At 39.7% G+C, this 576716-nt stretch overlaps 3 protein-coding genes across 7 annotated transcripts; all 3 read right to left on the bottom strand.

Moving 5' to 3' along the window:
- Positions 1-105216: 105216 nt before the first annotated feature.
- LOC127413031 (A disintegrin and metalloproteinase with thrombospondin motifs 2-like) lies at positions 105217-426260 on the bottom strand. The gene is made up of 23 exons (XM_051649825.1): positions 426083-426260; positions 422315-422706; positions 315195-315366; positions 207103-207302; positions 178374-178457; positions 155469-155625; positions 154068-154173; positions 145128-145271; positions 144526-144658; positions 141747-141776; positions 132534-132647; positions 132298-132443; positions 129428-129603; positions 127746-127879; positions 127222-127342; positions 122149-122229; positions 121841-122004; positions 121581-121746; positions 121106-121238; positions 118875-119082; positions 117810-117939; positions 116247-116336; positions 105217-110667 (listed from the first exon to the last, which is right to left on the bottom strand). The coding sequence occupies exons 1-23, from the start codon at positions 426165-426167 to the stop codon at positions 109601-109603; spliced, it is 4233 nt and encodes a 1410-aa protein (XP_051505785.1). The 5' UTR covers positions 426168-426260; the 3' UTR covers positions 105217-109600.
- Positions 426261-529609: 103349 nt separating this feature from the next.
- LOC127413081 (CCR4-NOT transcription complex subunit 6-like) lies at positions 529610-550667 on the bottom strand. Of its 3 annotated transcripts, none has more exons than XM_051649931.1 (12): positions 550497-550667; positions 548863-548984; positions 547364-547550; positions 545827-545912; positions 545624-545728; positions 544863-544931; positions 544620-544777; positions 544079-544233; positions 543818-543972; positions 540805-541035; positions 539089-539291; positions 529610-534428 (listed from the first exon to the last, which is right to left on the bottom strand). In XM_051649931.1, exons 2-12 carry the CDS (start codon positions 548972-548974, stop codon positions 534216-534218), a joined length of 1674 nt encoding a protein of 557 aa, XP_051505891.1. In that variant the 5' UTR covers positions 548975-548984; positions 550497-550667; the 3' UTR covers positions 529610-534215. The 3 variants fall into 3 exon arrangements, with proteins under 3 accessions (XP_051505891.1, XP_051505890.1, XP_051505892.1); XM_051649930.1 differs by having other exon boundaries at positions 540805-541038; XM_051649932.1 differs by lacking the exons at positions 545827-545912; positions 550497-550667 and having other exon boundaries at positions 540805-541038; positions 548863-548990.
- Positions 550668-551087: 420 nt separating this feature from the next.
- On the bottom strand, positions 551088-573071 carry LOC127413198 (SUMO-interacting motif-containing protein 1-like). 3 transcript variants are annotated; one of them, XM_051650080.1, is made up of 11 exons: positions 572888-573071; positions 572590-572808; positions 563590-564912; positions 562073-562326; positions 557918-557987; positions 557675-557835; positions 556502-556597; positions 553339-553470; positions 552998-553154; positions 551471-551555; positions 551088-551379 (listed from the first exon to the last, which is right to left on the bottom strand). In XM_051650080.1, the coding sequence occupies exons 2-11, from the start codon at positions 572716-572718 to the stop codon at positions 551132-551134; spliced, it is 2655 nt and encodes an 884-aa protein (XP_051506040.1). In that variant the 5' UTR covers positions 572719-572808; positions 572888-573071; the 3' UTR covers positions 551088-551131. The 3 variants fall into 3 exon arrangements, with proteins under 3 accessions (XP_051506040.1, XP_051506039.1, XP_051506041.1); XM_051650079.1 differs by having other exon boundaries at positions 572590-573071; XM_051650081.1 differs by lacking the exons at positions 572590-572808; positions 572888-573071 and adding an exon at positions 566691-566742.
- Positions 573072-576716: the final 3645 nt, after the last annotated feature.

The following is a 576716-nucleotide window of genomic DNA, read 5'->3' on the forward strand; positions in this document are numbered from 1 at the left end:
TTTTTCACGTATCCCAGCTAAGCTGGGGTCAGCCATGATACAGTGCCCCTGGAGCAAATAGGGTCAAGGGCCTTGCTCAAGGGACCAGCAGTGGCATCTTGGCAGTACTGGCGCTTGAACCCCTGAGCTTCTGATCAGTAACCCAGAGCCTTAACCGCTGAGCCACCACTGCCCATAACATGTCAATTACACCTATTGGATTAGAAACTTGGCCAGTCCAGTCATATTGAGGTAATGGTGAGGTTTATTATTCCTAAACATCATAACTAATGAAAAGGGTTAAATGTGGGGGCATTGTCAAACCAGTGCTAGGGATGCGGCAGAAGTCGACCAATTTTTTGTTTCTATTTATAAATCTTGAAAAGGTGATACTGCTGTTTCATTACCAGAGCCTAAATGTAATTTCTCTTTCAGTAAATTTAATATTTTGAGTGACACGGCTTCATTTCGCAAAAGGCAAGCAACAATGAATGGGGAGAGCAGGGATAAAAACACGTATGGGTCTTTGCTCATTTATTCAGATATGTCAGTTATCTGTACACATGTCAGTTATATTTATAATAAACATATAACTGGAAATGCACATAGAACGATGTTGTTCGTAACACCCAGAGTGTATAAAGGTATATATGTCATGTAACACATTGTAATAAATAAAAAACACTATAATGTTGTAGAGCCGAGGAGGGCGGGGTCAGGCTGGAATGACGCACGCCCGGTCCCCAATCAGCCTGATGGGGCGCGCGAGGGATAAAGGCGGCCGGGGACGACAGTTCGATGGAGAGAGAATTACAGGCAGCTGTATTGTGTCTGTGTCTGTGTCTGTGTGTGTGTGTGTGTGTGTGTGTGTGTGTGTGTGTGTTTTATGGTTGTGTGTTTTTGTTTAAGTTTATTATTAAACTATTATTTAGGATCAATATTCTCGATACAACATCAGTATCTGAACTTGGTCAAAATGCTGTTTCTTATTTAAAATGCAAATGTGGAGCATTTACATATAGTACAAGTCTTACAGGTGCAACAACACAAAAACAGACGATTTACATCTAAGGATCAGGGAGAGTGTAAAATGAAATAAATAAATAAAGGTTTTTGGCACTTTACTAATGTTAAAAGTGGACCTCTGGGATATGAAAAAATAAATAATGTATGATCTGACCCCTTTAACCCCTGACTGCTCACATTAAAACAAAATATACTGTATGTTTTAAGTGTCACTGTAAGTACCATCAGCTAAAAGTATTGACTAAATGTAAATGTTTTGCTGTAAAACATCAGGATTTTTATTACTGTTTTACATCAGCTTTTTCTTACCAATCAACCTCAGATAACCTCTTTGTTTATCTAGTGTTTGTAAGACGTTATTTTTTTTCGGTTTTAATTTGCACTTTATGGTGGCAGATTTATGGCTGCTTACCATTGGTAACTGTGACCGTTACATAAATGCACTGACAGCATTCAGTGCATACAGGGCCGGTGCATGCCTAAATGCTGCTCTAGGCAAAACACACTTGTTAAAACCACATTAGTAATGTTTAGTGTGCTCTTGAGACCTGTTCATTGTGTGTAATGTCCCCATGCACCCAAAGAAGGGAGCACTCCTCCACAGAATGGGCACTTGATTAAAGGAAAAGTTCACCCAAAAATGAAAATTCTCTCATCATTTACTCACCCTTATGCTATCCTAGATGTGTAGGACTTTCTTTCTTCTGCTGAAATAACATTTTTTTGAAGAATATTTCAGCTCTGTAGGTCTATACAATGCGAGTGAATGGTGACCACAACTTTGAAGCTCCAAAAAGCACATTAAAGCAGCATAAAGGTAATTAATTAGACTCCAGTGGTTTAATCCATGTCTTCAGAAGTGATATAATCGGTTTTGGGTGAGAACAGACCAAAATGTAACTCCTTTTTGTAAAAACAAAAAATTAAACCTCATCCTGCTAAAAATTTTATGGAAATAAAATGAGCATTTTAAAAAAAAAGATATATTAATTTCAGTAAATAGTGATGGGTATCAGATATATTTTGACATAAGATTTCTAAACCTGTGATAAGCTATGCTAGCTGGCTAACATAATTTACAAAAAGAGTGTGAGAGGGGTAGGTTGACACATTGGGTATAAAAAAAGAATAGATAACAATTTATAACCTTCATACACGCTATTTACAAAATTAATACCCCTACACACACACACACACACACACACACACACACACACACACACACACACACACACACACATTTATAATAAAGTAATGCATTATAATAATAATTTGTATTATTATTGGTATAATTACACATACACACGGTTCAAGACAAACCAATGATACAATTAGTGTTAATGTTAACAATTAATGTTATTAAAACAGTTTTATATTCATACAGTTTATAAGAAAATAATTATATATTTATACCATTTTATATAACAAAACATTATACATAATGATTCCAAACCATAAATTAATCATATATTAACCACCTTATATGTAGCGTTAAATATTTGTGACAGCCATAGAGCCCAGCAGCAGAGCATCATATATTTGTGTCTATGGAATTGACAGCAAGATCACATGCTCCCAGATTTTAAATCAGCTTTCGTCAGTGCTGCCGACACAGAGAGAGACAGACTTGCTATGCCTTTCAAAGAAACACCTGCTCAAGCATCCTTTTCCAACCAAATTAAATGTTTATATTACATTACAGGCATTCAAATTATTACAGAAATAAATTGATAACAGTGCACACACACACATGCACATTGCTGTTTATCTTTAGCAATTCAATACAGCATTTTTGATGCTCTTTCCTAGCATTTTACTCACTTCAAACAAAAATACAGTATAATGTAAACTAGATAATCCACCTGGTTGCCTTGCAATGACTACTTGCAATGATTGTTATGCTCTATTCTGTTTTCGTGCTGATGGTGATCAGAGTGGATGGGCTATGTTTTAAATTCTAAACTACTAACCTCTCTCTCTCTCTCTCTCTCTCTCTCTCTCTCTCTCTCTCTCTCTCTCCAAGTCCAAGGATGCTTTTCAATCAAAATTGAAATACATTTTGGATATTATAGACATTGTTTGTCAATCTTATCCAATGTACTTCACCAGTGTCCTTGTTTTAATTGGTTATTTTGTTGGGGTAGCCTGTAGGGCTCTTTGAAATAACTGAAGTAATTTGACGAAGTGATATGGAACCATTATGCAGTCAAGACCTGGAACTACTTCATAGTCGTGTGTATACTGAAAAATAATTGCACACCTTAGAACGTCCATCAACCAATCAGAATCAAGCATTAAATGGGACACGGCCTGTTATGGACTTGGTCTTGAGTCCGACTCGGCCTCTTCTGGACTCGATTGTTTAAAGACTCTGACTTAACTCGGACTCGACTTAGGTGGACTCAAACCCAAAACTAGATAAAACCCTGCACGATGTCTTAAGGTGTGGTAACCGTGGTATAAGTGGAATAATTGGCTCCGGCCCATTGAATTACCACCTCGGGTGTGCATTATTTTTCAGTAATTCAATGGTCCGTCGTCAATTATTCCTTACATAATTCAACGGTCTGTTGTATATATGTATATACCTTGGTGTGTTTGATTACTCGATTCTGATTGGCTGGAATATGTGTCGTTGAAACCACTGAATGAACAGGTAGTTCCGGTCAATTTTAATCACTGTTCGATATTAATGCGCTGTTTGTAACCATAGCAACATAACATAAAACAATTTCTAACCACTTTCATCAGCAAAACTAATATAATGGAATTCAGCCTGTTTTGCAAGGAGGGTGAGAGAAGGAAATCAGGATCTATTAAATGCTTCTTTCACTGCCCGGCAAGGCGATGCAAGATGATTTAAACTGTAATGTGTTGTGTATATTATGTGTCTGTGCTGAAGTGCCACTATAGCCACTAGAGGCCCCCTGCACTCACACATCTCTGACTCAAAGGCTAAAGGAGATGCGCTGTTTGTTTACTAAATGCATGCAGTGTTTTGTAGTGAAGTGCTACTGTTCAAGGATGCATCCATTACTGTTGCATCCAATTCTTCCCAGACAATTTTCTTTTTGTGCTCGGGCAAACGGTAGGGATGGCTACGTACCACCAGCCCCGGCTCGGTCTCGATGTGGTGCTGTATGACGTTCGTACGACCCGGTAGAGGGGAAAACACGTCTGCAAACTCCTTTTGCAACTTGGCAACCTCTGCGAGTTGATACGGTGAGAGGTAGTCTCCGCAAGTGACCGGGGTGAAATGATTGTGTTTTGTATTCACCTCTGGCCCGAGCTCTGCACTCTCCAGGACTACTGTAGCCAACATCACAGGGACCGCCTCCCTCCACAATTTCAGGAGGTTGAGGTGATATTTTTGACGTGCGCCCCCTCTATCAGTTCGCTTTTCCTCATAATCGAGATTCCCCACTCTTCGTGTGACCTCAAAGGGTCCTTGCCACTTGGTGAGTAATTTGGAGCTTGATGTGGGAAGTAATACGAGTACCTTACCTCCCGGTGCAAATTCCCACAGCCAAATTCCCCTGTCATACAGTATGCGCTGTCATTCTTGAGCTTGGAGCAAATTCTCCTGTGTTAGTTGCCCCAAAGTGTGGAGTTTTGCTCTAAGATCATGAACGTATTGAATTTAATTCTTACTGTTTGAAGGTCCTCCCTCCCAAGCTTTGCGTATAACAACAAGCACGCTGTGTGGGCGCCGCCCATACAGCAGCTTGAATGGGGAAAACCCAGTGGAGGCTTGTGGGACCTCTCATACTGCAAATAACAGGGGATCGAGCCATTTGTCCCAATTTCTAGCATCCTCGTGCACAAACTAACGAATCATGTTTTTAAGGGTTTTATTAAATCGCTCCACCAGGCCATCTGTTTGCAGATGGCAAACGCTGGTGTGGATTGATTTAATGCCCAATAAGTGTCCGTGACATAAAAGTTGTGCCCTGATTGGTGAGGATTTCTTTCGGAATGAGTAAGTGTTTCAAAACTTTTGACCGGTAGTGTGTATATACATATATATACAGTACTGTGCAAAAGTTTTAGGCACTTGTGAAAAATGTTGCATAGTGAGGATGTCTTCAAAAATGATGACATAAATAGTTTTCATTTATCACTTAATGTCATACAAAGTCCAGTAAACATAAAAAAGCTAAATCAATATTTGGTGTGACCACCTTTGTCTTTAAAACAGCACCAATTCTCCTAGGTACACCTGGACACAGTTTTTCTTACAATGATAATATTAACTCACAGTTTATAAAAGCAGACAAATAAAAACTCATATCTTACCAAAGGGATTTTAAATGTTTACAGACAGACTTTCTTCCTCTATTTTACAGAACACACATAAATTGGATACATCAGCAAAAGCAGCAATTAAACAGTTTGTTGGATAGATATTACGTAATATCTTAAAATGTTATTCTCTTATCGTGTTAGAAATGCAATATTTTTCAATTGCTAACCAGGCTCTTTTCCAGTGAACATTATATATATATATAGTATATATAAAAAAAGGAATTCCAATTAAATTTGCATTTAGGGGATGTATAGAGCAGGTTATGCAGCAATTGCCTTTGTTAACATTTTTTCTTAAGGAAACAAGTCCATACAATAAATGTTTTGGGCATAATCCTTCTCTCATCAGAACTAAGCTATGATTTAAATAAGTGCACATAACTTGGTGACAGTGCCTTAACAACAGAATTGAAAGTCCTTGCCAGCACAGAAAAATTATAAAATGTCATAAATTCATATCTCAAGTACACTACCATCATCTTTAATCAGATCCAAAACAAAAACAATACCTCTATTAAACCATTTATCCATGAACAAAGATTTGTTTCAGACAGTATTTGTGTGGAAGTTTCCCAAGTAATTTGGAGGGTATGAAACTGCATTTTAAAATAAAATACAAAACTTGAACCGTGTGAGGATTGGCTGAACACACAATTGGCTGATTAGACAATTGCATGATTAAGTAGGTGTACAGGTATTCCTTATAAAGTTCTCAGTGGGTGTATATACTGTACTTCTGTTCCTGACAAAATGCATTTATTTAAATCTTAGGAAAGAAAACAAATCAATATGTAACTATATAATGCCTTATTAAAATTTTCCAAACAAAGCCTTCCACAGAAAAAAGACAGAAATGCACTAAAATAGCACCAATTCAAGGATCATTACACGTTTCCCAAAATCTAGTGGGAGTTCGACTAATTGAAAGAACTATGCAACCATAGGTTGCATATTCAGTGCAATGGGCATTAAATCTTTTAAACTCTCATCCTCCACAAAATTAAACTGCCAGTAGACTATGGCTATCGCTTTCCTATATAATATATCATTAAGCTGCATTCTAGATTCCCATTAGGGTGTCGCCTCAATGCCAGAATCAAGAGGTGCTTTGACCTCCACATGAAAAGCGCTTGCAGACAAAAACTTCTCACTCTGCGTTTTGGTGATAGTTAAGACTTGACGTGCTTCTGTGGTAATTAAAATGTGCCTTACATAGACTGAAAAATACTTGATTTCTATCACAAGTCCCATCTGGGCTTGTTTTGCACATCAAATAGCATTAAGAGGTCCTTTCCCCATCATTTGATCACTGACACGGCTATTTTGTGTGTTATGAAGTGTGCGTCAGTGTAATGACTTCCAAAAAGTGTTTATGCTGGTTTATATATAAATGCGTTAATCATGATTAAGAAAAATTAACACATTAAATGTTTTAAATTAATCGCATGCATTAACGTGTTAATTCTTTTTTTTTATGGAATGGTATGCAGAAAATGCTCCTTCTCCCTGAAAGATAGAGTATCACTGAAATAAGTGTCCTTAGATATCTCACCGGTCTCTGTGACAGCAAACAAACATGTGTAAACAGCAAACAAAAATGTGACTTCGGGCAATGGAGTTATTCTTTGATCAGCCAATCAAAAAACTTTGATGTGCTTTCTGCCTTTCAATCATTCTGCACATTCTCATAGTGTAGTGGTTGAAGCGGACCATTCAGGTTTGATATATTCAGATTCATTCAGATTCAGATATTCACATATTCAGATTCATTCAGTTGTAAGCTGAGGGTGCTATTTTACTACTGTTGTATTGACAACTGAGAAGATGCACTGCTGCTCTACTACTGTTCGGAGGGGGGTCTAATTCAACAGCTCAGTCTCATGGAAGTTCAACAACGGTTAAAGTTACTTACAGCAACTTTAAGAGAAACTGTGCGCAGGTTTTTAGGGCTTTCTTCTTTGCTTCTTTGCTCTATTCTATTATCATTAAGTAATACACTGGCGTAATGATTGATTTATGTCATCATGAAATCAGAGACTCTCCTCTCAAACAAAGGTGGTCAAAAGGGAAGACCAGGTGTAACGGTTATGTGTCTCGCTTGTACACTTGTGATCCGATCACCTAAAACACATCTTAATACCAGGTTTACACAGGCCTCAGTCAGGGCAAATGGTCATGTAGTTGATACACCCAGTCTGCGATTAGCCATGTAGTGTGCGCACTAGCACGACTGAAAACAAAACACTGTGAGTTACAGGGTGGTGCCTGCAAGTCGTTTAGTGTGGGCTTGGCTTAATACAGTATGTCTATTTTTCATAAAACCATTTTGTGTTTCACCATTTATAATACCAAGGCCTGATTTTAAACATACTGCAAATATTAAAGCAAATAATTGATAGTCAATTGTTAGTACAAGAAATGAAATATTTAGGAATAATAATTGATTATCAACTTTCTTTTAAAAAACATGTGAAGAAAGTTGTGAATACACCGAAAGTCAATCTAGCCAACTTTAGATTCATTAAAAACAGCTTGACTAAAGAGGCAGCAGTGTTGTTCATGAGTGCTATGATTCTTCCACATATTGCATATTGCATGACTACTTGGACACAAACAAGTCCATTCTTAAGCCTGTTGAAGCTGTCTATATACAAGCTCTTAAGGTATTAGACAAAAAGTCAAATAGTTTCTATCACCGTGGTATTCTAATTAAGTATTCTTTTTTGAGCTGGGAACATCTGATCAAATTTGCTGATTTAGTATTGGTTTTTAAGATTTTGAATGGTTTTGCTCCACCCATATTCAAGGAGTATATTTATAAAATAACAGGTATGTACACAAAATCTGGTACAAGAGGTGATTGTAACATACCACTGAGGAAAAAGTATGTTTAGTCAATTATCTTTTGCTTTTAGAGGAACTCATGACTGGAATTGACTTCCAATGGAATTAAAAGATCAAACAAGTCATGGTGGTTTCTCTAAACAATTAAAAATTTGGTTGATGTCAAATCAAATCTGTCAACATTTATAGGTATTTAGTGTAATATTTTGGTATTTATGAATTGAAATGTGTTTTTATGTGATCTCTCTTTCTTTTCTTTCTTTCCTTCTTTCTCCTTTTTCAACATCAACCTGCCCAGGGACTACAGATGAAAATTAGCCATCTAGGCTAAATCTGGCACATTTTACATTTATATTATGTTTCTTAATGTGTATTGTCCCTGATTAAATAAATAAATAAAATACGAATACAAATATGTAACAATGATATCCAATTCTCAATCAACTTTGAATATTTATCAGGTTTGGGATCAGAGAAATAAGTCCCTGCTTTATAAATCTTTTCATATACAGTGTTCAAACAAACTAAAAAAAAACAAAACAAATTGTTTTAAATGTCCCAAAAATGCTGAATCTGAATGGGGGGATTTTCCTTTCTTTTTTGGATTTTATTGCTTACTCTATTTCAAAAGGAGAGATAACAGAACCACACAATACCTTAAAATCATCATTAATACATGAAACCTTATTATAAATGTGAATGTGTGAAAAGAAAATCATAAAATCTTTCTTGGGAAAACTAAGATGTGTATACTTTTTTGTAAAAGTAATATATAATTATCTGAAATAGATAAATCACCATGAATATTTAAGGCAGAAAGAGAAGTTTATTTATGGTTTCTTTTCTCCAAAGTTACAAATTAATTACTGTTTATTTCACCTTTCTCGGTCTATTTAGCACATTTAGAAGGTGTTCGTATAAAAACACCTTCCATGTAAATTTTTTTCTAAGTTGCACTTACAGTGGACTTACACTGACACCTATGGTCCTGGATGCAGCATAATTCAAATGCAAAAGTTCCCTTTTATAGGAACTCGAGCTGCGTATACACCATCAGAGTGTCACGTGGTCTGAAGCCATTATACAATCACGCCAATGTATTGGGTGATGGCGCTTAAGCGACGCCCCTAGGGAGCTACGTCACGGGCTCCATAAAGGCGCTCGCTTTCGCGCCACTGAGTCAGATTTTCTCTTCTTCAGTGCAAGATTTTGTCTAAGCCCGTGTTTGTTTCTAGCGACTCACGTCAAAGTGAGGATTATTAATTCTCCCTTTTGAGTGGTGAACACCTAAGGACGTCACTTATACAGCGTAAATTTCAGAGCAAAATTTAATTGGGTTTTTCCAAACATTACAAGGGTCCGATGGGGACAGTGGCACATTTCGCAGCTCGCAATTTCGCACCACGAGACTTTATCCCCACTGTTTCAGTTCCACATCCTCCAGATTTGGAGCTCTGTGTGCGGGAGCTATTTGGGATTTCAGCTTTGTGTCTGAGAGGACTGCAGTGTGAAGGGATCATACATGGACCGGTAAGCCCGGCCGCAGTACGAGGACCTGGAATAAGAGAATATTCCCCAATGGAGTGATGGCGATCCAACTTTGTCGGGGCCATTATTCTTTAGGGATTCTATCAGGAGAGGCAAAGTATTTTAATTTGTTTTTTCTTTCACCCGTTCATGGACCACACGGGCATTCTGGTGAGACAAGAGGTGCGCACTGCTATCTCTGCTCAATTTTTCGGTGGCGTCATGGATGTCGCTCTTTTCAATCAGCTGTTGGATTTACACACGATGGTTTTGCAATCCAACTAAGCGCATCGCGTTAAGGAATGCCTTTGAGTTCATATCGGCTCCGTTTGGACATTCCCTAGTTTTGGACGTCCCCCCCCCCCCGAATCTCGCGCTGGTGAACAAGTTGGTCAGGGCGATGCTTTTGTTCGCGAGGGTGTTTTGCAATATCCGGACACTACACGTTGTTCCCCTCATTATATGCCGAATGAGCATTGAATATTTTCAGCTTGAGTTTTGCTTCAGACTCCATGACCAAGGGTCTTGGGGCACGTGTAATATAACTCAATGTAAAATAAAAATAGGTCTACACACGAGCCTGACGGGCTTGCTGTGTAACGAAGGATGAGCCCATTCAGTGAACGAAACTGGACCGTATAAATGTATCCGTTTCTCTTCTGTTTGCCCTTCGGTCAGTATCGGGTTGAGTTCGCCGTTGTACACACCTCAAACATCCGACAACCAAAATATGGTTTAGTTTTCCCCTGCAGCTTGCTGGGAGCAAACATTGAAAAACCGCTTCCCGAATTCAGCCTCTGTCTCCATGACCAAGGGTTTCGAGACATGCATAACAGAATTTGAAGTTCATCAAGCACAAGTGTGCACAAAACACACCGTGAACATAAGCACCACACGTTGTCCCCCTATAAAGAATACTGGGGCCATTGTGGCAAACCTGGTTTCTCTCAATTCCACCCATGTTCACAAATTCTTCCACATTTTATGCTAGGGAAAATGGTTTATCTGGCATTCTCTGCTGTAAATACATTCAGATTGACCGCATTTTATAACTGTCTGATCAAATTCGGCCTCTGTCTCCATGACCAAATGTTTCAAAACACGCATAACAGAATTCGATATTCATCAAGCACAAGTGTACACAAAACACAGTGAACATAAGCACCACACGTTGTCCCCACATAAAGAATACTGGGGCTGTTATGGCAAACCAGTTTTCTCAAATATACATTCCCCCCAATGTTTATACACTTTTCCCTGTTCAAAATACTAGGGAAAAGTTTTATTCTGTCAGTGTCCCTGCTGTAGATACATTTCAGGGTGCTCATCATTTATGCTTAAATAAAATCAAGGCAAAACATTATCAAATTCCCTTCAACCAGCCACAGTATTGGAGGAGCGAAGGCTTCCCTCCGCTGTGCCACTGGTTCTGGGGCAGTCACCAAAAGTAAACCAAGTGCACCTAATATTGGTTACAGGTCACGCTGCAGGCAAGAGCCATGCATTAATTCCTCTGTCTGCCCATCTGTCGGCTTGGCAGCTGCTGAAGAGCATTTGGAACTGGGTACTTAGAACGATAAAGCATGGTTAAGTCATTCAATTCAGGTGGCTTACATCCCATTCTGGATTTGAGATGTTTGAATTTCACTCTAACGAAATGTCAATTCAGAATGCTGATGCAGAAACAAATAATGTCAAAAGTACAGCCAAGGGACTGGTTTGAAGGACGCTTATATATAAAAAAAAATCCATGTTCAGATTGGCTGAAGCACAGGCGTTTTCTCAGATTTGATTTCATGGGCAAAGCATTCCAATTTTGCATCCTTCCATTCGGACTTGCATTGAACTTTTCAGAAAATGCTTGGATGCAGTATTGATGCCCTTGAGGCTTCAAGGCATCCATGTTTTCAATTATCTCAACGATTGGTTGGTGTTAGCCCACGTGAAGACTTTGGCTGTCTAGCATCGAGATGTCGTTTTCAGCCATTTGAGCAATCTAGGGTTGCATGTAAACCTAGACAAGAGTGTTCTGTTTGCCAGTGCAACAGATTCGTTTCTAGGAGTGGAGCTGGACTCACGGGTGTTGCAGGAGCGCCTGTCTCCAGCGTGCATTTCTGTCATTTTGCCAGTATCTAGTGATGTTCAGAGTGGGACGCGTTCCCCCTGTGAGAACCAAACTCTGTTTCCATGGAAACGGACCCGCCTTCTGATGTCGGGTGTTCCGTAGGGACAGGTGTGTCACCGCAAGGTGATAACGACAGATGCCTTCTCCAAGGGTTGTGGCGCTGTATACGAGGGTCATGGGGTTTGGACAGGCCAGTGGCAATATTTGCACATAAACTTTCTGGAGATGTTCACGGTGCTGCTGGCGTTAACGTTTTTCCTCCCGGAGATTCAGGAAATCCATGTCCTCATCCGGTTGGACAACAGGATGGTGGTGTCCTACATCAATCACCATGGAGGAGTGCACTCTCATGCCATGCTGAGGCTGGCACATGGCATTCTTCTGTGGGCACAGGACAATGTGCTGTCTCTATGAGCCATACATGTTCCAGGCCTGTTGAACTTGGGGGCGGATTTCCTTGGTGATTAATTTTTGCACCAGGGTGTTCAAGGGGTTAAGATTTCATTTGGGCTATTTGCCCAAGTATATTTCAACATCATTTCGCTTGCAGACTATTAATTTTCAGGCTGTCTGTCCTCCCCCATTTGAGTTGGAGGAGCATGAAAGGTTGCATGTGCTTTGCCCAGTTTGGGCGTTGCAAGTTTATGTTGACTGTACTAGCCAATGGCGTAAGTCAGAACAGTTGTTTGTGTACTTTGGTGGCTGCAACAGGGGTGTTTCGGTGTCCAAGCAAAGACTGTCTCATTGGTTTATTGATGCAATTTCAAGTGTTTACAAAATGCACAGTTTACCTTCACCTTCGGTTATTCGGGCCCAAGGGGGTCTAAGAGGGGTTAGATAGTTGGCAGCTACTGTTCGCATGGCATGAATGTTTATCATTCCCATAACGAATACACAGCTTGAGTTCCTATGAAAGGGAACGTCTCGGTTACGTGGAACATAACCCTGGTTCCCTGAGTGGGAACGAGATGCTGCGTAGCTGGCCATACTCTCTAGCAGCTTCATAGGCTCGTGCCTTCCTGCAGAAAATCTGACTTGATGGCACGAAAGCGAGCACCTTTATGAAGCCTGTGATATAGCTCTCTAGGGGTGTCGCTTAAGCACCATCAGCCAATAAATTGGAGTGATTGGATAAGGGCTTCAGACCACGTGACACTCAGATGGTGTGCCATAGCAAATACGCAGCGTCTCGTTCCCACTCAGGGAACCAGGTTTATGTTCCACGTCACCAAGACATTTTCTGTTACAAATCGTAAAAAAAAAATAATTCTGGCTTGGCCCGCATGCCTCAAAGAAATTGTTCCATCTGGCACACCTGATGAGGTTGAATATTCCATCTGGCACACCTGATGAGGTTGAATATCATTGCCCTGGTAAATGCCACATAGTACGTTGCACTATATAGGGAGAGATTTCTGTGAAAAAATAACATTTAACCCTGTGTGCTGCAAATAGTCGTACAAGACAAAGCAGCAGATTTCTCATGAACAAGCTTGACAAAAAGCGCAAATGCTGCCCTCAGTACCGCCCTCTGTTCTGCCACCTCTCTCCTAGTCACACTTTACTAAGAACTTGCGGTTACTGCGTACCATGTACAACGAGTGGGAGAAAGGGCGGGTAGAACTAAGGAGTGTGGTTTGGTGAGATAATGAAGTGTTGATCTGATAAGTGGTGCCTGCAGCTGTACGGCCATACACACTCTGAAATGTGTCCTGTATTTCTGTTGGCTGTTTAAAAGAACTAGTAATGCCCAATTTTTGCAAAAAAAACAAACAAACAACAAAAAAAAAAAAAAAAAAAAAAAAATCTCACGGGGGAGTATGGCCCCCGGACCCCCCTAGATATAAGGTTTATTAGGCAGATTTGGAGGTCTGCAACCCAGGTTCAGGTTTGTAATTAATGAAAAAATAAACAGGCCTTCCGCTCTCACTCACAGACACGCGCCAACGGACAATTAGGGGCTGTTCACAACGAACGTGTTTTTGCATGTGTCTGTTCTGTTTTCCCATTGTTTAAACACCTGCTGGATGAATGTCTTTGACATTTACACGCGTCTCGCTTTTTCTTCAGCATCTCGCGCAGGACCAGCACTGTTTAAACACCATGTCAAGTTAAAAAGAACTTCACATTTCCAAAAACGCATGTTGAGACACCTGCACTCTTTCATTCTTTACGCTGCATCTAGATTATTTTTAGCACAGTTGACACAAAGATTAAAAAATCTGAACAAGTTCAGGCTGCATAGAGGGGATTGTTGCATTATTTCATATTATTCCAGATCGTTCTACACCAGGTGAAGTTTCAGCAAATAAAAGGTAAGGCAATGCTTTTTTCCCCTTCTGCTCTAGTGTACTAAGGGGCTCCCATGCCTTGTTAAAACTGTGTATGTTTACTATTTCAGTACTGTTAAGAATGTTGCCTGTATGCTTACATAAAATACAGCTATACTAGGAGAAGATACTAGGAGATGAAATTAGATAGTAAGCGATTTCGTGTTCGGGTCGGGCGCTTAAAATCTGATGGTACTGTTCGGGCCGGGTAGGTCTCGGGTTCGGGTTGAATTCGGGTTTCATCTTAAGGCCCATGCAGACCTCTAGGCAGATTTATGTGCGTACCCTCAGATTAAACCCTGCAGGTGCCCATGGATCTGATAATTCTAAATGTGCCCCTTGAGCAAAGGGTTGATCTTGGGGAACTGTTGTGGTAATTATAATTGTAACTTAGGGGAAAAACATTTACAGTAAAGCCACACTGGTTTAAAATCCTCTCAAAAGAAGACACATTCGTATAAACAGAAAATTGTTTGATCGTTTTGTTTGTTTGTAATATACAGGACATTTCAGAATGACTGCATTGCTAGCCCCTTTCTCAAGCAGCACTTTGAAATCTGCCTAGATGACCTTTCTACATAATGACTCATTACACAGTGTCTCTTTGGACTGTGTGCTCTGTCTTGTTCACCCACATCTACATGACACTTCCATCACGTCACAATGGCATAACACCCTAGTACAGGAACATCAAGGCATTTTGACCTCATGCAACAGGCAAAGCACACACATTAAGTCCAGCTCTGGGTCATCAGCTAAGAGGGGAAACTGTTCCATTATTGTGTTTTTTGGTGGTTATCAAAGAGGGGCATGTTAAAGCCACAGATGGAGGCACTGTGTAATTACAATAATAAGATCTTCGATCACTCAATATTTATCACAGATTTTGTGAATAGTGTGCCCAAAAGTCTGGTCAGATTTGGAGAGGCGCTGAATCTGATGCATAACAGTGCATGTTATGAGTAATAAATGTTTGGACACACTTTTATGAATTGAAGGAATATATGTTAAGCACTTTTTGGTCTAAATCTTGACATTTATTTTGTATACAAATATAAATTGTACCTATATATGAATTTCTTAACAAAACAAAACATTTAAATAAAAAAAATCTGGATAATGAAGGAAAAGCAGCCAGCAAGTGCCCACAGTGTACAATATGGGAACTCCTTCAGTACTGTTTAAAAAGCATCCCAAATCTAAATTGTTTGAGAAAATTCCCAGAATGTGCAGAACTGTAATCTAAACAAAGGGTGGGTACTTTTAAGAAACTAGAATGTTGTAATGTTGGTTTCTTGGAGTGGAAGAGAGGAGACACAGGGAGTAGATACTTTAAATCTTTTAATGACAAACGCTGGAGTGGAACAAACAATAAAGCTTAACAATAGTAATCACCGGAGTGGAACAAACACTGGAGTAGAACAAACTATAAAGCTAAACAACACAACACTTTAAGGACTGACAAATGAATGAACAAAACAAGAGGGTATTTAAACACAAGGAGCTAAATGAGGGAATGGAATACAGGTGCGGATGATGAAGAACAGATGGAAGTGATGAGGGCAGTGAAACATGGGAGATGTAGTCCAGAGAAAAACTTCAAAATAAGAGTCCTTGAAGAATGTAAGGGAGACAGACTGTGACAAATGTAAGATAGTCATGATTTATTTTAGTCACAACATTATTAGCATACTTCCATTGAGTACTTTCATACACATGTTTGATGACTTACATCAACTTGAACAATTTTAAAATGATAAAAAGTCATACTTAACAATGAGTAAATGCGTCCAAACTTTATAGGGAATCTGAATATGACATCAAACCTGAATGGTCCACTTCAACTACTACACCATGAGAATGTGCAAAATGATTGAAAGGTAGAAAGCACATCAAAGTCTTTTGATTGGCTGATCAAAGAATGCCTCCGTTGCCCGAAGTCACATTTTTGTTTGCTGTTTACACAGTCTAGTGCTGTCACAGAGACTGGTGAGATATCTAAGGGTCTACTTTATAGGGTATAAATGGGATTTTTACTGATTACTAAATATACACATATAAATCTTTTGCATAATTTATATCAATAATCTTCCAAACTTTCATTATTTCATTAATTATCGGACTCGGGCTAGAGCTGGTACAGCAAAAACCGATGCCACTGTTACCATAGTTACAATAGTGTTTACAGAGCTGCTCTAGAAGCCTCGGGAGCTGAATCTCGGTTATGGTAAGGGCTGTTTCATTTCCAACACACGCTCTATGCGGTTGACCAATCACAACAGACTAGGCCAGCTGACCAATCAGAGCAGACTGGGCATTTTGGAAAAGGGGGCTTTAAAGAGACAGGAGGTAAATCAGAGCATTTTGGCCAGAGTATGAAGAGCGGGGAAAAGAAATGTAAGGTATAAGAAAAATAATGTGTTTTTTGAACATTAAAGCATGTAAACCTATTCTAGTAGACCCCTAAAATAAAATGATGATCCTGTAAATTAGCATAATATGGGTTCTTTTTCAATGAACCATCTTTGTGGTGGTGTAGTGGGCTAAAGCACAGAACTAGTAATCAGAATGTTGCTGGTTCAATCCCTACAGCTACCACCACCATTGTGTCCTTAAGCAAGGCACTTAACTCCAGGTTGCTCTGGGGGGATTGTCCCTGTAATAAGTGCACTATAAGTTGCTTTGGATAACAGTGTCTGCCAAACGCATAAATGTAACATACGTTTTTAACATTCATTTTTTCTATGTAGGCTCTTGACATCCTTGGATTTGGGGTCCTGTACTAAAAGGTTGCTCTCTTGTAATCTAATCTGTAACCTACGGCTCAGTTTCCCTGGGGTTTTGTCATGACATTCACCTGAAGCTCTAAGCAGTGATGCATGTTGTATTACAAAAAAAAAAAAAAACTCCACTTGCACTTTTAGTTCCAAATCAATAGCTAATTTACAGTTAACATCTTGGACAAATTTACAGGGAGCTCTGTTTAACCTCCCTCTCTCTCATGATCCTCTTACTCTGTGCAATTCAATGCAGCCTTTACATGCTCATTATAAGAGCTGATCTCTCAAGGTACAACACAGACATGAATCTAATGTATCATTTGACTCACCAGGAAAAACTATGGCTAGCGGAATGTTCCTTGGGGATTTTTTTTTTACATAAGGAGGCAGAAAGAGTAAAAAAGTAATACTTAATGAGTGTGTCCAAACTTTATAGGGTATAAATGGGACTCTTTATGATACCTAAATATAAAAAAATTATATTTTTTCATAATGTGTTACACAAAACTGATGTAATGCAAATCTAAGTTTAAATATGACGAATATCCATACTTATTTTATTTTTTTATTTTTTTGTTATATTTGATACCAATCTTTAGTTTTCAATGAACCATCTTTCAACATGGATTTCTAAATATATATACTTGTGTGTGTGTGTGTGTGTGTGTGTGTGTGTGTGTGTGTGTGTGTGTGTGTGTGTGTGTGTGTTTGTAACAAGGAGGTTCTTAAAATCCATAGATTTGGGGGTCCTGCATTGAGTCACTCTCCTGTAATCTACTCTGTAATCTATGGCTTGGTTTCCCTGGGGTTTTTTCATGACATTCACCTAATGGCACTCAGCAGTGAGGCACACTGTATTAAAAGCAAGCCACTTGCACGTTTAGTTACAAATCAATAGCTAATTTACAGTTAACAGCTTGAATAAATTTACAGTGAGCTCTGTTTAAAACCTCCCTCATCACCCACTTACTCTGTGGAATTCCTACCATGCAGCCTTTACGTGCTCATTATAGGAGCTGATCTCTCAGGGTACAGCACAGCACACTGCGGATAACTGGATGTTCCTTGGGGTGTTGTTTTACATATAGAATCAGAAAGATTGACAAACAGCAAGGGATAGCAAGGAGAAAGCCCTGAGAGGAACCCAAACAGTCAAGGTTTGGCTGGTTAGCATATGGGCCCCTGCTGGCAGATGCCGAAACTTAAGTTGAAAGATACTGCTAACACATAAATAAAATAATTGAATGATAGCCAATTACTGACAAAATTAAAATGAATGCTTATTTTACACAATTTAAATGAGCCCTTATTTTACACAATGTTTACTAAAAAAATTCACAAAGTACCTTTGAAACTAAACATATTCAAATATATTTGAAATAGAAACATTTTTGGAAAGTATATCATAAGTTCTACTTTTGAAATCGGTCTATGCTTACCGAAACTCAAATCGGTAGTATGGGTTCAATTTAAGGGTACATGAACTTTCGGAAGCAACATGTTGATGTTCCATGCTATTATTTAGAATTTTCCTGAGGCTCCAAGGAAATAGAGCACAACAGTGCTTGCCCACTATTCCACCATCTGGGTTCCGGAAGTATTTTTCCCATTAATATTTTGCATAGGCTTTTCATAAAATCCTCCATAAAATAGTTGTTAGCCATGAACCAAACCAACCAGCTCCGAGGTGAATCACAACATTACAAACTTTTTTTGAGGTGAAAAAGTAGTTGAAATTGGACAAAAAGACAAAGGTACAACACTGTTTACTTAAAGTCTTTCACAATGGAACAAACTACAATACCATGAAGTATTTCGGATGATGTAATTAGAAATGATGGGAATACAGTCCATCCGGAAAGTATTCACAGCGCTTCAATTTTTCCACATTTTGTTATGTTACAGCCTTATTCCAAAATGGATTAAATTCATTATTTTCCTCAAAATTCTACAAAAAATACCCCATAATGACAACATGAAAGAAATTTGTTTGAAATCTTTGCAAATTTATTAAAAATAAAAAATGAAAAAAAAAAAATCACATGTGCATAAGTATTCACAGCCTTTGCTCAATACATTGTTGAAGCACCTTTGGCACAAATTACAGCCTCAAGTATTTTTGAGTATGATGCTACAAGCTTGGCACAACTATTTTTGGGCAGTTTTTCCCCATTCTTCTTTGCAGGACCTCTCAAGCTCCATCAGGTTGGATGGGGAGCGTCGGTGCACAGCCATTTTCAGATCTCTCCAGAGATGTTCAATCGGGTTCAAGTCTGGGCTCTGGCTGGGCCACTCAAGGACATTCACAGAGTTGTCCCGTAGCTACTCCATTGTTATCTTGGCTGTGTGCTTAGGGTCGTTGTCCTGTTGGAAGATGAACCTTCGCCCCAGTCTGAGGTCCAGAGCGCTCTGGAGCAGGTTTTCATCAAGGATGTCTCTGTACATTGCTGCATTCATCTTTCCCTCAATCCTGACTAGTCTCCCAGTTCCTGCCACTGAAAAACATCCCCATAACATGGTGCTGCCACCACCATGCTTCACTGTAGGGATGGTATTGGCCAGGTGATGAGCGGTGCCTGGTTTCCTCCAGACATGACGCTTGCCATTCAGGCCAAAGAGTTCAATCTTTGTTTCATCAGACCAGGGAATTTTGTTTCTCATGGTCTGAGAGTCCTTCAGGTGCCTTTTGGCAAACTCCAGGCGGGCTTTCATGTGCCTTTTACTGAGGAGTGGCTTCCATCTGGCCACTCTACCATAGAGGCCTGATTGGTGGAGTGCAACCAGAGATGGTTGTTCTTCTGGAAGGTTCTCCTCTCTCCACAGAGAAACGCTGGAGCTCTGTCAGAGTGACCATTGGGTTCTTGGTCACCTCCCTGACTAAGGACCTTCTCCCCCGATCACTCAGTTTGGCTGGGTGGCCAGCTCTAGGAAGAGTCCTGGTGGTTCCAAACTTCTTCCATTTACGGATGATGGAGGCCACTGTGCTCATTGGGACCTTCAATGCTGCAGAAATTTTTCTGTACCCTTCCCCAGATCTGTGCCTCGATACAATCCTGTCTCGGAGGTCTACAGACAATTCCTTGGACTTCATGGCTTGGTTTGTGCTCTGACATGCACTGTTAACTGTGGGACCTTATATAGACAGGTGTGTGCCTTTCCAAATCATGTCCAATCAACTGAATTTACCACAGGTGAACTCCAATCAAGTTGTAGAAATGTCTCAAGGATGATCAGTGGAGACAGGATGCACCTGAGCTCAATTTTGAGTGTCATGGCAAAGGCTGTGAATACTTATGTACATGTGATTTTATTTAGTTTTTTATTTTTAATACATTTGCAAAGATTTTAAACAAACTTCTTTCACATTGTCATTATGGGGTATAGTTTGTAGAATTTTTAGGAAAATAATTAATTTAATCCATTTTGGAATAAGGCTGTAACATAACAAAATGTGGAAAAAGTGAAGTGCTGTGAATACTTTCCAGATGCACTGTATACAAAACCAATGATTTTAGGTTGTTGATTATGTATAGAAACAATATATATATATATAGTTTATTGCAAAATATTCCTATATGTACAAATATATAAGTAGTTTAAGAGTGAAGGGAGACCAACTTGGTTGTGTCATGTGCGGTCGCTCCTGGTCACGTTTCGTGGGCTATGTTGTACGCGGTTCTCTGATTGGTGAAGCTTTCTCTGCTGGACCATGGGTAATGTAGTTGTTTACCAGGAATTCTGCTATCAAACATCATTTTTAAACAATGAAGTTAAAATAACGCAGACTGATGGCTTCAATAGAAGCATATGCCATTGATGAACAGCCTCTGAGCTCTTGGTAGATCTGTCTTTAAAGGTATATAAGTTATCGCTGAAAATCAATTAGTCTATGAGAGAAATGAATGGGATTTTTACTTCCAGAACCAGACTGTTGCACTCTTTTAGTCACATGACATCTATAAAATATGGCACATTATAAATCACCTACTTCTAACGGGTCCTGTGCCAGATGAGCAGCTGAATGATAATGCCAACTTATTATAGGAGCTGATCTCTCAGGGTACAGCACAGACATGAATCTAATATATCATTTGGCTCACCAGACAAAACTGTGGATAGCTGGATGTTCTTTGGGGTGTTGTTTTACATATAGAAGCACCCTATTTTTATTCAATTTTAATTATATTTTAAAAGTCTTGTTGCTGTTTTTGTATTGTTGTGTACTGGAAGCTTCTGTCACCAAGACAAATTCCTTGTATGTGTAAGCATACTTGGCAATAAAGCTCATTCTGATTCTGATTCTGAACTTATAGCTCTCTTTACCTGTTATAAATCTCTCTGATGGCACCTGACAAACTGGAGAGGCCATTCTGGCAATCTGACACCTGATTTGCTTTATCTTTAAGTTTAATCTTTTCTAGGCAACCACAAAACAAGATATAAATTCAATCTTTCTCTCCTTACTCTATCTTCCTATCTCCCCCTCTTTCTCTTTCACATGTTTTGGTCGACTGTGGTTTGACACTGACCCCATTTCAACTCCAGAGAGCTGATTTTTTCCAGGGCAGCTAATCTAGGGGATGCATATTTTCAAAGGACAAATTGGTGCCGGATTCTGTACATGCTGTGGAAATGAAAATATGTTCAATTCAATTGCGTTGAGACACATCAATGAAAATGCAATTTTGAGAAAAAGAAATCATTGAAATAATCTTTCTTTCAGAAAAAGTGCCAACACATCAGTTTCTATTCTATTAGCTAGGGTTGCTTAGTGCTAGAGGAAGCGGTGACATAAACACATCCTAATTGTGGAAACACGTCCCACATCCCCAGCAGCTAATAAGGAGTCATCTCGGCAGGCCCTGCACCCAGCCATCTACACTCTTTCTAATTTCCCTTCTCACTAGTTTTCTATCACTGTTCTGTCCGATCCAGTAGCCATTATAGACCAAGAGGTGAATAAAAGATGTTGGTTTCAATTAGAGGACTTGCCTTCCTATCTCATTAATGTAATTGAAAGAGGCTTTATTTGCAATGCAGTGCAGTTACAGTTTTGGAAATATCCACAGTCAGATCCAGATCAATGTTGTTGCTTTAGATAAAACATCTACCAAACGGAGCGAGGACAGAGAGGAGCGAGGTTGAGGTGTACACCTGGGGTGAATGATCTCACCTAGCTGTGAGTGATGACGGCGTGAGTAGGCGGGGAATAAAGCAGGGAGCAGAGCTGCAGTCGGGAGAGAGATGCCTAGAGAGAGACACCTTGAAGCTGTGTGTATTTATGTCGCTATGTTTTCAGTTTAATGTGGTGTTTGGATTAAAGTTTGTTGAATGTGCATCCGGCTCCAGCTTCCTCCTTTCCCGACTGAACAGAGGTCTTTCACATTGTCTCCGTACCCTGGCCTGCTACAAAGTGCAAAACTGATTTTTGTTTCCTCAAAGTGAATTCATCTTTGCAAGAAGATAATTTGCTTTACAAAATTGAGTTCACGCGCATGCAAAATACCTTTTTGTGCACTCAAAATCTGATCTTGTGAGTACAGAAAATTTTTGTGTGCTCAAAATAAAATCTTGCATTCTCAAAGTATAATTTTGCAAACAAAGAACATTTTTGTGGTCTCAAAATATCATATTGCATGCTCAAAATAGAATTTTGTGCGCACAGAATTGTGGCACACATATAACTCCATAGATATGGTGCCTTTTGGCCACCATGCCCACCAAGGTGCAGCTTGCCTGGGCTAAAAGTATCTCCTGGAGCCCCCTGGAGGTCCATATCTTGATATTGGATCCAAAATGTGGATTTTTCACAAATCACTACAATCCCTTGAAATGGTCACACTGATTGTTTAAGGTATGAATCATTTAGAGTGGAGTTTTATTTTCATTCAAATGAATCATACAGTATAGAACTAAAGACCTAAAGATGCCGCCCAGGGCAACTGCATGTCGCCCATGCCTAAATCCGCTACTGACAGTGACAATGGCCTTTTGAAAGAGATGCATTATAAAATCATACTGTTGCAGTGCAAGGTAGTTTTTCCAACCATGTAGGTTTACTTAACAAAAAAAAAACAAAACAAAAAAAAAGTCAGCTTGCTGAGGTAATGCAGGAAAACAGGCAAGGAAACAGTTTTGATGCCGGTAACTGCTAAACTGGCAGAAGCCAAAGCTTCAAAGTACAATCGCATGAAAAGTTTATCATAAGAAGCCCCTTTTCAACATATAATGAAGACCTAGGATGAATGAATGTCATTTTCATTTTTCTTGGATAAAACTTCACATGTACAGATTAGGACAATACTTGTAATTTATTGTTAGCACTGATACAGAGGTTCTGAGAATTTTGCATGACCAATCCATGGGGAAAATCTCAACCATTATCGAGATGAATACACAGTTCAGTGTGTATTCTGCTTACTCTTCTAGTTGGCAGGCGAATGTTTTGAAAATTCGACCAAAGAAAATGACCCACTTTAACAACGAGCTGTGGGTTAAGCACTTCAAACTAACCTGGGCTATGTTTGAAGAACTGTGTGCCATAGTCGGGCCTTTTGTTGGGCCGGACACATCAAGCTAGGGCACTATACCAACCGACGAGCGCATTGCCATCGCGCTGTACAAATAGTCATAACACATCATCGATTATGCAAATAAACTTCGATCACCTTAATGCGTATTTTGAATTATGCGAAAATTCAGAAAACCCACCTCATCCTAGCTCATAAACTTTTAAGGGAATTTTGAGTTTATTCACATACACTATATGGCCAAAAGTTTGAGGACACCATATGTGCTTGATGAACATTTGATTTCAAAACCTTAGGCATCAATTTCCCCCTTTGCTGTAATAACAGCTTCCACTCTTTTGGGAAGGCTTTCCTCTATACTGTATGTAGTAACATGGCAGCAGGGATTTGCTCTCATTCAGACACAAGGCTATTAGTGAGGTCAGGAACTGATGTTGGTCGATGGGCCCTGACTTACAGTTGCTGTTCCAGTTCACTCCAAAAGTGATCAGTGGGGTTCAGATCTGGGCGTTGTGCAGGCCTGTCAATTTCTTCCACGCCAGACACAGTAAATCATTTCTTTATGGATCTCACTTTGTTCACAGGGCATTGTCATGCTGGAACAGAAAAGGGCTATCCCCAAACAGTTGCCACAAATTTGGAAGCACACAAAGCCCAAGCCATTACATAAAGAAACATAAAGATTTTTCTTTACTGGATTTAATGGAGTAAACAAATTTGTTAATTAAAAGGGGGTGTCCACAAACTTTTGGCCATATAGTGTATCAAGAGTTTTAAAATTTTAAACCCATCTACTGTTTGCAGTGCTTTTCATGTGAAGTTCAAAGTGGGCCCTTGATGCCTTGATGCAAATCATGTGAATTCCATTTCAGAGTGGATCGCCACAATAAAGCATTATTGTTACATTTTGTTTTGTTTTCTTCCCTAAGAAAGAAAGAAATGCATTTTGACAGAAAAATAATTATACATAGTCAAATTTCAGCACTTTAAAAATCTGCGATTAATCACAATTAACTATGAAAAATTATGCGATTAATCACGATTAAAAATTGTAATTGGCTGACAGTACTAGTTTTAATACATTGCACCATGCTCTGTGTGTACTGTACGTTCCTTTGAGAAGGGAAGAGAGATCACATTTGTGTGTGTGTGTGTGTGTGTGTGTGTGCGCGCGCGCATGCATTTGTGTGTGTATGTCATACAGTGCCTTTTAAACATTATTAATCAAACTTTTAAGCACTAAAGGACCCTATAATTTTGAAACTTATTAAAATTTAAACAATGACAATGATGAAATGGTAACACTTTACAATAAGGTTCAATTAGTTAACAACATTAGTTAACATGAACTAACAATGAACTATACTTTTACAGCATTTATTAATCTTTAATAATTAATCATTAATTTTTTTAATAAAATGTAAATTTTATCATTATGCTATGAACTATAATGAACTAACAATGAACAAATTGCATTTTTTTAAACTAACATTAACAAATATTAATAAATGCTGTAAAGATATATTTTTCACTGTTAGCTCAATATGTAATGCATTAACCCTTGTGCATCAATAAAAGAAAGTTACTCTTAGAGGACAAAAATATCTGTCAAAAAACTGCCATAATAATATTATATATTAATATTATTTTCCACTTTCACTGACTTTTTTTTAACCAACATCAGTCCTGATCATAACTACCAAATATTCATTCATTTTCAGGATTTTAACCCTTTAAATGCCAGTTTGTTTACATAATGCCACTGTTGTTTTTTACACACACACATACACATACATTTCTCAATGCACACATACAAAACACACTCTGACATCCATACCAACACACCCACACAATTTTAGCTGCATCATTTATTCAGTTGTCGTGCTGTGCTCTATTATACAGCAAACAGAAAATGGGAAAAAAACATGTATTTGCTCCATAGGCTAAACATGAGAAAAATGGCGCCATCTGGTGGAAAATATATATATAAATAAAAAAAATACAATTTTAAGCAAGGGCTCCTGAATGAAAGCATAATGTCATAGAATTCGTGATTTTATGCTTTAATGGCACTGGGATCAAATATTGCAGTTTTAATGGGTTTCAATGGGGACATTTTTGTCCTTGAGGTCCTGAGTGTAACTATTTTGAGTACACAGTGTATAATTGATATATTTTAGGAACTGAGGTTGAAATATCAAAATTTCCCCCAAAATACACACCTTTTTATTTATTTAATTTATGCCATTGGCATTAACAGCCAAAATGATCGAAAAAACGAAAATGAAAAAGACAAAAATGTCCCTAAGGTCGCACAGGGTTTAACTATTGTTAATGAATATAACCGTATTGTAAATTGTTACTGATGAAATTGATTATTTCTGAGAAAATGTGTTAGATGTAAGAACAAATTGTAATATATGGGAGTACCACATGGTAGGAACCCATTCAATAATATGGATTACAGTAAAGATCACAGTTATTGCTTAGACTGTACAATGGTCAATATGATGACGCAAATGGCACAAAGATACCGGCAACAGGGCAACATCCAATTGATTGTATGCAATGTAAATCTGCAAGCAATTACTGAAATAATTCAATATCTGCTTTCCAGGAAAATAATAAGGACTTGCATGCTGTTTCCTCCAGAAAGAAGAAATGCCCAGGAACGCACGCACGCACACACACAAACACACACACACACACACACACACACATGTTGGTGCAGCTATCATTATGAGGACTCTCCACAGACATAATGATTTTTATACTGTACGAACTATAGATTCTATCCCCTAACCCAAACCCTACCCCTAAACCTAACCCTCACAAAAAAACTTTCTGCATTTTTACATTTTCAATAAAACATCATTTAGTATGTTTTTTAAGTGATTTGAATTATGGGGACACTAGAAATGTCCTCATAAACCACATTTATAGCATAATACCCTTGTAATTACCAGTTTGTAACCTAAAAAAAAAAAGTCCTTGTAAACCACTTAAACCTACACACACACACACACACACACACCAACTCTCATTTTGAAATTTGTATTTACATCTTGGAGTTTCCGTCCAGCATTTTTTATGCAGCATCCAAAAATTCCAAAACATATGGATGGAAACCCAGCTAATCCTGTTTCTGGGAATGCGTGGCGCACATGCCAAGTGTGAATGCTCTAACCTTAATATGGTTAATATGGGGGCTAATAAATTCACTTCTCGCTCACTGTCTGCTTTCACGTACAGTGTGAAACAAGGCCTACAGTAGGGCTGTCACTGAGACTGGTGTGATTTCTCAGGACACCTATTTCACTGATATCTGTCAGCTAGGACATTTTATGCATTGTATTAAAAAATGTTATAGAGCACCTTTAAAGATTTCACTGAGATTAAACAGATTGAAATGGTTAGGCTCAAGTAAAGAACACATATCCCACAACTGTTTGAGCTTTTGATGTTAAATAAATATGTTTTGCCACAAAAACAAACAGGACACCATAAGAAAACTGAGCAAAACTGACATTTACTTTCAGCATGTTCCTTGGCACCAGTTAAAGAAACACAGTGCTTGAAATCCTCCGTTGCAGAGCAATGAAACTTGCAATCTACTGTCAAAGTTGACAAGGTAATATTGTGTCCAGCTGTGAAGAAATCTCTGTAGGCTTTAAAAAATAAATAAATGAAAACATAAATATTGCTGCGTACATTTCATCAGCTGAGAGATTTAACAGGTTGGTGACATCTCATCTCTTTCTCATCTCAAAATTACAGAAAATCTTCAGTGGTCGGAACTCTCTTCATTTCCACTCTATGCGCAAAAACATTTTTGTTTTAAATGAACCAGCTCTGCCTGCAAAACAACATATTTTACAATGGTTACCACCAATGCCAGTGATTTACATTGCACTTATGACAACACATAAAGATGCTTTGTTTCAAGAGCTTCCAGATCATTTAAAATATGCATTAATTAAAACGATCAAGCTCATACTAACATTTTTCATGCATGACTCCAGAATGTAAATATCCCCTTCAAGGGCCTATTTTAGTCATAACATGTTCCAGTTAAAAACGGGTTGTGCACTGGATCCTTGACGGACACTTGTGTGTGTTTTTTTTTTAATAGAAATACAGTGATATGTTAGTATAGAAGTGTGACCTTGCAGGAGGACAACTGAAAGTCTTTGAAAACCTTTAGATTGAATTTGATATGTGGCCCATAAAACAAATAACAACATGGTCCCACGGGAAGTCATATTATATGCAATGCAATGGTCATGATGTTCAGTCAAGCCCGTAATGTCTGTGACATGTTCTTGAGCTTCATTATAGATCAAATGTGCATCAGTTGTCCTCTCAGTGCCTATACTAAAAGCAAGTATATATCAAATTCAAAGTCAATGAGTGTATCTTATTTTCAAAAGCTGTGCTAAATGGAACACTATGGGGAACAGAGGATATTCCTGAATAATGTCTTATTTTTGGAAACAGCATCATTGCTTATTTTGTTGTTGTTCTCAGCGGCAAGGCAGGCATGGATATACAGATGCACAGATTTTTTGTCTTTGATTAGGTTCAAAACCAGAAAAACACCCTCTTGGCTTGCCAACTGGATTAACCCTCTTGATTGTGTTTCCACAATCAAGAATAATGTCTTCTAAAATTATTTTGTAAGGTTCCCAAGTCACCCCAGGGGTGGAACAGTTTAAATTGTCATTTGACCCTCCACTAATAATCTTTTAATAAGATATAAAGCTGTAAAAAATGTGCAAAGCTTTCAAACTACACTGTTCTACTTTCAAAAGTCAAAGTAATTCACCTCAATCCAAATACACTTTGTCCACGAATACAAATTAAGATGAAAATTAAACACCTGGTTGATTTTCTTGGAAACACCTAGAGGCACGTTCCTTACGCCTTTGCAGCTTTCGATCGATTGAGAACATTTTAGAGTCATCAAATATACATTGGCTGGTGCAGCAAATTGCCTCTGGCTATCTTTAGCTACAGAACTTATATGGGGGTGTGGCACATGCCAATCAGAACTATTCTGCAATGTATACAGTTGATCCCAGAAGTGCTTGTTACTGTATGCAGGGGCCCAAAAATGGGGTATGCAACATATGCAATGCATTTGGGTGCCACACTTCTTAAATCTCCTATAATACCTTACAAATAACCAAAAGCACAATTTTAAACAATAATGAAAGTATGTATTTTTTATTTTATTTATTTATTTATTTTATTTACTTTTATTTAATGTAACATTTTCTTAGCATTTTAAATGGGTTAAAATATGCATTTGTTTTATTTATTTATTTTTTTTTTTTATCAAGAGGTTCATAGCTACTGCTCACTCTGTGTCTACCGATGTTTCTTTAAAAGTAACATGACAAAAATGGTCAGAGGGGAAATGCATTCTGGGGCACAGAACAGAGAAAGGAAGATGGAAAATGAAAAACAGTGCATTAAAATGAGGAAAACAATGCCCAAGTGGATAAAGAGAGATTGGTAGGTTTAACATCACTTTATCACGAAAAATCTTGAAGAATGACCAAGTTAACTGACATTTAACATTGCCGAGAGGTGCAGATGGCCAGCTAACATAAATATCAGTTCATTTTCAAGCATCTTTTCTGTCACAGCTATGTAAAAAGTTGACGTATGTTTGAGAATGGGCATTCAACTGCTTTACATTTCAAGAGAAAATCTTGATAAAAAGTTGTTAACTGACCCTCCGCTATGTCTAAACTATACTTGGGCTCCTCTTACTAACCATAATTACGGTTGCTGCGCTTTACTAACTTCGCCTGTTGTTGTCTCGCTGTCAAACACGATGTGAGAAAGCATTAGGTGTGGTGTGAGTAAATTACCTCAGGAATAATTAAACAACACCTGGATCAATTATTGCCTAAATCCAAAAAAAAATGGGCAAAGAAATGTGTGATGGAGAGGCTTGATTCAGAATCAATCATGTTGAACATTAAAGCTTCTTGTTTATTTTCTTTCTTTTTCTGTTTGGATGGAAAATAGCAATACAGATAAAATTAAATTAATCATTTGGTTTTTTTTAATAACTAAACAGTTTCATTGCTTTGTACATGACTGTGAATTGCAGAGCATGAGATAAAACAAATTCAAGTCTGCTTTGACAGTTTCTGAAGCATTTGCTAACATAACAATTATCTAATCATGGTGCCATTAAACAGGAAGAAAGAGGAATAGACACAGGAAGGGGAAGCAGAAAGAAACATAAAAATAGAAAGACAGGCAGCTGCTTTAATGAAACATATCAAACGCCCTCTCATTCTCAAAGCGTGAATAATTAAGAGATGGAAAATGATATACCATATGATACAACAGGCAGCAGATTAGATAACAATCTGACTGTATGGCCTGACATGAAAGGAAACAAATGAACCAGATTTGTGATCTGCTGTTTGCCATTATGTACACACACATTAAGCTTGTGTAGGTGCCATCATGTGGGTGCCCAAATAAAGCACTTTAATATGAGATTGACTCTATTGAGATGGTTTGAATCAATACGATATTTAGGGCAGAATAACATGACTGAAGAAAGACACTGTTGCCGAGAGGAGGATGTGTTTAACAACACTTTAAAATCAATAAGAAAAACCATTTGCAACTCAGTATACCTCCAAAATCTTATGTACACTACATGGCCAAAAGTTTGTGGAAGGGAATTTGGCTAGTCCCCTTGATGGAACAGTTATGTAATTATTTACTCAAATGTTACTCCAAACCTGTAAGACTTTATTTCTTTCTTGGAACACAAAAGTCTTCACATGGTTTATTTGCCATAATGACAGTTTAGTAACTCTTTAAAAAAAAAAAAATAAAAAAAATACCATAAAACCAAAGTAAATTAATCAATCGATTCAGTTAATGCACTATATTCCAAGTCTTCTAAAATACATTAGAACCTCATTGGTTCTCACTGTGTCTCGTGATCAAATGTGCAACATGACCATTGATAAAAATAGTCAGATCTAATTAAAATGGTTTATTATACCAATATTTGTGTTTTACAGTTGAAGTCAGAAGTTTACATATACCTTAGCCAAATACATTTAAACACACCCTGTCTTAGGTCAGTTAGGATTACTACTTTATTTTAAGAATGTGAAATGTCAGAATAATAGAAGAGAGTATGATTTATTTCAGCTTTTATTTCTTTCATCACATTCCCAGTGGATCAGAAGTTTACATGCACTTTGTTAGTATATGGTAGCATTGCCTTTAAATTGTTTAACTTGGGTCAAACATTTTGGGTAGCCTTCCACAAGCTTCTCACAATAAGTTGCTGGAATTTTGGCCCATTCCTCCAGACAGAACTGGTGTAACTGAGTCAGGTTTGTAGGACTCCTTGCTCGCACGTGCTTTTTCAGTACTGCCCATACATTTTTCTATCGGACTGAGGTCAGATCTTTGTGATAGCCATTCCAATAACTTGTTGTCCTTAAGCCATTTGCCACAACTTTGGAGGTATGCTTGGGGCCATTGTCCATTTGGAAAACCCATTTGCGACCGAGCTTTAACTTCCTGGCTGATGTCTTGAGATGTTGCTTTAATATATCCATATAATTTCCTTCCTCATGATGCCATCTATTTTGTGAAGTGCACCAGTCCCTCCTACAGCAAAGAACCCCCATGACATGATGCCGAAGAACACCATCCCAACTGTGAAGCATGGGGGTGTCACCATGCTTCACAGTTGGGATGGTGTTCTTCGGCTTTCAAGCCTTATCCTTTTTCCTCCAAACATAATGATGGTCATTATGGCCAAACAGTTCAATTTTTGATTTATTAGACCAGAGGACAATTCTCCAAAAAGTAAGATCTTTGTCCCCATGTGCACTTGCAAACTGTAGTCTGGCTTTTTTATGGCAGTTTTGGAGCAGTGGCTTCTTCTTTGCTGAGCAGCCTTTCAGGTTATGTTGATATAGGACTTGTTTTACTGTGGATACAGATACTTGTCTACCTGTTTTCTCCAGCATCTTCACAAGGTCCTTAGCTGTTGTTCTGGGATTGATTTGCACTTTTCGCACCAAACAACGTTCATCTCTTGGAGACAGAATGCATCTCTTTCCTGAGCGGTATGATGGCAGCGTGGTCCTATGGTGTTTATACTTGCGTACTATTGTTTGTACAGATGAATGTGGTACCTTCAGACTTGTGGAGGTCCACGATTTTTGGCTGATTTCTTTTGATTTTCCCATGATGTCAAGCAAAGAGGCACTGAGTTTGAAGGTAGGCCTTAAAATACATCCACAGGTACACCTCCAATTCAGTACACATCCTATCAAAAGCTAATTGGCTAATTGTCTAAAGGTTTGACATCATTTTCTGGAATTTTCCAAGCTACTTGAAGGCACAGTTAACTTAGTGTATGTAAACTTCTGACCCATTGGAATTGTGATATAGTCAATTAAAAGTGAAAAAATCTGTCTGTAAACAATTGTTGGAAAAATTACTCATGCACAAAGTAGTGTCATGATTCACTGTTGTGTTGCCTTGTGTTTATCCTACACGTCCCAAAATGCATTGCCTTCATCTCTGACAGCTGTTCCCAATTGTTCTCACCTGTGTTCCATTCCCTCATTAGTCCTTGTGTATATAATGCCCTGATTTCTGTTCAGTCTTGTCAGTTGTTGTGTTTTCTCCGTTTCATGTATCGGTTCCTATCGTAGATGTAACGTTTGTTTTATTTCCTAGTTCATAGTTTTGCCTTGTTCCGGTGCTTACCTTGTTTTTTACTTTGATTTATTTCTTATTAAACATCATGCTGCACCTATATCCTGCTTTCATACTTCCTTCAAACGTTACAGAACAACTGACCAAATGGATCTACCCATAAGGGAATACTCCCATCATTTCAGCGCCATTGCCAGCTTCACTGGATTTGCTGATTCCCACCTTAAGTCAATTTACCGGATCGGACTAACAGCTCACCGGTGGAGGGAATTGCCAAAGACAGGAGACTACATGTGGGAGGAATATGTGAAATTGATACTAGAAACTCTGGCTTCAGTGGATCCTCCTCTCCCTACCCCGATCCCGGCTTCCAAGCCTTTCATGCCTGAGTCTGCTCCATGCCTTGTCACAGCCACGCCTGAGTCTGCTCCACGCCATGTCACAGCTATGCCTGAGTCTGCTCCACGCCATGCAACAGCTACACCTGGGTCTGCTCCACGCCATGTACCAGCTATGCCCGAGTCTGCTCCACGCCAGGTCACAACCAAGTCTGAGTCTGCTCCACGCCCGGTCACAGCCAAGTCTAAGTCTGCTCCACGCCATGTCACCTTGACTCCTTGCTCCAAGTCTCCTGCGACCCCTGTCTCCAAGCATCCCATGGCCCCTGTCTCCAAGCCTCCCGCAGCCCCGTCTCCAAGCCTCCCGCACCCCCTGTCTCTAAGCCTTCCATGACCCCTGTCTCCAAGTTGAATGATCCCCCAGCGTTGCAAGCCTTGTCCGTCCCAGAGCCAGTGTTGCCAACCTCGTCTGTCCCAGAGCCAGCGTTGCCAGCCTCTTCCGTTCCAGAGCCAGCGTTGCCAGCCTCATCCATCCCAGAGCCAGCGTTACCAGCCTTGTCCATCCCAGAGCCAGCATTGCCAGCCTCATCCATCCCAGAGCCAGCATTGCCAGCCTCGTCTGTCCCAGAGTCAGTGTTCACGGCCACCCAGAAGCGGAGGAGGAAAAGAAAGGCTTCTGCTATCAAGTCTCTTCCCATGTACACAACCACGGAGTTTGTTTCCAAGTCTCTGCCAGTGTTCATGACCACAGAGGTTTTTCCTGAGTCTCTGCCCATGTTCACAATCACGGAGGTCATTCTCGAGTCTCTGCCAGTGTTCACGACCACAGAGGTCTTTTCCGAGTCTCTGCCCATGCTCATGACCACAGAGGTCATCCACGAGTCTCTGTCAGTGTTCACGACCACAGAGGTCATTCCCAAATCTCTGCCCATACCCACGACCACAGAGGTCGTTCCTGAATCTCCACCAGTATTCACGACCACAGAGGTCGTTCCCGAGTCTCTGCCCATGCTCACGACCACAGAGGTTGTCCCCGAGTCTCTGCCAGCATTCACGACCACAGAGATTGTTTCTGAGTCTCTGCCAGTGTTCACGACCACAGAGGTCGTTCACGAGTCCCTGCCAATGCCCATGACCACAGAGGTCGTTCCCGAGTCTCTGCCAGTGTTCACGACCACAGAGGTTGTTCCCAAGTTTCTGCCCATGCTCATGACCACAGAGGTCATCCCCGAGTCTCTGCCACTGTTCAAAACCACAGAGGTTGTTCCCGAGTCTCTGTTCATGTTCATGACCACAGAGGTTGTTCCCGAGTCTCTGTTCATGTTCATGACCACAGAGGTCATTCCCGAGTCTCTGTCAGTTTTCACAACCACAGAGGTCATTCCCAAGTCTCTTCCCATGTTTGCGACCACGGAGGTCATTTCCCAGTCATCCAGAACTCTTTGTCTCGAGCCTCCCATGGCTCCACCTTCCACGGTTTTGCCCCTCTAGCCTGCCACAGCTCTGCCTTCTACGGCTTCACCCCTCGAGTCTGCCACAGCTCTTTCATCTATGGCTTTGCCCCACAAGCCTCCCACGGCTCCGCTTTCCACAGCTTCGCCCCTCGAGCCTTCCACGGCTCTGCCTTCCACGGCTTTGCCCCTCGAGCCTCCCACGGCTCTGCCCTCCACGGCTTCGCCCTTCGAGCCTCCCATGGCTCTGCCTGCCACGGCTTCACCTCTCGAGCCTCCCACGGCTCCGCCTGCCACGGCTTCACCCCTTGAGCCTCCCACAGCTCCGCCTTCCATGGCTTCACCCCTCGAGCCTCTCACGGCTCTGCCTGCCACAGCTTTGCCCCTTGAGCCTCCCACGGCTCTGCCTTCCACAGCTTCGACCCTCGAGCCTCCTATGGCTCTGCCTTCCATGGCTCCAGTCTCTAGTCTGTGGCCACCTCCCAGGCTTTCTGACCCTATCTTGACTCTGTGGTCACCAACCAGGCCTCCTGATCCAGTCCCTACCCTGAGGTGGTCTCCTGGGTCTCCTGGCCATCCACCTGATCTGCCTCTGGTCTCCTGGGTCTCCTGGCCGTCTGCCTAATCTGCTCTGGTCTCCTTGGTCTCCTGGCTGTCTGCCTGATCTGCTCTGGTCTTCTGGGTCTCCTGGGCGTCTGCCTGATCTGCTCTGGTCTCCTGGGTCTCCTGTCATCCACCTGATCTGCTCTGGTCTCCTGTGTCTCCTGGCTGTCTGCCTGATCTGCTCTGGTCTTCTGGGTCTCCTGGTGGTCCACCTGATCTACTCTGGTCCCCTGGGTCTCCTGGTCATCCACCTGATCTGCACTGGTCTCCTGGGTCTCCTGGTAATCCACCTGATCTGCTCTGGTCTCCTGGGTCTCCTGGCCATCCGCCTGATCTGCTCTGGTCTCCTGGGTCTCATGGCATCCACCTGATCTGCTCTGGTTTCCTGGGTCTCCTGGCCATCTGCCTGATCTGCTCTGGTCTCCTGGGTCTCATGGCCATCTGCCTGATCTGCCCTGGTCTCCTTGGTCTCGTGGCTATTCGCCTGATCTGCTCTGGTCTCCTTGGTCTCATGGCCGTCTGCCTGATCTGCCTGATCTGCCCTGGTCTCCTTGGTCTCGTGGCTATTCGCCTGATCTGCTCTGGTCTCCTTGGTCTCCTGGCTGTCTGCCTGATCTGCTCTGGTCTTCTGGGTCTCCTGGCATCCACCTGATCTGCTCTGGTCTCCTGGGTCTCCTGGTCATCCACCTGATCTGCACTGGTCTCCTGGGTCTCCTGGTCATCCACCTGATCTGCTCTGGTCTCCTTTGTCTCCTGGCCATCTGCCTGATCTGCGCTGGTCTCCTTGGTCTCATGGCCATCCGCCTGATCTGCCCTGGTCTCCTTGGTCTCCTGGCTGTCTGCCTGATCTGATCTGGTCTTCTGGGTCTCCTGGCCATCTCCCTGATCTGCTTAGGTCTCCTGGGTCTCCTGTCGTCCACCTGATCTGCTCTGGTCCCCTGGGTCTCCTGGTCATCCACCTGATCTGCACTGGTCTCCTGGGTCTCCTGGTAATCCACCTGATCTGCTCTGGTCTCCTGGGTCTCCTGGCCATCCGCCTGATCTGCTCTGGTCTCCTTGGTCTCATGGCCATCCACCAGATCTGCTCTGGTTTTCTGGGTCTCATGGCCATCTGCCTGATCTGCTCTGGTCTCCTTGGTCTCATGACCATCTGCCTGATCTTCCCTGGTCTCCTTGGTCTCGTGGCTATCCGCCTGATCTGCTCTGGTCTCCTTGGTCTCTCAGCTGTCCGCCTGAGCTGCTCTGGTCTCCTTGGTCTCCCGGCCTTCTGCCTGATCTGCTCTGGCCTCTTTGGTCTCCTGCTCCATCTTGGCCCTGCCTCCCTTACCAACCTTCCTTGGATTGGGGGGGGGGTTCTGTCATGATTCACTGTTGTGTTGCCTTGTGTTTATCCTCTGTCTTCAGTTTTCCCTGGACTACACTTCCCAAAATGCACTGCCCTCATCCCTGTCAGCTGTTCCCAATTGTTCTCACCTGTGTTCCATTCCCTCATTAGTCCTTGTGTATATAATGCCCTGATTTCTGTTCAGTCTTTGTCAGTTGTTGTGTTTTCTCCATTTCATGTACCGGTTCCTGTCATGGATGTAACATTTGTTTTATTTCCTAGTTCCTAGTTTTGCCTTGTTCCAGTGTTTACCTTGTTTTTGTACTTTGATTTATTTCTTATTAAACATCACGCTGCACCTAGATCCTGCTTTCATACTTCCTTCAAATGTTACAAGTAGATGTCCTAAATGGCTTGCCAAAACTATAGTTTGCTAATATTAAACGAGTGGTCAAAAAATTTGTTTTAATGACTTCAACCAAAGTGTATGTAAAATTCTGACTTCAACTGTATGTGTTTTTATGTTTACTAGGGCATTGCAGTTTCCACACTTTGTGCCAAACAGTGTCATGGCTCCGGCATTTGCCGGTTCATTCTGTTGTTTGTTTTTCTCTCTCCCTCGTGTTTGACAGGTGGAGTCGGTGAGCATATTCTGCGTTTCCATGGGAACACTGATTGCTCCTGGGGAGGCGTCAATTACGGTAATGGATTTCTCACACACTCCATCTGTCTTCCTCTGATTGCACACCCTACTTTATTTCTTGGGTGTTCCCTGTATGTTTGCTGGTTTATTGTTTGCTGTACCTTAACATTGTTCTCCTGTTTAGTGTGAAGTTCCGTTCTGTTGGTTGCTTTGTGTCCAGTGGTGTTTGCCCAACAAATCACCGTTGCCTGGTGATTGCACTTGAGGAGGATTCCTTGGTTTCAGGCCATGTGTCGAGAGACTGTTTCTGGGCTCTGCTTCGCACCACACCACTCTTCATTGGATTGTTCCGGACCTCCACGGCACACATACTGATGAACACACTATCCTTGCCCCAGTGGCTTCCTTATTGAGCTCAACCGAGCTGGTGCTGTAGCGCTTTTGTGTTGAACATAAATAAAGACTCTTATACTGTTTCCCCTCTGCTTTTGGGTCCTGTTTCCCCAGCACCATGACAAACAGTACATGTTAACGGCAAACCCTATAGGAATTAATCGTGATAGGAGTCTCCCGTGTGCAGCGTTATTTAAGTGCTGCTGCCTATTTAGATCCATCCTAACACTTTCTGTATGAGATTTCATCACTGAAGGCAGCTGCCTATGTAGGCAGTAGACAGCGAGGCAGCTCAACTGCAGACAGTGACATTATAGAGAATTACACACAGATAATTTAGCCTCTGAAGGGCACATAGAAGGGAGAAGAATCATGGCCGTCATGTTGTATGGTTGTTCCAAACCGAAATGCTAAAATATAACTGCTTTAAAGTGCCCTTCGAAAGAAACGTTTCCGTAGGATTCAGCTAATGGGACCAGAACAAGACAATGTCAAAAAAGGTTTGCGAAGTGTATCGTAAATTAAAACAGCTGCACCTGAACTCTGTTACTAAAGGTATATATTCAATTATTGTAGAATTAAAACATGTACATCAAAGTATGTGAACATGTTGAGATTTATGTTCATATTATTTATTATACATGTTGTCTGCTATGCAGAGAGAAAATAAATGCACTGCACTGAACACTTTGACATGCATTTGTAAGATGTGTTATGCTCAAGCAGTTAGACACAATTTTAGAGGGTGTATACATGGCATTATAATGATATACAATATGATGCCCATATAAAAGGTATTGAAATGCTTATTGGTCTTGAGGATCTGGTAATTACTGCTTTCACTCAAAGATTGTCCTAAAAATATTAAACATCAAGCAATCAGCCATGACCCCATTCAATCACAAATAAGCTTTCTTTTTTGTTAGACACCATTTTACAACCCATGCCAGCTGGAATGGAGGGTGTCAGCTAACATATGGTGATCAAGAGATTGTGTACCTCACTTTAGTCTCTTTGATTCATGGAGATAAGTGCTATAAACAGAACATACTGTGTAGCATGCCTATAAAACACTAAATAATACTTTGTTTCTTGATGGACACCTTTTTTAATGACCATGCACTTAAGAATACTGCCATTCAAAGAGATTTGCCTCCACTGGGAAATTAGTGCTTCCATCAGTTCATTTTTTGAAAGCTTCATTGACTGAAGTTTTCCCTTTAGAATTCTGAGCTTGTTTGGTTTTAAATCCCACATTAACAACACTGTCATGCATGGACATTTCCTTGTGGTGCAAATAACCCATGCAGGCTTGATTTAATCTATATTTTCACCACTGAAGATCTTTTTTTTTTATTATTATTATTACTGCAATATCTCTTGATGCCAGTCCTTAGTCCTTTCAAAGCATGTTTTTTCCTTTAGTTAGAACCTCAAAAAATGAATATAACTAAGAATGTAACAATGCATAATTCAGAAGTGGACAACATTTTGTGATTTTCAATCTGTGTGTTGCTTTCATTGTTATAGTATATATAGTATATCTATCTATATGTGTGTGTGTGTGTGTGTGTGTGTGTCTGTGTGTGTGTGTGTGTGTGTGTCAGATGTATCTGTACCCTTGTAATGATCAGCCTTCTTGGCTTGGTTACACTACTAAACAGGATTCAGTTCAATGGAGTGTGCATGTACTAAACAATCTACACGTATCATAATGGTTTAATTTCAACATGTGTATTTACAAATACTCATCTGTGCACAACATATCCATAAGAAACACCTTCTAATATATACAGTTCTAATTGAATGCTCAGTCTGTTGAAGAAAAAGAGTCTTTTAAACTCTCAATTCAGTTATTCAGTGTTCAGTCTTAGCTCTAGATAGTTCTCACAGAATGATGATTTTCAGGATCCTTTATCCATTAAAAGCTTAACTGTTCTTAATGATTAGTATTCCAGTATGCATTAAATCGACGCTTGTGAGTTGGGTACTCCTCAGTAAGGACTTACTCCAATGATCGTTGCTGTTCATGTGATAGTGTGAAAGAAATTATAATAGATATATTTTAACATTATTATTTATGTATAACATACTTTAAGCTAGAAAATGCAGTATGAGAGCAGCCCTATATTGTGCTTATGAGTTGAAATGGATGACCATCATAAGTTAAAATGGATGACCATTCTTTTTTTTAAGCAAAAGATAATATATCCTTGTTATAACGAACATACTGCTGAAGTCTGATCATATGACAACTTGTTTGCTCAAGGCAATATACAATATATACAAAACATCCCTTACAAACATTTTGCTGAGTTCATATCACATAAGAAATCTGCTGAGGTCAAATCAAATGTAACTTGTTAACAAACAAGGAACTATACATAAGTATATCCTATATAAGCCTGCCATATACCACCACTGCATTCTTTGAGACTGGGAGACTGGGTGGTGGTTAAGGACTGCAAAAGGAGAAATTTGGAGGAAGCCTAGGTGGACCGGGCCCTACCAGGTGCTATTAGTGACCAACTCGGCGGTAAAAATCGCAGAGAGGGCTACCTGGATTCACGCCAGCCACTGCAGGAAGGCCTTGTTAAGCCTGGAGGAGTGGCAAGGATCAGCGAGCACCTCCGTGCTTAGCAGCGGGGCCAAGGAAACACAGCTCACACCAGGCATGCCTCTAACTATGACAGAGGCAGAAGAGTCCCTTAGGGGGGCCAATGAGGGTCAGGAAAATTGAGGGGGCCCTAAGATTGTGAGTAGGGAGAAGATCAGACAAGAATACAATACAACCACATCAGAGAAGGAAAAACCCACCAAGGACATGGTGGTGTAAACTTTTCGGACACACATGGAACTGTCCAAAGTGTGACCCAGACCTGTATGTGGTTCCCCTTATTATCTGAATGGTCATGAGGTGAAAGAGATCTTTACGTAAATTCAACAGATGGATTTGAGGGGCTAGCTCTCTTTTAGTCTGAAAAAATATGATAATTGAATTTACTTAATAGCTCAAGTAAAACTACTGAAATCATAGAATGGCAGGATGCGTGGGGAAGCTAGGTCAAGGAGGAAGTGGAACTAAGTGGTGGGAATGTGTATTAATAATATTAATCACCCTACCTGTGCTTATATTGTATAATACATCAGAATTGGAAAACGACAAAGTGGCAAAATTGCACACACAAAAGCGAAGCATTATGGCAGGCACAGAATGGAAGCCGTGGGGTTTTGACACAGACAAAATGATAATTGAAGATCATGAGAAACAAAACTCTTGGTGGGGCTTCCTAGAATATTTGAGTAGAGGAGTGCCAGGGACGGGGCCAATATTAGCAATATTTTAGTTGCTGGGCAGCTGAAATCCACTATTCAATCTGACAGTAGTCCCCAGCAATTGTACAAGAGAAGCAATAGAGTTTGCGAGACATATTAACACCATGAGGGCAAACTCACCTAGTGGGGTGAAGACTAAGGAGGGGTGCAGAAGGGCAGCCAAAGCATTCTTGGATGTCACATACAATAATAATACTGCGCTAGAGACCATTGAATGTTGGCTAATGCTTTGTAATGACAGTTTTAACTTGCAACTAATAGAAAAGGCGAGAACGTTACACCAATAGACAGACTGACTGGTATAAAAAAATCAGAACATCTGAGATGTGTCTGTAATAATGGGCCAGGGCAATTTGTGGGGATGTCCACCTGCCGAGAGTACTTAACAGGGATAATGAGCCTATCCTATTATAAAAGTGGGGTGTCTATGGCTATAACTAGCAACACTGATAAGAATATAACTATGACAACTGATTGCAAAACAGTCGTGGCAAACAATATCCTCAGAAACCATATAAACCTAGGTGTAGGGTTTATGTACTCCAATTATTGGCAGTGTGGAAATCAAACATTCAATAGACTACCAAATGATTGGAGTGGATGTTGTTATTTGAAAAAGTTGAAACTACACAATAAAATGATACTGGGGGGCGAAAGAGTTAAACGAAATAGGTTAAAGCGGGCCATGGCCCAATTTGAAAATATGGAGTCGTTCCATTGGCGAATATCTTTAGGGGAAACTTGTGATTAGGGATTTTTCCGTCGTATGGAGTAACATTCCTCGCTGACCACATAGACAATGTCAATTACACTATGTCAGGATTTGCTAATGAAATCATAAAAGGGTTAAATTACACACATTACACACAAAACTGGAGGATTGTGTGTAATGCTAAACCTCACATGAGATGCATGTTTAACTCTGATACTAGACAATTCAGATAATATCACTAATGTGATAACAGCCCTAGAGAAAATTAGAGATGCATTTGGCCCTTCTGAATCTTCAGGATTTAGCATTAATAGGTGGCTAATAGAAAACTTTGGGCCATTAATACCGCAGGTCTTCCTGCCTATGATTGTGGTATTGGCCTTTTGCTGTGTTTTTACACATGTGCCCTTGCCTGTGCTAGAGCGATGATACATAGATGGGTAGGTGGAATAGTAGCTGAGCAATTTTCTCTTATACAATACCAACAGGTGAATAATGAGGATGATGAAAAGGAAGAACAATGGTAACTGCCGTTCGCAGAGGAACAGAGCGAAGATAGTGTTATGCTGAATGTTCCTTCCGGGGAGCTAGTCCAGAGGTGAGGGGTTGGAATATCAATGGGAGTCCAGCATCTCTACCCTGGTGAAGAATGTTAGAACCGCTTGTAAAAAGTAATGTTAGAAGAATGTTAGAACCGCTTGTAAAACATGAGGCATGCATGAAGGAGGGTAAGATTTTATTTACTCATGATTATATCAAATGAAACAAACCCCCAATGCTTGCTCAAATATGTTAGCAAAAAAAAAAAAAAAAAAAAAAAAAAACACACACACAAAAAAAAAAAAAAACCAGCAAATGCTATTTAATTGTGATTTAAAAAAAATGAATCAAAGGGGGGAGTGTGAAATAAATTATAATAGTTAGGCATATTAAAACATTATTATTTACGTATAACATACTTTAAACTAGAAAATGCAGTATGAGAGCAGCCCTATATTGTGCTTATGAGTTGAAATGGATGACCATTCTGTTTCTTAAGCAAAAGACAATATCTCCTTGTTATAACTAACATACTGCTGAAGTCCAGTCATATGATAACTTGTTTGCTCTTGGAAATATACAATATATACAATACATCCCTAACAAACATTTTGCTGAGTTCATATTCACCCCTGGCCAGGTGGTACGAATAAAGCTGAGGACAAGACTGTACTGTATCCTGTGTGTTTGGAACACTCTCACTCGTGTGAATTCCAGGTGGAGAATTTCCATGACAACGGTAATGGAGGGAGCATCATCATGAAGATGGTGTCCTATTTCCTTAAATACCCAAAGGTCGCTCATTGTATAAAAGTGCCTGGGTTTGTTCCTGGCAGGCAGCAGATGCCCTAACACAGCCCACATCTCTAATCCTAACCATATGGAGCCTGTGAGGCTGAGTAGCCTGCCAGGAACAAACTGCCACCTTTCTCCTATCACGCCAAAGCACCAAAGTGCCAAAATTGCCCAGTTTGTCTTCAACTTCCTACTTCCTGTCATGTTAAAGAAACTCTCTTGGACCATTTGACAAAGTTTGGAGCAAAAAAAAAAGGCACATTTACAGCGGCAATTAAAGCAGTATCTAAGTGCTGTATCTCTTCGCATTGCCTGAAAACACCCTCTTACTGTCATCTAAAGCAGATTGAGTCAAAAGCAAAACTGCATGGGAAAGACCCAGCATGTGCACGATAAAGACTGAACAGCATCCAGAGAAAATAATAGTTTTGAAATTTTAAACTTCAGCAAATTAAACCAGAACATTTTGCCCAACTTTTAATTGCAGCATGTCCACTGATTTAAGGGCATGTATACATATACTTGTACCAAATATTTATAACTTAATGTGTCTGATTAACTTTTAAAATGTTAAAAGCTGAACATTTTAACATGTTTATATTTAAATAATTAAAATTAATGATGACTAAATTTCTTGCAAGTTCTTTGAGACAAAGTATAAAGTAAATATATTTATTAGGAACACTATGGTCCTAATAAAGTGCCCGATGTGGTCTTCTGCTGTTGTAGCCCATCCACCTCAAGATTCAACATGTTGTGCATTCTGAAATGCTATTCTGCTCACTACAATTGTACAGAGGGGTTATCTGGGTTACCATAGCCTTTCTGTCAGCTCGAACCTGTCTGGCCATTCTCTATTGACCTCTCTCCTCAAAAAGGCATTTCCGGGCGATGAACTGCCACTCACTGTATGTTTTTTGTTTTTGGCACCATTCTGAGTAAACTCTAGAGACTGCTGTGCATGAAAATCCCAGGAGATCAGCAGTTACAGAAATACTCAAACCAGCCCGTCTGGCACCAACAATCATGCCATGGTCAAAATCACTGACATTACATTTTTTCCCCATTCTGATGGTTGATGTGAACATTAACTGAAGCGCCTGACCCGTATCTGCATGATTTTATGCATTGCACTTCTGCCACATGATTGGATGATAGATAATCACATGAATAAGTAGGTGAACAGGTGTTCCTAATAAATTGCACACACACACACACACACACACACACACACACACACACACACACACACACACACAAGTAAAAACAACTCTGAAATCCAACTTTTAAATTAATCTTTTGTTATAGTAAAGTTCACAGAGGAACAGAAATGTATGTACTTTTAGCAAATGTTAATAGAATAAAAGCATAAAGCAGTAACATTTACATTTATTAATAGAGATATCCATCACATTATAGGTGTACCATTCTGAATAAAAAGATTTAAGAGCTTTCGTCAAGCCCATTAGTAAATGTATTCATCTGAGCTCAAAAAAAGAAATTTTGCACTTTGTTAATGAAGCACATGAAATCATATTACTCTGTGTTTGATACAACCTTCACATTCTCAGTCATTTAAATTTTTGGTGTGGAACAGTGAAAATCTGATTACTTGTATAAAAAAGCAGTGCCTCACCTTTGCTGCTTTCACCAGCTCACAGAGTGAAAATAAAAAAGTGTTGACCTTGTCTGACTCACATTGATGGAATTTTAAGAATAATTTCTCCTTTTGTGTTATACAGAAGAAAGTCTTACAGGTTTGGAACATCATGGAGGTGGGTAAATGATGACAGAAGTTTTATTTTTAGGTGAAGTCAGTGTAACTTTGTTTATACAGTCTGTTATACATATGTGCTGTTTAAATATAGACATTTAATATAGATGTCTGTAATGTTCAGTCATGTTTATTAGATTATTTTTTCTAAGAGCATATTTGTATAATGCAACGTTTATATTTGCATGTGTACGGTCATGTTAAATTAAAATCAGCAGTTGACATTTTACAATGCCAACACATTCAGCGATGGATCAGATAACAACATTGCAAACTACCATAGACTGAAGTGTCAACTTTGGCACCACTTTAATTTTTAATGCTGAATGATGCTCATGTCATGTGCAGGTGATGTTAATTGACAGTAATTGGGTACATAGCACTATATACTATTCAGGGGAAAGCAACGAAGGGTCGTTTCAATATGTAAATGCGATCAGGAATATAGACCGAAAGATAATCTGTGTTTGTTTAGAGCATGGAGTACAAACATGTCATTAGGCAGAAACAGGATTCACCCATGGCAGCTCAGTTAATATTCAGCCAGATGTGTCTTTGATTAAACAGATTTAAGAGCTCTCTGAACCTCTACGAAGCTCACCAGTACAGGAGGGAGAAGATTTCATTATTAAAGTGTTTTGCAATTCCATCGCATTTGATTCCAAGTGAAGGACCCCTTGGCTCAGCTAAACAGGAAAACCAATCTCAGATGATGAAATAACAGTCTGGATTGTGCAGAGCACATATTTGGTAACTCCGGGATTTCAAGAAAAAAAACAAAAAAAACTTTGGTTTGTGTCTTGAAAGTTAAGATATGCTGAACTTGTGAAAAAAGAATTAAGCCAAGCAAAATGCATGTGTCTGCTTAGCTTTTATCTGAGGAAAATGGTATAGTGAAAACAGAACCTCTCCTCTGTCACATATCACATTTTTCCAGTGGATAAAGGTAAAAGCTAAAATATATTTTATGATAAAAATAACACTTTGATTTTCCCCTCGAATTTTTTGGAGGTAATCTTTAGGGTGCCTAAATACTTGCAGCATCAGAGTACACTGTGAATTCATTGATGGTGTGTTAAAAGGATGTAAAGGAAGAGCACAAGAGTTTGCGAAAGGGATTCGTCATTATGCAACCAAAAGTTGAGGACATCTTAAAGGTGCTGTAAGTGAAATGATAAGCAGAAAATTCCCCCATACCCTGAAAGAAATCAATGAAGCTGGTGCCATATAAAAAAAAAAACACACCTGTCTCTGTGACAGCGCTAGTCTTTGTGAACAGCGGGGGGGGTTGGGGGGGGGGGGGGTTGGCTACTGTCCGTGGTCAGTTTGACGGTTTGAGAAAGCTATTTTGCTACCATTGCTTTTCACAACTAACCTCACAGCACCTTTTCAAGGACATTGTAACTGTTCAGGTTTGTAGACATCAAACTGCATGTTTATTTTTCTTCTCACGATAATTAAAAATCTCATGAGTTTCGCAATACAACATCTACTGTATGTACACAATGAGTACACTGTATACATAATAGTTCAAGAAACCTAATATTAAGTGTGACTCAAACATTGACATTTTCTTATTTGCAAAATGTTCCCAGATCACAATGAAATTTGATTATGTACATACACTCACTAAGCACTTTATTAGCAACACCTTTACACCTACTTATTCATGTGATTATCTAATCAGTCAATCATGTGACAGCAGTGCAATGCATAAAATCATGCAAATACAGATCAGGAGCTTCAGTTAATGTTCTCATCAACCATCAGATTGGGAAACAATTGTGATCTCCGTGATTTCGATCGTAGCATGATTGTTGGCGCCAGATGGACTGGTTTGATTATTTCTGTAACTGCTGATCTCCTGGGATTTTCATGCACAACAGTCTCTAGAGTTTACTCAGAATGGTACCAAAAACAAAAATACATCCAGTGAGTGGCAATTCTGTGTCCGGAAATGCTTTTTTGATGAAAGAGGTCAATGGAGAATGGCCAGACTGGTTCAAGCTAACAGAAAGGCTAAAGTAACTCAGATAAACCCTCTGTGCAATTGTAGTGAGCAGAATAGCATCTCAGAATGCACAGCACGTCAAATATTTAAGCGGATGGGCTACAACAGCAGAAGACAACGTTAGGAACTTTATTAGGACAATAGTGTTCCTAATAAAGTGCTCAGTGAGTGTACATTCCCAAAAACAGTGTGCATAGTAATATTTAATAGTATTCTTATTAAATATTATTTCCAAGCATATTTTCCAATTCCAAACCGTATTAATCTAAATAGTTACTAAGCAGAATAATAATTTTATTAAGTGTTATTTCATGCTTGATGAGGGAGGTTATGGATTAAAGCTACTAAAACCCTGTATTCAGATGTACACAATTATTAGGCAACTTTCTTACTACAGGTAAAATGGCCACAAAAAAAAAAAAGAGCTCTGACACAAAAAAGTCCCAAATTATTAAAAGCCTATCAGAAAGATGCAACACTCTTAAAATTTCCATCCTAATGAGGTGTGATCACAAGAAAATAAAAGACTTTGTTAATAATAGTCAGGAGAGCCGCTCAAATGTGTTGAGAAGAAACAACGCAAAGTAACTACAAAAGATGGGGGGCACTGTAATGCGACACGTGAAATGGAGTCTTAGTGCATACAGCGTGTGATTTTTGTCTATGTGTTTTGCTGTTTTTAAGATATCAACAGGAGTTTTTTTTCTTCTTCTTTTTTTAACTCACAACCTTACATAGATTTTTTTTGTTGGACATGTACAAGACAAGAACCAGAAGTACTTTATCTTACATGATGCTGATGCAAACAACAGAAGGATCGCACATATTCGGGGGAGGATTATTGCAATACAGCCGGGAGGATTTATTAAAGTTCCGTGGTATGAATTGCATGTCTCCGACATTGGAGGTCTGTCAGGACCTGCTGGTGGCCTCACGCGGAGGGTGTGGTGAGGAGCAGCTTGACGTCCCTTTCAGAAGGCGGGGAAGGAGAGGAGGAATCAGGCAAAGACTGAAGAGACAAACCGGCACTGGTGTATGTCCTCTGCTACCATCCATAATTTTGGCGAATGTCCGATCTCTTCGTAATAAGTAAGAGTTATAGAACGAAGATTACCTGTCAGTGGGGATATAGAGGAGCCTGTTTGATTAGCATAAAAGAGACATGGCTCAACCACACCATACCAGACTCTGAACTTTTTTTAGAGGGCTTCAGGATCCCAGTCAGACTTGATCGCAACATCACAAGTAGTGGAAATAAATGTGGCGAGGGGGTTATGTGTTTATGTGAATAAATCATGGAGCAAGACAGTTAAAGTAAGGGAGACATGCTGCACACCAGACATAGAGCTACTTGTGTGACTTTCAGGCCAAAGTACCATCCCAGAGAGTTTGGGCAAATCACTCTGGTGCTTGTCTTTATTACACCTGCTGGAAACATCACTCGAGCAGCCGATGCTGTAGCAACTTGTGTACATGGCCTCGAAAGTGCTTCTCCTGATTCACTCATAATATTTCAGGGGGATTTTAAAGGCTGTAAACTTAAGACACTGCCCAACTATCAACAGTACATTATATGTGCGACCAGAGGTACAAAACCATTGACCTCTGTTATGGAAACCTGAAATATGCATACAAAACTATTAAAAAACATCACTTAGCACAGATGATCCCAAAACTAATACATCAAATTCTGGCCTACTGCATCAAATTACAGCGATAGGGGGTGATCAAGAAGGTAGTAAAAATGGGATAGTAATTCATGTGAAACACTCAAAGGCTGCTTTGATTTTTGATTGGGAAGTGCTCACACAGGAAGGCAGTTTAGATGAGTCTGTTGATGTGGTCAGTGGCTACATAACCTTTGGTGAAGAAATGGTAGTCACAACAAAAACATCAAATTGTTCTCTAATAACAAACCCTGGATCACAAAAGAATTGAAAGCAACAATCAATGACAAGAAAAAGCATTTATGTCAGGGGATAGTGTAGGGAAATAGCGACTTTGTGACAGGGTATTTTTTACAACTGCCAGCATTCATCACCAATTATATGTAGGGAATTTGCATAATGGTTAGCTTATGGCTTTAAGCTTATGCTTGTGTCATATTTCAACCATTAATGCAAGGAATTTAGCCCAATAAGGGGATTAACGATTGATTTGGGGAATATTAAAATAATTAATGTTTACGTCCGATCACAGTCTTCGGCCAGCGATGACTTGATCGACACGTAAGATTAATTCTTTGAATACAGTAATACTACTTTTATGGCCATTGAAAATAATATCTCAAATAGATTTAAATACTGTCTGTGAGCAATGCAGATTTTTAGAAATGACAGATTTCTAGGGACCGACAGGATTTGATCAAATACACTGTCCGATTCTCTTTAAATACAAACAAGACTTTATTGCTAATCTACAAAATAAAACTAAACTAACACACGTAGACAACCATAAAACAGGTTGGTAAGTCAGCTGTAACAGAAGGTAAATGGAGAATTATCTGTATTGAAGAAATTATTGGAGTCTTTATGGAGTCTATAGACCATGCCCTGAGAACCATCGATATTTAATTTAGTATACCTCGATTTGCAATCGGGTTACTCTAAGTATTTAAACAAAACACTAGCACTTTCTAGCAAAAGTCTGTAGGTGTACTTGCATTTAGTTTCGTTGTGTTGCTTTAGTTCTTTGGCTGGGTCTGTAGAAAGTTCTGGTTGTTCTCCGTCAATGTTTTGGACCCCTGTTTAAGATTGTGGATGCCGGATAGTTCAGTACTGGAATGAACAGGCGGGGCTTTGAAGCGATGACTTCGACATCTTTGGAGAAGTCGGACAGGATGGAGTTTGAAAACTCTTGTGATGCTCTTAAAGAGAACTCCTTTAGTACGCCGTGATTTGAGATCTGGTTACTCAAATTATATTAAAGAAAGCACCGAATTTCAGCAAAAGACTGGAGGTCTGTAATTGCGTTGCATTGCATGCTTTGTTTGGTGTATGGAGTTCTTTGATGTCCTTTGGCTTGGTTCAGTTCCAGGAGGCCATTGTTTGGTTTGATGGATGGGTGATGGAATGGCCATGTAGTGCCCCAGAAGCGAGGCCTCCCGCAAGGGAGACTCGGGACTTCCCAGGACAGAGGTCAAAGTGTGTGTAAGCCATAGAGCAAAGAGCGAGATGGGGTTGTCCAAGCTGGTCTTTTAACCATTTCTGTTTGGTTACACCCCAAAGAGGCTCTAAGCCAATCAGAGGTGGCTTTTCAGAAGGCCTGTGGTCAAAGTGTCCTCCCCTCAAGATAATTTATGACTATTTGTTCTAAATTTACTCAGTTTTCCCACTCAGAAAAAGATCATACTTTTATCCTGACATTTATATAATGAAATCGGTGCGAGAGACATGACATTTGTTAACATCAACATTCTCTACGTAAACAGACAAGCATTTACATATGAAACATGACATAATTTCTCTTGGTGGTTATTCACTACACATTAAAATTTGAATATACATTATTATACATTGTATAATTGTGCATCAAGTGTGCACAAGGTCAGAATAATGCATTCTATGATTCTAACCACAGTTAGGCATCATGTGATGCATCTTAGCATATTAAAATTAGGTTATGTGCAATGATGATACAATGGGGTATTTTATAGTTTTATAGTTCATAATATATGTATATGAATTGTAAAAAATGTTAAATTGTCTTTTGAAGAGATAAAAAAACAAACGTTTGTGTCCAACTAAAAACAGTTCAGCGGTTCAGATCCAGTACTTGTCTGTTCAGTCTCTCTGTCTTGGACAATGAGTTTTAAGCATGTGATGGGTATAATGGCTGACTGTCACATGATGGTCATTCAGTATATAGTTTTAAGTGTTTGTGTGTCCTGACTGAATGAACGGAACAAAGGAGCTTCTTTTGATTTCTGGAAACCCCAGGCTTATATGGTCACAGTTCTTTCTCTGGAATGTGCTTGCCAATTGTTGGGGTTTTGGGTTTTTATGGACACCCTCCCCTTGTTTTGTGACAGTTACATTGGCCAGATGCAGGTCAGCTCAGACTCCTTGGTGCCAGTCCAAATTTCTAGCTTCTTAATGCTTAGAGGAATTTCCCTGAATTATAGGCCAACTTGATGTAATTCTGTCTTAATTCTTCTTAATTTTACATATAAAACTTGGCTATGTGCGTTGTGAAGTGTAAAGTCAGATGTTAGTGAGTCCAGCAATTGTGTCAAAGTTCATAGATCCTTTTTAGCTGCTATTTTCAGAATAACAATCAGAGATGATGTCTCATGATTCCTCTTTGTTTAGTTTTAAGCATAGAATAGAAGAACAAAGAAGTCGTAGTGTTGGAATTATGTGTTGTCCATTGCAATTAAGGGGGTTTCGTGAGGGAGTCTGCTTTAGATCTACCTTTGTTCTCAAGATGGTTAAGGTTAGGTAGATGTGCATTTTGTCTAATTTCCACAGGGTTGATTCAGACTTTATGACACAATCTCGGCAGAGTCTTTAAATTTATTGCCCAGAGGAATTCCAGTGTGGACTGCAGGACTCTGTGTCTAAGTTTTATAACTTGGAAGGAAATATCAGGGTAAATCCTGGATTCAAGTCGTTCTGCATATAAATTGTTCATTCTTCTGCCCATAAGCCCTACATAGAGTTAAATCGAAGCAGATACAAAACAAGCACAATAAACAAATAAAACTGGCTAAGAGACAGTACAGAGAGAAAGTGGAGAAGCTTTTTCAAAAAGGAAAACCCAGAGATGCTTGGCATAGCATTAAAATCTTAGCTGGGCTCCCTGGAAACTCTACAACAGCTATCAGTAGTGCGGCAGAGAGTGTTAGTATGGCTGAAAATAAATAAAAAAAATCTGCAGGTTTGACCAGAATAACCCCTCGTTCAAGAGGGATGAGCTGGTTTTCAATTTATCAGCAATGTCACTATCCCCAGTAAACATGGTATTTCAAATGGCAGAGGTGGGTCAGCTGCTGAAAAGTTAAACCCAAATAAATCCCTAGGGCCATTTGCAGCCAGTTGCTGAAACCTGTTATAGCCAACTGTCAAAGTTCTTTTGTGAATTGTTTAATAACTCTCTATCAGAACACACTGTCCCTACGATATGGAAATCTTATATCATTTGTCTGGTACCCAAAAAGAACAACCCGACTTATAATAAGGCCTACAGGCCTGTAGCCTTAACATCTCTTGTATTGAAGAGCTTCGAGAGGCTCATTCTTCCTCGGCTACTTAAGGAGGTGAAAATGCACACCGACCCACTTCAGTTTGCTTATAAGCAACACAAAGTTGTTGTCGATGATGCTGTGTTGATGTTATTTCATAGTGTGCACACTCACCTTGAGAGGCCCAAGTCTTTTGTCAGGATGATCTTTGTTGACTTCTTGAGTGCATTTGATACTGTGCAACCTTACCTTATGGGGAAAAAACTACTATGGATGGAAGTAAATCCACATCTCATACTCTGGGTACTGTCCTTTCTGACTGGAAGAAACCAAAAGGTCAGAGTGCATGGCCAGTTTAGCACAACAACATCTGTTTCTACTGGAGTTCCACAGGGTTCCGTTATCTCACCTGTGTTGTTCACCCTGTTTACTGATGACTGCAGGAGCAATGATCCTGGAACTGAATACATCAAATACTCAGATGATACAGTCAGCTTCAGGTTGAAATGACTAAATTCTGAGGGTGGTGTAGTGACAATCACATGGAACTGAATGTTTCTAAGATGAAGGAGATGATCATCGACTTCCGCAGGGAGAAATCAACTATCACAGCGTTAGAGGTCAGTGGTCAGGTTATTGAGAGGGTGGAGGATATAAGTACATCGGAACCATCATTGACCACAATCTCACTTTTAAACCAAATAGTGAGTTAATTTTTTCCAAATGCCAACAATGTCTGTTTTTCCTCCGGAATCTCAGAAAGCTGCAGGTTAATCAATCCGTTTTCTTTCTTTCTTTTTTTTTTTTTTGGCTTTTTATAAGTGCTTTATTGAATATGTTCTCACTTTTAACTTAATAGCCTGGTTTGGCAGAATGAGCAGCATTCATACATTCCCACTCCACCTGTTTATTACACTGAGTAGCAAAATCACTGGCCTAGACCTGGAACCTCTCAGCAGCATCTACAGTAAGTGAACAGTGAGGACAGAAACTGTAATAACACATGACACCATGCACATCCCATACAGTCTATATAACCTCCTCCCCTCTGGCCGCAGATATAGATCACTGACCTTTAAAGCTAAAAGGGCTGCAGCGAGTATTGTTCAAGCATCTTTCCATCTCTTGAACACATGAGATGCCCTGTTTCACCAGCACTTTAAGGACACCAAATCAGACTTTTTATTTATTTTTAACTACTTAATTATTTACCAAGACTTTTATTATCATTCCTTTTAAATTATGTGATGAATGTGTTTATATTTATCCTGTGCACTTATGTCTGATTGTGTAGTAAGCACTGCCAACTTTCACATACAAAGTTCCTAATAGAAAAATAAAGTTATTCAATTGAATTGAATTGAATTGAATTGAACTGAACTGAATTCAATTCAATTCAATTCAATTCAATTCAATTCAATTCAATTCAATTCAGTTCAATTCAATTGAACTGAAAATATAAATGTGAAACCACCAGGAACCCTTTAGCTTCCAGCGTCACCAATTTCCAGAGCTGTAACGTACTCGAAGTCTCAAAAGTACAAGGTGCCTGGTTCTCAGAGTCTTTGCCAAGAGGAGGAAGGCTGAAACACATCCTCGAATTAATAAGAATTACAAGCTGAAGCATCAAGATTGAGCCAGGAAATTCCAGAAGACTGGTTTTCCAATGGTTTTATGGACAGATTTAATGAGAGTGGCTCTTGGCAGACCAGATGTGTGGAAACATAGCAAACATATCACTAATGCACACATGATATGGGTTCGGGTCTGGTGCCAAAGGGGTGAGGGAGAGGTAATGATGTGGGTTGCTATCATTAATGATGAGGTTGTTGGACTTTTTTAGGTTGCAGATGGTCAGAAAATCAACTCTAAATGCTACTGCCAGTTTCTGGAAGGCACTTTCTTCAAACATTGGTATAAGACAGAATTCAACAGTATTCAAGACAACCATGACCTTCATGGAAGATAAGGCTCCTTTACTTGTGTCTAAGTACTCAACTAGCTGGCTAGCCAGAACATTTTTGAAAATAACTCATATCTTCATAACTCAATAATTTTCATATATTTGTATAACCTGATGTAGTATATGGAAGTAATTATAGTCTCAGACCACAGAGACAAAGCTGTTGTTTGCTCAGAATTGTGCAAGTTCATAAAGGGTATAAAGGTCATGCATCTTTGTGTCTAGACATAAATGGTGAGGACATATAATTTTGATGGACAAATATGGTCAAATATGAATCTGTGAAATCTTCATTAAATGTTTCTGCAACACAGCTTTGTTTAGAGAAATCATAAAAAATCTTCAATAATATAACAATTTTTCCATCTTATATAGTATACTTTTCTTCCACCATGTATGATTTACACAACTGTTCTTGAGGTGTTTTTAAAGCTGAAATGCTTACAGTTTTGAGGCTTAGAGAAGAATAAGATGACCTAATCCTCTCTCACAGCCTCTGTATGCTCATCCAATTGTACATCACAAATCCAAGCAGCCCCACTCTTATATCCTGCAGGTGAGAAAGAAGAGGGCAACACCTTTGTTTTATAAATCTGGAACCACGCAGATTTGATTAATCCACAAATTGAACTGATATAACAAGTGTCTGTTTTTTCTTTTCTCTTTCTTTGTTGACAAGAGCTTGCTACCTCACAGGCCAGCTCATGATAAGCAATTATGGCACTCTGTAATTTCAGAAGTGACTGGGGTGCAATTTCCCTCTCTTCTTTTTCTGACCTTGGACACACCGGCATTGGAAGTGAACTTCTGTCAAATCCCTGATGGCAGGAAAATTGATGCCAGACATCAAACTGCCAGTCAGAATGGCAAATATGAAACAATTTCAGTCTGTGCACTGAGAATTACCATTTTGGGTTAGCTGGACTGTCTAATGACAGCGTTATTCCAACAGGACATTAAGCTGTCTGTCACAGTAGAACCGAACCGACAAGTAGACTTTTTGCTCTCACACTATAACTACACATAACGTCTGATAAGATTATCTGGCAATAAATTTTCTTAGCCTGTGCTCTAAACTTTGTTTGACATCTTGTGTAACTGCATTTGACATACTGTGCAAGTGGCGTAGGTACAGCATCTTATTGTTAGGTCACTACATGCATAGGACTGAGCTTATATTAATTTAACTTGTTTAAAATAATATCAGAAATGGCTAAAATCATAGCAAATTTTATCATAGAGTTACAGGCAGGGGCTGTTCAGACTAAGCAAGTCCTTGCACTAAAAAAAAGCTAGATGCAGCATTACGAAAGCTGGTGTCTCGAGACAAGTTTTTAACAGTTGATGTTCTTCTTAACTTGACTTGGTATTACAAAGATGCATTGCTTCTGCACAAGATGCTGAAAAAACAGTGAGACGTGGTGCATCGGTCAAAGACGTCCGTCTAGCACGTTTACATTGGAAAATAATTGAAAAACAGTGTGGCCGGATGCAAAAATGCATTCGGAGTGAACGGCCCCACAGGCAACATATTTTAATATTTGTACCTTGTACCTTGTACGCTGTTGGTTCTGCTATGGCTAGTTATCAAAAGTTTTGCTTTTATTTGAACTTTTCTGAGCTCAGAGTCACAAATCAAATAACTCTTAATCCTGAGTGCTCCTCTATGTCCTCCTTGATTTAATATAATCGTTGGATTGAAATCTGATAGTCATAAAGATATCGCTACAAAGTATGCATATACCGGTAGCTTGTCCATCATTGTGACTTAATTTCTAATCTTTTAGAGGGATCGGAGTGACACTATGAGTATGTGAGTTTAGGGTGACTGATGGGTCCGCTGTGTCTCATTAGCTCTTTTCTGTTCCATGCAGAGAGTGAACAAGCCCTTGAACTGCCTGATACCATCATCCCTGCATTCCCTTCTCTGTAATGGACAGGATTGTCGTGTGAACTCCATATAGGCTGAGGAGAAGTTTTGGGTGGGGGTTCTAGAGGGAGACATCACGTTGCTGTCAAAGCAGATTGATGATAAAAAAAATTGTCAAGGGAAGGGAGAAATTTGGGTTCATTCCTGGAGGACTAATGAATGAAGGGCTATGCAGCACCAGGAGGAAGTGGCATGCAAATCAGACCCATGAATAACATTGACGAACATCCACTACTCTGTCTGAAATAGCAAAGTTTTTTTTTTGGGGGGGGGATTTGTACAAACTTTTGAAAAATGCTCTGTTTGCATTTAAACATGTCCCTAAATGGCCTTTGGTGATGGTGATACTAAAGCATTTTAACTCCTCAATAAACAACAAATTGATCTTGAAGGAATAGTTAACCCAAAAAGGATAATTCTCTCATCATTTACTCACCCTCATGACACTTATATCACTTTCTTTCTTCCACAGAACACAACGAAGATATTTTGATGGAGATATGATTTCTGTTTGTCCATACAATGCAAGGAATGGCAACCAAATTTTCAACCTCCAAAAAAGACAAAGGCAGCATAAAAGTAATCCATATTACTCCAGTGGTTTAATCCATGTCTTCTGAAGTAATCCATTCAGTTTAGGGTGAGAACAGGCCAAAATGTAACTCCTTTATCACTGTTCATTTTGCCATTGCAGTCTCGAGGCATGACCATGATTATAAGCTTGATTGAAAATGAACATTATTTTGAATTCATTTAAAACAAAAAGAAAAAAAGTGTTTTAGAAAGTAACTTAAAAGTAAAGTAATTAGTAATGTGATTCCTTTTCTGTGAAGTAATCAATACAGTAATCTGATTACAGCTTTCATAGAAACAATTAGTAATTTGTTGAGGAACAATTTAGTCCCCACAACACAATTTAGCAAATACAACCAAGTTTTCTCTGTTTAGTCCACTCAGTGAAACAATGTATATTATTTATAGAATATAATAACATAATGAATGCACATCTGAAGAAAACTAAAGGGTTTAGAACAAAAGATACATTTTGGTGCATTTGTGGTGTGAGTTACAACAACATCAACTAAGCAATGAGATGCCAGTTATTATCCAATTATTTGCTTGACTGTGGATGCATATTTCTAGACACCTGCCACCACAGAGGTATAAGTTAATTATCTCACATTATTTCCTCCATTCACTTTCAGACCAAAGCTGTGATTTGACATATTTTTAAAATGTAAGCTACTTTTCTGAAATTTTGACACTTGATACAGGCTGCCATTCAGACATGTATCATATGAGGTTTCACATATTTGATTCTGTATCTGTCATCTGGTCACACAATCAAAGCCTTGTCTAGAATATATCACACTTTGTTTAAAATGTTATATTCCAATGTGCAGGGTCTTTAAACATTCTTTAAAATAAGGATTTTAAAAACTGACTTTCACTTTAAAATAAATTAATCAAGTTGGGGTGTTCCATTTGTCAATATTTTCAATCATTGTAGTATAATGAGCAGTTTCAAAAGCTCATTTTTTATTGAGTCAGCTTGTTGTCATGTTGGAGTATGAGATATGACTAATGCACATGTACTCATAATTCCAATGGCACACGTAACATTGAAATGCACAGCATTCTATTCAAATTCCTGACTGGGATTTCTTCATTCATTCAATCATTCTCTTAGCTGCCTTTTCCATTTTATGGATGCAAGCTGCATTTAACACTCTCTTCCATCCCCAGCTCCATGTATTGCCTGACAGCTATTTGCCTTTAGCTTTCTTAACATCTGTTAATATGTGCTTTAATAAATTACAGACAAGCAATCTATTGTAAGTCTATCTTCAAAGTGTTATTGTGCCTTGTTCTTGATACATACCACGGGTCTGTTGAATGCTTGATTCTGATTGGTTGACAGACATTCTAAGGTGTGCAATTATTTTTCAAGTAAATGCACGGCTATGAAGTAGTTCAAGGTCTTGATCGCATAAAGGATCCATATCACTTTGCAAAATTATTTCAGTTGTTTCATAAAGATGTACAGGCTACCACAACAAAATAACCAATTAAAACAAAGACATTGGTTAAAGTAAATTGGATAAGAATGACAAACAATGTCTATAATATCCTAAATGTATTTACATTTTTGTTTTCCCTCTCTTTCTCTCTTTCGCTTTCACCCACACTTGCACACATTGAAACACATACAAACATACACATGTTGGTGAAGCTATCATTATGAGGACTCTCCATAGACATAATGATCTTTATACTGTACGAATTATAGATTCTATCCCCTAACCCTATCCCTACCCCTAAACCTAACCCTCACAAAAAACTTTCTGCATTTTTACATTTTCAATAAAATATCGTTTAGTATGTTTTTTAAATGATTTGAATTATGGGGACACTAGAAATTTCTTCATAAACCACATTTATAGCATAATACCCTTGTAATTACCAGTTTGTGACCTAAAAAAAAGTCCTCGTAAATCACTTAAACCCGCCCACACACACACACACATAGAGACTCGAGTCATGACAAATAAACAGAGCCTTGATGTCAATGCACCCCTGTAACTTAGTGCTGTTGTAAAACGTTGTTTATCAAAGGAAAAACTATATACAAGAATGGCAACACTCGCTGCTGCTGAGAAGTATACTTAAACTTACATCTTGTCAGTTTGAAGCAATGTAACTGTAAAACACAGGTAATTCCACACATGATCTCTCTAAGTTTCTCTCTTTCTCTCTCTCTCTCTCTGGCTCACACACACACAAACACACACACAAGGCGCACTACCTTGTTACTCAAGTATGTGCTTGAAAGCAGGGCAAACCTCAGTTGCCAGTTCTAAAGTGATGTAACAAATAACAAATCAGAATGGTTAGATTAGCATTCTTAAAATTCAATTTCAATCAAGTAATTATGTTCTTAAAATTCTATTTAAACCAATTATTATGTTATTATTATTGTAAGTTACCAGGCAACTTTTATTTACTCGCTAAGCCAATTTTTACTCACAATTGGTGAGTGTTTAATTGTACATGTTTTTGCCTTTGGAATATGCAAGGCTATCTCAGGAGTACGCTATGTCAATGTCCCCCTAGTCCCCCACTGACATTATAAAAGAGCAAACATCACACATTAGCACAATGGCAGGGTGACCTGGTTGTTTTGATGGCAGACTTCAAAAACCACAACAGCTGTTATCTCTTGTGGCGCAGCACTCCTCAAAATCTTCCTTCTCCTATTCTTCCAACCTGGAGCTATAGTGCAAAATGAAATCACCCCATGCCACAGGGTCATTACCTCACACAAACCAGCATCCATGCAAATGCATGTGCTGTTTTCCCCTTTGCTGTTCACTGTAAACACTGTGATGGGGCTTGAATCTAAAGTAGAACTTCAATGCGTACTATGGTTGATGGCTTTGGAATATATAGTGATTTCGTTATATTATTTGGACAAAAATAGCAATAGCATTTTCCATACATTTCCTCTTTGCAGCTGTTTGATATAGGCTTTATCCATTTTTGTCCAGCTTTATCCAGCATGCACCGAACCCAGGCTTTCTCACTTGCATGCACATAGCAAAAATGGCAGTTTAGCTTTAATGAAGGCTGAACCCAATTTTATATGTATGTCATGTAGCTGAATAAAAAAAGCCCCCAACTTAAGATATCACAACCATATCCTTTACGAGCCCCCACTTTAAAAGAATCACTCTAAGCTGAGATGTCACCATACTTGTCAATTTTTTAGGTCTGCTAAGCAGCGAAGTTATACACAGTATTTTCATTTGGGAAACTTGGGAAACCAGGAGAAGCAAGAATGACTCCAAGATATCTTGTCATCACCAATTTTGTTCCCAGTTGTTGCACCTTGCTTTCATGATTTCAGTATGTTTAAACTGCCTGGGGGCTGCATGAGATGGTCTGGGAAAGTTGTTTTGCAGGAGCCACACTGTTTTTTAACTCTCTGTTCTCAGTTTACTGATTCCTGACCTTTAGTCTACCTGCAGTTCATATTTTGGCTGCAAGGTTAGGTTTAAATGCTAAAATCAACTGTCAAAGACGACTTTAATCATAAGAAGTGATGAAAGTGCAAACAAACTATAGCTGAGTGGATTTTTTATTATTATTATTATATTTTTGTTTTAGGTTTTAAGATGTTTGTTATGGCTTCATAATAACAAAGAAAGCTATCTAAAAAAAATAAAAAATAAAAAAAACAAAAAAAAAACAATGTTTCCATGCTTTTTGAAACTAATATGAGTCTGAGAGTGTATTCAAGCTTAAAATTGTGTATATACATGAAGCATCTTTTTCCACGAAGTACTATTATACTGTAGTCTTGGAAATGTGGTGTTTCCAAAGTCTGAAGTAATTTGCATGCTTAAATTAAGCGGTTAAGGCTCTGGGTTACTGATCAGAAGGTCGGGGGTTCAAGCCCCAGCACTGCCAAGATGCCACTGTTGGGCCCTTGAGCAAGGCCCTTGACCCTATCTGCTCCAGGGGCGCCGTATCATGGCTGACCCTGCACTCTGACCCCAGCCTAGCTGGGATATGTGAAAAAGAAGAATTTCACTGTATATGTGCAAATGTATAATGTGTGATAAATAAAGAAAATTATAATTATAATTAATTATAATTATAATTAAATTATTATTATAATTATAATTAATTAAATCATAGTGTGACAACGCCTTAAAGGAAGTATGTAAAATTATAGCTTTTTTATTACAGCATTTTTTTTTAAATGCTTTGATTTTGGATGAAAATGACATTCATTATCTGTGACTTCGAGGTGTGTTCAATGTGTCATTAGTCATAGTGCAAAATAATCACACTGAGTTTGGAGACGTTTGGAATTGAATGGCCAACTAATGCTTGTTTAACAGACTTGATATAATTATATTTTAAGCCTTTTCTGTAATAACACAAACTGCATTAAAAAGAAATGTGAGGAATGTACACTGAATGTCAGCTCTACGAATCTGCCATCTGCACATATGCTCTGTCATGTACTATGCAAATTTCTCCACCAAAATTAAATTGGGTTACAAATCAATTACTATTCTCAGGCTTCTTAATTGTTTAAAAGAAAATAAATTGAATCCCCTCTCGTATACCACATTTGCAGGATGTTTGAAATTACAGGTAACAATAAGGCCACTCTGTAGAAGGGTTTCAAAGTAATGAGTTTTGTTCAGAATTTGGTGGAGATCTGTGATGAAAGCTCTTCCTGTGGACACAGGGCTGGACAGACTCTTACAATTGATGGATCACTTCCGTCTTGCTTGAGTGCTCAGTGTAGCAAAGACTAATACTGACATCTGACACAAATGCCCAGGCTTCTTCGGCTATATTCTTATGCTATATAGGCATTAAAGAGAGCTCCAGGGTTCTTTTCGTGTCATTCAGTAATCCATCTTAGTCAAACATAAGAACAGCAGAGTGTTTTTCTATGACAGAGGGTCTTTACTGTTCAGTTCTGCTGTGGGTTAACAATTCCATCACCAAATCTTGCCCTGGGGCAGCCCATAGAGATTTGTAATATCACCAACTCATCTGTTTCCGTTTACCTGCTAGCTGATGATTAAGTATTGTTGTATTAACCTTTACCACAGCTCTTGCCACATATAAACAATACTGAGGTTTTTTTTTTTGTATTTGCAGTAAACAATTACACTGTAAATATATATATATATATATATATATATATATATATATATATATATATATATATATATATATATGTTAAAAATACAGTGACCATGTTTTAGGCATTACAGGATGTCATTTTGATGACTGAATATTTTATGGTTTACTTCTGTTTATATTTACATTATAGAGACTTAATATACTAACCTTCTGAAGCTATAAAAATCTGATCATGATGATTTAAAGTGGCCCTTCCAGGAGCAATGACCAATAAACATGTAGAGACACCTTCAGGGTAACACATGTGACAATAAAATAATGCAATAAACATTTGTGGCATGGGGGGGCATGGACATGTGTCGGTCTGCGGGAGAGAGAGCGGTAAGGCTCGTCACCTGGTTCATAATTATCTCTAACACCTGTCTCTCATTATAGTGATGGCGGAGGGAGACTTAAAAAGGCACGCCAGAGCATCAGAGAGAGAGAGAGAGAGAGAGTGACCGACAACCCTACAGCCAAACACAGAGTGTTTTGCCTTTATTTTAGAAACCATTTACTTTGTATTGATGGTTACCATCAAAGTTGAACATTAAAGAGACTGACCTTGAATCTGCTTCATTGTCTCCTGACTCCTCCATTGCCCGAACTAAGAGGTCTGCTACAGTGGTGCCAAGAACCCGGCTTTGGAGGAGAACGCTGCTATGGAGTCTTCACTGCTGGGCGAAGTCTTCAAGACCCTCACCAATATCCAGCAGTCCCACCACCATGCCCTCATGGAGGTACGCCGGGAGCAGGAAAAACGCTTCCAAGTCATGCTCCAGGCACAAGCAGAGGACCGGCAGGTGCTCCGGAGCCTGAATCCCAGGGAGGGGGCTAGCGCTGCGACCTCCTCAGAGCCTGTCCCACAGGTGGCCCTTACAAAAATGGGGCCAAACAATGATCCGGAGGCCTTCCTCGACCTCTTTTATGAAAACCGTGGAGGTTTGGAGGTGGCCTCAGTGGGTGGCTCGCCTGTTGCCCCTGCTCTCCAGGGAGGCACAGTTGGAGGCACAACAATTCCCCACCTCCAGCCTCCTGGATTACAATCACCTGAAGAAGGCCATCCAGCAACGGGTCGGTCGGACCCCAGAGCAGAGTCAGCAGCTCTTCCGCTCGTTGAGCTTCGGGAAGGATGGCCGCCCGTTCGCTTTTTTCTGCCGGAAATGGCTGCTGGTGGGGGGAACCTGCAGCGTCGTGGAAGTGGTCGATCTGGTGGTACTGGAGCAGTTCGTCTCCCAGCTCCCCCGAGGCATGTCTGAGTGGGTCCAGTGCCACCGCCCAGTGTCATTGGAGGGAGCCGTCCAGCTGGCAGAGGACTACATGGCAGTGTTCCCAGGACACGGTGAAGCAGTCTCTACTTCTTTCTCTTCTCTCTCTTCTTTCTCTCCACCCCCTGTGACTCTTGTTCCCTCTCCTCCCCCCGTTCCCCTCACTCCCGCGCAGTTCCAGCTCCTCGGAGGTGGGGAGGCCTGCCAAATCCCACCCCCGGTCCAGAGAACCCTTCCCCTTGTCTGTATCTCCTAACCCCCCTGTCTCTCTCTGCTATCCCCTCCATGTTAGCGAGACCGCCCCCACGAGTGCGGAAGGAAGACCTGGGCCAGTCTGCTGGAGCTGCAGGGAAACTGGACACAGCCAGGAGCGGTGTCCTGTAATGAAGGTGGGGAAACTGGTCCGGATCCCCGATTCTCCACAGGCTGCCCCAAATTGGGCAGGAGCGTATCGGATACCGGTAAGGGTAAAAGGGGATACACATCAAGCTTTGGTGGATACAGGTTGTTCTCAAACCTCAATCCACCAATACTTGGTGCAAGGCGGGGCATTGGATGAAAATAAACTGGTGAGGGTGAGGTGTGTGCATGGTGACATTCACAGGTATCCGGTGGTTACCACTGAGATACGATTCAGAGGAAAAAGGCATAGAGTCGAGGCCACGGTTAATCCCCGCCTCACCCATCCACTAATTTTGGGAACAATGTGGCCCGGTTTTAAAAATCTATTGAGGGTAATATGTGTGGATGGGTCCTACAAAGTAGTGGCGTGGGGTGTGACATGTGATACTATGGCTGGTGAGGTGGTGCCAGGGCCGTCAACGTCGACTCCGCATCACAATGACACAGACGAGGGAATTCCCGTTCTCAGGGGCTTCCTTGAGGGGAATGTCCCTCTGGAGCAGTCGCGTGATGAGTCCCTCAAGCACGCCTTCGACCAAGTGAAAGTAATTGATGGTCAACAGCTCCAGCCCGGTGTTGCGCTCACATACCCGTACTTTTCTACTATTAAAGAACGGTTGTATCGAGTGACGCAGGACACTCAAACCAAAGAGAATAAAACTCAGATGTTAGTACCAAAGAGCCGTCAGGAAACCTCTTCCAGGCGGCTCACTATAATCCAATGGCTGGCCACCTAGGTCACGAAAAGACTTTGAACCGTATAATGGCCCATTTCTTTTGGCCGGATGTAAAGATGCTGGCAACAGGCAGATGAAGAGATGGTAACGATGATGAAGTGTAGAACCCAGGTGCAGTTTATTTACATGAGTGAAATCCGAAAACCATAAATCCAGTCGAGAACAAAAGACTTGACATAAACTTGAGTTAGCATAAACTTTCACAATACCTCACACCAGACAATGGCAAACATGAGGGCTTAAATGCAAGGACATGGTTAACAAGTAAACAAGCCAACCAATCACAAGACTAAACTATAAACAAGATAACAACACTAAATGAACTTAAACCAATGAAAAGACAAGACTATTAACAAAGTAATCAAACAATGAACCAATGAAAACAAGACACATGAACAGGGGAAACACAAGACAAGGTCACATGAGGGAACAGGAAATCACATGACATGACACCACATGACCTGAACAGGAACTAAAATAAAAGGCATGAAAACAAGAACAAAACACACCGTGGAGTGGAGGCATGCCTGGACCGTGGAGCAGAGGTGTGCCTGGACCATGGAGCAGAGGCGGACCTGGATCATGGAGCAGAGATGGGCCTGGACAGTGGAGCAAAGGCTTGCTTGTGACATGGCATGGAGCAGACCGAGGCACAGCTGTGACGTGGCATGGAGCAGGCTGAGGCGTGGCTGCGACATGGCATGGAGCGAGCTGAAGCGTGGCTGTGACATGGCATAGAGCAGGCTGAGGCGTGGCTGTGACATGGCATGGAGCAGGCTGAGGCATGGCTGTGACATGGCATGGAGCAGGCTGAGGCGTGGCTGTGACATGGCATGGAGCAGACTCAAGCGTGGTGGTGATATAGCATGGAGCAGACTCATGTGTGGCGGTGACATGGCATGGAGCAGACTCTGGCATGGCTGTGACATGGCCTGGAGCTGACTCTGGCGTGGCTGTGACATGGCCTGGAGCTGACTCTGGCATGGCTGTGACATGGAACTCGGGCTTGGCGGCCATGACATGGGGCAAAGTCCTGGAAGGCGGAGCCATGGGAGGCTCGAGACTAAGAGTCCTGGATGACTGGGAAAAGACCTCAGTGGTTGTGAACATGGAGTGAGTCTCGGGAATGACCTCTGGGGTCGTGGGCATAGACAAAGACTTGGGAATGACCTCTGTGGTCATGGGCATGGACTGAGACTCGGGAACAACCTCTGTAGTCATGTATATGGGCAGAGTCCCAGGAACGACCTCTGGGGTCGTGGGCATAGACAGAGACTCAGGAATGACCTCTGTGGTTGTGGGCATGGACTGAGACTCGGGAACAACCTCTGTGTTTGTGAAAATGGGCTGAGACTTGGAGATGACCTCTGTAGTCGTGAACGTGGGCTGAGACATGGAGACAACCTCTGTGGTCGTGAACATAGGCTGAGACTTAGAGATGACCTCTAAACTTGAAAATAAAAGACATTAAAACAAGAACAAAACACATAAACGTGACAACGGGGATGTTTGCAAGTGGTGTGCGGCGTCCCGTGAATGTCAGTTGGTAAATTAACTGGCCACCCCAAAAGCGCCATTGCGTCTGTTGCCGTTGATCGAGATCCCCTTCGAGAGAATTGACATGGATCTCGTCGGGCCATTAGAACGGACTGCATGCGGACATCACTTTGTATTGGTTCTGGTGGACTATGCAATGCGATATCTGGAACTGGTGCCCCTGCGCAACATCTCAGCACATAGTGTTGCGGAGGCACTCTTCAAAATGATCTCCCGAGTGCGGATTCCAAAGGAAATCCTCACTGATCAAGGCACAACATTCATGTCACGTACACTATGCGAACTATACTAATTATTAGGCATTAAGTCGATTCACACCAGCGTTTATCACCCGCAAACCGTCGGGTTGGTCGAATGATTTAATAAGACCTTTAAAAACATGATTTCAAGTTCGTACATGAAGATGCTAAAAACTGGGATAAGTGGCTCGAACCCCTGCTGTTTGCAGTACGAGAGGTCCCGCAAGCCTCCACCGGGTTTTCCCCGTTTGAGCTACTGTATGAGCGCCAGCCGTGCGCCGTGCTTGACTTCATTTCGGGAAACTTGGGAGGAAGGACCTTTGAATTGTAAAAATCAAATTCAATACGTTCTTGACCTTAGAGCAAAACTCCACACTTTAGGGCAGGTAACACAGGAGAATTTGCTCCAAGCGCAAAAACGTCAATGCCGACTGTACGACAGGGGCACTCGACTATGGGAATTCGCACAAGGAGATAAAATACTTGTATTGCTGCCCACCTTGGGCCCCAAATTACTCACCAAGTGGCAAGGACCCTTTGAGGTAACACGAAGAGTCGGATATCTCGATTATGAGGTTAGGCGAACAGATAGGAGAGGGGCACGTCAAACCTACCACCTCAATCTCCTCAAACCATGGAGGGAGGCGGTACCTGTAGCCTTGGCGATGGTAGTTCCAGAGAGGGCGTAGCTTGGGCCGGAGGTATTTCCCAAATCAAGTTCATTCACCCCAGTCCCTTGCGGAGACCACCTTTCGCTGTCGCAGCTTACAGATATTGCCAGGTTGCAAGCGGAGTTCGCAAACGTGTTTTCACCTCTACCCGGTCGCACAAACCTCATAGAGCACCACACTGAGACCACCCCAGGGTCGATTTGTTCGGAGCCCCAGCCACGTTTCAGCGCCTTGTGTACAAGGTCCTCAGACTGCACACGGCACATGCCGCCACATATCTAGATGACATCATCATTTACAGTAATGATTGTCAGCGACATATGCAACATCTGAGGGCAGTCCTGAGAGCGCTGAGACAGGCAGGACTCACGGCCAACCCGAAGAAGTGCGAAATTGGGCGGGTGGAAGTTAGGTATCTGGGGTTCCACTTGGGTCACGGGCAGGTGCGTCCACAGGTTGACAAAACTGCGGCGATCGCAGCCTGCCCGATGCCCAAGACCAAAAAGGGGGTAAGGCAGTTTTGGGGCTGGCTGGCTACTACCGATGGTTTGAGCCTAGTTATTCTGATGTCACCAGCCCGCTGACTGACCTTACTAAAAAAGGTACTCCCGATCTGGTTCAGTGGACAGAGTCGTGCCAACAGGCCTTCCTTAAGGTAAAGTCTGCACTGTGTGGGGGGCCACTTTTACATGCACCTGATTTCTCTCTCCCCTTTATTTTGCAGACTGATGCATCTGAGAGGGGGCTGGGTGCAGTGCTCTCACAGGAGGTGGGAGGGGAGGAACGGCCAGTGCTATTTATTAGTTGCAAGCTCACCTTCAGGGAGACAAAATATAGTACCATCAAGAAGGAGTGTCTTGCGATTAAGTTGGCTGTTCTGACCCTCCGCTACTACCTGCTGGGGCGAGCCTTCACCCTCTGTTCCGATCACGCTCCTCTGCAGTGGCTTCACCGCATGAAGGATACTAACGCACGGATCACCCATTGGTATCTGGCTCTTCAGCCCTTTAAATTCAAGGTGGTCCACAGACCAGGAGTGCAGATGGTTGTGGCTGACTTTCTCTCCAGAAATGGGGGGAAGTAGGCAGGCCGGATGTTGACCCGGCCTGAGTCAGTGGTGGGGGCATGTGGCATGGGGTGCGTGGTCATGTGTCGGTCTGCGGGAGAGAGAGAGCGGTAAGGCTCATTACCTGGTTCATAACTGTCTCTCATTATAGCCCGTGCAGACAGGCATTGGGGGGGGGACTTAGATGTATAGACCACAATTTAAAGTTTTTCTCAATCGCTTTGGCACAATCGTCAAATGACTATTAAACTTCGTCAAACAATATGACTAACTATATGAACATTAGGTCATTTGTTCACATGACTATAGTCATTTATAATAGCTTTGGTACAAAATGCATTGAGTAAGCCTTGCAGATCAAACGGTTTGCATTCATTTGCTATTGAATGATATTACTCTCAAATGCAATTACACACATGTTCATTGTGTAAATCCCTACATGCTAAACAGAACAACCAACAATCACAATAACCTGTCACACATATATTAGATACATCATAGTTATGTGGTATTGTTGTAATAGTTGTCAGATGGATTGACTTAGGCTAGATGGGGAACAATTCAATTTCATCACAATTTAGAGCAACCAAACGCAAATGCTGTCCAATTTAGCTGACAGGAGAAACTCGTAACCTGTCAGTTCTCAAACACATTTATACTGTAAGGGTAAGACTGAATTTCACAGCTGTGGAATATGGAGCAGGCAGAAGACAGACAGGGGCAAGAGCCTGCTTGTGCAAGAGGAAGGGACATTAGAGTGCGGGTTGGTATGGTGAGGGGGAGAGGAAGAGGGAGAGGGGGGCACAAAGGACGAGGAGGAGCCAGAGAAAGGCACAGAGAAATCGCAAATGAGATATGGGGAACAATTATAGACCATATCATCAACAATGGCCTAAGTATGACAGAGGCTGGTTTGAGTGCAGCCTAATCTGGGCCAGTCCACAGTGTTGTCAATAGTCCAGACATTCAGGAGAGAATACATGTGTGTAATCAAATATTGTACTGCAATATTCCTTCACACTGGAATTCCAGTAAACTTAGCCAATGCATGTCTCAGAACTGATGTAGAATACATTGACTTTACTGTGCTGTATTTTCTGTCTAGGACCGAGCGTTTGCCCCATGGTGGTGGCAGAAGATCAGTTTTCACTGCTCAACAAGAACTTGAAATTTATAATATGGTCGTAGCAAAATGATGCTATTAGACAAAGAAATATTCAAAGTGCAGTCATACAAGATGACACCATCTTTCAAAATGTCAACACCGTCAGCCTCTCCACATCTGATAGAGTGCTGAAAAGAAATCAGATTGCAGTGAAGCAACTCCACAAAGTACTTTTAAGAGGAATGGTGAGAGAGTGAAGGAGCTGAGGTACGAGTATGTACAGGTAAGAATTCATCATTGTACACTACACAGTGCTGTAATCTCCTTGAATTTTCAGTATTGAAAAGTACAACCTGTATATGCAGATTATGTTACACAATGTGGGAAATGTGCAACTGTATGATTTACAATATCTACTGTAAATTATTTGCTAAATTGCTTTACTATCTTTTATAGACAGTGATGGAGCTGGAAACTGATGAATCCCCACACATTTTTGTGTATGTTGTTGAGGCAGGATTCAACTTGATCAAAGTCAGGAGACGTGGCCATAATATTATTGGTCACCGAGCCAATGTTGATGTGCCAGGCCAGCGTGGAGGGAACATTACAATGTGTGCTGCCATATGTGGGTATGGTGTACTCATTCCCATCATTGGGCCCTATAACACACAATGTCTCCTCAATTTCCTGGAAACTCTTTACAGGGATCTCATTCCTGAGAATGAGGGGTTGGTAAGAAATGACTTTCCAACATATGTTATAGTTTGGGACAACGTAAGTTTCCATTATTCAAATGCAGTCAGGGAATGGTTTGTTGCCCACCCACGTTTTTTAATGGCATTTCTCCCACCATACTCCCCATTCCTAAATCCCATTGAGGAATTTTTTTCTGCATGGAGATGGAAGGTCTATGATCACTGTCCTCATGACCAGTTGTTCTTACTGGGTGCAATGGATGCTGGTTGTGAGGATATCACCGCAGATTGTTGTAGGGGGTGGCTGCATCATGCCAAAATACTTTTCCCTCGTTGCATTGCAAGGGAAGATATCAGGTGTGATGTAGATGAAATGTTGTGGCCAGACAGAGAGGAGAGATTGGAAGACCCATAAGGTTGATGAACTTGCAGCATATTTTCTTTTTTCTTGCACATATTGTAGTTCCTGAATTTTGCTGCTGTGTATATTTTTTTCTGTTGGCTGTAAAGTGTGTACATACAATGATGAGAAATGTTTGAATAAATGTTTTGTTGAAAGTATAGTGTGTGCCATGACTTTTTGACATCAATACTATTCAGCTGCCTATATATACAATGTTAGCAACTGGACAATATTACATAGTGGACAACTATCACACTTTTCATTTGACAAGGTGTCTTTGCATTTTGACTGTCTTGGTCTAAGCAATGATAAAGGAACCTTTTGTTTTGATGACAATGATTTATTCATTGATGGATTTATTTACATTTGAAACATGAGTTAATTCTTTTGAGTAATCACCTTTTGCAGGTCACATAGAGTGGTGTGCTGAATGTATCACCTGATAGGAGGATTGTACTTAGAGTTTTGACAATTGTAAGTTTGTTTCAGTAAATGTGCCAAATCAATTGAAGAAAAACTGTCAAAGCGAATCGATAGGTTTGTGTAAAAAACAAATTGATAAATAAAACATTTCTAACTTTAAATTGGAACCTCCACCCAGGGCTCTTGTAGCGAAGACGCCAGGGCAGTAATGTTAAGATCCATATGTAGTTTAATAAAAGTATAAACAGTACAACAAAATAGCAAATCAAAGGGTAAACAAAAAGCAGGCAAGGGATCAGTACACAGGAAGACAGTCCAAGAAAGCAAGCCAAGTAAATCCAAGAGACAGGGGGGTAATCCAGTAAACAGGCAATAGGTCCAAAAACACACAAGCAGGCTGGGAAATACGATGAACAGGCAAGAGTTAAAACACAAGGAAAACAGTAATGGTAAATAACACTTAGAATTGCAGACTAGGCAGAACAAGACTTCGCACTGAATGTGTGTAAACAGGGAACTTAAATAGACAGAGATAATATGAAATAGGTGGGTGAGTAATCAGTCTGAGTGGAGGGTTATGGGAAATGTAGTTCGTGAAGGAAGGGTTAGTACTCTGGAGAGCATTCAGGAGAGATAGCAGGCGCTGCCAGTGTAACAGAGCCCCCCCCCCCACCGGCTCCTGAGGGGTTGTCTGCGTCGGGTCTACCTCGACCTCTGGGAGCTGGATGATTAGGGAAATCGTGGTGGAATTCAGAGATGAGAACAGGGTCCAGAATGTCCTCTGAGTTTGTCCAGGAATGCTCCTCAGGACAGTAGCCCTCCCAGTGAACCAAGCATTGGAGAGTCCGACCCTGGCGTCAAGAGTCCAGGAGCTTGTGTACTCGAAAGGCCTCCTCTCCATCAATGAGGAATGGAGGTCTCTGGGGTCTCTGGGGGTCTTGAGAGCCCTCCTCTCTCAGAGGCGCCGTGGGTTTGAGCAAGGAAGCATGAAAGGTGGGGAAAACATGGTAATTAGCAGGGAGCTGAAGCTTGAAGGACACAGGATTGATTTGATGAAGGATTTTAAAAGGACCAACATACCTGGGACTTAATTTCTTGCACGGGAGCCAAAGACGAAGATCTCGGGTGGATAGCCAAACCCACTGCCCTGGAGCATAGTTGGGGCCGGGCCGCCGATGGAGATTGACCTGTTCCCTCTGTCGGCGAATAGCATGTTGTAAGTGGACGTGAGCTTGATCCCAGATAGCCTCATTGCACTGAATCCAGTTGTCGACTGCAGGTACATCGGACGGCTCCCCGGACCAGGGAAAGAATGGGGGTTGAAAACCTAGGATGTACTTGAAAGGAGTTGTTCCTGTGGCCGGTTTGAACAGGGAGTTTTGAGCATATTCAGCCCAGGGAAGGAAACGGCTCCAGTCATGCTGGTTCACTTGACAGTAAGCCTGGAGGAATTTACCTAGGTCCTGATTTTGGCATTCAGCTTGTCCATTGGATTGAGGGTGATATCCAGGGGTTAGACTCACGTTGACGTTGAGCAATTTGAAGAATGCAGACCAGACCCGGGAGGTGAATTGAGGACCACGGTCGGAGACAATGTCTCTGGTAGGCCATAGAAGTGGAAGACATACTAGAACAGGTTCTCAGCACATTCCATAGACGAGAGTTGGGTAGATCTGTGACAAAATCCACAGCGATATGGGACCAAGGACAACGAGGGCAGGCAGAGGTTGAAAGAGATCAGACGGGAGCTGTCGAACAGACTTAGAGGTGGCACACACATTGCAGTTCTTAACATAGTCAGCAACCTCAGTTGCTAGGTTCTCCCACCAAAACCGGTTTTGAATTAACCTGCAAGTAGCTTGTGTGCCTGGATGTCCGGTGCAGGCCGAGTCATGTACCCATTGAAGAACTCTGTTGCATAAGGATCTGGGAACAAAGACCTTAACCCTTATCAGGAGGGCAGTCAGTGGGAGTGGGTTCTTGGTTCTGAGCTTGGGTGATGTTTGCCATAATGTCCTATTGTACGGGAGCAACAATGAGTGTTGGTGGGATTATTGAAGTCACAGGGTTGTTGCAAGTAGTGGACCCATAAATGCGGGACAGGGCATCGGCTTTGGTATTCTTGGAGCCAGGTCGAAAGGTTATGGCGAAATCAAACCTGGAGAAGAATAGAGACCATTGAGCTTGACAAGGATTTAGATGCTTAGCAGACTGGATGTATTCCAGGTTGCGATGATCCATGATCACCAGGAAAGGATGAATAGCTCCCTCTAACCAATGTCTCCACTCCTCGAAAGCCACTTTCATGGCCAACAGTTCACGGTTGCCGATGTCGTAATTTCTTTCAGCAGCTGACAACTTGCGTGAGTAGAAGGCACAGGGATGGAGTTTGGTGAGAGATCCTTGTCGTTGAGAAAGTACTGCACCAACTCCTGAATCAGAGGTGTCCATTTACAGCACAAAGGGTCAAGTGGGGTCTGGATGATGGAGAATGGTTGCAGTCATAAAGAATTGTTTGAGGTTGAGGCTTGATGAGCAGAAGGTGTCCAGATTAGTTTCAGAGCTTTTCCTCGGAGCAATGAGGTGAGTGGAGCAGCCACCGAGCTGAAACCTCAGATGAAACATCTGTAGAAATTGGCAAAACCAAGGAAGCGCTGTAGTTCCTTGACAGACACAGGTAGTGGTCATTGCAGCACAGCTTGCACCTTAGAAGAGTCCATGGTGACCCCCTCAGGGGAGATGACATTCCCCAGGAAAGAGATGGTAGATTGGTGAAACTTACATTTCTCCATTTTGGCATACAGTTGATGTTGAATGAGGCAGTTGAGCACCATTCTGACATGTTGAACATGTTCATCAAGGGAAGAAGAGTATATCAGAATGTCATCAATGTAGACAATAACCCATTTGCCAATAAGATTAATTGAAAATGTCATTTACATAGGCTTGAAAGACAGATGGACTGTTGGAAAGTCCCAAAAGCATCAACTGGTATTCGTAGTGGCCAGTGTGGGTAGAAAAGGCAGTCTTCCATTCATCCCCCTCCCGAATGCAGATTAAATTGTAGGCGTTACGAAGATCCAGTTTGTAGAAGATTTTGGTGCATCGTAACTGCTCTAATGCTGCTGGTACCAGAGGGAGAGGATAGTGATATTTGATGGTGACTGTGTTCAGGCCTCAGTAGTCAATGCATGGACGAAGGCCCCCGTCCTTCTTTCCTAAGAAGAAGAAACCAGCAGAAGCAGGAGAAGTGGATGGTTGAATAAACCTTCTTTCTAGGGACTCCTAGGTGCAGATAAGGGGTATATTCGTCCGTGTGGAGGAGAGGTGCCTGGCAGAAGGTCAATGGCACAGTCACAGGAACGGTGAGGAGGAAGCTGTGTAGCCTTTGATTTGCTGAATGTGTCATGGAGATCCGAATAATAATGTGGCAGGATCGACATCTTCTCAGTGAGGATAGTCGTGGTTCTTACAGGAGGGAGAGAGATGGGTTCATGAAGGTTGGAACTCACCACCGCATCCCCCTTCCAAGGGGGACGAGTAGGGCAGGCAGCCAGTAAATGTCCCGGCTGTCCGCCGTAGATACATAATCTTTCCCAGAGACAGTGTCTTCGTTCTTCAGAGGAGAGAGAAGAAAGACCCACTTGCATGGGCTCATGATATTTGTTTGCTGCGATGTCAGTGTGAAGTGTCTGTAGAGGGCTGACTGGACGACAGGCTTTGATCAGGTTATCCAGGTGAATGGCTAATTTGATGAATTCATCAAGCGATCTCCCCTCATAAAAACATGTTAGTTCAGCTTGAAGATCAGGATTTAACCCCTGACAGAACAACAGTTTCAAAGTGTCCTCTACCCACACAGTTTGCGCTGCTAGCATGCGAAAGGATAAAGAGAATTCAGCAGCAGACCTCTTCACCTGTTTTAAACACAATAGAAGTTCTCCCGGGTCCTTACCACCCTCAGAGTGTTCAAAAACCTCCCGTAAACGAGCTAGGAAGTGAGACAAAGAGCATTTTAAAATGTTCTCATGACTCCAAACTGCAGTAGCCCAGTCTTGAGCCTTTCCTGACAGCAGTGATACAATAAAGGAAACACGAGCTTCATCACTGGGATAAATTTGAGGTAGTTGAGAGAGAAAAAGCTCACATTGCAAGAGAAATCCTTGACTTTTACTGGATGATCCGTCAAACTTCTCAGGAAGCAAGAGTCGAGGATTAACAACAGCTGTAGAGTGCGATGTGCTGCTGGCAGAGTTGCTAGTGGAAATCCCCAACTGAGATACTTGCGGTTTTGGCTGCACGGATTTAAAGAGTTCTTCCATGATAGAGGTGAGCTTGCACAGCTGCTGATGGTGACTGGTAAGTATTGCTGCTTGCGTTGTAACAAGCTCGTGTAACTGTTGGAAGGCTGCTGGATCTAGGTTAGGCGAAGTCTTCTGTAGCGAAGACGCCGGGGCAGTAATGTTAAGATCCATATGCAGTTTAATAAAAGTATAAACAGTACAACAAAGTAGCAAATCAAAGGGTAAACAAAAAGCAGGCAAGGGATTGGTACACAGGAAGACAGTTCAAGAAAGGCAAACCAAGTAAAAGACAGAGGGGTAATCCAGTAAACAGGCAATAGGTCTAAAAACACACAAGCAGGGAAAACAGTAATGGTAAATAACGCTCAGAACTGCAGACTAGGCAGAACAAGACTTCGCACTGTATGCGTGTAAACAGGGAACTTAGACAGAGATAATGTGAAACAGGTGGGTGAGTAATCAGTCTGAGTGGAGGGTTATGGGAAATGTAGTTCGTGAAGGAAGGGTTAGTACTCTGGAGAGCATTCAGGAGAGATAGCAGGCGCTCCTCTGAGTGGAGGGTTATGTAGTTCGCGAAGGAAGGGTTTGTACTCTGGAGATGGAGACCTCTGGCGGCGTTCAGGAGAGAGCAGACACTGCTGTTTGAAATGGCTGATCTCTCACGTGACATTAGTTCTTCTGTTGCAAATAAGCACCACTTCAGAATTCTCGAGTGAACACACCAACACACTTACGTCATGCTTCGCGTCAGCCGCTGGTAGGAAGTGTTTTTAAAAAGTGAATGTTTTAATTATCAATTTATTTTTAACACAAACGTATTGATTTATTTCAGAAGAATTCATTGATCAACGTGTGGATTACATTTATGCTGCCTAAATATGACTTTTGGACCATCAGAGTACTGGTACCTGTGTACTTGCATTATAAGGACCTGACAGAGCTCTGCCTTCTTCTAAAAATCTTCATTTGTGTTCTGCTGAAGAAAGACAGTCATACAGATCTGGGATGACATCAGGGTAAGTGAATAATAAGATAATTTTCATTTTTGGGTGAACCATTCCTTTAATCTTGCAAAAATAATTAGTGTGTGATATAATGGAATTCATTAGGGGATCTTTTGTGGATTTATTTATTTTTTCCTTCATAATTGCAGTTCAATTCAGTTCATAATCTGTCAATTATGATGATAATGCTCAATACAATGTATTTTTATCATGAATTATTTGTCACCTTTTATGTTTGCTGCAGTTCAATCCCTTTGAATTTTACTTTATTATTCCTCTCTGCTTCTTTTCTTCTTCTTTCAGCAATTTTCTTTGTGTTTGGAAAACTCATTTACATGTGATTTTGGCAGGGGCATTCTTCTAATAGAAACTTACAAGAAAGAATCGATATTGTATTGTGACAATCAGAGAACTGAAAGTCTTCAAAGCCAACCCACACCTGCTATTATGTCCAAAGCCATTGAAAATTAAATCTCAAGGTTTTCAGTGGTGTCTCCCCTTGAGTACCACAACTGTGCTAACTGTGAATATGCTAATTTTATCACACAGAAGAGTGATTGTCTCGTTCATTAGCACGAGAGTATCAAAGTTGTCTCATGGTTTTAATTAACCCATTTTTGTGGACACCACATAATGAATGTCACAAAAGCCTTTTAGCGCTAAAGATGTATGCTTTTATTCCTTGTGTCTGATAGGCTAGATAATTAGGGGTTTCTCAGAAAATATGCATGACGTTTTAACAGAAAATTTAAACAGCAATTGATTCTCGCAAGAAATGTTAGAGGGCCTTACAACAGAGTAGAGGTCACTAGCTGGGAGTTGGAAGGAAATTGCAGTTCTATCACAGTCCATGTTTTAAATTATAATTTTAAAATTAGAGGCTCCATATACAATTATTGTACTGGAGCCTTTTCTAAAGCCTGCATATAAATAGCACACACTGCATGAAAGAGCATGGCATTCTGAACATGCTGGTATTAATGTATTCCTGGTAATTATGATGCAAATGGAGCATCGAAGTCAAGGACAATAATTCTTGGTTTCTGGTTGGTCTTTTAGCAATACAATGTGATTCAGCCACTTTTGCTATTTCGATAGGTTAAATGGTTCACTAAATAAGACTCACATTATAAGATTAAAAGGTTTTTCACATAACCTCACATGATGATTTAGTGAGTGATAAAACACTAAATTCTGAAGGACAGCCATAAAAGAACTATGGTCAAACATATTGATTAAAGCTACATTTTGAATACTATGAGCTGTTAACAACTGGGAACAAACAGATTTGTTTAAAATTGGACACAAGCTTTTTTATTTTCAAAACATTATTTTCTACCCTGCTATGTCTATTGCGCATCAGAAGAAAACTCATGTTGTATGAACTAGGTTGTGAAGTAGGCCTACCTTTTGAACTCTGAATCTTGTAATGAACATTCTTTTGTTGTTATTTAACCCTTGGATAGCCTGCCAGGTCAAACTGACCTGTTTTTAATTTTCAGTTTCAAAAGCTTGTAATAAAGGCTCTGTTTGCCCTCTCCCCCTACTTTTAGTCTTAGATCATTCCACTAGATGGCAGGCAGCAAAAACTATAATTCTTTTTTTCTCATCACAATATACAAATCTGAAAGTCAGGGGGCGACCCAATGTGTTTTGTGACTCCACTCATAGACATGCAGTCTTTTTTGGGAAGCCCCACTTTTCCCCCATGTATTGTGGAATATCTCGGCCTCTGAATGGACCACACTCACAATGTGATCTTGATGTCATTTGAAAGCTACAAACCTAGCTTTGCAATGATGTATTTCATTTCATCATCAATAGTCGATGATTTGCTTATAATACTTTTTTGATGAACATTTTTTTTTCTGAACATTTGAGACATAACAGTGGATTATTTACCCATACAAACTGAAAGACAAGTAAAAATAGACTAATTTTTTAGAAATCAACCTAAAGTAAGAGCTGATATAGAGTTTATGGCTATTTTGGCTTAAAGAAGCAGTGATCGGAGCAGACGTTTTATTTTTTTTATTTTTTTATTATTATTAACTTTTTTATTCACAATTTAACTTAAAAATTATTTTGAGGATTATTCTAACACAACAATCCAATAACTAATAACTTCAATTTGCATTTATTCTATTTTTTTAACGTGTTTATTTGTTTATTATATCTCATTTGAACGTGACGAACATTTAAAAAAAATTCTCAATTGCTAACAAGCATCAGTCAATACTGAAGCCACTTTTTCAAAACTCTTCATACAGTCTGCATTACCAACATGCATCTTGGCCAAACAGTTAATCTCACCTCCAAAACTCACTCAAACCACTTCATACATGTTTCAAAATAAGCTCGTTCGACCACAAACACTGGCAACAGTTCTCACTCAGAAAGCATACATTGTCACTCAGAACACACTGGCCTTAAAAACACTAACAACAGGGAGCATCACATAAATGATGAACTTTTATCTGTGAAGTTTGAATGATTTTTCACATAAATAATTATTTAATTATAAAATAACAATAACACCTTTTCACTCTATTGACTGTAAAATATATGTAACAAGAATGAATCAGAAATGCATTAGTTTGCTTCAGTATGCTTTATTCCTTCTATATCTTTGCATATAGTAATTTACTTGTAAAAAAATAATCCTGAAATTCCAGGGCAACAACAACAAAAAACATCAACAACATGTATAGTATAATCACTCGTACTGTACAGTACTGTGAGAGTTCTAGTTCTCCCTCTCTCCTGCATTTGACCACAAGTTCTCATCAACATCACATCTTATGCCTTCTCTGGCGATGCATCTTGGGAAGTATCTTCTGGAATGTCTAATCCAACCCTGCCAGCCTTCAGGAGAAGTGTCTCCACACCCCAAATTCATGGCATCCAGTAAGGACATCTGGTCATGTGGATGGTGGTCATAATTATGGCCCTTATCTCATCAGAGACCACCGCTCTTGGTCTTCCTCTCCTTTGTCCTCCATGCATTCTCCCTCTCCCTCTGAGTCTTTCATTCAGTGCATCAAGAAATGTGATGAGGCATTCTGTATTGTATGGGCCATTAGTTGGTATGTGGCAACGGACACCATCATTGGAGATGGCAGCACACATGGTGATATTGGCACCCCTCTGACCTGGCACTGTAACAGTGGCTCTCTGCCCAATGATGTTCCTCCCGTGTCTCCTCACTTTACAGAGGTTGAAGCCGGCTTCATCCATATATGAATTTGTGATGTGCCCCTTCAGCTTCAAGCTCCATTATTCTCTAAGAAAAAAAAAAAGCAAATTCATAAAGCAAATTATTCCAGTTGCATGTGACTGTATGGTATAACAAGGCATTACAATAACAAATCCATACCTGCACATACTGGGATCTTGCCTCCTTCACGATGTCAGAGTTTCTTTGGAATGGAACTCTGTACAGCTGCTTCATTCTGACATGGTTTCTTTAAGGACTCTATCAATAGTTGCCAAACTCACACTGTTGATATTTCTATATGCTCCCTGATCTGCAATTACTGCTGCCTGGATTTCACGCACTCTGATCGCATTGATTGCCACAACCATATCTACAATGGCAGCCTCCTGTTCAACATTAAAGATCTTTCCTCTTCTACCAGTGTGTGGTAGTGTGTGGATTCTATAAAGTAAAAGCAAAAAGCATGTCAAAATTGACATTATGACAGTCACAAAAATGGGACTGATGAAACATCTGCACTACTGTAGACACAGTTTGTTCTGCCAACAGGGCAATACAGTAAAGCTGAACTATACAGTGGTATACAGTAACATTGTGACTTACCTGTTCTCATTCCGAAAAAGCATGACAATAGATGCTACAGTGCTCTGACTCAGAATGGGCTGGACCTTTTGTCCAGCCTCTCTAAAGGACAAGCCATTATTGCTGACATGGTCAATAATTGTTGCCCGGATTTCATTTGAAACTTGAGCTCCATTTCCTCCTCTTGCTGCAGCTCCTCCGCCACACATGCAAACTCCTCTTCCTCTGGCACCTCTGCCATGGCCTGTTACTCTCCTTCCGTGCCTTTGGCCTCTTTGATCCATGCTTGCAAATAGCAACTCAGAGGTGGCATCTTTTATAGATGGATGAGGACTGATTGCTGATTGAAGAGTTGTGCAAACGTGTTTCACACAGGTGCATTAGAGATTCATAATTATGCAAGTACTTTCTATCAGCTGTGAATAGATGTTTTCCTTTTGTTCAACACAGTTAATCCAATAGAGTTTGGGGTCTTTCAATGAGATCTGTGGTACTGTTTTGACAAAGGGTGTGAAAAATGTGTGAAACAAATGAAAAAATGTTAAGACATTTGCAAGAGAAGACTTCTGCTGTGCTAAGAAGGTGATGATGAAGATCAAGTGGATCCCAGTTTCATTAAGCGTGTCTTAGCAAATGAGAAAAACTGTAAATCATTCCGAAGCCATCCTCTTTTGTCTGTTTGGTAACAAAACTAAAAACAGGACACTTGGATAGGCTTTCAGCTGAAATTGTAATCAGCTGTGTTTGGAATGATTAAATATTCTGCTAAGATTTTCTATATATTTCAATCTGGTTACTGCAGAAATGTACGACATTTGCCATCATTCTGTTTTGAATGTGTTTTTAACAGTTGTGGAGACAGTGTGTTAGCATTTGAAAACATTTGCAGCACATAACCCCAGTTATGCAGGTGGTGAAGTATGAATGAGAAAATAGTTCATGGATTTTGGAGAATGTGGTCATTGAATGCATTTTGTGTGAAAGCAATGAAAAATGATTCACAGTTTGGTCCACATACACTTCTGTTTTGCTGACTGTGTGAAGAGTTTTGACAATGTGACTTCAGTTTTGACTGAAGTCACATTGAAAAAAACAAGCAATTGAAAAAAAACTGTAATAAACATACAGTATAATGAACACTGAATTCACAGTAAAAACACTTTTGAACAAATGAATTTAAATAAAAAAAACTTGTGTTTGCATTTGTGTCTGTTGTCAATGAGTGTGTGTGTGTGTGTGTGTAGGGGTGTGTGTGTGAAATTATGAGTATGAGTGTACTTACAATAACATTTTGAAGTTTTCTACCATTTCACAGCTTTCTCATAAGTTTATAAATTGGTCAAATTGGAGGTAAAAAGTAGGTAATTTTTTTGTATTTTTTTTTTTTTTTTTAGCTTTGTTTATAAATACAGGCATTTTTAAAATTCAAATTACATTGCCAGGTTCAGATAACCTCTGTGGAGGATGTGATGAAGTTTTAGGCCAAAAACTTATAGTTAAGTTGATGTAAAAAGTTTAACCTGGTCAAACTGACCTGTGAGTCCATCAAAGGGTTAAGAAAGAATTTTGTACAACATGTAATAGTAATAATCTTATAATATCTTGCAAGTATAACTTGACTTTTTACACAATGGCAAGAACATTAACGATATGCCTAACAGGATGGAAATAAAGACAACGTTTGTTTAGATATTGCTCACTGAGGGATTGATAGTTAGCTTACATGTGGATGTCAATTTTAAGTTATTTTTTAGCCATCTTGAAATTTTGATATTATCGTAATGATTTCTGTAATTTTACTAAACAGGATGATGGATTGTTTTAAAGTGTGATAAACTAACCAATTACACAAAACATCATTTAATTTATAAAATCCATTGCTGATAGTTACTTACTGATGTTTGTGTTTCTGGTTTCTTCATTCTTGTAGGATGATTTTATTAAGGAACTGACTTTTCTTTCTGTTAAAGGGGTGAAATTAAAAAAGAACAGGATGGAAAGTGGCAGAGGCAAAATAATCACACACACACACACACACACACACACACACACACACACACACACACACACACACACACACACACACACACATGTTGGTGCAGCTATCATTATGAGGACTCTCCATAGACATAATGATTTTATACTGTACGAACTATAGATTCTATCCTCTAACCCTAACCCTACCCCTAAACCTAACCCTCACAGAAACCTTTTTGCATTTTTTTATATTTTCAATAAAACATCATTTAGTATGTTTCTTTTTTTTTTTTAAGAGATTTAAATTATAGGGACACTAGAAATGTCCTCATAAACCACATTTATAGCATAATACCCTTGTAATTACCAGTTTTTAACCTAAAAAAAAGTCCTCGTAAACCACTTAAACCAGCCCAAACACACACACACACACACACACACACACACACACACATGTTGGTGCAGCTATCATTATGAGGACTCTCCATAGACATAATGATTTTTATACTGTACAAACTATAGATTCTATCCTCTAACCCTAACCCTACCCCTAAACCTAACACCCTCACAGAAACCTTTTTGTCCTCATAAACCACATTTATAGCATAATACCCTTGTAATTACCAGTTTGTAACCTAAAAAAAAGTCCTAGTAAACCACATAAACCTGCACACACACACACACACACACACACACACATTTCTCAGTACACACATACAAAACAAACTCATCAATACCAATTGTAGCTGCATCATTTATTCAACTGGCCTGCAGTGCCCTATAATACAGCAAACAGAAAATAGGAAAAAAGCATATATTTGCTCCATAGGGTAAACATGAGAAAAATGGTGCATCTGGTTGAAAATATTAAAATTTTTAATTTTGAAGCCAGGGCTCTGGAATGAAAGCATAATATCATAGAATTCATGATTTTATGCTTTAATGGCACTGGGATCAAATATTGCATTGTTTCAATGAGGACATTTTTGTCCTGAAGGACCTGAGTGTAACTATTTTGTGTACACAGTGTATTATAGATGTATTTTAGGAACTGAAGTTGAAATATCAAAATTCCCTCCAAAATACACACCTTTGGCAAAGTTTATGCCATTGGCATTAACACAGCAAAAATGATCGAAAAAACAAAAATGAAAAAGACAAAAATGTCCCGAAGGTCACACAAAGGTTAAGCCAAACAGCTTCTGCATCCTTAAATGGCCTTATTCCAGATATTTTATATAAATTGTATGCTGCACAGGCTAAGAACGGACCCAACAAACTGCTGACAACTACAAAGCAATATGGTGCTAAAAGGATGTAGCTGACTTTGACTAAATGCTTTACACCAACAAATATGGACATTTTTCCACAACTTAACATTCATATGTGGATTAGGGTCAGTAAGTAACTTATAATAATGTATTTTACTATGGATGATACACTCCTGATATACTTTATTGTAAAATCACCCAAAGTGTTAAACAGTTATCAGATCAGGCAATAAATGAGGACCTGGTACTATTTCAAAACAATATGTACTGATGTAGGCAGAGATCTCTAAACGCTCTGATGGTTTGTAGAATCCTTCTTTATTTCATTCTATATTTCTTCTATATTTTATTCATTTTTATGTGCTGCTGGGAAGCCAGGTGGAGATTCATGGAAATACTTCCAGAATCATATCAAAAAGCAAAGTGGGTGGGGGGTTTAAAGCCATATTTCTTCTTTCTCCACAGAGACAACCTTCTCTCAAATCAAATCCCTTTATTGTCACTCAACCATATACACAAGTGCAACAGTGGGTGAAAGTCTTGGGTGCAGTTCCAAGTAACATAGCAGTATGACAATTACAATAAACATCTGAGTTACACATAACACAGTTTACACATCTTGTTACACAACACAATATACAATATATAGCTAATAATATATAATATACAGTATACACAAAATAAGAATACTGTACACACACACACACACACACACACACACACACACACACACACACACACACACACACATAATATATATATATATATATATATATATATATATATATATATATATATATACAATAAACAGTATACACAAAATAAGAAGACTGTCTACAATAAAAATACACTGTACAACCCCCCCCTCCCCCATGTAATCAGTGGAAATAAATATGAAGTGTTGTGTTGACATTCAGCTGTTGGTTGATAGTCAGTTGCCTGTGTGTTATTAAGTGAAGTTTAAAATGTGGGTCCAGTCTGAGGCTAATAAAGTGTGGTGCTGATATATGTATTGTGAGCGATCAGGTGTTCAAAAGTCTGATTGCTTGGGGGAAGAAACTGTCATGAAGTCGGCTGGTGAGGGTCCTGATGCTGCGATACCGCCTGCCTGATGGTAGCAGTGAGAACAGCCCATGGCTTGGGTGGCTGGAGTCTCTGATGATCCTCCGAGCTTTTTTTCACACACTGCCTGGTATAGATGTCCTGGAGGGAGGGAAGCTCACCTCCGGTGATGTGTCTGGCAGTTCGCACCACACTTTGCAGGGCTTTGTAGTTGAGGGCAGTGCTGTTGCCGTACCAGGTGGTGATGCAGCCAGTCAAGATGCTCTCTACAGTGCTGGTGTAGAACCGTGTGAGGATGTGGTGGTTCATTCCAGATTTCCTCAGCCATCTCAGGAAGAAGAGGCACTGGTGAGCCTTCTTCACAACGGCCTCAGTGTGGACAGACCATGTGAGTTCCTCAGTGATGTGGACACCGAGGAACTTGAAGCCGCTGACTCTCCACCGGTGCTCCATTGATGGTGATGGGGCTGTGTTCTCTGTCTTTTCTCCTGAAGTCCACCACAAGCTCCTTGGTCTTACTGACGTTGAGGGAGAAGTTGTGCTCCTGACACCAGCATGTCAGAGTGTGCACCTCCTCTCTGTAGGCTATTTCATCATTGTCAGTGATCAGACCTACCACCGTCATACCATCAGCAAACTTAATGATGGCATTGGAGCTGTGTGTTGCCACACAGTCATGTGTGTACAGGGAATACAGGAGTGGGCTGAGAACACAGCCCTGCAGGGCTCCAGTGTTGAGGGTCAGTGATGAGGAGATGTTGCTGCCCATTCTAACCACCTGGCGTCTGCTTGACAGGAAGTCCAGGATCAGCTGCACAGCAAGCTGTTTAAGCCCAGAGCCCAGTGTTTCACATCAATCTTGGAGGGCACTATGGTGTTGAATGCTGAGCTGTAGTCTACAAACAGAATTCTCACATATGTGTTCCTTTTTTCCAGGTGGGAGAGAGCAGTGTGTAGTGTAGATGCAATGGCATCATCAGTGGAGTGGTTGTTACGGTATGCAAACTGCAGTGAGTCCAGTGAAGCAGGCAGCACAGAGCAGATGTAATCTCTGATTAGTCTCTCAAAGCATTTGCTGATGATGGGGGTCAGAGCAACATGACGCCAGTCATTGCTTTTGGATTGCTTTGGTACAGGCTCAATGTTGGACATTTTAAAGCATGTGGGGACCACAGACAAGGAGAGGGAAAGGCTGAAAATGTCAGTAAAAACACCACCCAGTTGGTTTGCGCACACTCTGATGATGCGGCTGGATCCGCGGCTTTACGGAGAAGAAGGATCGGGTTACATCCGCTACAGAGATGAAGAGTGAACTAACTTCTGTAGCTTCAGCCACGAGAGCTCTCTCCATGAGGGCAGTGTTATTTCCCTCGAAACGAGCATAAAAAGTATAACGCTCATCCGGGAGAGAGGCAGCGGTGTTCACGGCAGAGTTTTTTATTCCTTTTGAAGTCCGTGATGATATTTATTCCCTGCCACATGCTTCTAGAGTCGGTGGTGTTGAACTGTCCTTCAATCTTGTCCCTGTACTGGCATTTGGCTTCACTGAAAGTTATAATGACTGCTGTGAATTCCTTTGGTAGCCAGAATGGCCGACACAGAAGCATGAGAAATTCCAGATCAGGAGAGCAGAAAGACTTGATAGAATGTACGTTCCTCTGATCACACCAGGATTTGTTGATCAAATCTCAAGCCAAAAGTTCCCTGTCTGTCACTCACTCAATGTTGTGTCAATGTAGTGACACTAGGGGTTCGATATTGAGAGCCCCAATCACCTTTGCTTAAAATAGAAAAGGCCAATGAGAATTGGCGAGTGGAATTTGCATGCCGCTCTCTGTCCCGGACATACGGGTGTAAAAGGAGATGGCATGCACCACTCATTCAGATTTTTTCTTCAGAGCCGAATGCATGCTTGTGTTCGTCCTCTCGCCTTTTGCTTATTCTGCCGGATTTTACGCCACATATCAGCGGACACCCTCGCATGGTCGAATGTTGTGTTTCCTCTGGGCCATCGGCGGCTGAGTCCGCAGGTGCTAAAAGAGTATATTCAAAAAATATTTCCTTCTAAAAGTGCCGTCTTCCACTTTTGCGCTACTGGATGTGGCTGTTATCTCTCCCCTCCGGACAGCCATGAAATCTGCCTTAAGTGCTTGGGGCCCCAGCACCCTCATTGAGAGAACATGCCCATGAGAACGTTGCGGTTGCGGCTTAATTCCTTCTTCATGAAGCAAGGAGCCACCGCGGTTGCTCCCCAACCTGGTCCGCCCTGGGCTGATGCTCAGCCGGCTGGGTCGGCAAGCACCATGGGCGATCTGGATGTGGACATGGGAGCGTTTCTGCTGGCTCAGCCCCACAGACCTCCCATACCCCAGCACGCACATTCTATCCAGAAGAGCTGTCGAGCGATAAAGGCGGTCCGCCACAGGGCGGATTTAATGTGCAATTTGAGGCTCGCAATGAGAATGAGCTTTCGGTTGCAGCATCAGAAGGTGAGATTCTGCTATCAGAAGCGGATGAATCTTCTGAGCTCCCGCCCATGGGCGGTAGAGCACAGGATGAGGCGGACGCTGAGATGGCAGCCGTGCTTGCCCGGGTGGCTGCAAACATCGGGCTAAATGGAACCCTCCACCCTGCCCTGAGCATGCATGGCTGGATAATTGGTTTCTGGGCTCAGAGCACGACTCACGTCCACGCCCTGCCCTGGTGCCTTTCTTCCCAGAGGTGCACGAGGAGCTAACAAAGTCATGGAAGGCAACTTCTTCTGCCCGTACACGTTTCGCGGGCTCGTTCACCCTGATTACCCTCGACGGAGGAGCAGCTAAGGGATATGTCAAGCTCCCCCAGGTGGAGCGCGCTGTAGCGGTGCATTTATGCCTGCAGGGCACAGCCACCTGGTACGACCGACCAAGGCTCCCTTCCAAGGTCTGTAAGTTCTCTTCCTCATTAATGACGAAGGCTTACAAGGCCGCGGGTCAAGCCGCTTCCGCCATGCACGCCATGGCCGTCCTGCAGGTCCACCAGGCCAAGGCGCTGAAAGATCTGCATGAGGGTAGAACCGACCCAGGGCTGATGCAGGAACTGCGTACTGCAACCGACCTCGCCTTACAGGCGACGAAAATCACGGCACGTGCCCTGGGCCAGACAATGTCCACTCTTGTGGTCCAAGAGCGGCACCTGTGGCTCAACCTTGCAGAGATGCGTGACGCTGAGGAAGTCCGCTTTCTCAATGCGGCCATCTCCCAAGGGGGGCTTTTTGGCAACACCGTCGAGGATTTCGGCCATCAATTCTCGACGGTGAGAAAGCAGACCGAGGCAATTAAGCACATCTTGCCGCGGCGCAACTCGGCCGCCTCCAGGCCTCCGAAGTCCCGTGCCCCGTCTGCTTCTCACCAGAGCCATTCCCCTGCAGTGCCAGCCCTGGCTCCCGAACCATCGGAGTCCATACGCTGGCCTCAGAGAAAGAAATCCTCCTGTGAGAAGTCGGCTCCACCTGCTTGCTCCCAAGAACCCCAGATGGGATTCGAGGTGGCTCTGACACGGGCAGCCCAGGGATGAGGCGACTGCCTCCGACCGGTCTGGCCCGGGTGATCTCTCCAGCCCCACCATCACCCCTGGGCCAGTGTGTGGTGAGTATTCTATCCCTGAGTGCCCCCTGGGCCTCGGCACCCACATGGTAATTAAAAGGGCAGTCCCATCATTTCCTGGGCCAGCGCACTCACGACGACCAGGTGCTGGAAGACTTTCCGGTCAATCAGGCGAATGCGAACACCTCCCATTCCCTCATTCTCCATCAAGAGACAGCCGGCGAACAGGTAAGTATGCTGGTCTCTGGGGTTGCTCGCCCACCCCAGTCACCGGCCACCATTGCGGGCTTGCGGAGCAGCACGTCCCCCCTGGGCTGTCTTCCAGGTGGGGCGCCTGCTCTGCCTTGCCGCGAACCTCCCTGCCCGGGCATGGTAAGTCATGTTGTCCCCTTGGTGCCGCTGTCGCGGGGGCTGGAGGCCTGGTTAGCATTCTAAAGCCCCTCGCGGTGGCTCATTAGGACGATTCACCTTGGCTGCACGATCCAGTTCGCCAGACGTCTGCCCAGGTTCAGTGGCATCCTCTCCACTATGGTGCGGGGCGAGGGTGCCTCCATGATAATCACTGTCATGTCTGTTAGTAAGTGTCTATAAAAAGAACTACAATTATGATTCAGGTTCGATAATTAAAACCTAATTTTTAATCCTGGGAGACCTGGGCCTCATTTCCCAAAAGCATCATAACTCTAAGTAGATTGTAGAATCCATCTTATGATTCATCTTAGTTTTAAAGCATCGAAACTTAAGTTGTACTTGAAAATGCTCTTAGATTAACAAGTGCTCTGGAGTACTCGTACAGTGCTAAGAGCATCGTAAGGGCACAGACTTATGCAGACACCTGCAGGCAAATGCGAAGTTACACCTGATACAATTTAAACACCTATTGCTACACTTTATGCTCATTTTTTTCTCCCCTTTTCTCCCCAATTTTGGAATGCCCAATTCCCACTACTTAGTAGGTCCTCGTGGTGGCATGGTTACTTACCTCATTCCAGGTGGCAGAGGACAAGTCTCAGTTGCCTTCTGAGACCATTAATATGCACATTTTTTCACGTGGCTCATTGTGCATGACACTGCAGAGACTCCGCATGTGGAGGCTCATGCTACTCTCCGCGATCCATGCACAACTTACCATGCGCCCCATTGAGAGCAACAACCACTAATCACGACCACGAGGAGGTTACCCCATGTGACTCTACCCTACCTAGCAACCAGGCTAATTTGGTTGTTTAGGAGACCTGGGTGGAGTCACTCAGCACACCGTGGATTCGAACTTGTGACTCCAAAGTGGTAGTCAGTGTCAATACTCACTGAGCTACCCAGGCCCCTACACTTTATGCTCATTTAATATCAGTATACATACATTTTATTTTATTTATTAGTTGGTAACAACAAAGTGGTGGGATGATTGTTGCAGAGAACTGTAAAAATTACAATCAGAGAGAGAAGGAAAAGAGTCAATAACTTGCTGCCGTGCATGAAAATGGTCCGTACAGTATATTGGCTCCTCATCCTCATCTCCTCTTCCTCTCTGACACCTAAGAACACTCTGGCCCACACCACGTGTAATGTAGTACCGCACATGTTGTGTAGCATTGCTGTAACCATTATCACTTTTGGAAGTAAAGAGCAGATCTCCCTTTGATTGGTGAATGTCCCTAAAGCACAGCTTCCATGCCTCTCCTTATTTTGCACTGCGTGATAACACTGTGCACCTAATTATATTCAATTAATGCTTGTCATTAGCAGGACCATACACAGGGCCTCTGCTGTCTACACTGATCTGGAAGATTGAACCTCGACCCACAGAGCAAGTTTTTAAAACGAAATATTAAAATGCACATCTGATGAACAAAGCAGTGATTGTGTAAAATAAATATATCGTTCTGCACAAAATGATTGCAAAATAAAATGCAATTATGTGTCGAATGAAGTTGCACATTTAAGAAAATATTTTTAAATATTTCCAGCAAGGTAAATTACAAACGTTTTTAAAGTTACGCAACAAATATAATGAAGTTGCAATGAAGAGCAGCACTATACAAAAATAAATGTCCCATTTCAGCACTTCACATTTATGGACAGCGTCTCTCTTAAGTAGCACATAAATCATGTCCTTGCACGTTCATGTTAAGTGCAGTTTTGGGAAACGCATGTAAAAAATAATGAACGTTCGTAAAATCGCTCGTAGAAAACGCTCTTAAGCGCTAAGATCAATCGTTATTCGGAAATGCAGCCCTGGACATTTTGACAAATGACTGATGTAAAATTAAGAGGAACTATCTACTATAATATTCTGCACAATTTCTAACAGTCACTAATCAAATTAATGGTCAGATTTCATTTCTTCAATTAAACCACACAAAATATTATTTGGAACATTCTCAAATAATGCTGGAAAACATGGATCATAAGGTTTTGTACAAAGAAGAATGCTAAATTGAAACATTTCTCCCAGTCTTTTTGACCACACTATCTGTAGTTTCAACATGATCACACTGGAAATTGACATGTTGCGACTGAATTTTCTGTTACCCTGAATCTGGTACCCTACTCTGCCAAGTTACTGACAAACGCTATTGATAGCGTGTTGCATGCGCAACCTCTGAAACATGGGTTCTGCTCCCATGGAAACCAGGAAGTAATTGATTCATATAACAATATGCACGCTTCAGATATTGCATTATCACTCTAAAATTACATTTTTACTCCACTGACATTTAGGTTTAGGGTTGGGGTTTGGGTTAAGATATAGGGTTCCTGTTGACTGTATTACTTTATTTACAACTAAAAATACTGGCTTTTGCCAGCACTCTATGGACATTTAGGGCACGCATACCCTTATGGTCAACAACACTTCCAGATTTGGCCACTGGGAGCAGTGATTCAAATTTCAGGAAGCACAGACTTTCAAGATTTCGGCAGAAATTTCGACCAACTCTCACCAAATTTACAGTGTAGTAAGTCTGGTTGTTTCAACACGCACTTTGTCAGCAATGTGACTTATTTTTGACCATTACATTTACATTTACATTTATTAATTTGGCAAACGCTTTTAACCAAAGCGACTTACAAAAGAAGAAGAATACAACATAACAGATTAATCTTAAGGAGACAGTGGTACGAAAAGTGCTGCATTACAAAGTTTCAATTGCAACAGAAAAATACTATTCAAGACAGATTAGAGAGCAACAAGATTAATGTATATAATGTTTTTTTTTTTTTTTTTTTTATGAGTGTATGGTCAAGTGCTCATGGAAAAGATGTGTCTTTAGCCATTTTGTTTAAGTTTTTTGACCATAAGATGTTCTAACTCTTTTTTAATGAAATACATCAGTGACCTTAAGTTTAAATGTCATCACACTAGTCTTCTGCCTCATATTTTCACCCCCTGCAGTGCCGACTTTGGTTGACCCAGCAATATGGCACCATGCCCATGTCTACCATCCTTGGCTGTCACCAATTAACTGAACTATAATTAAAGAACTACTGTGTGTTCAAGGCCGACAAGACTATCTGAACTGATGAAAATTGAGAGTGCAGAAAACAGGAGAATTGGGACAAACACTATATGTGTCTGGTGAACACTTACATCACCAGACAGCCTCCTGAGGTGGAACCAGTCACTGATGAAGGTCAAATGATTTTTATCTCTTTTAAACCTCTCCCACTCACAGACCTTAAAGGCTCTTGTGTGGGCCCATATGATCCTTGTCGTCTGCTCAAGAGGACAAAAATTATTTGAAGATCTGTCACATCTCTGTGCAATGCTGAGGCAAGACTTCCTCTTCAGTGGCTCAAGAGCCATGATGTCTAGTCAGTGGCCTTGTTTTCTCAGGACAGGCACCCTGGAGTGCATTAACAACTCAGTGATTTCAAAGAGATCTCAATCTTGCCCAATGTGAACCCTGCTGAGGGGCAAAAACTACATATACATAAGTCATGCCTGGTAATAATTGGTGTAGCAATTACACAGAGTGCAGTACTTGGTTCTGATGAATATAAAGTGGGACATCTCACACAGCTGTGGTGGTGCTGATAAGAGTAATCGCAAGACCATACCTGAGATCAACTATACAAAACCATGCAAAGCAAGTAGGCTACAGGTGGGTCATTCCTACTATGCTTCATCTCATGAAAATTACGTGACTGTGGTGATATTGTTTTCAAAATAATATTACGTTTCCTTACACGTATCACAGCAGTTTCAAGGTAAAATATGCACTGTGTGCTGCTAAAAACAGTTAAATGTTCTCCCAAACAGATTAGGTTTTTAAGATAAATACTCTATTGAGTTTTAAATAAACAAAACTGACCACCAGAAACTGACGTGAAAATGTTTTTATTCATACGTCAACTGACAAGCATGCTTACGAAAAAATGTTGTGCTTATGCTCCGGTGTGCCAGTGCATGCTGACTTGATTTTATTTTTACTTTTGGTGATGCAGATACGAAAAGTCAGTGACTGACTGAAGTGCGCTCCATGCGCTCGTTCACGTGCACATGTTTTTAAGATTAATTTGGATTTATAAAGTGGGATGCGTTTAGGAACATTTCTTTGTGCATTTGGACATTTTATAAATCGATAGGAACATATAAGAAATTGTCTACATTCCCATTTAAGATAATTTTATGGTCATTTTCATAAATGAGACCCCATGACATATTTCCATGTCCCCATGATACATGTCTTTATATATTGGATAAAATATTTGACTATTTTTAAAGATGTAAATCATATTAGTTACTTTTCACTTAATTACAATATCACGTGAAAGGAACATAGGGGTTAATTAAAAAACAAAATCACTACTTTTGTTTGAGCAGATGCTGCCATTTTTTCCATGGGTAACTTCTAAAATCACTCTCTAACTGAAGTAGTAAAAATAAAATACAATAATAATAATAATAATAATACATATTGTCATGGGAATAATGATTTTATTGGTAATCAGTATTTTGTGTGTGTGTGTGTGTGGGCAGGTTTAAGTAGTTTATGAGGAAATTTTTTTAGGTTACAAACTGGTAATTACAAGGGTATTATGCTATAAATGTGGTTTATGAGGACATTTCTAGTGTCCTCATAATTCAAATTGCTTAAAAAACATACTAAACGATGTTTTATTGAAAATGTAAAAAAAAAAAAAAAAAAAAGAATTTGTGAGGGTTAGGTTTAGGGGTAGGGTTAGGGGATATAATCTATAGTTCATACAGTATAAAAGTCATTATGTCTATGGAGAGTCCTCATAATGATAGCTGCACCAACATGACACATTTCAGGAAAAATACATTTTAACGTGCCTCCATGGAAAAGAATAACCAGGCCCATAACACATTCAAATCAAATCAAATCAAATCACTTTTATTGTCACACAACTATATACACAAGTGCAATAGCATACTTGAGACATATACCAATATACAATAAACATCAGATTTACAAATCACAATTTAAAATCTAATATACATATAATTACAACACAATATACAAATAATAACATACAATGTACATTATACAATACACACAATATAGAATACACATTATACAATAAAAAATAAATAGTATATATAGTATATATAAAATGTACAGTAGGTTTGTATTGTACTGTATTGCCATTCAGGCTGTTGGTTGATAGTAAGTTGCCAGTGTGTTGTTAAGAGAGAATATAATTTATGACAGTCCGGTGTGAGATAATAAGATTAATAAAGTGCTGATGTATTTTGATCGTGAGAGATCAAGAGTTCAGAAGTCTGATTGCTTGGGGGAAGAAGCTGTCATGTAGTCGGCTGGTGCGGGTCCTGATGCTGTGATACCGCCTGCCTGATGGTAGCAGTGAGAACAGCCCATGGCTCGGGTGGCTGGAGTCTCTGATGATCCTCCGAGCTTTTTTCACACACCTCCTGGTATATATGTCCTGGAGGGAGGGAAGCTCACCTCCGATGATGTGTCTGGCAGTTTGCACCACCCTTTGCAGGGCTTTGCGGTTGTGGGCGGTGCTATTGCTGTACCAGGCAGAGATGCAGCCAGTCAGGATGCTCTCTACATTGCTGGTGTAGAACCGTGTGAGGATGTGGCGGTTCATTCCAAACTTCCTCAGCCATCTCAGGAAGAAGAGGCGCTGATGAGCCTTCTTCACAACGGCCTCAGTGTGGACCGACCATGTGAGTTCCTCAGTGATGTGGACACCCAGGAACTTGAAGCTGCTGACTCTCTCCACTGGTGCTCCATTGATGGTGATGGGGCTGTGTTCTCTTTCTCCTCTCCTGAAGTCCACCACAAGCTCCTTTGTCTTACTGACATTGAGGGAAAAGTTGTGCTCCTGACACCAGTGTGTCAGAGTGTGCACCTCCTCTCTGTAGGCTGTTTCATCATTGTCAGTGATCAGACCTACCACTGTTGTATCATCAGCAAACTTAATGATGGAATTGGAGCTGTGTGTTGCCACACAGTCATGTGTGTACAGAGAATACAGGAGTGGGCTGAGAACACAGCCCTGCGGGGCTCCAGTGTTGAGGGTCAGTGATGAGGAGATGTTGCTGCCTATTCTAACCACCTGTCGTCTGCTTGACAGGAAGTCCAGGATCCAGCTGTACAACGAGCTGTTTAAGCCCAGAGCCCAGAGTTTCACATAAAGCTTGGAGGGCACTATGGTGTTGAATGCTGAGCTGCAGTCTACAAACAGCATTCTCACATAAGTGTTCTTTTTTCCAGGTGGGAGAGAGCAGTGTGTAGTGTAGATGCAATGGCATCATCAGTGGAGTGGTTGTTGCTGTAAGCAAACTGCAATGGGTCCAGTGATGGAGGCAGCACAGAGCAGATGTAATCTCTGATTAGTCTCTCAAAGCATTTGCTGATGATGGGGGTCAGAGCAACAGGATGCCAGTCATTTAAACAAGTGATTTTGGATTGCTTTGGAACAGGCACAATGGTGGACGTTTTAAAGCATGTGGGGACTACAGACAAAGAGAGGGAAAGGTTGAAAATGTCCGTAAAAACACCAGCCAGTTGGTTCACGCACGCTCTGATGACACGGCCCGGAATGCCATCTGGACCTGCGGCTTTACGGATATTCACCTGTCGGAAGGATCGGTTTACATCCGCTACAGAGATGGAGAGTGAACTAACCTCTTTAGTTTCAGCCGCGAGAGCTCTCTCCGTGAGGGTGGTGCTATTTCCCTCGAAACAAGCATAAAAAGTATTTTATATACGCTCATCTGAGAGAGAGGCAGCGGTGTTCACAGCAGAGTTTTTATTCCCTTTATAGTCCGTGATGATGTTAATTCCCTGCCACATGCTTCTAGAGTTGGTGGTGTTGAACTGTCCTTCAATCTTGTACCTGTACTGAAGTTTTGCTGTTTCGGAGGACATAACTGGCTTGTTTATGCTCCTCCGCATTCCCGTAATTAAAAGCGGAGGTCCGCTCATTAAGTGCCACGCGAACATCGCTATTAATCCAAGGTTTCGGGTTCAGGTAGATCCGTATTGTTTTGGTCGGAACAATGTCCGCTACGCACTTTCTGATGAAACACGTTACGCTATCAGCGTAAAGCTTGATGTCATCATCAGAGGCGGACCAGAACATCTCCCAGTCCGTGTGATCAAAACAGTCTTGTAGCGTAGAGTCTGATTGGTCCGACCAGCACTGGATCGTTCTGAGGATAGGTGCTTCCTGTTTCAGTTTCTGCCTGTAAGCGGGCAGAAGTAGAACGGAAGAGTGGTCCGATTTGCCAAATGGTGGGTGGGGGAGGGATTTGTAGCCATCCCAGAAGGGAGAGTAGCAATGGTCCAAAACCCGGTCCCCTCGTGTGTTAAAACTGATGTGTTGGTGGTATTTTGGTGCGACTGATTTGAGATTGGCTTTGTTAAAGTCCCCGGTCACAATGAACGCAGCCTCAGGGTGCATGGTTTCCTGCTTGCTTATAATCCCATACAGTTCCTTGAGTGCCCAGTCTGTGTCAGCTTGTGGTGGGATGTACACAGCAGTGATAATGACCGCTGTGAATTCCCTCGGTAGCCAGAATGGTCAAACCAGAAGCATGAGAAATTCCAGATCAGGAGAACAGAACGACTTGATAGAATGTACGTTCCTCTGATCACACCAGGATTTGTTGATCATAAAACATACACCACCACCTCTGCTTTTACCTGAGTGGTCTTTCACTCTGTCCGCTCGGTGCACGGAGAACCCCGTGGGTTCGATGGCTGAATCTGGAATCTCCGCAGACATCCAAGTTTCTGTAAGGCAGATAATGCAGCAGTCCCTCGTCTCTCGTTGGAAAGAGATCCACGCTCTCAGCTCGCAGAGCTTGTTGTCCAGAGACTGAACATTTGCCAGTAGAATACTGGGTAGTGGGGGACGATTTGCGCGACGTCTTACTTTTATGAGAACGCTGGCTCTGTTTCCCCTTTTCCTTTTGCATTTCTGCGGCCGGGCTGCCCAGACAAAGGGCTCCGCTGGCCTGTTTGTAAACAGCGGGTCGGCATTGAGGAATTTGAAGTCCGGTTTACGGTGTGTAATTGCAGAACCAATGTCCAAAAGTGTTTGTCTGTCGTAGACAATGAGGCAGACAACATCCAAGACAAAAAACATAAGAATTGTAAACAAAACAAATAAAAAACTACAATGTTGTGTCGGAGCTCGCAACACAGCAGCCATACTCGGCGCCATCTCATTCAACAGTGATGATGTGTTGCTGGTTCCCAGGGACAGCCTGGTATGCTAATATTATCAAATGTCTTACCTTTATTGGGTAAGCAAACTGATTTCTCAGAAAGACTGGAGAGTTGTACTAGAGAAGGTTAGTTTGAGGTTATGGAAGCTGAAATAGCAAAATTTACATAGCAATAAATGAGTAAAAATTCAAGAGACTCTTTCAACCATTATCTAGAGCAAATAGTTAATGCCTTGCAAAATATCAAATAAATTACAATGTGTTGTTGCATGGTGTTGTTGGAGCAGCTTGGGTGTTTTTGCATCTACTTCTTTTGAAATTTCATCAGTGCACATGACAGCTCTGTGATAAGACTAAATAACCCATTTGAACTCAGAATGCAGATGTTAGTGGATGGACCAAAACAAATTAAATTGTGCCCAACACAACCTCTTAGACAGAATTGGGTATTAAGAGTGAATAGGACAGACGAAAGTGAAGCCAAATGTCCTGTATACATTTGTGCACTTAAACATATAATGTCAACAAAAAGTACAGTATTTGGACACATTTAGCCACTTTAGCCACAGTTACAGTGTCTTTGCCTTATGATGCCACAGTTTTTCTCAGAATGCACTTTATGTTTCTGAGCCATTTTTGCAATTACTTTTAACCAGTTAATTCTGTGGTAATTTCAGTGGATGAATGAATTCATATACTATTAAAATAATAGCAACCACAGGGGTGCCAGAAAGCGTCCAAATCTTGAAAAATTATTTTGTTTTTAACAAAACACACTTATTTTATTGATGTTTTGCTTTGTTTAAAATAAATGCTATTTAGTTTTATGTATGTTATATTCAGCAAAGGCATTCATACATTTTTAAAAGTTACTTAAGTGTCCAAAAACTAGGGGTCTATAGACCATTTCAAGAATGTAAACAAAAACAAAGGATTTAGAATGGTCCAAATGTATTTCCAGATCCTTTCAACAAAGTCTTTTTTTCAAGCTAAATCAGTCCACTCAGCGGCCGTCTTTGGAACGTACTTGGGCAGTTTGGGCAGTTTGGGCAGCTATTTTTCTATGTAAACAAGCATCATGAAAGTGCAGCTCCTTGAATGGACGGTTGAACGGTTTGTCAAAATTACAATAAAAGAACATTTCAAATAAGAAGTCAAATCTGACAACACTGTATGGCAGGGTGAGCAAGAGACAGACATAATGGGTGTGGCGTCAGGTCTCAGAGAGGCATTTACTTAAAATGTCCAAAACAATGGTGAATCTGGGGTCTTCGCGGTGGAAAGGGCTATGTGAAGGAAGAGTAGTGAAGACAGGGGAAGGTCCAGGTGATAGTGGTGACACGCTCCCCTCCTTGGTCCAAGGCGCATGGGGCTGTGGCTCACAGTCAAAAGGTGTTGTGTTTGGTCAGTTCGTCCACAGAACCCAGGCCTGGTCAATTTTGACACCAGCATTCCCATATTCATTCCCTGTGTCTGAAATCATTTACTTTCAGAGTGTGTGAATTTGATGAATACTATAGTTCTCAGCCTTTTATAAGTTTTGTAAGTGTGCAGGTGAGTTGTATGAATACATTACTTGACAACTTCATACGGGAACATGGGTATTGCCCTGTGACCTCAATATATCATGAGGAACAACTTTCTTGGTATATACACTTACTGGCCACTTTATTAGGTACACCTGTACACCTACTTATTCATGCAGTTATCTAATCAGTCAATTATCAGCCAATTATCTAATCATGAGGCAGGAGTGCAATGCATAAAACCATGCAGATACAGGTTAGAAGCATCAGTTAATGTTCACATCAACCATCAGAATTGGGAAAAAATGTGATCTCAGTGATTTCGACCGTGGCATGATTGTTGGTGCCAGACGGCCTGGTTTGAGTATTTCTGTAACTGCTGATCTCCTGGGATTTTCATGCACAAGAGTCTCTAGAGTTTACTTTGTTAATGGTGCCAAACACAAAAAACATCCAGTGAGCGACAGTTCTGCGGAAACACCTTGTTGATGAGAGAGGATAATGGAGAATGGCCAGACTTGTTCGAGCTGACAGTAAGGCTTCGGTAACTCAGATAACCACTCTGTACAACTGTAGTAAGCAGAATAACATCTCAGAATGCACAACTCGTTGAACCTTGAGGCGGATGGGCTACTACAGCAGAAGACCTCGTCAGGTTCCACTTCTGTCAGCCAAGAACAGAAAGCTGAGGCTTCAGTGGGCAAAGGCTCACAAAAAACTGGACAGTTAAAGACTGGAAAAACTTAGATAGGTCTGATGAATCTTGATTTCTGCTGTAGGCCCACTGCAGCCTCAGCTGAAGGTCAGACAGTCAGACCTGAAAGTCCTGACCCGTATCTGCATGATATTATGCATTGCACTGCTGCCACATGATTGGCTGATTAGATAATTCCATGAATAAGTAGGTGTACAGGTGTACCTAGTAAAGTCTTCGGTGAGTGTAGCACTTACAGCTGAACAGAGCTGCGCAGTGTTTTTAGTTTTTTTTTTTTTTTGTTGCTTTTTTTTAATTTAGTGTTTTTATTCTGACGGCTCCTTCACTCTGGTGGTCTTAAAGTGGATAGAAAAGTGTCCAGGATGTACAGGTTTTTTTTTTTTTTTTTTTTTTTTTTTGCCTACTGTATCGTGAATACTGAAGATTTGGACATTCTCATTAGACATACTGCATTTGCCATACTATTTATAGAAGGGAAGTAGGCATATTTGGACATGGGGATTGTCTTAGGGAATGTGTTGAAATGAGGGACTGGAGGTTCTTTGAGCAATGCAGTAGTTGTGTTTGAAGAGAGTGGAAAACTGTCAGTCCTTTCAGGATCAGATGATAGCCAAGCCTTCAGGACTGATTCTTTCAACACCATCTGTTTATTCTAGATAAAGTGTTTCCTTCAACATCAGAACCTCAACTGCTGCCTCCTCTTTCTTCACAAAGCTCAAAAGACTCCTCAAATGGAGAGATTAATGTTTCTATATTCCTATTCTGTTTTCTATTTATACCACTGTAAACACAACTCAGCCAGCTCTTGGTAAATGCATCTTTTAAGACAGCTTAAACACGTAAATCTACAGGAATGTTCTGGGATAAATACAAATTAAAGGGATTAAACATTCTGTCATCATTTACTCACCCTCATGTTGTTCCAAAACCCTGACCTTGTCTACTTCCATTGTAAATTTTGGACTGTAATTTGGTGTTTTTGTTTTTGTATGTTTTTTAAGTTTTAACAAACTGAGAAATGAGCAAATAATTATGAGTAAAAGAGTGTTAATAGACATTATGCTGATAGATGCATAGATGCAGCAACATTTAAAAATAATGGTTCGCAGTAATCAATGTCATTTTAAAAATGTGCCATTCACAGTCAACCATGATTATTTTATTCCACGAGAGAAAGTGTCCAATTACAGGGGGTTATTGCGATAAATCGTCATATGATATCAGCACTATATGTAGAATAATAAGACTGATGTAACTGGAATCACTAGAGTTAAAAAAGTATTCTACATTTACCATTAATTTCTGTTTAAAATTTTAGCAATGAAAAGAAAAGAAAAAGAAAATAATACTGAGTGCAATTTTCTGGAAACTGGAAGTTAGATTTCTAACGGACTCATGCTTGTGTAATTGGTCATGCTCCGAATGGGATTCGAACCAGCATCTCTGGCATCGGAGGTTTACATACTGCACAGCTACCTACCAGCTGGCTACTGTTACACTCACCCCCCTAAACCTCACTCCCATCCAAGTCACAGCACCACTGTAACCGGTCCTGCTCGACCTGCTCCGAACGGGATTTGAATCAGTGTCTCCGGCATGGGAGGTGGGCATGATAACGAAGAGGCTAAAGGCTACAGCCCCTAGCGTCAGTCACTAGTGCACCTCTTGAGGCCAGGTGAGTGAGGTTTACTGCACAGCTACCTACCAGCTGGCTCCCGTTACACTTGCAGAGAACTCGAATGAGCATGTTAAATAGTTAAAAAAAAACTGCATATGAAAGATCTCATAAGATCTCTCAAGGTGTGCTCATATTTATTGCAAGCCAAACTGAAAATTCCCAGATTTATAGCTATTTGTTGCAATAAAGAGCTTGTGAGAAGTATTTTGTTTCTATTATATATATATATATACTGATCAGCCACAACATTAAAACCATTGACAGGTGAAGTGAATAACATTTATTATCTCGTTACAATGGCACCTGTCAAGGGGTGGGATATATTAGGCAGCAAGTGAACAGTCAGTTCTTGAATGTCATGTGTTGGAAGCAGGAAAAATGGGCAAGTGTATTGATCTGAGCAACTTTGACATGGGCCAAATTGTGATGTGATGCATGTGAAAGTCAGAACTGGACCATGGAGCAATGGAAGAATGTGGCTTGGTCTGATGAATCACATTTCTTTAAGATCACGTGGATGGCTGGATGCATGTGCGTTTTTTACCTGGGGAAGAAATGGCAGCAGGATGCACTATGGGAAGAAGGCAGGCCGGCAGAGGCATTGTGATGCTCTGGGCAATGTTCTGCTGCCTTGAAACCTTGGGTCCTGGCATTCATGTGGATGTTACTTTGACATGTACCACCTACCTAAAGATTATTGCAGACCACAAACACTCCTTCATGGCAATGGTATTCCCTGATGGCAGTGGCCTCTTTCAGCAGGATAATGTGCCCTGCCACACTGCAAAAATTATTCAGGAATGGTTTGAGGAACATGACAAAGAGTTCAAGGTGCTGACTTGGCCTCCAAATTCCCCAGATCTGAATCCGATTGAGCATCTATGGGATATGCTGGACCAACAAGTCCGATCCATGGAGGCCCCACATCGCAAATTACAGGACTTAAAGGATCTTCTGCTAACAAAAAGTTGTACATGTTAACATTAGTTCATGCAATATAAACTAGCGTAAACTAACAATATTTTGATAGATTAACATTGTTCATGTATCTTAATGCATTAACTTATGTTAACAAATAAAACCTTATTTTAAAGAGCTACATATAGTTTAATCTTAATAAATTATACAGTTAATTATACAGATAATAACCTAAACTTGCTCACACTCACCACACCATTTCTCAGGAAGACTGCACACAACCCATTATTTTTAAGAGGAGGAAGTGAATGAGTTGTTCTTGACCCCCTGAACATTTTCCTTAAGAAAAGCCTCAAGAATATTTGTTGAAGATTAGAAGATGACATGACTGGGATTTTGCTAGTGTGGTACAGACCAATTACACCCACGCTTATATTTTCAAGGTGTTTTAACAGTGATGATTTTAGATGTTTGAACCGCATGTTACATGTTACATTTAAATACATTGTGTGCAGCCAAAATGTAGTAATTAAAAGGTTTTATAGCTACAGTATTGAACATCTTTTATTTAGGTGTAGAAGCACATTAATCATCTCCATGCTTTCATTTCAGTGGTGCCTTTGTGGTTCTTGGACTAAAGGTCAGCTTAAGATGTATTACTAATAATCACCAAAAGATTTTTTTTCGGCCTGTTTCCGGAACATGACGGATTGCAGGTAAAGGCAGTGGCAGCGTAGGCCTCCTTAAAAAGGAATGTGGTTGAATACAGTCACTTTCTAGTCTCTCTCCGAATTTCATGCCTTGTGCCCATGGAGGAATGAGGAAATCAGCAGTGAATGAATATACATGGATTGTGAGATTTTCCTCGCATATTTAGACTCCGCAATGTAAATGCAATCTGCAGCTGGATCGGCCCACCTTTATTACAAGCACACTCATAGTTGAGGGTCTGTGCATATAGATGACTGTCCTGATTTCTGAACAAACACAATCAGTCACAAAACAGTTCCGGTCCTTTTGGCCTCTGGACAGTGAGAGCATCCTGCAATTCTACAGTATATTAATCAGCCAAATGCCTAATCCAGTCAATTATCAATTCAATGCCTGAAAACAGCCATGGATATACGCTTCCAAGTGTGACATCCAATTAATTATCTTGTCTTCATTTTAGCCTACAGAATCTTGTAACTTATTTTTAATAAAAAAAAGGCCTTTACATCTTATTCTTGAAGTTGTTTAGGAAAAGTACACAGTATATATAATTTTAAGCCTTCTGGAAAATCTAATTTACAAACTGGGCCAAGAATTTGACAAACGTTAGGAATTGTTCATTAGTCAACGTTTAGCCCTTCCCCTTCCCTTCCGCTTCTCTTTCGCTTCCATTTCCCTGCTTCTTCCCCTTCCTCTTCCCCTTCGCTGCTTCTTCCCCTTCCCTGCATCATCTTCTTCCCCTTACCTTCCTCTTCCGTGCTTCTTCTTCTTTCCCTTCCCTTCCTCCTTCCTCTTCCCCTTCTCTTCCTCTATCCTGCTTCTTCCCCTTCCCTGCATCTTCTTCTTCCACTTACCTTCATATTCCCTGCTTCTTCCTCTTTCCCTTCCCTTCCTCCTTCTTCCTCTTCCCCTTCCCTGCATCTTCTTCTTCCCTTTACCTTTCTCTCCCCTACTTCTTCCTCTTTCCCTTCCCTTCCTCCTTCTTCCTCTTCCCCTTCTCTTCCTCTACCCTGCTTCTTTGCCTTCCCTTCCTACATCTTCTTCTTCCCCTTACCTTCCTCTTCCCTGCTTCTTCCTCTTCCCCTTCCCTTCTTCCTTATTCCTCTTCCCCTTCCTCTACCCTGCTTCTTCCTCTTAGCCTTCCCTGCATCTTTCTCTTTCACTTACCTTACACATCCCTGCTTTTTTTTTCACTGCCTCTTCCTCTCCCCTTCTTCTTCCTCTTCCCCTTCATTTTCGTCTGCACTGCTTCTTCCTCTTCCCATTCCACGCTTCTTCTTCTTCCCCTTCCCTGCTCTCTTCCTCTTCTCCTTTCCTGCTTCTGCCTCTTCTCCTTCCCTGCCTCTTCCTCTTCCTCTTTCCCTTCCCTGCCTTCCCCCCCCCCCCCCGCTTCTTCTCTTCTCTTTCTCTGCTTCTTCTTCTTTCCCTTCTTTTCACTTATCCTTCCCTACCAATCTTTTAGGAGAGTAGTTTAATTTTAAGTGCTTCCATGATGTTAACTACTTGTGGTTATTAAATTGCTCCTCACGTTCTTGCTTCATTCAACTTTCACACAACTTTCATAAAGTTCCTTGCTTTCCATACAATGCAAGATATGATATAATCTATTCATAAAGTCTTTCTAAATGTCGCTTCTAATTTCATTATTGCTTGAAAGTCACTCTGCAGCTTGAAGTTTCATGCCAGAATGAGGGTCTGTATAAAAGCATTACTACACTGTTAAAAATTCAACAGCTTGTGATGTCACTGAAAAGCCTGAATATATTAAAACTGAGAGATCATTTGTTTAAAGCAGCAGTTGACTAAACTGTTCATTTTTCCATTCAGTTCTAAAAATATTATTTACATTTTGACAGGACACTTGAGCAATGATGTTACTATTTCATAAAAACTGCTGGTATAATACAGAACCTGTACTTTGCTGTAAAATAATACCATCTGCTGGACCATTGAAGTCAGATGGCCAACAAAATTTGATATCAGTTCTTATTATGAATGTCCATTAACTATGCATATTGCATACAAAACTGGAAAAGGCTTTCTCGAGTTAGTAAGCACTAATATGATTGGCTGATTTGATGCAACGTCCGATTGCAACACAGGATTTTTTTAATATTTTTTTTATTAGTCTGGAAACAAAATTTTATTTACAAGGTACTGGGTTAATACAATAAGCACTTTTGAGGATGAAATTATCACTGGATTTGCCAAAGTTTGCCAGGGTACTAACAGTAAACCTTTAAAAGACATTCAGAGTTTGAAGCACCCAGTATTATTTAGCAAGTAAACTAGATATCCAAAAGCAGAAATCTTGGTCAAAATCTGGGAAACAGTCTGCACTGTATGTGCATTGTACTGTACATTTTTCACTATTTCTTGTTTTCTGCACCATTGTTTGTGAAGACTGCCACACCATTATTTTATCTGGTCTTTTGCTGTGGTATAATATATCTCATAGTACCCTACATCACAGATCATCATCAACAACATTATAGTAACATTTTCATCAGTGTATTCTTGTAGGAGGTCTTAACAGTATGGAATAGACTTGTTTTTCCCTGTCTTCTGCAAGGAGTTTTAATTTAGAGTGATCTTTCACATGGCATATGACTTATGTGACTGGCTAAAAATACATTGGGGGGAGGGGGGCAGAACTGAGTGCCCATGAAGCAAAGATGGCAACATGCATGTACTATATTAGACCTTCTTGCATCAGATGGTCAGTGAATGCATGAAAAATTTAGACTAACTTTAAACTATTTAACAACCTTCCTCAGTATTCAGGATCTTCCCCAGAAGAAAAACGCTGAGTTCTCAGTAATGTTTCAATATGTATCACATTTGTCTCAGAAATGGACACTGAGACAACTGTACAGTACAGAGCCATAAAAAGAAAGTGAAAAGCATAGTTCAGACAATTTGATGAGAAACGTTCATATTAAAATCTCTGACTTTTAATTTAAGAGGTATATTGGCAGACCTGAGAACAGTTTAAGAACATATAGAGAACTTTAATGAAGACACATGTGAGATTGCTGGGGTCTTTTTCTCATCTGAGAAGCAGGATACTTTTTCTCCATTTGCTCTCCAATTAATCTCAATGCTGTCTAGGAGAATCGATTGCGATATTAAAGAGATTATAATTTTTTTTTAATTATTATTTAATTTAATTTTTTGTCTTATAGGTCTTCTTCTGATTGTTTTCTCTCAGTATGGGAGGCACATGGCAGCTGGACCATCCAGACTTTCACTGCTGCTGATGAAAGCTAATGAAGAAGAGGAAGTGAGTAGAGGATGCTCATCAGAGGTACTTCTCTAATTTCCTCCATTCTAATTGGCCCAGGTCTTTCTTAAGGACTTAAAGAATTGTCTTGCTTTTATGCAAAGAAAGAAAAGCTTATGTACGTCTCCCCTCATTATTTTCTAATTATTGTATTGGCTGCATGTGTAATTTCCTTGACAACTGAACAGCTATGAAATTTTGTCTTAAACAAAATAATTATTTAACATGTAAACAACAGTTAACAAATTTGATAGCAAAATGTGCGGGAGCAACAATACATTATATGACTGATGTATAGATGCTAGTTTGAACTTTTACATAAAAAAAAAAAAATAATAAAAAAAAATATATATATATATAAAGAACTTTAAATTAGAATTTAGTCCAATTTAGACTATAACTAACTTAAAACTAATTTAGGTTTAATCACAAGAAAATGTTTACAACAGAAGGCTCTTTAAAGGAATATTCCGGGTTCAATGCAAGTTAAGCTCAATTGACAGCATTTGTGGCATAATATTGATTACCACAAAAATGTATTTCGACTTGTCCATCCTTTTATTTATAAAGCAAAAATCGAGGTTGCAGTGAGGCACTTAAATAGAAGTGAATGGGGCCAATTTGTGGTGGGTTTAAAGGCAGAAATGTTAAGCATATAATTTGATAAAAGCACTTACATTAATTCCTCTGTGTATTATTTGAGCTGTAAAGTTGTTAAAATCATCATTGTTAAAGTAGTTTTAGGGTTTGTTGACATTTCACCATCATGGCAATGAAGTTGTAAAATTGGCTAACTTTACACAGAAAAGGTTAGTAAGTCATTTTATCACACTAAAATCATGTTAACAGTGAGTATTTTAACGTTTACGGATTGGCCCCATTCACTTCACTTCCACTGTAAGTGCCTCACTGGAACCCAGAATTTTGCTTTGTTTAAAGAAAAGGTGGAGCAAGTCAAAAGAAATTTTGTTTGGTAATCAATATTATTCCACAAATACTGTTGATTGAGCTTAATATGTATTGAACCTGGAATATTCCTTTAACGTGAGATCATGTCTGTGTTGCAGTGATAGTTAAATAGTATACAGTAAGTCAGCAGCATCTGTGCAATTGTTCAAAAGAGTTTAAACATGTTATCTGACATGTACTATCCATAACACAGTAGTTGATGCTTAACTCACATATTTCATGTAGGGTTAAATGTCAAATATTAAACTGAAAGCTATATTTCTTTTTGAGAAAATGATAGGCAGTGAAAAATCATTTTGCAATATAGAACATTTATTTCTGTTTTTGATTTTTTTTTTCTTTTTCTTTTCTGCTTTTCACAAAAGGAAATGGTGGAATCTTTTAGGATGTGGTAGAGGGTGTAAATTATCCTCATAACATAACAATATCTCAACAATAAAAAATATAAATCATATTGACCTGTTTTGGTAAAAGCTTCAACAAAAGGGTGCATACTGGTGACAGAAAATATAATTCTCAAGCATACAATTAAAATCTGAAATAAAGTACTGTATGGTGCATCCCTGATTTTTTTCTTGTCAAATGACTCATCAGTGAGTAACTTTGTAAAATCTTCTTACCTTAGATACAGTCAGAACAGAGGAGATGTTGATGTACATAAGAATCTAGAGAAGGAATCCAGAGTAATAATAATAATAATAATAATAATAATAATAATAATAATAATAATATATATATATATATATATTATTTTATTTTTTTCTAAACTGTGTCATGCCTGCCAAAAAGGACACAGATTCTCATCTCTGCACTAGAGTTGGGCTAATTTAGTGGCATTCTTTTCACATATCAGAGAAAGAGGTTTTAAATGAAGTGGTTACAGATTCACTCTCTGACCCTCAATTATTTTCAGTATATATCCTCTGTATTAATGTACTGTAATCAAACCGCTACATCACTCCTAAAGGTGTCATATTTTCTACCCTGTGAAGAATTATCAAAGTCTTTTAAAATAAAATATTTTTGCAGTTGACAGGTGACAACATTACAATATTTCTATGCTAATTTACCCACAATGCCCTACTTTATTGTCATTTTGGGAAAATCAGTATGTGCCTATTGTCTGTTTCTTTTATTGAGCATAGTTGGACAAAAGCACACTGAGAAGCATAGATTTGTGCAAATGATAATTCACCACACTCTCTTTCTATGATTTTAAAATGATAAATCTCTTTGAATTAGAAATTCCTTTAGGGGAACCTCCAGGGTTCCCACACCTTTTGAATTGATTGCGATTTCTTGATAAGACTTTTAAACATTTTATGGAGATTGCCTTCACAAAGAACAATTTCTAGTCCATTTAATGTTTTAGAGTCAAGCATAATTAGAAAATTTAGATTCACCGTAGAAATCAGCCTGACCCCATGACAATTACGAGACTGTGGCAACCTTTTTGCAAAATATTACGTGGCTCCTTACACGTATTGTGACAGTTCCGAGGTGAAATGTCCACTGAGTGGTGCTAAATGTGAGTTAAATGTTCTATCATACAGATATGTTTTTTACGGTTAATGCTCTATCGAGTTTTAAATCAACAAAACTGATATCCCTAACTGGAACCTTAAACCTAAACCTAACAGATAGCATCATAAAAAGCAAATGTGAGATAAAAATAGCAATTGCTGAAGCAACCACAACATTTTGTGGTGCTTCTACGACACTTCCTACTCATTTGTCGACTCATGTGCTCTTCAGGACTCGTATCCCGATCCTTTTGCATAGTATGCGCAACGCTCTATCAGTTAAGCTACCACGCAATTTGATCATACTTGAACAAGTTTGAAAATTTAGTTGGCTATTTAATGCAAATGTTAAAATTAGGGATGTCATTAAATATCTATTAGAGGTGTGAATCTTCACTGGCCTCACGATTCGATGATGATTCAAAGGGTAATGATTCGATTATAAAATGATTCTCGATGCATCACGATGCATCTTGTCCTTCAATTTCTTTCTTTTTTCAGCTTCTTTGAAATGTATTTTTTACTCTCTATTTTTTCCCTTTCAGCTTTTTATTTAACAGCTGTTTTAAAAAAATCAGAATGAGTCACATTACATAAACTGGCCTTTTACATTCAGTATGAGCTGTGAACAAAATATGTAACATCCATAAGATTAAATAAATGGTTCTATTGTTTAAAAGAGTATCTCAGTTTTTCAGTTTCTTTCTTTAGAACCTTATAAAAAAATTCTTAAAAGCACAAGAAAAAAAAATATGTTGGTTCTCCTTCAAAACACACTGAATACTATTACTTCAACTGATTATAACATTTTATTTTTTTTTATTTTTGTTTAAGCATTGTAAATCATTTAATAGTATTTAATTATTATTTAAAATTAATCTATGCCATGCTATTCATTTTAATTTTTAACCACAACTGGAAGTTGCTGGTCCAGGATGAAAGATATATCTGCTTCTATGAGAGTGCAGCTGTCAGCTTCTCCTCTCCTCACCTGCACAGGTGATAGTAAAGCGATTTAAATGGCGCAGTTGTTGCTTCAGAAATGTATCAAGTGTCTCGTATGCACTGTTCCATCTGTTTGCTCTGTGAGTAGAAGATCGCACGACCCTGTCGCAAAAGCTACAATGGATTTCAAACCTTTATCATCAGGTGTGCGCACTGTCCTGACAAGCGAGTGATCGGCAATAAATCAAAAACCAATTAAATGGAGAGCACGCAAGAGTAGAGAAAGGCATCGGGGAAAAAAACAAAACAAAAAAGAATTAAATGAAAACATCACCAACATATCCTGAACCGCTGCCTCGTCATTATTTTCTTCTGTGTTTTCCCCCATTGTGTGCAAATCAGTGCAATAATGGGTGCGAGCTCGTCTTTCATGTTGTTTATTGGCTTGTTATCTCACATGCTAAGTGTGTGGGTTTGTGAAAGAATTTTGGGATCATAGTTTCATTCGGGCACAAATGGTCATGTGTTTGATACAGCTGGTCTGCAAACAGTCGTGTTTGTGCACTTGACTTTAGTGTTTGCACTTAAATCACGGCTTTGTTTCTATATCTGTCTTTGGCGCGCGCCACTGCTCTGCCGTGATTTAAACTGACCTCGCTCAGAATCGATTCTGATTCTTATGATAATCGATTCAAAATCGTTTGAGTATGAATCACGATGCATCGCTGAAACGATTTTTTCCCCCACCCCCTAATATCGATATATTGATTATTGATCAGCACGTTATTTTATCTATATATTTTTGAGGCACTGATATAATAAAATTAGCCAACATTTAAATTAGAATTTAATTTGCGTGCCCAATTTGCATGCTTTCCAATTTACTCAATTGGCCTCTGCTTATCAGTCTGGCATAATAGCTTAGGGAGACCACAAGAGGGCGATATAACATTTACTGAAGCGCGCGCGCGCGCAAACACACACACACACACAGGATGAGTTGAAGCGGGGCAGGAGATGGTAGTCCAGATTTACGAAAGTTTTGGTACTTCTTCAACAATGAACAAAGTGACACTGATTTTGCAGGTTTGTGTGTAACTGTGCAAACTGAACGATTAGAAATGGCAGTGTTTATTATGCAATTTCTCTGTTTGTAGCATTGAATAGGTCTTTCATTCAAGCTGTTAAACCATAAAACGACATACATTGTGTAGACTATATGAAAGATACATGTTCACAATAGATCATACAGTGATGGCTAGAGTAAATAATCTTTGTCCTTTAATGATGATTTGGATCTAATTTAACGAAAAAACTATGCGAGTTGTGCACTGTGGCACCTCAGAATGTTGACGCTGAGCACTGGTGGTGTGTTCTTACCTTTTTAGAAAATAAATAATTGTTTCTAATTTTAGAAGTCTCCATGTCGTCCGCCAGACATGTCTGATGTGCAACACCTTTAATTTTCCCTGCCGCTCACACTTTACCAAAGTTGTGTTGAGAAATATGTCTGAAGAGACAAATATTATAGTGCAACGAGCAGCCCTATTGTATCTGAAAGAATCCTGATATATATCGATAATCATCAGGAAAATCTTCACATTATCGATGCGTGAAATCACCTGAAAATTCATGCATTACAGTAAAAGTCTTTAGATTTCATAAGACAGCATTGTGTGAGGAACAGGGCAAAAAGTACATGTTATAGAACTGATAATTTACCATTTTCCTTGTGATTTGTGTGAAAGGGAATAAAATGTGTTGTTGTTGTAGTGCTTCAAGTGTTCATTTCACCAGGAAAGTGCCAAGACACATTTAGCAAGCCACGTAAAAAGCATTTTGCAAAAATGTAGTTATAGTAACGTGACTCTATGAGACCAGGTTAGTAGAAATTTCCATCTTTATGTTACTTTTTTTGATTCTATAATTATTATTTTTTTAATTTTCCATGCCTGAAAATCACAAATTCCCTGATATTTTCAGGTTTTCCATGACCATGGGAACCCTGAACCTCCTAAAGGTAATTCATCAAGGTTCAAAGCAACTGTGCTAGTGGTTTGGTTCCACAAAGATCAGTTTGCCAATTTATTAAAAGAGTGTGTGGCAAGAGCATAAATTTGTATCCCATTTTCAGTACCTGACCAAAGCACCAAGATGAAGTCAGATATTACATTTGGCAACCTTAGAAGTATCTCTATAAGAGAAACTGCAAAGGGTTCAAATCCCCTGCGCTCTTTTTATCCGTCTCAAAAAGTTTCGCTTCTCTTCAAGTAGCTCCTGGATGCGCTTATTTCGCGTTCTCTCACGTAGAAACACGCGTCCTCTTCTGGGGATGATGTTATTCTGAGGAAACTCATTGTCCATCTGGATTATTTGGAAAGGTATGTCAATAGCATTGCTCTCGGTTGTTTCTTCAACTTTATTCGGTTGTCTGCTTGTCTTCTCTGCCGTTGTTGTCAGTGATGCTGCAGTCAAGGATGTTGTTGTGCTTGATACTGTTGCATTTGGCTGGTGTGTACTGGAAGTTGTGATTATAGAAGCTGATGCCATGGGAGTTAGTACTTCAGTAGTTGCTGGGATGTTGGTGTCCAACCAGCCTGAGGTGGCTGATTCTTTTCCATTGACACCATTTGTTGTTGTTGACTGCAAAGCTGCACCATTATCCCCATGTGGTGCATTACTGCTCGCATTAAACTCTTCGGACTGGACAGTGGTACTGGGAATGAGGGTAAGGTCATTCACATCATTGACAATGATGGGGACAATAGTGCTAAAAGGCAATTTGGTGCCGTTTGTCATGTTAATTCCAGTTGTAGGCATGACATTGGAACTTGTTGTAGGAATGGCAAAGGATGTGCTCTGTTCTGTCAGGAAATCTGGTGTAGTGTGTGCCTGGGTGGGAGTTGTAGTGTATTGGTAAATGGGAGCTGTAGGGTATCCTTGAGTACCTGTTGATGCCGCCAAGGCTGTATATAACCAAGGTGTGCTCACTGAAGTGGCACTTTTCCCTTGTGTAGATGCTGCAAAGGCGACTGTGGACGTCCACCGGTGCTTATGAGAAGCTGTGGTGGTGCGTGTAGGACTATGGGTCATGTTGGAGGTGGATTGTCCTTTGGTGGATGTTTTTGATGTGGACAGTGGCTTATTTGTGGTCACAGTGGTCTTCGTAGGATTCCCAGGCCTGCAGGACTCGCAGCACAAGCGCTGGAAAGCTGGCAGGTGACAATACAGCTGCAGCACCTCCATGCGACAGAACGCAGAACGGTCACCATGACAACGCTGTCCTGCAAGACAAGAGGGGGACATGCTAAGACTGGCTGAAGTTAATATGCATGCTGAATATATGAAGATAGTTCACCCAAAAAGTATGTCATTACTCACTCCCTGTCATAATGTTTCAAACCTGTATGAATGAGAAAATGTTTTGATGTTGGAGACTGACAGTCTCAGTCATTATTTACTCTTATTGGATCTTTTTTTTCCATTCAATGATGGTGACTGATGACTGAGGCTAATATTCTGCCTAACATCTCCTATTCTGTTCCGTGGAAGAAAGCAAGTCAAACAGATTTGGAACAACATGGGTTGAGTAAATTATGACAGAATTTTCATTTGTGTGTGAACTAACCCTTAAATGATGATATATGAAGCTAAGCAGATGAAACGGGTTCTCTCAGCTCATTTGATGTGTGCACACTTCTTACAAGTGTATTTCTGAACATTGAAGAAATAAGCAGAAACTCAAGAGAATACAATAAAACAAATGTAGAAACCCAGAGTTATGAACTGACCATAAAGAAAATCTGAGAGGTATGTAGAAGCATATAAAAGATCTAATGGATGTTAAGATGAATGTTCAGTTAAAATGCAGTTTTCACTTTGACTTCATTTTTATTGTGGTTATTACTTGGTGTCTAATCCACAACTAAAATCTTTCACAAGATCCTTTAAAAAAATGTGTGGTTGATCGATATTGTTTTTTCAATGGCTGATGTACAATATATAGAGTGAAGAGTGGCCAATATGATGCTAATATATACATTATATATATATATATATATATATATACAATTTAACAGCTAATAAGAGCTAATGAAATGAACACTCATTTTTACGTAACATTTAATCAAATCAAAAAACAAAATCTCACTCTCACACGAGAGTAATATACAGTAACACCTTTGTTAATCAGTGAAGTGAGTATGGTTGTCGTATTCGTACAGTAAGTGTCGCTTTGTGTTTGTGAAGTGCTGAAATATCTAGAATCGCTCGTTATCGTAACTTCATTATAATTTTTGTGTAACATTATAAATACTTGGAATAATCTATTACTTTCAGACAATCACTAAGCCGAGGTGCAAGCATCCAGGGTAAGTGGAGACATGGATAACATAATTCAATATATTATAATATAATATAACAATAAATAAAAGCATCTGTTATTAAAGTCACATTGTATTCTGCATAAAGTATAAGCAATGCCACATTCACTATATTGAGTTTAGGTGTAATTTCTTGGATGTCCTGCAGATGACTGCATCAGTCTGTCTCCTTATGCACTCTACGGTTATTTGAGTCTATAGCACTTGTAGATCTACGATGATTTTCAAATAATACTTAAGCTTGTGTGACACTGCATACACACGCATGGATGTTGTATTTTGGCTTTGCTATACGCAACGCATAATTTCAATAAATTTAAACTGACTGATCTCAATTCAGGAGACTCTGTGCTGATGCCGACCACAGCGGAGTTTGTCTTTGGGAAAAATGCCAACAAAACTACATCTGGTAAGAAACTTAATTAAGTTTTTACACTGAAACATTTTTTTTTTTTTATTTATCGTGAAACGCCATGCTGCTAAACACAATGTACACTAATGTGTACTTAAGCATATTTTTTTCCTTAGAAATCCTATATTTACTGTGCATTATCACATTGAGAATTAATGGGTTCATCCAAAAGCTGAAAAATGTTGCTTTCAGCGGCTTTATATGGAGTTATGATGAAAATAAGGTGCATTTAGAATTGTTCTGAGACCAGTGCAGACAGACAGCACACTGGAGGTTAAGTCATTCACTAAATAGGGAGCAAGTGACCAAGGGAGCATCCTATATCTCTCGATGCAGCTAAGTGCATTCACTCCAAACTTCCTATCAAAAGTTCAGTTAAGGATGCAGATGATGTTTGAACCACTCAACATGTTTGGCAGACATGGGACAATGTTAATCAGAACATAGATACAGAAGTTTATAATTCTACATTTTATTTTATCACCTTCTTTCTAAAGTTAAGCCCTTTTTATCGACGAGTAATTTTGAAACCGTAATCCATGCCTTTGTAACATCTCGGCTAGACTAATGTAACTCGCTGTATTACGGTGTTTCTCAGTCTTCCATTTCTCATCTGCAGCTAGTACAAAATGCAGCTGCTAAGCTTCTCAAAGTGAAGCGCAAATATGACCATATTACGCCTATTCTAATTTCTTTGCACTGGCTCCCTGTCAAGTATAGGATTGACTTTAAAATCTTATTATTTGTCTACAAAGCCCTCGATAATCTGGCTCCTCAATACTTAACTGATTTATTGCTCCCATACACTCCTTCTCAAACCCTAAGATCATGTGACCATGGCCTACTCACTGTCACTAGAGCCAAACTTAAAGATCGAGGTGATCGCACCTTTGCTATCGCTGGTCCGAAACTCTTTATATCAGACATGCTCCATCCATCTCTGCATTTAAATCTTCTCTTGAGACTTATTTTCCCTGGCTTTTAACATTCCCTAACTATGTTATTTTGGGGTCTTTTATATTCATGATTGTTTATTGTTTGTTTATTTTGTTTTTATTTTTTGTCTTTGTCCTAATTTATTCCTTTTATTCACTGTACAGCACTTTGGTCAACCTCAGTTGTTTTTAAATGTGCTTTATAAATAAACTTTATATACAAATTATATATTGATTGATTTTAACATGGTTGGCAGTGATGATGATGCTGGCCATTACTTTAAATCAGAATTAATTATGCTAATTTCTGATGTAATGTTTGTAACGCCTCAAAAACATGAATAACCAACACTCCTGGAAACATAAACAATTGTATTTAAAAACGTTCTATAGCTTGGTATAATTTAAAATGTCACAAATTAGTCCCACTGTCCACATATATTGCCATAATTTTTTTTGGAACTACAATTTATTTATTTATTGCATGTTTATCAGGTGCTAAAGTATGCTTTTGGGAAATGCAGCCCTGATCGATATATATATATATATATATATATATATATGTGTGTATATATCTGTCTATCACTATACCAAAAATAATGCATTATAAAAATGGCGTGTTCAAAGTCATCTTAAAATATCCCACCTTTACAGAGGAGGAGGCAGAAAGCAGAGCGACAACAAAGGAAAAGGCTGAAATTTTTTTTTTCAGTTTTTATAACACTTTTTTATTCCTAATTTTGCAGTTGATCATGACAGAAACTGAAACAATGAAATGCACTCCCACCCCCCTTTAAACATACAGATAGAGTTCTTCTTCAGAAAAATAAATTAACTGTATTGAAAGGTACAAGTTCACAGTAACTTTGGTTAAACACTTCATTACTTTGAGAACAATTAATCCATTGGTAGTTCAGATGAACAGGTAGATAAATAAATAAATAAATAGGTCATTGGTTAAATAAAATACAGGATTTCCATGATGATGTAAAAACTGGCATGGCACATACAAGTGTCATATATTAAACATTTACAAAACATTAATAAAGTTTCCCTGATAAATCAAAGTGCATATAGACGCAGTGCACATTAAGTCCATCTGAATGTTCCCAAGACATTGTACCCCAACAACAGCCAGCCAAGACGCAGTTAGGCCAGTGAAGTAACATGACAGTTACTCATAGTATATAATATTAGCATTTTTTTCTTATAAGGAGATAACAGTCATAAATGTTATTAAATACAGTAAACACCAATGTTTATTTACAGTATCCCACTGCAAGGTCTGGATTTTCCTAGAGTTGTCTCCACGGCTTTGAGCATGAAATTCGGATCGCTCGCTACATAGTCACAACAGAAATGTGTTTCACGATACAATGACGAGTGATAAAGAGATGTCAAGTGTAGATTCCCATTAAAACACTCTCCATATACAATGGGTTAGCCACCATTTTTGGATGTGTATGACGACTGAATGACTGGTTGGTTCTATTTCACGTTTTGTTTGAAGCTGCCTCTGGTTTCGGGTGACAAACCACGTTTCTGTGCGCTAAGCCATCACTTTCACAGATAAATGCCGATACATTCAAATGTAGCATAAGGCATTGTTCTTACGCTCTATGTTCCCCTCGAGAAAAAACGAAATTTTTCGGATGTGGATGAAGGTCCATGAGGTATATTTAAGTGTCTGTCGTATGGCTACTGGTAACCATTGTAAAAATGCATGCTGGCAAACACACACGCGCACACACACACACACACACACACACACACACACACACACACACACACACTCACACACACATAAAGGCGTGACACACAAAAACGCACACTCTCATCACAGCGTTCAATGTGTGATGGATATGTAATATGCATAAAGTATAAGGTAACCCTCTCATTTGAGATGAATCCAACAAAAATGAAACCACTTCCCTCTGAAAAAAATGGAGAGGCAACTGGCTGAGCGAGTCCTGCATAATATAGAACTTCCCCCTTTCCCCTAACACTTAACTTCTGTTATTAAATAGCAATAGTTCTGTATTTATGTAAAATCAATAAAAAAATACACGTAACAGTCAAGAATTAAAGCGATCAATAGCAGTCAAAAATGTTAGGCTAATAAGCTACAGCTTATTCATGGTAAAACAAATTATTAATATTTCATATTATTGGTACCCATATAGATTTATAGTTATATATAAATACAAATATATTTATATGTCTGTTTAAAGTTTGCAAGCACAAATAAGCTGCATTTATTGAATTCGTTAACAGTCAAAGAGAGGATAGAGGATGAGGTGGTTATGGCATTCGTTCATGTGTAGTAAAGCGACCCTGTTTTATCAAGTTCCACCTCATGTTCATCATTGGCCACCAACGTGTATGATGGTGGTTCAACAGTACATCTCATTTTTAACAGCTTATGTATCTTACGATCTTGTTTGTGGGTTTTAGTCACACCGGTTTTCAAGAATGAACTAGGATGTGAAATGAGCACTTAGCAAAGATTTCCTCATTGTGACAAGTTCACATTCACAATAAAGCAGTAGTTTTTTTCTTCTTTTTTTTTTTTTTTGTCTTTTAGCCACTTTTCATTTGAATTTTTTACCCTTCGCACCTGCAGCTCAGGCTGCGCCTCAAAACCGTGGCTGCCTTAAGAGCGTGAGCCACATGGAAACTTCTTGCAGAGGGCAGTGATACACAACAACACTTTGTCCTGCGTAAACCTCAGCAATCTTCAGCTCCACAAGCTGCTTGACCAATCACAAATCCCCTCCTTTAACAAACAACCCCCAATTTTTTTAAATGTTTGTTTTGTCAACAATTTCTTACTGGCCAGCGTTCACAACACAGAGCTCCACAAAGGAGAGAGATAGAGCAAGAGACAGAGAGAGAGAGAGAGAGAGAGAGAGAGAGAGAGAGAGAGAGAGAGAGAGAGAGAGAGACCTCCCCCTATCGGAAATGCCCCGTAAAAGAGGACCACCACCCAGGAAATAGAAGCGTGCAAGCCTCAGAAGAGGGAGTCAGTCAGGGGAGTTTGCCTTGGAAAGCCAGGCAGAGTGACAGAGGGAAGGTCCAGCTGAGAGAGGTGAGACAGCGCAGGGCGACAACATGGCTGGAGAGAGACACTTTACTTGACATCCTCTGCACAGAGTATTTGGGGTCGTGACGTGACAGCCACTGTATCAGGAAGTTGCCATGCTTGTTGAAGTCGGAAGTGCTTCCTGTTGTGCGCAGGAAGAGGAGAGAGGAAGGAGAAAGCGAGGGAAATGGAGAGAGCGTAAGAGAAAGAGAAAATCAACTACATAACTGCATTCATTCATGTCTAATAAATTAGTCTTTCATTACTACATGTTTTTAAAATGAATAAAAGTTAAAAAAAAACTGTTACCAAACATGCTCAGCAGATCAGCAGATCATTAGTAAATGTCTATTCAAATAATCAGAATTGACTGTGCTTTATAAATTAATAATCCAATGTTCAACAAGAAGTCAAAATTGTCCCTATTTAGTTAAAGGGATAGTTTCACCAAAAATAAAAATGTTCACATTATTTACTCACCCTCATGCCATCCCAGATGTGTATGACTTTCTTTCTTCTGCTGAACACAAACAAAGGTTATTAGAAGAATATCTCAGCTCTATATGTCCATACAATGCAAGTGAATGGTGGCCAGAAATTTGTGCTCCAAAAAAGCACATAAAGGCAGCATAAAAGTAATCCATAAGACTCAAGTGGTTAAATCCATGTTTTCAGAAGCGATATGATAGGTGTGGGTGAGAAACAGATCAATATTTATTTATTTATTTTTGTTTTACTATAAATTGTACCTCCTTCCCAGTATGTAGCAATATGCAAGAAAAATGGAATCACCAAAAACAAAAGAATGTGTAAGTGAAAGTGGAGATTTATAGTAAAAAAAGTCTTAAATATTGATCTGTTTCATACCTACAGCAATCATATCACTTCTAATATCATGTATTTAACCACTGGAGTCTTATGGATTACTTTTATGCTGCCTTTATGTGTTTTTGAAGCTTCAAAGTTCTGGCCACCATTCACTTGAATTGTATGGACCTACAGAGCTGAAATATTCTTCTAGAAATCTTTGTTTCTGTTCTGCAGAAGAAAGAAAGTCATGAGGATGCATGAAGGTGAGTAAATGATGAGAGAATTTTCCTTTTTGGGTGAACTATTCCTTTAAACAGGTCTTGTTGTAAACTATTCATTTGCGCAGGATTTCTCCAAAGGGAAAAAAAAAAATCTTGAAAATATTTGATCAAACTGTAATAACTTGCTCTGCCTCTGAAACATCTTTCTTTTTTTGTGCCTTTTTTGGTTCACACATCCCTCTTATGCTACATTCCAGGAATCAGAGTTATAGATTTATGCAAGTTGGAAATCCAACTTCAAGAAGCTTTCTATTGCACTTTTATTGCAAGTAAAAATGTAGAAATTCCAACTTTTCGAGTTGAATGGAATGCAGCATTACTGTCAGCTTCTCCCTCCAATCAATTCCCAATGGATACAGTCATGCCCTGTCTTATATTTTCTCTTGTTGAATGACCTGTTTCACTCTGAAATGTGTTGCATGTTTCATGTAGACTATAAAGTTGAATGTACTGATCTGTTAGGCATTGTGGTTATGACTTATTAACAAAAGTTGTTGAAATGTGTGACCACAAAATGTATTTACTTGGGCAGAGATCCATTCTGCAGGGTCTGAATGCAGCTGGTTTAGAGTCCAGACAGAGTCCAATGGTGTTGTCACGGGTGTGACAAAGCACCGGCCTCTCCTGAGTACCATTACCACATGATACAGAGCACTACAAAAGCACACACAAATATTACAGTACAGGTTTTCAAACTTTGGAAATGTATTTACTGTGCTGTAAATATATGTGTGTGTATATATATATATATATATATATATATATATATATACATATACATACATACATACATATATACACACACACTTATTAGTATTTTTAATTTTCTAATCCATTTACAATATATATATATATATATATATATATATATATATATATATATATATATATATATATATTTTTTGTTTTTTTTTTGTTTTTTTTGTTTTTGTCTAAGACTGTAATGCATAACCCACAGATGTGAGCAGAATCTAGCTTTCAGAGTGGTCTGCTTTAGACTCTTGACACTGAGCACTACATTGATAATGTAACTAGTCTGGCAGAGAAGTTCCATGACAGACATTTAAAAATACTACACTGCCCCAAATTCCAAAATATATTTAGCATTTATGTTTTTGAATTGGACTTTTTGAAAATGTGTATAATATCATGTGCAATAACACTGTACAGTGATACAGTAATTGTTATTGTGGTATATGTGTGTTTTTTACATTACTTCCACAGATCTGAAAAAGGCTCAGTCAAGGGAATGATGAGGGTCTTGCAGCCCCATGATAAATATAAACTAGAGGAATATTTTAGGATACTGATCAAATATGGCATTATGTGTATGTTGCTCACAGTCTTTAAGCTTGCAATAAAAGAGATGTCAATTCGATATCAATGATGCAAAAAAAAAAAAAAAAAAAAGAGTGAACATTGTTGCGACTAGGTAGTACATGGAGGTTCTAATTTAAAAAAAGGTGGTAATTGGTCCGAAAAGTTTGAGTACCAGTGATACAGAGTATGTTCATGTAATAAAACGTAAAACTAATCCCACGCTATATAGTAAAGACAAAGCATGTTGTTGGTCTGTCACTTGTTTGTACCTGTGACCAGGGTCCCAGTCTCCACTCAGCAGGGCACAGGTTGCGATTGCATTGTCTGCGGGACTCTGGCCGATCATCGCTGCAGTAACGGCTGCGGATGGATTTGAACTTGCCGTCACCCAGAGGTTGGACGCAGCGTACTGAGCGAGTCTGAGTGCCCGTCTTCCCACAGGACTTACTGCACTCACCCCACTCTCCAGCCACCCAGCTACACACACACACACACACACACACACACACACACACACACAGTCAACATTCACAGTCAGTTTATCCAGCAAAACAGGTGCTATGATGTCATGTGTGGTGCAAGAAACAAAAGAACATCATTTTGAGCTCCTGCAACCTCTCTCTATATTTTTGAGAAGCATGTTGCTGACATCTACTGGATATAGATAATAATTGCAGAACATTGCAGTGTACAGTCCACAAAGGTTAAAAATTGTGCAGTGCCCAGAAATGTATTTTTGCAAATAAAATAAAACAAATTTTATATATGTTGTTAATTTTTTAAGGAAAGTGCTAGATACTTTTGTGTTACTCTGTATTTATTCTCATGCACAGCTGACAAAGAACAAAACGTGTTGATTATCATGACAACAGTTAAGTTTAAAGGGATAGTTGAAAATTCTCTCATAATTTACATCTTACCATCTACTTACCATCTAAGATGTGTATGACATTCTTTCTTCTGCTAAACACAAATTAAGATTTTGAGAAAATTTTATCTCAGCTCTGTAGGTCCATACAATGCAAGTGAATGGTGACCAAAACTTTGAATCCCCAAAAATCAAAAAGTCAGCAAAAAAGTAATCCACACAACTCCAGTGGTTAAATCCACATCTTCATAAGCGATATGATAGGTGTGGGTAAGAAACAGATAAATATTTCAGTCTTTTTTATTATTTTAAACTTAACTTTCACTTCCACATTCTTCTTCTTTTGTTTTTGGCAATTCACATTCTTTGTGCATATCGCCACCTACTGGATGGAGCTAGTCAAAGATGGAGATTTATGGAAAAAAAAACTAAATATAGACCTTCACACTCCGGGTTTTGGAACGCAGAAGTAAACGATTGCAGGGTGAACTTCGACAGCGATGAATGGGAGTGAATGGGAGACCACAGCAAATATTATTTTCACTTACCTGTTTGCTCCTAGAGCAAAATAAAAAGTACACTATTACATTTGGATGACTTTCCAGAAGAAGAAAAAAATAGAGAGCGGTGGATTAAGCAAGTCAGATGGGAGATGTCAAATTTGCTGTCAATCTCTCAGCAGCTGTAATCGAAAACCCCTTGAAGCTGTGGTAATTCAGTTTTTAAAACAAATTCCAGGGTAATATAAAAATAAGCATAATGTTATAAACTTATACTCAATATGTAAAAAAAATGATCATATAAAAAAGTTTGCTAGATTTACGCTGCTAAATAAGCTGGAAACACGTCATCACAGTCTGTGAAAAAGGTCTATTGATCTGTTTCTCACCCACACCTTTCATATCACTTCAGAAGACATGAATTTAACCACTGGAGTCACATGGATTACTTTTATGCTGACTTTATGTGATTTTTGGCGCTTCAACGTTCTGGCCACCATTCATTTGCATTGTATGGACCTAAAGAGCTGAGACATTTTTCTAAAAATCTTCATTTGTGTTATGCAGAAGAAAGAATTTCATACACATCTGGGATGGCAAAGATGGTGAGTAAATGATGAGAGAATTTTCATTTTTGGGTGAACTATCCCTTTAAGATGGCTCTGAATGGCATTTCATTTACATAGAATCATAGCCTTTTGATCTAAAGCCTTATACCCTAACTCAATTTTGTATTTATGTATTTATTTTTTTATTGGATGAATTGGAACCTATAGTGGAGGGAACTTCTTTAATACTGTTTAAAAATCTTCCAACATTCTAAAATGTGGTAAATAGTAATAATAATAATAAAAAATGAGTAGGTGTGTCCAGTCTTTTTGGTAGTGTGCATTATTGGGAGATTTTAATTATTATTATTATAGCCCTATAATTCAGTAAATAAATGAAATAAAGAAATGTACATATTTGACAAAGTAACTCAAGATTTAAAGGTGTAAAATTCAAAAGGTAATGTGTTACTTTACTCATAAGAGTTTTAAAGAGATTTGAATCAGATTATTTTTTGAACTAATAACGTAACACTCGGGGAAACTAATGAAATGAAAGAGAACTCATTTGCACACAGACTCACATGGGCTGAGCACACTCTCTCAGGTAACAGTCACGAAACAGTGGAGGAGGCTGCTTGCTTTTCTCACAGAATCTGCGGTGGACCATCCTCATCTCTGCGTTCTTACGGCAGCCGTAACGCGTCATCTGAATACCTGACCATAAGAGGATACAAAATTCATCATGACTGAAATATTCCTTGAAAACATGAAAAAAGAGAAATATAATCAAAATGACCTGAAAATAAATCCTAAATTGCATTTAAAACTATCCAAACATACAGGTATGCCATAGACTTACATTAGATGAGAGCAAAAGCTTGTCTAATAATATGGCAGATGGGAACTGATGCTAAGTCAGTAACATTTTAAGGCAGGGCTTGATGAAGGGTTAAGTTAGATGTATGACTGAGAGGAAACTCATCTGACTGTATCTATAGTAATCTCCTCTTAAAATAAGAGCTTGTGGTGCTCCCTTGTGGGGTTACAGTGAACTACCTCCTCCACAGGTCTTGGAACAGGGAGTCCATCTCTTCACCACCCAGGAATATGGCACAGCATTATCAGGGACCATGTTATTCTCATTGGCACCATCACTCAGTCTGTCACTATCAGTGATGTATTTTATCGACACCTTCACCTTGGCTGACCCATGCATTCGGATCTAGTACGCAAATAGATTTCAAGACAACCGATTAAGACAGGTTAAAAGAGTGTATGTGCACCCATGTGTGTATGTATATTCTACAGGAGATTACCATGACAACCACGTCGTTTTTCAGGGGTCCGTTCGTTTGAATGGTGTCCTTGTTGTTTTTATTCTCATATTCCCATTCCAGACCTTTCTCTATGACAGAGCGCGTCTCTGGGAAGTCTCCGTGTGCATTGAGAAAGAAGTCACCTGATGCTTTATTCCTGACAGCTATTCAGATAAGACAAAATGGGGAGACAGGGAGAGAGCAGTTTAATTAAGAAATTAAGCAAAAATAGTGACTGCTTATGTTCCCAATCAGTTATCAATACCAATTGCATGTGTGAAAACCTCGAGAAAATCATCAGGTTTTACCCAAAATGTGTGTAGTCCCATTGAGTTCCTGGATGAAGAGATGCCTCGCCCCTCTGGGAACCTCAAGCACTTTAATGACACCTAAACCAAATGCAGAATGTTTGTTAATGATTAAAAATGCACAAACTTCTCAGGACATATTCAGACGTAGGACATAAAACAGACACTTAAAGCTGAAATATGTAATTTCTGTTACACTAGCACCACCGAACGGAATTGCAAAAATAAACTGTTTTCAAAACAGCTTTCTGAATAAGCCCCTTGTCTGCAGTTTTCCAAACAGTCAGTCCCGCCTCCAACTCATGACATTGGTTGAGCAACGTTGTTGGGGCGGTTCCAAGCGGGTCACTCTAAACAAACAAAGGAATTTTCATAGCAGCACAGAGACACAGTTTCAGTTTTCGAGAAAATTATCCTATGATTGGCTTACTTATAATTTTATCTGCAAATTAAGCTAGGACAGAAAGAAGTATTTTAAAACTGAAAAAATTACATACTTCAGCTTTTAAACAGGAAGCACAGTTCATTGTGCAGAGTAAACTTGTGAAACATACAGTCATATTTTTAAATATTATTCAGACTTGTGCTAGGTGCAAAGGTATGGCTACATGAAATCACAGCTCTGTTCCAAAACATAGTAAGCTGCCTTGCGATCTATTATAGGCAGTTGTCTTTTAAGGCAGCATCCTAACATAAAGGTGCTGTAAACAATTTTTTCATGGAAAGGTATGCAAAAACCATTCCTACTCCCTGAAATATATCACTGAAATAAGTGTCATGTGATATCTCACCGGTCTCTGTGACAGCTGTAGACTTTGTAAACAGCAAACAAAAATGTGTCTGCAGACCGTGGTCTTTAACATTTTCTGCCTGTCATTCAATTTTGTGCATTCTAATAAGTGTTGTCGTTGCAGTGAATTATTGAGGCTTAATGCCATATTCTGATTTATAATTTGTCAGTTGAAGGCGCAACTGTTGTGTTTGGCAACCGTGGGAACAAGCTTTGTGTCGGTTTCAATGGTATTGTTGCAGTGTTTTGGAAAGAGGGGGCGTGGCTAAATCAATGGCTCAGTCTCATGAAAGTTAGAACGGCTAAAATCGCATACAGAACCTTTAAATGGAACCTGATAATTGACCGAATTGGAACTCTATTCTATTTGGAATAGAGTTTGGCATTAGCATGATGCTAAGCTAATAACACTCCAACAACAGGATTCCCACCCTTTTGAGCAATTAACTACTGATAACTTTATCAGTAGTTTGTGATTACTTGATATGGAAATGTAAAAAACATTTTGATTCAGACCGATTTGCTATTCAATTCAAAAGAATGATTCGCTAAACAAATGAAACATCACTATGGCTTGCAATATCAAGCAATGAAAATTTATAAAATGTACCACACAAAAATTGGGTAATATGGAAACTTTTCATTTTGTAATGTATATAAGTATACACATGGGCGTAGAATTGGGGGAGACGGGGGCACACATACCCCTAATGTTGTGAAGCGGGTGATTTGCCCCCCCCCCCCAATCATGCATCTGTCTTTGTTTAAAAGTTTTTATCAACGCTGAAAATAATTTCGTTTGAGATACCTTGCAATTGCGTGGCTGTGAGTCTTTCATATTGAGACCAAAAAACTGAAGTCCCCCCTCCGTTGTACGAGTTGGTATTGCCCAACTAGATGGCGGTGTCACATGGTACCTGTTACTTTTCTCAGCGCTGGCCAGGATGCATGAACTCACAGTCAATTATTATTACTGGATGAGGATTTTTATAAATGTTTTTATTGATAATGCTGAGGCGGATTTTCATTCACAGGTATGAATCCTTGCAATTATCAGTTTTTATTACAAATATCTATTCAGTGTAAAATGACTCCAAATGGATATAAAGCATTCTTAGATTTAAATGCAGATGAATGGAGGATTCGGTTTTGAAGGGTCAAGCGCCCACTGCATGAATAAAACTCACAAGACAGTCAGTGGCTGACAATATGCAGTTTCGGTCTGTAGGTCTGTAACCCACACAAACCTTTCGGATGAATTTAGAAAACATGAAATATACCACGAGTCATATGTGGAGTCAGTGAAGATATTCAAGGTGTCCACAGAAATTATCAGTTGTTTTTCATGGTGAGGAAAGCAGACAGGTATTTCAGATGAGCAGGTAAGAATTGTAATTTTCTGAAAGGGTAAATTTTTTTCAGAATCATTAACCCTAATGGTTTTTCGGAATGTTTGATATGATACAGCATATAAATATTTAAGAGTATGCATTGAATTAGGGATGACACGATTATATGGCTAATTTAACTGTAAGAATTTAGAATCCATGGTTAAAATCTGTGAAATGCTTTATTTACACGTGGCAAAAATATTAGATATAATGTATAAATATATAATATAAAATGATTTTCGTAAGATTTTGTAAGCCTAAATGGGAAAACTCTTGCACATATGTGTGTACTGGAGCTGTTGCTATGGTTATGGATGGTGGCCACGTGGTGCTTTAATGGCCAGGTGTCACGAAATGAACTTGAACTTGCAATTCACGTGAAACTGAAGCTTAAACACACAAATTCCAAAATATAACAGAGTTTGATCTCCTTGAGCGGGCAGAGCCGCTGTAAGAGGAGTCTCTGGGAGGGTGGACGGAACCACTGGAGGAGGAGTTTCTAAAAGGGCGGGCAGAACCGCTGGAAGAGGAGTCTCTGGGGGGGCGGGCGGAACTGCTGGAAGAGGAGTCTCTGGGAGGGGCGGGCGGAACCGTTGGAAGAAGAGTCTCTGGGGGGAGGGGCAGGTGGAACCATTGGAAGAAGAGTCTCTGGGGGGGGAGGGGCAGGTGGAACCACTGGAAGAGGAGTCTCTGGGGGAACAGGCAGAGCCGTGGAAGACTCTGAGGGCAGAGCCAGGAGAGGCTCAACGAAGGCAGGTGGAGCCTGGAGAGGCTCGACGAAGGCAGGAGGAGCCGTGGGAGGCTCAAGGGGCAGGGTCTTGGAAGGCGGAGCCGTGGGAGGCTTGAGGGGCAGAGCCGTGGAAGGCAGAGCCGTGGGAGGCTCGAGGGGAGAGGCCATGGAAGGCGGAGCCGTGGGAGGCTCGACGAGAGCTGGCAGCGACTGGGAACAGACCTCCATGATCAGGAGCACTGGCAGTGACTGGGGAACGACCTCCATGGTGGTGAGAACTGGCAGCGACTGGGGAACGACCTCTGTGGTCGTGAGCACTGGCAGCGACTGGGGAATGACCTCCGTGGTCGTGAGCACTAGCAGAGACTGGGGAGAAGGTGTCCTTTTCCTTCTCCTTTTCCGGAGAGCTGGGAGCGTAGTCACGGGAGCAGGCGAGGCCACAGGCACTGGAGGCTCTGGGATGGTTGAGGCCTCAGGCATTGGCGGCTCTGGGACGGTTGAGGCCACAGGCATTGGCGGCTCTGGGAAGGTTGAGGCCACAGGCATTGGCGGCTCTGGGACGGTTGAGGCCACAGACATTGGTGGCTCTGGGACGGTTGAGGCCACAGGCATTGGTGGCTCTGGGATGGTTGAGGCCACAGGCATGGGCGCTGGCTCGTTGGCCACACAAGGCTTGGAGCAAGGAGCCGTGGAAGGCTTGGAGCAAGGAGCCAAAGATGCAGGTTTTGGCCCAGGGTTCCCGCCATAATCCACAATGTAATGGGAACCGCAAAGTTCCAAAGAGGATACAGTGAGGATCAGCCGGAGGCATCAGTTCCTTCAGTGCACTATTCAGACAGGTCCAGAAGAAAACCACCAGAGAGCGGTCTGGATAGTGCACTAAATTCGCTAATTCTAAGAACTCACAGACGTGATCCTCAACTGGTCGGTCCCCTTCCTTGAGTAGCAGAATTTGGACAGCCGCTAGATCCATGTGGGTCAGTTCTTCTGTCACGAGTCGTTGCTAAGATGAGACGGGAGACGTAGGATCTATTTGCAGGCTTTAATAAAAATTATGACAGTGAAACAAACATACAGGAACTCAAACAACAACAAACAAGAACTGAAAAAGGAATGAAAAAACTAAAGGGTATTTATACAAACAAGAGCTAATGAGGGAATGGAAAACAGGTGAGAACAATGAGGAACAGATGGCAGTGAAGAGGACAGTGCATACTGGGTAACATAGTCCGGGGGAAACACTTCAAAATAAGAGTCCTAGGAAACACGAGGGAGACAGACTGTGACAAATAAACTGTAGCATTTCTTATGAAAAAATAGCCTAAACAATTTAAAAACTTTAAAGGTTCATGACATGCCTTTTTTATTATTTTAATATGTTCCATGAGGTTCACTTATAATATTTGTCATATATTTGTAAAACATGATCATTTTCCACCATCATTCTGACCCTCTGTCAGAAACGCTTGGTTTTGGTGCTGTTTCTCCTTTAAGAGTTGACAGTAAATGATTGGCTCTCTGCTCTTGACTCTACTTGTGACATCACAATGTGGAGAAGTGTAATTTTGTAGTTTGACCTCCATATTCACTTTAAACTAGAATATTCTCACTATATTCCAAAGGGGTTGCTTCAGTTTTGTGGGCTGTGCAGTGATATCGAGGTAAGTCCGGTTGATGCGCGCACACTTCAGAGTACGATATGATAGACCAGAGCAGATCATTCATGTGATGGCTTGCGCCACATTCTCGCGAAAAGCAGGCTTCGATCACACTGCAAAAATAACATGTTTAAATTTAGCGCATATAAAATGTTGAATGCAAGATAATCATTAAATTTGCGTCCGGCTGAAAAATTTTCAGTGGAGGGAGAACCATGGCATTGTTCTTTCCCTGCTGTCCGTGACCCTATTCGAACAGACCTGCGAGCCACCAGTTGAGAAACACTGCATTACAGCATTGCCTTCTCTGTGATACTGTACGTGCTACGCTGCCTTAGAATTTGGCCGAAGGAAGACATCTTGAACGCAGCATAATCACTCTACTTACCTTTTGAAACAGCCATTTGCATAATGAGTGTATCTATGATGTCTTATAATGATGCCTATGTAGGCAGTTCAAAAGGGTTTGGAACAGAGCCTGCATATGTGCTGTTGGAGGTGTACCTTTTTTCTCTGCAAAAGTGAAGTTAAACTTGTGAGTCTTGCACTTGGTTCCGTCTCCCCCACAGACGCCACACTTATCTTCCTGTAGACCTGATCCAACCACATTATCACAGCCCACTTTCTAAAGGGAGAGAGACACCATCAGCGACAGGCAGTGTTTGGTAAATTACTCAAAAAAGCAGTCTTCTTCAGATAACTAATTACTTCACTTAAATTGTAATCTAATCAGATTATGGAAAAAGTAATCTCATTGCTAATTACTTTAATTTCAAGTTACTTTCTAAAATCCCTACAAACACTTTCAAACTAGGGAGCTAATTGCTTTGATAGTAAACCATTTTGTGTGTTTGAATGATTGTGATTGTAATTAAAGGTCAGTAACCGCAATCTGGTTACAAGAATTTAAAATGTAATGTAATACACTACTTTAAAAAGTAATTAATCACTTTGTAACATCATACATCCAACACTGGTGACAGGCAACTAAACACAGTCATTTACAAAAGATACAGACAGTGATTCACCTCACAATCTCCGTAGACGCAGACGCTGTAGGGGTCTTTGTAGGAGCATCGTGTTCCAGGTTCCACCAGAGTCTGCATGTTGACTACAGCTCGCGTCTCTTTGGATTGACAGTACAATTTGCAGCGTTGCTTAGCTATGGAAAATTAGACAAGGGAAGTCCTTGAGTGATGGAACAAGAGCAAGATCATGTGCATATTGAGAAGGATTTAGAAAAACGTCTTCTAAGAAAAGAAGAAGAAGAAGAAGAAAAAAAAAAGTTTCTATGTACAGAACCCACAGACTTATCTTTTCTTAATGTCCTAGGATTAAAAGTCACTTTAATTGGTTGAGATTATTAACTCACTCTCATTGTGTTCCAAACCTGTATGCTAGTATTTTTTTCCATGGAACACAAAAGAAGAAATTTTCCATACAGCAGAAGTTCATAGTGACCGCACTGTCAAGCTTCAAAAAGGACAAAAAGAACCATATAGCATCATAAAAGTAATCCAAATGAATTGTGTACCGTATTTCGAGTCTTCTGAAGCCATATAGTTTTTAGTGAGTTCTCCTTTTGTGTTTCACCGAAAAATAATAGCATTTGGAACAACATGAGAGTACTTTCAATGTTCTATTGACTCATTGTGGAAGACAAATTCCCAGCATGTGTGTGTGCAATCCCAAAACTGCCTTGGAGGATACTTATATTCTAGAAGGCGATTATAATGATCCAGATCAGTTTCCATTAAGAGCAAAAGAATGTGATGACTGCCAAATACCCCACAGTCCCAGCAATGTAAAAGCATATACTTGCATACTAGGTTAAAACGAAATAAAGCTATTTTTCCCCACCAAAAAGAAAACCCACACAACTCAGAACAAATCGAGGCCAACAGAGTAAATTTCTCTTGCCTATAACATGCAAAAAAATTATTATCTCAGCTTTCAGTTGTAAGTGATACGATTAGTCGTAAAAGGATTTAAAAAAGTCCCTTTTAAAATGAGCTTTACTTTGGATGTGCCTGTGTTGATCATAAAAAGTCCATAGCGCTAATGACTCTGGAGGGATTATATGTGCTACACTTACATGTGTTTGGTGATGTCATGAATGGTGTGGCAGTACACGTGTTTGAATGAAATCATATTGTTGTGTGTGCTCACAGTGAGTAAGAGCAGCTGTGTGGAGAGACAGATTACATCAGGCCAGTTATACCCCAACTAACAAATTGAGCTCCATTATTCTGGAAAGAAAGGACTGGGAAACAATCTAAAGTAAACTTAATGATTCATTTTTTTCCGGTATCTTGACTCAAGTCTCACATGATGCCCTATTCAAGATCAGGCAAGAAAAAAAAAGAACAGCTGGTCTCAAGGTGAATTTCAATGGATGCAAGTCGATTCCCCTCAAGTTTACACAGGTGTTCTAAGACAGTAACGACATATGTAGTTAATCACATTCACTGTTGATATGTTCCACTAAGTTTGACAACCATAAAGTGTCTAAATACTTGGCTTAATTTATCACTATACTTTTTTTTTGTGAAAACCTAACAAACTTCTTTATGTGAGATGTTTTGCTTGAAAGTATGCCTGTATCTTTCTTTAAAATAAATACCACTTGGTTTGGTATTTTGTTATAAAATGTAATAACATTCATAGAGTTTTAAGTGTGGCTTAAGTATCCTAGTTGAGTATTACTCACGGTCAGGGTGTTCATAAGGCAGCCAGTAGTGCCAGGTATTCTGATACTCAAATTTGTTGTCCATCATGCTACATTGCTCGGCTCTGTAGTCGTGGTACGGGTCCTCACAGTCGTGAGTTTTACACATCTGGAACTGATAGCTCGTGCCGGCACAAGAACGTCCACCATTAGCTGGACTGCAGTAAGGAAGTGGAATTTTTTTTTTATCAAAAGTAAAAAAAAGAAAAAAGAAAAAAGGAAAGTATGTTAAGACAAACTTTAAATGTTGGCTTGACAAAGTTTTGGCTGAGAGTTTAAAAAGCTTTGAAGTTTAAAGGTTGTACAGTCCTTGTGTACTTTGAATTAGGGCTGTCGATTACACGTTAATGTAGTGCAATTAAGTTTCAGTATATGAAAAATACTGGTTAAAAAAAAAATTATGCAATTAATCATGCCCCGACCTGTGCATAAATTCCTAATCAGGAATGCTCTATCACAGCAATTCAAGCTTGATGTACCAGCTTGATGCAGTAGGGGCCAGTCAGCGCTCTAGTTGTACAGGTAACGTGCCTCATCAAACCAACGAGCAGGCAGCACAGCCATCCACTAGTGGGGATTTTGATCAGAGATCTTCTATACCGAGATAACAACCTCCACGCTTTTACCACAGGAGACATCGTAACAGTCAACTAGCAAGTTACGATTGTAAGTCAATGTTTGTGGATACCATACAAATGAACAGGGAGAGCCATAAATTGGAGAGCCATAAATGGACACCTACCTGTCACAAAATTGTTTGTGTCTTCTCTTTTAAAACAGCAATTTTGTCATAGTAAACTCCACACATAGTTCACTCCAAAAGAATTGTTTAGTGTAAAACATGTTTAAGATTAGAGGACAGGCACAAGTACATAGACCAACAATTAAAAACAGAGCAGAGAGATGTAGGCTAATAATATGGATATGTTAAATGACATGGAAATTATACAAACAATATTTTGACATTTAAAGACACTTTTTGTATTGTCTAAATGCTTTACTTGTCTGTTGCCACAATATATGTATATGATGTAATGTATTTGAATTGTCTTAATTATAATATTCATTATGATTTTATAATTATTACAATTATTACAGTTGAAGTCAGAAGTTTAAATACATTTAAACTAAATTTTTACACTTCCTGACATTTAATCAGTTAGAATCACTACTTTATTTTAAGAATGTGAAATGTCAGAATAATAGTAGAAAGAATTATTTATTTCATATTTTATTACTTTCATCACATTCCCAGTGGGTCAGAAGTTTACATACACTTTGTTAGTATTTGGTAGCATTGCCTTTAAATTGTTTAACTTGGGTCAAACTTTTTGGGTAGCTTTCCACAAGCTTCTCACAATAAGGAATTTTGGCCCATTCATCCAGACAGAACTGAGTCAGGTTTGTAGGCCTCCTTACTCGCACATGCTTTTTCAGTTCTGCCCACAAATTTTTTTGTGATGGCCACTCCAATACCTTGACTTTGTTGTCCTTAAGCCATTATGCCACAACGTTTGAGGTACGCTTGGGGTCATTGTCCATTTGGAAGACCCATTTGTGACCGAGCTTTAACTGCCTGGCTGATATCTTGAGATGTTGCTTCAATATATCCACATAAATTTCCTTCCTCATGATGCCATCTATTTTGTGAAGTGCTACAGTCCCTCCTGCAGCAAAGCACCCCCACGACATGATGCTGCCACCCCCATGCTTCATGGTTAGGATGATGTTCTTCGGCTTGCAAGCCTCACCCTTTTTCCTCCAAACATAACGATGGTCATTATGGCAAAACAGTTCAATTTTTGTTTCATTAGACCAGAGGGCATTTCTCCAAAAAGTAAGATCTTTGTCCCTGTGTGCACTTGCAAACTGTAGCCTGGCTTTTTTATGGTACCTGTTTCCTTCAGCATCTTCACAAGGTCTTTTGCTGTTGTTCTGGGATTGATTTGCACTTTTCGCACAAACTACGTTCATCTCTAGGAGACAGAATGTATCTCCTTCCTGAGCAGTATGATGGCTGCGTGGTCCCGTGGTGTTTATACTTGCATACTATTGTTTGTACAGATGAACGTGGTATCTTTAGGCATTTGGAAATTGCTCCAAGGATGAACCAGACATGTAGTGGTCCACAATTTTTTTTTCTGAGGTCTTGGCTTATTTATTTTGTTTTTCCCATGATGTCAAACAAAGAGGCACTGAGTTTGAAGGTAGGCCGTAAAATACATCCACAGGTACACCTCCAATTCAGTACACCTCCTATCAGAAGCTAATTGGCTAATTGTCTAAAGGCTTGAAATCATTTTCTGGAATTTTCCAAGCTGCTTAAAGGCACAGTTAACTTAGTGTATGTAAACTTCTGACCCACTGGAACTGTGATATAGTCAATTAAAAGTGAAACAATCTGTCTGTAAACAATTGTTGGAAAAATTACTCGTGCCATGCACAAAGTAGATGTCCTAAACAACTTGCCAAAACTATAGTTTGCTAATATTATATCTGTGGAGTGGTTAAAAAATGAGTTTTAATGACTTCAACTTAAATGTATGTAAACTTCTGACTTCAGCTATATATTCTAAATTACCTTTATTTGTGTATTCACAGTAAATATTGATAGGCAATTAATTGTGATTAATCGAATCAGCACATCATGTAAATAATTTGATTAAAAATGAATCGATTGACAGCTCTACTTTAAATACTTTAAGGTCTTAACAGTGTTAAGAGTTAGATAAGATAGACAAATAGAGACAGACAGACAGATCAAAGACAAACAGACAGACAACCAGATATACAACTCGGCACCTGACCTGACACACAAACTAAAATGCCCAAATACACACACTGGTACGCACAGTGGATTGTCACAGGTTCGGGTGCGAAACTGTAGGCCCCTTCCACAGGAGCGAGAGCAGGCGCCAAATTCACTCCACGTACCCCAGCTTCCATCCTGCTTTATAATGTCTGGAGTCAGCCACACACAGTGCCCTTTAAAACAGTGCTGAGGAAGAGAACAAAGAAAACACATAAACAGAAGTCAGCAAGTCTAAGACCCCACGGCATATTTGCATGAAAGGTTGTATGGCAGTACCTTCCCATCTCCACATGTTGTGCCATCAATGGGTGGTCCTTTTTTGGTCTTGCAGAAGAAGGGGTTGTCTGGGTGAGCACACCAAAGCTGCTTACAGGGGTCAAATGTGCGATACTGAGAGACAGAAGAACAAAAAAAGATAAAAATCATTCTCAACTTCTCTCAAACACTCCAAATGAGAGCAACACAGCTGATCAAAGTCAGATAGGCACAACGCTAGAATCAACAAAATTAATGGATATCAAATTGGGAAGCGATAGTAAACTGTCCTTTATAAAGACATGAGGATGGGCAGACACCAAAACAGAAGCACTTTTTAAGTACCCATGTACATCTGCAATAATCTTAAGAGAGTCCATTAAAGCAGCGGCTCTTAAAAGGAGATTCATAATCCAAAAATGAGGTTCTGGTCTGTTCTGATAAGGGTGCAGACAGCAGGTTAAAACAATGCTAAATGTTGACAATTAAATGCAACTAACCAAATAATCCTGCATGGTAATGAAATGGAAAACAGGAAGCTAAAGGAAGCTTCCCATATTTTTTGTTCTTGACATCAAAGATAAAGTGTCTAATCCAACTCTATTATATTTTGGCACAAATTCATCTGTCCCCTGGTATAAGTTAGCTATATTATGCTAAAAAAAATGAAAAAAAAAAAAAAACTAGGTTAAAATAGCAGCCCAGAATAAAGGGACACTTTAACCCTAAAATGCATACAAGTGTCAAAAATGACCTGGCCATCTACTTTTTACTATATTTTTCACTTGTAAAGTGCTCTTTATTTCTAAAAAAGGGTAAATCATTAGTGAGAAACATGATCCTAGTCCTCTGTACTTCTACTTTTGTCTTCAGGTGGGTAAAGTTGCTAAGACATTACATCTGGTACCACCAAACATAGAAATGACCCATACTATTGTTATACAGCTTTCTGTATATTATCACCCTAAATTCTACTCCATTTTGAATGTGTGTGACACTCATAAGAATTAAATGAAAGATATTCAACCAATTAAAAAATTAAATTTTTATTAATATAATCGTTGTAATAAAGAAGTTGTTTTATAAAGAAACTTCAAATTTTCACCAGGGTATTTAAGGGGGGTAAATTCATGTATGCATTTTATGGTTTCCTTTGTGTTTTGAACAATTTTAGAAATGTGTTGGGTCACCACTCAACGTCCAATGTAAAATCTAGGTCCTGAAGCAAAACCAGTTAAGAACCACTACATTAAAGTACAGTATGCACAAAGCAATAGTGCTCTCTCTCTCTCTCTCTCTTTGAGATCATTCATAAATGTATATTTCTGCAAGATATTTTGAAAACTAAGAGAGGACTTATTTCAGATAAACAGGGTTATTCAGTATATGTGACAGCTATACAATTTACCAGACTCTGTGTCACTGATGTGAAGCACTCATTAAGCATGAAGAAACGTAATATAATATGATACATCTTCACTAATGGGAAGATTTCAAACATATAACAAAGCAATTTCATGCAAACCAAAACAAAAGAATGACTGTTTTGTTATGGTACAGCCTGTGACCAAGACCACGGATGAACAACAGAATGTTGTGCAGTGATGGGATATGGTATTAATTTAAAACAAATGTTCAAGGAAAACGTCCCCTGTTCACGATTTTCTTTGTTCATGTCCCTCAGTGAAGCGTAACAGACCAGAATCTCTGGCTCTGGTACTAATGATGTCAGGAAGCTGGCACACAATTTAGCAGGATCCTAAACCCAACAAGCTTTTCAAACACATCAAGACACCAAGTGCAAAATAATTTCTCACAGATTTTTAGCAGTAGCCACATGGCTGTTACTGTTATAACAGTTTAAATATTGTTTAGAGATTGCCAAGATATAGACAATCAGAGATATTAGTAGACCAATATCTACACTGCAACAAAAAAAAAAATAATAATAAAAAAAAAAAAAAAAAAAATATATATATATATATATATATATATATATATATATATATATATATATATAAATTCTTAATCAGCATGTTTATTTTGTTTTATAGTAAAAATATCTGAACATCCTTAAAACAAGATACATTTAATTAATAAATATATTAATAATCAAGATATTAAGAAATGTTTTCAGAGAATATATCTTGAATTATGTTTATGTATTTTGTTCTAAGCATTACCTACACAGAATTTTTTAATATTTATCCTTAAAACAAGAAAAAACAATTTGCCAATGGTGTACATATATTCTCTGAAAATAATTATATGTAATCATTTTTATATATAATTTTATACAACAGTTAGTTTCGGTCCTCGAATCTGATTGGATTAGAGGCATTCCAAGAGTGCTGATGGCTCACAACATCAGCACTGGGACAGTTTACTATTTGTATCACTCCACTTGTGTTCATGGCATTCCAAGTACGAGAGTAGCTAGATGTGTGAATTTTCATCCATCCCTGTGACATTAACCAGCAGGTTGTGACAAACGACCGTCTTGTGTGTGCATGAGCGAGCTGACAAACTGCGCAAGTTTTTCTGAAGTTATCTGGAATTTTTTTCTCACACAATAATCGCTTGGATTACTACTCCACTATAGCTCAGAAATAAAGTTAAACTAACAACTTCAGTATTACTGCAAATCACAGCTGAGTAATCAAACACATTCAAGGCTACCTACCTGATACAAGTTTCCGAGGTGGGAAAAGACATATACTTTCAGAATGGCGGAGGAGAGAACGCTTTCTGTGTCGGTGTCAAAATATGAGCTCCCCAAGAAATATACAAGAATGAAACTGGTATCCTTCATGTTGCCTATCTGTCACTCACTCGACGTTGTGTCGATGTAGTGACACTAGGGGTAACCCTTGGGTCAAACACCTCTGATCTTTGAGAAAAGGCCACCAGGAATTGGCGAGTGGAATTTGCATGCCACTCTCCCAGACATACGGGTATAAAAGGAGCTGGCTTGCAACCACTCATTTAGATTTTCTCTTCGGAGCCGAGCGGTTGTGTTCAGTGCACTGAATAACTCTGCCGATCCATTCACCTCAAAAAGCTGTTGGATTTACGGCGCATTACAGTGGCTCCCCCCCCTCTTGCATCGGTGGAGTGCAGAGAACGCCCCTGGGCGCTTCAGCAGCCTAAAAGAGTATATTCTTCCTCTAAAAGAGTATATTTCCCTTCTAAAAGAGTGGCATTCACGGAGAGTGTCTTTTTAAAGATGTCTTTCTGTTTGCGTTTAATTCCTGGTTGCGGTTGTTATCCCTCTGCTTCCAAAGGCCATGATCGCTGTCTCACGTGCTTGGGCGCTGCCCACACGGAGATGGCGTACGTGGATGGGTCATGTCCTCACTGCGAGAACATGACCATGGCAACGTTGCAGTCACGGCTTACCCTCCTCAGAGGGAAAGCCACCCCAGCGGCTCCCCGCCGCGGTTCTTCTACCTACGGGTTTGAGGCCACGTCGGTTAGCAATGGGAGCGATTTCGGGACCTCAATGGGAGCTTCTCCGCTGGGAAACCCCCCACAGACCTCCTATCCCCAGCACGCTCTTTTGCCCCAGTCGAGTTCTGGGATGAGACCACTGGCTCATCTCACGGCGATTTCGTGATCTCATTCGGCACTCGGAAAGTGGATGAGCTCTCGATCGCAGCATCGGAGAGCGGGCTCGTCCAGTCTAACGCTGAGGACTTGACTGGGCTCCCACACTCGGGTGCAGGCCTGGGCGGCTGCGAGCGTCGGACTGGAGTGGAACCCTCCACTCCCCCCTGAGCCCTCGCGGTTCAACAATTGGTTCCTGGGCTCAGAGTGCCACTCACGGCCGCGCCCCACCCCGGTTCCTTTCTTCCCGGAGGTGCATGATGAGCTCACACCTTTTACTGCCCAGACCTGATTTATGGGCTCGGTGCCGCTGGACAGGCCGCCTCCGCCCTGCACGCCATGGCTCTCCTGCAAGTGTACCAAGCCAAGGCGCTGAATGAACTGCATGAGGGTAGTTCTGACCCAGGATTGATGCAGGAGCTGCGCTTGGCGACCGATCTTGCCTCCGGGCGATGAAGGTCATGGCGCGGTCTCTCGGGCAGGCGATGTCCACCCTGGTATACGATTCCTTGAATCCCCCATCTCCCAGGTTGGCCTATTTGGCGACACCGTTGAGGACTTTGCTCAGCAGTTCTCGACGGTTAAGAAGCAGATGGGGGCTACACAGCACGTCCTGCCGTGGCGCGGATCAAGATCCTGCACCCCAGCTGCTCGTCACCAAGGGCATCCTCCTGCAGGAGCAACACCGCTTCTGCCACAGCCCGCCCCAGAAGGCCGGCCCCGGCGTGGAGCCACCCACAGGAAGCAGATGCCACCCATCTCACGGCCTGCCGCTTAGAACCCGAGGAAGGCTTCGAAGCGCCCCAGAGATGGGCAACCCAGGGAGACGGAGACCCGCTACAGACCTGGAGCTGGTAAACAGACCACTCCATCCCCCGGTGGAGGGCCAGGAGGAGAATCCTTGTTTTCATTTTCTTATGATTTTGCCACATGCCCAAAGGGCTGCGGTACCCATATTTTCAAGATAAGAGCAGTTTCCTCACTTCCTGAGTCACACATTTGGTGTCCATGGCCGTCGTTATCACGACCGCTGGGCACCGCACCTTTTGGCAGGCATGGTGCCCCGCCCCCACACGCCCAGCAGTGGCACAATTGCACCCATGCCAGGACGGTTGCGACAGGCTGCAAGAATGATTTCCCTCCTCCCCTGTCCTGGTCCTATGGTGGGTATACGGAGCCAGGTAAGTGCTTTGATGTCCCCAGACTGAGCATGGCCACGAGTTTGGGGCTTGAGCCTACCCAATGTGGTGCCTCAGGCTCCGCCCTGCCGCGAGGCCCCACCCACCGGTACGTCCGATGCGATTGTTCCCTTGGTCCCCCAAGGGACCTGTCACAGCAGGTCACGCTCAGGGGAGAGTGGAGACTCCACCCCCAGGTGGTCCAGCTGATTTGGAGTTGATTCGGTCAAACGCAGGTAGACCTGTTTGCTTCCCGGGAATCCTCCCACTGCCCGCTCTGGTATGCCCTGACCAAGGCTCCCCTCGGCACATATGTGCTGGCACACAGCTGGCCCCGGGGGCTACGCAAGTATGCGTTCCCCCTAGTGAGCCTACTTGCACAGATGCTGTGCATGGTCAGGGAGGACGAGGAGCAGGTCGTCCTAGTAGCACCTTACTAGCCCACCCAGACTTGGTTCTCGGACCTCACACTCCTCGCGACAGCCCCCCCACTGGTGAATTCCCCTGAGGAAAGACCTTCTTTCTCAGGGATGGGGAACCATCTGGCACCTGCGACCAGACCTCTGGAATTTCCACATCTGGCCCTTGGACGGGACGCTGAATACCTAAGTGGCCTACTGCCCGCGGAGGTAGACACTATCACTCAGGCTAGGGCTTCCTCTACGAGGTGCCTGTATGCCTTGAAGTGGCATCTGTTCGCTAAGTGGTGTTCATCCCGACGCAAAGACCCCCAGAGATGCGCAGTCCGGTCAGTGCATTCCTTTCTGCAGGAGAGGCTGGAGAGGCGGCTGTCCCCCTCCACCTTGAAGGTGTATGTGGCTGCTATAGCGGCACACCACAATGCAGTTGACGGTAAGTATTTAGGGAAGCACGACCTGATCATAAGGTTCCTTAGAGGCGCGAGGAGGCTGAATCCTCCCAGACCGTGTCTCGTCCCCTCGTGGAACCTCTCCATGGTCCTTCGGGGCCTCCGGGGAGCTCCATTTGAGCCACTGGAGTCAGTTGAGCTAAAGGCACTCTCCTTGAAGACTGCCCTCCTGACTGCAATCGCTTCCATCAAGAGGGTAGGGGACCTGCAGGCATTCTCTCTCGGCAACACATGCCTGTATTTTGGTCTGGGATACTCTCACTTGGTACTGAGACCCCGACTGGGCTATGTGCCCAAGGTTCTCCATGGTGAACCTGCAAGCGCTGCCCCAGGTGGAGGCAGACCCAGCCTTGTCATTGCTGTGTCCGGTGCATGCTTTGCGCATCTATTTGGATCACACGCAGAGCTTTAAATGCTCTAAGAAGCTCTTTGTCTGCTTTTGGAGGACAGCGGAAAGGGAGCGCTGTCTCCAAACAGAGGATCGCCCACTGGGTCATTGACACCATCGCTTTGGCATATCACGCCCAGGATGTGCCGCCCCCCTTGGGGCTATGAGCACACTCTACTAGGAGTGTGTTAGCCTCCTGGGCTCTGACCAATGGCGCCTCTTTAGCAGACATCTGCAGAGCAGTGGGCTGGGCAACACCCAATACCTTCACGAGGTTCTACAATCTCTGGGTTGAGCCGGTCTCATTCCATGTGTTGTCAGGTACAAGCAGGTAAGTTGCGGGACAGCTGGCTGGGTTATACCACTTGCGTATAGTGCCTTTCCCCTCCCGGAGGCAGAGATGTGCGCTTTTTACCCCCAGTTGTGTTCACGAAGTCGTGGACCCTAGATGTCCTTCCTCCTTAGCCCTGTGGCAGGCGAGTTTGCGGAGAAACTCGTTGCCGGCCCAGTACGTGTGCTAACTTGGCCCTGTACTGGGGTAGGTACTCCACATGTGCTTCTTGCCCATATGTAACACCGTGTGATGTATCTTCCGCAAGACGGTTCCCCCGTTGGTGAACCCGCATCTTCCTTGGGCAGAGGCCCCTCTTCCCCCAGTCTCTGTGTTTGTAGAGCTCCTCCCCCCCCCCCGAGTAGGACCCACCACGGGGACGTCTCCACATGAGACACTGTCGACAAGACTCGGTAAGACCATGTGACATATTTCGACACAATTTCCCCTCGGGCAGGGTGTGGTCTCCACGGTGTCTTCCCCTTGGGAGTGACACCCCCCCCCCCCCCCCGATATGGACGCTATATGGCCCCCAGCTGAACGATTTTTCCTTTTGGGGAGAAGAAAGAGAAAAGTCCACGGCTGGGTCAGCCAGTCCCCATTTTTTGGGCAGTCAACTTGACCCCGAGGTAAGTGCGTTGGGGGAGGTTATGTGACGGCCGGGTGCGCTGGCTACGAGGCACACAATGGTCTGCCCGTCTCGCACCGCCAGTTCACGTAACACAGTTCAGCTAGTTGTGGCATTTTGTATAGGGACCCCTAGTGTCACTACATTGACACAACGTCGAGTGAGTGACAGATAGGGAATGTCCTGGTTACTTTTGTAACCTCCGTTCCCTGATGGAGGGAACGAGACGTTGTGTCCCTCCTGCCACAACACTGAACTACCCGCTGAAATGGCCGGGACCTTGTCTCGGCTCCTCAGTGCAAAACCTGAATGAGTGGTTGCAAGCCAGCTCCTTTTATACCCGTATGTCCGGGGGAGTGGCATGTAAATTCCACTTGCCAATTCCCATTGGTCTTTTCTCAAAGATCAGAGGTGTTTGGGGCTCCCAAGTGTGACCCCTAGTGTCACTACATCGACACAACGTCTCGTTCCCTCCATCAGGGAATGGAGGTTACGAAAGTAACCAGGACGTTTTCTCTCTGCCACCATAACACTTGAATTTGAATGAAATACTAGTAGGATAATTCTGATTTCATGTATGGCAGCATCACTCCACGATCGAAGCAGTTTACCACACTACAGCTGAGGAATTGAGTTAAACTAACAGCTGCAGCATTATTGTTCATCACGGCAACAGATGCAGGTAATCTCTCTCTCTCTCTCTCTCTCTCTCTCTCTCCCTCATACACAGTTCTCCAGTAACCTTTTAGAAACTCGTAACTAGTTCCAAAGTGTGGTTTTTGAGTTAGTAACTGGGGCTTGGGCACATCTTTCGAACGAGCAACGGCAGATCCTGTGGCTTAATAAAGTAGTTCCACGCACGAGCGTTTTTTTTGGGACAGTCCTTAGTTATTCCATATTTATTTATTTATTTTATCATAATCGTGCTGTATTGTCCATCTATCAGCACGGCTGTGATTACCTGCGGCACTCGGCCCACAGCCGTTGCTGATAGCTGGACATACAGCACTCTTGCGTATATTGTGTGATATTGCTTTGTTATAGAATACTATATATAATAACACATACATATTTTTTTTATTTCTTAAACTGTATATTCTGCTTCAAGTAAATTAATGTAGTTAAAAGAATGTTTAAATATTTTTACAGGAAAAGAAGACAAAATATTTTTGCTGTGTAGACCATTATTTATCACCTGAAGATTTTCAGATTTTCAGAACTGTATTGTGGTGAAACTTGCTCCAGCAGTCTGTTCATGGATATCTGTATTTTTCTAAGGAATGCAGAAAATTTACTGAAAAGCCCCTGAGAGCATCATAGACTGCAGTGATCAGGTTAACTTGACACTGAAGGAATGTTCAGGTTTTAAAAGACATTAAGCTCTGTTGAAAGAATCTGTGGCATGCTGTCAAATACTATTGCACAAACAAACAAAAAATGTGTCTACAGTAGTGCATTTATAACGGGGCACATGCAGCAGACCGTTTAAAATCAGAAATGTGAAATGTCAATTAATTCTTTCCTACAAAAATGTGTGTTATTTCAGCTATAAAGTTGTCTAAATTGTCCTTTTTGCGGTGTACTACTTTTCAAGGTGGATGAACCAGAAGTTATGCATGACTGACATATAGTAATTCTTGTGGGTGGAGTTTCCTCAATGTAAACAGTACTTTGCAGGTATTTACTGTATGTCTTTAAGTATTCTAGTATAATTACATGTGGATGGCGAAAGTTATTGCAATTTATTTACCAACTTTACATGGTCAAGACAGGAGTTTAAAAATGGGATATAACTTTGCACAGACATGGTCGATAGATGATTTTATTTTTAATGTTTTCTAAATATAATTTGAGTTTTTCCTTTATTTTTGCAATCTAAGCAAAAAATTATTTTCTGTGGTAATTGACAGCATTTTAACTTCTAGTGCTGAACATGCAATATTCCTTTAACTTCACCTTATGCATCCCTTTATATTCAAAAGTGTGCACACACACACGCACACAAAAAAAAAAAAAAAAAAAAAAAAAATGTGCCAATTTATTTAAACATAAATTTATGTTAAAATCAGTAAAAAAGTCAACTGTGGGTTTAGTATCCTGGTGCGTGCCTGTCTGCATTATGACAATGAGTTCAACAACAACAAAAAACATGTAATACGATTAACAATAAGACCATTGGAATTGAACCAAGTTAAAACAAAAGAGGCCACATTGCTACTGAGTAGAACACCTTACCTGGGCTCCCGATGGCCCCACCTTTTGCAGCTAAGGAAATGTTTAACAAGACAGTGAAGTACAGTCCAAGCAGTGCTGTGTAGCTGGAATTTCATTTTGTGAGCACAAGGATTCTTGAAATCATTTTTATGCAGTTTATTTAACCAACATCAAGTGATTTCAAACCCTTGCCATCTGGTTTTGATTATCTGATGGGCCATTTTCATTTTAAATAAGTAAATACATTATTCTGATAATCAAATATTTTTTCCAACAGTGAATCGCAAATGGTGTAATTAGCCTCACATTTTTTGTCTGTGTGAATTAATCTGAAGAGGAAATAATGAGTTAGATGACTGAATTATTTGAAAAATTCTGTGTATATGTTTTTCATATTGTGAATGCTGAAAATATTTTATATTGAGACATCTACATAAAATCAAAGCCTGCTGATGAGCTACAGTAGGGGTGCAGAGTTTAAAGAAATATTTCTCCTAAAAAAATAATTCTTGCCATTATTTACTCACCTTTATGTAGTTCTAAACCCATAAGCTGTTATTTTTCCAGTGGAAAACAAAATAATCTTTTTTTCAAAAAAATAAATTTTAAAGAATCTTCACAGAGATCTTTTCCATACAACAACTTCATAGTGACCATGAGCTTATAATCCTTTAAACTCTGAAGGTATTTTTAAAGGGGAATGCCTAAAATTAAAGGCTTATAACTCTACAAAAAAAAAAAAAAAATGTTTGGTATAATTTTAAAGAAAACTTTTATTATTATTATTATTATATAGATTATGATAAATTATGAGACTCTCAGCCTAAGAAACTGCTTACATTTTTTTTTTTTTTTTTTTTTATAAATAAAAAAAGAGCCAAAAATGTCCTTTTTCTTATTTTTCTAATTTTACATTTTATATCTCAGGGTGTAAATAAGGTAGCTCTGAAAAAACTGCTTTTGTTCCTAGTTATGTAAGATGTAACAAGAGTAAAATTGCGTGTTTATACAACAAAGTAATCAAAAGTTATAGCATTACAAAAATAATTTATCCTAGTGTCCAAAAATGTCTCCAAGTGTCAAAAAGCCTCTCAAAACAAATACAACATAATAATTGTACATAAGAACTAAATACAGTAATACAACAATTACTAAAGGTATGCTCTCTATCCAAATGATGCAGGCATGAGTAACAAGATCTCATTCAGTTCCATTCTGTGTAATTTGAGCCATCATTGTATAGTCTGTGTCATGTACTTGGCGCAATCTCCTGGTGGCCATATGTAATAAGAGTATTTTCCTCTCTCTCTGCCCATATTTGGATGACTTCCACCTCTGGTTGCAGAGACCTGAATCCTAATACAATTTGGTTTAGTGTTCCTATGATGCTGGCAATGTACTACATAATTTCCGATGAAGTCATCTGATCCATGAAAGACAGATACTGTAGCACTTTATGTGCTGCGTGCACATTGTGCTTCATGTGGATTATCAAATGATCTATGCATCCAATTACATTGTGTGGGCTCGTTTTAAAGAGAATTGTCTGCTCTAAGTAATGTTATGTGATATTTTATGTTCTGTTTATTTTTTATGAAGTTTATAAATGAAAACCTGGCTGTAAGCAACACCTGTTTACATGTAACATGCATGACAAAGACATTTACTTAAATATTACTCACTATATTTTTGTAATAGGCTGGTTGTATTGTACTCTTTGAGAGCTTTCCAACAACATATGACACATGGCTATTTGATCGCTTTGATGATTTTACCAATTACAATAATATGTAAAGTGCAAAATTACTAAATTATCAAAATGGAACACTTCTGATTTGTCTGCAAATTTCAAAGCACTTGTTCAGTTTTGGTGAAAATGCTTACATGCATTGTAAAGTAGAGCTTCTAAGCTTTAAAACGATACCTATTTGTGTTAGTAAAGATTATAGTTATTACTTTTCTGATAATTATTCTCAGTTGGCCAATTGGAGCTTAAAGGGTTTAGCTCCAAACTAAAAAAAATTATGCAAGTATCCTAATAGTCCATACGACTTGGGCTATATTCCAAGTCTTCTAAAGTCATATAACTCTTTGAGCAGAATGAAAATTACGAAAAGTAATTATTCAAGCCAGGTAAAATTCAAACATAACTATTTCTCGCATGTCTTGAAACCAAACGATAAGTGAAAACCCAACTAAAAAGAAAAGAGTTGCGTAAGGATTCTGTAAAAAAAAAAAATATATATATATATATATATATATATATATATATATATATATATATATATATGATATATATAAAAAATATATATTATATATATATAAATAAATATATATATATATATATATATATATATATATATATATATATATATATATATATAAATATATATATATATATTTGTGTTCTATAATGAAAAAAATAACAGCAAACGAGCTTGAAACAACATGAGGGTGAGTAAATAATGACCGAATTTTCCTTTTGGCTGAACTATTCCTTTAAAACCTAGTTCTTCTCCTGTTTAATAGGCTTTTTTTTTCCTTCAGCATGTACAGATATCAAAACTCACTTAACACAGGATACTGTGTTACTTTCATAATGCATTATTAGCATGTATAACACATCATACTGGGTTACAGCAAATAAGGTGAACCCAGTGACTCACAAATGGTGATTGTTATGAAAAGCTGATGGTTGTCAAGGGGAAATTATACATGCTTATAGTGATTTTACAATCTTATAATAATAATGCATTACTTGAAAGGGAAAAGACAGAGCAATAGTGAATTTGAGACTGACCGCTGTGCACATCATGTATCCGGCTCCGAAGTCAAAGCGACACTGTTCGTTCATGGAGTAATGAAGCCCAGGCAGCTGTGGAAGCTCCTCCCACGTGTGCTCGAATGGGTCATCACGGAGACAATCATACGAACTACAGAGGAAGAATGAGATGGTATAATCAACAGTCTAACTATACAGTGTGTAAAATGTATCTATTCGCTGTGCACATTCAGTACAGTGGTTGTGGTTGATTGTGTTGTGTGTACAGTATGTGAGTACGTGATTCTGTGTGTATGTAAAGTGAGATCCAAAAGTCTAAAACCACATTTAAAATCTGTTATTTAAGGATTTTTTAAACAAAGAAAAGTTATTACATAACATTAAACTGAAATATTTAAGATGCACTAGTTTAGGATCTTAATCAAATGTAAACAAATGTGCGACATGTTAACTCCTTTGTTGACGCAAAAGAGGGGACATACCAAATACTAAGAAATTCAGAAATTTGTGTAAACTTTGTTAGCTTGTCACTCAAATTTTATGGTAATAATACAATAGAAGCGTTTTTGCTAGTGGTTTCAGACTTTTGGAGCCCAGTGTACTGTATGTCCAGCGCTTACTGTAGGTATCGGCCAAGTTCCTGTTGACTACAGCGGGACCAGTGAAACCGATGGAAAGCAGCCTGCACTAGTGGGGCCATGATGCTCCCCATCTGCACCTCATCTCCACAACGATTCCCCTGCCCGTCATGCTCCATTCCCAACCTATAACACACACACACACACACACACACACACACACACACACACACACACACACACACAAGTGTTTCTTCAACTTTGGGCAATTTTAGCACTGTGGATTTCTAGAAAGTAAAGTCTTGTTAACACATTTGTCTACTAACAATATCCAACAGGGAATGTACATGCATCACATGAGATTTGTCTTTTTTGTTTCTTTTTGTTTTTTGAAAGTCATGAAAATTGCAACCTAGTCTCATAGAATGAACGTTACTATAAATACATTTTTGCAAACTGAGTTTTACATGCCCTGTTCTATGTTTCATTGCAACTTCCTGGTGAAATTAACTTCTTGTATAGATGCGATACAAGAACTGTACGTTTTATTCACTTTAACACAAATCATGGGTATTGTGGCTTACTTTATTAGCAATTATTTTCACACTATTACTCACAAACTGCTATGTTATTATATCAAAACACTTTTACTCTAATGCATCATTTACTTTTAAAACACTATCGGTTAGGTTTAGGTGTTGGTTTAGGGTAAGGAAAGGGTCTGTTTTGTTCACCTCTCATTTATCTTTTAAGTGCGGGTGTACACGGTACGATTTTCGGCTGTCGTGCGAGCTCCCGTCCGATTTTATTTCAGTCGGGAGAGATAGTGTGGAAATCGTTGGTGCTCATGTGGTCACGGCTCGCATCATGTGAGAGGAATTACGAGCTGTCAGCTTGAATTCATGAGGTGTGTGTGGTTGAACGAGCCGATTTGGCGATCTACCTGAAGTTGACCAATCAGTAGAAAGTGTTACAACTCACACGATCAATGAAAATGGAGTGTTCATGAAGCTTTTACACATTTGGAGAAAATAGTCGTATTAAAATTGTGTTTTTCCATATTATTCACGACCACATCACTGAGAACGATTCTACAGAAATGCAATGCTGTTCTCTGCTCTTCAAACAAATCATTTGCCATACGGGTTGCGCTAGAAAACAATCTTCATCTCTCTGATGGAAAAAAGTTGTAAAATTTCCCTCATGGTCTATTTTTATTCATCATACTTGCATTCAGTTCTAGGGCGACATTTAGGGGAGCATAGCATCTGTTATACAGGGTTTGTACAGATGCTTCAAAGTTAAATTCAAGGAATTTCAAGGACTTTTCAAGCACATTTTTATTTGTTTTCAAGGACTATGCTTGAGATGTCATTAAAACAAATTATTTTTGTTTATTTTAAATAAAAATATTTTAACCATACAGTTAATTTATTTTCATAAAACACCACTTATTACAAGTACAACAATGAGCATCTTTAACTACATATTCTCACAGTAACAATTCTTGGTTCATTCATGACGAAATTGATGTGCAGCTGTAGAGTGCACCCATAAAATTCACTTCGCTTTCCAACAAAAGTGAATAACTGGGTCCGTAAACTACAGCCCGAACGATATGGGATTTTTGAGACCGATAACGAATTTAGAGAGGGAAAATTCACTGATTACCGATATGGTGGCTGATATAGTTAATTTTTGAGCTGCAATGAAAACAGACCTTTTCTATGTGGATTTTTCACCCATTTTGCACCTAAATGACTATGCAAAGGTACTCAGAAGGCTGCTTTATTAAACAAATATTTTTTATCAAAGAATATTTGACATTATTATAATACATTGTCAACAAATTCTAGAAATGAACACTGAGAAAATAAAGAATAAATAAAAATACAATAAATAGCTTAATAAACATCCGTACTGTATGTTAAGTTTAAGTCAATTGCTGACCATTTAAATAAAGAATAAATAAAATAAAATAAATAGCTAAATAAACATCAGTACTGTTTAGTATCAGTCAAATGCTGACTATTAAAATAAATAATAAATAAAAATAAAATAAATAGCTCAATAAACATCAGTATTACAGTTTAGTATCAGTCAAATGCTGACCATTTAAATAAAGAATAAATAAAAATTAAATAAATAGCTAAATAAACATCAGTGCTGTTTAGTATCAGTCAAATGCTGACCATTAAAATAAAGAATAAATAAAAATAAAATAAATAGCTAAATAAACATCAGTATTACAGTTTAGTATCAGTCAAATGCTGATCATTAAAATAAAGAATAAATAAAAATAAAATAAATAGCTAAATAAACATCAGTACTGTTTAGTTTCAGTCAAATGCTGACCATTAAAATAAAGAATAAATAAAAATAAAATAAATAGCTAAATAAACATCAGTACTGTTTAGTATCAGTCAAATGCTGATCATTAAAATAAAGAATAAATAAAAATAAAATAAAAAGCTGAATAAACATCAGTACTGTTTAATATCAGTCAAATGCTGACCATTAAAATAAAGAATAAATAAAAATAAAATAAATAGCTAAATAAACATCAGTATTACAGTTTAGTATCAGTCAAATGCTGACCATTAAAATAAAGAATAAATAAAAATAAAATAAATAGCTAAATAAACATCAGTGCTGTTTAATATCAGTCAAATGCTGACCATTAAAATAAAGAATATATAAAAATAAATAAATAGCTAAATAAACATCAGTACTGTTTAGTATCAGTCAAATGCTGACTATATTAATACTGCCGAGTCAAGAGAAAAACAGTGGCAGTGGTGCTACACCGTATTCTGCTATACAAGTTCAGGGGAAACTTTCAATGGTGGAAAACCAGACTTGTAAATATTACATTTTATAAATGCAATGACTGGAATTGTTCAGGTGAAAGGGGTACCAAACTGTGAATCCTGAACAAAACAGTTTGGTGAATACATGTTTACACATTAGCTTCCACTCAGCTGACAACAATGAAAGAAGCAACGTGATTAGCTAGTTAGCTATAAGCTTGTTGCCATGGAGAGTAAAAAACGGACATTGTTTATTTTACTTTCCAGCACTGTGTCTCACCAACTAGGTAATGACATAGCGAGAAATCAACACTCAACAGACACAATCCACCACCGCACCATTGTCTGCTGAGCTGCAAAAAGATGCTCTGATGTTTACCTTTCAATCTGCTACATTACTTACTGCACTGACAAACTGTTGCTTGCTAACAGCAAACAGACATGAGTGACATGGTTGTCAGGGACAAGGTTAATATTATATTAGTATATTGAAAAGGGAAAATTATGGGGTCATTGTTTATTATGTTTCCAGTATGTATTTCACAAACTAGTTAACAACTTACCGAGACACCGCTGAACTCCGCCCTGTCTGCAGAACCGTCAGTTCACTCTGAGTCGGAGTGCGCTCTGCTGGATAAACTATGCTATGACACCAATTCTAAAGCATTGTTTTCTGCATTATATGTTCTGAAAAAAGTTTTCATATCGGTAAAATATACGCCGATATGGCTATATCGGTGAAAGGCTAATATCGTCCGTAAACAGTAGTCCATATGACTCGTGCTGTGTTTCATGTCACACAACAGATTTATGTGAGGAACTGACCGAAATTGCAAATGGGTCATTCTCAAAAATGTTTGACTTTCCAACATACAAAATATAGAAATGTTCCATTTAGTTCAGTTTTTGCCTATATACGCTGAGGGTAAACATTTTGTAACATGTTGACATAAAGTTTTATTCATAAAGGACAACTTGGCTGTTGTTCTTTCTTTTATTATTTAATTTTGTTTCACGAACAAAGCAAGTTAACACTAAGTTAACATTAACGAGGGTTAAATGGGTTACAACACCAAATTTTGAGGGTTAAATGGGGTACAACACCAAATATTTTTGTGTGAAAATATTAGTTAAAATGTGAATTAATAACTTTTTAACATGCTAGGAAAAATCACTATATGTATATTTAAGCAGCCTCTGAAATTTGACCTTAATTACTTTCCACAACTTTTTGTATAATTTGTTTTTAATAAATAAAAAAAAGATTTTAACACCAATGCCATGAAATCAAACACTCTTTTTAAATTATTTAAGTTATTAATAATAATTTTGTTTTGCTTTTTTGCACACTTGTTTGGCCTTGCACTAATGCTTTTATTAAAAATATGTACAAAATAAATACACAAATAACTTTACATGTCATAGAAGTGGTGTACCAGATGAAGGGGATAAGGATTTTTTTCAGGCAATTAACAATTTCAAATATATTTTCTACAAAATTTGTCAAGCCATTTCATATCATCGTTAGGTTATAGAATTTTACAATGTTTTTATTTATTTATTTATTTAAAAAAATTATTTATTTAGTTTTATTTAGTTTTTTCACTATTTGAAAGCATTTTCATGACTAAAAAAGTCAAGGGACATGACTTTGTCAACATATTTTGATATTGACCCAAATGTTGTCAGAAATAACCTATTTTGTGAGACACAAAGTTTTCTTTACACAAGGGGGCGCTAGATGGCTCACAAAACTGAATCCTCCATTGATCTGCATTCAAATCATTCAAAACGTTTTACATCTCATATAATTTTTTCACTCTGGAGAGTAAATTGTAATTGAAACTGATAGTAGGACAACTGGCTCTAACAAGGACAGAGAGAGATGTGGAAGGCCAGATGTACAACTAAACAAGAGGATAAGTACATCAGAGTCACAAGTTTGAGATGAACTCGCACCATGTACGCCCGGCTTAAGACACTATTGGTTAAGTTTAGGTTAAAGTTTTAGGTTAGGGAGGTTTGTTTTACCTTATTAAAACACCCATCTAATATTTACCTTAAATACCTTGTGTGATTACAACAACATTTCACTCGCTTTTGATGCCCACCAAAGAAACCATAAACACCCATAAACATTAACTTACTACCCCTATATTAATCATCTAACCCTGCCCCAGTACAGGCAACTTTTAGCATTTTTAGATTTTAATTATGATAGTAATAGGCCCATTTGAAGTCAACATAAAATATAAAATTGACCCTATTTACTTTCTTAATACACTCCTGGTCTTTTTGTGAAAAATGAATTGATGCACGTTGAAAAAAAAAATGTCTTTGTAATCTATCATCATAATGTAATAACCTCTGAAACAACTTTTATTTTTGTCGAACATTACCAAGTGCTCAGACTTTTGAACCCCTCCCCTTAAAACCACCTGGCTCCATATGTAATGCCCATTTTCACAATGCAAACAATTCCCCATGGATAACATCAAGTTCAGATTTTTTTTTCCAGCACAATTCATCACAGAAGTAACAGGAGTAAAATGGGTTTCAAATGTAATTTTAATGTTTATAACTTGAAGAACCTTTTTTATAAGGACCGTTATCAAACATTTTAGGAGGTTGTACATAAATCTCACTCTGCAAAACAAAGTTCCCTATCAGAAAGCACACAAGACAGAGTTATAGGGGAGGATCCAAATATACAAATCATAAATCTCTGTCGTCTTTTGCCCTTGCTACAGTACATAGATCATATTCTGATTTCCTTGGTGAATTTGCAAATTTTCTATCATATCTAGTAGTTACTGTGGGTAGAGATTTAATTGTTGGTGACTTCAACATTCAAACAGATAATGAAAATGGCACATTGGCATTAGCATTTATCAATATTCTCAACTCCCTTGGAGTCAGACAAAATGTGACAGGACCAACTTATCACCATAATCATATGCTAGATTTAATTATGTCATATGGATTTGATGTTGACACTATAGAAATTCTGCCGCAAAGCGATGACATCTCAGATCATTACCTCGTCTTTTGTATGCTGCGATCAACCAGTGTTACTCAATCTACACCATGCTATGGTTCAGGTAGAACTATTCTTTCGACCACTAAAGATAGCTTCACCTATAATCTTCCAGATTTATCTCATATACTCATTAAGCCAAAAAGTCTAGAAGAACTTGAAGTAATAACAGAAAATATCAATACAGTCTTCTCTAGTACTCTCGCCTCCCTTCGATGAAAGAAAATGAAAGAAAAAAGTCCCACATCATGGTACAATGATCACACTCATGCTCTCAAGAGAGCAGCTCGGAAAATGGAGCGCAAGTGGAAGAATACAAAATTAGAGGTATTTCGTGGTGCATGGAAGGATAGTGTCTGTAGCTACACACAGGCACTAAAAGCTGCCAGGTCAGCATATTTTAGCAAACTCATAGAAAATAACCACAACAATCCTAGGTGTTTATTCAGTACTGTGGCTAAATTGGTTAGGAAAAAAGCCTCAACTGAACCAGATATTCCATCACAGCACAACAGTAATGACTTCATGAATTTCTTAACTGATAAAATTTAAATCATCAGAAATAAGAAATTGGAATTTGCAATCGTCTGTCACAGTACCTCAGAAAACAGTGTCTCATAATTTTCCTCACGAGCAACTTCAATCCTATGCTGTCATAGGTCATGAAGGGCTAACAAAACTTATCCAAACATCAAAAGCCACAACATGTATGTTAGATCCAACACCAACTAAGCTCTTAAAGAGGTATTCCCTGTTATCTCAGAACCTCTTCTTAATATTATGAACTCCTCGCTGTCCTTAGGACATGTCCCAAGAAACATTAAAATGGCAGTTATCAAACCGCTTATTAAGAAGCCACAGCTTGATCCTGGAGAATTGGCCAATTATAGACCGATTTCAAATCTCCCATTTATATTGAAAATACTAGAAAAGGTAGTGTCCTCCCAACTATGTCAATTTCTATAGAGAAATAGTATATATGAACATTCAGGATTTAGGCCCCATCACAGTACAGAGACTGCACTTATCAGAGTTACAAATGACTAGCTCTTATCATCTGATCACGGCTGCATTTCTCTTCTAGTGCTTTTAGATCTTAGTGCTGCCTTCGACACCATAGATCATGACATTCTCTTGAATAGGCTAGAGAATTATGTTGGCATTTGTGGACTTGCATCAGCATGGTTCAGGTCCTATTTAGCTACCACTTTGTCTGTGTAAACAAGGAATTGTCAAATCAAACATAAGTTAAGTATGGAATGCCACAGGGATCAGTTTTAGGTCCTCTGTTTTTCTCCTTATATATGTTTCCCCTGGGAGATTTTATCAGGAATCGTGGAATAAGTTTCCACTGTTATGCCGACGATACCCAACTTTATATTTCTTCGAAACCCGACGAAATTTCACAATTCTCCAAATTAGCAGAGTGTATCAATGAAATCCAAGACTGGATGGCCAGAAATGTCCTTATACTCAATTCCGGCAAAACAGTGGTACCAATTATTTGACCAAAATCCTCTAAAAATAAGCTGCTAAAAATAATTTTGCTCTCAGTGGATGTACTGTTACATCTTCTTCTACAGTGAAGAACTTAGGTGTTATATTTGATACCAATCTGTCCTTTGAAAATCAAATTTCCAATGTTTGTAGAACACCATTCTTCCACCTCAGAAATATTGCTAAGCTATGACACATGCTCTCTGTTGCTGATGCCGAAAAACTAATTAATGCGTTTATGACCTCAAGACTAAATTATTGTAATGCATTACTGGGAGGATGTCCAGCAAGTTCAATACAAAATTTCAATGGGTTCAAAATGCAGCAGCCAGAGTGCTGACTAGAACCAAGAAATATGATCATATTAGCCCCATTTTATCATTGTTACATTGGCTACCTGTTAAATTTCATATTAATTTAAACATTTTGTTAACTACGTACAAAGTTTTGAATGGTCTAGCTCCGCAGTCCATAAGTGACCTTCAACTATGCTACATTCCATCACGTTCATTATGATCACAAAATTCTGGCCTGTTAATAGTTCCTAGAATATCAAAATCCACAAAAGCAGGTAGATCGTTTTCCTATTTGGCTCCTAAACTATGGAATAGTCTCCCTAACACTGTTCGGGAAGCAGACACATTCACTTAGTTTAAGTCTAGACTAAAGACTCCTCTATTTAGCCAGGCATACAGCTAATTTATCCATCAACTCACAATTAGGCTGCTTTAGTTAGGTCTGCCAGAACCAGAAACATTTATCATGATCTATAACTCTGCAAAAAATTTAATGGCATCTACGCTAATATTATTCTATTTGTTTCCCTGTCTCAATCTCATATCCTGAGGTTACCAGAGCCAGCCAGAGCCAGCCAGATCCAGCTCCGTTCCTGCTTGGTGTCGGACTCCACAGTTACATGTCACTGAGTGATGACGACTAAATGCAGCCGGTGCAAGCCAGACATCACTTCAGTCTATTATGATGGACTTCAGGGAATGAACTGATGCCAACTGCAACCATAAGACATGGGATACTTTATATGCCACTGCCTGAAACTTGGACTTAGGATAGACCTCACCGAAATGACCTGCCGGTTGAACTGCGATGCACCTCACTGATCTCTGCCTGCATCACCTTGGTCTAATGATGGACTACAATTTTAAAATGGAATAAATAGACTATCAATTAATTGTCAACAAAAACCTTCATCAGCCAACAACAAAGGACAATGCATCTATGTGAACTTCTGCAGTTAATCCAGGATGAACTTCAAAGACATTAGTCATTAATCTTACAGTTCATACAAAATCTTTGTTTAAACACTAGCCCTTAACACTTACTTAGTTTACTAATTTAAAACCTGCACTGCACACAAATAACTAATATTGGCATTATATTTATGCTGTTTAGCCAGAGGGGAACTGGGGGAACTTCATTTTCTGTTAATGCATGATTTTCTGTAAAGCTCCTTTGAAACGATGTGTTATGAAAAGCGCTATACAAATAAAAATGACTTGACTTGATCATGTGGTCACCCATAACTGATCATCAAGACCCAGAAATATACTGTTTACATATTTTCACACATATATTTTGACATATTAATATGAATAAAGCAAAGATACAGCCAATACTCACACATGGCCGGTTTCATGTGCAACCACGAATGCAGATGAGAAACCGTCCTCATGGTTAAGAGTGCAACTCCGCACGGGATGACACATGCCTGTGACAGGAGCGTAACCTAGCAATGCACAAGAACACCTGATTGAGTCTGTCCTCCTCACATATTCATTAAACACATACACTCACACACACATACCCAAAATTAGATTTTGTAAGATTTAGCTCACTTTGGAGTCAGTTTTACATTGATGAGACAAAACATTATGACCAACAGCCTAATATGCTGTTGGTCCTCTGCATGCCCCCAAAACAGCACCGATCTGCCGAGGCATGGACTCTACAAGACCCCTGAATGTGTCCTGTGGTATCTGACACCAAGACATTTCAGCAGATCCTTCAAGTCCTATAAATTGCGAGGTGGAGCCACCGTGGATCGGACTTGTTAGTCCAGCACATCCCACAGATGCTGAATCAATTTTAAGATCTGGGGAATTTTGAGGCCAGGGCAACACCTTGAACTCTTCATCATGTTCCTCAAACCATTCCCGAACAATGTGTGCAGTGTGGCAGGGTGCATTATCCTGCAGATTATCCCATTGCAGGCACTCTCGACGGTGGACAGGGGTCATCATGGGCACTCTGACTGGTCTGTTGCTACGCGGCCCCATACTCAGCAGGGTGCGATGCACTGTGTGTTGTGTCACATTCCTCCCGTTAACATCATTCAAATGTTCTGTGACTTGTGCCACAGTAGACTTTCCATCGGTTAGGACAAAATGGGATAGCCTTCGTTGCCCTCGTGCATCAATGAGCCTTGGGCGCCCAACACCCAACACCCAGTCGCCGGTTTGTGGTTTGTCCCTCCTTGGACCACTGTCGGTAGGTACTCACCACTGCTGAACAGGAGCACACCACAAGCCTTGCCGTTTCAGAGATGCTCTGACCCAGTTGTCTGGCCATAATTTGGCCCTTGTCAAAGTCGCTCAGGTCTTTACTCCTGCCCATTTCTCCTGCATTCAACATGTTGACTATGAGAACTGATTGTTCGCTTACCATCTAATCCACCCAGACCTTGACAAGTGGCCTTGTTAGGAGATGATCAACATTATTTGCTTCACCTTTGAGTGGTCATAATGTTTTGGCTTATCAGTGTATCTCCAAACAAGACCCAAGCGCACACACACACACGCATCTCACTGATATTTTCAGGTATAATTTTGAACACTTATTTTCTACTGCTATGGTACTGACTGAGGTCAATGCCAGATCAAGGTCATTTTGTTACTTTTTATTAAACCCATCCAGATAGATGCCCATTTACTGCTCTTGTAAGCAAAATGTTTCAATCTCTGGAGGTTGATGATGCTTATGTGTGTGTGTGAGCATGTGTGTGTGTGTTGGAGTGTATTTTACCTTGCATCCCTGTGGGTCCAAACTCTTGACGAGTGAGAAAGATGGCGTGATCATGGTACTCTTTATCAGTGGTGTCCTTCCTCTGCTGTTCAAAAGCCCAGCGACACACATTCTCCAGGCTCTGAGAGGGGTTACCCAGCTCTATGAGGCTTGTGGACTGCAAGCATACATCAGAAAGACCTGTCAAACTCAAGGCTAAGCTATGAATCAGCTAATGGCATATTCTGAATGTGTGAATTGTTTCCAAGCAACTGAATAAGTTAAAGGAATATTCTGGGTTTAATTTATTTTTGAGATGCCCGTTTCTGGTCTTATTGTGCACGATTCATGATTCACGAAAGGAAAAAAAAAAATATTTGTCTTCGTAATCTTTGATCAAAATGTACTTGATGACTCTCCTTTTCGGCACAAATCCCTCTTACTTTTTCAACCCCTTCCCTCCATCAACCTGGCTTCATTTTGGTATATAACACCCACTTCCGATCCAATCAATTCCTGATGGACAAAATCAAGTCACACTCTACATTATTTTATTGATGTCAGTTAGAAATATGTTGAAATAAGCCGCTAAAATATGTAATATACCAACCAAGCTCTTAAAAGAGGTATTCCCTGTAATCTCAGAACCTCTTCTTAATATTATTAACTCCTCGCTATCCTTAGGACATGTCCCAAGAAACTTTAAAATGGCAGTTATCAAACCGCTTATTAAGAAGCCACAACTTGATCCTGGAGAACTGGCTAATTACAGGCCGATTTAAAATCTACCGTTTACGTCGAAAATAGTAGAAAATGTAGTATCCTCTCAACTATATTCATTTCTATGGAGAAATAGTATATATGAACAATTTCAGTCAGGATTTAGGCCTCATCACAGTACAGAGACTGCACTTATCAGAGTTACAAATGACTTGCTCTTATCATCTGATCGCGGCTGCATTTCACTTCTAGTGCTTTTAGATCGTTTTGCTGCATTCGACACAATAGATCACAACATTCTCTTGAATAGGCTAGAGAATTATGTTGGCATTTGTGGAGTTGCATTAGCATGGTTTAGGTCCTATTTAGCAGACCGCTACCACTTTGTCTGTGTAAATGAGGAATTGTGAAACCAAACAAAAGTAAAGTATGGAGTGCCACAGGGATCAGTTTTAGGGCATCTTCTTTTCTCCTTGTATATGCTTCCCCTGGGAGATATTATCAGGGATCATGGCATAAGTTTCCACTGTTATGCCGACGATACCCAACTTTATATTTCTTCAAAACCTGATGAGATTCACAATTCTCCAAATTAGCAGAGTGTATCAGTGAAATAAAAGATTGCATGGTCAGAAATTCCTTCTACTCAATTCCGACAAAACAGAGGTACTAATTATTGGACCAAAAACCTCTAAAAATAAGCCGCTAAAATATAATTTGACTCTCGATGGATGTACTGTTACATCGTCTTCAACAGCGAAGAACTTAGGTGTTATATTTGATACCAATCTGTCCTTTGAAAATCAAATTACCAATGTTTGTAGAACAGAATTCTTCCACCTAAGAAATATTGCTAAATTACGACACATGCTCTCTGTTGCTGATGCCAAAAAACGTTGTGGTTACTGGTGTAACCTCCGTTCCCTGATGGAGGGAACGAGACGTTGGTGTCGATGTAGTGACACTAGGGGTCACTCTTGGGAGCCCGAGACACCTCTGGTCTTTGGTAGAAGGCCATTGAAAATTGGCGAGTGGTATTTGCATGCCACTCCCCCGGACATACGGGTATAAAAAGAGCTGGTATGCAACCATTCATTCAGGTTTTATGCTGAGGAGCCGATATAAGGTCTGGCCATTTCAGCGGGTAGTTCAGCGTTGTGGCAGGAGGGACACAACGTCTCGTTCCCTCCATCAGGGAATGGAGGTTACACCAGTAACCACGACCTTCCCTATCTGTCACTCACTCGACGTTGGTGTCGATGTAGTGACACTAGGGGTCCCTATTCAAAACGCCACAAAGCTGAACTGTGTTAAGTGAATTGGCGGTGTGTGGTGGGCAGACTTGCTGTGTGCCTCATAGCCAGCACACCAGGATGACACGTAACCTCCCCCGACACAGTTATGAGTGTCGAACGGCCCTTTTTGGGGACAAGTCGACTACCCAAAGATAGAGACAGGCTTAACCCAGTCGGCCTCTTTCCCCCTTCTCTTTTTCCACTCCCTAAAAAAGAAGGGGGATTATCCAACTGGGCCACCAGGTCAAGTCGGGGGGTGTCCCTCCCAAGGGGAAGACACTGCGGAGACCACACCTCGCCCAAAGAGAGGGGGGGATATTTAAGTGGAAGAATACGTCACATGGTCTTTCCAACCATGTGGAGAGCCTTCAAGGTAGATCCTGCCCAATGGGGGAGGAGTTACTACAAACATGGAGACTGGGGAAGAGGGGCTCTGCCCAAGGAAGACGCAGTTTGCCAGCAGGGAAACGAACTAGCGGAAGATATAGATCGCATGTGGTTAGCCTTACAGGGAACCGCCACATGCGGAGCACCTACCCCAGAACAGGGCTCTTAGTTAGCATGTGTTCTGGGCCGGCAGCGAGTCTCTCCGAAAACTCGACTGCCACAGGGCTCGGAGGAAGTCAACCAGGGAACAAAGTTTGTGAACACTACTGGGAATTAATGGTGCACGTCTTCAGCTCCAAGGGAGGTGAAAGGCGCTATGTGCAAGCGATACACCCGGCCAGCTATCCCGGGCTTATCCGCTTGTGTTGCATGCCACTACCTGGGACGAAACCGGTTCCACCCGGAGGTTGTATTACCTTGCACAGGTGTTGGTTGTTGCCCAGCCCGCTGCTCTGCAAATGTCTGTTAGAGAGGCACCCCTGGCCAGGGCTCAGGGAGCCGTTACACCCCTGGTAGAATGGGCTCGTAGGCCTACTGGGGGCGGCATGTCCTAGGCGACATATGCCATAGTTATGGCGTCAATAAGCCAGTGGGCGATCCTCTGCTTGGAGACAGCGCTTCCTTTCCGCTGTGCACCAAAGCAGACAAAGAGCTGCTCAGAGATTCTAAAGCTCTGTGTGCAATTCAAATAGATGCGTAAAGCACGCACCGGACACAGCAATGGCAGGGCTGGGTCTGCCTCCTCCTGGGGCAGCGCTTGCAGGTTCACCACTTGGACCCTAAAGGGGTGGTGGGAACCTTGGGCACATAGCCCGGTCAGGGTCTCAGGATCACGTGAGAGTAACCTGGACCGAACTCTAGGCACGTTTCGCTGACAGAGAACGCTAGCAGGTCACTACCCTCTTGATGGAAGTGAGCGCAGTCAGGAGGGCAGTCTTCAAAGAGAGTGCCTTAAGCTCGGCTGACTGCAAAGGCTCAAAGGGGGCTCTCTGTAGACCCTGAAGAACTACAGAGGTCTGATGAGGGAACGAGGCGCGGTCTGGAGGGATTCAGCCTCCTGGCGCCTCTTAGGAACATGATGATCAGGTCGTGCTTCCCTAAGGACTTACCGTCGACTGTGTCATGGTGTGCTGCTATGGCAGCAACATACACCTTCAAGGTGGAAGGGGACAGCCTCCCTTCCAACCTCTCTTGCAGGAAGGAAAGCACTGATCCGACTGCGCATCTCTGGGGGTCTTCCCGACGGGAAGAACACCACTTAGCGAACAGACGCCACTTAAAAGGCATACAGGCGCCTCGTAGAGGGGACCCTAGCCTGAGTGATCGTGTCTACCACCGCAGGTGGGAGACAGCTTAAGTCTTCTGCGTCCCGTCCAGGGGCCAGACATGGAGATTCCAAAGGTCTGGGCACGGGTGCCAGATGGTGCCCCTTCCCTGAGAAAGAAGGTCCTTCCTCAGGGGAATTCGCCAGGGGGGAGCTGTCGCGAGGAGCATGAGGTCCGAGCACCACGTCTGGGCGGGCCGGTAGGGTGCTACCAGGACGACTTGCTCCTCGTCCTCCCTGACCTTGCACAGGGTCTGTGCAAGCAGGCTCACTGGGGGAAACGCATATTTGCGCATGCAAGGGGGCCAGCTGTGTACCAGCGCGTCTATGCCGAGGGGGGCCTCGGTCAGGGCATACTAGAGAGGGCAGTGAGGAGGATTCTTGGCAGGTGAACAGGTGCACCTGTGCCTGTCGAATCGACTCCAAATCAGCTGGACCACTTGAAGGTGGAGTCTCCACTCTCCCCTGAGGGTAACCTGTTGTGACAGCACATCCGCTGTAGTGTTGAGGTTGCCCGGGATGAGAGTGGCTTGCAGTGACTTGAAGTGCTGCTGACTCCAGAGGAGGAGACGGTGGGCGAGTTGTGACATACAACGAGAGCGCAAACCACCTTGGCGGTTGACATATGCTACCATAGTCGTGTTGTCTGTCTGAACTAACACGTGCTTGCCCTGGATCAACGGCCGAAACCTCCGCAGGGCGAGCAGAATTGCCAACAACTTGAGGCAGTTGATGTGCCAATTCAGTCGCGGACCCGTCCAGAGGCCGGCGGCTGCGTGCCCATTGCAAACAGTGCCCCAGCCCGTTTTGGAGGCGTCTGTCGTGACCACGACATGCCTGGGGACCAGTTCTAGAGGAACACCTGCCTGTAGGAATGAGAGGTCGGTCCAAGGGCTGAAAAGACGGTGACAGACCGACGTAATGGTCATGCGGTGTGTCCCGTGGTGCCATGCCCGTCTCGGGACTCGAGTCTGGAGCCAGTGCTGAAGCGGCCTCATATGCATGAACCTGAGCGGGGTGGCCACCGCCGAGGATGCCATATGCCCCAGGAGCCTCTGAAAAAGTTTCAGTGGAACCGCTGTTCCGTTTGAATGCCTTCAAACAGGCCAGCACCGACTGGGCACGCTCGTTCGTAAGGCGCACCATCAAGGAGACTGAGTCCAACTCCAAACCGAGAAAAGAGATGCTCTGAACCGGGAGGAGCTTGCTCTTTTCCCAGTTGACCCAAAGCCCTAGTCAGCTGAGGTGTGAGAGCACCAGGTCCCTGTGTGCACACAACACATCTCGAGAGTGAGCTAGGATTAGCCAGTCATCGAGATAGTTGAGAACGCGAATGCCCACCTCCCTTAATGGGGTAAGGGCAGCCTCTGCGACCTTCGTAAAGACGCGAGGAGACAGGGACAGGCCGAAAGGGAGGACTTTGTACTGATATGCCTGACCCTCCGCAGGAAGGGTCTGTGTCGAGGAAGGATTGAGGCGTGGAAGTACACATCCTTCAGGTCTACCGCCGCGAACCAATCTTGATGCCGGACGCTCGCCAGAATGCGTTTTTGCGTCAGCATCTTGAACGGGAGTCTGTGTAAAGCCTAGTTCAGAACTCACAGGTCCAAGATTGGCCTCAACCCACCGTCTTTTTTCGGTACGATGAAGTAGGTGCTGAAAAACCCCTTCTTCATCTCGGCTGGAGGGACAGGTTCTATCGCGCCCTTCCGTAGGAGGGTAGCGATCTCCGTGCAAGGTAGCAGCGTTTTCGTCTTTCACCAAGGTGAAGTGGACACCGCTGAACCTGGGCGGATGCCCGGTGAAGTGAATCGTGCAGCCGAGTCGGACAGTCCGGACCAGCCCTCGCGATGGATTGGAAAGCGCAAGCCATGCGTCCAAGTTCAACGCAAGGGGGACCAAAGGGACAATGTCATCGGACGTACCGGCAGGTGGGGCCTCGCGGCGGGGCCGAGCTCGAGGTGCCACACCACGTCGTGGCTGTGCTGAGTCTAAGGACATCGAAGCACTTACCTGGCTCCTTGTGACCACCCCCGGAACAGCCTGGGAAGGGGAAGGAAGAGGCCTGTCCTTGTGACCCGTGGAGACTGTCACATCGGTGGCGGATTTGTGCCACAGCTGGGTGCTCAGGGGTGGGAGACCGCCTCTGGAGCACCAAACCTGCCAAATATTGTCATGATGACGGCCGTACACCCCAGATACGTGACCCAGGGAACAAGGAAACCACTCTTGCTGAGCTCTTGAGTACTGCAGCCACTTGGGCATGCAGCGCAATTAAATGCAAGAAGGTAACAAAAAGATGGAGATCTGCTTACCAGCTCCAGAGCAGCGGGTTTCGTTGTCCCTGGGTCGCCCGTCTCAAGGGTGCTTTGAAGCCTTTCACGGGTTCTGGGCGGCCGCGAGACGGGTGGCGTCTGCTTCCTGCGGTGGGCTCCATGCCGGGGTCGGGCCGAAGGGGCGGGCTGTGGCGGAGCCGGTGCAGTCACCGCAGGGGGACGCCCTTGGCGATGAGTAGATGGGGTGCGGGATCTTGAGCCATGCCGGGGCAGGATATGCCGGCTAACATCCATCTACTGCTCCACCATCGAAAACTGCTGAGCAAAGTCCTCGACAGTGTCGCCGAATAGGCCCGTCTGGGAAATGGGGGCAGCAAGGAATCGTGTCTTGTTGGCCTCACCCATCTCGACCAGGTTGAGCCAAAGGTGGCGCTCCTGGACCACTAGTGTGGCCATCGTCTACCTGAGAGACTGCGCCATGACCTCTGTCGCTCAGAGAGTGAGGTCGGTTGCCGAGTGCAGTTCCTGCATCAATCCCGGGGCGGAACTACCCTCGTGCAGTTCCTTTAGCGCCTTGGCGGACTTGCAGGAGAGCCATGGTGTGCAGGGCGGAGGCGGCTCGTCCAGTGGCACCGTAGGCCTTGGCCGTCAGAGACGACGTAAACCTACAGGCCTTGGACGCGGGCTTTGGGCACCCGCACTAGGTGGCGGTGCTCTGCGGGCATAGGTGCACCGCTAGCACCTTTATCCACTGGGGGATTGCTGAATAGCCCTTGGCCACCCCACAATCGAGGGTAGTGAGGGCGGGGAAGCTGAAAACATCGGGACCGGGCAGTAAAAAGTGCCTCCCATGACCTTGTCAGCTCTTCATGCACTTCCGGGAAGAAAGGAACGGGGGCGGGGCGTGGCTTTGAGCGGCGCTGCGAGACCAGAAACCAATCACCGAGCCGCGAGGGTTCAGGGAAGAGCAGTGAGATCCACTCTAACCGACGCTCGCGGCTGCCCGGGAAAGCATGTCGTCATCTCTGCGTCAGACTGTGACTGGGCAATCGACCCCGAAGGGAGGAGCCCAGCTGAGTCTTCTGACTGGACGAGGCCTCTCTCCGATGCTGCGCTCGAGAGCTCATCACTTTTGCGGGCTCCAAATAAGAGGTCGAACTCGCCATGAGACGAGCCGGCGGACTCGCCCGGAAGCCTGATCGGGGCAGACGAGCGTGCTGGGGAATGGGAGGTCCGCGGGGGGATACCCAGCAGAGGCGGGCCCATTGGGGTCCCCAAATCCCCCCCAGTGCTAGCCGCGCTGGCCTCATACCTGTGGGTAAAAGGACCGAGGCGGGAGCCTCTGGGGTGGCTCGCTTTCTTACGAAGGCAAGCCGTGACCGCAACGTTGCCATGGACATATTCTCGCAATGAGAACATGACCATCCACGAATGCTGTCTCCACGTGAGCAGTGCCCAGACACGAAAGACATTGATCGTGACTGTCAGAAGGCGAGAGATAACGAGTGCAACCAGGAATAACACACAATCGGAAAAGCAACTTTAAAAAGATGCATCTTTAAAAAGACATTCCGTGTGTGCGCTCTTTTAGAGAAATATATACTCTTTTAGAGGGGAAAATACTCTCTAGTTTTTCTGCCGAAGTGCCCAGGGGCGTTCTCTGCAGTGCACCAGTGCAGAGGAGGGAGAAGCCGCTTAAATACGCTGTCATATCCAGCAGAGGTGAATGAACAGTAGTATTCAGCTCAATGAGCATGACCGTTCGGCTCCGAAGAGAAAATCTGAATGAGTGGTTGCATACCAGCTCCTTTTATACCCATATGTCCGGGGGAGTGGCATGCAAATACCACTCGCCAATTTTCATTGGCCTTTTATCAAAGACCAGAGGTGTCTTGGGCTCCCAAGAGTGACCCCTAGTGTCACTACATCGACACCAACGTCGAGTGAGTGACAGATAGGGAACTAATTCATGCATTCATGACCTCAAGACTAGATTAGTGTAATGCATTACTGGGAGGATGTCCAGCAAGATCAGTAAATAAACTTCAACTGGTTCAAAATTCAGCAGCCAGAGTGCTGACGAGAACCAAGAAATATGATCATATTAGCCCCATTTTATCATCGTTACGTTGGCTACCTGTTAAATTTCATATTCATTTTTAAATTCTGTTAACTATGTACAAAGCTTTGAATGGTCTAGCTACGCAGTACTTAAGTGACCTTCTACCACACTATATTCCATCATGTTCATTACGATCACAAAATTCTGGCCTGTTAATAGTTCCTAGAATATCAAAATCCACAAAAGGAGGTAGACCCTTTTCCTATTTGGCTCCTAAATTATGGAATCGTCTCCCTAACACTGCTCGAGATGCAGACACACTCACTCAGTTTAAGTCTAGACTAAAGACTCATCTATTTAGCCAGGCATACACCTAATGTATCTCTCAACACACAATTAGGCTGCTTTAGTTAGGTCTGCCGGAACAAGAAACCAGGAACATTGATCATGATCTATAAATCTGCAATAAATTGAATGGTATCTATGCTAATATTATTTTATTTGTTTCCCTGTCTCAACCTCAGGACTCCAATCCTGAGGTCACCAGAACCGGCTGGATCCAGCTCCATTCCTGCTTCATGTTGGACTCCACTGCTACGTGTCGCTGTGTGATGATGACTAATAGCAGCCAGTGCCAGCCAAACATCACTTCAGTCTATTACGATGGACTTCAGAGGATGAACTGATGCCAACTCCAACCATAAGACATGGGATACTTCAAATGCCATATGCCTGAACCCTGGATTTAGGATAGACCTCACCGAAATTACCGGCCAGGTTGAACTACAATGCACCTAACTGATCTCTGCCTGCATCACCTCGGTCTAATGATGGACTATACTCTTGAAATGGAATACAAACACTATCAATTAATTGCCAACAAAACCCTTCATCAGCCAACTAACAAGGACAATTGCATCTATGTGAATTTCTGCAGTAAATCCAGGATGGACTTCAAAGACATTAGTCATTAATCTTACAGTTCATACAAAATCTTTGTTTAAACACTGACTCTTAACACTTACTTAGTTGAATAATTTTAAACCATGACTTGCACTATACCTAAGTAACATTGGCATTATATTCATGTTGTTTAGTCAGAGGGGAACTGGCCCCCACAGTGAGTCTGTTTTCTCCCAAGGTTATTTTTCTCCATTAACCAACATCTTATGGAGTTTTGTGTTCCTTGCCACAGTCGCTTTCGGCTTGCTCACTGGGGTTATAAATACAATTATTATTTAATTAATTATTTTTAAACACAATTCACAATTGTTTTTTATCAAACTACAAAATGATGACTCTAAGTCATTATAGATATTACAGTTTTATTTTCTGTTAATTCATGATGTTCTGTAAAGCTGCTTTGAAACGATGTGTGTTGTGAAAGGCGCTATACAAATAAAAATGACTTGACTTGTTTACGGAAGTTGCACAACATGTTCATGTTGACTTTAAGCTGTTGACTAGTCCCTTAGTTTGTAAAAACAAACAAAAGTCATGTTTGCAGTAACATTTATAAATATATAAGTCTAGGGGCAAGGCATTGCATTGGAATAAATGTTAAAATTCATACTGTTAGTATAGTCATAAGACTTTATGCTTGTTCACATGAAACTAGGGTCATAAAAACACTGACTAGCCATCGTTGTGTATTGTGGTAAATGTTTTAACTCCTGTTTGGACCATGCAAAGCCAGTTAACTTTCGTACAATAAATGCAAGGATTCCAGAAACGGATAGTGCGTAACTATCTGAAAAACACTGTTTACATGGCCAAACTCCAGCCACAGGAATTACCTAAAGGACGATTTCAGCTTTATAGCTCAAATAACACAAATTTTTGTATGGAAGATTTAATATGAGTAATTAAAAACATAAAAGCTAAAAAACAAAATTCTGCTTCTACACCCTTTGGTACACTTGCCACACCAACTTACATTGTTTGTTTTTTACAAACTAAGGGATAAGTTATTTGATAATGATACATTGAGTTATTATATACAAGTTATTATAAACAGGTCAGTTATGCTGCCTATAGACCTTAACTTGTATTGAACCTAAAAAAATTACTTTAATCTGAAGAGAGATTCCTAAACAATTACATCAGTTACATTCACATACCTCAAAAGAACCCCAATGGTCAGTTGGCTGGTTTTAGAAGGGAACTGGGTTTTTTATTTTTTATTAGCTGGTTATACTGGAAGACCAGCTAGACCATCTTGGCCAGGCTGGGAGACTAATGTAAACCACCTAAGAACAGCATAAGCCAGCTAAGGCCAGACAACCAGCTTAGGTAGGTTTTAGCTGCTTCTTTTTTCAGGAGGAAATGGTTGAAAGTAAATAATGTAGAATCAATTTAAACTTAAATAAACTTTGATGTTAAAAGTACTCAACAATTCAATCAACACAATGTACATAGTGAAATTGAACATGTTGAAATGAAATGTTTATAGAATAAAAGACACTGCAGACGTAATGATGTTATTATTACAGCTACATGTGACACCCGTGTGAACATTGCTCCAGTTTTCTCCCCCGATCTGTGCCGGCGGGAAATATATGTGTGGCGAAACATCCAGACAGGAATGCAGCGCTGTGTTGTGATGACGTGGCCACAAGAGCAATGGAAGGAGGAGATCCTTTCCAGATGTGTGTCCTGAAACTGCCTCCCTCTCATGCTTTTTATGTTCTATCAGGGTCCTGAACTCAGAACTATGCTGCAAAACACTGTGATGCTTCGAGCATCCAGTAGAGGGCAGCTTCACCATTCCAATGCATTGCTTTGGGCCATGAGAAAGAGGGAGGTGGGCAATACAGATCGTTCAGCATCACTCTATTGCTTTATTCTCACATTACCCTTCATTTATCTGTGTTGTATAAGTGACTGATGAAATGTATGTCATTTTTCTGCGTACAGACATAGTGGATTAATATAAACTAGATAAACGCATGATTCACGACTTTATCAAGCTGAGATGTTTGCTGATAATGTCAAACAAAGGGTGAGTCTCGGAATTCAGTACACAAGAGAGTTCCTCTTGTTCTTGTTAACGGAATACATGACAGACATGCAAGTGTCCTGATTGAAGAAATATCTCCCCATCTTTTGATGCTCTGTGATCTACCACACACACAGAAGCGAATTCTGTAAACAGTTGCCGCACTTTTGTTGTTGCTTTTTTTTTTTTTTTTTTTTTTTTACAGGGCATGTGACGTAAATTTCGTCATCAGCATGGTATTGCGATGCCTAGTTTTTCTGACCATGTGTACTCTGTATACCTAGGCACTGATCAGGGAGTCGGCCATTTCTAGGGCTGTCTCAATCGCAAAATCGTTCCAGTGCACTGAAACTTTCGCTTGCTAAAAACTCCCAGAATGCACAGTAAAAACCATGGAGCATCATTGCTCACTATGATCCCTTACCAGAAACATCATCATGTCTTCTGAAGTCTTTGAAGTCTTTAGAAGACAAGCACAAGTGTAAAATTTCAAAGTCAAAGTATTATTTTCTCTTTGAAAGAGATGTTGTTAGAAGGTTAAAAATACACTCCTTTATATTTTTATTTATACGTTCATTATAACTCCATACGTTTGAATATGTACAACGAAAATGCACAACAGTGGCATCTATACAGCAATGTTGTTGATTAACAACAAGCTTGTTATCGTGTTGCAGGTGATTGAGTAAGTGTCCCAATATTCAGTGGATGAACACCCTTGCCAGTGCCCAAACCTTTTGTTTATTTGTTTATTTTGGTCGTTATTAACAATTTTCCAAAATGAATGCATATATAAATAAATAAATAAATAAATAACAATAAAGCATTACATTTACAAGGAAAACAAAGAATATTGACCGAAAAGGTGTAGGCTGAAGCTTTAGCTTATTATGCCTACCCTTTTTACATAAAATATCCTACTATTCCATTTCACCACTATATTTAGACTATACAAAGACAAAACAAAACAGTAGCAAAACAAAAGTTTCAAATATTTCATACACAATATACCTCAGTTATATATTTATTTATTTTTAAACATTTAAATTGTTAACGATATACTGATTCTTGACATAGGGAGCTACTGTTACACCTGCAGAGCCTGCCATCTCCCCCAAACTCCGCCAGAGGTCGCCATTACCTGAGTTTTAACATTTCACGAACTACATTTCCCATAATCCTCCAGTCAGACTGATTACACTTCCACCTGTATCACATTTAACCCTGTCTATTTAAGTTCCCAGTTTCCATACATTCAGTGCAAAGTCTTATTTGCCTAGTCTACAATTCTGAGCATTATTACTATCATTGATCACCCTGTGTTTGACTCCTGCCTGTTCTCTGAATTCCCCAGCCTTCTTGTGAGTGTTTTGGATTTACTGCCTGTTTATTGGATTACCCCTCTGCCTATCGGACTTACTATGTTTGCCTTTCTGGACTGCCTATCTGTGTATCGATCCCTTGCCTGCCTTTGTTTTTACTCTTTGTTTTGTTACTTTGTTTTTACTATTTATTTGCCTTATTAAACTGCACATGGATCTTAACACTACTACCCCGGCCTCTTGACTTTGCCAAACCTAGATCCAGCAGCTTTTCAACAGTTACACGAGCTTGTTTCAGTGCAAGAAGCCATGCTGACTAGTCACCATCAGCAGTTGTGCAAGCTCACATCTATCATGGAAGAACTCTTCAAATCCGTGCAACCCAACCCATGTGTATCTCCGAAGGGGGTTTCCACTAGCAGTTCCGCCTGCAGCCCAATGCCCTCTATGGCTGTTGTTAATCCTCGACTCTCTCTTCCAGAGAAGTTTGACGGATCACCCAGTAAGTGTCAAGGATTTCTGTTACAATGTGAACTTTTTCTGTTGCAACTACCTCATATGTATCCCAACGATGAAGCTCGTGTTTCCTTCATTATATCACTGCTGTCAGGCAAAGCTCTAGAATGGGTTACGGCAGTTTGGAGTCAAGAAAACATCTTAAAATGTTCTTTGTCTTACTTCCTAACTCGCTTGTGGGAAGTTTTTGAGCACTCCGAGGGTGGTAAGGACCCTGGAGAACTTCTGTTGTGTCCCTCCATTACATGTCACAGCACTAGACGGACAACCCCTGGGCTCCAGCGAGATTCAGCAGATAACTCAACCCATTCATCTCCAAATTGGACTCTTTCATCATGAGGAAATTCAGTTCCTGGTCACTCACTCTCCAAAAAACCCGATTGTTCTTGGCTTACCATGGCTGAGACTTCACAACCCTGAGATTTCCTAGAGAGATGGACAAATTACTCATTGGAGTACCTCCTGTTTCCAGTCTTGCCTCAACCTCCCTGAACCCATCTCTCTCCCTCCAGTATGTACGACGACTATCCTCCCAGAAAAGGAGATGTCGACCCTGCCACAATGTTATTCAGATTTCCGGGAGGCATTCAGTAAAGCTAAAGCTACCCAACTTCCTCCTCACCGTTCCTGTGACTGTGCTATTGACCTTTTGCCAGGCTCCTCTCCTCCACGCGGACGAATTTACCCCTTATCTGAGCCAGAGACTAAAGCTATGGAAGAATACATAGCAGAATCCCTAGAAAGGGGTTTCATTTGACCCTCCACCTCTCCAGCTTCGGTGGCTTTCTTCTTCGTAGGAAAAATGGACGGGGGTCTTCATCCATGCATTGACTATCAAGGCCTGAACTCTGTCACCATCAAGTATCGCTACCCTCTTCCTCTGGTACCACCTGCACTAGAGCAGTTAAGAAACACCAAAATCTACACTAAGCTGGATCTTCGTAATGCCTACAATTTGATCCGCATCCGGGAGGGGGATGGATGGAAAACGGCCTTCTCTACACACACTGGCCACTATGAATATCAGGTGATGCCTTTCGGACTTTCCAATAGTCCTTCTGTCTTCCAAGCCCTCGTGAATGACATTTTCCGTGACATTATTGGCAAGTGGGTTCTAGTCTACATCGATGACATCCTTCTATTCTCGTCTTCCCTCGATGAACACGTTCAACATGTCAGAGTGGTATTCAAGCGTCTTGTTCAACATCATCTTTATGGCAAGATGGAGAAATGTGAGTTCCACCAGTCCACCATCTCCTTCCTGGGGTATATCATCTCCCCTGAGGGGGTTGCCATGGACTCTTCCAAAGTACAAGCGGTACTGCAGTTGCCCTTACCGGTGTCTATTAAGGAACTACAACACTTCCTCGGCTTTGCCAACTTCTACCGACGTTTCATTCGAGGTTTCATCGCCGTAGCCGCCCAACTCACCTCTCTACTCCGTGGTAAAGCCCAAAAATTAAACTGGACACCTTCCGCCCGTCAAGCCTTTGATCTCAAGTGTCGCTTCATTACTGCCCCTGTTCTCCATCATCCTGATCCCTCTTGACCCTTTGTGTTAGAAGTAGATGCTTCCTACTCTGGAGTAGGTGCGGTACTCTCCCAGCGACAAGGATCTACCGCTAAACTCCATCCCTGTGTATTCTACTCACGCAAGTTATCTTCGGCCGAGAGAAACTATGATGTTGGCAATCGAGAACTCTTGGCCATAAAAACGGCTTTCGAGGAGTGGAGACACTGGCTAGAGGGAGCTCACCATCCATTTCTGGTGATTACGGAACATCGTAACCTAGAATATATTTAATCAGCCAAGCGCCTAAATCCTCACCAAGCCCGATGGTCTCTCTTCTTCTCCAGATTCGATTTCACCATCACCATTCGACCTGGGTCTAAGAACACCAAGGCCGACGCTCTGTCCCGCATTTATGATTCCTCCAGTGACAATAACCCTGTGACTTCCATCATCCCAAATACTCTCATTGTTGCTCCCGTACAGTGGGATATCATGGCTGATATTACCCAAGAACCAAGAACCCACTCCCACTGGCTGCCCTCCTGACAAAATCTTTGTCCCCAGTTCCTTACGGAACAGAGTTCTTCAGTGGGTTCATGACTCGGCCTACTCGGGACATCCAGGCGCTCAAGCTACAAGCAGGTTAATGCGAAAACAGTTTTGGTGGGAAAACCTAGCCACTGAAGTAGCTGACTATGTTAAAAACTGCAATGTGTGTGCCACCACTAAATCTCTACGACAACTCCCGTCTGGTCTCCTTCAGCCTCTTTCTGCCCCTCGACGTCCTTGGTCCAATATCGCAGTGGACTTCGTCATGGATCTACCCAACTCGCAGGGTTTCACTACCATCCTAACCATGGTGGATCGATTCTCTAAAGCCTGTAGATTCATCCCTCTGCCCAAACTTCCTTCATCCATGGAATGTGCAGAGAGCCTGTTTCAATATGTCTTCCGCCTTTATGGCCTTCCTGAGGACATTGTCTCCGACCGTAGTCCCCAGTTCACCTCCCGAGTCTGGTCCGCATTCTTCAAATTACTCAACGTCAACGTGAGTCTAACTTCTGGTTATCACCCTCAATCTAATGGTCAAGTTGAACGGCTAAACCAGGACCTGGGTAAATTCCTCCAAGCCTACTGTCAAGTCAACCAACACGACTGGAACCGTTTCCTACCCTGGGTTGAATATGCTCAGAACTCTCTGTTCAAACCTGCCACCGGAACAACAACGTTTAAATGCATCTTAGGGTTTCAACCACCACTCTTTCCCCGGTCCGGGGAACCTTCCGATGTTCCCGCTGTCGACGACTGGATGCAACGCAGCGAGGCTATCTGGGACCAAGCTCATGTCCACCTACTACATGCCATTAGTCAACAAAGTGAACAAGCCAATCTCCATCGCCGCCCAGGTCCCAACTATGCTCCTGGACAATGGGTCTGGCTGTCAACCAGAGATCTTCGTCTATGTCTCCCGTGCAAGAAATTAAGTCCCAGGTATGTTGGCCCTTTCAAAATTCTCTGTCAAATTAACCCTGTATCATTTCAACTTCAGCTCCCTGCTAACTACCGTATTTCCCCTACATTTCATGTGTCCCTGCTCAAACCTGCGGCACCTCCGAGAGAGGAAGGTTCTCTAGACCCTCAGAGACCCCTTCCTGGAATTTCGACGCCGGGGTCAGACACTTCAATATTTTGTGGACTGGGAAGGCTACGGTCCCGAGGAACGTTCCTGGACTAATTCTGAGGAAATTCTGGACCCTAATCTCATCACTGAGTTTCACCGCAGTTTTCCTCATCGACCAGCTCCCAGAGGTTGAGATTGACCCCAACGTAGACAACGTCCTCTCGTCAGGAGCCGTTCATGGGGGGGGGGGCTCTGTTACACCCGCAGCGCCTGCCATCTCCCCCGAACGCCGCCAGAGGTCGCCATCACCTGAGTTTTAACATTTCACAAATTACATTTCCCATAATCCTTCAGTCAGACTGATTACCCTTCCACCTGTATCACATTTAACCCTGTCTATTTACGTTCCCAGTTTCCACGCATTCAACGCAAAGTCTTGTATGCCTAGTCTGGAATTTCCCAGCCTTCTTGTGAGTGTTTTGGATTTACTGCCTGTTTATTGGATTACCCCTCTGCCTATCGGACTTACTTTGTTTGCCTTTCTGGACTGCCTATCTGTGTATCGATCCCTTACCTGCCTTTGTTTTTGCTCTTTGTTTTGTTACTTTGTTTTTACTATTTATTTGCCTTATTAAACTGCACATGGATCTTAACACTACTGCCCCGGCATCTTTGTTACAGCTACGACGTAAACACCGGTGAACACCAGGACACGAATGTGAAAACAACAACAATGGAGGTGCACGTCAAGAACACGTGTGTGAGACAGCCTGCGTTTGTGTAACTTGAGTCTGAAAGATTATGAAGACATGGGCCTTTACTCCTGAAGAGTATGGGTCTTAACTCCTGAAGAGAAAGTCCAGTACTGCATGGCAGCTGTAGTGCGCATGCATAAACCACCTGTGTATGTGTACTCGCTACAGCGTTCGACTGCACGCATAAGCTGGCGTACGCATAAACACCAGAGTAAACAAGGCACTAAATTTGCTCAAATAGCGTTACCCATCTTTAAATTAAGTTACTGTCTTTCTTTTCAGCACAAACATAGCTATTGTAAATTATGCTTATTACAGATTGTGCTTTATTCACAAACTCAGAGCGATTTGCTTGCCACAATCGTTTTAATTCTGAGCGCAATCGTCTTGGTTCTGTAAGTATTATTACCAGTCATTTTTTTTTCATAAGAATTTAATAAAATCCTTCATAAAAGAATTATAAATCATGAACCAAACCATCCAGCTCCGTGGTGAATCACAACATTACACTTTGAATTGAAGCAAAAAGATGCAATGCGTCATAGAAGTGGGCGGTCGCTCCAGAGCTCCAGAGCTTTTTTGCCGTGATTCTCTGCTTGGTGGATCTTTCTCTTCTGGCTCGTGTAGTGTAGCTATTCACCACAAATTCCACTATTAAACGTGATTTATTAAAAATGAAATAACATGGACTGATGGCTTCAACAGAAGCATATACTGTACTGTACCATCGATTAACAACCTTAGAAATCGTTGTTGGTCAGTCTTTAAAGGTTTCTTAGTTATTGTTAATAATCAATTCCCTTATGAAATAAAATTTAAAAAAAATAAATAAATTTAAAAAAAATATCGCTCTATTAACGTTACACTAGTACTGCCCATGAAAAACAGACTATAAACTGAGTTTTATTCAAAAAGGGATATTTTTGTAAAATTTTTATAGATCATGGTACCAGCAATTCATCAAATGATGATCTAATGATGGAGAACAGTGTTATTACTGGCATATATCCATACACCGTGTGTTGTCGAGTGCATGTTCAGCATTTTAAAGAGCAGATTCAGGTGCCTGGATTGCAGTGGTGAAGTGATGCTGTGCAGTCCCAGTAAAAGATTGCGCTAGTCTGCTGAATCCTCCACAACCTAGCACTCAGAACTGGGCCGTATTTGTGCCTTTACCTGATTAACATAATTCCTTTAGTTAATCAGGTGCTAAAACAGTGCAGACAGCAGTTGAAATTAAACAATGCTATCAGCAGGTGCAGTTTCTCACACTGTTTTCACACATGCACAAGTATGCACACTGATTGATGCGGGGTGTGCCATCTCTCTCTCTCTCTCTCTCTCTCTCTCTCTCTCTCTTTTAGTTCTAGGTGAGAGGAAGAATGGAACAGATGTGCAGAAGAGGCTGTGATGTTGGAACCTTGTTGGAGGTGTGTGGGGTCACTCAGTTGATCAGTGTGTGCCGCTGCCGGCAGGAACGGTTGCCACAGTAATTGGGAATGATGGACAACCTGCTGGCAAGTCGGGCGAGGCTGCATGCTGATGAGGAGTGGGTGTGGAAGAACCAGGTGTTTGTTTAAGAGCGAGAGAGAGAGGAGAGGTGAAGAGAAAAGGATAAAGACTGAGAGGTATATGTCTTTAAGACTGTGCTATTGAAATTGGAAAGTGGGTGATCTAGAGCAGTGGTTCTCAACTGATGGGTCCTAAACAGTGTCAGAACTTATCCAGGTCTTGGAGCAAAAATGTTTTGTGGTGAATTCAGCTAACATAGGGACCGGACAGTTATTTAAAATGTATCCTAGCAAAGCATTTATTGTGTAATGATGACCGCACATCCGGGGATATGTATAACTTGAAGTGTAGCTGACTAATTTTTAAAAGGGTAGTTTGGGAAGTCGCTTCTCAAAAACTACTTTGGACATGCTTGCTTTCTTGAAAGGTATTATTCCATTTCAGTTTGTTTAATGTTCAACCGACTTAGAAATTGCTGTCATGATAATCCTGGAAGAATGCGTTCACTCATACATTCTGAAAGTTGACACATTCTTGAATTGTACTTGTATGAATTGAGTCAAACAACATTTTAAGCCATCGTGAGAGGCAGGCGAAGCATGACCAGAAACAGATAGAGAACGGAAAGGAGCACAGGGACACAGAGATGAAGAGAGAACCTACAGAGAGGTTAACTGAGAGAGAAAGAGAGACCTGTGTATCAACTGCCAGATGAGTTGACGTGGGACAGTTTGCATTTTAAGAACTTAATCCTGGAAAGACAAGGCCAGAGGGACAATCACCACAAATCAGCCCAGGATACGCCATCTGCCTGACCCGCCGCAGACCTCTGTCTCTCTCTCACTCACTTGAAACTGCACGTAATCACCATGTACCCCACGCGCTATCCGTTGCAGAGGAAAATCACCATTTGTCATAATGGCTGGGGGTGGTATAGTGTCTCAGTAAGAAGAGGAAATTTTGAGGGCACCATAGCGTTGTTAGCAATTCCTCCTACTGGGTGAACTGACATTTGTGGTAATGGTAAGCTCCATCACAGAGATAGAGAGGTGATGGATTGTCACGTTTAAGTGGCTTAAAAATATCTTCCTTATGGGTTACACATCCAGATAGCACTCCGGGAGACAAGATCCTTCCCTGCTGAACCATCAATACTGACTGAAAAAGTGGTTAATGTGTCAAGTTCTCCATACATGCATTAATGAATTATCCAAGACAACAAATTATTTGGATGTTCCTAGAGGAAAATTGTATTGCTCAGGGGTTACTCTTTCAAAGCTCTGTTATGTTTTATTTAAAGGTGAAGTGTTTGTAATTTCTGTGCCACTACCAAACAGAATTGTAAAAAATAATGAAAGATATTTAGGCCTCAAACTCACACCATTGTTTGGGTCCATCAGTACGTTTACATGCGCATTTATAATCGAGCTATAGCGGGTTATCGTGTAGTTGAGCTACAGTCTTCATCTGTCAGTTCAAGTGCACATGACACAATGCTTAATCAAATTTTTGAAGTCGCATGTCACCTCTGAGCAATTTGCAGTTTAAACGTGAAATTTAACTTCACATTGAAAGTACTTATTATCAGTATATCAAACCACTTGTATGTATTATCATAAACCCCTGCAGTTTTTTTTGTCTAGACATGTTTTTTTTTTCCAGTTTAGATTGAGAAATGAACTTACGTTACGGATAGTAGCGATTATTAAATAATAAAAAAAAAAATAATAATAAATAATCACCTGATCACAGTTATTTGGTCCAACTGTGTTATTTTTTTTTAGAACAGCAATTATTGTGCAATTCAAATTCCAATTATAGTTTACTGTCCAAATAAGGTAATTTTAAGCTTAAAACGTCTAATTTTCCAGTATTATTGCATGCCAGCACTCAAAATGAACTCCGACCGGACTGCACCCACTGCAGCTCTTGAATAGTGCATAAAGATTAAAGACCAAAGTATACTTTGGTTGTCTGTGTTGCTGATCAGAACATGCACAGTATGCATGACACAAATTCTGTCATTAGCAGAGTGTGCATATGGACTGTCCGTGTGCGACCTACATTTTCTCGACACACGGATAGTCCTCCTATATAATATTATAGCTACTGGTCTGCTGGGTTCCTAAAACAAAAGTGTAAATACAAATGTATCAAGATAAAAGTTATACATAACATATTTTAAGTATATGGAAATATTTTTCATGTCATTCATTCATTTTTAAATCCTATATGATTCAAAGTTAATAATGAATAAGTAACTTACAAATACACCTGACTTACACATACACATCCTCATAATCGTGAAAGCTCATAAACAGACAATCATTCGTCATAATCACAATTATTTGTTTGACAATTAATTGTCAGCCAAATTTAATAATCCTGATGGTCCATGACAGCCCTAGTGAGGGACGTGATAAAAATGGACATGGAAAAGAGGAAAAAAATGTCCAAAATGCTTTGAAATCTGCAAACTTTGACCTCTGAGACAGCTGTATGGCATGATTGATGGAATTAAGATAGAAATCACAATATGGTATTTTTCTTGACTCGTGGACAGTCCTTGCTATGTGCATCGTTGGTGAATGTGCCTTCCGTAGACAGTACTAAAAGAGTGATAAGCCACATTCACATGACCCGCTGGAGTGAAGCATTATCATTCGGTTCGGATGAAGCTGACAGTGCCAGCGCTAAAAGCAAAAAAAGACGTTCTCTACAAGCTCTTTTCATGTGGAGTTCAAAGCAGCAAATCATGTAAATGTGGCTTCACATTTGCTGTAGCAAAGTGGAAAGCCACTATTAATATTGGGAGTATGAGGGCTTAAGGGATTTAATGCCCATTGCAACTATGGGGACTAGTTTTTTTTCAATTAGTCAACCTCCCCCTTTATACTTTGGGAAATGTTTAATGCTACTTGAATTGGTGTTATTGTAGTGCTTTTCTATCTTTATACTGTGGAATGCTTTATTTGAAAAATATTAAAATATTATTGTTACATATTGTTTTCTTTTATTTTCTAAGAAAGAATTAAATGCATTTTGGTAGGAAAAGAAGTATATATATACACAGAGTCAAATTTCAGCACTTTCAAAATCAGAATTTAATCAAGATTAACTTAAAAAAAAATTGATTAATCATGATTAAATGACAGCACTAATGATCTAATCTAATCTAATCTAATATAATAGCTATTGGTTGGCTGGGTTCCAAAAACAACAGTGTAAATATAAAATGGATCAAGATTAAAGTTTTAAAGAACAGCTTTACGAACGATTTACACAAAAAATTGTTGTGAATGAGGCCCAATGGGTTATAATTAGTGGGAATAGTGGCCCAAAAAAAAAAAAAAAGAAGATAAATAATACTATATACAGTATATATATTCTTCAAAAAGAAGACAACGTATTATGACACTTTCTAGTTGTCAAAGTAAGTGGAACATTTTCATAGCAAATGTGATGAACTACAGCTGTGGGTACTCTGATTGGACACCTGACTTCATACATCCACTAAAATCACCTTTGGACAGGTTGGTTAAAAGTAATTGCAAAAATGTATAAGAGCAGTCTAGCATCATTTGATTTCAAAGATTCATACACTTTTAAGAGTAGCTTAAATGTCTAAACGTGCCCAAATGCAGTACATTTGCGGTTACTATATGTGTGTAAAATATAGGCTGGTCCTAGATCAGTTATTGGGGCTATTAGGTCCACCACATCTGAGACTGACAACCTGATCTGAGATCAGCTTCTCCACTGATCTCCACTTACAGGAAGAGAGGCATTTTATGGAGCTGTGTTTTTGAACAAGGCAGGGTCATCATAGATTGTTTATCTTGCATTCTTGATTCTACTTCCCAGAATACTTTGCTCGATCCCATTGGGGAATTGGTGTTGTGTATGTGTTGGGGGGTATTCTTAAGGCAATTGCATAACATCAGCACTCTATGTGCTTTGGTGTTGAACTGTGAAGGCGTGCAACTTTGAAAAGACTCCCTTGGTAATGCTATGCTTTTAGTTTCCCGTTTGTTCAGTCTGGTGGTATAACAGGCCCTACTGTAGGCCATGGTGAGCACCCAGCACAAGCGGGTGGGAAAAGATGTGCATGTACACTAAGATACCAGTGTGTTTATGTGTTTGTGTAGGTGTGAGTGTGAAAGAGAGGGTGAAAGACAGAGAGAACAGGAGTGTGTTTCTACACATATTTGCAGCTGATACAATATGTCAAACTGTCACAATACAGAACTGCAAAAGTGTTAAATGGATATAGACAGTGAGTGCTAAGAGGGATCATTTGAGGATTTTTGTGAAAGGGAATTTTTTTTTAGGTTACATTGGTAAACACTAAACAGTCTGTACTCCTTATGTCTTTAAATTAATAAACATATAAGCATGAAATCGGTCACTGATTATAACTAGCCACCATCTAACTAGCAAACCATTATATTTTAAATGCAAATATAATTACAAACAGGTTTAACACTCCCCCCGTCTGCCATTGGACAAACAAACAGGTCCTCCCAGCCCAAACTCACACCATTGGTTGAGCCAGAATTTGATGCATTGTATCATTAGATGCATGATTAACACTCACACAGATGCACACACATGAAATGTCTTACTTTTTTGGCATCCACCAAAACAATCCGAACTAGCACCACGTTAATTCGTGCCCCGAGAGAATGGTCGTGATAGATCTCGTTCACCTGTGAAGAGAAAAAAAGCAGCATTAGATCCAACATTAAGAGCTTAATAGTGAGACTGGCTTAATTGTTATGACAATTCACAACTGCAAATACTAAGAGTAAAAGGCTAGCTATAGAACACACTCTACAGCAAATAAAATTATGTTTGGGTCTTTGAAACTCATGTAACAGAGGTCAAACTAAAGCACTTTGAGAATCTGTTCCAAAACCTAGTGAGCTGCCTCGCTATTCCTGCCTAAATAGGCAAATATCTTCTATAGCAGCATCCTAACTGAAATGGGTCCTAATAAGTGAGCGATTTAGAAAAAAGGCACCAATTCTGACTAGAGCATAACTTTGTTCAAGTTCACCTCTCCATTTCCTTCATTGTCTGTACAGATGTACAGTTGAAGTCAGAAGTTTACATACACTTAGGTTGAAGTTATTAAAACTCATTTTTTAACCACTCCACAGATTTCATATTAGCAAACTATAGTTTTGGCAAGTCATTTAGGACATCTACTTTGTGCATGATGAGTAATTTTTCCAACAATTGTTTACAGACAGATTGCTTCACTTTTAATTGACTATATCACAATTACAGTGGGTCAGAAATTTACATTCACTAAGTTAACAGTGCCTTTAAGCAGCTTAGAAAATTCCAGAAAATGATGTCAATCATTTAGGCAATTAGCCAATTAGCTTCTGGTAGGCTAATTGGAGTCAATTGGAGGTGTACCTGTAGATGTATTTTAAGGCCTACCTTCAAACTTAGTGCCTCTTTGCTTGACATCAGTGGAAAATCAAAAGAAATCAGCCAAGACCTCAGAAAAAAACAAAATTGAGGACCTCCACAAGTCTGGTTCATCCTTGGGAGCAATTTCCAAACGCTTGAAGGTACCATGTTCATCTGTACAAACAATAGTACGCAAGAATAAACACCATGGGACCACGCAGCCATCATACCGCTCAGGAAGGTTATGCATTTTGTCTTCTAGAGATGAATGTAGTTTGGTGTGAAAAATGCAAATCAATCCCAGAACAACAGCAAAAGACCTTGCGAAGATGCTGGAAGAAACAGGTAGACATGTATCTATATCCACAGTAAAACAAGTCCTATAACGACATAACCTGAAAGGCTGCTCAGCAAGAAGCCTCTGCTCCAAAACCGCCATAAAAAGCCAGACTACAGTTTGCAAGTGCACATGGGGACAAAGATCTTACTTTTTGGAGAAATTTACTCCAGTCTGATGTAACAAAAATTAAATTTATGGCCATAATGACCATTGTTATGTTTGGAGGAAAAAGGGTGAGGCTTGCAAGCCAAAGAACACCATCCCAGCCGTGAAGCTTGGGGGTGGCAGCATCATGTTGTGGGGGTGCTTTTCTGCAGGAGGGACTGGTGCACTTCACAAAATATATGGCACCATGAGGAAGGAAAATCATGTGGATATATTGAAGCAACATCTCAAGACATCAGCTATGAAGTTAAAGCTCGGCAGCAAATGGGTCTTCCAAATGGACAATGACCCCAAGCATACCTCCAAAGTTGTGGCAAAATGGCTTAAGGACAACAAAGTCAAGGTATTTGAGTTGCCATAACAAAGCCCTGACCTCAATCTGTTAGAAAATTTGTGGGCAGAACTGAAAAAGCGTGTGCGAGCAAGGAGGCCTACAAACCTGACTCAGTTACACCAGTTCTGTCTGGAGGAATGGGCCAAAATTCCAGAAACGTATTGTGAGAAGCTTGTGGAAGGCTACCCAAAAAGTTTGACCCAAGTTAAACAATTTAAAGGCAATGCTACCAAATACTAACAAAGTGTATGTAAACTTATTACCCACTGGGAATGTGATGAAAGAAATAAAAGCTGAAATAATTCATTCTCTCTACTATTATCCTGACATTTCACATTCTTAAAATAGTGATCCAAACTGTATGTAAACTTCTGACTTCAACTGTAAGTTGTAATATTACTTATATGTTGTGGATATAGTGTTATAAATAGGATGTGTTTAAATCAGATTATAAACCTGTTTGTAAAGTGGTTCATTTTGCCAGTGTTCAACTCGTTCTGTTCACGCAGTTCAAGTGGGAAATGCCCAACATAATGGATTATTGGATTTTATCACAAAGGGCTCTGGAATACTTAATTCTGGTTGGTCAACAGTGCTGGGCAGATTACTTGTGAATTGTAATAAGGTACTGATTACAAATTGCATGACAAAAAATGCAGTCTGTAATGTAACATCATATATTAAATTTTTGGGTAATCTAATCTGATTACTTTTGGATTACTTTCAACCAAATTATTTTTTATTTTATGACACATGTATTTGAGTAGGGTAATCATTTTAACATAAAAGTACAAAGAGGAAGAAAATGTATTCCATTCTTTTTACAAACAAAAAGCCTCACAAAAAGAGCTCCTCATGACATTTTTAAAAAGTGCATAAAAATTACATGAATGAAATAATCCTTAAATCTAACAGCAATGACAAATGTATAATTCAAAACACTGAGACATCAAGTTCATTTTAAGTGCACAAAACAATGGCAGTATTATGAACATTAATTACTATAAAATCAACAGCAACAACGTTGCCAAGGTCAAAGCTTACATATAAAAAACTGAAACCCTTTTAACCCCTACTGCTTACTGAAAGTCCATGACCTATTCCAAAGCTGAGGTGCAAGATATTATCTTTTGAACAGCAAGAATATTCAAAAAGAGCAGAATATTTTAAAACAGCAGAGTTCCACCAAGTAACACAAGGAACAATTGTGTCAAGTTTTATGTCCAGTTTCATGCAGTGGACTCCACTGCATCAGCAGTAACAGTCAAGCGATGGGCTTTGTTCCATATTGCTGCACATTTTGCAGTTGAACTATTGTGTACCCTGCGGGCAGGACCCTTAGAGACGGCATCCACTAGATCCTTTAAAGTAATTAAGTTAAATGTGTGAGCTGCACACCATTGGCGAGTTAGTAAGAAATAATATATATTTTTTTTAAACATATCAAGGTCATTTTAAGTGCATAAAAGAATAGAAACATTACATCAACAAACAGTAATGCACCTGAAATCAACAGCAATGAAACTGTAAGGTCAAAGCTAACAGCTCAAAACTCTGACACACTTATTTTTAACCCTTAAAGCCGAAGTATACTTTGCGCATCCACATTGCTGATTGCTCAGTGCATAGTATGTGTGACGCAAATTACATCATCAGCACACGATGACCGCGTGACCGCGCGCCGCCTACATTTTCTTGACTGGCGTACCCAGTCCTCATCTGTGCGTGTTGTCTGTACATGCACTGGCCATTGACTGTACTAAAAGAGTATCACAAAGCAGCTGTAGTGTGCATGCATCGAACGCGTTCATGTTCGCTCGCGGTCAGAAAAGTATACTCACAAAGGCAACGTCAGCCACGTGCGATCTAATCTGCAACGTGCAAAAACGAAGTATACCTGGGCCTTTACTACTTAGTAATAGTCCATCACCTATTCCTTAGCTGAGGTGCATATCATACTGTTGTAACGTAAAAGGAGCACATGCTCGAAATGTTCATCTGTGAGACTATTGCGCTTCGGGGAAATTATTAACAATTTACTGCCGTTGCCTTTTTATTATGTAATCACGGAATCTATAGAAAAGTAACTAGTCCGATTACGAGAATTTAAAAATGTAATTTAATCCAATTACAATTGGTATTTGCAATCTGATTACATAATACAGATTACATGTAATCCGTTACTACCCAGCACTGTTGGTCAATGGTAAGTAACAACCGTACATCCGGGGATTAAGACCGGTCATCCGAGTATTGCAAGTCATCTTTCCTATCCTTCTCTATCACTTTGTGATCTCTACAAGTAAGCTAATAAAATAATTTTAACTTGTATCAATGTTTCATGTTTTATTTTATTTTTTTTTATTTGGCAAGTAGTCTTGTAATAAGCTTGATAATGAATAGTCAGTAATTTTCGCAATATAAACAGAAATCTGACGCAAACCGGAGGTTCAAATCAGCTGTTCAGCAATTTCTTTCTTCTCACATATTAATAATAAGATGGATAATTAGCAGTCAGATGGTCATTTTCGCAAAATAAACACCAACAGAACAACAGAGAAATTAGTTTCTCTGAAAAACAATCGGCTGACTGTACATTATCCCTTATATATTTAGCAATTCTTTCCAGACATTTCTTCTTCTAAAAACAGGTGCATTTCTGTTTCATTATTTATTAATTTTTCCATGAGCTCATCACAGTGCTTCTGGGATTGTCTACCCAGGAAAGGATACAAACAATGCTACCTTAGAATTTGACCAAAATGAGGTATGGCTAAGGAGAGTACATAATTTAGAAAGACACCTTGTGAAGCATTTGTGTCTGGAGTGGGCCTATGATGCCTCACTAGGATTTTGAACACTATGTGTTATTCAGTGGAGTTATTTACATAGATTCCATGTCTGGGAATCTTTCTTGGGAATCTCTCCATTTAAGACCTGCTCACACACATGACACAGAAATGCTCATTCATCCACAGGAGTTAAGCTCAATCGACAGCATTTGTGACACAATGTTGATTCCCACAAAATAATTTCATCCCTCCTTTTCTTTAAAGACGCAAAAATCAAGGTACAATGAAAGTGAATGGGGCCAATTTTTGGAGGGTTTAACGTCAGAAATGTGAAGCTTATAATTTTATAAAAGCACTTACATTCATTCTTCTGTTAAAACATCCTGGTTACTTTTGTAACCTCCATTCTCTGATGGAGAGAACGAGACATTGTGTCGATGTAGTGACACTAGGGGTCGCCCTTGGGAACCCCAGACACCTCTGATCTTTGAGAAAAGGCCAATGGGAATTGGCGAGTGGAATTTGCATGCCACTCCCCCGGACATATGGGTATAAAAGGAGCTGGCTCGCAACCACTCATTCAGGTTTTGTGCTGAGGAGCCGAGACAGGGTCCTGGCCATTTCAGCAGGTAGTTCAGAGCTGTGGCAGGAGGGACACAATGTCTCGTTCCCTCCAGAGGTTACAAAAGTAACCAGGACGTTCCCTATCTGTCACTCACTTGACGTTGTGTTGATGTAGTGACACTAGGGGTCCCTATACGAAATGCCACAACTAGCTGAACAGTGTAACAGTGCCAGCGATTGTGGCCATCAGAAGCAGAGAGGTAACGACCGCAACCATGAAATAAACTCAGACGGAAAGGCATCTTTAAAAAGACGCTCTCCGTCAGTGCCACTCTTTTATTTGGGAAAATATACTCTTTTATCGCAAGAATATATACTCTTTTAGACTGTCGAAGCACCCAGGGGCATTCTCTGCACTCCACCGGTGCACGAGGGGGAGAAGCCACTGTAATGCGCCGTAAACTCCAACAGTTTTTTAGAGGTGAATGGAATGGCAGAGGATTCAGCTCGCTGAACACAACCACTCGGCTCCGAAGAAAAAATCTGAATGAGTGGTTGCGAGCCAGCTCCTTTTATACCCATATGTCCGGGGGAGTGCATGCAAATTCCACTCGCCAATTCCCATTGACCTTTTCTCAAAGATCAGAGGTGTTTGGGGCTCCCAAGGGCGACCCCTAGCGTCACTACATCGACACAATGTCGAGTGAGTGACAGATAGGGAACTACTGTATTATTTGAAATGTAATGTTGTTAAAATCATAATATTTTAGGGTTTTAGGGTTTACAGCTTTACATCATCATGTCATCGAAGTTGAAAATGAGATACACTGTAGCTTTACACAGAAAAGTTTGGTATGAGATTTTATGATACTAAAATCATGTGAACACACATATTGTTGATGTCTTATGGCTATACTTTTAAACATTGAGTATTTTAACGTTACAGATTGGCCCCATTCACTTCCATTGAAAGTGCTTCGATGGAACATGGATTTTTGCTTTTTTTTAAAGAAAATGAGGGACAAGTTAAAATTTATTTTGTGTTAATCAGCATTACGTATGCCATAAATGCTGTTGATTGAACTTAATTTGAATTGAATCCAGAATATTCCTTTAAATTGTGCCGTAATGATCCAGAATAGCGTTGAAAAACCTTCAATTAAAAAAAAAAAAAAAAAAAAAAAAAAAATGGACGTTTGTTTGTCTATGCATAAACTTTTTTTCCAATCCATTCACAACTGTGTTGTTTGATCTAGTACACATATCACATCCCCGTCAAGCACGATTCCACCAAAATCACAGCGATTCTGTGATTGGTAGATCTCTCACTTCAAGATCAGGGCTAGTGTAGTTTTTCACCAGCAATTCAGCTATTAAGCACAACTTTCTAAGTTGAAATAACACCTTCTAGTGGCTTCAAAATAACAATATATAATTGATTAACAACCTCTGAAGCTTTATTGTTAAAACAAATATATATATATATATATATATATATATACAGTTGTGCTCAAAGGTTTGCATACCCTTGGAGAATTGGTAATATATGTACCATTTTCAAAGAAAACATGAGTGAGCAGGCAAAACACATTTCTTTTATTTCTTATGGGATTCATATTCAACTGTATGTTATAACAGAATGGCACAATCATAAAACAAAACATGGCAATAAAGAAACAAAATGAAATGACAATGACAGCGTGCAGTCTTTTGTAATAGTTGTCTATGAGGCCCCAAATTCTTGCAGGTGGTATAGCTGCCCATTCGTCTTGGCAAAAATGCCTCCAGGTCATGCAAAGTCTTTGGTCGTCTTGCATGAACCGCTCGTTTGAGATCTCCCCAGAGTGGCTCGATGATATTAAGGTCAGGAGACTGTGATGGCCACTCCAGAACCTTCACCTTTTTCTGCTGTAACCACTGGAAGGTCAACTTGGCCTTGTGCTTAGGGTCATTGTCGTGCTGGAAAGTCCAAGAGCGTCCCATGCGCAGCTTTCATGCAGAAGAATGCAAATTGTCTGCCAGTATTTTCTGATAACATGCTGCATTCATCTTGCCATCAATTTTCACAAGATTCCCCATGCCTTTAGAGCTCACACACCCCCAAAACATCAGTGAGCCACCACCATGCTTCACAGTGGGGATGGTATTCTTTTCTATAGGCCTTGTTGACCCCTCTCCAAACATAGCGCTTATGGTTGTGACCATAAAGCTTTATTTTGGTCTCGTCGATCCAAATTACAGTGTGAAATAGTCAGGCATATTGTAACAGGGCTTTTTTGTGGCATTGGCGCAGTAAAGGCTTCTTTCTGGCAGCTCGACCATGCAGCTCATTTTTGTTCAGGTATCGTCGTATTGTGCTCCTTGAAACAACCACACCGTCTTTTTCCAGAGCAGCCTGTATTTCTCCTGAAGTTACCTGTGGGTTTTTCTTTGTATCCCGAACAATTTTTCTGGCCGTTGTGGCTGAAATCTTTCTTGGTCTACCTGACCTCGGCTTGGTATCAAGAGATCCCCGAATTTTCCACTTCTTAATAAGTGATTGAACAGTACTGACTGGCATTTTCAAGGCTTGGATATTTTTATATGCTTTTCCATCTTTATATAGTTCCATTACCTTGTTACGCAGGTCTTTTGACAATGACAAACTCATTGTCTATTTATACACAGACACTAATTGCAATTTAAAAAGCCACAGGTGTGGGAAATTAACCTTTAATTGCCATTTAAACCTGTGTATGTAACCTTGTGTGTCTGTAACAAAGCCAAACATTCAAGGGTATGTAAACTTTTGATCAGGGCCATTTGGGTGATTTCCGTTATCATTATGAATTAAAAAAGGAGCCAAACAACTATGTGATAATAAATGGCTTCATATGATCACTATCCTTAAATAAAAGACCGTTTTTTTTGCATGATCAGTCATATTTTCAAAATCAATGCCAAAATCTCACCATTTCTGCCAGGGTATGCAAACTTTTGAGCACAACTGTGTGTGTGTGTATATATATATATATATATATATATATATATATATATATATATATATATATATATATATATATATATATTTTTTTTTTTTTTTTTTTTTTTTTTTTTACTTCCTGAACCAGACTGCACTTTATTTGTCCCCACAAAGAGAGCAAAACCTGACACACACGCATAGAATCACACATAGACAAGATGTACAAATCAAAATCTGAGCAGGATGCCTTAATCTGTAAGAGAGCCTTTTCATTTCCCATGAATCTCCAGTTTGACTTCTCACCCCTGCCTCGGCCATCTTTACTTATTCAGTTTGCTGAAGGATAGGCCTAATGCACTGTGGGAAACCTGGTTTCCAGACAGAGAGGGAGACAGAGGCAGACAAATTGGTACAGAAGTTCAGACATTGTGTCCTCTGCCGCTCTGGAAGCCTGCTAATGAGACACTGAGATGTATACACAGCCAACAATAATGAGATTTCTGATGGACAGACTGCGGGGAGGGGGAGAGAAAAAAAAAGAAGCAGATGGAGAAGAAGGAAAAGGGTTTAAAAGGGGGCGGTAAGGAAGAAGGGAGCAGAAGTGCAAAAAGTAAAAGACGGAAAGGATATGGTTATACAACATGCTTTTGGAAGCCGATATATTGCTGTGTAAACTCACCTGCTGTTTTGACAAGTTTGTTTCATTGGTTGCATAGCAACCGGCAAACTTCAGAGTGGGGAGGGGCACAGTTGTAGCCTGTATCCAGAGATTATTTAGCAGAGATGGGCCACTTCTATTTAAATGAATTGGAGAAATTGGAACACTCAACCAAGAAGCTCTGAGCGCCCAATGGTCAAAAGATGTAGAAAGGAAGTCCCGCCTTATAGTTAAAAGAACCAATCACCTTTTAGATACAGACATCACCTGTCAATCAACTCTTGAATGCAAATGCGCATTAGCTATACAAGTCAGTAAAGTTTTGTTTTTTAGCATAATATGAGGTAAAGAATCACAATTTATGATACCAGTATTGTCAGATTTTACTGCTGATTTGAAATAAGTTCTTTGATTGTAATCCTGACAAGCTGCTTTGGGGATTTCGGTCTTTTCCAATTCAAGTAGATAAGAGCTGCACTGGCATGACTGGAAAGAGCGTTCCAAAGATGGCCGACAGTGGACTGACTTGCTAGAAAGACTTTGCTGTATCTCTTTCCCATCTCTCTCTTTATTCCTGTAATTCCCTCTCCATTTGACTCTCAGAATATTTGTTTTTTTGTTTGTTTGTTTGTTCTGAGCTGTCTGCTCATCTTATGTTTCTTTGCATTTGTTGTTATGTTTCTGCCAGGAGCATAACAACCATAATATAAAACTGATACAGTAGGTTTTGATCCTGGATGCTGATTGGTTAAAGCATTCCAGTTGTGCTATAATCCACAATAAAATATTCTTTTTTTCTTTTTCTTTTATATGGGATTCGATTTTTAATGATAACTTAATTAATCAAATCATCCTGTTCAAAAGTTTACATACCCTTGGTTCTTAATGTAGTGTGTTGCCTTCTTGGGCATCAATGAATGTTTGCACCTTTTGTAACAGTTGTGTATGAGTCCCTCAATTGTCCTCAGTGTCAAAAACTGGATGTCAATCTCATATAGCCACTGTTGGGAAGAACTCAAAAAAGAATGCACTTAACTATATATACAGCATTTGCATAAATGTGAATATTTTGCATAAAATAAATAAAATTAAAATATATGGTTTATATACTTATTCAATGGACCCTTTTCACACTTCTGTGTTCACGAAGCGGAAGTTGTCATAGTTGGGTAAACTACTGTGGCAATCAGGAAGAACAGTAATAACCAGTACCACTAAAATGTTCCTATTTGTACAAATTCTAAAAGAAAACATCTGGATTTGTGTTTCAATGAATTTCCAAAAGATGCTGAACTTTGTATGAGCTCGGTGGGTTCAGGCAATTAAATGCAAAGAAGATCATTTAGTTATTAAACGAGGATGCACTTTCGTCTGTGGAAAGTATTTTCAAGACGAGGACTTACAGTAGTCCCTCACAGGTGGAATTGTGAAACGCTTATGAAATCTGAGCTGTACTGTCACGGTTTCAATGGAATGATTACACATCACAACCAACAAGAGAGTGTGTGTTTGACAGAAGTCGGATGGAGCGCGACATGGGTCCCTCCACTTCTTCACATCTTGCATCGCCCCCCATAAAGTGTCAGTTTCACCACGTACAACTCACAGATTTGTTAACTGTGCCCTCTTTTTGGAATTTTTGCAATTTATAGTGACAGATTTGTAGATTGTTCCTTTAATAAATATGTGCCTGCCGATTTAATACACAACCTCTGACTAATAATTTATTTTTATCGACTTGCCTTCGTATTCATGCAGATAACCCTCAAAAAACAACTTGTAACCTTTGTTGAGTTTAGATTTAACCATTGATGGATGATGCGGTTAACGTCTCCAGACATAAATGCAGGCAAAACTTTTAAGGACTGTGAAAACACATGCACCTCAGAAGCGGCCAACTATGATGACTTCCGCTTCGCGAATGCGGACGTGTGAAAAGGGTCCATTAAAGTTCCAACAGGTCCGGTCTCTACATTTGCTTCACAGCAAAGGTCCGGACAATAATAACTTGACACAGTGTCAATAGTCAGTATGGCTTTGAAATTATATACTGTGATAAAGACATTTTTAAGTATTGTTATTGTACATCTTCAAAATGGCAGCAGTAGCACTTTGTAAAAGAAGAGAAAAAAATGACACAGTCAAAATAGTCTCTTAAAAACTGGGAAAGGATGAGGACATTTGGGTCCCAGAGACAGTCAAAGTTGTGGCGTGTGGGGGATCTTCTACCAGTAGATTTAAATATTTCATAGAGTTCATCAATCGAGTGTACTTATTAAAATATATGACTATTAAAATATATGATCAATTGTTTATTTTGAAGATGAATGACAGCAGTCCAGTATGTGTTTAAATATTTGTACACTTAGAAAATATATATTATTATTAATATTAATATTATTTATTATAATTATGGGGGTTTATGGGTATCCTCTGAGAAAAAAATTAGAAAGTAAACATTTTTATATTTTCCTTGAAGTGAGAATCCACCAAAAACAAACAAACATTGCACATCACAACAGTGCAGCTTAAAAATAATGTTTGCTATAGTTTAGTATAATAAGGCTGACAATCAAATAATGCTAACATTTGTTCTAATCATAAGCTAAGAACGCTACTAGGCTATTAACTAGTGATTTCAAAGTTTTGGTTGTCTTTCCTTGTCATCCATGCCAGAGATGAAGATATCTCAGATTAATTTTCACAAAATTAGAACAAAAATATGTTTGTTTATTTAAAATGCTTGTAACAAAACCCATTTTAGAAAAATGCTGTCACGGATCCATTTGACCCTTCTGCCACTTTCACTCAACCTTCTCTCTCCCCTGATTACTAATCACCTGCACCTGTCTCTCATCACCATGTCAAACAGCTCCTCTACTTAAACCCCATTCTACTGTCAATCATTGTCTGGTCTCGACAAAGAATTCAGACTCACTTACCTGGTCCTCTAAGCATCTTCCTCGCAAGATCCCTAGTAATTCCGCTCCACTCCAGCGATCCCGATCTCCTGATGATTCCTCTCCACTCCAGTGATCCCAATATCATCCTTTCCTACGTAAGCACCCAGTTGTACGATCACCACCTTAAGAATATCCCACTCCTGAATTATCCCAGTCCTTCTTTACTGCTCGTCACTACACGTCTGAACCATATTGCTTGATTACAATTCACCTGTTGGTTTCTGTTTGTTTTTGTGTTGCAATAAACTCCTGCCATTGGGTTCAACACCATCTCCGAGTCTGGGTATCCCTGACAGAAGACCAGACCAATAAAAACCATGAACCCAGCTGGTTCGGAACAAAATTGTGGCAAAATCTACCGTCTAGCCATTCCTGAGCAAAATGCCATTGAGTAATACATTGAGGAGGCCCTCAATCAGTGTTACATCTGCCCTTCTACTTCCCCTGCTGCTTCGAGTTTCTTCTTTGTAGCAAAGAAGGACGGAGGACTAAGACCCTGTATCGACTATCGCTCCCTCAACAAGATCATGGTCAAGTTCCGGTACCCACTTCCCCTTGTCCCTGCTGCTTTGGAACTGTTGAGAGGAGCCACTGTCTTCACTAAGCTGGACCTTCGCAGCACATACAACCTCATTCGGATTCAGAAGGGGGATGAATGGAAGACAGCCTTTGTGACTCCAACTGGACACTATGAGTACCTGGTGATGCTGTATGGCTTGGTCACTGCCCCCTCCGTATTCCAGGGCTTCATGAATGAGGTGTTCCTAGAGTATCTCCATCGATTCATCCTCGTATACTCCCGGAACGAGACCGACCATTGTCTACACGTCGCGCTTGTGTTGGAAAAGCTGAGAGAATACCATCTGTACCTTAAGGCAGAGAAGTGTTCCTTTCATCAAACCTCCCTCCAGTTCCTGGGTTACATCATCAGCCATTCAGGGCATTCAGATGGACGAGGGGAAAGTGAAAGCTGTGCAATCCTGGCCCATTCCTACCACCATCAAAGAGCTCCAACACTTCCTCTGTTTTGCCAACTTCTACCATCGTTTCATTCAGAACTACAGTACCCTCTCCTTTAACCACCCTCCTCAGATCTAAACCCAAAACACTATCATAGAACCCCGAGGCTTCACACACCTTCCAACTCCTTAAGGACGCTTTCACCTCAACCCCACTCCTTGTACACCCAGATCCTTACAAACCATTTGTAGTGGAAGTTGACACCTCCGCGATTGGTGTAGGAGCCGTCCTTTCTCAGCAGCAGGGGAAACCATCTCTACTTCACCCATGTCCTTTTTATCCAGAACGCTCTCCCCAGTGGAGCAAAATTACGACACCAGAAACTGAGAGCTTCTGGCTATCAAATTGGCCCTGGGGGAGTGGCAGCATTGGCTAGAGGGGGCTCAACATCTCTTTTTAGTGCTGACTGACCACAAGAATCTTGAGTACCTCAGAGAGGCTCGTCGCCTCAACCCCCGCCAGGCATGATGGGCCCTCTTCTTCACGCGATTCAATTTCACCAACTCCTATTGTCAAGGTAATAAGAATTCCAAAGCGGATGCCCTTTCCCGCCTCTACACTCCTGAAGAGAGTCCCGAGGAGCCTAACACCATTCTCCCTCCTCACGTCGTAGTAAGCCCCATCCAATGGTCCCTGGACGATAGCATTTGGGGGGGGGAATATCACGGATCCAACTGACCCTTCTGCCACTTTCACTCAACCTTCTCTCTCTCCTGATTACTAATCACCTGCACCTGTCTCTCATCACCGAGTCAATCAGCTCCTCTACTTAAACCCCATTCTACTGTCAATCATTGTCTGGGCTCAACAAAGAATTCAGATTCACTTACCTGGTCCTCTAAGCATCTTCCTCGCAAGATTCCTAGTAATTCCGCTCCACTCCAGCGATCCCTATCTCCTGATGATTCCTCTCCACTCCAGTGATCCCAATATCATCCTTTCCTACGTAAGCACCCAGTTGTACGATCACCACCTTAAGAATATCCCACTCCTGAATTATCCCAGTCCTTCTTTACTGCTCGTCACTACACGTCTGAACCATATTGCTTGATTACAATTCACCTGTTGGTTTCTGTTTGTTTTTGTGTTGCAATAAACTCCTGCCGTTGGGTTCAACACCATCTCCGAGTCTGGGTATTCCTGACAAATGCTTAGTCTAAAAGAGCTCTGGAACCACGTTAACTTGTCCTGTCACAAACCTGGCTTTGGTAAACCATCTACTGTCATTAAAATAACTGCGTCTGCATTCCTACTTATGTAGCACATCATGTCTACTTACATTAATGCAAGGAAGAGAGGTGTATAAGAGAAGAGAAAGTGCATCAAAGTGTGTTCAGTGCTAGAATTTGAGGAAACAGCAACGAAAGATCAGTGCTATCTACACCCCTGAGCACTTGATGTGTCGCGCAGCTCACTTAAAGTGTAGAAACGGTGACATGAGACAAATGTTGTCATGATGTCTCGTGGTGACTCAGACTGCAGTCCACTGATATACTTATAATCAACAACTTTAAATTAATAGTTTTAAAATTTTCCATTGTTTTATACAATAATGTAATTTGCAATGCTTCATGGGATTGCAGTTAATTTCCTCATTAACGACATTAGGTACACATTCCTGTACCTTTTGTCTGATTTTCAAATATTTATTTGAGTTGATTCAAAATTGGTAATGTTGTGATTCACCTTGGAGATGGTTGATTTGGTTCATGTCTTAGAATTGTTTTCTAAAGGATTATATAAAAAGCCCTATGAAAAATAAAAATAAAAATAAATAAAAATAATAATGTGAAAAATACTTCCGGAACAAAGATGGCTGAAAAAGTGGGCAAGCACTGTATCAACTATGACGCGAAACTCCTGTTCATCATATTACTGTGCAGAATCCATAGCTGATTGTTATTTTTGTTGCATAGCAACAATCTGTTATGTCAGTTCTCAATAAGATCCAGTTCTTGGTTTACAACCAAACAAATTGCAATTCATGAGCTGGGCTTATGAAGGTTTATAATGTTCCTCCCTCTTTTCAAATAGTTTTTATGCCTCTGGTTTCTGTAGATCTCTAGTTTCACAAAATTTTAAAACTTCCACAAAAAAAAAAAATTTCTAAATAATTTTTTTATTTAATTTTTTATCCCCTTTTCTCCCAATTTGGAATGCCCAATTCCCACTACTTAGTAGGTCCTCGTGGTGGTGCGGTTACTCACCTCAATCCGGGTGGTGGAGGACAAGTCTCAGTTGCCTTCGCTTCTGAGACAGTCCATCCATGCGTCTTATCACGTGACTCGTTGTGCATGACACCGTAGAGACTCCCAGCATGTGGAGGCTCATGCTACTCTCCGCGATCTACACGCAACTTACCACGCGACCCATTGAGAGCAAAAACCACTAATCGCGACCACATGGAGGTTACCCCATGTGACTCTACCCTCCCTAGCAACAGTGCCAATTTGATTGCTTAGGAGACCTTGCTGGAGTCACTCAGCACACCCTGGATTCAAACTCATGACTCCAGGGGTGGTAGTCAGCGTCAATACTCGCTGAGCTACCCAGGCCCCCACTTTTCTTAATTCATAATTTCTTCCCCTCAGTTTCAAATCAGTGTATTGTATGTGTCTACAGCTGACAAAAGCTTCTCTTTGAAACTGGTGTTCAGGCCTTTTCCATACTGTTCCACAACATTTCTTCAGAAATTCTAAAGAGCAGAGCTCTCGGACTTGGTTGCCCTAGTAACTGTTAATACATATGACTGGTAAAGGCACAGATGACTTCCAGGTGACCACGACTCCAGTGTTGTGAAAGTTAATGAATGTTAAACCGAGGAACAACTTTCATAAGAACACACACTGTGCGACACCTCAGGACTCTGCATTAGGAGAAACGGTGCATGATGAATAATGCCTTGTTTCCAGGCTTCACTTCAAAGTGAGAAAACGACTTTCTGTCACATAAAGGTATAAATATTCACACATCAAAGGAATGGTTATTAAAGCAAAGTTGGATGCATATTCTAATATTAAAGGAATAGTTCAATTTTTTTTTAATTCTGTCATCATTTACTCACCCTCATGTTGCTCTGTACCCACATTTTAACACATTTGTTGATGCTGTGGTTTATTTTATAACATTTTTAAAGGATAAAATAACCTGAACATATTAACTCACTTATGACATAAAATTAACCCAGCATTCCTGTAAAAATGAACCAGCATTTAGGTTGAATAATTAACCCATTTTGCTGGGTTAAAATGAACAACCCAACTTGCTTTGTTAGATTACCCAAATGTGTTCTGTCCCATATTTTAACAGCAGTTGGGCTAATAAACAACCCAATTTGGGATATTATTTTTGTGCTATATTCCAAGTCCTCTGAAGCCCTACGATAGCTTTGTTTGATTGCCTCATTTTCTCTGATAATCTTCAGCGGGCTGTTAACCACTGTGACCAGATCATTAAATGACAGAATTCAAGAAGACTTGGAGTAAGTTGTATGGACTACATTTAAGATACTTGTACAGTGCATTTTTTCATGTCATTCTGGCTCTTGCAAGCTCCTGTCCCAATTCATCTTTTGTGTTCCATGGAAAGCAACTTCGTAACAACATGGGGGTGAGTAAGTAATGTGAACTGTTGTTTTAATTTGAGTCACATATTTTCAGCATCACCAACAGTGTTCTTCCTCAACCTTTGACAATATAACAATCCTATAGCATCTCCCCCCATACCCCCCCCCCCATCATCTCTATGTTAATGAATGTGAGAGTGCAGGTCTCATTAGTACTACCCTGCTTGCTGGCCTTGTTCAGGAGCACTGGGTTTCATCAGCCTACAGGTAACTAATGGAGACCTAGAGGTCAGTAAGTCAGAAAATCATTAATATCCTATTAATAATGTAGCAGGGGCTAACATTGTGGCTTCACTGTTTTAGAGGAAGCATGAGAGAGTGAAGAAAATAGCAGAGGGTGCAGATTAATATAACTGCTATAATACTTAATATAACAGTAATTTTCCTCAAAATGAAAACATTCCCATATCAGATACAACAAACAACCCAGAAACAATGTGAAGTAATTGGGTGAACTATTTACATATTTAAATAGAGGAGGAATTGATGCGACATGAGTAAATTATAGGACTGTGATTTATTGCCACATTAAAATAATCTCATAATAGGCCTTTTACTAGAACAAAGTCAAAAAGTTTAGAAAATAGTCATATTATTTTGAGAATAAAGTCAAAATTACCAGAATGAAGTCATAGCATTATTACTTCTCTCGTATTATTGTGATTTTTATTTGAATATTTCTACTTTTTGACGCAAATAATCTCCTAATGTTACTTTATTCTCAAATCATTATCTCATTATCTCATAATATGATGACTTTGATCTATCAACTTACATTACAACTTTATTATTTTATTGTTACATTACAACTTTATTCTCATAATGACACAAATTTATTCTCATAATATTATTAGATTTTAATCTCATAAAGTTACAACTTAATTGTCAAAACTTCTTGACTTTATTCTCATTCAGGGCCTATCATAAGGTGACGTAAATTTTTAGGCAAAACGGGAAGGTTAATTTTTCATTGGTTCCCTCAAGAATGTCATTTGGGTGTTTAAAATAGGGAATAGGGAGTAAAATACATTCAATGGTGAAAATTACTTCAACAGACTTTCACGTTTTGTTTTAGAACATAAATTACATATAGTCATACCTCAATCATGGATTTTGAAGCTGTAGTGTCTTTTAAAAAGGCATGTTGCTAACCTGTTGCTAAATAAGGACTACAACAGTTGTCCATTTCATTAAGCACATAGCTCCAATGTTCATGGAAGTTGTAGTCCTTAATTAGCATTGTGTTAACAAAATGCCTTTTTTTTTTTTTTTTAAACACAGTGGATTAAAAGTTTATGTTTAAGGTATGTCTGTGTGTAATTTATGTTTTAGAACAAAACATTAAAGTCAAGTAATTTCAACCACACAATTTATTTTACTTACAAATCTATAACTGCCACTAAAAAATAAAAAAAACCCATAGGAAATTCCTGAAGGAACCCACAGCTCACAAGTTCTAATTGTCTTATGGGTTTTTGGACATCAACCTGGACAGCTCCTTTCTTAAAATCTTAAGATTTTTATTTTTATTTTTTATTTTATTTATTATTATTATTTTAACCTAGCACCAAAAAAAAAAGTTGTTATAAAATTATAATGATAATTGTGAGAAAAAAAGAAAGGAAAAAAAAGCATGTTGGAATAATGTCTTTTATTTTTGAATATTATGCTGAGCTTGCATTTTCTCCCCCTTTTTAACTAATTCACAAACTGTAGTAATATTTTAATTGCCTTAAAATGAGATACCTTTCCAATCCAATCTTAATTTTAACATTCCTTATCCATACAACCCTTATTTTACCTTTAATCCCAAATACATATTATGCTGAATCACCATTGGTCTGTTTCAACCAGGAGAGGAAATTGAAAGAGTGCAGAAATCCCATGAGGCTCTTGCCTTGCAGTCCTCTTAATCTCTCTCTCATTCCTCTGCAATGTACAGCAATGTTCAGTGATATGAGGGAACACACTACTGGACAGTATTTACTCAGACTCATTACTGAATCTCTGCCATTTTCACTTGACATTTTGGACCATTATTACCTGTCTGACATTTTAGGGGCCAGAACAACGTGTCTATGAAGAGCTGATTACACAATGGTCTGCCCGCACATCTTGTTTACTCCTGAGGAGCAACTAATATAGAGGGAAGCAATTAATATTGTCGACTTTCAATTCACACAATTAATGCAACACACAAAGGTCTCAGCTCCATTACACAGGTTGGCTGCTCTAGTCACTCATGCAAAATATGGGAAATGAGTTCAAGCAATAGGGGCCAGTGGGCGCTGTGTCATGGACTGTGTTGTTGGGTTTATACCAGGGGCAGAGCCAGGAGTTTTTCACAGGGGTGGCTTGGCAGGGGCCAGCGATCAGCCTGTGGTGGCACAGAAATTTTCGGGCAGCATTTTCGTATCGTCGGATGGGGTGGGGTGGGGGGGGGATGGATGGGGGCACGTGGAAAGCAGAGGCACGTGGATACAAAAACAGAAGGGAGTGGATACAGTGACACCCGGGACAGAGAGGTGCGGCGACCTTGGTGTTCGCACATGTTAAGTCTCCTGTGTGTTGCCATTGTACAGAGACGTTTCCACCTCTAAAAAACTAAATTGTGCCCAAGAAAATAAATTACCAAAATGGCAATTATGAGTGGGGTGGCAAGGCTTCAGTCCATTTATACGGTTGTCAGTACCTGCATTTTTTGGGAGTGAATTCAGTTGTATAATGCAGTTGACACTGCTGTAAATAACTGCACTCTGTGTACAAAACTACTGAGCAGTCAAAAGAGGAGTGACACCCATATTTAGCTGCAATGTGCACGTGTCCATTGGATATCAAACAACAAACACACTTTACATGACGGTCTTCTACTTTTCTGCATTGAATACTGGTGCATTATCTTTGACTCCAAGTCTTGAAGGGGTAATTTTAAGGACAGCTGATTGGTGGATTAGAGCAGTAGGCTTTAGCCAAGAGATCTCAAGATCTTTTGTTCCCTGTCCGACTACATTGATTATTCATTATTAAAGCCAATCAATTTTACTGCATTTTTAAAGAAATGCTTTGCCCAGGTCTATAAATTGGGCGCAGTGCAGGTCATTGGACTACAATAGTTCTCCACAACAAACAAAAATCCCATTCACGAATACATCAACTCCCACACAGAGATTAACGTATTGAATTACTTCAGGGAGAGTCGGAAAACTAGATTCACAACACTCTAGACCAGTGTTTCCCAACCTTTTTTCAGTCACAGCACCCTTTGATAATCTACAATTATTGTAATATATATATATATATATATATATATATATATATATATACTATAAAATCCAAATTTTTGCGGTCCACTTAATCTCTCTCTCATTCCTTTGCAATGTACAGCAATGTTCAGTGATATGAGGGAACACACTACTGGACAGTATTTACTCAGACTCATTACTGAATCTCTGCCATGTTCACTTGACATTTCGGACCATTATTACCTGTCTGACATTTTAGGGGCCAGAACAATGTGTCTATGAAGAGCTGATTACACAATGGTACGCCCGCATGTCTTGTTTACTCCTGAGGAGCAATTAATATAGAGGGAAGCAATTAATATTGTCAACTTTCAATTCACACAATTAATGCAACACGCAAAGATCTCAGCTCCATTACACAGGTTCGCTGCGCTAGTCACTCATGCAAAATATGGGAAATGTGTTCATGCAGTAGGGGCCAGTTGGTGCTGTGTCGTGGACTGTGTTGTTAGGTTTATACCAGGGGCAGAGCCAGGATTTTTTCACAGGGGTGGCCTGGCAGGGGCCAGCGATCAGTCTATGGTGGCACAGAAATTTTCGGGCAGCATTTTCATATCGTCGGATGGGGTGGGGGTGGGGGCGTGGAAAGCGGAGGCACGTGGATACAAAAACAGAGGGGAGTGGATACAGTGACACCCGGGACAGAGAGGTGCGGCGACCTTGGCAATTATGGTAAATAATATGCCACCAAAATGGCAATTATGAGTAGGGTGGCAAGGCTTCAGTCCATTTATACGGTTGTCAGTACCTGCATTTTTTGGGAGTGAATTCAGTTGTATAATGCAGTTGACACTGCTGTAAATAACTGCACTCTGTGTACAAAACAACTAAACAGTCAAAAGAGGAGTGACACCCATATTTAGCTGCAATGTGCACATGTCCATTGGATATCAAACAACAACAACACTTTACATGATGGTCTTCTACTTTTCTGCATTGAATACTGGTGCATTATCTTTGACTCCAAGTCTTGAAGGGGTAAGGTGAAGGACAGCTGATTGGTGGATTAGAGCAGTAGGCGTCAGCCAAGAGATCTCAAGATCTTTTGTTCCCTGTCCGACTACATTGATTATTCATTATTAAAGCCAATCAATTTTACTGCATTTTTAAAGAAATGCTTTGCCCAGGTCTATAAATTGGGCGCAGTGCAGGTCATTGGACTACAATAGTTCTCCACAACAAACAAAAATCCCATTCACGAATACATCAACTCCCACACAGAGATTAACGTATTGAATTACTTCAGGGAGAGTCGCAAAACTAGATTCACAACACTCTAGACCAGTGCTTCCCAACCTTTTATCAGTCACAGCACCCTTTGATAATCTACAATTATTTTATATATATATATATATATATATATATATATATATATATATATATATATATATATATATATATATATATATATACACTATATTGCCAAAAGTATTCGCTCATCTGCCTTTAGACGCATATGAACTTAAGTGACATCCCATTCTTAATCCATAGGGTTTAATGTGACATCGGCCCACCCTTTGCAGCTATAACAGCTTCAACTCCTCTGGGAAGGCTTTCCACAAGGTTTAGGAGTGTGTTTATGGGAATTTTTGACCATTCTTCCAGAAGCGCATTTGTGAGGTCAGACACTGATGTTGGACAAGAAGGCCTGGCTCGCAGTCTTCGCTCTAATTCATCCCAAAGGTGCTCTATCGGGTTGAGGTCAGGACTCTGTGCAGGCCAGTCAAGTTCTTCCACACCAAACTCGCTCATCCATGTCTTTATGGACCTTGCTTTGTGCACTGGTGCGCAGTCATGTTGGAACAGGAAGGGGCCATCCCCAAACTGTTCCCACAAAGTTGGGAGCATGGAATTGTCCAAAATCTCTTGGTATGCTGAAGCATTCAGGGTTCCTTTCACTGGAACTAAGGGGCCAAGCCCAGCTCCTGAAAAACAACACCACACCATAATCCCCCCTCCACCAAACTTCACAGTTGGCACAATGCAGTCAGACAAGTACCATTCTCCTGGCAACCGCCAAACCCAGACTCGTCCATCAGATTGCCATATGGAGAAGCGTGATTCATCACTCCAGAGAACGCGTCTCCACTGCTCTAGAGTCCAGTGGTGGCGTGCTTTACACCACTGCATCCGACGCTTTGCATTGCACTTGGTGATGTATGGCTTGGATGCAGCTGCTCGGCCATGGAAACCCATTCCATGAAGCTATCTACACATTGTTCTTGAGCCAATCTGAAGGCCACATGAACTTTGGAGGTCTGTAGCGATTGACTCTGCAGAAAGTTGGCGACCTCTGCGCACTATGCGCCTCAGCATCCGCTGACCCCGCTCTGTCATTTTACGTGGTCTACCACTTCGTGGCTGAGTTGCTGTCATTCCCAATCGCTTCCACTTTGTTATAATACACTGACAGTTGACTGTGGAATATTTAGTAGTGAGGAAATTTCACGACTGGACTTGTTGCACAGGTGGCATCCTATCACAGTACCACGCTGGAGTTCACTGAGCTCCTGAGAGCGGCCCATTCTTTCACAAATGTTTGTAGAAGCAGTCTGCATGCCTAGGTGCTTCATTTTATACACCTGTGGCCATGGAAGTGATTGGAACACCTGAATTCAATTATTTGGATGGGTGAGCGAATACTTTTGGCAATATAGTGTATATATATATACTAAATAGTTCACATTTTAACAACAATCTCATCTGAATTTCCCAGGGGGACTACTTTTTACCTGAATTCTCACCTCTAGCTTTAATCAGATGGAATGATTTTTTTTTTTTTTGTACAACCTACATTATGATCATCCTATTCAGTAATTTGCTTTCCAGCAAGACATAAAATCATGTGCTGACTTACATTTAAAGTGTTGTTCTTGGCAAATACCTTTAACAGGTACTTTTACAGGTAATTAAAATTACTGTTCACCCAAAAATGAACATTCTGTCATGTCTCAACCATCTGTTGTTCCAAGCCCATAGAAATGTCTCTCTTCTGTGGAACACAAAATGAGAAATTAGACTGAATGTTAGTCCCAGTCACCATTCACTTTCATTCATCTTCTTTCCATACAATTAAAGTGAATGGTGGCTCAGACTAACAGTTTTCTAAGTTCCACGAATGTAAGAAAGCCAGATGGGTTTGCAAAAACATGAAGGTAAGTGATGACAGAGTTTTCATTTTTCATTTTCATTTTGGGATTCCTTTAAGAGTGGTATTAACCCATTAATGCTCTCCAGTCTAAAGTTGACAAAATGCACAGAAAATGTACAGATGAAATCCTGAAAGAGGGGACCTTGCTGCTAAATCAGTTATTAGAGATGAGAGAAGTATCATGTGTTTAAAAGGATGATGAAGTAGTTTGAAGCGTTTATCTTCACCCTACAGCTGTTCTGGAAACATTAAACAGAATAATTTTTTTGCTATTTCTGACTTTGTTATCAAAGCAGCTGTAATATGAGCGAGCACGATGATGTGACGAAAAGATCGCTCCGATGTCGCGTGCTTGCATTACAGACAGCTCTGTTGATTACAAAAAGGAGCGATTGTTTCTCGAGTCACACTTGCAGAGACACAGTATAGTATAGTGCTTCCTTGGTTTGTCAAGTGGCAAATGAGCCAAATGAGATGCAGAATGCTGCGTGCAAGCGAGTGAGAGAGAGAGATGCAGCAGGAGTTTTATTATTAAATGTATTACTTGTTATACTGAGAAATGTATAATATTTCGGATTTTAAGATGTTTTATATGCATTTTTGGATTTTTAAAATGTTTGAAGGATTTTTCACATGGCACCCCTGATCTTGCCAGACCCCGGTTGGGAAACGCTGCTCTAGACAAACCCATCATTCCAATGAGGTAACACAAATTTCAAGATGTGCACCAGTTTTTCTCAAACATGGTTCATGGCGTAATTGCAGGGGGTCCATAGAATCATTTTTTATTGTATAAATATATTAGTGGATTATGCCATTTGAGCATTAGTATATTCTGACCTCTGATATTTTCACATGAAAGGATATGCAGCAGACTTGACACTATGGTCAAAGAGGTTGTTGAACAAGAAAATGGACAATTAACATGTTCTACAATACAACTAGACAAGTCAACTTACATTAGTAGCGAATCATTCTTTGAGTTTGCATTTATTCCCTACAAAGGCATTAATGATATCAACAAGCATTATAACAAATCGCTACAGTTTCCTTAATAAAATAAAGGGCACATTCCTATCGAAAGTGATCATACCTATGCCCGTCTCACTCCGAAGAACAGAGCTCTTGATGTGGGCACTCTGAAGGGAGCATGGCATTCCTGTATGAATGTATCCTTTGTTAACAGTCTTGCGGAAGAGCCCTTTGTGAAAAAAACAAATTCCAGGGGTTTGGAACGACCCTTCGAGTGGCTTCCCCCTTCCGCAGTGCCTTTCAAAGGCTCAAAAATGCCCTTTGAAATCTGCCAAACACTAGAGGTGCTTAAACAACAAGTTTTATTTTCTCCCATGTAAATCACAAGTAGAAGGGCAGATTATCAGTTCATAAACACTTCTATCACTATCTTATGACATCAAAACACTTTAGCGCATGACTTGTAAGATGATACATTTGAATGTTTACATTTTCTCAACTGGTGGATCGCAGGACTGTTCAGATAGGGTCGAGGACAGCTGTATTGTAGAACAATACAAGGGTTCTTCCTCCATTAAAAAATTATGTGACTGCTCAAGCGAAATTTTGGGCGAAAATATTTGAGGCAAATTTTATGATTTAATTAATCTAGCATTCGGTGCTTTAAACCCACCAATTATGCTTCTAATCTAAAATGCACATTTGCGCGGGGCGACTGAAGCCTGCTTTTGTGGCACAAGCCATCACAGAACCACTCGCTAAAGTGATGCACTCTGCTTTACCCTACTGTATCTCTGGAGTGAGCGTGCATCAATATCCCTCCATATTGTAGCGGAGACACCAAAACAGATGCAATCCATTTGAATTCTAGTGAGAAATTTTTGATTTAAAGTTTTATGAAGGAAGTCAAAGCTCTCAAACATTAGATAGCCCCAATATTATAAAAGCACTGATGTGGAAAAGAGACAACACTGTGCCATGCGCCAAATTAAATGTTTTTCAAATTACACAGTGATTTAAAGGACCGTGGAAATGAGTCGTGAAGAGCATGCAAGTCGACATGTGAGTCAGAAGTGTCATAGAAGCACCACAAAATAGTGTGGTTGCTTTAACAATTGTGTTTTTCATCTCACACAATCGGTTAGGTTTAAGTTTTAGGTTTCGGAGGTAGGCTTTGTTAACCATCAGTTTTTCATATCACATTTGCTTTTTATGACACTATCGGTTAGGTTTAGGTTTGAAGTTTAACTTGATAGAACATTAACCTTAAAAACCTCATCTGTTTGGTTGAAAATGTTACTCTCTTTTAGCACTGCATAGTGGATATTTCATCTCGGAACAGCCGTGATAGGAGCCACATAATATCATTTTACAAAAATGTTGCCACAGTCACGCTTTTTTCATGAGATCAGGCTCAATGTTAATGAAACCTACAATGAACATGTTAATTTAATATAAAAATGATTATTTTTGTTGTGTTTTGTAAAGAAAATGTACATTTTAGAAAGTCATAAAAGTTTTGCTGGCAGACTGTAAATACTAGTGTAATTAAAATGATTCAATATTAATCTACAGTATGTGGATCCCCCAAATACCTAGAACTTAATTAAGGTTGAGAACCACTGGTGAAAAATAACAGACCCAAAACAGTCTTAAACAGACCCATATTCACAATGCTCATATCAATTTTGGCACTGGCCTGTCTGAATGGGCTGTGACGCAGTGTGTCGCCCACATTCAGTCCTCTATAATGCTTGTACACTGATCCCTGCTCAGCCAGACAGACAGACGGCTCCCACTCTCTACCTCTGCTGGACCATTCAAAAAGACCAGTCACTGACCATGAGTGTATGAATGAAAGACTGCTGAAGATAGGAATGAGCTGCCTTTTCACTCTAAGCAAACACAGCAACAGAGAGTAGTGACATTTACATGCACACACACACACACACACACACACACACACACACACACACACTCAAACACCAATGCAATATAACAACAATCTGAGGCCCTACGCATAACACATCGTCACACCCAGCCTTTATGTGCCACAAATACTAAAAGAGAAGCAATTAAGAGAGAAAGTCAGGGAAAATAGTTGGAGAAAAAGGGGCAAAAATCTGCTCTTACACCTTGTCACACTCCTTTATGTCTCTCTCTTTTCTCTCTTCGACTCCTGGAGAGCGAGGGAGACATGCCATCCAAAAGTGAGCAAAGTAAACTTTCAAGAAGAAAGCGGCAAGAACTCAGCGCGTGGGAGAGAAAGGAGACACAATGTTATTTATATATTTCTGTTTATCTGTTGTCCCGTCATTTATTCAGAATGCAGTGTTTGAAACACCCACTAGGATGAGAACGAGAGGAGAGGAAGTAAATGGCTGTGGCACAGCTGCAAAAACTGTTCAGTGTTCAGAGAAAACATGCAATATAGAGACAAATGGTGAGGTCATAACTGGTTTTTCTCTGGCCCTTTTTATCCTATCACATTATATCTTGGATGGAGTGATCCATGAAATAGAAAAATGACTGCAGAACTGATCTAATATGTGTCTGATTTTACCTCACATCATTGGCCATTACTGATGATAGATAATATCTGCCCAGTTCGTGGTTTTCTATCTGTTAGGTAGCAGGTCTCTCACACTCTCTTTTTTTCTCTCTCGCTCTCTCTTTCTCAATCTCTCTGCGTAGGTTTAATTTGTGGAGATTAAAGGATGGATAGCAAGGAGCAGATGAGAGCTGTTTTGTCCTGAGGCATATTTCCCCCCGGCTTACTGTCACCCTGGACCAGATGACGTAAAACCACTGATCTGCCATAACCAGCTTTATGTGAGCTTGACACTTGCACCATTATCATAAAACCAAAAAAAAAAAAAAAAAAGTAACAACACAATAATCACACAAAATGAAATCAGCATAAAGACTTCAGTCAGCCTAACAAATCACCAGCAAGAACTGACAGTCCATGAAATCTTCAAGATTGTATAATTTCAGCTATGGCTGGGTGCTATGTTGATTTATCACAATATATTTGGGATTATTTTGATCAAATTAAGTAACGTGGGGTATATTACTACGGTTTTTATGCTGTGTTTATTTGGCCATTAAGTTTCCTAAAGACTATGTCATTAGACTACATTCGCATTATTTTAATACACATCTTTTTAAAGCATCTCTGATTTCAACTTTAGTAGCAAAACACTGTAAGAGTAAATTTGATTCATTTCCATGAATCACTTCAAACTGTTTATTTCAAAGGAACAATTCAAAACTCTTCAATGATTTGTTTGTGTCATCACTCAACTCCGTGTGGCACTTTTTTTTGTACGTCCATGTGTTTCCCATATGTTTATTTTCAACATCTTCATCAATACGTTTTAATAGAAAATATAAAATAAATATAAATATTTTTGTTTGTTTTACATTGGTGCATTTAAATGAAAATGACTAAATAAATAAAATAATAATATAAATAAATATAAAAAATTCTTGATCATTGAGCGAAAAACTATGGAAAACATGCCTTGATTATTTTTAACTAGATTTAAAGTGTGTTTTAGTTCTTGTGTCAAACTTTTGAATCTAAGTGGTATACAGTATGCATATATATATATATATATATATATATATATATATATATATATATATATATATATATAATTCATTAAAAGGCTTAAAAATAATGAAATAAATATACATACAGTACCGTGCAAAAGTCTTAGGCACATAAGATGCTTCACAAAAACATTTGTCTTAAGATGGTTATTTATATCTTCAGCTTTAGTGTGTCAATAGGAAATATACATTTTATACTCCCAAACATTACTTTTGCAAATAGAATAGAATAGAAGAGCAACAGATGGCATGGACATCGAGTCAGTCTGGGATTACAAGAAGAGACCAAAACAGTTGAGACAGCCGAAATAGATAGAAGAACTGTGACAAATTCTCCAAGAAGCTTGGAACATCCTATCTGCCAACAACCAAGAAAAACTGTGTCCAGGTGTACTTAGGAGAATTGGTGCTGCCTTTTTTTTTATATACATATTAAACATTAGACTTTGTATAACATTAATTGATAAATGAAAACTATTTATGTCATTATTATTACCAAGTGCCTAAAACTTTTGCACAGTACTGTATATTTTTATGGATATATCGCTCAGCCCTAATTTCGACCCACTTTATATCAGGTGTTTTTAACTACTGTGTACTTAAGCATTTTATACAATGCACTTATTATGTAAATACATGTTGTTGCCTAGTACATACTTTTAAATGGTTACACTTTATTTTACAGTGTCCTTGTTACAGTATAATTATACAAGTAATTACTGATTATTACTAATTAACAACATGTACTTACTATAGGTTTAGGATTAGGGTAAGGGTTTGGTTTAGAGTTAGTTGCTTGTATTTACACATATTTGAATGTTATTACTATAGTAAATACATGTAATATGTGTAACAAGGACAAAATTAAGTGTTACCTTTTAAAGTACCTGCATTTAATTACATCTGTAGTTACACTGTTAACCTTAACCCTAATTCTAAACATAACCCTTCCCCAACCCTTACCATAAACTCTAACCCTAATCTAAACTCCTAACCCTACCCCTAAACCAACACATTCCTCAACCTCAGTAGCAGCAAATGAGAATCTTGTGAGAATTTTGTAGAACAACATGTAGTTACACAATAAATACATTGCATTGTATGTATTTTAAAGTCAGTACATAGTAATTAAAGGCACCTAATATAAAGTGGAACCCCTAATTTCAACAAATGAATATTTTCTATACATATATAGAAATAGACCGTAGTGCTGTTTATAAATATCCAAAACCCTTTCAAGACACTTCAGGATTTCATATAAATATAAACATTAGTATTTGTGGTGTCGACACCCTGACTCTAATGTTCCACCACCAGCCAGTTTCATCTCAGTTGTTTATTATAATGCTGTCTTACGCCTGTAGAACTGCAGCACTGTTGAAGGGTAGTTTCTATCTTTCTTTTGATTGTTCTCAAGGGTAACCCAAACACAACAGTCAGCGTGGGTGGCTCAAGCGCACTTACAATGTTCATAAGAGTGAGGAGGTACTTCTCCACATGTTGCTGCCCGTGAAACTGCACCACGGAGTCATCCACCCCCAGCAAAACCTCGATGTTGTAGGCTCGTTCGGGGGACTGTCTGCGGGTTCGTCGGCTCTGGTTAATGCTCCGTTCGATGCCCTGGTACAGGGTCTCAAGATCCATCAGCCCGCCCAGATTGGCACCTGCAGAGAAATGTTCATTTTAGCTTTAGCAATACAAATTCAGTATATTCATATATTCATTTAATTTGTAACTTCTACTTTTGTGTTCAACAGAAGAAAGTTATAGAGGTTTGAACCTACATAAGGGTGAATAAATGATGACAGAATTTTAATTTTCGATTAACTATACCTTTAAATAATTATTATGGCAACTGATGTACCGGATATTGACTACACTGTCAAAACAACGGATCACAAGCCACTATGTATGGTGTCATGAGGTAATTTCCCCCTCAGACGGATAGATGGAACATGGGGGAGAGAACACACTGAGGAAGATCTATTACCCATCACCCAGCATTTTCTATGCTCCAATTATGTAACGTTTCCTAGGCAACCTGCTCAAGGGTAAACAAACGCTCAGTGCAGACTAATATTAGCTCACCAGTCACTTTCTTATTGGATGATAATCCAAGAGTAAGAACAATATTCATCACTTTAACACTGAGAGTCAGTAACACATTATTACATGGCTACAGAGACAAGAAGAAAAGCACAGAAAATTCCCAATAAACCCAAAGGAAATGTGTTGGAGTGTATTTTTTTTTTTTTTTTTTCATCATTGCTGTTGCTGTTTTTTATTATGAAGAGTTTTGTGGGGTTGTAAACTTCCTCTCACCACCAGGTGTTCTTTATCTTCACAGTGTGTGTCAGCAGATTTTCACACAAAATTAGCAGAGAGCTTCTAAAACAAAAACAATGAACGACGTGTTTAAGGATTTTTAGACACTTTTACTGGAAAACAAGACAAAAATAGTGATTACGAAAAAAAAAAATGCACTCTTTTTGAAACGTATTTCACATTTTTAAGCATTGGGATTTTCACATTGAAAATCATTGTTTAATTAAAAGTGAATCTGTTTGACAGCAATATCTGCTCCAGGCTGATATCCAAGTATAATCTGCTCCAGGCTGAAGATGAGCTGAATGCTGGGAAGCCAGAGCCGCCATGCTGCATTAATGGGATAGTTTATCCACAAATTAAAATTCTCATTTCAATCATTTACTCACCCTCATGCCATCCAAGATGTCCGACTTTCTTTCTTATGTTGCGCACAAAAAAGATTTTTAGACTAATTTCTTTCTGCTCTGTAGGTCCATACAATGCAAGTGAATGGTGTCTAGAAATTTGAAGGTCTAAAAAGCACATAAAGGCAGCATAAAAGTAATCCACACGACTTCAGTGGTTAAATCCATGTCTTCAGAAGTGATATGATAGTTGTGGGAGAGAAACAGATCAATATTTAAGTCCTTTTTACAATAAATTCTCCACCTGAGATAGGTGACGATATGCACGAAGAATGCAAATTGCCAAACAAAAAAGAATGTGGAGATTTATAGTAAAAACTTAAACATTTATCTGTTTCTCACCCACACCTATCATATCACTTCAAAAGACATGAACTAAAACAATGGAGTCTTATGGATTACTTTTATGTGGCCTTTATGTGCTTTTTTGGAGCTTCAAAGGTCTGGTCACCATTCTATTGCATTTTATGGACCTACAGAGCTGAGATATTCTTCTATAAATCTTTGTTTGTGCTCTGCAGTAGAAAGTCATACACATCTGGGATGGTATCAGGGTAAGTAAATGATGAGAACATTTTCTCATTTTTGTGAACTACCCCTTTAACAAGAGATACTTCATAGCCTCCTTGGCCACCTGTCCAGGTAAAACCAACATTGCTTTTGTAAGAACTAGGGCTGGGTATCACAAACCACCTTACAATACAATACAAATAGTGATATCACCATTCAATATGCATCATGATATCATAATTAGATCACAATTAAGAGAGACCCAGAATGTTCGTAAGTGAAAGATAAATCATTTTCAATCTTGCTCGCGCCTCACAGAAAGTGTTCTGATGGCACCAAGAAATGTTTGCGCTTATTTAGATGACACACTTTGTCATTGCTGAACTGTAGGACATGATACGAATATAGATACAGCAGTATCGATACAATATTGTGAGAAAAAGTATAGCGAAATATAGATATATGATTTTATCTGCACCACCCTAGTAAGAACGTTTCAGCTAAGAAAATGAATGCAATATAATGTCAATGTATCTCTGCAGCCTTTATGGAACTGGTAAGGAATAGTTATATTATTAGCCAGGCAATAAATATTTGGCCATTATGAGATCATCATATTTTTGAGATTAGTCCTTTTTGTCAGTTCCAAAACCTACCAACAGCCTTGTCAACAGATAAAAAAAAATAAATAAAAATAAAAAACATTTTAGTGAATTATGAGTAAAATAATTGGTTGTTTAAAGGTGCATTCAGTAATTTTTTGTTTAAGCTGCACTGGCCGAAATGGCAACCATCTTGGAATTATACTGTATAATTTATATATACTTATACATGTTTACAGTTACTGTCACCATTGTAGAAATGCCCAATTCACAATGAGCCATGACTAATGTGTTCTGTGAGTGATTTTATTATGTTTATATCATTATTATACGTATATACGTCAGATGCCACCCTGCTCTCTACATATTGGTATCATCATTGACCACTGAAAAATCCATAAGTCATCCACTAGTTATGACCACACTCATTGTATTTTATCTGTCTTTTCCTGTCCCAACGATTCAGTTTCATTCCATGATCCTCCAAAACTTGACCCATCGCCCTGCCTGTCAAATACACCCGACTCTGCTTTGGTCTCATGAGAGAATATTCACATTCAGGCTGTGGAGTTCTCGCCCTTATCAGGACAAAAAGCTACCTTTTCAAATGTCAAGAGAGCCTATGAGGGAAAGGCAGAGAAGGAAGAAATGTGAGAAGGAGAGAGGGGAAGAGTGGTCAGACTGTAGGACATTTGAAAAGATTGATATCATTGCTTGGGTTAAAGATTTCCTTCAAGGGGATGTACAATAGTTGTGATTCTATATAGCGATGTTATGGGAAGTTCAATTGTCTTTGTAAGCTGGGTGTTTTTTTGTGTGTATCTGTGAGTGTTTTCTTGTCACAGATGTAGTTGTCTCTGTTTGTAGATGTAGATTTATCTGTGTGCTGCCATTGATGTCACAGCTCAGGATAGTTGCTAGTGAAGGGCTTGGGAATGCATGTTTTCCTGAAGTGCCCTCAGCCAATCAGAGTTCACTCATGTCAATTCTCAGAATAAATTTAAGGTGTTATAACAGATATGACAAGTTGCTAGCTTTGGTCTTGGTGGACTATATCTGCATACGCCGCTGCTGCTGCAGAACAAGAATGAAGATTTGCTAATGCTAAGAACCGGGGTGTAAAGTAACGAATTACAAATACTCACATTACTGTAATTAAGTAGTTTTTCTCAGGAATTGTACTTTTTTTAAGTAGTTTAAAAATGGTCTACTTTTACTAGTACATTTTAAGTGCTGTAACTGTATGCGCTATTTTCCCACCGTCTGTGTACTCTACTTCCCTGTCCTGATTTTATTTTTATCTATCAATATGATTAGCTAGGGAGAGTCTTGAGACTCCCGTCAATTCAAATCACACGTAAAAAAACTTGAATGGCAGCTGTAGACCGGGCGTCAACTGTTATGGATGTGGAGGATGCCTCAAACACATTTCAACACCTGAACATCCACGGCCACACCTGAAAGGGCTTTTTGCAGTGAAAAAGGCCAATTGCCTGACTGTGTCATGTGAGTTTAACTTGCTCAAGCCAGATATCAGCATTAATTCTGCCTCTAATTTTAAGAAACATATCAAGGTAAATTTAATATTTCTGCTTACTAGATTCTGTGTGTCTATAATGTATCCTGTAATTTAGCTATCTATCACTGAGATTATTAGGTTGATGTGAGAGATTAAAGCAATGTTATCAATAGGGCTGGGCGATAAAACAATCTTGATATTTATCTGAAAAAAAGAGAGATGTCCTCGATATCGATGGTAATTTTCTATACTTAGCCTATGTTCTACATCTAGAACAGGGGTGTTCATTACATCGATTGCGATAACAAGACAACCACTGGTTTAAAAGATTGACTTTTTATTTCCTAATGTCTGTAGCTGCATGCTGTTTGATTGACAGGCGACTAATGTTTGTGCGCTAATGCGGGTACGTGCCTAAATGGTCAAATACACTTTAGAATTCCACCAATGCCCGTATTGGTGAGGCATTAATGTAAACGCAGTCGGTTTGGTCTAAAGTGGACGTAAACAGTGGGACAAAGGATTTGATATGCATCAAAATGTTGGACTTGAAGTGTACATGTAACCAAATAGAGCACTGTCTAGTAGGCTATGTCATAAAAAGGCTATTAATCAAACAACAATAACAAGGAAACAAGAAAACCACTCACTACTTTTGGCTGAATAACTTGAGTAGCTTTAAAAGTATTAATGTAATAGAATAAAACAGTGACATTTTTAATAATAATATTTTTTAATAATATTGTTAGTTTTTTTTAATTTTTTTTTTTATTTATTTTTTTATAATACCAACCCCTGATGTAGAGAGTGTGTTAATTTGTATAATAAATTACCAGGAAATTAGAGGTGATAAAATAATTTATAATTATGCTAAGCCTTTATCAAGTTTTTTCTAATGCCTGATAGAAAAGTACCAACTTTTGTACAGCAATACTTCAGGCAGAATATTCCATCAGTCACAAACTTCAGAAAATTGTGCATCATGCATCAGAATGAGAACACAACTATTGCTGGGCTTAAAAGATACAAGAACTAAATCAATGTGGAACATTGTATCTCAAAAGGAGTACAATGTGTTCCCCAATGTGCTACTTAAAGAAATTCACACAAAAATGAAAATTCTCTCATCATTTACTCACCCTCAAGTCATCCCAGAGTTGTATGACTTTCTTTCTTCAGCAGAACACAAACTAAGATTTTTAGAAGAATATTTCAGCTCTGTAGGTCCATACAATACACGTGAATGGATGCTAAAATTTTGACGCTCCAAAAAGCACATAAAGGCAGCATAAAAGTAATCCATATGACTCCAGTGGTTTAATCCATGACTTCTGAAGTGATAATGATATGTGTGGGTGAGAAACAAATCAATATTTAAGTCCATTTTTGCTATAAATTCTTCTCCCTGCCCAGTAGATGGCGATATGCATGAAGAATGTGAATCACCAAAAACAAAAGAAGAAGAAAGTGAAAGTTAAAGTGGAGATTGACTGAGCAGGGAGAAGAATTTATAGTAAAAATTGACTTAAATATTGATCTGTTTCTCACACAACCTTTCATATCTCTTCTGAAGACATGGATTTAACCACTGGAGTCACATAGATTAGGCTACTTTTATGCTGATTTATGTGATTTTTGGAGCTTCAAAATTTTGGCACCCATTCACTTGCATTGTATGGACCAAAAGAGCTGAGATATTCTTCTAAAACTCTTAATTTGTATTCTGCTGAAGAAAGAAAGTCATACACATCTGGGATGGCATAAGGGTGACTAAATGATGAGAGAATTTTCATTTTTGTGTGAATTATTCCTTTAAAGCCTGATGTGGCCCGTGTACCAAACAACTACTCTACCTCCTCTATTGTGCGGGACATGACGCGCCAAGTGACCCTGCTTTTTTAGTGTTTTTTTTTTTTTTTTTTTTGCATTCCTTGCATTGTTTTGAACATGTTTAATGCACAACAAAAACTCTCTTAGTTGGCATTAAGGGAAATTTAGACCCTACACATAAACTGATTTTAATGTAATTGTTTCATACATTATGATATTGAAAATAACTTTTTCATCTTTTAATTTCTGTAATCATGTTGCCCATTTATAATTTTTTTAAATCAGATTTATGTAGTGTTTACAGTATCATAAATAAGTGATGTATTTTAAAAGCTGTCAATCACAAACACCTATAAAATACCAATATTTTTTATTCTTTCTGGAAAACAGCCATAAAAAGTAATGTAAATTACAGTATGTGTGCTACATTTTTAAATTGCAGCATAGAGTTTTTATTATAAAGGGGCATAGCTTTCACAACTCAGTACTCAATACTCACTACTCATGAGTACTTTTAAATGAGCTACTCTTTTACTCTTACTTGAGTAGTTTTTAGGACAGGTACTTTTACTCTACTCAAACTACATTTTTTATGAAGTAACAGTACTTTTACTTGAGTATTATTTTTCAGTACTCTTTCCACCCCTGCTAAGAACAAACAGAGACATGCTCCACAATTATACATACACAAGACATGCTGCATCAAGCATAAAGGACATGCTACTTCTGCACAATTAGATATACATACAATCCCTTTGAAACAGATCTAGAAAAGTGGTGCTGGGGAGGAGGAGGGCTTCAGAGAGAAAACTCTTGTATCGGTGAAAAAGGACTACCAGCAAGAAACTGAGGCAATTTAAATGTTAGACAAAGAGAGAGTATGCAAGTTGATTCGCTAACAGATTACATGTCAAAAGACCTATCAGCTTGTGCCATGTAGAGTTTCATGACTGGAGTTCCAAAAAAACTGGATGCAGAATGAGCAAAGATGGCAGATTTCAAATTGCCATTGAGAAAAATGGGAACGCTAACAGACCGCTCTCTTGAGGTATTATTGACCTCCTTAGTCAGTCCGACAAACTGCACAAGCTATGAGATGGCACAAGACTTCGGTGCCTCAATACCTGACCACTGACACATAAACACAAGCGCATAGAATTACACACAATACGCACATATACCCAAACACAATCATTCGCCACTCAGTTTCTTGACCGTTCACCTCAAACAGAGACAAGAATGTGGCAAATGTCAGTGACATCTAGATCACTGGCACTGGCTGCACGTGTGACCTCTGCAAGTGCATTTTGTGACACTATGCAGTGTTTACCCTGTATGCATTCCCCTATATGAAATATGAGCTCCGCTCATGAAATTTCACATGTTTTATAATATTTTTGATGCAACGCAATGCTTGCTAGCCTCAGTCTGCTGCATGCTTTCTACACTGTGTGTGATGTTTCGTTTGTGAGCGAATCGGTCTTTTTGAATGAATCCTTAAAATAAACAAATCGTTGACGTTCACCTCCATACACTGAATCATATTTCTCATTTTTATGACGTCTCTCCCTTTCGAAGTCAATGAGCTATAGTTTGAAGCGTGAGACTGCTTTGGTGGCTTTTCATGCCTGTAAAGGCTAATTATAGTGCGATCATATAGCATTCGAGTACAGGCTGTGAAGGAGCATATAATTGGTTTGACCCACTGAATGAATATGCCCCTTTACTAAACAAGCGAGGATCAGGATCTGTTGATCAACTGAAGGAGAGGAGGAGGTATGTCATTCGTTTACTTCGGTAATCTTGTTCAACAAGGATAGAAAGTGGCTGGATGAATTATGAGTAAAAGTGATTGATGACATTACAACCACATCAAGATGTATTTGAATCACTTATAATTATTTTACGTTTTTTGTATAGTCATGCACAGCAGTTCACAAAATGATAGATATGCTTTGTTGTCATTTCTGGGTAAAATGCTTAATATCCTTAAACACTCTGCTGAATTCTCTTAGTAGATTTATATTCAATATATGCAAATTGTAATAAAGTATTATTAGACTTGTTTCGGTTCTGAACGACTCAGTGCTTTATCAATGGTTTAATGACTCACTCAAAACACATAAAATATGTTAATTTGTTGCCAGCTACTGGTTAAGGTGTGATTTACAAAAATTGCCACTGAATGAATCAGTGAACAAATCTGAATGACAGACAGAGAAACATCATATAGAGTAAATTCACTCCACAAATAAATGTGATGTTTATTGTAGTAATAGGTTTGTATGGTGTTTGTTATAACTAAACTACTGAAGTTGTGAAACGATTGATTCATGTTCTATAATTTTTGTTAATAAATGGAGAACAAAAAGGTATGAGTGGGACAGATGAAACGTACTGCCAATAAAAATAATAATAATAATTAATTAATAATTTTCTTTATTTATCACACATTATACATTTTGCACATATACGGTGAAATTCTTCTTTTTCACATATCCCAGCTAGGCTGGGGTCAGAGTGCAGGGTCAGCCATGATACGGCGCCCCTGGAGCAGATAGGGTTAAGGGCCTTGCTCAAGGGCCCAACAGTGGCATCTTGGCAGTGCTGGGGCTTGAACCCCCGACCTTCTGATCAGTAACCCAGAGCCTTAACCGCTGAGCTACCACTGCCCACATATATTATTGTAAAAGACAGTTACAATAATATATGGTTTATCTGTATTCTTCAAGCGACTTAAGTTATTTTTTTAAAACTTTATAAATGTTTATTATATAAAACTACAAAATTCTAAATGAATATTAACTGGCTAGCTTAAATTATGTAAAAAAAAAAAAAAAAAAAAAAAAACACCATCTATGCAACAGAGTGGAATACATAAAATGAGCACAATTTATAGTATCATTAGGGGCTGAGCCCCTTAAGATTGAAATACTAGAATCACCCCTGGTTTATATTATCTATTTGTAATTATGTTTAATAAAAATAGTGTAATTCTAAGCATTGAGGCATTTCATTATTGAACAGTTAGTACTACAGCTATCTGGTCTTCCAGAACCCTTAAAGTATCAAAAGCTCCCAGGAATTTAACCAACTCGATCTCATAAAAATTCATACATAATTTACGAGTTGGCTATTTCGTATGGTCTGGCACGATGTTGTTCGCATAAACTCGTACGACTTCATCACGTGCAAATTCCCGGATGTCAAATGCGGAACGCGACTTCCACGCATGAGGCGTTAAGTACATACTTATTAATATTATGTCCTTACCCAAACACCTTATCTAAACTTAACCAATCAATAGAGTGTGTAAACATAATAGGAAGCTGTTGTGTGTGACAGAAGCAAGTAATTGTCGCGTATTAGATGGAAACGATGTCCAGCTGTAGTGAAAGTCGTAGCAATTCAAACGAGTGCAGTCGCACGATATCATATGAATTAGCCAAATTTTGAAAAGTCGTACGAATCCTGACGATTTCGCCATGAGAGTGTGTTGAATTTAACACACATGACAAGGTAAACAAGAACGACCCATCTATATTGTTTCCAAGGTCGTTTTAAGCTATTCCCCCACCGGCATACATAAAAACAGTTACGGCGTTGTGGCCTCATGGAGGCGTGCACAACAGCACCACTGCCGAAAAAAAATCCTAGGGGAAACACTATCTAAAACAAAATGTGTCAGCAGTAAATTTCACTGTGTGTGTGTAGATGAGAGATCTGTAAAGCACTTGAAGTACATCTAGAATATCCTCCCATATGCAACAAAATTAAAATAATATTCTTTAAATAATATGGTCTGTGACATGCATAAAATGTAACTAAGGAACCTGTGTGCAAACAGCTTGTGCATTGGCAGTACACCGGTGATGTCAGACAGGGTTTTTAATTAGAGTGTGAAAAAGTGTGTACATGCAGCAGATGTACAAGCCAGCCTTTCTGTGTTCTTGAGGAAGGGTATCGCAACCTTAGGGAAATCTGATCCACACACAGTTTCTAACAGCCAGTGCTCGACTAATGCTCTCTCTTTCAGTTTTTTAATCTTTAATGGTGTGTTGTAAAAGCCAAGATCAAATTAAGCCTTTAGGACTAGGCCATAGAGATCTGGTAATGATATCAGTAACTAAATCATCTCAAACAGTAATAAAGTATGCCTTTTGATTAAGCTCTATATTAATGCCAACAATGCACTAATGTTTACTATGTAGTAAGTAAACTGAGAGTACTAATGTTACTATTAGTAGAAGTGCGATAAATGTCCCCTACAAGTGGAGTCAGAAACATCGTAATTTTGAGTGGTATTATGTGCATATGATTGATCAAACTAAGTCACGTTTACCAGTGAGAAACTCTCAATTCCCAATGATACCTGAGTTGTGATGTCTAAAGGGGTGTGCCAAGATCAAAGTCAATGATTTTGCAAAGTTATTTACATTTTCAGTGCTGTATTAAGTTGCATTCAGTGATATTAGCTTATGTTTAGAGCTTTTGTTGTTTTAAGCATTAAACAAAGCATGTTCTCGCATGAAAACATGTGGCACTGTGAACAAGATTCTTTCATAGCACTCATGAACGCACAATGGACATTAAGGTTTTGACTGAAACACTACTTACATTTCGGGTTGTTTCTACCCAAAACCTATTGTATACTTCCAGAAGACTTGGAATATGACACACAAGCTGCATTGACTACTTTTTTGATAGTTTTAGGTACTTTTTGAAGCTTTAAGGCCCAAACATACTCTACGCATGTACGAGAACGCAGACGCACCTTGCTACGCAAGCTCGATTTTACGCATCATTGCATTGTGAAATGTGTCAGTGCTCAATTCATAACACAACGCAAGTACTTGCTCCATTCTCAGCATTGCCACAAGGGGCGCTAGTGTGGACTTTCTTCTTTCAATTAACAACTGTCATGGCAGACTCAGGCAGCAATTTGAGTTGAAACTTTTTGAAAAATATATATGACTACAGGTTCATCTCAATAAATTAGAATGTCGTGGAAAAGTTCATTTATTTCAGTAATTCAACTCAAATTGTGAAACTCGTGTATTAAATAAATTCAATGCACACAGACTGAAGTAGTTTAAGTCTTTGGTTCTTTTAATTGTGATGATTTTGGCTCACATTTAACAAAAACCCACCAATTCACTATCTCAAAAAATTAGAATATGGTGACATGCCAATCAGCTAATCAACTCAAAACACCTGCAAAGGTTTCCTGAGCCTTCAAAATGGTCTCTCAGTTTGGTTCACTAGGCTACACAATCATGGGGAAGACTGCTGATCTGACAGTTGTCCAGAAGACAATCATTGACACCCTTCACAAGGAGGGTAAGCCACAAACATTCATTGCCAAAGAAGCTGGCTGTTCACAGAGTGCTGTATCCAAGCATGTTAACAGAAAGTTGAGTGGAAGGAAAAAGTGTCGAAGAAAAAGACCAACCGAGAGAACCGCAGCCTTATGATTGTCAAGCAAAATCGATTCAAGAATTTGGGTGAACTTCACAAGGAATGGACTGAGGCTGGGGTCAAGGCATCAAGACACAGACATGTCAAGGAATTTAGCTACAGTTATCGTATTCCTCTTGTTAAGCCACTCCTGAACCACAGACAACGTCAGAGGCGTCTTACCTGGGCTAAGGAGAAGAAAAACTGGACTGTTGCTCAGTGTTCCAAAGTCCTCTTTTCAGATGAGAGCAAGTTTTGTATTTCATTTGGAAACCAAGGTCCTAGAGTCTGGAGGAAGGGTGGAGAAGCTCATAGCCCAAGTTGCTTGAAGTCCACTGTTAAGTTTCCACAGTCTGTGATGATTTGGGGTGCAATGTCATCTGCTGGTGTTGATCCATTGTGTTTTTTGAAAACCAAAGTCACTGCACCCGTTTACCAAGAAATTTTGGAGCACTTCATGCTTCCTTCTGCTGACCAGCTTTTTAAAGATGCTGATTTCATTTTCCAGCAGGATTTGGCACCTGCCCACACTGCCAAAAGCACCAAAAGTTGGTTAAATGACCATGGTGTTGGTGTGCTTGACTGGCCAGCAAACTCACCAGACCTGAACCCCATAGAGAATCTATGGGGTATTGTCAAGAGGAAAATGAGAAACAAGAGACCAAAAAATGCAGATGAGCTGAAGGCCACTGTCAAAGAAACCTGGGCTTCCATACCACCTCAGCAGTGCCACAAACTGATCACCTCCATGCCATGCCGAATTGAGGCAGTAATTAAAGCAAAAGGAGCCCCTACCAAGTATTGAGTACATATACAGTAAATTAACATACTTTCCAGAAGGCCAACAATTCACTAAAAATGTTTTTTTTATTGGTCTTATGATGTATTCTAATTTTTTGAGATAGTGAATTGGTGGGTTTTTGTTGAATGTGAGCCAAAATCATCACAATTAAAAGAACCAAAGACTTAAACTACTTCAGTCTGTGTGCATTGAATTTATTTAATACACGAGTTTCACAATTTGAGTTGAATTACTGAAATAAATGAACTTTTCCACGACATTCTAATTTATTGAGATGCACCTGTATTTGTCCCCAGTCCATTCAAACAAACTTGTTTTTTCTCCGTGTCTCTCCCCACTCTTCAACTATCGACTCATCTACCACATCTGATCTTCATCTGAAAACGTAGTCAGCTGACTTGCTGCCTAATCAGTTACTGGCTTAACTGACAGCTGTTTTGAATGAATGGAACTCTTAAGGAACCGGTCTCCGAACAGTTTGAAAAGCATTCATCCTGCCTCCATATACAACCTCCGAATGTAGCATTTTCCTGGTTTTGGACGCAGCACCGGTTTCATGGTCATGCCTAAAAAAAATCTATTGCCCTCTTGTGGTCTGAGGTTTGTAATCACCAGAGCAACGCAAGAGTGCATGTAATGTATGTACAACGGGACCACGCATTGGCCAAGCGCTCGCGTTTGCGTACTTGCGTGAAGTATGTTTCGGCCTTTAAAGTGAGTCAACGAACAGGACATCCTTCAAAATTCCTAAATTTAAGTAATTATGACAACATTTTCATTTTTGTTGAACTATTTTTGGTTCAAAATAAAATGGGTACAATGGAATCTGAGTAATTGACAATGGTTTTAATAGACAGTAGGCTTTGATTTATAGAAAATATGGTGTTTCGTTTTCCTTATAGCAATTTTTGACTGTCCTCAAATTCAGACATGTACAAGCTACAGCACAGCACCATGGGAGAAATGCTCCACTCGGCTATATCAAGACATCCAGCAATTCACACATTTAACTCGAGATGTCTACACAAGGGAAAGATTTCATAAGAGTGCCATAACAGCACCTCTTATGAAATACAAGAAAGGAAGATGGTTTGAAGCCTTTTTGTCACTGCCAGATCTTACAGATAAACATAAGAATCCACCCGCTCAAGCAGGGGTGGGAGGGGCCCTTCTCTGCACCAGACGCATGGCTCTCTCACAGGTCAGCTTTAAATTCATTTCCCACACACTTTCTCTCTGTCTATCAGTGGCTAGATAGAATAAGGGATGCTATGTAAAGAATGGATGTTTGTTGAATGCAGGGAGATTGAGTTTTGGGGTTGGTTGTTTCCACTCATATTGAACTGGACTCAAAAAGGTGTATAATATTGTGATTAGGTATATTACCATGAAAATGTGGCTGTATAAAATACCAAAAAGTACCATGATATTATTGAGTTTTTGTACATGAACCATGGTAATACCATTCTTTTTAGACATTTTTTTGGTAGTACAATGGCATTAATTGAAACACCTTGTAGTACAATAAAAATAAAATACCATGGTACATACAAATGTACATCATTAAGTACCATGGTATATATCAAAGTAGCACAGTATTACAATCTGATACCATTACTGTACACACTCATTGGAGACATAACGATAGGGCTGGGTAAAAAAAAAAATATATATATAGATTTTCAGATTAATCGCAATCTTCATTTGAACAAACCCGATATCGATTTTTAAAAACCCCAAAAAACAATATTTTACGTTTACTTCAGTTTCGTTTGTGTTTGTTTTTATATATGTTAAATAAATAGCAATTCGACTACATAGTTTAGGTCCTGTTGTCCTGTTCATAATGTACCAAATTAGAAGGTTCCATGTATAATTAACAGCATTAGCTGAGAGAACATTTATTTTATTTGTAAGCAAAATAAACATTATAACTGAAATATCCCAAAATTAATCAGAATCGAATAAAATCATATCAAGTTCCCAATCAAACTGCTTGTGAATCGAAATCTAATACAATTTTTGTTTTGTTTTTTTAATGTTTATTTTATTATTATTCTAATAAAAAATACCCAGCTCTAATTAATGGAATCATCTGTTTTATTTCTTCAAAGAATCAACTTAGATCTTTCTCCTAAAATCCTTTAGGTAAAATAAAAATTGACACAAATGAGACAATTGTTGATATTATACAGTTATAAAATGAGTGTGATTAGCATAACTCAGGTAATTTGGCCTTGGAATAACTTGATAAGAAATGTATGCGGTCATATTGAAATCTTTTGATTGCAGACTTTGGTATCATGGAAAATATAAGCACAGTCTCAGGCAATGCTGAGATCTCTTCTGAAACTCTAAAAGGGATACATGTGAGATTACTGGGGTCTTTTTCTCAGAAGAAATACTTGAAAAGCAGGAGACTTAAGCAAAATAGTCAATTTCATCTCCATTTTATCTTATTGCTGTCTGGAAGAACCAATTGAGACAATAAATAAGCCTAATATGTGATTTTACTTTCATATGGGCAGGACTTTTTGTGGTGGCTTGTGTTTGTTCACTATACTATATAAAAAAAAAAATAAAGAAAATGCAGGTATTGCATTGTCACAGCTGTGCATCAATATTGAGTGAGTGTAATAGATGGTATTTGATACATCTTCTAATTACAGGATGAAACTACTACTACTACTATTTCTATTTTAAAATGTCTAGGGTCTTAAGGACTCCACATGGCATCTGCTAAATAAAACAGTCTGTCCATGAATGTGGGCCAAGGAGGTCCGTGGATCAAACCCCAGAATGACAGATAAATAAAAGCAGCAGACAAGGCAACTCTGACCTCCAAAGTTGTTGTCATGGCAATAAGAACAGTCCCACTTTCTCCTCACAGCCACGAGAGGAAGTTGCAGGGAAAGACGTCTGGGTGCATTTAACCTTGCTGAAAAGACTTCGACCAGCATGAATTTCCTGGTTCATAATGGTTAGTGCTACTTTGGCATAGAGGTTTAGAACGACACAAGGGTGTCCTTTAAGTTAGTTGAAAAGCCTGGTAGGGACACCAGCATACCAGCATTCCATTATGGGGACCAGCATCCGAAGTAGCATCCGATGTACATATAGCCATGCTGGTCTTTTCACAGATTGATCTTACAGTGAGATTGGAAAGAGTAGGTTGACTTTATCTAAAATCAGCATATACTTACCGAAATTCAGAACATGGTCCCATGTGGCCAAAGCGGTAAGTGTTCTTGGGCGTATGGTCACGTGTGAGTGCCATTTTCTGTGTGTAATGTCCGCGAAGCGAGTTGTTTTCTGCTGTACAAGCACATGAGGAATAACTGTTTTATAAAGTCTACAACCCAACCCAAACCTATACCTAACCTTAACCATTAGTGTATGGAAAATTTAATGTTAGATTTGATAATGCAACATCCATCACTGATTATGCGATCACGATTATTCCCTGATCACAACGGAATTCAATCCATGGTGTTCCCTGCTGACGTGATGTGCATCTAGATGTGCCACGTTTCTCAATTGAGCAATTGAGCTGGAGCTGTTGCAGACATGTCTATGAGGACATGACGGCGGTCCGTGAGTCAGCATAATGTCGCTGATCCTAGTGTATCGAAACTATCGGAAACAACATGCCGACTTCTCGTGTGATCATGTTGTTTTCAATAGGGAATTTAGAATACAGAAATATTCTGTCTTACAGAGATCTTGAGAGGCGTCTTCTCTAGCTATAGCCATGGCTGCCCTATAAATTTCCTTTATTTGTTGAGTTAAGCATTTGCTGTAACATTATTTTGCAACCAAGCAGTTTATAGTCCATTACATTTACACTAAATGAACACTTTACTAGAAACACCTGTACATCTACTCATTCATGCGATTATCTAATCAGCCAATTGTGTGGCAGCTGTGCAATGCATAAAATCAAGCAGATACGGGTCAGAAGCTTCAGTTAATGTTCACATCAGAATGGGGAAAAAAATGGATCTCTGGGATTTAGACTGTGGCATGAATGTGGCATCAACGGGCTGGTTGAGTATTTCTGTAACTGCTGATTTTCACACACACAAAAGTCTCTAGAGTATATAGAGAATGGTGCAAAAAACAAAAAACATCCAGTGAGCGGCAATTCTGCAGATGGAAATGCCTTGTTGATGAGAGAGGTCAACAGAGAATGGCCAGACTGGTTCGAGCTGACAGAAAGGCTACGGTAACTCAGATAACCACTCTGTACAATTGTAGTGAGCAGAATAGCATCTCAGAATGCACAACACGTTGAACCTTGAGGCGGATGGGCTACAACAGCAGAAGACCACGTCTGGAACTTTATTAGGACCATAGTGTCCCTAATAATTATTATTTTTTTTAAAGTGCCCTTAGCCACACTTTTGCAAGTGATATTCTGCAGTTATGTTTATGCCCCACACAGTAAAATTACATTAATTTTGAATTGCTAACATTTATTTGTATTGAAAACAGTTATGAATAGTTCTGTTGTCAATATCAAAGGTCATTGTGATATACTGGCAACCATTAAAAACCATGAGGGCATCACCACACAGCAGAGATATGTTCAAAAATAAGAAAGTTGTCTATTACAAGCTCCAAAACTGCTCCTGTGAAGAATCATTAGTATTTATGATTTGTTTATCGCCTTTGGCGATTTGTTGCAATACAAATTACTAATTATCAAGCAAATACCTTATTTAAGGTTAAACAGTTATTTCTGTTATTAGTAGCATTGCGACCAACATCAGCCTGATTTAAATTGCGATCCTCAATTAAACTGGGAATAGTGCTGAGATGAGTGACTGATGAGATATTGAGAGCACCTGGAGAGCGCGCTTCTTTGATTGACACCGAGAGCGCTCATGTTGAAGGGCGAGAAGCTAATAGCACTCATGATCGCTCAAACAGTCTCTATCACTCCACACACTGTCTAATTGTCACGACTCAAGTTACATCACGTATACTCAGATTTGTATTTGCATGTTTATTTGTTGTTTAATTCATTTTTATTCCTGTTTGCAGTCTCTTTATACTCTCCGTGTTCACTGTGCAGTAAGAATAACTACTGTAATGACTCTAGAAAATGGGAAGCTTAATATTCATACACATGTTTTAAAACATACTGGCATATTCATCTAAATTAAATTTGTGAATACTTAGAATTGCCACCAACTCACCCTCCAGAGACCACACTGTATGCTTCAAGGGCTGAGCAAGCGCTCATTCATTAGAGTAGGAGAGTATGTGTGATTCCCTGCATGCTACAAAAAATATTGGCCCTAAATCTAGGCACGACTGGCCGATTGCCGATCATGGATTTAAGACGAAAATCAGTCAATTTAGATCAGTGCCCGATCGATCGGTGCACCCCTAATAAAAACATACTGTATATTTCAGAATTCAAAATATCCTCCCCAGTCTAAAAAGAGAATTTACAGTTGCCACCCTGCTGAAACATCTAATTTTTTTAATCTGTCTGTTTGTGACATCACGAAACATTGCTCATTTGTATTTACACATCCCACAACATGCATCATAGCACCCTTGGCCCCTCCCCCTGGCACACAGTTCAAGAGAGGACTTGTGTGGCTAACTATTCCTAACATAACACCAAAGGGGACCCATCTGGACTTTTTTTATTTATTTTGTATATGAACATGAACTACACAGACTCTTTGACCGCTGCCATGTATCTCAACGCTTTTAAAAGACACGATGTCAAGTTACAACTCTGAAAGGGAGAAGCAATTATCTTCCATTCAGCTGCTGCCTCTTGTTGCTTTGAGCACAACCGCGTTATGGACATGTTCTTTCGCACATCTGCGCTATTTTTAATTGTTGGTATATGTAAACACAGGACGTCTTTGACAATGGACATCTGACCATTTCGGTGTGTTTCTGGTGATGTACACCTCAGTGTGCCTACAGTATGTGTGTGCGTCATTTCACCAATCTTTGTACTATGATGTGTTCGTTTTTTTTGGCTCATGTCAGCATCAATAGTTTGTGAACAGTCATAATACGATACAAGCTTTGCAAAGGAACCGTTATTGAAGGATGCGGCAGTTAAAAACACTTCGAAACACTTCGAAGTAAACTGTTTCATTCATGAATATGTAAAATGTCATGACTGTTTGATAGTTTATGGTGCTGAGTGATAACAGCTGTGCTTGAGATTAACAGTTTAATATATTTAGATGCAATGTGTTGGATGTGTGTTATGTGAATTTGAGGGGCTGCATGATGATAGCCAACCATAATAGTGGACATTTACATTGAAGTTTTAAGGAGGCACTTATGCCAAAACCGAGTGTTTCAGACAGAGGGCCAAAAACAGGGTGGAAAATGATCATATATTACTAAATTGTGACTGTTTTGGTGCAAAAATAGATAAATAAATAAATAAATAAATAAAATAAAAAAAATAAATTAAAAAAAATTATAACATTATCATTGGACCTCAGGGAAGATAATACAATTATAAAAAATAGCACTTCATGACACCTTTAAGCCACATACCCTTTTTAGCTAAGTTTAATTTCTGGCTAAGTGGTTCAGTATTTTAAAACCCTTGTCTAGTGCTTGTAACTTAATTTAAGGAATGCCACTAAAATCAATTCCCACCTACATATTTAAATGAGTTGCAAAAACTCTCTTGTTGACTTGAAAATAATATTTAATACTATTCAAGTCAACGAAAAAATACCAGAGCACACTGACAAAATAAATAAATAAATAAATTAAAAATTAATAAAAATACTTTTTTTGTAAGCATTCCTTCTCTAAAATCATACAGCCTTCCTGTAGGGACATTTTGCTTTATTGTTTCTCTCTGGCTCCAAACAGAAAACACTTTGTCAGTGTCTCCTAATGATCCGATTAATGTCAAGAGGAGCTCAAATATCTTCACTTCAAAGAGATTCTAAATTACTCTGAAAAACATTTAGAGATTAAATTAGCTCATTTAAGGTTATACAATCCTAATTTCAAGAAAACCTTTGCTCAGATGAACTTTTTCTAAGCCACAGAGAAAAACTTTATTCTAGAAATCCCTTTACTCTGCATAACTTTATTTTTATATGGTTTCCCTGTAGCAATGTCGAAAGTGTGAATTTTAATCTTTGTTTAGCTAAAATCTGTCCCTGACCCTTATCTCAAAAGACATTAAAACACTTCTCAAAATCTCTCTGCATTAGACCAAATACGTGCCATTAAAGAGAGAGGGATCAATGTCAGTAAACAATGGGAGAAACGGCACCAGTCATCATATTATGGTGATGAGGAATGCACAGTACAAAGAAAGTACTTCACAGTACACAGTACTTCCAAAGAAAAACAATATTTGCTATAGAATTGGAACATATTGAAGGGCTCGTCCTTTTTGTTTTGTTTTTTAAGTAGCCAGTTGGCTTTACTTTACGTTACAGCCACAAACTTTGATTTGCTACTTGCTATTGCTCATCAGAGGCAGTTGGTGTTGAAGTTGTTTTTATTCTAAAGAGCATTTTATTGGACAAAAATTAGGATACAACCCTGACTGCAAGATGCATCTATATTTTTATCCATTTTCCTGGAAGAGAACATGCACAATACCTGATAAAATTTTGATTTCCTGGGATTTCATGTTCCTTACTTCCTCTTTCAATGGAAAAGTAGTTTTCTTATCTGCCAAGCTAGTCCAAGCTTATCTTTACATGCGTTTCAAATAACATGGGGTACTGACTGATACAACTGTGGTTTGATTATATACTTCACCGGTTTGATTCTAAGATGAGATTATTTCAGTTAGCTGCCACACACAGGTTTCTCGACTTCAAGAAGATTGCGAAAACGTCTTGAATAGAGCGGGTGGAGAAAAACAAAAGATGTGAGACAATATGTATGCAAATGATCCTGGCTATAAGTTCCCAGAGGGAAGGTGGATATACTGTATATCAGTTATGATTTATGGAAATTCATCAGCCAGTTATATACTTTAATTGAGCAAACCTATGGAAAAAAGTGCAGGACCTTTTCAAATTTGATTGCATAAGAAAGATCTCGTTTTGCTATAAAAGCAATATAAGTTCCAAAACCAGGAACATGCATGCTCCACTGGTAGACAAGTTTATGACTCTAAAGTTACTCTTTGCATGTTAACATGTATAATTTTTACGTCTTCAGCCTATACTTTTGAAACATTGTGTATTTGAATGTTTATGGACTGGCCTCATTCATATCCATTGTAAGTGCCTTATTTTAACCACAATTTATTCGCTTTCTTCAAGTCCAAAATATTTTGTTACAATACAAATGCTGTCGATTGAGCTTAAGTTACCGAAGCTGGAATATTTCTTCATTTTATTGTAATTATTTGGCCATCTCTATCCATGTACACATGGGTCACTGTTCATTGTGTAATAATACTATGCAATATTGTCATTCAATTAGATCCATGTTCTCTCTTGGAACTCATTGGCAAGCTCCGTCATTAATCAATTACATTTTTTCTCTCTCATCCCTCTGTAACAGTATATTCCTCAGAGAGCAAAGGGAAGCACCGTATCCCTTCTTGTGCTTTCCATTTTAATAAACTGCAATTTTAATGGGATTATTTGTGGCGGATTGCCACACCAGAGCAGATGTCCAGTGTGTGTCATTCCCATGGCACCACCTGAACAAATCTGGCATGCCATTTCTCTGAATCCTTAGAGGAAATCAGATTTTCAGACACACTGTTTACTCCAGTCTCTGATATCTGTGCCTAGTTTAGCATGCAGTGCAATAAAACTGAAATTAATGAGTGTTAAAGGGATAGTTCACCCAAAAATGAAAATTATGCAAACATTTATTCACCCTTATGTTGTTCATATGACTTCTCTCTTCTGTGGAAAACACATTACTGTACAGTGCATTGAGAATGGAGATTTGTAGCTTCAAGAGGGATGCAAAAGCACCATAAAAGTAAAACAAAAGTGGCTCATACGCTTTGTCTCCTATATTTCAAGTCTTCTGAAGACATAGCTTTGTGGGAGGAACAGATCAAAAGTCATAATTCAGAGAAAATCTTTGTTTGATATCCTTGATCTCCTTGGCATGTCTGAAGCCTGAAAGATTTAGTCGCCATTCATTATAATTGCATGAAAAAAAGTGACCACAACATTCTTCACAGAAGAAGAAAGTGGCATGCGGGTGAGTAAACGATGACATAATTTTACATTTAGTGTGAACTATTCCTCTACACAAAAATAAAAAACAACAAAAATAAAAAAAACATAAAAGTGTGGCATAAACAGCTATCATAATTGTTGATTATTAATGAGATTAATCTAAGCCTCATATTGCCCTATTTAAAAGCTTAATATATAGAGAGTACATAAAATCCACCAAATTAAAAAACAACAACGAACTGGAAACCCATGACACTGTAATGATTTTAGTCAATCAAATGTTTGTGTAGATTAGTGAAAGTAAGCAGCACAGAGGAATACACTATACAACTGAGGCAGGACGGTACTATTGTTTGGACAGAGTCAGCAATGAATGTGTAGTGAGGGCAAATAGTCAGGGGAAATGTTGAGGCTTATCTTTCTCTGATGAAATTCAATAACAGCCTTCAAAGAGGGTTATTTTTCCCCATTTCCAATCTGAATACGACTCTGAGCTTTATTTAATTCTCTTCGTTTCATTGCACAGGTAATGTCCTCTAATCCAACAGCCCACAGATCAGTGAGAGAGAGAGAGAGCCTCACATAAGACAAATGATAAATGAATGATCAAGTTGTAATGGCATTAGACAATAAACAAATCAAATTACTTTGTCAAGTAAACTACTGGGCAGGTTCCTAACTGTCCCAAGTAACTGTAATAGTGCCCTATAAAACCTCTCTTGTCTCTGTAACTGAAGGAAGAGTAGTGTATTGAGAGTGAACCATTCCTCTTTATGAAGGTTGAGGCCCGAAACATACTCTACGCAAGTAATTGAACTCAAACGCTTCTAGCAATGCAAGCTCGATTTCATGCATTGTTGCATTTAGAAATTCAGAAATGTGTCAGACCTCAATTCAACACAACGCAAGTAAGTATTTCATTCTCAACATTGCAACAAGGGCCACTATAACAGACATTAGAGTGAACTGTCCACTTCTACTGTGACTTTTCTCTTTCAAGTCAACTTCTGTCATGGTGGAGCAGCAGTTTGAAGAGAATTTTGCTGAGTAAATAAGTTAAAGTCAATGTACAGTATTTATGGCACTTACCAGGGCTGCATTACCCAAAAGCATCCAACCCAAGTAGATTGTAGAAACCACTGATGGCAATGGTCTCTATGATCAACTTAAGCTTGCAATGCTTTTGGGAAACGCAGCCCAGAATAATAACACATCCAGTATAATGACAGACTTTTGAAGGTAACTCCCTTGAGTACTTAGGTTTGTTACTGACACAGTATGAATGCATGTTAAGTACTGTATGTTCAACCTGACAACGCATTGGATATGCATTAGCTAAGACCTTACATCTGCTTTTATGTACTTGTGTAAAGTATGTTTCTGCCATTAATTCTACATGAGGGTGGCTATAGTACCAACATAGTCTTATGACAACTCATAAACGAAATCATAAGAAATCATACGACTTGGCTCATCTAAAAAAGGTGCGACTTTAGACCAACCAATCAACTAACAAAATTTCAAATCGATACAATACAGGAATACATTTTAGCTAGCATTCTATCCAACAATTTGGCTACATCCACATTAATTCACATGCGAAAAATCACTGTTCCATGTATGTCTGAAACGCAAATGTCCTCGAGTTCCGTCGCCGGACAGTAATTCCGAGTAAACTTCACTTCGCCTTTCAAGCAGTGCAAAGTGAAGGTTGTACAAAGTAATATTTATCTTTAACAACACTATCAAAGAGAATACCAGGCACAACAATTCTGTTACAACATGGGCAACAATCTTGATTGTTTTGGTTGAATGGATCACATGACAACAAATACAAATCATTTTCAGATATCTCCGTTTTCCCTGTCCACACTAAAATGTGAAGACGGCATATTCAAATGTATCCACTTGGGAGGGCGTTTTCGAAAATCTGTTTTCACTGTCAACAAGTGTGGAAGGCAGGCCAAAACGTAGAGAAAAGGATACGTTTTCAAACAAAATCATATTAGGCCCTGTCCCAAATGGCACCCTAAGTCCAGACTTTGGTGACGTAAGTGAGTGCAGACCGATGGGGTGCTAGTCAGCAAGTTGATGAGGGTGCATGAGTGATAAAAGTGTGCATTTGGGACGGACTTCACATTGAGGGCACAAAGGGTGCTTTTTTTCTTTGCTTTTCTTCTTTACACGGAATACAAAGTATTCTCATGTTGCCATTCTGCACATTTCAATTCAGTTTAAAGGAACAGTTCACCCAAAAATTAAATGAATGGCCACATTGTTTGAGCTTTGTATGAGTAACATACAAAGTTGTATGGATTTAGAAGGTGCACAAGTCGTATGGAATCTTTTATGGTTGTTCTAGGGTGTTTTCGATTAGTTCCCTATCTGTCACTCACTCGACGTTGGTGTCGATGTAGTGACACTAGGGGTCACTCTTGGGAGCCCGAGACACCTCTGGTCTTTGATAAAAGGCCAATGAAAATTGGCGAGTGGTATTTGCATGCCACTCCCCCGAACATACGGGTATAAAAGGAGCTGGTATGCAACCACTCATTCAGATTTTCTCTTCGGAGCCGAACGGTCATGCTCATTGAGCTGAATGCTACTGTTCATTCGCCTGCTGGATCTGACGGCGCATTTCAGCGGCTTCTCCCTCCTCTGCACTGGTGCACTGCAGAGAACGCCCCTGGGCGCTTCGGCAGAAAAACTAGAGAGTATATTTTCTGAAAGAGCATTTTTCCCCTCTAAAAGAGTATATATTTCTCTAAAAGAGTGCACACACGGAACGTTTTTTTAAAGACGCGTCTTTTTAAAGATGCTTTTCCGATTGTGTGTTATTCCTGGTTGTGCTCGTTATCTCTCGCCTTCTAACGGTCACGATCACTGTCTTTCGTGTCTGGGCACTGCTCACGCGGAGACAGCGTTCGTGGATGGTCACATTCTCATTGCGAGAATGTGTCCATGGCAACGTTGCGGTCGCGGCTCGCCTTCGTAAGGAAGTGAGCCACCCCAGAGGCTCCCGCCTCGGTCCTTTTACCCACGGGTTTGAGGCCAGCGCGGCTAGCACTGGGGGCGATTTGGGGACCCCAATGGGACCGCCTCCGCCGGGTATCCCCCCGCGGACCTCCCATTCCCCAGCACGCTCGTCTGCCCCGATCGGGCTTCCGGGTGAGTCCGCCGGCTCGTCTCACGGCGAGTTCGACCTCTTATTCGGAGCCCGCGAAAGTGATGAGCTCTCGAGCGCAGCATCGGAGAGCGGGCTCGTCCAGTCGGAAGCCTCGGCTGGGCTCCTCCCTTCGGGGTCGATCGCCCAGTCACAGGCTGACGCGGAGATGACGACATGCTTTCCCGGACAGCCGCGAGCGTCGGTTAGAGTGGATTTCACTGCTCTTCCCTGAACCCTCGCGGCTCTGTGATTGGTTCCTGGGCTCGTGGCGCCGCTCAAAGCCACGCCCCGCCCGGTTCCTTTCTTCCCGGAAGTGCATGAAGAGCTGACAAGGTCGCGGGAGGCACCTTTTACTGCCCGGTCCCGACCTTTTCAGCTTCCCCGCTCTCACTACCCTCGATGGTGGGGCGGCCAAGGGTTATTCGGCAATCCCCCGGTGGATAAAGGCGCTCGCGGTGCACCTATGCCCGCAGAGCGCCGCCACCTGGCGTGGGTGCCCAAAGCCCCCGTCCAAGGCCTGTAGGTTTACGTCGTCTCTGACGGTCAAAGCCTACGGTGCTGCTGGACAAGCCGCCTCCGCCCTGCACGCCATGGCTCTCCTGCAAGTCCGCCAAGGCGCTAAAGGAACTGCACGAGGGTAGTTCCGCCCCGGGATTGATGCAGGAACTGCGCTCGGCGACCGACCTCGCTCTCACGTGATCCTGAGACCCCCGACCGGGCTATGTGCCCAAGGTTCCCACCACTCCTTTTAGAGACCAGGTGGTGAACCTGCAAGCGCTGCCCCAGGAGGAGGCAGACCTAGCCCTGTCGTTGCTGTGTCCGGTGCGTGCTTTACACATCTATTTGGATCGCACGCAGAGCTTTAGAATCTCTGAGCAGCTCTTTGTCTGCTTTGGTGCACAGCGGAAAGGAAGCGCTGTCTCCAAGCAGAGGATCGCCCACTGGCTCATTGACGCCATAACTATGGCATGTCTTGCCCAAAACATGCCGCCCCCGGTAGGGCTACGAGCCAATTCTACCCGTGGTGTAGCGGCTTCTTGGGCCCTGGCCAGAGGTGCCTCTCTAACAGACATTGCAGAGCAGCGGGCTGGGCAACACCCAACACCTTTGCAAGGTTCTACAACCTCCGGGTGGAACCGGTTTGGTCCCAGGTAGTGGCACGCAACACAAGCGGATAAGCCCGGGATAGCCGGCTGGGTGTATCGCTTGCACATAGTGCCTTCCACCTCCTTTTGAGCTGAAGACGTGCGCTGTTAATTCCCAGTAGTGTTCACAAAAGTTGTTCCCTGGTTAACTTCCTCCGAGCCCTGTGGCAGTCGAATTTTAGGAGAGACTTGCTGCCGGCCCAGTACACGCGCTAAGAGCCCGGTTCTGGGGTAGGTGCTCCGCATGTGGCAGTTCCCTGTAAGGCTAACCCCATGCGATCTATATCTTCCGCTAGTTCGTTTCCCTACTGGCAAACTGCGTCTTCCTTGGGCAGAGCCCCTCAGTCTCCATGTTGTAGTAACTCCTCCCCCATTGGGTAGGATCTACCTTGAAGGCTCTCCACATGGTTGGAAAGACCATGTGATGTATTCTTCCACTTAAATATCCCCCCCTCTCTTGGGGCGAGGTGTGGTCTCCGCGGTGTCCTCCCCTTGGGAGGGACACCCCCCGATTAGACCTGGAGGCCCAGTCGGATAATCCCCCTTCTTTTTTAGGGAGTGGAAAAAGAGAAGGGGAAAGAGGCCATGACTGGGTTAAGCCTGTCTCTATCTCTGGGTAGTCGGCTTGTCCCCAAAAAGGGCCGTTCGACACTCATAACTGTGTTGGGGGAGGTTACGTGTCGACCTGGTGTGCTGGCTATGAGGCACACAGCAAGTCTGCCCACCACACACCGCCAGTTCACGTAACACAGTTCAGCCTTGTGGCGTTTTGTATAGGGACCCCTAGTGTCACTACATCGACACCAACGTCGAGTGAGTGACAGATAGGGAACGTCATGGTTACTGGTGTAACCTCCGTTCCCTGATGGAGGGAACGAGACGTTGGTCCCTCCTGCCACAACGCTGAACTACCCGCTGAAATGGCCGGACCTTATATCGGCTCCTCAGCGTAAAACCTGAATGAGTGGTTGCATACCAGCTCCTTTTATACCCGTATGTTCGGGGGAGTGGCATGCAAATACCACTCGCCAATTTTCACTGGCCTTTTATCAAAGACCAGAGGTGTCTCGGGCTCCCAAGAGTGACCCCTAGTGTCACTACATCGACACCAACGTCTCGTTCCCTCCATCAGGGAACGGAGGTTACACCAGTAACCATGACGTTTTGGAGCTTGACCATTGTCGTCACTATGGAAAAGATCTGTGTAAGATTCTTCAAAAAATTCATCTTTTGTGGGTATGGTTTTGGAATGTTTACTTTCCTCCTTAACCACAAAAACAAACACACAATATTACATAATCTGTCTTTTTGCATGTGGTACATTCTATGTCAGACTTTCAGAACTCATTATTTTCCCTTTAAATATGATTCTCCATCATGAAAGTATAAATTAGGACAGTTAGGTCAACCACTATAGCGGTTCGCAAAGGGTCTACACAAAGTGAAAGCCCCCAAAAAAGAGTTCATTAAACACAGAACAACAAAAGCAGCAATGCAGTAAAGTGCAGCAGATGGTGACAGCAAACAAATGTAAAGAAAGAGAAAATGGAGAAATCCGATTCTGTTCTTTTTCCTCACCTTCTCGCTCTTCTTGTTCTGAAGATACAGGGCTGCCATTCTCTATCCAATTATAATGAAGTGGGTCTCACTACGACACTGGTGAAAATTACCTTTGGCTCTCTGCACGTGATTGTGTGTGTGAGAGAGACAGTGTAACCATAGCCCTTGAGGCCTTTTCATCTCTAAATGTGTGTTTGTGCATGAGTTAGGGTGTGTGTGCATGAGGGTGTAATTTATTAAGCATATGCTCGTGGCATTATCGAGATATAAAAATATTCACATGACAAGACATTCCTGACAGCACAAACTAAACTCTTATATACATAATATGGATCAACAGATGCACACACGGATACAGTTTGTGAGCACAGCTTAAAGCAGTGGTCCTCAACCCTGTTCCTGGAGGTCCCCCAGCACTGCACATTTTGTATATCTCCCTTTTCTGACACACCCAAAGGTTTTGGAGTCTCCACTAACGAGCTGATGGCTGTGTCTCGTTTGGAAGGATACGTCCTGCGGAGGCCGCATTTGTTGGCCGCATACGTCATCGAGGTTGTCTCGTTTCATAAAAGCGAGTAGGACACTTCGAATGCAGCCTTCGAATGCGACCTTCTTTCATGGGAATTCGGAGGATGCATGAGGTGTATCCTTCGTGAGCACTCATAACCCACAATTCTTTGCTTCAATGGAAATGTCAAAAAAAAAAAAAAAAAAAAAAAAAAAACATTTACAGCAATTTGCCCATAAATATGATGTTCAAACGCAAGGAATGTTAATTCTCAAATTGAAGTACCTCAGTAGATGGGTGCAGAGTATATAATATGTATAATTTATTAATATATAATTAAAATAAAGTATTAGACTAAAAGTACAACTGTAAAATCTATTTTCTTTTCTCTTTACATCATTATAACTCTCCTAAAATGTACCTCATACATTCCCTTCTAAAGGGACTTTGTTCCCTTCTCACTCGAAGCGCTCCCGTTTGTTAAAGAGTGACGTGCTGTCATAGCAACTATGTTACGTTCCATTTCCGTTTGTCCTACGAAGGCCGTCTCGTTTAAACGAGACACTCGGTATACTGCAGCCTTCAAAGCACGCGTCCTACCTAGCACGCAGCCTTCCAAACGAAACACAGCCGATGAGCTGAATCAGGTGTTTGATTACGGAGGTATCCAAAATGTGTAGTGTTGGGGGACCTCCAGGAACAGAGTTGCGATCCACTGGCTTAATGGAATGTTCTGGGTTCAATACAAGTTAAGCTCAATCGACAGCATTTGTGGCAAAAAGCAAAAATCTGGGTTTCAGTAAGGCACTTACAATGGAAGTGAATGTGGCCAATTTTTTAACATTAAAATACTAACTGTTTCAAAGGTATAGCCACAAGACATAAAGGACATGCGTGTAAAAATGATTTTAGTGTGATAAAATCACTTACTAATCTTTTCTGTGTAAAGTTAAAGCAAACTTTACAACTCCGTTACCATGACGATGTAATGTCAACAAACCCTAAAACTCTTAAACGACTGTAAAAATGACAATTTAAACCACTTTACAGCACAAATAATGCACAAGTTTTGACAGAAGAATTACTATAAGTGCTTTTATAAAATTAAAGGCTTCACATTTCTGTTTCAACCCTCCAAAAATTGGCCCCATTCACTTTCATTGACCATATTCACTTCCATTGTGTTGGGCTTCATGTATTCAGATAGAAGACAGAGGCAGGCCTAACACAAGTTGTAAAACCTAACTCAGCCCCCACACATTCCATGTCGTAAATTTTACTGATAAAAATCGCGCCAAAATCAAACAAAGGGAGTCCAAAACAGACTACAAATCCAGGAAGCCTTGCTCACTAAAGGATCGAGCTCTCAACTCCTATTGGATGAGGCACACAACAGAACGTCCCTCAAACATGACATCATCAGGAGTTCAAATAATTCTGAAATGCTTCCAGAGTTGCTTCCAGCGACTTCGTTCACCGAATAAAGACGTAGCTTTTGCTGCTCTCCGGTGCAACCTCGTGGCACAAGGGAGTAATGTCCGACTTGAAACTGTAGCCATACAATCTCCATCTCGCTGGACGAGTTGAGATTACTCTGTGTTCAACCAAACACTCTACCGGATCCGAAGGAGACCGCCGAGCAATTCGCATCTTCATCCGTTTGCCTAAAGAAGTGAAGAGACATTTCTGAGTTCTCCGCCAGCCCGCCGAGAATCAACAGCCGTACCGCCCGCCGACAATCAACAACCGTACTGCCCGCCGACAGAGCGAGGAAACGGCCTCCCGTCATCACACGAGCCTCAAGGAACCGGGTCAGAGTTAAAGGACGGAGGAAAACACATTCTACCTGTGTCCTCATGCGATTCAAGTAAGAGGTTACGTCTGGGCAGAGATAGAATATTATAGTGTGTTATTCTTGTGTTTCAAGGTTTTTGCTTGTACAGTTTACAGACCGCCATGATCCGCTCATTATTAATACTCAGGGTATTAATTATCACAGATTTGTTTTGCTGTATTGTGGTCCAACCAAATTGTACTGTTGTGCATTTTCACCATCGCGGGTGAGACAGAAACTGAGTTCATCCATTAGAGTAAAATAACGCAGGACTTTTACGATCCCCGCTCGTAAAACCGCGTCTCTGAGTGATAAGCACAGCTGCTTTCTCTCCAGCTATCGTGAAATCAGCTTTCGGGCTGTCACTTAATCATCTCTCTCTCTCTCTCTCTCTCTCTCTCTCTCTCACTAACCACACTGACACACACACACACACACACACACACACACTGTCACACACACACCTTATGTGTTATAGGATTATTTTATTTCCATATCTAATCATGTCACTGTTTAGTTTGTAGTTGTAAGTCGGAAGTTCATTGACTGCATTGTATTAATTATTAATTGATATTACTGCATAAATAAACTTTGTTTATATTACAAAGAGAAGTGTTTTGGTTTGTTTTGCATACACCTGTGTCATGCTGACGGGATGTCAGTGCTCGGATTCAAACCTTCATTCATTGTTTTTTTTCCCGAAAATCGATATTCTTCGGATGTCGATTTTCCTAAGAAAACAATCCAATATTGAGACTGTTTTACTATTTGGTTATTAGTCCCTGATTCCAGGGTGGTGCCCCGTCAATGTTAATCCTTATTAATATTCTATTGATTTTTGATAATTGATAATTATCTTTGATTGAATTTGAATGATCAATAAGCTAGTGTTAATTTTAATTAATGTTTCATCGATGTTAACAATTAACGACTATCTTTGATAATTGTTGATTTAAAGGATTAAAAAAAGCTAACATTGATTCTCATCAATGTTCTATTGATTTTAATAATTAATAATTATCTTTGATAATTATTAATTATTGCTAATAACCAAACTTGCTCCTAAACGTAGCACACTACATTTACTGGAGTCCCATATGAGGTTTTAATGAGTTAGATCCAATTAATTAATTTAAATATTGATTAATAACTACAGAAACAATTATTAATTGTTTCTGATAGTAACACTGATCTAAACAACCAGTAAAGCCCGACAATTGTAAGTGCCTCACTGAAACCCAGACTTTTGCTTTTTTAAAAAAAAAAAAAAAAAAAAAGCACCTATTATGGTTTTTAAACGTGCCTAATTTAGTTTTTAAGGCCTCATACAATAGATTTACATGCATCCAAGGTCAAAAACATTTTAATTTGCTCATAATTTAAATTGCAGCATTACCTTTTTTTCCCAGTGTCAAAAACGACTCGTTCAATGATCCGTTCTAAAGGATTCATTCTAAACTCCTCCTTTCAGAGAGCCTACTCTGCTCTGATTGGTCAGATGCCCCAGTCTGTTGTGATTGGTCTACCGCTTAGTGTAGTGTTTGAGGGCGGGTCAAAGCGGTTCACGAGCAGCCAATGAAGAGCAGAGGCGGGTTTTTGTTACCAAATTACGTAGGTTAGTACAGGAAGTAAATCTGGAATTACTAAAGACTCGTTTCAGGTGTTCAGAATCGGTTCTTTCTTTTGGGAGTCAATAACTCCATTTGTCGTGCACTTTGATTTTTGAAACTTTGCAGACTTTTTTACATTACAACAGCTATATAACACACTACATGAAAGGTAATATTTGAAAAACCATAACAGGCGCTATTTAAAGAAAAGGAGGTTGATTGAGCTTAACTTGTATTGAACCCGGAACATTCCTGTAAACTGTGGTCCTTTATGATTTTTGATTGATATGATCCCAATGAGATCTTTTTTTTTAAAAGCCATGGTGCACTGGGTGACATACACTACCTGGCCAAAAACATACTCTAATATTTAGTTGGATCGCATTCAGCTTTGATTACGGCACGCATTTGTCGTGGCATTGTTTCGACAACCTTATGCAACGTCACAACATTTATTTCCATCCAGAGTTGTGTTCATTTTTAACCGAGATCTTGTATTGATGACGGGAGAGTCGAACCACTCCATAAAGTCTTCTCCAGCACATCTCAAAGACTTTCAATGGGGTTAAGGTCAGGACTCTGTGGTGGTCAATTCATGTGTGAAAATGATTCTTCATGCTCCCTGAACCACTCTTTCACAATTTGAGCCCCATGAATCTTTGCATTGTCGTTCTGGAATATGCCCGTGCCATCAGGGACGAAAAAAATCCATTGATGGGATAATCTGGTCATTCAGTACATTCAGGTAGTCAGCTGACTTCATTTTATTGCAGCATAACATTGCTGAGCCTAGACCTGATCAGTTGAAGAAACCCCAGATCATAACACTGCCTCCAGAGACTTTTACAGTGGGCACTATGCGTGAGGGGTGCATCGCTTCATGTGCTTCCCTTCTGACCCTGACGCACCCATCGCTCTGGAATAGGGTAAATCTGGACTCATCAGACCACATGACCTTTTTCCATTGCTCCACAGTCCAATCTTTATGCTCCCTAGCAAATTTAAGTCATTTTTTTTCTGATTAGCCTCACTAACAAGTGGCTTTCTTGTGGCCACACAGCTGTTTAGTCCCAATCCTGTAAGTTCTCGTCGCATTGTGCCTGTGGAAATGCTCTTACTTTCACTATTAAACATAGCTGTGAGTTCTACTGTCGATTTTTTACGATGTGACTTCAAGCATTTTAGTGATTTTTCAATTCTAGAGTCCTCATAAAAAGAACCAAACCCAGTCATTGTTTACTTCAGCCAAAAAACAAACAAACAAGCAAACAAATAAAACAGTGAAACAAAGAGAAAATCTGTCTTCTTCTTATATTAACATTGAACCTGTCAAATTTTTTACTGTTTTTGTCCACCTTGTGATAGGATCTCAGCCCACTTTTGGAACTCAGTCAACCTGAATATTACATTATTGTAATATAATATATTATTATTATTATTATCATCATCATCAAATAATAGTATAAAATATGTTTATATGAGTCTCAATCTGGCCATGCATGGCCATGAATCAGTTCAAACAAAGATTGAACGATTCTTTGCATAATTACTCAAAACACTGAGTACAGGTAGGTCTCTGTGTGAAATGTTTCCTTTTAAAATATTTTAGTAAAATAAATGCAAGTAAATATTGCTTATTATTACTATGCACTGATATACTGGTGCATATAAATTATAACGCTAAAATAGAATTCCTTCCTGTGTTTATTAAGTAAAAAAAAAATAAAATAATATAAATGCCTTGCCTTGTACTCTGTTTTAGTTTAGTTTTTAATCATTTTCAAAATTCTTGCAAAAACTGTTTATATGCAGTAAACTTTCAGTTTAATTTGTGTTGTAAACAGTTTCCCGCAATGTTTGTCAGAAGTTTCCAGCTTTTCACTGGCAGTGGTGAACTTGCAGCAGATCTTTTGCACTTTTGTTTACCAGTACTGACAAACAGTTGTTTGGCAAATACTGCCACAACTGGCAAAATGATGGCAAACCCGAGGCAGCAATGGACAATTCAATCAACTGTTAAACTTTTCAATGAAGTGAAATTATTATTCATTTAAATTATTATTTATTTATCTTTTTAATTATGAAAGTAAAAACCAAGTTAAAGCAAATGAATTTCCAATTAAGCAAAAACGTATTCATTGCCTCTTACATTTTCCATTCACAAGCATTATCCCTTAAACATTGACTCAATCAGTGCACATTTAGGTGTGGGTTGCCTACAATTAAGTCTAAAGCAAAACCCAATGAAAATCTGGCAACATGGCTGTCACCCTTCGTAAAGCCCAACCCACATGCAAACATACAGAGGATACTGTGACTGATACTGCTTAAAAATTGATGCCATCATTTTCTCTCATTAATAATGACAGGGTTACTGATTGGTCTGCAAATAGCTCCAGTGTGTGCGAGTGTATGTGTCGAGAGAATCTGTAGACCATCATTCACTGAAATGTGTGTGGACCATTGTGCAGAAAAGGTGACGATTCCTGACAAAGAGAAAGAAAACAGAGCAAAGAAGGCACACTTTTGTGTTGCTATAGTGTGTTAATCAGTTTTAGTCTTTTAAATCAATTTAGGCCAGCTGTAACACAAGCTTTGTGTTAGGATGGTTTACTCATCATAGCCACAGTGAGAAATCCAACACAAGTAACACAGACACCATTCGACACTGTCAAAGTCCACACCTAGCAGTTGTAACTAACACCAATGGATTCGGCACCATGCCTTAGGTGAAACTGTGCTGTATTTGCAGAAAACTAGACCCTTTAAAATAACACTGTGACTTACACAGAAGTGTTGATGACTCTCTAATATTCACAGCTACTTATCTCATATGTTTATTAAAAATAACCTGTGCTGTGCACTGAAAAACAAAACAAAAACACAAGCAACAGTGACAGCTGCTTAAGACAAGTGTACACTACACGACTTGCAGTCGTGCTGGTGCGAACTCTTCAGGACTGCAGTGTATCAACTACACGACTATTCGTCCCCCGACTGAGACCATGTGTACACCTGGTATCAAGACGAGTTTTGGGTGATCTGATCATCACAAATGTACAAGCAAGACATCATCTGGTTGTCTCTTTTGACCTTTTGTGTTAGGATTTTGAGGACAGAGTCTTTGATTTCATAAGTACATACACCAGTCATTACGTCTGTGTTTTACTGAATGATAATAAAGCGCAAAAAAAGTAAAAGATGAGAAGGAAAACTGCTAAAAACCGGCACATGCTTTCTCTTGATATTCCCAAAAATGATGTTTAGAGCAGAATTCTGAGTTATTTTAGTACAGTACCTGTAACTGAGCTTCTAGTGTGTGTGCTGCTCATATCTGTGTCCCTATTGTACATGTTCATGCATTTGCTTTTTATACATTTCCGATCGTATGCTCATTCCATTAAAATCCGCACGGAACTGGCCGTTTCAGCTGCCCTCAGCGTCGTCCCGTTTCAAATGGATCGCCGAAAATGCATCTTAAAATGAAGATAATGAAATTCATTCACAAACTCATGCAGTTTATTCTTGATACATGAAAAAAAAAAAAAAAAGAGAGAGTGGCTCTCACCTGTTTTCTTGCTTTATTGGCACCATTTGCAAAAGAAAAAAAAAATAAAAGCATTTGATAATAATACAAAACAGCGGGTAGGGAGATGTGGGTGAGGTTTTATTTTATTTTATTATTATTTTTGTCTTCTTCTACCCAATACCTTGCTGTTCTCTTTCAACAAACACTAAAGAATGGCTCGCTCCCATTTAATGTGTATTTGCGCAATTATAAAAACAGCTGAAAATAATAAAGACAGTGCGTAAGGAGATGTGGATGCTTTTTTATTTTATTTTCTAATTATTTTTTGTCTCCTTCTACCCAAATCTTGCTCTTCTCTTTCAACAAACATGAAAGAACAGCTCTCGTCCATTTAGCTATTTGCAAAAGGAAACATTTAAGAAAAACAGATTAAAATAATAAAGAAAGGGAGATGTGGGTGAATTTTAATTTTATTATATTCTAATGATTTTTTGTCTTCTGCTTCCTAATAACTTGCCCTCCTCTTGCGCTCTCTCTATATTTCATTGGCTGTGGCTCATTGTCTTTCACTCATCGGGACAGTGCGCACAGATGACAACAAGACGTTTAGATATCAGGCAGTTTTGAAAACAGTCGTAGCAACTGGGACTTGTCTTTGGACTCATCTCAGCCTGTCACAGGAGTGCACACACAACAAGGCCTTTCGTCGTGAGATCCGAGACTTCTCGCAGAGCAGTCACTGACTCAAAACATCAAAGGAGATGAGCTTGAGTCATGTAGTGTCCACTAGCCATTAATGTAATGACAAATTTGTTGTACAAAGGGTTAAAAAAAACAAACAAAAATAAAACATCTTGAGCAAAAGATGCATCTTCTGCTGTCTATATGAATACACTGCTTATTTCTCAAGCACCTTGCTTTGACTGCATACATTATGATAATGCAAAATCAAAAATGAACCGTCCATATGCTCAGTTTGAATATATTCAACATTCCAGGTGTGAATTATAATTTTTCCTAACCTTATTTAAAATTAAAACACAAGTCCACTGGTTCATGCACTTAAAACACACATGTAGGAAACTAAGATGGCAAACAATGTCCAGCCGAGGGGTTAACAATCTTGGCTGCTACACAACGCTTCCAGGTTTGATTCTTGGTATCCCAGGAAGTGGTGAATACCCTGCTGTGCCCTTGAGCAAAGTGCTTAACATTAGTTCGGTTCAGTACTGATCCTGCAACAGAGTGCAAAATTATTGTGTAGAGTCTTTCTAGTGTAGAAAGACTCTACACAATAATTTTGCGCCCTGTTGCAGGGTCAGTACTGAACTGAACTAAGGTTAAGCACACAATAATGTGTGTGTGTGTGTGTGTGTGTGTGTATATATATATATATATATATATATATATATATATATAAATATACATACATACATTTAAATAAATTTAAACTACATTTTATACTAACAATCAATGGCTTATATTCAACAGTGTTTCATTATATTGTACCATTATTTACAATTCAATTGCATCCTTTGCAATGCTTCATGGATAAGTAATTAATTCACTCAAAATATTTTAAGTACACTGTTTTGTAGCTTTGCTCCCAATTTTCAAGTACTTTTATTGCTTCAAATCAAATATGACTACTGTGATTCTTATCATTGCTGGTTGGTTTGGCTCATGTGGAACAAATTAATGGGATAAATACTTCCGGATCCAAGGCCTATTAGTACGCTGTAAATTAGGGCTGTCAATTGACTAACATTTTTAATCAAATTAATTACATGATCTGCCAATAAATTAATCTAATAAATCATAATAATTGAATATATATTGACTAAATAATGACAAATAATTATATTTAAATAATTATAAATATAATATACAGGATACAATAAATACAATTATTCTGATAATTAAAATACATTACATTATTGCGGCAGATGGGTATAGCAAAAAGTGGCTTTAGAAGTTTATATATCTTTTTTCTTTTATTTTTTTCATTGCACATAAGCCTATCATTGGCCTACAGTCCACAGCCATATTGCAAATGAATACATCGATCTGTCTGAGGTACATGTATTATAAGGGCTTTTCTAAGGACGCATCAATGTACACAAGCATCAGACGGCACTTTTGGAGTGTCTCACTTTGGTTGCGTCACTTTGATTGTGCAGCATTTAAAAAAAAAATCAAAATTAAAAAAGTTAACAGTAGCTTAAAAAAAACAAAAAAAACAAAACAAAAAACACATCTCGAGACCCCTGCATTCGGAGTTGCACTTTGTCCAGCTTTGTTTGAAGGCAAGAACGTGTTTTCATCTTGTGCTATCTGCTGTCGGTAAGTGTGATTTGTTGCCTGTACAGCTGGAGCTGTGTTTACTGCCCCTTGCTTACTGACACTCATAAAAACATGAAGGTAGTAGTTCAAGCTTAAATTACTCCAATGGTAGGAATATTCCTTATTACGGTTTGGTGGCATAATTATTGCATTGTTTTTTTTTTTTTATGCTTTATTTTTTTATCTAATTAATGACACTAAATTAACATGTTAAATTGACAGCCCTACTTTAAATTAGGGGTGTAATGGTTCTCGGTAAAAAAACGAACCGTACGGTTCACCACTCACGGTTCGGGAAGCATTGGCACCACGGTCGGTTCACCTCACGTTTAATGACGCATCTAGAGCACAAGTTTTGGACAAGAAAACAAACCGTCAAACAGACAGGCACAGTTACAACCTCCGCTAATGCACCTGAATGGATCTGTAAATGGATACGCTGCAGCTGTGTTTCACGTGGGCCAACTTAATGACATCACTGTTCTGCAAGCATTGTGTGTAGTTGAAAATGGCAAGTGGAGAAAACGAAACGCTGATAGAGAAGCCCCCTGCATTTCTCCTTTCTGGGAACATTTTCTTTTTGCAGTCAATTACAACAACGATGGTTAAAAGACATATACAAAACAGGCACTGTTTGCAGACATCGTTCGACACGAGTGCTGTATACTGGTAATAAATGTCAATAATGCACGTGAGGGTTTATTTAAATCGCGTACGCAAGTTCTTCCTGTTTCCTCATGTGGCTGTAATCTATCACAAGCATCAATAATGCACTTTGATTAATGGCATTAAGATGCCGTTATAGTAATACATCAATACATGATTAATCATTATGCCAATATCACCCGGAGAAAGAAAGTGCCGCAGGTGACCGAAACTGCACACACTCCCTTCCATTTTTAAGCAGACACTCAGAGCTAATTCGGACAGACATTAAACAATAACTAAAACACTTGGGGTGTTCATGTGGGATTTCCATGTATGATTAAAATACTCAAGCAGCATTATCACAACATCCCTTCTCATATGCATTCTAATAGCAAGGTTATTCCTTCTATTGTGATGTACAGCTTCCAAATATTGAATATGTTGAGATGAGTTTGAAGTGCACTTTATGTTGATGCATGTACCGTATTAGTGCAGGTATAAATTTAAAATGTTGATTTAGTAATTAGAGAAAATTTTTTCTTTTTTTTTCTTTAAGGACCCTTAAGTTAACCATGGTTTTACTATAGTAATATTGTAGTAACCATGACCGCTGTCACCATGGTTTTCTAAGCAGAAATCATGGTTTTGATGCAATTAACCATGGTTTCATAACAGTAATACTGTCATTTCTATATAGTAACCATGATTTTACTATATATTGTAACCATGACAGTAACCATGTGTATATTGTGGTTACTATGATTTTACTACAAATGCCATAGTTAAAATATGGTTACTGTTGTAAAACAATCGTTGTTATTTAAGGGCAAACCTGTTGAAGTGTTTATCAATAGATTATTCTTTGGATTTGGCAGAATTTTTATTTTTTATTTTAACAAAGCAAATACTGAACCATACCGAAACCGTGACACTTAAACCGTGATACAAACCGAACCGTGAGAAATTCGAACAGTTACACCCCTACTATAAATATATTATAACAATATGATTAAATATAAACAGTATAAGTATTTAGAAAGACTACAGAAAAGTCCCCTCAGCTAACTAGAGAACTAGAGACATTACCTCTCTGCATTGCCAAATGTTTGGGTGGCCAGAAACTCAACATGTTTCAGGGGTTGAATGCAGTGGAAGTGGCTTCAATTACCATTGGGCTAATATTGCTGTAGCAAAGAGATTCTGGGTGGTTGTGAGCTAGCATTGCTGCTGAGGGGGTTGATTTATTGTTGCTTGTGTGTTTGAGACAGCAAAGAAGAGAGGTAATCAGTGTGGAGCTGCAGTTGAATGCTGTTTCAGGGTCACTCTGCACTCAACTCTTGCATAAAATATGCTCTTGCTCTTTCATCACATTGTGTCTCGTTGTTATCATAAGAGTAGTTAATACTAAAAAGTGTTAGAAGTTACAAAGTAAAGACCTTAGGCAAAGACTATGCTAGTTTCACAAGAAATGGTAACCATGGCAGTAGAGTTGTGCTTGTAAGCACTACAGTAGTACAGAAAGGTTATGTCTGATCGGTGGCGTAATCTACTTTCAGGTAAACTATCAGACATCAATTTTTATCATTTACCAATAACTCGTACTTCTATCCATGTGTCAGAGTTGTCTAAATGTATTCCAAATGTGACATGATCACATGGAATATCGACAGGTTGCTTCCAAAGTTCATTTACCCTGAAAGCGCCATCCTCTATCAGACATTTTTGCATCAGTTGAAGTGTGAATACATTTCCATCTGAAAGTGCGTTACGTGAGCAACCTCCGGAACATGGGTTCTGGTTCCATGGAACTAATTCACGTTCACATAAGCAATGGTGAACGTGATTCAGAAGTTGTTTTTTCACTCTTAAATTACAATTTTACTTTCCTCCAGGGTTGGGGTTTGGGTTAGGAGGTAAAGTTAACAGAATATGCATTCCTGTTGACTGTATTACATCATTTACAACTAAAAATACAACTTGCATTTTGCACCACTCTGTGGACATTTCACCCGGAAACTGGAGCTCACACATGCCAATTCATTCAACAACACATCCAGCTTCGGCCACTGGGGGGCAGTGATTTGAATTCCGATAAACAGACCGATTTCCAACGCGGCAGCACAATGAAATAAACAATGCTATCAGTGGCCGTATTTCATTCTTCTCTCTATGCTCTACTGGTCTGAACCCATCAGCACCTTATGGGATGTTAATATGTTATATGGGGATGTTAATATTCCAGGGTTGCTGCAGAGTTTTTTAAAATCAAATGGAAGACTTTTAAGACCTTTTTCAAGACCTGAACGAATAAAATAAATACCGTATCCCCATTCCAAAACAAACCCACACAATCTCAAAATAAATCATGTATCACAGACTCTTACTTAAACAGGCAGGAGCACACATTCAACATGGCCTTAACAATGCTTATCAGTAAAACAGGGTAGGCTGAATGCAAGTTTAAAATACTCAAGACATGTTTTCCACATATGCAGTATATTACATTAAAAGTGGTTTACAGTGCATCCGGAAAGTATTCACAGCACTTCACTTTTTCCACATTTTGTTATGTTACAGCCTTATTCCAAAATTGATTAAATTCATTATTTTCAATACCCCATAATGACAACGTGAAAGAAATTTGTTTGAAATCTTTGCAAATTTATTAAAAATAAAAACAAAACAAAAATTCACATGTACATAAGTATTCACAGCCTTTGCTCAATACTTTGTTGAAGCACTTTTGGCACCAATTACAGCCTCAAGTCTTTTTGAGTATGATGCTACAAGCTTGGCACACCTATTTTGGGGCAGTTTCTCCCATTCTTCTTTGCAGGACCTCTCAAGCTCCATCAGGTTGGATGGGGAGCGTCGGTGCACAGCCATTTTCAGATCTCTCCAGAGATGTTCAATCGGGTTCAATCTGGGCTCTGGCTGGGCCACTCAAGGACATTCACAGAGTTGTCCCGTAGCCACTCCTTTGTTATCTTGGCTGTGTGCTTAGGGTCGTTGTCCTGTTGGAAGATGAACCTTCGCCCCAGTCTGAGGTCCAGAGCGCTCTGGAGCAGGTTTTCATCAAGGATGTCTCTGTACATTGCTGCATTCATCTTTCCCTCGATCCTGACTAGTCTCCCAGTTCCTGCCACTGAAAAACATCCCCACAGCGTGATGCTGCCACCACCATGCTTCACTGTAGGGATGGTATTGGCCAGGTGATGAGCGGTGCCTGGTTTCCTCCAGGCATGACGCTTGCCATTCAGGCCAAAGAGTTCAATCTTTGTTTCTCATGGTCTGAGAGTCCTTCAGGTGCCTTTTGACAAACTCCAGGTGGGCTGTCATGTGCCTTTTACTGAGGAGTGGCTTCCGTCTGGCCACTCTACCATACAGGCCTGATTGGTGGAGTGCTGCAGAGATGGTTGTTCTTCTGGAAGGTTCTCCTCTCTCCACAGAGAAATGCTGGAGCTCTGTCAGAGTGACCATCGGGTTCTTGGTCACCTCCCTGACTTAGGCCCTTCTCCCCCGATCGCTCAGTTTGGCCGGGCGGCCATCCCTAGGAAGAGTCCTGGTGGTTCCAAACTTCTTCCATTTATGGATGATGGAGGCCACTGTGCTCATTGGGACCTTCAATGCTGCAGAAATTTTTCTGTACCCTTCCCCAGATCTGTGCCTCGATACAATCCTGTCTCGGAGGTCTACAGACAATTTTTTGGTCTTCATGGCTTGGTTTGTGCTCTGACATGCACTGTTAACTGTGGGACCTTATATAGACAGGTGTGTGCCTTTCCAAATCGTGTCCAATCAACTGAATTTACCACAGGTGGACTCCAATCTAGTTGTAGAAACATCTCAAGGATGATCAGTGGAAACAGGATGCACCTGAGCTCAATTTTGAGTGTCATGGCAAAGGCTGTGAATACTTATGTACATGTGATTTTTTTTTATTTTTTATTTTTATTTTTTACAAATTTGCAAAGATTTCAAACAAACTTCTTTCACGTTGTCATTATGGGGTATTGTTTGTAGAATTTTGAGGAAAATAATGAATTTAATCCATTTTGGAATAAGGCTGTAACATAACAAAATGTGGAAAAAGTGAAGCGCTGTGAATAATTTCCGGATACACTGTATGTACCATTATATAAATAAATACAAATTAGAGGTCGACAAATATTGGATTTTTCTGATACGATAATGTGTTTAAAGAGAAGCAATTAATCTGCAAATAGTTTAAAAAAATAGTAGCCTATATTAAATGTTTTTAGTCTTTCCTTCCTGTGATGGGGAGGGCCACACAGAGGCTACAAGAGTTCAAATTTAATTAAATTCCAGATGCAGTTTATGGTGCAACCAAAATACCAATAACCAAGGAAAATTTTAAATAAAACATATTCATAGCATGGAACTTTTAACTTTAAAGACTGAAATACAGCAATGACTCTTATTTTGAAATGTATGCACTTCACTGATTCCAGCTGCTCATTCAAACAGATAAGGGAAATAAAATGTGCTCTCCTATAATAATCTACAACATATCACAATGTAAACAATTAAAAGTAAACATTGCCATTTTTCATCAACACTACACCATCATCATCATCAACAGATGATCATTAGTAATCGCTTGTCATAAATTTCCAATATAGCCTAATGATTGCGCACTGCTCTGCAACAGCTGGAAACATTCACAAGCCCCCGCGTGCTTGGAGAAAATACAACAGTGCCACCATTTCACTTTGAAGGATGCAGCACATGCATTTATTTAATGAAATCGTATTCTTTTGAAGTTTGATAATCACATTAGGCCATATCACGATTCCTGTCTTTCTGCCCCCAAATTTAAGACCTCTATAAATGATAATTAAGACTTTTGTTGTATCATCTAAGATATTTAAGACTTTTTATGACCTTAAATTTTGGTAACTGAATTTTAAGACATTTTAAGATTTTTTAAGTATCCGTGGTAACCCTGTATTCATACAGAAAATGTGGAAAACAACACTGCAAAAGAGCTCAAAACAGTTTTAAACACTTTTGATCTGACTCAGCATGTGGACGGAGCCACACACAATCATGGACATACTCTAGTTCTGCTCATTAGTAAGGGTCTGAACATTTCATTCACTGTTATTAAGCACGTAGCTCTATCTAAGCATTTTTGTATTTTCTTCTATATGATTTCTCCTGTCATTGAAGCTAGATCTGAGACTGTCAAAAAGAGGTACATAAATGAGGATACTAGCGTGCAATTTATGAAGGCTACATCAATGACACAGAAGTATATCTTTGTTGATGTCCTCCTCAAAAACGTTAACTAAAAAGTAAAAAATACTACTGATGACATTGCTCCTGTATAGGTCAGGAAGATTACTGGCAAGCGTAAGGCACCTTGGAGAAACACAACAGCAGTACAAAGCATGAAAAGAAAATGCAGAAAAGCTGAACGGATGTGGTGGAAAACAAAACTTGAGTACATTACAACACCTTTAAACACATGCTTTCATGCTTTCAATGTGGAACTAGGCACAGCTAGATAGACCTTCTTCTCAAACGTTATAGACAGCAACATAAACAAGACCACACTCTATTTGCAACTGAAGAGAGATTAACTTACCCCCCAACTAAGTTTCTCTGTGAAATGCTCTCAGACAGCAAACGCAAAGAAGAAAATAAACTAATGATATTAGAATGGCGATTAGCTCGTCCTCATTTTGAGCTGAAGTCTGACAGCCCCCACCTCAACAACTGAATAAATAAGTCACTATGTCTGATTTTGAGGGAATTAATGTCAAAACCCGGGAAGAAACTACAGCCCCATAAACTCCCTATGCCATGCATTGTAGAAATAAATAGCTAGATGTTAATTTTTATTCATTTTAATACATATAAAAATTGTATTTCTTATTTTTCTTTTATTCTTATTTTAATTTACAATTAACTTTTATGTATCCTTTATTTTCTTTATCATTTCTATGTAAAGCGCTTGGAATTACCATTGTGTAAGAAACGTGCTGTATAAATAAACATGCCTTGGCTTTACCTTGAATTAGTTACACCATGCACAAAGAATACTCTAAAACTGTGGCATGATAACTGACCTTGTTACTCCCTGTCCAAGATGCAATCAAGAGAGACCTGGGACTGCCCATGTTCTTTTGACTGACGGCATTAAATGGAAATGATCTTATTAGCAACACTCTAATGTGTTCCCAAGATCCCTGATGGTGAATTTGAATTGACTGATGGCATCAATATTACATTTATTCAAATGTGCCACCACGTCACCTTTCACATGCACTGGCAACTGGCAAGCTGGATTGGACATGAGCAGGTGATGCTTCCACACAAACACCAACATACTTGATACTGTACAACTTGATCAATACACCTCAATTTAAAGCTGACCAACAACTCTATCCATTTTTTGAATGCAATTTAACAGTTGACAACAGGGTGAATAGCCAACAGAAATGAACCAATATGAATAAAAATTCAACATTCAACCAGCCCATTAGCTGTCGATATATACACTGGGAACTGAACAATAATGTCATATGACCTTGAAGTTCCATGCTCTACTAGTTAAGCTACACGAACATACAGTACATTATCTGTATTTATATGTTTATGTCCTGGCTTTCAAAGAAAATCAGATGTATCTACTTCATTATTATGTCGTCTTGTCATAATTATATTCTCTCTTAACAACACACTGGCAACTGACTATCAAACGAAAGCCTGAATGTCAATACAGCACAATACAACCTACTGTATATTTTATATATATACTATTTTTACGGTATACTGTGTATTCTATATTGTATGTGTATTCTATATTGTGTGTATTGTATACTGTACACTGTATATTATTATTTGTATATTGTGTTGTGTGTAATTATGTGTATGTTAGATATGTAAATTGTGTTGTGTAAATCTGATGTTTATTGTACATTGGTGTATGTCTCATCACTGTCATGACTGCTATGTTGCTCGGAACTGAACCCAAGACTTTCACCCACTGTTGCACTCATGCATATGTTTGATTTGATGTTCCATTGCTCTTTTATTTATCAAAACTTCATCTTAATTTCCTAGAAGAAACGTCCCTCATATGATGTTCACAATCTAAAGCACAGACAGATGCACACACTTGCCAGCTGAGCTAATTTATACTCCTCTCTGAACATCAGGTAAACTGGGCAGTTGGCAGTGTTTTAAGATAATACGCGCTTGAGAGAGAGAACCTGTGAAGGAGTCTTTTATTCATTTGCCAAATGAAGTTTTTTTTTTTTTTTTTTGCTGTTGTTTTTTTTATGTCTGGGACACAAATGTTCCAGTATGAACAGGGCCAGAGACCATGCTTGCATCTTTTTTATAGCCAGTGTCAGGCAAAACTGTACGAACACTTAACAGAACATGCATATTTGTCACATTTATTTATTTTGTTCTTGTTTTCATGTCTTTTATTTTAAAGTTCAGTTCCTGTTCCTGGTCATGTGATATCTTGTTCCCCTCCATGTTCATGTGTCTTGTTGTCATTGGTTCATGGTTCATTGTCTTATTAGTTCAGTCTTGTGATTGGATGTCTTGTTTACTTGTTACCCATGTCTGTGTTTTTAAGCCCTCATGTTTACCATTGTCTCTGGTCAGGTATTGTGTTTGTGAAATGTTGGTTCTATGGTCAAGTCAAGTCTAGTTGTTTTGTTTTACGGTTTTTGGATTCCACATTTGTAATAAACTGCACTTGGGTTCTTCACATCATCTCGTCTTCATCTGCTTGTCATTGCCTTGCCAGCCATTGTTACAATATAGTGGCCCTACAAAGTATTTGTACACTTTTTTTAAAGTCACACTTTAAAAAGTTTGAATGCCATTGCATTAGATTACATACTATCAATCATTTAAGTGTCATTTATTCTAAAGAAAGAAAATGTTAGGTTGGAAATGGAAAAAACAAAACAATAGATATAGCATTAAAATGAACTTTCAAGGAACATGTCTATAGTTCATGTCATGAACTACACCTGTGTGAACTTGAATGTAAATGCCTTCATACATCCAGTAAATATCACCTTGACAGCAGTTGGTTAAAAGTCATTGTAAAAATGGCTCAGATTTGATATTAGACATTTGAAGTGTCCAAACACTTTTTGTGGCCACTGTAGGTGTTAGTCTTTGTGTGTTTAATTATTTTATTATCAAATAAGGCAGCATGCAGTCTTTGACAGAGTTAAATTAACTCTGAAGATGGGCATTATCCATTATTAATTGATTTGGCACAGATTGAAAGGGATATTCCTCCTGACTAAGTGCACAAGCCTAATGGTGCCTGGGATTCTCAAAATAATCATCACAATTGTATGTAACCAAAGTCTTTGAAATTCACACAAGATCATACCAAACAATAATTCTAGATAACAGTCAAATTGAAGTATATCATCTGCTTTTAATTTTTTAATTTTATTATTTTTTTTACATGTTATCTCTATAAGAGGATAGTTAAATTGTCAATTATTGCTGCTGTTTTTCAGAAATAAAGATAGACGGACAGACAGACAGACAGACAAAGAAGATAGACAGAAAGACAGACATATGTGATAGATAGATAGATAGATAGATAAACAGAAAGAGACAGACAGACAGACAGATATACAGACATACACAATATATAGATAGACAGACAGAGAGACAGATAGGCATATAGATATGACAAACAGACAGACAGAAATACATGCATACAGACAGACAGATGAAGTGGATAGACAGACAAACACAGACACAGTAGATAGATAGACAAACAGAGAGACAGATAGAAAGATATACAGTAGACAGACAGACAAACACAGACAGACAGACAGACAGACACAGAATATAGACAGACAGGCACAGATATGACACACAGATAGACAGACAGACAGACAGACAGACAAACGCAGACACAGTAGATAGATAGAAAGATAGACAGATGCGATAGACAGACAGACAGGATAGACAGATAGATAGATAGATAGATAGATAGATAGACAGACATATGCGACAGACAGACAAACACAGACACAGCAGATAGATAGAAGGATTGACAGACAGATAGAAAGATATACAGTAGACAGACAGACAAACACAGACAGACAGACAGACAGACAGACAGACACAGAATATAGACAGACAGGCATAGATACAACACACAGATAGACAGACAGACAGATAAATACAGTGGACAGACAGACAGACAAACGCAGACACAGTAGATAGATAGAAAGATAAACAGACAGATACAGTAGACAGACGCGATAGACAGACAGACAGGATAGATAGATAGACAGACATATGCGACAGACAGACAGACAGACAAACGCAGACACAGTAGATAGATAGAAAGACAGACAGACAGACAGACAGACAGACAGGATTGTTAGATATACAGACATATGCGACAGACAGACAGACAGACAATAGATAGATAGACAGATAGAAAGACAGACAGACATATAGACTAAAAATGTATAATATCAGAAAAAAAAGGTAAGGTTAAAATTAGCCAGAAGCCTTATCAAAACCGTTCTAGAAATATATACTATTAATATCTTTGGTTTAAACCTTTTGGTTGTATTGTTCTTAATTTTCTTTATCAAGTACACCACGTTCTTTCGCTGTTGGGTTAACCACAGTCAATTACTTTCTAGGCCTGAAATCTTAAGGTTTGCAACTGAATGTTCTCTAAAATGAGAATATAATATTTTGTCCGGCTCCTGGCAACCCACCTGATATAAATGTTGTTTTAAACAAACTGCTAGGGTATGTTTTGTTTCACCTATATAATTTCCCACACTTTGTACACTCTATAACATAAATTGCATTGCAACTTTTCAATGTAAAAATTTGTAAAATGGGACTCCAAGTAGGAATATTTGCTAAAAACAAAATTACTGGATTTAAAATGAAGATGCCAAGATAGAAACTTAGGTTTATTAGCAGAATGTTGTATAAATTGAGCATGCACTAAGATATCTTTTCAATTTTGATTTCTTCTAAATGCTGCCATTACCTTAAAACTTTGTGTCTGTACTGTGACTGCTGAAAATGGGTCTTCACAACAGAATTCAATTTCCCAGCCATTGGTAAAAATAAACTAATCAATGGAATCAAAGGTGTTCCCTTATTCATATCCTTTGGGACAATCATATAATTTCTGTCTACATTAAACTCCCTACAAACCTTTGCTTTAATACTCCTCAGAAATCTCTTGCTATAACCTCTAGGTCTGAGGGCTTTAAAAAGTACCAGTGTTGCCTCTTCAACATCTTCTTGTTGGGAACAAATTCTATGAAATTGGATCAGTTGAGATTTAATAATCCCCTTAAACGTATGTTTAGGGTGAAAACTCTTTTTGTGCAAAAGTGCATGTGTGTCAGTAGACTTAAAAAACACCTTTGTACCCAAACCTTTCATTCTCCCAACTACACCTTTAAAAAAACTTGGGTGTCTAAAAATTCCAATCTTTCTTTTTGGAGGTTGTACTTGATAGTGATACTGGGATGATGTGTATTCAAAATTTCTACAAATGAATAAAACTCCCCCTCTGAATGAGTCCAATACCCAAAGATGTCATCCAAATATCTGCAATACATGACAGGTAAAACAGGGCATTTCTGAAAGACAGTTTGCTCCCAGTCTGCCATATAAATATTTGCATAAGCTAGGGCAAATTTCTTTCCCATAGCTGTGCCATGTATTTGTAAATATTGTTTAGAATAAATACAAAATCATTTCTAGTTAGACCCATTTCCAAGAGTGACAGAATGATCTCATCACATCTTCTTGGATCTGGATATCTCAAAAATATATTCTTTACTGCCTTGAGTCCCAAGGCTGTAATGTGTATAGAGGCTATGAATAGAAAACAAAAAATTATTTTCAGTAAACTACAATATTTCTAAGTCTTTGTACAAAATGATATGTATCCTTTATGTAACTGGGATGCATCTGTGATGGAGGATTTAAATAATCAATATATTCTGCCACCCGACATGACTCCGAGCCACAATACGATACTATGGGTCGACCACACGGAACTTCAAAGGGAACATCCATGTTGTTGGATCCTTATGTATTTTTGGTAAGAGATAAGCGCACACATTATCTGGGCCTATAAGATACCTTAATTGCTTTTTATTCATATTTTTTTTTTCTCATAAAGTACATTTAATACTTGTCTTATGCATTTTTGGGTGTCTTCCTGCAATGAATTTGAAAGAGGCATATAATATTTTACATTACTTAATTGATGATTCGCTTCTAAAAGATATTGGCTTCTAACCAGAAGTACTATGGCTGAACCTTTGTCCGCTTGTTTTATAACAATATTCCAGTTTGATTTTTAAAACTTAAAGGCCCTGCGTTGTTTCATCGTTAAGTTATCCATAAAATCCTGATTAATGAAATGTCTAAAAAGAACATTTCTATCTCTTTGAATAATTTTCCTAATAAAAGGAGACACATTTTTCTCTGGTGGTTCCCACACAGATTTTTCAATAAAAGGGACTAAGGAAAATTCATTATTAAAACCAAAGTGATCTATAAGTTTTAGTTTTCTCTGATTTTGGTATAAGTTCCCTCTGAGTTCCGCATAGTCGACATCTTTTGGGCGTAGGGACAAATGTAAGACCCTTCTCCAAAAGTTGTTCTTGGTCTCCAGAAAGAGTAAAACACTTTGACAAATTTAAAATACTTCCAACTCATGGGGTAGTAGATACACTCTTCTCCCCCCTGCATGTTTAACTGAAACAGCCAATGCTCCAAAATTTGCATTGCTGTTTCCTTTGACCAATGTGCAGGATCACCTGGAACAGTACAAAAGAGCAGTTGATTAATATCTGTTGAAGAGTTACATTTATTCATTATGTATTCATTCCTGCAGATAATATTTTTTTGTTGACCTGGTAACTGATCAGAGAAATTGATAATGGGCACAAACAGCTGTGCATTGTTGAATGTAGCTTTGGGTATTTCCCCAATTGCAGTAATTGCTTGATCAATGTTTCCAGTTCTTGTTCTATCAGACAATTATTTAAGCCCAAAGAGAGAACCAACCTCTGTAAAAAAAAATTTCAGAACCCCAGTCATATGATAAAACGTGGCTCCCAGAATGCTATCAATCTGAATTAAAAGGTCAGAAAAATAAGGGATCAAAGATATGTTGGAATCCCCAATAAACACAATTGATTTGTTAATTTCTAGATTCCAATAATTTATTTTCCTATTTGAATTTGTATAACGGGTTACAGATAATTGTCTTAGCTTAACAGTCCCATTGGAGGGAGATGGATCACTTAGGGGCTTTGGGGGAGATTTGGGATGGTCTTTGGGCTTAGGACAATTGTCCTTTAAGTCCCCCGGTCATCATATTCTCTCCCCCTTGGTCACCCAGTAGGCCAACCACCTCCGGGACCTTTTTTATTTCTGTAGTTTCTTGACAAATTTCTGGCTCTTTCAAATCTTCCGGGTCCTGTTCTGTAGGGGTGGGAAAAGAGAAAATTACATCTGGTTGCAATACCACCACATTACTTTTAAAACCAGGTTTAAATGTGTTCATTCCTAAAGTTGTCTTGGGAAGTCCCATTGAACTAGATACCACCTTAGACTTCTGTTTGTCTACCCCCATGGGTTCTGCAGTTTTCCTCCTTGTCTGTACCCCTTTGTCTTGTTCCTCTTGCTCTCCCTGTTTTGTGGATGATGTTCTATGAACTTGATCCCAACTAGAATCCAAATTAACTGCTTTATGTTGGGGTATACTACCGAAATGTGCCTTTTGCCACAAGCCCAGTTATGCTGGAATAATCTGGATGTTCTTTTTGCATTTCAGAATTTTAGAAATTCTCAGAAGTTCCAGATAACACTTTGTACAACACCTCCACCACAGAACTTGTTAATTTATGTTTATATCTAGATTTTCCCCACTCCACTGCCTTATCAAATGCTACTTTGTCAAAGGAAGTCACCAAAGTAATAAGATGGGCAATAGTCTGATCATAATGCTCTCTCAGAATGTTCATGTTATTTTCCAACCATGGTGTCCCTCTTTACCTTCTGTTAGGTCTCTGAACATGGGAGATGATGGTTTAATAAAAGCAGTTAATTTATTAACTTGCTTCACCATGCCTGCTGGAAAATAATTTTCAGAGTTAGAGTGATTCACAATTTCAGAATAATGAACAGCTTGCAACATTTTAAAGTATTTCTTTGTCAAAGATAGATCAAAAGAAGGGTTCGTTCTTCTTGCCACCTGGTGATCTTCACTTAGGTCCTGAAGATCAGCCAGGGCTTTAAATATATTCCTTATTGGAATGGAGGCCATGTTATTTTTGGGAAGTCAAGGAGGAAAAATACATAAAAAAGGGATGATCCCGAGGAAACCCTGGATTGTTCTAATGGGCAATCATTAGTTTATATTTCTCCAAGCAAAGAGTAAGATCCTTGGACTGAAAAAAATCCATGTAGAGTGAAGCATCAAATTATTAAGGCCCAAACAGAAGGGCTTGGAAAAAATTACAAGTTAAAAAACCTCACTGCAAATCTCTCAAAAATGTTCATGTGTGCACACAAAAGTGGAAAAATGGGAGTACTCGCCAAACTAAAAAAAAAACAAAAAAAAAAACAACTTTTCTGGCAATAAACTGTCCTTAGAGTTGGTAAAATAACCTCTTTGCAAGGTTGTTCAGCCCTTAATCTTGCAGACTTCAGATCCCCATTGGAGTACAAAAAAAACACCCATTGTAGTCCATGGGAAGTCCATAAAATTCATGAGAAATACACGGTAGTCCAGTGTAAAAAATAAGTTAAATACTTGGTCTGGTAAATCAAATGATCTTAAAAAAGGTACCTCAAACAGTATCTGGGCTTCCATTTGGGTCATGGGCAGGTGCAGCCTCCAAATTGATAAGACCGCAGCAATTGCAGCCTGCCCGAGACCTAAGACCAAAAAGGAGGTGAGACAGTTCCTGGGGCTGGCTGGCTATTATTGTAGGTTTGTGCCTAATTATTCGACTGTCACCAGCCTGCTGACTGATCTGACTAAAAAGGGGGCACCAGATCCAGTCCAGTGGATGGAGTCGTGTCACTTTTTCACTTTGCGGCGGGCCATTTTGCACTCTCCTGACTTCACTCTCCCCTTTATCTTTCAGACGGACGCATAGGACAAAGGGGTAGGAGTGGTGCTGTACATTAGTCGAAAGCTCTCGCTGAGAGAGAATAAGTACAGCACAGTGGAGAAGTAGTGTTTGGCAATCAAGTTGGTGGTCCTCACCCTCTGGTACTATCTGTTGGGGCATGCTTTCACTCTCTTTTTGGACCACACCCTTAAAACTGAAAAGTGCGTCAAATAAAAGACTTGCATTGGACATTTACCCGGCCCTCGCTTCCTCCTTAAGAAGAAAGCTAGAGACTTATTACAATACCGAATCAAACCAATTGTACATACAGCACACGCGAAGTGCTTTTACTTTGAAGTTGCACTCATGTGCTCGTGCGGATCCAGTGAGAGCAGCAATCAGCCTGGATTGCCTGCTTGGATTGTCACGGAGTGACCTTCATGATTTGTGAATCGGAGGAACTTTTGATCCTGATCCTGAAGTTTTGATTCTGGTTGATGGAATACGTGCTTCAGAGGATATTGGATTCAATGGGAAGAAAATGCTGGATTTTCATGAGGTTCGTGAATTACATGTTTTTAAACAAGATATCTGCATATTTGCAGATGGTATATAATAGAACTTTTATTGACATTTGCCTTTTATCTTTAGAAAAGTTAGGAGAGACTGTTAGAATACATGCTTCAGAGGAAGATTTATGAGCGTTCCACAGGATGCTGGATCTGTTGAAGTTGTGTGAGGTTAGTTTATTACATCTGTTTAAACAAAATATGTGCATATTTGCAGATGGTATATGATATTAGTTTTATTGATATTTGCCTTTTTATCATTAAACAAGACAGTTAAAAGTTAAAGGCAACTGTTGAGGACAGGGTGAAACAGGTGAGCACTTTAACATTATGAGCTCAAACGCATCTGCCATGGCTCTGATATGCAGACCATTTAATTGACACTGTGTTGCACACCAGTCTATTATTGCAGAAACATTATGGCACATAACAACAAACGAACCTTGACTGGTCGTTTTCATGTCTAAGTCGCTTCACATGCAAGCAGGCAATTCTAAGTGCCCTCAAGAAACAAATCGGCCTCGGTGATATATCGGTCGACCACTAACAGACGGACGGACAGACAGACAGACAGATAGACAGACAAACAGACAGACAGATAGATAGATTGATGAAGTTCCTCAAAGTTATGTCTTGGATATTTTTTTTAAAGTCACTGGGCAGAGGTTTGGAGCACGAGCAGCTCTACAAGGGCATGGCACCTCAGTAGCAGAGACACGTGCCAAGAAAGATGCCAAAACAGCAATTTTTGAAGGAGTCACCATGACACTACCCCATCTACAGTACACATAGTAAGTGTTCCAAAACCCAGTGTGCTGCCTTGCTGCCTCCTGCCTACACTGCAGCTGTCTTCCATGGCAGCATCCTAACAGTCGTGGAACCTCAGAAGTGACTGATTTGGAACACTCTGCATACCGGTAATGTTGCATAGTAGCTTGCTATTAATAAAAAGCTGTATTAATTAAAAGCATCATTTTAAAGCTATCAGCAACTACTTGCTGCCTTGTTTAACACACACATTTTCAATTACATTTATGCATTTTGGCATACACTTTTATCCAAACCGTGCATTTAAAGTATAGGCTACAGATTTTACCAGTGAGTATGCTCCCTGGGAACTGAACCATTCAAAGTCTTTCATACAAATGACTAGATGTATTCCACTCCCTCTTTCTTCTGCACAAGCAACAACAGCAGGACTGTGCAGAAAGCAGGAGTGTTGCAATAAGCTGGGCCTGGGATTGGGTATTTCCTCAGCTCGAGAGACATCAGCAGCGCACACTTCATCTTCAGCTGCTGCTTGTCAGGTTTAGAATCAGTCTGGAAGATGTAACACCTACAGAATGCAGGCAAGGGGCATGAGGTACTAGCTGGTGTCCATCCCATCTTAAACCAAACTAAAATGATTTAATGGTCTTAGATGGTTTAGCTGGTCTCCCAGGTGGGCGAAGCGGTCATTCAGCTACTTTAGCTGGTTGGCCATCTAGTCCCCCAGCCTGGCCGGCTGACAAGTGGTCAACCCCCCCCCCACCAAAACCTGCCTGGTCTAGTGTGTTTTAAGTAAATCAGGCTGATTTAAGCTGTTTTTTCAGCAGGGCATGCTGGTTTACCCAGCCAGATCTCATGAAATTTACATGACAATGGTAAATATTATGCAAACCAAAATTATGTGCTTCATTACACAGTTGGCTGCTTCCCAGTGAATTGTCCAGCGGGGGGCACCAAAAGTGAGTGAAATTATATAAATCAGATGAGATTTTTAAGGTGAATATTAGATGGATGTTTTAATTAGTAAAACATACCTCCGTAACTTAACATTGTCCAAAAAGATAAATGAGAGTTGGGCAATTCCATGAGAATGTCATCTTTACCATGGAAAAATGGCAATTTCAAACTTATTCAATTCATCATGCAGCCTTGATGGGTATTATAACATAATATATTATATCTCAGAGGTTGAAGCAGATTTCAAAGCAAAATTTTGAATGGTTTCCCTTCATGATGTACAGTACGTGCTGCTTTCACCACTGTCACGTCCGTAACGAAGAGATGTCACATCCGTTACACTGCTTTTTCCCCATTTATGTGAAAATGACAATGAATAAAAAATAAATATTACATGTTCAGAGGAGTGTCAACCCTTCTTAATTCTGTGGCTATTAATTATTTCTGAATTGTTTATTTCAATTCACAGAGTTTTTACAATGTATGTGGTCTCCCAAAAACGCTTGTCCATTTTTGTCACATCCGTAACACAAGCTCATTTCCCGATCTAAACTAGAAGAAAATGTGTCCAGACTGAAACTTTCCTGGGGTCTATGATTACACATAATAATAAAAAATAAAAAACTGGTAATGAGTACTTTATATATGAAGTTAAATTTCAAAATTTCACTGAAAATATCAGATCTATAACGCTGGAACTGACATCATTACGGTAAACCAACACCTAGACCTAATCGATAGTGTTCAAAAATATTAATGAGAGGTGAACAAAACACACATCTTTACCCTTAACCAATGCCTAAACCTAACCGATAGTGTTTTAAAAGCAAATCTGACATGAAAAGCACATTTACTGAAGCAACCACGTCATTTTGTGCCACTTCTACAGTACTTTCGCTCCACTTCCACTTTCCTACTCTTTTGTTACCATAGTATGCTTCAACAGATTCCTCCACTGACAACATTGCATCCAGCTATCGTGGCTTTCTAACATTTTCTTAAGCAGCATTAGCTTACTAGCCTTGCTAACACTAGATCGCATTATCATGCTATTATCATATCAAAGTGTGACTTTTTCCCTCCTGCAGACTTCCTTGGACAGGAATTATGTCACTCGCACAAATATAGAGCACAAATCCGAGTCTCAGACTGAGCCTGAGTTTTTATTCCCTTCAGAGGCCCGCTAAGTAATAGTGGCAGTTATTATGGCTGGCTGTTATGTTTCATTACTATCAGTTAAGCTGCCAAAATCACTTAAAGGAGACAGCCGTCTCTCTTTTCTCTACATATCACTGATATACCGAGATGACGTGTCTTTTATGCCCCATTACTCGCTTCTAGCAACTGACAACTTCAGTGCGTCTTTGGATTTTCCTTAAGCTTCAATACTGAACTACTAAAGAGAATAAAGCAAATGCTGGATTGTCTGGCCAAGTTGCTCTTACTATTTCAGAATCTGTGAAGAATTCTAACTTGCCTAACTGGCCTTAATTTAACAATTAACATATCTGATGGAATACTTCAACCGAAAATGGACAGATCTTGTATTGGTTTGGTGAGATAGGAACTATTTGTCATTTTGCTCATGTGAACACAAGCAAAAAAATAAAATATATATTATTATTATTATTATTTTATTTTATTTTTATTTTGTGGTGTTTGATAGAACTTTAAACTATAGAAGTTGTTCAATGTTTGATCATGTTCTATTGTTATTTTTGTTAATAAAAGAAACACACACACACACACACACACACACACACAAAAGAGTAGGGCAATTTGCAGTTCATGCCTATTTAATGTTTATAATGGTTCTTTACCAATAACTGGCTGTAATTACCCAATTCATTCTCCAAAATCATAAGAACTTTCCATTTAATGTAGGTATCATATTGGTGACAATATCAGTAATAATGGCCTTGATAGTACTTGGTCTCAGATCGAAAAGAAAATAAGTGATATCGCCCATCCCTAGACAGAACAAGATCCACAGGATCATAACATGAGCAGAAGATGATACTGTGCTAGTGTAGATGTAGTATATAACCCTTAAATACACTTTGCTGTATGAAATTGAAATGAAAAAACACAGCACTCGAGTCTGGCAAACAATGATGGTGAAGAGGAGCACAAAGTTTATATATAATAAGTGTAAAAAAAAGAAATCAATGACCACTGATGGAGTAGCGTGAGGGAAATTTTATTGAAGGCCAAGTGTTGCCAGCTTAGAGGCTCCATTCCCTTTTAATTGTTTTTTTGTCGGTAATCACGATTAATCACAGATTTTGAAAGTGCAGAAATTTTGACTATTTATAATTATTTTTGTCAAAATGCATATATTTCCATTTTAGGAAAGAAAGCAAAACAATATGTAACAATATAATGCTTAATTGATATTTTCCAAACAAAACTTTCCACAGTATAAAGATAGAAATGCATTAAAACAGCAGTAACATTAAATGTTTCCTAAGTCTAAGTGGGAGGTTGACTTATTGAAAGAACTGGTCCCCCCACATAGGTTGCATATTCATTGCAATGGGCATTACATTTCTTAAACTCCACATTATTAATCACCTGGGAGACAGTGGCTATCCAATTTGCTACAGAAATCCTGAAGCCGCGTTTATGATTCGTGTGAGCGTGTCAATGCCAGCGTCAACCAGCTTTGATCTCCACATGAAAAGTGCTGCAGACAATGTCTCATTCTGCATTTTCGTGAAAGTTAAGACTTCTGTGGTAATTAAATTGCGCCTTACAGAGGCTGCAAAGTACTTGCTTTCTGTCACAAGCCTCTTCTGGGCTTGTTTTATACATTCAAATAGTGTTAAGAGGTCCTTTCTCATCAATGTTGCGTGTGTTTGTTGTGCGTCCGTCAGTGTAATGACTCCGGGTCAACTCAACGCAAAGGTTCAGCACCTAGTCCCACCAGTGTTTATGACGGTTTATGCTTTATTAATAGTAAAAGTGTTAATCACGATTAAGAAAATGTAACATGTTAAACATTAATTAATCGCATGCGTTAACACATCAATTTTGACAGCTATATAATGTTTCATTTAATTTGTAGTACTTCTGTCAATTTAATTGAAAAAAAAAATAGGACATTTGCTAAACATTGTGAATGTTGAAGGAGAAAATTCCATGTAATTCATGATTTCTTTTCCTGGAAAATCACTACAAGGTGCACAATAATAAAACCTAAAGATTGTCAATACAGCAAGAAGCACAGACTGGTGGAAATAAATCATGTCCATCGCATGGGGTAAAACTGATTTAGTATTCTCTTCAGTACAAGTGTGTGGCCGTATTAGGAAGTCCTATGGTTTCCCAGCACACAATTACTCCTTAAGCCAGTGGAGGTGTCAGTTCATTGCCTTAACCATTTGCTGTGTGGCCACACTGCACTGCTTTCATTTCATTTCACTCTCTCTGGATCAACTTAATGGTACAAAGACATTTAATCCATTAGAGTGAGCAGAGGAAGGCAATGACTATGTGTGCACGCATGTATGTGAACAGAAGTTAGAACTAAAATGTTAGCACATTCTTTTCTTTCTTTAAACAATGTCAAACACTGCTTGATTAGCAAGGTTTCCTTAGGTCAGCAGGCCCAGAGGCAATAGCAGACATTCAAAGTGGGAAAAAATAAATAAAGAAAAAAACAGTGTTCATTCAATTAGCCATGCTTCAAGGACAGTAAAATTACTGTTCATCATCTTTTTAATCAGGCTTATGCACATTTGTTATTACTTACTAGAGATAAATCATGATGGTCAGCTAGTTGTCCAACAACAGACTAGTCGATTAATGAGTTCAACTAGTGTTTCTAGATTTTTTTTTATTTTTTTATTTCATTATTTTTTAGTTTTGATATTTTTTATTTATTTATTTATAATTTAAAATTATTTTTTTGATAATTTTCATAAAATTGTATTGATTTTTTTTCACTTTGTTACACCTGTGGTGTTCCTGGTCTACAGTGACTGGCCACTGGAAATTAATGGATCAGACTACAAAATACAGAAATATTAAGCGTTCAGGAGCATCCCAATCCTTTAGATGAGCACATATGTGGACAAATTCTTCGGATATGCGCACACGCGCGCACACACACACACACACACACACACGTGATGAGCGCCATTTTGTGCATTGTCTTTCCATGTACACTCTTTAGGAATATCTTTTGAATCGGGATAGTCTGCTGTAAGATACGATAAGTCATTGTCTTTGTTATATGAATGTTTCAGGAAGTAATAAAAAATTTGAATAGCCAGTGGGAATTTCATACACTAATACTCACTGCATCTTGGCCTCTGAGAAAAACAAATTTGCTCATTGCATTCTACCTTTCCATCAATATATAACACATGACAAATTATATATATATATATATATATATATATATATATATATATATATATATATATATATATATATATATATATATATATATATATTTTTTTTTTTTTTTTTTTTTTTACCAACTCTGAATATAATTGTTGTGATGACAAATTTGCAAATTATTAGGAAAAAACAGTTCTAATTTGTCAGCAAAATTCAAAATCATTATTTAAGAATTGGTAGGATCAGCTATAAGACGTCCATCTGAATGTATATGGCTTTTACCTACCCCACTCTTCCAAGAGAAAGCTACGCATTCAGTGAATAGAGGCATTAGTATATTTATACATCCACAAGTGCATCACATCACTTCTATCCATCTCTCTCTCTTTTACTTTTGTCTACTCTTGCATACTGCAGAATCGTTAAGCAGTTTGACCGTTTGTCTGAGATCAGGGTGGATATTGAGCAACATACAATATGAAATAATCAACAGCCCAGAGAAAAAGCCAGTCTCTGAAGCTCTGAGAGAACGCATCAAGCAGGTACTTTATAAACATCACTGTGGCAGCGGGGACGTGGTCAAGCGTCCATCTGGAGAGAGAGAAAGCAGTAAGGGCACTTGCACCTGAGCTAGATTATGTTTAACACCTGTTTCTAATTCCAGTGAGCATGGTGATGGACGAACGAACGGACGGACGGACGGACGGACTGACTAACTGATTGACTGGCACAAGGAAGGCTACAGTGCTCCAGAAGCTGCTACGTTTAATCTGTTATGTTTGTGAAGCTGATGTGTTTAAGTTACTACGTGCCTGTGAAACTGACGAGTTTGTGAAGTTGTAAAGCATTGAAGTGGCCGATTAGAAGTCTTACCTGAGCCTGGAAAAACCCACTTCCCTGTGTTCTCCTTCCCTTCTGTTTGTGAGCTGTGTTACAATCACATATTTGGCACCTCTTCAAGAGCCATTTTCAACGAGCATGTGGTCTGCTCTGTGATGCTGTTGATGTGAACAAATGATGCCAAGATTGTACTTGAATTTATATGGTAGTCCAATATTTGATCTCTCATGCTGTGATCATTTTGCCATTGTATTGCATTCCCTAATTAGCACAAATGTTTGTGTCAAATCTAATTAGAACATCACTGCTCTCTGAAGAGATCAATCCACCTATATTCAATCCACCTATATCTGAATACTTAAAAGTCTGAGCAAATAAATAAATTAAAAGGACAACACTATCAAAAGCATGATGTTTTATCTGTTACTGTTAATGTAATACTTGCAATTCATTGTAATACAATGTTATTCAATTCCCATTTTGCTTTTATGATTATAAATTATACTCCATTACACTGTACATCGTTGGAAAAATGTATGCATATGAGTGCAAGTTACAGGGCATTTTTATAGTTTAGGTAGATTGATGGGTGTACATGAAGAGCTAACATGTGCTAAATGTGTCCAAATTGAGGGGTGGCATGCCAGATGCCCCATGAATCAAAGCTAGTAGAATAGTCTTGTGTGTTGCAGCTGCCATCTACACATTTGAAACCATTTAGATGCTTTTCATGAGCTACTATCAACATCAAACCCTCCTCAACATCTAGATAAACACATCACTCATGCTTAAAACTAGCATGTTTCATCATCATCCTGAGTGAGCCATCTGGAACTGAGGAAACTTCTCTGTACAACCTGATAGTTCAGACCATCATCTATAAGCAGATCTCCACTGTAATTATACAGTGTCAGTGGCAGAAGATGACAAACATTACACCCACTTCAAAAAGCACTAGTTATCGGGGTTCAAAGAGGTTTCACAGAGTAAGCCATGCAATTTTGACGCTTGTAATGAAGACATTGCAGTACCATCTTTGAAATGTCTGATCCAGACCTCCTGTTTCAGAATGATCTCTCCTGAAGTGCCCCCGGGGAGCGCTGTGAATGCTAATCACAACACATTAATGAATTCTAATGGGCCAGAGGTGTCATTTGGGCATTCAATTACCCCAGAGCATCTCTAATTAAGGGCATGTGAACATCTATTAAAATAGCCACGTTCCTGGCATCTCTAGAGAAGATCTTTAATGAAAAACATTACACATGTAAAACATAATGAAACACAGAGGTGTTGACAGCTGAGAAAGGGCTCGAAAACAAAATGTATTGTATAAACTCAAATCAGCTGCAGAGCTTTTAAGCAAGTCTGGTGGAAAAAGATATCCACTTTTAAATAAAAAACACCATTTGCTTAAATTTTAACAAAAGATAAACATTGTCAAATATGCATGTGACGGTCTTGGTCACAGTGTGTCATTTGCTCAAAAAGTCCCTTTAATCTTAGTTGTTTTGTTTTGATTTGCTCAGTTATTTCCCATTCATTCTTTTCAAAAAGAAACAAATGGACAGTGAAAACAAACAGATTATTCTGTGAATGATTACACAACTGTGAATAGTAGTGCGTGCACGTCAATGTTAATCTTGCCCAGTGCTTAATTTGTAAATTATGAGGTCCCAGATCAAGCACTGGTGACGGATCCAGCAGTATTGTTTTATTTAGACAATAGACTACACATATGATAAACACAACAACAATATCCTTGCTATTCTTTTACAAATAATTTGATGTTTCCTTTATGTGATTTCTGGAGCTATAAATGTCTGATCACCATTCACTTGCATTGTATGGACCAACAGAGCTGAGATTTTGTTCAAAAATCTTAATTTGTTTTCTGCTGAAGAAAGAAAGTCAAACACATCTGTGATGGCATGAGGGTGAGTAAATGATGAGAGAATTTTCATTTTTTGGGTGAACTTTCCCTTTAAGCCATGTTTTAGTTAAAAAAAAAAAGCAAAAAAAAAAAAAAAAAAAAAAGCCTTACAGCTACAATTACTTGACTTTGGTTAAACTAAACAATTTTGGATACATTTTGGATGAAACATTGTCATCATTTTGCACATCATCATCAACTAAATTGTTATTTTTGTGAGTATGCACTTGACAGCTACTTTTAGTGGATAGACATTTAGTCTGTTATGAAGGCCAGGCACAACCGAGCCCAAAAAACACACAACTGTACTCAGGAAATGAGCCTAAAAAATCTCAACCAATGACACCATATTTATAAACAACTTTATTAAAAAACAAGGCCAAAGTAATTTTTAATGGACATGGTAACAGTGATTATCTTCAACTTAAATCATATGCCATGTCAGTCAGAGTAAAATGGACCAAAATTAATGAATGTGGAAAAACTTACTACATTTAAAGGATATATTTTTTAGATATCTATGACTTAGGGACATGAATCTTTAATTGAAAGTGAATCGATTTGATCCACGATTCATAGGTTTTTAATTCAATTCAAAAATATCTTTTGCAAATAGGCCTGTTGTGATTATCAAATAACCGTCTGATCGCGGTTATTTGATCTAACCAATTATTGAACACTTTAAATTCCAATCATATTTTAATGTCCAAATAATGGAATGCAGGGCACAGTGACAAAGAAGAGCCCTTTATCATGCACAAGATGATAGAATGAAGAAACACAGAATCTCAAAGTCTTTCTATATGTGACATAAAGGCTTGTGGGTTAATCGGAGAGCCTAAAAGTAACGTGTGAAAGTGAAGAACTTTTGATAGAAATATTTTACTATTGCATACTTACTGTATATATGTAATATAATATAATATAATATTGTCACTGTCTTATGAAAAACATGTATCTCCAAAAAACTATTTTTTCAAGAGAATGGAAAAATTATTTTTCTCATAAACAATCTTACAATATACTTGTTAAACAGACAGCCTGATTAAACATCTTTGCATTGGTCATTTCGATGCACAATTCAAACAGTAGGAAGAGGTCATTCGGTGCATTCCGTCTATGGTAAAAAGTCAAAATTGTCAAAAGTGGAGATTTATGTTTTTCATCAGACAGTGACGGTATAATCTAAGATAATATAAAACAATTTAATATAATAATAACTATTGGTTGGCTGGGTTCCAACAACAACAGTGTAAATGCAAAATGGATCATGACTAAAGTTGACCAAAAAGAGAGGCAGATATCTTAAGAATTTTTATATTTATAATATATATATATATATATATATATATATATATATATATATATATATATATAATGCCATTCAGAGGTTTTTAAAGCCTTAAAGGAAGTCATGAAAAAGTTAAATATGAATCAAATACTTCTTAAGGCTTATGAACCACACATACACTTATGACAAAAGCATGACCATTTGTATGACCATTAATCATCATAATCACAATTATATGTTTGACAATTAATCATCAGCCAATTTACATAATAGTGACTGCCTTTCTTTGAAATTCTATTCGATTCTGTATTTTTCAAAATTGCATTTATAGGATTATTTAAATACTTCCCTTAATGTGTCTTAGGCAAGAATAAGGAAGACAAACTACTTAAGATAGTTTATGGTACCAATTGTAGCTTGAAAGAAAACACATTAAATACATGTACGTAAAGACTACTTGGACGAGTGCAATGTGTCGATAACATATTTTAGAAATGAGCATAACTGGGGCCTGGGTAGCTCAGCAAGTATTGACGCTGACTACCACCCCTGGAGTCGTGAGTTCAAATCCTGGGTGTGCTGAGTGACCAAATTGGCCCAAATTGGCCTCCTCGTGGTCGCGATTAGTGGTTCTCGCTCTCAATGGGGCGCGTGGTAAGTTGTGCATGGATCGCGGAGAATAGCATGAGCCTCCACATGCTGTGAGTCTCCGCAGTGTCATGCACAGCGAGCCACGTGATAAGATGCATGGATTGACTGTCTCAGAAGCGGAGGCAACTGAGACTTGTCCTACGCCACCAGAATTGAGGTGAGTAACCACACCACCATGAGGACCTAGTAAGTAGTAGTTTGGGCATGCCAAATTGGGGAGAAAAGGGGATAAAAAAATTAAAAAATACAGTGGGTGAGAGTTGTCCTTAAAGGAGTTTACAGATGTGGAATGGAAACAAAATAATAGGGACTTTAAGCAACATCTGCAGACGGGACGCTACGTAAAAATCACTAAGCAATAATGACGGCGAAATATAGAATTAAATCATTCAAGATAAAAAAGGTAGGCTATTCAAAACAGCAAGAGAAGAGATGCTTGCCGTGTTAAATAGCTGTCAGAAGAAGAGTTTTACTCTTGTACGATATAAATAGCCTATGTCTAAAACCTAGATATTATTATTAATAGTCTACCAATATTTTTTAGTTCTTTATTCAAAGCCTATAACCACGTGTGTAATTTAACATAAGTTCCCTATCTGTCACTCACTCGACGTTGTGTCGATGTAGTGACACTAGGGGTAACTCTTGGGAGCCCCGAACACCTCTGTGATCTTTGAGAAAAGGCCAATGCGAATTGGCGAGTGGAATTTGCATGCCACTCCCCCGGACATTCGGGTATAAAAGGAGCTGGCCTACAACCGCTCATTCAGATTTTCTCTTCGGAGCTGAGCGGTTCTATTCACTGAGCTGAATTCTTCCGCCGAGTTCATTCACCTCATCTGCTGGATTTACGGCACATTTCAGCGGCTTCTCACCCTCTGCACCGGTGCAGTGCAGAGAACGCCCCTGGGCTCTTGGGCAGACTGAAAGAGTATATTCTTCCTGCTGAAAGAGTATATTTTCTCCTTCTAAAAGAGTGGGACTTACGGGAGCGTCTTTTTAAAGATGCCTTTCAATTTGTGTATAATTCCTGGTTGCGGTCGCTACCTCTCCACTTCTGATGGCCATGATCATTGTCTTACATGTCTGGGCGCTGCCCACGCGGAGACATCGTTCATGGATGGGTCATGTCCTCATTGCGAGAACATGCCTATGGCAATGTTGCGGTCACGGCTTTCTTTCGTAAGAAGGGAAGCCACCCCAGTGGCTCCCCGCCTTGGTCCTTCTACCTACGGGTATGAGGCCATGTCGGTTAGCACTGGGGGCGATTTGGGGATTTCAATGGGACTACCTCTGCCCGGGAAACCCCCCACTTACCTCCCATTCCCCAGCACGATCGTCTGCCCCGGTCGGGTTCTGAGATGAGAACCTTGTCTCAGGGTGAGTTCGCGCTCTCATTCGGAGCTCGCGAAGAGGATGAGTTGTCGATCGCAGCATCGGAGAGTGGGCTCGTCCAGTCCGATGCTGAGGCCTCGGCTGGGCTCCCACCTTCGGGTGCGGTCGCTCAGTCGCAGGCCGACACCGAGTTGACGGTCATGCTTGCCAGGGTGGCCGCGAGCGTCGGGCTAGAGTGGAATCCTCCACTCTCCCCTGAACCCTTGTGGCTTGATGATTGGTTCCTGGGCCCAGAGCGCCGCTCACAGCCGCGCCCCGCCCCGGTCCCTTTCTTCCCGGAGGTGCATGAGAAGCTGAAGAGGTCATGGAGGGCACCTTTTACTGTCCGATCCCAGTCTTTCAGCTCCCCCGCTCTCACTACCCTCGATGGTTGGGCTGCCAGGGGGTATTCGGCGATTCCCCAGGTGGATAAAACAGTTGCGGTAACCTGGAGGGGCCACCCGAGGCTCCCGTCCAGGGCCTGTAGGTTACGTTGTCTCTGGCGACTAGGGTCTATGGTGCCGCTGGACAGGCCGCCTCCGCCCTGCACGCCATGGCTCTCCTGTAGGTACAGCAAGCCAAGGCGCTAAAAGAACTGCACGAGGGTAGTTCTGACCAGGGATTCATGCAGGAGCTGCGCTCGGCGACCGACCTCACTCTCCGGGCGACAAAGGTCACGCCGCTGTTTTTCGGGCAAGCGATGTCAACCTTGGTGGTCCAGGAGCGCCACCTTTGGCTCAACCTGGTCGAGATGAGGGAGGCTGACAAGGCACGGTTCCTTGACGCCCCCATCTCCCAGGTGGGCCTATTCGGCGACACCATCGAGGACTTTGCCCAACAGTTCTCGGCGGTGAAACAGCAGACTGAGGCTATTCAGCATATCCTGCCCTGGCGCGGTTCAAGTTTTCAACAAAAGAGCGGTTTCCTTATTTCCTGGGTCACATATCCGATGCTCTTGGCCGTTGTTGTTACGACCGCTGACCACTGTTCCCTTACGGCCCGTATGGCTGAGCGCCCAGCTGTGGCCTGTCCTTGTCCCCTCGCGTCTTCACGAAAGTTGCAGAGGAAGCCCTTGCACCGCTAAGGGAAGTGGGCATCCGCATCCACAACATCTCGACGACTAGCTAATCATAGCTCACTCTCGGGATTTGTTATGTGCGCACAGGGATCTGGTGCTCAGGCACCTCAGCCAAGCTGGGGCTTCGGGTCAACTGGGAAAAGAGCAAGCTCTCCCCGGTTCAGAGCATATCTTTTCTTGGTTTGGAGTTGGCCTCACAAGCGAGCGCGCGCAGTCGGTGTTGAACTGTCTGAAGGCGTTCAGACGGAAAACCGCGGCCCCACTGAAACTTTTTCAGAGGCTCCTGGGTCATATGGTGTCCTCAGCAGTGGCCACAATGCTCAGATTGATGCATATGAGACTGCTACAGCACTGGCTTCAGACTTGAGTCCCGAGATGGGCATGGTGCCTCGGGACACATCGCGTGGTCGTCACGCCGATCTGTCTCCACCTCTTCAACCCTTGGTCGGACCTGCCGTTTCTATGGGCTGGAGTTCCCCTAGAGCAGGTCTCCAGGCATATCGTCGTCAAGACGGACGCCTCCAAGACAGGTTGGGGCGCCGTATGCAACGGGCACGCAGTCACCGGCTTTTGGACCGGCCCGCAACTGATTTGGCACATCAACTGCCTCGAGTTGCTGGCATTGCTGCTCGCCCTGCAGAGGCTCAGGCTGTTGATCCAGGGCAAGCATGTGTTGGTCTGGACGGACAACACGGCGATGGTAGTGTTCATCAACTGCCAAGGCGGCCTACGCTCCCGCTGCATGTCGCAACTCGCCTGCCGTCTCCTCCAAGTATGCATTCCCCCCAGTGAGCCTACTCGCACAGATTCTGTGCAAGGTCAGGGAGGATGAGGAGCAGATTCTGTGCAAGGTCAGGGAGGATGAGGAGCAGGTCATCCTAGTAGCACCCTACTGGCCCACCCAGACCTGGTTCTCCGACCTCACGCTCCTCGCGACAGCCTCCCCCCGGCAAATTCCCCTGAGGTAGGACCTTCTTTCTCAGGGACGGGGCACCATCTGGCATTCGCGACCACACCTCTGGAACCTCCACGTCTGGCCCCTGGATGGGACGCGGAAGACCTAAGTGGCCTACCACCTGCAGTGTTAGACACGATCACTCAGGCTAGGGCCCCCTCTATGAGGCGCCTGTATGCCTTGTAGTGGCGTCTGTTCGCTAAGTGGTGTTCTTCCCGGCGCGAAGACCCCCAGAGATGCACAGTCGGATCAGTGCTTTCCTTTCTGCAGGAGAGGCTGGAGGGGAGGCTGACTCAATGGCGCCTCTTTAGCAGACATCTGCAGAGCAGCGGGCTGGGCAACACCCAACACCTTTGCGAGGTTTTACAATCTCCGGGTTGAGCCGGTCTCGTCCCATGTGTTGTTAGGTACGAGCAGGTAAGTTCAGGGACAGCTGGCTGGGTGTACCACTTGCGTATAGCACATTTCCCCTCCCTGAGGTGAAGACATGCGCTTTGACTCCCAGTCGTGTTCACAAAGTTGTGGACCCTGGATGACTTTCCTGCTTAGCCCTGTGGCAGGTGGGTTTGTGGAGAAACTCCCTGCCAGCCCAGTACGGGTGCTAACTAGGCCCTGTAATGGGATAGGTGCTCCACATGCGCTGGTTCCCCGTAGGTAACCCTGTGTGATGTATCTTCCGCAAAATTGTTTCCCTCTTGGTAAACTGCGTCTTCCTTGGGCAGAGGCCTCTGCCCCTGGTCACTGTGTCTGTAGAGCTCCTCCCCCCTCAGGTAGGACATACCACGGGACTTTTCCACATGACACACTTCCGACAAAACTTGGTAAGACCATGTGATGTATTTACACTCAAATACCCCCCCCTCCGGGCGGGGTGTGGTCTCCGCGGTGTCTTCCCCTTGGGAGTGACACCCACCCCCCCCACGACATGGACACTTATGGCCCCCAGTCGGTTAATGATTTCCACTCTTTTTGGGGAGAGAAAAGAGGAGAAGAGGCCACGACTGGGCTAGCCTGTCCATATTTTTTTGGGCAGTCGACTTATACCCAGCTACGGGGGACCGTTCGACGCTTGTAGAAGCATTGGGGAAGGTTACGTGACAGCCTGGTGTGCAGGCTACGAGTCACATAGCGGTCTGCCCGTCTCGCACCGCCAGTCCACGTAACACAGTTCAGTCATTGTATAGGGACCCCTAGTGTCACTACATCGACACAACGTCGGGTGTGACAGATAGGGAATGTCCTGGTTACTTTGGTAACCTCCGTTCCCTGATGGTGGGAACGAGACATTGTGTCCCTCTTGCCAAAACACTGAACTACCTGCTGAAATGGCCGGGACCTTGTCTCGGCTCCTCAGCACAAAATCTGAATGAGTGGTTGCAGGCCAGCTCCTTTTGTACCCATATGTCCGGGGAAGTGGCATGTAAATTCCACTCGCCAATTCCCATTGGCCTTTTCTCAAAGATCAGAGGTGTTTGGGGCTCCCAAGAGTGACCCCTAGTGTCACTACATCGACACAACGTCTCATTCCCTCCATCAGGGAACAGAGGTTACGAAAGTAACCAGGACGTTTTTAGAAGGATGTTTAGGCTATTTACTGTGTTCACTTTGCATCATCTCTTATATTCTAACATTTACTTTCCTAATCTGTAACGTACGATCGACTGTCACTATGGCAAAGAAGAAATGCTTTAGAAATTATGGATTCGACATCAGGAAGTGAGTGATGTCATGTACACGCAATGGAACACAGAACATAACCACAGCAGCTGTTTAAAGTCTCTATTAAGAATGACACAGCATTCTTTTTTGCTTTATGTGATGTCATGAAAGAACATATGTGCCCTGCAGAATATTAAGTGCGAGCCCGCATACCCTTAATAATGTGTTTTGTCATTGCTTTGTAGGTTCACGCGAAGAGTATCATGTATAAACATACGTAGGCACCACATCTCTGCGCATGAGCACAAGGTATTTTGAATACGATTGAGAAAGTCGGATTCAAACGTTTACATGGCTAATATTTTTATTTTAATCAGATTATTTTAGGTCTACACCACCCCCTTCAATCAGATGGAAACTGTATTTGGATCCAGCTCAATCGGATCATTTTTGTGTTTACATGAAGTCTTTTCAATCCAATTGAGCTGTCAGTCAGATTCTAAATGGATTATTTGGTTGCATGTAAATGTGGCCAATGAGCATAACAGACAGAATGGAAAGTGACGGTAGAGTACAGCATGCATCTGTGAGGAGAGATCTGTGAGGCCGCGCATTAGAAAACCACGGCACACGTTTAACTAATTTAAAATATATATACTTTAAAATATTATCCATTGTTTTGCCAGACGCAATTTATTAAATTTTTAGCATTTTAAATAGATTATTGACCAACCCTAAAAATTGTCGATTCAAAATTCATATTTCAAGATCGATGCATATGAACCGGCAGGATTAGTCATCGATGCATCTAAATTAACACTAGTGTAGATGTGCGTTAGTGTGCTCACAGACACTATGGTGTCCAGAATCACCTATTTCATAATGTTTATTCCAGATGCTCAGGCGGTAACACACCCTGCTATTTCCCATACTGCCCCCCTCCCAGTAATGATAGTGGTGTGGCACTGAGAGTGATGGCTCAATAACAGAGCACAGCACTCTGAGGTGAATCATTCTCACAAGAATTATCTCAAGCATCTGACAGAGCAACAGTTATTTTCAGATAGGAATAGGTTATTCTGGCTTATACAGTGTATGCGGGCAAACAATTGTTTTGTAGCTTTAACTGTGAGGACGAGCAAAATAAATTGTAACATTGTGTAGGGAAAAAGATACAGACAAGAGAGATAATGCAAAGAGAGCTCAGTGTACCCTTGTTTTCTCAGCTGCTATATCACATACTATCTGAAAAACCACAGCCACAGCAAAGACTTTCTTAAATATGCCATCATACTGAACCATGCTGGCAGCTTGCACTTCAAAACAAATGTATATACATATATTTCATATGGAGGTATAGCAGCATAACTCCAATGCGACAAGTTTCAAGCGTCAAGTAGTTTGTCCATCCACACTGAAAGCAAAACTGCTGTGTGACGTGATATAATCCCAGCCAACCAGAAGATATTTTATGATTAATATAAACTGCATCTGAAATCACGTACTGTCAAAGTATGTACTGCTTTTGATGAAGGACACACTTTTCAGCCGATAAAAAGTATATGTTCTTTAGGTATGCAGGTGAGTAGTATAAGTGAATTCTGTACATACTTTATCTGATAACCTGGGACTAGTAACAACATTCGCATACAAGTTTATTGGTACCACTATATCACTTAAAGAGGAAAATAGCTGTCTGTTTTGAATATGATGTCATCTCAGCTCCTGTGGGATTATGGGATAGAACAGTGTCAATCTTGCTGGATGTAATACGTCATCCAGGTATTTCTAGCCTACTCTAGGGTGTTAGAATACTGACGATCAGACACTTTTGTCCATTGGCATACTGTTTTTGGCATACTATATAGGAGAGAAGTATGCATATTCAGACCCAGCGAAACAGTTATAAGGAGGAGGATTTTAGGCCAATGAGATTTCACAGTAGGCGGAGCAATCCGTGGCAGATATAAAAAGTCATGAAATGTCACATTGTAAATACGAATTATGTTCCTAACTGACTTGCCTTGTTAAATAAAGTTCAAATAAATACACACTTTCAAGAATTTTCGTCCTCCTGGTGTCAAATTCACAGTGTGATCAGTCTGCTTAAAACTAGTTGTGTTGGTGTAATCTAAATTGTTCAGGTCGATTGAGTCATATATATTAATATTTTTGAATTGGGCCACGTGACGCCATGCGAAGGGCAGACGTGTGAGAGACAGCTCTGCACACTTTGCTAATTTTTTTAATTATTTTCATGATATAATCCGGTGAAATTCGATACACCCAGTTACACATTTACTGTTTGAGGTAAACATGGCAAAGAAGTCAAAATCCTCGGGCTCTGGAGACATTAAAAGACACTTACGGGTTCAAGATGAAAGCCCAGACAGGCCTGTGGATCGGTTTGGATGGCGTGCCGGGAGAAGGAATCCAGCGTCAACTGTCCAACATGTCGGTGATGTTGACGAAGGTACCTGTGGACTTGGAGGATCTCACTGTAATACATCGATTGATTACGGCGATGGAAAAACAAAATTCTCTGAGCTAGTCACAAGTGTGACAGATGTTGAAAAATGAATCGATTATTTGGAGGCATCAGAGAGGGAATTAGCCACTAATCCGCCTGCGACCAAAGTTGATTTGGAACGTGTTCTTGAAAAGCTTGAAGATCTTGAGAATAGAAGCCGCAGGAATAACATTAGAATTGTTGTAATTCCTGAACATGAGGAGGGCAGAGATGTGAAATTCCTAGACAAGCTTTTCCCGAGTCTGCTTGACATAACAGGTCAAAAGCTGGAAATCAAGCGAGCTCACAGAGTCCCAGCTCACAGATCTGCTGAGGGAGGAAGGCCCCGATTGATTCTGGCCAAATTTTTGAAATCATCCGATACAGATCTCATGTTGCGCCAGGTGAGGAGCAAAGGAAAGCTTTTACAATATTTTCTTGTTCCCGGACTTTGCGAACTCGACAAGAGAGAAACGTGATCGGTTTAAGGAATGCAAGAAACTCTTACATCAGCGGAAGATCACTTTTGCTCTGATGTTTCCGGCCAGACTGAGAATAAACACCAAGGACAGCAGCAAAATATTTAAATGTCCCAATCAGGCAATGTCTTTTATTGAAACAATGGGTGAGTAACCATTGGGTGTTTTTCTTGTGAGTGGATTGACTCACTGTATGTACTCTGGCTTTCGGAGGAAGCTGGGCGCCATTTTTGTTTCTTTTTGCATTGGCTCTGCCCAGTGGCTGGAGTTTGTTTTGTTTTGTGGATTAACACTTTTCCTTAAAGAAACTTTTGCATTGACGGAAGATCACTTTTACAATGAAGTCCCCGGGCAGATTGAGAATAGACACTACGGATGACCGCAAAATATCTACATGCCCACACAAAGGATGTCTTTTATAAAGTTGGCAGACTGTGTAAATCATGGGATATACTTTTATGTGGCCTCCAAATGAATTGACACTTGACCATCCAAGGAACCGGGATGCGTGTTTTGTTTCCTTTTGTGCTGGTCCCGCCTAGCGGTTGGAGCTTGTTTTGTTAAATAACATTACTTTGGGACAGTTATGGATGAATCTGTCAGTTCCTTGTGCTTATGCCTCCTGTTGGCTGGAGTATGATTTGTGGAGTATTTTCGTGGGACATTGGAATGATTATGTCATCTACTGCACTCATCAACTGGCTCACTGAAGATTCGTTTGTCTGACCGAGGAAACTGAACGGCTTTATATCGGCTGGAATTTGTTTTGTGAAGGAACACACCTTTGAGACAGTTCTGTGAATGAGTCTACACATTCTTTGTGTTTATTCTGCCTATTGGCTGGGGTTTGTTTTACAAAATATTTGATGTTATGTAATTTTGCCTTACAAGTTTGTGAGGCAAAATTGAGCAATCCGATGGCAAAGTTGTCACGGGGGCTCTCATAGGCGTACATGGACTCTTTGAGTTTAAAGGGATTGACGCTGGTTGGTGCTTTCGTGCATGGGGTTAATGTGCACGTTTTTCTTTTTTCTGTTTGTTTTGTTCGGGGGGAAGTTCGGGGGTTGATTGTTTCACTAAAGGGGAATGTGGTCTGTATAATTTTGTTTTTGACACACAATTTATTTTTTCTACTATATCAAAATGCCAAATGTTAATATGAGTGTACTACAGTATCTCGCTCCACATGGAATGTGAATGGGTTGGGGCACCCCATAAAAAGAAGGAAGGGTATTTCTTTTCTTAAACTTAAGAAATATGATATAGTGTTTCTTCAAGAAACGCATCTTTCCCTGCAGGAAGCTGAAAAATTTGGGAAGATATGGGGTGGACATGTTTTCTTCAGTGTTGGCTCAAGTAAGAGCAAGGGAGTCATTATATTGGTAAATAAACATTTACAATTCAAATGTCTCAAACAGTTTAATGATAAATTAAGAAGAGTCATTATTGTTTTAGCAGAAATTCAGGGGCAAAGTCTGATTTTGGCTAATATTTACACACCTAACGCTGATGTTCAGGGCTTTTTTATAGATCTTGAAGGGATTTTGTGAGCCGCTGGCACCCCTCATGATATAATTTTAGGAGGAGACTTTAATCTTCTGATGGACTCAGTCCTTGATCATAGTGAAGCAAAAGTGTGTAAGCCCCCTAGAGCAACAGAGATGCTTCACAGGATGTGTAAAAATCTTGGTCTTACAGATATTTGGAGACTTTTGAACCCATCTGGTAGAGACTATACATTGTTTTCATCAGTCCATAAGATTTATTCTAGAATAGATGTATTTTTTTTTTTTATAGCCAAATTCCTCATTTCATCTGTTGTTGATTGCTCAATTGGAAACATTTTAGTCTCGGATCACACCCTGGTGAGTTTAGAGGTGTTGCCACATATAGAGAAATAGAAATCATATAGTTGGTGCCTTAATGTATCCCAAAATCCTGATTTCCAACAAATGTTAAAGACTGAAATCAATATTTATATGGAGACCAACTGGTCCTCGGTATCCTCTGTGGGCGTGGCTTGGGAGGCACTTAGGGCGGTTCTTAGGGGTCGGATCATACAGTATGCCTCATTCATCAAAAAATCCAAAGCATGAGAACTCGTGGAGTTGGAAGGAAATATTAAAAGTGCCGAGGCAGAGCTGAAGCACCGTATGTCAGTTGATGGCCTCAGAGAATTGACCCAATTGAAATATAGATATAATACTATTTTGTCACAGAAAGTGGAGTTTTGGTTATTCAGGGCAAGACAGTCATACCTTGAGTTGGGGGACAAAGCAGGGAAGCTTTTGGCTAGATATATAAAGCAGAGAGAGTCTGTTTCTATCATTCCCTCAGTGAAATCTTCTGGTGGTGAAATTTTTACCTCAGCCATTGATATTAATATTGCTTTTAAAGAGTTCTGTCTTGATCTTTATAGTTCCACGTCTTCATCTACTGATGAAGATAAAAGTGATTTGATTTGATTTGATTTGATTTGAAAATATTAGAAACTTTATGGAACCATTAGATCTTCCTAAACTGAAGGCTGAGCAAAAAAAAAAAAAAAAAGCTCTTTATTCTGAGATAACCTTGGAGGAGCTTGATGAGGTAATAAAGTCCCTTCCTACTGGCAAGGCTCCGGGGCCAGATGGTTTTGCCGCAGAATTTTTTAGATCCTATGCTACAGAACTGGCTCCACTTTTGTTAGAAATTTATACTGAATCATTAAAGAATGGAAAGCTTCCTCCAACCATGACACAAGCCCGGATCAGTCTGATTCTTAAAAAGGACAAAGATCCAAGCGAGTGTAAAAGTTACCGTCCAATTTCCCTGATCCAACTAGATGTAAAAATGTTGTACATAATTTTGGCTAACCAATTAAGTAAGGTTATGACATGTCTTATACATATAGATCATGTGGGGTTTATTCGGGGCTGCAGCTCTTCTGATAACATCAGGCGTCTCATCGATATCATGTGGTCAGTAGCGAATGATCAGTCTCCGGTCGCTGTCATCTCACTTGATGCCGAAAAGGCGTTTGATATGGTAGAATGGGATTATCTTTTTAAGATTTTGGAAATGTATGGGTTCGGGAGTACATTTATTGGTTGGATTAAGTTACTTTATAGACACCCTGTAGCAGCGGTACAAACAAATGGATTAATTTCAGATTATTTTACTCTGGATAGGGGCACTCGGCAGGGTTGCCCTCTTTCCCCATTATTGTTCTGTCTTGCCCTGGAACCATTAGCAGCCGCGATAAGAAAGGAGGATGATTTTCCAGGGGTGGTTGCGCGAGGTGTGGTGCATAAGCTTCTGCTTTACGCAGATGATATTTTATTATTTGTCTCTGAATCTATTAGATCTACAGTATGCCTTGCCTCCACAGAATTATTAATTCCTTTTCCAAGTTCTCAGGATACAAAGTCAATTGGTCTAAATCCGAAGCTTTAGCTCTGACAGCGTACTGTCCAGTAACGGCTTTCCAGCCGGGCGCCTTCCAGTGGCCCAAACAGCGCATTAAATATTTGGGGATTTTATTCCCAGCAAATTTGTCTGATTTAGTTAGTGTTAATTTTCGAGCGATGTGGGCAGGTGGACTTAATTACATTTATCGATGATTGGGAAGGTTAATGTTATTAAAATTAATTGTATTCTAAAATTTAACTACATGCTACAATCTCTTCCTATAGATGTCCCCCTCTCTTATTTCAAGCAATTTGATAGCATAGTGAAGTCCTTCATTTGGAATGGTAAACGTCCCAGCGTTGCATTTTAATAAGTTACATAGGCCGACAGACAAAGGTGAGCTAGGCCTACCCAAGATTTTGTTTTATTACTATGCGTTCAGTCTCAGACAATTGACTCTTTGGTCACTTCCACCTGAGAGAGCCCCTCCCTGGTTTGTTATTGAACAGGCAGTTCTTGCCCCTATTCCACCATTACAAAGCATCTCTATCAAACTAATCGGAAAAGTTAAGTTACACCCCGTTATTTCGCATTTACATTCGGTATGGACTAAAGTGTCCAGATTGATTGAATTGGACACTTATTTAAATGTTGCCTCGAGCATATGGCAGAACCCAAGATTGTGTATTGGCAAGTCCCCTTTCTGCTGGCCAGAGTGGATTATGAGGGGGGTTGCTACACTCGGTGACCTATATGAAAGTGGAGTGTTGAAATTGTTTGAAAACTTGGTCCAACATTTTGTGATCCCCAGACCTCAGTTTCATAGGTATTTACAACTGCGCCACCTGCTTTGTACTATTTTTGGGAGTAGCACACACCCCCCTTAGGAGGCAGATGCTTTGGGAGAGGTGATTGCGGCTTTTGGAAAAGGTCATTAGGCATCAGTGTATTACTCCCTGTTAATTCAGAATCTGGGGGACAGAGCCTTAACTTCTCTCAAGAGTGTTTGGGAGAAAGATTTCAACTTGGCATTGGAGGAAGGAGTGTGGGCTAAGATTCTTAAAAACATTAAGTCTGCATCTAGAGATGCAAGGGTGCATCTTATACAATTCAAAATTTTTATAGATTTTATTGGACCCCATCTAGACTGTATAGGCTTGGTCTTAAAGTCACACCCACCTGCTGGAGATGCCAGTCGGAGGATGGAGACATGGCCCATGTTTTTTGGTGGTGTGTCGAGATCCAGAAATTCTGGTCGAAGGTTCAGAATTTTGTGTGCGATGTGGTTGGCACTCGGGTTTTGTTTTGCCCCAGACTTTGTGTTCTGGGCGATGGAGCGGTCATCGATGTGGGGGATGGCCATATAGAGAACTGGGTTCTGACCTGTGTGATGATCGCCAGGCAGGTTATTTTGAGGGGTTGGAGGTCAGCTGGTGCGCCCCCATATCCAGAGTGATGCAGAGAGGTGGGGAGGGTGGCAGCTTATGAGGAGGTGTCATTGGGAAGACAGGGTGGCTTGGATACGTTTATACGGAAATGGGGCAGGTATTTGGAGTTTTTGGAGGGCTCTCGGGTGGGGTGTGGAGTGAGTAGTGTAATATAGTTAGTATAATTATTATGTGTGTATGTATGTATGTATGTATGTGTATATATATGTGTATGTATGTATGTTTGTATATGTATGTATATATGTATGTCTGTATGTATATATAAGTAAATATATAGGTAAATATATTGAAATAAAAATCAAACAGACACACATATGTACATATATACATATATATATGTATACAAACATACATACATACACATATATATATATACACATACATGCATACATAAAAATCAAACACACACATATGTACATATATAAAAAATATATATATACACACACACACACACACACACACACACACACATATATATATATATATATATATGTGTGTGTGTGTATATATTTTTTATATATGTACATATGTGTGTGTTTGATTTTTATGTATGCATGTATGTGTATATATATATGTGTATGTATGTATGTTTGTATACATATATATATATGTATATATGTACATATGTGTGTCTGTTAGATTTTTATTTCTATATATTTACTTATGTTTGACCACAAGGTTGTTTTTTTTGGGGGGGGCAGGGTTGGGGAGGGGGAGGGGGGGTTGTGGGGTTTAAATGTTGATTTTATATGTATGTTTTGCATTTCATTGTTATTGTATGATTTAATAAAATAAATGTTAATTACAAAAAATAATAATAATAATATTATTTTTGAATTGAATAAAACTAGTTGCATATTAAGCACATTTTCCAAAAGGAATCAAAAGATGACTGGTAACTCTGTTCTGGAAATCAATCTGTCTCTTTTCCAGATGTTACCAATGAACGTTAACTTTTAAGTAAAAAAAGAAAGCATCACGGAGACAGAGAGAGAGAGTGTTTGAGGAAATTACGGAGTCTTGGTGAAGGAAGTGTTCCTACAACCAGCTGTTTCCTCCAGCACTCATGTCCATTGGGTCTATCTCTTGGAATACTGGGTGTGTTATTATTTTTCAGTAATAGGCTTTTCAGAACAGATGTTCTGCATCAAGATCCCATGAAAAAGACCACTAAAACCTGCTTTGGTGCTGCCCTGTAATCTGTCCAGTTCAAACAAATCCACTTCACTACTTCCAGAGCACTTGGATGGGAATGGCAGCACTGAAATAATTGTATATTGTAGGTGTAGCTAGGAATACCAGCTGACCACCCGGGGAGAAAGGGGAAACAGAATATGCCTGTATGCTGTTTTTTTTTTTTTTTTTTTTTTTTTTGTGGGGGGAGGGGGGTTGGGGGTTCAGTGGAACACAAAAGGAGAATTTTTAAGAATGTTTCCGCAGCTCTTTTTTCATAGAACAATGATTCATAGTGACAACATGAAGGTGGGTAAATTACAGAATTTTCATTATTTTTTGGTGAACTACCCCTTTAAGCATAATTTAAACATGAAAGCGGGAAGAATCTTAAACCCCAACACATCTAGATTTTATGTATAGTAGGTGTAAATTAGGTAAATGGTTAGTATCTCACTAAATGTCAACCATGTTACCAGAAGGCAACCAACTGCAATATATAGATGAACACTGAAGCTGGTCTGGGAGTGGCCTGTCTACAAAGACATTCTGGTCAAACAGCCACTTCTCAAATGTCCAAGCCAAACATGTTTGTTTTACATTGACACAGTTCAAAGTCCTTGTGTCATAACACAGTGTGTGAATTCACAGTTCCGTTTCCCGACCACAAGCCAATTAAAAAAACAGCCCTGCTGTACTGAGACTGAGCTTGAGCATCCCTATAGACAGGCAGACCATGAGCGTGGGTTGCCAAGGGAGATGGGGACAAACTGAGAATGAAGACCAGATCTCGAGAGTTGACATGGATGATTATTCTAACAGGAATTGTTTGACTAGCCTAGTGTTGCTATGGTTACCTCCTCAGGTAAATGCTTTGAAACGTTCCTTAAATAACATGTAGACATTGATAACTGTAGAATGTAGTCCCCCCCCCCCCCCCCCAAAATGAAAACCCTGACTTTTGAAAGAAGAAACTTTGAAGAGTGTTACCATACAGCTTACACTAAGCACAACCTGTCATGCTCCAAAACGGACAGAAAGCACCACAAAAGTAATCCACATGACTTTTGCACCAAATTTCAAATTTTCTGAAGCCGTATGCTAGCTCTGTGTAAGGAAGAGACCGGAATTTAGACTTTTATCACTGGAAAATTATACCCTTCACCAGAGTTCTCAAATCTCATTTGCACATTTGCAATCACTTGCCATGTTGCAATCAAACAGGTTTGGTACAACATGAGGGTGAGTAAATTTTGTAATTTGCACCTTGTTCAATGCAATACTTATTTTCACATTATAAGCATTTTCAGACAATTGACTAAGACAAACATTAGAATGCTTTCCCTATCTGTCACTCACTCGACGTTGGTGTCGATGTAGTGACACTAGGGGTCACTCTTGGGAGCCCGAGACACCTCTGGTCTTTGATAAAAGGCCAATGAAAATTGGCGAGTGGTATTTGCATGCCACTCCCCCGAACATACGGGTATAAAAGGAGCTGGTATGCAACCACTCATTCAGATTTTCTCTTCAGAGCCGAACGGTCATGCTCATTGAGCTGAATACTACTGTTCATTCACCTGCTGGATCTGACGGCGCATTTCAGCGGCTTCTCCCTCCTCTGCACTGGTGCACTGCAGAGAACGCCCCTGGGCGCTTTGGCAGAAAAACTAGAGAGTATATTTTCTGAAAGAGCATTGTTTCCCTCTAAAAGAGTATATATTTCTCTAAAAGAGCGCACACACGGAACGTCTTTTTAAAGACGCGTCTTTTTAAAGATGCTTTTCCGATTGTGTGTTATTCCTGGTTGTGCTCGTTATCTCTCGCCTTCTAACAGTCACGATCACTGTCTTTCAAGTCTGGGCACTGCTCACGCGGAGACAGCGTTCGTGGATGGTCATATTCTCATTGCGAGAATGTGTCCATGGCAACGTTGCGGTCACGGCTCGCCTTCGTAAGGAAACGAGCCACCCCAGAGGCTCCCGCCTCGGTCCTTTTACCCACGGGTTTGAGGCCAGCGCGGCTAGCACTGGGGGCGATTTGGGGACCCCAATGGGACCGCCTCCGCCGGGTATCCCCCCGCGGACCTCCCATTCCCCAGCACGCTCGTCTGCCCCGATCGGGCTTCCGGGTGAGTCCGCCGGCTCGTCTCACGGCGAGTTCGACCTCTTATTCGGAGCCCGCGAAAGTGATGAGCTCTCGAGCGCAGCATCGGAGAGCGGGCTCATCCAGTCGGAAGCCTCAGCTGGGCTCCTCCCTTCGGGGTCGATCGCCCAGTCACAGGCTGACGCGGAGATGACGACATGCTTTCCCGGACAGCCACGAGCGTCAGTGAGAGTGGATTTCACCGCTCTTCCCTGAACCCTCGCGGCTCTGTGATTGGTTCCTGGGCTCGCGGCGCCGCTCAAAGCCACGCCCAGCCCCGTTCCTTTCTTCCCGGAAGTGCATGAAGAGCTGACAAGGTCGCAGGAGGCACCTTTTACTGCCCGGTCCCGATCTTTTCAGCTTCCCCGCTCTCACTACCCTCGATGGTGGGGCGGCCAAGGGTTATTCGGCAATCCCCCGGTGGATAAAGGCGCTCGCGGTGCACCTATGCCCGCAGAGCGCCGCCACCTGGCGCGGGTGCCCAAAGCCCCCATCCAAGGCCTGTAGGTTTACGTCGTCTCTGACGGTCAAAGCCTATGGCGCTGCTGGACAAGCCGCCTCCGCCCTGCACGCCATGGCTCTCCTGCAAGTCCGCCAAGGCGCTAAAGGAACTGTACGAGGGTAGTTCCGCCCCAGGATTGATGCAGGAACTGCGCTCGGCGACCAACCTCGCTCTCCGAGCGACGGAGGTCACGGCGCGGTCTCTCGGGCGGACGATGGCCACACTAGTGGTCCAGGAGCGCCACCTTTGGCTCAACCTGGTCGAGATGAGGCTGACAGGACACGATTCCTTGCTGCCCCCATTTCCCAGGCGGGCCTATTCGGCGACACCGTCGAGGACTTTGCCCAGCAGTTCTCGATGGTAGAGCAGTAGATGGATGCTAGCCGGCTTGTCCTGCCCCGGCGTGGCTCAAGATCCCGCACCCCATCTACTCATCGCCGAGGACGTCCCCCTGCGGTGACTGCACCGGCTCCGCCGCAGCCCGCCCCTCTGGCCCGGCCCCGGCGTGGAGCCCACCGCAGGAAGCCGACGCCACCCGTCTCACAGCCGGCACCGAAGAACCCACGGAGGTCTTCGAAGCGTCCCTGAGACGGGCGACCCAGGGACAATGAAACCCGCTGCTCTGGAGCTGGTAAGCAGATCTTCTTTTTGTTACCTTTTGCATTTAATTGCGCTGCATGCCCAAGTGGCTGCAGTACTCAAGAGCTCCGCAAGAGTGGTTTCCTTGTTCCCTGGGTCACATATTCGGTGTGTACGGCTGGCATCACAACCACCGTCCACCACTCCATTTGGCAAGTTGGCGCTCCAGCGGCGGTCTCCCGCCCTGAGCGCCCAGCTGTGGCACAAATCCGCCCCCGATGTGACAGTCTCCACGGGTCACGAGGACAGGCCTCTTCCTCCCCCGTCCCAGGCTGTTCCGGGGGTGGTCACAAGGAGCCAGGTAAGTGCTTCGATGTCCTCGGACTCAGCACGGCCACGATGTGGTGTGGCACCTCAAGCTCCGCCCCGCCGCGAGGCCCCACCTGCCGGTACATCTGATGACGTTGTCCCTTTGGTCCCCCTTGCGGGGAACTCGGACGCATGGCTTGCGCTTTCCAGTCCGTCACGAGGGCTGGTCCGGACCGTCCGACTCGGCTGCACGATTCACTTCGCTGGACATCCGCCCAGGTCCAGCGGTGTCCACTTCACCTTGGTGAAAGACGGAAACGCTGCTACCTTGCGCGGAGATCGCTACCCTCCTAAGGAAGGACGCGATAGAACCTGTTCCTCCAGCCGAGATGAAGGGGTTTTACAGCCCCTACTTCATTGTACCGAAAAAAGGCGGTGGGTTGCGGCCAATCTTGGACCTGCGAGTACTGAACCGGGCCTCATACAGACTCCCATTCAAGATGCTGACGCAAAGACGCATTCTAGCGAGTGTCCGGCATCAAGATTGGTTCGCGGCGGTAGACCCGAAGGATGCGTACTTTCACGTCTCGATCCTTCCTCGACACAGACCCTTCCTGCGGTTTGCGTTCGAGGGTCAGGCGTATCGGTACAAGTCCTCCCTTTCGGCCTGTCCCTGTCTCCTCGCATCTTTACGAAGATTGCAAAGGCTGCCCTTGCCCCGTTAAGGGAGGTGGGCATTCGCATTCTCAACTATCTCGATGACTGGTTAATCCTAGCTCACTCTCGAGACGGGTTATGCGCACACAGGGACCTGGTGCTCTCACACCTCAGCCGACTAGGGCTTCGGGTCAGCTGGGAAAAGAGCAAGCTCCTCCCGGTTCAGAGCATCTCTTTTCTCGGTTTGGAGTTGGACTCAGTCTCCTTGACGGCGCACCTTATGAACGAGTGTGCCCAGTCGGTGCTGGCCTGTTTGAAGGCGTTCAAACAGAAAACAGCGGTTCCACTGAAACATTTTCAGAGGCTCCTGGGGCATATGGCATCCTCGGTGGTGGCCACCCCGCTCGGGTTGATGCATATGAGGCCGCTTCAGCACTGGCTCCAGACTCGAGTCCCGAGATGGGCATGGCGCCACGGGACACACCGCGTGGCCATTACGTCGGTCTGTCACCGTCTTCTGTCGGTCTGTCACAGCCCTTGGACCGACCTCTCGTTTCCACGAGCAGGTGTTCCGCTAGAACTGGTCTCCAGGCGCGTTGTGGTCACGACAGATGCCTCCAAAATGGGCTGGGGCGCTGTTGGCAACGGGCACGCAGCCGCCGGCCTCTAGACGGGTCCGCGGCTGCGTTGGCACATCAACTGCCTCGAGTTACTGGCAATTCTGCTCGCCCTGCGGAGGTTCCGGCCGTTGATCCAGGGCAAGCACGTGCTAGTTCGGACAGACAGCACGGCAGCGGTAGCATACGTCAACCGCCAAGGCAGTCTGCGCTCCCGCTGTATGTCATAACTCGCCCACCGTCTCCTCCAACGGAGTTAGCAGCACCAAGTTGCTGCAAGCCACTCACATCCCGGGCAACCTCAACACTCCAGCGGACACACCGTAACAACAGGTTACCCTCAAGGGAGAGTGGAGACTCCACCTTCAGGTGGTCCAGCTGATTTGGAGTCGATTCAGTCAGGCACAGGTGCACCTGTTCACCTCCCAAGAATCCTCCCACTGCCCGCTCTGGTACGCCCTCACCGAGGCCTTCCTTGGCATAGACGCGCTGGCACACAGCTGGTCCCCTGGCATTCGCAAATATGCGTTTTCCCCAGTGAGCCTGCTCGCACAGACCCTGTGCAAGGTCAGGGAGGACAAGGAGAAGGTCGTTCTGGTAAGCACCCTACTGGCCCGCCCAGACGTGGTGCTCGGACCTCACGCTCCTCGTGACAGCTCCCCCTGGGCAAATTCCCCTGAGGAAGGCCCTTCTTTCTCAGGGAAGGGGCACCATCCGGCACCCGCGCCCAGACCTCTGGAATCTCCATGTCTGGCCCCTGGACGGGACGCGGAAGACCTAAGCTGTCTCCCACCTGCGGTGGTAGACACGTTCACTCAGGCTAGGGCTCCCTCTACGAGGCGCCTGTATGCCTTTAAGTGGTGTCTGTTCGCTAAGTGGTGTTCTTCCCATCAGGAAGACCCCCAGAGGTGCATAGTCAGATCAGTGCTTTCCTTCCTGCAAGAGAGGTTGGAAGGGAGGCTGTCCCCTTCCACCTTGAAGGTGTACGTTGCTGCCATAGCAGCACACCATGACGCAGTCGACGGTAAGTCCTTAGGGAAGCATGATCTGATCATCAGGTTCCTAAGAGGCGCCAGGAGGCTGAATCCCTCCAGGCCACGCCTTGTTCCCTCATCAGACCTCTGTAGTTTTTCAGGGTCTACAGAGAGCCCCCTTTGAGTTTTGCAGTCAGCTGGGCTTAAGGCACTCTCCTTGAAGACTGCCCTCCTGACTGCACTCACTTCCATCAAGAGGGTAGGTGACCTGCAAGTGTTCTCTGTCAGCGAAACGTGCCTGGAGTTCGGTCCGGGCTATTCTCACGTGATCCTGAGACCCCCGACCGGACTATGTGCCCAAGGTTCCCACCACTCCTTTTAGGGACCAGGTGGTGAACCTGCAAGCGCTGCCCCAGGAGGAGGCAGACCCAGCCCTGTCGTTGCTGTGTCCGGTGCGCGCTTTACGCATCTATTTGGATCGCACGCAGAGCTTTAGAATCTCTGAGCAGCTCTTTGTCTGCTTTGGTGCACAGCGGAAAGGAAGCGCTGTCTCCAAGCAGAGGATCACCCACTGGCTCATTGACGCCATAACTATGGCATGTCTCGCCCAAAACATGCCCCCCTCGGTAGGGCTACGAGCCCATTCTACCCGTGGTGTAGCGGCTTCTTGGGCCCTGGCCAGAGGTGCCTCTCTAACAGACATTGCAGAGCAGCGGGCTGGGCAACACCCAACACCTTTGCAAGGTTCTACAACCTCCGGGTGGAACCGGTTTCGTCCCAAGTAGTGGCACGCAACACAAGCGGATAAGCCCGGGATAGCCGGCCGGGTGTATCGCTTTCACATAGCGCCTTCCACCTCCTTTTGAGCTGAAGATGTGCGCTGTTAATTCCCAGTAGTGTTCACAAAAGTTGTTCCCTGGTTGACTTCCTCCGAGCCCTGTGGCAGTCGAGTTTTCGGAGAGACTCGCTGCCGGCCCAGTACACGCGCTAAAAGCCTGGTTCTGGGGTAGGTGCTCCGCATGTGGCGGTTCCCTGTAAGGCTAACCCCATGTGATCTATATCTTCCGCTAGTTCGTTTCCCTACTGGCAAACTGCGTCTTCCTTGGGCAGAGCCCCTCAGTCTCCATGTTGTAGTAACTCCTCCCCCATTGGGCAGGATCTACCTTGAAGGCTCTCCACATGGTTGGAAAGACCATGTGATGTATTCTTCCACTTAAATATCCCCCCCTCTCTTGGGGCGAGGTGTGGTCTCCGCGGTGTCCTCCCCTTGGGAGGGACACCCCCTGACTAGACCTGGCGGCCCAGTCAGATAATCCCCCTTCTTTTTTAGGGAGTGGAAAAAGAGAAGGGGAAAGAGGCCACGACTGCGTTAAGCCTGTCTCTATCTCTGGGTAGTCGACTTGTCCCCAAAAAGGGCCGTTTGACACTCATAACTGTGTTGGGGGAGGTTACGTGTCGACCAGGTGCGCTGGCTATGAGGCACACAGCAAGTCTGCCCACCACACACCGCCAGTTCACGTAACACAGTTCAGCCTTGTGGCGTTTTGTATAGGGACCCCTAGTGTCACTACATCGACACCAACATCGAGTGAGTGACAGATAGGGAACGTCATGGTTACTGGTGTAACCTCCGTTCCCTGATGGAGGGAACGAGACGTTGGTCCCTCCTGCCACAACGCTGAACTACCCGCTGAAATGGCCGGACCTTATATCGGCTCCTCAGCATAAAACCTGAATGAGTGGTTGCATACCAGCTCCTTTTATACCCGTATGTTCGGGGGAGTGGCATGTAAATACCACTCGCCAATTTTCATTGGCCTTTTATCAAAGACCAGAGGTGTCTCGGGCTCCCAAGAGTGACCCCTAGTGTCACTACATCGACACCAACGTCTCGTTCCCTCCATCAGGGAATGGAGGTTACACCAGTAACCATGACGTTTTTTATCCTGTGAAAGAACAGGTCTGGGCAAAAAGATCCACAGAACAGCCAATAGATAATCTCAAGTAGCTGGTCTTTGTGGAGCTGATTTCTCACTGACTAACAGTTAATTTTGCAAGATGCTATCTGTGCATGTGTGAGACTCTACAACCATTAATTGAGTGGGAGAAATAACATTTATACTGGTTGTGTTAACACTTAATACAGCAAGTTCCAGCACAACATGTTTAAATCGAAGAAGATGTAGAGTAAAACTGATGGAATATACTAACCTCTCATTTACTGGGTAAAACATTAAGACTTGAACCAAAAGAAGCAATAAAAAGAAACAGGATTGTTTTCCATGTTTTCCTTTTTCTATAATGTTCATTAAGAGTGGAGCTCTTCCAAGAAATTAGGTAATGGGCTTGGACAGCCACTGTGTAGGAAGCTGCAAGCAATTTCTCTCTAGAACCAGGATTTAATAGCTGTTTATTTTACCTCCAGCTTTGCTTGAAGAAACAGTCACAACAGATGCAAAGACCAGCAAATAGAGCTGTAATGAATGTTTCCCTTTTTGTCCCTTGTTTTCACTTTTTTTTTAAAGCTGGTGGTGTAGGGGTTCAGGGCAGAAACATAGAATTATTCATGCAAGAATGCATACACAGATATGAGCGCACACAGTCTGGTTGAACATGTTTAATGTGTGTTCTTGCGTTACTGTGGCGGTGACAAACCTCAGTACTCAAGGGGGTGATCAGACCTGTGACAATAAACTGGATGTGTTATTATTCTGGTAAATTGCCATAAATATATTGACTTCACCTTACTTGCTTAGCAATATTTTCTTCAAATTGTCACAATGACAGTAGTTGACTTGAAAGAGAAAACTTAAAGTAGAAGCAGACAGAAATGTCCATTATAGCGTCCCTTGTGGCAACATTAAGAATGCAATGCGTACTTGTGTTGAGTTACGATTCGGAGTCTGACTTGCAGCTCGATCAATCATTATATAGAGATGCTGTGATTCAAGGTGGGACAAACATACAATGATTGAAAGCCCAATGTGAAAAAACAAACAAAACAAAACAAAACAAACAAAACACGGCAAACATTATTTAAATCCAGGTACATGAACAGAAAGTATGCATGAAAGCGATTTCACTATTAAACATGATTAAAAATGCACCGTTGATTGAACTGTTACAATTTATAATCTACAGTTAAAAACTATGAGATTTTTTATTTATGTGTGGCAAAAATATTACAAATATAATTATATATAATCTAAATATATATTTTCAGTGAAAGCCTAAATCTCTTGTGATTGTGCCTGGGTGGTTAGTGCAGCTGTTACTATGGTTATGGACAATGTCCGCATAGTGCTTGGCCAGGTATCGTGGACTCAACCTGAAATTTCAATTCATGTGAAACTGGGGCTACACACAATCTCCAAAATATAACAGAGGAATTCGATCTACCAGATTCAATTCCACCAAAAAAGTGACTTAAATCAGCTGTTCAAGAGCATTTGAATTACAAGAGTTACTGAAGATGCATTTGCGCGTAGTTCCTATCAGCGCGGTAAACTTTGAGAAGTTGCGTCTTAAATCATCCTCAATCTTTGAAGCGTTGCTTGTATACAAATTCACCGCATTCAACAATAAATGTACATTTTATTCATTATCTGACTTTAAATCACCTGCTGTAAGCAACATTCCCATTATTATGCAGAGTTCACAGCAGGGGTGGGTAAAAAAAAAATCGAATTTCCGATTCATCACAATCTTCATTTTAACAATCTCGATATAAATTCTTAAATCCCATGATCAATCTTTTTACTCTGTGTGCAGCCATCTACAATGAGAGGAAATCGCTTGAATTTGCAAACAAATTTCACACTATGCGAATACAAATTTATATATTTAGCGACTGGATGGTAAATGTTTACACTTCATTCACTAGTAATTGTGTAGTATAGTGGTGAAGTATTCAGCAGCGAGATTCTTTCTCTGCGTGTTGAAAGTAAAAGTTTTTCTGTGTAATGCATGTCCAAAAACGAGATCCACGCGGCCCATTTGTCATTGAATAATGTCTTTTGTAATAACCCTTCTGTTCTCTTAAGTCAGTTGTTGATAAAAAAAATAAATAAAAAAAATAAATAAACATGTAATTGTATTCATGCATAGCACAGATGAGATAAAGCCATTCGAGTCTCTCTCGTTAACATGCACACATCTACGCACGCTCTTTACAGAAATGCCGGTTTTCTTAAAGAGACAGTACCAGTTTTAGCATGTGTTTAACAAATCAATGTAAATACTTGTAAATAGTAAAAATTATGCAATTAAACAATAAACATGTAACACAATATAATATATGAAATATAATATCTTATTTATTGATTGAACAGATAGATTTGTTCATTTTTAAAAAGCTAAAATGTGACCAAAATGATGAAAAACTAATAAAATATAATTAATAAAATTAATATTTTCATAATGTACCAAGTTTGAAGGTCTCCAGTATAATTAACAGGGAGAGAGTTTATTTCAGATGTAAGCAAAAGGGGCATTATAACTGAAATATACCCATATGAATCGATATCGAATCTAATCGAGAGCTTGTGAATCTGAATCTAATAGAACTGGGAAATCTGTATCAATACCCAGCCCTAGTCCAAAGGTTTATTTACAGTATGAGGTGTTGTGGACAGATTACAGTACAGTATTGTTATGGAGTCTGTTGCTGATTCTTTACGGTGGAGTGTCTGACAGACAGGATTGCTTTAATAAACTGTTGCAAAAAAAAAAAAAAAGAAAAACAACACTCTGGTTACATTGAAGCGCATCATTCTGCGCTCAAGATGCGCATACGCAGTGTTGTCTTTTAATATCTCCTATTTATTTGTTGTGTATTTCTCAGTTTACCTATTGTAGGGCTGTGCTTTGTGTCAATTTATCCACTAACATGTTCAGTTGTGATATTACATTGTATTTGCCTCAGTGCTGTAGCATCATAATAAAATTTGCAAATAATCAAAACTGGTTAACTGCAAATTTTTAGTCTCAGGCGTTAGCCTAGCCATCAAAAACTCACACCTTGGCATCTCTATACTCTAACAATAAACATGCATCTTTTGCACCATTGACTCAAATGGTGCAGGTATCTTCCATAGACTCCTATTAAAGCACAGCTTCAGTAGCACTCTATGGGTCGTGCATCCACTGTCTTCTATGAACATATTCATGTAGAAAAATTGATTGTCATACTTGAACAGCACAATTATGTGATATTTCACACTTTATTCCCTAAAATATTGAAATGCACAAAGTAGTATGTAATTTATATAGATCATTTGTACATATATGAAACTCGTCATTGCCGCATTTATTTAGAAATTTTAAGGAAAAGCCGTGTTTCCTGTGCAGTCTTAAAACAATTGTCAATGGCCTCTCATGGCTTATTACTTTTATGAGTACAGCAATATGTTGAAAGACACCCATGTTTAATAGTTACACTTCTTTTTAATAATGCTAAGAATAAACAATTATTCTGCCAAGTAATGCAGTTCATTAGCTTAACCGTAGACTGTTTATGTTTACCAATTAACATAGTAATTTGCTGAATTAATAAAGAATATATGGTCACAGGTGTGTGTTCATCTGCATTGTACAATGGCTTTCAATTGCATAGTTGAGATGGGTAGTACTATTAAACATGATGTTGGAATATTGTTGTAAAGGGTAGTGTCATATCACAGACATTATTAAAAAAAATTGTCTGAGAGATTCAAAATATATTGAATCAGTCTTGACTCTGGTATTTATTTATTTTTCTCTCTTTTTATTTATTTATTTATTTATTTATTTATTTTGCAATGAAAGAAGTAATATGGAAAATAGGTTTACATAAACGAAGAGCATATGAAACAATGAACACAACTCAAAAAATATGAGACATGAGATTCAGTGAGTCACTAATAGGCCTATATCCTGTTCATGTGGGTGGTACACATCATCTCAGAGGGAATTTGCCAATATGGACAGACTAACATTGTCACAATTAAGTGCTACTACACTGATTTGTTGGATGCTCCATTTGCAAGCTACTTCTGCAGACAAAATAATAAAACAGGCTAGAAAAACAGACACGGTGTCTAATTAAACCATCTCGACAGCTGTCTACTTCTGGTCCACCGAATGAACCATAAAATGATGACCCAAACAGAGTTCAACTTCAACACAAAAAAGCAGCACAACCATTAAAAACAGAGTGCAGAGTTCACCAGACAAACGGTTTGGTTTGAGAACATCCTGAGGCTGAGCAGGTGATGCATTGTGGAATGTGCCTCATGGGGGTCCATCTGTCTCTGCATGTCTACACTGACCAAACAAATATTCTCTTGATATAGAGGAGAGAGTATTGGAAATGGTGTCCACACAGGCTGACGTTGAGCTGTCTTGAAACAGTCAAAGTGCTGTTATTAGGTTATGGGTGATGTAGCTTCGAGAGATTATATCTCTTTTTTTTTCTTTCTTTTTACTATATTCAATATCTCATAATTTATGTATCTTACATTGCTTAAAAGGGCTTTTTATTTCATTATGAGGAACCATTATTTCAACCAAACCATCAATGTTGATGGTACTGTAGATTCTAAATGTTTAAAATACGAACTAAAACCCAGTAAAAATCATGTGTCAGTCTGCGGGAGAGGGAGAGCGGTAAGGCTTGTCACCTGGGCCGTAATTATCCCTGAGACCTGTCTCTCATTATAGTGATGGCGGAGGGAGACCTGAAAAGGCACGCCAGAGCGTCAGAGTGGGGAGAGAGACCAGAGTCACCATGTGAATCTGTGTGTGTTTGGCCATCAAGAGTCCTTTTTGTTTGAGTTGTTCTAAACACTGCAAAAGAGTAATAAAACTCTCACCTTTGACTGTTCGCTGTCTCCTGACTCCTCCTTTGCCCAGAACTCAAAGACAATTACAGTTGTGTTCATTGTAGTACAGGATACCTAATGCATTAACTAATGTTAACAAACAAACCTTTTTGTAAAGTGTTACCATCTCTGACTGTCTAGTTCCCTATCTGTCACTCACTCGAAGTTGTGTCAATGTAGTGACACTAGGGGTCGCCCTTGGGAGCCCCAAACACCTCTGATGTTTGAGAAAAGGCCAATGAAAATTGGCGAGTGGAATTTGCACGCCACTCCCTCGGACATAAGGGTATAAAAGGAGCTGGTGTGCAACCACTCATTCAGATTTTTTCTTCGGAGCCGAGCGGTGTTGATGTATTCCACTGCCAATTCATTTGCCTCTGTAGAAAGCAAGCGATCTCCACAGCTGTTGGATTTCACGGAGCATCACAGCAGTTTCTCCCCCTCTCGCACAGATAAGTGCGGAGAACGCCCCTGGGCCTTCAACAGCACGCGTTGAGCACTAAAAGAGTATATTTCTCCCTAAAAATGTATATATTCCCTAAAAGAGTGGGCACTGATGGAAGGCGTCTTTTTAAAGATGCCTTTCTGGTTATGTGCAGTTCCTGGTTACTCTCTGCTTCTGACGGTCACGATCGCTGTTTTACGTGTCTGGGCTCCAGACAGTCTGAGATAGCGTTCGTGGATGTTTCATGTCTGCACTGCGAGAGCATGACCATGGCCACATTGCGATGGCAGCTTTCCTTCCTCAGAGGGAAAGCCACTCCAGCCGATCCCCGCCCCGGTTCTTCTGCCCGCGGGCACATGACCACGACGGTTAGCGCTGGGGGCGATTTGGGGACTTCAATGGGAATAATTCCGCCGGGTGAATCCCCACAGACCTCCCATTCCCCAGCATGCTCGTGCGAAACCAGTTGAGTTCTGGAATGAGTCAGGCAGCCTGCCTCGACCTCTCATTCAGCGCTCAGGAGGAGGATGAGATCTCGATAGCAGCATCGGAGAGCAGGTTGCTTCAGTCTGATTCAAAGGACTCGACTGAGCTTCCGCATTCGGGTGTGGCTGCCCAGTCTGAGGCTGACGCCGAGCTAACGGCCATGCTTGCCCGGGCTGCCACGAGCGTCGGGTTAGAGTGGAACCCTCCACCCTGTCCTGAACCTTCGCGGCTTGATTATTGGTTCCTGGGGTTGGAGCGCCACTCACGAAGCCGGCTTTTCTTCCCGGAGGTGCATGAAGAACTCGCAAAGTCATGGCAGGCACCTTTCACTGCCCGGACCGGGCTTTCAAGTTCTGCTGCTCTCACCACCCTCGCTGGCGGGGCGGCCAGGGGCTACACGGACGTTCCCCAGGTAGAGCCGGCGATTGCGGTGCACTTGTTCCTGCAGAGTGCTGCCACCTGTTGGAACCATCATAGGCTCCTATCCAAGGCCTGTAAGACTACGTTGTCTCTGACGGCGAAGGTTTACAGTGCCGTGGGGCGGGCCGCCTCTGCTCTGCATGCCATGGCCCTCCTGCAGGTCTACCAGGCCAAGGCATAGAAGGAGCTGCACGAGTGACGGAGGTCACAGCGCGGGCTCTCGGGCAGGCAATGTACACGTTGGTGGTCCAGAAGCACCATATTTGGCTCAACCTGGTTGATATGAGGGATGTCGGCAAGGTTTGCTTCCTTGACACCCCCATTTCCCAGGCTGGCCTTTTTGGTGACATGTTGAGGACTTTGTGCAGCAGTTTTCGATGGTAAAGCAGCAGGCCGAGGCCATTCAGCACATCTTGCCCTGGCATGGTTCAAGATCACGCACCCTGTCTGCCTGTCGCCATGGCGATCCTCCTGCGGTGGCAACATCGGCTCCACTGCAGCCTGAGCCAATGGCTCGGCCCTGGCGTAGAGCTCCCCGCAGGAAGTTGACACTCCCCGTCTCACAGTCCACAACCAAGAACCCTAGGAAGGCTTCTAAGCGCCCCTGAGACAGATGACCCAGAGGTGAGGAGACTTACGGCACATTTGGAGGTGGTAGACAGACGCATCGCATCTTCACGAAGGTCGCAGAGACAGCCCTTGCCCCGCTAAGGAAAGTGGGCATCCACATCCTCAACTGTCTCAACGACTGGCTGATCCTAGCTCACTCTCGAGATCTGATGTGTGCGCACATTGACCTGGTGCTCAGCCACATCAGCCGATTGGGGCTTCAGGTCAACTGGGAAAAGAGCAAGCTCGCCCCGGTGCAGAGCATCTCTTTTCTTGGGATGCAGTTGGACTCGGTCGCTATGACTGCTCGTCTCACAAATGAGTGTGCTCAGTCGGTGCTGAATTGCCTGAAGGCATTCAGAGGAGAACAGCAGTCCCACTGAAACAATTTCAGAGGCTCCTGGGGCATATGGCATCCTCAGCGGCGGTCACACCCCTCGGGTTGATGCATATGAGAACGCATCAGCATTGGCTTCAGACTCGAGTCCCGAGATAGTCTCCGAGTAGCTCCTTGTCCGTTTCGGGGGACAGCAGAAGGAGAACGCTGTCTCCAAACAGAGGATTGCCCACTGGATTGTGGACGCCATCGCATTGGCATACCAGGCCCAGGGTGCGCTGTCCCCTTTGGGACTACGATCTCACTCTACCAGGACTGTAGCCTCCTCCTGGGCCTTGGCCAATGGCGCCTCTCTAACAGACATATGTAGAGCAGCAGGCTGGGCAACACCCAATACCTTCACGAGATTTTATAATCTCCGGGTTGAGCCAGTTTCGTCCCGTGTGTTGGTAGATACAAACAGGTAAGGATGCGGGCAGCTGGCTGGGTGTACCGCTGGCACACAAGTGCCTTTCCCCTTCCCCAGGGTAAGACCTGCGCTCTTTCATCCACGTGAGTTCCCGAGATTGGTGAACCCTGGATTCCTCCCTCAGCACCTGCGGCAAGCAAATTCAGTGGAGGAATTCAACGCCAGGCCCAGTACTTGTGTCAGTATGCCCTGTTCAGGTCAGCCCCTGTACTGGAATAGGTGCTCCATATGCATTGGTTCCCTGTCGGTAACCCCATATGATGTAATCTTTCAAGGTAAGTTCTCCCTGATGGTAGTCCCCTCTGCCACTGGTCGCCATGTTTATAGAGCTCCGTTCCCTCCAGGTAGGACCTACCATGGGGACTTCCTCCACATGTGATATTGCCGATAAAGAATTGGTAAGCCCATGTGACGTATTTCCACACAATTTCCTCCCCTTCGGGCAGGGTGTGGTCTCTGCAGTGTCTTTTTTCAAGGATACCTACCCCGACATGAATATGTTTGGCCCCAGCTGGAATCAAGCGAGTTCTTTCTCTGGGAGAAGAAAGAAGAGAAAAGGCCAAACCAGCTGGTGTGGCCTGTTCCCATTGTGGGCATGTCTGACCCCCCCTTTTATGCTTTCGGGCGGCGAGGGTCCATACGATGTGCACGGGGTGTTGGGAAGGTTACGATGGGGCCGGTGCACTTGTTGCTTGGCACGCAGTGGCCTGCCTGCACCTGCACCACCGATCCATGTAACACAGTTCAGCTGGTTGTGGTGTTTCGTATAGGGACCCCTAGTGTCACTACATCGACACAACGTCAAGTGAGTGACAGATAGGGAACGTCTAGTTTACTGTTGTAACCCCCGTTCCCTGATGGAGGGAACGAGACGTTGTGTCCCTCCTGCCACAACACTGAACTACCCGCTGTGTTCGCTGGGACTCTGTCTCAGCTCCTTAGCATAAACCTGAATGAGTGGTTGCACACCAGCTCCTTTTATACCTGTATGTCCAGAGGAGTGGCATGCAAATTCAACTCGCCAATTTTCACTGGCCTTTTCTCCAACATCAGAGGTGTTTGGGGCTCCCAAGGGCGACCCCTAGTGTCACTACATCGACACAACATCTCGTTCCCTCCATCAGGGAACAGGGGGTTACAACAGTAACCTAGACGTTTTCTGATTAGCTAAACACACACACACACAGCACGTCCCCCTGACTATATTTAGCTGTTTACAGAGCCTATGGCTGGTACAAATACATTTTTGATTTTGTGTGATACCTATTTTAGCGATATCTGTCAGGTAGTAGAGGCATTTTATGAGTGGTATTAAAAAATGAAAGAAATGTGTCAGTATCTTCAGATGATTGACTTGACATTTGTAATCAACAAATGATAACATACAATTTTATAGCCTAAAGCAATGTTCAAGCCCAAGTTCACTTCAGGAATTACCATTAAACTGCTGCAACAGAACAATGATACTGTTAATCGAAGGTGCTACTTGCTATGAATTCTAGGAAGGTGAAATGCAGAATAGCAGGATTCACAGTAATGTTGTCTCTGCATCACATGACTGTCTGGCCATGAAAATCTCCGCTTTTTCACAGCAGAGTTCCGTACGATCACCTCCCAAGTGTCGCTTCCCACGTCATCCAGACTCACCCTAGCACTTCACTAGTACACACTCCCGCTCATCAAGCAACAGGCAGACTGCATATCTTGCAATGCATATACAATAGGTTCTGTGGCTCAGTTTTTGATTATTATTAAACCTTTATTTACCATGAGGTTTAAATTACTTTTACATGAGACAACGGGCGAATAAAGGCAGTAACCAGAACCAGAGAGTATTAAAAATACATCAGTACATAAAATTACACAACATAAAAGGACAATTAAATATCAGAAGGAGTGAAAAGATTAATTTATAACAATTACAATCAAATTATTGTAATTCCTTGGATTTAATAATAAGCTCACAAAGATAACGTTCACACAAAATGCGAAATTTGACAATAAGTAAACCAGTGCAAAGTGAATGGAACCACACTGGACAACTAACTATCCATCACATCCTAACCATGCCATAGCAACTCTGCACTGCACATACATGTCTCATGTGTGTTGAATTTTATTTTATTATTATTATTATTATAATTATTATATTTATATGGGGTTCCAGTGACCCACAAAGACATAAACTGTGTGTCACCTGCTCTTTACCCTAACCCTAACCCTAAACTAACCCTAACCCTAATCCTTAACTCCTAACCCAACATTAACCCGAAATATAACCTTAAAATCTGACTGGTTGATAGAAATGATGTTTCAGGGCCAACAAGGATCTTGATCCAGGAACATGTGCTACTTGGCAAAATCACGGTCACCAAACTTCACTCTTTGTGTCATATAACGCTGTGTCAATTGTGATAAGATATTTGTTATGGAAGTCACCATATTTGATATTACAGGCATTATTCACGGCTAGAGCAAGAATAGAAAAGGGGATTGACTTTTTTTATTAGTTCATGCATACTGTATTTAAGACACTGATCTCATAAAAACTGTGGCGACATTTTTGCAAAATGATACAATACGGTTCCTTGTAAATGTATTTGGTTATGTAATGCAAACATTAAAATATATTGGCTTACAAGTCATGCACTACAGTAAGATAGCACTGTGTGAGGAACAGGGTGAAAAGTAAGTGTTTATGAACTGATAATCTACTGTTTTACTTGTAATTTGTGTTAAAGTTAATAAATGTCGTTGTAGTAGCGCCTCGAGTGTTCATTTCATCAGGAAACTGCCGTGATGCATACAAAGAAGTACAAATGTAGGTATAGTATCATGTTTCTATGAGCCCAGGTTGGTATTCGAGCTGCTTGTGTAAGCTGCTGTTTGAACAAGACATTTCGAGAGTCACACCTGTTAGTAAATACAGTTGTCAAGCTCATATTTGACCCCAAATTATAGCTACTGTATGTACACACACACACACACACACACACACAGTATAACACTGTAGAAGACGGATGAGCTGAGAAGCAGGTGTCACTGAGAAAGCATTAACACCAGTCTATGGTTCGCTAAGATCTGTCTCCTTCTAGATCCTTCTGCCACGCACTGGAAACTCATTTTCCCTCCCCACAGCTCCTTTTTTTCCTTTATTATTGGCAGCTTTGGTGTCAGGCGTGAGCGCTCGGAATAGACTTTCATAATCCCCCATATTCAAAGTACACTCCAGGACCCGTTCAATGTACAGCCACACAATACAGCACAGACAGCACGGCTGAAAGTTATGATGCCTCTCATAACAGAGGACTGTGTGCGTAAACGCCCCTTGTGCTGAAAGTCACGATTGATTGACCTTTGCGTGATCAATCAGACATTATAAATGAAAAGGCAAGTTTTGGACAAAGCAACTCCATAGTATCAGAGTACTGCTCTACCTGGCTTTGTTCACACTGCACATAAATCTGGTTTGGTTTTCAAATTCGATCTTTGACTTCTGTTCATGAGTGCATGAGAGAAGCTTGTTCACAGTGGTTCACATGTTCACATGAGAACTTGCACTGTTTTAGTGCAAAACGATACAAGTTCCCACATGAACATGTGAGTCTATGTGAATGTGTTTCTCTCATAGTGCTCATTAAACCGCAACGGACTTTAAGACTTTCACTGAAAAATTACTTAAATTGTGGGTAGTTTCTCACCAAAATATTTCACACGCCTTCAGAAGACTTGGAATACGATGCATGAATCAAATGGTCTAAATTTTTGATATTTTTGGATCTGTTTTGAAGCTTGAAAGTCACTATCCACTGCCATTGTGTTGAAAAGATAGACCGGGATATTCATTAAAACATCTCCTTTTGTGTTCCACACAAGAAAGAAAGTCATACGGGTTTGTAACGGCATAAGGGTGAGTCAATTATGACAGAATTTTCATTTTTGGGTGAACTATTACTATAAAGTGCATCAGACAACTGCTGTGTCTGAAACCACTCAATCAGTGTCTCATGTATCATTCAATACATAGTGAATGCCACAAAAAAATGAAAAATCTAACTGTTCAGATTGTAATTGTATTTTAAGCAACATTTGAATGTAAAAAAATTAATACATGTGTGTGTGTGTTTATATATATATGTATATACTTTTTTATTTTATATATATATATATATATATATATATATATATATATATATATATATATATACTTTTTTATTTTATATATATATATATATATATATATATATATATATATATATATATATATATATATTATATGTCAGATTGCATGCACTTTTTGCTGTTCAGACTACAAACAACCAAAAACAACAACAGATTTGAGTCAGATTTTACCCAAAAATCGGATTTTTGCTGCCTGTCTGAAGAAAGCCTTTGAGACATATGAGTTGCATGGAACGATCACATTATTACCTTCTGATTGTCACACGCTGAGGACACAATATTTTCTTAATGTCTGTCAATTGCTGAGCGAGCTGATTACCAATATATTTTTCAAATGGAGAACACACAGCACAGTAGAGAGAATGATATTGCCAAGGACAAGCCGCCTTGCCTGTCTAAGCAACAGGCAAACAAATTAAATTGATACAAAGGTGAACTATTCCTTAAGTGAGCCTATTCATATATCCAAGGCAATTAAGTCAAGTCATTTTATTTGTATAGCGTTTTTCACAACACACATCGTTTCAAAGCAGCTTTACAGAAAATCATGCATTAAAATCTAACTGTAATATCTATAAAGTCTTAGAGTCATTTAGTTTGATTAAATATGATTGTAAATTGTGTATAAAAATTAAATAATTAAATAATAATTGTATTTATGACCCCAGTGAATAAGTCGAAGGCGACTGTGGCAAGGAACACAAAACTCCATAAGATGTTGGTTAATGGAGAAAAATAACCTTGGGAGAAACCAGGCTCACTGTGGGGGCAAGTTCCCATCTGGCTAAACAGCATAAATATGATGCCAATATTAGTTATTTATATGCAGTGCAGGTCATGGTTTAAAATTAGTAAACAAAGTAAGTTTTAAGGTCCAGTGTTTAAACAAAAATTTTGTATGAACTGTAAGATTAATGACTAATGTCTTTGAAGTCCATCCTGATTAACTGCAGAAGTTCACATAGATGCATTGTCCTTTGTTAGTTGGCTGATGAAGTAATTATGAAAGACGATGAGACAAGGATTGTGGCACATTACCACATCACCGTGCCCCTAGATACTGAGAAATGTTTTAGGGATGTTTATGTTCCTTTTGATTGCATTCACACTTTGATGTGGGTCGGTTGTTTTCTGTTATTTATCAGCATGTTCTCTGGGTCTCTAATGCTATTCTGAGCACTGTTTTGGCGGCACGAGTGGAACCTACACAATATTAGGCAGGTGGTTTTAATGTTGTGGTTGATCGGTGTATAACTAGGGGTGTCACGATTACTCGATTGAATTCGATTACTGGATTAAAAAATTCATGAATGACAAAGAAAAACCATAACATTACTTCAGCAATGCAACAGAACTAAAAAAATTAAACATCCAGTTTTCACAGACTGGACACACGGGTCATCTGCATGTGATTTGTGCTGTTGCACGTCCAGACGTGTGAGAGAAGGTGAGCCATACGTTTCTGCTCAGGACACGCTGAACTCAGCGAAACTCAGCGAAACACACATTGGAATGCACTCTAAACCTATTTTTCTACACAATATTTGACAATATAGGCTTTTATTAAGCAACATAACATAATGTAATGACAAAGACATCTATTGGACTTGATTAAATTAAATGCGATCTTCCTCCTAATGTAAATTAGACTTCATGATGATTACGTTTGTAATAGTTTGCAATGCTCCATTTCCGATAAACATTTGATAGTTTTTGGCCATTATCAGAGGTAAAACTCAATGTGGGAACCCAGAGAACTTTATTTACTGAATAAAGCTGTATGCCTGTATGCTGTCAGTCAAAGCTCAGCGTGAACTGTTAAAGCCCGCTGACGCAATACGAAACAGGCTTACCTGAGAGAGTAACGGATAGTTTCCGAATGTGAAATTATTAACAATGTTTAATTAATAAGGAATTGAATGTCCAAATGAGTAAGGGTACTTTACATGGGTCGTGGCAAGCAAAAAGCTTTTGCAATTTGTGCAGTATGTAACGTGCTACAGCAACTGTAGCTCAACACAAGAGAGTGAAAACATCTCTTTTAATGACGTGTTTACTCTAAATATTGTATTTCGTGTTGCATGTAAGTGATAGTTTAAAAACCAACAACCAAATAAAATTATATGCTTTTATATCTCCATAAAATAGTTTAACCATGAATATAACTCAACCTCTATAAACAAGATTGGTGGGCAGACATTGTCTCTGAAAACATAAAATATTTTATTTCCATGGCTTGTTTTCCCATATTTGAGTTATAAACTGAAATGGGTAGATTGTGTTGTTAAAAAAAAAAAAAAAAAAAGGTAGACACACAAAGTAGCCAATCTCTGTCAACTTGAATTATATACAGTATATTTTTGTCTGTTAACTTTGGATATTGTTTGCACAAATGTTTTGTTGTTGTTATTCTATCGTAGAGTACATCAAAACTTAGGCTAATGAATGCATTTTTAGCTAAACGTGACTTCACCTCGACAACTTTATGCAATCTGAGTTATTAAATAATTTTTCAGATTACTCGATTAATCGTCAGAATAATCAGTAGATTACTCGATTACCAAAATAATCGATAGTGACAGCCCTACATATAACCTAAAGTGGCTCACTCACATTCATCTAACATCACTTTGTTGTGACAAACAGCAATGCTGATGGTTTTATTGTGTTGTCATGAGGAATGTTCACCCAAAAATTGTTTACACTCATGTTGTTCCAAACCTATACGACTGCCATTCTTCAGTAAAACACAAAAAGTGTAGTTTGGAACAATATCCTGGCCACTTTTGTTAAAATAATGATAATGAAAGGGGAGTCCACATTTACTGTCATAATATGGAAAAGAGCATCCAGGACATTCTTAAAAATGTAAGTAAATACAATTAAATTCAAATGAGTTTGGAACAACACAAGGGTGAGTAAATGATGAGATAACTTTCATTTTTGTGTAAACTATTACTTTTGTGAACTATAACAGCCCAAACAGCATGCAATAAAACTAAGAATTTGAAGCAATAATGAATCGTATGTCATGAAAAAGAAAACAATTCCCAGATAATTAACCAGTAAGTACCAAACAATTACTTATAAGGCATTATTTCCATATTAATTAATGGATATCTGCTTCTGTTTCTGTTTTATAATCAAATATCATGTATCTGTCATTCTCTTGAATGTAAAAGTGAGCAGCTTCTGTAATGGTTGTTAAAAAGAACAAAATATTAATTGCATAATTGTTTATTTGCATGTGCAACAGTTGTTTTGTTTTTTTCCCATATGGCTTCCACTTCTTTGACAAGAAATAGAACCAAATGTTATTTTTGTAAATCAGTACAGCAATCATGCTAAAACTTGTTGTGTGTGTTGTGTTTCGGTCTGAACGTAAGCATCACTTTTATCTATTTTTCAACAGAACAGAAGCCCACAGACAGACTACATTTAAGAGCATTAAAGAACAAAATGTAAAAGAAAAATAAGAACATTTTAGAAATTAAGTTCACTATGAATGCACTTGCACAAGATTTTACACCTAAATCAAATCCTATGACACACACACACACACACACACACAAAATATCTTATGTTTAAATTGAAAGATCCTTGAACATATTTAAAACAACATTAAAAGTCCATTAAAACAACATGACAAGAGCCAATGGCCACTTTTTGGACTCTTTACATCACACGTTTGTTTATGTGTGATAAATTCATTGATATGGGTTGGAAAGGCTTGCATAGGAGAAAAAAAATAAAAACAGCTAACACTTGACTAAGTTTTGTGCACACAGAAAGCAACTGAACAAAAGGTTTTGCAAAATGTCACTTGTAAGCATTCAATCTATTGCATGCTTAAATACTGAGAAGCTACCTAAATCACAAATACAGAATAATTTGCCTTAAGGACCCAAAAACAACAAGGGACAATTGACATTGGGGTAATCTAGGAACTGTTCTACTGGTTATTTACCTACCATAGCAAAAATAAAAGTGTTAAAAACAAAATGGCTATTTTGACTGAGTGGCTATTTTAAATTATTCATAGATTTCATAACCCACATTTCTATTCAATTACATGACTCATTTAGGAAGAGAACGCTTGCTCTCTTTCTTCAGATCAGCATCTTATTACATGCAATATAACATAATGTTGGATGGCCAGTAGCCACCGTTCCCCACAATGAGAGCAGAGGCCTCTTCTGACTCTATGGCAAGTTTCCACCGGGTATTAAGATGTGTCACGGGTGATCCGATCACATGTGGCAGGTGAGACACATCACTGTTTACACCTGTTAACTTAAATGCGTCTCCTGTGACCACTTGTAATCAGATTTGGAGGGGAGGGTCTCTGTTTCATGATGACATACATCAATCACTATGTCATTGTTACTGCATCATAATAAAGCACAATAAAAGTAAGAAAACACAAAGAAAGTCTGAAAAAAACAGCACACTCTTTCTCCCAGATGCAGTTGAAATCTAATCTAAGCACAAACGCAACATGTTTAAGTGGATTACTTGTATTAAAGGAGCTTCAGCTGTTCGAGCTTTTCATCTGTGTTGATATCAGACACACAAAAGTAGATCCGTGATGCTCTCGTGATTTTGTATGTATCCACATTTAAAAATGTTCCGATCGGATGGTTATTTCCTTTTAAAGATGCTTGTAAACTGCAAAGTTTAAACTCTTGTTTAAGCGCAGCAGTTAATTGACAGGTGAGGGGTAGTGCTGCCGAGACGCATATAGGACAGATTCGCATTTACACCTCAAATGTGATCTGGTCACATGCGTTTTTGACCACATTCATAATTGTTTTCTTGTGATATGATCAAAAAACAGTTTAGACCCTGTTTAGACCTGTATTTAGGGTTGACCACATGTGATTGGATCACCCGAAATGCATCTTAATACCAGGTGGAAACGGGGCCTATGGGTTAAGTAAGCATGGCTACCATAGGAACCATCAGTCGTATTCTCTTAGACAGTAAATGTTAGTTCACTGGACAGCTGAAATGGGAAAAGTCACTGAGGGAACTGTCAAGGCTTCAATTGGCTGATACATTTTGCAAATACTCCCAAGAACTGCTTAAATTTAATTGAAATGAAAATGTATCTGATGCCTTTTTTAACTGGCAGATTCATGGTCTCTTACACTAAATTGTCTAAACTCTAATACACAAAAGAGCTTCTGTCTACCAAGAAAGTGTAATAATAGAGTTCTGCCTTATGGAGCTGTAAATGCTGAAGGCCATTGCCAAGGGCATCAAATGAGGCAATGTTCTCAATAATGTTTCGGTTGTTAATGACAACACTCATGATTCATGAATCAGAGTGTGTAACCCAGCTCACCATTTAGTCAGTAATGTGATGCTCAGTTATTGTGACTATCAAGGTTACATTTTGTTTACTTAATTTCTTACATCATAGATTGGCTAACACTTATCAGGCTGTACTATTAAAGTCATGTTCCGGGTTCAATACAAATTAATCTGTAATGTCAGCATTTGTGGCATAATGTTGATTACCATAGAACAATGAACATCTAGTTGTGAATTCCCAACGTATGTCTATGAGTTGTCTTTGCTTCATGTAAACAGTCCCTTTAACATTTTAGTTGAAAGATTGGATATAACTTTGCGTGGTAAGCAAGAGATTTTAACACACCACTTTCATGCCAACACATATAATGTTTAAATATTGTGGCTATTATTTTGAAACAGTGTTTATTTAAATGTTTGTTTGTTTGTTTTGCCTGGCCCCCTTTCATTATACGTATCTTACTGTACCATGTTCCCTATCTGTCACTCACTCGACATTGTGTCGATGTAGTGACACTAGGGGTCACTCTTGGGAGCCCCAAACACCTCTGCTTTTTGAAAAAAGGCCAGTGGGAATTGGCGAGTGGAATTTGCATGCCACTCCCCCGGACATACGGGTATAAAAGGAGCTGGTATGCAACCACTCATTCAGATTTTCTCTTCGGAGCCGAGCGGTTGTGTTCAGCGAGCTGAATTACTCTGCCGATCCATTCACCTCGAAAAGCTGTTGGATTTAGGGCGCATTACAGCGGCTTCTCCCCCTCTTGCACTGGTGAAGTGCAGAGAATGTCCCTGGGTGCTTCAGCAGCTAAAAAAGTATATTCTTCCTACTAAAAGAGTGAATTTTCCCTTCTTGAAAGAGTAGCATTAACGGAGAGCGTCTTTTTAAAGATGCCTCTCCGTTTGTGTGTATTTCCTGGTTGCGGTCGTTACCACTCTGCTTCCAATGGCAACGATCGCGGCTGAGCGCTGCCCATGCGGAGACAGCGTTCGTGGACGGGTCATGTGCTCACTGCGAGAGCGTGACCATGGCAACGTTGCGGTCGTGGTTTTTCCTTCATTAGAGGAAAAGACCACCCCAGCGGCTCCCCGCCTTGGTCCTTCAACCTACGGGTTTGAGGCCACGTCGGTTAGCACTGGGGGTGATTTGGGGACCCCAATGGGAGCCACTCCGCCAGGTAACTCCCCACGGACCTCCCATTCCCCAGTACACTCGTTTGCCCCACTGGGATGTGCAGCTGGCAGCCATGCTTGCCCAAGTGACTGCGTGTGTCAGGCTGGAGTTGAACCCTCTATCCCCCCTGAACTCTCGCAGCCTGACGATTGGTTCATGGGCCCGGAGCGCTGCTCATGGCCATGCCCTGCCCTGGTCCTTTTCTTCCTGGAGGTGCATGAGGAGCTCACGAGGTCGTGGCGAGCACCTTTCACTGCCTGGACCCGGTCTCTGAGCTCCTCTGCTCTCACTACCCTCGATGGTGGGGCTGCCAGGGGGTACTCGGCGATTCCCCAGGTGGATAAGGCGGTTGCGTTGCAACTGTGCCCGCAAAACGCCGCCACCTGGTGGGGCCGTCTGAGACCCCCATCCAGCGCCTGTAGGGTTATGTTGTCTCTGGCGACTAAGGCCTGCGGTGCCGCTGGACAGGCCACCTCTGCCCTGCATGCCATGGCTCTCCTGCAAGTGCACCAAGCCAAGGGACTAAGAGAACTGCACGAGGGTAGTTCTGACCCGGGATTGATGCAGTAGCTGCGCTCGGCGACCGTCCACGACCACCATCCACCATTCCATTTTGGCAGGTTTGGCGCTCCAGCAGCGGACCCCCCGCCCCTGTGCGCCCAGCTGTGGCACAAACATGCCCACACCAGGTTGGTTCCGATGGACAGCAGGGACGATATTCCTCCTCCCCCCTCCTCGACCAATCTTATGGTGGGCATCAGGAGCCAGGTAAGTGCTTCGATGTCTCTGGACTCAGCACGGCCATGGGGTTCGAGCCCCCTTGACGTGGAGCCTCAGGCTCTGCCCTGCCACGAGGCCCCACCCGCCGTTACGTCCGACGTGATTGTCCCCTTGTTTCCCCTTGCCTGGAGTTGGACACGTGGCTCGCATTTCCAACCCATCGCGATGGCTGACCCGGACCATCCGACTCGGCTACGCGATTCAGTTCGCCAGGCGCCCACCCAGGTTCAGCGGTGTCCGCTTCACCTCGGTGAAGGTGAGAACACTGCTACCTTGCATGCGGAGATTGCTACCCTTCTACGGAAGGGTGCGATAGAGCCTGTCCCTCCAGCCGAGATGAAGAAGGGGTTTTACAGCCCCTACTTCATCGTACCGAAGAAAGGCGGTGGGTTGCGGCCAATCTTGGACCTGCGAGTACTGAACCGGGCCTTGCACAGACTCCCGTTCAAGATGCTGATTCAAAAATGCATTTTAGCAAGTGTCCGGCATCAAGATTGGTTCGCAGCGGAAGACCTGAAGGACACGTACTTCCACGTCTCGGTCTTACTTCAACACAGACCCTTCCTGCAGTTTGCTTTTGAGGGCCGGGTACAAGGTCCTCCCCTTCGGCCTGTCCGTGTCCCCTCGTGTCTTCATGAAGGTGTCTTCATGCCCCGCTAAGGGAAGTGGGCATCCGCATCCTCAATTATCTCGATGACTGGCTAATCCTAGCTCACTCTCAGGATGTGTTGTGTGCGCACAGGGACCTGGTGCTCACGCATCTCAGCTGACTGAGGTTTCGGGTCAACTGGGAAAAGAGCAAGTTCACCCCGGTTCAGAGCATCTCTTTTCTAAGCTAGGAGTTGGACTCAGTCTCAATGACGGCGCACCTAACAAACGAGCATGCACAGTCGGTGCTGAACTGTCTGAAGGCGTTTAGACAGAAGACAGCGATCTATCACCGCCTCTTCAGCCCTTGGACCAACCTTGCATTTCTATGGGCAGGGGTTCCACTAGAGCAGGTCTCCAGGTGCGTCGTGGTTACGATGGACGCCTCCAAGACAGGCTGGGGTGACGTATGCAACGGGCACACAGCCGCCGGCTCCTGGACTGGCCCGCAGCTGTGTTGGCACATCAACTGCCTCCAGTTCTGGCAATTCTGCTCGCCCTGCGTATGTTCCGGCCGTTCATCCAGGGCAAGCACATGTTGGTATGGACGGACAACACGGCGACGGTAGCGTACATCAACTATCAAGGCGGTCTATGCTCCCATTGCATGTCACAACTCCTCTGGAGTCTCAAGTCGCTGCGTCCCGGGCGACCTCAACACCGCAGTGGATGTGCTGTCATGACAGGCTACATTCAGGGGAGAGTGGAGACTCCAACCCCAAGTGGTCCAGCTGATTTGGAGTCGATTTGGTCAAGCACAGGTAGACCTGTTTGCTTCCCGGGAATCCTCCCACTGCCCGCTTTGGTACGCCCTGACCGAGACACCGCTCGGTTTAGACACACTGGCACACAGCTTGCCCCTGGGATTATGCAAATATGCATTTCCCCCAGTGAGCCTACTTGCACAGACCCTGTGTAAGATCAGGGAGGATGAGGAGCAGGTCATCCTAGTAGCATCCTACTGGCCCACCCAGATGTGGTTCTCGCACCATCTGGCACCCGCGACCAGACCTCTGGAATCTCCACGTCTGGCCCTTGGACGGGATGCGGAAGACCTAAGTGGTCTACCACCCGCGGTGGTAGACATGATCACTCAGGCTAGGGCTCCCTCTGAGGCGCCTGTATGCCTTGAAGTGGTGTCTGTTCGCTAAGTGGTGTTCTTCCCAACATGAAGACCCCCAGAGATGCGAAGTCGGATCGGTGCTTTCCTTCCTGCAGAAGAGGCTGGAGGAGCGGCTGTCCCCCTCCACCTTGAAGGTGTATGTGGCTGCCATTTCGGCACATCACGATGCAGTGGATGGTAAGTATTTGGGGAAGCACGACTTGATCATCAGGTTCCTGAGAGGTGCTAGGAGGTTGAATCCCTCCAGACTGTGCCTCATCCCCTTGTGGGACCTCTCTGTAGTCCTTCGGGGTCTACGGGGAACTCCCTTTGAGTGCCTGGAGTCAGTTAAGCTTAAGGCACTCTCTTTGAAGACTGCGCTCACTTCTGTCAAGAGGGTAGGGGACATACAGGCGTTCTCTTTCAGCGAATCGTGCCTGGAGTTCGGTCCGTGTTACTCTCACATGATCCTGAGACCCCGACCTGGCTATGTGCCCAAGGTTCCCACAACCCCTTTTAGGGATCAGGTGGTGAACCTGCAAGCGCTGCCCCAGGAGGACGCTGACCCAGCCTTGGTGTTGCTGTGTCCAGTGCGTGCTTTACGCATCTATTTGGATCACACGCAGAGCTTTAGAAGCTCCGAGAAGCTCTTTGTCTGCTTTGGTGGATAGCAGAAAGGAAGCGCTGTCTCCAAACAGAGGATCGCCCACTGGGTCATTGACGCCATCGTGATGGCATATCATGCTCAGGATGTGCTGCCCCCCGTGGGGTTATGAGCCCACTCTATTAGGAGTGTAGTGGCCTCCTGGGCCCTGACCAGTGGCGCCTCTTTGGCAGACATCTGCAGAGCAGCAGGCTGGGCAACACCCAACACCTTTGCGAGGTTCTACAATATTCGGGTTGAGCCGGTTTCTTCCCGTGTATTGTCAGGTATGAGCAGGTAAGTTCTGGGACAGCTGGCCGGGTGTACCGCTTGCGCATAGCGCCTTTCCCCTCCCTTGAGGTGAAGACGTGGGCTTTTGTCTCCCAGTCATGTTCACAAGCTTTGATCCCTGGATGACTTTCCTCCTTAGCCCCGTGGCAGACGAGTTTGCATAGAAACTCGCTGCCGGACCAGTACGTGTGCTAATTAGGCCCTGTACTGAGGTAGGTGCTCCACATGTGCTGGTTCCCCGTAGGTGACCCCATGTGATATCTTCCGCTAAATCGTTTCCCTGTCGGTAAACTGCGTCTTCCTTGGGCAGAGGCCCCTCTGCCCCCAGTCACCATGTTTGTAGAAACTCCCCCCCTCGGGTAGGACCTACCATGCGACTTCTCCACATGACATACTTCCGACAAGACTCGGTAAGACCATGTGATGTATTTCCACTCAAAATACCCCCCCTTCTCTGAGCGGGGTGTGGTCTCCGTGGTGTCTTCCCCTTGGGAGGGACACCCCCCTGACAAATTCTACTCTTTTTGGGGAGAAAAAAGAGGAAAAGAGGCCACGGCTGGGCTAGCCTGTCCTTATTTGTTGGGCAGTCGACTTGTTCCCGAAGAACCATTCGACGCTCATAAGAGCGTTGGGGGAGGTTACGTGATGGCCTGGTGCGCTGGCTACTAGGCACACAGTGGTCTGCCCGTCTCGCACTGCCAGTGCACGTAACACAGTTCAGCTAGTTGTGGTGTTTTGTATAGGGACCCCTAGTGTCACTACATTGACACAACGTCGAGTGAGTGACAGGTAGGGAAGGTCCTGGCTACTTTCGTAACCTCCGTTCCCTGATGGAGGGAACGAGACGTTGTGTACCTCTTGCCACAACACTGAACTACCCGCTGAAATGGCCGGGACCTTGTCTCGGCTCCTCAGCACAAAACCTGAATGAGTGGTTGCATACCAGCTCATATTATACCCGTACGTCCGGGGGAGTGGCATGCAAATTCCACTCGCCAATTCCCATTGGCCTTTTTTCAAAAAGCAGAGGTATTTGCGGCTCCCAAGAGTGACCCCTAGTGTCACTACATCGACACAACGTCTCGTTCCCTCCATCAGGGAACGGAGGTTACAAAAGTAACCAGGATGATTTTTGCTTTAAAATACTGTCAAAATTATTAGGTGTGTTAATCGGCAATAAAAACATTATGTTGTAAGGGTTTGGGACAACATGAGGGTGACTAATGAACAAATTCACTTTAAATACTAATTTGACTGATTAGGTAAACTTCATGACCTGGACGACTTAGACATATTAGATACTGAACAATAAAGAGCAGGTCAACTACATAGCAAGTCAGTGTTGTTTAAGAGTGACAATGTTTACTTGTCAAGATTGTGACCTGTCAATTAGCATATCAGCATCTATAGTGCACAATAAAAAAGAAAAATGTGGATAACACCAGCTCTAGAAGATAAAGCTGTTGAACAGGACTAACCTCTGGAGTGGAAGTCTGCTGCAAGCATGATTACGGGAGGATTCTTCACAGCAGCAGAACGGTATATGATGTGCGAGCGGCCTCCGCCTTCTTCCTCCTGCTTCATCACATGATGCCCTGTTTCCACTGGCTCAATGAAAAACTCCTCTTGCTCAGTTCTGATCATCCCCGCCTGTGACAGCAAGACCAAAAGAAGATAAATACAGTGTCAAACTTACACTAACTTTACAATACCATCTCACAGCACAAACAAAGATGTTAAGATGTTTTAATATCTGATCTACTCCAGACATCTTGTGATAAATAGAGTGTTTCCATTCCAGGATCTACAGTTTGAATTCCTTGTTGATGACAAGAGAGGCAGGCTTTTCCAGGCTTCTTTTGAACAGTGTGGCCATAAGATAGTCATAAGGTTAAACAAACCCAAACTATTGTATTTTAGCTTTTAGAGTAGCCACACTGAAGAAAAAAAAAAAGTTGGTTTAACTTAATTCAGTTTTGGACATTGGTTCCACACAATGAATATGTGTACATTTGATATGAAAATAAAATATAGCCCTACTAAAATACTTTGTGTAGCGAAAACCTAAATGAATTGAGTTACCTAAATCTAATTAGATCAGTATAAATAACTCTTGAACCTTTCAGCTTAATGCTAGCTGGCAACTAACACATTAGAACAGTATGTATATATATATTTATATATATATATGTGTGTGTGTGTGTGTGTGTGTGTGTGTGTGTGTGTGTATTGTATAGCAAATATGGTGCTGTTGAGTGTTTACAGATCCCAGATCAAACATTATATTGACCATCCCTCATAATTTATTTAATGAGAAAAGCAATACACACTGATATTTCATTAACAATTTACCCTGCTCGACCTAACATTAGCTCCACTGTTGTCCACAATGTGAACAATCTTCCACAATCTTCTCCAAAAACAATTCAACATGACAGAAACTCCTCTAAATCCCAACAGAACAGAACATTAAACACTAACAAGTATCATACTTGTTTCACTTTGCATAGAAATACATTAAAATAACTTTAAAAATAATTGTAAAATTTCTCAATCCAGTACCATGTGAAGCATGCTGGGAAATGAAAATCCCCTGCCCGGTTTCAACAATACATTGATGCAACAAATATTACTCACATAGTCCCAACACAACTGGATTAAGTGAACATAGATGGATTGTACACAGTGAAATTAAGTTGAGCTGAAATGCTAAAGAATTGTGTTTGTTAGCTCATTTTAAATAAGTGAATTGAGATCAGTAAAAAGTTGATTTCTAGTGTACTGGTTTAGTATATTCAATAGAGCTGCTTTCCCTTTTTTCAGTGCACCCTTTACCTAGATTACAACTCTGCACACTCTGAGTATTGTCTACAAGCTTCATGATATATCTTTTTATAAAGCTATTTATTCCGTATTGGAATATACTGAATAATTATATTTGCAGGGCACCTGTTGGCTACTTTCATCTATCTATCTATATATATATATATATATATATATATATATATATATATATATATATATATATGTGTGTGTGTGTGTGTGTGTGTGTGTGTGTGTGTGTGCAAGCATCATGAAAATGCATTATGCATTATTATCATTTAGAATCATGAAAAACATTAATTCAGTCAAGTGTCAAAACTTTTGACTTGTAGTTTATTTAAATGCAAACAATGAAGCAAAAAAAAAAAAAAAAAAAAAAAACAGTGACTTCAACAAGAAAAGACTAAAAAGAAGAAAAAAAACAGGTCACACTGCCAAAACAGAAAAAGCTACACATAGAGGACAAATGACATATTTTGGCCACTCTGTTCCGCTGTGTGTGCGCAATCTTATTTCTACCAAATTTTTAGGGCTGCCCCCTAATATTCGACCAAAGGTTAGTCGATGAGAAGAGTCTTGGTTGACCAAGTTTTGATTGGTCGGTTGGTCGCAGAAAAAAAAAAAAAACTCAACAGGAGAGTTGCAGAGTTGTGGTCACAATGAACTGCTCTGTGGAAATAAAGCGAACTGAACTCAAAGCACCTCCTGAGCTGAGATGTCTGAGGTCATTTGCAGCACTCATAGACGATACTATTCTTGCAACAAAAAAAAAAAAATTCAGAAGACAGAAACAAAGAAATAGTGAGAACCTTTTACATGAGACTGCACGCCTCCGAACAGCACGTCATACATGCGCATAGACGCTTTTCTGTCATCTGTTCTTAATAATATGATAAAGCGTGTTTCTTCAAGTGTGTGTCTACGGGCAAATTATTTGTAATATTAATTTGATAATAATAATAGCCTAATGATAATAATAATAATTTAATACATTAATGGGAAAACAAGCCAAAAATCATCTTGATATCATCAAAGGCATCAGCTATTGGCGATCACTCTGACCATAATCGATCCCCGAGATCATCGTCTGTCGGCACAACCCTAAATTAACAAAATGTTCAGACAGTCTCCTTGCTGGTTTATCCGACACATTCATAATCATTACCGCTTTTGCCGGTGACGCTGTGGCTCGCTTTGTGCGTGCGCTTGTAAAATTTATATTTTAAAGGCTCATTATTACAGTTTAGTGTTTCTCTGTAATGTAGAACAGTGTTAGCAATGTTACTTATAACATTCTTTCTTAGCCCTGGAGCTCAAACCATTTTCTGATGCCCCCCAAAATATATATAGGCTATTTAAATAATTAATTTCATATCATAAACATGTAACAACTAGTCGACTAATGGCTTAAACTAACGACTACTAGCCGACTAGAAAAATCTTTGCTCGGGGGCAGCCCTACTAATTTTACACCACAATTTCCATTTTAGCACCTTCTCATTCTGAATATGGCCTCCTGCACAATAGAGAATCCTCCTCTGGTGCAAACATTAATACACAGCGCTCAAATCCTCTTTTCGGCTTTCAGACTCTAAAAGGTTTAGTGTACCCCTAGGCCCCGTTTCACCTGCTGAGACACATTACTCCCTCCGCTATCCACCCCTTAGTCAGTCGAATCTCAATTATAGTCCCGCGTCTGATATAGGATCAGTTCCTCCAACACCACCTGCATCTCAAACACAAGGACATTAATAACAGGACTGGCTCTGAATCAGCTGTGGCAGGTATGAGGTAATAGAAACTGGATGCACCCTGGAGAGTGATATGCTGCAATGATTCCCAGAGGAGACGGATCAGCTGTCTCTTCGTATAGCGGGAGTACTATTGCAGATGTGCGTGGTGTATACTACAGTGTGACTCTACAGGTAAGCAGCTGTGGATTCTGCTGATGAAAGCAGCCAACTGTTATTTAATATTAAAATAAAAATGAAGTTTTGTGGCTTTTAGTCCATGCCTTTTAGTGCTAAAGCGCTGTCTTTAGCAAGCTTAATGACCAAATGAAAAGCGTATTAAAATCATTGTGATATTCACCATGTTGGTTAATTTTACTGTATATTGCTAACAAACAAAATCACAGGGAACATGATTAATTTGGCTAACTCTACCACCTACCTCAAATCTTGGTTCACAGCTGTGACATAAACTAAAGACTACTGGCTATTTAAAAAGAAGGTATAAGCTCTTTGATATGTCCTGCACCAACTTACTATTTTAATAGGAAATATGTCAATAAAGGAAATAAAACTGCATCCGTCAAGTGATTTCATGGGATCTTTAAAGCATTTTAGATTATGTGACAGTATGACTAATTTATTCTGATAATCATTTCTTTACTTCTCATCAATTGGTCTGGGATGGTGGAGTTAGCTTATCACACACTGCTAACAGATGCTTGCGTGAAATCTCTCCGGTTGTAATCCCTTGGTAATGGATTGGTCAGTTGGCTCAAACCACCCCGGCATCAGTGGCTTAGGATAAGTGCATGTCAGCTGTAGCTTTTATACGGGTCACTGAAAATGATGGTTTCTTGACATGATTCACAGCGAAAGGAAACCATGGAGGGAGCCAGCGCTGCCCAAGCTGGGCAAAAACATGCTAAAATGCAAGCAGTCTCAGAAGGGCATCTACCCTGAATGACCTTCTTCTCGATGAAAGAGAGAAGAGGAGACAGAGAGAGAGAGAGAGAGAGAGAGAGAGAGAGAGAGAGAGGAAGAGGAAACAGAGAGGAAGGAAAGGTGGAAGGTAGAAAGAAGAAGGCCAGAGGGCAAGCTGTTTCCTGTCAGGAGGGTGAAAGAGTAGCACCTGATGCCAGTGACAGCAGAGTGAAAGAGGAGGTGCTAATGCGTGGTCTCAGGTAATTTCTCTCTCTCTCTCGCTCTCTCCGGCTCCCTGATTCAAAATAAGCATTCGGAAAATTGCCAGTCACTCTCCTTAATTCCATCTGTCTGTTTAGACAACTGGTAATTACCGGTGCTGCTGACTGTTTTTCTGTAACATCCATAGAGATCTCAAATCACACACGCACGCATATATAAGCATGCATTCATGCCCCCAGGCGTGCTTCACATACATGTTGTCATTCTCTTCTAACACCTTTGACAGGAATGATTTGATGGTGAGCACTCACTGGGAATCACTGACATGCACAGAACGGGGGCAGCAGGGGTGTATGCCCCTACCCCTTTTGTTCACAAATATAAAGGTGCCCTTTTGGTCATCCAGAAATTAAATTGAAACAGTTAAATAAAACAAAATTAAAATCTCGTCATAATCTCACAATAACAGTAATAATGTGTTATGATATTGCTTTGTAAATCGCGGGCATATTAAAGAAAATTAAGCGGAGGTGTCTTTTTACAGCAGATCGGGGGCGGATTCCAATCGCAAGTGATCCTCCCTATGCCCTACTTACTCCGAAGTGCAGAGCCTTTAAAGTGGGTACTCATTCATGGCATTACTGTATGAATGTACCCTTCGCTAACATTCTTGTGGAAAGGCCCAGAAAAGATAAATTTTCTCACTTTCATTTTGAACGAGCTTTTGAGTGGCATCCCCTCCCGTAGGAGTGCCCTTCAAGGATGCAAAAAATGCAATTTTGAGGTGCCGTTACCAAAAGGTAAGATAAAAAGTCCACTCCATGTATTGTGTTGTAAGTTCATCAAAAGAATAATACTCGATTGCTACTACATTTCCGACATCGCGTACCACTAGTGTAGACAGATTTATTAATTATAATGAGAGTTTTGCGTCCCTTTCAGTGATATAAATTAAATTAGTCTTTTATAGAATATTGACATAAACTGAAGGAGCTGTCAGGTTCAGCCAAAGTCAGTTTGGTTTGTTGAAACTAATAAGCCATTAGACTAATCACTTTCAGAAAAATACCATTAGGCTTCCACAGTACCGCATCTCCCTATATGCATATTATGCAGTCTGCGTAGGGCACCAACTCCCTAGGGGCGCACCGTCATACCCTAGGGGGCACCAGAAACTCCACCAACTGCCTTTACTCATATGTTATGCGTTATTCAAGGACCCTGTAGCATTCGTGGAATACAGTCGATCACCTCGCGCTCGCACTTTCTCATCGCGCCTTCGCACCGTGCACCAGGTTACCAGGGTAATGCCATGGTACTGAATGATCTATCATATTCATATTTCATGATACTGTCATGGTACTCCAAGGTACTTTAAAAAATACCATGGTTTTACTATGACACATGTCATAAACATGGGGTTATCACAGACCATGTCTGAAAATAAATAAACAAGTGTATTACCATGGTGCTTTTTGTGAGAAATATAACAGAATAGACTATTATTTGTGATAAAGGAAAATGGAAAAACAAATATGTACAGTATATATACAAGAAAATGGTTAAATATTCAAAAAGCAAAGATATTAGTTATTTATAATTACTACTCATTTAAATAAAAAAAATAAAATAAATAAATAAAAAATCAGTGCCCTTTTTATCCTTCCGCCTCATCCTGCTAAGGTCTGTGCACGTCACTGCTGGGAATAGTATGGTTATTTTAGTGTTGCGTGAACTTCTATGGGTGCAGCATAAAATTAGACGTGATAGATGTGTGGTTATCTTTAAAAAAATAAATACATTTGAAGTGTTAACCTTTATATTTGGAACTAAATAAAAAAAAATAGAATAAGTCTTTTGCTAAATAGGACCTGTTATTAGTCTTAGCCTCAGATAGCAAAAAAAGGCAAGAGCTGGCTGAAATCAGCAGTTTTAATTTGATTGGACATGAATTGAAACATTGTGTTTTGCCGTGTATAGGACAAGGCACAGTTATTGCTCATAGGGCCAGTCCAAAGCTGTGAATTCTGGTCACCATGAAGACAAATCCTAAAAAGTTTTTTAGTTCAAGAATGAACAAAGTGACGTTGATGAGTTTGCAGGTTGGTGTATGAAACCGAAATTAATAAATAAATGTAAAGTCACACCTGAATATGAGTCGCACCTGGTCAAAATCGCACTGTTGAGAAAAAACAAACAAAAAACAGATAGGTCACATCTCTGTATATGTTGCACTGACAGAGATTGCAAGCGGCAGGCATTAGGACCAGGGAGCAGCCGTCTATCTTCTCTTCAGCCGCTCAACATGTCAAAACACGCTCCGCGAAGATAACCTCGGGATCTACGCATAGTATCACACAGTATTTGGCCTTGTTTTAATTGGGAGCACCTGCTTTAAGTAATCGTGTGTAACAGTTTTTCATATTCTGTTTGTGTCATGAAAAAAAAAACTTGACAAAAAAGCCACATCTGTTTATAATGTATGTAACTATGCTGTATACAAATAAACAGCTTTTAGGTAGTAAAACAATGTGCCTGTTGTATTCTATTCATTTATTAACATTAGCGACTGTCTATCTATTGTTATTTCTGACATTTGTCACCCTCTTTGCTCTGCACTGATTATCAGGTTCACTGACTGAATGTTTTTTACTACGAGTGTGATGAAACTTCATTTTGTGGGCATGTGAGGAGTTGTGTTTGACAGCAGTCTACAGTTACAAGTACTTTGTAAAGGCAAAATTCTCTAAATAGGCTACTTTAAAATGCTACTACTGACTTTTTATTTGTAAGAATATGTGTTTTGGTGTGCATGTGTTTGACCGGCCGACATCAGTTACATATAAATAATGTAAATAAATTGCTTCGGACTAAGTCACAGGACATTTAAAAAATGTGACATGTTCCAGAGAATACGTTATTACTTGTGGATGGACAGAAATTCTGCTTACAGTCTAAAGCAAGTCTAGCCGGTCGCAGATTGATTGAGTTTTTCCATGCCTGTCTAAAACCTTAGGGATGTCATAAAATATCGATATATCGATAAGTGATTGGCATGTTATTTTATCGAACATTTTTGAGGCATCAATATATTAACATCAGACAACATTTAAATTAGAAGCCTTATTTGTGTGCTTTCAATTCATTGTCAGTTGCCTTCCATTCAGTGTAGTCTGACGTAATAGCTTTTGGAGACCACAAGGGGGCTAAACATTACATTTACTGAAGCCGGTCGCGGCATGGACAAGGCACAGATATCACACACACATTATGAGCTGATGGCAGTCCAAAGTTATGAAGATTTTGTACTTCTTCAAGAATTAACAAAGTGAAGATGATGAGTTTGCAGGTTAGTATATGAAACTGGTGTAACTGTGCAAACTCAATTTAGGAACAGCAACGTTTATTATGCAATTTCCCTGTATGCAGCACTGAATAGGTCTTTCATTCAAGCTGTCAAACCACAAAACAACATTCTTGTAACTGAAATTACATTATGTATGCTCTATGAAAGATACTTATACACAATATATCATCCAGTAATGACTAGAGTAAATAATCTTTGTCCTTTGATAATGATTTGTGTCAAACTTAATGGAAAACTATGCAAGTTGAGCGGCGTGGCTCTGCAAAGTTTTTAACAGCCTCCGGAGATATCAAGCCTGTGGTGTGTGCATAACTTCGTAGAAAATAATTGTTTCAAATTTTAGAATGCATCATGTCGTCCACCTGATGCATCTGGTGCGTGACCCACATTAATTAACCCTGGCGCTCACACTTTATTAAAGTTGTGTTGAGAAATATGTTTGAAAAGTCAAAGACTATTGTGCAAAGAGCAGCCCTATTTATATCTGAAAAAATCCCAATATAGAAATAATCATCAGGAAAATCTTCAGATTATCGATAAGTGAAAACAGCATTGATCCCAAGCCTACCTATTTCATATAAATCCACCCCTAAATGGCACATAAAACAAAAATAACTTGTTGCTTTTCATGTGGGTGTTTCTTAGCCACTATTGGCCGCAAACTGGACCAGACTTTATGACGATAGTCTTAAAGTTAGACAAGACTAGACAAGACTAATAGTTAGACAAGACAAATAATCTTATAAAAGTACCACTTTTGCCACTTACCATCTTATACTGTATATTAGTAATTTTTAAATAACATTCTTTGACATGTTTAAATGAAAGTCTTGAAATAAGCTTTTTTCCCCTGCTATATTAAATCTTGGTCTATTATTTCAAGAGCTAACAATAAATATTTCAGTTTCAGCCCATATTTAATACATATCAGACTCACAATAATGTGCCCAAAAGGATTAAGGATTAAATACGTCTAGAGCAACATACGCAAACAATTACGGTCCTCCAATGTCAGTGCTGTGAGTTATGACTGAGGCTTCTGTGCCGGGTATAATGAAGGCCTACAGATGGGCTGACTGTGATTTACTGTACTTATATCATAAATCAAGTTTTCATCTGCTTATTTAGAAACAGGTGATGCAGCTCACAGAACCAGTCAAAGGTCAGAGAGACAAACTGGCAAACAAATGCGGTTTAAACGAGATGCCAGTGTGTAGAACCAAGTCTGGAATTCAGAAGTTATGTTCACACAGTCAGTCTTTGGGATTGACAACTGTTTTTACAGAAATACTTTCACAGAATCAACTTTCAAGGTTGTGATACACTGTTTCCTGTGATTTAAGCTGTTTGTTTCTACATTTAAAAATGTTGCATAAATGCACAATAGGTGCATGACACACCCGCTCTCATTTATAACCAAACTGTGTGTAAAGATAACAATATTGAGCACTCTAAAACAGAACTTGTAACTGTGTTCTGCTGCTGTGTGAACGTAGCCATTCTTTCTGTTGCTGTCTCTCTCTTGGTTCATCCCTTCATCTCTAGGCCTTGTCGATGGATCTACACTGTGGCTACTGCTCTAGAATACCAAACAGAGGAAGTGCAGAGTGCACTGAAAGGGAGGAGAGATGACATGAGGGACTCTGAGACATGGACATATCGATCGTTGAAGGGAGAGGTGAGGGAGGGAGAGGGGACCGGACAAGACTGTGCAGTCCCTTCAGCTCTCAGAGGAAATGCTGAATAAAACATCAGAGGCCTGCTAAAGCCCACAGTACAGTGTGTTCACTTCTAAGACAAAGACAGACCGGGCGGGCAGAAAGAGACAGAGAGCCAAAATGGCTGCCATGTGAATGGCTGTTAAATTCTTAAAGTTCAATGTATGATGTCAAAGAAATTTAGAAGACAACCAAAGAAGTCAGTAGGTTGAGTAGAGCCCCAAAAACCTAGAAATCATAGACAGTGAAACTAAAAGCCAAGGCATTTAGCTTGATTTATGACTTTTGATTTGATAAAACAACCGTGTGTCTTCCCCTTGCAAGGCCAATGATCAACTGTGCTGTTCAAGGACAGGATTTTTTTATGTTCCAAAACTAGTGAGCAGTTTTGGCTTTGTAGGTAGGGTTGCCAACTGTCCCATATTAGCCAGGACATTCTGTAAATTGGCCAAAATGATTATTCCCATATGGGACACCTACTGTCACATATTTAAGCACTGAAATGCCCCCCCGACATTCAGGTTTACGTTTGGTGTTTGGGTTAATAAAATATGCATTCCTATTGACTATATTGCATAATTTACATCTGAAAATACAACTTGCTTTTGGCTCCACTCTGTGGACATTTTACATGGAAAATGTGATGGATATAGCTGCAGGTAGAGCTTCTCAATCGGAAGGCTGCAGCCTAGTTAGGCTGGATATCTCGGTTACCTCTGCTATCTCTGCTCGGCTACATCATCAAGCACCATCAAAGTCCATCTCAAATGTGATGATCCTTGGAAGGCTTTTGGAGGATGCATCAAGTGCATCCTTTGCAGCCTTCAATCACCCACAATCCCTTGCACATGCACACTTACTAGACCATCTCATTTTAGTGCTGAATGCTGAGGAGGAGTCTAGCCTACAGCCTCAGAAGGACTAGTCTAGGAAGGACGCAGCCTAACAAATTAAGAAGCACCCACAGGGAGCCCCTAACCTAACCATTTCCCTGTGTGGAAGTGACACCCCTTTTGGAGTTGGAGCAACCCCCTTTTGGAGTAACTCTGCCCCTTCCAAAGTAACCCCACCCTCTTTTGGAGATTCCGCCTTTATTTGGAGATCTTCGGCCTGCAGCTTTACCTACTTGCGGAATTGGGAGTTCACAAGTGCTCAAACGTTAAACAACACTTCAAGCTTTGGCAACTTGTGGTCAGGGATTCGAATTTCAGGAGCAGAACTTTCGACATACTGTCGCCGAATTCACAGTGAAATCAGTCTAAATGAGTTATTGATTTTATGTTATCCATTTTCTTCTTTTTCTCAGGAGTGTTTCTGCAATAACTGCCTCTGATGCATAATGTAACTATAATATTGCAGCTGTATAACATCTGTGTGCATTGTCACACAACAACATCTCTTAGAAAGCTAAGTAAAATGTTTACCATCTATACTGTCTGTGAAACTGCCTGTGAAAAATGTCTTGGGAATTTTGAGCAAACACAGTACAGTATGCAGTAAGCACATAAATTAGCTTTGTGATATAAATTGTTGCTAAATGAATATATGTGGTTTAAACCTTGACAGCTGATCACTTGATGCCTTACTTGACTGAAAATTGTTCTGCTTAATGAAATAGGCAGTTGGCATATGCACAAGGTGTAAAATCTTTTTGAAAGATGCAACACGATGGTTTCCATGGCACCGCCTATGGGTTTCAAGGTGAGCAGGACCTAAAAAAAGACTAACCGTGACTTTGAGCAGCAGGGAGGATGCCAGTTAGTGGCATATCACTATGACACATTAGATGAGACAACTTTTTGTATCACACTGAAAAACAATGAGAAATGTGTTGAATACAATTCAGAATATTTGGAGAGGTGCACAAATGTATGTTTCAGATTATTAACATCTTACACCCTTTACAGCAATGTATATCAAATTTATTTTAGACATAATATGACCCCTAAAACCCTGTGATGAGGAGGGGGGTGTGGCTTGGTCGTGATGACGCACGCATGGCGCTGAGTTGACTAATCAGTGGGAGAGAGATACCATCTTGAGAGAGAGAGAAAAAGTGGCTCGCCGGTCCCCATACACGCTGTCGCCTGATCCTCGGCCAGCTGGGCAGCCGGCAGATGTCAGCGGCTCCTCCGCCTCTTGGCAGACGGCAGCGAGTTCCCCCGGCCCCTGGCAGGTGGCAGTGGCTCCTCCGCTCCTGGTGGCCGGCAGTGGCTCCTCCACTTCCTGGTGGATGGCAGCGAGCTCCCCCGCTTCCTGACGGACGGCAGCAAGCACCCCCGCACCCTGGCGAACCACTCCAGTACCACCGAATCATATCTCCTCGGTGTCGCGACCCTCCAAGACCGGCGAGGACTCTCCAACATCCCTCCTCCCTCCCAAGCTTTGGCACCAATGTAATCACTCCTGCTCAACCCGCTCTGAGCAGGATTTGAACCGGGGTCTCTGGCATGGGAGATGGGCAATGAGGAGGCGGGAACCAGATGAACAGTCAAAATAAACTTTAATAACAAACTGAACTCAAACATAACATAAACTGCAAAACAAACAAAGACACACACACACAGCTTTGTGCATCACTCTTTCTCTCTCGAACTGGCGTCTTCGGACCCCCCTTTTCTCTCTCCCTCTGATTAGTAAACTCAGCGCCAGGTGTTCATCACAGCCCGGCCACACACCCCTCCTCGTCACAAACCCCTTTAACCATGGTAAAAATCTGTAACGCAATAGCTGTAACGCAAGGCTTCAAAACGCTTATTGCTTTTATAAAGTGAAGCTGGAGATCCTTATCTGTCACTCACTCGACGTTGTGTCGATGTAGTGACACTAGGGGTCACTCTTGGGAACCCAAAACACCTCTGGTCTTTGAAAAAAGGCCAATGAAAATTGGTGAGTGGTATTTGCATACCACTCCCCCGAACATACGGGTATAAAAGGAGCTGGTATGCAGCCACTTATTCAGATTTTCTCTTCAGAGACGAACGGTCGATGTTCACTGAGCTGAATTCCCACGGCTTTTCATTCACCTCTGCTGGATCTGACAGCGCATTTCAGCGGCTTCTCCCCCCCTGCACTGGTGCACTGCAGAGAATGCCCCTGGGTGCTTCGGCAAAAATATAAGAGTATATTCTAAAAAAGAGTATATTTCTCTAAAAGAGAACACACGTATCGTCTTTTTAAAGACGTGTCTTTTTAAAGATGCCTTTCCGTTTGTGTGTTATTCCTGGTTGCGGTCGTTATCTCTCGCCTTCTGACGGTCACGATCGCTGTCTTTCGTGTATGGGCGCTACCCACATGGAGACAGTGTTCGTGAATGGATCATGTACTCATTGCGAGAACATGACCATGGCAATGTTGCGGTTGTGGCTTGCCTTCGTAAGAACGCAAGTCACTCCAGCGGCTCCCCGCCTCGGTCCTTCTACCTACGGGTATGAGGCCAGCGCGGATAGCGCTGGTTGCAATTTGGGGACCCCAGTGGGACCACCTCCACCGGGTATCCCATTGGACCTCCCATTCCCCAGCACACTCGTCTGCCCCTATCGGGCTTCCGGATGAGTCCACCGGCTCATCTCACGGCGAGTTCGACCTCTTGTTCGGAACCCGCGAAGGTGATGAGCTCTCAAGCGCAGCATCGGAGAGTGGGCTCGTCCAGTTTGACGCGGAAGCCTCAGCTGGGCTCCCCCCCTTGGGTACGGTCGCAGGCTAACGCGGAGATGATGGACATGCTTTCCCGGGCAGCCGTGAGCGTCGGGCTAGAGTGGAACCCTCCGCTCTCCCCTGAACCCTCGCGGCTCGATGACTGGTTCCTGGGCTCACGGCGCCACTCACCACCCCAGTTCCTTTCTTCCCGGAAGTGCACGAGGAGCTGATAAGGTCATGGGAAGCACCTTTTACTGCCCGGTCCTGATCTTTCAGCCTCCCCGCCCTCACTACCCTCAATGGTGGGGCGGCCAAGGGCTATTCGGCGATCCCCCTGGTGGATAATGTGCTTGCGGTGCACCTATGCCCGCAGAGCGCCACCACCTAGCGCGGGCGCCCAAAGCTCCCGTCCAAGGCCTGTAGGTTTACATCGTCCCTAAAGGCCAAAGCCTACGGTGCCGCTTCTGAACTCAGCACGGCCACGACACGGCATGGCACCTCAGGCTCTGCCGCGAGGCCCCACCCACTGGTACATCCGAAGAGATTGTCCCCTTGGTCCCCCTCGCCCGGAGCTTGGACGCATGGCTTGCGCTTTCCAACCCGTCGCAATGGCTGGTCCGGACCGTCCGACTCGGCTACGCAATTCAGTTCACCAGTTGTCCGCCCAGGTTCACCTCGTTGAAAGGCGAGAATGCCGCTACCTTGCGCTACCAGCCCTTGCCCCATTAAGGGAAGTGGGCATTCACATCCTCAACTATCTCAACAATTGGCTAATCCTAGCTCACTCTCAGGATGTGTTGTGTGCACACAGGGACCTGGTGCTCTCGTACCTCAGACCTTCGGGTCAACTGGGGAAAGAGCAAGCTCCTCCCGGTTCAGAGCATCTCTTTTCTCGGCTTGGAGTTGGACTCAGTCTTGATGACGGCGCACCTCACGAACTAGCACGCACAGTCGGTGCTGACCTGTTTGAAGGCATTCAGACAGAAGTCAGCAGTTCCACTGAAACTGTTTCAGAGGCTCCTGGGGCATATGGCGTCCTCAGCGGTGGCCACTCTGCTCGGGTTGATGCATATGAGACCGCTTCAGCACTGGCTCCAGACTCAAGTACCGAGATGGGCATGGTGCCATGGGACACATCGCGTGGCCATCACGCCGGTCTGTCACCACCTCTTCAGCCCTTGGACCGGCCTCACGTTTCTACGGGCAGGCGTTCCCCTAGAGCAGGTCTCCAGGTGCATTGTGGTTACGACAGACGCCTCCAAAACGGGCTGGGGCGCTGTATGCAACGGGCACGCAGCCGCCAGCTCCTGGATGGGCCCGCGGCTGCGTTGGCACATAAACTGCCTCGAGCTGTTGGCAATTCTGCTCGCCCTGCGGAGGTTTCGGCCGTTGATCCAGGGCAAGCATGTGTTAGTTCGGACAGACAACACGGCAACGGTGGCATACATCAACCGCCAAGGCGGTTTATGCTCCCTGTACGCTATGTCACAACACGCCCGCCGTCTCCTCCTCTGGAGTCAGCAGCACCTCAAGTCGCTGCGAGCCACTCACATCCCAGGTGACCTCAACACTGCAGCGGACGCGTTGTCACGACAGGTTACCCTCAGGGGAGAGTGGAGACTCCGCCTTCAGGTGGTCCAGCTGATTTGGAGTCGATTCGGGCAGGCACAGGTAGATCTGTTCGCTTCCCAAGAATTCTCCCACTGCCCGCTCTGGTACGCCCTGACCGAGGCACCTCTTGGTATAGATGCGCTGGCACACAGCTGGCCCCCTGGACTACATAAATATGCGTTTCCCCCAATAAGCCTACATGCAAAGACCCCTGAGGAGCAGGTCGTCCTGGTAGCACCCTACTGGCCCACCCAGACGTGGTTCTAGGACCTCACGCTCCTCACGACAGCCCCCCCCGGCGAATTCCCCTGAGGAAGGACCTTCTTTCTCAGGGGTGGGGCACCATCTGGCACCCGCGACCAGACCTCTGGAATCTCCATGTCTGGCCCCTGGACGGGACACGGAAGACTTAAGCGGCCTACCACACGCGGTGGTAGACACGATCACTCAGGCTAGGACCCCCTCTATGAGGCGCCTGTATGCCTTGAAGTGGCGTCTGTTCGCTAAGTGGTGTTCTTCCCGACGTGAAGACCCCCAGAGATGCGCAGTCGGATCAGTGCTTTCCTTCCTGCAGGAGAGGTTGGAAGGGCGGCTGTCCCCCTCCACCTTGAAGGTGTATGTAGCCGCTATAGCGGCACACCATGACACAGTGGACGGTAAGTCCTTAGGGAAGCACGACCTGATCATCACGTTCCTGAGAGGCGCCAGGAGGTTGAATCCCTTCAGACCGCGCCTCATTCCCTCATGGGACCTCTCTGTAGTTCTTCAGGGTCTACGGAGAGCCCCCTATGAGCCCCTGCAGTCAGCTGAGCTTAAAACACTCTCTTTAAAGACTGCCCTCCTGACTGCACTCACTTAAATCAAGAGGGAAGGAGACCTGTAAGAATTCTCTGTCAACGAAACTTGCCTGGAATTCGGTCTGGGCTACTCTCACGTGATCCTGAGACCCCGACCGGGCTATAAACCCAAGTTTCCCACGACCCTTTTTAGGGATCAGGTTGTGAACCTGCAAGCGTTGCCCCAGGAGGAGGCAGACCCAGCCCTGATGTTGCTGTGTCCAGTGTGCGCTTTACACATCTATTTGGATCGCACGCAGAGCTTTAGAGTCTCTGAACAGCTCTTTGTCTGCGTTGGTGGACAGCGGAAAGGAAGCGCTGTCTCCAAGCAGAGGATCCCCCACTGGGTCATTGATGCCATAACAATGGCATATCATGCCCAGGACGTGCTGCCCCCGGCAGGGCTATGAGCCCATTCTACCAGGAGTGTTGCGGCCTCCTGGGCCTTGACCAGTGGCGCCTCTCTAACAGACATTTTCAGAGCAGCAGGCTGGGCAACACCCAACACCTTTGTGAGGTTCTACAATCTCCGGGTGGAACAGGTTTCATCCCGTGTAGTGGCAGGCATAAGCAGGTAAGTCCAGGACAGCTGGCCGGGTGTATCGCTTGCGCATAGTGCCTTTCACCTCCCCTGAGCTGAAGACGTGCGCTTTTGACTCCTAGTAGTGTTCACAAACTGTGTTCCCTGGATGACTTCCTCCGAGTCCTGAGGCAGACGAGTTTGCGGAGAAACTCGCTGCCGGCTCAGTACATGTGCTAACTAAGCCCTGTACTGGGGTAGGTTGGTTCCCACATAGGTAACCCCATGCGATGTATATCTTCCGCTAATTCGTTTCCCTGTTGGTAAACTGCGTCTTCCTTGGGCAGAGGCCCCTCTGCCTCAGTCACCATGTTTGTAGAAACTCCTCCCCCGTAGGGTAGGACCTACCATGGGACTTCTCCACATGACATACTTCTGACAAGGCTCTGCAAGACCATGTGATGTATTTCCACTCAAAATACCCCCATGCAAATACCACTCGCCAATTTTCATTGGCCTTTTTTCAAAGACCAGAGGTGTTTCGGGCTCCCAAGAGTGATCCCTAGTGTCACTACATCGACACAACATCTCGTTCCCTCCATCAGGGAACGGAGGTTACGCAAGTAACCAGGATGACATTTACAATTAAAGAGCTATCTCTGTCTTAACACTCGCATACTCGTGAGTTGCGAGTCAAAAACTTACTGCAAACTGGGGTAAGGACATGTAACTGGTTGGAAGAAGCCCCTTAAGTTAAAAAAAAGAAAGAAACTTATGTCAATTTCCTTACAATTACAACTGCATTCTTAACTTAAGGGGTTCCTTGCAACTGGACCATGGTCTTTAGGAAACAAATAAAAAGATAATAAAAATAATCATGATATTCATGATGTTGCTTAATTTTATTTCGCCAACAAAATCATTCCAAACATTTTGTGAATTTTCAATATACTGTATAGCTCAGCCATAGTCACAAATGTGCATACTGTATCATCTTCTAACACGGCTCATCCAATCTGATTATAGAACCATAACTATCACCTTTATAATATGTTTTAATTTTAACTTTCTAACTGATCTAAATAATGTACCTGGGGACCAAATGATAGTGGTCTAAATTGCCACAAATCATTCCAGCCTTTAAATCCGCTTCTTGTTCTCATTCCATGAGCTTTCAGAGGTTTTATAACTAATATTGTTAAAAAAACGTGACCTGGGATCCAATAGCAATCAACTGGAAAATGTTGTGTTCAGCTTTAAGGTCTAATCCTGTTCTATCATATATCTCGCCCTGCCAGAGACAATCTGATTTAAGGGCTGTCCCTGACCTTATGGCCACAGCCGTCAGGAGACAGGGCAGCACTACAGAAGAGTAAGAATTAATTCAGAGGTTTGAATACAGTTAGTTGTGTGACTGCAGGAATTATCTACTGAGAGAGAGAACGAAGCTTTGTGCATTCAGAAAGCAAGAGTCTCTCTGACTGAACGAGGTGGGGCATAAATCTCTATCTGTCTCTCTCACACACATAAACACAGGGGAATGGAATCATTCAGAAGGTGCACATTAATGCAACTATGTAGATTTTCAGACACAATAACAAGCAATGAGGTTAAATAACAGATGCGCTGCAATTTGAGAAACAGCTATAAATTCTTCAGGGAATTTTCAGACCAAATTCCTTCCAGGCTGAAAATCTAATTGTACTTTGACTTCAATCAAAGCAGTAGTCTAAAAACATGAAGCTGTCAAACCATTGAGACTTACAGCTCTGGCAGTATTGGCATTCTCTACTGTATGCACAGAGTGAGTAACACCTCTCCCATGATCAACAACCCCAAATCTTTAAAGGGGTCATGTCATAAGGAATAAAATTTTCCTTGATATTTTGACATATAAGAAGTCTTTCTACTATAAAAACATACTGTAAATTTCAGAACTCAAAACTTAATCCCCAATGCAATAAAAGCATTTATTGAAACCAAGCTGCAAAATGCCTCATTCTCTACTTTTGAGACTTCCCTATGTCACTAGGGGGCCCATTAATTCATGACCACCTCTACAATGGAAAAACATAAATGCCTACTTTTACATCAACGCACCCTTGGCCCAGCCCACTGGTACTTCAGTTCGTAAACTGAGAAAGATGGACAAACAAGGCCTACTGTGACCTAAATATTCCTGAACACCAAAGGGGACCCATCCGGACTATTTTCAATTATTTTTATAATTAAACATGCACAGACAGACAGCGTGATACATAACTACATATCTACAACTCTGAAGAGGAGAATCCACTATCTGTCATTCAGCTGCTGCCTTTTGCTGTCTTGAGCACAAAGGTGTCATGGAAACGTTCATTCTGCGATTTGCACTATTTTTAATTGTGCTGGATGGACGTCTTTAACCGTTTAGATGCATTTCCAGCTATGTGCATTTCAATGCAGGATGATACTGGAAACTGGATGTGTGTGCATCTAGTTCACACCATGCTTTGGACTATGTACATGCATCATGTGGATGCGTCTTCATTGTACTTCATCGTATACAATCAGCTTGGATTGTATGTTTTTTTGGCTCATGTCAGTATGGATTATATGTTTTTTTGGGCTCATGTCAGCATGGATTGCTTTTGAACCAGTCATAAAGTATGGGGAAAACACTTGGACCCAATGCAAAACAGTAAGTATACAGTTCCATTCAAAAATATTTCAAACGTCATGACTGGTTGATAGTTTATGGTACTGACACCCTGTTTACCCCGGTCGCGTCTGTTGATGCGACACAATGGCTTGAGGCTGTCTACACCGGGTGCTTCGACACAAACTTTCTAAACCATTTATTTGTGTTGTTGGGAGTAGTTGCGCCAGCATGTGCAATGCAAAATGGAACAGGACATCTGTTTACTGCCGGCTCAACATGCTGCGCCGCAACGGACACTTCCATGGTAGACAGCATCATTGATTATAATGGGTTCTATTGCTTTTGATATGATTCGCCTCTCGCATCCATTGTAGACAGGGTATGAGTGTTAACAGTTGTGCTTGAGATGAGCAGTTTAATATATTCAGATTTAATGTGTTGGATGTGCATTGTGTGTAAACACTGACATTTTGTTTTAGAATGCTTTTTCATTTTCTTCCAATTGAGTTTTAGATACGGGTGATTTCGAGGGGCTGCACGCTGTTAGCTAATCATAACAGTGGGCGTTTACTAGGGATGTGCTGAACAACTCATTTCGCTGACGTTTATACAGAAATTTTGAAGTGGACTAGTTGACTAGTCTAAAAAGAAACGAACCTTCAAAAACAGTCAAAACAATTTGTTTATGTGACCCATTTAAAATACTTAATCTATTCCAAATCCGAAGCTAAATTCTAATGAAAAAGGGCATTTATCTGCAATGTGCTAGCCTTACATTATGATCATTGTACATTAAATATTGAACAAGACACGCACTCACTGAATCAACGTTAGCGAATATTTAACAGGCATATTTATTGAAAATAATTGAATGAATAGTGCAGGACCAAGAGCAACCCAGCCTGTTCTAAACGGAATTCACCACGTAAAAGTAACTTATTAAACATATTAAAACAGTCAGGACATTGCTGAAAATAATTAACAGGTAGACTAAGCCAAATCTACAAGAGAAAAAAAATGCGCTGAAGAGTTGTGCGTATTTCATGATGTGCAGTCGTGCATTAGTCACTGATCTAATATGACAGCTGTTCGATAAAAAACGTTAACCAATAACAGTTACGATGTAAAAAAAACAACAACAAAAAAGTAGCCATAGGATAGAAAAAATAGGCCTGTGATATAGCCTACAATAAACCTAAAGTATTCTAAACATGACGTGCACACAGAATAAAAGATAGTTTAACCCGTTAAGCAGTTGGCACCTCATTGAAAATAAACAGTATAATGTACAAGCATGAACAGATGTAAAGAAAACTGAAATGTGAAAACATCCATAGGGACTTTCAAACGTTTCGAAATCCAATTCCCGTACCACCACCAAAGTGATTTCATAACTACTTTGCTGAGTTTGCTTGTTTAGCGAGTGGACATTTTCCTGCGCACGCCATGAGTGAGAAAGGGAAGAAGCACACGCAGCCTGAGGTGAAATTAAACTCTGTATCTGCTCCAGATATCCTCTTTTTAAATAATATTTGTATTATTAATTCTATTTAAAATATGTAACATTAATATGACAGTAATTTAAGTGAAGCCTCTGTAAAAATATAAAGCCAAACATAAATGTGTAAAAATGATGATCAGTTTTATGGGGGGAATATTAACCGACTAGTAATTCCAGTGTCGACTAGCAGCATCAGAACTGTTTAGTCGACTAGTCTCGCACATCCCTGGTGTTTACATTGACGTTTTATGAAGCACTTAGGCCAAAACTGTCTTGTTTCAGACAGAGAGCGAGAGACAGGGGGAAATTATCATATATTACTAAGTTATGATTATTTTAATGCAAAAAAAGTAACTAACATTATCAGTGGACCTCAGGGAAGATAATAAAACTATAAAAAAGAGCATGTCATGACTATCTTTAAGTTTGCTTTTTTGGTTGCTTATTGCAGCTGTACATGGCTCTTAATTAGTTCTTCGATCATCTTTCCTGCTGTGTATTGACTGTAGAGAAGCAAATACTGATGATCAGTGACGTTTGAAGGTTTTCATTTGGAAATCAGCTCATATCTTTATGAGATAAAGTTACGTTCCCTATTATTTTCAGAGTGTTGTTGTAATGATTTTTTAAATGCAAACTCAAAATCAATTTGTAAGCAAAATTGGGAAGCCTACACATACGCATTGACATTCAACTATAGACACAAGGGCAGGGTCCAAAATGTGTTTTATGCCGCACTTGCCAATGACAGGTTAATTGAGACATTTTACCATCCATAATTATTTATAACTATTCATAAAACTGTATATTGCATTATCTTTATTGACAATAGGCCTTTCTTTTGTCCCTAAATTACTTAGCTGCTTTTAGAGGTTCATAAACAAATGAGGTGAAATAGCGCATTTCACAAAAACGTGAAGACACAGTGTAAATTTGTTCGTCATACTACTTTTATTGTGATTGCTTAATGCGAGGAATATTCCACAAATGCAGTTTATGAGAAAAAAAAAAAATTTGCTAGATAAAATTTTGATGGTAAATTTTCCACTAAGGTAAAGTTATTGGAAGATGTGGGTTGGTGCGAGTCGTGATAAATGTTTTCTAACTGCTCACGTCAATTACATCATGAAGGGTCAGACTCAGAATATTGACAATTGGATTTAAACCATGAGTTATGTTGCAGTTCCAACTGGTGAGTAACTAATTTAAGGCTGTTTTTATGCTTGGATCATTTCTTGGTCCAAAAATGAGTTTGACTCAACAATTTTTTGCAAGAGTTTGCATTCGTACCAATTGTAAATCATACTAGAGTTCATATGAACCGTACTCAGACCACCTTTTCAGAAAACCGCTTTTACACCAACCAAACAATCTGAACAGTGATGTCAAACAAAAGCAAACTTATTTACTTCCCAAAGACAATTGTTGCTCGCATTTGCCGCTTGGCACATGTTAACGGAATGGTTGACCCAAGAATTATAATTATCTCATCATTTACTCACCATTAACCCATCTCAAACTCGTATGACATTCTTTCTTCTGTGCAACACAAACAAAGATATTTTCATAGATGTGTTTATCCACACAATGCAAGTCAATGGGATCCAACACTTTCAAGATCCAAAAAGGACATTAAATCTTGACATCTGCAATCTCACGAAGTTTGATTACACTTCCTCATGCTTGACGCATGCACAAAGCGAGTATGCAGCACTCTGTACATACATTAAGCTTAAGGAAGTGTAATCGAGCTTCAAATCATGATTGCCAAGGAGACTGCAGACGTTATATGTTGGTCTCTCACCCAAAAGTGAATCGCTTCAGAAGACTTGGATTAAACCACTTGAATAGTATGGATTATCATTATGCTGCTTTTATGTACTTTTTGGAGTTTTACAATGTTGGAACCCAATGACATAGAGTGTATGGACAAACAAACGAAAAGTCATATGAATAAGTGCTGTGAGAACTATCATTTTTGGGTGAAATATTCCTGTAAATGTGGACCCAACACACATCAAAAACACTGCTCGTGTCCTAAAGAAGCCCCATATGCAATGTAATGACATGAATTTAGGAAGCAGTAACAGCTGATTAGAGTATGTCTCTTCTATATCTGTCTTAAGGTTAGTAAGTGCACGTTTGTATGTGTCTGCCCTAGTTTTGCCAACACACAAACACACACTCACAGCCCATTTTATTCACACAAACTCATAAATTCTCACAAGGGTGGCAGATGTCAGGGCGACTTACACAGTAAATGACTTAGTGATGTGATGTCGTGCCTATCCCAGCATCCCTCTCATTACACTGAAAGTTCCCTGAGAGATACACTGTCCTTAGATCAGAGCTAATATCACACTGCCCTGATTCCTCGCACCAAATTACATATGACAACAAATACACACTCCACTGTCAAACAGTTGCAGAGTAGATGCATGTGTACTACATAAGAGTTCTGTTTCTGCTCATGTTTTCTTTAAAAGCCAGACAGGCTGTGCTTTATGTATTTACAGAAATGAAATTCCATCAAAAAGCTTCAATTCCACATAGTCAGAATGGTCAGCTTAAATTAATTATTCAACTAGCTAAACACATACAATACAAACACACACAAACAAACACAGACACACATGCCAACAGCTGCACACAGCAGTTGTAGTTCTATAGAGCGCAAATGTAGGGATCTGAATTAAAAATCCCATTCATTTCCTCTGTAGTAAAAATAAAAATATTTTTTAGTGAAAACTTATAAATCTTTCAGAGCAGACTAACCATCAGCTCAGAGGATAAGCAATGATATACTGTATGCTTCTGTAAAAGGAACAAGTCAGTGTGATGTCAGCGTAATTTAAAAAATAATTGTGTTTAATCACTGAATTCCGTGTGAAAAACTACACTACCCATAAGCCTGAAGAGAGATCTACCAACTAGAGAAGTCCCCAGGGGGAAAAAAATCGCATCATATAAAGCATTGCTAATGATGTAAGCGAGTCAGACAATCTACATAAATAATCAATGACTTAAAGTCAAATCTTATATTGTGCTGTTGGTTCTGATTCAATTACATAATTTGTAATGCTTCAAGGGATCAGTAGTTTATTTTCTCAAAAAAGGGGTCTTGGTATTTTTTTATGTATTTTTTATTTTATTTTTTGCTTTGAATCAAAGGTTGTAGTGTTGACATTCTCTCAGAGCTGGTGAGTTTGGTTCATGGCTTAGAACTCTTTATTGAAGAAGTTGCCCATGGAGAAAATTCATGGTAACAACACTGCTTAAATAGTGGATGGACACTGTTGTGAACATCTTATCACTAGAAAACGGGAGTGCAGGCTCTTTGGCCCTTAAAATCAACAATTAATTAATTCTGCGCAATGAAGAGCATGTCCCTTAAGTTGCTTTTCCACCATCGGGCTGAATGGTTCTCATTCTGTACCGATCCTGGCTTGTTGGCACAGTTACAGTTTCTTTTTCCATTGTGGTGCAATGATATCAGGATTAGAATGGACTGACTGAGCAATTGATCAATCATGAGTCGCATTAAAGGGGTTCCACCAGAACGGTTTTCTTTCCTGAGTACGGTTAGCTAACCATGCTGAGAATTCCGGACTGGGAATGGTTTGTTATCAAACCGTACCGAACCGTGCTCAAGTGGAAATGCGACTGAAAAAAAATAAAAAATAAAATAAAATAAAAAATAAAATCATTTGAAAACACAGAGGGGGGAGCTCACTAAGAATAAATTGCGGCTGGTAAAAGCATCAGTTATTTACACGCACTGTCTGCATCCGATTTACTAAAGAAATTATGGAGATCAGTCAACAGCGCAAACGTGCCCACAAAATCACTGCTGAACGCAATTTGCACACACAATTCCGATCTTGTGGGCAGATTCTGAGAGCTTTATAGTGATGCAGCAGACTACCGTGATCTCACAAAACCTGCTGGGACTGTGCAGCATCACTGTGTTCCAGAAACCTAAATGATTTCATTAAACATGCCAAAAGTGCACTTGACTACAACGTGCATCTGAATATATGCCGAGATAGAACACTCTTCTCCATCATTTAATCATTATTTGATGAATTACTGCTGATATGATCGATAGAAATTGTACACAAACATATCTTTTAAATACAATTAATTTTACCGCCTGCTTTCATCTGGCGGTAATAGTGCGATGTATTACTGTGCAATTTTTGTGAATGAAGCACAATCTATAATGAGCCTTATTTACATAGAAAGGAGGTGTGTTTGCATGGAAAGGAATGACAATGACTTAATTTAATTACTTAAGAGGCAGCGCAATTTCAGCACTGATTGTGCCTGCTTAAACTAGATAGCGGGTGGTTAGTGAATAAGATGCAGCTTTTTGCACTGTTTAGTGAATTTACCCCTGAATGTGTAGAAATCCCACCCAAAACTTGAAACTGAAATCTCAATACATCCATATCTAGCATAGTATGATCTAACATTGGGACCGGACAATTATTTAAAATGTATAATTGTTCCTATTTAGATTATTATTATTTTTGTATAAATTTATTCAATTGAAAAATTAGACATAAATAGACAACATGTTGTGTTTAATATATGGATAAATTAAAAAATACCCTTATGAGGACAAAAAATACCAATGAAAATCATCCCAGGGGGCAAATACTGCCCCTTATTATAAACGTTAATATCTGACACTGGACCCCAGTTGTTTGAAGAGCTACTGTAGTATTATGAACTAGCACTGGTGATTAAAATGTTTTGCTAAACACGCTAAGCTGAGTGGTTGGCCCAGCTGCTACCTCCCTATCCCCCTTTTAGCCCATTTAGACTCCACACACACTGAACTTTTGGGCCTTCCTCTGGGACTGATTCTCATTGAGTTTAAGCTCAGCTCTAGCTCAGCTACCTCTCTGTCAAACACACGCCTCACGCCCACAGAAGCATTTCAGCTGGGGGCTTTTATGTCCCTCGCTCCATTACTGCTGCCTTGAGAATAAATCTGTCTAGTTTCGTGAAGATTCTGTTGGTTGAGAACAATACAACAAACTGGCTCTGTTTTAAAACCAAGTGAGCTGCCTACATAGCCAGCATTTTAAGGCATCATTAGCACTCTCCAGACACAGAGGCTGTTCCAAAAGGTAGATTTTTTCTAAGATACATTCTATTGGCTACAATCTAAGGCAGCATTGCATTGCAAATCCATCCAACATGGAGGATGAAGGGAGAGAAATGTCACAAATATACTTCAAATTAATTAAATACTGAAAACTTTGGATAAAAGTGGAGACTATTTTAACCAATATGTGTGTGTGTTTTATTCTTATTAGCGTATCTTACCATTAGCTTAGCTAGTGTAAAACTCAATTAAATAAATTGTGTCACCTCTCCTGTGTGCTTTGCATGAAAAACAGAGAGCACAGAGTTGCTGCCTATTTAGATTGTTCCAAATCAGTCACTTGTTTGGTTCCATTTCAGTAGGGATGATGCCTTTCAAGACAGCTGCCTATGTAAGCAATAGATAGCAAGTCAGCTCGCTCGGTTTTGGAACAGAGCTATTGTTTCCAAACCCTAGCACTACAATGAAAGAGATGGTATGGAGCATGTAATTTAATATAAGTACTGATATCAGCAGGGTGAAAGTATAACAGTTATGCACAAACGAGGGTGTGAACAAATTAACTCACACATGATAGCCAAACACTAATACTGTGGCTAAAAAGCTTTTTGCGCTTCTCAAATTTTAATTTAAGTGTTGTAATGTAACAGACTGTGTACAATTACAAGCTAGAGTCACTTCAAAGTACAAACGTGAAATAACCTTTTTCAGACATTACCCTCGGTGAAATCAGTCCCTTGTTTTGAGAGATAATTGCACAAGAATGAGATAAATGTGCAGAACAGGAACATAATGTAAGTGTGTGTCATTGTATTGTGAAATAAAAAAGAGAGTTGTGTGCCCCACTGTGAAGTAGTTGGTATCATTCCAGGGCTTAACTGCATGAGGGGGTGACGAGAAGTGAATAACTAGGGGTTGAGAGAGACGGAAAGTGTGTCTGCCTTCAAGTCATTTTGAAATGATCATATGTATGTGATGAGAGCCCTTGAACACCACCACAATGTCGTATTTACCAGTAAGACACTCTGGATTGTCTTTAAGCCCCAACTTTCCGAATTGGGAGGCGTGTCAATTAAATAATAAATTAATAATAATTAATTTATTATTATTAGTTTTGAAGTTGACAGTACAATGTAGTTTGTATGCATTTTGTGAACTGTTGATAAACAATAGCGATAAAGCATTCCAGAAAACACTACTCATTTAGCCAGTTTATGAGGTGACAGGCTTGAGCATCAAAAATACATTTCCCATTATTCTCAATGGCTTCACGAGATGTCAATTACCAAACCGGTCTAGTGACAATTTGTCATAAATAGTACGAGATGCATTCAACTGTCTACAAAAAAGTTTTTAGCTAACAAAATACGGAGGATGAACAATGCTATGCAATGCTAGCATTCATTGTGCAGGTGATCAATTATTGTGTATCGTATCGTGTTTTACACATTTGTCTTTTGCTAAATATGTTAAATTCTCGTATCATTAATCATTCATGTATGAACACATCCTGACACATTAAATATATTTTATTTGCTTAAAAAGGAATGCTTATCAACTGTGTACATCTCCCTGGGTGTTGGCATGTTCACGCGACATCATAAACCGCATCTTGCCGATTTGTGGATTTCTGAGTCTGTGAGTTTCCAAGTTGGAAGTCCAACTTTAAGTGGTGTCTGATTTGAATGGAACGCAGCATTAGATAAAGCATTATTACGCACCTAACAACACATTCATTTTATTCAGACGAAAATCAGTGGAACGCAAAACACACCCAAGTTCCAAACTTGTACTGTAAATACGAACTTCCCAGGAGGTCTTAAAGGCAGAAGGTGACTGTAAGAGGTAGAGAAAAAGAGAGAATGAGGTGAATGTTTTGAGAGTTTGAGAGGGTGCTGGAGGGTGATAGTTTGATCCAGCCAAACAGAGAGCAGCTGCGTAAAAAAAAGCAAGGAATGTCACATATCCACTGAGAGAATTGAGGGCAAAAACATTCAAACGTAAGAAATTATTCTACAAAAATTAAGTAATAATTATTTCCAGTTTGTCAGTTATCTTTAGCTCATTAGGACTCTTACAGATCAAGAATTAGTATGTACTCTAAGGAGTGTTGGGGAAGCATCTTTGAAATTGTAGCTTGCCAACCAACAAGCCACTCATAATGTAAAGTAATAAGCTACACTACAAGCTACAAACAAAAAGTAGCTAACTATTTAAGGGGAACCTAATATATAATTATCAAATTATATAAAGTTTGAAGTTTACAGACTGTCAGTGTAAAAATTGTAATGAAAATTGTATCCAATCATAATTTACTCCTTTGTGAGTTTGCATGTCCACCTAGTCCCTGAAGTGGAAATAATAAACAGATTGTTAAGGGTAAACAAATTTGGCTTGCTGTCCATAAAGGAGGGTCTCGAGCAAGAGGGACCTGAGCATGCGGCTCGGCTCAAGCTCTAAGTGTGTTTGATTATTGAAATACAATGCAACATAAAAGGCAGTGATGTAGCATTTTGTTATGATACACCGCTACTTATTAAAAAAACAACTGCAGGTTACTGGAAAAGATACAATATTCTGAAATCATGTTACTAAAAAATATAGCTAGTAGTGTTGCTACTTTTAGTTAATTAATCCCCAACACTGATGTAGGGCTGGTTTACTGGTTGTTTAGATCAGTGTTACTATCAGAAATAATTAATAATTATTTCTGTAATTATTAATTAATATTTAAATTAATCAATTGAATCTAACTCATTAAAACCTCATATGGGGCTCCAGTAAATGAATTGTGCTACGTTTAGGAGCAAGTTTGGTTATTAGCAATAATTAATAATTATCAAAGATAATTATTAATTATTAAAAATCGATAGAACATTGATGAGAATCAATGTTAGCTTTTTAAATCCTTTAAATCAACAGTTATCAAAGATAATCGTTAATTGTTAACATCGATGAAACATTAATTAAAATTAACACTAGCTTATTGATCATTCAAATTCAATCATCAAAGATAATTATCAATTATCAAAAATCAATAGAATATTAATAAGGATTAACATTGACGGGGCACCACCCTGAAATCAGGGACTAATAACCAAATAGTAAAACAGTCTCAATATTAGATTGTTTTCTTAGGAAAATCGACATCCGAAGAATATCGATTTTCGGGAGAAAAAAACAATGAATGAAGGTTTGAATCCGAGCACTGACATCCCGTCAGCATGACACAGGCGTATGCAAAACAAACCAAAACACTTTTCTTTGTAATATAAACAAAGTTTATTTATGCAGTAATATCAATTAATAATTAATACAATGCAGTCAATGAACTTCCAACTTACAACTACAAACTAAACAGTGATATGATTAGATATGGAAATAAAATAATCCTATAACACATAAGGTGTGTGTGTGTGACAGTGTGTGTGTGTGTGTGTGTGATTAGTAAGAGAGAGAGAGAGAGATAGCGGGAGAGAAAGCAGCTGTGTTCATCACTCAGAGACGCGGTTTTACGAGCGGGGCTTGTAAAAGTCCTGTGTTATTTGACTCTTTAATGGATGAACTCAGTTTCTGTCTCACCCGCGATGGCGAAATTGCACAACAATCCAATTTGGTTGGACCACAATACAGCAAAACAAATTTGTGATAATTAATACCCTGAGTATTAATAATGAGCGGACATGGCGGTCCGTAAACTGTACAAGCAAAAACTTTGAAACACAAGAATAACACGCTATAATATTCTATCTCAAGGGGTCTTACTGCAAAAGAAACAAGCTGATTGACTGTGAATCCCTGTCCATAAATTTAAATCTCTTTCCTAAAGGTCAACTTGGCTATTTAACTATACTACATATATATTATAATGTAACTATAGAACTGCTTATATAACTGCTTGGCGACAGCAGGAAGAGTGCGCACAGTAACGGTGAGGGGGGTTAGCAAAATTGCAGCACATTTAAAATTTCTAGGGATTGGTCTTCAACTGTTTTAATGCACACAAACAAAGCTTTGAAGTATGAAAAGCAGAATTCTTTTAATCTTTAATTGATTGATCACAATCAAAAAATAATATTTGGTAGCCAATTTTTAGAAATAAAAGACAGGACAAATAGTATTAAAAAATATCTTTGTTTGATCTGCCAGCTTACGTTTTCTCAGAATGTAATCTAATGTGTCATTTTTTCAATGTTCAAATACTTTCTACTATCCCAGCTTAATATGCAGTGTCAATTATAAATAAATTATTTGAAGGTTCATTTCATGCAAAAAGTGTAATCACTGTGACTCTGTGACACTATCAAAATATTGCTCTGTTTTTTTGACCATCCAATGCCGTGAGTTTGTGGCGGGGCTATCTGCTCCTCCACCAAAGGCAGACCAATACCATTTTTGACTACGCAGAAATATCACAAATTACCAATATCTTAAATGTGCAGGCTAAACACATTTTATTTATTGAGGTCACTGTCACTGTCATACCCAATCAGCATATATCAATCAACTTAGCATAAAACCAACCAGGTTTTAAAGAATCAGGTTATTACACCTACATTTTTTTAAAATAATTTTTACGCAGCTTATGTACAATAAGCCATATATATATTATATATATATGACAATATTGTGTCAGTTTACTGGTGAAATGGACACTAGAGGCACTACAACAAGAACAACATTTATTCCCTTTCAAACAAATCACGAGTAAAAAAGCTGGTTTTCAGTTAATAAATACTTTCTTTTTGCACTGTTCCTCACACACTGCTATCTTATCAAATCAAAACCCTTTTGCGATGCAAAGCACCAGAGTCAAAAGTCGACATATGAGCCGAAAGTGTTATAGAAGTACCACAAAACGACATGGTTACTTCAGCAACTGCATTTTTCATGTCATATTTGCTTTTTATGACACTATCGATTAGGTTTAGGGTAGGTAGGTCGGTTTTGTTGAACTCGATAGAGCATTAACCTTATAAACTTCATCTGTTTGGGAGAACATTTTACTCACTTTTAGCGTCACACAGTGGACATTACACCTCTGAACTGCATATTGTCATTTTGCAAAAATGTTGCCACAGTCACATAATTTTTATGAGATCAGGATGCATAAAGCAATCCAATGTGTCAGAGATGTAGCTTGAAATGTTGCAGAGCAGCCCTCATGTGAGCAACACAAGTCTAGCCTAGCATTTAGCGATTCCCTTTCCTCTTTCTTTCTTTCTTTCTTTCTTTCACTATCAGTACAAGATACAAATAAATAGTGGTCAGCCGACATGGGTTTTTCAATGGCCAATGCGATATCTAGAAAGCAGGATGGCTGATGGCCGATATAAATGCAGATAAACATAATACAATTTAACAACAGCAAATCTGATGTATACAAAATGTCTAAAGTTAAATAAACACGTATTTACTCAAATGTGAAGAAATGTGAAGAAAAAAACCTTGAAAACAGAAAGTGTTGACTATCTATTGACAAATCTTGTGGGAGATTTTGGAACTGACACAAGGGAAAGTAAACACTTCTGTTAATTGGCCAAACGATCACGGTTATTGGCCAAAATATGGCCAAATATCGTCCGATTAATTGGCCTGGCCGATATATCATTCTATCACTACAAATGGACTGTATGACCATGAACTGCTTTCAGACTTATTAAAGAAATAGTTCACCCAAAAATGGAAATTTGCTGATAATTTATTCACCCTCAGGCCATCCAAGATGTATCTGTTTCTTTCTTCATCAAAACAGAATTAAAGTTTTTTAGGATTTCATTTCAGGCCTCCTCCTCTAAACAACGCAAGTGAATGTTCTCCATTTTTTGACGGTCCAAAATGCATATTTAGGGTGCATCAAAATAATCCACATGACTCCAGTCGACAAATAAAGTTCTTCTGAATGCAAACGATTGATTATTTTGAGAAACAAAACAACACTTATATTCTTTTTACAAATGTTCACTTCCGTACATCTCTGTGATGTGCTCTCATGAGAGGGATGACGTAAGCTCGTTGGTAAGGTCACGCGTCACGTGGAGGAGGAGGCAGGAAGCGCGTCATTGTTTACAATAGAAACTTGCACAGAGCACAGACCAAGCACTGTTCACAAACCAAAACAGTCCAAAACTATTTCAAAACAATATAAAATAAAATAAAAAATAATTTCCAAATAATAATAAAAAAACAATGTAAACAATGACACACTTCCTGACTCCTCCTCCACGTGACGCGTAACCTTACCTGTGAGCTTACCTCATCCCTCTCATGAGCTCACATTACAGAGATGTACGGAAGCAAACATTTGTAGTTAAAAAGTATATAAGTATTGTTTTGTTTCTCAAAATAATCAATCGCTTATATTCCACAGACTATCAAGATCACTTAAGCACCTCTCCTCAGCATGAGTTTCTCATTTTCCTTCTCTTCCACTCTCTCAAGTCATAACTGCATAGCATTGCTTGGGCACTGCTAACAGTGCATTTCAGCAAGGCCCTTGTCAAGGGTGACAGGAGTGTATTGATTGGCGTGTGTTGGGGAGCTCGACACGCTGGCAGTCTTGGCAGTTCTAAATGGACTCTTGTTAGCGATTCGGATTACTGATACGGCACTGTCCCGCAATTCCGATGTTGCCGCACCCTGACTCGTCGGCCACATTATTTTCAAAGCCGAAACATGAGCATGATACGGTGGATATTCATCACTTTCTCTTCACTTCGGAGTGGGGGATGCTGATAGATTACCTCAATTAGGCCAGACGGACTGGTTCGGAACAGTAATCTATGAGGAGAGAGGAGCGTGAAGCTCGGCTGTGGCTATATTTATACAGTGCCATGATAAATGTTTAAGCGCCCGCTAATTCCTGTACAAGCAGATTGCATTCAGGTCATAGAACGACCTCGCTACCCTACTAGCCAATATTCAATTAATAAGTGACAAAATAGGGATTTGTGAAAAGCCTTGATTAAAAAGGACAACTTAAACTGTTTGTACTCAGACCTTGCTGAAATGGTGGCTAATGGCATTAATCAACATATTATTGAGCAAAGGAACTTTGAATGATGGCAAAACATTACAAAAGCCAAACACTTTGGCCTTGGGAGCACCACACAAACAACGCTAGCTGGCTGAAAGTTTCAGGAATGCCATTACTCCATTTCGCACTTCTCTTTCCTGTTATCTTTCAATCTCCATATCTATTTCTATCTAGGTATACCTGTAACCTAGCAACAGTGGAAGACATTGTCCCGCCCTCCATCTTCTCGCACAGTGACAGCTTCAGCTTGTCAGCCAATACAGTACAAAGGACTGCACCTCCCAGTGCGCCAGATGAACCAATCAGAGAGTTTTGTAGGACCTGTTGAGATGCATACCTACCACACACACACACAGACAGGCACTGTGCCCCACCCTAGGAACAGGAGAAAAAAAAAAAAAAAAAAAAAAAAAAAACAGGATCATCGCAAGATCTGCCCCTATCTGGCATAAAAATGAAACATACACGCATAGACACCACATACATACACAAATACTCACTGTCTATCAAATCATATTCTCCAATCGTAATTGCAAACTGTCAAATTTGTTTTCAATTCAGTTTAATTTTTTGTATAGCATTTTTAACAATGCATATTGTTCAAATGCAGCATTACAAAGAAGAATGCCTTATGAGACCCACATTGAGCATGCCAAAGGTGAAAGTGGCATGGAAAACTCCCTAAGATGTTTTAGTAGATGAGGAAGGAACACTGGGAGGTCTGGCACATATTTAAACAAATGTATACAAAACATGCATTCATGAACAAATGTTAATTTAAACAGATGTAATCCAGTCACATAGCAATAATGACAATAATGACTATGATATAAATATGATTACAATGACTTCTAATAGAATAGGAATCAATGCAATATGCAAATCAGGGAAGACAATGCACCAAATCAATGTTTTGCAGACAATACTCTGAATGTGGGAATTCTTTTGATTTAAATCAGACCACCACACCTTTGTCAGACACTTATGAGCCCTCCAGAACCGAATAGCAGTGTGAATCGGACACAGTTCTGGACCTGCCATGAAGACTATGTTATCAATCTAATATTAATTAAGCTCAAAAGGCACAAGTATTTAGCTCATTGTACAACACAACATTGTGCATATCTCGTCCCGCCGAGGTCTAGTAATCACCCCAATATTATGGTCAGTCATGCCTTATCCTGCTGGTTCATTATTATGCGATCACTCCATATCTCTTTTTTCCTCCCAGACTCAGTCAAAGCCAAATTAACCCCTGCTGTGCTGCCTTAAGACAAGCTAATTCCCATTAATAAGCTCACTGATACAACAGTCATACATAAACATGACTGACTATCATGCTGCACTATGAAACAAGCATTTGACCTGCTCTTACCCTGATCAGATGCATTACTATGGCTGGACATACACCACAAACTAGAGGTCAACCGATAGTGGAGTTAAAAAAAAAAAAAAAAAATCATAGTATTTCCATACATTGATGGGTACAGATAGAGGCTACAAGAGTCTAAAATAAATAAAGTCCCAAATGCAGTTTCTTCATCAACCAAAATCTCAATAATAACCAGAAACAAAAATTAAGATTTGGTGTGTAACGCAGAACTTTTAACTATAAACAAGCCCGAAAAACACCAAGGACTCTTATTTCACAATGACAAGGCTTGGCTCTGTTTCAATGCTCTATATTTAAGTATTTACCAAATTAAGCCATGTGTAGCCTATCTATAATCACCAGATGAAGAGTTTTGTATATATATATATATATATATATATATATATATACACATACAGTACTGTGCAAAAGTTTTAGGCACTTGTGAAAATTTTGCATAGTGTGGATTTCTTTGAAAATAATGCCATAAACAGTTTTCAATTATCAATTGTCATACTAAGTCCAGTAAACATAAAAAAAGCAAAAATACTATTTGTTGTGACCAGCTGTTCCTTCAAAACAGCACCAATTTTCCTAGGTACACCTGAACACAGTTTTTCTTGGTTTTAGGCAGATGTGCCAAGCTTCTTGGAGAATTTGCCACAGTTCTTCTATCTGTTTAGGCTCTCTCAGTCGCTTCTGTCTCTTCATGTAATACCAGACTGACTCGATGTTCAGTGGGAGTCTCTGTGGGTGACGTACTATTTGTTGCTGGACTCCCTGTTCTTCTATTCTATTCTTTTCTATTTGCAAGGAATGTTTGGGTGTCTGAAATGTATATTTCCTATTGACACACTAAAGCTGAAGATATAAAAAACATCTTAAGACAAATGTTTTCATGAAACATCTTATGTGCCCAAGACTTTTGCACAGTACTTTATATATTTCAACAGATGAGGTTTAATGATGAATAGGGTTTTTTATTATTCACAAGGTATGAAGCTGGAGACACAATGTATGTGCTGACGTGGCACATTTCCATTAGTCTCATTTTCCTTTGCATGCCTTCACTTCTGTTGAGAACACTTGATTATCTAATCAAAATAACAAAATAATGCATTGAAGTGAGGATGAAAATATGGATGAATATTTTCAATGATGAAAGTTTTAGATAGAGCAAATCCCTACATGATCCCTACTGAACAACCAACTAACTGAGAAATCTACCAGTGCATACGACGGAGAAATAAATAAAACGAAACAAAATAAAAAACAATCTGCAACTATCAACATGGATTTTTGCCGATAACTGATAGTTCTAAAAAACAACTATCGGCACCGATTAATATTGATAACATTAATAAAACCGATATATTGGTCTACCTCTAACGATATATTGGTCTACCTCTACCACAAACAGCTTCTTAAGTAAGCACACGTGCTTTTGTATATCAGAAATGTATATTGTTCCTGCTGAAAAAAGTCCCAGCTGGTCTTATATGGTCTCCTTGCCTGGTCAGAGATTGTGAGCCACAAGGAAAAGTGAACACATTTGAATAGATGCAAAAATACCTTTTAAATGGCGCTTGACAGTAATTCAGCAGAATAGGGTTGATTTCAGGGTACATGCACATTCGGAAGTAGCATGTCATTTTTCCGTTTAATCACGAGCCAAGCAAGCACAATTATCGCCTGATGCCAATCTCAGAATGGCCACAAATATGACCAATATGTAGGTCTATCGCTAATCATTACATAATCTGCCAATCTTGTAGTATGCAACACAGTTGCATAGTACATACATTCTGTATTCAGTCATTTTATGAAAAACAAACGTCTTAGTTGCACTGTCAGTATACTGTAAAACAACTGTCTTACAACATCCCCATACAAAGAGTTTCCTCAACATGGTATATTCAGTAGTCTAAACAAGAACTAACATCTAAGGCTAGGCTTCGCCTTCAGGCCTGTGATCTCTAGAAAAGACAGAATTCTCACTTCCCTACCCAACAGAATATCACTATTTATTTTCTCTCATTCCCCTCCTTTTATCTTGAATCTGTCAAAATACCATAGAATAGAAGTGAACAGCTATTTTTTTTCCTATCAGTTTGCACAGTTTTCAAGAGGATAGATCAAAGCGGTAATATACAATGAATAAATTAGCTAGTTGTAGGAAGGAATACAAAGACCCCACAATTGTTGAAAGGGTAGCTGGGTAAGGGATAACATCTACTCTGTCTACTCTTAGGTGCTCGCTATTACACCACAGAAAGCTTGATCTTCCGGTGTCAACTGCTGTCTAGGTTTAAATTTCCTCTTCTCTTTGTTCAGTTTTGTTTCTAATTCTACTTGACTCCAGTTCAGTTGCTTTAAAAGTACTTCAGCTAAAACAACATGCAGCACACAGGATCAGGCTTAGCATTTCTCTCTAGGGCTATTGCTGTATTATTGGAATTCAAGAGATCTGCACAAAAATTTAGCAGAATAAGCTGTGAAGACATACAGTACAGTTAATTACTGATGGATGGATGGATGGATGGATAGATGGATGGGCATACAGAGTGATGTGTGCATTGTGTAATAAAAGTAAGACAGTATGTATACAGAAAGTCAGTGTCAACAGTGCATTTGGTGGGAGACTGAATCAGGGGTCTGTAATGGAGATCTGATGTGTAGATGTGGGCTACAGGACAGGAAATCTTCCTCATTATTAGCGGTCAACCGATATCTCACCGAGGCAGATAAATCGGCCGATATTCTGACATTTTTCATTATCTGCATCGGCCGATAAATTTTCCAGTTTGGCCAATTTTTTTCTTGAGGGCGCCAAAAATCATCTGCTTGCATGTGAAGCGACTGAGACACGTAAACTACCAGTCACGGTTCATTTTGTTGTTACGTGCCGTCGTGTTACTACAGTAATAGTACATGTGCAACACAGTCTCATTTATATGGTCTACATATCAGAGCCGCAGCAGATGCATTTGAGCTCATAATGTTAAAGTGCTCACCTGTTTCATTCTCCCTCTCTCTCCTCAACAGTTCCCTGTAACTTTAACTGTCTTGTCTAATGAGAAAAAGGCAAATATCAATAAAACTAATATCTTATACCGTCTGAAAATATGCACATTTCTCGTTTAACCCTCTGGGGTCTGAGGGTGTTTTGGGCCCTGGAGAAGTTTTGACATGCCTTGACATTTGTGCTTTTTTCAGTTGTTTAAAAACATATTAATGGCTAAAGTCTGATAACACTGTATTCAGCACAAACTGGGCTACAATAATATGTGAGCAACATGTACATGTTTGTATTTTTGAGAAAATAACTTTTATGCGTGGTTTTTGAAAAAACAAAAATTTTAAGTCACTGAAATAAGGCCATATAACACATACAAAAATTTGTTCACAAGACTTTTGATAACTGGATCTTGTAGCCTAGAGTTTTTGCTACAAAAATGATGTGAAAACCATCCTGATCACTCATTCATACAAAACAATATAGTCATTTAACTTTTGTAAGACACTTTTAGTGTTAGAAAGGCCATATGCGAGGAGGCGTGGATGATCATGAATATTGATGTTATTCATACCTGAGGAGACAAAGACCCCTCCCCTGAGAGAGAATGAATGTGAGGAGACTTAATGATTGAATGTATTGTTTGTAGCTTATTCACAAAATCAAGTTTAAGTTAAAAGATGTAATCTGACTATACATTTTCTTTACATAAAGACTTTATTTAAAAACATTAGACCTACACTACCGTTTAAAAGTTTTAAATCTGTAAGATTTGTTTTACGTTTTTAAAAGAAGTCTCTTCTGCTCACCAAGGTTGCATTTATTTGATCCAAAATACAGCAAAAACAGTGATATTGTGAAATATTTTTACAATTTAAAATAACTTTTGTATTTGAATATATTGTAAAATGCAATTTATTCCTGTGATCAAAGCTGAATTTTCAGCATCATTACTGCAGTCTTCAGTGTCACATGATCCATCAGAAATCATTCTAATATGCTGATTTTCTAATATGGGCATATTTACAGCACATTTTACACATTTACACCCAAACAGATATTTGCAAGCACAAGCTTCATTGATGATAATGAGGCAGCATAAACACTAGTTAAAATATAATCTAAACATTCATATTATTTTTATATCATATTACATATCATATTGATATCATACAGCATACAATGTAAATATCTGCTTTAGCCGAAACAACATTTAAATGTAACTAAAACTTGCCTATTAGGACATATTTCAAATTTCAATACTCTGAATCCTGGCTGGCAAGTCTGGAAATAGTCCAACTAGTAAAATATGTACATGTTTATATAAAACAGCATGTCAACTAATGTTTGTAAAACTAAATGACTTACTTATCTGAAATTGTAGGGCGTTTACCATTTGCATTGATCGCCTCAGTACATTACCATATGAATAGCGAGCTCTGCTGGTGGGTGTGATCACATTAGGGATCATTAGCTGAGCCAGGAGAAACTGTACATTGCTTTGTTTCATACAGATTACATTGCAGGAGAATATTTGTTTTAAATTTGAATTGTTTTATTTAAAAGTAGACATTTTAAGCTTTCATTAGACATATGTTTCATGTTTGTGTGATAAATATTCGTGGAGTTTCAGTTCATTTTTGTGACGTGTTTCAGAAAGATGCTCATGGAGACGGAGATGGCTGAAAGCACACCCTGTTTATTTTCTTTATTTTACAAAAGCACAAGGTTTTGTTGTTATTGTGAGTGTACACAAATAAAAGTAGACCCTTTATAGTCTCTAATGATGTTTTACACTTATCTGTATGCCCAAAAATGACAGAGCATTTTAAGTTGTTTCCGCTGTTATGAGTTAAAAATCTAGCAGGACGCGCCGGCGCGTCCGTCGACCTCAGAGGGTTAAACAGATGTAATAAACCAACCTCACAAAACTTGAGCAAATCCAACGTTCTGTGGAGCACTCATTTATTTACCTCTAAAGCACATATTCTATCAGCCTCTCCTCAACAGTTCCCTGTAACTTTTCTAATGATAAAAGGCAAATATCAATAAAACTTCTATTATATACCATTTGCAAATATGCAGATATCTCGTTTAAACAGATGTAATTCACGAACCTCATGAAAATCCAGCATTTTCATCCCGTCGAGCGCTCATCTAATATCTTCCTCTGAAGCGCGTATTCTATCAGCCAGAATCAAAAACTTCGGGATCAGGATGAAATGTTCCTCTCATTCACAAATCATGACGATCCGTCTGTAACAATCTAAGAAGGCAATCCAGGCTGTTTAAACTGTCAGGACATTAAGGCTTATGGTGGATCTGCACGAGCAAGTGTGTGCAACTTCAAGGCTGCGTCCGAAACAAGGAAAATGCTGCCTCCAGAGGCTGTATACAGAGGTACAATGAAAATAAGGTGCTTTTCAAACTGTTCGGAGATCAGTTTCCTTAAGACTTCCATTCATTCAAAACAGCTGTTAGTTAAGGCATTAACTGATTAGGCAAAAGTTAGTAAGTCAGCTACCTAAGTTTTCGGATGCAGCCCAAGGTAAAAGCGCTTCACGTGTGCTATAAGTAAATGTCTTATTCACTATGCACTGAAGGTTAAATTGGTTTGATTAAATATTTTTTGAGTAAATTCAGCTGCTAATGTGGACATGCCATCAATGGTTGCTGGACTACTGTATGTACTGTTATTTCCTTCTTCCTAATATATTAAATATACAATTTCTTCATGTGCAAATAAATTACTAAAATTTCATGACTTAACAGAAATCAGAAGAAACTGCTATCTACCATTTAAAATACAATGTATTTTTTTTTTTTTTTTTTTGTTTTGTGTGAAATTGAGTAAATATAGTGCTAAATAAGAGTTTATTATTACTATTTTTAGCAATTTAATGTTTTTTATTTACTATATTAAATTGTGTGATATATCGGCATTGTATCGGCCTATCGGCCACCCTGCTCTCTGGATATCGGCATCGGCAATTAAAAAACCCATACTGGTCGACCACTACTCATTTCCCAGGTGAACACGATACCTGCTGCTTCTCACAGCTCTAATGAGCCAACTCACCATAACACAGGTAATAAAGGTCAACTTACACAGCATATAGCCAACTACACACACTCGCATTCAGCCCTGTTAAGAAACACAACAGCAATAAAGCGAGAAGACAGTGGACAGTTTTTGTCTGTGCAGAGTAGACTGAGTATATTATAAAAGTCATGACAATGTGCAACAACCTTAATCTCTAACTAGATGTATAAGTTTTGATGATTTTTACAGTTACAGGTGAAGTGTGTAATTTATGCGCCACTACTGCCAATAAATGGCCGCCAGAAATACTGACTATTTTCAAACTGGTTTCCTAAACACTCCTTGTGTCTGTCATTTGTCAGTTAACAGACAGTTCTGCCCCAAACTCATGCCATTGGTTGAGCCAATGTTGCTATGTCGGACTGGTCAGGATTTCCATACAAGCAGAGCAATACTTTGAAAGCACCACAGAGACAAAGTGTTAATACACTGTAAAAAGCAAGCATATGCAGTTGTTGCTTAAAGGAGCTATTTCTACCTGATTTAAACTATAAAAACTAATTTTGTTGGTGTAACCTAATGTAGTCAGGTTTATGTAACCTAAAACAAGGATCTGTTGCATTAACTTTATTGAGTTACTTTCAACCAACATACAATTTCCAATGCAGCTCAATAGAGCTTGGTATGGACGCATTCGACACATGCGCACTACGACTGTATTGTCATACTCTACCAGACATGTACCGGGCAGTACAGAGTCGTGTCATCTATAGGAGATCTGCTCTGAAGTACACACAAAGAAAAAATGTTGCGATGGAAGGCGTACTGGGATAACAACTTTTAAGCATTTTAACCATAGGAGAGAGCTTAACGGTCAACTAGCATGTCACAAAAGTAGTGATGGCAGAAATGAAGCTTTCTGAAATTTCGAGTCAACTGAACCAATTGCTTTGGAAAATGACTGTTTTGAAGCGCTCGAAACACCGCACGCTGAGGACATCTGCTGGTCACAGGTGTGAAAATGCATTTAAAAGACGCGTCAAATGCAGATACAATGACACAATGCATTGTAAATTATTTACTGCCTTGTATTTGTCATATTTTTCATTGTTGTCTACAATATCCTGGAATAAACAGATCTGAATCTTTGGAAAATATGTAGACCATATATAAGTTGGCCTTTTTATGATTACTGTTTTAAAATTATTTTAAATAGCAAACTATTTATTTTATTTACTAAAACAACACTTTGTGGTATAAATACATTTTACAAATATTTATGCTTTGACAGATTGTGCAATAAACATTTGAAAACTAAAGGTTATGGTAATAAGTTACACTCGGACAGCATGGGACTCAAACTCAAGCATCGAGTGACTTAGACTAATTGATGAGCGTGTTAACCACTACTTTATGCAGCAATTTTAGCATTACCAATTTTGATTCACTGTGGGATCAATGCCCCCTAGTGTAACCGCGAAATATTTCGAAATATTTTGAAACTGTTTCGAAACAGTATGATGTAAGGAAGCTTCGTTTGATGAAATCACGTGACTTGGCCAGTTTGGTACGCACTCCAAAGCATTGGTTTACTTTAAACAAATTATTCGTAAGGGTTTCGAAGCTTCATGAAGCGTGTTTCGAAAGCACCCATCATTTCATGAAAGTAAGGGTGCTTACACACGAGGGAAAGCTCAGATGGAGCGTTGGATGTATGGGACTGTGAAAGGTCCGTTTGGAAGGCGTGCACAACAGAGGGTAGATGTAGTCATGGATAGAGATGGCTATTTAATATAACTTTTTGACAATGTGCCAGTAAACACTGAAACTCTTCTCCATGCTCTCTATCCATAATTACTATCTTTTTAGCCTGACAGAGTTTCTGTTCCACATGGTCTTTTGTTAATTCAATATAAATTACTTAACACTAACTGAATTACTTTTAATATTACCAGTTCAATTAATATTGTCTTAATTACCTTTGTTCTATTGATACTGACATTTGTCACATTGGAAAGTTTTATTCACTGTTACAAAAATCAACAGCTTTGGCAATATTTTATGTACTACAGTCAATAAAGCTCATTGAATTGAATTTAATTGAAATTGAAAGATAATAGAGGACAGGGAATGAATACACCGCATGTTTGAGCTTGTACGCCATGTTTTTCAATTTCACTGAGCAGCTAGTCCCGCCTCTCCAAGATTTTCATCGGTCAATAGATGCCTACACCAGAGTGTGTTGCAGCAAAAGTTGAAATGTTCTCAACTTTTGGTCGCATGACGGAGCTTCATTATCGGAAACCCTTGCGTTTTCCCTGTCCTGTCAGGATCCTGCCACTTCTGTTGACTCTGTTTATACTTTTTGTGGCTGGATCCTGGCACTCATATGTGTCTCCCTTGTTGTTTGAGTGCACATGGCTTTGTTGGTTTTTCATTGCCGTGTCCACTCCTGTCAATTCAGTCTTGAGTGAAACCCCACCCCCTCTTTTGTCTTGTTATCAGTTTATCAGTTACACCTGCCTTCCCTTGTTACCCTCCTTATTTGCTTCCCTATTTATTTCCCCTGTTGTGCTCTGTCCTGTGCCTATTCATTCCTTTTGTATTGTCTTGTTTTCATGGTCGGTCTGGTTTGTGTTATTTGGTACTAGTTTTTTTTTTTTTTTTTTCTGTCTTAAGGGTAATTTTATTTTCTGCCGTGTTTGGCTAAGACTGGGCCTTTTGTGTTAGATGCCCAGTTTTTGTGTTTTATTTTCTCCCTAATAAAGGATTTTTGGTTTATATGACTGTCTGCATCTGGGTTCATTCACATAACGTGAAATGTCTGTCCTTCCCATGCACCATCTCCTTTGAAATCAATGCATTCGCAGCTTTCTCTGATGCAGCGTTAACTCTAGTGTGTAGGCGCCCTTAGTCCCGTTTGCAGATACCATACAAATGAAAGGGGAGAGCTTGTTTTCAGCCTTCTTGTTGCAGCCTACAGAAAAAAATTGTTCAATGGGCACATGCACTTTCATTAAAGTGAAAATGTGATTTGTCCTGATGAAAGAAATTAACTTACATTTAAGTTAAAATGTGATTTGACCTTACAGGGAGTTGGATCTACTGAAAGTTATGCCTTAGTAAAACCATGGTATTTCAGGTTGGTTATATTCAGCATCTTAAGACACTTTCTTTCATTTCAATAAAACCAGTTAATTTAGATTTTACCACATGAAGTACATTTTCTAAGTTGAACTGAAAAAAAAAAAAAAAAAATCTGTGTACTTTTAATGGAAATCCATCTACGAATGAATTACTAATAGTTAAAATTAAAAAAATGTTTCCATGTCGATTTATTATTGTGGTATAATCAGCGGCGGGCCATACATTTACAGTCTAGGCCTTCAGTGTGATTCATGCCATTAAGAAAACACAGTTTCACAATTAATAAGACACTCTATGCCTTTGGGCATCATACATTATGTCGCAGCTAACTAATAATACAATTGACATTTTAAAAACACGTCCACGCACGAAAGCCAGAACTTGAAAAAACACTTAATGCTCAAGCAAGCCTAATTTTAACTGCAGCATGACTGTTTTGTGAAATGAATGTCTCCCGAACAGACATTCAAAAATCATAATGTTTCATATGAATCTACCAAGAAGGTCTATAATACCTGGAAAAATCTATCAAATAATATTTGCGATTTAAATGTTGCTTGCAATAAATTTCGTTTTGTCAAGGTACACGGTTATGTTGCGTTCCATTCAAGTTGGATGTGGGATATTCCAACTTGATATCTCCGACCATAAATGCATTCCATTCCCCGATATTCAGAAGATGACATTTAAGGAAACAAAACTGCAACACTCCCGTTAGCTTAGCAGGAGTTTGACTCTCATTAGAGATGTTTCCTAGCAACCCAACTGATAAACAATGCTGCAGCACTAGCATTTGTGCTACAAGTGTACGATTACACTGTGTAACAATTTTTTTTTTTTTTTTTCCTGGGTAGTAAGTGTTATTTCCTAATTGCTTATGCCTCAGAAGTATAGAAAATGGCTATTATTCCCCACAAACTTTGCTTTCTTTGACCAGGACAGTGATATTTTGAAGTGTACCTATTTCCATTGAGAAAACGGGCAAATTTGTGTCTTTTCATTCACATAAAGTCAGAAAAAAACAAAAAAAACAACATATGAATCCAAATTAACATGTATTTATACTAAAGTAATATTCAAATCTGTGCTGGTCCATAATGGTAACAAGTACCCGTCTCTTCCCCTGACTCACTCGGTGCACCTCAAAGAGGATTACAACAGCATCAAGACCTTGCTGGACGCCTTGAAGTATGATGAGTACAGCTGGGTCATAGGAGACTTCAAAATGGTGGCATTCCTGATGGGTCTCCAAGGCGGTTTTACCAAGTTTCCCTGCTATCTTTGCCTTTGGGACAGCAGGGACACCAAGGCGCACTACCACAGGCAGGACTGGCCACAGCAGACCGAGTTCTCTGTGGGGAGGAACAACGTCAAGTGGGAGCCCCGGATGGACCCCCGGAAGGTGCTGATGCCACCAATGCACATCAAATTGGGCCTTATGAAACAATTTGTCAGAGCTCTAGATAAGGAGTCAGCAGCCTTCAAGTACCTTCAAGACTTCTTCCCTAAGCTGTCTGAGGCAAAGGTCAAAGCCAGTGTCTTCGTCAGACCACAGATAAAGAAGGATTTTGGATTCATATGTTGTTTTATTCTGATTTTGTGAACGAAAAGACCGTTTTCTCATAGGAAATAGGTACATTTCTAAATATCACTGTCCTGGTCACAAAAGCAAAGTTTGTGGGGAATAATAGCCATTTTCTATACTTTTGAGGCATAAGCAATTAGGAAATAACACTTACTACCCAGGATCAAAAATTGTGTTACACAGTGTTATCAAAAGAGATTATAATGTTTTATACACCTGTTTCTGCAGGCGTTTGTTAAACAAGCTTTAATATCATGTAATGTGGAAACAAACTCATTTATCGATATTACTTAATAAAGTGAATGTTTATCACTTACTTTGTATATCTCCCTGAGTGTCGACATGTTTGTGTGACATCATGCCCCTGCATCTCGGCGAAATCACGAGAGCCTACAAGTTGTAATTCTGTCTTCAAGATGCACTCCATTGCACTTTTCCTAGCAGGAAGTTGTAAAATCCGACTTTCCAGGTTGAACAGAACGCAGCACTACTTTTCTAAACTTGATCCGACACTGAATGCTCAAGCAGCCTAATTTACACTTAGAAAACTCCTGATGTTGCTATAACAATGCAAAATGCACTTACTAATTTACTTGAATTGAAAATCAGTCCCCCTTTCCTGTTTAATAAATTAAGCAATCACACAGTCATGCAGAACATCTCGTGTTTTTAAATCCATAAGGATCTCTTTCTCAATGGCAATACCAGCAGTGATGCCAGCCAACTCATAAGACAGCTTGATCTTACACTTTTTGCTCTTAAAATACATACATCACTTAAAGCGTGATTGCGTCACTCAAGGCCAGCTTGAAGGTCTCGACCGGGACATACCCTGAAGATCTCACCCACCAAGAACAAATAAATAAATCTGATTGGCTGATGAATCTGACTATCTGACTTTAGTTGCCCATTCATTTGCACTGTTGAGGGATTCTGTGGAAATTCTGAAGACTTGACGGGGTGGAGCTCAGATTCATGCGCTGCTTTGGCTAATGAGCTTGGCTTCGCGCATGCGATTTGTGAAACAGTTGTCACACTTTGCTTGTAAGCATCAAGGAAAAAATTCTGACTGGATAAACTTTTCGTTTTTCTCTATTTGTTTGTAGATTAAATAAGAGTGGAAAGCAATTAAAAATACATAGGCAAAAAGGTGATTGAAAATGAAATTTTATTTGGCATGTTAGGCCAGCAGAGAAGGCTTTGCTGGTCCTGAGAAATCGCCACTGGGTACAATCTATTTTAGATAACCTGCCCCTTAATGGCATGTAAAAACAAAACAAACTGAGGTTGGTCGCATTTTATAACAGTCAGATTTTAATGTATTTTTATAATTTTATATCACGATATAGTAAAAATTCTCTGAAAAAAGAAAAAGGTTGATATATTAAATAACCACATTGTGATGCCTATTTTTGGATAATCCAATCAGTGAATTAAATACTGTATAGCCTAAATTTGGAACTTAATTTGGAACTTAGAGTAAAAAACAAACCAACACCCAACTTAGTTTTAAATCAATCTGACCATAATGTTTAATTTCACATTATGCCACATTTCAATCTGTTTATGTTGTTTACCAATATTTTTATTATTATAAACTTTCCCTAAGAAACTCAATATCTTCTCAAAGCAATGCAACAAAGAAAATAATACATTATCAAAAAAAATATCCAACGATATTGGGACATGATTTTAGCCATCTCTATAGGGAATACATTAATATCTGAGGGCAAACATGGAAGTTTTTTTCCCCCCCCCTAATATCTAACATCATTCCAATTTAAGTAAAAACCCTTTATTATGGTGCATGACACATTGTTTTAGCTTTTTCCTCACCAGTGTTGCTTAGAATGTCGGACTGTCTAGCAATTTGAGATGTTTGACTCAAATGAGAAGCATATTTAGCACTTATGAAGCACCGATCACATTATGAATCTCATTGAATTTGCTGAATTTCATTGAAATTTTCAATGCTGGAAAAACCCTGCTTATGTTTCTTCAATTCTCTCAGTCTCACGTGATGCCCTGCCCACTGATAGATATGCACAGGTCGCGCACATGGATATTTACATATTGCGATATACACAAAATATTTTGGTAAAAATTTACACTTTATACTGTCGCCACAATATATATAACAATTTTGCCCTGCCTTAGTAGACGAGACTAAGTCAAAAAGCCTGGCTATGCGAGACTAGAGTAGCCAAATGTCAACCCAAATTATCATAAATGACTATTTTTACATACCATGTATCCCAATGCAGGTCAGTAGTGTTAAAGCTACAGTTATGGTGAAGATTTGGAAAAGAACATTGAGAACCAGAGGAAAAAAACAACAGACAACAACTGAAGAAGAGACAGACAACTAAAGAAAATTATAAGGTAACCTATGACTTTATAAGAGCAATAAACTGTTCACACCAAGCTTATCAGTGGGCTTTCTTTTATAATTAGTATTTAATAATTCAATGATCAATCAATAATGCAGCTTTAATTAGCTGTAGTTACACTGACTGCTTTTGAATTGCAACTAAATCTGGCCATGCAGAACACAAAACAAGCCAAGTATGAATGGTAAACAATTTTAAACGATACAAGGAACAATGCAGGGAGTGAGGGAACATTATGCTTCTTTTGGGGACATACATTTTTTTAGGTTCCTGTTTAATCAAGGTTGTGTGGTATTCAAAATGATCAATTTGAGCTATATGTCCTATAATGATCTACTAAGCATCTTTGTCATTACCTCAAGGATTTTACGATCCTGCACATTATTTGTGGTAGCTTTCAATTTTGTATCATTTCCGTAATCAGATCACTTTTCTCCATGTATGACAGCGGCAAAACAAATGCTTGAAAAGCTTGATGCAGTCAAGACATCACAAACTGAACAGCCGACATTCTATCATCTCCACTTAGTGTTGCCAACTGTCCCATATTAGCCAGAACGACCAGTATTTTGGCCGCAATGGGGTTTTTTGAGGTGTCTCCCACTGTCCTGACAATTCACCAAAAAAATTTACTAATTTATAAATTCATATGTAGGTTTAAATATCAAAATCAAAAGAAACAATATGTATCAGGTCTCCAGACTGCAACTAAATGGTCGCATTTTGCGACTGTTTTCCCCACTGGTGCGACTAAGTTTTATTACAGGTCGCATCGGTGCGACTACAATGTTTGCTAACTCTCCCTCTTTCTCTCTCTCACCGTTTATGCTCGGCCATTTTCTATTAAGCAATATCAAACTGCAAACGCATCAAATGCGGAATGAAACAGCGTTCTCTGCTTTCCGGCACAGCTCAATGGACAGAGCAGTGCGATCACAAAACAGGTGGGTTCACTCGCAGAGCATAAATAATTACAGCGCTGCAAGAACCAGTGAGAAGCACAGTGCGAGCACGGAAAAGTTGTGTTTACTCGCCGAACTGGTCTCGAGCTCTCGACGCACACCACTGATCATTACAGCACTGCCTGCAAGAACCAGTGAACCTCGCTGCATGTCACGGAAAACATTTGAATTTGGCAACAGTAGGCTACTGACAAGATGAACAGGAACACAGATATAAACAAGACTTTCCACACATCAGCACCCTTAGAGAATTATAATATATTTACTATAGTAACACTAACTGTATTAACTAGTATTTTAGACAGAAATAGATTCATAATAAATATTATCATTTATAACGAGATACATTAGGGGGTGTGGAATCATTAATTTTTGTTAGAACTATGGCAGTTTATAAATGTTGATATTTTGAATTAATATTTGTTTTTAAGTGTTAAAAAGTTAAACAGTTTAGAGTTTTGTTTCATAAAAATCATGTTACATCTAGCCATGGTAGTGAAGATGTCCTTTGTTTTAATGTGGGTTACACTGGTCTTGTTAACCACTGTTAAACTATTAAAAAAACAACTATGGTGAATTTTAATAAGGACTAATACAAAATATAATCAAGGGCTTTAAAGCCTGGATCTTTGTGAATTATGGATAAAGTTAGTTTTCCTTTTGTGTAAAAATCTGTTCTCTTCAAATGCTCTATGACTGTAGAAGTTGTAGAACACCAACTTTAGAACTTGGTGGCACCGGTGACACCGTTCTCAAATGTTAGTCTGGAGCCCTGTGTATGTTGTTATTAGTAGTGCTTTGTATGGCATGCATCACTATTAGTATTGCTTTTATGTACGGTTAGGGATTTTTCAAAACCTTAATGAGAGATGTGCTTTTACTTTAGTTACTTGTGATTTCCTCTTAGTAGATTATAAAACTGGTGAAAAAAAAAAAAAAAATCATTTCTAAAGGTCATTTCTAAAGACCAGAATATCATAGAGAATCATATAAGAATACATTAAACACATTGTAGCAGTTAAGAAGGTAAGGAGGAAGCTGGGACCGACTTGACAAACACATAGACATTTAATGACACTTTTCAGCATACAAATAAACAAAAACACACACTGCTTTTCAGCCAGATGCATCAAATAATAAAAACACTCAAACACGCGGACAAGCTTCGTACATCTCTCTCCCGTCTGCCGCTGTCTCTTCTCAAGCCAGTGTGGCGCGAAGGTGGAAGTCATTTGCCACTTATCTTCCCGGCCTCGCTCTGCCCAGACGCCACTCGGCTCCGCCCTGCTCACCACATACCCCCATTGCCGAACTTGATTTCGGAGATTTCTCTGGCCTGTGACCTACTCCACCCCCCCCCCATTTCTAGGGAGGGAACATCGACGGGTCACACTGGTCTCCGGATCAGACCTATGCGTGCCTGGGAGGGGGAACAGGGCAAAAGAGAGGAGAAAGGGAAGGGGGAGGGGGCAGGAATAACAAAAGGGAGAGAGAAAGCAGAGAGGGGAGAGAGAGGAGAGAGAGATGGGCTCGCCGGCCCCGGACATGCCGTCGACTGGCCCTCAGCTCGCTGTCGTGCTTCCGTCTGCAACACCAGGCGATGGCACTGGACCCCTCAGCTGTCCCTTCCTGTTGCCATTTGATGCAGTGCTCCAGTGCCACCGGATCAGCACTACCTCGGCGTCGCGATCCTCAGTCAGCGGCGAGGACTCTTTGACAGCGCGTCCTTCCTCCAACCCGGGTTTTGGCACCAGTGTAGCAATTAAGAAGGTAAGGAGGAAGCTGGGACTGGCTTGACAAACACATAGACATTTAATGACACTTTTCAGCATACAAAGAAAAAAAACACGCACTGCTTTTCAGCCAGCTGCGTCAAATCATAAAAACACTCAAACACGCGGACAAGCTTCGTACATCTCTCTCCCATCTGCCGCTGTCTCTTCTCCTTAAATACTCCCACCTCCCCTCGCTGGAACGCGAATCCCGTGTGGTGCGCAGGTGTAAGTAATTCGCCACTTATCTTCCCGGCCTTGCTCTGCCCCGACACTGCTCGGCTCCATCCAAGGGAGCGCTGTGGCCACCTGTCTCTCTCTATCACAAATACAAATCTCTCCAACCTCAACCACCCAACACCTGCAGATCCTCTGACAGGTACTCTCTCTTTCTCTGTGTCTCACTCAGCAGTGAGAGATTAGATAAGGGGATCATTTATACAGAGTTTGACCCTGTCCCTTAAGGCTAGTGTGAAGATGTAGTGTGCAAGCTGTAAGTCTGTGCGAGCGCAGATAAGATCAGTTAAAGGAACTCTTTAAGACTAGCAGTTAGAGGCAAAGCAATGACAGAGGGGTTGCATCCACATTTTAAACACCACAACTCACCTTTATAATGTTCAAAAAAATGTGACATGTTTCATAATGGTTAGGATGCTGCCTTTGTAAGCAGTAGACAGCAATGCAGCCCACTAGGTTTTGGAACAGAGCCATAGTGTGGTCTGCCCCAAATGAGAGGCTGAAACCTGAAGTAACTCGGCACATTTAATGGTGCTTGAAATGGAGATACAGTAAGATAGTGAAGACATAAGCAGGAAAAGGATGGAGGAGTCAACAAGGCAGCTAATGTTAATGATTATTGGAACAGTGCGGGCGCTTCGTTCGTGCCACACTTAAAAAATTAAGCAACCTTCCCACCACTGAATAATTCCTAGCCTTAATGCTAGAGAAACCAATGAAAAAATTTGCCAGCACTTAGCACATTTTCCTCTACTTAAAAGGGTTTTCACAAAATTGCAAAGGCTACCAATGTTAATGTAGAAACCTAAACACATAAGGTAGCCCTGGTTTTCTGAATGTTGAGAAAGGGTTAGAGTGGGTGCATCCAAATCTTACATAATATAAAATGCACCATCTTAGACCAATTAAAGCATGTTTCCATGGCATGAAACTAGAAAGCTTCTAGTCTTGCATACCCAGACTTGACTATATGCATAAGGTGTGGTCTACTTTACAGCTTAATCTGGCCAGGAACTGCCCACCAGGAATAGATTGTCTGACCGAAATGTAAAGTGACCAGCCAGAGTTTGTTTAGTTTTTATGGGGCGTTCAAGGACAGGTTTGTATGAAATATCACAGAAATAGCCTGGCAAAGAAAAAAGTCTAATAATTACACACCAGTGTTGGTCTTCAACCAGCTATATGAGAAACACAAAAAGAGATTTGTTGAAGAATCGAAACGCAGCTCTTTTCCATACAACCTCTGTCAAGATCCAAAAACGACCACAAAAATCACCATAAAAGTTCATATGACTTGTGCACTACATTTCAAGTCTTCTGAAGCCATACAATATTTTTATAAGAAACAGATGGAACTTTAAGTTGTTATTCAGTGAAAATCTTGCCCTCTACTCTAGCTCTCAAATCTCATTCTTCATTATACATATTCGAACAGGCTTGCCTTGTTCATTAACAACACACACAAGCATTAGGGGTCAATGCCATAAATCCTGGTGCGACACGTCAATAAACCATATTTAAATCTCAATGTGAATGCGAACAAGATTTCAGAGGTCTGGCAGAGGGAAAGATTTTCTGTGAATAACAACTTATCAGCAATTTTATGGTGTTTTTAGTCCTTTTGGGAGCTTCAGAGCCCTGGTCACTAATTGCTGTCATATGGAAAAGAGCTACGTAAAAATTCTTCACAATTTCTCCTTTTGTGTTCCACAGAAAAAATAACAGCATACAGGTTTGAAACAACATACGCTTGAGTAAATAATGACATAATTTCCATTATGGGGTGAACTTTTCCTTTAAAAGAGAAAGATCTCCACCACTGACACTCAAAAAAGCTTCTCAAAAATTTCAGAACCTAAAGTCACCTAAGAACAGCAGATGCGATTCACCTACTGTATAGACAGCAACAGCAAAATCTAACACGTGATAACAATGTCTCTGTGACTATGTACTGGCTGAGTATTGTGTAGTTTAAAAAGCATTCAGATCTGCTGTTTGTTTGTCTTGTTGTAAATATTGTCAAATATAGTATTTACAGAACAAATTAGATTTCCAGATGAGAACGTTGCCAAGTGAGAAGGTCATAACCAACACTTTTCATAATAATGGAGGACTGAACTTCTGAACTGAAAGTGTCATAGCAACATTCCAAATAGATGAAACCAAGATGTAGACAAATCCAAACCCAAACCAGATAATTACAGGTCCTTTGGCTTAACGCTGGGTTCCAGTTCCGTTTTCCATAGCAACTACAAAGAAAAACATAATATGCTTACATCATCCCAACATTTGATTTGTTGTTCAGTCACAGCTGGACTCTGGGAACAGTTTTGTTCCTGACAGCAGAGAGGGAAGGGACAGAAGAACACTTTTCTTATCCCTCTTTTTCTGTTGTTCCCTCTTTTTCTGTTGTTCCTGTTGTTCCTGTTGTTGCTAGAAACATGGTGCAAGATCACAGGTTTGATTCCCAGGAACGCATGATAAAATGTACAGCTAGAATGCACTTTAAGTCACTTTGGATAAAAGCATCTGTCAAATGCATAAAAGCATCTTTTTTTTTTTCTTTATTTCATAACTTGCAAAATGTGACATGTTTAAACACCTGTCTCTCTAGTCTAGATCTTCCTCTCATCCTTGTTTATCTTTGTCTTATTTCCCATAATTTTAATCTATCTACTCATATTCTCTCTCTCTCTCTCTCTCTCTCTCTCTCTCTCTCTCTCTCCTCTCTCTCATTCATTCTCCTTTTCTATCTCTCTTCCACTCTTCTTTTTTTCTTGTGGCAAATGTGCCTAGAGGCCAAGTCCTTCCTAAGCGAGGCTGACAGATAGACCTAAATATTTAAATGCTGGATGGACACTTCACTGCAGCATAGCAGCATGCATATGCCCTCAATCTCTCCCTTACAGACACATGCCCACCCCACACACAAAAGTGTAAACATACATCACACATTTCACAAATGTAATATGCACTTTGTATTAATGCGCAGACACAAACAAACACATAAACATACACATTCACCAACTGATATCATTACACACAGTTGACAACAACTTTTTGGCTACGTTTGGGATTGACAACCATGTTTACTAACAGGTGTGACTCTATAATTGTCATAATTTTAATGATTGTAAAGTGCACAACTAAAACTGTAATCAGTAGTGTAATCTATTCGATTAAACTTTTTAGGTAATCTAATCTAATTACCCTTGTATTAAACACTCTTGCATAGTTTAATGAAAGTCTCATTTCAATTGTGTTAAGTACCAATTAAAAAAAAAAAATAAATAAATTGCTATTTGTCACCCAGTCCCACCCAAAACACTTTAGAGATTCTTTGAAAATCAAGACTGATCATCAATGTAATCAATATGTATCATAAAATCCATAAAAAGTTACTCTAATCTGATAATTCATATTTAAAAATGTATCTTTTTAATTATTGTTTTGTACTGTCTGTATGCAACAAATAGCTTTTCCATTTTCGCAATAGCTGTGAATAATGCCTTTAAATAACAATGATGCCGACTTCCGTAACAACATAAAAGTCTTATAAGAATTGGAACAAAATTTAAAAAAAAAAAGAGTCCAATCGGGTGAGACTTCATCCATCAAAATCTTAATTAACAGACAGTGGCTTTGAATGGTTCGTGAAATATAATTTTTAATTACATTTTTTATTAGGGATGCACTGATGTATTGGTTGCCGATATTTATCGGCCAATTATTGACCAATAATTGGCGTTTCGGTAATAAGCATGAAAATGCCAATATGAGAAAACAATAATTTTCTTTGAATTAATTAATAACACACTTTGTAAAAACTCTGTGAATTCACATGCACAATCCAGAAATAATAATAGCCACAATATTTAGAAGGATTGGCACTCCTAAGATCATGTAATATTACATTATTATTTTTATTCTTTCTCGTTCTCACATTAATGCAAAAAAAAATAAAAAATAGCATAGACATGACAGTTGTGAAAGTGGCACTTACCAATATGCTACATGATGAGGGAAACAATTCAAAATGCTTTAAAACCAGCAGATTTTAAAAATTATTTATTGTTAGAACAGTAAAAAAAAAAAACTTTTGTACCTCTTTATAAATCTTTTATGCATACCTAAGTAAAACAGTGATCTGAAGACAAAATAAGTTAAGTGGCATAATATCGGTGCCGGCCTATAGTTTTTTATCAAAATCGGTATCAGTTTCAGCCAAACATTTTCATATCAGTGCATCCCTATTTTTTATTAGTATTTCTAATTTGAGTATTTTTATGATGTTTATGAGTGTAGAGCGCAGTGAAGACATGTTGAATTCACAGACCTGTTCACTGCAGTTCTGTTCACACAGCACAAAACATTTGGTTCAGAATCCTGAAAATTGTTTTGGTTTTTGAGTTTGGTTATAAGTTTGCTTATACAATGCAGTTGTGACAATTGTTTAAAACCAAACTGTGTGTAAACATAACCACATTGTCAATTTGACACGGCAGTTCTGTTCACACCGACTGTCAAATGTATTCTGCCGTTGTGTGGATGTAGCCATTTTAAAGGTTATCAAGAATGCTTTCGCTTGTTTTCTTCCTGTTTTCTTCCTGCTCACCTTTCTTCTTTCCTCTTTTAACATTTATTCCCTCTTTCGCCCTCATTCCTTTAAGTATATTTGATAACTAGCCATTTAATGTGATCTCTGGCTGACAGGAAGTCAATGATAGCATCAAAAATGCCACTACAGCGATGTCTCCAGATGCAGAGGAGAAAACATAGCCACCCAAAGGGCACAAGAGCGAACAAAATAAGCCGAGTGTTAGTGGCGGCATATAAAACATCATATTCTGTGATGAGTCTCGATATTGATTAGCTCTCAAATCAACCTCCCTCCCTAAGTCTTCCCTCCTCGACCTTTGCTTTTTTCTCTGAATAGATCAGTCTGCTGTGGCCATTTTCTTCTTAAACAAGGTTTCCACCAAGGCTGTTGCACCGCCTGGCTATTCCTCCCCATCTTCTTTCTCTACACAAGCCATAAATGTGTTACCAACGCCCAAGCCCCCATCCCACAACCCCCCATTTTGCTTTTTAATTAACTGCTGTCTCCTCCAGAGGCCAGACAGAGAGATTGCAGTTTATGAACAGTCCCAACACTGTCTCCATCTGCCTGTCATCTGTTCCTTATCTCTTCCATCTCTCTGTTTGTGTGTTTTGAGGATGACCGTCTGTGGGTATTTGCTGCATGTCTCGCTGTATCCTCCAAAATACTTGAGGCTGTTTTCACACTTGGGTCGAATGCTTAGTCTGAACCTCCACCCCCCTCCACCAGCAGCTTTCTTTTCATATTGTATTATTTTGGTCTAAACATGATACATTTGCATTACCAACATGATCACATGAGAATTCAACATGTTACATGTTTGTCTGTTGTTTGTCTAAGTATTGTCCCTTTGAATTTACCACCAAAACTTTACACGCACAAAACAGATGTACTGCAAACAATTCTAGGAATGCAAGCTGCTCACTGAAGACAATTTATCCGGAAACAAGCATCAACAAATGCTAGTGCCATTCTGTGCATGTAAAGTTGGTGGTACTGTACGTCCAAAGAGAGAAATACTTAGTAAAACTGATGTCTTCTCCTGAGTCATTTCCTAGTTACAGTGTTAAGTAGATGCAGCTTGTACTCACGGTGGTACTCACATTGATGAAGGAATTGCGAACTGTCCCAGAGTTCACATGGACCACATGAACCAAACAGCAGATAAACTTTTCAAGCAGATTTGGATGCGGAGTTCAGAAAATCTATTAACTACCAAACGAACCAAACTTTGATGTCAAACAGACTTGGTTCGCCACCAAAAGCTCTAGCATGAAAGTGCCCTAAGTTCCAGTATTTTTACCCAGCTGTACTAATCATCATCAAATATGTGCCTGAGAGAGGCCTAATATCCAGAGATCTGACAAAATGAAGTAGACGTGGGTGAAGAAGAAGGGAATCCGAGTATCTTCTATTGGACACATCCCTTTCGATCTCGCTCTCTTACACTTCCATGCTGCCTTCTCACACACTTTAAGCCCATCCACCCTGGTTAAAAGCCCAGAAGCTCCATCTGTGGCCTGTTGCGAGAATAGTTTACCATCCAATACATCAAAAGCCCAAGCCTGGCCAAGATCTCCACAAACACTGTGTCCCTGAGCAGAGCTGAACGAGAGGAGCCACAATCAGTCAAGTATGCTTCTGCTGGGGTCCTTGTTTGGCTTTTGATGCCTTGTGTTGACATGAGTGGCTTCAAAGGGCATGTTGAATGGAAGTGGGTGTTTTTCATTTGAAAGAACTCACTGACAAACTGGCGGTGGCCACACTGGGAGCATAGTAATAGAGATGTTTTAGGCCCAATTGTAAAAAAAAAAAAAAAAAAAAGGAACAATGATGTACGGCACCAAGGTAAATTACAGTTTTTGCGCAATCTGGATCGCCTCGTGGCTGGCCGACCGCGTTGCCTTTCTGAGTATACTCTTCTGACCGCAAATGAGTAGGAACACCCTCGACGAATGCTTACTACAACTACTTTGTGACACTCTTTTAGTAAAGTCAATGGCCTGTGCATGCGCAGATGACACGCACAGCCGAGGACCGCATGTGCGAGTCAAGAAAATCTAGGCGGCATGCAGTCTTGTGGACACTGATGGAAAATTGGTCATTGTTTTTTAATCTCACTTAATTTATCCATATACTGTAGATTATTTAGTACTATACTAATTTAAAATATGTATAACGAAGCATTCCTGAGTCTCAATTTATTTATTGATGGGAGAGAACATTTTCATGTGTTTTATTTTATTTGTTTTAGAGTAAGATGGTAAAAAGAGATTCGTTTGTGTTAAATGTTGGGATTTAGATGGTTTCTGTTACCATTGTACCATTATAATCTCGCATACTTATTCTTCTTCTTCCGTACACTTTTTCGGCACCTAACTCGTCCCGCATCGTTTGTTGTAGACCCACAAATGAGGTGTCAAAATGACCGGCCTATTGAGGACACCTGTGCTATGACTTTTCTAAGGGATGGGGGGACGGTGCACCCCTAGGAGGCAAAAAAAAAAAAAAAAACATCTCAAAAAGTCCCATAGGATACTATGGGAAAGGATGTTTTTCCTACTATGGCAAGTCAAGGCAAGAAATTTGTCAGATCATATCTCCCAATCACAATGTCGTACAGACATGGGGTTGGGCTCATTTCACTCAGGCTATCAATCAGTCTTTAAGCATCATCTTGGAAATGGTGTAGCCATGCCCTAGCAACCATTTACAGCACCCTAGAAACCACCCCCATAGACTTCCATTCAAAATGGCTCAGAAGTATATCTTCAGAACAGAATATCATAGAGACTTGCAGATTGACTCTTTTCAGGTTATTAAGCAGCCAATAAGAATCACTCTGGTTACTGGCTAGCCACGCCCTAACAACCATTTAGAGCACCCTAGCAACCAAACCCCATTGACTTCCATTCAGAATGGCTCTGAGCAATATCTTCAGTGTTGGTTTGTCTGAGTCAGGATGGCAAGCAGCCTTTTAAGTATAACCCTGGCAACTTCCTAGCAACCAAATGAGCTCACACTAGCAACCTAGTAGCAAAACACATATCTCTGCACCAGAACATCGTAGAGACACCCGGGTTGGCTCGTTTGACTCAGGGTAGCAATTTGCCTTTAGAGTATCACACTGGTAAATGTCTAGCAAACAAATGGGGTTACCCTAGCAACCGAGTAGCAAAACACTACTCGGTATTTAAACCACGGGATCCATAGTCATTCCGGGAGAAGCGATTTATCTACAAGAGTCTGTAGTTGCATGTGTGTTATTTCATTGTTATAATTTGTTGTAGAGTAGTATTCATTGCTAGATGGATTGCTGTTTTTTTACTGGCTTGAACTCGCGTTGCTTAAACGTGTGTTGGTGTGTGTGCTATATTGTTTTGACTTGTCCCAGGGTATTCACTGCTAGATTTAGAGTTGTTTGTCCAGTGTGTGTAACACCATCATTGTTTTTAGTGTCTATAAACGGTGCTTCACTTGTTTTAGAGTATTATTTATTGCTAAAGTGTTGCATAATTTATTTGTGGTGTACTGAAGTCACGTTTGTTCTCGCGCTGTTCACCTCGTGTGACCCGTAGTTTCGGTTGCCCACGTGACTAGCTTTGTGCTAAGTAGCATTAAGGCGTGTCCTGCTTTTTTCACTGTACAGCTCGTTAGCATCATGTATATATTTGACGTGAATGCTGACGCAGAAGGGGCAGCAGAAGTGGTAGCCCTCGTGTAAAGCCCTCCTTGTGTGAAGACCTACTTGTGTAAAGACCAGCGAGTCTACCTGTGCGAGTCCACTGAGCAAGAACACAAGGCAACACTCAACATAGCATTTAAGTATCTTTTAATTTTATCTCTATTCTTATTTTCCTTGTACACACTAACATGTCTACTTCACAAATAACATATGCCTTCAAGCACACCCCTGTTATCTGTTACAGACCCTTTACATGATATAGATGCAAGACAAAATGCAACCCACACAACCTATGGCCACTTTGCACTTCAGCACCTGCTCCACTCTCTTTCTCAGTGGGACTCTGGAACTGCCAGTCAGCTGTGAACATAGCTGACTTCATTCCAGCCTTTGCCACACAGTCCACCCTCAGTATCCTGGCACTGACAGAAACATGGATACATCCAGAGGATACAGCAACACCTGCTGCTCTCTCCAACAACTTTTCCTTCTCTCACACCCCTCGACACACCGGTAGGGGTGAGGGAACAGGTTTGCTCATTCATAACAACTGGACTTTTTCACCACACTCTTCTCTATGTAACAATGCTACTTTTGAATTCCACGCTATTACTACAATGCAACCCACAAAAATACATGTTGTTGTCATTTATCACCCTCCAGGTCAGCTGGCAAACTTTGTCGAGGAGTTGGATGTCCTGCTGTCCTCCTTCCCGGAGGATGGTAAGCCACTTGTGGTTCTTGGTGATTTCAACACACACCAAGACAAGCCCCAGGCCACTGAACTGAATGCTCTTCTGGCCTCATTTGACTTGGAAAGTCTAAGCACCACAGCAACACACAGACTGGGCAACCAGCTGGACCTCATTTTTACACGTAACTGTACCAAATCAAATATCCTTGTTACTCTTTTACATGTCTCTGATCACTACTTTGTTCAATTCAACATGACTCTCCCATCTCCATTAAAACAGACTCCACCTTTGGTTTCCTTTCGCCGTAACCTCCATTCTCTTTCACCCTCTCGCCTTTCCACTGCTGTCTCTACTTCTCTTCCCACACAAAATGTATTTTCCACCCTTAATGTAAACACTGCCACAGACACACTAAGCTCTACTTTAACAACCTGTCTAGACAACATCACTTCTCTCTCCTCAAGGCCACCACGTACTACACCACCAAGCCCCTGGCTCTCTGACATCCTTCGTGAACATCGGACTGACCTCAGAGCAGCTGAGAGGAGATGGTGGAAATCTAACAATCCAGCAGATCTAGGTAAGTATCAGTCTCTGCTTGCAACTTTAGATAACGTTAAATCTGCAAAAATGTCCTACTACCAGAACAAGATCAACAGCACCACAGACACTCACAGCTTGTTTAGAACATTCAACAAACTTCTCTGTCCTCCCCCTCCACCACCTGACACATCACTGATAGCAGATGTCTTTGCCACATTTTTTACTAATAAGGTTACAACCATCAGCAATACATTCTCAGCACCTCACCCTGTCAAACACCCATCTCCTGTATGCAACTCCTCTGTCTCTATGTTCACTCCTCTGACTGACACTGAGGTCTCTAAACTCCTCCTCTCCAACCACCCCACCACCTGTTCCCTTGACCCCATTCCTTCTCACCTTCTCCAGGCCATCTCTCCGTCCATCTTACCTGCACTCACTCACAAAATTAACACATCTCTACTTACAGGCACTTTTCCCACTACATTTAAGCAGGCTCAAGTAACCCCACTGCTGAAGAAACCCGCACTTAACCCCACACAAATAGAACACTACAGACCAGTCTCTCTCATCCCATTCATGGCAAAAACACTTGAAAGGGCAGTTTTCAATCAAATATCCACCTATCTCTCACAGAACACGCTGCTGGATGACAATCAGTCAGGCTTCAAAAGTGGACACTCCACCGAGACTGCCCTGCTGTCTGTCACTGAGTCGCTGAAACAGGCGAAAGCTGAATCCAGATCATCCGTCCTGATTCTACTGGACCTTTCTGCAGCCTTCAACACAGTCAACCATCAGATCATACTCTCCACCCTCTCTTTGCTGGGCATCACAGGAACTGTGCATGTCTGGTATAATTCCTATCTCTCAGGTAGGTCCTTCAAGGTAGCCTGGAGAGGTGAGGTGTCCAAGTCACATCAGCTACTTTTTGGGGTAAATCAGGGCTTAGTGCTTGGGCCACTTTTCTTCTCTATATACACAACATCACTGGGACCCATCATTCAGGCACATGGGTTCTCTTACCACTGCTACGCTGATGACACACAACTCTGCTTGTCTTTCCAGCCCAACAACACCACAGTGACTGCTCGAATCTCTGCCTGCCTGGCAGACATCTCGGCCTGGATGAAGGAATACCACCTGCAACTTAACCCAGCCAAGACTGAAATCCTTGTCTTTCCAGCCAACCCTGCTTTTGAACACAACATCACTGTGCAGCTGGGTGCAACTACAGTAACGCCTTCCAAAATGTTCAGAAATCTAGGGGTAACCATTGATAACAAACTAAATTTCACAGACCACATCTCAAAGTCTGCAAGATCATACAGATTACACTCTACAATATCAGGAAGATAAGACCCTTCCTCTCTGAACATGCCACACAACTTCTTGTTCAGTCACTTATCATAACTAGACTGGACTACTGTAATGCTCTCATTGCAGGCCTCCCTGCATGTGCAATTAGACCTCTGCAAATGATCCAGAATGCAGAAGCATGTTTGGTCTTTAATCAACCAAAGAGAGCACGTTACACCACTCCTTGTCTATCTTCACTGGCTACAGGTTGATGCACGCATCAAGTTCAAGGCTCTGATGCTGGCATACAAAACAGTCACTGGGTCTGCTCCAGCATACCTAAAATAATTTCTGCAGAGCTACGCACCCACTAGAGGCCTGCAGTCAGCTAAGGAACGTCGCCTTGTTGAACCAACACAAAGAGGCACCAAAACACTTTCCTGGACTTTCGGCTTCATCATACCACATTGGTGGAATGACCTTCCCAACTCCATCCATGAAGCTGACTCACTTTCTGTCTTCAAAAAATGGCTAAAAACACATCTTTTCCATGAGCACTTAACCAGTCACTTAAAAAAAAACAAATTCTTGTTGCACTTTAATCTGTTTTGAATACTATTCTGATGCTAGTGAAACTTTGTAATATGGCACTTTTTCGTACCACGGTCTCCTTAAGGTGATTCGCTTATGTGTTCCTTTTTTGTAAGTCGCTTTGGATAAAAGCATCTGCCAAATGAATAAATGTAAATGTAAAACACGTATCTCTGCACCAGAACATCGTAAAGACTTCTGGGTTGGCTCATTTGACTCAGGGTAGCAAGGAGCCTTTTGAGTATCACCCTCATAACTGCCTATCAACCAGATGGGGTCACCCTAGCAACCAAATTTCAACAATCATATCTCTGCACCATAATGTCATACAGACATGCGGGTGAGTACAATTTACTCAAGATAGAAAGTATCCCATTTATTGTTACACTGGCAACTGCCTAGCAACCACATGGAACACCCTAGCAACCATGGAACAATGCCAATATCTCTGCTCTAGAACATCCTACAGTAGTGGGGGTGGCCTCTTTCAACTTGGGGCAGTTGGTGGGATATTGTGGTGATGAGTTTTTCCACGGCAAGCACCACCCACATTTTCTTTAGAAAATGTACACTATCTAGTCTTCTCTTTTCCAACACTGAAATCATACACATATCATTGACATTTGGTGGGCTTTTAAATATCCCTGCCACATCCTCCACAGGCTGGGAAGAACTCTTAAAGGGATAGTTCACCCAAAAATGAAAATGCTCTCATCATTAACTCACCCTCATGCCATCCCAGATTGCGTTTACACCTCAGATGCAATTTGGTCACATGCGTTTGTGACTAGCTTCGTATGTGTCTTTTGTGATCTGATCACAAAAAGTTTAGACCCTGTTTACACCTGTATTTAGCACTGGCCACTTATGATTGGATTAACCAAAACACATCTTAATACCAGGTGGAAACAGGGTCTAAAAGTCTGTCAAGTGCCTAAAAAGAGGATTTATTCTGATTTATTCACAGAAAACTTTCATCATTCTTATTGGTCCCACGCTCTATAAAACGTGTTTTTAGAAGCATAAGTAAAACATACAGTTACTTGTGGTAATGTGAAAATTGATGTGGGTATTAAGATTAAATAAATGGTAATAAAATATATATTGTTTTTAATTTCTTATGAGCCCAAGAGGGATCAGTGTTAGAGAAATTAATTGCAATAATATAAAAATTATATAAGTTAAAACTGGAGAAGGCAAAAATGGTAAAAGCAATAAGCTGTTGCATTAAAACACCTTATAAATTAAATGCAAATAAGAGTATAAACTTACAAATAAAATGCATATTTATCACTTGCAAATCTATTCTTTGTTTACAAGAATACATTAACACAAAAACCAGGGTTAGGTGCAGAGCATCTTTGAACACACAGCACAAGCTCATCTCATTTGCATTCAGTTCCCACCAAGGTCATGTCTGTAAAGTTAAACCTCAGTTGCTGCAAAGGACTCTTGGTAACATCTCAAACAAACCCACAAAATGCTGGTACCCTGGGAAATTGTAGCAAGCCGGCTGTTTGTTGGATAATGATATGTTTGAGTGAAGCACAGACTTTACACACTGAAACATGGATGACAGCACTTATTAGGACTGTCTGGTTTTTCATGCTAATTTATTCAGACACTAAGCAGTAAAAAGTAACAAAACAGTGGATGATGGATGGATGGATGGATGGATGACATGGCAAATCGCCAAATCTTGATTCCTTTACACCTTAATGTTAAAGTATATATGAATATCCCCATCCACAACATTATTTGTATTCTGCATTCCTGTAATGCCCAAGCAGTACTGTAGCCAGCTTCATACAGCCCCAAAATGCACCATAGGAAGTATCTATATCTGCCTGTCAACTGCGTGACAAATGGCTCTGGAAATGAATGAGAGGATCAGCATGCAGATACTGCAGGCAGGGAAGAGTAATTAAAAAGCCTCATTACGTCAAATATTTGATTATGTGCAACTCAGCCTCAAGTTTTGTAATGATGTGGCGACCTCAAGGGAGTCTAGCCGAGAACTAACTAGAAAGAGAGAGAGGAGAAAGAGAGAAAATTGAAACAATATTCTCCTGAACATTCAACATCAGATAATAGCATTATTCATGAACTCGTTAACAGCTTGAAATTAAATTTAGAACCTAGTTGGTCCTCAAACACAGACATGCAACAAAAATAAAATCTAGCGCTTGATAAATGTGCAGTTTTTTTTTTTTTTAGGGTGGTTTGGTAAAGAGAGAGAGATCTTTTGATTGGGACGTCTCTGCTTCTCTGTCTTCGGCCCAGCCAGCATGCTAAGCTGTACATATAAATCCTGACAAGAGTGTCAATATGTCAATGCAAATGGCCTGCGTAGCAACTCGCCTGCTGTACTGGGCCCAGCTCCAGCAATAACAGGGAGACAAGAGAGACAACCAGGGTGTGTATGCTTGTGGAACTGGAGGCTGATCATATTTTATTAGCTGTGATATAATAGGAAGAGTATAAATGGATATTTCCAGTCTGGGATGCTTATTGGTCAAATTCACAATCTGTCACTGGGTCATTATTTTTGTAGCATAGCATCATGTACTCACTCTCATGTTATTCCAAACCTGTTTGACCATCTTTCTTCTGTGAATACAAAAGGAGATGTTAGGCAGAATGTGCATAAATGATGACAGAATTTTGATTTCTGGGTGAACTATTCCTTTAAGGTCCTGGATCACATCTAATTTTCAAAACCCATTTTTCTGGAGTTTTTTTTAACACTGGAACCAAATTGTACAACAGTATAAACCACTGACCTATCTCTCACACCCCTATTATAATTTGTGTCAAATTCAATATGGTGTATAATGTCTATAACCATAATATTTTTGGTTCTGGATCTAGATGCTTCAAATTGGTTAATGATAAAACATGTTGTATGGCAGTGAGTTGAGATGCCAAGTGTAGGAACTCTCCTTCCAGTTGGCAAGGCAACGCCTAAAGTCCTCCTTAATGTATTCATCTCTCTTTCTCTGGCTTCATCAGAGAGGAAGGGAAAGGGTGGACAAGTCACATGACTGCAGTGTCTGTAATTCTTCAGAGTGAAAACACATGCCTTTTGACCACAGGATTTAATGATAATTAAAATACAGCACAGTTAATTATGAAAGGAATGACAAGGATGTCTATAGTAATTCCAGGTAATGATGGTAACATTGATAAATAAAGATTGCTTGGCATTATATCAAACACAAATTATGTTAAATAAACTAGATTTTCTTTAAAAAAGTGAGTGATATATAAATATAGAGATATATAAATATATAAAACTCCCTACCATAACGCTAGGGTGTTGTGGGTAGTTGCAAGGGTGCTACTATGCATAATAGAACTGGTTCCAGAAGTAAAAAATAAAAAGTAAAACTTGTTCAATGAAAGGAATTTCTGGTGAAGAACTACATTTCCGACAAATCAGAGAATCGCGGTGAACAAAGTGCACTAAACAAGCGCTGAAGTGACCGCCACTTCCATGATGCACCGACAATGATTGATTGATTATGTCATTTGCAATGCTTCGTGGGATGCCAGTACGGTCAACTACTCGACTAGTCATCCAACAGTGACTAGTTGATTATCGGGGTCGCCTACTAACATTTATATGTTTTGTGGTGTCGATTTTAATGGGAGACACATTTCTCAAATTAATTAAGAACGTTTTTGCTTGATTATATCTTGTCGTGCTTTAAGGTAAATAACAGTCAGCACAATAAAACCCTCTGCAATAAGTTTAGTTTCTTTCTCTCTCTCTCTCTCTCTCTCTCTCTCTCTCTCTCTCTCTCTCTTTTTCACCTCAGTTTGGAATGCCCAATTCCCAATGCACTCTAAGTCCTCGTGGTGGCATAGTGACTCACCTCAATCCGGGTGGTGGAGGACTAATCTCAGTTGTCTCCACATCTGAGACTGTCAACCCACGCATCTTATCACGTGGCTTGTTAAGTGTGTTACCGCAGAGACATCGGCACCCACCGCAGCATCCACGCACAACTCACCACGTGCCCCACCGAGAGTGAACCACATTATAGCAACCACGAGGAGGTTACCCCATGTGACTCTACCCTCCCTAGCAACCAGGCCAATTTGGTTGCTTAGGAGACCTGGCTAGAGTCACTCAGCATGCCCTGGGATTCAAACTTGTGATCTCCAGGGGTGGTAGTCAGCATCATTACTCCCTGAGCTACCCAGGCCCTCGAGTTTCATCTCTTTAATGCTTTAAGTTAGTCCTTTTATGCATCGCTACTGTTACAGCAAAGCGCAGAATCAACAATACATTTCGATATAAGACGATTACTGTCGGACATTAAATCCTCTACTGTGAGTATTGTTCCTGTATTTGTGAGGTGTTTTGGAGAGACTGAAGTCTTTTGCTGATTCCGTCTTACACACTTGAATATAGTTACATAAAAAAATGGTTTAAAATGCTTGATGTTGTTAACAAGATATGTACCCGTAATATTATCTTGCAGTTCTGTGCTTTTGAATGTGCAGTTAGTATCGTCCTCAAGCACTCCCGTTACATTGAAGCGCGCCATTCTGCGTTCAGGATGCGAATAAGCAGTTTCGTCCTGCTCTATATTGGAGGTTCTTATTTCTTACCTTGATAGTTTTGTGCAATATTATGTTATGCTTATTTAGCCTATTTACTTGTTGAATTCATTACAATGTTGAAGTGTGTCCGTTTATCCCTCTGAAACAGTCTTATACTCTTGGCAGATAGTGCTGATCTGATCGGGGTCACGTGATAAGGGTCACGTGAAAATAACAGAGCCTAATTATATTATCCTTAACACCAACTAGTCAACTTGTCGTTCAAACAACCGACCAACTAGTCAATTATGAAAACTGATAGTTTTGCACATCCCTAGTTCATGAAAGACGTTAAGTACACAGTATTGTGCCTTTGTCTTTTTGTCCAACTTTGAAATACTTTTTTGCTTTAAATCAAAGTTTGTAATATTGTGATTCACCTCAGCACTGGTTGGTTTGGTTTATAACTCTTTTATGAAAGATTTAATGAAATCCCTATGGAAGAAATAAATAGGAAAAATACTTACAGAACCACGATGACTGAAAAAGTAGGTGAGCATTGTTGTGCTTAGTAGCACATCTTAGGGACTTAACACTTTATATTAATTTGTAATTTAGATAATATAGAGCTTATACCTCTTTTTTCACTTTTTCATTATAACAGAGATAGTCACTTTGGATCAATTTTGGATCACGGTTGAAGGTAAAACACTACAACTACAACAATGGGGGGGAGGGGAAATGGCTTCAAAGTGACTTGATTTTAGTGTTGATGTTGTAGTTACTGCAATTTTCACACTCCATTTACTTTGAATTCTGAAATACACGATTTCAATCAGATCTTAATTTTGGCAAACTGTGTTTTGCCTTTGAATAACAGAAGAAATCAACCCTTGTAGGGATTTAACCTTCAACCTTCCAGTAACCAGTCCAGAATATTAAGCACTAAGACACAGCACCCCAACAGATCAAATCCTGAAAGAATTCATTCATGAACATTGTTCTCTGAGACAATACAATGTGAAAATATTATATACAGATAAACTTATAATGAAGTCTATATACTTCTGTGTAAGCAATGCTGCAGTTTTGCTAGTATGAAACACCTCAATGAAGTGTACAGTACCACTGCAAGTGTACTGTATATGTGTGTGTGTGTGTGTGTGTGTGTGTGTGTGTGTGTGTGTGTGTGTGTGTGTGTGTGTGTGTGTGTGTTATTGTTTTTTTATTTTACTCTCCGGTGTAGCTGAGAGCAGCACTTTAATGCATTGCTGTTAAAATGCATTTAGATGTCACATCAAACACATTTAAACATTAGAGGAATAATGGTCATCCTTCCACTCAAGTCATAATAAGGTATAAATGTTATACACGATACGCTCTGATTGAAATTAAACAGCTCATTTCAGAAAATGAGAGGCTGAGATGCTTTCCAATATCCACTATTGACTGTTCATTGATTAGCTGCATGCTGGCAGTTTATAAGGGAAATGCTGATGCTTGTTACACTGAAGCTGCGCTGTATTAATGTTGATGAAGCAAAATTACTGTAATAAATCAACCAGAGTGAAGTTACCACTGACTCCAACCAGGTAAGATCCCCTGGGGCTGAACTCACACACACACAAACACACACACACACATCTAGACTACATGCTGCATTTTAATGCAGAATATATCCCAGATCAATCTATAATGGACTTCATTGTTGTTACCCTGAAATAAGTAATACTGTTTGTAGGGTTACACTGTTATTCCATTTCTAATAATAATAATTATAATAATTAACATTTTGGCTTAGCATATTCAACGTTTCTAAACAGGGGTCAAACCACGGCCAAGTAGTCAAACCAATGGAGCCACCTAATCCCAAGTTTGGCCTGGATGCTCAGAAAAAAAGAAAATTGCATGTTTACATCTTGAAGATGTTTGTCTTAGGAGACTGCCAGTCCAGCACTGTATGACAGGGTCAGTACTTAAGAGTAGAGGAGAATGCTCATACTGTAAATTTAAAGGTGAGGTGTGTTTTTATTTTGTTTAATTTAAAATGCCTAGCTTCATGTACAGAGACAACTCTACAGTATCGAAGCCATTCGAAGCATCTGTTTGAGCATCCAAACCACAGCCCAACATAGCAACATTAGTTTAACCAATGTCATGAGGTTTGGGGCGGGACTATCTGTTTGTCTACCAAACGAAGACAAAAGTATTTCGGAATCCTATTCGAAAGCAATTAGAATTTTTGCAGTTCCATTTGTTGATGCTACTGGTGCAGAAATTACATGTCATCTTTAAAGAATTCCAAACAACAGGTTTTAAGGTTGTCAAGCTGGTTTGTTTACAATTCCATGTCCAAATAACTGAAGCTAAAGATTTAAATCTAAAAGCAGCATAGGGCTCTATGGAGTTGCTCTCTGGTGGTAAAGGTGCTGTGGGAGATAATGTTGTACTTCCTTTTTCTGAAAGGGGCCAAAGGAAGCCGGTGAGTGTGAAGATGAGTTTAAAAGGTGTTAGAATGGTAAATAATTTAAGAGCAATGTTTTTTTCAGCAGCAAACTCTGCTGAAAAAAAAAAAGCTTAAACCAACTGGTTTTAGAAGGGTTTTGATCTGCTGATGAGTCTGGAAGACCAGCTTGCCAACCCAACATGAATCAACATGTTGCTTACGAATGTTCCAGTACCCTGACATTGACCCCATTCTTAAGAGTTATTGACAAGCGGCATCTCCCAGACATCTTTGCATCATTTCAAATGTGTTTAACTTTTTCTGTGGTGCAACTGATAGGGTGTTGCATGAGCAGCCTCAGAGACAAGTGAGAACCAGGAAGTACTCTACTGACGGTTAGGTTTAGGGTTGGGGTTTGGGTTAGGTGAAGGGTTAATAAAATCTTGTTTTTTCCAGAAATAAAGTTGCACCTGGTCAAAACTGTGCTGTTGAGAGAAAAAAAACACACAGATATGTTGCACATGTGTGTATGTTTCACTGATGGAGGTTGCATGCGGCAGGCATTAGGACCCGGGAGCAGCTGCCCGACTTCACTTCAGCCGCTTGACATGTCAAAATGCGCTCTGTGAAGATAACCTCAGGATCTATGATTGTATCAGACATTATTTTGCCTAGTTTTAATCAGTAGCACCTGTTTAAGTAATTGTGTGTAATGTTTAATAAAAAGACGCAACAAATAAGCCATATCTGTTTTATAATGTAACTATACTGTATACAAATAAACAGCTTTTAGTTAGCAGGTAAAACAATATGCCTGTTGTATTCTATTCATTTATTAAAATTAGCGACTGTCTATCTATTGTTATTTCTGATATTTGCAAACCTCTTTGCTCTGCACTGATTATCCGGTTCACTGACTGAATGTTTTTACTACGATTGTGATAAAACGTCATTTTGTGGGCATGTGAGGAGTTGCGTTTGACAGCGGTCTAGAAAAATGATGTCATGATGTGAAAGAATATGGTTGCATAAAGTACTTTGTAAAGGCAAAATTCTCTACTTTAAAATGCTACTGGGGGGTCGGGTGACGCCATGCAAGGAGCAGACGTGTGAGCGACGAGCTCTGCGCACTTTGCTGAATTTTCGATTATTCTCATGTTATAATCTGGTGAAATTTGATACACCCAGTTACACATTTGCCCTTTGTTGCAAAACAATGCAAAGAAGTCAAAATCCTCAGGCTTTGGAGACATTAAGAGACACTTACGTGTTCAGGATGAAAGCCCCGACAGGCCTACAGACCAGGGACTCGATTTGGATGGCGCGGCGGGAGAAGGAATCCAGCGTCAGTTGTCCAACATATCGGTGATGTTGACAAAGATTCTTGCTGACTTGGAGGATCTGATAATACGTCGATCGATTACGGATAATTTATGGAAATAAAATTCTCTGAGTTAGGTGCAAGAGTGACTGATGTTGAAAACGAATCGATTTTCTGGAATCTTCGGAGAGGGAATTAACCTCTAATCCACCCGCGACAAAAGTTGCTTTGGAACATCTCCTTGAAAAGCTTGAAGATCTTGAGAAAAGAAGCCGCAGGAATAACGTTCGAATTGTTGGAATTCCTGAGCATGAGGAGGGCAGAGATATGGTGAAATTCCTAGACGAGTTTTTCCCGAGTCTGCTCGACATAACAGGCCACAAGCTGGAAATCGAGCGAGCTCACAGAGTCCCGGCTCGCAGATCTGCTGAGGGAGAAAGGCCCTGATCGATTCTGGCTAGATTTCTGAGATCATCCGATAAAGATCTTGTGTTGCGCCAGGCGAGGAGCAAAGGGAAGCTTTCTTGGAAGAACCATGATATTTTTCTGTTCATGGACTTTGCGAGTTCGACAAGAGAAAAACGCAATCGGTTCAAGGAATGTAAGAAACTCTTACATCAGAAAAAGATCTCATTTGCTCTGATGTTTCCGGCCAAACAGAGAATAGAAACGAAGGTCGGTCGCAAAGTATTTACATGTCCAAATCAGGCCATATCTTTTATAGAATCTATGTCTGAGTAAACCATTGGATGTTTCTCATGTGAGTGGGTCTGACTCGCTGTACTTACTCTTGAGGAAGCTGGGCGACATTTTGGGTTTTTTGCATTGGCTCCGCTGAGCGGCTGGAGCTTGTTTTGTGAATAAAACTTTTCCTTAAATAAACTTTTGCATTGATGAAAGATTACTTTTGCAGTTCCCGGACAGATTGAGAGTGGACACTACGGATGACCGCAAAATATCTACATGCTCACACAAAGGATGTCTTTTATAAAGCTGACGGATTGTGTAAGTCATGGCATATACTTTTATGCAGCCTCCGAGTGAATTGACTCGATCATCTGGGGAACCAGGATGCCGGTTTTGTTTCTTTTTGTGTTGGTTCCGCCTAGTGGCTGGAGCTTGTTCTATTGAATAACACTCCTTTGGAACAGCTGTGGATTAATCTGTTCATTCTTCGTGCTTATTCCTCCTGCTGGCTGTAGTTTGTTTTGTTGAGTTTTTTTTACGGGACATTGGAATGATTACGTCATCCGCTGAACTCATAACAGCTGGCTCACTGAACATTCGTTTGTCTGTCCGAGGAATCTGAACGGTTTTATATCAGCTGGAATTTGTTTTGTGGAAGATCACATCCTTGAGACAGTTCTGTGAATTAATCTACACATTCTTTGTGTTCATTCCTCCTACTGACTGGGTTTATTTCACAAAGTATTATCTGTTATGTAATTTTGCCTCACAAATTTGTGAGGCAAAATTGAGCAATCCGATGGCAAAGTTGTCGTGGGGGCTCGTGGGCGTTCATGGACCTTTTGAGTTTAGAGGGATTGTCGCCGGTTGGCGCTTTTGTGCACGGGGTTAATGCACACGTTTTTCTTTTTTCCTGTTTGTTTTGATCGGTGGGGGGGGGGGGGTGTTCGGGGGTTGATTGTTTCACTAATGGGGAATGTGATCTGTATAATTTTGTTTTTCACACACAATAAATTTTTTTTATTATATCAATATGTCAATTGTTAATATGAGTGTACTATCTCTCTCCACGTGGAATGTGAATGGGTTGGGACACCCCATAAAAAGAAGGAAGGTTATTACTTTTCTTAAACGTAAGAAATATGATATAGTGTTTCTTCAAGAAACATATCTCTCCCCGCAGGAAGCTGAAAAATTTGGTAAGATATGGGGTGGACATGTTTTCTTTAGTGCTGGCTCAAGTAAGAGCAAGCGAGTCATTATATTGGTAAATAAACATCTACAATTCAAATGTCTCAAACAGACTAAAGATAAATTAGGAAGAGTAATTATTGTTTTAGCTGAAATTCAAGGGCAAAGTCTGATTTTGGCTAATATTTACGCACCTAACGCTGATGATCAGGGCTTTTTTATAGATCTTGAAGGGATGTTGCAAGCCGCTGGCACCCCTCATGATATAATATCGGGAGGAGACTTTAATCTTTCGATGGATTCAGTCCTTGATCATAGTGAAGCAAAAGTGTGTAAACCCCCAAGAGCAACACTGACACTTCACAGGATGTGTAAAAATCTTGGTCTTTCGGATATTTGGAGACTTTTGAACCCATCCGGTAGGGACTATAAATTTTTTTCATCAGTCCATAAGATTTATTCTAGAATAGATTTTTTTTTAATATCCAAATCCCTAATTTCATCTGTTGTTGATTGCTCAATTGGAAACATTTTAGTCTCAGATCACACCCTGGTGAATTTAGAGGTGATGCCACATATAGAGAAAAAGAAATCATATAGTTGGCGCCTTAATGTATCCCTTCTGCAAAATCCTGATTTCCAACAAATGTTAAAGGCTGAAATCAATGTTTATATGGAGACCAACTGGTCCTCAGTATCCTCTGTGGGCGTGGCTTGGGAGGCACTTAAGGCGGTTCTTAGGGGTCGGATCATACAGTATGCCTCAATCACCAAAAAATCCAAAGCACGAGAACTTGTGGAGTTGGAAGGAAATATTAAAAGTGCCGAGGCAGAGCTGAAGCACCGTATGTCAGTTGATGGCCTCAGAGAATTGACCCGATTGAAATATAGATATAATACTATTTTGGAAAAATACGGAAAGTGGAGTTTTGGTTATTCAGGGAGAGACAGTCATACCTTGAGTCGGGTGACAAAGCAGGGAAGCTTTTGGCTATATATATAAAGCAGAGAGAGTCTTCTTCTACCATTCCCTCAGTGAAATCTGCTGGTGGTGAAATATTTACCTCAGCCATTGATATTAATAATGCCTTTAAAGAATTCTATAATGATCTTTATAGTTCCACACCTTCGTATACTGATGAAGATATTAGAAACTTTGTGGAACCATTAGATCTTCCTAAACTGACGATTGAGCAAAAAAACTCTCTTGATTCTGAGATAACCTTGGAGGAGCTTGACAAGGTAATTAAGTCCCTACCTACTGGCAAGGCTCCGGGGCCAGATGGTTTTGCCGCAGAATTTTTTAGATCCTATGCTACAGAACTGGCTCCACTTTTGTTAGAAGTTTATACTGAATCATTAAAGAAGGGAAAACTTCCTCCAACCATGACACAAGCCCAGATCAGTCTGATTCTTAAAAAGGACAAAGATCCAAGCGAGTGTAAAAGTTACCGTCCAATTTCCCTGATCCAACTAGATGTAAAAATATTGTCAAAAATTATGTGTATATATATATACAGTGGTGTGAAAAAGTGTTTGCCCCCTTCCTGATTTCTTATTTTTTTGCATGTTTGTCACACTTAAATGTTTCAGATCATCAAACAAGTTTAAATATTAGTCAAAGATAACACAAGTAAACACAAAATGCAGTTTTTAAATGAAGGTTGTTATTATTAAGGGAAAACAAAATCCAAACCTACATGGCCCTGTGTGAAAAAGTGTTTGCCCCACCTGTTAAAACATAACTTAACTGTGGTTTATCACACCTGAGTTCAATTTCTCTAGCCACACCCAGGCCTGATTACTGCCACACCTGTTCTCAATCAAGAAATCACTTAAATAGGACCTGCCTGACAAAGTGAAGTAGACCAAAAGATCTTCAAAAGCTAGACATCATGCCGATATCCAAAGAAATTCAGGAACAAATGAGAAAGAAAGTAATTGAGATCTATCAGTCTGGAAATGGTTATAAAGCCATTTCTAAAGCTTTGGGACTCCAGAGAACCACAGTGAGAGCCATTATCCACAAATGGAGAAAATATGGAACAGGAGTGGCCAGCTGACCAAAATTACCCTAAGAGCGCAGCGACGACTCATTCAAGAGGTCACAAAAGACCCCACAACAACATCCAAAGAACTGCAGGCCTCACTTGCCTCAGTTAAGGTCAGTGTTCATGACTCCACCATAAGAAAGAGACTGGGCAAAAATGGCCTGCATGGCAGAGTTCCAAGACGAAAACCACTGCTGAGCAAAAAGAACATTAAGGCTCGTCTCATTTTTGCCAGAAAACATCTTGATGATCCCCAAGACTTTTGGGAAAATACTCTGTGGACTGACGAGACAAAAGTTTAACTTTTTGGAAGGTGTTTGTCCCATTACATCTGGCGTAAAAGTAACACCACATTTCAGAAAAAGAACATCATACCAACAGTAAAATATGGTGGTGGTAGTGTGATGGTCTGGGGCTGTTTTGCTGCTTCAGGACCTGGAAGACTTGCTGTGATAAATGGAACCATGAATTCTGCTGTCTACCAAAAAATCCTGAAGGAGAATGTCCGGCCATCTGTTTGTGACCTCAAGCTGAAGCGAACTTGGGTTCTGCAGCAGGACAATGATCCAAAACACACCAGCAAGTCCACCTCTGAATGGCTGAAGAAAAACAAAATGAAGACTTTGGAGTGGCCTAGTCAAAGTCCTGACCTGAATCCTATTGAGATGCTGTGGCATGACCTTAAAAAGGCAGTTCATGCTCAAACCCTCCAATGTGGCTGAATTACAACAATTTTGCAAAGATGAGTGGGCCAAAATTCCTCCACAGCGCTGTAAAAGACTCATTGCAAGTTATCGCAAACGCTTGATTGCAGTTGTTGCTGCTAAGGGTGCTAAGTTATTAGGTTTAGGGGGCAATCACTTTTTCACACAGGGCCATGTAGGTTTGGATTTTGTTTTCCCTTAATAATAACAACCCTCATTTAAAAACTGCATTTTGTGTTTACTTGTGTTATCTTTGACTAATATTTAAACTTGTTTGATCTGAAACATTTAAGTGTGACAAACATGCAAAAAAATAAGAAATCAGGAAGGGGGCAAACACTCTTTCACACCACTGTGTATATATATTATTTTATTTGATGTGTGTGTGTGTGTGTGTGTGTGTGTGTGTGTGTGTGTGTGTGTGTGTGTTTTTCCTTTTTTTTGTGTGTGTTATGTGAGACCACAGGGGTGTTCGTTAGGGGTCAGGGTGGGATTGTATTAGTAGGGTTTAAATGTAAAATGTTGATTCTTTATATGTGTTGAGTTTTTTTCCACTGTCATATGCATATGAATCAATAAAAATGTTAATAAAAAAAAATGCTACTATCATCTCTATGACTGATATGCGTTTTGATGTGCAGTGTGTTTGCCTGGCTGACATCAATTACATATAACTGATGTAAATAAGTTGCTTCAGACAATAAGTCACTGGACCTTTCAGATGGGAAAAAAAAACGCGACTTATATTCCATAAAATATGGTATAGTTATTCCTGATGACAGTATTACATCATCAGCTTTTTTTTGGTGCCATTCTGTGGACATTTCATCTTGATACTGGATCTCACACGTGTTCATATGTTCAACCACACTTACAGCTTTAGCCAATAGGAGCAGTGATTTTAATTTTGGTTATCACAGACTGATTTCAGCAGCAGAACTTTCAACCTACTGTCACCTAAAGCCCAAAGTATACTTCGGTCAGATGCAAACGCAGAGCGTCAGCATACAGGACGCATGACGCAAATCTCATCATCAACAGAGTGAGCGAGCACTGAACACGTGCAGCCCGATTTTTCTAACTGCTCGTCTTTGAACGTGCAGAATGCGCATGCGCCTGGAGTTATTTGCCATAATTAGTGGCAAATAAGACGGCAACATTTACATTTTGAGCCATTGCTCTCATGAAGAAGTGCTGTAAGAAGATGTAATCGCTGCTAAACATCAGGAGATGAAGATAAAAACAACAACAGTGGATGTGTAAGTCAAGAGCACATGTGTGAGGAGGTCTGGAGATAACTTCATTTGTATAACTCGAGTCTGAAGGAATAAAAAGGCACCTTTATTGGTCTAAACTCCTGAAGAGAAAGTCTGGTCGCGCATACGCCACCTGCCTCTATATGTGCACACAGTTATATGGAGTATACTTTGACTGGCTCGCATTTGATTGTACACAGACGCTGTGTTGATTATTGGGGTTGCCTACTAACATTTATATGTTTTGTGGTTTCGATTTTAATGGAAGAAACATTTCTCAAATTAATTAAGAGATGCAACTTCTTGGAGAGTGTTTTTGCTTTTTTTCGTTTTGTCATGCTTTAACGTAAATAACAGTCAGCACAGTAAAACCCTCTGCAATAAGTTTCGTCTATTTTTATATAAAAAAAATTGTTCTCCCTTTTTCGCCCCAATTTGGAATGCTCAGTTCCCAATGCACTCTAAGTCCTCGTGGTGGCGTAGTGACTCGCCTGAGCGTTCGCGTCAAAATGGAAGTAAACCCAGTGCTAGACCACCGTAAACCAGCTAAAATCAGCAAACCAGCCAAAGATGTTTTATTCCCAACAGGGAAGACTCAATTGATGGACCTGACCAGAGTGACTGATGTGATTTCTGTGGGTTATGTTGCTTATATCATGCTGTGTGATAGAAATCTAATTACATCCTGTGGGTGTAAAATAGCACTTCAACTTTTTTTAGGAATCTTATAATTCTAGCCATCTCTAGACACAGCATAATGTTATTATGAGGTCTCAGATATTTAGCAACTTTGAAAGGAGAACAGTGAATGTTAACTATATTAAACAATTTATACAAGTCTCTGGAGTACACAGTCCAATTTTCAAAGAATGTGCAGACAGATTGTAAATAACAACCAAGCTTAAAAAATACATGCCAGCTTTAATACAGGTAATTTTGCCTGTAAACCTGTTCAATGCACAGTATTTTACAGAATTTCAGATCTCTCAATATTATTTATGTAGCACATTAATTATTGAGAGGCAGACACAATTTGTGCCCATCTGTGATTTGCCGCTCACTGAAGAGGCCATACTTACTTGATTTATCTTACAAAATAACACTGCAGTGTGGTATTATCTCAGACTGAGGAAAAAGGTTATGTCATTTTATCTTGAAGAAAATACAAGAGTTCTCTACTGTACCAAATTACCGTGATGGAGATTTCCAGCAGGCGGCCTCAGTTTTCCACAATATGTGAGTCTCAAAATGAAACAAATCTCTGTTAGTGTGAAAAAAAAAACAGACAAGCATTTTGATAAAAGTCATGTTAATCATTAATCAATGAATAAATCATTTCGGAAAGGATTCAGTCGAGCTTCACTCGATATCGCGGCGGCCAGTGGAGACCATAAAGCTTATGTGATCCATTTGAATTCTACTGAGAACATTCTAGTAAACTGCTAAGACCCCTACATTATAAACAGCACTGATGAGGTAAAAAGACAACAAATAAACATCATCAGTTTTTAAAATACACAGCATCATCCTTACTATTTTTTTTCTGCAGTAACACTAACTGGTAACTGGTAAAGATTCATATTACATCTATCAGGACAGATCTATTAGACTTTATTTTTATTACATCTGTGAAAGTTGTAGTTAAAGGTTTCTAAATGTGCTTAGGCTATTTCATAACATTTCATATCAAATATTATAGTATTTTTTAATGTTGATATAGACTATCAACATTAACCTAACCACAGAAATGTGGAGCCATCCATGGTCGTATCTGTGTTAATGGCCTTATCATTACAAATGCCACTGTTAAACAATTAAAGAACAATTCTAAATGTTTTTTTTTTTTTTTTTTTGCTGAATGCTATTCTGAGATGTGGGTTGGCGCTGTTTTGGCAGCATGAGGGGGGCCTACCCAATATTAGGCAGGTGGTTTTAATGTTGTGGCTGATAGGTGTACGTGTGAAAAACAGGCCTTGATTATTTTTAACTAGATTTTGACCAGAAATTATGGTTCCTTTAAAAACAAACCCTTTTTCATATCAACAAATGGCTGAAAAAATATTGAGAAATATAGTAGGCTACTAAACTATATATTGTTAACCTATTTTAAATCTGATTGCTTGGGGTATTGGTGTGTTGTTGTTGCATTGAGAGAAATAGTCACTTTACCAATTATTCCCATAGATACGGATGCCCTGCCTCTAACTGAGGTCCGCTGATGCACACTGGTAATGTGCTGCCTCTGAAACACTGAATTACTGCGATACATCACAGCTGCAGCTGCACAGAGGAAAAGTGTCAAAACAGTGCATTCCGCCTGGTCATTTCTCATAGTTAACCTTGTTAACTGGATTACCCATCACCACTTCTACCGCAGCCCTTGCATGCTGTCTTCAGATTCTGATTCCAAAACAGGGTCAAATACAGACACAACCTTGATGTTGAGACTCTACAGAAGCAGACACTAGAGTCTAAATATCCTGGTGCACACATTCATGCTCTAGGTTGACACAAGACCCCTTTACTCTGCATCTGGGTCCTGACCACCCTGTCGGGGTTTATTTTAGGATAATGACCAGCTGAGTGAAGATTATCCAGTTTATTACATGGCTACTTCCAAATAAATAATTAAATAGACATGAAATAATGATTTGAGTTGAAATTGTGTTATTATGTGAGAAAAAAAGAAAACTGCAGACTCTCCAGATACATCTAAATTTAACCACTAGTTTGCGTCGAAGTTTCTTTTGGGGTTTATATCGTGAAAATGACCATCTGACTGATCCTTCTCAAGATTATTACACAACTACATACCAAATAAAATAAAATAAAAATTGGCATGAAATATTGATTTGAGTTTAAATTATTTTATTACCTTACTTGTAAAGAGCAGAGTGATACGAGAAGTAGGAAAGATGATTTAAATACCTGGATGAAGAGTGAAAATCACTGGATGTGCAATCATTCAGAAAAATCAGGCCGATGGATGGCGCGTCTGACCAATCAGAATTGAGTATTCCAGAGAGCCACGTAATAAAAGAAGATACATAAGAAATTAAAGGGGTCATGTCATGAGGAATCAAATTTTCCTTGATATTTTGACATGTGAGAGGTCATTGCACTGTAAAAACAAATTGTAAGTTTCAGAACTCAAAACTTCCTCTCCAGTCTGAAAAGAGCATTTATGGTTTCCAACCTGCAAAAACAACTAGATTTGAAAAAAGGTGATATCACAATGTGGTGTTCATTTGAATAGCCCCTTCTCCACAACATTGTTGTGGTGAAAGAGAGAGCAGCTGAGGTCTTTCAAATCTGAAGGTGGTACTATTGTTACTGTTGTTACTTTTAACCAACAAAAAGATTAAGATGTCAAGAAAGGTCCCCAGACGTTGTTGTGTTCCTGGTTGTGGAAAACTGCATCTCTGCAAAGCCTTCTGAAGGATCCCAACGTTAGAAATGAGTGGCTTATTCAAGCGAAGTTCCTGAACACATCAATGTGGGATTATATGTTTTTTTGAGAACCAAGAGGCATTGCAATAGGCTTTGCAAAGACACATGTGTTGGAAGATGGAGAGGTGCCAACAATATTGGACACAACAGTAATGCCGGTGGATAAAAAAAGGTATTCTAATTTTTCATCTGCTTGTATTTGTTTGATATGCAAGGAACTGTAAGGTCAGCCATTTTTAATCGCCAATTAAATCATGATCAGGACTCCAATGCAAAGTGGATCATGTGGATTAAATGGTTACTTACCAAAGAAATACACAATAACTAAAGAAATATTAATTGTATATTACATCATTTTATTATGTAAGAAGAATATGTAGCGTGGAACGCAATGAAAGACAGTGGTGAAGTATACGCTATTAAGGCTGCCAGCTGTCTTAACTGTCTCGTATTAAAGAAGACATCCTCTATTTTGGCCAAACTGATAGGTTGGGATGCCCATTGTCCTGTATTTAACAACTGAGGGAGACCCCCTACCCCAGTAGACCGGCAAAATGACCGGGGGGAGGGGGGACTCCCCAGCCGATGAACATCCCATATTTCCTATATTATCACAATATTTATTTTTTATTTTTTCATATCATCTGATATCGATATTTATCACGATATACATTCACATTTGCAATTTGCAATTTTTTTTAAATTTCCAAGTTGGCAGAAGAAGAAAAAACCAAAACAGTAAAAATAGTCTCTAAAAAACTGAATTGGGGGCCCCGAGACTGCCAAAGCAGTGGAGTCTGAGGGATCTTCTACCAAAATATAAAAATATTTTATAGAGTTTATCAATCGAGTGCAGTATATGAATGTTAAAAGACCATCTGTTCGTTTTGAGTCTTAATAACATCAGTACAATATTTGTTTGAATATTTTTATATCTTTTTTACATTCAGATGGTATGGGGGCATAGAAGCCCTTGTGACTGAAGAATGATACTGTAGGGGATTCAGAGCTATCCCCTGACAGAAAATGTAGGTCTGATTGGCCCATTTTATTATTTTCATTGAAGTGAGAAAGACTAGACTCCCAACTAATAATTTTATTGTCTTTCCTTGCCAGAGATGATGACATCTGTTTAATTTTCACAAAATTAGAACAGAAATCTATTTGTTTATTATTAAAGGTTCGTAACATGCTGATTAATAAAACTACATTTACATTTATGCATTTGGCAGACGCTTATGCATTTGGCAGACGCTTTTATCCAAAGCGACTTACAGTGCACTTATTACAGGGACAATCCCCCTTGAGCAACCTGAAGTTAAGTGCCTTGCTCAAGGACACAATGGCGGTGGCTGTGGGGATTGAACCAGCAACCTTCTGATTACCAGTTATGTGCTTTAGCCCACTACGCCACCACCACTCAAAACTAATTTTGCAGAGGTCATGTGCATGCACAGGGCATAAATGAAGCATGTTTGGTGCTACAGAAAAATATTCAAGAATAAAGCACAGAAAGATCAGAGCTGATGTACACAGCACTGTTGTTTTGTCGCGCTGCTCACTAGAGACGATGAGAAGGGCGCAACTGTTGTCATGATGTCTCTTGGTCTAGATGGTAACACTCCGGGGCCCGGACTCGGAACGCTTTGACAGGCATAGCCTAATTTAGCAAGGCAGCTAACGTTAGCTATGAAGCTAACTTTATACAGTCTGAGAATGCCAAACTGCCTGCATTTTTAGCGACATGCACCTGATCATATAGATGTAGAACGTAGGATAAATATTGAAAATAACTCAAAAGCTTATCATCGATATCATGGATTTTTTTATCACAGTAAATATCGAGATTGTTTTATCACCCAGCCCTACTGATAAGTATTAGGGAGAAACAGTGTGGTGATTTTGTTCAGTTTTCTATTGTTATTTCAGTCAAACAAGTAGTAATTTTATTGTGTGCTTCACGTAAATTGGGACATACAGCTACTCATGACTGTTTTATATTTTGGGAATATATATTTGGGGATTTTGTAAATCGCTTGCATGTTTTCATTCTTTCATTCTTGGATAAAACAGGTCCACTTGTGTTATGGCAGGGGGCGTTTCCTCTGCTAAGATGGTAGCCAATAATAACAGTGGGCATGTCTTAAATGTAAAGTACACAGAAACCAGAAGCGTTTCAGACATAGGGCCAATGACAGAGTGAAAAACAGCTAAACATAGTCTGTACTTGTCAAAATTTGATGCACTGCCCCTAGTGGCCAAAACGGAAAGTGTCTTTAAATGTAAGAGCACATCTGAGCTCCTGTTTCCAGGTAAAGAGGTGCCAAAGTGAGTTGTAAAGTGAGTTGTTTCAAGCTGTAAATGATGTAATACAGTGAAGAGAAATACATACTTTATTACTGTAACCCCTAACCTAAACCCAACCCTAAACCTAACCGTCACTGGTGTAAAAATATAATCAGGAAAAATAGAAACTCTGGATTGTGGCCGTCACTTATTATATGAATGCGTTTACTTCCTGGTTTCAACGCGGGACGAGAACCCATGTCTTCAACACTGCACACGTAACACGTTTCGGATCTTGCCACAGGACAAGGTAAAAACATTTAAACCGATGCAAAAATGTGTGATCAGAGATGGCGTTTGTCAGTAACTTGGCATGATGGGCCCATGCCAGGATACTGGAACATTCGAAAGCAACATGCCGACTTCTCGTGTGATCATGTTAGTATTTGCAGGGACCCCCTTTTCAAGACATTTCTCAGAAATTTTACCCAGGATACAAGACCTTTTAAGGGTTTCTATTTGCCAATGAGGCATGAAAAATAAACTTGTTTTCCCTTTGAAAAGATTTATCTGAAAATTTCTTCTTGCGTAATTTTGCTTTCTATGTAAATGTATCTTTTTTAAGGATATTTCGAATTTTTACTGGAAAACAAGACAAAAGAACTGAGTAAGAATTTTTTTCTTAGTACTGCATTTTTTGCAGTGTGTAGTGTACTGTAAATTCTCCAGAGTCTTTGTTCAGGCTATGCCTGAAGAAAAGTGACCACATCAATGAAGGTTCAAAAGTAGAAAGGATCTGCAGCTTGCGATTAATGTGTATTGACTTTCTTCTCAACCTTGGGTTTACTGACTCCACTTATATTCAACACTCCAATCAGTTGTCCTGGGTATCGGCCAATAAGAGGCTGAGAAGGCCAGACCCAGAGGTCTTTCTTTAGGGCATCAATTAAGGTGAGGCACAGGGATGCTCATGTCATTTTAGATGGCAAATTTTGAAAGGAGAATAATGTGAAACCCTGCAGGACTAACACAACACCTGATGACAGAGTGCTCTGTGACCTTGAACTCAAGTCTGATAGCAGATTGTCAACCAAATAAATGACATCTTAATGTGAGCATCAGTGCTTTTGGCCAGTGACGTTTTAATTCAATGTTTTGAGCTCGTATGGTAAATTATGATGCTTGAGCCTGGGTTGTGTCCTTCTGTGTTAGACTGGGGCTAAAGTTGCCACACTTTTTACTTCAGTGAATAAAAACGGTATTAAACATTTCCACCATTATTGTTCAGGAAAACTAGGTGCAGTCTATTTAACATTGACATTTTGTGACCAAATTGCCACAATAGCAGGCCACAATATCAAACTATTGTTTAGGGCAACAAAAATTATAATTAAAAAAATTCATATATTTAAAAATGTGACAATCTGTGCTGATCTGACATTTCAGAATCAGAATCAGAATGTGCTTTATTGCCAAGTATGCTTACACATACAAGGAATTTGTCTTGGTGGTAATTATTCAAAAATAATGTTGTCCCAAAAACACAGTTCAACCTTTAACATCTATCTTCATTATATTGTTCAACTTTGCCTGAACGTATGCCAGAGTGTTTATTGTGTAAGCTGTTGTATGAACAAGTTATTACAAAAATGTGTTGATATCAGAATTTTAGTTTGGATAACATTATTCTAATTTAAAAGGATTTTGAACTAGGTGAAACCCACATACAGTACAAAACCACTGTGAGAGAAAACACACACATTTGAGTGATAATCATGAAACTTGTCAATAAAATGTCCTGGTCCTATATTTACTTTAAAACCACAAGAAACAAAAAGAAATATATACTTTGCATATAGATAATAAAGCCTATTTTTAGGGTCATTAAGATTTTTTTACACTGTGACATTATTTTCATGACGGTTAGGCATATTTTATCATTCTTTATTTAAAATAGAGTAAGGATCTATTATTGGATTGTATTTATGTCTCTAAAAAGTATGCAAATAAACCTTTTACAAGAGCTGTATTAAATTTATTTCTGATTTGTTACATCTGCTCTGTACAAATCTGAAATTATCTCATTATTTGGTAACTGTCACGCCTCCCTCGGCCTCTCCACCTCCCTCAGTGTTCCGCTCCTCTTCACCCGATTTCTAATTCGCCACACCTGCACTCAATTTACTCACTCATCACAGACCGCATAAATAACTCACCTTCACGTCACTTCTTTGTCAAGTCTTACACAAAGGACTCAAGTTTGACCGCGCTGCTCTCACACAGTGATTATTTACCTTGTCTGTATTTACTCATAGATTTTTGTCGACATCTGTTTATTGTTTACCCTGCAACTTCGCCTGATACTTCTTCTTTAGTTCTGTGGACATTTAACCTTGTGAATCCTTCTTCAGTTTGTGAAGCCTACTCATCTGTGTGATATCTGTATCTTGATCTCTCTGTGTTAATCCTGTGAATCTCAGTAAATGCTCTTGCACTTGGTTTCACTAACTACAACTTGTGTGGCTTGAATTCCTGACAGAAGACTTGACCAGACAATGGAACCAGCGAGACCAGATTCACCCAGCATGGATGAAATCCTCGAAGGTATAGCAGCTTCGGCAATCTCTCACTTCAAAGTGCGCTACTCCCTCAACCAGTCCACCGCAATCCAGTTTGTCAATGCCTTCAGCCCCTTCAGCGGATCCCTTCTTGAGCTCACCAGCACCCCTGTCGCTGACCAGCCACTATTCAGGGCCAGTAGTCAAAACAGCATCATATTCTGGATTGGCAGAGGATTGTAATGGGTTCCTCATCCAGTGTTCTCTTGCCATGAAAATGCAGCTACATCGTTTCACCACCGACCGTTCAAAAATCGCCTTTATCATCTCCCCCCTGACTGGTCAAGCACTGCAATGGGCAACCACCCTCTGGAACAACAACGGCCTGGTCACTCGCTCCCTAGATGTCTTTGTCTCTCACTTCAGGGAGGTGTTCTCTCACCCAGCCGGGAGTACGCATGCGGGAGAACAGTTACATCATACATTCAGCACCAACTCTGCCTTTACTGTGGGGCCTCCGGCCATCTGTTGAATGACTGTCCCGTCCATTCTCCATGAGTGATGGTGAGTTCTGAACAGTTCAAACCAGTACGACGGTCACCATCTCTGCCAATTCTGTGTCTCTCAATGTAGAAGCCCTCGTCGACTCATGCTCCGCTGGCAACTTTACCTCCTCGACGCTCTGCCAACGAATCAATCTCACCACCTTCCCTTGCACATCAGCGCTCCCCATCCACTCCAGAGTGGGGCAACCCCTAGGAAAAGGCGTTATCACTCATTGAACAGGTCCTATCATGCTGAAGGTGGGCGCTTGTCATTCTGAACACATATCCCTTTTGGTGCTGGAGGGCTCCACATCTAACATCGGCCTCGGAATGTCTAGCCCTACCTAATCATTAAAATTCTCCACCTGCCATAACCTCTTCCCCGTTAAGCCTCAAAGCTACAACCATAGAAAGGCCTAACCTTAATCAGTCTGTCCCCATCCCACCTGAGTACAGCAAGTTCCTGGACGTCGTAAGTGCAACCAACACCGCCCAACTCCCACCTCATCTTCCATGGAATTGTGCTAAAGACCTGTTTCCTGGGGCCCCATTTCCATGAGGAAGAGCTTATCCCCTCTTGCTGCCCAAACAACACGCGATGGAGGACTACATCGAAGAGGCCCTTAAGCAAGGATATATTCGCCCTTCCACTTCACCCTGTGCTTCAAGTTTCTTCTCCATTGCCAAGAAGGATGGAGGCATGAGACCCTGTACTGATTACCGTGCCCTCAACAAAGTGAATGTCAATTTCCGGTACCCTTTTCACCTGGTTCCAGCAGCCCTGGAGATACTGCGAGGGGTCAATATCTACACAAAACTGGATATTCGCAGCGAATATAACCTGATCCGTATCTGTGAAGGGGACGAATGAAAGACTGCGTTTGTGACCCCTACTGGCCACTACGGATATTTGGTGATGCTGTATGGATTGGCCAATGCCCCTTGCAATTCCTCATCTACACTGATGACATCCTCATTTACTGCAGATCCACCGGTGAGAATGTACGTCACATCCGGTTAGTCCTCCAACATCTCCGAGAGCATCACCTGTCCTCAGTTCAGTTCTTGGGTTACTGCATTGGACTGGTGGGAGTTCAGATGGACCGGGGAAGGTCAAAGCGGTACAGTCCTGGCCAACACCAACTAAGATCAAGAAACTCCAGCGCATCCTCGGATTTGCCCATTTTTACTGCTGGTTCATCAGGAACTTCAGCTCCATCGCCGCTCCATTATCCTCCCTTTTGCGCCAAAAGCTTAAGAAATTACCCTGGTCACATGAAGCCACTCATGCCTTCCAGACCCTCAAACTGGCCTTCACCTCCACTCCCATACTTCATCATCCAAACCCAGAGCTCCTGTTCATTGTGGAAGTCGATGCCTCCACCACCGGCATCAGAGCGGTATTATCCCAATGCCAAGGCCAGCCTCCTAAGCTCCATCCTTGCGCCTTCTTCTCCCACAAGTTATCACTGGCAGAACGAAACTATGACATCGGCAACCAAGAGCTTCTTGCCATCAAGTTGGCGCTGGAGGAGTGGCGCCATTGGTTGGAGGGCTCCAAGCACCCTTTCCAAGTGGTCACGGACCATCGTGACCTGGAATATCTCCGGGAGGCGAAGAGGATGAACCCTCATCAGGCAAGATGGGCACTGTTCTTCACCCACTTCTGCTTCTCTGTAACCTACCGCCCCGGGTCCAAGAATGTCGAAGCCGATGCTCTATCACACCTGCACTCTCCAGAACCTGATTCCACTACTCCAGATCCCATCCTGCCTCCTACCATCTTCGCAAGTCCCATCCGATGGGCCCTAGATGAGGAGATCTCCAAGACTGATCCTCCTCCAGTTGAATGTCCACCCAACCACACTTATGTACCTGCTGCGCTCCGCCCTTCCCTTCTCGAGGCTGCTCACTCCTCTCTAGGATCTGGCCATCCCAGCATCACACAGACCCTCTCACTCCTCCGCAACCGTTACTGGTGGCCCCAGATATCCAGGGATGTCCGGCGGTTCGTACAAGCCTGCTCCTAATGTGCCATCTCCAAGACTCCCCGACATCTTCCAGCCGGAAAGCTTCTTCCTCTGCCCGTTCCTCAAAGGCCCTGGTCCCACTTAGAAGTGGACTTCATCACCGACCTGCCTTCCTCAGAGGGGTTCACCTGTGTCCTCGTGGTAGTAGACCATTTTTCCAAGGCCTGCCGCTTAGTACCACTGAAGGGCTTACCAACTTTCTTCGAAATGACCGAGGACCACAATTCATTTCAAAGTTATGGAGGGCTTTCTTTTCATTTCTGGTTGTGTCAGTCAGTCAGTCTCTCTTCTGGTTACCATCCACAAAGCAGATTTGAAGAGGTGTCCCAAAAAATCCTAAATGTAGGCTTCATTTATTTATGCAAAATATTATTAATAATATAAAAATAGATCATTTTAATTTATTTTTATTTTGGGTTAAAATATAATAAGGAACATTTTCTTGACAGGATTTGTGCATGAGAATAACCCACTTGTGTAATTGGATTGTTGACTGAAAACCTTATAATTATTAAGATATAGCCCTTCCAACTCCCCAGTGTGACATCTAGCCCAAGTCTCCCCTAATACAAGATCTACTGTAATTTTCCTGCACATGAAATTCCAGCATCAACAGCTTGTGACTCAGCTGGTTTTTGACCAACTTTCTCAAATCACGCCCATTCCAGCAAAGCAAGCTCCAAATCCAGCCTGATATCCATAGATATTCGCAGTCTAAATACAATTTCCATGAAAGGACATCTGACCCGAGCTCAGCTGTATGCTGGTCAAGCAATACAAATGAACCAAAACTGATGGGTCCACTGGCCCAAAAGTTATGAGCTTTATTTAGATAATATGGGCTGTTTCTTGCAATCCTCCATAGAATGTTGCTTTATGTGGAGGGGCTTCAAACTTATTAGGCTTATTAGGACAGTAGTGCTGTAAATCTATCTATTAAATGCCGTTTACAAGCTGCGCATATGGCATCCGCCTCACCCCAGGCACAAATTACCCAGCAGCTGTATGAATCCAATGCCTCCTCACCCTATCATATTCGTTTAAAATAGACTGTGCTGTAAAAATGTAAGAAACTTATTTGTGTAAAATTTGTGGCTTTTCCCATAGGCTGCACATTAAACCCTCAGATGGGCAGAGAAACCCAGCAAGACTTAGGGCAGGGATGGATAGGCACTCACAGAATGACGTGAGACAGCATCAGTCATCTGAATTTACAGCCTACAGCCCAAGTTCCCAAGCTCAAGGGGAATGTGGGGTTACCAGATGGGAGAGAGAGAGAGGGGAAAGAAATATAATATTGAGGAAGAAAAGAGCTTTTCCTTGGGAATGGCGGTGAATGCAGGCAACATGCTGTCACACATGAGAAAAAAGACAATCAGAAGGGCCATGTCACATTCTGTCGCCATCAAAGACACAAGCCTTTACAACACATTCGGCCAGATGCACATACACACAGGTAGCACAGTAGTGGGTCCTTCCACCCTCTGCATGATAACATCTTACAAAAGACAGGTCAGAATCATGCTGTTTGTGTCATTAATAAGAAGTGCCTTTGAAGAAGCATGCATATGACATAAGCACTACTGCTTCAGCAGCATCTTTAAAGAAAACACCCATTCAAAAGTAACCACTTATTTGGATGAAATAATGTTTTTTTGCATGCAGCATATACAGTATATCACAACAATGTCTTTATACTTGAAGTGTTAATATAGAGTCATCAGTGGCATGGCATTTAAAGCAGGTGATTGGCTAAGAATAAAAATGATTAGAACAGAGTGCCTGTGAAACAAAGATGGCAGCATCCAGGTCACGTACAATGTAGTTCCAGGTCGGCTGAATGCGCCAGCCAAGCAAACAGCATTAAGACGAACGGAAATGCTAACGGATGGCCAGCTAGGTAGATAACTTCTGAAATGTAATCCTGTACTGATTACAAATTTAAACTGTATTTAGTAATGTAATCCTTTAGATTACATGTTTGGGTAATCTAATCTGATTACTTTTGGATTACTCATTACATATTTTCTAAAAATCTAAAATCATTCATTTTAAATGTATTAACACCAGTTAACACTCCTTTTATTAAACATTAGTAAACATAAAATCAAACAGAATCTTGCTATTTGTCAGTTGCTGATTAAAACAAAGATGCTTTAAGGGTCATAACAAACTAACACTTATGTTACCCAAGATTAAAGACGAGAAGTTGCTTGTATTTTTTTTATTATTATTATTTAGGTTATTATTGTTGATAATTAGGAAAAGGGATTGGGCTTTTTATCATCCAGCTCTGAAATCTGTAAATTACACACTAGTCAGGGCCAGATTAAGACTCCTGAGTGCCCCTTGACATGAATTTATGTAATAAAATTCATGTCAATTTTATTATATAAAATTCACCTTCACTCACCTTCATTCCAAATCCATATGACTCGTGTGATATTCTATGTTTTCTAAATTCATACGCTAGTTTTGTGTGTGGAACAGACTGAAGTTGTAAATGTTGTCAGCCACTGACTGTGTCATATGAGAAACAAAGTTTAATTCCTGCAAGGGGCGCTCAAAATGCTCATAAAACGGAATCCTCCATTCATCTGCATTTAAATCTAAGAACGTTTCATAACTCATTGGAGACATTTTTACGCTGGATAGTTATTTTAAATAAAACTTGATAATGTCAAGGATTCATGCCTGTGAATGTAAATCCGCTTTAGAAGTATCTATAAAAGCATTTATAAAATCCTATTCCAGTAAGAATAAATGACTGTGAATGGTCCATCCTATTCAGCTCTGAGAAAAGTACCACGTGACAGCACCATCTATGCTGTTTCACCTATAAAATCTTAGAGTTTTATATCTCATTGGAGACATTTTTACACTGAATCGTAATTTTTTTAATAAAAACTGATAATTGCAAGGAATAATACCTGTGAATATAAATACGCCTCAGCAGTATTTATAAAAGCATTAATAAAATCCCCATCCATTAATAATCAACTGTGATTGGCCTATCCTTTCAAGCGCTGACAAACGGAACAAGTACCACGTAACAGCGCAATCTATGCTCTGTTTTGGTAGCGGTTCGGACCTCTGGATAATAATTTACACCTGATTAATGATACTGAAAACTTTAATAACCATTAAATAAAAAACAGACCTTAGACAGTTTTACAAATGCCGTCGCATGGCGCCCCCCTGGACTGATGCCCCTGGGCATGTGTCCAATTGCCCAGATGGTTAATCCGGCCCTGACACTAGTTAATGCCGTTAGCTGATTGGTAATGTAATCAATAATGTAATCATGTAATTCAATATAAAAGTAACTGCAATCTGATTATGCGCAATATAATATGTAATGTAATCCAAATACAAAAATCAAGGACTTGTAATCCAAGTACAGGTCAAAACAATAACCTTAGAAAGGTGATAGCTTCATTATATTATTTTTAAACAGAGATAAGTAAGTCTACTAAAATCACTACAGCACCCCTTGTTGCATTGTATGCCAATGGTATGAGTCCACAAATTGGAGAGAAAAAAAACTTTATGGTATTGTTTTTCTAAAACTGGAGTGCCTATAACTCCAGATGTATTACAGATATCTTAATATCCTTTCAGATTATGGTTCTGAACAAACTTTCCTTTTATTATCTTTATTTTTAAAGCCCAAAATGGTCAAATGCCAGAAATATGGGGCTCTCAATGTGGCTCCATCCGTAAATTGTTACATTTCAAACATATTCAGTGGATGAAAACCAAATATGGGTCATGTGGTATGAAGCTCAGGTCTGAAGTACAAATAATGTTAAAACTAGAAATGTACCTTTATTTAATCACATACAAATTATGTTGTCAATGTGTTCATTTTTGAGAGTCCAAAAATACACAAAAGATAAATCTGCCATTCATGGATATGCATACTTTTAGGATGCAATCTACGCAGTTTCATACATGAGAACCCAGGTGATTTGGGAAACCCTATCATCACTGTGCCCATAACAATGCACTTAACACTAAGATTCTCCAGGGTGGCTGGAGTTGTAACGTAAAGTATATTTTTTCTTGTGTAAGCTGCTTCCATCTTAAGAAACAAATAGAACTCATAAATGTTAACTAGAAAGCATCAGTGAATGAATATACATGAAATGAATAACTGATTATAGACCAGTAAAGCTATCTTTTGGCAGACAGCTAGTGAATAAATAGCACAGGAACATGAGAGGCAACTGATCTCACCTCAGCAGGATCACATGGTGTGAGATGCTTTACTTACAGAGTAAGAGGAACATAAACCAGCAAGCATGATGATTAGCACATAACTACAGCAAAAGAAAATGGAAGAATAGATTTGCATTTCCTTTTGGAAATGCCGGTGCTTGCAAGGTAGCAAGGAATAGTGTTACGGTTTTCAGTAAGCTTAGGTTTAAAGCTATGTTTCTGTGAAATGGAAGTGGCACTTTGCAGAATGCATATTGTGTTCAGACTTGTTTTTCAGCTGTGAATGAGAATAAACACAGGATGCAACACCATCTTTGGAGTGTGAAGAAAGCTATATGGTTAAACAGATGCAAGAAAGTCCAACCACAATTCAGTATACAAATAGATGTATAATCGAAATGTAATACGCCATGGTCATTTACATTTTAAATGGTGAACATTCCGTCAATGTTAGTCGAGAGTTTTTTCAGACTATAATTTAAAAATGTATATATACTAAATAAAATTAAACTTACAAAAAAATAAAAATAGATTGTGTTCTGAATGTTGTCGTGCAGGTGTCCTTACCAGGTTTACAAAAAACATTCTAATTAAATTTTTAAAAAATTCCCACCTAGTATAACAACTAATTGGCTAAATTACTAAATGTAAATAACCACCAAGACTTGTTCGGTCAACAGTCAGATCAGCACTAAATAGCACAAATCTACTCAGACCAGCATGGAAATTTATGTTGGTCTAAGCTGGTCTTCTCAGCATGGAAATTATTTAATTCCATTTGAATTCAAATCATTGCTTTGAAAAACTCAGCTTGGAAACTCATGGGAGGATCTTAACTGGAAAAGAACCAAGGCATCAGAAATTGCTTTAGTAAGATTAAACTGATCTCTAATGCGTCTGTAAACAATTGTTTGATGCACAGCATGTTGCAGAAATTATGACTGGAAAAATATTTTTGTGGAGTACTTGCCTTAGCAGTGTGGAAAGCATTGTTTTGCATTTTAAGCTCTGGAATTTCTTTTTGCTTAAAACAATATTCTGTGACTGTGACATTACAGTTCAGGGCAAAAATGTCTTAAATGTCTTTATAGAAAATTAATGTATATCCATATCTAGGATGCCAAAAGTATGGAGCTAGTAGATGGAGCAGTGACAATTATATTGGACACGACAGTAATGCCAGTGAGTAACAAATGTAATACTACTGTTTCTGTCTGTGTTTGTTTGATATGTAAGAGATTGTATTGTCAGCCATTTTTAATCACAAAATAAACCATGATCAGGACTCCAACGTGGAGCTGATCCTGCTTATATTACTCTGTTACATACCAAAGAAATAATACATAATTGCTCATGAAATATTGATGCAAGATTAAATGATTTTATTACACAAGGAGATCACGCAGCTCGGAGTGCAACGAAAACAATGGTGTAGTACAAGCTAGTGGCTGCCATCTCATCTGTCTTGTATTAGCCAGGACGTCCCGTATTTTGGCCTAAATGAATGCATCGGCCAATCAAATCAAGCAGCCACTCAACAGAGGCAAACACCCGGGTCAACCATCCATTACGGCTGGATACAGGGTTACAGTATTAACCCTTCACATTCGCAGCTTGTGTTACTCTGGACTATACTGAATATTCTCAGCTTTATATAGCATTATTGTATCATAATATATAGTTTTCCTAATAATATAAGAATTTGGGAGCAACTGTATACTGACTTTGTTCAGTTTTCGATTGTTATTTCAGTTGGAACCACTGAAGTATAAACAAGTCTGATTGTGTGCTTCACATAAATTGGGACATATAGCTATCAATGATTGCTTGAACTGAGTGCTTTCAGGGGATTTTGTAAATCGCTTGCATGTTTTCATTCTTTTATTCTTGGAAAGAAACAGTTCCACAAGTGTTTTGGGGGGTTGGTGTTTGCGCTTCAAAGATGTTAGTCAATCATAACACAGATGGTATATTGAAGTCTTAAAGGGGACAGCACAGAAAGTGTTTCAGACAGAGGGCCAAAGATGGTGGAAAATTTTAATTTTTATACTATATTATGACTGTTTTTTGTGCAAGAACCTTTACTAACATTATAAGTGAACCTCAAGGAAAATAATAAAGTAAAAAAAAAAAAATGCCTGACATGACTCATTAATATTAATCAAATGAAAATACTGACAAGAAAAATAGAAAAGCACTCACTGTCCTTGGCTGGATAAATTTAGTAGCTCTAAGCCTAATACATTTCAATATTAGGTGTGCTTCTCAGTCAAACTCTGACTGCATTGAATCAGTATAAATGTATCTAATAATCACAAAGTTAAGATTAGGACAATTATTTAAGTTTATTTTGCGTTAGATTACCTTTTAATGTTTTTATATTGCATTATTTTATTTATATATTGCAAAATTTACTCTATTTTATTACTGCATCTTTAATAAATGTAAAAGCTTAAAGCAATGTTTACTTAAACACTTGAAGGGTACATTGTTTTATTAATTTGTTCATATTAATATTAAACTTTTTTTAAATTAATGTTTTGTTGTATCAGTTAGGTTTAGGTTTAAGGTTTAAGATTCAAGGTAGGAAGTGAGTTTTGTTGATTTAAAACTCGATAGAGCACTTCCTTAACCCTTTAAGCTAGGATGGGCCATTGAGAAAAATAAATAATTGTCCATATATGAATAACTACAGTCTTGACCAACACAAAATAGGTATCGTTTGAAAGCTCTACTTTCCAATGCATGTAGGCATTATGACCAAAACTGAACAAGTGCTTTAAATTTTCAGACAAATCTGAAGTGTTCCGTTTTGATAATTTATTAATAATTTTGCACTGTACATATTACTGTAATCAGTTAAAACATCAAACTCATCAAATAGCCATGTGTCATATGTTGTTTGAAATCTCTCAAAGAGTAGAATACAACCGGCCCATTTGTTTTACTCACAGACAAAAATATAATGAGTAATAGCTAAGTATATGTCTTTGACAATTATGTTGGTGTTGCTTATATGACACATTTTCACTTATAACTTCACCAAAAAATAAATGTAACATAAAATATTACATACCATTATTCAGAGGATGTATTTCAAACGAGCCACAACACAAGGTAATCGGATGCATAGATCATTAGATAATCCACACGAAGCACAATGTTACATATGGTCACCAGGATATGGCGCCATGTAAATGACACAGACACGATGATGCAGACTCATTTATTCAAAAAGCTCTCATTCTGTAAAATTTCATTACTAAAATCATGTCTTCATGCTATGCTAACCTTTAGCCATTTTTGTGTTTGCATGTGTAATTAGTTCTTATGTACAATTATTATGTTTCATTTGTTTGGAGAGGCTTTTGGACACATGGAGATGTTTTTGGGCACCATGATAAATTATTTGTGTAATAATATAACTTTTGATCGCTTTGTCGTATCAACAAAAAATGTATCAGTTGACATGATTGAGAACAAAATAAAAGCAGTTTTTACACCCAGCCATTTGTGGCATTTATTTTTTTTTAGCAGTTTCTTGGGTTGTGAGTCTCAGAACATATCATAATTGATATCATTAAAAAATGTGAAACGTTTTCTTTGCAGTGATACCAAACACTTGAGCCTTTTTGTCGAGTTATAAGCCTTTAATTTTGGGTATGTTGCTGAAACAGGAAATCTTTAAAAACACCTTCAAAACTTAAAGGGTTAAAACCCTCATCTGTTTGGGAGAAATGTGACCTCGCTTTTAACGCCACACAGTGGGCATTTCACCTCTGAACTGCCACAATACATGTAATGAACACTGCAATATTTTGCAAATATGTCACCACAATCATGTAATTTTCATGAGATCAGGCTGTATTAGCCACTTCAGTTAAATGTTTACTTAACTGAAAAATACTTGTAGGCTCCAAGCCACTGTTTTAATATGTCAATATTTATATATTTAAAAAAAAAAAAAAAAAAAATTATTCAGTAACATATTAGTTTAGAGAATGATGCATTTTCACTGGTATAACTACTCTCTTTTTTATATCGCGACAACCCTTTCCATATCTAATTGTGTCAATCAGGTTATCATTCGTAACAGATTAATTTTATTCTGTGTTATTAGGACTGGCATAAAAAGCTTCAATCATTGTCCAAACCTGAAATATGTGCTGCATAAATAACAAAAACAAATGAAACACATCAGCATCTGGAAGCCTGAAGGTGTGAAAATGTACAAAACAGTGTGATATTCTCTTCCTTTGTTTCTTACACCACAACAGCAACCAGCTACACCTCACCACACTTACATGAAGAGAGGGAGACAGGGAGATGGAGAGGGTCTGGGAGGGAGGCTCTCAGAAGCTCCAGGTGAACAGGCTGCTAAATGTTCTGTGCTGAGCACCGAGGCTCATGGATATTGGGCGAGAAACAATGGCCTTGGAGTCTAGATCAGGAAGAGCAAAATCAGGACAAACCTTGATACCCTTGTTTTCTACCTTTTGTCCATTGCATTGTGTTTCTGACACCCTTATGGATTCACCAGCTTCGTGTATCTCCGGTTTGTGAGGGAAAATACACTTGCAACATAACACTTTGGTAAACCAGCACACACTTAAATACAAAGTCAACAAATAAAACAACAAAGAATAATACCATAATTTTGCAACCTCATGACACTCTAATTTACATTAAATTTGCTTACTTATAACTGTCTCTGCTTATTAAAGGGATAGTTCAGCTAAAAATTTAAATTCTCTCATTATTTACTCACGCTCATGACATCCCAGATGTGTATGACTTTCTTTCTTCTACAGAACACAAATGAAGATTTTTAGAAGAATATCTCAGCTCTGTAGGTTCATACAATGCAAGTGAAAGGGGTCCAAAACTTTGAAGCTCCAAATAGCACATAAAGGCAGCATAAAAGCAATCAACAAGTTTCCAGTGGTTTAATCCATCATTCTGAAGCGATCCAGTCAGGGTTTGGGTAAGAACAGACCAAAATTTAACTCCTTTTCTTTATAAATCTTCATCAGCAGTCTCCATGGCGATCATGATTTCAAGCTTGATTACACTTCCTGGCGCCATCTAGCGCTCTGCGCATATGTCAAGCACTAGGAAGTGTAATCAAGCTTGAAACCATATTCGTGCCTGGAGACTGCAACGGCAGTTTCTGAGGCTATATTTATAGAGGGTTTCGGAAGGGGGTGGGGCAACTTTGGACACTGAAAACCGGTTCTCATGATTTATTGTACGAGATGAACATATTGACAACTTTTAATCCCAAAGAGAAAAATTAACTAACAATGTAAATGTTATTAAATCTAACTTTATTTCTGTATCAATGTTATGTATAAATGTTATTAAACCTAACATTACCAAAACCCTAAACCTAACCATGATTTTAAATCATGAAAATAACTTTTGAGTACCACGAAAAAAAGAAAGCACTGGGTTTTGGAATGAGACAAGGAAAGCGAATTACAGTTATTTTCTCAGAACTAATTAGATTTTTCTGAGGCATTTTTGTAACCACTTTTAAGATTCTGGTGTCAAGGTGATTTTTAGTGGCTGTATAATGTCAGTTCCTGAGTATTTGCGTATTTTTTGGCACCAGTAATTGCAAACTACAGCACTGCAAGATCACTTTGTGTTCTTAACTTTTCTTATCAGTCTAAAGATTTCAGTTCTAAATCTGTAAGAAATTTTTTCTGATTATAAATTTATAGTAAATACATTTAGCAAAATAATTTATTTTTTGATGTATTTAATGACATCTAAAACAGCAAAGTAACAGCTAACATCTGTTACCACAAAATTGCGCAAGCACAATTCATGATGGTGTTAATTTGCCAGTTAAATTGTCACCTACGTATTCTTTACTCATGTGGAGTTTCCTAATGCTCTACCAAAGGGAAATCCCTCGTCTTTGTCATGTGTTGAGTGCACAAACTGTGAAATGGCTAAATTGCAGTCAGTCGGAATTGGTAATTACAGGTTATGAGAAAAACTCCTGCCTTCGCGCTGAGCCACCGACTGGCTGATAAAAGCCTCTTGATTGAGTAATTGTGTGTTTAAAAGCCAGATTTCAGGGCGGAGTCTGTAATCATAGTATAATATCTTGTACGTTCATGCCCAGCACCAGCCAATTCACACAAATTCGAACAAAAGGGTCAATAACAGCTGCTCAGCAGAAAATTGATATAATGATTACACTCTGAAGTAAATGGCACTTCAGCTCTGCTAGCTCTGCTTACCATCGTGGTTATATCCATAGTGACGCTAGTGCTTTTCACTCGAGAAATGAAGTCTCTCGGAGTACAGGTTTTCAAATCAACCGTGTCATTATTCGGATCATCAACTTTTAAAATTACCTACTGATACTGAGATGTACCAACTATTTGATTTCTTCTGCTGAACAATCAATCCCCACTTTCACTTTCCGAGATGGGAGAAAGGTGCCTCTGGTTGTTCCTTGCAGGGTAGTCAGCCTTACAGGCTCCATATGGTTAGGATTAGGGTGGGGGCGGTGTTAGGGCATCTGCTGCCTCCCAGGAACAAACTGAGGCCCCTTTGTACAATGGGCTTTACTTTCACATTCTTCTTCTTTTGTTTCGGTGATTGGGATGGCCACCTACTGTGGCAGGGATGAGAGTTTATAGTAAAAAAGGACTTCAATATTGATCTTTTTCTCAACCACACCTTTCATATCACTTGTAAACTGGAGTTATATGGATTACTTTTATACTGCCTTTATGTGCTTTTTGGACCTTCAAAGTTCTGGCCACACTACACTTGCCTTGTGAGGACCTACAGAGCTGAAATATTCCTCTAAAAATCTTCGTTTGTGTTCAGCAGAAGAAAGAAAGTCACACACATCTGGGATGGCATGAGGGTGGGTAAATGATGAGAGAATTTTCATTTTTGGGTGAACTGCAATAGTATATTGGTAAGATCAAATAAGTAATGCTTCAGCACTTCACACCAATCTGCAAGCACAAGTGAAGGAACTGAAACAGCTGTTCTCAACATGCAAGTGCTAAAGTGCTAATGTCCCTCATGGGAATCTACACTCTCTTCATCACCTCATCGAAATTAGACACACTGTTGTACATGTGCTGAAAGTGGAAAAAATTAGCTCTTCCAACAGGTACTCTATCTCAGGGTGAATCTGCAGTAGTACTGCATAAACAAATGGCAATAACTGCCGTGAAAAAGCAATGTTCACATTCACAGCAATTTTTAGCAACGAAGCGTCTGGAAGTCCTTCATTTTCAATGAGAGGTGGTGACTTGAAGTGACATGAGCGACAGTGACCTTTATGCAAATGTGCAATGATGCAATATGATGGCTGATGATCCATCTGCCAAATGTCTAACAGGTTCAAAATCTGCTGTAGCGTCTACACAACTGACTTGTAGTCGCAGACCAGTCGCCAAATACAGTAGTTGCCGACTCAAAACATCATAGGGGACAAGCTTGAGTCGTGTAGTATGCTCCTAGGCTTAAAGGGATAGTTGACTCAAAAATTAAAAATTTTCATCATTTATTCACCCTCATGCCATCCCAAATGTGTATGTGATATAATAGGTGTGTGTGAGAAACAGATTAACATTTAAGTCTTTTGTAATATAATTCACTTTCACATTCTTCTTCTTTTTGTTTTTGGCAATTCACATTCTTTGTGAATATCACCACCTACTGGGTAGGGAGGATGATTTATAGTAAAAAAAGGACTTAAATATTGATCTGTTTCTCTCCCATGCTTCTGAAGATATGGATTTAACCACTGGAGTTGTGTGGATTACTTTTATGCTGCCTTTATGTGCTTTTTGGAGCTTAAAATTTCTGGCCACCATTCGCTTGCATTGTATGGACCTACAGAGTTGAGATATTATTCTAAAAATCTTCAGTTGTGTTCTGCAGAAGTCATAAACATCTGGCAAGGCATGAAGATGAGTAAATGATGACAGAATTTTTATTTTTGGGTGAACTATCCCTTTAATAGTGCATTGACATGCTCCTTAGGTCACAACATCCCCTACTGTTGCTCTTTGAGTAAATTCAAAGATGACTGCATCTAGCAGATAGCTTTGCCTTTTGGTGCTGATGTTGCTGTCAACTATGCCAGCAATGCAAACACTGATGATGGGCAGAGGGCCTGACTGATGGTACGAGACAGTTGCTGGATGCAGATTCGCCCCAAGAGAACAGAAGAGGCGCAAGTATAATTGCGTCGGCCAGTGAAGTGTGTGAAAGGATTAAGCCTTGGCCACTCTTCAGCACACCCATATAAAAGACTGTCCCCCTAGGGAGAAGTGCACTGGCCTGCTTGTGTACTGAAAGCAACCGAAAGCATCTTTGACACCGACAGCACCATTCGTCTTCGATACGCCTCACCTCCCCTGCCTGTTTGCTATCACAGCCTTGTCCTTGTCTTTCACCAAGCATGGCGTGTCCTCTCCGAGCCTACTCAGCTGCTTAACGCTGTCTCTGTATTCATTAGTTTGGCAATATTACGAGGGCAAGCTTCCCTCAGGATCTGTGGTGATGTCTTTCACCTGTCTATTTCTGCTTTCCTTTTCTGCCCTCTCTGTTTGATTCTCTGAACACAGTCTTTTGAAAGTATACCAGGCCAGAGTGAAAGAATCTCACTGTTACCCTGCTGAAAAGACCAGCTTAACCAGCATGCAATTCCCATGCTGGTCTAGGCTAGTTTATGCTGGTTAGTGCTGGTTTAGTGCTGGTCTAGCTGGTGGACCAGCATAGCCATAGCCAGCCAAGCTTGTTGACCAGCATGGTCTTTCTGGTTAAGCTAGTTAAAAAGCCTGGTGAAGACACCAGCACACCAGCATTCCATGCTGGGATCCAGCACCCAAAACACAACATAAGCTGGTGACCAGCAATGCTGGTCTTTTCAGCAGGGTAAGCAGATATTTGGCGTGATTTCATTTAGTTGCAGTTAAAAGTAGGCGTGTGCAAAATTTCAGATTTTCAATATCGACTAGTCGGTGGGTTGTCTGATCGTTTAGTGGACTAATCGGTCTAAAAGAAGCCATATATAATTAGGGTGGTTTTGGGGTCACCTGCACTCATTTACATACTGTAAGACGCACACTTGTGTTGAAAACAGCAAGACGGAGAAGATATGGCACATAATGCTGGAGTCTTGAGATGAGTTTCTAAAAGTTGGACTGTTTGTAACTTGACACACTGTCTGAAAAACACAATACTTATAGCCAGACATTAAACGGCACAAGATGCAATGCATGAGCCAAAGGCTATCCTCTAAAGCAGCGATGGGCAACTGGCAGCCCGCAGGCCGTATACGGCCCTCTGTATCGTTGAATACAGCCCGTCGGACAATACTGAGGATTAATTTTATTTCTTTAAAAAAGGAATTATGTAAAGATTGCATTCAGTTTATGATGTTATTACAACAATTGACCAGAAGAGGTTGCTTGTTCTTAGCAGACCTGCTGCACACTGTAGGATTCTAGCATGCAACATCTTACACTTGCTCATCATTTATAAGGTAAATTGAGCTAAATTTTACCTCAGCTTGTCAGCGACATAGTGCTCGCTATTGTTAATGTATGCAGGTGGAACCCATGTCTTTTGTTTGCCTGGACACGAAATCTGTCATTAAAATTTCAATTTGATTCGCAAATACACCATTGATCAAGTGATCAAAAAGGCGTACAGTATGAGAGATACATACACCAGAGTTGCTCTCCTCACAGATGCAAAGGGTAAATAAAATACAAGGGTAAAAGGCATCAAAAGTTTTAACGAAATCCGTGACAGTGCAGGAATCACCAAAGACATCTAATGCTGTTACGCTCATGAAAAACGAAAAAGTTGTTATAAGAGGGAGAAACTTTGAAGAAATGTGCGATTGAGATGCCTGACTGATTGTTGAAAAGTCTTGCGAATAGATAGAATGTTCTCTGACACACGGGACTGTTCTGTCAGTGCGTGTATGTTGTGGTGCTGAAATGTTTTGTATTAATGCACTGAAATGTTATGTTCTTGTATCCAGTATTGTTATTGATGATAATATTTAGATTTTAACTAATACCTATAAGCTGTTTTATGTGGTGGGGTTGAAAATGTTGTCTGTTCATTTGTGTGTTTGTCTGTTGCAAATGTAGACAATGCAAATGAGATACATTTTCTTGAAAATGTACGTCTGAAGTATATTGCTTGTCAATTGAACATGACTTTGTACATGTGAATGGCATGTTTTAGTAAAAACACAAGTTACAAAATAATTATATTAGTTTTTATAAATATTGTTAAATAAAAATGTCTTTACAACAACAAAATAACAAAAATAACAAAATCTTTAAAAGAATATTGCATTAGTTGTGCATAGATTACCCACAATAATGAGGAAATTGAGTAAAGGGGTGAACATCGATAGAGTGTGGATTTGTAATCCAGCCCCTTGGTAGAAAGGAGAAAAAATGTTTGGCCCTCGCCCCCTTCAAATTTGCCTATCCCTGCTCTAAAGTACATTTTCACTATCATCACCTTTTTGCTTTACCTCCTGGGTAAACAAATGAACACAATAAAAACCACATTGGCATCCATCAAGCCAAGGGTCAACTATAATATAAAGGTTTAAATGTGTTCTTAGGGCAAAGGTACTTTTCATGAAAGTCAGGTTGTGGCATGTTGTCACATTATCTGGGCAAGTCACATATGTTTTAAAATGTCAAAAATGATTAATTACATTATTTGTTGGTGTTATTTCATGAATATTTTTTGCGCTTCATAACTGTTTAATTTTTAAATTTAACAGAAAAGCCTATAACAAACTGTTTAATGCAGGTGTAATTTAAAGAGAAGTGGCTGTGGTTGTGGCTTTGTGGTGGTGGGGACACGTTCCACTGTAACCCCGCAATGTTCACATGAAACATTCGCCACTGGTTTAATGGCATGTTCCATTATGACAATTTGTCCATATAGTGTGACACTATAACCCACTATTGGGGCAAGTTTTCATAAAGGGTTAATATGGGTTCAATGAACTGTATGTTTTTTCCTGGGCAAGACCTATAAAAATATTAAAATGCTTTTCTGCAGCCCAAGACTTTAACGTACTGTATCTGGCTGTGCACAAATTGGCTTTTAGAAATAAACCTACTCTGATAAATATTTACTGGAGTAAAAACTGAGACAACTTGCCCCAGTCTTCCATATATACAGAATATATATATATATATATATATATATATATATATACATACAGGGTTGGGGAGTAATGGAATACATGTAATGGGATTACGTATTTAAAATACAAAATATAAGTAACTGTATTCCATTACAGTTACAATTTAAATCATTGGTAATTACAGTTACATTCAAAACGTATTTTGATTACTGAAGAGATTACTTTGCATTTTATTGTCATTTGTTTAATTTAATATTGAGTCCTTTCAGATGGAAAACATTTATACATATGAATGATGCGATCCAAAGTGCATTTGAACAGCAGTGAAACACTTTCTTATGATGTGTTACATTCATACGAGCAAACAGAGAAGTAAGTTTGAAGTAAGTTTGGAGCAGAAGAAATAGAAATAAACCTTGTGTAAATTGTCAGCTTTACGCTAAGTTAAAATGCTATTTCTAGCCATTTTACATGCACAGGTTACCAGGCACGATCATATTTTTTTATCAAGAAAATTCACATTGGATCATAATTTCTTTTTTTCTATTAAGACCTTTGATATTAGGGCAAAAATCGTATTCTTGATAATAATTTTTGTATTGTTTTCCTGTAAAAATATAAAAAAATCCTTAAAACAAGATCAATTTGATTTATCTTGTTTAAGAAACAACACTGCGTAAGATATTTAGGTTTTTCAGAGAATGTATTTTTAACATGTGTATTTTGTCTTACTGTACTGGCAGAGTTTTAATAGTCAAAACAAGTGAAAAAATCTACCAGTGCTGAAGAAGTAATCCAAAGTATTTAGAATACGTTACTGACCTTGAGTAATCTAATGGAATATATTACAAATGACATTTTACAGCATGTATTCTGTAATCTGTAGTAGAATACATTTCAAAAGTAACCCTCCCAACCCTGTGTAATATATATATATATATATATATATATATATATATAAAAATCTAGATAAACTAGTCAACATAGTTGAATAGTCTATTTCATCTTACAACACAAGGAAAGGTGGCAAGATGACCAATCACTTTTTGACATATTTAAATAATGTGTTTTGCCAGCTTTTTAAAATACATCTGATAAACAGAGTCATTGCCTTTTGTTGCTTTTGTTGTCTGTGTTAAAAAAATAACACCACATCATCTAGTGAGTGGACAGGCTTAATTTTTCTAACTTGTAAAAACAATGAAAGAGTATTCCTTAGAGCTTATGTACTGTAAGTGCAAGCATAACCTGCAACATTGGGCCATGCCCCACAATAAATCAGATGTATGCACAGTCAACATTTTGCCATAATTAAGAGATATCTAGGCCTCAGTCATTTTATTACAAAACAACAAGTGGACAAAGTTGCCTCTCAGCTTATAGAAGGCTTGACAGATGACTAAAGTCAAACAAACATGCCTTGCACTATGGACCAGTTTACATCTGGTATTAATATCAGTCTAATACAGGTTTAAACAGGGCCCATATTCGGAAAGTAGTCAGAAATAGATGTGATCATGCATTCAGAAGTGTAAACACTAATCTGTACTGAAACATCTTATATTTTAAATCTCCAATCAAATTTGAGAAAGAATTTGTACACTCTCATGTACATACTCTAACAACTGTGTTTGAAAAGACTTAATTAAAACTATAACCTCCCAGAAGGCAGATGTCTGCACACAGCTGTATATCATGTTGATAAACACCTATTGTTAAACCATACAAAGAAAGCAACATATTCACTTGTGCTGAATACATCCAGCTTGCTCCAGGTCTTTAGTTATAGTTTGTTATTGTCATTCCCTTTTCCAGATTTCAGTCAAGTATCACCTTGCTCAACTGGACCCTCTGATTATCAAGGATACACCCCACCTCTGATGTACAGTACTGTTAACCTCCTCTGATTTGTGGGAAAAGAATGTTTTATAGCAACAATACATAAGTGGACAATACAAAATACTACATAAGTGGATTTCTCTTCAGTCAATGTGACCTCTTGGCCAATGAGCAGATGTTTGGATTTCTGTCCAGATATTCTAAAAGATTAGAACAGTGAGACAAAGAACTCATAGGCTAAGTTCACACAGAAGCAGAATATGATATCATTACTGTTTGGAGTGCTCAATATGGTTATGTTCATCCACAGTTCTGAAAAAGATGGATAACCGCATTCTAAAAAATAAAAAAAAACTCGGAGCCACCCTACATACTATGCTTCTATTAGCATGGCCGGTCTTCTTTTTGCAAAATAATCACATTTACAAATGCTCTTGTTGGCAAACAAATCTCTGTCTGAAGTATCAAGAGCTGTGAAGCTAAGGTTGCATGTATCCTGTCTGTTGAGGGGTATCACGCTCAGAGAAGATGGAGTAACTTGGGCTGTTCTATATGCAAGATGCCCACGGCTGTAGCCCTGGATGACCCTGAGTGTTTGAAGCTGAAGGACAGCATGGAGACTGAGTTTAATCCTGTGGGCACCATGCCCACTGGAGCGTGCACACACATACATAAACTCATACACACACACCTGTGCACATGCACACAAACACACAGTACAGAAATGCTGAAACCATGACCTCAAATGGGACAAGCATATGCATATAGGTTGACATTGAATATAAATGACATAAAAAGCATATGGAGTTCCTGAAAAAAGCCTGTACGCACACATGCATGCAAATGAATCACATAAATAACAAACATACAGGCACAAAAACTTGTACAGTACACGTTTCATACCTTGAACAGGGAAGTAAATGTGTTTTGTTTTGTTTTGTTTTTTATGTTATGTTATGCTTCATTTTATCTGATTCTCTAACCAATTCTAACTTTAAAATGTTGTTTTTGATTCATCAGAAGCATTTTTATAAAGTGCACTAAAGTGTACAGAACTTTTATACTATTTCTTATGAAAATGATAAACTTTAAGACAACATAGTTCATACAAAGTTCGATGTTTATTTTCAGTGATAGTTTGGAACAACTTAATGAAACTAAGTGATATTTAATTTGTGTTGAAGTGTTTCTTAAATGCAAGAAGTTCAACTTTTGAAAGCAACAAACTGTAAAGCTTTAATAAAGCTAAGTAATTTTGTTACAACTTCTAATGCACTGAAATGGACAACTGTATTGCAAATAAAAGTATCAGCACATATACTTCCATAATACTTATTTAAATACATTTGACATTACCATTACATGTTATTTTAAAATTACATTAATATATTTGAATACAATTCGTTGCCTCAAAACAATGAATTTTAGGCAGTCAAGAAGGATCAAATAAACTTATTCTAAAGTACACTAAACTATGTTATGACATATGGATGAAAAATTGTAACTAATTAATCTTAAAGTTGTTTTTTGTTTTTTTTTTTTGTTTTTTTGGTACATGGTATATTAAAACAAACATTAAAATATAATCATAAATATATTTACTTCATACTATGTCTCAAAGAAATTGCAAGATATTGGTACGTCATCATTTGTTTCCATTATTTAAATATGTACATGTTAAAATGTTTTTCCAGATAGAATTAATAAGACAGGTATAAATCTTTGATACAAGTATATTTTCAATCATGTTTTTCAGTTAAACTGCTCAATGAGGACTTTAAGACATTACAAACATTACAGCATCATTTTCTGTTACAGCATAATTTATATAAGCTGTAATTTCTAGCACAACTGACATGACTATCAAGTACACTTAAAAGTATACTACTCAGTTAAATATGTATTATGTTAGGCAGTGAATTAATTGCATTGTATTTCTTTAAAGTACACTAAAGCATTATTTAAAAGATATTTATTTAAAATGTACTTTGAAAATAATATTCTTAATTTACTTTAAAAATAAGTGTTCTTTTTAAAGTGTATTTATGTGTGTTAAGGCACACATTAATGAAAGTGTATAAATAAAAGTATTCTTTCAATTCATTTCAGTTAGATTACCTAAAAATATACTTTTTTTAAAATGTGCTATTAGGATTTCAAGTATAAGATCAATACACTTAAAAGCATATTTTTTCTGAAGGTGCATAATGTCTCCATGAGTACTCATGACACTTACACCGAAGGAAAGGACAGTATATTCATGCACAGATAATCTGTGCTTAATGTATACATCATTGATTTGACCTCTTATTTTTATGTGTGTATGTTTCTTCACTCTGTCTTGTTGTGTGTCAGGTACAGGGGGCATATGAGTCATGATCTCCTGCAGACACTTGCAGCTTTGTTTAGGCCCATTTACATTTTGTAGAGCTGTCACGATTATTCATTTTAATTTGGTTACTCAATTTAAAAAATCCCTCGATTACAAAATTGCAGAATCGACCAATCGAAAATAAGGCAGAAGTGAGGCAGTTCACGGACGAGGGTCCAAACACATAATGACAAGAGGTATCAGCTGTGTAAGAACACTTTCTATAGATTTGAAAAACAATGTAGTTGTCTGTCAACCTGAAAAACCATAACATCACTTCAGCAATCCAGAAAAGATGAAATACAGTTTTCACAGACCTGCCGGACACAGCACTTTAAGTTCATGAGGTAGACTGCATGTCACTTGCGGTGCTGTGTCCAGATGCGAGAGAGAAGTGCATGGAACACGCTAAACTCAGCAAAAAACAAATTGGCTTACCTGAGGGAGTAACGGCTAGTCTTTGCATGTGAAATTATTAACAGTGCTTACTCAAGAAGCAACTGAATGTTCAGATTTAATGGTACGTGGCAAGCGACAAGCTTTTGCGATCTGGGCAGTATGTGGCACAAGCTTAACAATTCCCGCTACAGCTGCAGCTCAACGCAAGAGAGTGAAAACATTTGTCTCTCGATGACGTGATTACTGTATGTATTCGATAGCAGCAGCCCTAAAATTTGTTTGAGTATGAAAACAAAACATTCTTTGATAAACATGAGACCTCTGATCCAATTCTTATATCTGTCACTGCAGATCTCAATACACAACAAGTCACAAAAAACCCTACCACTGCATGTTATTTAGCTTTACATTGTTTTAGGAATACCCCAGGAGAGTTACAAAAAAAACTGTGATTACTGTGTACACTAAAAACAAGGACAATTCAATATTCCATTGAAGAGACAACTTTCAGTTCCCATTTGCATAAAGTTGAGCATTTCTCAACTATTATAGGCTCCCCCCACTTGCTCTGCTCCCATTGTAAATTATTTGACAATGCCCGGTCAGCTCCACTCACTCTGTGCCAGTGGACACTTATAGGTCACAAGGTCAACGAATGCATATTGCACCTAAGAGCTACAAGTGGAAAACAGCTTACCATAATAACCCAAAACAACACCTCATTTCTATGTTGACCCTACCTCTGACTAAACCCTCCTTATTCATTAAAGCATAGTTTGTTTTGTCAGTTATTACAAATATTATGGCACAGACCAGGAAATGCATGCAGGATTGGTGTGAATTAACAGAACATCTTGCATACTACACACAAATGAAGGCCAGAGTGCCCACTCACCAGGCCGTCGCAGTTACTAATAGCTACCGAGGCTCCCTGCACGTCTGTAACGTCACCCACATACATGCAGTCGCTCTTCAAAGGCTCAGAGCGCGTGCTGCCGGAATCCTGCCACTCCATCTTGGCTCCGGGTGACACCAGTCGCGTGTTGCGCTGCAGACGCAGGTGAAACTCCCGGCCGAAGATGGTGACGTTGTAGTAGAGCCGGTCAAGCTTGCCTCCTTCAGACTCATGGTGGGCATGGTCGGCAGATGCCGCCTCTCTTCTCCAGCGCCTACGGAACTGCCCATCTGCTGGACCAACCGATACCGCATGGGACAGGAAGCGGCCTTCTGCATCAGTAAGAATGGGTTTCACCAGTCCATAGTCCCCCAGTACATGCTGCAGGGAATCTGCATTTGGTTATAAACAAACACAGCCAGTCAGACGGCAACAGCACACATTCACTGAGTATGTCAGCATCTATAATAAATGTGACTGTGCTGGCAACTTTTATGGAATGTTTGGTGACACATTGTTTCTCAGTGACTCAATGTTTTTGTCATTATTGATGGGAAGTTGACATGTCCTGCAGTGTGGAATGCTATTCTACAGTAGATCTAAAGCTATTTTAACAGCATTTTGTTAAAGCTGTCAAATTTAACGTGTTAATGCATACGATTAATTAAAAAAGTTTAACGTGTTCATTTGTCTTAATTGCGATTAACGCATTTACCATTAATAAAGCATAAACACTGGTTGGAGTAGGGCAGAACCTATGCGATGTGTCCGCCCAGACTCATTACACTGACGCACACTTAACAAACACACACAACAGTCGTGTCAGTGATCAAATGATGGGGAAAGGACCTCTTAACGCTATTTGTTGTACAAAACAAGCCCAGATGGGACTTGTGATAATCAAGCACTTTGCAGCCTCTGTAAGCCACAATTTAATTAGAATTACACAGAAGCATGCCAAGTCTTAACTATCACAAAAATGCAGAACGAGACGTTGTTTGCAAGCACTTTTCATGTGGAGTTAAAAGGAGGATTTGAGGCATCTTTCAGGTCTTCGACAAATGATGTTTGCGTTCAATCGCACGAATTCGATGGCAGCAGTGGGTAAGCAATGACGAAGTCAAAAGGCAGATTTTCGGTTACGAGAATCAAGGTAGTTTACTCTCACAAGCCATCAAGATGCACAGACTTAGATGGTTAGGTCATGTACTTCGAATGCCTAACCACCGTTTGCCATTCCGCGTGCTCTACAATCAGTCGCCAGCTGATTGGTGTAAGGTTTGTAGTGGTCAAAAAATGACCTGGCAACAAGAAATAAATGCTACAAGGAAGACTTTAGGTACGGTAGGTCATGTTCGTCTTCCGGGTTGGGGACACCGGGATGCACCCAATAGATGGTTTGAGACTCTAGCGTAAATGGCGGGTAACCGGACTCAGTGGCTTGAATGTTGTCATTGTTTGGCTGAGGTACCTATGAGGTAAAGATTATTATGATGCTCGGGCAGTGAAAGCCACAAGGAAGTTGTCCGGCTGATGCTGCCTTGCTTTCATATGGTACCTAGCGACTGGGTTGTATGTTGTTCACAAGGTGCAACTACTTTGCTTTATGAATATTTGTATATCTGTCACAATAAATACCATGGTTGTATGGCAGTGAAGCACCAGTATAGAATACTGATGTATTGCTGTCTTTGTTGTTGTTGTTCTTGGAGTTAAAAGCACCACTTGACGATGGCGTTGATGCCCTGACGCGAATCATGAATGCGGCTTCATAATTGCTGTAGCAAAGTGGATAGCCACAGTCTGCCAGCAGATTAATATTGTGGAGTATGACAGTTTAAGAGATTTAATGCCCATTGCAATGAATATGCAACCTATGGTTGCACAGTTCTTTCAGTTAGTCAACCTTCCAGTTAGACTTTGCGAAACATTTAATGTTACTTCAATTGGTGCTATTTTAGTGCATTTCTATCTTTATACTGTGGAAGGCTTTGTTTAGAAAATGTTAATAAAGCATTATATTGCTACATATTGTTTTGTTTTATTTCCTAAAAAGGAAATAATTGCATTTTGACAGGAAAATAAGTATATATAGAGTCAATTTCAGCACTTTCAAAATCAGTGATTAATTGCAATTAACTATGAAAAATTATGCAATTAATCGTGATTTAAAAATTGTAATTGACTGACAGCACTAATTATTATGCATGCAGCTATATGACGGCATTAACTGAGATTATATGGAATACTTTTATCTTTAACAATGATTTGTCAAACCACAGGACGGTTTAAGTCAACTAGTGAAGACACAGGTTATTTAAAATGGTTACAAATTTGAAAGAAATGGTGACAAGTTACAGGATCTAATATATACACTTTCATGTAAGCATTATGTACATTTTAACCTAAAATCTTGATTTTAGAGTGTCCATGGACATGTTACAGTATGTGTCAACTTCTCATCTATGAGGGATATCTTTATGCAGTCAACTTTCACAGAAGACTTTGGCAAAACAACATTTCTAAAAAACCACCTTAAATTAGATGTAGTATTTTCTGTAGACATGTACACCATCACTTCACAAGTTTTATGCTTGTACACAGTTAAGCAAAACACTTCCCATGCAGTCAATGCAAATGAGTAGCTATGGGTCAGACAGGCCTGTGTGAAGCAACAAATTAACACTCGTTTGACACTACACAGATCATTTTCAGATTTAATGATGCTTGTTTTTGCTGAGACTCCATCATGATCTGCCATGAAAAATAGACATTTTCAGTGTGCCTCTTAGTTAACCCTTGGTTTATTTATACAAGATTGACATGTTTACAATTTTGAATACGAAAATATACCAAGGAGAAACTCACAACAACACCTAAGTAATGCTGCAGTCTCACCTAAATGATGGCTTTGTCACAAAACCTCGTGTACTGCCTTACTAGACAATGTTTTTGTGCTCGTTTCTATAGGTCATCTCGCACACACTCCGCACGCGCCTATAATGACCAAAAATGCTGCACGCGCACATGACGTCAAAGATTCTATGTAGTCTAGATAGGCAGCTCACTAGGTTTTGAGACACACCCGATAGGTCAGTTCAAAGTGTGCGCAAAATGCAAAGTGATGCTCTTAGCACTTACTCAAGCACATTCACTTGAATGTATTTACAAATAGCCATTTCAATTAATAAATATAGCATTTGTAGCAAACAAAAGTTAAAGCATAAAGCTGCTCTTTACATTCCACATTCTGTTTTTTCTCTTCCCAAACCAAAAGTTCTATTTCAGAGCTTTTCTTTATGCAAAAATACACTTTAATGTTTAAATACTCTCAAATGACCAAAACAGAACGGGGACGATTTCTAATTTGAAATCAATATCCTGCGATACTTCCGCTCTCAGACAGATCAATATCGCAAGAGCATCCGTCAAAGATCGTTTCTTCTATGCAAACGCGAGAAGGGGGGGAGCATTATACCTACAGTGTACAACTAAGACATCCAGAGTCCTGTTAAAATTAATTTAAGCAGCACGTGAAACATGCACACTTCAAAACAAAGAGTGATGACACAGCACACAAGAATGTCATGGGTCCAGAGAATAATTAAAACACATCAGAAATAGCCTATGCCACAAGTTTGACTAAGATATGGATGGGCATAGTGCGCGAACATCCAGTTTTGACGGGCACTTGGGTGGTACTGGGCGGACATCATCTTGCGATGGGATGAAAGTGCAAATAGGTAAAGGCAGCAAGTAAAGACGTACCTATGCTACTGGCGATATAGAGGCCGTTCGTCTGCAGAAACATCGGCAGTGTGATTAGGATAGTAAATCCGGCCGCGAAATCCATGGCAGCTCCGAACTGCACAGGTGAGAGAGACGGACTTTGGGATCCAGCGTGTTAAAGTTCCCCGCGCGACCAGCAACCGCCACGCCAGCAACAGCCGCCCGCAACTTACTGCAAAGTGCACGAGTAGAGAGAGCGCTTGCCTCCCTCTCTCTCTCTCTCTCTCTCTCTCTCTCATACACACATATACACACCCTCTCCCTCCTCCCACCGACTCTTACTAGTTTTCTCTGTCAGCACCTGAATGTACACACAGACTAACTACACCCGCGCGCCAGAGGGATACAGAATCATCTCAGACAGCGATGCGGCAATATATTGATATTTCGCAATTTCCCCACATATAAATGCATTTTGAAGGACTTCGAACCACACAGATCTGTCATGGCTTAATTTTAAATGATTTCTGCTTCATCTCTGAAACTTTTTAAAAATTGAATTCTAGTTATGTGTAGAGGGGTGGTCCGCTCAAACTTTGTGCAGCGCTTTATCACTTACAAGCACACCGTCAGCAAGTGCAAGAGCGCCCCCTTGAACACACAGAAGCGGGTGCAGACTTATTCAAGAGCAACCACAGGTACGCCTGGTAGAAAGTGTGTTGTGTTAAAGAATGCATCCAGTCAGTGCCATATGTACTGTAGGAATACATGTAGTATAATGGCTTATAATAAAGTGGTTTAAAATAAGAAATAAAAAAAAATGTAGTAATCATTTTTATAATCCCACTTGCAGGCTTGTGCACCATTCAGAAATGCCTTTTATATTCCGCTTAAATTCAGAGGTTGCTTTTATTATTATTTGAACTGAGGTAAACACAATGCAGAATTGTAATTGTAATTTAACTTGAAGGAAATTGAATTTAAATGGAATGAAATTCAAAGATATTCATATAGCTGCTGTAAGTGTAATTTTTAATAATTGACATTTCAATTTTCAGTATTGAACCAAAATAATAACCTAATTCAATTCAAGCAAGGCAATTCTTAAATTCTGAATTTTGCCAATCCCTGTCCACTTATCACAACCACTGTTTTCTAACATTTACTTATGCATTACTATATCACCAGTGTTGGGTGTAATCTAATTACTTTTTAGTCAGAACAGTATTGTAATATGTTACATTTTAAATTCTTGTATTAAGATTGCAGTTACTGACTTTCAATTCATTTAATTACTTTTAAGTACATTATAGGGTTATGCTTATTTCTATTATATTATTTATGTAGAATACATGAATTATGGCCCCATTATAAGTTATTGTGAAGGAGAAATGTGAGGTGCTGAGTGTATGACTTGTGTGTAACAATGAACAAGAAAGAAATATAGACATTAGTTTGAAATTGTTGAGTGGAAAATGTTTTAGAAAGTAAATTAAAGGTAAAGTAATTAGTTAATGTGTTTACTTTTCCAATGAAGTAATTAGTAAAGTAATTCTGTTACAATTTTTGAGAAATAATTAGTATTTTGTAGTGGATTACTATTTTTAATTACTTACATAACACTGCCCATCAATGCTAGCAATAACAGCCCCACCCACTGTAAAAATGTTCTATAAGGTAATCTTTTTGAACTTAAAATATAGTAACATCTAAATTAATGAGCACTATTCAAGTTGAAAATTGTATTTAATATGACTAAATCAGCCTTACAAATTAGGTTACACCAACAAAAGTCCTTTTTATGGGTTAGATCAAGTAGAATCCTTGAGGTAAAAATGGGAGGTTACCACTTTTTTTGTTTAATTTTGGAGTATCTCCCTTTTTTCTTGACACATCTGATAGCTTGCAAATTGTCATTGCTATACATTAAAAGAAAAAGAAAAAAAGATGTTGTACTAATGTAATAAAATAAACACCTGTTCTTTTAAAAGACCTTATCTAGTAGTTGCATGTGGATAATAACTATACAGTTATAAAACCTTACTTACCATTATGCCATGTCAGAGCCTGTCACTGAGAAAGAAATATCCTTATTTTCCTCCAGTAAAATATTTCCCCATACACTAATATTTGTCTACGGACAGCAGGAGGATATTAAGAAAATGCAGGCATGTATGATTAGCTCATATAGAGTGCATACAGTAGTATTCAGATAATTCTGTGTATTCCTGTGATTTTAGGTATGTTAATGTCAGGAGCAGAATTGTTCTGAGGAGGCAGATATCCCCTCTGTGATGTGGACAGGGAATGTCCTTGGTAGGGTCAAACACATGGCATCCTTCGTTTGCATGTATTAACATAACTAATGAGCAATGGAACATATTTTAATTTTGCTTTTGAAAGGTTAGACTCCTAAGCATCAGGTTTAGAGAGTGTCAGATTTAATCTGACATACTCATTAAAAAGCTGCCAGACCCTATGGAAGCATGATACAGTATGAAAATACTGGAAAACAAGTAAGCTCTAACTGCCTAACCATAACAGGTTGGTTAGTTAAAACTGTTTCCTATATAGTGAATGTCATTCTATATGTCATTCTATAGTGAATCTGACATTCACTATATAGGAAACAGTTTTAACTATCCAACCTGTTATGGTAAACTTCTTGATTGATTGTCGCAAAGTGACACAGAAAGAATACTAATTTACCTTCACTCTAGGGAACTTGAAAACCCATAAGGCACTGTATATGGATAAAATCAGCATTAGAGTATCAATTGGTGCAGTGCAACTACGGTGTACTACAGACTGGTTTGGCTTAACAAGATTATTTGTTCCTTTTGTAGTATAAACCACCAGTAACATTATAATAATAGCTTGATTAAAACCAAACTGCTTTACCTAAACACCCTGTCATGCTGACTCCAACTCAAATCAAGAGTTAGAAACACAATCTTACATTCTGGAATTGCAAAGGATTGAAAGAAAGACACATTTTCATGATCATCTCTTTTAGGATAAAGTGATTATTTTGGATCAGGCAAGCATGGCCTGTTGTTTCCAAATTGTATCATGTAATCCCATGCTGCAACTGTTGTTTTCGGAAGAATGACAGTATAATAACAAGCAGATAAGAATTGCATTCATGAGGAGTTTTAACAAGGTCTTTGGCTTCTGCCAAAAGACAAACAATTGATTTTTTTTTACACTGAGAAAAGCTTGTACTGGTTACAAGGATCCCAACTACCACAAATAGGTTTGGAATTGTACCGTGTGTACTTCTAATACAAAATATACTGAGCCAGTTTAAATCCATTTATTGTCATTCTTCTCATCGCAGTCAGGTGTAAGACATCAAATCCTCCCTGCAGAATTCCTTTATATGTGTAATATTGGAGTGGTTTCTTGCATGTACAACCTGCAACTGGACTGAGATCTGGAATTTGACTTGGTGATTTCTTAACCCTCCATTTCTTTCATTTGAGCCATTTCTTTATGGAATTGCTTGCATGTTAAGGGTCGTTATCAAGCTGAATGGTTCATATACAGTATGGTGCACCTTGAGATGTTTTACAGAGGGCCTCTTGTTCTCCTCCAGCACTCTCTAGTATGATGTGGAATTCATAGTCAACTGTATTATGGCAAGTTCAAGCAACCCTGAAGCAGCAAAACAGCTCCAAACCATACAGACTGATCACACTGAGAATTTGGCAACCGTAGATCGAAAGTTCTGCTATAGAAATCGGTCTGTGCTTACGAAATTCAAATTACTGCCTCCAGTAGCTGATGCTGGAAGTGTTGCTGAACGTATGGGCATAGAGTGAAAAGGTGATAAGAGATGTACTGATGCAAATAAAATATTTGCTTAGGATAGGGGTCTGCGCTTTTTTAGTAATTTGGCTGCATAATGGTCGATTTCAGGGTGCATGAACTTTTGGAAGCTACATGTTGATTTCCTGTGTGATTATGCTGAACTATACCACTCCTTCCACCGTGCTTTACATTTGGTTTAAGGTTCTTCTTGTCAAAAGCATTATGTTTAAAATTGTGGCCCTTTGACTTATCTGTTCAGAGAACATAAATAATGATAAAAAAAGGGGTGTTTTAACTTTTTCTACAAAAGACAATTTCATTTGTGTATTTAAACTGCAAATAATTTCAACATGAGAATAAATTTTCATGTGTTAAATTGCCTCTGTCAATAACTATATATAATTTCCACATATTTTTTCTTAGGACAGTATATATAGTGGGGGGAAAACACCAGAGCTAACTGATTCTAAACAACCATGGTTATATTAAAACCTTTTTCATTCCACAGATAACCACTGAGAGGTCAGACCAAGTGTCCCACAGTGTAATTATCAAAGCCTGAGCATATATGCAGCGAGGACGCCGAGGCAGGTGTGTTAAGATCCATGTGCAGTTTTAATAACTGTATAAATAGTAAAACAAAGTAGCAAAATAAGGAAAAACAAAAAGGCAGGCAATAGTAAACAAAAATGCAGGCAAGGGTTCGGTAAACAGGCTGACAGTCCAGAAAGGCAAACTAAGTAAATCCAATAGGCAAAGTGGTAATCCAATAAACAGGCAATACATCCACAAAACTCACAAGCAGGCTGGGAAATATGAGGAACAGGCAGGAGTCAAAACACAGGGAAAACAGGATAGGTAAATGATGCTCAGAAAAAGGCAAACAAGACTTCGCACTGAATGCGAGAAAACAGGGAACTTAACCAGAGTTAATGTGAAACAGATATGAGAGTAATCAGTGCGGAGTATTATGGGAAATGTAGTTCGTGAGATGTTAATACTCAGGGGATGGCAACCTATGGCAGCGTACAGGAGAGGTAGCAGGTGCCGCAGGTGTAACAGAGCCCCCCCACCCCCCCTGCGAACAGCTCCTGACATGAGGTTGTCTGCGTCAGGGTCTACCACAACCTCTGGGAGCAGGATGATTAGGAAAATTGTGGTGGAATTCAGCGATGAGAGCCGGGTCTAGAATGTCCTCAGAATTAGTCCAGGAATGCTCTTCAGGGCCATAGACCTTCCAGTCCACCAAGTGTTGAAGTGTCCGACCCCGGCGTCGGAGTCCAGGAGCTTGTGTACCCGAAAGGCTTCCTCTCCATCAATGAGGAATGAAAGGGGTCTCTGGGGTTCTTGAGGGACCTCCTCTCTCGAAGGGTTTAAGCAGGGAAACATGAAAGGTGGGGGAAACATGGTAATTAGAAGGGAGCTGAAGTTTGAATGATACAGGATTGATTTGATGAAGAATTTTGAAATGGCCAACATACCTGGGACTTAATTTCTTGCATGGGAGTTGCAGACAAAGATCTCAGGTGGATAGCCAAACCCATTGTCCAGGAGCATAGTTGGGGCCAGGGCGCCAATGGAGATTGGCCTGTTCACTCTGTCGGCGAATGGCATGCTGTAAGTGGACATGAGCTTGATTCCAGATAGCCTCACTGCGCTGCATCCAGTCGTCAACTGCAGGTACATCGGACGGCTCCCCGGACCAGGGAAAGAGTGGGGGTTGAAAACCTAGGATGCACTTGAAAGGTGTGGTTCCGGTAGCCAGTTTGAACAGTGAGTTTTGAGCATATTCAGCCCATGGCAGGAAACGACTCCAGTCGTGCTGGTTGACTTGAGAGTGGGCCCGGAGGAATTTACTAAGGTCCTGGTTTAGACGTTCAGGTTGACCATTAGATTGAGGATGGTAACCAGAAGTTAGACACACTTTAACATTGAGCAGTTTGAAGAATGCAGACCAGACTCGGGAGGTGAATTGGGGGCTGCGGTCATAGACAATGTCTTCGGGTATGCCATAAAAGCAGAAGACGTACTGAAACAGATTCTCAGCACATTCCATGGATGAGGGGAGTTTGGGCAGAGGGATGAATCTGCAGGCCTTAGAGAAGCGGTCCATCACTGTTAAGATGGTAGTGAAACCCTGAGAGTTTGGTAGATTCATGACGAAGTCCACTGTGATATGGGACCAAGGACATTAAGGGGCAGGTAGAGGCTGAAGGAGACCAGATGGAAGCTGTCGAATAGACTTAGAGGTGGCACACACATTGCAGTTTTTTACATAATCAGCTACCTCAGTAGCTAGGTTCTCCCACCAAAACCGGTTTTGCACTAACCTGCAAGTAGCTTGAGCATCTGGATGTCCTGAGCAGGCCGAGTCATGAACCCACTGAAGGACTCTGTTGCATAAGGTGCTGGGAACAAAGACCTTATCTGGAGGGCAGTCAGCGGGAGTGGGTTCTTGGTTCTGAGCTTGGATGATGTCTGCCATTTATGTCCCATTGTACGGGAGCGACAATGAGAGTTGGTGGGATAATGGAAGTCACAGGGTTGTTGCCAGTAGTGGACCCATAAATATGGGACAAGGCGTCAGCTTTGGTGTTCTTGGAGCCAGGTCGAAAAGTGATTGTGAAGTTGAACCTGGAGAAAAATAGGGACCATATCGAGCCTGACGAGGATTTAAGCGCTTAGTAGACTGAATGTATTCTAGGTTGCGATGATCCGTGATTACAAGAAAAGGATGACGAGCTCCCTCAAGCCAGTGTCTCCATTCCTCAAAAGCCACCTTCATGGCTAAGAGTTCTTGGTTGCCGACATCGTAGTTTCTCTCAGCAGCAGATAACTTGCGTAAGTAGAAGGCACAGGGATGGAGTTTGGAGGGAGATCCTTGTCGTTGGGGGGGTATCGCACCAACCCCTGAATCAGAGGCATCCACTTCCAGAATGAAGGTTTGAGTGGGGTCTGGATGAAGAATGGGGGCTGTAGTGAAGCAACGTTTGAGGTCTTCGAAAGCTTGATGGGCATGAGGTGTCCAGTTAAGTTTCTGGGTTTTACCACAGAGCAATGAGGTGAGTGGGGCAGCCACTGAGCTGAAACCTCAGATGAACCATCTGTAGAAATTAGCAAAACCAAGGAAGTGCTGTGGTTCTTTGACAGACACTGGTAGTGGCCACTGCAGCACGGCTTGAACCTTGGAAGAGTCCATGGTGACCCCCTCGGGGAAGATGACATACCCCAGGAAACAAATGGTCGACTGGTGAAACTCACATTTCTCCATCTTGGCGTATAGCTGATGTAGAATGAGGCAGTTGAGCACCACTCTTACATGTTGAATGTACTCATAAAGGGAAGAAGTGTATATCAGAATGTCATCAATGTAGACTATAACCAATTTACCAATAATCACAAAATATGTCATTAACAAAGGCTTGGAAGACAGATGGAATGTTGGAAAGTCTGAAAGGCATTACCTGGTATTCATAGTGGCCAGTGTGTGTAGAAAAGGCTGTCTTCCATTCATCCCCCTCCTGGATGCGGATTAAATTGTAGGCGTTACAAAGATCCAGTTTGGTGTCGATCTTGGCGTCTCCTAATTGCTCTAATGCTGCGGGTAGCAGAGGGATGGGATAGCGATACTTGATGGTGACTGTGTTCAGGCCTCGGTTGTCAATGCATGGACAAAGACCCCCATCCTTCTTACCTACGAAGAAGAAAGCAGCAGAGGCAGGAGAAGTGGATGGTCGAATGAATCCTTTTTCCTGGGATTCCAAAATGTACTCCTCCATAGCTTTGGTCTCTGGCTCAGATAAGGGGTATATCCATCCACGTGGAGGAGAGGAGCCTGGCAGGAGGTCAATGGCACAATCACAGGAACGGTGAGGAGGAAGCTGTGTAGCCTTGGCTTTGCTGAATGCCTCCTGGAGATCCAAATAACAATGTAGTAGGATCGAAATCTCCTTTTCAGGGAGGATAGTCGTGGTGCTTACAGGAGGGAGAGAGATGGGTTCAGGAAGGTTGAGGCAGGACTGGAAACAGGAAGCACTCCAAAGAGTGATTTGTCCATCTCTCCAGGAGATCTCAGGGTTGTGAAGTCTCAGCCATGGCAGGCCAAGAACAATCTGGTTATTAGGAGAGTGAGTAACTAGGAACTGAATTTCCTCATGATGAAAGAGTCCAACTTGAAGACAAATGGGTTGGGTTCCTTCCTAGGGGGATGAGTTGGGCCGGCAGCCAGTAAATGTCCCGACTGTCCGCAGTAGATACATAGTCTCTCCCGGAGATGGCATTGTCGTTCCTCGGTGGAGAGGAACAACCCACTTGCATGGGCTCGGGATGACTGGTTGCAGCGATGTCAAAGAGAGGTGACTGTAGAGAACTGACTGGACGACGGACTTTGATCAGGTTATCCAGGCGAATGGTGAGTTTGATGAATTCATCAAGAGATCTCCTCTCATCACGACATGCTAGTTCTGTTTGAAGGTCAGGATTTAACCCCTGATGGAACAACAGCTTCAAAGTGTCCTCAACCCATACTGTTTGCGCTGCTAGCATGTGGAAGGATAAGGCGAATTCAGCAGCAGACTTCTTACCCTGTTTTAAACTCAAGAAGTTTTCCCGGGTCTTTCCCACCCTCAGAGTGCTCAAAAACCTCCCGTAAACGAGCTATAAATTGAGACAAGGAACCCTTTAATATGTTTTCGCAACTCCAAACTGCCATAGCCCAGTCTAGTGCTTTTCCTGACAGTAGTGATACAGTGAAGGAAACACGAACTTCATCACTGGGATACATTAGAGGTAGTTGAGACAGGAAAAGCTCATATTGTAACAGAAATCCTCGACACTTACTGGGTGATCCGTCAAACTTCTCTGGAAGTGAGAGTCGAGGATTAACAATGGCTGTAGAGTGCGTTGTGCTGCAGGCTGAGTTGTAAGTGGAAACCCCCTCTGGAGATACTTCTGGGTTTGGCTGCACTGATTTAAAGAGTTCTTCCGTGATAGAGGTGAGCTTGCATAGCTGCTGATGGTGACTGGTAAGCATGGCTGCTTGCACTGAAACAAGCTTGTGTAATTGTTGGAAAGCTGCTGGATCTAAATTCGGCGAAGTCTTCTGTAGCGAGGATGCCGAGGCAGGTGTGTTAAGATCCATGTGCAGTTTTAATAACAGTATAAATAGTAAAACAAAGTAGCAAAATAAGGAAAAACAAAAAGGCAGGCAATAGTAAACAAAAAGACAGGCAAGGGTTCGGTACACAGGTTGACAGTCCAGAAAGGCAAACTAAGTAAATCCAATAGGCAGAGGGGTAAACAAAAAGGCAGGCAATAGTTCAGTACACAGGCGAACAGTCCAGAAAGGTAAACTAAGTAAATCCGATAGGCAAAGGGGTAATCCAATAAACAGACAATACATCCACAAAACTCACAAGCAGGCTGGGAAATATAAGGAACAGGCAGGAGTCAAAACACAGGGAAAACAGGATAGGTAAATAACACTCAGAAATGTTGACAAGGCAAACAAGACTTCGCACTGAATGCGAGAAAACAGGGAACTTAAATAACCAGAGTTAATGTGAAACAGATGTGAGAGTAATCAGTCTGAGCGGAGGATTATGGGAAATGTAGTTTGTGAGATGTTAATACTCAGGGGATGCGACCTCTGGCGGCGTACAGGAGAGGTATCAGGCGCCGCAAGTGTAACAATAAGTATGAAAACAAAATTTCCTTAATTCTGCACATTTTTATATCTCTGTAGGGTCAGAGTACAAAAAAAGATTGTTTTTACTGTATGTGGCACAACTCGCTCGAAGCATGTTGACAAGATTAGTTCGGGAATTCTGTCAGTGTAAACCAGGCAGTGGCGATTTCTCAGGGCCAGCAAAGCCTTCTCTGCTGGCGTAACATGCCTAATAAATAATTTTTTTTTTTTTTTGTCCTTTCATTCTCATTGACCTTTTCAATTGCTTTTCACTCCTAATTCATCTACAAATACATCTCACTATTCATCATCATCCCTCACACAATCATCTAAAATTATTCACTATTTTATATAAACCCCTCTGTGACCATGCTATAAATACTAATCTTGCTATTGGTAATCTTTGGATAGGAGATATTTATGTTGGCTTGAGACAGACTTTGTTTAGGGTTTTTCCAAAATCCCTACACCAAGACAAAAATTATGAATTGTAATTCCTCCTAGAGCTTTCAAGCTACAGCCACCAAACTTGGCACTGACCTTCAGACTGTTCTGACTCATGTTGCTGTATCTTTTCGGAATTACGGTTCTCACAGAACGGATGATCAAATATCAGAAAAATCCCATAGATTTACATTGATGGAATGTTCAAAGGGGCCAAGACCAAAGTCCCTTTGTAAAGCAAGTCAGTGCACACTTCAGCCATCTTGGGAACACTCCCGGTCAGCTATTTTCTGTGGATACAAGCATCATTAAAATACAGCTCCTATCTACTTGAATGGGTGAAGACTAAAGTCTCCAAAACGGTTGGTCAAGATTTCAATCAAAGAACATATTTAATCTCAGCAGTAAAATCGGACAGTATTATAGTATTATAAATTGTGCTTCTTTATCTCAGAATACACTAAACACGCATTTTTCAGGCTGGTTCTCTGACAGCCGTGGACTGACAGGCGATGTCTGTGTCTAAAAAGTGATTGGCCCTTTTACCTCTAGGGCAGGACTTTCTTTTCTACACCTGCCATATTCACCTTATGGGCAAGAGAAACAATCGCACAGCCATCTTGAAAATTTTGTCTCAGAACTTCCATTCTAGCGGTTCTATATTGATTTCTATGGTGTAAATGTCAATGTGTAATTAGCTGTCAGAGTGGATTTACAGGTTATAGAGTTGTAATAAGCTATCATGAGTATTTTAAAGTGTTCATGGGATGTAATAACAGCTGGAAGCAGACCGTGGAGATTTTAATTCAAGAGTACTTCATTCATAAATATACAAGATCCTACCTTCGTGCTGTAGACGTACTGATGTGCCTCCATTCTCATGAAACTCCAAGAGATGACACAAAGTCATTAAAATATTTCTATATGACACTTCTCATCTTCTCAAGTCATTTACCCATCACGTTATAGTTCAGGTAAGCAGATTTTTTTTGGCGTTAAACCAGGACGGGGGAGGGGTGCAACTATATTTATACACACACACATACACATGTGAAAGTGTTTGTCTTATTTTTTATTCTGTTTACAACAATTTTAATCACATTTAAGCCTCTAAAAAATGTAGGGTGACAAATTAATTTTAAAAAGTGTAATTTTAATTTTCTTTAATGTTGAACTTGCATGTTTAATAATACAAGCTGTCAGTGTTTGAAGTTTCATGTCAGCTACACATTTTAACACAAATTATTAACAAGTTGAAACCTAAAAATTAAGGAGAATTACACATATAATAATAAAACACTTGTATTATGAAAAAGTGCAGTGTGTCATAGCTGTCCGAATGTGATCTGCCAGGTCCAATTTACCTCTGTGGGTGCTGAAAAAATGAACACTTACAATGACAGAAAAACACCTCATGAGCATTCCTCATGCATTCGGCTCCGAAGAAAAAATCTGAATGAGTGGTGCACGCCATCTCCTTTAATATGAGTATTTAATTTAGTATGTCCGGGGCGGAGAGTGGCATGCAAATTCCACTCGCCAGTTCTCATTGGCCTTTTCTATTTTAAGCAAAGGTGATTGGGGCTCTCAAGATCGAACCCCTAGTGTCACTACATTGACACAATGTCGAGTGAGTGACAGACAGGGAACTCTTCATTGTTGCCACAGTAAGTGTTTACCAGTATTGGCAAATTGTCCATTGTTGCCAAAGGTTTGCTGCAGGTTCACCACTACCAGTAAAGAACTGCAAACTTCTGGCAATAATTTGCGTCATATCGCAAACTCATTTGCATGTGAAAATAATGAGTGGCAAATGTGCTGCAAATGTACATGAAATATGCTTGTTGCTGTATTATTGTTGGTTTTATTTCTGAAGCAATGTAAAAATGATTATCATTTTAAATATGATGAGTTCTTGATTTGATATAATAAATAGTCTGTTAATATGAACATCCAAAAATATAAGTATTGTATTCTTATTAATAGTGTAAGATGAAAGGTATTTCATGTGCCTTCCCATAAGAAATATATGGCAATGAATATATACATAAAAGTATGTAGTTCAGATATTTGGGCATATTCTAGGCTACATAGTTATGTATATGTTACATATGAAAATATGTGTTTTTTGTTTTTTTGTTTTTTTGTTTTTTTGTTTTTTGTATTTAGAAATATACAGTATGTTGTTGCATCATTTATTTTTATATAGGCCTACTTTTTATTTCATATGCTGTAATTTATACAATTTTAGATTTGTATTGGTTTAATCTAAAAGCTATATAAATTTCAAATGGAACTGAAATATGATATAATTTAAAAAGTCCACAACATCTATCTATCTATCTATCTATCTATCTATCTGTCTGTCTGTCTGTCTGTATGTCTGTCCGTTTTCAAAATTCTTAGTACAAATCATTAAACTGATCACACTTGTAAAAAAAAAATAGTCGTTCTTTCAAAACTTGCTAACATGCTTTCATCAGGGTTGTACATGTTTCCTTTCATATAATCACTGTATCAGAACACAAGATTATTGTCACGTGTAATGAGAACATTTGGTTTAATCAACCAAACACAACAGAATGATCTTCTTTCAATTTATTAATTTTGTCAATCTGTTCATTCTGTAGCAAACAAAGCAAGATGACATTGTTTGCTACAGAATGAACAGATTGATAAAAATGAATAAATTGAATGAAGAACCTTTAATGTGTTTTATATTTGTTTTACAGTACTGTAAAGTCACATTAGGAAATACACTTACATTGCCTGACCAAACTGACATTACTGTTAATTCATAATGCCTGTAACATCGACCCAATGTGTAATAAAAGAATGTGATCAATGAAAATACAGTATGACGCTGGACTGACGTTCTCTGACAGTGTATGATGTCAATACGTGATACTGTAAGAATAATCACTGCATGTAATTTTCAGATTGGGGTAAGCAATTACATTTACTGTAGTTTTAATAATTTAGCAGACACTCTCAGAGAGATACTCACAAATTTGTGACAGTCCTGTAGTTTGCTTTACAGTAGTTAGGCCTTTGTTTACTGAATCACATCGTGGACATTGAAGGCCCAGATGTCACTGGGCTCACCAGTTCCTGCCCTCTTCCTCCTTCTGATGCCCACCTCTGTGACCTCTCTGACCTCTCTGACTGGCCTCCAGTATACAAATTCATTGTTTGGTTCCTCTTCCTGGCAGTCTATCCTGCTCTGTGTTGACAAATTGCAAATGCTCATACACACACTCTGAATGAGTATGGTACATATTGTAAACAATAGGTAACATAAGATATAAATTGGCAATATTGTAACAAATACATAATTTTTGATTATCCTGTCCTGGACATGTGATTTACTGTAGATGTTGATATTTTACAAACACATAAATACAATAGTCAAACCAGTCACATAAAAAATAGTCAAACCAGTTGAAAATCTATAGATATACCAAATGATTCATTGATTAACCAGTAAGATCAGTTGGATGAAATGATAATCAAATGTATTTAAATGAATGAAAAAATAAACATGCACCCGGTCTCTTAAATTCATATATTTTACATTTATATACAGTACATATGTAAAATGTGTAAATATATATATATATTTTCCATTAAAAAAAAAAAATGTTTGTCTGTTGTAATTATAGTCCCACATTTATTTAAATAGGTCTTATTAAATTTCCTTTCATTAGGCTACTATGAAAATTACTCTAATAAACTAACACATATATAATATGCTATAAACTTCATTGTAGCTTATATGAGTGTAGTAATGTGCACGTTAACACGTTATCTTGTATTACCATGCAGTATATAGCCTACAGTACATAAAAATGTATGGTTATCTGTTTTATTCATGTACTATAATGTGCTTTTCTATGTATAGTGAAATTCTTTTCCTACTTAGAAATATACACTTAAATAATTTGATATCACGAGAAAAAAGCACACACACACACACACACACACACACAAAGACAATTGATATAATAACGGGGACACAGTTGTCCAGCATCTGCAAAGAGCATCAAAACCTAGCACAAGTGCAATAACATGCAGTATTTCACAAAGTTTAATGTCTTGCCTGTGCAATCAGTTACACTCCCGCTGCTGCGTGCCATTTAGAGAGAATCTCTGTACACTTTTGAAAATAATAATAATAATAATAATAATAATAATAATAATAATAATAATAATAAATACACACACACAATTCACTCAACGGTGCTTGCATCACGTTATTAGATTGAGAAAGTTCCAGGTCAAAAGCCTACTTGTTGTACTGGTGGCCATATGTATCATCACTTATTTTAGGTGGGCATATGCAAAATCCTAAGAAATATAGATGGGCATGAGGCGTATGCCTGTGTATGCCCTAGACTACACTACTAACGTTACTTTGTGATTTTGTGTTTTTTAATTAGTCAATTGAAAATATGCTGAAATGTTTGAAAACATTTTTTATTTTTTTGATGATCTGTTGTGATATTAGTACTAAGAGTTTTGAAAATGTACCACTTACTTGTGAAAATATTATCAGAGTGAATAAAAAAAAAAAAAAAAAGAAAATTCTGTATTTATTTATTTTTAAATTAGACAAAGATTCTGAGAATCTGGTTACTTCTTATAGCAGACGGACAGTGTATTTATATATCATATCAATATACACAAATAATCATGTGGTAACAAAGTGGTAACATAAAATAAAAATAAAAAAAAACTTGACGGTTGCCATAATTAGCCCTAATACATTCAGACAATTTCAAATCTAAATGTTAAGGATTTTTTTAGACTGTGAAATAAATTTCAAGACAGGGCTTAGACAATAATGAGTCATTGACTATAACTAGTGCTGTCTCCGTACTATGATAGCCATAAAACCTTTGTTGTTCCTGTGGAATAGGTGCAGTTGCTGAGCAACAACCTTCTACAACACCTTGGAGATAATATAGAAGGTTTCATATTGGACGATAATTTGACAGATAATTTTCTTCGCATGTATCAAGATTTTGTTCCTAAATTAAGATTCACTGACTGCTGATTAAGCAAACATTAACCAGATTCCAGTCAGACAAGATTATTAAAACTATATAATTAGTCTATTGCAGTCAGTCTGGGAACCTTGACAAAAGAGAAAAACAACTTTAAATGATTAATGTTGATTTATATTGAACAATCTTAACACTTACAATAATGTTTAATTGGTTAATATTAGTTAACTACATTAGTTAAGATTAACAATACTTTTACAGCTGTATTAAGTTAGTTTTGTAGAAAAGAATATAATTGTGCCACCATATTAATTTATTTCATTATAAAACTAAAATTTAATTTAAAAAATAATAATAATTTTTTGAAATTGATGACTTGGACCAAATAATAAAGAAAAGCAGCCAATAAGTGCCCAACATAGATGGGAACTCCTTCAATACTGTTTAAAAAGCATCCCAGGGTGATACCTCAAGAAGTTGTTTGAGAAAATGTCAAGAGTACATGTCTGCAAATTCTAGGCAAATGGTGACTACTTTGAAGATACTAAAATATAACACAGTTTTGATTTATTTTGGATTTTGTTTAGTCACAACAAAATTCCCATAGTTCCATTTATGTTATGCCATAGTTTTGATGGCTTTACTATTATTCTAAAATGTGAAGAAAAAAATTATAATAAAGAATGAAGTGTTTCAAAACTTTTGACCGGTAGTGTATATAGAACCTTCTTGTAAAGTGTTGCTGAAAAAATCATATTCTTTCTATTGAAAAGTTTCATGACAGCATTGTTTACACAGTCTGAGAGAGGATATGGTTTAGTTACTGCCTGGCTCAGTGAGGTTACAGTTATTGTTATTTTGATTATTTTTAATTAAATGCATCATACCATATTTATATCTTGTCAATGGATAATACACAAATTCTGTTTCAAATAATTTAGTACATTTTAGTAGTCTGCCACACCACTTTCTAATTATCAGTATCAGCCAATTGCAAAACCCATATCTAGATGTGATTTACTGTATAGGAGATAAGTGATTTGAAATTTCCTTGATTTATATAACGCGTAACCCAGAGCTTAGGAAAATCCTCGTGCATTATGACAACAGTGGGCTCAACCAAATTTTTTAGGAAATTCCTTTTTTCTTTTTTTTTCTTTTTACTTTTGGGAGTTTTGCCATTTTCACATAATGACAGTCAGTACACAGGAGAGAAAATAATGGCCACTGCGCTACATATCTAGAGCATGTGAGCTAAACACCGGGCCGCAGATCCGACAGAAATCTTACTCTGTCAAACATCTTCCCTCAGGAGGAAGCTTTACAGAGGGGCGTGGAGGTCAAAGGATGGAAGACCTTGACCCATGCTTGAAACATGTACTATCATGTAGCTGACAAATCCCCATTACACTACAGCAGATGAAGACAAAAGAGACCTGTGGAGCATGAACATTGAAGATTAGATAGTAGGAGGAATACTGTATATTTGTGTGTGTTTTGTATTGTGTTGCATTTGCCTCTAAGTATGTTGTTTGTTTCAAATGAGTCTGTAATGGAATCCGGGGGCAGTTGTAACAATGGGCAATTGTAGCTACAGCAGAGTTTCCTGGCTGCCTGAGAAAAAGGAGTGTGATTGTTCCACTTCATGAGAAATTTTCAATCTCTAGGTTGTTGATTAAAAGTTAAAGGCAGCGTTCACCCAAAAATTAGAAGTCTTATCATTTACTTACCCACGTGGTTTTCAATATTACTGTCTTTCTTCCATGTAATATAAAAGGAGATGTTAGCAGAATGTCAGGGCTTTCAGGTATTCACTTTCTATTTGGGGGGGGGGGGGGGTACTTCAGAAACGTAGGATGGCAGGAGAAAAGTCATTCATATAGGGTGCGTTCCATTCAGAAGTGATCATCCCTTTTCCATATTCCCTTCAAAGACTTTATCATCCACTGTGAGAGCTTTGGAGGGCTGAAAGGTGTGGGGCTTAAAAATTACATTTATTCAGAACTCACCTTTTAAGTCATTTTTAAATTACAAGGTAAATTACAAATTATAAAGTTACACACAAATACAATGAAATTATCACTTTATTGTCACATTTCAGCACTTCAAATATGGACAATGACTCTCTTAGCGCTTAAAGCTCATCTTCACATGTTTTTGTTAAGTGCAGTTTTGGGAAACACATGTAAAAAATTAAAGAACGTTTATAAAACTGCTCATAGAATATAATATTAAAAGCTAAGATCAGTCATTACTGGGAAACAAGGTCCTGATGAATTTAACTGAATCATCCAATCAGGTGTTGCTATAAATTTTCTCCTACCATCCTACGTTTCAGAAATTCACATTTGGGGGAAGGGGGATTCCCCATCGATGTCTCGCTGCCGGAATATGGAAAAATATGTATCCAGTACTAGTCATCTTCATTTTATATTGGAATGTGGGACAGTTATCAACCCCATTCTGAATTTTTATATTAAATTCTATTAGTGGTACTGTTGGTTTTGGCACATATAAATGTTTATTGTACAAAAAAAATTAGGTACATCTATAATAGTCTGTGAAGGAAAATGTAAAAATAATAATAATAATAATTGCCCCCGACCTCCCTTTCTATAGTGAAAAAAATTACTTTTCTGAATTATCATTTGTATTTTAAGAGAAGATAAAATACCAGATAACCAGCAGTCAGGACTATGGAATGCAAACCTTCGACACTGGAATGTTAATAACAGCTTTTTAAAATAATACCTCCTGCCATTAGTATATGTAGACCTGGACATTTTAATAATGGTTGCATTTCTGTCGCATAGGAATAGTCACAGAATAATCTAAATATTCAAGAAGGAAAAACACATATGTCAATAACTCAAGCTGCTTGTCAAAAGCCTTATATTATGCAATATGATACAAAGAAGCATTTATGAATAATTAATGACTGACTAAAAATAATCACCTAATGTTTTTCACTGAGGAGGGAGCCAGCCACTGAATTCTTAGCTATACTTCAGGCATGTATGGAAGTTTGAGGGTCTCGGGAGATGGCAGCTCTGCTCCACAGCACTGGAGCGCTTATGCACCAACACATTTTTATTTTATTCTAATCTGCTCTGTTCCACAGGGAGCATAACATGTAATTAAACTTAATAGAATTGCCCTGCAACTCATGCAGAATATCGTAACGGTATAAAAAAGTGCTCTCAAAGTCTGGCACAATCAAAAACAACCACCAACACATTCACACACATGTGCACACAAACATACCGTACACCTCTGCCTTACGAATGTGTATGGTATTGCACTTTAATAACCCAAGATTTCAATTTCAAAGAGTTATGTAATATGTGATTTATTGGTGAATATTTGTACAGTAATTCAAAATAATAATTGTCTGTCCTATGCAAATGTATTCACATTCTAAATTTTGTTTACACAATCAAATGGTATTCATAATAGGTTTCTAAATTAATTAAGCAAAAATGTATGCTATGAATTCCTACTTTTATGCTGTGTCCAAACATTTGAAAAGCTTGAAATGCAGCCCTGATATTTGATTTAATGAGTAATGCAGAGATCATGTTATACTGTTTCATTTTATACTGAAGTACTGTAAAACCCATGCAACCTCTTTTAAACATGTACAAATTCAATAATATTTGGGATGCTGGACTGTTATTAAACAATAATAACCAATCCCCAATGTAGTTTATTCATCCAGATGTTTGTCTATAATAAATGACAATTTTGGATCTGATTTGATATCACCTTTTCTAATGTAACAGGTTTTGACTAAAAACATTTTTGCAGAACATAATAAATGAATATTTTTATCTTGAGAAAATATAGTATACAGTATATTCATTTAAAATGTATGAAGGATAATGGTATACCACTTTATATTAGGTTTCTTTAACTATGATGTACTAACATTAAAATACATACAGTATATAGGTAACAACATGTTCTGCAAAATTCTCACAAAATTTACATTTGCTGCTACTGAGGTTGAGGTACGGATAGATTTAGGGGTAGGGTTAGGGTTAGGGTTAGGGTTAGGTTTAGGATTAGAGGTTAAGGTTAACAGTGTAACAGATGTAGTTAAATTCAGGTACTTAAAATGTAAGTACAATGTGTATTAAATTTAGGGCCAGCTGACAATGGTTATAGCACCAGCTAGTGTCCATGCAGCAGTACAAGCTTTCCTTTATAAGGGTTTTAATCAGGCAATAAGTTACCTACCTGACATTAGGACCCAACTTGTGTTATGGATCCCAAAAGACTTGAACAGGTGCCATCACCGTGTCACCATTACATATGCCATCAAAGTACAGTGAGAGCGATTCGAGAGTTGCCGGATGGTGCAGCCTCTGTAGTTGTTCCAGAGGAGCTGAACAAGTTATGATGACGACACAGCTTGTTCACATTTGGCCAGACTCACAGCGTGACAACAGTTACGTGTTTTTCATGGGCTGATTCACAATTGCATACTTCTCATACTGCTCTTACTACTTCTGCTATATCAGTCTATGGCAGAAATAAGAGTATCTCATTTGGTAAATTTGCCAAGAAGGCCAACATGTAACATTGAGGATGAAGCCTCAGACTCATCAGGTCAAAGTTCACTGTCATCAGGAAACAGAGTAATGTCTAAAAGAGTTATGACTGAAATAAGCCAGTAAAACACTGTGAGGACACGTTGCATGCAGAAAGCCAGAGTGACAGGATTGATGAGATCATCAAAGAGCTTCAAATGATGAAAATACACTCTAGGTCTGCCAGGTTACCATCCCCATTATCAGACCAATCAACTTCCAGTAATGTGTCATCATTTCGCCATAGGGGTGAGCATTCTGATTCTTACCAACATAACCCAAGGCATTACTCTAGACATTATCAGCCTTATCTCCACCCATTCAAGAGTACATTTACCATGGTCCAAAACTTACAATCCTTGATTTTGTTAGAGAGGACCCTTGTGAGATTGCAAGGTTGAAAGTTGGTTCTTGACAGTCTTCTGCCCATTGATGATACAGAGAGGTTTAAGTTTCAAATACTGATGGACCACTTGAAGCTAGAGCAGGCATTACTCATTGCAGACTCCTACAGTAATAGCAACCCATACAGCTACACAATGCCAGCTCTCACAGATCTATATGGGCAGCCCCATCAACTTGCACTACAGCGGATTTCTGGGCTGATGGATGGACCAAACATAAGAAGCGGTGACACCTGAGCATTTTGACTTTTCATACAGAGATTACGGGCCTTGGTCGGAATGCTAGACCATTTAGGAAGTCATGGACATACAGAATTGACTTGTGGCTCTCATGTCTTCCGACTTCAAGCTAAATTGCCCCAAGACCTCAGGGCAAACTTTAAGAGGCATGTGAATCCCCTCCAATCACCAATACCTACCCTACTTGACCTAGCAGAGTGGCTGGAGTACGAAGTGAGGGTCCAAGAGGACGGTACTCAATTCAATACTGATCCAAGTAGAGAGAGGCAAATTCCCCGAAAAGAACAACAAAGAGGACCTAAAGTCCCTTACAAGTCTACTGCTGTCTTTCATAGAAGTGTATGTACTGTAATGTAATGAACAAAAGCAAGCCTTTAAACCTGGTCAGCCTCCCCACAATGCCATGGCAGAAGTGAAACCACAAGAAAAGCCAAAGAAATTCTGCCCATTCGGTAACACAATGCAGCACTATCTCAATCAGTGTTCAAACTTCCAGTTACTGTCCAAAGAGCAGATTGAGACCTGGAAATCCAATCAGAGATGCTGTAAATATGGGCATGTTCATCAATCAGGCCAGTGTACTCTCAAAAAAAGCTAAATGCAGGGAGTGTTAAAAGAGGAATTTAGAGGTTCTACATGAGGTTAATTCAGGGAAGAGTGCCTATGTAACTGGTGCTTTTGGGGAGACCAGCCATCCTGCCAGCACTCCAGTTGAAACCCTGTATGAAGATCGACCTACTGGCAGCAGCAAAGTGTTGCTAAAAATTAGTAATTTTACGTAATATTGACCTTTCACTAGATAATTATGCTCTATTGGATGATGGGTCAGAACACACCATACTACATGAGGCAGCTTAGCATCTCTGGCTTTATGGTAGTCCTGAAGACTTGGCCCTCTGCAGAGTGGTTTCCCCTGCCACACAGCTGAATTGAAACTTTAAGATACAGAAGGCCTTCACAGCAGAGTATCTTGGGCTGGCACCTCATCCATATCCAGTCAAAACCCTCCAAAAGAGATATCACCATCTCAGAGATCTGTCCCTTCAGCCGACTGAACAAGCCAGACCACTATTGCTCAATGGGTCAGGCTACCCCCAATTGATAATTGATAACTGAATCAGTCCACTTGGGTCCCCCTGGCGGCCCTGCAGCAGTAAAGACTAATTTGGGATGGACACTTCAAGGGCCGTCAAAGTTTCTTGTACATAGTCTGCACACACAGCAGTGCTTGTTCACATCTGTAAACCCTCTGCCTAATGAACTTTTCAGTCATGTTGAGAAGCTGTGGCAGATGTACATTCTACTATACAGAAATGACAAGCTTGTAACAAGTTCAAAGCAAGATAAAGAGGCTGTGTGTATACTGGAGGAGAAAACAGTCAGAATTGAAGTTGAAGGTGTCCAAAGATATGCCACTCCACTCTTGTGGAAAACCAATGCTCCTCCCTTAGCAGCCCCAACGGAAGAAGTACTAGCTCATCTCTGAATAACTGAGAAACAGCTGTCACAGAACTCTGAAAATGCTGCAGTGTATAAGGCTGAAGTAAGCAAACTGGTGGATGCAGACTATGTAAAGAAAATTCCCCAAACTGCAGTAGTGAGAAGTCAAGGGTGGTACATCCCTCACCACTTGGTCCACCATAATGGGAAGAACAGGATTGTTTTCAACTACTCCTTCAACCACAAGGGACAGAGATTAAATGACCACCTCCTTCCTGGACCTACATTAGATGCAACACTGCTCGGAGCCCTTCTCTGTTTCCGGGAGCATGCTATAGCCATTAGCAGTAATATAAAGGGGACATTTTGTCAAATTTGCATCCTGTCAGAAGACCAACCTTTCCTGAGGTTTCTGTGGCGAGGCTTGAATCCAAACAATCCACCTGATATCTACCAATGGCTAGTGCTACCTTTTGGAACCACCTGTAGCCAGTGCTGCGCCACATTTGCTCTACAAAAACATGTTGCAGACCATAGCCAACCTGACAGTGTGGTGAGTGCATCTGTGGAGTGTTGCTTCTATGTGGATAACTGACTACAAAGTGTCCCTTCTTTTGATATAGCCAGGAAGTCTGTGGAAAACATGCTGCATCTGCTTGCAGATGGTGGATTTGAACTGCACCAGTGGGATAGCAACACTCCTCAACAATAAATCACCTGTCTCAAGAGATCAGATCAGACAGCAGTGAACTCTAGTTCAGTCTAGACTGAGCAGACCCTCAGGAGTGCACACTAGGACTGAGATGGCAGTGCAGATCTGATATGCTTGGCTACAAGCACGGCCACACGGAGAAATTTGAACCCACTATGCGAAACATATATTGCATCCTCTCCAGCCAGTATGATCCATTGGGGTTTATATTACCCTTCACCACCCGAGCTAAGATCCTGTTTCACAGGCTCTGAGATAAGAAAAGGGAGTGGGAAGGTCCTAAATTACCAGCTAACATGGGAAGATGAGCTCCCACAGCCACATTATCTAGTGTCATTCTGCCTAGGTGCTACACTACAAATCTAGACCAATAGACAGCACAAGAAGTGTTAATGTGTTTAGTGATGACTCAGAGCATGCCTATGGCTCTGTTGCCTATCTTCACATTGAAGATTCTAAAGGACAGATTGAAGTGACATTCTTGGCAGCTAGATCCAGAGTATCTCCTAAAAGGCAACAGACAATGCCAAGACTGGAACTTTGTGTAGCTCTGACGGGAGCCCAATTGGCAGCTGTCTTGAAAAAAAGAGTTTACCCTGGAAGTACACAGTTTACATACTGGACTGATTCCACAACAGTCCTGAACTGGCTTCAATCAGACACATGCCACTTTAAAGTATTTGTTGGGACCAGAATCACAGAGATCCAAGAGCTCACTGACTCCCAAACATGGTGTTACGTGAACTGGCAAGACAACCCAGCCTAAGATATCACTCGTGGCATGTCATTGTCTCAGCTTGCAGAATGTAATCGCTGGAGTAAAGACCCGGCATTCCTGTGGAAACCTCCAACATCTTGGCCCAAATTACCTAATGTGGAGCCAGTTAATAATGCAGAAGAACTGCGTAAACCAACATCATCTTACCACCTGACAATTCAAAATTAACCACCTGTAGTTGATGCCAGTCAATTCAACACTTTCCAAGAACTCTTGGAAGCAACTACCCAATCTCTCCACGGGGCGGTCAGCACTACTGGCACTTCTTCTGCTGACACATTCAAGAAAACTGAATTAAAAATCCTGAGACAATCTCAGATGGAAAGCTTCCCTCAAGAGTACATGCAGCTTAAAGCAGGAAATCCAGTGCCTAGGAGCAATCGCCTATTGACATTAGCCTCAGAGTTTGATCCTGACACTCAATTTATGAGAGTAGGAGGACGACTTTGAAGATGAAGTAACCTAAGCTCTGACACCCTCCATCGAATTGTACTAGACCCATCTCATCCAGTGACTAAGCTACTGATTAAACATTATGATGCACACTTACTTCACCCTGGTACAGAGTGTGTATTTGCGGAAATCAGAAGACGCTACTGGATTCCAATAGGGCGTCAAGCCATTAGGGCAATTCAACGTTGCTGCACTGAGTGTCACAGATGACGTGGCAACCCAGAAGTCCCAAAGATGGCAGACTTGCCTCCTTCCAGTTTAAGACTTTTCCAGCCTGTCTTCTATTCCACAGGCATGGACTGTTTCATCCTATTTACTATCAAAATAGGGTGAAGAAATGAGAAACGCTGGGGTATCATTTATAAGTGTTCGTCCATCAAAGCAGTTTACATTGACCTTCTGTCTTGAGCTGATTCCGACTCTTTCCTCATGTCTCTCAGATGATTCATTGCTCAAAGAGGGATACTGCCTTACCACAAGTAGTTTATCCTGAATCTGAGCTGCTTAGCCAGAAAAGATGGAGGCACAGCCAAGCACTGGCATATTAGTTCTGGAACTGCTACCTGCGTAACTACTTGCCTGGACTTCAGCCTCGACAAAAATATTGAACAGAAAAGGAAAACCTGACAGTTGGGATAGTAGTAATGATTGCTGATCCACAATCTCCAAGAGCCCTTTGGCCTGTTGGAACTGTTAAAACTGTTATGGTTGGAGCCAACAATATAGTCAGAACAGCGGAAATTTAAGTTTAAGACCGAACTTATGTCAGACCTGTTGTTCGACTTATTCAGCTCCCAGTACTTACAGCAGACTAACTGTGCTGTGCTTGCCCAGAGATGCAAATTTGCAATACACATTTGGGGGTGGCTGTATTGAAATAAGGGCCAGCTGACAATAGTTATAGCACCATCAAGTGTCCATGCAGCAGTACAAGCTTTCCTTTACAAGGGTTTTAATCAGGCAATAAATTACCTACCTTACATTAGGGCCCAACATGTGATAAGCACCCCAAAAGACATTGTAATTCAGTTGAGCCATGTGAGCCTTTAGTTTATAAGGAATTTCTTATCCAGCTCATAATCTTAATCTATCTAAAGATATTCTTCACAGCTGTTGATGTTTAATAATCTGTGTGCGTGCAGCAATAAGTGTTATTTCTCATTTTATATTTGTGCATTTATAACTTTTATTTATGTTTACAACTGAGAATTTATCTTGAGCTGTATCCACTGCACGTTGTAGCGCATATTAGCTGCTTCTATCTGATACTAGCTATAACATAAATATATTTCCAATATTCATTGTATTTCATATTAAACTGAATGTTGAGTACTTTCAGTCATATATTTGACAGTATTTATATTTATCTCTTTTACATATATTTATACAATATTGTTTTCTCTAATTTAGAACCACACACGTTTAAAACCAACTCTGGCAAGTTGTGAAGAATAAAGTATTGTTCATGTCCATATAGAGTGGCCTGTGTGTGGAATGTGCCTTTATACCTCCTCAGGAATTGGACATTGTAATTATTTGTGCTAAACGGACATTCTCTGGTGATTGCTACCAGACAGCAATTGTTAAATGTTAAATCTGATAGCTTTCAGTGAGAAATGACCCAAGATTTGAAGTTATTTTACAATTAATAATCTTGACTTCTGCTATAGCTCTCCTTTCACGCATTTATGAGTGCATGAAAGAAGCATTGCAAAGTGCCAATAGTAAACAATTGCAAAAGTAACTAGATACCAACTTTTATGTTGGCTTGACAAAGACTTTAAAGTCTGAAAGTTTAAACTAGTTTTAAAAGTTGGATGGTTATACAGACATTACAGCAAGACAAAGAGCCAGCTCGCAATATAGTTGTGACGAGGAAAAATCTTGAAAAAAAAAAGATGAGGAATGAGGATCTAAATGCGGCTTTAATGAAAAGCCAAGGATGAAACCAGGTACAGAACATGACAACAAATGTAAAGACTGACAAAGAAACCAGGGGAAACAAGGGCTTAAATACACACGGGCAAACAAGAAACACCTGTGGAAAACAATCAGGGGAAAACCAATCATAAAATGAAACTACAAAAAGGACTACAAACTAACAGGAAACAGGAACTAAACAAGAATTTCAACATAAGTTAACACAAAAACAGGGAATATGTGACAGAGCACTCCTTAAAAGGGGGGAGGGGGCGATTCCAGACGCTCCAAAAAACAAATACAAATTGTCCATGGAGTGTGGGGGAAAACAGGTAGTTCAGGGGGGCACAAGGGGCAAGGGGAGCAGAGGAACAAGGCAAAGTCAGGGAGGCTTGAAACCAAGGTGGAGCTGTGGCAGGCTTGAGACAAAGAGTCCTGGATGAATGGGAAACTCCGCGGTCGCGAACATGGGAAGAGACTCGGGAATGACCTCTGTGGTCGTGTATACGGGAAGAGACTTGGGAACAGAAACTTTTCTTCTCTTCCTCCTCCTCTGGATGGCCGAAGTTGGCAATGCTGGCTCTGGGACAGACGAGGCTGGCAACTCGTTGGCCGTGGCAGGTGTGGGCATTGGCTCGTAGACCGTGGCAGGCATGGATGCAGACAATTTTTGAGGTAGGGGGCCGTGGAAGGCTTCGAAACTGGGGCCGTGGAAGGCTTCGGGACTGGGGCCGTGGAAGGCTTCGGCAAGAAAGCAGAAGACGCGGGTTTTGGCCCAAGGTTCTCGCCATAATCAACTGTATAAAGGGAACTGCAAAGTTCCAGAGCCTTCTCCACATATTAGCAGAGCATCCAGTGAGGCATCAGTTCCCTCAATGCACTATTCAGACCAGCCCAGAAGAAAACCACCAGAGAGTGGTCTGGATAGTGCACTACATTTGCCAGCTCTAGAAACTCACGGACGTGATCCTCAACTGGACGGTCCCCTTGCTGAAGGAGCAGAATTCTGACGGCTGCTAGATCCATTTTTAGGTCAGTCTTTCTGTTACGAGGCATACGAGGAATGAGGATCTAAATGTGGCTTTAATGAAAAACAAAGGATGAACAAAGTAACTCAGAATAAAATCAAACAAAAACACGGGAAACCAGGCACAGAACATGACAACACATGTAAAGACTGACGAAGAAACCAGGGGAAACAAGGGCTTAAATACACATCGGCAAACAAGGAAACGAGGAACACCTGGGGAAAACAATCATGGGAAAACCAATCATAAAATGAAACTACAATAGGACTACAAACTAACAGGAAACAGGAACTAAACAAGAATTTCAACATAAAAGTTAACACAAAAACAGGGAATATGTGACAATAGTCAGACAGACTGTCAAACTTTCAAACAGACAGATGTCTGAACATTCGTATCTATGTCTATGTCTGAACAATTCCTTCAAATCCCAAGTCAATGGGATTTTGGGGATTTTTGATCGCCCACTATGGAAAATGTCATGGTTACTTTCATAACCTCTGTTCCCTATCTGTCACTCACTCGACATTGTGTTGATGTAGTGACACTAGGGGTCACTCTTGGGAGCCCCAAACACCTCTGCTTTTTTTAAAAAAGGCCAATGAGAATTGGCGAGTGAAATTTGCATGCCGAGACCAGGTCCCTGCCATTTCAGCGGGTAGTTCAGCGTTATGGCAAGAGGGACACAATGTCTCGTTCCCTCCAACAGGGAATGGAGGTTATGAAAGTAAACGTGACATTCCCTATCTGTCACTCACTCAATGTTGTGTTGATGTAGTGACACTAGGGGTCCCTATACAAAACACCACAACTATCTGAACTGTGTTACTTGAACTGGCGATATGTGATGGGCAGACCGCTGTGTGCCTCGTAGCCAGCACACCAGGCCATCACGTAACCTCCCCCAATGCTCTTATGTGCGTCGAATGGTCCATCAGGAACAAGTCGACTGCCCAACTATAGTGACAGGCTAGCCCAACCAAGGCCTCTTTCCCTCTTTTTTCTCCCCAAAAAGAGTGATATTTGTTAATTGACTGGGATCCATAAGTGTCTGCATTGGAGGGTGTCCCTCCCAAGGGGAAGATACCGCGGAGACCACACCCTGCCCAAAAGGGGGGGGGGGGGTATTTTGAGTGGAATACGTCACATGGTCTTACCGAGTCTTGTTATAAGTATGTCATGTGGAGAGGTCCCATGGTTGATCCTACCCGAAGGGGGAGGAGTTTCTACAGAGCATGGCAACCAGGGGCAGAGGGTCCTCTGCCCAAGGAAGACACAGTTAGCCGACAGGGAAACGATTTTGTGGAAGATATCACATGGGGTTGCCTTCGGGGAACTAGCACATGTGGAGCACCTACCTCAGTACAGGGGCTCATTAGCGCACGTACTGGGCCGGTCAGCGAGTTTCTCTGCAAACTCAACTGCCAGAGGGCTAAGGAGGAAAGTCATCCAGGGATCACAGTCTGTGAACACGACTGGGAGTCAAGAGCGCACGTCTTCACCTCAAGGGAGGGGAAAGGTGCTATGCGCAAGCGGTACACCCAGCCAGCTGTCCCAGCACTTACCTGCTCGTGCCTGCCAATACACAGGATGAGACCGGCTCAACCCGGAGATTGTAGAACCTCGCAAAGGTGTTGGGTGTTGCCCAGCCCACTGCTCTGCAGATGTCTGCCAAAGAGGCGCCACTGGCCAGGGCCCAGGAGGCTGCCACACTTCTGGTAGAGTGGGCTCGTAACCCCACAGGGGGTGGCATGTCCTGAGCCTGATATGCCATTGTGATGGCGTCAATGACCCACTGGGCGATCCTCTATTTGGAGACAGCGCTTCCTTTCCGCTGTCCACCAAAGTAGACAAAGAGCTGCTCGGAGCTTCTAAGGCTCTGCGTGCGATCCAAATAGATGCGTAAAGCTCGCACCAGACACAGCAATGCCAAGGCTGGGTCTACCTCCTCCTGAGGCAGCGCTTGCAGGTTCACCACCTGATCCCTAAAATGGGTCGTGGGAACCTTGGGCATATAGTCGGGGTCTCAGGATCACGTGAGAGTAACCCGCACTGAACTCCAGGCACGATTCACTGACAGAGAACACCTGCAGGTCCCCTACCCTTTTGATGGAAGTGAGCGCAGTCAGGAGGGCAGTCTTCAAAGAGAGTGCCTTAAACTCAGCTGACTCCAAGGGTTCAAAGGGAGCTCCCTGTAGACACTGAAGGACTACAGAGAGGTCTCACGAGGGGACAAGGCACGGTCTGGAGGGATTAATCCTCTTAGCGCCTCTCAGGAACCTGATGAAATTCATGCTTCCCCAAATACTTACCATCTACTGCATTGTGATGAGCTGAAATAGCGGCTACATACACCTTCAAGGTGGAGGGAGACAGCCGCCCCTCCAGCCTCTCCTGCAGGAAGGAAAGCACTGATCCGACTGCGCATCTCTGGGGGTCTTCGCGTCGGGAAGAACACCACTTAGCGAACTGACACCACTTCAAGGCGTACAGACGCCTCGTAGAGGGAGCCCTAGCCTGAGTGATCATGTCTACCACCGCGGGCGGTAGGCCACTTAGGTCTTCCGCGACCCGTCCAGGGGCCAGACTTGGAGATTCCAGAGGTCTGGTCGCGGGTGCCAGATGGTGCCCCGTCCCTGAGAAAGAAGGTCCTTCCTCAGGGGAATTCATCGGGGGGGGGGCTGTCGCAAGGAGCGTGAGATCTGAGAACCATGTCTGGGTGGGCCAGTAGGTTGCTACTAGGATGACCTGCTCCTCGTCCTCCCTGACCTTGCACAGGGTCTGTGCAAGTAGGCTCACTGGGAAAACGCATATTTCCATAGTCAATGGGGCCAGCTGTGTGTCAGTGCATCTATACCGAGGGGTGCCTTGGTCAGGGCATACCAAAGCGGGCAGTGGGAGGATTCCCGGGAAACAAACAGGTCTACTTGTGCTTGACCGAATCGACTCCAAATCAGCTGGACCACCTGAAGGTGGAGTCTCCACTCTCCCCTGAAGGTAACCTGACGTGACAGCATGTCCACTGCGGTGTTGAGGTCGCCCGGGATGTGAGTAGCTCGTAGCGATTTTAGGTGCTGTTGACTCCAGAGGAGGAGATGGCGGGGGAGTTGTGACATGCAATGGGAGTGTAGACCACCTTGGCGGTTGATGTACGCTACCGTCACTGTGTTGTCCATCCGGACCAACAAGTGCTTTCCCTGGATCAATGGCTGAAACCTTCGCAAGGCGAGCAGTACTGCTAACAACTCTAGGCAGTTGATGTGCCAACACAGCTGCGGGCCAGTCCAGGAGCCGGCAACTGTGTTCCCGTTGCACCCGGTGCCCCAGCCTGTCTTGGAGGTGTCTGTTGTAAACACGACACGCCTGGAGACATGCTCTAGGGGAACCCCTGCCCATAGATATGCAAGGTCAGTCCAAGGGCTGAAGAGGCGGTGACAGATCAGTGTGATGGTCACGTGATGTGTCCTGTGGTGCCATGCCCATCTCAGGACTCAAGTCTGAAGCCAGTGCTGAAGCGGTCTCATATGCATCAACCCGAGTGGTGTGGCTGCCACTGAGGATGCCATATGCCCCAGGAGCCTCTGAAAAAGTTTCAGTGGAACCGCTGTCCTCCGTCTGAACGCCTTCAGACAGTTCAGCACTGACTGCACGCTCTCATTTGTGAGGCGCGCTGTCATCGAGACTGAGTCCAACTCCAAACCGAGAAAGGAGATGCTCTGAACCGGGGAGAGCTTGCTCTTTTCCCAGTTGACCCAAAGCCCCAGTTGGCTGAGGTGCCAGAGCACGAGGTCCCTGTGTGCGCACAGCAACTCTCGAGAGTGTGCTAGGATTAGCCAGTTGGACGGTCCAGGTCAGCCATCACAACGGGTTGGAAAGCGCGAGCCATGCTCCCAAACTCTGGGAGGGGGGACCAAGGGAATGATCACGTCAGACGTACCGGTGGGTGGGGCCTCGAGGCGGGGCGGAGATCGAGGTGCAACGTTGAGGGGACTCGAGCCCCATGGCCGTGCTGAGTCCAGGGACATCGAAGCACTTACCTGGCTCCTGCCGCCCACCATAAGATTGGCCGAGGAGGGGGGAGGAGGAATCTTGTCCCCGTAGTCCACTAGAACCAATCCAGTGTGGGCATGTTTGTGCCACAGCTGGGCGCACAGGGTCAGGGGGGTCCGCCGCTGGAGCGCCATACCTGCCAAAATGGGATGGTGGACGTGACGACGGCCGTGCGCACTGGATATGTGACCAAGGAGACGAGGAAACCATTCTTTTGTCAGACTTTTGGGTGCCGTAGCCTCCTGGGCATGCAGCAACAAAAGATTCTCCTCCGGGGGATGGAGTGGTCTGTCGACCAGCCTCAGAGAAGTAGATCTCCTTGCCCTGTGTCGCCCATCTCGGGGGCACTTCGAAGCCTTCCTCGGGTTCTTAGCGGCCGGCCGCAAGACGGGTGGCGTCTGCTTCCTGCGGAGGGCTCCACACCGGAGCCGGGCCATGGGGGCGGGCTGCGGCGGAGCCAGTGTTATTGCTGCAGGAGGACGCCCTTGCCGACGAGCAGACAGGGTGCGGGGTCTTAAGCCGTGCCGGGGCAGGATATGTTGTAAGGCCTCCGTCTAAACCCAGCAGTTTTGAGGTGCGTCTTTGGAGGGAATTGAATTCAGTGCACTGAATACAACCGCTCAGCTCCAAAGAGAAAATCTGAATGAGTGGTTGCATACCAGCTCCTTTTATACCTGTATGTCCGGGGGAGTGGCATGCAAATGCCCCTCGCCAATTCTCATTGGCCTTTTTTCAAAAAGCAGAGGTGTTTGGGGCTCCCAAGAGTGACCCCTAGTGTCACTACATCGACACAACGTCGAGTGAGTGACAGATAGGGAACCCGTAAGTCCTATCAGTTAGTAAAGACAAAGCAAACTAAGTCAGGACAGTCTGAAGGTATGCACCAAGTTTGGTGGATGTAGCTAGAAAGCTCTAGGAGTTACAACTGATAATTTTGATCTTAGATTAGGAATTTTGGAAAAACCCAAAACCATGTCTGTAGAATAACAGTATGTTGGCTTTGAAAACCAACATAATGACTGTTTCCAAAAAGGTTTCTCACTTCTCCCACAGTCCATTGGTTGAACAAACAGGTGGTCCCGCCCCAAACGCACTCCATTGATTGAGCCAATGTTACCATGAGGGGCTAGTCGGGATGCTCAAACAAACAGAACAATGTTTTGATAGCACCACAGACTTACACTTTGAAAACATTTTACACTTCTGGGGTGAATGAACTTACAAATTGCTTTCTTACACTAGACTCTGCTCATTAAGCAGGGATAGGAGAAAGCAATGAAAAACGTACGTCACCTTAAGAACTGTGTCTGTGTGCTTAGAATTTGAGAATAAAAACCACTTACCAAGTGTAATACAGAACTTGTGCCTATTCGGAATGTACTTAATGAGTTGCCCTTACAAAAAAGTGTTAGACTTAATAGCACAACCCAGCAGTGTACCACAAGGGCACAGAGACTGTGCAAGAACATACAGGGTGTTCTGCATTGACAGTATAATTGACAATAACAAAGAATGTACCCAAGTCTCTCTTTCATGTCTGACCATTTCAAACCATCTCCACATGTGGCCTCTTCACAGCAGGTTGTAGGCAGCAGACATTCGTCAATACTCTCCTGTGCATTGTGGAGCAGAGGCAGTCCTTTGAGACCATTCCTCCGTCTATCCTTCCTCCTGACCTATTTTTCCTTGATTGATTTTCTTTATATCTTCCTTCCTGTTGTTCTGTTTTTGAGCGAGTCTCCATCACTTTCAGAGCGTTTCATGATAGCGGACGGGAGGTTTGACGCCAGCTATTTGACAAAGTATTTGGCATAGCTTGTTTGCTTTTGTTTTATTTGTCAGCTTGGAGATGTGTAAACAAGTTGAGAGATGATTTCTGCAGGACTGTGAGCTAATTAAATTAGTGCAGCAGATAAGACTTAAAAAAGACAAGGTCAGTGCAACCACGTAACCATTAATTCAGTATTTGGTAGCGCAAATGTAATAACTCAATCAAATTTATTTATATGCTATTATATGACATTAATTGAGAGGCAAATATTTGAACTTATATATAAAATATTTTGTTACACTGCAGTGCTATTTAAAGGTAAAACGTCATTTCTATGACACTTTTACATGTACAGTATGTATAAGAGAAAATGTAACCATTTCTCAGGTTTCTCACTTAATACTAGCATATTTTAAAAGGTTCTGCAATAAATTAATGTTTAAAAGTACAAATATTACATGTAGTCGCTCAATTAACATGCTCATGAAAATGTATTCATAATAATTAAAAAAGAATTAGCAAAATACTGTTTAAAATCATTTTAGATGGAGTATAGCAAACTGCACGACATGTCAATTTCCCAAAATATTTAATGTCATCTGCTCATACAGTAAACATCACCATGAATTTCAAGAGCATGGCTACACAGTGGTGATATGAGACTGAAGAAGTGTTATTCCATTCTTTTTAGATAACTTTTTTTTCCCACATTTTGCAAATGCAGTCCATCTGTGTCCCTTAGTCTCCCTTTGCCACCCATGCTAGGTTTGCCAGTACTCCTCATACTCCCTTTACACACATACACAAATCCACCCACACTCTCTTGGACAGGCTCACTCTCACAGCAATTCCTATTGTGCTGCCCTCCAAGGAAACATAGTGTTGTTCTCAGAAATTCACTTATGATAACCTCACGTCACCCCATTAATAATGTTATCTTCTCAAATATATCAGGAATGTTTCTCAATACAGTCATATAAATCATTAAAACTGCATAAAAGATGCATATGCAGACAATATAGAGATCAGTAATCAGGATGTAAGGACTGCTGTTTGAAATATTTTGTTTTCCATGATCATGTTGGAAAGAGATATGCTTTAACTGCTTTTCATACTTTTTTGTTTTTTAAGGAAAATATTAATAATAAAGCAATGAAAGTGAATGTTGACTGGGGCTGTTTTCCTAACATTTCCTTTTGGGATCCAGTTATACGGGTTTTGAACAACATGAGGGTGAGTAAATGACAGAATTTTCATTTCTGAATGAACTGTCCCTTTAAGTAGCCTAGAACTTCTTTTTTGAAACCTCAATTGAATGAAAATTGTGGTTTTCAACACAGATATATAATGAAAAATACAGATATCAAATACAATATCATGAACACGTCCAAAGACAGCCTTTTCTTTATTTATTTATTCTTCATACACTCCAAAAATTATTTAACGATTTCTCATTTCAAAAAACTAATTATTTTAAGTTTTATTAATTTAATTGTATTAATAAAATAATACAATATTTTTTTTGAGTGTATCCATGGGTCTTGGTGTAGTATTTTAAAAGCCTTTTTCATCATCTTCGGTCAGTGATTTCATGCTGTGTTGCAGCAGGAGAAAATTTGGTCAGAAAGCTGAGGTTACTATATATGTTTAGGACCAGTTAGGTTTACCTTTCATCATGATTTAATCAAAAAAACAAAAACAAAAAAAAGTCTATCCTCCAGTTATGCGATCAACAAATGTCTGAGAAATATATGCAATCAAATCTATGAATTTGCAAATGATTGCACAAATAAAATAAATAAATAAATAAATAAAATCTATCTTTCCTGTCCTAGTGTGTGGTATCTCTGTGTATATTTGTTTGCCTGTGCTTTAGGATCGTGGATAGATGGTATATGAGAATCTTCAGTATGCTTACACCATATGGTCTGGTCAAGCCAAAAGTATCTTAGGCCAATTCCACACTAATACGTTTTCAGTTAAAAACACCTTGATTTGGCTAAATTTATGCCTCTCAACCACACCGGAACAGTGTTTTCTTCCACTGAAAACAGAGACTTCCGAAATTGCTCTCTAATACCGCATACTTTGGAATGTTAAGGAATTGAAAATTGAGTTTATTTTTTTATTTTTATGAAAAGAGATTAATTTGGACATGGCCTTATAGTAGGATACATCTCTGTCATTGCTAGATAGGGAAGCCACTCACAGTTTTTTAATCCTACATATCTTCTTTATTTCTCTGTTAAATTGTCCAAATGTTTCTCGAGTTCTTTTACTTGCCACCCGTATTAACTTTTTCTGGAAATTATAGATCTGTTCAAAATTTTGGATATATACATAAACATTTTTGATTCCTGAGGGGAAGTGCAGGGAAATTAATTCTACGTGTTCTTTTATCAACATAAAGCTTGGTTACTTGTCACTTGTCACATGCACTTTCAATCCAAAGCAACTTACATTACTCTAACTGCAGAACAGTTCCCCTGGAGCAGCCTGAGGTAGCTAAAGTGTTTTGCTCATGAGTACAATGGTGAATGTAAGTAACTTTTTAAATCACAGGTCGCTCTTTCCTGTAATAACACCTTGTCACATTTGAATACCAACTGAAATTCTTAACCAATAGGCAGGCTCACACATAACCCAACATGATCACGCGGGAAATTGACATGTTGCTTCTGAAAGTTCATGTACCCTAAAATCAACCCCATTCTGCCAAGTTACTGACAAGCACCATCACCCATCAGACATTTTTCTATCAATTTAAATTGTGTTTACATTTTCCTCCAAGACATGGGTTCTGGTCCAGCGGGAACCAGGAAGTAATCACGCTTACATAAGCAATGGTTAGTGCGATTCGGAGGCTGAATTTTCGCTCTGAAATTACATTTTTACTCCACTGATGGTTAGCTTTAGGGTTTGTTGTTAGGGGGTAGAGTTCATAAAATTTGCATTCCTGTTGACTGTCAAACATAATTTGCAACTAAAAATGCAACTCGCATTTGGTGCCACTCTAAGGACATTTCACCCAGAAACTGGAGCTCACACGTGCCCTTACGTTTAACAACACTTCCAGCTTTGGCTACTGGGGGCAGTAATTTGAATTTCATAAACATTAGACAGATTTCAGCTAAGGAACTTTCAACATGTTGCCAAATTTACAGCGAGATCAGTCTTAATCAGTTTTTAAAAATTTAAAAAAATTTCTTCAGATTCCATCTGGGCCAGCTGACAATCAACCACCATTCAATATTTATTTAAGTAAATTGAGAAAAGGTGATCTCAGAAAGCCCTATCCACCTATCCACCATATTTTGTAATGCGAAAGTATGCAACGGCTGCATTTCCGGCATATGTGACAAAGCTCCGCTGCCATTGACTGCAGTGTAAATAACTAGAAGGTTGTAATACCAGAGTTAGTGATATGGGCTTATAAACTATCACACAACCACAGGATCTACAGCAGAATTATGTGCAAATGTCGGATAATTTTCTAAATCAGCATTTATAGTAAAAGAGTAAGTAAAACATTCACTTGTTGCTGTGTGTTGTCGTATTGAAGAGACAGTAATAAAATCTGCTTCTTTCTTTACCGAGATTGTGACGATGCAGTCTTTCTTGTCTCCATGTAAACTCCGTTCATATGTACCTGCATAACCTCAGATGATGCCTTTATTTATTTCCAAAGGTAATGTTTCATAAGCCATGCTGAATGCCTGATCTGCGTGTCTGTTTACTATGCACTGCTAAGAAAGAGAGAATGCTCTCTGACAAGAATGGAGAGTAAAATGCATTTATTATTTTGCCAAAATGAAACAAGATGCAGTTTTGGTGCAAAGAAAGTTGAAGCAGCATTTTCCTGGCATCTTTCTTCTCTCTGCTGGTTGTGTAAATTTTGTGGACACGTGACAGATGGCACAGAGGACTGTTTCTCATGGAGAAACTCACAGAGGCAGGGGTATGGACTCAATCGTGGGGTTTATCGAACAGGTGAATGAAGCAGAGAAGAAAACATCAGTTGAGTCAATCCAAATACAGTTGTGATGCAAAGAGCAGGTGGGTAATATCCAGGCAGGGAAATAGTGCGATGAACAGATGAATGGTTAACTCACCATAGCCTTATGATCTTTGCAGGAAACGTAAACATCACAGGAGAGTCCAAGCACTGGGGAATAAACGGAGGATGAACCAACACAAAACTCGGACGAGGGGAACAATAACAAGGTAAGTATATACACAGGAAGGTCTAGACAAAACTAGGGAGTCCGTAGTCTCCGGGAAAACACTGACAAGAACAGACAAAGAGTGAATGTGAAGGCTGGGTATAAATGAAGTCCTTGATTAGTCACTGATGATGTACAGGTGCGAGTAATCAAAACTCAGGGGAGAGTGAGCGCTGTGTCGGCAGTGATGGAGAGGGAGCGGAGTGTGGAGTGAGAGAGGGAGTCCGGTGGATCCGTGACAGACTGTCCTGTCAGCGCCTGATTTAATCTATTCTGCCTGTACAACAGTGTGTGATAAAACGATGTCAAAATGTGATAAACGGTAAAACTATATGCGCACAAAACCTATATGTATATGAAAATCGTAATTAATCGATAATAATATGTCGACATTTATTGCCAGCCTGTAATATAAAGCAGGATAATGTAGTATTTCTGCATAGCTAAAATAGCTGGAAGTGGCTTATACCGGAAGTGGTCCACATTCAAGGTTGATAATGGTGGCACCCTAGTTTCGCTGAAAATTAAGGTGGATAAGTTTTAGTTAATGTCATACTAGTTTCTGGTCACCATGAAGTGCCTACAAGTTTTAATAAAGGACTACGTATTCCCAACTCTATTTCATTTATTTGTTGTGCTTAAAAAGCATATTTTGTTGATGGCTACTTTTTGGTTGGCACACCTGTTGATTTCACCTACTGACAGATAAATAAAATGATGATTATTAGATTGTAAATCACCAAGGGCGTAGCCAGGAAATTACCAAATTTTCCTTCACAACAGAGAAACGGCACATTCAAACAGTTCTTTCACACGTTCAGATATCAGAATGTATGCATTTTTAAACTGTTTTATAAATATATATTTGAAGTCAAAGAATAATCACTAATATTCTGGGTGGGCCTGGGTCTAATTTGGGTGGGCCTAGGCAATGCAGTCATCTATTCTGTAAATGAGGCTCCACAATTTCATTCTGTTCCTTGAAAACAAGAAATATTTTAAATACCTGAACTCACCTCTTGACTACTGATTCATCTCATTCCAAGAAACCTGTGTGAAATTTCAATTTACTGTCTTCTCTTTTAAAGCTGTGAATGCAGTGCTAATTCTGAGAATTAAATCCTGTGTTTACTTATTCTTTTATCTGTTTTTCTAAAGACAACAAAACTCAAGGTGCAAGTGCCTCATCCTCCCACTCATCTGGAGATGCTCTCAGTCAATCTCTCCAAATCTGAATGTCATAGCCCACGCAATGTCTAGCACAAGGCAATCTGTCAATAAGAATGAAAGTCAAATGTTAAAGTGACCCAAAATTGTTGCAAGTCAAAGAAACCCATCATAGAAAATGATGTAACAATATCAGCATAATTAAAGGCACAGAACGAATTATGAAAGTAATGTGACACGTGAAGGCATATAGGTTTTCAAAAAGTAATGTGACCAAGGTCAGAAATTAACCTGGGCTCACCTTAACAGAATTTATCATGGTTGCTATGACAGCAAGCCACTCTTTAACAAGTGCGAGCACTTTGAGTGAGAAGGGAACAAAGTCTCTTTGGAAGGGAATGTATGAGGTACATTTTAGGAGAGTTATAATGATGTAAAGAGAAAAGAAAATAGATTTTACAGGTGTTCTTTTAGTCTAATACTTTATTTTAATTATATATTACTATAATTATACATATTATATACTCTGCACCCATCAACTTGGGAATTAACATTCCTTGCATTTGAACATCATATTTTGAGCAAATTGACATCATTTTATTTAGACAAATGATGTTCATTTCCGCTGAAGCAAAGAATTGTGGGTTGTAAGTGCCCACGAAGGATACACCTCATGCATCCTCTGAATTCTCGTGAAAGAAGGTTGCATTTGAAGGTCACATTCGGAGTGTCCTACTCGCTTTTCTGAAACGAGACAGCCTTGATGACGTATGAGGCTGACAAATGTGACCTCCAGAGGGCACAGCCTTCGAAACGAGACACAGCCCTTATGTGACAAAAAATTCCTCTGATATTTAAAATTTGGGAGCAAAAAATGCTCTATCTTCATGCGACCCCACATACACATGAGTGGACATTGTATTTTGGCTTTGCTATACACAACGCATAATTTAATTTAATTAAAAACCGACTGATCTCAGTTCAGGGGACATCGGTCTGCTCATAATGGGTTAAACTTTGGATGTATGGCGTCATGTAACAAAACAACATGGCACCTATCACAGCAGAGTTTGTCTTTGGAAGAAACGCCAACAAAACTACATCTGGTAAGAACCTTAATTAAGTTTTACACTTAAACCTATTTAAGTCAAAAGATTAGAGTCTCTAGTTTCATCAGATATGCCATTTTTAAAATTTGAGATTGCGATTTATCGTGAAACGCCACGCTGCTAAACACAATGTACACTAATGTGTACAATAGCACAAGTTTTTCATTAGAAATGTTCACATTGAGAAAAAAAAAGTGTTGTTATCAGAGGGTTTATTCGGAGTCACGGTGAAAATAAGGTGCATTTCGAACTGTTCTGAGACCAGTGCAGACAGACAGCACACTGGAGGTTAAGCCATTGACTAAATAGTGAGCAAGGAAGCAAGGGAGCATCCAGCTTTCTTATGAAGGGAAATGGAAAATGCACACCAGTCACGCTTGGGTCTCAGAAGGCTATACTGAAAGTTACTTTTTAAAATCAGATTTTTTTTCTAATATTTTATGTTTCATAACATTTTATACTAGGTATTTTTATTCTTATTTTTTTATTTCTTGTTCTTAATTGATTTTAAAATCGATATTTATGTATTTTGTATTTTTTTTATCTAGATGTTCTTGTATTTCTTAATTGTTGGCACCCTCTCACATACACTTGACTCCCAACAGCTTCAAATCAGAAATCTATATACATCAAACTTTACAGTGAAAGTAAATACTACAGAGCAGAAATAGTAGCAGCAGTTGTAATAGTAGCAAAAGTGCTATTGATCTTTTTATCATTATTATAATTATCTCAATTGGAGACTCAGAATCTGCAATATGTGATGGTTTCTTGTCTCTGTAAGACTGTTGGATTGTGCTCTCATAATACCCAAACCAAAACATGATCTGAATTCTAGCTGATAAAATGTGTGATTAAATAAAATGTCCTGACATCGGTCGTTCTGACTGTCAGACTGGATTCTCTATCCCTATGAAGTGTGGTTTATAGCCTCAAGCCAAAAGTAGGTGATTATTCTAGCCGGAAGGGAGCAAAACCCAAAGGCTCCTGATGTCATAGACATAGACAAGTTCAGACAATTGGCAACAAAGTCTGTGTGAATTTTAATTGCTAAACAGGAGGAGTTCTGCCCTTGTCGACAGGAAAACAGGGAAAAAGAGTGTGCACAAATCAAGACAAGCAGATAAAATATTCTGCTTATATGGGTGCAAATCCAAACCCAGATTAATACCCAAATAATTGCTTTTCTTCATATAATAATATAATGATTAGTGGTGCATGCTATCATTAAAGCAAAAGGGGAACATACCAAATACTGACAAATTCTAAAAAACATGTATATGTATAATGAATTTCAGGGATGTATAAATATGTTAATCATGTCAATCATTTTTGTTGCTCATCCACTACTGATCTCAGTTCCGTCTGTCTCATAATGTGTTTAGAAGTTCTAATGGCATATTTTCATCACAGTGCACAGTTGCCCTGGCTTCCACCTGTTAGATAATAGTCCAGGTAGAGCGAGAAAAGCAACACGGGGAAAGGACCAAGATGCTCCATTTGTGGCCTTATCAAAGATCAGCAAAGTTTAAAAGGTCATTAATGCTATATTCTCATCCTCTCTGGTTCTGACACTTGGCATTTCACTGATGTTCTGCTCTAATTAAAAGAAGAGGAGAGGGAGAAGGCGAGAAGAAAAAAAAACAGAAAGAAAAAAGTGTGTGAGAGAGGAAAAAACAAAGGAAACAGTTGCCAAGGAATCCGTCAGTTTATGAACGCCTGTAGTCACAGAGATGAACATTCTCTTCCAGACTCTAGAAAAATAATTAGGAGCTCCAGATGCACTGCATCACAATGTAATTAAATGTTTTTCAGTCCTGTCTTTGGGTCATCAACAAGTGAGAAAGATATATATATATATATATATATATATATATATATATATATATATATATATATAAAAGAGTAAACATTGAGCCATGTGCTCCAACTGGCAAGGGTGGATGAAAAAGAATAGACCTAAATGAGATGACAAGTGGCAACTTGACTAGTAGAAGTTTAACATAATACCCAAGAAACACAAGGCTCTTTTTTTTAACCAACAGGCAAGTTGATGTTAAAGCAGTTTCACCTAAAAGTTTAAATTCTGTCATCATTTACTTACACTCATGTTGTTCCAACCTGTATGACTTTCTTCTTCAGAACACAAAAAAGAGATGTTTTAAAGGATGTTGCGTTTGCTGATTTCCACACAACAGGAGTTGATAGCAACTCACATTAAAGCTAAAAAAAAAACTCCCAAAAGTGTCATAAAAGTAGTCCAATTCGACTTGTGCATCATATTCCAAGTCTTCTGAAGGCATGCGATCACTTTGTATGATGAACAGACCGAAATTTAATTTGTTACTCTACTTTAAACTAAAATTACTGTATTTATAAATCCTTGTAAACTAGACCGACATAGCAACATTGGCTCAACCAGTAGCATGAGGGTTTGGGGTGGGACTGCCTGTTTTGCCGACCAACTGCAAACAGGGGGAGTGTTCGAGAAACCTGTTTGAAAACTGCCATCATTTTGCAGTTCCGTTTGGTGATACTAGTGGTGCAGAAATTATACACGTCACCTTTAAGAAAGCCTAAATTTAATTCCTGCATATTATTATGTGAAAAGCGAATTAAATGATTGTAAAATGCAACAATAGTTGATAAAGAGCCGGTAACCCACTGTGTATGGGCTTTAAAATCAGACAAACTGAAATGTGCATGTGAAATTTGGCTGTACGGGAGAATTACCTCTCACACGCATAAACTACTTTTGCATGTCCAGAGATTCACGTGTGTCCCATTCCTTCATATTACTGAGCAGTACGTGCACCAGATTGGGCAGCTGTTGATCTTAGATTGCCAAATGCCAGCTGGTGCTCGTCCTCCCATTTGAACGCATATATCCCTCCTCTGTAAACCCTTTGCCTGGCTCGTTCACCCTCCCAGTTCACTGTGCTCTGGGTGTGCACAATGCTGACCATTTGTGGACAGCTCCATTTCAAGCTGCTCTTGGCCTGATCTGAATTCAGTAATGGATGTCTGCTATTGAGAAAATTAACAGTTACTTATGTCAGCATTCCAAGATCAGGCTCTTTTTTGCTGCTATAAAGCATCTTTCTCCATTGCCACCCATTCAAAAGTTGCAGTATTCTGATGAAATAAAAATTTTGCAAGAAACATCGCAAATCTATGGAAGCCGGTTTCTGCCACAGTTGATATGTGATTCTGTAAGTCAATAATAATGAGATATTAATCCTGGCTCTAAAATTACATTTTTACTCCATTTATGGTTTGATTTATGGTTGGGGTTTGGGTTAGGGTCTGTTGTTAATAAAATATGTATTCCTATGTATTATATGTATTATATCAGTTACAAATAAAAATACAACTTACTTTTGGCACCACTCTGTGGACATTTCAGGTGGAAACTGGAGCTAAAATGTGCTCATATGTTCAAAAACACTTCCAGCATCGGCCACTAGGGGCAGTGATTCCAATTACAGTAAGTGCAGACCAATGATTTCAGCAGAAAAACTTATAGTATATTATAGTATGGATATTTAGGATAAATTAGATTAATTATGTCTGAAAATACCCTCTTGACGTGCAGTCAAAACACTCTTTTGACTTGAGCAACATGATCCAGCTGCAACAACAGAAAAGCTCTTCAGAGACTAGATGATTCTCAGCTGGAAACACAAATACACACACACACATCACTTCACTGACTGAATTTCCAAGAATTTTGCCCCAAGGTGAGTTCTTCTTTGTTTTGTCTGTCTGTAGGTGAAGATAATGATATTCCAGTCACACTTATCTCTGCAGTTGTGTGACTAGAAGCTGCAAAAGAATCTTGAGAATGTTGTGTGCAATGACAAAGGTTTGGAATGATTTATCATCTGGACTGGAATGAAAATGAGAGAGCAATTAAAAAAGGATGTGTGAGACTCTCATGCAAATCCAATTGTGAATCTGGTCCTAATGTTTCTGGTGGTTCTTTAAACCCAGTCCAGTTGGAGGCAAAAAATAAAATGAAGTGGTACACAAAAAGAGGAGGCTGTAGGGCAGATGGGCCTAGTATGTAACATGCCATGGGCTGTGTCTCGTTTCAAAGGCTGCGTGCTAGGTAGGACGTGTCCTTTGAAGGCTGCAATATACCGAGTGTCCTCCTTTAAACAAGCTTTGTTTAAACGAGACGGCCTTCGTAGGACAAACGGAAACGTAACGTAACATGGTTGCTATGACAGCACGCCACTCTTTAACAAGCGCGAGGGTTTGAGTGAGAAGGGAACAAAGTCCCTCTGGAAGGGAATGTATGAGGTACATTTTAGGAGAGTTATAATGATGTAAAGAGAAAAGAAAATAGATTTTACAGTTGTACTTTTAGTCTAATACTTTATTTTAATTATATATTAATATAATTATACATATTATATACTCTGCACCCATCAACTTGGGAATTAACATTCCTTGCATTTGAACATCATATTTATGGGCAAATTGGCGTCATTTTGTTTTAGACATTTCCGTTGAAGCAAAGAATTGTGGGTTGTGAGTGCCCACGAAGCATACACCTCATGCATCCTCCGAATTCCCGTGAAAGAAGGTCGCATTTGAAGGCTGCATTCGGAGTGTCCTACTAGCTTTTCTGAAATGAGACAACCTCGATGACGTATGCGGCCGACAAATGCGACCTCCAGAGGACACAGCCTTCGAAACGAGACACAGCCAAGGTCAAAGGATAGAAATCAAGTTATGAGTGCAATAAAACTCTTGACCTTAAAAGGCCAGTTCACCCAAAAATTAAAATTCATTTACTCATCCTCATGTGTTTACAAACCCATTTGACTTTCTTTATTCTGTGGAAAACAAGCATAAAGGTTTTCCTCAGTCCCTATGGAAAAAGATCAATGTAAACAATTTTTAATATCGTCTCTTTATATGTTCCATGGAAGAAAGCCTTGGCTATACTGGTCCACCAGCACTAACCAGCATAAACCAGTCTGGACCAGCATGGAAATTCATGCTGGTCTAAGCTGGTCTTTTCAACAGAGAAGACATGTTCCTAAGTTTGACAACCAGAAAGTGTCCGAATACTTAAGTGTCTTAATTTTAAATGAGATATCAATTGTTTAGTAATTTCAAACGTAACAAATGTCCTTTTTTTTATTATTATTATTTGAAATGTGCATTTGTAAAAAAAAAAAAAAAAAAAAATGGCACTTGGTTTGATATAATGCCATTAAATTGTCTTTTATTTGACCTAAAGGCATTAAAACAGTTATGTTTACAGTCATGTGCCTTGTCACTGATCACAGACACACATTGACTTTGTTTACATGGACACCAAAAAGCGGTGTATTGCGAGAAAGCAGGTTTATTGCAAGAAAGTGGTGTTCCCGTTTACATGCACTGTATAAGCGGCATACTTTTTACTCCCATATATATGCAGCTCAGTCAGTACGCAACTTTCTCCACAGGAATGTAATTTCCCTGTGACAACTGAGTAAATAACAAACATGGCATGGAAGACTTCGCTATTTTATTTTCCATTGCTTTGCTTTATTTCCAGTTATTCCAGAGTTGTTGCTCTTTGTTTCCTTACCTTTCTATCGCAGCCTGCAGCAGAACTGCGCTTCAGTAGTGATGTTTCCCTCTTATGTAAAACTCTGGGATTCTCCCAATGAACGAGCGTATATACGTGAACGTGAGGGACAGTCAAAATTTTACATTGGTGTGTATAAATGGGTATAGTTTATAGTCTATGTGCTTTTCCCACTGTACTCCCAGAAACTTTGAATTCTTTCAGCTGCATTGACTTGTTGTTGGGCTCCATCCAATGACATTAGTTATCAGTGTTGGGCAACGTTACTTTTAAAAGTAACTTGTTAGAATATTGCGTTACTCCTTAAAAAAGTGACTTAATTAATTAAAAAGTTATTATTTTATGGAAAGTAAAGCGTTACTTTACTTTTGCGTTACTTTTGCGTTACCTTTTCCTCACAGCCACTTTCTCTTCTGCTATGCTATGCATTCCATACAAATAAGCCATGCATTACATACAAGAGACATTACAGGTCATGCTAGCTACTGTACATCACTACTGTCAAAACAACATAGTAAACAAACAGAAATTTAGAAAGTAGGTCTTCACTCTAAAGAATAAATAACATGAATATGCATGATTTTTTTTTCCATCAACATGGCAGCCAGTATGAATACTGAAGAATAACCACTGTCTTACCTAAAGCAGCAAAGTCCAACACTTGAACCTGCATCATATATGTCATCATGTGTTGTGTCCATCGACAATGCCTGAGTCAACTTATGATGTTTTTCAAAAGTCAAGATAAAATTCAGTGGGGAATGCCAGTCTAACATGTTCAAGGAATAAGTCTGATGAATAAATGAATATTTTTCACTTAAGTCATCTCAGTGCTTGTTTTGAGTTGATCCACGGTGCGTACAGATGCCACAACTTCAAAGGCGCATGTTGATACAACTTGAATGGAATTGTTTTTATCATAAAACAAAATGTCATAAAAATAGTTTGTTTCATGAATCAAACTACATGTTTATTATAAAACTAAAATGTAGAATCGTTTTAGAAATTAAGATGTTTTCTCTGCATACACAATCGATGTAGAATGTTGCTTGGAGTCACTGATCCAAAGTCAGCTTTTCTCATCCCATTCTCTCAGTTATGGGAGCTGTAACACGGAGTGTTAGTTCGGCTGCATAAGTCAGTGAACTGAGCGAGTATTTCACCCTATCATGTATCATGTCGTGTCCAGTGGAAGACTATTCTTATAATCCCTCTGCCTAAACGCATTTACTTTTTAAATTTTTTTTAAGATTTTTTTAATGCAGTGTGTATTAACACATGAATCAACCAAGTTTCACTCAACCAAATACTGACCTCATATTACTCTAAAACACGAAATGCGCATGCGCGTTCTCGAGTTGATTGACAGGCGATGTCTGAATCTAAAAGGTGATTGGCTCTTTTACCTGCAAGGTGGGACTTCCTCTCTACATCCATTGACTGTTGTGTGCTAGAGCTTCTTGGTTGGGCATTCCAATTTCTCCAATTCATTTCAATAGAAGCGACTCGTCTCTTTCTGCTAAATAGTCTCTGGCCTCACACCCTATAGAAATACAATGCCAGTCATGCACTACGTCTCCTCCCCGAAGTTTGCACACTTTTACTCCTGATTTCTCGCAATACAGGGACAGTAGAGGTGTACAAAAGCAACGCGTTACTTTATTTATGAAGTAACTCAGATATTATGGTCTAAAATAAAAAATATTGTGTTATTTTACTCGTTACTCAAAAAAGTAATCTGATTACATAACACACGTTACTTTTATCACGTTACCCCTAACACTGTTAGTTATCCGGTTTGTTCACACACAAGCATACTTTTCAAAAACCTGTAAGAATGGCGCTTATGCATTTACATGACCACATAAGCCGCTTTCTCCAGGAGAAACCCAGGTGTGTTAAACTGCTTTCTCTTAATACCTTAAATGTCATAAGGAAATCGCGTTCTCGTTTACATCAGAATGCTGCTTACTGCAAAAACCCCAGAATGAACCGTTTTATTAAGTGGATGTAAATGTGGTCATTGTCTGGTTGGGTAACCAGGGTAACCAATCATCTCTTGATGTCTGGGATGTCTGGGTGTCTTTAAACACAGACAAAATTAGAAGGGGGATGAAATATCATGGAATGTAAAATATGAGGACCAGTATGAAGGTAGAGTACATGAAGAGATTGCAATGAAGCAGAAGTGCGAGTATTGAATATGGTTAAGATGCCCATGAAAGCTCAGCTTTCCTCCTATTTAAATGATCTGTGATCAAGAAGACAAATTCTATATTTTCAAACCTTTGACATTGATAATTTTCTGCTAAAGGAGTGTAGTCAGGGAAGATCACCTTCGACATTGTGTAGGCTTAATGATTCTTACATCATCTTTGTGTGTGCTCTTTAAATGGACTGCTAAAGGATTTGACTGGACCTGCGGTGTGATGTACCCTCAGATGTCCAAGTCTGACAGGCAAGCTGCTTGAAGTGGATTCAATAGTTAATGTTTATGGTCGATAAAAGCTTGAATCATCCCTATAACAACATGGAGAGAATGTTAAATCTTTAGCACATGTGCAGTATTGTCTCTTTACCTCAGGAGGTACTCATTGCTAGATCCTGTCAAAGATGTAAAATATGCTGTATATAATACATTTACATTTACATTTATGCATTTAAATGCTTTTATCCAAAGCGACTTACAGTGCACTTTTTACAGGGACAGTTCCCCGGAGCAACCTGGAGTTATGTGCCTTGCTCAAGGACACAATGGTGGTGGCTGTGGGGATTGAACCAGCAACCTTGAACCAGCAACCTTAATACACAACACATGCTCTTAGTTAGCAAGACACACAGCCAGGTGACTCAATAAAACTCAACCTAACATACAGTACACACACACCCAAACTTGCGTTTTTAAAATCTATTGCTTCTTGGAAAATTGACTGTTGACCCCACATAATGGTTAAAAGGATCACAAATTGATGCTTGTACTCTTGTATGAGATGTTCATGACTGGCTCCAGAGCTGGTACTAGGATACGATCTTTGGTGGGGCACTTTGGTGGGGCACTTTGGTGGGGTATGTTTGGGGGATGGCAACGTTGATCGTTTCGCCATCATTCCTGGGGGCGGAGTTCCCCTTGATTATTTCACTGTCAGTCACGGCAGGGATATCAGAAGTTTCTGGGGGGGCTCTGGGCAAATCTAGATGTGCAATGCCCTGACTGACAGTGAAATGATCAAGGGGAACTCCCTGGGAAAATCCCAGGAGATCATTAGTTACAGAAATACTCAAACCAGCTCATCTGGCACCAACAATTCTCTGAGATTCACCGAAATCACTGAGATCATATTTTCCCCCATTCTGATGGTTGATGTGAACATTAATCTGACCCGCATCTGCTTGATTTTATGAATTTCATGCTGCCACATGATTGGCTGATTAGATAATTGCATGAATAAGTAGGTGTACAGTTCTACCTAATAAAGTGCTAAGTGAGTGTATATTACACTTTATATAAGCTAATTAATTTGGATGGATGTATGTATGGATGGATGGATGCTGATTGTTTTTATTTTTTATTTTACTGTTTTTTTTCCCTTTTCATTATTTCTTTTCACTGCATACAGTTCCTTTCACGCTTTTAAGAGCCTTCCAAAAAAACTGGTCACTGCCAAAACATCAACTGCTTTTGAATGGTTGTCAATTGAGAAAGATGCCTTTTGCCCCCAGAATGGTGTAGTTAAAGCATCTTCCAATATGGGCTAACTGGACCATGCTAACCTGCCAAACCCTGAGTAATACTTCAGCTCTCTCTGTCTCTTACAAATACATATATGCACAGCAACCAATCCATATTCCGCCCATCAATGATTTTAAGACATCACATAGCCCTGAAATCCTTGCCAATACACTGGGTTTTAATATCGATTTAAAAGGCATTCCAGTTGAGTGACAAAGGTCTCCTGGACACGTAAGAGTTAAGCACACATATGGCTCGACTTTAAGAAGCATCCTTCAAATAAAAGCCCTCAGAGAATGTAGGTGTTGTTAAAAAAAAGTGCACTTTTATATTTCCTGCTGTATAGAGAGGCTATGATCTTGTGGCTGGAGGGGTTGTGGAACTGGGAGCTTCAAGGCTTTTGGGAATGCTGTTTTAGCTTGTTTGGAACATGTGATGGTATTCTTATGTCTGCCAAAGAACTCTCATATCAGTCTTAAAAGTGAAGCCACACAAAAACAAGCCCTACAAAATAGAAAATAAAACAGAAGCACTCCACAAGAAAATACAATATACAGCCCAGCATTGTTGTAGCGGTTTGGTGGTGGTGGTGGGCTATGCATGCTTTGAAAGGGACAGTAGAATCTATGATTCAGCGAGCTCTGTGCAGATGAATGCATAGACGATGATGTGGTTATGCTTTATGGCTCAAGAAAGATCATGACCAGGAAAACACAATCTGGCATCATACAGTTTTTTTTCAATCACTTTGGCTCAATTCTCGAATGAGAATTCTTTTTTTAAAAACATTAAGTTCAAATCTCTGAACGATTAGATTCTTGTTCACACCAGATTTGAATTTCTTATTCATTTATGCAAATTGCACGTGTTTTGGCACATGTGTGCAAATAACTAAATGCACATGGCTTACTGATCAAAACAGTTGATTCTCAGTGAAATTGTCATACTCTTCACAACTTCTAAATATTCTTTCATCGTGTGAGCCTTCACATGCAAAATCTGTCAGACATACATGTATATTCCATAAATATCTATGACATGGAATGTTTTTTCATTGTTGCAGGTTTTTTTTTTCTTTTTTTCTGTTCATTATATATGACTTTACATGTAAGAAATGTGTAAAAATGAACATGAAAATGTGAATTCTTTGTTTACATTTACACATTGCTACAAAAATAAATGTACTGTATACATACAAATGTGCATATCCTTTCTCTGTGTAATACAGTACTGTACAGTATTGACTTTTCCCAGTAAACTTTTACCTACTGTTCAAATCGGTCTCTAAAAAGCTCAGTGTGATACACAACAGCATTCAGCTAGACAAAACTGACATTCTTGTATAGTACAGTAAGCAGACAGTGTCAACAAAAATGAACTTTGTATATAACAAACATTTCCAGGGTTGACTGCCATTGTGAAAAAACTTCTAAACATTTTGACCAGTACGGCTCACATTATGACAAAAAACCTTTTCATTTTGGTGGACTGGCCAGTTTACTGACACAATAACTAGGTTTTGAAGCTTGAATGAAATGTTTTGGGTGAGTTATTTCATTTTGCAGACATGCAGTAGAGTTGCGATGTCACATAAAACAGTTGTAACTATTGCACTTACAGTTTTGAGAATGTTAAACTGTTTCAAAAAATGAGCAAAAGCGATTGAGAAAAACTGTAATAGCATCAGTGGTTACTGTCATTCATGCATGGTGTTACTTGACTTTTACATATTACTTATTTGAAAATTAAATACATTTGAAATGGATTTGAAATGTAAAAACACTGGTAAAAAAGCACAAACTTAAATGCTACTATTTTTATTATTTTTTCATAAACCTTATATGGGCAGTAATCCATTTTTATTATTTTTTCATAAACCTTACATGGGCAGTTGGCATGAAATACTTTTAGAAAATTGACGTGTCCTGCAGTGTAACATGCTATAGTCAATCTAAAGCGATTTCAAGTAGAATTTTTCAAATTATTTTAGAATTATCATGCAAGCTTTTACTATTTGTACTTTTAAAATGTACACATTTATCATGCTATTATATTAAACAATAATAACTAAACTAAATATTACTTCATGTCATATCTTGCTTTATGTCTTTGTGGTCTTTTTAATCAATGGCTGCCTGGCTTTAATTGAAAATATAGGAGAATATGAAATGAAATGAAATGGCAAGGACAGGGGAAGGTAATCGCTCATCGCTCTCTCTTTCCTAATCCAATAATCCTTCTATTTTATTCGTCCAGGGACTGAGGTAAGCCTTACACAGACAGCCCTCAGCATATGTTTGTCATATCCAGTAAGCCATGCAGGGAATGGAAAGGAACGGTTGGAGTATTTGGAGCTGAATTATTTTCAATGAGGATAGAACGGTATGATTTTTTTGGAGAGATTGTTATTTACATATTCTTTTGCTAGGCAGCCTTCATGTTGACAATATCTTGTGAATTAATAACCAAGCAAATAGGCTGTAATTCAAATATTTCAATAAAAGAAGTAGTCAAAGGGAGTCAGACCGTTTCATCCCAAAATATATGATGAAAAATGTCAACACTACCAGCACAAATAAATATCCAAACATCTGTAATTCTTGTCTGTAGATGTCCATGTTCTTGATAATGTATTCCTGTACTCTTGTTCCCCTCCATCTCTCTCAGAAATACATTTTACACATACACAGGGTTGGGGAGTAATGGAATACATGTAATGGGATTACGTATTTAAAATACAAAATATAAGTAACTGTATTCCACTACAGTTACAATTTAAATCATTGGTATTTAGAATACAGTTACATTCAAAAAGTATTTTGATTACTGAAGAGATTACTTTGCATTTTATTGTCATTTGTTTAATTTAATATTTAGTCCTTTCAGATGGAAAACATTTATACATATAAATGATGCGATCCAAAGTGCATTTGAACAGCGGTGAAACACTTTCTTATGTTACATTCATACGAGCAGACAGAGAAGTACGTTTGAAGTAAGTTTGAAGTTTGGAGCAGAAGAATATGTTACAAATTACATTTTACAGCATGTATTCTGTAATCTGTAGTGGAATACATTTCAAAAGTAACCCTCCCAACCCTGCACATACACACAATCAAAAAAGAATAAAATCTGAATTTAGAGGATCACCAATAAAAACACTGGGACTGGATCATCTCAACACACAGATCATATTTTACTAAAGTTAAAAGAAATTAAAAAAGTCATGAAATACTTGAAAACATTTGACTTCCTTTTAAGGTGGAATCAATTAAAACTAAATTTAATTGATTCCAAAGCTATTTAATATTGTCTGTTCTTGCTGTTCTTGGAGACATTGTGCTTTGTGCAGTCTTTAAAAAGTAAAATAAATAATGCAATAGAGTAATTTCATTTTAAATCGTTTTTTGAATAGGAATTTACAATAATTATATTTTCCTAAAGTTTTATTTTACTACATCAAAATAAATATGCTTCCAATTGGAAAGTGATTTAAATATTCTAACTCTGTAAAAGTCAGATTTAGTAGCTGAATTTTAAGGCTCACGTCACCATATTGTTATAACAATGTTATAACAATGTGAGTGACCTGACGTAAGTAAAGGATGGCAACTGCTAACCTTTTGTCTTAATTTGCTGTTTTGAATTAAAAAATTGTCATGTATGATTAGTGCAGATCCATTAAGTTTTTAATTTCAGGGGTTGAGGGGGGCGCAGTTTGTTACAGTAAGGTTATAAAAATGTGTGCTCCAAAGAAGTTTTGTTGTTAAGTACTATAGACAGGGGCGTAGATTCTGGGGGGGATGGGGGGGAGGTAACAAAAACAAGCAAGTACAACCCCCCCAATATTTATACCATGATCAATGGAAGCATGTAAATGCTTCATGCTGCAACCCCCCCTCCCCACCAAATGTTCAAGACAGATCTATGCCCTTGACTGTTGAATGTTGATTTTGACTGACGTTGTCGCTAGACAAAAGAAAAAAAGTGTTTTTACTGTATATAATACCGGACAATTATGACAAGCGATCACTGATGATCTGAATGATCTACTGTTGATGAATTACTTCACATACAGCATGTATTAGCCTATATACAGTGCTTAATTTATATTGTAATGTTATACTGTACATTGTAGAAAATTGTTAGAATGCATGTTTGTATGTGTTTGTGTGAGCTGGGGAGCACAGAAATGTTAAAATAAGAGTCCTGGTGTGTTGCGGGCTTGTTCATAGTTAAAAGTGCCACGCTGTGCACCAAATGTAATTTTTTTATGGTTATTATTTGGATTTTGGTTGCACCATAAACTACATATGGAATTTGATTCATTTTGGTCTCTTGTCTTTATGTTTGTGCTTATCTCATTAAGGATAGACTAAGACCATTTTTGGTTGTCCATTTAATCGTTTATCTGCCTTTTCTGCCAGCTTAGTAATCAGTATTAGCAATATCTACTATCGGTCGACCTCTCATTTTCTCAGTGGGACATATTATTTATCAGTGTATTGTATATTTATTAATGTACATGTTGCCATTGCAGTCTCTGGGCACGATCATGATTTCAAGCTTGATTACACTTCCTATAGCGTCATCTAGTGCTCTGTGCATGCGTAAAGTATTGGGAAGTGTAATCAAGCTTGAAATCATGATCTTGCCTAGAGACTGCAATGGCAACATGCACACTGATAAAGGAGTTATATTTTGGTCTGTTCTCACTCTAACCCAACTGGATCACTTCAGAAGACATTGATTAAACCACTGGAGTCTGATGAATTACTTTTATGCTCACTTTATCTCCTTTTTGGAGCTTCAATAATTTGGTCACCATTCTCTTGCACTGTAAGGACCTACAGAGCTGAGATATTCTTCTAAAAATTGTATTTGTGTACTGCAAGAAGAAAGAAAGTCATACACATCCAAATCTTTTAAATCTACATGTGTGAGACTGAGAAGGCCGAGCAGAAGAAGATTTGTGAGGTAAAGTAAAGATTGCTGTATATCAAAATAATGCTTAAAATTATCATATTGGGTGTAATCTGAGATTCCACGCCCACTGTGTCGTTATCAAAAATGCACGCATGTGCAGACAACATCTGAAACTTACTGACATTTACCTGAAATAAACGTACTCTGGAACATAACCTGCTCCGGAGCAGATTAGGTTAGTAGAGTAAGTTGCTGTGGTTACTTACATACTCTGAAAGATAGTCCAGTTTCTGGAATCAAAAGTTGAGGTTAACCGCTTACTCTTAGTAAACTTACCTGGTTTCGTCACTAAACCTGCTTTGTGGAACAGCCCCCTGGTTCCCATGGGAAAATAATCCATGTCTAATTGGCTGCTCAGTAGCGCTAAAGGGAAATGTGTTCTTGCTTGAATTAATGCAATTTAATTGTCTGATAGGGGGAAGCACTTGTCAGTAATTTGACAGTATTGGGTCAATTTCAGGGTAGATGAACTTTAGGAAGCAGCATGTCGATATCCTGTGTGATCATGCTGCATAATCTAATCATAATTATCACATCTTAAATGTCCAACTCATAAACTTCAGTGTTTTTTTATTTTTATTTTATTTTTTATCCAAAATGGACCAAAAGTAGTGACTGCTGCCTGCTTCATAAAAAAATATAACATGAAATATGACATTATTCAAATTTCAGCATACTATAATGTTCTGTATGATGATGACAATCATAGATAATGTATTTGGTAAGATATAAGTACTATAAAAAAGAGTATCTTTATGTTTAGACCGCTATAAGACCTTCATAAGTTAATGTCTTGATTGCTATTATGAGGGTCGGGTCGACTCCAGAGGTCTGGGTCAGGGATTAGTACTCATGGCTAATAAAGGCCTTGATTCCTTCTTCATAGATCTCTATCCTGTCACACCACCCCATCTCTACCCTCCCTCCAACCAGTGTGCTGTTGCTCAGCAACGTGTGGTCTAGTGTTGGCGAGCGTGGCTGTTTGTTCCCACCGAGCTGTGCTGAGAAAAAGGGAAGACACAAATTGGTAAACGGCAGCCGCAGACCCAGGAGGCTGTGGATCAATGTCTGTACAAACAAACTCTGGCACGCCCTCTCTCTCTCTCTCTCTCTCTCTCTCTCTCTCTCTCTCTCTCTCTCTCTCTCTCTCTCTCTCTCTCACTCACTTTCTTTCCTTCTCTTTCACCCTTTCTCTAACCTCTATCTCATTAATGATTTTTTTTAGCTGGGTTTAATAATTCAGTTCAAGCAAATGAAGTTTTTATCTCTGTCAAAATTATTTCTTCACATAATATAAAACAAACAAATGTAAGATGAAAGGATACACAAGGACGTCTATACCTTTGCTTTGTGTTTTAAGTTTGCACATGTTAACAAACTCCCAATTGCACTGATCAAACAGATGAAAAAAAGTCATAGATATCTTTTTAGTATGCATTAAAATACGACTATTATTCTTGATCAGTGATTCCCAACCAGGGGAACATGTTCCCTGGGGTGTATTCAAGAAGGTTCCATGGTGTAACGGTACTTAAAAAGATTTTGATTTTACTTTGTTACACCTATAAAACAGAATTTAAGACTTTTATTGTAATATATGGATGATTTTGGGGCTGTCAAACAATTAAAACTCAGTCAGGCTTCAAAAGTGGACACTCCACCGAGACTGCCCTGCTGTCTGTCACTGAGTCGCTGAGACGGGCGAAAGCTGAATCCAGATCATCTGTCCTGATTCTGCTGGACCTTTCTGCAGCCTTTGACACAGTCAACCATCAGATCATACTCTCCACCCTCTCCTCGCTGGGCATCACAGGAACTGTGCTTGACTGGTTTAATTCCTATCTCTCAGGTAGGTCCTTCAAGGTAGCCTGGAGAGGTGAGGTATCCAAGCCACATCAGCCACTTACTGGGGTACCTCAGGGTTCAGTGCTTGGGCCACTTCTCTTCTCTATATACACAACATCACTGGGACCCATCATTCAGGCACATGGTTTCTCTTACCACTGCTACGCTGATGACACACAACTCTACTTGTCTTTCCAGCCCAACGACACCACAGTGACTGCTCGAATTTCTGCATGCCTGGCAGACATCTCGGCCTGGATGAAGGAGCACCACCTGCAACTCAACCCAGCCAAGACTGAACTCCTTGTCTTTCCAGCCAACCCTGCTGTTGAACACAACATCACCGTGCAGCTGGGTGCAACTACAACTTCCAAATTGGTCAGAAATCTAGGGGTAACCATCGACAACAGACTAAATTTCACAGACCACATCACAAAGACTGCAAGATCATGTAGATTTACACTCTACAATATCAGGAAGATAAGACCCTTCCTCTCTGAACATGCCACACAACTTCTTGTTCAGTCACTTGTCATAACTAGACTGGACTACTGTAACGCTCTCATTGCAGGCCTCCCTGCATGTGCAATTAGACCTCTGCAAATGATCCAGAATGCAGCAGCACATCTGGTCTTTAATGAACCAAAGAGAGAACATGTTACACCACTCCTTTCTCTCTCCACTGGCTGCCGGTTGATGCACGTATCAAATTCAAGGCTCTGATGCTGGCATACAGAACAGTCACTGGGTCTGCTCCAGCATACCTAAAATCATTTATGCAGAGCTACGCGCCCACTAGAAGCCTGCGGTCGGCTAAGGAACGTCGCCTTGTTGTACCAACACAAAGAGGCACCAAAACACTTTCCCGAACTTTCAGCTTCATCATACCACGTTGGTGGAACGACCTTCCCAACTCCAGCCATGAAGCTGACTCACTCTCTGTCTTCAAAAAATGACTAAAAACACATATTTTCCATGAGCACTTAACCAGTCATTAAAAAAAAAAAATAAAATAAAATAAATTCCTGTTGCGCTTTATTCTGTTTTGAATACTATTATGATGCTAGTGATACTTTGTAATACAGCACTTTTCATACCACTGTCTCCTAAGATGATTCGCTTATGTTTTCCTCTTTTGTAAGTCGCTTTGGATAAAAGCATCTGCCAAATGAATAAATGTAAATGTAAATGTAAAATAACCACAATTAATCTAGTTATTTGGTGGTGCCTTAATATTTTCATGTCTTTTTTAAGGAAAGAAAACAAAATCTGTGTTGGGTTTGGTTCACTTAAAGGTGATATTTCATTCTTGATGAGCTTTGATGATTAAAGCAATATTGCAGGTACAGTACAAGTTAAGCTCAATCGACAGCATTTGTGGCATAATGTGGATTTTACCATAAAAAATTTATTTCGACTCATTCCTCCTTTTCTTAAAAAAAAAAGCAAAAATCGAGGTTATAGTGAGACACTTACAATGGAAGTGAATGAGTCCAATTTTTGGAGGGTTTAAAGGCAGAAATGTGAAGCTTATAATTTTAAAAAGCACTTACATTAATTATTCTGTTAAAACTTGTGTATTATTATTATTTGAGCTATAACGTTGTTTAAATCATCTTTTTTGCAACGGACTACCAAATTACCAAGATTACAGGGTCTACGTTGTTACATCGTCGTGGCAACAAAGTTGTAAAATTGGCTATAAATTTACATAGAAATGGTTAGTAAGTGATTTTACACTAAAATCATGTTAACACACATATTGTTTATGTCTTGTGGCTATACTTTTGAAATAGTGAGTATCTTAATGTTTACAGATTGGCACCATTCACTTCCATTGTAAGTGCCTCACTGTAACCCAGATTTTTTTGTTGTTTTTTTAAAGGAGGGACAAGTCGAAATAAAATGTTGTGCTAATCAACATTATGCCACAAATGCTGTTGATTGAGCTTTACTTGTATTGAACCCAGAATATTCCTTTAAATCATACCATATGAAAAATTTTAATTACATTTGTTGAATAAATCATTGTTATCATGACAATTTTGACAATATTAATGATGAAGCTACATATATGTTATCCAGTATATTATGATAAAGAACACATTTCTGGTTTGGTTTTGATGAAGGGGTACTTGAGCCTACTGGACAAAAATGGTTGGAAAACACTGATCTAGACTGCAAACATGATTGATCGATCTAGATGAAATAACACTTGACCTTTGAATTTAAATAATAAATTATCTCAAATAGAGCCAGGTTTAGTGTTAATATCATTTAACATTACATAAATAAAATTAAAAAAACTGTCATAATGACAATCATTCTTTCAAGAAGTGAACTCTTCAAGGCTAAGATAGTCTCCTCTTATGCCACTTTGTCTTAAGTTTTGCTATGTCTATCAGTACGGGATGATATTTTGGTCAAATTTCATATCATCATATTTCCATTTCCAGTCTGCATGTAGAAACAACATGATCACACAGGAAATCGGCATGTTAGTTCCAAATGTTTTCCCATCTAAATTCTGACCCACTGTGCCGAACCATGCAATGAATGTTCATGCCCTGAAAAATCACCCACACTGTGCCTTTGACGCCACATTCTTTTTGAAATCCGGCATGCAAGGTACAAACTTTTTACAGAAGAAAGTGATATAGCCATCCCAATCTCATGAGAAGTCGTAAGATTTTGTGTGAGTTGGCTAAACCACATGAAATCATACGAGTTTGTTAGTATTATTTTGTACGAATTCTAGACGTGCAAATACCCAGATGTGTAACGCGGAAGTGAAAGTTCTGTGTGTCAGACGTTGTGTAAATGCTTATTAATTTTATGCCCTAATCCAAACTCCATATCTAAACCTAACAATAGAGTAGAGTCTGCAAGGATGATTTGGAGCATAAAGAGTATGTTTTGTATGACCAAAGAAAGTCATTTTCGTGCTTTAGAAGGAGACGAGGGAGAGTCATCTGATTTGCTGTTGCAAAAGTTGTACGAATTTATATGACCCAACTCATATGATTTCATACGATTTAGCCAACTTCTTTAGAGTGTGTTGGACATAACGCTGTTTTGGTCTCAGTACTATTATGGTTAAGGTTAGGTTTAGGGTTTAGGATGGGACGCGCTGTGCCTTTGATGTCACCTTTGATCCATAGAGGCAAGTGAAACAAGCTGTTTTGGTCTCTTTTAGAGTTAGGTTTAGGGTTTTATGTATGTTAATGCAATTACTACTCAAATGTTTCCAAAAGTCAGACTCGCGGTGCCTTTTGCATCACAGCCATTCAAAGAAATAAGTGAAGGAATGCAGTTTGGGTCTCAGTACCGTTGCACATGCACACAACTGTAGTTCCAACTTTGGCCACTGAGGCCCGTTTGGAACTTCGGACAGAATAATAGACCAATATTACATGACAAAACATTCAAACTCTTGTCGCCAATTATCCCGTGAGATCAGTCTGGTGGAAAAACAGGATGTGGTTCTGTAATCGTTATTCATACAGTATGCCATTGTTATTTTCCTCTTTTCTTTATTGTGGATACTTGTCCAATGGAAATGCACTTTACTTGAAGGTTCAAAATGATTTTACAGACAAAACAGAGTATAATGAAAGCACGTCTGAAATAGTACACATAAAATTTGCCACAACCTCAACCTCAACCCAAAACCTAAAATGGACAGCAGGGTAACTCTACAGGCTGGGCCATGACCGGACAGAAATAGAATGTGAAAAATGTAGCTACACAGGGTGCTGCAATTTGTACTTCTAGTGGTCAGAAATGGTCAGTGGTCAGAGTCCTCAGATTTTATTTCATTTGAAAGCCCGCTCCAAGAAATCATGCAGATTTAAATTGCTATGCTGTGTCTGTTGTTTCCCTTGCTTTTCTTTGCTCACTTGCTCCCTAAAAAGTTGATTTCCTTAATAATAATAATAATTTTTAGTCTTTAGTACACATTCTCTAAATTCCAGACGGCGGGAAGCAAACACTAATTTGCAGGGTCTTTCTATACAATAGTGAGCAATGGAATTCCTTCCCAAACACCACATTCCCCTGAACAGTAGGTAATGTGTACTACACAAGACATAAAGACGTCACATTTGATGCAAAATTTGTTGTTTTTTTTTTTTATAGAAAAAAGATAAGAAAACCACATTGTTTACAGTTTGAGGAAATCAAGCTATGAATGGCTTACTTATAGTTGTCTATGCATATTATGCTGGGATAGCAAAAAGTAATGAAAACATTACACATATAGCTTTAAATAAATATAAATATATAAATTAGTAAATAAATAAATATACTGTATAAATGAAGTACAAATTAATAAAACTTGTTCTGTTCCATGCTTTTGAAAAATGTACAGCAATACCAGATGGTTTTGCAAAAACATTTTATTTATATCTAACTCCCCCCCACCTCCATCATTATCAGTCTGTCTTCTTGAGTTCAAAACCTCATTTTTTTACATTCTGTCCATGTTTATTAGTCATCTGTTAGTCAACTCTTCATGTCTGACTTCTCCAATCTCCAATAACATGTTGTGATCCTTTGTGTTAGGCCAAACTGCCTGGATCCCATATGCGTTGTATCAGCTCCTGAGTACTTCCATGTGCACAGGCCTGTGACAGAATCAGGGATCCACATAAACTGTCTTGCTGGCTGCGTCTGTCGACAGAGGCGGACAACAGCAGCAACTGTAAACATCTGTGGAATGCTGAAGGCCAGAGGCGCTAGCATGTTATAAATTGCAGTTTTGTAACTTCAGCAATCAGCTTAAAAACCAAAGAGAAATTCTGATTTAACTCTAATTTGATTTATGTCAGAATTTTTTTTATAAAAATAGGTGATTTTTAACAGTGCAATGTGTGAATTCAAAATAACACTATACTGCTATCATCTGTTAGGAATAACCCATAAATATAAGGTCTGATGTCCTTATTTTAAAGATTTACATGCCAGAGAGAATAACCACCGCAAAAAAGCTGTCACCCAATGTTAATAGTTATTGATAAATTGACAAGTCACCATGTCATCAAGTTCTCTACTAGCTTTAAAGGCTAATTGCTAGTGTAGTGCTACCAAAATATGTAGCATAAAGCAGTTATATACAGTATATAGTCAACACACTCTCATAGCAATACATCCCTATAGCGACATTTTGCCTGCATCGCCAAAGTGTTACCCTTTGTCGATATTTTAAATGTCACTCTTATACATATTCAACATATTTCATAAGATTTCAATACTTTTCCCGAGGCTTAATTTTAAAAATAATTTTAAAATTCTGTCATCATCTAGGCATACTCTTTGCTTTATTTATTGCTTGCTATATTTGCTCATTGTTTTGTGAAAGCTTTGACATCAGTGGCATTTTCAGTTTTGTTCAAGGTGATTAAATGAAGTATTTTAATAGCTGTCCAGTAAGTGAAAGGATAGTATTTGGGGTATTTTGAAGATTTGAAGATTGCAGAGCCTGTTATGGAATCGCCTAAACTGAAGTGAGAATGGAATGACAAAGACATTTTCATGATGCAGGCAAAAAGTCACTATTGTGATGAATTGATTATGAGACTGCCAAGATTTAGTATTTAAAAAACCTAACACATTCCACTATACATTTACCTTGGGTAGCTGCTATTTGACTTAGAGGTAGAGTAGGTAGAGTCCCACTGTTATTTTTCTAAATTGTCTATTATGCAAGGGATAATGTTGGCAGCCAGTCATTATCGCAAAATAAACTCAGGTGATAAGGAACCCAGCAGAGGGTAATAACCAGCTGCGATAATGACCAACTGCTTTTATTGCATTGCTACTTACCAAATAAATAAATAGACTTGATATACTGTACTGAAATATAAATACAGTTTAAATTATTGTATTATGTGAGAAGAAAGGGACTGTGGCATGATCCAAGAGATATGAAATTATCACAGCTATGTAGGAAATAAGTTGCCAGGGTTAATGGACAATTATATAGACAAATACTGTGTATTTGACTGCAGAATGCCACGATCAAGTGTTCCAGAGAGCTGTGTAATAATGCGTGTGATGACATAAACCCAGAGTGTTTAGTCTCCAAGTTAACCCTGTGTCAAACCAAAGCAAGGTTCAGATTAGTAAGTGTGAAATTGGCATCTATTTAAAATAAAATCAATTACAAAACCACATGGCACAATCAAATATGCTTGTTTATAATAATAGTAATGCTCTAATGAATTTAACATGACATTTGATCACTTTGAAAATGTATTTTAACTAACAAAATTGTCTCAGCTGTTTCATAATGTTCTCCCATAAAAAAGAAATATTGAGGAGGTGTTAGCCCAATCATCTCCTGGTGTGAGCCCCTGATTTTGACACATTAGCTGACTGCATTACCTTACATAACCCCACTTCATCTTTCCTCCTGTCATTTCAAGCCCAATAAAATTCTATGTTTGTGTGTGTTTGTGTATGCGTCTGAATATAGTTTATGAGGAAAAGAAATATAGAGAGCTGGAAGGTGGGGGAGGCAGACTGGACTCTCAATCCATCCAGAACCCAGCTGACATTTTGATAATGAACTCATCTCATCAGTCACAGAGACACAGAACATTGGAGACGAGGCTCAGCACACACCAATACACTTTTAATAAGCGATGTCTCCTAAAGATCACGATCAAATAGGGGGATGGTATCTGTACAAAAGGCAAGGAAAGGAAAAACAGAGAAATCCGTTCCTTGTCTTGTTGAGTTTGTGTTGAAAATGAGCCGCTAGTTATACTGACCATCGGAGGAGTTTGGTAACACTTTATAATAATGGTCCGTCATTAATAGGTAATTATGCAGGAATTAATGCAGGATTAATTAGTACTACATTAACACTTTATTTACTACTATTAACTAATATGGAAACATGATTAACCAATCAGTAAGTAATAGCGAACTGATGACTGAGGTAGTTCACTGTTAGGTAATCAATAATTACTGAATTTGATTTGCCTCATTGAAAACTATCAACTAACTATGGCTAATTTAAAATAACTAATAAATAATTACTAAACAAAACATTAACAGGTGTCTAAAATGCGAATGATTATGTTTTTATTGAGATCATGCATGGGTTCTTTGTAGGAATTAATTTATGAATGTAACAGGTCGCTAAATCTGGTAGAGTATCATAGTCAAGGATGTATCCACATATTCAGGATTGATGGGTCCCCCTCAATGTCTATGGTGGTAACGGCCATGATTATAGTCAGTTTACCTTACAGAAATATATGGATGTATGTGCCCAACCTGTGTATTCCTTGGGATATCTCTTCTGTTCATTAAAAATTATTTACTTCTGCATATTTGATATTTCTGGAGGTCTTTTTTAAATAATTCTGGTGACCCATAAGTAATGAGTCAAGTGTTACCACATAAGTATGATTATTTAATTAATTTAATTATTTTAAAGTGAGGGTCATGGTAACGCATTATTAATTAATGAGATCTTACTGTTTTTATAGGTTATCTGGACCATTATTCTAAAGTGAAAACACATTATAAACCATTAATAGTAACTGAAGTGTTACTTGTCAGTTAGTAATTCATACTCAAGTTTTTTTTCCTACATTTTATTCATTTAATCAAACAGATAGTTAACAAACATTCACAGACATTCAAAAAAAAATAAAAAAAATTCTGGCATTGAATTATGAATCATTGAAATAATTGAAAATAATTGCATAGGCTACAAACCTTTAGCAGGATAATGATTTTAATTGCTGGTGCTCACAGTTACTACATGTTTTAAAATCTTATATCTTAACATAAAGTAAAATAATAAAATTATGTGTCTAAAGGTCAAGTGTGTTGATCTCCACAAGACTTCAACAGAAAACGGAGAGAAAACTGCCGTGCAGCATGAGGCCGATTCCACATGTCTACTTCCACCCTAGACAGCCCACTCTGTAAATATGTACCGTTTTTATCAAATTCATTTGACATGTTTCCTCCTTTGCCTTTGTTCGGTATGAACAGAATGTATGTTAAAGTTTACCACGTGCAGGCGGATCGACGGGAGGGTGGAGCAAAATCGCACTCGCTGTTCTTTCCGTTTCAGCACGAGCATTGAATATGGCGAACCCTGATTGGATTAGAAGCTTGATGGACTCATTCTTTTTTTTTCATTGGATCCATTAAGTTCCTCAGGAAAAAAAATGTACATCACATAAAATTAAACACTTCTTGTAGATTAGCCTACAGTATCTATGAATAAAAAATTCATTGTAAAATTGTTTTGTGTATATTCAAGTGTGTATTCCTTAATTAATAATGCGTTACCATGACCCTTACTTTAAAATAATTAGTAATTCCTCCATGTTTATGTGGTAACACTTGACTCATTACTTACGGGTTACCAAAATTATTTTAAAAAGACCTCCAGCAATATCAAACCTGCCGAAGTTAATAATTTATTATAATTTATAACATATTAGTTAATAGTAGTAACTAAAGTGTTAATGTAGTACTACTCATTAATCTTGCACTAATTTCTGCATAGTTACCTATTAATGACGGACCATTATTATAAAGTGTTACCAGGAGCTTTATCTTACTTAGCCTAAGTGAACTTTTAAAAATTTGAATTAATCTGAGGAATTAAACATTAAGTGTGTAATTTCTGTCCCACTAGCGTCACAATACTGACTGTTTTCAAACAGTTAGTCAAGCCCCAAACTCATGCCATTAGTTGAGCTAATATTCAGTCCCACCAGGATTTCACTGCACTTTTTCTTGATTATTGTGGTAAAAAATGACTGAATTTGCTGCAGCAATTTATTTTTTATTCTGAAATTTTATATCTGAAACTTCGACTAAATAAACATTGCACATTTCCATGAACTGTAAATGTGCATTATCTTGAGGGAGCTCATCTTTTTGTCATAGAGCAGATGAATGATATCTTTGTTTCAGGAAGAGTTGTATTTGCTGTAATAAAGCAATTGTACATTATGTTATTAAATGCTGCCAGGAGACATCACAGAATAAGTGCAATAGCTCAAATGGTTATTCCCATTCGCCAACAGCCTCCATATACCTGGGACCGCCCGTGCTCAAAAACTTTCTAGTGGATTGTGAGGACACACTTTAACGACGATCTGTGGGTGAAGCACTTTCGACTAACCAGGGCTACGTTTGAAGAATTGTGTGCAATGGTCAGGCCTTTCATCATGTCAAGCTCTTGCACATCTATACCAGCCGAAGAGCGCATTACCATCGCGCTTTACAAATGGTCATGACACATCATTGTTCATGCGAATAAGTCGTTTCCATCACTTTAATGCTTATTTTATCTAATGCGAAACTCTAGAAAATGCAACTCCTCCAAGCGCATTCATTTTAATGCAAATTTTGAGAGTTTATTCGCATATCAAGTGTTTCCATTCAGGATTTCTTATGTGCATTTTCAAAATGCACATAAAAATAGTTGGATGGAAATGCAGCTAGTAACATTATAAAAGTGGTTTTATTTTACATGGAGGAGGTCCCCTCATGGGGGCTGCCGTGTTAGAATCACATGACCAGCCAAATACTACTGGCTTAATCTCAGTAACCATCCAGTTATTTGACACTTTCACTCTTGGATTAAATTAATTATGGCTGACTGTGTATGGTGAATTTCTACAATGGCATCTGTAACTAAAAACTATTGATTTTGAATGATGCTGCATCCACGCCGCTAGGTGTCACTGTAGGTCCAAGATGACACAAACGCAAAAGTTACTGATTGCACCTTTAAAATTGAGCATTTAAAATCGTCACATTTTACTTTCAAAATAAGGGAAATTTAATAGAATATTGAAAGACCATGAATGCTGCATTTTTGTGTCTGATTTTACAATGCAACGGTGCATAATGTGGGCCCTCCAAATGAACTCAATCTGTCACTGACCCACACCATGGACCGCATTCAAAGCAGCTCCAGAAAAGAGCATGAGAAGATTAAATGCTAGCTGTGAAGTACGCATGCTGTCTGCGGTCCTGCAAAAGTTAAACATGGATTTTGATAGTGAGCGCAAAGTAAACATTGTAATTAAACATTTGTGTTATGGCAAATGTTCTTGGTCATTGTGGGATCAGACACGCAGTGACAGAGGAGGAGTTGAGCCACTAAAGGCTCGGGAATACCATTCCGGATCGCCTCCCACACGGTCGAGCACTCAGCCTTTCAAAGTATACTCTTTTGACCCAGAGCAATACGAACACGTTGTACACATGCACACTATGACTACTTTGTGATGCTCTTTTAGTACAGTCAACGTCAGGCACATGTGCCGACAATGCGTACAGACAAGGACTATCTGTGTTTTGAGAAAATCTGTGCCGAGCGCAGACCGTCCACCCAGACTGTTCTGATGACGAAATTTGCGTCATGCATACTGTGCACATTCGATCAGCTACCCAGACAACCGAAGAATAATGTTGGCCTTTTGTTACTGTGGAGATGATACATAGCTGCTGTGCAGTTGGAGATGTTTCGTTTTTCAAGCATTTGTTTTGCTGCTGTCAAACATGAAGAAAAGAGATCGGATTATCTCAGATTTTTGCAGAAACTGTTTTTGCAGAAAAGTGCAGAAATTATCGATCGCAAAATCCTGGAGGGACTGAATTTTGCTTTAGACTAGAAGGGATGCTTTTTAATTTTTTTATAATTTTAAACTTTTTTAACAGTGGGAATGGTTGGAAACGTATAAGCATACTGTTAGGATCCTGCCACTTCTATTTGTTTTGTTTATGTTTTTTGTGGCTGGATCATGATACTCATGTTGTGTTTCACTTGTTATATGTGGCTTTGTTGTTTTGTTTTTTTAATTGCCATGTGCTTTCGTGTCAGTGCTGTCTTTGAGAGATAACCCCAACCCCCTTGTTTGCCATGTTATCTGTTCATCAGTTACACCTTCCTTCCCTTGTTACCCTACTTGTTTGCTTCCCTATTTAATCTCCCTGTGTTCTCTGTCCTGTGCCAGTTTGTTGTAGGTTATTCCCCTGTTTAGGTCTCATTCTGCTGTTCTTACTGTTTGGATTCCTGACGGTCCCTGTTTAAAAGCCTGTCCAGTTTCCTTGCTGGTCCTACCCGTTTGGCTCTGGATTGCACGGTCTGTGAAACTTCCCCACTCCAGCCCAGCCTGTCATCTTGAATCACTGCACTGGGACTGCATTTTTGCCCTTCATGGGAAACGTTTTTTTTTTTTTTTAATAAAACCCATTGCTTCCTGTATTTGAGTCCTTGCCCAGTCTTTAAAACTGACAGTATGAACTGGCCAGTGAAGAGCACTCACAAAGCAACATGGGAATCTTCCTCTTCCCATCTACCAGATCTTCAAATGCCAGTGGTTGGTCCAGCTTTACTGCCCTCGCAGCAGGGCTTATGTCAGCAGAGAAGACAAGTTGTTGGGGGGAGGGCAAGGCAAGTTGTTATTTTTGATTAAAGCTTAAGAGGGCAAACCAAAAACATACAGAAATAAATTATTTTATAATAAAAACTGCAACATCCAATAAGAAAATAAGAATGGTCAGTTTTGAATTCATGGTGACTTTATGTGAGGATGAGGGGATTTTAAACAGCTGTTGTATTTAACTTTTGTCATTATGCATTTTTAAGTGTTTTTTTCCATATTTTGCTGTAGGTTTAAACAGTATTAGGCCATAGGTCACTGTTTTAGCTGTGCTTCATTACTTTAAGGTATGTTTAGTGTTTGAGGATATGTTTTGTATTGACTAACAAGAGTAAAGTGTATATACATAAAATACATTAATTCATATTTTTTTATTTCTTTTATTTTAGAAGCTTTTATTTACTTTTACATTGCATATCACCATTATCAGAATTATACATGTATGTTACATGAGAGTAACATTGGCCTTCTTGTACTTGTTGTTTAATTGTGCCTGACTTAAGTAAAAATTTTAATTCATACACAAAATATTTTTTCTCAATTTTGTAACAGATTTCCATCAAATAAAATATTTAACATTTTATTTCTCAATCATCAATCATATATCTTATAAAATGAGTCACTATCTTTTCTGTTTCAGACTTTTATAAGGAACTGATGATATATATTTTGTTGTGTCCAATTTTCCCTGTGAGGTCTGCAGGAGAACACTACAGCAGTGGTCCTGACTGAAAATTAATGCATTAATTATTTACTACAACAGAACAAAACAAGGACATTTTGAAATACTTATGAGCTTAAAATTAAGATTTAGTATGACAAATTCCTTAATTGAAAATTGTTGCATGATCACACTGACCTCGAGTAGGATAAATAGCCTTTCCTTTTGTGAGTGTGTATGCGTGTGTGAATACAAAGATGACCTGATGCTCCAGTTTACAAACATACCTGTCCTTGAATCTTCTTTTCTTTCCTGAGGCGTTTCCATAGAAACAAGTGGGATAAGCATAGGTGTGTGAAAACAGCAGGTAAGAAAGCTCTGCCACCTTCCTGAATACTTCAGTGTTCTTCAGCCACTCATCTCAGATCTTATTTACTGACGTTTCAATGACAGGCACAGGTTTCAGAAGAATTAATGACAATGAAACAATTATTACACACCAAAGGACTGCACACCATCAGTTACTACAATTATTTAATAATTATTTAATCTATCTCTAATATATGATTATTATATGCTGCTTAGCATGATGATTGAAAAGTGTTATCAAGATTTTTTACTGAACGGTTCTCACACATTGATGTGCTGTGAAATATTACACTTGTCATGCTCTTTTTGTTAGGCCGTCACTGGGAAAGAGCTGTCAAAGTTTGTATCTGTAATTTCCAAAGTAATAATACAAGCTTTTTCCATCTATAAAACACCAAATATACCATTACATAATATACTTAGACTTATTTGTGTCAATGAAGTATCACATCAGTTCGCTGCTGATATGAATGCAATCGTACCAAATCGTGGAAGTGAACCGCTTGTGATGACGTATAATTTGCGTCTTTGCAAGCTCGCAATTGCAATTATTATGGTATAATGCATTACTCCTACCAGCTTTTGTCAAAATACACCGCCTTCAGAGAGCAGCTCACATACTTCACATCTGTTGTAACGCATCCGCAGGCTCATGGCAGACAAACGCTAATATTCTTCACATCATTGCACATTCAGTGCCTCCGCAGGAGACAACACAAGTGTTGTTCTGTGCATGGCAAGTTTTATTGGTAAATCCAAACAGAAAAATGTTAATACTTCACTTAACCCAGTGACGTCTTCTCGAGCTGTTAAATAGTTACAGTGGTAAACAGCTGCCGCTTGTACTCACGTTGATGACTTAATTGGGCCACGGTTCGGACCCAAATTATATGATGTGAACACAGACCACTGTGGGAGTGGGAGGAAACAAATTCGGGTTCGGTCCAAGCAATCGAACCAAGTGTGAAAGCACCCTAAGACAGTTCAGACAAAAAAGAAAATTCTGTGATCATTTACTTACTCAACTTTTGCTCAAAACCCATGTGATTTGTCAAACCCAAGATATTCAGCAGATTGTCCAAGCTGCCCTATCCCATATAAATCATACAGGGACCAGTGGATGTCAAGCTCCAAAAAGGACAACAACAAAAAAGTACCATAAAGGTACCTTATTTTCCAGAAGTAAAGCAACACCTGAATATACAAGTCTTTCTAGCAAGTCAGTCCACTGGCAGCCATCTTTGGAATGCTCACGGGAAGCTATTTCCAGTCACGAAAGTGCAGCTCCTTTCTACTTAAATGGGGAAAGAACTAAATCTCCAAAACGGTTGGACAAGATTATGTTCAAAGAATGTATTTCAAATCAGCAATAAACTCTGACAACACTGGTATCATAAATTGTGCTTCTTTACCTCAGATTACGCTAAACACAATTTTCCCAGCTTGTATAGCTAATACACACACGTGTTCTTGAGTTAGTTGACAGGCGATGTCTGTATTTAAAAGGTGACTGGCTCTTTTACCAGTATGGCGGGACTTCCTTTCTACATCTGTTGACCGTTCCAATTTCACCCATTAATTTTAATAGAAGTGGCCCGTCTCCGCTAAATAGTCTCTGATATAAGTCGCACCTATACAAAATTGTTGCTTAATTAAGTAATTGTTAACGATAACTTATAAACCTTAGTGGATAATGTGATATTTAGCATACAAATATTTTTTAAATTGCCAAAAAAACCATATGGCTCCATAGTGCAGATACTTAACACGATGACCTGATTTTGACATTGTCTTACCCATCAAAGTTTAAGGAGTGGGTAGATGACATGAAGCGATGGCCCGAGGTTAGTTGTGTAGGTATCATTAACTATTTTGAGTTGTTATGACAGCCAACAACTGCACAAATTGAGCCTGGACTAATTTTTATTCAAACTAACACTTCAAATGTCTTACTCAGCGATAAACGATTGTCAAACGATGAGCTGCGCCAAACCACACCACCCACTGCACACAAACACGAATTGCATTTATTAGACAATCCATAGAGAATTATAATAAGATTGTAATTATTATACTATTAAATTATTATCGTCATGTATTCCCTGTTTTTGTCTAGACTTTTATGTTGAAATTCTTTAGTTCCCCATTCCTGTTTCCTGTGTTAGTTTTGTAGTCCTTTGTAGTTTTATTTCATGATTGGTTCTCCCTGATTGTTTCCCCTGGTGTTCCTTATTCCTTGTCCAGGGTTACTTTTGAAATGTATTCCACTACAGATTACAGAATACATGCTGTAAAATGTCATTTGTAATATATTCCATTAGATTACTCAAGGTCAGTAAAGTATTCTAAATACTTTGGATTACTTCTTCAGCACTGGTAGATTTTTTCACTTGTTTTGACTATTAAAACTCTGCCAGTACAGTAAGACAAAATACACATGTTAAAAATACATTCTCTGAAAAACCTAAATATCTTATGTAGTGTTGTTTCTTAAACAAGATAAATCAAATTGATCTTGTTTTAAGGATTTTTAGATATTTTTACAGGAAAACAATACAAAAATTATTATCAAAAATACGATTTTTGCCCTAATATCAAAGGTCTTACTAGAAAAAAGAAATTATGATCCAATGTGAATTTTCTTGATAAAAAAATATGATCATGCCTAGTAACCTGTGCATGTAAAATGGCTAGAAATAGCATTTTAGCTTAGCGTAAAGCTGACAATTTACACAAGGTTTATTTCTATTTCTTGTGCTCCAAACTTACTTCAAACTTACTTCTCTGTCTGCTCGTATGAATGTAACACATCATAAGAAAGTGTTTCACCGCTGTTCAAATGCACTTTGGATTGCATCATATATATGTATAAATGTTTTCCATCTGAAAGGACTAAATATTAAATGAAACAAATGACAATAAAATGCAAAGTAATCTCTTCAGTAATCAAAATACTTTTTGAATGTAACTGTATTCTAATTACCAATGATTTAAATTGTATCTGTAGTGGAATACAGTTACTTATATTTTGCATTTTAAATACGTAATGCCGTTACATGTTTTCCGTTACTCCCCAACCCTGATCATAACCCCATTGGGCTTTTGTGGGATCAGCTAGACTGTAAGGTGTGTGAGAAGTGCCCGACAAGACAGCCACATCTATGGCAAGTGCTACAGGAAGTGTGGGGTGAAATGTCACCTGAGTATCTGGACAAACTGACAGTTAGAATGCCAAGGATCTGCAAAGCTGTCATTGCTAGACGTGGAGGATTTTTTGATGAGAACACTTTGAAATAGTTTAAGAAGTTCTGAATTTTTTTTTCAAATTGTAATAGTAATTTTTCACGTTATTAATGTCCTGACTATACATTGTGATCAATTGAATGCCACTTTGGTGAATAAAAGTACCAATTTCTTTCCATAAGCAAAATATGTACATTATTCCAAACTTTTGACCGCCAGTGTATATACTTTGTATATACAGGGTATATATATATATATATATATATATATATATATATATATATATATATATATATATACTGTATATACCTGTACATTTAAATTTAACATATGCAATTAAACTTTATGAAAATACTGCATGTTGTTGCACCCTTGCTAGTTTTTGATGCTCTTTGCATATGCTAGACATCTGTGTCCCGTAATTATATCAGATGTCTTTTTTTGTGTGTGTGCCTTTTACTGCTGTCGGTGGTGTCTTTTTCTCATGGTATCAAATCATTTAAATGTATATTTCTTAGTAGGAAAACAATTTCACTATACACAGAAAAGCACATTATAAAAAATAAAAAAAACATGGTAATATATGTTAATACAAGACTCATAAACATTACTACACTCATACTAGCTATACAATGCTTAACAGATTTTGCATATTATGTATGTATTAGTTTATTAATTTGAGTAATTTTCATAGTAGCCTAATGAACATTAATAAGACCTATTAATTTAAATACATATTTAATACCATGGTTCTTAGTTGTTCTGTACACCATGCCAGCAAGAAACTTAACCTGATATACATTTTGTAAATTCATGTGGGACTATAATTACAACAACAAATGTTTTTTTTAATGCAAAAAATATATTTTTTACACATTTTACATATGCACTGTATATAAATGTAAATATATGAATTTTAGAGACAGGGTGCATGTTTTTTTTTTTTTTTGGTTTGGGGGGGGGCATTTAAAGTATGCCCACCTCTTCAGACATTATTACACCACTGCTGTGAATGATTCAACTGAGTCTGCCTCCCTACACTCTCAAAAACTACTTATACATGTATATTTGAATTTATCTGAATATTTTGCAATAAACCTTAAATATATTGTTTATATACGTACTTACATATTCAGTGTTGGGTAAGTTACTCAAAATAAGTAATCCACTACAAATTACTAATTACTTCTCTAAAATGTAATCAGAATACTTTTTACTTTTTAATCAGATTACTGATTACTTAATCTATAAGTAATTTAGTCAAATTACTAATTATTTTACTTTTAAATTACTTTCTAAATCACTTTTCCAAGAAAAGTTTTTGGTTTTTTGATCAAATTCCAAATGTCTAAATTTACTCATTTATTGTTGCATACCCTTCAGCTGTCACAGAAGCGCTAACAGATGTACATGTGAATTCATATTTTAAATGTATTAATTAATATTTGAAATGTATTAATTTAAAAGTAATTATATTACTTTTAAATTAACACATTTAAAATATGAATTCATATGTACATCTGTTAGCGATTCGAAGTAATTACTATAATTGAAAGTCAGTAACTAATCTGATTACAAGAATTTAAAATGTAATGTGTTACACTACTTTGACTAAAAAGTAGTTAGATTACAGTAACTAATTACTTTGTAATCAGATACACCCAACACTTTTGTATTTTAATCATAGTTTTTCATTATGCACAATGCTTCACTGGATTGTAGTTCATGAAAGACAATAAGTACACAGTCTTGTACCTTTATCCTTTTGTCTGATATTCAGATACTTTATTGTTTAAATTCAAAGTTTATATTGTTGTGATTCACCTTAGAGCTGGTAATCGCACAGTTATCTGATTAATTAAGGAATAATTGACGACAGACCGTTGAATTATTGAGAAATAATGCACACACGAGATATAAATGCAGTCATGACGTGCAGCGGTTACACATCGGGTGTGCATTATTTTTCAATAATTAAATGGCCGGAGTAAATTATTCTGCTTATACCACAGTTACCACACCTTAAGACATCGTTCAGGATTCTATCTCGATATTTTCTGGTTTTCGTCCCTGATATGGTCTTGTGAGTGGAACTACTTTCTTCCGCCACGGATTCAACTTCTTGCTTTAATACAGCTCAAGCCTTCGTTGCTAGTTCGAAAACGTCACTTTAGAACTAGCAACGGAGGATTGCGAGGCTTGCGCTGCTTTACTCGAGGACAAGGTAGTGCATTTGTGCATGTGTGTGAGAGTTTGTGTGTGAGTTGTTTTTGAGTGATCGAAAGAGAGAAGCTCAGAAAATGAGAGAGATCGCCTGTGGGATTAACTTTATTTGTTGCAATTCTCGTCAGAAGTAGCATCGCTTCAAAATCGCCAAGATGTAAGTTTAAGCACTTCTTAGCAGCAGCGAGTGTTGGTGTATTTCCGATGTAAACCTTAACATCTGTTTTCAAACCTACTGAGATGCAGGAGTGTGCTGACATGACGACACAGTTTTTCACTAACGAGTGTGTGCGTGATTCATATAATGTCTGTGTGTCCACGTGTGTGGGAGTGTATGTGTGATGGGAGGAGGGGGGGCAAGGGTGTTTCTCACAGATATTACAGATAATATCAAAACTGTTGTATTGATCAAGTGTATCTAACTTTGATACAGTTCAAGCCTTCGTTGCTAGTTCGAAAACATCACTTTAGAACTAGTAATGGAGGATGCGCTGCTTTTTGGCATGTGTTTGTGTGTGTGTGTGTGTGTGTGTGTGTGAGCGTGAGTGAGGGAGAGGGGGAGGGGGAGGGTTAGCAAGATGCTTTCCATTATAGCTATGTGAGGCTGGTTTTGGCAAAATACACTGAAACATAAAAAGTTTCACATATTAAAAGTTATTTCAGATAATAGAAACTGTTGTTTTGATCAAGTCGCGGGGGTGCACTATTTTTTTGGTCACAGCATGAGTCTCAATGTGTGTGTGTGTGTGTGTGTGTGTGTGTGTGTGTGTGTGTGTGTGTGTGTGTGTGTGTGTGCGTCACGTGTGTTTGTGAGCGTGTGTTAGTGCGGGGGAGATGAGGGAGCTTTTCAACCGAAATTGAAATAAATGTAGGATATTATAGACAATGTTTGACGTTCTTAACTGATTTACATTAACCAATGCCTTTGTTTATATGGTTATTTTGCTGTGGTAGCATGTACGGTGTGTGTGTGTGTGTGGCTGAGACAAGGTCAAAAGAGAGAGAGAGAAAAAGAGAGGGAGCCCAAGGACGAAATTGAAACTGAAATAAATTTTGGATATTATAGACATTGTTTGTCATTCTTTTCCAATGTACTTAACCAATGTTTTTGTTTTAAATGGTTATTTTGTTGGGGTAGCCTGAAAATTGTTTACTTGAAAATAACTGCGCACCTTAGAATATCCGTCAACCAATCAGAATCAAGCATTCAACAGACCTGTGGTATAATTGTGATTAATCATGGTACATTAAAACAAACATTAAAATATAATCAGAAATATATTTACTTTATACTTTGTCTCAAACAGCTTGCAAAAAATTATGTAGTAAGTTGTTTAACTATTTTAATATGTACATGTTAAAATGTTTAACGTTTTTTGCATATAGAGTTAATTATATATATGTTTACAGGTATAAATCTTTGATAGAAGTATATGTTTACATGTCATAAAATCAGTGGACATTCTGTAATAAAAGTTGGGAGATTCAATTTATATCAAGCTTTATTGGCACACAAGCTGATAAAATGTTTACTTTGAATGCACTGTAAGCCGCTTTGGATAAAAGCATCTACCAAATGCATAAATGTAAATTAAAAATGTTATTGGCAAAATAAACTTAATTGTACATTGCCAATGCATTATAAGACACTATACATACAGATCTCAAACAAACTGAATGCTGAAGTTTAATTTGATACATTTTAAAATCTCAAAACTATTATTTTCTCTGGCTGCTTTTCAAAATCTATTGCGCACACACTGGGTCTCTCTCGTGTGGTTTCGCTTTAGACACGGGTTCAGATGAAAGTGAGTGAGAGTTTTCGGCAGCCTGGTCTCATGAAATTTATGTGAGCATTGCAACATTTTTGAAAAACTGAAATTATGTGCTTCATAACACATCTGGCTGAACTTTTCAAGTAAAATGTCCAGCAGGGGGCGCCAAAACAGAGAGAAATGAGGTTGTAATCAGACCAGGTTTTAAAGGAATAGTTCACCCAACATTTTTTAATTCTCTCATGATTGACTTACCTTTAAGCCATGCCAGATATGTATGTCTTTCCTTCTTCAGCAGAACCGAATTTAAGATTTTTATAAGCACATTTCAGCTCTGTATGTCAAGATAATGCATAAAAGTAAGACCACATAAAAGTTATCCACATGACTCCAGTCGATCAATGAATGTCTTATGAAGCAAATCAAAAGGTTTGTGTAAGAAACAAGTCGAAAATTAAAACGTTTTTAACTTTAAATCATTGCTTCTGCCCACCGCTGTATTGGTGTTTGAAATGACCTAACTCTCGCATGACGTTTGTTCCTCTGTTGTATACAAAGCGCATGCTTTTGACTCATCACGTGAATGCGCCATTGCGCTTACATCATTGATGCGTCGACTGCTGGCAGGAAACGTTTTTTTTTTTTTAAGTTAATAAAGTTTTAATTATCCATTTATTTTTATACAAACCTATTGATTTGCTTCTGAAGACATTAATTGATCGACTGGAGTCATGTGGATTACTTTTATGCTGCCTGTCACAGTCTGTCTCCCTCGTGTTTCCTAGGACTCTTATTTTGAAGTGTTTCCCCTGGACTACGTTTCCCAGTTTGCTCTGCCTTCATCACTGCCATCTGTTTTCCATTCCCTCATTAGCTCTTGTTTGTATATATACCCTCTAGTTTTTGCATTCCTTTGTCAGTTCTTGTTTGTTGTTATTTGAGTTCATGTTTGTTTGTTTCACTTTTATCATCTTCATTAAAGTTTGCAATTAGATCCTACGTCTCCCGTTTCATCTCATCAATGATTCCTGACAGAAGAACTGACCAACATGGATCTAGCGGCTGTCCGAATTCTGCTTCTCAAGCAGTTGAGGATCACGTCCATGAGTTCTTAGAACTAGCTAAATTAGTGCGCTATCCAGACCGCTCTCTGGTGGTTTTCTTCCGGACCGGTCTGAATAGCGCACTGAAGGAACTGATACCTCTGGCTGATCCTCACTGGACACTCTGTGAATATGTTGAGAAGGCTCTGGAACTTTGTGGTTCCCCTTTCACAGTGGATTATGGCGAGAACCCTGGGACAAGCCTTCCACGGCTCCTTTGTCCACACCTGCCGCGGCCAATGAGCCGGTGCCCACGCCTGCCACGGCCAATGAGCCGGCACCCACGCCTGCCACAGCCAACAATCTGGCGCCCACGCCTGCCACGGCTGGCGAACCGGTGCCCACGCCTGCTGCAGCCAATGAGCCAGCGCCCATGCCTGTAGCCTCAACTGTCCCAGAGCCAATGCCTGTGGCCTCGCCCACTCCCTTAACTATGCTCCCAGCTGTCTGGAAAAGGAGGAGAATGAAAAGGGCACCTTCTCCCCAGTCTCTGCCAGTGCTTACGACCACGGAGGTCGTTCCCCAGTCGCTGCCAGTGCTCACGACCACGGAGGTCATTCCCCAGTCGCTGCTTGTGTTCACAACCACAGAGGTCGTTTCCCAGTCGCTGCCTGTGCTCACGACCATGGAGGTCATTCCCCAGTCGCTGCCAGCTCTCGTCAAGCCTCCCAAGGCGCCGTCTTCCATGGCTCCGCCCTTCGAGCCTCCCACGGCTCCGCCTTCCACGGTTCCGCCCCTCGAGCCTCTCACGGCTCCACATTCCATAGCTCCGCCTTTCCTGGCTCCGCCTTCCATGGCTCCGCCCCTTGATCTTTCCTTGGCTCCGCCTTACTTGGCTCCGTCTTCCTTGGCTCCACCCCTCGAGCCTCTCACAACTCCACCTTCCACGGCCCCACCCCTCGAGCCTCTCACGGCTCCACCCTCCCTGGCTCTGCCTCCCATGGCTCCGCCCCTCAAGCCTTCCACGGCTCTGCCTTTCCTGGCTCCGCCGCCCATGGCTCCTCTCATCGAACCTCTCCAGGCTCTGCATGCCTTCATCAAACCTCTCTCGACTCCATCTGCCTACTTCAAGCCCCCCTCGGCTCCGCCTCCTGAATCTTCCACGACTCCACCATCAGCTTTAGAAACTCCACCTCCTACGATTCAGCCTACTTCACCATGGTCTCCACCTCCTGACTTTCCAACCCCTACTCCAGTTGTTTCAATTCCAGATCTGCCTGGCTCCTTCTCCGATGTCTCCACCTCCTGTGACCGGATCGCCTCCCGGGCCTCCTGATCCTGTCCCTGCTCTGTGGCCACCTCCTTTGGGGCCCCAGGAGTCAATCAAATCAAAAAAATCAAATCACTTTTATTGTCACACAACCATATACACAAGTGCAATAGTGGGCGAAAGTCTTGGGTGCAGTTCCGAGCAACATAGCAATCATGACACATACCAATTTACAATAAACATCAGATTTACACCACATAATTTACATATCTAATATACACATAATTACACACAACACAATATACAAATAATAATATACAATGTACAGTATACAATACACACAATATAGAATACACACACACAATATAGAATACACATTATACAATAAAAATAGTATATATATATATAGTACATATAAAATATACAGTAGGTTGTATTGTACTGTATTGACATTCAGGCTGTCGGTTGATAGTCAGTTGCCAGTGTGTTGTTAAGAGAGAATATAATTTATGACAGTCCAGTGTGAGATATAAGATTAATAAAGTGCAGTGCTGATGTATATAGATTGTGAGCGATCAAGAGTTCAGAAGTCTGATTGCTTGGGGGAAGAAGCTGTCATGAAGTCAGCTAGTGCGGGTCCTGATACTGCGATACCGCCTGCCTGATGGTACCAGTGAGAGCAGCCCATGGCTCAGGTGGCTGGAGTCTCTGAAGATCCTCCAAGCTTATTTCACACACTGCCTGGTATATACAGTTGTGCTCAAAAGTTTGCATACCCTTGGAGAATTGGTAATATATGTACCATTTTTAAACAAAACATGAGTGAGCAGGCAAAACACATTTCTTTTATTTCTTATGGGATTCATATTCAACTGTAGGTTATAACAGAATGGCACAATCATAAAACAAAACATGGCAACAAAGAAAAAAATGAAATGACCCCTGTTCAAAAGTCTGCATACCCTTGGTTCTTTATAATGTGTATTGCCCCATTTAGCATCAATGACAGTGTGAAGTCTTTTGTAATAGTTGTCTATGAGGCCCCAAATTCTTGCAGGTGGTATAGCTGCCCACTCGTCTTGGCAAAATGCCTCCAGGTCATGCAAAGTCTTTGGTCGTCTTGCATAAACCGCACGTTTGAGATCTCCCCAGAGTGGCTCGATGATATTAAGGTCAGGAGACTTTGATGGCCACTCCAGAACCGTCACCTTTTTTTGCTGTAACCACTGAAGGGTCAACTTGGCCTTGTGCTTAGGGTCATTGTCGTGCTGGAAAGTCCAAGAGCGTCCCATGCGCAGCTTTCATGCAGAAGAATGCAAATTGTCTGCCAGTATTTTCTGATAACATGATGCATTCATCTTGCCATCAATTTTCACAAGATTCCCCATGCCTTTAGAGCTCACACACCCCCAAAACATCAGTGAGCCACCACCATGCTTCACAGCGGGGATGGCATTCTTTTCACTATAGGACTTGTTGACCCCTCTCCAAACATAGCGCTTATGGTTGTGACCATAAAGCTCTATTTTGGTCTCGTCACTCCAAATTACAGCATGTCAGAGTGTGCACTTCCTCTCTGTTGGCTGTTTCATCATTGTCAGTGATCAGACCTACCACCATTGTATCATCAACAAACTTAATGATGGCATTGGAGCTATGTGTTGCCACACAATCATGTGTGTACAGGGAATACAGGAGTGGGCTGAGAACACAGCCCTGTGGGGTTCCAGTGTTGAGGGTCAGTGATGAGGAGATGTTGCTGCCCATTCTAACCACCTGGTGTCAGCTTAACAGGAAGTCCAGGATCCAGCTGCACAGCGAGCTGTTTAAGCCAAGAGCCCGGAGTTTCACATCAAGCTTGGAGGGCACTATGGTGTTGAATGCTGAGCTGTAGTCTACAAACAGCATTATCACATAAGTGTTCCTTTTCTCCAGGTGGGAGAGAGCAGTGTGTAGTGAAGATGCAATGGCATCATCAGTGGAGCGGTTGTTGTGGTAAGCAAACTGCAATGGGTCCAGTGAGGGCGGCAGCACATTGCAGATGTAATCTCTGATTAGTCTCTCAAAACATTTGCTGATGATGAGGTTCAGAGCAACAGGACGCCAGTCATTTAAGCAAGTGATTTTGGATTGCTTTGGTACAGGCACACTGGTTGACGTTTTGAAGCATGTGGGGACCACAGACAAGGAGAGGGAAAGGTTGAAAATGTCCGTAAAAACACCAGCCAGTTGGTTTGCGCACGCTCTGATGACGTGGCCTGGAATGCCGTCTGGACCCGCGGCTTTACGGATATTCACCCGTCGGAAGGATCGGGTTACATCCGCTACAGAAATGGACCTCTGTAACTAACCTCTGTAGCTTCGGCCGTGAGAGCTCTCTCCATGAGGGCTGTGTATTTCCCTCGAAACGAGCATAAAAAGTATTAAACTCCTCCGGGAGAGAGGCAGCGGTGTTCATGGCGGAGTTTTTATTCCCTTTAAAGTCTGTGATGATATTAATTCTCTGCCACATGTTTCTAGAGTTGGTGGTGTTAAACTGTCCTTCAATCTTGTCCCTGTACTGGCGTTTGGCTGCTCTGATAGTTTTGCGGAGTGCATAACTGGCTTGTTTATGCTTCTTAGCGTTCCCGGAATTAAAAGCGGAGGTCCGCGCATCAAGTGCCGCGTGAACATCGCTATTTATCCATGGCTTCTGTTTGGGGTAGATCCGTATTGTTTTGGTCGGAACAACATCCTCCACACACTTTCTGATGAAATATGTTACTCTATCAGCGTAAATCTCAATGTCGTCATCAGGGGCGGACTGGAACATCTCCCAGTCAACGTGATCAAAACAGTCTTGTAGCGTGGAATCTGATTGGTCCGACCAGCACTGGATCGTTCTGAGGGTGGGTGCTTCCTGTTTCAGTTTCTGCCTGTAAGCGGGCAGAAGCAGAATGGAAGAGTGGTCCGATTCGCCAAATGGTGGGCGGGGGAGGGATTTGTAGCCATCCCAGAAGGGAGAGAGGCAATGGTCCAAAACCCGGTCCCCTCGTGTGTTGAAACTGATGTGTTGGTGGTACTTTGGTGCGATTGATTTGGAATTGGCTTTGTTAAAGTCCCCAGTCACAATGAACGCGGCCTCAGGGTGCGCGGTTTCCTGCTCACTTATACTCCCATTCAGTTCCTTGAGTGCCTGGTCTGTGTCGGCTTGTGACAGGATGTACACAGCTGTGATAATGACTGCTGTGAATTCCCTCGGTAGCCAGAATGGTCGACACAGAAGCATAAGAAATTCCAGATCAGGAGAGCAGAAAGACTTGATATAATGTACGTTCCTCTGATCACACCAAGATTTGTTGATCATAAAACATACACCACCACCTCTGCTTTTACGTGAGAGGTCTTTTGCTTTGTCCGCTCAGTGCACGGAGAACCCCGTGGGTTCGATGGATAAATCTGGAATCTCAGCAGACATCCAAGTTTCCGTAAGGCAGATAATGCAGCAGTCCCTCGTCTCTCATTGGAAAGAGATCCACGTTCTCAGCTCGCAGAGCTTGTTGTCTAGAGACTGAACATTTTTCAGTAAAATACTGGGTAGCGGGATCGATTTGCACGACATCTTACTCTGATGAGAACGCCGGCTCTCCTTCCCCTTTTCCTTCTGCATCTGGTTTACGGTGTGCAATTGCAGAACCAATGTCCAAAAATGTTTGTCTGCCATTGACAATAAGGCAGACAACATCCAAGACAAAAAACATAAGAACTGTAAACAAAACAAACAAAAAACTGCAATGTTGTGTCGGAGCTCGCAACACAGCATCCATACTCGGCGCCATCCTTGAGTCCAGTCCTTGAGTCGCCCCTTAAAGGGGGGGGGTTATGCCACAGTCTGTCTCCCTTGAGTTCATGTTTGTTTGTTTCACTTTTATCATCTTCATTAAAGCTTGCAATTAGATCCTACATCTCCCGTCTCATCTCGACTCCTGACACTGCCTAAATATGCCTTTTGGACCGTCAGATAGCCAGCAGTCTAATGGCACCCTTTATCTTGCATTGTATGGACAAAAAGAGCTGAAATGTGCTTCTAAAAATCTTCACTTCGGTTCTGCTGAAGAAGGAAAGTCATACACATCTGAGATGGCTTAAAGGTGAGTCAATCATGAGAGGATTTTCATATTTGGGTGAACTAACCTTTTAAGGTGAATTTAAGATGGAGGTTTTAATTAAATGTGCCACCCTAACCTAAAACTTTACCCTAAATGTAACCAATAGTGTCCAAAAAGAGAAATGAGAGTTTAACAAAACAGACATCCTTACCTTTAACCAACACCTAATCTTAACCGATAGTGTTTTAAAATGCAGAAGCGAAATGAAAAGCACATTTTCTGAAGCAACCACGGCATTCATGTCGCTTCTATGTCTGTGTCGTGTCACCTGTCAGCTTCAGTCTTCCAAGTCCAAAGTCCAACTCTTTATGAGGTGCGCTACCGTGCAAGCTACCAATATTGGAATAAGTGTATATATGTAGGTGGGTCTGTAATACAAGTGTTAAAATTTATAATTTTTCAAAAGATGTGTTAGAGTAAAAGTGTCTTGATATCATAGCATAGCAGGGTCTGAGAAGCAGAGAGAAAAATAAGTGTTTATAAAGTTATAATCAGCCATTTAAGTCATTATTTGAGTGAAAGTGAATAAAACACACAGTTGTTGTAGTGCCTCTAGTGTTTATTTCACCTGGAAACTGCAGGAAATTGTACCTGGAGACACGTATAACAAGTTTTGCAAAAATGTATATAGAGTACCATTTTCACTATGAGACCAGACTGGTTTTCAGGCAACGAGAAGAGACACAGCAGCTTGCCAATATCTCTCCCACACCTGGCTCGCCACTTTGCTTTTAAAGTCTCCATTTTCTGTACAGTAAATACGCTCCTGTGTTTATTATGCCCGGCACATGTGTCACACATAATGAATAAGCATGCACTGCTCCACTCAATCAGTTTCTGCGCTAGGATGTGCAGTCGAATCAAGCGTATACCTCCTGGAAATTTGTGTATGCCAATTTTAGCCACAGAAAGTGGGGAATAGGGCTGCAACTAATGATTATTTTGATAATTGATTAATCTAACGATTATTAGAACGATTATTCGACTATTCGGCGATTAATCATTAGCCCTTAACTGACTATTAAGCTTGTACCTTCACTTAAATGGTTGTAATAATCATGCTTACTAATAATAAAGAGGACAAAATCATCTTTTAAAAATACCTCTAAATTACATTCACTGAATTAAAGGGGAAAAAATACTTCTTATTAAGTTTAATTCAGTAAAGAAATTCACTGTAAAAAATCCTATTGTTATCAAGTGTTTTTGTCTTGTTTTCCATTTAGAATTGTCTAAAAATCCTTAAAACAAGATACATTTACTTGAGAAGCTACATATTATATATTTAGACTTGCTTTAAGATAATCTTAAATATAAGTGTATTTTGTATAAGTACGTACAAAAGTCTATATAGTCTGTATAAGTCTATTTTTTCACTTGGTAATACTTCTGCGAGTGCAGTAAAGACAAAATATACTTATATTCAAGATCTATTCTCTAAAAGCATGTCTAAATATCTTATATGCTGCTTCTCGGTTGAATGCATCTTTTTTAAAGGATTTTTAGATATTTTAAAATATTTGTATTTTAAATATTATATTCAACATTCTCAGATAACATTTTTTTCTTCTGCAGTATAGCTGCTAAAGAAAAATGTACATTGTTTTAAAGGAGTTTTAGATATTTATATTGGAAAGCAAGCCAAAACAAAAACAAATCAAAAACGTATTTTGTTGCAGTGTATAATGGGGTGGAGCCTACCCTCTCTCACCTTTCTGTTCACTTCAATCCATCTTTAACTCACAAAAAAACAAACTCTCTCTTATTAATAAAGCTGCGTATTGCCAATTTTCTTCACTACAAGAAATGCACACTGACATATGATTCAATAAGTCACGATCCATCACGTTATAATTTAGCTGCAGCAAGCGTGCCCGCTCAAGGTACAAGCATCCCCATGCCAGAGTGTGCATCAGCCAGATGCAGTTTCAGTCTCTCCCCCTTAGATCGGGACATTCACGCAACTCAGAAGAGGCGCTGACCGCACAGAGAAATGCTAGTTTCGGAGTTTGTAGTTATTTACATGATCTGTTTCCATATTATTTTTTGAACTTTAATAAAGATTGCATGGTGTAGGGCTTTACTGGTTGTTTAGATCAGTGTTACTCTCAGAAATAATTAATAATTATTTCTGTAGTTATTAATTAATATTTAAATTAATCAATTGAATCTAACTCATTAAAACCTCATATGGGGCTCCAGTAAATGTAGTGTGCTATGTTCAGGAGCAAGTTTGGTTATTAGCAATAATTAATAATTATCAAAGATAATTATTAATTATTAAAATCAATAGAACATTGATGAGAATCAAAGTTAGTGTCAGGTGTATTCTGTTGATTCATGTCTTTTATTTTGAAATTCTAGTTCCTGTTTCATGTCATGTGTTCCTGTTTCCCTAGTCATGTGATTTCTGTTTTCCCTCCATGTCAAGTCAAGTGAAGTCAAGTCAAAAGTCAAATCCATGTTCATGTTTTGTAGTCAGGGTTATTGGTGTTCATGTTTGAAAATAAACTGCACTTGGGTTCTTCATCTTCACGTCTTCGTCATCGTCATCATTGTCAGCAGTTCCAGCCTACGTTACAGAATACTCGACCCACCATGGACCCAGCAGTTTTACTTCTGCGCTTATGTCAGGGGAATCGTCCTCTGGAGGACTATGTTGAGGAATTCTGTGGTCTAGCCAGCCAGGTAGACTTTAATGAGGTTGCCCTCAAGTTTGTTTTAGATTTGGACTAAATGAGTCCATTTCTTTTTTGATGCCTGGCGATCGCAGTTCCCTCAGCCTGGCTCAATATATCGACCTCGCCCTTCGATTCATCGGTTCCCCGTTCACTGTGGGGGAGGCGGATCCTGAGTTCCACGACATGGCCGCCGCCGAGCCAGAGTTCCACGACATGGCCGCCGCCGAGCCAGAGTTCCACGTCACAGCGACGCCTCAGCCAGCTCCATGCCACGTCACAGCGACGCCTCAGCCTGCTCCATGCCCCGTCACAGCGACGCCTCAGCCTGCTCCATGCCCCGTCACAGCGATGCCTCAGCCTGCTCCATGCCCCGTCACAGCGACGCCTCAGCCTGCTCCATGCCCCGTCACAGCGACGCCTCAGCCTGCTCCATGCCCCGTCACAGCCACACCTGAGCAGTGGGACCTGGAGATGGTTCCCACCCTTATACCCACCTTTAGTTCTCCTGAGCAGGCAAGGGGAACTTTCAGCCCTCCAATCCCGCCTGGACCCTCTGAGCCCTGGACTTCGCTTTGGCCTGTTGGTCCCTCGACATTGCCTCAGCTCGGCGTTCCCTCGGCTCCACTACAGTCCTTCAGCCTGTCGGCTGTGCCGGGGTCCCTCGTCCCTCTGGCTCCTCCTTGGTCTGTCGGTCACCTGGCTCTGCTTTGGCTCTCCGAGCCTCTAGCACCGCCTTGGTCCTCCCTGCCATCGGCTCCACCCTGGCCCTTCAAGTCTTCGGCTACTCTCCGGGCACCACGTTCCAAGGCTCCGCCCCTCGAGCCTCTCACGGCTCCACCTTCCATGGCTCCGCCCCTCGAGCCTCTCATGGCTTCACCTCCCACGGACTTTGCCCTGGTCCCATGCCCCTCGCCCTTTCTCGCCACGCCCCACGCCTCAAGACACCCCCCCCACCGCTCCCTACAGAACTTTGAATTATGTCATGTATTACGTGTTTTGTTTATGTGTTGGGGTGTCAGGAGCCACCCCTTAGTGGGGGGGATATGTCAGGTGTATTCTGTTGATTCATGTCTTTTATTTTGAAATTCTAGTTCCTGTTTTATGTCATGTGTTCCTGTTTCCCTAGTCATGTGATTTCTGTTTTCCCTCCATGTTCATGTGTCATGTTTTCATTGGTTTATTGTTTAATTATCTTGTTATCAGTTCTGTTTGTTCATTGGTTTATGTTCTCCCATGTCTTGTATTTAAGCCCTCATGTTTGCATTGTCCATTGGTCGAGTATTGTATGTGATGGTATGTGTTAGTCAAGTCAAGTCTAGTTTAATCCATGTTCATGTTTTGTTTTGTAGTCAGGGTTATTGGTGTTCACGTTTGAAAATAAATTGCACTTGGGTTCTTCATCTTCACGTCTTCATCATCGTCATCATTGTCAGCAGTTCCAGCATACGTTACAGTTAGCTTTTTTAATCCTTTAAAATCAACAATTATCAAAGATAATCGTTAATTGTTAACATCGATGAAACATTCATTAAAATTAACACTAGCTTATTGATCATTCAAATTCAACAACCATCAAAGATAATTATCAAAAATCAATAGAATATTAATAAGGATTAACATTGACGGGGCACCACCCTGGAATCAGGGACTAATAACCAAATAGTAAAACAGTCTCAATATTAGATTGTTTTCTTAGGAAAATCGACATCCAAAGAATATCGATTTTCGGGAAAAAAACAATGAATGAAGGTTTGAATCCGAGCACTGACATTCCATCAGCATGACACAGGCGTATGCAAAACAAACCAAAACACTTCTCTTTGTAATATAAACAAAGTTTATTTATGCAGTAATATCAATTAATAATTAATACAATGCAGTCAATAAACTTCCGACTTACAACTACAAACTAAACAGTGATATGATTAGATATGGAAATAAAAATAATCCTATAACACATAAGGTGTGTGTGTGTGACAGTGTGTGTGTGTGTCTGTGTGTGTGTGTGTGTGTGTGTAAGGAGGGACACGCACAAAATGGCGGACGCGACTCTCGTGGAGAGTATGTCACGCGAGACTTCCGGCCAGAGAATATGACCACGAATGGGGGCGGAGATGGTGTCTGCCAGTTACCGCGTGTATCCGCTTGTACGATAGCTTAGGGACAAAGCTGGGCTTTAGCATTTAAGCTATCTACGAGCCAAAAATGTGTGTCAGAATGTTTGTGAGGGATCATGTGCGTGTATGTGTGCGTGTGGTTAGTACGAGAGAAAGAAGTGACGGCCCTAAAGCCGATTTCGCGATCGTGGGAGAGAAAGCAGCGGTTAGTTCATCGCTCAGAGACGCGGTGGACGGCTCGTAAACAGTCCTGCGTTATTTGACTCTTTAATGGATGAACTCAGTTGCTGTCTCACCCGCGATGGCGAAATTGCACAACAGTCCAATTTGGTTAGACCACAATACAGCAAAACAAATTCGTGATAATTAATACCCTGAGTATTAATAATGAGCGGACATGGTGGTCTGTAAACTGTACAAGCAAAAAAAAACCTTGAAACACAAGAATAACACACTATAATATTCTATCTCTGCCCAGACGTAAACCTCTTACTTGAATCGCATGAGGACACAGGTAGAATGTGTTTTCCTCCGTCCTTTAACTCTGACCCGGTTCCTTGAGGCTCGGGTGATGACGGGAGGCCGTTTCCTCGCTCTGTCGGCGGGTGGTACAGCTGTTGATTCTCAGCGGGCTGGCGGAGAACTCAGAAATGTCGACTTGATTGAAGATGGAAGAGAAATCTTTAATCTCTTCACTTCTGTAGGCAAACGGATGAAGATGCGAATTGCTCGGCGGTCTCCTTTGGATCCGTTAGAGTGTTTGGTTGAACACAGAGTAATCTCAACTCATCCAGCGAGATGGAGATTGTATGGCTACAGTTTCAAGTCGGACGTTACTTCCTTGTGCCACGAGGTTGCACATGAGAGCAGCGTTGAACTGCGTCCACACACTGCAAGCAAAGTTGCTGGAAGCAAATCCCGAAAGCATTTCAGAGGTATTTCAACTCCTGATGATGTCATGGTTTGAGGTGCGTTCTGTTGTGTGCCTCATCCAATAGGAGTTGAGAGTTCGATCCTTTAGTAAGCAAGGCTTCATGGGATTTGTAGTCTGTTCTGGACTCCCTTTGTTTGATTTTGGCATGATGTTTATCAGTAAGATTTACAACTTGGAATGTGGGGGCTTGAGTTAGGTTTTTACAACTGTGTTAGGCCTGCCTTTGTCTTCTATCTGAATACATGAGGCCCAACAGTGGTAACACTTTATAATAACAGTACATGAATAATCATGACTTAATGCTTACTTCCACATAAATTAATAATGAGTTAAGGAATGGACTAATCAGGAACTAATGAAGAGCTAACATTAACTACAACATTACTCATATGAATTCATGCATTAATAACAGCCACCTTAATTACATGTTAGTACATGTTTGATTGTTAATGCATTAATTACAATTAGGGAATAAACTAAATCATTATAAGAAATAATGTGAAGTATTTCAACCTCAAATTTAACATGCATATTTAATGTTGTCATAATTTAAATATTTTATGCATTTAGCTGTCTGCAGTTTTGCCACAAACATCATTGAATAATTTGAAAAACAACAATAATGATCACCAATAATTTGATCTCAACCCATTTTATGTAATTCTCCGTCCCTTTAATTTCATAATCAACATACCACTCAATTCACTTATCATCCACACAGAAATAGGAAGGTTGTCTTTATGTTGCTGGATCAATATTTGTTTTTGTTATATATATATATATTTCTCAATATTTTTCATGGTTTCTTTGTGAGTTTCATCACTACTCAAATAAAAAGCCAGTTGGCTGGCTGATTGCCACTATTTCCTGTGGTAATGCTGACATTTTTAATCTAAAATTATTGCTTGTTTTGTTGTACTGAATTAAGGATTGAAGTCAGAGTGTTCATAATATCTATTTTGACAACATTATGTGAAGTATTTGAATTAATTTTGTTATTTGAACGTATTAAGTGCTAACATTAGCATTTCTAGCATTTCCGATTTGATATCAGGAGATATGAGAGACAAAACACATATTTAAAATAATTTATAAGTGTCTTATATGTCTTAACAGGTATGTTTGGATTTCTCTTGAGTTAGTATATGTTTTAAAAGAAATTTAGTTAATTTAAAGCATCTTGGTGGAAGATTGACAGGTATTTCAGTATTGTTTTTTTTTTTTTTTTTTTTTTTTTTTTTGCTCATTACAGGTGTTTTCCCTTACAATGTTGTGCTTTTTTAATGTCATATATGCTGGTGGATTTGTATTTTCAAATAAGCAGATCTTTAAAAAAAATATTGTTCTTTATTTCACTGGTGCATGTGTATTAAATTATTTGTTAATGTTTCATCATGTCATGACTTTACTTGGTGGGGCACATCATTATTAACTCATTTTTAATTACCCATGAACTATAATCATCAGATGACTTGTTAATGTATCATCATGACGTCATGACTTTACTTGGTGGGGCACATCATTATTAACTACCCATGAACTATAATCAACAGATGATTTGTTAATGCATCATCATGTCATGACTTTACTTGGTGGGGCACATCATTATAAACTTACTATCAACTACACATGTACTACACTAGTATTCATCCCAATTAAATCACATATTGTTTAGCATAATTTGGTTTGTCATGATGTAAAAGCTGAGATGCGGAAAAATTTAATGGGAGGACCCACAGTGGTAGGGTGAGTATGAAGGGAAAGGAATGGAGAATCACACAGAACGAGTTGAGATCAATTATTATTATTATTAAGAATAATTATTGGTGGCAATCAAAGAAAAAGTTCACCCAAAACTGAAACTTCTCTTATCATTTACTCACCCTCATGCAATTCCAGATATGTATGACTCTCTTTTCTTCTGCAGAACACAAACAAATATTTTTAGAAGAATATCTCAGCTCTTTAGGTCCAGTTATTGGTGAATGGTGACCATAACTTTGAAGCTCCAAAAAGCACATAAATGCAGCAGAAAAGTAATCCATACGACTCCAGTGGATTAATCCATGTCTTCTGAAGTTGTCCAATTGCTTTGTGGTGAGATCAGACCAAAATATAACTCCTTTTTCACAATACATTTCCTTGGCCATCATGATTTCAAACTCGATTACACTTTCTTGCACCATCTAGCACTCTGCGCATGTGTCAAGCAATAGAAAGTGTAACCGAGCTTGAAATCATGATTGTGCCTAGAGAATGCAATGGCAAGATGTACAGTGAAAAATGAGTTACATTTTAGTTTATTCTCACCCAAAACCAACTGCATCATTTCAGAAGACATGTATTAAACCAGTGGTTCTCAACCCTGTTCCTGGAGGCTCCCCAACACTACACATTTTGGAAATCTCCTTAATCAAACACACCAGATTCAACTTATCAGCTCGTTAGTGGAGACTCCATGACCTGAATTGGGTGTGTCAGAAAAGGGAGATATACAAAATGTGCAGTGCTGGGGGTCCTCCAGTAACAGGGTTGAGAACAAATGTATTAAACCACTGGAGTCATACAGATTATTTTTATGCTGTTTTATGTGCTTTTTGGAACTTAAATTTGGTCCCTATTCATTTGCATCCTGCATTGTATGGGCCTACAGAGCTGAGATATTCTTCTAAAAATCTTCATTTGTGTTCTGCAGACGAAATAAAGTCATACACATCTGGAATGGCATGAGGGTAAGTTAATGATGGGAGAACTATTCCTTTATGTTCAACATTTAATAAGGATGATCCAAGTAAATTATGCAGAATAATCCTGCGTCATCCAGTGATGTTTGTGATGAAACTGAAGACATCAAAAGTTATATATATTTATTATTATGTCCATATTAAATTATGCACATTTAATTCAAGGTTGAAGTACTTCACATTATTTCTTTGATTTAGTTTATTAATGTTAATTAAAGCATTAACTATCAAACATGTACTAACATGTAATTAAGGTGACCGTTATTAATGCATGAATTCATATGACTCATGTTGTAGTTAATGTTAGCTCTTCATTAGTTCCTGATTAGTCCATTCCTTAACTCATCATTAATTTATGCAGAAGTAACTATTAATTCAGGCATTAATTCATGATTATTCATGTACTGTTACCGGATGCATTAAATATAACTGCATTAAAGATGTAACACCGGGGTGTTTCCTTTAAAGACACTCGACACACAAGTTTTGCTTCAGTGGAACGGCAGCTCCTGCTCCACTTATTCCACAATGAGACTGCTTCTGTATTTACTTATTTTGTATTTTTGCATTATAATTCCCTCATACTTTGCGATCTACATCACCTGAAGGTGTTTGGAAAGTTTAGAGTGCATCTGGACTGTGAGCTGTGTAATTCTTCCTCTCCTCAGTCAAGCACGAGCTGCAGTGCTGCTCTCGTGTGTCATCATTAGAGTTTAATGTGATCTCAAGTTACATTAAATGAGATCAAACGACTGTTTGACAACTAAAAGTTTGTCAACAATTTTTTATTGTCGATGTTGACGATAACATCAAATAATCATTTCAGCCCTAGTGGGGAAAACATTATTTAATTTTCAGGAGGAGAAAAAAAAAGATACTGCATTAATTGTGTTAATTCTTTTAAGGTGTTAAGAAATTAACAAGTTAAATTTGATAGTTTTATGGTATTCTTTGTCTGTTTTGGAGCTTGGCAGCCACTGGTTAATTTTCATTGTATGGAAAAGAGCAACTTGGACATTTTGCTAAATACCTTTATTTGTTTGAACTGTCTCTATAATGTTAAAATATATTCTTATTGAAACTTCTGTAAAACACAGAAGGATAAAATATAATGTATGAAGACAACCAAAGAGTGTTCTTCTTACACTATACAAAAATAATATGGCAATTAAAGTGAAGAATTCACTCCATGCCATATTCTTTAGAGATATAATGAAGACATGGACATGCGAAGAAGTGATTACAATGTTCACTGACATTTGCTGCACAAGCTCCAATCTCCTCAGCCCTAAGAAAACTGCAACATGAGTTCAAGCAACACAGAAGAGACACTGTCACTCAGATTAATTGAACACACGCCTTTAAGCGACCTCAACTTGGGGTTTGTTGTTGCTCTTGTGAGAATGCCACTCAGATACACTGGAAGACTTGGTTAGAAGATTTTAGCGTAATGCAACACATTTTCTCTCATCAGGTAAAACAGTGCATGACCTTTTGTTCTGCGCTGTACTGTTGTTGGCTATCTACAGGTGGGATGGTACCTGTACTTTCTTCCATAGACAAATAAACTGTAACGATGGCTAGTGCAGGCAATGACAATGCAGACGAAGATGATGGAGTAAAGAACCCAAGTGCAAATTTATTCAAACGTGTAATCCAAAAACCCTAACTACAAACATGAATGAAACATAAACATGAACTTGACTTGACATAAACTTGACTTAACATAAACTAGACTTGATATAGACTTGAACTCTCAACCAAAGTTATATACAAACAATACCTGACAATGGACAATGGAAAACATGAGGGTTAAATACATGAACATGAGAGAACACATGACAAGGATAACCAATTAACATAAAGAACTCTAAACAAGATAACAAGACAATAAACCAATGAAATCAAGACACATGAACATGGAGGGAAACATGAAATCACATGACAAGGGAACCACATGACATGAAACAGGAACTAGAATTTCAAAATAAAAGACATGAAAAACATGAACCAACAAAATACACATGACATAAACTTTAATATAACAAATAAAACTAGATAGGGTACATTTTCTAAAGAAAATGTGAGTGGTCACCACAATATCACCACAATATTCCCACCAACTGCCCCAAGCTGAAAGAGGCCACCCCCACTACTGTAGAATGTTCTGGTGCAGAGATCTTGGCATTGTTACACAGTTGCTAGGGTGTTCCATCTGGTTGCTAGGCAGTTGTCAGTGTAACAATAAATGGGAGACTCTCTATCTTGAGTAAATTGTGCCCACCCGCATTTCTGTACAACATTCTGGTGCAGAGATGTGTGTGTTGAAATTTTGTTGCTAGGGTGACCCCATCTGATTGTTAGGCAGTTACCAGGGTGATACTCAAAAGGCTCCTTGCTAGCCTAAGTCAAACGAGCCAACCCGGAAGTCTCTACAATGTTCTGGTGCAGAGATATGTGTTTTGCTACTTGGTGCTAGGGTAACACCATCTGGTTGCAAGGCAGTTACCAGGGTGATACTCAAAAGGCTCATTGCTACCCTGAGTCAAACGAGACACCCCGGAAGTCTCTACGATGTTCTGGTCCAGAGATATGTGTTTTGCTACTTGTTTGCTAGGGTGAGCTCAACTGGTTGCTAGGTAGTTGCCAGGATGATACTAACAAGGCTGCTTGCTATCCTGAATCAAACAAGCCAACACTAGTCTTTATGACATTCTGATCCGAAGATATCGCTCAGAGCCATTCTGAATGGAAGTCAATGGGGTTTGGTTGCTAGGGTGCTCTAAATGGTTGCTAGGGCATGGCTAGCCAGTAACCAGAGTGATTCTTGCTGGCTGCTTAATAACCTGACTGAAAAGAGTCAATCTGCAAGTCTCTATGACATTCTGTTCTGAAGATTTATTTCTGAGCCATTTTGAATGAAAGTCTACGGGGTGGTTGCTAGGGTGCCGTAAATTTTTAGGTTTGTCAGTGGGCAGTTTATCTGTCAACAAAACTAGTTACAAGCATTAAAGCCTATAAGTCTTTACATCAAAAAAATATTAAGTTCATGAGAAACACATTTATTCAACTGTGTCCAAACTTTAGAATGGTAGTGTACATCTAAAATAATCTTTGATGTTTGTGCTAGAAAACTATTTTTTTCTAATGTGTGAAACAACAACAACAACAGACTCTTCCATGGAGATGTTAATAAACTTCTCTTAAATTGAATAACTAGGGTAAAAAGTTACAGCATTGTGCAAGGATCCAAAACAATGACATCTGTCTCACATTAAGGCTTGTAGAAAAGTGACAGACTCAAAGAGAAGCCAGCAAGCTGAACGAATGTCTGTGTAAATCAGATCTGTCATGCCTATTCAGATTGAGGGGGACTTTTGAGCTGGGTTGCTTTTGAATGGAACTTTCAGAAGAAAAAAAAAACTTCGATAATTAAGATGCACAATTATTCATAAAATTTTTTTTTTTAAAAATCAGAAATCACCCATTCACATGTCTAATTTTGGTGAGTCCAATAATTTGCCCTAAAGGCATGGTTCAAAAACTCTTTAAAACTTATCCCCCTTATGTTGCTCAAAACCCTTTCATGACTATTGTTTTTTTCCCCCGTGTAACACAAAATGTCAAAGCTGCTCTATTTCACACAATAATGATGCATGATAGATGATTACTGGCTGTCAAATTCAGATGCAGTTTTGCTTGTTTGTTTCCAAGGAAATTATATTTTAGGTCAGAATTTGAACACAGGTCATCTTGCACACTAAATGAAAACTGTACCACTAAACTATTTAAACTTATATTAACACTTAAATGCATGGGTCTTTAGAGACCCAGCACATATATCTCACAAATGGATCTACAAAATGCCCAGATAGTGTCAAATTTTCAAAACATTCATTACTACATAAATGTATTACTTTCACACTGAAATGAGACACAACCGGCTGTCAAACACATACTGAGCTACACATAACACATAATCTACATTTAAGCTACACATACACTACCGTTCAAAAGTTTGGGGTCACTTGCCTGAAAAGTTTCTCATGATCTTAAAAACCTTTTGATCTGAAGGCGTATGCTTAAATGTTTGAAATTAGTTTTGTAGTCAAAAATATAATTGTGCCAACATATTAATATATTTAATTACAAAACTAAAATTTTATTTAAAACATTTTTTTTTTTAAATGGATGACTTAGACCGAATAATTAAGAAAAGCAGCCACTAAGTGCCCAGCATATAGATGGGAACTCCTTCAATACTGTTTAAAAAGCATCCCAGGGTAATACCTCAAGAAATTAGTTGTGAAAATGCCAAGAGTACATTTCTGCAAAATCTAGGCAAAGGTTGGCCACATTGAAGATGCTAAAATATAACATAGTTTGGATTTATTTTGGATTATTTTAGTCACAACATAATTCCCATATTTCCATTTCTAATATTCCATAGTTGTGATGACTTTACTATTATTCTAAAATGTGGGAAAAAAAATAAAGAATGAGTAAGTGACCCTAAACTGTTGAACGGTAGTGTATACTGGCGGCCAAAAGTTTGTAATAATGTACAGATTTTGCTCTTATGGAAAGAAATTGGTACTTTTATTCACCAAAGTGCCGTTCAACTGATCACAGTGTATAGTCAGGACATTAATAACGTGAAAAATTACAATTACAATTTGAAAAAAAAATTCAGAACTTCATAAACTACAAAGATTTCTCATCAAAAAATCCTCCATGTGCAACAATGACAGCTTTGCAGATCCTTGGCATTCTAGGTGTCAATTTATTCAGATTCTCAGGTGACATTTCACCCCACACTTCCTGTAGCAATTGCCATAGATGTGGCTGTCTTGCCGGGCACTTCTCACGCACCTTACAGTCTAGCTGATCCCACAAAAGCTCAATGAGGTTAAGATCCATAACACTCTTTTCCAATTATCTGTTGTCCAATGTCTGTGTTTCTTTGCCCACTCTAACCTTTTCTTTTTGTTTTCTGTTTCAAAAGTGGCTTTTTCTTTGCAATTCTTCCCATAAGGTCTGCACCCCTGAGTATTCTCTTTACTGTTGTACATGAAACTGGTGTTGAGCAGGTAGAATTCAATGAAGCTGTCAGCTGAGGACATGTGAGGCGTCTATTTCTCAAACTAGAGACTCTGATGTACTTATCCTCTTGTTTAGTTGTACATCTGGCCTTCCACAACTCTTTCTGTCCTTGTTAGAGCCAGTTGTCCTTTGTCTTTGAAGACTGTAGTGGACACCTTTGAATGAAATTTTCAGTTTTTTGGCAATTTCAAGCATTGTATAGCCTTCATTCCTCAAAACAATGATTGACTGATGAGTTTCTAGAGAAAGCGGTTTCTTTTGTGCCATTTTTGACCTAATATTGACCTTAAGACATGCCAGTCTATTGCATACTGTGGCAACTCAAAAACAAACACAAAGACAATGTTAAGCTTCATTTAACGAACCAAATAGCTTTCAACTGTGTTTGATATAATGGCAAGTGATTCTCTAGTACCAAATTAGCAATTTATCATGATTACTCAAGGATAAGGTGTTGCAGTGATGGCTGCTGGAAATGGGGCCTAAATCTAGATTTGATCAAAAATGACTTTTTTCATATAGTGATGATGCTGTTTTTCACATCAGTAATGTCCTGACTATACTTTGTGATCAGCTGAATGCAACTTTGGTAAATTAAAGTACCAATTTCCTTCCAAAACAGCAAAATCTGTACATTATTCCAAACTTTTGGCCACCAGTGTATCTATTTTCTCAGGTACATTTTGAGTCTAAATAGATGCACAATTTCAGTAGTACACCCAAATAACAATAGTGCTCTTTTTTTTCTTTAGAGATGTTTTATCTCCTTGGGCAGGGGTTTTCCAACTTTTGATGCCAAGGACCCCTAAATAACATAATCTCTTTTGTAAATGACCCCCTCCCTAAAATATAAAGGCCCATTTACAGTATAACTGTGTGCAAAAAGTGGGTTGTGTACACTCCAGGTAGGTTGCAGTTCTGGAATATGGTAGCATTGGAGGATAATGGGTTCCTGGTAGCTTCACGTTTAATTCTTCTCAAGTCTTTTGCGCCTTTTCTTCTCCATGCGTTTTTTGTGCCCCAGTTGACTATTCGCAACAAAACCTTTGATTGTCTGGTGGTCACGCCTCAATAGTTTAGCTGTTTCAGGAGTGTTGCATCCATCTGAAAGGCATTTTACAATATTTGACTTTTCAGTGTCAGTTAAATCTCTTTTTTGGCCCATTTTACCTGAGGTAATGAAGCTGCCTAATAATTATGCACACCTTGATATAAGGTGTTAGTCAATTTCGCCACACCCTCCCTCATTACACAAATACATACCACATGAAAATTATTGAATCCAATAAGCATTCAAGTGTATATGGTTTGGAGTTGGAAAATGTGCATGGAAATAATGATAAGATCAGAATACTCACTTGCCTAATAATTGGACATGCAGTGTATAGTTTTGGCAAGTCGTTTAGGACATCTACTTTGTGCATGACATAAGTAATTTTGCCTACAATTGTTTACAGACAGATTGTTTCACTTTTAATTGACTATATCACAACTCCAATGGGTCAGAAGTTTATATACACTAAGTTATGTGCCTTTAAGCAGCTTGGAAAATTCCAGAAAATGATGTCAAGCCTTTAGACAATTAGCCAGTTAGCTTCTGATAGGAGGTGTACTGAATTGCAGGTGTACCTGTGGATGTATTTTAAGGCCTACCTTCGAACTCAGTGCCTCTTTGCGTGACATCATGGGAAAATCAGCAGAAATCAGCAAAGACCTCAGAAAAAAAAAATTGAACAAAAAAACCACAAGTCTTGTTCATCCTTAGGAGCAATTTCCAAATGCCTGAAGGTACCACATTCATCTGTACAAACAATAGTATGCAAGTATAAACACCATGGGACCACGCAGCCATCATACCGCTCAGGAAGGAGATGCATTCTGTCTCCTAGAGATTAATGTAGTTTGGTGCAAAAAGTGCAAATCAGTCCCAGAACAACAGCCAAGAAACTTGTGAAGATGCTGGAGGAAACATGTAGACAAGTATCTAAATCCACAGTAAAATGAGTCCTATATCGACATCACCTAAATGGCTGCTCAGCAAGGAAGAAGCCACTGCTCCAAAACCACCATAAAAAAGCCAGACTACAGTTTGCAAGTGCACATGGAGACAAAGATCTGACTTTTTGGAGAAATGTCCTCTGGTCTAATGAAACAAAAATTTTACTGTTTGGCCATAATGACCATCATTATTTTTGGAGGAAAAAGGGTGAGCAAGCCGAAGAACCCCATCCCAACTGTGAAGCATGGGGGTGGCAGCATCATGTTGTGGGGGTGCTTTGCTGCAGGAGGGACTGGTGCACTTCACAAAATAGATGGCATCATGAGGAAGGACAATTATGTGGATATATTGAAGAAACATATCAAGACATCAGCTAGGAAGTTAAAGCTCGGTCACAAATGGGTCTTCCAAATGGACAATGGCCCCAAGCATACCTCCAAAGTTGTGGCAAAATGGCTTAAGGACAACAAAGTCAAGGTATCTGAGTGGCCATCACAAAGCCCTTAATCTGATAGAAGATTTGTGGGCAGAACTGAAAAAGCGTGTGCGAGCAAGGAGGCCTACGAATCTGACTCAGTTACACCAGCTCTGTCTGGAGGAATGAGCCAAAATTCCAGCAACTTATTGTGAGAAGCTTGTGGAAGGCTACCCAAAACATTTGACCCAAGTTAAACAATATAGAGGCAATGCTACCAAATACTAACAAAATGCATGTAAACTTCTGACCCACTGGGAATGTGATGAAAGAAATAAATGCTGAAATAAATTATTATTCAGACATCTCACATTCATATTTTTTTCCTCCCTTTTTCTCCCTAATTTGGTATGCCCAACTCCCAATGCACTCTAGGTCCTCGTGGTGGCATAGTGATTCACCTCAATCCGGGTGGCGGAGGACGAATCTCAGTTGCCTCCCCATCTGAGACAGTCAATCTGCGCATCTTATAACGTGGCTTGTTGAGCGCATTACCACGGAGACGTAGCGCATGTGGAGGCTTCACGCTATTCTCCGCGGCATCCACGCACATCTCACCACATGCCCCACCGAGAGCGAGAACCACGTTATAGTCACCACGAGGGGGTTACCCCAATGTGACTCTACCCACCCTAGCAACTGGGCCAATTGGTTGCTTAGGAAGCCTGACTGGAGTCACGCATTTCACATTCTTAAAATAAAGTAGTGATCCTAACTGACCTGAGACAGGAAATGTTTTATACAATTAAATGTCAGGAATTGTGAAAAACAGATTTTAAATGTATTTGGCTAAGGTGTATGTGAACTTCTGATTTAAACTGTATTATGAGAAAATTACATATTTGGCTTTTATAGTCATATTGTTCTAAAGCTAAAAGCAAGTATTATCAGGAAAATATTTATTTCACAATAAATATTGTTCCAAAGATGCTTTACATATGCTTCACAACCCCAGGACTATGACTCATGGCCACTCAAAAAAAATAATGCATGATGCCCCTGGTGGCATAAATGTGAAAACATACATTAAGAATGGTTTTATTAACAATTTACACAGTAATTCGTTCTGCTTGTGTTTCATGAATGAGGCCCACTTGGTGTTGAAATCTGTTTTCAAATTTTTATTTAAAGCTACAATGTGAAACTCACTTTCTCAATTTTGTCTTACTTGCTTTGGATCCAAATAGTCCAAAAAGTTTTCCCCAGACTGTCGTGTCTGGGGTGGTAATATTTGGCAGACATGTTAGTCTCATGTTAGACTTTGGCAGGCAAGTTTTCTGTCTTTATCATCTCATCCATTATACCACGAATCCTCGCAGAAAAGCTTCATCTGAAAATCTTTAATCAGGACCCATATTGCAGTTTGTGAAGAACTTGTGCCACTGAACTGAAATTAATTGTAGCAACCGATTTATAGCATTTCCATTCATTTTAGTGTTTAAATTTAATCAAAGCCAAATTTGTTGTGGGATGGACCAAAAACATAAAAATTGTGTTGGTATTAAGTCTCCTGTCCCTTTAAATAGTTTAAGATCAAGCTGTACATACTGATCAAATCTGTTAATAGCTAGTGTGAGAGACAGAGGGTTGCAACGAACTTAATGAGATGTCCTACAAGGAACCTCATAGGTAACCATAGAAACAACATGAAATCCTCCTCAAACAAACTCTATTTGCATGCTATTTGCTGCCAAATCTGGTGTTCAATATCATAGGAGTAGATTGGGGGAGACCTTGATGTTAATATAGTGTAAAACCTACACCACTAAATAAAGTATATGGGAACAATATGTACTGTATGAGCTTTGAAATGCAATGATACAACACTTGTGAGGAAGAAAGCAGTATAAATTTTTCTGTAAATAAGCAAACAATCCACGTTTATCTATCCCACATGAACCAGTAACTGTGTAAAGACTGACACTACTGGCTCAAAAACTTCCTTGCCCAGAACTGAGTGCCCATAAGCAAAGATGGCATATTTCCAATCATACTTCCAGGGATTCCTGCACCAGCCAAGCAACTGTCATTGAGATAAATGGGAATGTTTATGAAGCTTTCTCCAGGCATTTTAGACCTTGGATCTCATGCATAGTCTTACTTACTTCTTATTGGTTATCATCACTAAGCTGACATATGACAAAAGAAAAAAAAGAAAAGAAAAGAGATGAAGTATATAGAACTTTGATCACGGGTGGGAAGAAAAAGAGACAGCCTTTCAGCTGACAAGGTGATGAATTAGAGAGATGACTTGATGGATTAAAGGTAGGTTGGCATGAAGAAGACCACCGGGCTACTCATCTGTCATAACAAAGAAATGGAAGAGGGTTCATGGTGAAAAGGAGACATTTAAGCGCTCTGAGGAAAGGCATCGCGCCATTGGAAGCCCCTTAAAGCCTCAGCTGTTGTTTGTGGTCGTCAAGGCTACCTAAAGCCTTGTATTTCACATCTAATTTCATGGTTGCTGTGGAGAGCAGGTCTGCCTGGCTCACCCTTGACAACAGCTAATCCCTGAAAATTCAGGTGGCCCTCCTTACCAAGACAACGGCATACCAGACCCATCATAAGGAAGGCAGCATCTTCAATGCTGATAATTAAAAAATGAAGACATTTTTATCCACCTAACATTTATTAGCATCACCATTTGTGACCCTAGAGATGCTCATTAGAGTATTACAATATTGTAGTTATAGTTCATTTTCATACATTTTTGATGAAATTTTGTATGAAAGCACCTTGAACATATTTCTACAATTGGTTGAAAGGAATAATTCACCCAAAAATAACTCACCCTCATGTCATTCTAAACCCACATGACTTACTTTCTTATGCAGAACACAAAAGGAAACATTTAAATGAATATCTCAGGCCGTCTTCTCAATACAGTGGCAGTATATATAGTGCCTCACTTCAGCCTCCTGAGATCCGAGCGTGACTGACTGCCAATCGTTTTCCTAAAAATTGATGGCAACATATTTGGAAAGCAGGACTAAGTTGTGAAATTTTAAATAATGCCATGCTATAGAAAGTCAGATTGTTTTATTAAATTGTTTATTATGTTTCCAGGAGTGTTGGTTATTCATGATTTTGAGACGTTACAGACATCAGATATTAGCATAATTAATTATGATTCAAAGTAATGGCCAGCATCATCCAATCACTGCCAACCATGTTAAAATAAAAATGTAGAATTATAAAATTCTGAATCTATGTACTGATTACCATTGTCCCATGGCTGCCAGACATGTTGAATGGTCCAAACATCATCTGCAGCCTGAAACTGAACTTTTGATAGGAAGTTTGGATTGAATGGATTGAATGCACTTAGCTGCATAGAGAGCTATAGGATGCTCCCTTGCTCCCTATTTAATGAATGACAGCCTCCAGTGTACTGTCTGTCTGCAATGGTCACAGAACAGTTCGAAATGCACCTTATTTTCATCCTAACTCCATAAAAAGCCTCTGAAAGCAACACTGTTTCCATTGTTTCTCAATGTGATAATGCACAGTAAATATAGGATTTCTAAGGAAAAAATGCGCTAAAGTACACATTAGTGTACATTGTGTTTATCAGTGTGGCATTTCTCGATAAATCGCTCAAATTTTACAAATGGCATATTGGAAGAAACTATAGACTCTATCTTTCTACTCAAACAGGTTTCGATGTAAAAACTTAATTAGGTTTTGTACCAGATGTAGTTTTGTTGCAGTTTCTCCCAAAAACAAACTCTGCTGTTAATGGTACCATGTTGTTTTGTCACATGACTCTGTACATCGAAAGTTTAACCCTTTACTGACAGCACAGAGTCTTCTCAACTGAGAAGCCAAAAAAACAACGTCCACACACGTGCATGGGGTCGCACGAGGTTAAACACCAAAAAGTGTCATAAAGGTAGTCCATGTAACTTGTGTGTCATATTTCAAGTCTTCTAAAGGCATATGATAGGTTTTGGTGAGAAACAACCCAAAATTAAAGCTTTAATTTGAGGCACTATCCACTGCCTTTGAATTGAAATGAGGGACTGCGATATTCATTAAAATATCTCCTTTTGTGGTTCGCAGAATAAAGAAAGTCATATGGGTTTGGAATGACATGAGGGAATTCTTATTTTTGGGTGAACCATTTCTTTAAATGTTGTTTAAAGAAAATTAAATTAATAAATCTCAAACTGTAATGGCTGGTTCCCTGGATATATGTAGATAAGCAAGGGTCATCTTTTATGTCAATGATGCATTTACAAGTTTGAAGTCATTGATTAAAATTTTTATATTTACGCTTAATAGAAAAAGTTATTTAAAAGGAAATAAATCCAGAAGTTTGCTTTTGAATGCAAACGGTTATTAGCATAACAATTTGTGTAAAAAGTTGAATAACATGAATTTCAGAATGTCCCCTTATTACCAACAATCATCCATGCGATTATCAAATCAGCCAATCATGTGGCAGCAGTGCAGTGCATAAAATTATGCAGATACGGGTCAGGAGCTTCAGTTAATGTTCACATCAACCATTAGACTGGGGAAAAAATGTGATCTCAGTGATTTGGATTGTGGCATGATTGTTGGTGCCAGACGGGCTGGTTTGAGTATTTCTGTAACTGCTGATCTCCTGGGATTTTCACACACAACAGTCTCTAGAATTTACTCCGAATGGTGCCAAAAACAAAAAACATCCAGTGAGGGGCAGTTCTGTGGACAGAAATGCCTTGTTGATGAGAGAGGTCAACAGAGAATGGCCAGACTGGTTTGAACTGACAAAGTCTACGGTAACTCATAACCGCTCTGTACAATTGTGGTGAGAAGAATATAATCTCAGTATGCTATTCTGAGATGCGGGTTGGCGCTGTTTTGGTGGCACGAAGGGGACCAACACAATATTAGGCAGGTGGTTGTAATGTTGTGGCTGATCAGTGTATGTATAAAAGTAATAAGAGGACATTCTGAAATTCATGTTGTTCAACTTTTTACACAAATTGTTATGCTAATAATTGTTTACATTCAAAAGCAAACTAAGCACCAGTGGTTCTACATTCTTGACCTAGTTTGCTTCTGAAAAGATTGGCATGTTTTGTGTCTGAAGCAGCTCTTACCAGTAAATCATAAATAAAGTGAGTTGGTCAGGTTTTCCACAGGCCTTTGCATGAACTCTGGTCAGGTGCAATGCTGATGTCGTAATCCGAGGAAATAAAGAGAAAGGATGCTAACGAGCGTGACACATCTGCTAACACTTAGCAAGATTTTAAACTCTGCCACGTCAGTGCAATAACCAATAGGCCCTAAACACTGGACTCTCCAACCATCTACGTAACCCTACTGCTGTGAGATGAAAAGAACTCAGTGCAAAGGAACAATATAGCCAAAATAGAAGCCATGCAACAAGTCAGCAAGAAAAAATAAACCCATCACCCATTTTATCCCTTCACTTTGGGTTTGACCATTTATATAGAGTGGATTTCATTGGTTGTCATGTACAGTCAGGAAAATACAATAGCACCAGGCTCCATTTGCAGTTTAATTGCAGTCAGTTTTGTGTTAAATGAGAAAGAACTCTTCACTGTGACGTACTGTGTTGTATGTTTCATGTTATGCAGAAAATTGAAACTGTTGTATCAGTTTCTTAAATTTTTATTTCATTTAAATTCTATTTTCTTAAATTCACATTTGGAATTGAATTGGCTTTCTCAGGTACTTTGGTATACAAGATCTCAGATATTCTTTTCAAAGTTATAATTCACCCAATAATGAAAATTCTGTCATTATTCACTCACTCTTATGTTGTTCCAAACCCGTTTGACTTTTTTTGTTATGCTGAACACAAAAGGAGAATTTTTAATGACTATTCTGGTGCTTTGTGTTCATATGGCACCACCTTGTGGACAACATTTAATTACGCCTCTTAAAAGCAAAGAAACCAAAATGATATATTTCAATGAGCCCCAAAACACTATTAAAGGCATAGTTCCCTCAAAAATGACAATTATGTCATCATTTTCTCACCTTCACATCATTCAAACAGTTTTGTGTGTGTGTGTGTGTAATACAAAAGAAAATGTTAGGGGAAAAGTAATGTTACGACTCAGCCACCATTCACTTTTATTGCATTTGTTCCCCCACACAATGAATGTGAATGGTGACTGAGGCTGTCATTCTGCCTTACATCTTTTGTGCACAAAGGAAGAAATTCATACAAGTTTGTTACATCATGAAGGTGAGTAAATAATTACAGAATTTAAATTTGGGGTGATCTATGGGTGGTAGCCTGACCATATTGAACACTATTTCTATTTTTATTATTTTGCAGTTAAAGAGTACAAGGTAGCAGAGTCCACATCTTTAAGTAGACGAAAGGAAAATACAACAGGTCATGAAGCAGAAAGAATTTATTATCAACCATAGATAGGAAAATACATTAGTGAAAGGAAACTAAATGTACAGATTACTACAACTAAGAATACAGAAAACAGACAGAAAATACTTATTTACCATTCTTTTTCCAGATACTTTTTTTTAAAGAGCTGCCTATTTTGGATTTTATTGGAGAGATTGAACATTTGCTACATATTGTGAAAGGTTTTTTTTTATGAATTTTTTTATGTAGGGTTTGTATCTGTGCTGGCATTATTTCAAATGGTAAACAAGAGTTGATCCCATGTACTACATAATAGCTCATGAGTCATGACAGTATGTACAGTGTTAGTAACTCTATGAACTTATAAAAATAAAAACTGAGATAAAAATCAAAAGCTCCAGCTAATCTATCAGTTTTATTGCAGCAGGTTTTTAGTATAAAAAAAAATTAAGGCTGGAAAAGTTAATATTTATAATATAAAAAGGTAGGTGAGAAGTGAGCAAAAGGCAAAGAAACAAAGATTGGGGACAGAGAGAAAATATTTATCCATTAACTGCACAGTTTCTCACAAGTTTAAGCATAGATGTTTGATTTGTCTACTTTTGAAATAAAATATATCCAGTATATACCTGATAACAAATGATCCTGCCCTAAACTCACACTATTGATGGAGCCAATGCTGCTATGTCGGGCCATTCATACAGAGCAATGTTTTGAAAACGTCACCACGCCCACATTTCGTTTTCCAGGAAAATCAACCTACAAATGGCTTTACTTATAATTATCTCTGCATATTGTGCAGGGTTAACATCGGGGAAAAAAAAGTGACACTTCATCTTTAAGGTCTATAACAGAGAATGAGGCTACAGAAATTAGTCTCCAAGTACCTAGAGTGGCAATTCTATTATTTATGTCACTTTTAAGTGATAGTTCACCAAAAAATTAAAATTCTCTCATCATTTACTCACCCTTATGCAACCCCAGATGTGTATGACTTTTGATCTCAGCTCTGTAGGTCCATACAATGCAAGTGAATGGTGGCCAGAACTTTGAAGGTCCAAAAAGCATATAAAGCATTATAAAAGTAATCCATAAGACTCCAGTGGTTAAATGCAAATCTACAGAAGCTATATGCTAAGTGTGGGTGAGAAACAGATCAATATTTAAGTCCTTTTTTTTTTTTACTATAAATCTCCACATTCATTTTTCTTTTGTTTTTAGCAATTCACATTCTTTGTGTATATCGCCACCTACTGGGCAGGGAGCAGAATTTATAGCAAAAAAAGGCGTAAATACTGATCTGTTTCTCACCCAGAACTATCATATAGCTTCTGAAGATATAGATTTAACCACTGGAGTCTTATGGGTTACTTTTAGGTTGCCTTTATGTGCTTTTTGGGCTTTCAAAGTTCTGGCCACCATTCACTTGCATTGTATGAACCTACAGAGCGGAGATATTCTTCTAAAAATATTTGTTTGTGTTCAGCAGAAGTCAGTCATACATATCTGGGATGCCAAGAGGGTGACTAAATGGCAAAAACAAACTTCAGGGACAACCACTTAATAATGATTTAAATGCACTGATAACAATTAAAATACTTGAGCATTCGGTTACTTTAAATGACACCATCTCCACTGTCTAACAGGATGCGTCAACCTGCTTTCAATCACGACAATAAATTGCACGAAAAGTATCCTGTCTGTACACGACAGCACAAGGCCACTAACAAAGCAAGATTCAACATATCTGCTTGTGGGTATGGAAACTACTTCGTGTCTTTCTATCGTGACATCTTTGGAGCAAATTTACTTTAGGACAAATAAAATTGTTTGTGATAGACAAACCATGAAAACAAGACAGCAATAACGCAGGAGAATTCATTATATACACACCACAACTCGTGTGTTTTGTAGAAAGGAAATATGCAATACACATTTTATTCACACTTTACAAAAACGAATCTCATTTCTACTATAATAGCATTAACAATTCATGGTCATTTAAGACAAAACAAAACTTCGTGAATATAGCGAAGAGGTCCCAAATAACAAGTAACTGTTCAGGTTCTTACAGTTAAAACAGAAAGATTTAAAATCGATACTGCGGCATAGTGGGGGGAAAACTGATTCACGAAATGTCGAATGTGTGATGGTCATGCTGAACCAAAATACATCAAGTGCTGAAACACCACAAATAGACAATTGCCAGGAAGCATTTACATGTCTTACAGATGATATTTTGGTCCAAAAAGGTTTAAAAATAAAAAGGTAAATCCAAAGTTTACAATTGGCTTCACAGAAGAATGCATCAAGCTGGCACTACACAGGAAATATTATGGCCATTTAAGGGATATTCTGGACAGAGATAGAGTATTAAAGCACAATGGATTATACAAAATAGTATGGACATTAAAATGATTGGTGTATGACAGAAAAGTTACTGCATTTACAAATCAGTCATAAAATGCAGCTAATTAAATATGATGTCATATACCTGATGTCTTGCAACTCTTGGACCTCCAAAAAGAAAGTACATAAAACCCCCACCATGATATAACATTAAGGACAAGAGGTTGTAGAGTTGCTTACTGAAGGGAGTGCAAATCAAAGATACACAGCTGCACAACGTTACACTCTGAATAGGATAGAATTACAGGAGCGTTACTGATTTGACTTCTCACTTTGTGTCCCGCAGTTAAACGTCACACTAAAATAAGCTTGAAATGGATGACTGAATGGGCAAAACTGCAGTTCAAAGCTATACAGATACTGAAGAATGTGCTCTGAAAGTCACAAAATGAAATTACTATAGTAAAAAAAAAAAAAAAAAAAAAAAGAGTGAAGAGTGCAAAAGCAATGTAGCGAGAACCAAGAACAACCTCTTTGTCTTTTATACAAGCTGGTAAGTTTGATTAATTTTGATACAAATGTAGCTAACAATACAATCTTATTTTGAATTTGGATCATAATTTATTCTTAGTACAAAACACACATTTAAAAAAAAAAGTTCTTGCATGTGGCTCATATACAATCAAGTCAAGCCTAAATCTGTTTATATATTTGATTAAGTTTGTACAAAGACCTGGGAGGACCCCTCCGATACAATATATGGGGATTTACGGCTAGCTAACAACACGAACAGTGCTACAGATCTTTCGAGTGTGTGTGGTGAGAGAATGAACAAGGTATGGAAATCCTTTTCAGTCCAATAGAGTGAGAAATCGCTGGTTAAAAGACTCCATGGTTAGTCTTCTCATATAAAACCTTTCTTTCTAAAAAAAAAAAAAAAAAAAAACTCCCATTTATAACCACAGTGAGATCAATAGCCTGAAATACAAAGAAACAAAAACAGCCTGCGTCCATAGAACGGGTTAAAACAAGTGTGCAAAAAGCAGTGCTGCTGAATTGAGTCAATTAAAATAACTTGGCTTACATTTAGCGCAATTAAGCAACTCCCACCTGAACACGAAGGGAGAGAGAAAGACGAGTAAGTGCTTTTTACTCTAAACTTGATAAAAACATTCCATAACTGTGCGCAAGGTTAGCATGTCTAGACTGTTCTGAATATTGCACCACTGATGGGAGAATAAAACACCAGGAGATAGAGCACCGATGTAAAACAAGTTTGAGCACCACACAAGTGGAAAAGCTCTCCACTCTCCTACACTGCAGAGTTGGTCTGCAAGACACATTGGTCCCTCATTCAAACATGGGTCACATAAGTGTATACGGAGTGTAATAGAACTTCAAGCAAAGCACCTTTTCAAAAGCTGAACTTGAAAAGTGGACACTTAACTTTATATAAACAAAATGTTTGAATTGAAGATGCACATTATGTTGAATGCATAAACAAAAGACTTCAGATGAAATCTTGATTAATTGCAGAATCAGGATCAGAACTGCTGGTTTTTCATATTAAAGGGATAGTTCATCTTAAAATGAAAAAAAAACTTAATTTACTCACCCTCATGTCATTCCAAACCACTTTGACATTCTGTAAGGCAGAATGACAGCCTCAGTCCCCATTCACTTTCATTGTATGGAAAAAAGATGCAATGAAAGTAAAGGTAACTGAGACTAAAATACTTCCTAATATTTCCTTTTGTGGTCCAAGGAAGAAAGAAGTCATACAGGTTTGGAACAATATGAGGTTGAGACATTTTTTTTATTTATTTTCTTACTTTTTTGGGGTGAACTATCCCTTTATGGTCTGACATTAAAGCCATCTGTAAACCCTTTGAGTGAGTGACCAAGTGTGTTCCCCTCATGTTACAGTCTGTACAAAATTTGCACACTTAACCAATTAAAAAAAGAAGAAAAAAAAAAAAAGAAGAAAAAAAAAATCAACATATTAGCCTTTGGGAGGGAGTGATTCACCAAAAATCTTTCTAGACTGTTACAATAATAAAAAAAGATTTATAGCTTAACAAATAGAAAAAAACTCCCTGACAAATAGGAATATGTTTGGACCCTAAAAATGAATAAAGGTAGAAGTGAAAAACAAAACTAAACAAATATATAAAAAGAAATTGCTTAGAGGTTTTATCGTTTTCAGTATATTTCCAGAAACACTTGTGAGAGCTGGGAATCAGCCACGCCACCAGTGGCTGGAGGACTCACTACCTGTGTCCAGGTAAGTGAACTCCGTTGAGAGAGGGAGGGTAAGGCAGGACCAACTCCAGCTGTGCAAACAGGGAGAAGTGATCGGAGGGGATGTGGGGGTGTGGGCAACCACTGATATTGTTCTCCAGGAGCCAGTCTGTATCCAAGGGTCCCAGGACACCCAGCACATTCAGTTGTGGCTTAGAATAGAAGATGTAGTCAATGACACCCTAAAGGAGGTTTAAAAAGGAGAGGTGAGCACAGATGAGTTGTGATATGTACTAATACACAAAAAGAGCTTGTCAAATTTTTTCTGTGGTTAACCTGTCATGTTTTATTTTTTACGACTACGAAATCTTCCACTGTGTCCTAACAGCCAAGATGTGACAAATCACAACACAAGTAAATGATCATGGCTGAGAGCGAAACGCTGGCTGATTGGGGCCAGTTGGCACGGTTGCGGTTTCTTTTTCCACTGTGGTGCTGCGAAATCAGGATTTGAGTGTTGGCGACGGTGTGAGAGGTAAACATTGGAGCGAGTGCGCTATGGATAATGATGATCACATATACCAGTATTAGGACTGTATTTTCCCCTGGTTTTTACTCTGCTAAAGCCCAGGAAAGACATGTCCCATGTCTCAAAATGGAAAGCAAAGAGAAAAAGGCGAGAGGTTTACCTTCATATGTGGCTGAGGGGTTGTATATGCCATTGGACACAAACACACTGAAAAGTAAAAGTTTCCAGACTAGCTAAAATATTATACGATTAATATAATGAAATATTAAATTAGCTTTAATGAGCTAGCTAGCATAATCTACATCCCTGATGAAAAAGACGTGTAGAAAAATAATCACAGAATTATGAAGATGCACTAACACATTTATTTTTTTTATTTTTTTACCTCTCCCAAATGTTAGCAAACTTGGTCAGCTAACTAGAAACAATTGAATTACCTTGGAGTTGGCAAATTAGCACGGTTAGCTACCCGTGCAATCATACCGTGCTCAACTGGAAATGCTTCTGGAACCTTTCCTCACTGTGTTTAGAACCGTTAAGCCCGATGATAGAAAAATGCTTTACATTTATTTCTTGTTTCTGGTGTAAACAGTGTAACTGTAGGATTCTAATGGTTGCCAAACAACAATGCAACTTGCCACATTAATATAGAATTCAAGTGATGTATGGTCACAGGTGTGTGTATATAGACTAATTCACAACAGCTTTGAATATGGCTCAGACAATCGTATTTATAATATACTATTTTCAATAACAGTTCACCCAAAAATAAAGTCTTCTAAAGGCATACGTTAGGTTTAGCGCTAAACAATGCTCACGTGGCCACTGAGCGAGCTTCTCTCACATAACAAATGTCAATATCTTCACAAAAAAAATTACTTACATTTTGTTGTTTCACATGTTTCACATGGAATACTTCTACGATACTTTTGAGTGCTTTAAGCTTTAAAGTGAGTCACTATCAACAGTCATTGTTTTGAGAAAACGAACCAGAATATATTCATTGCATAAGAAAGTAAGTCATGGATTTGGAACACATGAGGGTGAGTAAATTATGACAGAATCTTCATTTTTGGGTGAACTATCACTTTAAGTTTTACATCTGTAAAGCAGCTGTTTTTGAATAATAAATAATATTATCTTTTGGTTTGTGTCCATCAAGTTCCATTTACAGTGCCAACAGAAAATCATCACACCCCTTTGGAATAGTCACTTTTTTTTTCTCTTGTCTTACAGCCTGAAATCAAAACCCATAAAAAAATAAATTAAAAAAAATATCCCAGCTTTATTTACAAATTTTGCCTTCCAACATTCAAGTAACGGAAAAAAAGGCTACATTTTCCAAAAATTTATAAATGAAAAATGTAAATAACAGGGTTTGAAAAGTGATCATACTCCTGGATTTAATACTTCATAGAGCTACCCTTTGCTTTAATGACAGCCATCAGTCTGTTTGTATATGTCTCTACTAGCTTCGTGCACCTAGATTGAGGACTATTTGCCCATTCTTCCTCGCAAAATTGTTAGAGTTCAGTCAAATTGTGGGGTGAGCAGCGATGGACCGCTGTCTTCTAGTCCATCCATAGGTTTTTTATTGGATTAAGGTCAGGGCTTTGACCTGCCCACTCAAGGGCTTTGACCTTTCTATCTTTAAGCCACAGCATTGTTTTTTTTTTGGTGGTGTGTTTAGGGTCATTGCTGTGCTAAAAGGTGAACCATCTGCCCATCTTCAATTGTCAAGGGGAGGGCCACAGATTTTCCTTAAGAATTTGGGTGTACATGGCAGCATCCATTTTCTCTTCAATCCTGACCAATTGCCAAGACCCCACTACAGAGAAACACCCCCACAACAATGTTGCCACCACCATGCTTCACAGTAGGTATGGTATATTCTGGGTGGTGTGCTGTATTTGGTTCTCCAAATATAGCGCTTGGAGATCCATTTTTGTCTGACCATAAAACCTTTTGCCATATGGCATTAGAATCCTCCAAGTGTTTTTTCACAAAGTGCAAACAAGACTTGGTGTGGCACTTTTTCAGAAGAGGCTTCTTTCTTGCTACCCTGCCATACAGGCCAGCTTTGTGTAAAGCTTGGGAAATTGTTGTCAAATGCACAGTCCAATCAATCTCAGCCATAAGGGCTTGTAAATCCTTCAAAGTTGCCTTTGGCCTCTTTATAGCTTCCCTGATCAATATCCTCCTCGCACAATCATCCAGTTTGGAGGGACAGTCCAATCTAAGGAATGATTTGGTGGTACTATGCACTTTCCACTTCTTAATAATGCTCTGAACGGTACTCAAGAGTGATAGTTAAAGCTTTTGAAATCTTTTTGTACCCTTCTTCTAACCTGTGCCTTTTCACAATTGTATCTCAGTGCCCTTTTGAAAACACCTTTCAAACCACGGTGAATTCTTGAAATCATTACCATGCACTACTAGTAATGAAATCCTCATGAAACAGCCCGTTTTATTCTGAAGTAATCAAAGCCACTACAAATGTCAGGTGGGGGCCAATTAGCCAGGTATGTGATCTGAAAGGTGATTGGTTGCACTTGAGAAAGCTTAAAACGGTTACTCTTAGGGGCTGATTACTCATCCAAATCAGGTACTTTACTAATTATTTGTTAATAATTGTTCAGAATATTTTACATGTTATTTTCACTTTGATGTTGAAGGTTATAACATGTTGGTGCCAGATTGGCTGGTTTGAGTATTTCCGTAACTGTTGATCTCCTGGGATTTTCACACACAACTGTCTCTAGAATTTACTCAAAATGGTGCCAAAAACAAAAAACATCCAATAAGCAGCAGTTCTGTGGATGGAAATGCCTTGTTGATGAGAGGTCAACAGAGAATGGCCAGACTGGTTTGAACTGACAAAGTCTACGGTAACTCAGATAACTGCTCTGATCTCAGAATGCTTTTCGGAGATGCGCATTGGTGCTGTCTTGGTGGCACAAGGGGGACCAACACGATATTAGGCAGGTGGTTTTAATGTTGTGGCTTATCGGTGTACACTATATTGCCAAAAGTATTCGCTCACCTGCCTTTAGACGCATATGAACTTAAGTGACATCCCATTCTTAATCCATAGGGTTTAATATGACGTCAGCCCACCCATTGCAGCTATAACAGCTTCAACTATTCTGGGAAGGCTTTCCACAAGGTTTAGGAGTGTGTTTATGGGAATTTTTGACCATTCTTCCAGAAGCGCATTTGTGAGGTCAGACACTGATGTTGGACGAGAAGGCCTGGCTCACAGTCTTCGCTCAAATTCATCCCAAAGGCGCTCTACTGGGTTGAGGTCAGGACTCTGTGCAGGCCAGTCAAGTTCTTCCACACCAAACTCGCTCATCCATGTCTTTATGGACCTTGCTTTGTGCATTGGTGTGCAGTCATGTTGGAACAGGAAGGGGCCATCCCCAAACTGTTCCCACAAAGTTGGGAGCATGGAATTGTCCAAAATCTCTTGGTATGCTGAAGCATTCAGAGTTCCTTTCACTGGAACTAAGGGGCCAAGCCCAGCTCCTGAAAAACAACCCCACACCATAATCCCTCCTCCACCAAACTTCACAGTTGGCACAATGTAGTCAGACAAGTACCGTTCTCCTGGCAACCGCCAAACCCAGACTCGTCCATCAGATTGCCAGATGGAGAAGCGTGATTCGTCACTCCAGAGAACGCGTCTCCACTGCTCTAGAGTCCAGTGGCGGCGTACTTTACACCACTGCATCCGACGCTTTGCATTGCACTTGGTGATGTATGGCTTGGATGCAGCTGCTCGGCCATGGAAACCCATTCCATGAAGCTCTCTACGCACTGTTCTTGAGCTAATCTGAAGGCCACATGAACTTTGGAGGTCTGTAGCGATTGACTTTGCATAAAGTTGGCGACCTCTGCGCACTATGCGCCTCAGCATCCGCTGACCCCGCTCTGTCATTTTACGTGGCCTACCACTTCGTGTCTGAGTTGCTGTCATTCCCAATCGCTTTCACTTTGTTATAATACCACTGACAGTTGACTGTGGAATATTTAGTAGCGAGGAAATTTCACGACTGGACTTGTTGCACAGGTGGCATCCTATCACAGTACCATGCTGGAATTCACTGAGCTCCTGAGAGTGGTCCATTCTTTCACAAATGTTTGTAGAAGCAGTCTGCATGCCTAGGTGCTTCATTTTATACACCTGTGGCCATGGAAGTGATTGGAACACCTGAATTCAATTATTTGGATGGGTGAGCGAATACTTTTGGCAATATAGTGTATATCTATGTGTGTGTTATATATATATTAGTACCGTTTTACTCATTCACTCAAATTACTCATATTGTGATGCAAGATTTTGGTCATACTGCCCATTTAATTTTTCTTACCTTGAAGTCAAAAGTGTAATTGGTGTAGGGCATGAGCCCATTCTCATAGACACTCTTCAGCTTAAAACCATGCGTGATCCGTCCATTAGACGTGCTGTTCTTGCCATTGCAGTTGAAGTTAGTCAGGCTGTCAATGTAGCGCAGCTCCTTGAAGTCTTTATGTGTACAATCCACCCCACCTGTGCTCAGGTACTCCACTACACCTACAATTACATTCAAAACATGTTTGATGCACACTATACAATTATTTTAAACAACACTTATCAAACAGATTGCTTAAAACAACATGACATCCAAACTGGCTAGATTTACTTTCTAAATAAATGTTCCTGTTTTGCATGATTCATCACTACATTTTTTCAAAATCTTTCCAAAAAATACAACTTTGTCTTGGAAACGACTTTCCCACTGATGTAACCAAGAAATCATAAAAAACGTTAACCAATAATAATAAAATACCCATCTTTTCACAATCCAATAAAATCCTGAAGGATAAAATCAAGTCCCAAGCTATGTTATTTAACAAAGTGAGAAAACGAGAAACAGAGTCTGTCTTTTAAGGTCTGTTCACACCAAACCTGTTTTTTTGGTACGAATGTTCATTCCGAACAAGCTTTTGTACGGTAACAATGGATTCGACGCAGCTATTCATAGAGTCCGACAAATCAGTGTGTTCTGATTTTTTTCTTCTTCGGACTGCGATGAAAACTGACTGACCAAAGAGAAGATATTTTTGTCAGCTTTTTGCAGCTGCTCAATCCAGCGTGTTGGTGGTGCTAATCAACTGGCAAACACCAACATTGGACGTGCAGCTGATACACACCGCAGAAAATTACATACTTAAAAATAAACAGCTGCAGTTCATGAACTCTTGGTACTGCAAACATAAACCCGTTCTGTTTTTGAAAGTCTGCTTATGGTGTTTTGTCTTAATGTGCATTGTTTAATATGTATATCAATGTGCCTGTTATATTCTCATGGCATTAAAAATAGCAGTGAGTTTCGGCAATTCATTTGCATCAAGCTCGTAGTAAAATATCCCATAAAAAGATTTGTTACATGCAATGTTTTAGACAAACGAATTGCACCACACTGCTATTTTTATAGCAAGGATAATATAACAAAGTATTGCAATAATTCAGATAAAGGCAGTGAGCCAGTATTTTCTTTTATATTATTTTTAATATGTGCATCATATTTTATACTAAACTGTTATTCTTAATGTACATTATTCCATGTACATTTATATCACTGTACCTTGTGTTATATTATCCAGGCATTATAAAAAGAGAAGTTGGGTTCTGAAGTCTGTTTGGAAAACACTTGTAGATAAATACATGTGCATATATAAATAACATATTTATGCAACAGTGCTCTTTACTCATCTCACACGCATTAAAAAAAAAAAAAAAAAAAAAAAAAAAATCACAGATTTATATACTCCTCAAAATGAATCAACACCACAGAAAAACATAATGAAACAGTTATGCCAAATTAGGTAAATAAATGCTTTAACAGCATTCATTATATTAATCTCTAACAGCTAAAGGGTTCAGACTGGAGACTGTTAACAGCGCCGCCTACTGTACAGCAGTGAAATAGTTTTTCATTTCACGTTTTTACATACTCTCTGTGAATAGACCCTCCATCAGAGGTTCGTCTCGCAAAATTTTTATTTGGTGTGAACAGGCCTTAACTTAGTTTAACAAGACCTACCTGAGTCAGGAAGTGAGTTGAGATCGGCACACAGCACCAGAGGAATGACATTGGTTTCTCCTGACACAGCAGAGAGCTTCAGACTGTGAGAAGCCTTGTCTATGATATTCTTCACTTCTGACAGGAACATCATAGTCTGCACCAACTTCACATCAGAGTACTCTGGGTCCCAGTGCATGTGAGCATTCGCCACTAGTAGGAGCTGTTTCTCCTTGCCATAAAGAGACTTACCTGCTGTAAGAGAAAAATCCTGTTATAAAAAACAGTTTTAAATTAACTGATGTACGCATCAGTTGAATCCAATGTTAAATGGATAGTTCACACAAAAATGAAAATTCAGTCATTGTTTACTCACCCCTGTGTTGCTATTACCCTATATGATGTTCTTTCTTTTTCTTAACACAAAGGGAGAAATTGTGAAAAAATGTGCTCAGTGATGTTTCTGGTGACCACCTCTTCAAACTTCAAAAGGACACAAAAGTATAATTCAGAAGTCTAATAAATTATTCCACTCATTATTGTTATGAATGCATATGATAAGGTTTGGTGAGAAACAAACCGAAATCTAATGTATTATTTATAGTGCTGTCAGTCGATTACATTTTTTAATCACATAATTGTTTGCAGTCATCGCGATCAATCACAGTTTTTAAAAGTGCTGCAATTTGACACACACACACACACACACTTATTTTCTTGTCAAAATGCATTTGTCCATGTTAGGAAAGAAAACAAGACAATATGTAACAATATAATGCTTTATTAACATTTTCCAAACAAAGCCTTCAACAAGAATAGCACCAATTCGAGTAACAAAATGTTTCCCAAAGTCTAGTGGGAGTTTGACTAATTGAAAGAACTAGTTTCCCCATAGGTTGCATATTCATTGCAATGCGCATTAAATCTCTTAAACTCTCATCCTCTGCAATATTAATCTGCCAGTAGATTGTGGCTTTGTTACAGCAATCGTGAAGCTGAACTCACCATGAAAAGCGCTTCGAGACAAAAACATCTCATTCTGCGTTTTGGTGATAGTTAAGACTTGACTTGCTTCTGTGGTCATTAAAATGCTCCTTGCAAGTCCCATCTGGGCTTGTTTTGTACATCATACAGCGCTAAGAGCTCCTTTCTCCATTTTATCACTAAAAGGGAAGCGCTATCAGAGATTCTTTTATTTACCGAGATAACCTCTGCGGCTCTATCATAGGAGAGTATTACGACAGTACCGCCCATAGAATGACTATGGGACCGCCGTGTTATGCTATTTTATGTCAAGCTTGTAGGCTCATCTTGGTAGAAGGGCTTTGGCACCGTGTCTGTTTTTGAAGTGTGCTTCAGTGTAATGACTCAGGGCAGACACATTACAAAGGTTCCGCCCTTCACACAAGTGTTTATGCCGTATTAACGGTAAATGAGTTAATCGCAATTAAGGAAAATTAACATGTTAAACTTTTCAAATGAATTGCATGCGTTAACGCGTTAAATCTGGCAGCTCTAATTATTTTGTGAAACCGTGGACCGACCATTGATCTCCTGTTCGCGTTCATGATAGGGCACGAGAGCAACAGTTCACGCAGCCCCCTCGTGGCATGGGCCGTTCAAGCGAAAACTCGTTTTGTTTATCTAAAAACAGGTCCGCCACAGTGATAGTAACTAAAGAACACAAAAGCTGCAAGCTGCACAAAAACCAGAGAACAGAACTTGCTATGTCTGTAGAGTTTGTAGTTGAAAAATAATGCATTTCTATGCCCAGCCTTATTTTTTTTTTTTAAACGGAGTACTCTGAAATCAAACAGAAACATAGGAGGCTACAGGCAGCCAGTCACACTGTGTCCTAACCTGATGGCAAATGACACGCGATATAAGGTATCTTTTCTATGTTAACCAGAGTTTTATCCTAACCAGCTGTGATGAGCGACGGTACATTAAATCGATCGCATATTTTCTATTTTCGGCATCGCACGGGTAACTCCATCCGCTGTGAACTGGCATCGGTCCAAAAACTCAGAATATTAAAGCCACCATCTCATGAGCTGAGTAAAAACTACTTGATTTTGGCAGAGAATGTTACACCTACCGAATGTTTTTGCGGAGGTCTCGCTCTCTTTAGGTCCGTCATAAATACTCACCGGTGCAGAATGGAGAAGAGGTGACAGACATTCCCGCCTACTCCATCTCTTCTGTTAGATTGAGTACTCCGTTAAAAAAAATTAAGGCTGGGCATAGAAATGCATCAACTCTTGGACTACAAACTCTTCAGACATGTTCAGTAAGTTTTGTTCTCTGGTTTTTGTGCAGCTGTGCTGTGTTCTGTTGTCATTACCGCAGTGGAGGACCTGTTTTTAGATAAACCATATTTTCGCTTGAACGCCCCAATGTCGCAAAGGGGCTAAGTGAACCGTTGCTCTCATGCCCTATCATGAACGCACACAGGAGATCAATGGTCATTGAACATTTTTACTAAATGATACATTAGATTTCAGTTTGTTTCGCACCAAACCTTATCGTATGCTTTCATAACAATCATGAGTCTCATGGAATAATTTATTAGACTCCTGAATTATACTTTTGTGTCCTTTTGAAGCTTGAAGAGGTGGTCACCATAAACTGCCATTGTATTTTTTCACAATTTCTCCCTTTGCATTAAGAAAAAGTCATATGGGGTAATAACAACACATGGGTGAGTAAACAATGACTGAATTTTAATTTTTGAGTGAACTAATCCTTTAACACACATACTGTATCCTTCAGTTACAATTGAAAAATTATTTATTGTGATTTATTGTGCTGCGGTTTTATTAAGCAATAAGTCACTGGAGGCCATGAGTTGAAGTAATTTTTCCATGATTAGGGTTAATATAATTTCCTTTTTTCACATTACAGTAATGGGAATGAGATATTTTGCATTACAGTCCTAAGAATGGGGGAAAAGCGTCGTGAAAAAAATTATAACAGACCTAAAAATAGGATTCATTTTCTTTACCCAAAATTTTTATTTTAAGCTTTAACTCACATGACACCTCCATTAACTCCTCCTTTAGCTCCAGCAACACAGCCACCCCGATGTTGTCCTTGGTCATGACCCGATTTAACATAGCCTCCGAGCCCTCTGAATTGGCCATAGCCAGCTGGTTAAACTCCACTGTGTGTTTCTGCACCATGCTGAACCTGACAGCAAGAAAAAGATGCAAACAAACATGCAACTCAGACATCAAAGAATTACTATGAGAGCTGCTAGTGACACTGATCTGTAAAACAAATGGTGTTTACTTACTTTTCAGTCTTGTAGAATATTGCACATCCATCTACATGTTTTCTGTCTGATTCAGACATGGTTCTGGCGCGGGACTTTGGGCTGAAAAATCCATCATATCCCTGTTTATTCAGCTCCACAAGGAAGTAGTTGTAATACTGTTCTGTCTCCACTTCCTGTATGTGAAACAGCAGAATAAGTGACTCTGACAAACAGTGCTGTAAGGGTCTATACACACCGACTATTCAAAGCTACCTGTTGTGCAACACAGAACTGAAAAAATGTGACCTTTAAAGAAAAGTAAATAAAAAAAATAAAAATAAAAACACTAGGAGACCTATTTCGACTTTGGGCTTAAAGCTGAAATGTGCAAGCCCAAACTAGTCTTGCACAAAATAATTATTGTTGCCATTTCGGATTTGTCGGGATGCTCAAAACAATTAATATGCTTTGAAAGCAGCACAGAGCCACAGTGTTTAAACTTTATAAGATGGGATAGGAGAAAACATTTTAACATTGAAAAATGTACACACTTCAGCAGCTTTAAATGAATTCTCTTTACCTGTAAGCTGACAATGTCTGCATTGCAGCTGAGGATCTCCTGCATAATAGCCTTTTTCCTGTAGCTCCAGTTAAGGGCCCAGGACGGGCAGTAGCCGTAGAGCTGGCGTGTGGCATACTTATCACACAGCACATTGTAGCACATTACTGTTAAAAGGGCTAGAAAAATGGGTGATATAACATCAGTATTCTCCTGCTTCGTTCAGGTTTAAAATTTTGTTCCACTCTTTGAAGAAATGTCTACCTGTTGGTCTTGTCCTATCAGGCTTCTCCAGCACAATCCAGTTCCTGGATGGAGGTTGCTCTGTTGGGACTAAGCAAAGCATATGCATTTCAGGACTATATCAATTTGAATATTTATGTACTGCTTTCCTTTTTAGAGGAACCATCATTTCAACTTAACAGACATTGTAGTAGCTAAACACTGAAATAAAGGGTTTTACACACTGATTAAACAACATAAAAATTAATAAACATTCTACATCATGTTCATTTATATGCACAAAATACCAATACATTTATATTATACATCTATTTTTTCCCCACAACATTTTAATACATGGAAAAATGTTGCGTGGCGACTTCCATTAACATTTTTGCGTGATGGTTGAATTAGTTTGGAATCGATTCATTGAAATGGAGAATTTGAACTAAAAAGAACTTTCCAACTCAACACTATTTTTGCAACTAAGGTTTAAATCAAAGATGCAATTAAAACATCTGTCTTAACGCTCTCATACTCGCAAGTCACCGGACAAAGAAAGACTGCAAAACTTTAGGACACTTAATAGCCAAATGAAAAGGGCATTAAAATAACTGCAGTACTCACAATATTGCTTAATTTTATATACCAAGCAATATCATGACAAACACATTGTAAATATATTTGATATAATCGGCCAGCTCGAAAACAGACACCGTGTAAATTTTAGATAGGACACAGGAAAAAAAATAAAGAATCGACATGGACAGATGTTAAATGGCTAACAGGTCTGAGACACCTACTGCGCTTGATAGCACCAGCAAGATTGTCCAAAAGGTAGTTCAGCAGTCGGCGAGTGCCATCTGGCTCCTGGTAGAGGCTCATAATTTCTTGAGTAAGTGGATTGCCTGTAGAGATCCATACAAATGATAATAAACATCAGTGACAAATGCCCTCAACACTGTAATGATCTCAAGATGCTGCAGTTACCAAACCAAGCACTGACCTTTTAACCCCAGTGTTTGTAACTGAAACAGTTTCCCCAATTCAAAAGGCAGAACCCTCAACTGGTTGTTATTTAAAAGCAGGTCCCTGAGGAACACACAAATGAATTGTGAACAAACAATTCAATGTTGCATAACAGAACAAGAATTTGGTTTGACTTCACTGTCTTAAATAATCATGTTATTAAATGTATGTGTCTGGGGGTTTCAAGAAAAAACAATCACTTTTTTTCCCTGCCATTACAGAGCTTCACTATATCGCCATCACTACAATGGAAGCAACCGATGTTGCAATTCATTTGGATACAATTATTTATTTTACAACGGACAGAGAAAATAACGTGGCTGGAGTAGTTACGCAAAGTGTCAATAAAAAGTGAGGTGTCTTTCAACTGAAGGTGCATCAGGCACTTGCAGTGTATACATCTACGTAATTATAAGAGTTTCTAAACCAGGGCTCGATTCAGATTAATTTCGATGTTTATCTCAATTAGGACTGGGAAAATATATTGATTTCCCTATGCATTGCGATCTTCATTTGAACGATCTCAGTATCGATTTTTAAATCTCAAGACTGATCTTTTACTTTATGCTCAACACTTATGAGACCAAATTTCTTTCTATGCAACTAAAAATGCATGTGATTAACCACTGGCTAGTAAATGCTCAGATTTCACTCACCAGTGATTGAGTAGTATAGTGGAAAAGCAGTTCAACATCCTTTCACTGTATGTCAAGAGTAAATGTGTGGTTTAATTCCTTCTGTGTAATGTGTGTCCAAAGACAAGATCCACGCAATCCATTTGACACTGAATAATGTCTCTTTTAATATCGTTTCTGTTCTTTACAGTCAGTTGTTGATAAATGACAACAAAAACAACAAAACATACATTTAATTCTTCTCACAAATAGCACGGATGGGGATAGCAGCCATTCTATTATGCGCTCATTTACAGTCGCTCTTTACAGAACTGCCGATTTTATTAAAGAGACGGTACCAATTAGCACCATTCTACAAATCAAAGTAAATACTTGAACAGGGTTTAAATTGGCATTCCGGCACCTCCGATTCCAAGAAGAAGAAAAAAGGTTTAGTCTGTGACGTATCAGAACCTGTTCTGCTATATTCGCCAAGAGTGGCACTGTTTTAACCAGTGAATTTCAAATACTTTTCCAGCTCATTGTGATTAATGGATAATGAATGATTTTAGATATTCATTTTATAGATATTGCACTTAGAGCAATTTCTAGGCAATTATATGCTATAGACTAATAAAGGCTTATATTAACTACATACATTTTCTACACTTCTTAAGGTTTTATTAATTTCCATGACTTTTCCAGGCATGGAAATCACAATTTGAAAATTCCCTGCTATTTCCAGATTTTCCATGACTGGGGGAATCCCATTATAATGGCAGTGCTCTAGTTTTGATGCGTGCCATTGAGAAACAAGTTTATTACTCAATTACAAACACATTAAATGGAACAAATTACCCGTGGAAAGAATTTAAGCAGCTTTTGCTTTAGGTAGCTCACCTGAGAGACACCATGTTGCCAAGCTCTGCTGGCAGGCTCCTAATCTTATTGGATGATAGATCCAAGAACACAAGGTTGTGCAGCCTGGCAATGTCAGGTGGGATGCGTGAAAGACAGTTGTCACTGATGTGCAGAGCAGTGAGGTTGGTAAGAGACCAAAGGGTTGAGCTAAGACTGCGGACATTACCTGAGACAGACACAAACAGCAACATTTTAAGAATGCATCAACAATATACACTGGTGGCCAAAAGTTTGGAATAATCTACAGATTTTGCTCTTATGGAAAGAAATTGGTACTTTTACAAAGTGGCATTCAACTGATGACAATGTATAGTCAGGACGTTAATAACATGAAAAATTACTATTACAATTTGAAAATAATGTTTAGAACTTCTTAAACTACTTCAAAGAGTTCTCATCAAAAAATCCTCCACGTGCAGCAATGACAGCTTTGCAGATCCTTGGCATTCTAGCTGTCAATTTGTCCAGATACTCAGGTGACATTTCACCCCACACTTCCTGTAGCACTTGCCATAGATGTGGCTGTCTTGTCGGGCACTTCTCACACACCTTACAGTCTAGCTGATCCCACAAAAGCTCAATGAGGTTAAGATCCATAACACTCTTTTCCAATTATCTGTTGTCCAATGTCTGTGTTTCTTTGCCCACTCTAACCTTTTCTTTTTATGTTTTTCTGTTTCAAAAGTGGCTTTTCTTTGCAATTCTTCCCATAAGGCCTACACCCCTGAGTATTCTCTTTACTGTTGTACATGAAACTGGTGTTGCGCAGGTAGAATTCAATGAAGCTGTCAGCTGAGGACATGTGAGGCGTCTATTTCTCAAACTAGAGACTCTGATGTACTTATCCTCTTGTTTAGTTGTATATCTGGTCTTCCACATCTCTTTCTGTCCTTGTTAGAGCCAGCTGTCCTTTCTCTTTGAAGACTGTAGTGGACACCTTTGTATGAAATCTTCAGTTTTTTTGGCAATTTCAAGCATTGTATAGCCTTCATTCCTCAAAACAATGATTGACTGATGAGTTTCTAGAGATAGCTGTTTCTTTTTTGACCTAATATTGACCTTAAGACATGCCTGTCTATTGTATACTATGGCAACTCAAAAACAAACACAAAGACAATGTTAAGCTTCATTTAACAAATCAGATAGCTTTCAGCAGTGTTTGATATAATGGCATGTGATTTTCTAGTACCAAATTAGCAATTTAGCATGATTACTCAAGGATAAGGTGTTGGAGTGATGGCTGCTGGAAATGGGGCCTGTCTAGATTTGATCAAAAATGACTTTTTTCAAATAAAGATGGTGCTGTTTTGTTACATCAGTAATGTTCTGACTATACTTTGTGATCAGTTGAATGCCACTTTGGTGAATTACAGTACCAATTTCCTTCCGAAACAGCAAAATTTGTACAATATTCCAAACTTTTGGCCGCCAGTGTACATAGGCTTAAATTTAGAAAGATTTGACTGCGTGACACATACCAGTTATTTCAAGCGCATCCCAGTTGGATTTTTTCCCACTGTTTGCCTCCTCACTAGACATAATAGTGTACATCCGCCTGGTATCAGACGGGTCATATTTCTCCTTGGGCATCCCTAGACCACTGTGTGGGGTACATACAAAGTCAGACTTATTCGACATGGCATAAAAATATTTATATAAGACATAATTTAGACATCTTAAATCCTTCTGAGTGATGTTTACTGTCCAGTCCAAACAAGAACACAACAATTCAAATTGATAACAGACCTAAACTTGTCTATTAATAGGCCTTCTACTTTATAAAACTACTTTATACAGTACAGAGATTAGCACAGTTTCCATTAAAATCATCAACAGCAGCAGCTCTCTCAAACAAGTAAATAAAAAAATGAAAATGGACTCATGTCAAGCAGTTCTCTAAAGGCTGGATATAAGAGCTGGTGAAATGTGATTAGATAACGTGACAACCTATTGTACACAAACTGTATTCAAGAAACCATGGGTGTGTCTCACAACCTAGTGAGATTCCTACCTAGACAACCTTGAGGGTGCATTCCATTCAGAAGTAATCATCCCTATTCCCTTCAAAGACTTTGCTGAAAGGTGTGGGGCTCAATAATAACGTTCACTCACCTTTTAAGTCATTTTTATTGGAAATTCTGTTTGGCGCGATCTTACAGCATATCTATCATAACTGTTCTCCCTTCTAAGGCCAAGTATTCCCTTTTGGAACGCAGGTCAGTGAAACTGTTCCAAACGATTCCAATAAGGTCTAGTTAGGCAGTTTGGTAGATTTTGAAACAGACCCTGCTCCTTTTTTTTTTAAGCAACTCTGACGTCTCTCTTGCCTTGTTTGGGCCATAAGCAAATTGCTTTACAAATGAACAAATAAACACGCAGACAAAATTACTTTGCTAACACAAAGAGTCAAAGCAAACAAAGATTCTCAGTAGTAGAAGTAGAGCACAGGTGTTAGATCCATCCAAAATAACCACGTTTCAAACGCTACAAGCATTAATTAGATCACCTTACATTAATAACTACCCGTCTAAAATATATGATACTCACATTTATATATATATATATATATATATATATATATATATATATATATATATATTTAGCATGTCGACGGAAACATATGGAAAACCTTACACACAGTAGCATGCAAGCTAATAAACTAGAGGTGTGCTATGCCAATGACCCAGTTACACTTATTAATGTGGGTCAATATTGTAAACCACAATCTCCACAAAGTGCTGTAGCAATCATGCTAATCACTCACTTTTACAAAGTAATAAGCATACATGGTTTCTGTTTACATGATACACGTGTTCTTTTTGCTAAGCTAACCTAGTTTGCTAGCAGCATTAGCCACAGGCTGCTAAACTTACAACCCACAGAAACGTTTAGACTTTAATGAACTCATGTATGACTCGATTAACTACCCAGGTAAATGTTTAGAAAACAGTTGCACATAGTAACGTTACTTTTAGCAGATAGTGTTTACTGGATATGAACAAAGAGACATGGGCTAACTAGTTCAGCTCTAGTTAACTTAGAAACAAACCCAAACAGGAAGCCAGATCAGCAACACGTTTTTTTTGTTTTTTAATAACATTTTTAAACTTACCTCCAATAGCATACCAACTCCTGATGTCAGCTGTGTCTCACTTTGGACTTTAATGTATTCGGTAGTGCAGGCTGTGCGGTTACGAGAAGCAGCTCAGCATCATGGCGGAGGGATTTTGTACAGCTGTTGGTGCAGCTCTCCAAAACAAGGTTCCATGTGCCCACATCATACTGGTCGTGTCTCAAAACCTAATGGAGTTGCTGTCTATCTAGAAGGCAATCTATGATGCTCTAAAATGATGTCTAGGTAGCTTGCTCACTGGGCTTTGAGACATATTCATATCCTGCTATGGACGTTTCATTAATAGTGTTGACAAAGATGTTTTGTAGACAATTAGGCATATTCCAACACAAATTGATTTTATTACAATTAAAAAGATTTTTTTTCCTTTCTACAGCTGTCTTTTTAGAGTTGCAAAATCCCTATATACAAATAAAACTGACTTAGATATGTGATAGCGCTTCCATTTTATAAAAATATGTAGGAGATTGTGCACATTGCAATGAATTTGATGGTTGCTCTAGATTTACTTAGTGATGCAGCTTTGAGGAATTTATCTTTACTCGCATAGTCCTAGTGAACAAACACACATCATTTAAAATATATTTATTTAAAAAACAAATCATATAAATATGTTATTTTCTTAAAAGAAAACTTGGGAAAGAACTTGCAATAACACTGGACATTTCAGTTAATTGTTCCTGTAGTTGGGATAGCGACTCCTGCATTTCCATGGGAAGAGGATATCCAATGTCCTTTGATGTACGACACCGGAAGGCTTCTGCTGCCTCTCGCACTGCTAAGCGCGTCACCTGGTCATTCAGCGTCCAAACCGGAGCACGCGTCTTGTCAAAACGCTCTGGGATGGGACAGCGTAGGTGACCTGGGTAAGAAGAATACATAAAGGGTTAATCCTATTCTATTATTTAAAGGGTTTATATCGTTAAGAATCAAAGAAAGCATGAGGTTGTCACCTGTCACCACCTCTTCATAACTGAGCATCAGCATCCACAGAAGTTGGAGAAGTTCATCCCACTTCCTCCATCTCTCTGCTCCATCCTTGTACAACATGCAGGGAGATCATATCAGTTCAGCTCATGTTATATAAAACATTAGTGCAAAATGTAAATCTACTATCGCAGGGGTTTTCAAACTTTTTGATGCCAAGGACCCCCAAATATGATGATCCTCAAGGGACCCCCCAGACTGCTATCGGGTCCTTCGATAACTTATAATGTTAGAGCTGAACGATAATGGTTCAAATGATAATCACGATTATTAATCACAATTACTCTGCCCTTTGAGATTTTTTTTTATTACAAGGCACGATTTTGACAAAAAATACTGTTGCCACTGCTTTGAGATCAATTCTAAAATAGAAAATAAAATTACATTAAACAGCAGCTCTCATGTTGAACAAGGGGTTAAAACTACAAACTAGTGAATGATTCCTATTGACCAAAATTAAGTAAAACCATGATTTATGTCAAAAATAAATGCATAAATAAATAAAATAAAATAATAATAATAATAAACAGTTAGCCTACAACAATCATTGTTACTACAATATTACTATAGAAAAAACATGTTTTCCACCAAAAACTATGGTTATTAGTCTACAATATTGGTAGCACTTTATTATATGGTTACATTTGTTAACATTAGTAAATGGATTAGGTATCATTAACTAACAATGAACAAAATATTTTTATTGTATTTATTCATCTTTGTTAATGTTAGTTAGTAAAAATAAAGTTTCATTGTTAGTTTATGTTAGTTCATAGTGCATTAATATTAACATATACATATTTTGATTCTAAAAATCATATGTTGAAATTAACAATAACCAAAATTAATAAATGCTGTAAAAGTATTAGCCTATTCATTGTTAGTTCATGTTAACCAATGTTGTTAACTAATAGTAACAAATGTTACCTTATTTTAAAGTGTTAACCACAATATTTCTATAGTAAAACCATAGTTAAACTATTATATTTGCATAGTAAAACCATGACACCCACAAAATTATGAATTTTTTTACCATAGTTTGTGTTTTCCTGTATTATCCCTATGGTTTCACTACAAATATCATGGTTAAAATATGATTACTGAAGTTAAACCATGGTAAATTTATTGCAAGGGCACACAAAACTTATTGTGAGGGAATGCAAACTATTGCACGGGCATGTAAAACTATTTCTGAAAAAAAAAATTTCCTGCCTTGTCCTCCATAGGGTCTCCGTAGTCATCCGTAGACACAGCCAATAATAAAAATGAGTAATTTGCAATTTGCAACTTTACCTGGCTGATAATTTCTGTTTGCTAGCTTACTAATATTGCAAATGGTTATGCTTAACCACAAGAGGCAGAAACCGTCATCGTGGTTAATATATAACACGCTTGTTTTTCTGATATTCTCTGCGGACCCCCTAGCACCCCACGGACCCCAGTTTGAAAACCCCTGTGCTATAGAGCACTGTAATTATTTTTTTCTGTTTTACAGAGGGGTCTGAAGCCAGTGTGGTGCTCTGAAGGTAGTGTAGCAGCAAGCTTAGAGACATTGGCAGGCGTCTCTTCAGAGAGCAAGCCTCGTCCAACAGCAGCTCCAATAACTTACACCTCAGCAGCTTGCTCTCCATGGTGCTTAACAATAAGAATCTAGCACACAACAAGGAAAACAGTTTTGTTACAATCTTGCAAAAAATGTACTGTTATTATAATACAAATTGACAGCAAAAACTCTCAATTTAGAGTTAGAGTAGATTCAATCAAAGCTCTAATGGACTGCAATATGTAAAAGAGTGCAAGCATAGATTATATTGATTCTCTGTTTTGGTTTCACCTTAATTGCCGGCATGGAGATGTGCTGTTAAGACTGTGGAATAGCTCTTGTGAAAGTTTGCTTGAACTACAGGTTGGAGTCCTGTCCACCTCCAGGGCCAATGTCAACATCCTCTGAAGAGATAATAAAATCCTGTAACAAAGAAAGTAAACCATTTTTCTATCTATCTCTCATCGGCTGGTTTGATCCATATTTATGCTTCACAACAGTTTTGAGAAGATATAGGAGAAACAGGAATAATAGGATATTAGTACAATAAAAAGTGAGTTCACTCATCCATTTATATCAGATATTCACTCACCGGCCACTTTATTAGGAACACCTGTACATCTACTTATTCATGCGATTATCTAACCAGCCAATCGTGTGGCAACAGTGTAATGTTTTCAGCAAAGTCTTTGAAGGGAATAGGGATGATTACTTCCGAATGGAATGCACCCTCAAGGTTGTCTAGGTAGGAATCTCACTAGGTTGTGAGACACACCCATGTAAGTCATTCAGATTTGGGTCAGGAACTTCAGTTAATATTCACATCAACCATAAGAATGGGCAAAACATTTGATTTCAACCATGCATGATTGTTGTTGCCAGACGGGCTGGTTTGAGTATTTCTGTAACTGCTGATCCTCTGGAATTTTCACATGCAAAAGTCTCTAGAGTGTATAGAGAATGGTGTGAAAAACAAAAAAACAACCAGTGAGGGGCAGTTCTGTGGACAAAAACGGCTTGTTGGTCAACGGAGAATGGCCAGACTGGTTCGAACTGACAGAAAGTCTACAGTAACTCAGATAACTGCTCTGTACAATTGTAGTGAGCAGAATAGCATCTCAGAATGCACAACATGTCAAACCTTGAGGCGGATGGGCTACAACATCAGAAGACTTCGTTGGGTTCCACTTCTGTCAGCCAAGAACAGAAAACTGAGGCTGCAGTGGGCCTACCATTTGTATACCTCAGCAGAAATACAGATTTGTCAGACCAGGCGATGTTTTTCCAATCGTCTGCTGTCCAGTTTTGGTGAGCCTGTGCCCACTGCAGCCTCATTTTTCTGTTCTAAGCTGACAGTAGTGGTACCCGGAGGGGTCTTCTGCTGCTGTTTGACGTGTTGTGTATTCAGAAATGCTTTTCTGCATTGCACTGGTGTAACGTGTGGTTATTTGGGTTACTGTCACCTTCCTGTCAGCTTTGACCAGTCTGGCCATTCTCCTCTGACCTCTGTCATTAACAAGCCATATTCGTACACAGAACTGCCGCTCACTGGATGATTTTTGTTTTTGGAACCATTCTGAGTAAATTCTAGAGACTGTTGTGCATGAAAATTCCAGGATATCAGCAGTTACAGAAATACTCAAACCACCATGTCTGGCCATGTTCTAAATCACTGAGATCACATTTTGTCCCCATTCTGATGGTTGATGTGAACATTAACTGAAGCTCCTGACCTGTATCTGCATGATTTTATACATTACACTGCTGCCACATGATTGGCTGATTAGATAATCACATGAATAAATAGATGTACAGGTGTACCTAATAAAGTGGCCGGTGAGTGCATATAGAATATAAGAAAGAAAGAATTCAACAATGCCATGGTGTAAGGTGAAAATGAAAAATTAATAGGTACTGCTTGTCTCACATAGATGGCTAATTGTGGCTGTAAAAGGCAAAAATTCATTAACATTAAAAATTCATATACAGTTGCAATCTAAATTATTCAACCCCCCTCAAGACAGTAAGGATTTACAAAGGTAAGCTTTTCTGATGACCCATAATTTTTAAACTTTACATCTATATCAGTTGAGTGACACATTCAAAGTCATAGTGCAAATATATAACCTAATATTTGTAAATAGCAGGATTTTTTTAAAATACAGCCATGTCATAATTATTCAACCCCTATTGCATGTAGCTGTTTCTTAAATATGTAAGGCTACACAAGTAATTGTTTTAAAACAAAATTAAGTCATCAATCTGCAATGGCACTTATTTAAGTTTTAAAATTGAAGTTTAGCGTTGTAAGCAAAAATGTATTTCTATGCAAAAAAAAATGCAATTAAAAATAAGCTAAAAGAGGAGATTATTTCATTACACAAGAAAGGTCATGGCTAAAAGTACATTTCCAAGGCACTTCAATTTCCAATAGACAAAGTTGGCAGCACCATTCATACATTTTTTAAATATGGTACAACAGCAACCTTCTTGGGGTGTGGAAGAAAGCAAAACTTCAGCAAGGGAAATGTTGACTTGAATATTCAAGAAGTAATAGGAAAGAAGTAGGAAAGACTGTGGAGTCCTGGAAGAAGGTTTTATAGATGTATGACACTAAACTGAAAATGAGTTTTAGACCCATGGGTCAGCAGTACGTCTGGAGTAAGATGACAAGGTGATGACAAGAACGACACCATCCCCAAAGTCAAGCATGGAGGTGGGTCAGTCTTGTTATGGGGGTGTTTTGCGGCTGCAGGAAACGGCTGTCCTGACTATGTGACTGACACCATGGATTCTTTCAGGTATCAGGCCATTTTGGCATGAAAAATGTGATGCTTTCAGTGTGTAAATTGAAGCTTGGTGATCACTGGAATTTCCAGCAAGACAATAACACCAAGGATACATCCAAGTTGTCCAAAATCTGGTTCAGGGATAGGTCGTGGAATGTCCTTAAATGGCCCTTTCAGTCCATCATTAAAATCCCATTGCAAACCTTTGTTGGGATTTCAAGGAAGCAGTGGCAGCACAGAAACCAAAGAATATCAATGAGCTGGAAGCTTTTGCTCATGAGAAATGTGTAAAAATTCTAATAGAGAGGTGTTCGAAGCCTGAGAACACTTACCTGAAACATTTATTTGCTGTTATTAAGGATAAAGGATGCTCCATAGATGATTGACTTTGGGGGTTGAATATTTTTGACATTACATTTGTGGAGAGAATTATTTAATATTTTATTTTCAAATTTGGGTAAACTGAACTCTTTGTTCTCAAAATCACTCAAATGTGTATTAAAAACTTACTTTGACTGTTTACTGAAGTTTTAGTTGATGTGTTTTAATTCACATCACCAGAACGTATTGCTGGTCAGGGGGGTTGAATAATTTTGATTGCAACTGTATTCTATGATTAACACATAATGACATATTTATAATAACCAAATGAATACTTCACACACTTAAGACAGTTGTCCTTCTCTTTCTTTGAGTATTCAACATCGTTTGAGTGCATCACTAATTCCTTTGCAGCAGTCATCATCCAATTTATTATATCCCTAAGAGGAAGAATCATAAGACTTATTCACAAATTATACATCATATGACCATTAAGTAATTATTATTTTATAAGCTGCTATGTCTGCATGCCACTGAATGCAGCTGATTACAAAAAACGGTAGGGCTGGGTATTGATAAAGATTTCCTGATTCGATTAGATTCTGATTCACAAGCTCTTAATTCGATTCGATTCGATTCAATATCGATATTGCTTTATATGGGTATATTTCAGTTATAATATTCTAATTATAATATAAAATTCTCTCCCAGCTAATGCTGTTAATTATACTCGGGGCCTTTTAACTAGGTACATTATGAAAATATTAGTTTTACAAATTATATTTTATTTGTTTTTCAGTTTGTTTAGTTTTTGGTCACATTTTGGCTTTTTAAAAATGAACAAATGCATGTATTCAATCAATAAAAAAGATATTATATTTCATATGCTGTATTATCTTTTGTTACATGTTTATTGTTTAATTGCATAATTTGTACTATTTACAAGTATTTACATTGATTTGTTGATCAAGTGATAAAAGCTGGTACTGTCTATTTAACAAAACTGGCATTTCTGTAAAGAGCGTCTATAGATGAGTGCATGTTCATCAGTGCTATGTGTGATTAGAATTAAATGTTTATTTTTGTTGTTGTTTTTTTAACAACAACTGACTGTAAAGAACAGAAAGGGTATTAAAGAGAAATTATTCAATGACAAATGGGTCATGTGGATCTCATCTTTGGACACACATGGACTTATACTCTCACAACGCAGTGAAGAATCTCACTGCTGAATACTTCACCACTATACTACACAATTACTTGTGAGTGAAATGTAGACATTTACCAGCCAGTTCCCAAACATAAACATTTTAGTTGCATAGCGCAGAATTTGGTTGCAAATGCGAGTGATTTCCTCTCATTTTAGTAGAGGGTTGCACATATTGTAAAAGATCGATATTGGGATTTAAGAATTGATATAGAAATCGTTCAAAGGAAGTTGGCGATGCATTGGAAAATTTATATTTCTACCCACCCCTAAAAACGGGTGGGTTGGTGCTCCAGCAATTGAGACTCACCTGACCTGTCTGAACCTTTGGTCACAAGACAGCTTTGTCTTTGCAATAGAGTGTTGAAGACGCTGAGTTGTTAGTTTAAACTGAAAGTCATCTTCTAAAACTTGCAACACATATTGCATGAGCATGTTCTTGACGGTCATCCGCAACCTCCTAGTGTCATCCTTAAGACAGGAAGCACAAAGTGTTAGAAATCTAAATTATATTTAACAAAAGTATGTAACTACTAAAAAGACTTTTTCCTACTTGTTCTTCCATAACTGACACCAGTAGTTCCCAATCCCACGGGACTGTAGATGTATCCACAGGATGGTATCTTAACATCGACAACAAAACGGCATTACATAACAATCATGAATGGCATATTTTATGCTTGATTTTTTTATTATGTTTTTTTGAAGGGCTTTTTGCACATTTTATTCAACAGTGCACACCAGAAAATGAAGGGGGGTCATGTGTGGATGGAATGGGGATTGGGGATATGACCCAAGCCAGATTCAAACTAGAAAATGTAACTGAATGTTCAGCTAAACCCGTGGTTCTTAACTGGTTTTGCTTCAGGACCCAGATTTGATATTGGGCATTGAGTGGCGACCCAACAAAGTGTCAATTTTTCATCCTGCAAAAGTAACAAAAAGTTACTTAAAATCAATCTTTGAAATGTATTAATATCACCACGAACTGCAAAGGCCCAACAAAATGCAAAATCATTAACATGACATGGACTGAAAAGGAAAATTGCATAAACAACAGCAAAAGTGTCACATTTTTATATATCAGTGATTGATACGCCTTTAGCATAAAAAACAAAGATATGGAAATTGTTTTCTATTTCCTTTTAACCTCTAAGACTCTGGTGCATTTTTGGGCTGCTGCCTGCAATTTTTCACACTCAGATTTAAAAGCTCACCATTCACACATACTGTGGGGACAACAGTAATTGCCAAAAATTGTTGGAAACCCCCCAAATTAAAAAACAAAACTCCAATTGTTCATAAACAATATTGTATATATGTTTACAATCTTATGATGAATAAAAATAAAAAAAATACATTTTTATGTTGTTGTCCTAACTTTTTAAGCATGTAATTCTGGTTCTGTTCATGCGATCTCCCTCCAAAAAGTCTTATTTTATTCTACTAAATGGCAGCAAGTACTAGAAAAAAATATTTTTCCTCTATCACCTTCCATCACAGTCTACAGATCTGAAATATAGGTGGCGCTCTAATACATTTTAGCCCTCACAAATGTGATCGTCCATAGACATTCAGTCTAATTTTAAGTTCAAGCACCAACCTTGTTGTTTCATCGAATATCTCGGCCTCTGAGTGAACTAGAAGCTCAATCAGAAGTGTCACTAGAAAGCTGAGATCTTCCCTTTTGCGATGAGGTGTAACATTTGATTCAATAACATACATTTCCGACGACTTGTTTAGTGTGCTTTTCCTGCTGGACTGCATATTTTGTTCTGGACATCTAAGATATAACATTGGATTATTCACACAAGCAAGCTCACAGACAAGCTCATTTTGTAGAAAACTGATGAAGGTAAAAGCAGATATAAAGTTTGAGGCTTACAGCAGCAGTGATCAGCACATAAAAGAGACGTTTGTATATAATGACTTACAGAAATCATATTTCACTTTGTAACTGAAGCATGCCAGCAACCCGAGCCATGGGCTGTTCTCACTGCTACTATCAGGCAGGCGGTATCGCAGCATCAGGACACGCACCAGCCGATTTCATGACAGCTTCTTTCCCCAAGTGATCAGACTTTTGAACTCTTGATCTCTCACGATCAATATACATCACCACTGCACTTTATTAACCTCAGACTGGACTCACATTTTACACTTCTCTTAAAAACACACTGGCAACTGACTATCAACCGACAGCTGAATGTCAACACAACATTTCATTTGTATTTCCGCTGATTACACTGATCCACTGAAAGATTTTCACCCACTGTTGCACTTGTGTATATGGTTGAGTGGCATTAAAGGGATTTGATTTGATTCTTTTGAAAATCTTTCAAACTGTGGTATTAGGGCAACAATATGTACAGTTGCGTTTCTAACAATGAAAGCTTTCATTTGATATATGATTTGTCTATTTAAGTGCTATTTGAAAGACTTTTATTATATTCATATTAATATTTCCACCACATGAACTCTAGGTGGCACTAATTTGCAGCACAAATGTTTTCAGGCTTATTTTGTCATTTTATGTAACATGCAGAAGTGATATTATTGAAAAGTTTTCTATAAAAAGTTCAGATTCTAAGCTTTCAAAGGATACCACATATGCCTGACTTATGTATCCGGGGACTTTCACATTTTAAGTGTAAACTTTTTTCACAACCCACTGGTGGGTCCAGAGATGAAGAAAGCTGATAACCACGTCCATTTCAGAATGGACCTGTCACCCATTTTTGTTTCACTACCCACCAGTTGAGAACCACTGAGCTAACACATTCACTTTAAATACTCTACATAATAACTGCTCCAAATGTGTTCTTCTGCTGAAACACTAAACTCAAAAGGTGCTTTTCCACCATTGGGCCGAACGGTTCTCATTGCGGAAGCTTGCCGTTCCATACCGATCCGGGGTCATTGGCGAGGTTGCGGTTTCTTTTTCCATTCTAGTGAAACGAAACCAAGATTAAAATGGACTGACTAAGTGACCAATCATGAGTCACCTTGTCATTAATGGGGTTCCACCAGAACGGTTCTCTGTCCTAAGTATGGTTAGTAGGGCTGAAACAATTAGTCGATGTTATCGACAACGTCAACAACGTCGACAAAAATTTTCGTTGTCGAATAGTCGTTTGATCTTAACGTAACATAAGATCATATGAAACTCTAATGATTGCACACAAGAGCAGCACTGCAGCTCGCGCCTGACTGAGGAGAGGAAGAAAACACATCTCACAGTCCAGACGCACTCTAAACTTTCCAAACAGCTTCAGGTGATGTAGATCGCAAAGTATGAGGGAATTATAATATAAAATAAGTAAATACAGAAGCACTCTTGTTGTGGAATAAGCAGAGCCAGAGCTGACGCTCAGTTTAAGCAAAACTTGAATGTCGAGTGTCTTTAAAGGAAACACCCCGGCGTTACATCTTTAATGCAGTTCTATTTAATGCGTTACAGCTTTATTAAAGTTAAAATAATAGGGAAAATGGCATTTCTCTGAGCGGTCAGCGCCTCTTCTATGAGTTGCGCGAAGTGTCCCGATCTAAGGGGGAGAGATTGAAACTGCACCCAGCTGAGGTACACTCTGTTGTGGGGACGCTCATGCCTCGAGTGCGCGTGCTTAATGCAGCTAGATTATAATGCGATGGCAACTTATTGAATCATAATATATGTGTCACTGTGCATTTCTTATCGTGAGGAAAATTGGCAATATGCAGCTTTATTAATAAGAGAGTGTTTGTTTTTTTGTGAGTTAAAGATGGATTGAAGTGAACAGAAAGGTGAGAGAGGGTAGTCTTCACCCCATTATACACTGCAAAAAAAATACATTTTTTATTTTTTTTATTTTTGGCTTGTTTTCCAATATAAATATCTAAAACTCCTTTAAAACAACGTACATTTACTTTAGCAACTATACTGCAGAAGCATTTTTTTTTATTTATCTGAGAATGTTGAATATAATATTAAAAATACAAATATTTTAAAATATCTAAAAATCCTTTAAAAAGATGCATTCACCTGAGAAGCAGCATATAAGATATTTAGACTCGCTTTTAGAGAATAGATTTTGAATATAAGTATATTTTGTCTTTACTGCACTCGCAGAAGTATAACCAAGTGAAAAAATACACTTATTTACAAAATACACTTATATTTAAGATACATTCTCTTAAAGTAAGTCTAAATATCTTATATGTTGCTTCTCAAGTAAATGTATCTTGTTTTAAGGATTTTTAGACAATTGTAAATGGAAAAAAAGACAAATACGCTTGATAACAATAGGATTTATTTGTAGTGAAATTTTTACTGAATTAAACATAATACAATTTATTTTTCCCTTTAATTCAGTGAATTTCATTTAGAGGTATTTTTAAAATATGATTTTGTCCTCTTTATTGTTAGCAAGCACGTTTAATACAACCTTTTAAGTCGGGGCACAAGCTGAATAGTCGGTTTAGAGCTAATGATTAATCGTTGCAATAATCGCTGAATAGTCGAATAATCGTTCTAATAATCGGTAGATTAGTCGATTATCAAAATAATCATTAGTTGCAGCCCTAATGGTTAGCTAATCGTATTGAGAATTGCGGGCCGGAAACGGTTGGCAATAGTATCGCACTGTGCTCAAGTGAAAATATTGCTCAGAATCGTTCAGCCCGATGGTGGAAAAGTACTTAAAGTACTTGCAGTTGTAATTATATTCACCTCTGTGTCTTCATCAATAGGTTGTAGGCCTCTATGGCTAGAACTTCTGGGCTCTGTGGGTCCAAGAAAATCCCCCTGAGCAGATGTGATGTGATATCCACAGGTGGACAGTACAGAGGCTGAATAAAATCAGAGAGCAGCTGAAGAGTGCCCTCCGGGTAATTCTCCTCGATAGTGCTGTAGACCAAGCTGAGGCTCTGCCGGCATAGGGGTTCAGTGGGGCCATAGTGTTCATCTTCCTCCTCATCTTCATGCTGTTAAAAACAGAACATGACTGAATGAAATAAATTACCTATGGGTATCATAGGGTTTTCTATTGGGATTGCAAATGTTGTCTGAAGGAGTTCACTTTGTTAGAGTCCCTGAAGCCAAGGTAACACATTTTGGGAAATGTTCTCTTTGTGTAAATCAATTTGTGCTCTAAAAATGACCTAAGTAATTAACTCCCAAGGGAGGAAAAGTAAACATTTTGTACAGTTCTGCCATGGTCAGGGTGAGGCAGCAGGGTGTGTCTACTTTTTGTGTATAATTTCTGTCCTAAGAGCTTTTAAAAACACATAGGTCTGCATGATTTTCTGTCATGTTAAAAATGAGCTAATTAGGCTTAGTGATTAAGGTTGTTTTAAGCATAAGAATCAATACAATTATGTTAATAATAATCATAATTATTCTGCCAAAAAACAGTTAGTTTTACTGTACTAACACTAATGTTAATATGTGGTACATTTTACCACAAAAAAATGGTTATTACAGTTTTACCAATGTAAAACCCTGGTTAATTTTCATTAGGCATGTTTTCTTTTGTGTGATAGGAACCATGGTTTTAAAAACCATGGCTCTTGTACCACAAATTAACCATGGTATTACTATAGTAAAACTGTTGTAACCATGTTTTTTGGGCAGAATGATTATGCTTTTTATGGTTACCATGTTTTCACTACAAATACCATAGTTGAACTATGGTTACCATAGTAAAACCATGGTTAATTTTCATAAGGGATAAATAAAGCTATTGCGAGGGGATACAAAACTATTTCAGTTAGCAAATTCCCTTTCTGTCCTCTAAAGGGGTCTGTATTTTTTAAAACAGTAGGTAGAAGAATAGATAGAAATATTGATAACATGGGTTTTCCTATATTATTACCACTGGATTTACAACAAATATCATGTTTAAAATATGTTAAAAAAACAAAATAATAAAAAAAATAAAAACAATGGTTATGGTCATAATACAAATACCATAGTTGAACTACAGTAACTGTAGTAAAACCATGGTGGATTCTGTGGTTACAATGGTTTTACTACAAATATCATAGTTCAAATAAAGTTACTGTAACAAAACCATGGTTGATTTTTTTCTTAAGGGCTTGACAAAGTTATTGCGAGGGAACCCAAAATTATTGAGAGGGTACGCCAGGATATTTTAGAAAATAAATTCCCTCCCTGTCCTCTAAAGTGGCTCTATAAAAATAGATTTCAATTTACATATCAAGGAGAAAAAAAGAAAGAAATCTTACCATGTGTGCAGCTGTTCCACCCATATACTGCCTCAACTTTCTATACTGAGCCAGACAAATATGTTGTCTGCCTTGTGTGTTGTCTTCAGAAAGATCTGACACATTATCTAGCACAACTTCACTGTCTCCACTGCTGCTTGTGCTTGTCTCCCAAAGCCTTGCTGAAGTGCCTTCAAGGGATACTGCATCTAAATCGTTTCTTCTTAACTCTGCTCTCTCTGAAAAGGCTGGTGAAAGGGGCAGAGAGATGGGGAAGCTGAGGTGACTACTTAGTGAGCTCTCCAAAGACAGATCAGGTGAGTCTGCCACTGTATCGCTGGCAAGGATCTCTGTGGAGGTGGGACTGTTGGGTTTACTAGGCTGATTCTGTCTAGATTTCAGTTCAGGGCTACAGGGGGGCGATGCCCATGATGAGGTAGATATGGAAGAGGATGAAGGATGCAGCTCAACCTGGGTGACTGGCATTTTATGTATGTGCTCACTTTCACCCATATTCATAGTTTGACAGTCCTTTTTTGACGCAACTGGATTGGATGATGACTCAGTATGAATATTAGAAAGATGTTCAGATATTTGAGGTGATTGCTGACCGCTGCACATTGTAAAGGAATGATCCTTATCTTCAAGCTTATTGGATTCATCAGAGAATATATAAGCATCTACCTCACTTGGGCAATAATATGGACTGTCAAGGCTGTTCAGAGAGTGAATACTGGCATTCCATTTTTGAGAAGAATCTATATTTCCTTCATTTTCTTGGTTTTCTCCTAAACTACTGGCAGCTGGTGATGAGAAACTAAGTTGTGCTTCTTTAGTGTTCTGCGTTAGATCTACAACGGAGTTCTTCAATAGTTCAGATGCATTTTCAAAAGGGCTTTTACTTGAAGAGTTGCAATTTCCCAAGAACTCGTCCCAGCTTAACTGCTCATATGGCAGGCTTGAATTCAAATTTGTGTCCTGATGCAAAAGATCTCTTGTTCTTTGGATATTCAGTTGTGTGAAAGTGTTTTCCCGGCTGAGTGACTTAGAGAGAATAGACTGCACATTGCTCTCAATGAAACATCCTGAATTAGCCCCATCTTTTTCAAAATTGTTGGTTTGAGATTCTGATTCTTGAGATTTTCTAATAGATGTTGGTATTACATGCTTGTCTCCACGGTCTACTGATTGTACAGCCAACGATGGATTTTGCAGCTGCACATCAACATAATCAGGATGACAGTCGCCACTTAGATCTATCACTTCTAAAGTGGAGCATGTTTCTTTACTTGAGCATCTTCCCCTGGGAGGGACCAAATTGTGGCCTGTGATATCGATGAGGACCTGAGACAAAAAATTAAACAAGAGTAAAGACAAAAAGACTGTCAGCTTTTGTTTTTTTCAATGAAGGAAGCAAGATAAATTTGGAGAGATAGTGGCATAATAAGTAGTAGACCGATTTGGGTATTTAAATAACCAATGCTGATAGCTACTTATAATTAGGACTGCTCGATAATGGCAAAAATCATAATCACGATTATTTTGGTCAATACTGAGATCACAATTATTTAACACGATTACTCATTGACTTTGGAAACATCATGCATTTATTTTTGTAATTAAATTTTTTTATTAATTCTTACAATAATAAAGAAAAGCAAAAACATCTATACATACAATCAACATTTAAACACCACAACCACCCCTCCCCCTCCCAATCCCCAACCCTGACCACCAACAAACATCCCTGTGGTCACACATGAGTTTATAAACAAAACAAAAAAAAAAGCAAACAAACACACACAAAATTATATATATATATGTATATATATATATATATATATATAAAATCATACACAATTAAAACTATACTACTCTCTCCACCACACCACCCCGAGAGCCCTCCAAAAACTCTAAATAGTTGTCTCATTTCCCAACATAAAAATCCAAGTTACCCCATCTTCCAAATGACACCTCATCAAAAGCCGCCACCCTCCCCATCTCCGTACATTACTCCCGAAATGGGGGCGCCCCAGCTGACCTCCAATCCCTCAAAATAATCTGCCTGGCGATCATCACACTGGTCAGAACCCAATTCTCTATGTGACTATTCCCCACATCGATGACCGCCCCATTGCCCAAAACACAGAGTCTGGGGCAAAACGAAACCCGAGTGCCCAACATGTCACACTCAAAACTATGAACCTTCAAACAGAATTCCTGGATCTCAACACACCACCAAAATCATGGGCTGTGTCTCCATCCTCCGATTGGCATCGCCAGCAGGTGGGTGTGTCTATAAGACCAATCCTGTACAATCTAGAGGGGGTCCAAATAAATCTATGTAAAATCTTGAATTGCATGAGGCACACCCTTGCATCTCTAGATGCAGACTTGATGTTTTTTAGAATCCCAGCCCACACTCCCTCCTCCAATACCAAGTTGAAATCTTTCTCACATAATCTCTTGATAGAAGTTAAAGCACCATCCCCCAGACTCTGAATTAGCAGGGAGTAATACACTGATGACTCGTGACCTTTTCCAAAGGCAGTAATCACCATTCCCAGAGTATCTGCCGCTTTAGGGGGGTGTATGCTACTCCCAAAAATAGTACAGAGCAGGTGGCACAGTTGTAAATACCTACAAAACTGAGATCTGGGAATCCCAAAATGTTGAACCAAATTTTCAAAGGATCTCAACACTCCACTCTCATATAGGTCACCGAGCGTATTAATCTCCCTCACAATCCACTCTGACAAGCAGAAAGGGGACTTATTAATACATAATTTTGGGTTCTGCCATAAGCTCGAGGCAACATTAAAATAAATGTCCAAATTAAACACTCTGGACACTTCTGTCCATACTGAGTGCAAATGCGAAATAACGGGGTGTAATTTAACTTCTCAGATTACTTTGATAGAAAGGCTTTGCAATGGCAAAATAGGGGCAAGAACTTCCTGTTCAATACAAAACCAGGGAGGGGCTCTCTCAGGTGGAAGCGACCAATGAGCCAAATGTCTGAGACCGAATGCATAATAATAAAAACAAAATCTTGGATAGGCCTATCCCACCTTTGTCAATCAGCCTATGTAATTTATTGAAATGTAATCTGGGACACTTACCATTCCAAATGAAGGACTTCGCTATGCTATCAAATTGCTTGAAATAAGAGAGGGGGACATCTACAGGGAAAGATTGTAGCAGGTAGTTAAATTTTGGAATACAATTCATTTTAATAACATTAATCTTCCCAATCATAGATAAATGTAATGAAGACAACCTGCCCACACCGCTCGAAAACCTTTTTATTAAGGGTCAAAATTAACACTAACTAAATCAGACAAATGTGCTGGGAATAAAATGCCCTGTTTGGGCCACTGGAAGGCGACCGGCTGAAAAGCCGTTACTGGGCAGTACGCTGTAAGAGCCAAAGCTTCGGATTTAGACCAACTGACTCTGTATCCTGAGAATTTAGAAATGAATTAATAATTCTGTGGAGGCAAGGCATAGATCTAAAAGTGTCGGAGACTAATAATAAAATATAATCTGCGTAAAGCAAAAGCTTATGTGCCACACCTCCCGCCATCACCCCTGGAAAATCATCCTCCTTTCTGATCCCAGCTACTAATGGTTCCAGAGCAAGACAGAACAATAATGTAGGAAGAGGGCAACCTTGCCGTGTACCCCTATCCAGAGTAAAATAATCTGAAATTAATCCATTTGTTTGTACCGTCACTAACGGGTGTCTATAAAGTAACTTAATCCATCCAATAAAAGTATTCCCAAACCCGTACATTTCCAAAATCTTAAAAAGATAATCCCATTCTACCATATCAAACGCCTTTTCGGCGTCAAGTAAGATGCCAGCGACCGGAGTCTTATCATTCGCCACTGACCACATCTAGCCGGATCAGGGAAATTGGACTGTAACTCTTACACTCGCTTGGATCTTTGTCCATTTTAAGAATCAGACTGATCCGGGATTGCATCATGGTTGGCGGAAGCTTTCCATTCTTTAATGAGTCCATATAAACTTCTAGCAAAAGTGGAGCCAGTTCTGTAGCATAAGATCTAAAAAACTCAGCGACAAAGCCATCTGGCCCCGGAGCCTTGCATGTAGGCAAGGCTTTAATTACTTCGCCAAGCTCCTCCAAGGTAATCTCATAATCAAGAGACTTTTTTTGCTCAGTCGTCAGTTTAGGGAGTTCTAAAGGTTCCACAAAATTTCTGATATCTTCATCAGCAGACAAAGACATGGAACTAAATCATTATTAATATCAATGGCCTAGGTAAAAATTTCATAACCAGCAGATTTCACCGAGGGAATGGTAGAAAAAGACTCTCTCTGCTTTATATATCTAGCCAAAAGCTTCCCTGCTTTGTCCCCCGACTCAAAGTATGACTGTCTTTCCCTGAATAGCCAAAACTCCACCTTCCGTGACAAAATAGTGTTATATCTGTATTTCAATCAGGTCAGTTCCCTGAGGCCATCAGACGACATTCAGCGCTTCAGCTCTGCACTTTTAATATTCCCTTCCAACTCCACGAGTTCTCGTGCTTTGGATTTTTTGATGAATGAGGCATACTGTATGATCCAACCCCTAAGAACCACTTTAAGTGCCTCCCAAGCCACGCCTATAGGGGATACTGAGGACCAGTTAGTCTCCATATAAACATTGGTTTCAGCCTTTAACATTTGTTGGAAATCAGGATTTTGCAAAAAGGATACTTTAAATCGCCAGTTACATGATTTCTTTTTCTCTGTATGTGGCAACACCTCTAAACTCACCAGGGCGTGATCTGAGACTAAGATATTTCCAATTGAACAATCAACAACAGATGAAATGAGGGACTTAGATATAAAAAAAAAAAATCTATTCTAGAATAAATCTTATGGACTGATGAAAAGAATGTATAGTCTCTACCCGATGGGTTCAAAAGTCTCCAAATATCTGTAAGACCAAGATTTTTACACATCCTGTGAAGTGTCAATGTTGGGGCGGTAATCAATATAGGGTCCTGACCAGTGTTATGTTAGGCAGACAGATTATTTTAAGGGAATGGAAGTCAGCTGGAGTGCCCTCGCTTCAGGAGTTGTGCGTAGATGGGGAGGGTGGCAGCTTTTGAGGAGGTATCATGTAGTAGAAGGCTGAGGATCAGGGATTTGTTTGATAGGAAATGGGGCAGTTATTTGCCGTTTTTGGGGGACTCTCGGGGAGGGGATGTGGAGAGAGAAGTATAGTTTTAAATGTGTATGATTATTGCATTTTTGTGTGTGTATATTTATATGTGACCATGGGGATGTTCACTGGGGGTCAGGGTGGGGTTGGTGATTGGGGAGGGGGAGGGGTAATAGTGGGGGTTAAATGTTGATTCAGTGTATATATGTTTTATGTACAAATCAGTAAAAAAAATGGAAGAATGGTTTCAAGTTCTTAATTATTCAAGACTAGTACACAGTCAGTATTAACATAACAATAAAAAACAGCAATGAATAGAAATAGATTAAAAAATAATATAATAAAAAAATCTAAATTAAGAAAATTCAGTACTTTTTTAACATCTTGAAAAGTTTTTCACAGCAGTTTCAAGTATTCAAGTAAATATTCAGAATGAAATGCAACATAAAACTACTACTGGTCTTCACTGTATGATTATTATACATTAATAATTTTTAAAGCTACTAAAGTTACTCAGTCAAGAGTGTTTGTTTGATTATTATAATGACACACTAGACAGCCGCAGGTTTATTAGCTTACATATATACTTACAAGTCCCACATTTGAATACAAATCTGCTTTTTTCTCCGCTGTTTACGTTCACTTTAGACATCACTCTCTGTGTTTACATGAATACCTCACCAAGACGGGCATTTTGGTGGAATTTTGAAATGTATTTGACCGTTCAGGTGCGCATTAGCGCAAGCATTTTCAACACACACGTGCATGTTCAGCACACACACATACGCCACCTGTCAATCAAACAGGGCACAGCTGTTACTAGATCACAAGCGAATTATACAATTACGTGCTCTGGATTACTTTCAACAGCAGAATAAGAATATGAACTTTCTAATAAGTGACACAGACCTAGCCTATCACAAATACAGACGGATATTTTTTCATTATTGATGTTTTAATCAGTCTGCTTGTTCGGTCGGGCTAGTAAAATTCTCTTTCATTTGCCCCTTCAAAAATCCACTTGTCCCGGACAAGCGTTAATGTCGAGTCCTGATTAAATATTGTATTCAACATTCTCCGATAACATTTTTTTCTTCTGCAGTATAGCTACTAAAGTAAATGTACGTTGTTTTAGATATTATTTTGGAAAACAAGCCAAAAAAGACTAATCAAAAACTTATTTTGTTCCATTGTATAATGGAATAGTCAAAATTGACTACACTCTCTCACCTTTATGTTCACTTCAATCCATCTTTAACTCACAAAAAAAAAAAAAAAACTTTCTCTTCTTAATAGAGCTTTCTTCATGATAAGATACACACAGTGAATGTGACACATATACTACTGTGCCCTTCAAGTGGATTTGGAAATATCGTAATTACAAGTTCCGAGCACATGATTGACCCCGCGAAGTCGTATTAACGAGTGGGAAAGTCAGAATTCTAGATGATACATGAGTTTCCGAGTTGGGTCGTATGAAGGTGCGTGTCAACATGAAAGATGATAGGAAGTAATGATTTTGCTAAATTACAATTCATTTGTTTAATATGACAATCAACTAATGACTCACCCTCCGTGGTTTGTTTTAAGCAAATTAATTAATAATATGTTAGATACCATGCATTAATAAATCATATATGACATTTATAAGTGATGCAGGTTTATACACTAATGTTTATTCACCAGTACAACAGAAAAATTGCTTTTGCCATCATTCATTTCGTAATTGTTTAAGGTTGGCTTCTTCCGTATTTAGTTTCCCACTTGAATGCGTGATATGTCATAGTAACAAATGCCTGACTCAGAGGTATGAGCTTCCCAGGTGCACTTGAAGGCAGCATATGATTCACTACGTTGTGAGCCATCACGTTATAATCTAGCTGTAGCAAACGTGCGCGAGTGACGAGCGTCCCCACGCCAGAATGTGCTTCAGCCGGGATAAGATTCTATCTCTTCCCCGGTCACTTCACGCAACTCAGATATGCGGCGCTGAACTGCACAGAGAAATGCCAGTTTCTGAGTTTATTTTTATAACCCGCTTCCTTATTATTTGAACTTTAATAAAGGATGCTTTAAAGATATAACGCCAGGGTGTTTCATTGCGAAATGGAATGCGGCACCATAATCGTTTTATCTCGATTATCTTGTTTTCATAATCGTTGGAAGCCAAAATCGTAATTCAATATAAAATTCAATTAACTGCCCAGCCCTACTTATAACTAGAGAGTTGGGTGGCCCATGGCTGATGTGATGCCGATATATAATATACATATTATATTAGATTAATTTATTAGACTCCTGAATTATACTTTTGTGTCCTTTTGAAGCTTGAAGAGGTGGTCACCAGAAACTGCCATTATATAAAATCACTGAGAAAATTGTTTGTGTTAAGAAAAGAAGAAAGTCATATAGGGTAATAACAACACAGGGGTGAGTAAACAATGACAGAATTTTCATTTGTGGGTGAACTAATCCTTTAAACAAACATATTTACAATACTATGATATTCTGAACAATGTTTTTAAAGGAATATTCCGGGTTCAATACAAGTTAAGCTCAATCAACAGCATTTGATGCATAATGTTGATTACCACAAAAAGTTATTTAGACTCGTCCCTTCACTTCTTTAAAAAAAGCAAAACTCGAGGTTACAGTGAGGCACTTACAATGGAAGTGAATGGGGCCAATTTTTGGATGGTTTAAAGACAAAATGTGAAGATTGTAATTTTATTCTTCTGTTAAAACATGTGTATTATTATTATTTAAGCTGTAGCGTAGTTTAAATCATTGTTTTGACAGTCGCTTTAAGGTTTTAGGGTTTACGGTGTTTCATGGTCATGACAACAAAGTTGTAAAATTTGATATAAATTTAAAAAGAAATGGTTTTTAAGGGCTTTTATCACATAAAATCATTTTAGCCCACATGTTGTTTTCGTCTTGTGGCTATACTTTTGAAACTGTGTGTATTTTTATGTTTATGGATTGGCCACATTCACTTCTATTGTAAGTGCCTCACTAGAACCTCAATTTTTGCTTTTTTTTTTAAGAAAAGGATGGACAAGTCAAAATGTATTTTTGTGGTAATCAACATTATGCCACAAATGCTGTCTGAGCTTAACTTGTATTGAACCCGGATTATTCCTTTTATAGGCCTATTCATATTCGAAATTCCCTAAAAATAGTTCCATTATCCATTTACTAACCTGTCGGTAGAATTTTAAACAAGTGCAATGAGCCTTATATTAATCGGCCAAGCAGTTAATGGCGATAACAATCTCTGAATGGCCAAATATCGGTAGATTTAACGGCCTCAGTGACATATTGCTCCATCATAACTCTATGGAAATGCCTAAAATAATGGAAAAGTTAAAAGTAACCAATTAACAATTAATAGGCTTATTAATAGTCAAACTATTCAACGGCAAAATGACAAAACCCGCTCAATCAGATATTTCAAGAGAAGGATTTTAAAGGTTTGGCTAGCCTAACTCCAACTACTTCAACTGTTTTTGATAAACAATTATTAATTATGAAATAGCATTATGTTTGAAACATCTTGAGGTAACGTCACCTGCGCGCGCCTAGAAGTCTAGCTCTTGTCTCGAATGAGTGCGCACGTGCAGTGCTTGAGGAAAGCACGTGTGGTTATATTCTCTTGGGGAAAAGCGCAAATCTACGCGCGCTCAGTAACCAAATTGCCTATTTTACCTATGTAAACCACCGGAAGCGTGTCTTATTCGGCATAGTAATGACGTAAAGTGCAACCTGAAGAGAAAAGACCAAAACATTGATACTCTGATATAGTCAAACTGCTTGCAAATAGCTGAATGAAATAACTTACAGGTGTGACTGGAAGCCATCCTGCTCGGATGAACGGAACTGCATCTTCTTTGACTTCTTTGTAACTACTTATAACCTCTAAATCAGAGTCGTCGTCGCTGCCCGAGCTGACACAAATAATATCATCCATTATTTCGTCTCACATCATCCTATTAGTCGTGTTTGTGCTGACACAGGTCTTAATCAGGGACAAATAGTCCAGGGGAGAGCGCGATTTGCCCTATAAAGAGTACATGCAGGGTTAACTGCTATTTAGCAAGCAAAACAATAATAATTGAACATATCAGTACCGTCCATACACAAGATACATCGTGGAAAGAGTTTGCAGTCTGTTATTGTCCCGTCAGTGAGACTGCAGTCAAACAAGCCTCCACGTAAACAAAAACATGCATCACTTAAATAAATGTAATCCGTCAAATAGGTGTAAAAATGCTTTGGTTTCACTATTGAAGGGTTTGCTGATGTGACGAAAAAGGAACTTCCGCAAGTGTAATGTTTGTAATGTCAGTTTATGCGGAAGTGTGTTGGACTAAAGTGCGCTATTAAAAACCATTGTGCATCCAAATGTTTTAGTTATGTTGTATGCAACAATAGATACCCATTGAATAACATTATATCTGTACATGAGCTTGCAGTACAATAGTTTAGACAGCGTTGCACGACCAAGTGTTGTAACTGTGTATATATTGCTGATGTTTCATGAAACATGTTATTTGGCTGTGTCGAGGGCTGTTCGATTCCAGAAATTTGGGAATCGTCTCCGATTCTGATTCCTGGTTTTGGAATCGTTAGAATCGATTCCAAGAGTCGACTCCAGACCCATTTAATCGATTCTTTTTCGATTCCGAAAAAAACGCGAGGCAAAGTTAAATCTCATAATAAACAGCTCACTACAAAGCGTTCTTTGCACTGTTTATAATAGCATGAATGACATTCACTATTAATAGGTCCATTCTAAAATTAAATCAGGACCTGTATGCACATACCAAAGCGCGATGCTTCAATCCCATGAGATACATTTTAGGGAAGTTTGAGTAGATGCGCCTGTATTTCCAAGAACTGCCGAAAATAATCTTAAAAGCACCATTGAAATTGTCTGTTATCACTCATGAGTTCTTGTTTAGAAAGAGGTTTATAATAATGTACAGTAATTGTCCTCTACCTTTTGTACACTGAATAAAATGTCCAAACAATACATTTCAGTTTTATTAAAAAATCCATTGTTGTACTGGTTTATACAATAAATAACATTTTTGTTTTTGAATGATTCATTATTATTTTTTATATAATTTTAATGTAAAATTGTGTAAAATATAGGCTAATAACAAATATATATGCAAAAGGTTTTAAACACTGTAAAAATGTCGAGAACAAGTAAAGAAGTGTTAGATTCTCGCTTTAATAAGTGCAGCACAATGATCATTTAAACTTTAACATACAGATTTATTGATGTGATCTGGGAAGCTGACTCAACTCTGCCATCTTCTTGCAAACTTGTGTTGTAACATCGGGGAAGTTATTACTGTATGACAATTTACTGTCATGTTACTTGATTATTAGTTTAATCCAAAGTAACATACCTGCAGACTATCCAGGTCTGGAAAGCAGATGTGTTGAAGGGCTTGTGGGATTACTTCATACAGATGAACAAACGGAGCGGATTTGACTCGGAGTCAGATTGTTGATCATTAAGATGCAGTCATTTTATAATCATTTTGTAAATTGTATTAGTGCTGTTAGGCGTCTAAAATGTGTAGTAGTTCAGTGGTCGAGGAAATAAACAGTCCGAAAATATCAACCGGTTTCCCCGGAAGGAATCGACTTCAGCTTTGGAGTCGTATTCCAACGTTTCGAATCGATTCTTGATTCCCAACGCCTCAGAATTGAGGAATCGATTCTTTTTGGAATCGATTCCCAGCCTTAGCTGTCAGTGGTAGAGCGCATGTTTAGCATGAGGTCCCAGGTTCAATCACCGGTCTCTCCACTTTTTCCGTGTTTGTTCTGACTCATTTGTAGTTTGGTATGTCGTTGTAAAATATTTGTGGGTCAGTGACAGAACGCGCTTTGTTTGTCCAGATCTACTAAAACATACATATAAGTGTAATTCACACAAAACAATAAAAACAAAGTTTCATTAAAAGCTTATATTCTTGAAAAAAAGATATGTTGGCAAGAGTGGTGCAGAATTATTTTTTATTATTATTTCTTTTAAAAAAAATAAGCAGTGAAACAATAAAAAAATAAAAAATATGATTAATAATTGAAAATCTTTGTCCACAAAATTGAAGTCATGTTGTGTAACCAACATTAATTAATTTTAATTAATTTATCACACATTTGCACATACACAGTGAAATTCTTTTTTTTTTTTTTTTTTTTTCTTCATATATCCCAGCTAATATCCCAGATAGGGTCAAGGGCCTTGCTCAAGGGCCCAACAGTGGCATCTTGGCAGTGCTGGGGCTTAAATCCCCAATCTTCTGGTCAGTAGCCCAGAGCCTTAACCACTGAGCCACCACTGCTGTTTGTGAAGTTTAAAATTAAAATTATTTTAGTTCAGGTCATATGGTGAGACCCTGAGAAAACTTCTTGATATTCTTGACTCAAAAATAAATTATGCATATTGGGAAAAAAATAAAAAATAAAATAAAAAAAATACCTTGAAAAAATATGTTTGAAAACCTTTTTAAAATTAATGATTGAGTTGGGTACATTCTCATGTATTTAAGGTACAAGAAAGGTATTCTAAAACCTTCTACTTGATGGTTGCATGACAACATTTTTAGAGTCATTAAATATATACAGTTGTGCTCAAAAGTTTGCATACCCTTGGAGAATTGGTAATATATGTACCATTTTTAAAGAAAACATGAGTGAGCAGGCAAAACACATTTCTTTTATTTCTTATGGGATTCATATTCAACTGTAGGTTATAACAGAATGGCACAATCATAAAACATGGCAACAAAGAAAAAGTTAAATGACCCCTGTTCAAAAGTCTTCACACCCTTAGTTCTTCATACTGTGTATTGCCCCCTTTAGCATCAATGACAGCGTGCAGTCTTTTGTAATAGTTGTTTATGAGGCCCCAAATTCTTGCAGGTGGTATAGCTGCCCATTCGTCTTGGCAAAATGCCTCCAGGTCATGCAAAGTCTTTGGTCGTCTTGCATGAACCACACGTTTGAGTGGCTCGATGATATTAAGGTCAGGAGACTGTGATGGCCACTCCAGAACCTTCACCTTTTCTGCTGTAACCACTGGAGGGTCAACTTGGCCTTGTGCTTAGGGTCATTGGCGTGCTGGAAAGTCCAAGTGCGTCCCATGCGCAGCTTTCGTGCAGAAGAATACAAATTGTCTGCCAGTATTTCCTGATAACATGCTGCATTCATCTTGCCATCAATTTTCACAAGATTCCCCGTTCATTTAGAGCTCATACACCCCCAAAACATCAGTGAGCCACCACCATGCTTGGTGGCATATTGTAACCGGGCTTTTTTGTGGCACTGGCGCAGTAAAGGCTTCTTTCTGGCAACTCAACCATGCAGCTCATTTTTGTTCAAGTATCGTCGTATTGTGCTCCTTGAAACAACCACACCGTCTTTTTCCAGAGCAGCCTGTATTTCTCCTGAGGTTACCTGTGGGTTTTTCTTTGTATCCCGAACAATTCTTCTGGCAGTTGTGGCTGAAATCTTTCTTGGTCTACCTGACCTTGGCTTGGTATCAAGAGATCCCTGAATTTTCCACTTGAAAAATTGAAAAGTATTGATTGGCATTTTCAAGGCTTTGGATATCTTTTTAATATCCTTTTCCATCTTTATAGATGATGGAAAAGGATGACCACTGTCATCGGCCTCATCCGAGATGACGATGAGTCTGCATACAGAAGGGAGGTTGAACAGCTGGCTGTCTGGTGCAGTCAAAACAACCTTGAGCTGAACATGCTCAAAACGGTGGAGATGACTGTGGACTTTAGGAGGAAAATCCCAACACTGACCTCCCTCACCATTTTAAACAGCACTGTGGCAGCAGTGAAGGGACTGAATGACTCATTCAGGTTCCTGGGCACTACCATCTCACAGGACCTGAAGTGGGAGACACACATTGACTCCACTGTGAAAAAGGCCCAG

Source organism: Myxocyprinus asiaticus, chromosome 22, assembly GCF_019703515.2.
Source record: "Myxocyprinus asiaticus isolate MX2 ecotype Aquarium Trade chromosome 22, UBuf_Myxa_2, whole genome shotgun sequence".
Lineage (NCBI taxonomy): Eukaryota > Metazoa > Chordata > Actinopteri > Cypriniformes > Catostomidae > Myxocyprinus > Myxocyprinus asiaticus.

Bases quoted from the DNA above. Each gene is read 5' to 3' on its own strand.
- LOC127413081 (XM_051649930.1), bottom strand. From the start codon at position 548,974: ATGCCCAAGGAGAAATATGACCCGTCTGATACCAGGCGGATGTACACT. The intron at 544,234-544,619 runs GTAAAGAGAATT...TTTCACATACAG, and splicing joins CAGACATTGTCAGCTTACAG to GAAGTGGAGACAGAACAGTA. The intron at 534,429-539,088 runs GTAAGAAAAATT...AACCTCCTTTAG, and splicing joins ATTACACTTTTGACTTCAAG to GGTGTCATTGACTACATCTT.
- LOC127413198 (XM_051650080.1), bottom strand. From the start codon at position 572,718: ATGGATGATATTATTTGTGTCAGCTCGGGCAGCGACGACGACTCTGAT. The intron at 557,988-562,072 runs GTGAATATAATT...GTCGATGTTAAG, and splicing joins CTATTGATGAAGACACAGAG to ATACCATCCTGTGGATACAT. The intron at 553,155-553,338 runs GTGAAACCAAAA...GTTGTGTGCTAG, and splicing joins TCTCCATGCCGGCAATTAAG to ATTCTTATTGTTAAGCACCA.
- LOC127413031 (XM_051649825.1), bottom strand. From the start codon at position 426,167: ATGGATTTCGCGGCCGGATTTACTATCCTAATCACACTGCCGATGTTT. The intron at 207,303-315,194 runs GTTAGTCCTGTT...ATTTCTCTGCAG, and splicing joins AGCAGACTTCCACTCCAGAG to GTGCCAATCTGGGCGGGCTG. The intron at 117,940-118,874 runs GTACAAACAAGT...GTGCTTTTGTAG, and splicing joins GACTGGGACCCTGGTCACAG to TGCTCTGTATCATGTGGTAA.